This window comes from Schistocerca gregaria, chromosome 4 (genome assembly GCF_023897955.1).
Source record: "Schistocerca gregaria isolate iqSchGreg1 chromosome 4, iqSchGreg1.2, whole genome shotgun sequence".
Lineage (NCBI taxonomy): Eukaryota > Metazoa > Arthropoda > Insecta > Orthoptera > Acrididae > Schistocerca > Schistocerca gregaria.
In genome coordinates, this window is record NC_064923.1 from 761,652,076 (window position 1) to 762,228,791 (window position 576,716).

At 39.5% G+C, this 576,716-nt stretch overlaps 4 protein-coding genes and 1 non-coding gene across 13 annotated transcripts in view; 1 reads left to right on the forward strand and 4 right to left on the reverse strand.

The window, feature by feature from the left end:
- LOC126267155 (zinc finger protein 84-like) overlaps positions 1 to 26,099 on the reverse strand; it is a 64,818-nt gene extending 38,719 nt beyond the window's left edge. The window contains exons 1-6 of one of the 4 annotated variants that reach the window (XM_049972095.1): positions 25,994 to 26,099; positions 18,542 to 18,747; positions 13,650 to 13,902; positions 8,111 to 8,643; positions 1,523 to 1,631; positions 1,284 to 1,438 (exon numbers count right to left, since the gene is read on the reverse strand). In XM_049972095.1, the coding sequence (XP_049828052.1) occupies positions 1,284 to 1,438; positions 1,523 to 1,631; positions 8,111 to 8,643; positions 13,650 to 13,902; positions 18,542 to 18,747; positions 25,994 to 26,036 (1,299 nt within the window). In that variant the 5' untranslated portion in view covers positions 26,037 to 26,099. Of the gene's footprint in view, positions 1 to 1,283; positions 1,439 to 1,522; positions 1,632 to 8,110; positions 8,644 to 13,649; positions 13,903 to 18,541; positions 18,748 to 25,500; positions 25,764 to 25,807; positions 25,893 to 25,920 lie in introns of those variants that run through there. The other 3 variants (XM_049972096.1, XM_049972097.1, XM_049972098.1) reach the window with 3 other exon arrangements.
- A 59,722-nt stretch (positions 26,100 to 85,821) lies between these two features.
- On the reverse strand, positions 85,822 to 85,896 carry Trnas-cga (transfer RNA serine (anticodon CGA)). Its single transcript has one exon. It is a non-coding gene; the product is annotated as a tRNA-Ser (tRNA).
- Positions 85,897 to 113,047: 27,151 nt separating this feature from the next.
- LOC126365823 (protein O-mannosyl-transferase 2) lies at positions 113,048 to 297,596 on the reverse strand. Of its 3 annotated transcripts, none has more exons than XM_050008443.1 (18): positions 297,574 to 297,596; positions 254,779 to 254,871; positions 230,655 to 230,739; positions 208,380 to 208,484; positions 194,359 to 194,467; positions 192,636 to 192,744; positions 175,782 to 175,941; positions 175,595 to 175,701; positions 167,590 to 167,672; positions 144,370 to 144,479; positions 137,628 to 137,834; positions 133,898 to 134,049; positions 132,748 to 132,836; positions 132,510 to 132,658; positions 126,004 to 126,160; positions 125,750 to 125,890; positions 117,749 to 117,860; positions 113,048 to 113,640 (listed from the first exon to the last, which is right to left on the reverse strand). In XM_050008443.1, exons 2-18 carry the CDS (start codon positions 254,868 to 254,870, stop codon positions 113,535 to 113,537), a joined length of 2,073 nt encoding a protein of 690 aa, XP_049864400.1. In that variant the 5' UTR covers position 254,871; positions 297,574 to 297,596; the 3' UTR covers positions 113,048 to 113,534. The 3 variants fall into 3 exon arrangements, with proteins under 3 accessions (XP_049864400.1, XP_049864397.1, XP_049864401.1); XM_050008440.1 differs by having other exon boundaries at positions 297,054 to 297,596; XM_050008444.1 differs by lacking the exon at positions 297,574 to 297,596 and adding an exon at positions 296,621 to 296,666.
- An 82-nt stretch (positions 297,597 to 297,678) lies between these two features.
- LOC126365826 (probable maleylacetoacetate isomerase 2) lies at positions 297,679 to 350,533 on the forward strand. Its single transcript, XM_050008449.1, has 7 exons — positions 297,679 to 297,769; positions 298,421 to 298,472; positions 300,144 to 300,292; positions 314,506 to 314,583; positions 330,662 to 330,788; positions 330,916 to 331,018; positions 348,363 to 350,533. Exons 1-7 carry the CDS (start codon positions 297,752 to 297,754, stop codon positions 348,487 to 348,489), a joined length of 654 nt encoding a protein of 217 aa, XP_049864406.1. The 5' UTR covers positions 297,679 to 297,751; the 3' UTR covers positions 348,490 to 350,533.
- Positions 350,534 to 421,575: 71,042 nt separating this feature from the next.
- Positions 421,576 to 498,198, reverse strand: LOC126365825 (RNA-binding protein Pasilla). Of its 4 annotated transcripts, none has more exons than XM_050008446.1 (7): positions 497,851 to 498,198; positions 493,848 to 493,994; positions 457,268 to 457,422; positions 442,553 to 442,706; positions 442,244 to 442,456; positions 440,649 to 440,959; positions 421,576 to 423,954 (listed from the first exon to the last, which is right to left on the reverse strand). In XM_050008446.1, the coding sequence occupies exons 1-7, from the start codon at positions 498,029 to 498,031 to the stop codon at positions 423,475 to 423,477; spliced, it is 1,641 nt and encodes a 546-aa protein (XP_049864403.1). In that variant the 5' UTR covers positions 498,032 to 498,198; the 3' UTR covers positions 421,576 to 423,474. The 4 variants fall into 4 exon arrangements, with proteins under 4 accessions (XP_049864403.1, XP_049864402.1, XP_049864405.1 ...); XM_050008445.1 differs by having other exon boundaries at positions 457,256 to 457,422; positions 497,851 to 498,172; XM_050008448.1 differs by lacking the exon at positions 497,851 to 498,198 and adding an exon at positions 497,692 to 497,792.
- Between the last annotated feature and the right edge of the window lie 78,518 nt (positions 498,199 to 576,716).

A 576,716-nucleotide genomic window follows, 5' to 3' on the forward strand; every position in this document is an offset into this window, starting at 1 on the left:
GGTCAGTATTGCCTCACGTGTTCCAGTATTTCTACGGAATCCAAACTGATCTTCCCCGAGGTCGGCTACTACTAGTTTTTCCATTCGACTGTAAAGAATTCGAGTTAGTATTTTGCAGCTGTGGCTTATTAAACTGATAGTTCGGTAATTTTCACATCTGTCTACACCTGCTTTCTTTGGGATTGGAATTATTATATTATTCTTGAAGTCTGAGGGTATTTCGCCTATTTCATACATCTTATGCCACATAACTGGCAGGGATAATCAGTTTGCATGAATGGGGAGTCTGCAGTTAAAAATGGAGTCTAGAGCATTACTAATATGGTACTTAACCAATAATAATAATAATAATAATAATAATAATAATAGTAATAATAATAATAATAATAACATGGAAGTATGCCCCTATAAACAGAAACAAACTCATAAAATGAGTTGCTGGAAGAGCACATAGAAGACTTCAATTAGTTACTGAATTCATTTAGAATTCAGGAGTCATTTAGCACAGCTGTGCAAGCTGAATTGCATAGTTTCACTAGTAATCAGAAGGTATACTAAGATGGGCATAAGGATCCCTAACCATAACAGTAAAATAAAATATACAGGGGGACTTCAAAAAGTAAGTTACATATTATTACAGAAGGCACTATTTTTTCAACATAGTCACCAAGTCTCCGTAAACAACTGTTTGAATATTCTACTGCTTTCCCATTTCCATGACAACAGAGAATCACTCCTTGGTTGTGGAGCCATTGAAGAGCCACTAGATGAACATCCTTATTGTTGGAAAAGCTCTTTCCCCTGACGTTCTTTCGGCTTGCCAAAATGATATAAATGAAATGGTACAAGATCTTGACTTACCAATCACCATCACCCACATCTGTGGGGCCTTAGTCAAATTGCTGGTACCATACAACTATAGATGCATGTCGCACAACGTTTGGTCCATATACCACAAATTTCACAATGAATCTGTTTGCAATTTATACATTTTTCCCCATAAGAACCATACTGTCCCAACTTTGGAGTAAACTTAGTATGGCAGCTGCCATGTCATTTCACTCCCACACTGTGATGCAACTGTTATCCATAGTTCAGCAGAACTATGTCTGCAGAAAACCCAGAACATGTACTCTCTTCTGACAACGCAAATGTCTTAGTATGGGATGACATGTGTAACTTACTTTCACAAGATACATCTTTTTGGACTGCCTAACAAAAATAGTGACAGTGTATTTTCTTCAGTTCAGGCACAAGGCTTATCAGAAACATTAAGTACTAACCTTTTCTGCTTTTGACTGCCCAATAAATTTTGCTTTCCCTTTTGGTTTCTTCTTTAAACGATATTCATCTCTCTCAACATTCTTATTGACTTCCCTGAATGTTGCAGTCTTTGCCTCAAATTTTTCAGATTTGTTGTGCAACATGAAATGACTCCCTGTAACAGAATGACATACTTTCACAGAACTATTTGGTACACGCTAAGCACCTGGTATGTAATTGGTTTCATTTCATTTTCTACCTGGTTCTGTATTTTTCAGTGATACACAAGTGCTCACATCCACTTCTTGCCCAACACATGGCAACTGGGATGAATTAAACTGATTCTTTCCTGTTAGACTCACTGTTACCTGAAACATTCAATTAAATGCTGTGTTTAATGTACAAATACCATTTACTCTACCAATTCTAATAGGTTTCTCTAGTCCACTGAATGCGTTTTAAGGGTATTTTATAAACATATCAACTTTTATATGCTATTAAATTTAAGTAAGTCATATTACAACTTCATATACAGACACCTGAAACTTATTTTTTCCAAAAATGTATCTAAACTAAAATTACAATAATAAATCTGTTAGAATTAATAAGGTTATGTAAGTCAGTACTAGCATAAAGCAACAGCTTTGTGGGACAACCACAGTTTATTTTCTTGATAAGTTAACAGGATTCTAGACTATATTATGCAACCTTTCTGTTTCAATCTCTGTTTATTTTTGTCAATTAATAACAAAACTCTTTTTACATCAGTTTCTCCCTTTTAGTTCCTAATACTACTAGTCGTCAACAAATAAAAGCATATTTACAAGTTTTCCTAATTTAGGCCTCTTTCAAAAGGTATTTTTTCCACTCAAAGAAAAGTATAAGTGTACATGACTGCTATTGCTTTCTTTAACACACACACACACACACACACACACACACACACACACACACACACACTTGGTCACTATTGTTTCCGGCACAAAGACCCAACTGCAACTGTGGAGAGCAGTGATCTTTCTTGGGGTGAGTAGTGGGAGTACAGAATAGGTGCAGATTGGGGAAGACAGCAGTGGTAGAAGATGCTAGTGCTGGCTGTCAGAGTTTGCAGGAACATTATAGTGGGCTGCTTGGTGCAGCAATAGGTGGTTCTGCTAGGGGGGGGGGGGGGAGTAAGCAGGTGTGTTCAGAGGGTAAGATAGATTGTGTGCATGTAGGGCCGAGAGCAGAAGCAGGAGGAAGGGGGTAGACAGGTGGAGGACAGACCAGCAAAGGTTGAAGTTAGAGGGGTTACATCAATGAAGGATAAATTGCAGGGAGAGTTTCCAACAGTGCAATTCCGAAAATCTGATAGTGGTAGGAAGAACCCACATGGCACAGGTTGGGAATCATTCGTGGCAGTCAAGCACATCATGGTGGGTGGTATGCTCAGCAAATAGGTGATCCAGCCATCTCTTGCCCAAAGTTGGGTGATGAGAGATGATGAGCTGGAGATGCAGAGGTTTGTATGGGCACACGATGGCAAGGTTTTCAGCACCGTGCAGAAACAGGTTGAGACGGGTGTCAAGAAAATACCCAGAACAGGAAGATAAAACGGAATGTAAAACACAGGCAACAAAGGTTGGAAAACTATGTGCGTACCCACACAGAAGCACGGGATGAAGCATTGCGGCAGTAGTAAAACATTAATGGCACAGGAAGGAAGTTGTAAAAGGAGCTAAAACAATATAGCAGATGGAAGTGGCTGGCTGACCACAAGGAAAAAAAGAAAGGAGCCAGCCACTCTGCAATACACTAAAACCTTCAGCCGTAAAGTTCAGGCCAGAGTCTAGACACATCTCAAAACTTTAATATCCTAGTTACACTCATCTCATCATCAGCTAAAATAGAGGGCAGATCCCCACCAATTTCTGCTTCTGCCCTTGCATCATGGTATAAAATGCACTCTGTTAAAATGTGGCAGACAGAGATGTGTACACCATTCACGTAGCTTGCTAACGGTCATGAGCGTGCAGAGTGCTGCACAGCAGTTGCAGTGAAGTTGGTAGATCATATGGTTTCATTGACAGGTGGCCATGCCTTTGATGGAGGTAGGACATGCCTGTGACAGAACTAGAGTAGGTGGTAGTGGGAGGATGAGTAGGATATGCCTCTATTAAGAGATACGAGCCACGGAGGCAAGGGGTTGGGGGCAGGAGAGGTATAACAACAGACAAGGTTATTGTACAGAGCGAATGGGCAGAGACATATCACTGTACGAGGGTGGGAAGGGTACACCAATTCTTCACAGTTCCTGTTCCTTTACTATCCAGTAACCTGTTCATCTCTGTTTATTTCTTCCTCTACATCAACGTCCCTGCCCCCACTGCCTTTCTCAGTGCCTGACTGACTCCACACTGTCAGCTCCCTTCCTGGTTACCTTCACCATCTATATCCTCACCCAAAATTACTTTTCCTTGGAGGGCATCACTTAAAGACAAATGCTTGGTATAACAATGGGCACCCACATGACAACTTATGGCGACCTACTCAAGAGCCACTTACAGAAATCCATCTAGAAACCCTAACCTCTAACCTGGTTCAGATTCAATAATGACATCTTCATGACCTAGACGCAGGATGAGGTCACCCTATTCACATTCCTCCATAATCTCAACACCTTCTCCTCCATTCGCTTCTCCTCCCCAGTTCAAAAAGCCAACTTCCTCGATGTTGACCACCTCAAGGACGGCTACATCAGTACATCCGTCCCCATCAAGCCTACCAAAGACCAACAATACACTCATTTTGACAGTTGCCACCCACTCCACACCAAGAAGTCCCTTCCCTAAACCCTCGACCTCGTGGTAATCACGCCTGTGATGATAAGCAGTTTCTCTCCAAATACGACAGGTCTCACTGTGGTCTCCACAGACCAAATTTACCCTCCCCATTGCATCCACAAACTAACCACCTGTGCCTTGTCTCCCCAGTCACCTGTCATCCACCACACATCCTCTGTCCTGTCATGTAGGAGCAGCCCCTTACTCCCCTTTCGACTGAACCACCCAGAACTGGAGCAGCTGAACCAAATTCTCTAACAGAGTTTAGAATATCTCTCATTGTGGCCTTAACTGAGAAATATCCTTCCCACAATCCTCCCCATATTGGTATTCTGCCACTCACCCAACCTATACAATAGCCTTGTCTGTCCCTATTCCACACCTGGCCAACTCCTTGCACCTCGGCTCACATCGGCGCAATAGACGTGCAAGACCTGTCGCATACATCCACCCACTACCATTTACTCCAGTCCTACCACAACAATTTACTACCCCCATCCGAGGCATGGCCACCTTTTAAAGCAGCCATATGACATAAAAAAGTTGGCTGCAAACACTGTAAGGCATTCTACATGGGTACAAGCACAAACAAGCTGTCCGTCCACATGGGTGGTCACTACTGAAATGTAGCCAAGAGATGCCTGGTACAAGCACACCAACCATCTAGATTCTTCACACCAACACCACCTTTTCTGAGCTATGCATGTGGGACCTATCCCTGCAACACGTCCTTCACTCCTGTAGCAACCCCGGCCTCAATCTTTGCTAGTCCCTGTCCTCCACCTGTCTACCCCCTTCCCTGCTACCATCCCAGCTCTACACATGCAAATTATCCCCCTTCTCTACTTCTCTCCTCCCCCTCTGCCACCCCTGCCACTGCCACCGCCACCACCTGCAAACTACCCTGTACCCACCATATCCCTGCACACTACTGCAAGCACCACTAGTGTCTTCCACTGCCCATACCCTGCCATCCCCTTCCTCACACCTTTTCTGTACCTATAGTTATAATCGCTGCTCACCTCAGATGCAGTCACAGTTAAGTCTTAATGCCAGAGGTGACAGTCAGCCTTAGTCCAAGAGCTAATAATATCTGACAGTCTTTAAGAAATGTGCCTATCTGCTACTCAAAGCCTCATCTATATGGTGAACAGCAATCTAACCTTTTCACATTATTGGGGCACCAATTAAGATTTGTTTCAGAAAGCTCTAGTCAACTTGTAGTGCTGCTTATCACTGAAATAATCCATCAACCTGCATTTTCAATTTATATTTGCAATGTTAAGTTATCAAAATGCATTACTAAAGCATGACACACCAGGCATACTTTCACAACATTCCAAATGAACAAGCTCATTATATAAACAGTAACAATATGTAAGGCACACTCCTGCTGCTTCTCATTAGGAACAACAGAATGAACACCATACAGGCAATGATTCATTCTGCTTAATATCTATCAATTTAACCCATATGGCTTTATGGAGAGAAAACGTTCACTCGGTAGGGCATACATTCCCCATTCAAAATGTCATCGTCAGAGGTGACTTTGATCAGCTGACAATCAACTGGGATGATTACAGTTTTGGAAGTGGGGGGCAGAATGACATTTAATGAATAATATTAAATGCCTTCTTTAAAAGTACCTCTTTGAAGCTGTTGACCAGTGAAACTGGTATCTGTGACTATGCGGCACTTGTAGCAACAATGATTATTAAAGAACAAAAAACTATAAAATGAATAAACATTTATATGTTCAGCAAATTAGATAAAGAGGCAGTAGTGTCATACCTCAATGACGAACTTCAAAATTCAGCTACGGACAGTAGCATGTGCAGGAACTGTGGCTGAACTTCAGATGAATAGTTGGCTAAGCACTGGATACATATGTACATACAACAACAATTCCTGATTGGGAGTTACAGCTCTATGGTATAGAGCCAGTGTCAACATTTTTAAAGAAGCAGCTACAAATGCACAATAGATGTAAAATATAGCACAGGAGTATAGAGAGAGAAATGATAAATAATATGTTTGGCTGTCAAAGGAGCTTGGACTGAAGCCATCATTGACTACCACAGCAGAATATTACTGAAAAATCTCTCTCAAAATTCAAAGAACTTACGGTCATATGTGAAGGCAATAAATGGCATCAACATTAATATACAATCACGGGACGCCACGGGACCTGAAACTGAGGGCAGCACAACAAAAGCGCAAAATGCTTAACGCCATTTTCAAACATTCCTTTGTAAAAGAAAATTGCAGAATATTGGATCAGCTCAATTCACATATTACTGCAAAGATTAGTGACATATGTATTGTCAGTGACACTGAGAAGCAGCTGAAATCACTAATACTGAACAACCCTCAGGGACCCATGCAATCTGGGTCAGATTCTGTACAGAAGTTGTGGCTGAGGTAGAGTTTCTTTTAATCAGAATACCATAGATGCCTTGAACAAAACAATTTGCCCAGCAGTTGGAAGAAAGCAGATGTCTTATTTATCAACACAAATGGTAGTAAAAGAGACCCACAAAACTAACATCCAATATCTGTGACATCCATCTGTTGTAAAACCTTAGACCATATGAGCTCACGCATAATGAGGTATCTTGATCAGAATGACCTCCTCCATACCAGCCAGCACGGGTTACAAGAAGATCAATGATGTGAAACCCAACTCGCACTTTTCTCACGACATCCTGAAACCCTTGCATCAAGGCAGTCAATACATGCAGTATTTCTTGTCTTCTGGAAAGTGTTTGATGTAGTATCATGCCTATTGCTGGAGGCACTTTGAAATGGACTAATGATTTATTGGATTCAGGAGAGATCCATGGAAGTGTGTTGGGATCCTTTCTGTTCATGTTGTATATTAATTATCTGGCTACCAATATTAATAGTAATCTCAGATTTTTCACAGATGGTGTAGTCATCTATAATGAAGTATTACCTATTAATATAGAATTATCTGTAGCAAATCATGCTATCATTTAAAACCTTATGCTCAAACTCCATAGTGCATGGAGTATGAAAATTTACGACGAAGTGAAAGGAAGAGAACTGTTCAATATAAACTTAGCAATGCTGTAAAAAACCTTATATGAGAAACTAGTGCAGAAATGTTATTATTCAGCTGAAGAATTCATGAAGGACAACCTAAAAACTTGAGCAGGAGAGAGGAAGTACTTAGCACTGTTAATTGTTAAAATTTCATTACTTTTTAAGAAAAGAAAAATTATGCAGATTCATATTTTATAATAAGATCAAATTATTTCAATGTGAAGGAAAGACTGTATTTGAAAATATTGATTTTTTACCTTTAAGTTCACCTAAGAGCAACGCACTCTAAACTTATTCGGGTCTGTCAGAAGTTTCTTACACCAAGCACTTCATTTCTCTTGTGAACTATATGTGAAATAATTATTGTGCTAACATGCACAGACAGAAGTGTCCATTAGGAATGGTCCAGGTGATAGTCTTCTTAGGGCATAATGACAGCAATCAACCTGGCCTGTGATACGCACGTTTGTAGCAGGGAAAGAGTTAAGTGAAGAATCGAGGAATATACTACAACTCCCGAAATGTTCACAGATTAGGGAAGTGGGAATTCAATATCAGACCAATTATAACATGCATATAGGTATTTAAGCAATCATTCTTTCTGTGCTCCATACTTTCATGGAAAGGGAAGAAGCCCCAACATTTGGTATAAGGGACGGAAACCTCTTCCAAGCATTATATGTGATATGGAAAGTTCAGCCATCTCAGTTAAGGAAGAAGGTCCTAACAAGAAATCTGGTATGGAGAGACATGAAAAGAAAGCATCACATGTACATCACATTCGCTTTTCTAGTGTCTTGCTGGCACGTCTGCGCATACCTGAATGAATGTAAATACAAAAAGAATTGAAGACAAATCACTGCTATGTTGCTTATCTTTATCACGCAAACAAACATAATAACTGCATTTAATCCTAATATGACTATGAATGAAACAATACAATAAAATGTGTTTATTACCATATCACAAACATCAGATTCAGCAAGTTTCCCAAGGCACTTTGATTGCATATTGTCCAATGATGTGTCTCCCTGCTGAGCACAATTTTCATCTGAATCTTCCAGTTTCATTCCTTCATTTTTAACTGAATTATGTATGTCTGAAGATGCACTACAAAACTTAGCACCAAATGTTGTGTAATTATGTTCATTGTAAATTTTATCGTGTATTAGCTCCTTTTCATTATCGTGGTTGCTAGCATATGAAGACTTCTCAGCCAATTCAGTTCTCTGAGGGGCATCTGCAGTACAGCAACTGGTGGCTTTTTCCCTCTTTATGACATTGTTTTCTCTCAAAGAATTGGGACTAAGCACATATGTATTAATTGCATTATTTTCAATGCATCTTCCAGGCTCTTTGTTTGACAAACTGCTATCATTCTCATCACATATGTCTTCTTTATGGAATGTTCTTTTAAAGGTTTCAGCCTTTAACTTGGCAGCTACTTGTGTATATTCAGTATCACGTACATTTGATGGAAAATATTTTTCACCTGCAATGAACAGCAACTTATAAATTAACATCTCCTGTAACTAAATGTTAAATACAGAATAATGTTTTCAAAGAGTAAAATCACTTATTTTACAATAATAGCTATATTCTGAAGAAAAATAAAACAAAGAGATACAATCAACTGCAAGCCTGAGAAATGGCAAAGAACCCATTTTTTGTATCATACTCTGCAACAAGAAGAACGTATCTCCTTAAATCAGCAATAGTACACAATCTTTTACCTTGAACATGCTTGTAATAAACAAAATGTTAATTTATATCACTGCCATGGAAAATTCACATATGCTGAACATGGCTCTACATTCCAACATATTTATTGGTTAATTAAAAGAAAATGAAGTATGCAGTGACCTATTATGAAACAGTAACAGCCAAGGATACTCATCTTGACAATACATTGGAGCCAACGCAGGCAGCAAAATTACTGCAGCGACAAATAGTTGTCAGTCTTGCATAATATGGTGATGCATGTAAGATACAGTCTTTGACGTAACAACAAAAAGGCTCAATGATCACACAGACTCAGTTATAGGTAAAGCTGGTGGTAGTATTTATACTGGGTAAGTTCAATCAGTCTACAAAGGAAATTGCTTACAAATCACCCTTGTGACCAGTTACAATACTGTTGAAGTGTGTGGGACACATACCAAACAGGACTAACAGTGGATATTACATATGTATAGAGAAGTGCAGCACAAATGGCCACAGGTTTGTTTGATCTGTGGGAGCGATACCGGAGCAACTGAACTGGAAAACTCTTGAAAATACACAAACTATCCTGAGAAATTTATAAATTATAGAGTGCCGCAATCAGTCATCGTCTCTTCTCTCTCTCTCTCTCTCTCTCTCTCTCTCTCTTTTTTTTTTTTTTTTTTTTTGGAAAAATCCAGATTTCAGCAAATGCCTAGCCATTATCAATGCACTATTTTCCAGTCTCAATGCAATTCAGTTCCCTGTTGTTTGGGCTTCAGTCACAGTTTTCTGAATCTTTAGAAAGTCTGTTAGCAAAGTTTCAAGTACTAGCTTTAAATGTCGACTCTAGGAATATACTACAACCCCTTGCAAATCACTCAAAAAGGTATTGTGAGCATGAGATTAGAATAATTACTGCACACAGAGAGCCCTTCAAACAATCCCCATCCTTCATACATGAATGGAACGTGAGGAAATCCTAATATCTACAGGGCTATTACAAATGATTGAAGCAATTTCATAAATTCACTGTAGCTCCATTCATTGACATATGGTCACGACACACTAGATACGTAGAAAAACTCAAAGTTTTGTTCGGCTGAAGCCACACTTCAGGTTTCTGCCGCCAGAGCGCTCGAGAGCGCAGTGAGACAAAATGGTGACAGGAGCCGAGAAAGCGTATGTCGTGCTTGAAATGCTCTCACATCAGTCAGTCATAACAGTGTAACGACACTTCAGGATGAAGTTCAACAAAGATCCACCAACTGCTAACTCCATTCGGCGATGGTATGCGCAGTTTAAAGCTTCTGGATGCCTCTATAAGGGGAAATCAACGGGTCAGCCTGCAGTGAGCGAAGAAACAGTTGAACGCGTGCGGGCAAGTTTCATACGTAGCCCGCGGAAGTCGACAAATAAAGCAAGCAGGGAGCTAAACGTACCACAGCCGACGGTTTGGAAAATCTTACAGAAAAGGCTAAAGCAGAAGCCTTACCGTTTACAATTGCTACAAGCCCTGACACCCGATGACAAAGTCAAACACTTTGAATTTTCGGCGCAGTTGCAACAGCTCATGGAAGAGGATGCGTTCAGTGCGAAACTTATTTTCAGTCATGAAGCAACATATTTTCCTTAATGGTAAAGTGAACAGACACAATGTGCGAATTTGGGCGGTAGAGAATCCTCATGCATTTGTGCAGCAAATTCGCAGTTCACCAAAATTTAACGTGTTTTGTGCAATCTCACAGTTTAAAGTTTACGGCCCCTTTTTCTTCTGCGAAAAAAATGTTACAGGACACGTGTACCTGGACATGTTCGAAAATTGGCACATGCCACAACTGGAGACCAACAGCGCCGACCTCATCTTTCAACAGGATGGTGCTCCACCGCACTTCCACCATGATGTTCGGCATTTCTTAAACAGGAGATTGGAAAACCGATGGATCGGTTGTGGTGGAGATCATGATCAACAATTCATGTCATGGCCTCCAAGCTCTCCCACTTAACCCCATGTGATTTCTTTTTGTGGGGTTATGTGAAAGATTCAGTGTTTAAACCTCCTCTACCAAGAAACGTGCCAGAACTGCGAGCTCACATCAACGATGCTTTCGAACTCATTGATGGGGACATGCTGCGCCGAGTGTGGAAGGAACTCTATTATTGGCTTGATGTCTGCCGAATCACTAAAGGGGTACATATCGAACATTTTTGAATGACTAAAAAAACCTTTCGAGTTTTTGTACGTGTGTGCAAAGCATTGTGAAAATATCTCAAATAATAAAGTTATTGTAGAGCTGTGAAATCACTTCAACATTTGTAATAACCCTGTATAAAATGGGACGTGCCCTCTGCCGTGCACTTCATGATGGTTTGCAGAGTATAGATGTAGAAGCAGTGTAACATACAGCAGTTGTTCCTCTGCAGTTTACAAACTATGGTAAAATTCTCTTTAGTGACTGATGGAACTGACCTACATCATCAAGAACATTCCCATGACAGAAATTTTGTGAAAGTCATTAAATCATCCAAATCTAGTAAGAGCTGATTGTATAAATATTGTTGGCTGGTGATTAATTTTGACCTTCGTTCAGAAGAACAACATAGTTCACAAATTTGCTATGTTGTATAACGTTTTGATCAACTGAAGGTGGTATAGTGTTGATATAAATTACCATGAAACCCAACAGTATTTTGAAAAGTACAATTGCTTAATCTTACATCTGAGGTGCTCAGTATTCATTATTGAAACTGTCGGGTTGTAAAGACGGAGGAAAATAAGCAGAAGATGCATTCTTCAAATTTCTCTACAGCTGAAAAAGTTTTATTGCTGGAAAAAGCTCCTGCATAAAACTAGATGTGCTAATTTTTTCATGCTTACTGTTAAGGAAAGTGGCCAGAGATTAGCCTTGAAACCATAATTTATTCCCATTTCCAACTCCTAATATGACAATGTGGATTTTCATTCAGAAGTTGTATGTGGTGGTTTGTATACTTTTGGATGTGTTCAGATTAATGTTTTGAAATAAACTGGCTGCATAAAAGGTAGTTTGTAATATCATTCATTACGTTCCTGTTCACCTCTAGTTCTGGTGCTCACCGAGTGCAGTGGTCAGCGTACTGGACTCGCGTTCAGGATGGCGGCAACACTGTACTGTTCAAGTCAAAAGCTGCAACTGTAACAACTACTATGTGATTTAGTTTTTCTCTGAGTCCTAAAACAACTTGGCGTTTTGCACACTAACAAATACTGCCAGAGGCAAAAGAAGTGACAAGTGGGAAAAAAATTCCAAGGACTGACTGGGATAAAACCTGAGATCCTCGTGACTATTCCAGGAAGCAAGAACTGAGCCAACAGAATACTACTTGATAAGATAAATATCACTTTCCTAATCGACTTACATATGCTTATTAACATTTTTCATCAATGAGTATGTAAGTGTCATAGCAGTTAAGCACTTGTTTTTCAGTTAAAAATCGTAGTTTTTTTCATTCGAATCAAGAGAGCATTTTTGTAAGAGGCATTCAACTGTTATTTGTTGCTGTTGATCTCCACGCACTTACCTTTTCACGCCAAAAATTCCAAATATCTCTCTCTTACTTTGCCACTAAGTAGCTATAAAACACTTTTAACTAGTCACAGTAATTATGAGTCATCTCCAAGAATTATTATGAGATCAGTTATTGTCTGCACTCATTGCTTACCTAACCTTACAGACCGAAAAAATGTTTGGATCTTCAACAAAGTGAGAGTAGCATATTCACAAATTTACTTCACATTTTTGTGTTAATAACAACTTTTTCATCATTTGCTCCTTTATTTTTTCAGGTCTGTCTCGATACCATGTAAAATAAAATGCCAAAATATGATCACTGACTCATTGTCAGACTTTATGTCTTCAATTGATAAATTTACTTTCAACTTTTATCTAGATAACACAAAATCAGTGCTTTGTAACATCATTACATTGTAAACTGACGATAGCAGTTGAGCTTCACTTGATCCGTGAAATTTCCCAGTCAAAGATGACTTGTTTACAGCAATTTCATCAGAAATTAATGTCTAATCAACACATATTTCTGAGTTCAGCTTGATCTGAGATCATTTTCTGTGTTGATCTAAGGTCAACTGCTTTATACAACTGCCCCTATTAGTAGTAGTGTGTGCACTTCGTTTCAAAACACTGAAGACATTTAATCATCAGCTTTCAGTAACTGTACCGCAACTTTACCGGTCACCCACATTCTCCTACAATATCTCTTGATGCTAACCAAAAAATCTGCAGTCAATTTAAGAAGAAAATAAGTTTTGACTACAGTGTAGTTGTGACTTATTGACCTAGAGCTTGCTGATGCAAAACTTGGGTTGGTTGATCTGGTGGAGGAAACCAAACAGCGAGGTCAGTGGTCTCATCTGTTAGAGAAGGAAGGGGAAGGAAGTCAAGTGTGCCCTTTCAAAGGAACCATCCCAGCATTTGCCTGAAGCAATTTAGGGAAATCACAGAAAACCTAAATCAGGATGGCTGGATGCGGGTCTGAATCGTAGTTCACCCAAATACGAGTCCAGTTTGCTAACCACTGGGCCACCTCGCTCGGTAATGCTAAATTTGTTTCAAATTGGGGTACAGTGATTTCACAAATTTTATTCAACTTTCACTGATATCAACAGGTATCTCTGTCATTTAAACAGGACAAACAGTAAAATAATTTTGCTCTGTAGAATGTACCATATTTAATTATATATAAAATGACTACATATTGCTATATTTATAAAATATTGTTCTATAAGTAGAAACTTACATTCATTTTTCTCCAACTTTTTCACGTGTTCTAACAAATGAATCTTTAATTGCTGCCGTGCTTTGCCTTCACTTCCAAAACTTGCAAAATGTTTATTGCAGTGCTGAGGGTCAAATGTACATTTGTAGGTGAACATTCTTTTCATCTCATCCCCATCAAATTCAGAAAATGTTTTGATGAGCTGGTTTGCAGTCAGTGCTTTAACATATTCTACATCCACAACACCATGACTTCGTCCTCTATGTGATGTACGCTGAAATAAGTATTAAAGCAGTTTATTGTTTGTGTGCATTTCATTTCATTCCTAGTATATTACATGACAAGTACCATTTGTGGGAAATTAATTTTATAAGTAAACTTAAGTGCACCTACAGCAATTAAATCCAAACATGTGATTAGATGTTTAACCTGCAAAGAATATAAATACACATAAATCAGAACCAATTCTTGCCATCTCTTTCTCTATGTCTGTTTTAGTTGCAGCTAAACATTTGTTGATTTTTAGTATGGTTACCAGATCTACCAGTGCACAACATTTTCAAATATAAAATAATTCAGAACATTACATGAAAACTGAATTAAAATGTGACTGAGCTGTCTATATATCTAGAACTTCTTAAGTTTATCTGCCTAGTCACATCTATGATCTCCTACTTTGAAATCTATTAACATGGTAACCTTGTTTACTCGTGTCTTTGTTTTGTTTTGTTTTAGGACGGAAAAATAACTAGGGTCATACATGCCAATGTCAGAACTGAAGAACAGGAAGACAAAGAGAGGAGTTAAAAACCACTACACATTAATCCCAAACAATGGAAGAGAAGTCAGCTAAAAACAGGGACATGGCAAAAGCTCTAGAAATACACTATAGAGAAATAGAGGTCCTGAACTAAAACTTAAATGGCCTTCACCGTATTGCTACGTCGATAAAAGGTAAAAACGCATTCAACAGCCCATGTGTTGTTCGCTAAAATGCCCGATAACTCAGACAGCAAACACAAACAAGAATGTAAGGTGTTTTTAAGGCATTCCATGAGGAAATAGCAGACCACCTAAGGTTGAATACAATGAATAAAAAGTGGTGGGGGAGCACCACTTAAATAGTGGTGGCTAAAAAGACAGTGCCCAATATGCAACCTAGCTAAACTCATCTGCTCATGATGAGGTCGAAATTTTAAACACATGGATATTAATTGCACACCCCAAGAAGTTTTGAGCTACCAAGGTATGCCATATGCAGTGGCAGTGGGAAATAAAGACAAATGGAGAGACTATGAGATGAAAAGTGGCAGTGAGACATACATAGTGTGGTCAAAAAGTAACTGTAACTTTTTAATTTCATGAGACTTATAAACTCAATTTTTTAATTTTTTTATATTGTTTGTAGGCCTACACATGTTCCTGATTTATGTTTGTATTTTCAGATGTTTTGAATATTTAGTTTATTGCTAACAAATGAAAAGGATAAACATGTTTTTAAGAGCGCAGCAAATTTTTACTTTCAAAAACATGGTTCAAAAAGTTTCCATTAAATTCTGTCTGGAAAATGGAATGAAGTGCAGCGCTGCATTTGAAATGTTGACCGTGGCTTTTGGCAAACCTACTATGAGTGGTATAAACAGTTCAAAGAGAGTCAAGAACACATTTAAGGTGATGACCGCCCTGGATGCCCTAGCACATCAATTACTGATAACAATGTGGAAGAAGTAACGAAAATGGTTCTGAAAAATCACTATCAAAGATGTTGCTGACAATTTCATCATATCTTTTGGCTCATCCCATCGAATTTCTTCCAGGCTATTGGGCACGTGTAGCAGCAAAGTTTGTTCCAAAATTGTTAAATTTTAACCAAAAATTATGTCACATCGAAATAACTGAGGAATCGCCGAATAAAGTCAACAGCAATTGAGAACTTCTAAAGAAGGTTGTGACAAAACATGGGTATATGGGTACGACGTTGAAACCAAGGTCCAATTGTACTAATGGAAATTGCCTGAAGAGCTGAGACCGAAAAACATTCGACAATTTCGATCACGTGTGAAGGTTTTTCTCACTGTTTTCTTTGATTACAATCGGACAGTGCATCATGAGTTCCTGCCTTACAGTTGTACAGTCAATAAGGAATACTATCTGAAAATTATGTGCCATTTGCGTGAAGTAATCTTCATGAAAACATCCAGAATTGTGGTAAAATGCCTCATGGAAATATCATCATGATTATGTCCCACTCACACACCAATGCCTGTTCATGATCTTTTTGGCAAAAAATGTTATGTTGCCACAGCCACCATACGAGGTGCATTCAAGTTCGAAGGCCTCCGATTTTTTTTATCCGCGCTGGAAAGAGATAGAAACATACGCATTGTTTTAAAATGAGGCGGCGTTCATTGTCAATATGCCCCAGAGATGGCAGCACCATACGGCAGATGGAATTTTACCGCCAGCGGCGAGAATGAGAACTGTTTTAAGTACTTAAAATTGCAACGATTTCCTTACTTGAACAGCACGCAATCATTCGTTTTCTGAATTTGTGTGGTGTGAAACCAATTGAAATTCAACAACAGTTGAAGGAGACATGTGGTGATGGAGTTATGGATGTGTCGAAAGTGCGTTCGTGGTTGTGACACCAGAGTTGGCATTTCTGTGGGTTCTGTGCACACAATCCTGCCTGATGACCTGAAAATGCGAAAAGTGTCATCAGCGAGGGCGTAATCCTTACCCATTGCGTTCCAAAGGGCACTACGGTAACAGGTGCATCCTACGAAAATGTTTGAAGAACAAATTCCTTCCTGCACTGCAACAAAGACAACGCATCCGCACATCAAGCTAATGTTATGCAACAGTTTCTTCATGATAACAACTTTGAAGTGATTCCTCATGCTCCCTACTCACCTGACCTGACTCCTAGTGACTTTTGGCTGAACACCATAACAAAAAGTGAGTTCTTGAAGTTATAACATTATTTGTTTATGGTTCATTTAAATTTTTTGCTTTAAAATTTTCACATATTGGTACTATATTTTCTGTAGATGTAAAGTAAGGTGTGCTAGACTGTAGTTCTTTGCACTGTATGTGAGTAATGTATGCAAAATACTATGTAATTTGTTTATTATGTTAAATAATTTTCTGGTGACATTTTGTATTTAAAAATGTTGGTGTGTATAAATTGGTGTTGATGTAAATCTGACAATTTAAGAAATGGTCACACTTAAGAACAAAGTATGAAATAGGTGTTATGCAAAAGCCAATGTGCTATGGTTTGAAACAAAAGTGGCTCTAGGGAGTGGAAAAGATGGCAAGGGCGAACTGGTACACTACCTACAGCAAGTGCGGGAAGTAAGTCACACAGTCTGTAGGTAGCAGTGATTGAGGCAATACCCTTGTGGAGCAGGAGAAGCTTTGCCTGCAAATTTGCACAAAATTGCCTCAGATGAAGACTGCAAACAGCTTACAGCATACCTGTGAGTAGTTGGACTATCGTATGTAAAACTGAATGACACCAAGACGAGAAATGGAGCCCATACAACAAGATACTTGCAGACCATACTGCGGGTAGTGTAGCCGTCGTAACTGTTCGCCACATCCAAGCCTACAGCCACCAGGTAAAAATTGTAGAGGGAGAGCAAGAGATGAATATACTAAACAGATTCAGAAGTATGTGTGTTGCAGTAGGTACTTGGAGATGAAGAACCTTGCACAGGATAGAGTAGCATGGAGAGCTTCATCAAACCAGTCTCTGGACTGAAGACCACAACAACAAACATACATCTCACTAAATGGCAGAGCTCATGGGGTTGTTATCTACACACACACACACACACACACACACACACACAAAGGAGGAAATCCAACAGCAAACGGGCATCTGTCAGTGCTGTCAGAAGTATCCCTACACACACACACACACACACACACACACACACACACACACACACACACACACACACACACGAGGAAATCCAACAGCAAACAGGCATCTGACAGTGCTGTCAGAAGTATCCCTCTATCACACACTGTAAGGTGGCGGGCGTGTGGGGTAGGTAACTGACCCTGATAAGACTCCATGTGCTTTCAGACAAGGAGAAGTTCTTCAAAAAATAACAACTATGAACAGTTTTCCAAAGACCAGCAAAGTTCATTAGAACTGAAGAATTCAGTACCTTTCCAGCGACCTTTCCAAACCTTGGCAGAATTTTGCTACAAAATTGCAGACTCCTACAGAAACAAGAAAACCAATTTATTTCAAGACAGGTTAATCTCCCCCCCCCCCCCCCCCCCTTTGACAACCCAGTACTCTGAATGTGTCTATGCATAGACATGTTCAGAGTACTGGGTAGACGGAATGGTGGCGCATAAGCACGTTCAGAGCACACAGGGACAGGTACAAAGGCGTGCGCATTAACACGTCCAGAGCAGTTAAAGGAGCTAGGTTTCACAACTCCAAGTCAACATAGCTTGTCATACACGGGGCAGAGTATTAGAACAATGAAGGAGAAATGTAAATAGTGTCAGTTACATACATAGGTAAAGCAGTCAATAAAATCAGCCAAACACTACCTGTAGTAGGGAGTATGATAAGAGCAATATTGTGGTCCAGATGTCATTCCTAGGGCAGAATAATTAAGGAGCAAAACAATCAGTGTGTTGCTGAATTTAATAAACTAAGGCACATTCTTCAATTCATACTGAATACATCAATATTTCACTTGCTGCTCAACCTGTCAGAGACAGAATATAAAGGAAGCAGATTTGTTTTTAGTGCCCGACACAGTAACAGTTCAGCTGTGAAAATGTTGCACAATGAGATTCTTAGCCCACTACACATACACATACCTATTATCATCATCATTCTTGACAACTTTATGGATATTTCTACACAAACTACTACTCACCTTCTTCTTAATGTAGGATTTGCCCTTCTGAATAATATTTCTAGGAGAAATGCGTGGCTCAGCTGTATTAGTGCATTTAACACTAGGATCAGAACGGAGTTTCTGAGATGCCACTTCAGCAAGTAATTCCAGGAGAGCACCAGAACCGCTGCCAGTACTAATATATCTTTCATCCATTTCTTCAGGTGATGTCTGGATGCCAGACACTAAACACAAATAAATATGCAAAGTACTGCATTTGTAAAATGAGTAAAACAAACTAGACTTCGGTAATGAAACCATCATTCACCAACACCACTACTACAATCCACATGGCCATTATATATCTAGAAACATCAGCCAGACAACTGATAACAGATTATGTTTTGAATTTCCAAGAATCGATGGAGTTCTGTGATACTTCACAGCACAAGCACAGGTGGTGTGATGTTTTACTAATGGTGATTAATTGTAATCTGTGGCATATTGAGTCAATTAAGAGAACAGAGAGGAGGGGACATGGTGGAGGCTAGAGGAGGAGACTTGCTTTCAAACAACAAGAAGTATTTGAAGACTATCAGCATAAGATAATCCATGTACAAAAACAACCAGATATGATCATTAATTTACAGAAGCCAGCATATCAGCAGGCCTAGCACAGAGTGATAAAGAATAACAACAATCTAAGCTGTAGACAATAATGCATACATGTTTGCAGAGTACCACAAATTAAAATAGTCCAGTAAATCGCCTAAAGACATTTTAGAAAAACTGCTATAAATAAAAGTATACTGGATGGAATTATATTTCACTCTTTGAAAAATCTAAATTTAGCAATGGCCCAGTCTAAAAATCACATGTTTGTACCTGAAAAGAGCACAGCATCCTATTCACTATGCAGTCCCTCACCCCCCTCTTCTGTAGGCCCAACTTTCCACTACCCTGACGGTGGATGGAATGCATCGATCACTGGCAGATACCAACATGGCTGCTTTCTGATGCAACTTACATCAACAGTCTTTCTATTCCTTTTGTGGAAGAAAATTATAATCATACCTGTCAAGAGGATCTGTTGAACAAAAGTAAGGGCATTACTCAAGGGGGAACACTAGCGGGCTCCACAGACTTCAAAATATTAGCCAGGTCACAGATTTACTTGGAAAACATAAGGAGGCAGTCAAACAAAAACCGAAAGCCCATCATAATGGGACCATGGAATGGTTCCATTCAAAAGTGATCACCATAAGTGTCAAGACATTTATCCCACAGGGAGATGAGATGATCAGTCCCTTTATCATAGACAGATCCACTCTTGCAGTTCCTCATCAGACGGAAACAGACATCTATGCATGTCTTTCTTCAGGTCGCCAAAGATGTAAAAACCACATGGCAAAATATCCAGGCTGGAAGGACAAAGTCGCAGGGTTCCCAACCAAACTGCTGAAGTGCAGCCTTCTTGTAATTGACAGTGTGGGGATGGGCATTATCGTGCAACTGCATAAATCCATTCAACTGCATTCTGACAGCCTGAAACAACCCGCAACTCCCCCACCAAAGAATTCCAAACATGTTCTGGTAAGGTCATGATGACCTCCTCCTGTAATTGCCGGGGCCTTCTGGTCGTCAAGGTCCTCAAACACGGAACCACACTCCATCCACAGTGCTGTGAAGACACTTTGCAGAAACTGTGATGTGCCGTAAAGCCAGAACACTCTACAATAATGCCTGCCCCACACTTCCAATCCGACAAATGCTACGATTCAGCGATTTGCTTGGGAAATACTGCAACATCCTTTGTACTGCCCAGATCTTCCACTGTGCGATTTTCATCTTCCACTGTGCGATTTTCACATCTTCGGCAAACTGAAGAAAGAAATTTGTAGACATCTGTTTCAGTCAGACAAGGAAGTCCAAGAATGTGTGCAGTTGTGGATCCATCAGTACCCGATCGATTCTGCAGAACACCAATTGATCACCTCGTCTCCCAGCGAGATAAATGTCTTACTGCACGTGATGATTACCTATGAATGGAAACATTCCATGGAGCCATTGTGGCAGGTGTTCAGTTTTCATTTGACTGCCCCTCATAACTACAGTACAGTTGTAGAAGGAATATTCCTGACAGCGGGCAGCACTGTTGCCAGTTTTCACAACTGCTGAGCGCAAACTGCTGCAGGTGAAAATGATAATCATCTGCAGAGCAGCAGCAACACTGAGGCATTCCCACAGAGTCTAATACAAAATCATGTTATGCGATTAGTTGATGCTGAAGGGCAGCCCACTCAACTGTCAGGAATTATCTTTCACTGACTTTACCACAGGACAGCACCTTACATGATTGTTATGAAGCTGGGAAATGTGTTTCTTGAAGAAGCTTAACATTGCATTTCTGCACTATTCAACTGTTGCAAATACCGTCCTCATTTTTGGAGTCAGAGATGAGAACTACAAAACATCTACATCAGTATATTCAAACAAATTACAGTGTAGCTGAAAATGTGTTCTCCAATGTATAGTGTCAGATTAAATTAGAAGCTTGTCTCTACATATTGTGTAATATCTCATTTGATATTTATATTTTTTAAATGAGTATAGAAAATATAAGCATCATATGCCGAGATTAAATTACATTTGTCGCACAAAAGCCTCTAATACAGGCACTTCAGCATGTAAAGGAAAGTTCAGTAGCAGTAGGAATTTATTTATCCAAGTATTATTTTAAAATGATGTCTTTGTCAGCATAATAGAAAGAAAACATGATAATCTGTCAGCTTAATACAAAGAAAATGTAAGTCACATACACAGACTTATAACTACAAACATGCGTTTAATGAAGAGAGGACATGTGGTTGGTCATAGCTTTGCTCTAGGAACCATCTCAGTGTGTGCCTGAAGTGATTTAGGAAAAACATTTAAAATTTTTCGCTTTTCAGAGCGTAAATTGTCAGCAGTTGTTAACTTGTTTGACTTCCATTGAACCGTTTAAAGGCACTTCTTTTGCATAGCTGGAGACCTTCCATGTAATGACAAATGAAAGAAAATTAATAAAAAGAAAAATGCAAGAAGATAACACCAAATTATTTCTCAAGGTTGAGATTCATCTACATAAACAGTAATATTCACAGTCTTCTTCACTTGTATTTCATTAGAATAAATGAATGGTTTCAACTTCACAGCCATCATCAGACATTAATACAATTATGCATCCTCACAACTCATGTTGTAAGGTCTGATTATTGCTGTGAAGGTGAAACAGTTTTCTGCTCAAATAAAATATAATGTTATTATAGCTGAGTTCCATAATATATTTTAATACGGAGGTTGTGGGTCTCCTTCAGAGGTGAAAGTTGCCCCATTTCTTGAAATTTGCCTTGCTAGGAAGGCTAGGACGACGAGGTCATGGTCTGGAAAATTTATTGTGTCCACAAGTAACAGGTGCCAGTTACAAGAGTTGAGGGGAAAGGAGCTTCAGGATTGTGTAGGAGTAGGAAACGCACAGCAGACTATCTATGGGCGGCAGGTCTAAAAATACCACAAATGTTAGGAAGAGGAGAGTATTGCTGCTAGACAGAGGTACAGACACTCAGTTATAGGAGCAGTTAGGCACAGTGTGTTAGGACACCAGCACTTTCTAACCAAGAGCTGGGCTGAATCAGGTCATGAGAGGCTTACAGTCTTTGAATGGCTTCACAGAAGGTGTACAGACAGTAATATATGGTGCGCCAATGAACAATTTGGATAAGGACAAGATGTACCACACAGGTGATGATATGAACAAGCTAGCTCACTTAACTGGCAGCACCAATGTGCACTTGCTCAAGCTGTTCTGGCAACACAATCAGCCTCCTCCTGGCAGTGCTGCACAGTGAGTTAAAGTGAAACTGGAAATCACACTAATGACCGTCCTCACATGGCACTGGTGTCTGAGCAGATTATTGGGAGATGCTGTTACACTAAGATGATCTGCACCACAATAGGACAGGGGAGTTTGGTGGTGCTGATTAGAGAGAGTACAAGTGAGTATGTGGGTGCAAATGATCAAATACCATTTAGCCCCCCCCCCCCTCCCCCCAAAGAGTGTCAACCTATACTAACAGATTTCTTCAACAGGCACGTGGAAGATATAATATACCAAAACAGATGTTTAGTACAGATTCCTAATGCAAAATAATTTGGGTAAAAAGTGTTAAAGTAGGATCATAAACAATCATTGAATGCTTTTATAGACCTCCTGCCACTGAATCGGTGGTGGCAGAAACTTGGGGAAGATTTTGCATAAATTTTGTGGTCATATTATAGTATTTGGTGGAGATTTAAACTTATCAGCTATAGACTCAATTCCTCAATGCAGGTGATAGGGGCAGGGTATCATGTGGAAGTGTTCTTATGACTTATCCACAAATTACCTTGAGTAGCTAATCAGATAACCAAATAGTGAATGTTACAAATTATATCTCTCAGGCAGCAACAAGCCCAAAAATTGGACTCAAGAGTAAAACAGAGAATTGGTGACAATTAAGTTGTTACAGCATCACTGAATACATCTGTAAATAAGGATGTAAAGAGAGGTAGCAAGGTATTCCTGCTTAGCAAAAGTGACAAAGAATTCAGATTTCCTGCGCGGTCAACGAGAAAAATTCACATCTAAAACCAAAAACGTTGAGTATCAATGAACAAAGTCCAAGCCTATTGTACAATATCTATTAAAGAGATACATGCCAAATGTACAAACAAATTTAACATACTGCACATAAATAGGCAGAAAGACAATTTCAGATCACTGGAAGCAGTCAGACCACTAAAATATCTAGAGACTACTTAGAGAACTGAAGAGCAGGGTTAATAACTATGGAGGGCAACTACTTCACACTGTTGCATTAATGGCCTATACTTCCTGCCAGAAGATTCAAGTAGCGCACAAACACTTTCACTGGTGACTCAAGAGTCTGATATGAGAGCCCACTTGGCACCAAATGGTCCCATTACAATACATGATCACAATGTAATGCTTATTAAAAGAGAATCATGTGTCAAAGACCTAACATCCACGATACTAATGTCTTGCATTATAGCTGAGCAACATCTCACTCATCATGCAGTGACTCAGTTGTACAGATGGAATGGGGTAAAGCATAGAGATGTGCATGGGGCATAGTAGAATGTTTATGATCTGAGTCAGTTTTCTGGATAGACTGAACGGATTACAAGGGGCATAGCATCATGCCCATGATCTTGAAATCACAAGCAGATGCCAGAAGTGCGCACAGTGAAAGTGTAGGGAGATGTTTGGTAACACGGTAAAATTATTTCTTTCATTGTAAGTTATCTTGGGCAAATTATGTGCAAAAAAAAGAAAACTGCACATTACGAATCAAATGAATGAGGAAGTGCCTTTAAGACACCTCATGTTCAGGAGGACAGAGTTTATTCTGTCCTGACATCTTGCTTCAGGTTTTCTAAAATAATTTCAGGCAAATGCTAATGGTTCCTTCAGCAAGGCCATGGCCAATCACGTGCCCAATCCTCAGAAAAACATCCTTATTTTAGTATATATGCATATTTGAGGTATTTAATTTTAATGCACAATAATGAAAAATAACTCTACACCATTAGCATGTTACCCCCGGAGGTTCCTGTTAGCTACCCAACAAGTAAAATTCATCATAAACTGGCCTGAATTGTTACACATATGGATAAACATTACTCTTTTATAAATGCCAGTGTAGTCCTGCACAATTTACACCGAAAATTCATTTCTCCCTCTCCCTAAAGTACAGGCTGACATGTTAATTTTACAACATAAATTTATTCTACATCAACATGATTAATGTTGGATAGTATATTGTTCCTACAGAGTTCAGATTTAGTTTCCAGCAGTTGTATCTCTGGTAGACATTCGTAAAGATGGGCAGTATCAGAGGTCACGTACGTGACTTAGAAAAAGTCTTCTTACAGTCAGGAATTGGAACTGTAACACTTGTATTCACTACTGTACAAATATTATAGTGCACAAACACAACCACTAAACATGTACATAAAAGAACACTGTAACAGCAAATGGAGAGAGTAACTTCCAGATTCAGTTGTATACACATTTTGTTTATTGTACAGTTATAAAAGAACACACATTCAGAAACAATGCAGCTTAAGTCAGTAGTACAGAAGAGGGGGATATACCAACACCCAGCATCACACATTTTAGTTGATCTTTTCTTTTTGTGGGTGGAAAATGTGTTAAGGGACACACAGTGCCTCCCATCAATAATTGCCTTATGCTCTGTCAAGGCTTTCTGAATCTATGTTGCTCCGTTATTTATGATAATTAAATAAACTATACTGTTAGGTAGAACAGGCCAGTCGGTATTTTACAATGAATCTTGCATGCAGCAATGACGTGTGCTTTTTTCAAACTGCCTGGACAATTAAAAGAGCCTGACAGACTACGAAAGGCAAAATTCAAAATTTGGGCCTGGTTCTGAACACAATTTTATTCTCCAAGTAAGTTTCAGCTGGTACTGATTTAAGTGGCACATTGTCATACAAAGGTGGGCATTTGTAACCCTACATGAATATCTAGTTTCAGAAACACATTCAAGAATTTTACTTCTTGTATGTTCCCCATTCCCCACATACATGTTTATTATGACCCTTGTTTATAAGGTAGTTATTGCTTCTTTGTACAACGAATATTCCAAAGGCAAATGACAGCAATTAGTGATATTTCGAAGTATTGTCGATACATGGCCAGTAATTCTTTGGGTGGTTCTTTAAGAAAAGAATCTATTGACCCATTTTGGTTTTTGAACGTCCAGAGACAATGTTATTGGAAACAAACAATTGGTTTGGCTAATTTTTAAGGATACAATAAGGTAAATACACCTAGTCTGTTGTACTTTTTTTTTTCTAACTGAAACAGCCGATATCACAAAAGGAGACTCATTTCTTAGAGAAATTTTGGTACCCTTTACAAAAAATTTTACCTTACCAACTGGTGCGCAGTTTGGAAGAAGGCGACACATATCAGTACTAAAAGGTTAAATTAATAAATCATCACACCAGTTATGTCAGCTGCCTTCAAAATATGGCACTCGCATATAAAGAAAATGAAAACTTCCAGATCGTACAAGTGGCGTCATTTTGATTATGCAGGCAGTGGCATTCCACTCAACTGACAACGCCCTTTCCCCTTCATTTGGAGCGTAGGCCACTTACGAGACAACGCAAACCTTATCAACTACATAACATACTACAGTGCTTAAATTTGGAGCATAAATATTTTATAAATACCATATAACAAACACTCTGGTCTGGCGCGGTTTTCTGTACACTAGCAGACGCCATAGAGACGCGCTAGCAGCCGACGCCTTTCATGATAAGTTACCTAAGATTATTTCACTTACCGTACATTGTAATGTTCTATTTCTTATTGTAAACACATCACAATGGAATATAATATTTTCTAATAATACTCACTGCTTTGGTACCCCCCATTTTCAAAAGCATTTTCGTTAAACATTTTCTTATACACTGACTTTTCATTTCAGCGATACATTATATCAAAGATAATTACCGAAAATACAAAGTTGGACAAAACAACACTGACATTGGTTAGCATTTTTTTTCCTGAGGTAAATGGATATAGAATCGAAAAAGTTTGAGAAGAAATTAGGCTAATAAATAAATATTTGTCATTTTATGGCGATAATGGATATTGTTTAATGGAGTACAGTTTGCACAAATATTCAATCACATCTTGACAAAATTTGAAAGTGGTATACATTCGCAACTTGCATTAAATGATATTTATAAAAGTAAAATTTTTCTCGTCATAAAACGCAAAAATGAAGTATCCCTATACTAAAATATCTATGAGTGAAAACTGGAATCATTTAACACGTATAAACGCATGGGTGTTACAGTTTGTAAGGACGTGAAATGTCACTATGACAAAAGCTCAGTCGTAGGTAAAGAAGGTTCAGATACGGGGAAAATGCAACCTGTCTACAAAGTAGATTGCTTACAAAAGACTTGTATCGTCTATCACAGAATATTACTCAACTCTATGAGGTTCGTATAACTAACGGAAGAACACCATCAAGATGCTGATAAGCCTGAACTGACATACCAGTACGCTTTAAGACAGACGCCAACATCCTCACGGCCATTTAAGCAATCATCCTTCGCGCTCTCCATGAGCGAACGGAGCACGAAAAAATCTTAATACACAAGGGAACACAGCGACCATCGTGTAACGAAATTCCTTTATTGTTTTTCTCAACATTAGGTCACACCTATTTGTGTGACTTGGGACTGTGAAATACGATAAAAGAACCCTAATATGTATACAATGGACAGTAGCCTCTGCCAAACATGTCATAGTGCTTCACAGTGTACAGATGTAGATTACATAATTTAATTTATAAAGGCTAGGAACAAAATTCATACATTACTAATTTTGGGTGATTGTATTCAGACAAACAGTTGCCTTCGTTAGCTGAAAATTCACTCGTATTGTACACGGGAGCATGTTTCGCCTGATGATATTAGCGATCTTTTTCATAGTTCCTTCTAGAGAAACACTGTGCAGAAGGCATACTCCTTTGCTCTTCATCTCTATGTGGTTTTACACACAGTTCCCTTGTTCTTTTAGGACGTTGGTAAACGCGGATATTTCATTTATCGGAATGTAGCCACGTAAAGGATAAAATAACATTTAAAAAGTAGCTGTTGAGAGACAAATATACATCCGAAAATATTGTAAACAATTGGTTTCGTATTTAGTCTGGATTCAGTTTAACCTTACTTGGTATGTTCTAATGCTGGAGTCGTTGTACGCCTTTAAAGATGTCGAGCAGAAGCACAATTATTCAGTTTAGGGGGGGAATCAATGTGAATTGACATTTGACAACTCCAGTTATGCTCATAACCTCTGTCTACTGAACTACACCAGACTCAGCAAAATATTTCGTTGGAAAAAGATAGGAGTCCATAGTGGTGCCTAAACAAAGACTGTCGGTGGACATGAGAATTATTTATTATTCCACATTACTCGAACAATCTCAGTACGCACCCTCAGCTTGGGCGCAGCCTGTGATATCCCCATGTCAGTGTGGAGTCGTGGCAGCTATCCTGCTTAGATGCAGGACTCTTTAGTCGGCAAATGCCGACATACCAGATGCTGATGCAGAGGCAGCAGTCACAGCACTCTGCTCGGATTGGCGGCAAACGAGCAGTGGCCCAGTGTCTCAAAAACATGACAGATGGCTGCGTGGCCCATGAGACGAACTCAGGACCATTGGCTATGACAGTGGGTCAGGAGGCGATAGACACCAGCGGCACAGAGAAGAGAGAACCACAGTTTGTACCTCAGACCCGGAGGCAGATTTACATATAGGCCCACTAACCATGGGCCTAGAGACGGCAGCTTTAGAGGGCGGCATTTTTTGCACTGTATTTATTTTAATATTTTACGTTTTAAAACAACTTTGCTTATAAATGACAAAAATTATTAATACTATGAAATAACTTGATAGCTTAAAGAAGCCATAAGAATGACAATTGACAATACAAGCTTGAAAATATTATTAGTTTATTTGGTGACAAAATGGAAATTCAAACTCTCAATTTCGGCGTGGAATCATTTTTATGAAACTGTACAATAATATTTTAAAGTAAGCTATCAGGAAGACAACCAATAATATGGGCTTTGAAACATTATTACTCTGAGAATGCTGTCGGCTGCTAACGTCTGTTCATTAAGGATCGAGAAACTGATGACAATGAAATTAAATTATTCTGCTTTGACGTTATTGTCTTCACTGTTTTATTTCATAGAAGATTTGTCAAGTAATCCAAGCTAGTCAGTTGATCACTGTCATGTTGGAAGTAAAAAAACTTTGTGCTTGTGTGCCGTGTGGTACGATTTTGAAATGCATACTTTTCATTTACAAACTTATTTGGTTTTGGGTCGGTGTTTGTTGACAATTTCATAGGTGGTAACATCAATAAGTGACAAAAACATATGTGCAAAATTAAGAGTGGCAGCATTTCGGAAATTAGTGCAGAAAAAGCGAGAACGAGACGCTAATGTTTTAAATACGCTTGGCAAAGTACACAAATTATGCGCAAAAAATGTTGCTGGTTCGACTTCGAGTTCAAGTAGTACGGATGACAGGTCCAACACTGCAGATGTAGTGAAACCAGCAAATACGAACGAGACAATAGTTAAAAATGAAGAAAAACAAATTGCACCTGAATTCGAGTCTCACTAAAAGCTAAATGCCTAATCAGATATCACACAAAGAAATAATGGCGGTAGTGATGATTCCGTGGTATGATGTGTTAGTGAACCAACAATCAACATTGTTTTACATTGTGTCATTCATCGAAATTTTAGTGGTGCTTTTTTCTAATTCACGAATGTCAATAGGCGATAAAACCAGATATTTGAACAAAAATTTATTTTATCATGAACTTTTAAATGGTGACTTAACTTTGCACGGTTACTTAGTATACACCTGTAGCACTATTTTTGTGCGCATGTAAATTGTTCAAAGGTAAGTCCATGATTGCTACTACTGGGATTTCAGATTGGAGAGATATTTCTAATATTTTATATCATCATGAAAATTCACATGAAATAACACTTTTCACAAGAAAAATATCACTTGGAACGATAGAAAACTATATTGAGTCATATGCTGAGACAGAAAAAAAATTACTGAGCAATATGTTGAAAAGGGAGACTGCAATAGTGAAAAAGTTAAAAAGAAGTGGGCTTTCCCTAAGTTGACACGTTGAAAAGTTCTATTGATCATATAATGGCCAATTTCTGATGTCTCTTGAAGTTACAGCCGAGTTCGATCTTTTTCTCACTGAGCGCACTGAACGAAGTGGAAATCAGACGCAGGTACAATGTGTGATGAAATAATAGAGCTACTTTCTGAATAAATAAAAAGAATTATCATAAGTAATTGCAAACAGGTCAATTATTGCTCTGTAATAGGAGAGTCTACTGCAGACATTTCACATATTGATCAATTATCTTTCATATGTAAACGAGAATGGTGTGCCTGTTGAACGTTTCCTTCTGTTTTTACCAAACCTGGGACACAAGCCTGAAACTGTAGCTGAGGCCATACTGAAAATCCTGTCTAAATATTCCATTGATATTACTGACTGTAGAGGCAAGCAACTTGTGCCTATACACATTTGCAGGCAGGCACTAAGCAACTAAAGAACGAAATCCGAAAGAGCGTTATGTATCTTGTTCAGTACATTTGAAATTAGTTGGCACTAGTGGTGCAAGCTGTCAGCAGGAACAATGTTCATTTTTCAATTTAGTGCAACACATTTATAATTTTTTCTCTGATTCTACCTGATGCTGGTATCAAGTCCTTTCTTTCATAAAACCAGGAAGTAAAACAGTTAAAACTTTATCACAAATGCGTTGGTCAGTAAGAGAGGAAGCATGTGTAAGTCTAAAGGCAAATTGGGAGAACATTATCAACGCCCTCACACATGTTACTAATACTACCTGTGAGAAACTACTTGCGTGAAATGAGGATTCAGCTTTACTGAACTAATTCAGCTGACCAGAAACAGAATTCATTATGACAGTTTGGAAGGACATACTCGAGAAATTTAATAGTGTAAATGTGAAATTGCAAAGTGTAATTATTAGTATTGAAATAATGCATGAATTATATGAATCACTTGCAGGATTAGTAGCTTTGTTCATGGCATGTTTAACCATCATGAAAATAAATCTATGGCGATTATGACTGATATAGACTATGAGTGCATCTATAAAAGATCAAGGAAACGCAAACTTCATTTTGATGATAAGTGGACACTGAAGAAGTTCCTCTGACTGCTAGGGAGAAATTTTGAGCAGAAACATTTTGCCCATTACTTGACTGCTTGTAGAATAAAGTAGTAAGGAAGAAGGCCCGTTACAGAACACTGTTAGACTTCTTCATAATTTTCAGTCAACTTAAGAACAGTTATTTCTGAGCACTCAGCAAAACTGAAAACATCATATGAAACTGATTGAGAATGCCGGCCGGAGTGGCCGTGCGGTACTAGGCGCTACAGTCTGGAACCTTAAAAAGGAGATTCTGGTCATTAGTAAAGTACACCTGCTGCAAGACACAATGTATAGAGTCACTGCACAATAGCAAGTGTAATGTTACTGATGACAGGGATCTCTAAAAGTGAGTCACTGAACACAGTTCTCTGAAATACCTTCACAAAAGAAGATTAAATAAATCTTCCAGAATTTGAATGAAGAACGGATGTCAACATGAGTAACTTAGAACTAGTTATCCTCAGTGTAAGTAATCAGGTTAAATCACTAAATGCTGGTCCATACTCGATACCAATTTGGCTCCTTTCAGAGTATGCTGATATAATAGACCCTTACTTTATATACAATTACTTACTCTATGAAAGATCAATACCCAAAGACTCTAAAGTTACACAGATCACATCTATATTCAAGAGAGGAAATAGGAGTAATGTATTGAACTACAGACTCATACCACTAACACTGATCTGCAATAGGGTTTAGGGACACATACTATGTTCGAACATTATAATTGTCTTAAAGCAATCGATTTATTGAAACATATTCAGTACAGACTCAGACTTGCTTATGAAACACAACTAGATCTACACTCACAAGAAGTAATGAGTACTATCGACAAGGGATATCGCATTGATTCCATATTTCTAGATTTCCAGAAGCCTTTTGACACTATCCCTCATTCGAGACGTCTAAACAAACTTATACCAAAGAAGTGTCATTTTAATTGTGTGACTGGATTCATGATTTCCTGTCAGAAGGATCACTTTTTGTAGAAACTGATGGGAAGTCATAGAGCCAAACAGAAGTGGCATCTGGCGTTCCTCGGGGAAGTCTTATAGGCCTTCCACTATTTTCGATCTTTATAAACGATTTAAAAGACAGTTGAAGCCCTCTTAGAATTTTTGCAGAGGATGCTGTCATGTACAGTCGCCTGAAGTCATCAGATGATCAAAACCAATTGCAAAATGAATTAGGTAAGATATCCATGTGGAGCAAAAAATGGCAATTGACTCTTAATAATGCAATGTGTGAAGTCATCCACATGAATACTAAAAGGAAGCGACTAAATTTCGATTAGGTGACAAATCACGTAAATATAAAGACTGCGAGTTCAACTAAATACTTAGAGGTTACAATTACAAATATCTTAAAACGGAATAATTACATAGGTAACGCTGTTGAGCCAGCTAACCACAGATTGGAGTTTATGGCAGAACACTTAGAAGTTGCAACAGGTCTACTAAGGAATCTGCCTATACTAAACTTGTCCATCCTCTTGTGGAGTACTGCAGTGTGGTGTGGGATCCACATCATATAGGATTGACTGTGGATACTGACAAAATTCAAAGAAGAGCAGGCCATTATGTATTATCACAAAATAGGAAAGAGAGTATCACAAATATGATAAGCAAATTGGGGTGGCAGTCATTAAAACAAAGACTTCTCTGTTGTGGCATTATCTTTTCACAAAATTTCAATCAGAGCTTCCTCCTCTGAATGTGAAAATATTTTGTTGGCGCCCATCTAAACAGAGAGCAATGACCATTGTTATAAAATAAGATAAATCAAAGCTTGTACCTAAAGATCTAAGTTTTCGTTTATCCCTATAGTGATAGCAATGGTAAAGAAACAGCTTGAAGATGGTTAGAAGAATCGTGTAATACCCCTTTCTAAAGGAAATTATATTTTGTGTAAAAATATGTGTAAAACATTTTGCTATCAAAGACTCGATGTTCATATCTGTGTTATCTGTGTAATAAAGGAAGGTACTGCCTTCAAACTATTTAAAGAGCAGTTAGGAGAAGCCTGGCTGTCGTTCTGTTTTTAGCCTCCATAATGTAAGCATCGTGAGCTGTAGTTGTCGTGATGTCACAATATACTGACTTACTTTGAATTACTTAAGTGCTGTTTATTGTTAATCTTCCCATCTACGTGTTTAACTTCATTATTCATTTTATTATTTGTTTTATTTTTCAGCATTTCTAGCGGGAAATACGCAGCACTTCGTTGTGGCACCGATTCGCCATTGTCGTGAAATCAGTACTAATTTGCAATGTCCATTCTTACTCATTGCATGTGTATAACCTGCAGTCATTCAGAAAAGATATTCGAGTTTTTTTTTAAGCAATCATACAACATAGAGCTAATACCAAATTGGGGTATGCAAATTATGTCTTATAAAATTAAGTCAGTCCACGTCATCTGTTGTGCTGCTCCTAATGCCAATCTTGGATCGCAAATCTTCATTATGGTAACAAAATTCTTAATGGAGATGGAAGCCAACTCACGACCCTATGCCAGGCACTTAACAGTGAATCTTAAAGTAGTCATGTAGCGGGAGAATTACTGAATGTTGTAAGGAGAAACATAAAAGTATTTTTCGACCAGCCTCAACAAGTAATGAAATATGATACCAACCCAGTAATGAACCACATAACGTGGAGTCCTACTCTATTCCTATTGAAACAGGGAGAGAGAAATTTAAGAGTTAGACAAGATGAAGAGTAGGTGGTGTAATAGAATGGAGTCAAAATGATAATAATAATAAGCCAATGGTAGTGGTAGGGAAACGAGATGGAAGTGTCCAGTTAGTAAGCACTGCTAGAATTTTAAATATCCTTGGACACAAGAGCACGACAAGTTGTAGACTGTTGACGAAATTATACAGAAATTTAATGGAGTGAAATAGACCACCTAAAATCCATGAAATGGTTATTGGCAAGTACCCTTAACCAAAGATGGTAGAAAATATTCTTCATTCCTTTTTTATGGTAAATGCTATCAATTCAAGGTTATACCATATGGATTAAAGGTGTCTTAAGGCACTTGACAAAGAATTAAGTAAATAAGTGAACTATAGAATTACAGTATGTTGTTGTTGTGGTCTTCAGTCCTGAGACTGGTTTGATGCAGCTCTCTACATCTACATCTGCATCCATACTCCACAAGCCACCTGACGGTGTGTGGTGCTAATCTATCCTGTGCAAGCTTCTTCATCCCCCAGTAAGTACTGCAACCTACTTCCTTCTGTATCTGCTTAGTGTATTCATCTCTTGGTCTCCCTCTACGATTTTTACCCTCCACACTGCCCTCCAGTACTAATTTCCTGATCCCTTGATGCCTCAGAACATGTCCTACCAACCGATCCCTTCTTCTAGTCAAGTTGTGCCACAAACCCCTCTTCCCCACAATCCTGTTCAATACCTCCTCATTAGTTATATGATCTACCGATCTAATCTTCAGCATTCTTCTGTAGCACCACATTTCGAAAGCTTCTATTCTCTTCTTGTCAAAACTAGTTATCGTCTATGTTTCACTTCCATACATGCCTACACTCCATACAAATACTTTCGGAAAAGACTTCCTGACACTTAAATCTATACTCGAAGTTAACAAATTTCTCTTCTTCAGAAACGCTTACCTTGCCATTGTCAGTCTACATTTTATATCCTTTCTACTTCGATCATCATCAGTTATTTTGCTCCCCAAATAGCAAAACCTTGCCATTGTCAGTCTACATTTTATATCCTTTCTACTTCGATCATCATCAGTTATTTTGCTCCCCAAATAGCAAAACTCCTTTACTACTTTAAGTGTCTCATTTCCTAATCTAGTTCCCTCAGCATCACCTGACTTAATTCGACTACATTCCATTATCCTCGTTTTGCTTTTGTTGATGTTCATCTTATATCCTCCTTTCAAGACACTATCCATTCCGTTCAACTGCTCTTCTAAGTCCTTTGCTTTCTCTGACAGAATTATGATGTCGTCGGCGAACCTCCAAGTTTTTATTTCTTCTCCATGGATTTTAATACCTACTCCGAATTTTTCTTTTGTTTCCTTCACTGCTTGCTCAATATACAGATTGCATAACATCGGGGATAGGCTACCACCCTGTCTCACTCCCTTCCCAACCACTGCTTCCCTTTCATACCCCTCGACTCTTATAACTGCCATCTGGTTTCTGTACAAATTGTGAATAGCATTTCGCTCCCTGTATTTTACTCTGCCACCTTCAGAATTTGAAAGAGAGTATTCCAATCAACATTGTAAAAAGCTTTCTCTAAGTCTACAAATGCTAGAAACGTAGGCTTATCTTTCCTTAATCTAGCTTCTATGATAAGTTGTAAGGTCAGAATTGCCTCACGTGTTCCAATATTTCTATGGAATCCAAACTGATCTTCTCCAAGGTCGGCTTCTACCAGTTTTTCCATTTGTCTGTAAAGCCGTAGCTCATTAAACTGATTGCTCAGTAATTTTTACATCTGTCAACACTGCTTTCTTTGGCATTGGAATTAGTATATTATTTTTGAAGTCTGAGGGTATGTCGCCTGTCTCATACCTTTTGCTCACCAGATGGTAGAGTTTTGTCAGGACTGGCTCTCCCAAGGTCGTCAGTAGTTCTAATGGAATGTTGTCTACTCCCGGGGCCTTGTTTTGACTCAGGTCTTTCAGTGCTCTGTCAAACTCTTCACGCAGTATTGTATATCCTATTTCATCTTCATCTACATATGTAGATGAATACTGATTGCAATGGAAATGTGGGAAGAGCACTGTGACATACTGGAGTTGATGTTTCAAACATTAATAAGAGGGCACTTGACAAAAAGTGTTAAACAAAATCGCAATTCCAGTTGTATCACACTGCTTGTGTTCTTTATCAACTAACAAATCCCCAATCTTAAAGTGATAGCTTCTGCAAATCATCTTGCTTGACACCCTATGTACACATTCTATGGTTTTGTAAGGAGAAGAGAGTGTTACAATTTTGCGATACATTTGTGGATCTTGTCATCAAACAATTCTCAGAAATGACAATTCTGCAGAATTAATGGTGTCAGCATTTATGTAGTTGCGCCTCATACAGAAAGTAGGACGATGTTGATTAAGGTGGAACTATGAAATGTGGCCTGGTCAGCAATTTTCTTTACTTAAGAATATATCTTTGAAAAATAGAGAAAGAAATTGTGATAGCATGGCGAAGTCAACAGTTTATGAAGATATAAAAGTTAGCATGGTGAAAAACAATAGAGACGTGCATGTAGTGAAAAACAAATTCTGAAATTTCTAGACAGGAAAGTGACTCAGAAATCGGCAGTGATAGGGTAGTTGTTGTGAAGTGTGGAGTCGATGTGGGTGAATGGTCACTTATGGAAGCGATAGGATGGAACAGAAGATATAGGCAGCCAGTGGTAACAAACAGTTTGCTGAGTTCTTGGGTGCACAGGCATAAATAAAATCTCCATAGGAGTGGGTGATGGCAGAATGGTGTTGGTGACCCAGATTGGGATAGCAGGTGAAGCAGTGCCAATGTCAGCGTTTCCTCAATAGGGCATGGTGGCGACATTGCTAGTTGTGCATAGTTTAGCTCCGCCTTAGGCTACACACTTCTGCTCGCATAACTGGACATGGAACAAGATGGTGTGCAACACCAATGATGGAAAGCAGCGGCCCATGTTTAGAGTTGGACCAGTGACCAGGAGGCGGTGTTGGACTACTGGAAATAGCCAATGTGGCCAAGTTTCCTGGTAGAACTCGTTTTCCTTGAAGTTCTACTTTCTCTGATTGCCAGACAGTTTCTTTATTTTACGAGTCCCTACTTCCTATAACTGAACTAGTGAATTTCCCTCTTAACCACAAATACACTCACCTTACTGAATCGTCATGCAATAAACTGGTAAAACAGAATTACCAAAACTCTTACTCCTTCTTTGTTTAACAAAACTTTTTTCTATAGCAAATGGTCATCTTCAGTTGAACTCTTGTGTCCGAAATTTCCTCACATATCTCCCCCAGATTCTCCACTCACTGTTTAGGTACATCATTCACAACTTTCTATTTGAAATAACAGTTCACCTTACGGTTTCCCTGAAGACAAACCACAAGAATTAGGCTCACACATAAACCACATATGGTACTGTCACATGCGATATGCTGGCAGGTAGTTCCACTTATTTCCCTCACATTAGCACCAATCACAGCCTGAATTCTTCTCCCAAATGCTACATTTCACTGAGGTTTTCAGTACTTCATTAGACAAAATGAATCTTAACGATTTTGCCTGCAGTTTAATTGGTTTTTATTTCGTGTAGACGATCTTAGCGGTCGTTTATCATAGGCGACAGTTTCCTGTATATGGAACAATGTTCCCCCAAGTTCAGCTGTGTATCATCGAATGTCAATTTTTGCATGATGCTCCCTCACATCTCCAGTACATATGATGTTACAAGTTTTATCACTTCTGTGAAACTCCTAAGCATCAGGCACACATTCCTCGAAGGATTCAACTTTGCCAGCCCAATCATTAATCTTACAAACATGTTTCCTCTTTCTTATCCTACCTCCTCGTTCTTCTGAGGAGGCAGCGCATTCACTGGTAATGATAAATCTGTGACCTTTGGAAATAATAACACTAGTAGCAAATAAAGATCTCCCAGCACATTACGCTACAGATTGAATTTTAGCTGACGGAGATAGGGAAATATGTGCAAGAAGGGATATTGGTATTGGCCAGGGCATTGACACCATTGTAATACAGAAAGTAATGCACATAAACCTTAAATTCGGTTTGGGGTTAATTTCATCCACTGAAGAATCAGATCAAGGCACAGAGAAACTTCAGATATTGGCTGTCAGTGGACATTGGTTGAAATCAATGGGGGAAGTTGAAAATTTGTGCCAGACTGGGTTTCGAACCACGATCTCCTGCTTATTAGGCAGATGCTCTGACGACTAAGGCATCCAGAAACAGTGCACATTGCAACTGCAAGACTGCCCTAGCACGCCTCCTATCAGACCCAAATTCCCAACATATCCACACACTACTAACATAGTGCCCCTTGCCCACTATCCTCATTACCTGCAGAATTTCGTCGATTCCCATAAGAGTTCGAGCCTAGTTTGCATCTGCTCTGAAGAGATCATTGGCCATCTCGCCTCACACACACACACACACACACACACACACACACACACACACACACACACACACACACAAATATATATATATGTGTGTGTGTGTGTGGAGTCGGTTTTTTCATGAACACACATCACGTATGTATTTAATTAAGATGAGACTTGCGAATGATCCCTTCAGTGCAGATGCACATCAGGCTTGAACTCTTACGGGAATTGGCGAAATGACACGAGTAATGAAGATGAGGAAGGGCACTACATTAGTAGTGTGTGGGTATGTTAATAATTTACGTGTGATGGGAGGTATGCTACGGTAGTCCATATAGTTGCAATGGCAACTGTGTCTGCATGACTCAGTGGTCAGACCATACATCTAGTAAGCATGAGATACTGGTTTAAATCCTGGTCTAGCACAAATTTTCAGCGTTAATCATTGATTTCAATCAGTACCCGTTCACAATCAATGTCTGTAATTTATTTGTGTCTGAATTCATAATTGCTGTTGAATCAAAATGGTGTCTATTCTTTCAGACATGTCCAAAATACCACACACACACACACACACACAAATATATATATATATATATATATATATATATATATATATATATATATATATATATATATATATATATAACAAATTTCTGGGTATTCAGTTATCTTTGGTGGTAGCTAAAAGAGTCTCAAAAGAAAAATGGTTACAATGCCTAGAGTCTTACCCTTTGTGGGACTTTCAGCGATTGGTTCCCTAGCCAGTAATGCAGAATCTATTGCCAGAACTGTGAAAAATGTGGAAAATGCACAACAATGGTTCGATGAAGTGAAGAGACTTAAAAGATTCGTGGAATATCTAGCCATTGTGGAAGGGCCATATTTAAAACCACGCAGTATGAGAGTTGGATCGTTCATTCAAAAAAAGCTACTAGCTATAATATTAAAAAGTCAATTCACAAACATTAATCCGCTAAATTGACAAAAAGTCGTACAAGCTTCTGTGAACCGTCTACGCGAAATACTTTATCCAAGAGTATATGGAAGACAAACATTTTGGACATTCCAGAAGAACCTGGAACTCACTAGGTAGTGTGTGCTAACAGAAGAACCCAAAATGGTACCTAACACTCTAATGCATTCAGCGACTAGTAGCCACGAAAAGAATTATGGTGCTACTTTACTGGTGGCTACATATTCTACAACTTTCAACAATACCAAAAGTTCAATTCATGCCTCTGCAGACACGTATGTCACATGTTCATCCTGAGAGTTATAGTGAAGAAGAATATGTAAAACAATAGTCACGCACAACAGTTCTTCAGTTGAGGTTGAGAAGTGATGTCATACATTTCGACTTTAAAATATCGGCTGTTGGTGTTACGTGTGAATTCCTGTCCACCAATTGTATTAATCAAAGGTGATTAGAGTACTGCACTGACAGACTTAGATATGTATAACACTATCACAAAATCAAATAAAAATCTACATGTACAACACCGATAATTTAAAGATATATTTAGAATGGGTTACACCAGGTATTAAATTATGCATTAATATCTTTATTGTTGTTGTTGTTGTTGTGGTCTTCAGTTCTGAGCTTCTACATCTCCCAGTACTTACTGCAGCCTACATCCTTCTGAATCTGCTTAGTGTATTCATCTCTTGGTCTCCCTCTACGATTTTTACCCTCCACACTGCCCTCCAATACCAAATTGGTGATCCCTTGATGCCTCAGAACATGTCCTACCAACCAATCCCTTCTTCTAGTCAAGTTGTGCCACAAACTTCTCTTCTCCCCAATCCTATTCAATACCTTCTCATTAGTTATGTGATCTACCCATCTAATCTTCAGCATTCTTCTGTAGCACCACATTTCGAAAGCTTCTATTCTCTTCTTGTCCAAACTATTTACCGTGCATGTTTCACTTCCATACATGGCTAAAATCCGTACAAATACTTTCAGAAATGACTTCTTGACATTTAAATCTGTACTCTAAGTTAACAATTTTCTCTTCTTCATAAACACTTTCCTTGCCATTGGCATTCTACATTGATATCCTCTCTACTTCGACCATTATCAGTTATTTTGCTCCCCAAATAGCAAAACTACTTTAAATGTCTTCGTAATCTAATTCCCTCAGCATCACCCGACTTAATTCGATTACATTCCATCATCCTCGTTTTGCTTTTGTCGATTTTTATCTTATACTATCCTTTCGATACACTGTCCATTCCATTCAACTTCTCTTTCAAGTCCTTTGCTGTCTCTGACAGAATTACAATGTCATCAGCGAACCTCAAAGTTTTTATACAGATAGAATACCATCGCGGATAGGCTACAACCCTGTCTCACTCCCTTACCAACCACTGCTTCCCTTTCATGCCCCGCAACTCTTATAACTGCCATCTGCTTCCTGTACAAATTGTAAATAGCCTTTCGCTCCCTGTATTTTACCCCTGCCACCTTCAGAATTTGAAAGAGAGTAGTCCAGTCAACATTGTCAAAAGCTTTCTCTAAGTCTACAAATGCTAGAAACGTAGGCTTGCCTTTTCTTAATCTAGCTTTTAAGATAAGTCATAGGGTCAGGATTTCCCTCATATGTTCCAATATTTCTACAGAATACAAACTGATATTCCCCAAGGTCGGCTTCTACCAGTTTTTCCATTCGTCTATAAGAAATTCACGTTAGTATTAAACTGATTGTTCGGTAATTTTCACATCTGTCAACACCTGGAATTGCTATATTCTTCTTGAAGTCTGAGGGTATTTCTCCTGCCTCATACATCTTGCTCACCAGATGGTAAGGTTTTGTCAGGAACGGCTCTCCCAAGTTTGTCAGTAGTTCTAATGGAATGTTATCTACTCCCGGCGCCTTCTTTCGACTAATGTCTTTCAGTTCTCTGTCAAACTCTTCACGCAGTATTGTATCTCCCATTTCATCTTCATCTACATCCTCTTCCACATAATATTGTCCTACAGTATATCGCCCTTGTATAGACCCTCTATATACTCCTTCCACCATTTTGCTATCACTTCTTTGCTTAGAACTGTGTTTCCATCTGAGCTCTTGATATTCATACAAGCTGTTCTATTTTCTCCAAAGGTCTCTTTAATTTTCCTGTAGGCAATATCTATCTTATCCCTAGTGAGATAAAATTCTACATCCTTATATCTGTCCTCTAGCCATCCCTGGTTAGCCATTTCGCACTTCCTGTCGATCTCATTTTTGAGACGTTTGTATTCCTTTTTGCCTGCTTCATTTACTGCATTTTTATATTTTCTCCTTTCATCAATTAAATTTAATATTTCTTCTGTTACCCACGTATTTCTAATAGCCCTCGTCTTTTTACTTACTTTATCTTCTGCTGCCTTCACTACTTCATCCCTCAGAGCTACCCATTCTTCTTCTACTTTATTTCTTTCCTCCATTCCTGTCAATTGTTCCCTTATGCTCTCCCTGAAACTCTGTACAACCTCTGGTTTAGTCAGTTTATCCAGGTCCCATCTCCTTAAATTCCCACCTTTTTGTAGTTTCTTCAGTTTTAATCTACAGTTCATAACCAATAGATTGTGGTCAGAGTCCACATCTGCCTATGGAAATGTCTTACAGTTTAAAACCTGATTCCTAAATCTCTGCCTTACCATTATAAAATCTATCTGAAACCTTTTAGTATCTCCAGATTTTTCCATGTATACAACCTTCTTTCATGATTCTTGAACCAAGTGTTAGCTATGATTATGCTTTGCTCTGTGCAAAATTCTACCAGGTGGCTTCCTCTTTCATTTCTTAGCCCCAATCCAGATTCACCTACTACGTTTACTTCTGTTCCTTTTCCTACTGTCGAATTCCAGTCACCCATGACTATTAAATTTTCGCCTCCCTTCACTATCTGAATAATTTATTTTATCTCATCATACATTTCTTCAATTTCTTCATCATCTGCAGATTTAGTTGGCATATAAACTTGTACTATTATGGTAGGTGTGGACTTCGTATCTATCATGAATATCAATACGCTTAAAACAGAAAAACAATGACCAAGCAAGTAACAAACTTTAGAATTAAAAAAATTCAGTAGAGTAGTTACTAAGTCTCTCGAAGGATCAAATTCTGCAGAACTAAAAGAATAAATTTTATGAGTCAGCTCATTCAGTGGATATACCACTGTTTACCACAATTTGAGTTAAGTGCAATACTGTAATGCACTCACTTATCAATGACATTGGTCCACAAAATCTGTAGATTCGTCACTACAGTCAATCTGGGGTACAAGCCAAGAAACATTTATCTTCTGGTAACAGTTCAGATATTAGATCATACTGAGTTGTAAGAATTGTATTTCAGAAACATCGACTTTTCGACTTTTTGGTTGAAGAAATCATGATACAACTACATTTAAATCAAGATGGGCATAAATATAAAACAAGCACAAGCAGCCAGGAGCATGTCACTTTACAGTGAAAACATAACTTGTTGACATGAAAGAACCATCAATTCCTAAAATCGTTGGTCTTGAAATCACACAAGAACAATGTCATCACTCAACATAAAGGTCCAGTGGAACGTGATGAATGACTAATTCACCAGAAACACTTCTTATAAAGATCTTATGCTTCCGTGACATTCAAGAACAACAATGAAGCCTGCATAGTCATCAAGCACCAAGAGGCTTTGGCTAGCCCAAGTAGAAGTTCCTGTACTTGAAGGGGAAATTCATGAAAAAGAATGGAGGTGCGATGGTAGCATCCCATCATCTGTATTGAGATATGAAGAAATGGTCACTTCTTTGCGTATTATCACTTGTCGAATACTCATCTCTTAGACACTTTATACACTGATAGGGGTGTCTGTACTATTTAGGACATGAGGAAGTACCACAGTACAAATTAAAGTTCTGTGGTTCTACACCTCTGGTCCATACTCATCTGGCTCCTATCGTAATTTTCACCAGTGGCAGTACTTGTGTTTATGAGCACAAATAATACAAGGGTAGACCATGACTCAGGGTTCCACATTAAATAGAAACTCCCTAAACAATCGTACGAGTATATTGGTTCTCAGGGGACGAAAATGTGTGGCTAATATATTGTTGAGCAAATAGGCGAAATCGCCGCCAAGCGCTGAGTACACATGCTGGCGGGGTCGCTACCAAAGGTGTAGGCAGAAGGCGGCCACCCAGTGGCGCATGTTGCTCTGGCTGGGAGTGGAGCCATAGCACTCAGCCTGGAGCGAATCACTGGCACTTACTATACGTCAAACCCTCAAAGTGCCAGTCACTTTATGCCCGGCAACACCTCTGCTCTTTAGCAACACATGCCACCAGTTTTGTTCAAGTGACGACCTTCAAGTCATGGATTAACACCACAACAAGTTCAAGGTATCGTCCTTGGCGTGGCTTGTGCATAAATAAGGTAACAATAGCTTCTGATGGTTCCATGCATCCATTCTTTAAATATATTGGAACTCTACAGCACTATTTACAAACAGTAGTTTCTACCCTCTTCGCCTACTATAAAACTGAGTCAGTTTTACTCCTGCTGGAAAAACTGCTGGTAATTCTCGAATAGTTGAGGGAAAATTGGCAACTGATATTGTTGGAGCATTGTGAATCATTAAGAACTATCATGCAGTGCGTGCCTAAAGAGACAATATGTAAGAATTTGTGACAAGACCTGAGGTTTAATGTCGTTTTCACTGTATTTTACTTTTTTCCTTTCAGTTAGCTATATTTTCCGGCAGTAACGTTCCAACTTTTGCTACAGACGAGGAAGGTGATTTTCTGTGTAAATGTGCCAGGAGTCTAACTACAGAATGAATCTGTAAGAGCTGTTTCCCATTTCTTAGGACTCAGCTTGTACCATGTGGAACTATTCAGACTGAGGCTCCAAGTTCAACCTAAGTTCCATGGATTGGTCTATAATAAAATATATTAACAAAACTTTATAATTAATTATTATTAATAAGTTATTACTTTTAAAAAATGTGAACAAAACACATTTTACGACAATGGCGGTAACCGCACTGTTTCTTGGACAACACAGCTGCTTTTTTGCAAACCTGCATCATCTAGAGTGAGTCTTTTCTCGTAACCTTTAAGTACAGTTTTGAAATTGAGTCAATGCATTTACTTTTTCATTTTCATTTTAAATTGGGATTATAGAAAGTAGCTGCAAAGATGTCGATATTATGCAAACTCTTTTACTACTACCATGATCGAAAGAAATCTTGGCAGTAATCCACAGCTGCTATGACGACAGCTTGAACAGCATTTTTCCACGAATTTCAAATTCTAATTTAGTTTTGTAATTGAGGTCAAAAAATCTTGGAACTTAGTGTTTGAAATAAATCCAATGAAATAATACATATATTTTGTATGTTTCGTCAGTCACAGACAAATAATGAGGAAATTAGCTACAACTATGAAAAGAGTTACAAATCAGAGCTATCATGTGTGATCTTAGGCATTCCCAGCGAATTAACTGTTTGTTCTGTTCTCGGGTCTCTAGCCAGGTGCAGTCGTTTTCAAACCACGATATTTCGACAGCGTTCCTTGCCCTCGTCTTCAGGTGATATCTGCAGACTGAGCGTCTCTGCTGAATCTCGTCCCCTTTATACTCTGATCGCTCCTCACCCCTTCTCCCGCATCCTGCCGCACGCGGCACTGCGTGGGGTGAGGGTGGAGCGGGGTGGCCTGCTGGCTGCTGGAAGTGAACTGTATGGTCTATCAGATGTCCTGTGACCTTCGTCGGGCCTGCCATAAAACTTCCGTTTTCCTGTACTCCATAGTATCTCCAGTATCCATGTAATGTTCGGCAACCGCAGATTTTGTAGGCTGCTTCAGTTCAGTGAGCCTTCTGTTTTACTGGCATCTTTCTTCGATTGTCCATACAGTTTTCCCGATGTATGCCTTACCACACTTACACGGAATACGGTAAAGACCCGGTTTGCGGAGCCCCAGGCCATCTTTTGCTGTACCTAGCAGGGCACGCGTTTTCGGAGGCGGGCGGAAGACATAGTTGATGTTACGCCGAGCCAGAATTCTGCCGATTTTGTTGCATACTTTGCCGGCGTAAGGCAGGTACTCCATTGTCTTCTCATCCTCTTCGTTCTCTCTCTGCTGGGCTTGTGCATTCTGCCTGAAAGCACGTCGAATTTGACTCTCGTTGTATCCGTTCTTCTTGAAAATGTCCTAAAGGTGGTTAAGTTTTCCTTGTAGGCCTTCCTCACCCGATATTGCGCGGTCCCTGTGCACCAGTGTTCGCAGTACACCCTCACGCTGTGAAGGATGATGGCAGCTGGTAGCGTGGAGATACAGATCAGTGTGGGTTTCTTTCCTGCATACACTGCGTCCCAAGGTGCCATCTGCTTTGCGCTTGACTAGGACGTCCAGAAGCGGGACTTCACCATTCTCTTCCATCTCCATGGTGAATTTGATGTAAGGATGCAAAGAATTCAGATGTTGGAGAAACTCTTGAAGTTTTTCTCTTCCATGTGGCCATATCACAAATGTGTGATCAACATATCTGTAAAAGCACTTAGGCTTCAGTGCTGCAGTTTCCAGTGCTTTCTCTTCGAAGTCCTCCTTAAACGTCTTTGCTACACCTGGTGACAGGGGACACTTCATGGCAATACCGTCCGTTTGTTCGTAATAGTTTCCATCAAAGAGAAAGAATGTTGACGTGAGGACAAATTCTAAAAAATTATTCATTGTCGGTTGAATTTCTCCCTAAACAACTTAAGACAGTCATCAAGCTGCACTCTGGTGAAAAGCGAGACCACATCCAAGTTGTGTTGTTTGAAAACGACTGCACCCGGCTAGAGACCTGAGAACAGTACAAACAGAGCTATCGTAATGTCCTTAACATTCTCCTGTTGCCACAGCCAAATAGAATGTGTGAAAAGCATATCTCATACAAAACGACTCTTAAACGGCTGTTATCATATTTGTCGATGTTTTCTCTTCCATTTGTTAATGACGAGGTGACTGTTACCTTTTAAACACACCCATGGGCGTTATGGGATGTAGTACAACGTTTTGTTTACCCTCAACATAACTTCCATCGTCACTTACTCTTTCGTTAAATCTACATCTACATCTACATCCATACTCCGCAAGCCACGTGACGGTGTGTGGCGGAGGGTACCGTGAGTACCTCTATCGGTTCTCCCTTCTATTTCAATCTCGTATTGTATGTGGAAAGAAGGATTGTCGGTATGCTTCTGTGTGGGCTCTAATCTCTCTGATTTTATCCTCATGGTCTCTTCGCGAGATATACATAGGAGGGAGCAATATACTGCTTGACTTTTCGGTGAAGGTATGTTCTCGAAACTTTAACAAAAGCCCGTACCGAGCTACTGAGCGTCTCTCCTGCAGAGTCTTCCACTGGAGTTTATCTATCATCTCCGTAACGCTTTCGCGATTACTAAATGATCCTGTAACGAAGCGCGCTGCTCTCCGTTGGATCTTCTCTATCTCTTCTATCAACCCTATCTGGTGCGGATCCCACACTGCTGAGCACTATTCAAGCAGTGGGCGAACAAGCGTACTGTAACCTACTTCCTTTGTTGTCGGATTGCATTTCCTTAGGATTCTTCCAATGAATCTCAGTCTGGCATCTGCTTTACCGGCGATCAACTTTATATGATCATTCCATTTTAAATCACTGCTAATCCGTACTCCCAGATAAAACTGCTTCCAGTTGCTGACCTGCTTTTTTTGTAACTAAATGATAAGGGACCTATCTTTCTATGTATTCGCATCACATTACACTTGTCTACATTGAGATTCAATTGCCATTCCGTGCACCATGCGTCAATTCGCTTCAGATCCTCCTGCATTTCAGTACAATTTACCATTGTTGCAACCTCTCGATACACAGCATCATCTGTAAAAAGCCTCAGTGAACTTCCGATGTCATCCACCAGGTCATTTATGTATATTGTGAATAGCAACGGTCCTATGACACTCCCCTGCAGCACACCTCAAATCACTCTTACTTCGGAAGACTTCTCTCCATTGAGAATGACATGCTGCGTTCTGTTATCTAGGAACTCCTCAATCCAATCACACAATTGATCTGATAGTCCGTATGATCTTACTTTGTTCATTAAACGACTGTGGGGAACTGTGTCAAACGCCTTGCGGAAGTCAAGAAACACGGCATCTACCTGTGAACCTGTGTCTAAGGCCCTCTGAGTCTCGTGGACGAATAGCGCGAGCTGTGTTTCACATGATCGTCTTTTTCGAAACCCATGCTGATTCCTACAGAGTAGATTTCTAGTCTCCAGAAAAGACATTATACTCGAACATAATACGTGTTCCAAACAGATACTCCACTTTGGTTGGGCGCAGCGCAGTTGGCACAGGTAAGGCTGCTAATGAGAGTCACACTAGCTGATGCTAATGACGCAGAATGGAGGCATCTGCACTGACTGCGTGTCCTACATTGAGAACACAATACATAAGGAATCGTTCACTCAACCTAATGTGGCTGACAGCTCGTGCTTCACACATTTTACGCACTTGATAAACAAAAATATATCTATATTAGTTTGGCTCAGAAAAAATCAAGTATTTTGATTCCATTACTGACACAAAAGATACAGTGGGCGTAATTATAGATATGGCGGAAAATAATCTAAAAGCCGGCCGCGGTGGTCGTGCGGTTCTAGCGCTGCAGTCTGGAACCACGGGACTGCTACGGTCGCTGGTTCGAAACCTGCCTCGGGCATGGATGTGTGTGATGTCCTTAGGTTAGTTAGGTTTAAGTAGTTCTAAGTTCTAGGGGACTTATGACCTAAGATATTAAGTCCCATAGTGCTCAGAGCCATTTGAACCAATAATCTAAAAAGTAAAGAATTTAGAGTGTGTTTGTCTTGCAAAATCATTTCGTCTGTACTTAAACGTGTTTAGTTAGTTTCCTCTTCTACTGTACACAGGCAAACAACATGTATCTGATGTAGCTCAAGCGAATGTTGTCACTTCAGGGAAGCATTTGAATTAAAAAGAAGGGATATGCCTGGCACGGTCAATGACATAATACATCATTGCACATGCATACGTAATATTCAAAGGAAGAGAGGTAGGTTTGTAAAGAAGCTACACAGAAAATGGCGCTGTTAGAAATGCATTATGTCATTATGTGGATAGTGATGATGTCCAAAAATGAAACCAGGTTGACATTCCTCATAACTCCAGTTCATTGTCTTGGACTACTCTCTCGAATTTTGACGTAATAGAGACTATCCCTATAGCCGCAGGTAAAGTCACCTTCACACGGATAACTTATGTGATGCTACAGCTTTTGGCACCCAGTGGTGGCACTATGAGCTACTGTTTGCACAGACAAATTCTATGTAGTTTCATAGTTTTCAACATGGCATCAACTGAACTCATATGGGTGGGTATTAATCTTATAGTGCAAACTGTGGCGTTCGAGCTGTGACAAGAATGAAATACCAGGAAGACAAATCGCAGATGTTGGAATTGCACAGAAATAAATTAGCGGCTGCAAACAAATTTGTAAAAGAAGTAAAACGTGAAGACAATAATGCTGTCCATTATGGCAAACTCTTTATTACATTTTATTATATAAAATTGTACCTTTAATTATTCGTTTTCGCGAGATCCTCAATTGATGGTGTCTTGAAACGTCAGTTATTCTTAGGTCACAAGTTAAATGAACTGCTGCTTTAATCTGTCTGCTAGAACAGCTACCCAGTCATTCTAATTGCAGATCAACTTTTGAAACTAGTTTTCAGAATGTATAAAAGTAAACTTATGTTGCTGAGATATCTTAAAGAATGCTTCAAGAAAGAAAACAAGGTCCAAATTGGTTGTAATATATTTATTATCAGTGTTATTAGCTAATTTCGACTGTTACATATTTTCAAGTACTTCTCACAAGCCTCATGCTTCACATTACATTTGACTAACTACCCAGTACGTTTGTAAAGCCACATGTCGCTTTCATGTGCATGTGTAGCACCATCCAATCCAGTAACGTACTAGATTACATCCATTAGTGATACATGAACAGAAACTTGCCATATCATAACAAGGGCATAGCTCATACATTGCAGCAAGCTTGACACTTGCGAAAGTACTTGAAAATGACTAACAGTCGAAATTAGCTAATAGCAAGGATAATAAACATATTACAGCCTGTATGGGCAGCATATTGTTTCTTAAAGGATGTTGAGTCGTTGAACCACCACAACAACAAAATTCTTATGAATGCTGTTGAATATATACATTATCAGAATCAAAAATGCTCCTATCATAGCACAAAAAACGAGTATGTTCTAGGCAGAGTCAGAAATATAAAAGAAGGGATGTAACTTTTCACCTTCACTGGCAGCTTTACTTGTTATTGTTAGTAACGATGTCATGTAATCTAGTGCATCGTTTCAAGTATGTTGCATAACATGACACATGTCATTATGTCATCCAATATGGCATATGTCATGTCATGCAGTATGACGTAATGTGTCATTAAAGTTGAGAATGCATGCGTTCCCACTCTGGGACATTGTAAATGCACCCCCACTCTCAGATACTTTCTATTGTAGATGCATCTCACTCTAGAAACACACATTTTTTTGTCTATTTGTTCATATGCACCTCATCATACATGCAACAGAGGGTGGGTCTGCGCAGAAATGGCCATGTCAAGGAGAAAATCAGCCTCTCTCCATCCAGAAATTGAAAAACTGTTTTAGCTCCCCCCCTCCCCCTCAGAACCCCCCCCCCCCCCGCCGAACGGAAATTTTATCCCATCACAAACTTTTTTAGATATTCTATGTATGTTTTCAGTCATATGACATTATTTATTGTTTACTATGGCTAGCAAATCTTCTGGATTTTGGGTCCAGGATCAGGGACTTTAGACCGTAAATTGGAAGATGCAGTTGTGCCAACACCATACAGCTGAGAGGGGTCACTGCACTGGGGAAGTAGTGTTAACAGAGAAAAATATGTGCAGATGTTTTTATGTAAATGGTTTTCTTTAAAACTGCCAGAAAAGTCAAAACACTAGTTCCATTCTTGTATGTCCATAACTCTGCTCCAGATATATTCTCATTTTGGAGCTATAATAGCAGCATTTTTCATCTTGATTCCCAACATCGACTCTAATGTAATTTTAACATTAGCCTGGCTTAGCTTGGCAACTGATGTAGATTATTATTGACTTGGTTAAAACTGCTCTCGCGTAGTTTTTTCATTTGTCTTTCATACCATATTGCTTGAGTTGGCCATTTTAGTTTTACTGCTCTACAGTTACCTGCCTGGAATTGTTGAATATGTCCAAACTAGCCTACTTTATCCTCAACACACACAAGCCTCATTACCACGTCAAAGACACATGCCCAAAGGAGGATTTTTGTTTTATTTTTTAATTTTATCATATTTTTGTTTTTATTACTTTATCATTTTGTTGTTGTGTTTTATGTTTTTAAATTTTTAAATTTTGTTTAATTTTTTACAATGTTTAATTACGTTGTTTTATAGTTACACACCTTTTATTCATTTATCCAAGCTACTGTAAAGGCAAACATGTGAAAAATTACCAGAAATACTTAATGCAGCATGCAAAAAACAGGAAACAAGATATGAAGTACTATGCAAATACTGTGCAGATGGAACAATATATGTAAATAGTTTATATTACATATATAAACTTATGAAGTGACAAAATTACATAGATAAACTTAATTAAAAGCTTACTGTGTCACAAGCAATGCAACAAATAATAAACTATTAGAAAGTACACATCTATCTTAAAATTCTTGCCATTGTTTATTTAAAGTATGCAATTATAAAAAGATAAAATTAAGATACCGCCACCAGAAATACGTTAGTGCAAAATGTTGCAAAAACAATCCGAATTAACCATTAGTATGAATGGTTGAAGTAGGCAGAACTGCAAAACAGTGTATGTGCAACAAAATATTATAAACTTTTCAAACTTGCAAGGAAATTGACGAACTTAAACTTGTTTTGCCTGAAAATAAATTTTCTACACAATAGCATTACAGATATTTAAGAAAACGCAGTAAAATATTTACCATTAGTTGTAAATAAGGTAATCTTTTTCCAGACAAATATTTTCATAGCAGTTTTCAGGTTAGTTTAATTTCCTGCATGGTCACTGATAAAGCTTTAAATGGTCAGTCATACAGTATATCATTTTGCTCAGTGCTTAGAATACTTCTGGCTTGCCACATGCATTGATTTGTGCATCCAACGATTTTTCTTTGATTTTTAAGTCACTGGCGAATAAAACTAATGTATAAATGACGAAACGATAATGGTAAAACAACAAGTTTTTTAAAATGAGATCAAAATGCAGCACTTAAAATACAAGACATTTCTACAGATCACAGTTTCATGCACACATACCTAATCTTTTGCACATAAAAGCCAAACAGTGGAAGGTTTTTGCAACCACTTCTTATAATAACTGTAAGAATAAATTTTTGATTATAGTCTCAGCCATCTCAGCATGTGCCAGTCGCATAAAACCGGGTTTAAGTGAATTTTAATTGCAACTTTAGATCGCTATATCTTGGCCTTGAATAAATCTTTCGTAAAATAACAGGACAACCATTATTAAATGAATTTGTCTACCTTCCAACAAAATTTGAACCGATTTGAAACATGAAATGTGTTTTATGCATCTAAAATTTGAATGAAGCTAGATTCTTGAAAGAAGCTTTCAATTTTATCGACAAAGTTGATTTTTTTTTTATTCATTTTAACCGTTTTCGTGCATTAAATCAGGTAACAACGAATTTTATATGGTAACATCAGCTCGATTTTAAACCATCCTATCCCAACAATGGATAAAGATTACTAGACAAAAAGATTACTAGATAAAAATCTGTCTTCATACAGTTTGACCTGACTCATACAGGTTTAACTATAAAAGTAGTGCACTTCAGAAACCTCCCATAAAATGAATTTCACAATGCTGAAACTTATCATATACCAAGGAACTATACACCAATGGACCAAATTTGGACCATCAGTTTCGCTCCAATCTGGAGTTATATAAGGGTGACTGTTTATGCACAAAAAATCCAATCGAGGGTGGCTTTTATTTGCACGTAAAACCCGAACGATACACATACATGTGATGCCATTAACTGAGTATTAATTTCAGCCCAATTAAAATCTTTTTCAAAAGAAATTGTTCAAATTCCATTAATATGCTGTAACATAGGTAAAGTTAGACAGATGTTCAAATGGCTGTACAAATGGCCACTGGACCAGGCCAAACCAATAACTTTTTCCTGCATGTTCCCAGCTCAAGTCGGAATCAAGCTCCAAGCCCCCCCCCCCTCCCTTGTAAACCACAATTCTGTGCATGGCCTTTTCGTACATATTTGTTACAGTGCTTCCATGGTGCAAATCAGCAATTCACCTTACTTTCGTGGAGGCATATTAGGAAAAATAGTTAGTAAAAGTTTTTCAGTAGGTTTAGGGATTAATTCCTGTTAACACTTTAATCTTTCCCTTATCCACAGCCCTGTTCACATGAACGCAGAATTTCACACATTTATATGGTGCCCTGCAGCGATGAAGATGCACAACTACCAGTTCTCTCTGAGACGAATGTTATTGTTTGGACCCCATTTTGCGCATTAATTGTTGTGAACTGAACAAACATGAAAGTCGATAACTGCTCTTTCTGTTTTCTATGTAGGATGTGATGTCATAATAACGTCACCTCTTTCTGATGTCTTCTGAACTGAGTGTTGCCCCGTATTTCTAGGTTGAACTGTGATATCATAGAGAGCGTTCTTGTAGCACCCTGTTGGATTTTCAGCAAATAGGACAATGGCCAATCTTGAATTTTCACCGAATTTACACATAGGACAGCTGCCCTACTTCCGCACCAACGACATAGCAGTGAGGAAGAACTTGTAGCACAATCATGTTATTTTTATACGCTTGGCAATTGGCCTATGTCAGAGGGGTGGGGAGGGAGAAATTGGTTAACATTGCATGACATCACAGGTGACCTCATAGTGAAAGATGAACAGGGACAGAAACTTCATGGCAATGAAGTGTCTCCCAGCTAAACTACTGAGAAATCCCGCAACTACATGACGACCTTGAACTAATGTTTTCAGTATGTCATGTGAGAAAAATAAAAGCTAGATTTCACATGATTGATGTTTTCGGAATCCACGCTGGTTGGCATGGAGAGGGTCGTTTTGTTCGAGATGTATCATTATATTTTGGCGTAGAATAAATTATAAACTTCTATAACAAATCGATCTCAGCAATACTGAATGGTAGTTTCTTGGATCACCTCTACTATCTTTCTTATACACAGGTGTGACCTGTGCATTTTTCAAAGACTGGGCTTGTTTTTGTTTAGCTTAAGGGGTCAGTGATAAGTTATAGGTAAAAGGCGAGTAACTCTTTCACTAGTAACTCAAGTATTGAATCTGAGAGAGATTGCACAGAACCATGGAGCTTTGTTTAATTTTATCGATTTCACCTTTTTCTCGATAACAGAAAATTTAAATTTGGGCAATAATCAACACTCCTGGTTCCTTTGTACAGGAACATTTGAAAGCGGAATTCATAATTTGCGTATTTGCTTTTCCAACCTTAAATTTCTGATTCTGTTTCATCCAAGAGTGAGTGGGCACTTACTTTGGTGCTTCTAACATCATTTATATATGACCAGAATATCTTTGCGTTTTTCAAAGATCATTTGAGAAATTTCTGGGATGGTGATGGTTGAAGGTGTCATGCATTGCTCTACTGAAGCCAAAAGCATTTGATTCAGCATATCTCTATTTATTACCCTATGCTTTGTTTTGCACCTGTTATGCAGTAGTCTCTGTTTCTTTAGAAGTTATTTTATAGTGTCTGTGTACCATCATAACCTTTTCTGTTGGGTACATATCTGTCTAATGCATGCTCAACAGTTCTGTTAAACTTTAGCCATAATTTCTCTATATGCTCACATCCTGTGCTAAGACTTTTAAGTTCCTCATTGAAACACAACACTATTGATTTTTTATGTAGTTTATTGAATATATAAATCTTTCTTCTTGTTTTATGTACACATTGTACTTTGATAATGATTGTTTATACAACTGTTGGGACATCCTCAGAAAGGCCAGGTCTCTTTGTTAGAATGACATCTAATATATTTCCTTCATGTGTGGGGTTTCAGACTGTCTGTACTAGATAGTTTCTAAAGAAGGCATTTAATAATGTTTCACAGAATGCCTTGTCACACCCACCTGTAACAAGACCTTGATTATCCTAATTGATTGTTGGGTGATTAATTTCTCCTCCAATGTTTACAGTAAGATTGTGAAGAACTTACACATAAGTGAACTGTGGTTTTGTCTAAAGTTTTCGATTACATCTGGAAGGGAGTCTGGTGGTCAATGGAAGGATCTAGTTACAATTTTATGCCCACCCCTGGTATTGAGTCTTACCCAAACAAATTCAGATGCAGCTTCAATTGCTGTCTCGGTGAATTTGAGTTTCTTGTCTCCTGCAGAAAACACACCACCTCTACTTCTCATTAAGGTCAAGTCATTCTAGCCGTCACAGCACTGTCACACCACAGTATCGTCATGTCAAGGTGTATTTACAATGTCTGTCATGTCAAACCATGTCAGGTCAGTTCAAGTCAAGTGATCTCAACTCACATGGCTGTCCTCAGCTGTTTTAAATCTACAACAAACAACCAAAAATAACGAAGAACGAGTAACAAAGAACAAATAATGAAGATGCAGAATAACAACTAGTATCAACCACGAGCTAATGAAGTATGGAGGATGAGAGCATTACTGTGAATCAGGAGGAAATGAGTTTGAGGGTCACGTGACGACAACAGCTGATGACGACAGCCATCAAAGCCTTGTGTCTTGAGAAATCTTGATGGTGCCATGAGGTAATGCGATGGTCAGTGAAAATGCCACTATTTGAAATCCGTAGTGGAATTTTTTTGGCGTGCTGTGACATGACGACCAGTGTGAATTTGCCTCAGACCAATCTTTTCGATGTATTTCGAAATTTTCACTAAAAATTGCACTGTAGTCAACTTCAGGTTTTAATTTAATTTCTTCTGATTTTTAGGACCACTTCAAACTCTGGCACTTTCTTGCAAATGTTTTGGATGTAATACACTAGGATTTTAGTACGTTCACCTGTGGGGGATTTTCTTTGGTTATTACTCAGATAATTCCAGGTCTCCTACCTGAATGTCAGTAGTACTGAATGCCAATAGGATGAAGCTGCGACCAGTATCTTGCTTTTCCTGAAATCCGTATAATGACCAATAGAAACTTCATGTTCAGCCACTACATATTTGTTGGGGTGTATGATGCACCATTCTTATATGCTCTATGACTATGAGTGTCCTGCAGTTGATAGAATCCAAACCAAAGCTTTCAATATGGCTACATAGCAGATGTGGTAAAAGGTCATACCTAGAGTGAAGTCCCAGTTAGGTTTCCTGGCTTGTGCCTTGTGTACAGTGTTGTACATTTAAAGTAAAGCATTAAACGGGGTTTCCACATGCAACACAAATGACATCACTTGGGTGTCATTTGTGTAGCGTCACCAAAGGTTGGTGTGGAAACATCCAAATTTCTGTGGTGTCCTTGAAGGATATCACTTTTACACAGACTGTACAACTTAAATACACTTTAACTTTGTGACGCCACTTTCCTTCTCTCACCACCAATTCGCGTCAGAAGGGACCGCCATCTTTGAAGCAAACATGCCATTTTTTATATTTATAAGTGTGTATTATGAAAATATGTAATTTCTGTGATACCCTGCATTAATAATTTCTCCAAAACACATTGTTCTGAGTATGGTTTATAATGCTACAATAGTAGGATACGCAACTTTGGTGTATAAAGGTGTCGCCAATGCACTTATGAGCGAATAATCATTAATTCACATGGTGAAAGTAGACGAAGTGAGTGAGTAACCAACTGTTATTTAATTAATGAAAGGTGTTTCGGATTTCATAGCACCTAACTTTATTCTGAATTTGATAAAAATTAATGCAATATTGGCAGTGTATTCAGTTTTTAGTACTGGATATTTTAATGCCTGTTAGACATTTGCCCAGTTGATTTCGAAGAAGAAGTAGGCACTACTACTTCAGACTGCGTGTAGCTATTAACACAGGCAGTCAATAATATTATTGTGTCTTTTAATGCACTCGTACAGCTCCAAAATTCGGTATAGCATAAATTTCACGTTTTGTAGCATTTAACTGATGTGGGGTGAAAGAGTGAAAATATTAGGTTTTAAACAAGAGCTTAGGGTATTGTAAGTAGCATCCAACGAATTGCACAAGCGCAATGAAATTGCACTTTTGAGAATGTGGTAGGGGGCAAATCTACTCTTCATGCTATTGCCTCTTTGATCAAAAAAGTTCTTGGCGCCTATGAGGAGAAAAACTTTACTCGGGCTACTTTTTGCGAGCTTAGCAAGGCCTTAAACTGTTTAGAGCGTAATTCACTTCTCACTAGATTAGTTTATCATGGAATCGTTAACAACAATGTTGGTCACATTTTTGAACCATTTTTAGTAACTGTAAACAAATTGTGCATATTGGAAATTAAAGATTACAGACAGGTGAAATTAAGTGAGGTTTGCAACAGGTTTTAGATTTGGGACCTTGGTTGTTTATTCTAATCATAAACAATGTTCCAGTTTATATAAATACTCACTCCACTCTCTACACTGATGATAGCACTTTTTTCAGTGTCAGTTCAGACTCTGATACTCTTCGAACTATGACTAAAGGCACCTTATAACAAGTACCAGTTCGTTTCAGAGCTAATGGAACTTTGCTCATTGTGAGTAAAAATCAACAAACTACATTTAGTTTAAGAGATCTGACAGTAGAAAACTATTTATGTAATGTTAAGATTTTAGGTGTTTGTTACTGACAGTAAATTGTCGTGGGACCCACTCATTAAAAATGTTGTTGCAAGGCTGCCTAGAGTTGTGTGCCTATTAAAAAATTTAAAAAATCATGTACCTTTGGTTTATGTAAGATCAGCCTATTTTCCTTTTTTCGCTGTATGATATCTTATGGACTTTTATTTTGGGACAATGGCACTTATGTTCAGGACATTCTGATACTTCCTAAGAAAGTTATTAGGATTATTACATACTCAGAAAACTGTATCCACTGCAGACTAAAGTTTACTAGCCTGAAATATTAACCACAATAGACATGTACATTTAGACTCTCATGGTATAAAAATAATATGTTGACATACCTTAATGTAGATTATCTAAAGCACTGAATAGCTATGTAGTAGTAGGTATGAAAATGTTTAAGAAATTCCCTCTAGAATGGGTAGAAACTCCATTCTACTTATTTCAGGAGAGATTGTACAATTGGTTATCTATTAATCTTTTTTACTCAGGTAATGAATTACATGAATATGGAAATGTGACAGTGTAGTGGTAATTGTTTGAAGAGTACATCATAATTTCTTTAACATTCTTAATGTAAGATGCCTTGTTCAAATTGTTTTTATCTTAAATATTATACTTTTTTGAAAATTTATTCCAACATACTATGGTTTTAGCTTTTTTGATCTAATCTTTTTTGTGTACATATTGTATCTTTACATACATTTGTAATTTCAAATTGACCTACTGCTGTAACAGCTGAACAACAATAAAATTTATTTTGCCAAAATATTAGAAAGTGTGATCGCCAGATAACAAATATCAAATTTTCACTTCTAGTTTCACTTGAGCCAGGTTTGCATCCTTAATTTGAGTATCAGATCTCTTAATAGGGCCCGAAGCTCACCTCTAAAAGTGCTCGAAATTAGCTTTTGTTATAAGAAACTGTTTCACATGCGGGTCTTCATTTACAAGTCCTACAGCTATTATTTTGCTTAATGCCACTGTGTTATTTTTGTGTAAATTGAACTTCCAAATGCAACAGTTGTGTTTTTTACTGGTTTCGTGGCTCAGTTCTAATATCACAACCTGAATCAATGACAATACCAACGGCCATATTATTGAATAATTCCACCAAAGCCATGTGGAAAACAGGAGTGTCTGATGGCTGTAAAACGCCTACCTGCACTGACGTTTTGGACTGGGAATTGACATCACCCAGCTGCAGAGGACACCTGGTTGCACCTGTTCTACCATTCGAATGTTGCTGGTGATATGTGTGCTTCGCTAACTTACTGCCATATCGCTTCCTTATTTTCATTTAGCTTGCTATCTTTGTTATTTTTTGTTTGTTGTTTCATATTTGGTTTTAGAATTTATTTACTTTTATATAATTTATACTGCTAAAGAGATTAATAGAATAAGGACGTTCAAAATGATTCAGGTTGCACAGTAGTAGAGAGGCATGCGCGGAACTTAGTAGCATGGAGAGCTGCATCAAACCAGTCTTCAGTCTGAAGAGAACAACAACGGTGTTGTTATGGTGATGATTGTAACTGTTTCAATAGTCTGTTATTTTTGGGCCATTACGCTAGTTTTATATAACGAGAGTCTCCATGATGTAAATACATGGTAAAGGTAGAATTCCTAAACTCTTAAACTGGGGAGTATCTAGGCTTACATCCTTTCTGATTGTAATGGCCTTTTTTGTATTCTGATGACTCACTTGACTGTTGTCATATTACCACCAGAATATGACCTCATATTTAATGTTGGCCAGAAAGTAGGTATAACAGGTCTCTTAACTGTTTTTCACATGAAATTTATATTTTAAATAACACTGAAACTGATGCTATTTACATTTTCCATCACAAACTATGTGACAGAGATAATAAATATTCTCAGTCAGATGACTAGTCATCAGTCATCAGTCTCATACTGACATGGTAATTACACAGGAGGTACATAGCAAGTCATTAAAAGTGGTTTCATCATTCACAAATTAGGAACCATTCGAAGTGAAAAACACTTGCTTACAAGCGTCACTTTCTTCTGTTAAAATTTTCTTCTTTGTATTAGTGTAAATGGAAAATATGCTGTACTTTAACAGTATTCCTGCAGAAAAAACAATCAGAGCTATCAAACGAATATTGAATTGTAATTGTATCATACATGCCATCCTTCTCAGTGATTTATAACATTAATTGTATCACCATTGTACCTAACAATAATGCCCTCTTCCAAAAGCAAACAAGAGCTGAGTGAGTCTTTATCACTAATACATGATGCACACACACTGATTACCCTACATACCGTAATAATGTAGACTTCGCTTTTAGACTGAAATCTGACATTTTTAACTTGGTTGGGATGAGGATAATGGAATGTAGTCGAATAAAGTCGGGTGATGCTGAGGGAATTAGATTAGGAAATGAGACACTTAAAGTAGTAAAGGAGTTTTACTATTTGGGGAGCAAAATAACAGATGATGGTCGAAGTAGAGAGGATATAAAATGTAGACTGGCAATGGCAAGGAAAGCGTTTCTGAAGAAGAGAAATTTGTTAACATCGAGTATAGATTTAAGTGTCAGGAAGTCATTTCTGAAAGTATTTGTATGGAGTATAGCCATGTATGGAAGTGAAACATGGATGATAAATAGTTTGGAAAGAAGCTTTCGAAATGTGGTGCTACAGAAGAATGCTGAAGATTAGATGGGTAGATCACGTAACTAATGGGGAAGTATTGCATAGGATTGGGGAGAAGAGAAGTTTGTGGCACAACTTGACCAGAAGAAGGGATCGGTTGGTAGGACATGTTCTGAGGCATGAAGGGATCACCAATTTGGTATTGGAGGGCAGCGTGGAGGGTAAAAATCGTAGAGGGAGACCAAGAGATGAATACACTAAGCAGATTCCGAAGGATGTAGGTTGCAGTAGGTACTGGGAGATGAAGAAGCTTGCACAGGATAGAGTAGCATGGAGAGCTGCATCCAACCAGTCTCAGGACTGAAGACCACAACAACAACAACAAAGGGATGAGGATGTCAGTGAACTATCTTTACCACTGATAGAGATGCCTAGAAAAATATAAGCGTTTCGTCATACACCAAGCGCTAACAAAGAAATGTTTGTGAAATCTGAAGGTTTCTTACTTGGTTCAGGTAAACAATTACACAACATTTCAGTAATCCCCTATCTGTCAGTATCAAATGGCATGCTATGGAATTTATTTTGTGCGAGAAAATTCAATACCGTAACATATTTCTCAGTACTCAATGGTAATTAACTTGAACAGGTACATTGCAACAAATGTTGACTACTGTTTAATCTTCAGTATGGCTCTACAACTGGGGAACACATAAGTGTGTCAAGTGGAAGTTCTTAAGCACAACTGAAATGTACCGTAATTAGCACCAGATTTTTCCCTGTAATAGTAGTCAGCCCTTTTGGGATACTCGTTAACCTGTTCAGGACATACGTACAACTGAGGGACCAAAATGAAGTAAAGTACAAGAATTTTATAGCTACAAATGTACAACAATATTTTGCTTGAGCATAGAATTTCACGTCAGCTGTTGTCTTTCATTGCAGTGTGTGCAGAAGTTAATGATGTAACTACAATGTTAGACTGCGATATAATGATAGTTTCCGGTCCAAAACGTCTCATGTGCGAAGTCTGCCATATTGAAACTAAGTAAGCAGCTGTGCATGAAGCCAAAAGAAATTAGATGGATTCTGTGTGTTTCAATAATTGTGCATTGTAGGTGCTGTGCTTACCTACAAGTAAACAGTTGTTTAATGTACTGTTAAGATTAGAAATATGTAATGGGCAGTAATAAAGTAAAATACTACACAGAAAGTGATGAACAGTTACCACAAAGTGGCTGATAGCAGTATAGAGAAAAATGAGTTGTCATTTTCTTGTTGTATGATACAAGCTCATTACACTGAAAAAAAATAGTTTGGCATAAGAGAAGCAAAGTTACATCAACTTCTAGAGTAAGTTTTTCGTTAGAGATTCTCTTATACCTTTAAAAATTAATTTGCTTCCTTCACATTTGGGCATTTTGTTCACTACTGTATAAAAGTAGCTCTCATTCGATTCTGAGGACACTGCCTGGCACAGAAAATTGGTTTCTTTTGTAACTTATACTCTCAACCCACAGCTTAATGATGAAGTGTCTGTTTTTTCGATATTGCTCATGTTGTTGTTATTGTGGTATTCAGTCCTGAGACTGGTTTGAAGCAGCTCTCCATGCTACTCTATGCTGTGCAAGCCTCTTCATATCCCAGTACCTGCTGCAGCCTACATCCTTCTGAATCTGCTTAGTGTATTCATCTCTTGGTCTCCCTCTACGATTTTTACCTTCCACACAGCCCTCCAATACTAAATGTCTGAGAACATGTCTTACCACCTGATCCCTTCTTCTAGTCAAGTTGTACCACATGTTCCTCTTCTCCCCAATTCTATTCAGTAGCTCCTCATTAGGTATGTGATCTACCCATCTAATCTTCAGCATTCTTCTGTAGCACCACATTTCGAAAGCTTCTATTCTCTTCTTGTCTAAACTATTTATCGTCCATGTTTCACTTCCATACATGGCTACACTCCATACAAATACTTTCAGAAACGACTTCCTGACACTTAAAGCTATGCTCAATGTTAACAAATTTCTCTTCTTCAGAAACACTTTCCTTGCCATTGCCAGTCTACATTTTATATCTTCTCTATTTCGACCATCATCAGTTATTTTGCAACCCAAATAGCAAAACTCCTTTACTACTTTAAGTGTCTCATTTCCTAATCTAATTCCCTCAGCATCACCTGACTTAATTCTACTACATCCCATTATCCTCATTTTGCTTTTGTTGATGCTCATCTTATACCCTCATTTCAAGATACTGTCCATTTCATTCAGCTGCTTTTCCAACTCCTTTGCTGTCTCTGACTGAATGTCATTGGCGAACCTCAAAGTCTTTTATTTCTACTCCATGGATTTTAATACCTACTCCGAACTTTTCTTTTGTTTCCTTTATTGCTTGCTCAATATACAGATTGAATAACATCGGGGATAGGCTACAACCCTGTCTCACTCCCTTCCCAACCACTGCTTCCCTTTCATACCACTCGTCTCTTATAACTGCCATCTGCTTTCTGTATAAATTGTAAATAGCCTTTCGCTCCCTGTATTTTACCCCTACCACTTTCAGAATTTGAAAGAGAGTTGTCCAGTCAACGTTGTCAAAAGCTTTCTCTAAGTCTACAAATGCTAGAAATGTAGGTTTGCCTTTCCTTAATCTTTCTTCTAAGCTAAGTCGTAGTTCAGTATTGCCTCACGTGTTCCAACAATTCTATGGAATCCAAATTGATCTTCTCCGAGGTCACGTTCTATCAGTTTTTCCATTCGTCTGTAAAGAATTCACATTAGTATTTTGCAGCTGTGACTTATTAAACTGATAGTTCGGTAATTTTCACATCTGTCAACATCTGCTTTCTTTGGGACTGGAATTATTATATTCTTCTTGAAGTCTGAGGGTATTTCGCCTGTCTCATACCTTTTGCTCACCAGATGGTAGAGTTTTGTCAGGACTGGCTCTCCCAAGGCTGTCAGTAGTTCTAATGGAATGTTGTCTACTCCGGGGGCCTTGTTTCGACTCAGGTCTTTCAGTTCTCTGTCAAACTCTTCATGCAGTATCATATCTCCCATTTCATCTTCATCTATATCCTCTTCCATTTCCATAATATTGTCCTCAAGAACATCGTCTCTGTATAGACCCTCTATTACTCCTTCCACCTTTCTGCTTTTCCTTCTTTGCATAGAACTGAGTTTCAATCTGAGCTCTTGATATTCATACAAGTGGTTCTCTTTTCTCCAAACGTCTCTTTAATTTTTCTGTAGACAGTGTCTATCTTACCCCTAGTGAGATAACCCTCTACAACCTTACATTTGTCCTCTAGCCATCCCTGCTTAGTCATTTTGCACTTCCTGTCGATCTCATTTTTGAGTTGCTCATAGTTACTGCGATATGTAAATTCGAAGTACTCTGTAGCATAAAATTTGAAGGTTTGCAGTGAAAGAAATGGTCGCTGACTACTTCATGTTTGGCTCGTTTTAGGTGATATATTGCTGTTTACGAATTGCTGGTGACATGTCGAACTTGTTTTAACGTTGGAAGAAAAGTATGCAAAGAAAAGAAGTTAAAGTATCTTATTTGGCGCCAAGCACACTGCACGATGGAATGACGTGTAAGTAGCCTGCAGCTCAATCGACACCAGTTTGTGCAAGTGAACATGCATTTCTCAAATCAGTGTTCACGATTTGTTGTTGCACATACTGCTGAAAGAAAGTATTGAAGCAGACATTCTACACCAATAGCTCATAATGGTAAGGCTGAAATATATCTCATATTTAGGACAAGGTTTGACAAATGTTTTATTGACACTTATTGATCGTCATTTATTAAACATATATGATTCATATTACATAATATGTTAGAGTAGACTTATAGGTCTGGGTCTAATTCAAAACATTCGTGTAAATTAAATTTTAACGCAACCTAATGTCGGCATTTGCAGCAATACCTATGTATTATTTTCAGGTGGACGACATGAATGAAAATTCCAGCACTGATACAAACACTGATGCTCTTGCAGTGTGCCCGGTAACAGCTGTTTCTGTAGGAAGGGGATTTATCAGCCCACAGTCCTACAAAACAATATTGTATAAGTAAAAGAGTACTGATGAAAGGAAAAAAAAAAACAATCTTTACAAATACGCTAGCTTCATCATTATCATCTGCAACTAAAAGCATTTGCAGTTCATAGCTTGCGAATAGTAATAAATTCATTTCCTGAAAGTTCTCATTTAGTCGCTTGGAATACATCTGTTTCGTAAAAACATTAATTTTGAGCCGTAGTAGTAATAAGGCATCATTTCGGGTTTCGGTTCCAATATGGCGTCGAGCGCAACGCTTTACTTTAGACAAAGGGAAGGAGCCGGCCTCTGTTTTCCTTTCTGTACACTCACTATTCTGCGCTCCAGGCGATACTGCACATGCGCAGCTACGACGTAGGAAGCCTGCTAGTAGTGGAACACAAGCTGATTTAAAAGTGGGACATCACGTGACCTTGTGCAGCACTCCAGCGTGTTGTTCGGAAGGGACATAAGGAGTTTATTTATTTATTTATATAGCTGTAGAAAACTGTTGTGTTGTGTAGCAATCGTCAGATGGTTTTTGTTGTACATAGGGTAGTTGATTTATAATATCCTATACAGTTATAGAATGCAGAATAAGAAAGCTGTCCTTGAAATAACATTCATTTCAAAACTAGATTCTACCACTCAAAGTACTCTAAATATTTTGCGATGTGGTGACCCTAACATAGTTTGTTTTTTATTCATGCTCAGATACTGTCATGTAGCATATCCAATCAAGTCTACATCCACACAGCGCTCCAAAAATCTTGTAAGAAGGAATACAAATATCTTGCAAATATAAAAAAAGTAGTTGTTTGTACGTACTTGAACTAGCGATAGTAAATTTCTCACGATTGTTTCAAACTGTATAAAAATTAACAAGCCCTTCTGCGACGCCAAGAACTGTACATTTGGCAGTTTATATCCTCCTTCAGGAATAAAAATAAAGCCACGTGTGAGTTACAGTGATAAAATACCATGTGCTGATAGTCGGTAATTTACAGACTTAAGATGCAAACAACACAAATTAAAGAATACCGTCAGGCTAATGGAGGTACCAGACAAGTGTTAAAACGTGTCTTTTGACCGAAAAACATTGTGTTTCAAGGAGGTAAGGTATGTAACATTCTGCTAATCCTGTCAATATGTTTGAAACAAAACATTTCATTAAATTATTGCCTGCATACCGCACTCATCTGCAAGTGAACATTAATGTGCATTAAGGAATTTTAACACTATGTCGTAGCAGAAACAGGTATCAAAGAATACTCCAAAGACACCGTAATTTCGTAAATCATACTAAAATGCATATTTTGGCTTAAAGTGCACATTCGTAAGTCCAGATTCAGATTCACACGGAAGTAGGCCCATATCTGGTGTTAATCTTTTCTGTATGGTTTTCGGGTTGCCATTTTTCTTGGAGTACCAGTATTCTATTATCTCATTTTGGTTCTTTATTATGTTAAAGTGTTTATTGTGTTGTAACTTCATTGTTCTGTAAGACGATTAATGTTTGATTGCCAATAAAGTGAAAATAAAATCAGAAAATTTAAACTAATAACATATTTTAGTCTTCTGTATTTATTAAATGTGCGGGTCACGTGGTGACTATCCCCAATTACAATTCACACTGCTCTGCGCATGCGCGAATCTGGCAGTTCGGGCGCGACATAAAAAAAATTTCCAGTTGGCATCTGGCTGCTTGCTGCAGCAACAGTACACTAGTTGCAAGAAGCGGGAGAAAGTGGCGATCATATGCGACTTAAGCTCTGCGCATGCCCGCTGGCAAGGGCTCAAACGATGATTTTGTTTTTAGGTTCAAAATGCCTCTGAGCACTATGGGACTTAACGTCTGAGGTCATCAGGCCCCTAGAACTTAGAACTACTTAAACCTAACTAACCTAAGGACATCACACACATCCATGCCCGAGGCAGGATTCGAACCTGCGACCGTAGCAGTCACGTGGTTCCGGACTGAGCGCCTAGAACCGCGAGACCAGCGCGGCCGGCTTGTTTTTAGGATTGTGGGGCGTTCAGCTGCGCGGTTCAAATAAAATTTTGACTTGAGTTGTGGAAATAGCAGAATAGAGAATACAGTGCTGCTGCCGTGTCGCATGCTGTGGCGATACTTTGTTGCTTGTGGGAACGGCTCCTTAATAAGCACGAGTGTAGGATGAATACATGCGACAAGAACGAATCACTAATATTGCTCGCATTTAAAAAAAAGAAAAAAAAAGAAACAAGAATGTCCGTACCATTTATAAATGACAAAAGTTATATGAAGATATCAAATACGTAAGCGCAAATAGATAATTAAATATGTAGACCAAACCCCTAAGATTCATTTAAACTACTTAGAAGAAAATTATAAACTGCCGACCAGTTGCAATGGATAAAGAAATTCTTTATCTAGGTTTCAACAAATATAAATTTGTCTTCTTCAGAAGGTAGCAATTTTACATTAGTAAGGACTAATGTACCAACGCCGTAAGAGTCGGTTGTGAGCTCTGCAAGATCCATGAGCTATTTTATATTTACGTGACAAACCCTAATTCTGGGGCTATATTTTATTTTTGACACATGGATCAATGCCGACAGTTTTAAAAACGGCGATGGTACATTAGTCCTTACTAATGTAAAATTGCTACCTTCTGAAGAAGACAAATTTATATCTGTCGAAACCTAGGTAAAGAATTCCTTTATCCATTGCAACTGGTCAGCTGTTTATAATTTTATAACGTGAAACCGTTGCTGTTGTGCAACTGTGTTTAAAACTTCTAAAAAACGAGAGCTATGACACACAAAAACGAAACATTATGTAGGTGTCAAATACAGTGCAGCATATGCAGATACGTCACACGCTAGAAGCAAAGTTTTACATGCTGATAATTGCTAAGGATAACGGCAGCTTTATACATGTATTAAACGCAAAATTTACTGAGAAGTTTTTAACGATTTTATACATATGTGTAACCCAAAGGAATTTCAATACCAGTTTCCTGGTTCCTCAGTGTACACTTGTAGTCAGTGGCATGCATAGTCTGATTTTTTATAAAATGCATACCTTTACTTTGCATGGACTAGTTTGGTAGATTCATTCCAGGTGTCTGTAAGCCCAGCAGCAATTATTCGCAGGAGGTCTGAAAGAAAAGCAGAGGATGCATGGGGAAAAAATTGCCATGTAGAACCAACCCTGTCCACAGGCTTCAGTTAAGTACCCATATGGTAACCGTTTTGAAATGACTTCTCACATGGCATGGTTCCTTAACAGCCCCAACTTTATTTTCTGTGCAAGTTGTAAATAGCCTTTCGCTCTCTGTATTTTACGCCTGCCACCTTTAGAATTTGAAAGAGAGTATTCCAGTCAACATTGTCAAAAGCTTTCTCTAAGTCTACAAATGCTAGAAACATAGGTTTGCCTTTCCTTTCTTCTAAGATAAGTCATAGGTTCAGTATTGCCTCACATATTCCAACATTTCTACGGAATCCAAATGATCTTCCCCGAGGTCGGCTTCTACCAGTTTTTCCATTCGTCTGTAAAGAATTCACATTAGTATTTTGCAGCTATGACTTATCAAACTGATAGTTCGGTAATTTTCGCATCTGTCAACACCTGCTTTCTTTGGGATTGGAACTTCTTCTTGAAGTCAGAGGGAATGTCGTCTGTCTCATACATCTTGCTCACCAGATGGTAGAGTTTTATCAGGACTGGCTCTCCCAAGGCTGTCAGTAGTTCTAATGGAATGTTGTCTACTCCCAGGGGCCTTGTTTTGACTTACGTCTTTCAGTGCTCTGTCAAACTCTTCACGCAGTATCGTATCTCCCATTTCATCTTCATCTACATCCTCTTCCATTTCCATAATATTGTCCTCAAGAACATCGCCCCTGTATGGACCCTCTATATACTCCTTCCACCTTTCTGCTTTCCCTTCTTTTCTTAGAACTGGGTTCCCATCTGAGCTCTTGCTATTCATGCTAGTGGTTCTCTTTTCTCCGAAGGTCTCTTTAATTTTCCAGTAGGCAGTATCTATCTTACCCCCCATGAGATAAGCCTCTTCATCCTTACATTTCTCCTCTACCCATCCCTGCATAGCCATTTTGCACTTCCTGTCGATCTAATTTTTGAGATGTTTGTATTCCTTTTTGCCTGCTTCACTTACTGCGTTTTTGTATTTTCTCCTTTCATCAATTAAATTCAGTATCTCTTCTGTTACCCAAGGATTTCTACTAGCCCTCGTCTTTTTACCTACTTGATCCTCTGCTGCCTTCACTATATAATCTATCTGAAACCTTTTAGTATCTCCAGGGTTCTTCCATGTACACAACCTTCTTTCATGATTCCTGAACCAAGTGTTAGCTGTGATTAAGTTATGCTCTGTGCAAAATTCTAACCAGGCGGCTTCCTCTTTCATTTCTTAGCCCCAATCCATATTCACCTACTACGTTTCCTTCTCTTCCTTTTCCTACTGTCGAGTTCCAGTCACTCATGTCTATTAAATTTTTGTCTCCCTTCACTACCTGAATAATTTCTTTTATCTTATCATACATTTCATCAATTTCTTCATCATCTGCAGAGCTAGTTGGCATATAAACTTTTACTACTGTTGTGGATGTGGGCTTCGTGTCTAGCTTGGTGACAATAATATGTTCACTATGCTGTTTGTAGTAGCTTACCCGTACTACTATTTTTTTATTCATTATTAAACCTACTCCTGCATTACCCTTATTTGATTTTGTATTTATAACCCTGTATTCACCTGACCTAAAGTCTTGTTCCTCCTGCCACCGAACTTCACTAATTCCCACTATATCTAACTTTAACCTGTCCATCTCCCTTTTTAAATTTTCTAACCTACCTGCCTGATTAAGGGATCTGACATTCCACACTCCGATCCGTAGAACGCCAGTTTTCTTTCTCCTGATAACGACATCCTCTTGAGCAGTCCCCGCCCGGAGATCCGAATGGGGGACTATTTTACCTCCGGAATATTTTACGCAAGAGGACACCATCATCATTTAATCATACAGTAAAGCTGCATGCCCTTGAGAAAAATTATGGCTGTAACTTCCCCTTGCTTTCAGCTGTTTGCTACATCACAACAGCAAGGCCGTTTATGTTAGTGTTACAGGGCTAGATCAGTCAATAATCCAGACTGTTGCCCCTGCAACTACTGAAAAGGCTGCTGCCCCTCTTCAGGAACCTTGTGTTTGTCTGGCCTCTCAACAGATACCCCTCCAATGTGGTTGCACCTACGGTACGGCCATCTGTATCGCTGAGGCGCGCAAGCCTCCCCACCAATGGCAAGGTCTATGGTTCATGGGGGGAATAAAGTGATATGACTAAATAATTTGTTAAAATTTCATGTTTCTTGAAACCCTTTAAGTTTCTGGTTTAGTTTTTATTTGCTACTTTTCTGAGATGTAGGTACATATTAGACCTACATTTTTTTTTTATAATTTCAGTTATTAAGCAGAATATCTGAAACTTTACTAAAAACATGTTCTTAAAGTATTAAGTGGTGTCTGAAAAACAAGTTTTTTTCTAGCTTCTATGGCGATGAAAACACTAAGGACTTCATCTAATATAGATTTGTCGAGGAAAAAAGAATTTTTTTATCCCCCTCTTACATTATCTATTTCCACTCAGTAGTAGGCTTATTTATTGATATTTACACACTATAGATTTCAGAATTAGAAGGATCCCCACAACGGTAAGTCCACATCTACATCTGCAGCTACAGCTATAATCTGCAAACCACTGGGAAGTGCATGGCAGAGGGAACATCACACTGCCCTACCAGTTATTAGGACTTTTCCCTGTTCTATTCACATATGGAGTGTGAGGAAAATGATTGTAAATGCCTCTGTGCGTGCTGAAATTAATTACCCTCGCGATCCCTCTGGGAGCGATGTGTAGTATACTCCTACAGTCACCTTTTAAAGTTGTTTCTTGAAATTTCATCAGTAGATTTTCTCAGGATAGTTTCTGTCTGTGTTCCAAATATGATGCTCTCTCTCTCTCTCTCTCTCTCTCTCTCTCTCTCTCTCTCTCTCTCTCTCTCTCTCTCTCTCTCTCTCTCTCTCTCTGCTTTCCCCTCCATCCTGCCCCTCTCCTCTCCATGAGCATTTTCAAGTTGGAGCACCCTCATATCATTACACTAATGGCCTCAAACAGTTCATTATTCCGATTCATTTCTTGCAAATTTAAGGAAATCTTATAATGCTTGTGAGGTTTTCTTCCTTCGTTGGTAACTAGGCATCTACCACATCAACTAACGAAATAAGATGGCTACCCAATGTAAGCAGCTGTTTTCTTTTGTTAGTATTTTCATCATCCCCAGTTATTTCTATTATCAAATTTTCATCATATCTTCTCAGAAACTCTTGGAGACGTTTCCATATAGACATTGTACCAAAGCACAAGAAGAGAAAAACAGTTCCCTTTGTTAGGGAACAGTTCTAAATGATGAGGCAGTGATGAACAAAACAAATTTTTGACAGGAAACTATGTACTTTGAAGCACTGTGGATTCTTAAAATGACAGAAAGCATGAAAAACTTTCTCAGTTACACTTGTGCCTGGCACCAAAGCTAAGAGAGCCAACTTTTAGTTCTGCTGGATGGGACTTGCACATAATTTTACAACATGCAAAATTTTGTCTACTGTTACAGCATTTTATTTTATTTCTTGCAAACCAGAGGCCCTTAGCAATTTCAGTTACTGTCAAGAAGATGCAAACAAAAGACACTAGCATGTCAGAGAGTTATGCGAGATGCAAGGGAAGTTTCAGATCTGCATCGCCATTGCTAACATTGAGGAATGGCATTATAGGCGCTGCTGAGATGAAACACCACCAATGATGCTGTAGTCAGTGTAATGCAGCATGAAGACGATTCTTGTGCCTTCTCTGTTGTTCTTTTCGTGATTAACTTAACAATATCTTTTCAGCGTTGTCGTCATTTTTGTCAAGTACTCACAGACTTCCACTGACTTCTTGATCTCAACTCCTATATATTTCTGTGTCAGTTACTATGGAGCTTGTATAAAGTTAATTCCTGCACCTTGTCTCACATCAGCTCTTCAGTTAAAGAAGAAGTGCTTGTCAGATCTAAAAAGGTAGGCCTTACTTTGCATATCTCCCCAACAAGAAAAAAGGATGGCTCCATTCTTGCAGGGAAGGGATGTCCTCACAACTTGTCTACATTTTAAATTGAGAAATGGACAGCAGTATTACCTCACCCATGCATCTAGAGCTTCCCAATGTCATGTAAACCTGGAGAGAATGTGCTGTAAAGTTACTCTTGTTGGCTCTCAATCTTTTCATGCCTCTGATGCATAATCTGAGTTCAGTTAGCTGAGGAAATTAATTAATGCAAATAAAATAAAACAATATTATGAAAAGAACAGCTGCTACTCACCATACAGCGGAGATGCTGAGTCACAGATAGACAAAACAGACTGTCAGAAAGTGAGCTTTCAGCCAACTGGACCTTCTTCAAAAGTAGACAACACACACACACACACACACACACACACAAAAATGCAACTCACACATACATGACCACAATCGGCGAGCAACAGGATAAGTGGCGGTGGGGGTAAGGAAGAGGCTGTGCGGGGAGGGAAGGGATAGCAGGGGGGGGGGGGGGGGGGGCAGTGAAGTGCTGATGGGGAGTGCGCAAGGACGAGGTGGAGAGATGGTAGGGCAGCTAGGTGCAGTTGGGAGATTAAATGGTGGGCCAGGGAGGGGGGAGGCGGCTTAGCAGAAAAGGAGAGAAGTAGAAAGACTGGGTGCGATAGTGGGATGAGGGCTGTGTAGTGCTGGAATGGGAACAGGAAAGAGGCTGGATGGGTGACGACAATGACTAATGAAGGTTGAGGGCAGGAGGGTTATGGAAACATAGGATATACACTAGACCCTCTCTAATCCAGCTCTCAGTAGTCCGGCATTTCAGTAATCCTGCACACATCCAAAAACACATGCAGAATGAACTATCGTGTGCAACAGTGCTCAGTTAAACAATGCTTTATATACTGTATGTGAAATTGCAGCTTTCTTTACAGTTCGGAATCATGTCTTCTAAAAGGAAACATGTTACGCTAGACTTCAAGCAGAAACTCGAAATTTTAGGTAAGTTAAATCAAGGTTTTTCGTAAAAAGGCATTGCTGCTGAGTTCAGTGTTGTACGAGCAATTATTTATGACATCAAAAAGAAAGAAGATGTTATTTGACGGTACTCAAGACAAATGGATAGCTGTTTATAGATGGCTCATACAACATTACAGTAAAGGAATTCCAGCCAGTGGCCTTTTCATAAAGGAAAAAGCAGCTGCATTTAACAAACAACTTGGCAGTAGTAACCTGTTTGCAGCAAGTGAAAGTTGGCTATCAAACTGGGAAAAACGACATGGCATTTGGCATGTGACATTCACCGGGGAAAGTCACTTAGCTAACGATGTGTTTGGAAGCAAGATATGGAAGATAATAGAGGAAGAAGATTTAACTGCTGATGCCTTGTATAATGCTTACAAACAGACCCGAACTATTTGAATCAGTTAATGCAGAACAGGGAATCAGCGATCATAAAGCGGTTACTGCGTCGATGATTTCAGCCATAAATAGAAATATTAAAAAAGGTAGGAAGATTTTTCTGTTTAGCAAAAGTGACAAAAAGCAGATTACAGAGTACCTGACGGCTCAACACAAAAGTTTTGTCTCAAGTGCAGATAGTGTTGAGGATCAGTGGACAAAGTTCAAAACCATGGTACAATATGCATTAGATGAGTATGTGCCAAGCAAGATCGTAAGAGATGGAAAAGAGCCACCGTGGTACAACAACCGAGTTAGAAAACTGCTGCGGAAGCAAAGGGAACTTCATAGCAAACATAAACATAGCCAAAGCCTTGCAGACAAACAAAAATTACGCGAAGCGAAATGTAGTGTGAGGAGGGCTATGCGAGAGGCTTTCAATGAATTCGAAAGTAAAGTTCTATGTACTGACTTGGCAGAAAATCCTAAGAAATTTTGGTCCTATGTCAAAGCGGTAGGTGGATCAAAACAAAATGTCCAGACACTCTGTGACCAAAATGGTACTGAAACAGAGGATGACAGACTAAAGGCCGAATTACTAAATGTCTTCTTCCAAAGCTGTTTCACAGAGGAAGACTGCACTGTGCTTCCTTCTCTAGATTGTCGCACAGTTGACAAAATGGTAGATATCGAAGTAGACGACAGAGGGATAGAGAAACAATTAAAATCGCTCAAAAGAGGAAAGGCCGCTGGTCCTGATGGGATACCAGTTCGATTTTACACAGAGTACGCGAAGGAACTTGCCCCCCTTCTTGCAGCGGTGTACCGTAGGTCTCTAGAAGAGCGAAGCGTTCCAAAGGATTGGAAAAGGGCACAGGTCATCCCCGTTCTCAAGAAGGGACATCGAACAGATGTGCAGAACTATAGACCTATATCTCTAACGTCGATCAGTTGTAGAATTTTGGAACACGTATTATGTTCGAGTATAATGTCTTTTCTGGAGACTAGAAATCTACTCTGTAGGAATCAGCATGGGTTTCGAAAAAGACGATCGTGTGAAACCCAGCTCGCGCTATTCGTCCACGAGACTCAGAGGGCCTTAGACACGGGTTCACAGGTGGATGCCGTGTTTCTTGACTTCCGCAAGGCGTTTGACACAGTTCCCCACAGTCGTTTAATGAACAAAGTAAGAGCATACGGACTATCAGATCAATTGTGTGATTGGATTGAGGAGTTCCTAGATAACAGAACGCAGCACGTCATTCTCAATGGAGAGAAGTCTTCCGAAGTAAGAGTGATTTCAGGTGTGCCGCAGGGGAGTGTCATAGGACCGTTGCTGTTCACAATATACATAAATGACCTGGTGGATGACATCGGAAGTTCACTGAGGCTTTTCGCAGATGATGCTGTGGTGTATCGAGAGGTTGCAACAATGGAAAATTGTACTGAAATGCAGGAGGATCTGCAGCGAATTGACGCATGGTGCACGGAATGGCAATTGAATCTCAATGTAGCGAAGTGTAATGTGATGCGAATACATAGAAAGATAGGTCCCTTATCATTTAGCTACAAAATAGCAGGTCAGCAACTGGAAGTAGTTAATTCCATAAATTATCTGGGAGTACGCATTAGGAGTGATTTAAAATGGAATGATCATATAAAGTTGATCGTCGGTAAAGCAGATGCCAGACTGAGATTCATTGGAAGAATCCTGCAGTGGAAGACTCTGCAGGAGAGACGCTCAGTAGCTCGGTACAGGCTTTTGTTAAAGTTTCGAGAACATACTTTCACCGAAGAGTCAAGCAGTATATTGCTCCCTCCTACGTATATCTCGCGAAGAGACCATGAGGATAAAATCAGAGAGATTAGAGCCCACACAGAAGCATACCGACAATCCTTCTTTCCACGTACAATACGAGACTGGAATAGAAGGGAGAACCGATAGAGGTACTCAGGGTACCCTCCGCCACACACCGTCAGGTGGCTTGCGGAGTACGGATGTAGATGTAGATGTAGATGTAGATGCTGATGAAACAGGACTCTTTTACAAGATGCTTCCTTCAAAACCATTAGCTGCCAAGAATGAGAACGAAGCTCATGGTTACAAGCAACAGAAACAGCGCAAAACATTAGTGGCCTGTCGTGATGCAAATGGGAGTCATAAACTACTGCTTATGGTGATTGGACAATCCCAACATCCACATTGTTTTCAGCAAACTGACATAAACACAATTAACATTCGTGACGTTGTTTTACAAGGAGATGAAGCATGGGATAAAGTGGACAGCACTACCATAATGAAGAGCTGGAGAAAATTGTGGCCATCCATTGATGCCGAACTGGATCCACTAGTGAGTGACAGTGATGAGTCAGTCAATTTGGAATTATCAATTACTTTGTACACTGACATGTTCCAAAACCTTCCAGGAGGAGAATTAATTGATGCTGAAGATGTTACTAAGTGGCTGAATGAGGAAAACTGTGATACAGACCAAACTTTTAACAGATGAAGAAATAATCAAAAGCGTGCAAGAAAGTAATGATGAAAGTGATGAAGAATAGGACAGAGGAGGAAGGAGCATGAAGATTTCTCACACTGCTGGAGCTGAAGCTGCCGATTTCTTCCTGGAGTGTATTATGCAACAACCAGATACATGAAGTGGAGTACCGATGTAATGCTTGTAAAGTGGTTGTGTGATAAAGCATGCCACCGTTGCGTATCATCATTACAACAGTTAAAAATTAGGGATATGTTTCATAGTGAGTGACACGACTGTATAATTATGTACAGTACACACTCAATGACCAAGTTTTCTCGAAAATTAATGTATTTTTGGATTGAATAAAGTACATCCTCTATGTTTTAAAATTGTATCCTTCTGTTTAATAAGTACAGTACACTATATCCCCTATGTTTGAAAAAAAATGAATGAATAAAATAAATTGCAGATACTCAATAATCCGGCACTTCCACTAATCCGGCACCCATATGTGCTAGGAACGGCCAGATTAGCGAGAGTCTAGTGTATTGCAGGGAGAGTTCCCACCTGTGCAATTCAGGAAAGCTGGTGTTAGTGGGAAGAATCCATATGGACAGGCTGTGAAGCCGCCATTGAAATGAAGTGTGTCATATTGAGGGTTGTGGTCAGCAACAGGGTAGTGCAGCTATTTCTTGGCCACAGTTGTCAGTGGCCATTCGTGCAGACAGACAGCTTGTTGGTTGTCATGCCCACATAGAATGAAGCACAGTGGCTGCAGCTTAGCTTGTAAATCACATGACTGGTTTCACAGGAAGTCCTGCCTTTGATGGGATAATACGTGATGCTTGTGACCAGACTGGAGTAGGTGGTGGTGGGAGGACGTATGAGACAGATCTTGCCTCTAGGTCTATTACAGGTATATGACCCTTCAGGCAAGGGGTTGGGAGCAGGGGTTGTGTGTAGATTTGGTGGCGGGGTAATACCACTATAGGAGGGGTGGGAAGGGCAGTGGGCAGGACATTCCTCATTTGAGGACATGATGAGAGGCAGTAGAAATGCTGGTGGCGAATGTGATTCAGTTGTTCCAGTCATGGTAGTACTGAGTCACGAGGAGTCCTCTGTGGCTAGATGCTGGGACTTTGGGAGGTGGTGGGTGATTGGAGTCTCCAGGGTTTGACTAACTCTCCTCAGGCTCTGAAATGAGGAATTTGCTACCCACTATCCTTCCCATCCCTCCCACAGTCGTATTCTGCCACCCACTAAGCCTATTCAGTACCCTCATCCATCCCTACACAACCCCTGTCCCTGGCCCTATCCCTGTAATAGGCCTTGAGGCAAGACCTGTCCCATACATCCTCCCAGTACCACTTACTCCAGTCTGGTCACAAGCATCACCTATCCCATCAAACACAGGGCTACCTGTCTAACCAGTCATGATCTACAAGCTAAGCTGCAGCCACTGCTACATTCTACGTGGGCATGACAACAAACAAGCTACCTGTCCTCATGAATGGCCACCGAGAAACTGTGGCCAATAAATAGCTGGATTACCCCATTGCTAAGCACACTGCACCACATCACAACATTCTCCATTTCAATGACTGCTTCACAGCCTGTGCTGTCTGGATCCTTTCTACCAACACCAGTTATTCTGAACTGTGCAGGCAGGAACACTCCCTGCAACATACGTTACATACCGGTAACCTTTTTGGCGTCAACCTTCGTTAGTCATTTGCCTTACCCATATAGCCTCTTCCCTTTTCCCATTCCATCACTACACAGCCGTCTATTCCATCAATGCACACATGATCTTTTTACTTCTCTCCTTTTCTGCTCCCCCACCCCTCCCCCTGCCCTCTGTTTAACCTCCTGACTGAAACTAACTGCCATAACCTCTCTTCACCTTGTCCCTTTATGCTCCCGCAAACAATACTTTACTATTTCCACCCCTACACTGCTATCCCTCCTCCTCCCCACCCCAGCCTCCTCCTTACTCCCACTAACTGGTTCCTTCTCCCAGCATGTGCTGCTGCTCACAGTATGGCTCAGCGGCCACAGACTGTGGTCGTGTGTGTGTGTGTGTGTGTGTGTGTGTGTGTGTGTGTGTGTGTGTGTGTTTGTGTTTTGCCAACGAAGGCCTTGTTGGCCGAAAGCTCACTTCCTAACAGTCTTTCTGTTGTGGCTATGTGCAACTCATATCTGCCATATGGTGAGTAGCAACTATCCTTCTCGTAATATTGTTACATTCCATCCTTGGTTTTCAAATAGAATAAAAGTTTCATACCACGTCATCTTTTCCGACTGTAAATGAACAGCACTTACATTAGCCCATGAAGTCAATTATTCAATAACCAAGGCAGAATGGATGGTGGACACTATCTCAGTGCCATGTTCCAACATGTTTCGTCCAGCATTTTTATTGCTTGACTGTAACTCTTGTCTTCTCTTTAATAGCTGTATTGCTTCATTTGAAATGTTCTTTTCTATTTGTCTATTCATATGTGCAACATATTTTGCTGTTTGACTCACCAACTATGTTAAAAAATTGCACGTCTTACGTATATCGCTATAATATTAATTTTCTAAGGTGCTAATTGTGTTGCTTGATTTACTTCACTATTCCTACCTATTCTTAAATATATTCTCATAATCCATAGTCTAATTTACAGCTTGATGAGTTTCTTACTAGCATTGTATCTACTTTTACTTTGCATCTTATGGGTCAACACTCGCTTCAAATTTTGGTGTTTGATTAAAAAACTAGACAAGTCCGTTTAAGTTGTTTGGTCCTTGTAAAGCTTTTTTTTTCCCTCCCTTCTGGAAGAAGGATAAAAATGTTACTCTCTACAGATTCTATAAAGTGTCACCTGTGACACAGTTTGTATCATGTGTGAAGTTTTCCACAAAAAAATGTAAATGTCATGTGACTAGAACCTCCTGTGGGTAGACTGATCGCCGGATGCAAGTCTTTCGTTTTGATGCCACTTCAGTTATGTGTGCATCAATGGGGATGAAATCTACATCTACATCCATACTCCACAAGCCACCTGATGGTGTGTGGTGGAGGGCTACCTTGGGTACCTCTATTGGTTCTCCCTTCTATTCCAGTCTCGTATTGTTCGTGGAAAGAAAGATTGTCGGTATACCTCTGTGTGGGCTCTAATCTCTCTGATTTTATCCTCATGGTCTCTTTGTGAGATATACATAGAAGGGAGCAATATGCTGCTTGACACCTCAGTGAAGGTATGTTCTCAAAACTTCAACAAAAGCCCATACTGAGCTACTGAGCGTCTCTCTTGCAGAGTCTTCCACTGGAGTCTATCTGTCATCTCTGTAATGCTTTCGCGATTACTAAATGATCCTGTAATGAGTGTGCTGCTCTCCATTGGATCTTCTCTATCTCTTCTATCAACCCTATCTGGTATGGATCCCACACTGGTGAGCAGTATTCAAGCAGTGGCAAACAAGTGTACTGTAACCTACTTCCTTTGTTTTCGGACTGCATTTCCTTAGGATTCTTCCAATGAATCTCAGTCTGGTATCTGCTTTACCGATGATTAATTTTATAAGGTCATTCCATTTTAAATGACTCCTAATGCCTACTCCCAGATACTTTATGGAATTAACTGCTTCCATTTGCTGACTTGCTATATTGTAGCTAAATGATAAAGGATCTTTCTTTCTATGTGTTCGCAGCACATTACACTTGTCTACATTGAGATTCAATTGCCATTCCGTGCACCATGCGTCAATTCACTGCAGATCCACCTGCATTTCAGTACAATTTTCCATTGTTACAACCTCTCGATATACTACAGCATCATTCACAAATAGCCTCAGTGAACGTCCAATGTTATCCACCAGGTCATTTATATATATTGTGAATAGCAATGGCCCCACAACACTCCCTTGCGGCGCACCTAAAATCACTCTTACTTTGGAAGACTTCTCTCCGTTAAGAATGACATGCTGTTCTGTTAACTAGGATCTCTTCAATCCAATCACACAATTGGTCTGATAGTCCATGTTCTCTTACTTTGTTCATTAAATGACTGTGGGGAACTGTATCAAACACCTTGCGGAAGTCAAGAAACATGGCATCTACCTGGGAACCTGAGTCTATGGCCCTCTGAGTCTCGTGGCTGATGAGCACGAGCTGGGTTTCACACGATCGTCTTTTTTGAAACCCATGCTGATTCCTACAGAGTAGATTTCTAGTCACCAAAAAAGTTATTACACTCGAACATAATACGTGTTCTAAAATACTACAACTGATAGACGTTAGAGATATAGGTCTGTAGTTCTGCACATCTGTTTGACGTCCCTTCTTGAAAACGGGGATGACCTGAGCCCTTTTCCAATCTTTTGGAACACTACGCTCTTCTAGAGACCTACAGTACACCGCTGCAAGAAGGGCAGCAAGTTCCTTCGTGTAAACTGTGTAAAATTGAACTGGTATCCCATCAGGTCCAGCGGCCTTTCCTCTTTTGAGCGATTTTAATTGTTTTTCTATCCTTCTGTCATCTATTTTGATATCTACCATTTTCTCATCTATGCGACAATCTAGAGAAGGAACTACAGTGCAGTGATGATGATTAGGACAACACAACACCCAGTCCCTGAGCAGAGAAAATGTCCGACCCAGCCGGGAATTGAACCCGGGCTCTTAGGATTGACATTCTGTCCCGAGTTTTCCACTGAAATCACTCTATAGTTTTTGTCCTCCTTTCAATTTAAGATACTCCCATTATCAGCTTGCAGTAGAATTTTTGTCAGTCATCGATTTCCATAATAATTTTTTTAAGGTGTTCTGCATTCTTTCTAGAACATGAGCTCCTTGCTACATAGATTTGAATGAGTCCTGTGGAATATAATTCATTTATTTTTTAAGAAAAAAAGGTCTTATTATTCTCTTATTATTCTTCACATGAAGGCTTTATCGAAAATAACAAAAATAAAATAAAGCCTTCACCTGACTTAATCCACTGCTGTGTTCCTCTGTAGTAAATCATTTGAGTTAATCATAATTCAGTTTGGCATTTTCCCCCCACTTTTTTTGATAACTCTGCTGTATCACATTTCTTCCAACTTCTCTAACCTAGACTCGGGGCCAATAGTTCTGCAGTTTATTGTATCTAAACGAATAGTAGTACTAGTAGCAGTAGTAGCTGGATTTTTAAGATCCATGTATAGCAATGTAACCAAATCTTGTGTAGTAATGCCCAGGCACAGCAGTATCTGGGCATTCTTTTGCCTGAAGTGACTGCCTGAATTCCATCAGTCCTTTATTCTCAGTATTCTTTCACTCAGGGTACAACATCAAAACCATGGGTATTTGCATGAGTCAGTAAGGCTGATAATAATGCTGCACATGATATGCTAGTGCCTCAGGGTAGAGTAAAGTGAAATTAACTAACTAAAATATCCTGTTAGTCCTGTGAAACTTTATATTGCTACAATAGTTTTTGATTCTGGAAAATTCTGAATGGCTTTTTATCTTAGAATAAGGTCAAATTAATCCACAACGTGTGGTAGTTTCAAGAAACTCAACAGTTTTCGTGTTTTACAAAATTAATTTCCGAGATGTATTCTGCAGCATTTTTCGTTGGTAAACTGCCAATGAAATGCATCATCCTTACTGTTTTCTCGTATAACAGTCTTGTCCATGTAAATAAATTGGCGATCACTCAAGCTGATTTCCAAGTTAAAGATTAAAAGCACAGAAAACTGTAGACAAAACTGATGATCCAAATGTACCTTCCTGAGAATGTAACAAGCTAAATATACTTTCAACTCTCCACTTCGTCATCGATGTAATGAATACATTCTTGAATAGTGATACACTTGATAGTGTGAAAAAAGGGCATATCTGTCTCTACATCTACATCTATACTCTGCAAATTACCATGAGGTGCATGGCAGTGGGTACATCCCATAGTACCCAGCTTTTAGGGTTTCTTCCCATTCTACTCACGTATGGAGCACAGGACGAATGATTGTTTGAATGTCTTTGTGTGCGCTGCAATTATCCTAATCTTATCCTCATGGCTCCTATGTGAGCAATATGAAGGGGGTTGTAGTATATTCCTAGAGTCACCATTTAAAGCTAATTCTTGAAACATTATTAATAGACTTTTTCGGGATAGTTTACTTCTATCTTTAAGAGTCTTCCAGTTCAGTTCCTTCAGTGTCTCTGTGGAACTCTCCCACAGGTCAAGCACATCTGTGACCATTTATGCTGCCCTTCTCTGTATATGTTCAATGCTTCCTGTTAGTCCTGTTGGTACGGATCCCACATTCTTGAGCAATATGAGTGATTTGTAAGTGATCTCCTTTGTAGACTGATTGCACTTCCCCCGTATTCTACCAATAAATCGTAGTCTACCCCCTGCTTTACCCACAACTGAGCCTACATTATCACTCAATTTCACATCCCTACAAAGTGTTAATACTGATATTTGTATGAGTTGGATGATTCCAATTACTTTTCTGAACATTTAAAGTTGCCAAGTCTTTGCACCACTTTGAAATCTTATCAAGATCTGAGTGAATATTGATGCAGCTTCTTTCAGATAGTTCTTCATTATAGATAACTGCATAAGTGCAAAAAGCTTGATGTTACTTAACATTGTCTGCAAAGTCACTAATATACAGCATGAACAGCAAGGGTCCCAACTCACTCATCTGGGGTACACCCGAAGTTACTTCCACATCTGACAATGACTCCCCACCCAAGACAACATGCTGTGTCCTTCCTACCAAAATGTCCTCAATACAGCCACAAATTTCACTTGATACCCACATATAATCTTTTTTTTTTTTTTGTCATCAGTCTACTGACTGGTTTGATGCGGCCCTCCACGAATTCCTTTCCTGTGCTAACCTCTTCATCTCAGAGTAGCACTTGCAACCTACGTCCTCAATTATTTTCTTGACGTATTCCTATCTCTGTCTTCCTCTACAGTTTTTGCCCTCTACAGTTCCCTCTAGTACCATGGAAGTCATTCCCTCATGTCTTAGCAGATGTCCTATCATCCTGTCCCTTCTCCTTATCAGTGTTTTCCACATATTCCTTTCCTATCCGATTCTGCGTAGAACCTCCTCATTCCTTACCTTATCAGTCCACCTAATTTTCAACATTCGTCTATAGCACCACATCTCAAAGGCTTCGATTCTCTTCTGTTCCGGTTTTCCCACAGTCCATGTTTCACTACCATACAATGCTGTACTCCAGACGTACATCCTCAGAAATTTCTTCCTCAAATTAAGGCCGGTATTTGATATTAGTAGACTTCTCTTGGCCAGAAATGCCTTTTTTGCCATAGCGAGTCTGCTTTTGATGTCTTCCTCGCTCCGTCCGTCATTGGTTATTTTACTGCCTAGGTAGCAGAATTCCTTAACTTCATTGACTTCGTGACCATCAATCCTGATGTTAAATTTCTCGCTGTTCTCATTTCTACTACTTCTCATTACCTTCGTCTTTCTCCGATTTACTCTCAAACCATATTGTGTACTCATTAGACTGTTCATTCAGTTCAGCAGATCATTTAATTCTTCTTCACTTTCACTCAGGATAGCAATATCATCAGCGAATCGTATCATTGATATCCTTTCCCTTGTATTTTAATTCCACTCCTGAACCTTTCTTTTATTTCCATCATTGCTTTCTCGATGTACAGATTGAAGAGTAGGGGCGAAAGGCTACAGCCTTGTCTTACACACTTCTTAATACGAGCACTTCATTCTTGATCGTCCACTCTTATTATTCCCTCTTGGTTGTTGTACATATTGTATATGATCTGTCTCTCCCTATAGCTTACCCCTACTTTTTTCAGTATCTCGAACAGCTTGCACCATTTTATATTGTCGAACGCTTTTTCCAGGTTGACAAATCCTATGAACGTGTCTTGATTTTTCTTTAGCCTTGCTTCCATTATTAGCTGTAACGTCAGAATTGCCTCTCTCGTGCCTTTACTTTTCCTAAAGCCAAACTGATCATCACCTAGCGCATTCTCAATTTTCTTTTCCATTCTTCTGTATATTATTCTTGTGAGCAGCTTCGATGCATGAGCTGTTAAGCTGATTGTGCAATAATTCTCGCACTTGTCAGCTCTTGCCGTCTTCGGAATTGTGTGGATGATGCTTTTCTGAAAGTCAGATGGTATGTCGCCAGACTCATATATTCTACACACCAACGTGAATAGTCGTTTTGTTGCCACTTCCCCTAATGATTTTAGAAATTCTGATGGAATGTTATCTATCCCTTCTGCCTTATTTGACCATAAGTCCTCCAAAGCTCTTTTAAATTCCGATTCTAATACTGGATCCCCTACCTCTTCTAAATCTACTCCTGTTTCTTCTTCTATCACATCAGACAAATCTTCACCCTCATAGAGGCTTTAAATGTATTCTTTCCACCTATCTGCTCTCTCCTCTTCATTTAACAGTGGAATTCCCATTGCACTCTTAATGTTACCACCGTTGCTTTTAATGTCACCAAAGGTTGTTTTGACTTTCCTGTATGCTGAGTCTGTCCTTCCGACAATCATATCTTTTTCAATGTCTTCACATTTTTCCTGCAGCCATTTCATCTTAGCTTCCCTGCACTTCCTATTTATTTCATTCCTCAGCGATTTGTATTTCTGTATTCCTAATTTTCCCGGAACATGTTTGTACTTCCTCCTTTCATCAATCAACTGAAGTATTTCTTCTGTTACCCATGGTTTCTTCGCAGCTACCTTATTTGTACCTACGTTTTCCTTCCTGACTTCTGTGATGGCCCTTTTTAGAGATGTCCATTCCTCTTCAACTGTGCTGCCTACTGCGCTATTCCTTATTGCTGTATCTATAGCGTTAGAAAACTTCAAATGTATCTCGTCATTTCTTAGGACTTCCGTATCCCACTTCTTTGTGTATTGATTCTTCCTGACTAATGTCTTGAACTTCAGCCTACTCTTCCTCACTACTATATTGTGACCTGAGTCGATATCTGCTCCTGGGTATGCCTTACAATCCAGTATCGGATTTCGGAATCTCTGTCTGACCATGATGTAATCTAATCAAAATCTTCCCGTATCTCCCGGCCTTTTCCAAGTATACCTCCTCCTCTTGTGATTCTTGAACATGGTATTCACTATTACTAGCTGAAACTTGTTACATAACTCAATTAGTCTTTCTCCTCTTTCATTCCTTGTCCCAAGCCCATATTCTCCTGTAACCTTTTCTTCTACTCTTCCCCCTACAACTGCATTCCAGTCGCCCATGACTATTAGATTTTCGTCCCCCTTTACATACTGCATTACCCTTTCAATATCCTCATACACTTTCTCTATCTGTTCATCTTCAGCTTGCGACGTCGGCATGTATACCTGAACTATCATTGTCGGTGTTGGTCTGCTGTCGATTCTGATTAGAACAACCCGGTCACCGTACTGTTCACAGTAACAGACCCTTTGCCCTACCTTCCTATTCATAACGAATCCTACACTTGTTATACCATTTTCTGCTGCTGTTGATATTACCCGATACTCATATGACCAGAAATCCTTGTCTTCCTTCCACTTCACTTCACTGACCCCTACTATATCTAGATTGAGCCTTTGCATTTCCCCTTTTCAGATTTTCTAGTTTCCCTACCACGTTCAAGCTTCTGACATTCCACGTCCCGACTCGTAGAACGTTATCCTTTCGTTGATTATTCAGTCTTTTTCTCATGGTAACCTCCCCCTTGGCAGTCCCCTCCTGGAGATCCGAATGGGGGACTATTCCGGAATCTTTTGCCAATGGAGAGATCATCATGACACTTCTTCAACTACAGGCCACATGTCCTGTGGATACACGTTACGTGTCTTTAATGCAGTGGTTTCCATTGCCTTCTGCATCCTCATGTCGTTGATCATTGCTGATTCTTCCGCCTTTAGGGGCAATTTGCCACCCCTAGGACAAGAGAGTGCCCTGAACCTCTATCCGCTCCTCCGCCCTCTTTGACAATGCCGTTGGTAGAATGAGGCTGACTACTTATGCCAGAAGTCTTTGGCCGCCAATGCTGATTATGTATAAAAATTTAGGCAGTGGCGGGGATCGAACCTGGGACCGAAGACATTTTGATTATGAATCAAAGACACTACCCCTAGACCACAGGTTCTATATAATCATACCTGTGACAATAAGGTAGGTGTGGTACTGAGTCAAATGCTTTTTGGAAATCAAGAGATACTGCATTTACCTGACTGCCTTGATCCAAAGCTGTAGTTGAGGAGGTCATTCTGTTCAAGGTACCACATTATGTCTGAGATCAGAATATACTCTAAGATTCTGCAACAAATTGATGTCAAGAATATCGGACAATATTTTTGTGCGTCACTTCTACATCTATATCTACATTTACACTCTGCAAGCCACCCAACGGTGAGTGGCGGAGGGCACTTAACGTGCCACTGTGATTACCTCCCATCCCTATTCCAGTCGCATATGGATTTGTGGACTCCTTGGTAGGTATAAGTAGGGGGAAGCAATATATTTGATACCTCATCCAGAAACACACCATCTCGAAACCTGGACAGCAAGCTACATTGCGATGCAGAGCGCCTCTCTTGCAGAGTCTGCCACTAGAGTTTGCTAAACATCTCCGTAATGCTATCGTGCCTACCAAATAACCCTGTGACGAAACGCACCACTCTCCTTTGGATCTTCTGTCTCCTCTGTCAACCCAACCTGGTACGGATCCCACACTGATGAGGAATACTCAAGTATAGGTCAAACGAGTGTTTTGTAAGCCACCTCCTTTGTTGATGGACTACATTTCTAAGGACTCTGCCAATGAATCTCGACGTGGCACCGGCCTTACCAACAATTAATTTTATATGATCATTCCACTTCAAACCATTCTCATACCATACCATACTCTCAGATATTTTACATAAGTAAATCTTACTAGTGTTTGTTCCGCTATCATGTAATCATACAATAAAGGATCCTTCATTCTATGTATTCGCAATACATTACATTTGTCTATGTTAAGGGTCAGTTGCCACTCCCTGCACCAAGTGCCTATCCACTGCAGATCTTCCTGCATTTCACTGCAATTTTCTAATGTTGCACCTTCTCTTTATACTGCAGCATCATCTGTGAAAAGCTGCATGGAACTTCCGACACTATCTACTAGGTCATTTATATATATTGTGAAAAGCTATGGTCCCATAACACTCCCCTGTGGCATGCCAGAGGTTACTTTAACGTCTGTAGACATCTCTCCATTGAGAACAACATGCTGTGTTCTGTTTGCTAAAATCTCTTCAATCCAGCCTCACAGCTGGTTGGATATTACCTAGGCTCTTAAATTTGTTTATCAGGTGACAGGTTGGAACTGTATCGAACACCTTCTGAAAGTCAAGGAAAATGGCACCTACCTGGGAGCCTGTATCTAATATTTTCTGGGTCTCATGAACAAATAAAGTGAGTTGGGTGTCACACGATCACTGTTTCCAGAATCCATGTTGATTCCTACAGAGTACATTATGGGTTTCCAGAAATGACATGATACGTGAGCAAAAAACATGTTCTAAAATTCTGCAACAGATCGATGTCAGAGATATAGGCCTATAGAATGATTTTTTCACTCTGCAGCGGAGTGTGCGCTGATATGAAACTTCCTGGCAGATTAAAACTGTGTGCCCGACCGAGACTCGAACTCGGGACCTTTGCCTTTCGCGGGCAAGTGCTCTACCAACTGAGCTACCGAAGCACGACTCACGTCCGTTACTCACAGCTTTACTTCTGCCAGTATCCGTCTCCTACCTTCCAAACTTGGTAGAGCACTTGCCCGCGAAAGGCAAAGGTCCCGAGTTCGAGTCTCGGTTGGGCACACAGTTTTAATCTGCCAGGAAGTTTCATATCAGCGCACACTCCGCTGCAGAGTGAAAATCTTATTCTGGAAACATCCCCCAGGCTGTGGCTAAGCCATGTCTCCGCAGTATCCTTTCTTTCAGGAGTGCTAGTTCTGCAAGTTTCGCAGAAGAGCTTCTGTGAAGTTTGGAAGGTAGGAGACGGATACTGGCAGAAGTAAAGCTGTGAGTACCGGACGTGAGTCGTGCTTCGGTAGCTCAGTTGGTAGAGCACTTGCCCGCGAAAGGCAAAGGTCTCGAGTTCGAGTCTCGGTCGGGCACACAGTTTTAATCTGCCAGGAAGTTTCATATAGGCCTATAGTTTTGCACATCTGCTTGACGACCTTTCTTGAAAGCTGCAACTACCTGTGCCCTTTTCCAATCATTTGGAACCTTCCGTTCCTCTAGAGACTTGCTGAGATGGCTGTTAGAAGGGGGGCAAGTTCTTTCACGTACTCTGTGTAGAATCAAACTGGTATCCCATCAGGTCCAATGGACTTTCCTCTGTTGAGTGATTTCAGTTGCTTTTCTATTCATTGGACACCTATTTTGATGTGAGCCATTTTTTCGTTCATGCGAGGATTTAGAGAAGGAACTGCAGTGTGGTCTTCCTCTGTGAAACAGCTTTGGAAAAAGGTGTTTAGTATTTCAGCTTGACGTGTTCGAGCACCACAGCCACATTAATCACGCAAAATGGACGTTTCGATTATACACAAATTTTTTGAGATGTCTAGAAACAGACTGAATCCAAACGATTCCTCAGAATCACAGGCAAACACAACTGCTACAGACAAGACAAAGCCGCTACACGTCACGCAATGACACTGGAAGACAATGAAGCCCGCCAAAACAGCAGAGTGGACGGAGCTGCGATCTAGTGGCGTTCAGCGGTACTACATGAACCAAAGTAGCCCTCACGATCATTTGTTTCCGGCTGCAATTACATTCTAGTTCCAGGGAACAAAAAGTATGAAGTCATACCAGACCCTCACGATCGTGGGGGTAGGAGCGTAAAGGGCTAACTCAGCCATGATTTCAGTATAGAATCTAAGGGAGGTTCAATCAGGCCATGGAGCTCTGTTCAATTTTAATAATTTCAGCTGTTTCTCAACACCACTGAAACTAGTACATATTTCACTCATCTCTTCATATTATTAAATTTAGGTAAGTCTCCTTCATATTCAAAATAAGCAAACACATGTCTTGGCTTATCCGTAGATACTCAACTGTTTTTGAGAAAATGATGGTCGAATTTTTCAGGTTTAGTTATGTGCCTTTTAGCCAGTAATAAGTTCAGTTGAAGCGGTGACACAGTGGCTGGCATTGCAGCTTTGCTCTTTTGAGACCCATGTTCAAAACATGATTATTCTTGTTTTTCATTTATCTATCTATGGCCTTGGAAGAATACTGTATGAATGTTTTCCAGTGTATAATGAAATAACATTGTCCTTATTTGTTGACTAATTGTCTGTCTTTTGAATGAATTTGAAAAACAAATGAATGAGAAAATTAAAAATTCCTTTAGTATTTATTGATTCACAATGAATTGCAAGTGCCATTTTTTGGGAAAGATTCATTATGCATGGTTTGTCACCAAATTATTGCCAATGTGTGAAATCTTCAGCACTCAACAATGTTTCTTTTCCTGAGTGAGATTCAGATGAAGAAACATCGCTGTGACAAACCTGGCTTCACACAATGCTCATGGTGTTTGAAATTTCTACATTTCAAACATTTCAACAATTGGTACAATCCAGGGAATGCACCAAATCTTCCTGAATAATAAACATAAGAATAAAATATAAGAAATAAGTACAAGAATTGATACAAGAATGAAATGTACAAATACGACAATTAAAAAAGATGGTAACCCCTGAAAATGCCGTAGCCATATATATTATATATTTGCAACACTAACCACCAGTTTTGATGAACTTATTGCACCCTAAAAGGCATCTACATACATATGAAATATCTGCAGATAAATTGAGACACAGTTTCACATATTTTGACCCCTCTTTTATTGTGTGAAGTTTCTGCAAATGTTAGGTTGTGAAACTTGCCATGTTCTCCTTGTAAGGAAGGTAGGGAGAATAAAGTGTATCACAAGTTTACTCAGAATAAGTTATCATATTGCATTATACTGTGGAAGTTAACATAGTATGTAGAGTGAAGAATCTCTTTCACCTGCATGATGCATAGGAAAGCACAGAACAAACACACCTGATTTAACTTACTGTTAGTTCTGCTGATGTGTGATTTCCACTGGCAGTAGTCTTGAATCCACAAAGTCTAGGAATCTGGTTTGTAATGTGGAGAATATACTTGTCAATAAATTTTTCCAGTAGGATAAGTTCTCCTAGTTCTGAAATCAAAGTACAGGATGGTACTTTTTGTGCTTATTGTTAGGCCATTTTGACAGAGCCATTATTCAAACCTGTCTTTGCTCAATTTTGATCTCTTGGAATTCAAAATAAGTTTTATTACTGTTGTATCACCTGCAAATATTGAACCTTGAGATACTCTTTGGCTGATCTCCTTAATTAGACTAAAAAGTTCTCAGACACCAATCCAGTCAAAAGTAGGTCCTCATGTTCCAGCTACCAAGTCATTTACCAGGTCTGCTGACAGCTGTCTTTCTTTTGTGTTTAGGTAGTTTCTGCCATTTGAATCAACCTCCCATGGCAACAAAGAATCACCCCTCCTTCACAGCTCTTATTTTCTCAATCAGCTGGCCTAAATCTTTGTTATTATGCATCATTTATTATCCTCCTCTCACTCCCTCATCTTGTTCAAACTCCCATGCCACCCTCCTGTCCTCTTTTGCAATTTTTCACTCCAGGCTTTCCCAATCCTGACTTATATCAATTCCACATAAGTCTAATGCTTCCGATAAGCAGATCCTGATCTTGCCTGCTGTAAACAGCTGATAGTCATCTGTGTTGAATTACATAAATGGTTTATTTGAAGTAAGAGTTAAAAAACAGTATATGAGAAGTGGAGAGGAAGAGCACTGGCTTCGTTTATTCAAGTAGGTGCTTCTCACCTAATACCCATAAAAATATATAAAATAATTTAGAAGTAATTACCATAATTATCAGTATGAGTAGAGGGAAAAATGAAAGGATGTGGGTTTTAAGGGAGAGAGTAAGGAGTCATTCCAATCCCGGGAGCGGAAAGACTTCCCTTAGGGGAAAAAAAGGACAGGTGTACACACACACACACACACACACACACACACACACACACACACACACACACACATATCCATCCGCACATACACAGACACAAGCAGACATATTTAAAGGCAAAGAGTAAGGGCAGAGATGTCAGTCGAGGCGGAAGTACAGAGGCAAAGAAGTTGTTGAAAGACAGGTGAGGTATGAGCGGCGGCAACTTGAAATTAGCGGAGGTTGAGGCCTGGCGGATATCGAGAAGAGAGGATATACTGAAGGGCGAGTTCCCATCTCCGGAGTTCGGATAGGTTGGTGTTGGTGGGAAGTATCCAGATAACTCGGACGGTGTAACACTGTGCCAAGATGTGCTGGCCGTGCATCAAGGCATGTTTAGCCACAGGGTGATCCTCATTACCAACAAACACTGTCTGCCTGTGTCCATTCATGCGAATGGACAGTTTGTTGCTGGTCATTCCCACATAGAAAGCGTCACAGTGCAGGCAGGTCAGTTGGTAAATCACGTGGGTGCTTTCACATGTGGCTCTCCCTTTGATCGTGTACACCTTCCGGGTTACAGGACTGGAGTAGGTGGTGGTGGGAGGGTGCATAGGACAGGTTTTACACCGGGGGCGGTTGCAAGGGTAGGAGCCAGAGGGTAGGGAAGGTGGTTTGGGGATTTCATAGGGATGAACCAAGAGGTTACGAAGGTTAGGTGGACGGCGGAAAGACACTCTTGGTGGAGTGGGGAGGATTTCATGAAGGATGTATCTCATTTCGGGGCAGGATTTTAGGAAGTCGTATCCCTGCTGGAGAGCCACATTCAAGGTCTGATCCAGTCCCGGGAAGTATTCTGTCACAAGTGGGGCACTTTTGGGGTTCTTCTGTGAGAGGTTCTGGGTTTGAGGGGATGAGGAAGTGGCTCTGGTTATCTGCTTCTGTACCAGGTTGGGAGGGTAGTTGCGGGATGCGAAAGCTGTTTTCAGGTTGTTGGTGTAATGGTCGAGGGATTCAGGACTGGAGCAGATTCGTTTGCCACGAAGGCCTAGGCTGTAGGGAAGGGACCGTTTGATATGGAATGGGTGGCAGCTGTCATAATGGAGGTACTGTTGCTTGTTGGTGGGTTTGATGTGGACGGATGTGTGCAGCTGGCCATTGGACAGATGGAGGTCAACGTCTAGGAAAGTGGCATGGGATTTGGAGTAGGACCAGGTGAATCTGATGGAACCAAAGGAGTTGAGGTTGGAGAGGAAATTCTGGAGTTGTTCTTCACTGTGAGTCCAGATCATGAAGATGTCATCAATAAATCTGTACCAAACTTTGGGTTGGCAGGCTTGGGTAACCAAGAAGGCTTCCTCTAAGCGACCCATAAATAGGTTGGCATACGAGGGGGCCATCCTGGTACCCATGGCTGTTCCCTTTAATTGTTGGTATGTCTGGCCTTCAAAAGTGAAGAAGTTGTGGGTCAGGATGAAGCTGGCTAAGGTGACGAGGAAAGAGGTTTTAGGTAGGGTGGCAGGTGATCGGCGTGAAAGGAAGTGCTCCATTGCAGCGAGGCCCTGGACGTGCGGGATATTCGTGTATAGGGAAGTGGCATCAATGGTTACAAGGATGGTTTCCGGGGGTAACAGACTGGGTACGGATTCCAGGCGTTCGAGAAAGTGGTTGGTGTCTTTGATGAAGGATGGGAGACTGCATGTAATGGGTTGAAGGTGTTGATGTACGTAGGCAGAGATACGTTCTGTGGGGGCTTGGTAACCAGCTACAATGGGGCGGCCAGGATGTTTGGGTTTGTGAATTTTAGGAAGTAGGTAGAAGGTAGGAGTGCGAGGTGTCGGTGGGGTGAGGAGTTTGATGGAGTCAGGTGAAAGGTTTTGTAGGGGGCCTAAGGTTCTGAGGATTCCTTGAAGCTCCGCCTGGACATCAGGAATGGGATTACCTCGGCAAACTTTGTATGTAGAGTTGTCTGAAAGCTGACGCAGTCCCTCAGCCACATACTCCCGACGATCAAGTACCACGGTCGTGGAACCCTTGTCAGCCGGAAGAATGATGATGGATCGGTCAGCTTTCAGATCACGGATGGCCTGGGATTCGGCTGTGGTGATGTTGGGAGTAGGATTAAGGTTTTTCAAGAAAGATTGAGAGGCAAGGCTGGAAGTGAGAAATTCCTGGAAGGTTTGGAGAGGGTGATTTTGAGGAAGAGGAGGTGGGTCCCGCTGTGATGGAGGACGGAACTGTTGCAGGCAGGGTTCAATTTGGATAGAGTCTTGGGGAGTTGGATCATTAGGAGTGGGATCAGGATTGTTTTTCTTCGTGGCAAAGTGATATTTCCAGCAGAGACTACGAGTGTAGGACAGTAAATCCTTGACAAGGGCAGTTTGGTTGAACCTGGGAGTGGGGCTGAAGGTGAGGCCTTTGGATAGGACAGAGGTTTCGGATTGGGAGAGGGGTTTGGAGGAAAGGTTAACTACTGAATTGGGGTGTTGTGGTTTCAGATTGTGTTGACTAGAATTTTGAGGTGTTGGGGGGAGTGGAGCTGGAAGTGGGAGATTGAGTAGATGGGAGAGACTGGGTCTGTGTGCAATGAGAGGAGGTTGAGGTTTGTTGGAAAGGTTGTGGAGGGTGAGTGAGTTGCCTTTCCGGAGGTGGGAAACCAGGAGATTGGATAGTTTTTTGAGGTGGAGGGTGGCATGTTGTTCTAATTTGCGGTTGGCCTGTAGGAGGATGCTATGTACAGCCGGTGTGGATGTGGGAGAGGAAAGATTAAGGACTTTGATTTGGGATAGGAGTTGACGGGTGTGTTCATTGGCCGAGTCGATGTATAGGTGAAGGATTAGGCGGGTGAGGGCTATGGATTGTGCTGTTTGGAACTGGTATAAGGACTGATGGAAAGAAGGATTGCAGCCAGAGATGGGAACTTTAAGTGTGAGGCCTTTGGGAGTAATGCCAAATGTCAGACAAGCCTGAGTAAATAAAATATGGGAGCGTAATCTGGCTAGGGTGAAGGCATGTTTGCGGAGGGAATGTAAATAAAATGTAATGGGGTCGTTGTAGGGACGTTTTGAGGTTGACATGGTATTAGTAGGTGGAAAGGGTAATATGAGGTTAAAGTGAAAGTAAAGAGAGATTTATATAGGGAGAGATAAAGGTGTGAAAAAAGTCGAAAAAGTGTTGGTTTGAGATGAGCTATGTTGATCATGTGCTGAACTTAGGTTGGTGAACAACAATGGGTGCAAAGGTTGGGTAGTTATGTTGTCTCCAGATCACGTTAAAGGGTGGGGAAATTCAAGAAAATTTCGAAAAAAATTATTTTTTTTTCCGAAAAAAGTTTCGAAAAAATAATCTGCGAAAAAATAAAATTCGAAAAAAATTTTCGAATAAAATCTCGAAGAATATGTGTGTAAATGTATTCAAAGGACTGGTTATGTACTAGCAGGTTATGATAATGAGGCTAACAATTGTTTGATGAAGGAATAATAACGTGTAAACCTGTGGGAAGCTGCTAAAAAACGATCGGTTTTGTGGGAAAAACGGGAATGGAAATAAAACGAAAGTTGTTGGAAAAAACTGAGATGGTTGTGTAATGGGTTGAAAGGAACTGAGGCTGTGAAATAGTATTCACGAGTTTACACGAAATGTTTGTAAACTTGGAACAATGGATTTTATAGCAGCGGTTATGTTGAAAGCGTTGAAAATTTTAGGTTATGGTTTGGAAGTAAATTACGTATTATTGAGTATAATTAGGCAGGATAAAATGTATGGTAGATTACGGAAAAATGGAATATGAATCCAAAGTGAAACTTCTTGTACAAACGAAAAGAGAAATTTTCTTGAATTTCCCCACCCTTTAACGTGATCTGGAGACTACATAACTACCCAACCTTTGCACCCATTGTTGTTCACCAACCTAAGTTCAGCACATGATCAACATAGCTCATCTCAAACCAACACTTTTTCGACTTTTTTAACACCTTTATCTCTCCCTATATAAATCTCTCTTTACTTTCACTTTAACCTCATATTACCCTTTCCACCTACTAATACCATGTCAACCTCACAACGTCCCTACAACGACCCCATTAAATTTTATTTACATTCCCTCCGCAAACATGCCTTCACCCTAGCCAGATTACGCTCCCATATTTTATTTACTCAGGCTTGTCTGACATTTGGCATTACTCCCAAAGGCCTCACACTTAAAGTTCCCATCTCTGGCTGCAATCCTTCTTTCCATCAGTCCTTATACCAGTTCCAAACAGCACAATCCATAGCCCTCACCCGCCTAATCCTTCACCTATACATCGACTCGGCCAATGAACACACCCGTCAACTCCTATCCCAAATCAAAGTCCTCAATCTTTCCTCTCCCACATCCACACCGGCTGTACATAGCATCCTCCTACAGGCCAACCGCAAATTAGAACAACATGCCACCCTCCACCTCAAAAAACTATCCAATCTCCTGGTTTCCCACCTCCGGAAAGGCAACTCACTCACCCTCCACAACCTTTCCAACAAACCTCAACCTCCTCTCATTGCACACAGACCCAGTCTCTCCCATCTACTCAATCTCCCACTTCCAGCTCCACTCCCCCCAACACCTCAAAATTCTAGTCAACACAATCTGAAACCACAACACCCCAATTCAGTAGTTAACCTTTCCTCCAAACCCCTCTCCCAATCCGAAACCTCTGTCCTATCCAAAGGCCTCACCTTCAGCCCCACTCCCAGGTTCAACCAAACTGCCCTTGTCAAGGATTTACTGTCCTACACTCGTAGTCTCTGCTGGAAATATCACTTTGCCACGAAGAAAAACAATCCTGATCCCACTCCTAATGATCCAACTCCCCAAGACTCTATCCAAATTGAACCCTGCCTGCAACAGTTCCGTCCTCCATCACAGCGGGACCCACCTCCTCTTCCTCAAAATCACCCTCTCCAAACCTTCCAGGAATTTCTCACTTCCAGCCTTGCCTCTCAATCTTTCTTGAAAAACCTTAATCCTACTCCCAACATCACCACAGCCGAATCCCAGGCTATCCGTGATCTGAAAGCTGACCTATCCATCATCATTCTTCCGGCTGACAAGGGTTCCACGACCGTGGTACTTGATCGTCGGGAGTATGTGGCTGAGGGACTGCGTCAGCTTTCAGACAACTCTACATACAAAGTTTGCCGAGGTAATCCCATTCCTGATGTCCAGGCGGAGCTTCAAGGAATCCTCAGAACCTTAGGCCCCCTACAAAACCTTTCACCTGACTCCATCAAACTCCTCACCCCACCGACACCTCGCACTCCTACCTTCTACCTACTTCCTAAAATTCACAAACCCAAACATCCTGGCCGCCCCATTGTAGCTGGTTACCAAGCCCCCACAGAACGTATCTCTGCCTACGTACATCAACACCTTCAACCCATTACATGCAGTCTCCCATCCTTCATCAAAGACACCAACCACTTTCTCGAACGCCTGGAATCCGTACCCAGTCTGTTACCCCCGGAAACCATCCTTGTAACCATTGATGCCACTTCCCTATACACGAATATCCCGCACGTCCAGGGCCTCGCTGCAATGGAGCACTTCCTTTCACGCCGATCACCTGCCACCCTACCTAAAACCTCTTTCCTCGTCACCTTAGCCAGCTTCATCCTGACCCACAACTTCTTCACTTTTGAAGGCCAGACATACCAACAATTAAAGGGAACAGCCATGGGTACCAGGATGGCCCCCTCGTATGCCAACCTATTTATGGGTCGCTTAGAGGAAGCCTTCTTGGTTACCCAAGCCTGCCAACCCAAAGTTTGGTACAGATTTATTGATGACATCTTCATGATCTGGACTCACAGTGAAGAACAACTCCAGAATTTCCTCTCCAACCTCAACTCCTTTGGTTCCATCAGATTCACCTGGTCCTACTCCAAATCCCATGCCACTTTCCTAGACGTTGACCTCCATCTGTCCAATGGCCAGCTGCACACATCCGTCCACATCAAACCCACCAACAAGCAACAGTACCTCCATTATGACAGCTGCCACCCATTCCATATCAAACGGTCCCTTCCCTACAGCCTAGGCCTTCATGGCAAACGAATCTGCTCCAGTCCTGAATCCCTCGACCATTACACCAACAACCTGAAAACAGCTTTCGCATCCCGCAACTACCCTCCCAACCTGGTACAGAAGCAGATAACCAGAGCCACTTCCTCATCCCCTCAAACCCAGAACCTCTCACAGAAGAACCCCAAAAGTGCCCCACTTGTGACAGAATACTTCCCGGGACTGGATCAGACCTTGAATGTGGCTCTCCAGCAGGGATACGACTTCCTAAAATCCTGCCCCGAAATGAGATACATCCTTCATGAAATCCTCCCCACTCCACCAAGAGTGTCTTTCCGCCGTCCACCTAACCTTCGTAACCTCTTGGTTCATCCCTATGAAATCCCCAAACCACCTTCCCTACCCTCTGGCTCCTACCCTTGCAACCGCCCCCGGTGTAAAACCTGTCCTATGCACCCTCCCACCACCACCTACTCCAGTCCTGTAACCCGGAAGGTGTACACGATCAAAGGGAGAGCCACATGTGAAAGCACCCACGTGATTTACCAACTGACCTGCCTGCACTGTGACGCTTTCTATGTGGGAATGACCAGCAACAAACTGTCCATTCGCATGAATGGACACAGGCAGACAGTGTTTGTTGGTAATGAGGATCACCCTGTGGCTAAACATGCCTTGATGCACGGCCAGCACATCTTGGCACAGTGTTACACCGTCCGAGTTATCTGGATACTTCCCACCAACACCAACCTATCCGAACTCCGGAGATGGGAACTCGCCCTTCAGTATATCCTCTCTTCTCGATATCCGCCAGGCCTCAACCTCCGCTAATTTCAAGTTGCCGCCGCTCATACCTCACCTGTCTTTCAACAACTTCTTTGCCTCTGTACTTCCGCCTCGACTGACATCTCTGCCCTTACTCTTTGCCTTTAAATATGTCTGCTTGTGTCTGTGTATGTGCGGATGGATATGTGTGTGTGTGTGTGTGTGTGTGTGTGTGTGTGTGTGTGTGTGTGTGTGTGTGTGTGTGTGCGAGTGTACACCTGTCCTTTTTTTCCCCTAAGGGAAGTCTTTCCGCTCCCGGGATTGGAATGACTCCTTACCCTCTGCCTTAAAACCCACATCCTTTCATTTTTCCCTCTCCTTCCCTCTTTCCTGACGAAGCAACTGCCAGTTGCGAAAGCTCGTAATTCTGTGTGTGTGTGTTTGTGTGTTTTGTTCATGTGCCTGTCTGCCGGCGCTTTCCCGCTTGGTAAGTCTTGGGTTCTTTGTTTTTAATATATTTTTCCCATGTGGAAGTTTTTTTCTATTTTATTTACATCAGTATGAGTAGAGTAACACTAGTTATTGTTTGTTGTTCGTATACTTTAAACAAACGGCTTGCAGTGGCTGCTTCTACCTGTCTGAGTATAAATTGACTCTTTCCACATGCCTGAAGGCTCTCCTTCATGTTGGGATTTATAAAACACGGTGTGTGGTGACTGAATGAATGAATGTTACTGCTGCTGATAGTCACCTGTCTCCTTCTGTCCTCATACCCAATACTCTTCCACCACTTCCTGCCCCACACACCTTTCCTCCTCCTTAAAATGACAGTTTTTCATTTTCAGCCACTGCTTCTCAGTGCATGACACTTTCAAATAATAAGGGCTAATGATATATGATTGCTTAATCAAAAATAATCTCCAAAATATATAACAATAATGGAAATTCCAGGATAAAGCAATACATGAAATAAGGAAGGGCAACCACTCACTTATAGCAGGTCAATGTGTGTTGCACAGTAATACATAAGGGAAACAGGATTCACACTAGCTTTCAAACACTAGGATTCACACTAGCGTTCGAACACTAGCTCTTTTTCTAGCAATAGTACACACACCAACACAGACATCCAAATCCACACTTCCATGCCCATGGCAAGACTAATTATTGATAATTGATTATTGGTAGCAGTTGCCTGAGATGATGAATGTGGAGAGGGGGCTAGGGAAGGATGCAAGGAAGGGGTAGCAGAAAAGATGCAGGTCTCCGGACAGATGACTTATGACTTCACAGCTGCAAAACAAGATGAAAAGAGTACACAGGGTACAACAAAAAGAGATGTAGGAAGAGAGAGAGGAGGACAGAGGACTGAAGGGGGTAAAGGAGGGAAAGGTGATGAAATATTACTGTATCTCATTGCTACCTATCAGAACCCGTCGCAGAGCATTAAAGATAAACACCAATCCTAATTGTACAATTGTAAAGTGACCTGTTTCCAAATTACATACAAAAATAACCACTATTTCAGTTTACATATAACTCAAAAAATGATGATTTGCTGATTAACATTGTTCTTATGTGAGAAACATAATATAAATGTGAAATTAATACTGTAACTAATCGAAAGAAATGTAGCACATGGTCAGGATGTACCAGTAAACCTAGCAGTATAAAATTACTACAGCAGATTAAATAGAACATATAAATAAAGCATGTTAATTGAATCTCCAATATATGTTAGCACTAAAATTCAGGCACTAGTTGATTTGAAACAAATTTAGAAATGTAATTGTTACCTGTAACATAATTAGTCAGAAAATGTTATATTAACTCGTAACTAAGTTGAAAACAGATTCACCTTGTTCAGCATTGAGATTGTAAATTTTTAGCAATGTGTAGCTCATATTCGGTTTAACTTTTAATTGTAATTTGACAAAAAATTGTAATTTTCATTGTACGTAACTGTTAACAAAAGTATAAATAGAGGTCACGCAGGCACCTTGGGGCACTCGTTTTTTGGCTAGGGTTGCAAGCAAATGTATTGTAGGCTCACTCATCTGCTGATTGTTGTGAACTCTGTGTCGTTTGATGTCAACTTTGGGTACATGTGATGTAACCGGTACAGTGTCACCAGGCTCAGACACCAGAGTCCTGGAAATATATTGGTATTAAAACTGCACTGTACTTTGGAATTTATTTGGGAGTCTTCCGCAATCCTTTTCATAGGCTGCACAGCGGCGAGACATGAATCCAGGAATTTTACAAAACCCCGAGAACTAAACAACTCTCAATGTTGGTAGAATTTATGTGAAAACAACAGCGCATCGACTGGGCATTTCACTCAAAACATATGCAATGCGGAGGTGGGAAAATATTAACATCTCAGTGAAGATGATGAAGGAGAGAGGGTGGGGATAGAGAGGGAAAGGGATGGAAAAGAGTGGAGAGAGGGAGAGGATGCTCCTGTGGGGGGCAGGAAGAGTGGTGGGAGAAGGCAGTACACGGTTTGGTTGAGCGAGGAGCAGTGTGGACAGAAGAGAGAACAAAAAAGGTAAGATGAGACAGTAGGGAACAGGTTAATGGATGTGACACTAAGTACTAAATCTGAGTATCGTTGATTAGTTTTGGTCATGAGTGACATTTGATTTCCATGCACTTTACCATACGGACTCTGGGCAAGTGTGTCTCTAGCCCAGATTGGGAGGGCATGCAGCACAGAGTAGCTTCTAGTGTCGCACACACGAAAGGCGGCGGCCACACACATGTGCTACGTCAGATTCAAACTAGCAGACGTTACTTCAGTTGTGTCATCATCATGCACAATGGCATGTATTACATTTTTGCATGTGCACACCTACAACACAAATGGGGATAGACACAGAGGAGGACAATACATCAGATTAAAAGAGGAGATCAACACAATTCAGATTGTATGCAAATATGATTTGTAGGCCCTAATTATATCATAAAAAGGATAGTTGCTACTCACCATATTGCAGAGATACTGAGTAAAAGGTAGGCATAACAAAAAGACGGGCAGAAAGTGAGCTTTTGGCCAACAAGGCCTTCATTGAAAGTAGACAACACACACACACACACACACACACACACACACACACACACACACACACACACACACACAGGCACACACGCATGCATGGACACCCTCAAATGCAACTCACACACACTTGATCACAGTTTCTAGCAGGGCAGCTAGGCACAGTCGGGAGGGCAGGGAGCGGGAGGGGGGGGATTAAAAAGGAGACAAGAAAAAACACTGAGAGTGGGTTAGAGGAATATATAAGGCATTTAGTGCTGCAATGAGAACAGGGTGGTCTTTAAGGTTAAGGACAATGACTAACAAAGGTTGAAGGCAGGAAGTTTATGGGGATGTAGAATATATTGCAGGCAGAGTTCCCATCTGCACAATTCAGAAAAGTTAGTATGGTGGTAAGCATGCAGAAGGCATAGGCTATGAACCTGTCACTGAAATAAGGAACTTCATGTTGGGCACCGTGCTCAGCTATGGGGTCGTCCAGCTGTTACTTGGCCACAGTTTGTCGGTGGCCATTCATGGGGACAGACAGCTTGTTGGTTGTCATGCCCACATAGAATGCAGCACAGTGGTTGCAGCTTAGCTTGTAGATCACATGACTGGTTCAATAGCTAGCTCTGCCTTTGATGGGATAGGTGATGCTTGTAACCAGATTGGAGTAGGTGGTGGTGGGAGGATGTAAGGGACAGGTCTTGCCTCTAGGTCTATTACAGGAAAATGAGCCATGAGGCAACGGGTTGGGAACAGTGGTTGTGTAGGGACAGATGAGGATATTGTGTAAGTTCAGTGGGCAGTGGAATACCATTGTGAGAGAGGTGGGAAGGACAGTGGGTAGGACATACCTTATTTCAGGGACGACGAAAGATAATAGAAACTCTGACAGTGAATGTGATTCGTTTGCTCCTGTCCTGGATGGTACTGAGTCACAAGGGGAATGTTCCTCTATGGCTGGACTGTGGGACTGTGATGGGTTACTGGCGAGATAAGGCATGGGAGATCTGTTTTTATACAAGGTTGGAAGGGTAATTACAGTCTGTGAAGGCCTCAGTGAGACCATCGGTACATTTTATGACGGCCAGTAATTACGACAGATGTGACTGTCATGAGTGGCTCAGCTGTACAAAAGGGACTTCTTGGTATAGAATTGGTGGGAGCTGTCAAAGTGAAGATATTGGTGGTGGTTGGTGGATTTGATAAGGACGGGGGTTCTGACATAGCCATCTTTGAGGTGGAGGTAAACATCGAGGAAGGTGGCTTGTTGATCAAGTGAAGGAAATGGGGGAGAAGGTAAAGAGGTTCTGGAGGAATGAGGATAGGTGTCCTCACCCTTGATCCAGATCACGAAGATGTCATTAACAAATATGAACAAGGTGAGGGGCTTGGGATTCCAGGTGTTTAGGAAGGATTCCTCTTGATGGCCCATGAATAGGTTGGCATATGATGGTGCCATGCGAGTGCCCAAAGCCTGAACCTAAGATTTGTCTGTAGGTAATGCCTTCCAAGGAGAAGTAATTGTTGGTGCGGACATAGTTGGTCATGGTGACTAAGAATGAGGTTGTTGGTTTGGAATAAGTTGGGTGTTGGGAAAGGTAGTGTTCAATAGTCGTAACGCCATGGGCATTAGTGGTGTTAGTGTAAAGGGACAGGAACTGCAGAGAGTTGGTGGAGGAAATCATTGGTATCTTTTATATAGGAGGGTAGGTTGCGGGTAATAGGCTGAAGAGATTCTCTTAGTGGGGCACAGTAAGCAGCCACAATGGGGCATCCTGGGTGGTTGGGTTTATGGACTTTAGGAAAGCATGTAGAAGATAGGTGTGGGAGGAGTGGTAGGGGTGAGCAGAGGGATGGACTCCGGAGAGAGTTTCTGGAATGGGCCTAAGGATATGAGAAAAGACTGGAGAGCCTGTTGGATTTCTGGAATGGGGTTACTGTGGCAGGGTTTGTAGGTGGATGGATCTGACAGCTGGCAGAGTCCTACTGCCAGGTAATCTTTGTGATTCAAAACAACAGTAGTGGAGCCTTTGTCAGCAGGTGGGATTACAAGTTTGGGATCCATTTTTAAGTGGTAGATTGCAATTCTTTCTGTGGATATAAGGTCAGTTTGCATGTTGAGGCATTTGGGGAATGACGTTGAGGCAAGGTTTGAGGTTAAAAATTCTGGAAAGCTAACAGGTGTGATTTTGGGGCAGTCAGGGTGGATCATGGTTGCATGGTGGAGTGAATTGAGTCAGGCAGGGTTCAACATGGTGTTTAGTTGAGTCTGATTGATAGCGTTGGTGGTGAAAAAGTGTTTCCATTGTAGGGACCAGGAGAAGGAGAGAAAATCTTGAAGTCTTGCGTGATTGAATTCTCGAGTGGGGCCAAAGGTGAGGCATTTGGAAAGGACTGAAACTTCTGTGAGGCTAAGCCTCTTGGAGGATATGTTCATGACTGGGTTTTGTGTCTGTTTAGGTTCTGGATTCTGTATGGTGTTTGGAGGATGGGGTAAATGTAGTAGTTTTTTTTTTTTTTGAGAAAGGGTTTATCAGCTGTGAGGGTCAAGGGGGAAGTTTGCAGGTTGTTATAGAAGTGGTGGATAGTGGTAGTCCAAGGCAAGACAGCTAGTGAACAAGGTGGAGAGCTTTTTGAGGTAGTATTGTGCATGTTGCTGTTGTTCCTGGAGGGCAAGAGTTTCAATGTTTGATATGGGATCCAGGAATTTGGGATTGCATAGCAGGGGGGTGGGGGAAACGGAAATGATCGTATGGCATTGTCAGCCAGAGGCCCATTCAGGGGAGTTCAGCTGCCATATTGCAAGTCCTTTTTAGATGACACCACATTGGCGACTTGTGAGTCAGTGGTGATGAAGGAGACACAACACCCATTCCCTTGCCAGGAATCGAACCCGGGCCCCTTGCGTGATAGGTGGTTAGGTGGTAACACTACCACTATGCTATGGAGGCGGACTGTATAGCAGAAGAATTTTGCAGATGGAGAGAAGGCATTGCAAGGAGGTTTGATATGGTTTGCAGGACTATGTTAGTGAGAGTTAAGGACTGTTGGAATATGAACAGATGCAGACCATTGTGGAAGGTAGGGTGGCAGCCGGAGAGGGGTAATTTAAAGGCAAGGCCATTTGGGAGGATCCCATGAGCCAAGAAATAACATATGAACAGTATTTGAGACTGGTTTCTAGTTATGGGTAAGGAAACTTTACTGTATTGGCACAGATGGAAGGAACAAGGGTCCATGGTGAGGGATAAACATGCATAAAAATATGTAAATAATGTAGAATTTTCTCTGAAAAAGGACCCAAACAGGTGAGAAAGTCACAGCAAGTATGAAATGGATGAAGTAAGGGAAAACAAGATGAAATTGGGGGCATAGACCAGTAGTAAAAGGTGAAAACAAACTGAAATTGGCATGAAGCCAAAATGAGAGCGAAGAAAAAATAAATAAATAAAAAGATTGTAATGTGGGTCGCAGGTCTGTGGGTGAATGAGTGTGAAGAAGGGGGACAGCAAATGTGACTATATTCGGTGAAATTGTAGGTGTGGACTGGAATAGAGGGGTGAAGGAGTGGGGGTAGGGAGGAGGTTGTAGGATGAGGTACAAGTTCTCATGGCACAGCTGCCAGAGATTGTGTGTGTAAGTTGTGTGTGTGTTTTGTCTACTTTTGATGAAGGCCGTGTTATCCAAAAGCATGCTTTCTGACAGTCTTTTCGTTGTGCTCATCTGCCCCACAGCATTTCTGTTACATGGTGAGTAGCAAATATCCTTTTTATAATATTTTTACATCCCAACCTGAATTTTCCATTGTATGATTTGTAATGATATACATGGGAAGATACAGCACAAAGATGATCAGTGTGACTGAAATTCGCAAATCATTAACAACTTTTATGATATTTGTGGCACAAAAGTCATAAAGTCCTCATGTTTCAGCTGTCAGTAATGCGCATCAATTGAGATGCTCACTTACAGAAATTCAAGGCACTATGTACTGTAGGACATTATTACACACCACATTCAACATTTAGTTTGTAAGATTTGTAATTTTTATTGTGTCTTTAATAAAATTGTTTATTAATTTACATAATCTTACCCATAACTTAAAAACTATTATATGTAGTACTGAGTAATTCAATGGAATGAGGAGGAAAAATTCTGTGAGAAAGTGGTGCCATATTCCTATTTATTGTAATAACTGGTGGTACAGAGATTCTTACAAATTTTTAGCACTGCAACAAAACTTTGCGTTTGTTTAACCTTCAATTTTGGGTTAACTACTGCACATAAAATTAAGTAATATATCAATACGTGTAGAATTTTAGTGGGTAGGTAATGGAATATTCAGTTTTTTTTTTAATATCATCTATGTATAAAAAGGTGGTCAGAGTACAAAGTCTTTTAATGACTTAGATGTAGAGTGTTTCTGCGGAGGATAGCCTGAGGCCTTGAAAGGAGGCAGCCATCTCACATGCTCTCACAATTTTGTATGTGGTTGAAGAGATCTATGCTGGTCAGAGTGGATATTCAGCTGCACACATTTGTGGAAAGAGAAATTTTTTCATTGTCAGCTGATACACTTGGAAATATTTCATATTCATTTGTTTTCTACAGTAATCAGGATTCTGATTTATTTCTGCTGGTAGTTCATCACAGCTTGTATTTTTTGGGCACGAAGTTGATTTGGACTCTGAATTTATGTATGAAGTCTGGACTTTAACTCAGTTTGCTGTGAGACTTTGAATATTTCTACAGCAAAACTACACTTAGGTTTAGTATATTATGTGTCAGTTTGTGAGTTAACATGGAGTTTAGCTTCTGTTAATTTGTAGCTGTGACCACTGTCTGTGTTTTCTAGCTATTTTATTTATTATTTTTATACAGTGAGCTTTGCCATCGCTATATTGGAGGCTCAAGCTATTTTCAAATCACTTAACCGAGCAGCAGATTTCGCCAGCCAACAAATTATTGTGTGAATTTTACAGGCAATAAATTTTATTATTGAAACTTTAATGACTGTGGTTGGAGTACATTATTTAGTGTTGAATGCACCTGTGTTCAACTTACGAATTATTTGTCTGATTAATACATCAGAGACAAATTTTTTATTTTCATTTAAAAAAAGTGTACACTAATTATCCCCAGAATACACAATGAGGAGTCATTATTGTCTGATGGAGGTTTAGGCCAGGAGGATTGTGAGAGTGCAGGATATACTGGAGAGACAAATCTCATCTGTCTAGTTCAGAGATATTTGTGCTGGAAGTGAGTATCAAAATGGTCATTGTAGTGAAGCAGCTGTGGAAGTCATTTATGTTGTGGTGTGCAGCATCTTTGGCAATGGATCATCAAGTTTGTGGTTTACCACAGACTGGTGGTGGCCATTCCTGCAGCTAAACAGCTTATCACACCTGATGTCCACGTAGAATGCTATACAGTAATTTCAGCTTAGCTCATTTAAAACATGGCTCTTTTCACACATGGCCCTTCCTTTTATTGGTTAGGAAATGCCTGTGACTGGACTGTAATAGGATCTTGCATCTGAGCTGACCACAAGGGAATGACTCATGGGGTGCAGGGTTGGAATAAGGACGGAGAAGGACATCCTCTAGCTTGGGTGGGCAGTAGAAAACTACTTTGGGTGATATGGATAGAATTTTGGGTATTTTGGGTGATATGGATAGAATTTTGGGTAGCATATGCCTAACTCAGGGCATGGCTGGAAGTAGTTGAAGCTCTGGTGAATGACGTGGTTGAGCTTTTCAAGGCCAGGGCTATAATGAGCTATCAGAGCTGTGCATGTTGGTAACTGGTAAACAGGTTTACCATTGCCAAAAGAGACAATGACATTGGAGATCTGTTTATGGGTGAGCTGGATAGGATATTGTATGTCAATAAAGGTTCTATTATGGTTACTGGTATGTTTCGATAACTCCCACTTTTCACTACAGATGCAGGCTGTGAGGCTATAAGACAAGGCTTTTCAACATGGAACAAGTGACAGCTGACAATATGGAGATGCTGCTGGTGGTTGGTGCACTTCATATGAACAGGAATATTTATGGAGACATTTGATAGCTAAAGATCAACAACTAGGAATGTGGTTCATTGAGTTGAGAAGGCCCTGATGAAGCAGATTTGGCAGTAGACATTGAAGTTATGGAGGAAAGAGCACAGGTTGTCTATGCTGTGAGTCCAGATCAAGACAATGTCATCAGTGAATCTGAATCAGACAAGGGGTTTAAGGTGTTGGCTTGATAGGAAGGATTCCTCCATATGGCCCAGAAATATGTTGGTTTATGATGGTGCCTCACAGTACCCATGGCAGTATAACAGATTTGTTTGTAGATTTGGCCTTCTAAAATGAAATGATTGAGGGTCAGGATGCAGATGGCTAGAAGGATCATGAAAGAGGTGGTGGGTCTGGTATCAGGAGGACATTGGGAAAGACCATGGGCAAGGAGGATGTTGGTGTACAAGGATGCTGCATCCACAGTGACCAACCTGGAATCTGGTGATAATGGCAGAGAAATCATTTAAAATCAGTGAAGGAAGTCAGCAGTGTCTTGAATATAGGATGGGAGGTTACAGGCAATAATTTGGAGGTGTTGGTCAAAAAAGGTAAAGGATCATTCTGTGGGAGTATTGCACTGAACCCCAATGAGTCGACGAGTAGTGAGTCCTGTGGGGTTGGGGTTGTGAAGTTTAGGGAGTAGATAAAAGGTTGGAATTCAGGGGGCTGTTAGTGTGAGGAGGGAGATAGAGTTAGGTGTCAGGTTTTGGGATGGACCTAAGGCCTTGAGGAGCTGCTTGGCATCATGTTGGACTTCGGAGAGGGGATCATGGCTGTAAGGCTTTTATGCAGAGGTGTCAAAAAGCTGGTGGAGACACAGAGTGACATAGTCATGGCCACTGTGGTGGTGCCTTTATATTTGGGAAGGATGGTAAGGTTTAGAGAGGTTTTCAGGTTACCGCATGTTCCACAGGAGTGATGTTGGACTCATTGGGGAGTGATTTTCGGGAAGGAAGATGATGCTAGGTTACAAGTGAAAGATTACAAGTGGGTGACAGGGTGGAAGGTGAGGAGAGTCACTGTTGGAGGCAGGTTGGAACTGTTTTAAACAAGGTTCTGTGTGGAGTTTAAGTTGGTTGTAGGCAATGGGGTGGGTGGTGAAAAATGTATGAACTGTAGAGAATGAATAAATGAAAGAAGGTTCTTTACAAGTCCAGCAGGGTTGACTTAAGATTTTTGGCTAAAGGCGAGGTCTTTATGAAGCACCACAACTGCTACAGGGGTCATAGTTTTGGTGGAAGGATTGACAACTGTGTTGCAGGATTGGTGTTCAGGAACAGCATGTTTAATGAAGGTTGGAAGAAGTTTATGAGGATGTGGAAGGCAGAGTAAGTCAGCAAGGCATGGTCAGGGAGCTATGCATGGTTGACAGGGAGGCTGGGTGAGAGTGGCAGGCTCTTATATGGCCATAGGTAAGCCCGTGCAGGCATAAGACAGTAGTTGGGTCAGCTTCCTCAGAAGGTTCTAGGAATGCTTTTCAAGCTACTGAAGAGCAAGTGTTTCCCTACACAAAACCTTGTTTAAAACAGTTACAAGCTCCCTCCTACCAAGATTCTTCTCCCTCTCACCAAGTCATTCTCTAGTAATCTTTCAGGAATTTCTCACTTCTAACCTGGCATCACTTTCCTTTTCTAAATCCTTCCAAGGTGAGTCCAGCATTGCTCCTATGAAACATAAGGCTATTGATAATCTTGAAACCAATCCAGACCTTAACATCCTTCTTGAAGACTATTCGGCTGAGTGACTCTGCCAACTTTGGCATCTCTGCATACAAAACTTATGGCCGTCATCCCATCCCAGAAGTCCAACAGGACCTCCAGCAGCTTCTCAAGACCTAAGGTCCATGCCTAAAACTGACTCCCTCTCCTTCCTCACATCTCCACCTTTTACCTACTCCCCAATATTGAAGAAATTAAATAGGAGTAACCCATTGAATTACAGACACATATCACTGACCTCAATTTGCAGTAGGATTTTGGAACATATACTGTACTCGAACATTATGAATCACCTTGAAGAAAATGATTTATTGATACATAACCAACATGGATTCAGAAAATATCGTTCTTGTGCAACACAGCTAGCTCTTTACTCACATGAAGTAATGAGTGCTGTCAACAAAGGATATCAGATCGATTCCATATTCCTAGATTTCCAGAAGGCTTTTGATACCATTCCTCACAAGCGACTATTAATCAAATTGCGTGCATAAGGATTATCGTCTCAGTAGTGTGGCTGGATTTGTGATTTCCTCTCAGACAGGTCACAGTTCATAGTGATAGATGGTAAATCATTGAGTAGAACAGAAGTGATATCTGGCATTCTGCAAGGTAGTGTCATAGGCCCTCTGCTGTTTCTGATTTACATAAATGATCTAGATGATAATCTGAGCAGCTCCCTTAGGTTGTTTGCAGATGACACTGTAATTTACCGTCTAGTAAAACAATCAGACAATCAGTTTCAATTACAAAATGATCTAAAGAGAATTTCTGTATGGTGGGAAAAGTGGCAATTGGCACTAAAACAAGAAAAGTGTGAGGTCATCCATATGGGTACTAAAGGAAATCCAATAAATTTTGGGTATAAGATAAATCGCACAAATCTGAGGGCTGTCAATTCAACTAAATACCCAGGAATTACAATTATGAGCAACTTAAATTGGAAAGACCACATAGATAATATTGTGGGGAGGGCAAAACAAAGACTGCGCTTCATTGGCAGAACACTTAGAAGATGTGACAAACCCACTAAACAGATAGTCTACATTACACTTGCCCATCCTCTGCTGGAATATTGCTGTGCGGCGTGGGATCATTACCAGGTAGGATTGATGGAGGACCTCAAAAAAGTGCAAAGAAAGGCAACTTGTTCCGTGTTATCACACAATATGGGTGAGAGTGTCACTGATATGAAGCATGAGTTGGGGTGGCAGTTACTGAAACAAAGGCGGTTTTCTTTGAGCCGAGATCTATTTATGAAATTTCAATCACCAACTTTCTCTTCTGAACGCTAAAATGTTTTGTTGACACCCACCTACGTAGGGAGAAATGATCATCATAATAAAATAAGAGAAACTGAAACTCAAACGGAAAGATTTAGGTGCTCCTTTTTCCCACGTGCCATTCCAGAGTGGATTGGTAGAGATGTAGTATGAAAAAGGTTCGATGAACCCTCTGCCAGACACTTAAGTGTGAATTGTAGAGTAATCATGTATATGTAGATACACAAACAAATACAAACATACACGCAAAATTCTAGCTTTCGCAACCAACGTTTGCTTCTTCAGGAAGGAGGGAAGGAGAGGGAAAGACAAAAGGATGCGGGTTTTAAGGGAGAGGGTAAGGAGTCATTCCAATCCCGGGAGCAGAAAGACTTACCTTAGGGGGAAAAAAGGACAGGTGTACACTCGCACATACACACATATCCATCCGCACATACACAGACACAAGCAGAAAAATGTCTGCTTGTGTCTGTGTATGAGTGGATGGATGTGTGTGTGTGTGTGTGTGTGTGTGTGTGTGTGTGTGTGTGTGTGTGTGTGTGCACGAGTGTACACCTGTCCTTTTTTCCCCCTAAGGTAAGTCTTTCCGCTCCTGGGATTGGAATGACTCCGTACCCTTTCCCTTGAAACCCACAGCCTTTCGTCTTTCCCTCTCCTTCCCTCCAACCTGAAGAAGCAACCGTTGGTTGCGAAAGCTAGAATTTTGTGTGTATGTTTGTGTTTGTATGTGTGTCTATCGACCTGCCAGCACTTTTGTTTGGTAAGTCACATCATCTTTGTTTTTAGACATATTTTTCCCACGTGGAATGTTTCCCTCTATTATATTCATGTATATGTAGAAACTTGACAAACCCTGTCCCACATATCTTGCTACTGATCACCCCATTGTGGCTGGGCACAACGCTCCCACAGAACAAACCTCTGCCCCTGTCGTCCAACATCTCCCAACTGTTATCTGTAACCTCCATTCTACATTCAAGATACTACTGGCTTGCTTCACTGCCTTTCTGTGGATCCTATCCCCTTACTGCCAGACACCTAACTGATCACTGTGGATGCAACATCCTTGCACACCAACATCCTCCACGCCAATTGCCTTGGAACACTATCTTTCACAATTTCTTCCTGATACCAAACCACAGTCTCTTTCCTAATCCTCCTTGCCAACCAAATCCTGGCCCACAATTATTTTACTTTCAAGGGCCAAATGTAGTAGCAAATCAATGACACTGCCATGGGTACACACATGGCACCATCCTAAGCCCATTAATGATATTTTCATGATCTGGACTCTTGGCAGGGAAAATCTTTGGTCTTTTTCCATAACTTCAACACATACTCAAGTCAACCAGCCACCTCTCCAATAGCAGCAAAAATACATCTGTTCATATCAACCATACCAAACCAAAAATATTCTGATAATATTACCAAGGCTTTTCTCACAGACAATATCCCATCCAGATCCTCCATAGACAACTCTCTCATGCCATCTGCTCCTCTGACACCAGTAAATCTGTTAACCAGCCACTGATAAGCTCTCCTCTGATCACTCTTTATAACTTGGCCTTGAAGAGCTAAACAACATCCTCCACCAGGTCTTCAACTATCTCATGTTGTGCTCTGAGATGAGGGATAACCCACCCAAAATCCTATCTATGTCCCCCAAAAATAGTGTTCTGCTGCCTACCCAACCTATAGAATATCCTTATCCATCCCTATTCCAATCCTACTAGCAATCTTGCATCCCATGGGTTGTTCCCTTATGGGCAGCCCAGGTGCTAGGCCTGCCCCAAACACCAACCCACCGCCTTCTACTGTAGTCAGTTCACAGTCATTTCCTAGGCAAAAAAGCATAACTGCATGTGAGAGCAGTCAAGTTATATATTAACTATGCTGCAATTACTGTACAGTCACTGTGTAGCCACGACAAGTAACCAAATGTTTACTTGAATGAATTGCCACTGTCAAACTGTTACACACTGCAAACTTGACTACCCAAATGCTGAACATGCTGCATATGACAAAACAAATTAATTCAACAGCTGCTTCACTATGAGGGCAATTTGGATATTTCCTTCCACCATGAGTTTCTCTGAACCATGCAGATGGGAATTGTCTCTCCAACACCTTCTGCCCTCTCACACTCTCCCTAGCCTAAACCTCTGCTAACCTGTTCCCACTGCCTCACATGATGTTTTCCCTCCTCTTTTCTGATCATACCACTCCTCCATCCACATCATGTACGGTCTTCTCTCATCACTCTTCCTTACTGCCCTCCCCCCCTCTTCCTCTTTTCCATACCCTTCCATTTCTCTTTCCCCTCACTGTCTCCCTCCTCATTTTTCCTCTTCTCCTTTTCTCTCTCCCTTCACCTTCTCTCCTTCTCTATGTCTCTCTTAAATGCTCCACCCTCTGAACTCCTTTCATCTTGTTGTTCAGCCTGTCAAAGGACCTGCCTTGCTCTATGTCTCTCTACCTTGTCCATCTTTCTCTACCCCCTCCCCTGCCACTGTCAGCCCAGGCAACAGCTTTCAAATAATTGATAATCAATAATCAGACTTGCAGTGTCTGCATGAGTGTGCGTTTGGCTGTCTGTGTGTTTGTGTGTGTTAATGTGTGTGTTTCTACTAGCAAAAGAGCAAGAGCTTGAAGGCTAGCATGAATAATGTTTTCTGTTATAGGTTTCTATGCTCCACAGATCAGTCTGCTTTAGTTGGGTGGTTACCTTTCCCTTATTTTACGTATTGTTCCAGACTAGAATTTCTATTATTGTTGTGCTTTATTATTTGTTAGTAATGAACATCCTCTTTATTATTTCAATTTCAAGTGCTCATGTGTCACTACAACAAAACGGTGTATTTAACTCTGATTGTTGTTATTCTACCTTACAAAACAGAATTCATAATTTACTGAGGACGTGACTGTTATCTGTGACTTTGATGTTTCATAACAACAGGCCAAGGCGTTCACCTTCCCTATTCCATGCACATTATTAATAAACTCAGATTAACAGGTTATCCAATCAAATGCTTTTTTTATTAATTAACTAGCTTAGCTTTCCATGCATTTCTGTGACTCAATCTGGTTAAATGGAAAAGAAGGAAAAGGGGAAGCACATGTTTCCAATATGTTTGCAAATTTGATATAACTCTCATCTTCTTCTACCCCTGTCTCTGTCTACTTCCTTCTCCCCCCTCCCCCCCTTTGTCCAACAGCCCCTCCTTTCCCCTCCCCCTGTCCTTCTCTCGGTCCACCTTCTCCTTCCCCCCATTCTCTCCGTTTCCTCCAGCCCTCCTTGCTACTCGTCTCTTCCTTTCCACTATCTATGATCATTTCCTCTGTCCTTTCTTTCCTCCCTCCACCCCGTGCCCTCTGCCCATCTCCTCTCCCCCCCCCCCCCCTCCCCCGCCATCTGACCCTGGACCCTGAGCCTTCTTTTTATTTTGTTATTGCAAATTCAGATTACAGTAGTAGTGTTCTAATCATAAACAGATAAGCCATAAATACAACTTTCCTGTTTTCTGTGAAAACCATCTGCAAAGAAGAAAACAAGACAGAATGTTGTTGTGTTTATAATTTATGTTTAAAAATGTATGTGTAATGAGAAAGAACATATATCAGAGAAACAATTTGTCTAACAGTTTAAATGCCTCACTATTGTAATTAAAACTGGCTGCGACAAAGGAAATAAAACTCCACAGTTTTACAGCAGAGCATTTTATTTCTCGCAATAAGTTTTAACAGAAAAACTTGTATACTAGTGTTTAAAAAAACATATAGTCCATGTGTGACTCAATGTTTAATAGAGTATCATTTAAAATTTGAAGTAAATTCGTCATGAATGCACACAGTAAACTCTTGATTATCCATGGGTGGATTATCTGATTTGCAGATTGTAAGTGGCCTTCTTCTTCCTCTCTCACAAGAAAAGTAAACAATGTGCTGCTTGAACACTCCAAGCACCTGGCCTGTAATTGGTCCGTAAGTTAGTGCAGAACAATGTGTAAAAATTTAAAAACATGTTGTGTTAAGGATACAGCAGACTAGAAATAATATGCAAACTCGAAGAAGGCAGTACTGGTGTGCAAAATCTGCCATTGATTTACAATAAAGGTGAACTAGGATTTCCAATATTTGGAAAAACAGAGATAAAATAATTGATTTTTCTTGCAATCCAGATTCATCTAAAAGGTTTTAAAAGGGAAGACTAAAAAAATGTCTATATACGCAAATTGGATAAAGCTATGTTGGAATGTTTTCGACAGAAAAAAGCAAAGGGCATGTAAGTATCTGGCCCAACATGCACCAAACAGGCTCAGTTCACACACACACACACACACACACACACACACACACACACACACACACACACACACACACACACACACACACAGAGAGAGAGAGAGAGAGAGAGAGAGAGAGAGAGAGAGAGAGAGAGAGAGAGCCTTTAGTGTGGATTTGATCCTTGCTACCATTCCATACCCAGTTTGTGCATTGCTCTCCTATTTGGTGTCGGGAAACCAAATAAAGAGCATATTTGCTGACACCATCTCTGGTGGCTGTTTGTATTTTTATGCACATTCATACAAGTAAGCACACACACACTTGACTGCTATTCTGGCCACTTCGTTCTGTCAGAGCAACCAGAGACGGTGGTCATGTGTGAGTGTGTGAAGCGTACTTGGTTGTGTGAATGTGTGGGTGTTTTTTTCTTTTTCTGAACAAGACTTTGGTCGAAAGCTTAGTGTGAAACAGTATTTTCACTGTGCTGTCTGCAACTCAGTGTGTCATCTTTATGGCGAGTAGCACTCTACCAACATAACTGTTGATATTCCAACCTGAACTTTCCATTATTTACTTCTGTAAACAATGTTTATAATCAGTAAGTAACACAGTCAAGTGAAAAAGATAGTATCAAAATATATTTAACAACATACATATTAATAGTACAAATAATAGCACATCTGTTTACAGTGACGAATCAGAACAATAAGACAAAGACCAGAATAAATAAACTTAGTGGAGTATTAGATGATATAATATCACATTTAACAAATGTAAGTAGCTTCACCGCATTTTTACATTGTCTCCATTTTTACATTGTCTCCATGTCAGCTAGGTAATGACTACACCATTTAAATTGTTGTATCAATCAGGAGGACGGAACAAAATAAGTAAATATACGGAGTAAGGGAACATAATTAAATATAAATACTCTGCAAACATGAAAGGTTCAGTCTCACAAGCAATCACAGTAAATTTGCTTGAATCACGTTTTATTGCTCTTATTCTGGGAAGTCTCCACAATAATTTAATACACTGCAGGCAGCAGAATTAGTTTCAGTCTTCTTCTTATGTTCCCTGTCATTTTCTTCTACTTCTCTTCACTAAAATTCCCAAGATTCAAGCCATTTCAGACCATACATTGTGCTATTAGGGTCCGATGCAGATGGCCCAGACATACCATATGCCAGCGGTGAAAAGAGGTAAAAACTGAAAGAAGATACATTTTAAATTTTTGTCAGTTTATAACCATGAGAGATCATTATTTTACACTCCTTAGTAAAGACCAAGAATACACGGTTCAATAAACTAAGTAAGATATTATGTCCACAGCACTTTACAAAAAACTCACTTGTTTTTAAGAGGTAGCAAAAAACCCTATATCTAGGTTGTAAAGTAATAATGGAAATTCCTGGATGGAAAAATGCATAAAATAAGGGAAAAGAAACAATAGGAAACAGTAGTGTGAATACTATTTTCTGTTCTACATCTGAGTCTGCATCTATACTCTGCAAGTGAGCATGAGGTGCATGGGAGAGGGTATGTTCCATTGTACCATTTATTAGGATTCCTTACTGTTCCATACACATATGGAGCATGGGAAGAATGATTGATTGAATGCCTCTGTGCATTTAGTAGTTATTCTAATCTTATCTTCATGATTCCTATGCGAGTGATATGTAGTTGGTTGTAGTGTATTCCTAGATTAATCATCTGAAGCCTGTTCTTGAAACTTCGTTAACAGATTTTCTCGGGACAGTTCACATCTATCTGACAGAGGTCAGCTGTTAGCATTTGAAGTTTGGATGTAACAGTGAACTGTCTAATTTCAAGCCCCAGAAAGGGTTACCTTGCTTCATTCCATATACTACATCTTTGAATGTCTTCAATATTGGATCTACTTCTGACCTTCAACATAAATTTCTTCATGTAATTCCCCATGTAAGAAAGCCATGACAACATCTATGGGGTCAAAACCAAAATCATAATTAGCAGCTAGTGCTAATAAATACCTTAATGAGTTATACATAAATATTATGAAAAGAATAGATTGCTACTCACTGTAAAGATGACATGCTGTGTTGCAGACAGGCATGACAAGATGGCTGCTACAGATAAGCTTTCAGCCAAGCCTCCTCCAGAAAAGAAAAATGCACATACATTCGCACAAGCAAGCACAACTCACCTACAAATGATCACTATCTACAGTGGCCAGAATTCATTTTGGCCAGAGCAACCAGAAATAGTGGTTATGTGTTTGTGAGGTGTACTTGCTTGTGTAAATGTCTGTGCGTTCTTTTGTCTTCTGAAGAAGGCTTTGGCCAAAAACTTAAATATAACAGCTTTTTCATCATACTTGTCCACAACTAAATGTGTCATCTTTTTGGTGAGTAGCAATCAGTCCTTCAGTAATGTTGTTGATATTCTAACCTGGTCTTCCCATTGTTTAATGAGTTACATCCTATCATTGGTGCATATGTTTCCATGCAGTGCAGACCTTGCAATTGAACACAGTCTTTTATTACTATTTGTGCTTTATATCATACAAAGCTGCCGTTAAAACCTTTCTTAGTTTCAAATACCTATTTCACATTTACTGGCTTCTTAGCTGAGAGGACTACTTCATGGTAATTCAAATGGTTCAAATGGCTCTGAGCACTATGGGACTTAACTTCTGAGGTCATCAGTCCCCTATAACTTAGAACTACTCAAACGTAACTAACCTAAGGACATCACACACATCCATGCCCGAGGCAGGATTCGAACCTGCAACCGTCATGGTAATTTATTCCCTCATAAAGTGTATTGTAAATAATACACTGCAGGTCAAAAGGAACAATAATGTACATAATTACAATACCAGAAGGAAAAATGGCATTCATTACTCCATATTAAGATTGTCTTTAGCCCAAAAAGAGGTGCACAATGGCGCAACCAAAATTTTTGATAATTTGCCCAAGGATCTAAAATGTCTGACAGACAGCAAAGTAAAATTTGAAAACACACTAAAAAGGTTTTTTCCTTGACAACTTCTCCTTTTCCGTAGAAGAATTTCTATTACTGTAATGTGTAACAGATGGTGGGTACAAATTACTAACGCACACCTGTAGATTAAAGTTCAGTATGTAGCCATATTAAAAATCAAGGTTTGATGTGTACAGTATGTAAAATGAATCATTCCACATCATTACAATTTATTCATGGAACATGAAACTACCTAACTAAGCAACATTGCAAGCACTGAACTATCAATGAAAGATACTTCTGCCTTCAGCACTATTACACATCATCTCCGTTTACAATAGCTCTACCTCCGAAACTATCCATTTCACATCACATTACTGCCAAAACTGACCATTTACAACTAGTCTCCCGCAAAAACTGTGCACAATGGAGAAGAACAGATATATAATACAAAAATCAAAGATTACAACTTTGTCAATAATAATTGCTGAACATCTTTGAAGCAATTAATAAAAATGGATTTACAGAAATGTAAATAAAATGCTTCAGAATTAATTAAAGTAAGTATTTAAACATGAAGCAACTAATTCTTTTTTTAATATGTGTTTATATGAAGTTACATATATCAAACTATGGATATGACTACCAACTAGTATTGCAATTTTCTTATTGTGTCATTGACTTGATTGCATTACACTATGACAAATGACTGGAGTAAGTTGGTTGTCTAGATTGATCAGTAACAAAGGCACACAGCTTCTTTCACTTTGCAATTCTTTACAGCCCTTGTATTGGCTCACTTCAATGTGGTTGCTCATTATCATTATTTCACTTTCTGGACTTTATTCCTCATTGCAGTTTGTACTCATTGCAGCTAGTCTCAGGTTCAGGTTGTTTCTTCTAGTTCAAGCACTGTTACTTCATTCTGTTTCTTTTCCATGAATGGGATGAACAGTTAACTTGGTGCCTATGATTCAGTTTCTTCTTTAAATTGATCGGAAGTCCTCCATCAAAAATAACATTCCTTGCTCTTATGATTATATGGCAGTTTGTTCAAAAAGACTGTATGCTTTTGATTCCTCACAGTTTCCTGCCAATATATACGCAATGTTTACTGTTCCATTTTTGTTGGTTGAGTCTTGAATGACGTGAACATAGGCCTTAGTTACAAATATTTTGAGATCCTGAAGATCCAGCTTCTTGTTTTTTAGTGCCTTAGTTGGAGCTCCATTAATTAGGGAGACTGCTGTGGAGATGGCTTTCACCCTGAATTTATTTGGCAAATTTGCATATTTAAGCATCACCACATGACATACGTTAGAGAGAGAGCCATAGCTAGAAATGGTGTCTTTGTGAATTGTTGGAAGGGCCTGAGGTAAGGTATGATATGTCTCGATATGGATTTTTTCACTTGATATCTCCAGTAAAATGTGTGATGCTGGAACTTACAATGTTTTCATAGCCACAAGCTCCGATCAGCAATGGGCATTGCAAGTTGGACTAAGAATTTTTTGACTTGTAGGCAGTTTTGGATTTTGAGGTGGTTTTGATACGTGAGGTTGCTAGACTCTAAAAGTTTAAAAATGTTGTGTTGTGACTCCAAATTTCCAATATTTGTTCTGTGTTGAATTGTAATACAGAGAAATACATCTCTGAATGTCAGTGATTTTTAAAGCAGCCTCAGGCAACTGAGGCCACACTGCAATCGTTTGTGTGTGATTTGCGTTTGCACGAGTGTGTATGTATGTGTTTGTTATCTAATTTTGACGAAGGCCTTTCTGGCTGAAAGCTATATTTGTGACAGTCTTTTTGTTGTGCCTATCTGTGACTCAGCATCTTTGCTATACAGTGAGTAGCAACTTTCCTTTTCACAATATTGTTACATTCCACCGTGGACTTTCCATTGTTTGATTTTTGCCAAACTCTGTGTAATGATTTTTCAACAAAATGAGCCTAAATGCCTGAAGGACAGGGACACAGAAGCCTAAGATCATTTTTCAGCCACCAGAGTTTAACAGCTCTAACTACACTATGCAATAATAGAAAGCTGCAAGTGGGAAATGTAAATAACTGGAGAAGTTATATAAACAATATAAAAATTCTGATTTACTTATCCAGCTGGTATCTCACTCCCCCCTCCAACCTCACCATCCATCCACCCACCTACCCACTCAATCCCCCTTTCCCACACACACACGAAACTAGTGCTTTAGTATTTTGCTCCTTCCTAGCACTTGCCAAATTATGTTACGTAGCTAAGTACTGGTAATCTGTTAATCATCATTACACTACATTAACAACTATTGTAACAACTCAGTGATACTATATTTTACTCACTTGTTACAATACATACCTGTACACTAAACTTGAGAAAACAACTCCAACAGACCAATGGTAGAACATATGAGCCCACATTGCCGGAAGTAACAAAGGTAGACTTTCCAGCAAGTAATCCAAAATTACACCTATTAGAGAAAACAGAAGCAACATTTAATTTTAACATTTTTCTTTTTCCAAAGAAGTAATATAACTTTCACTCATAATGTTCTGTACTGATCTCACACTTTTACTTGGACCCTCTGCGATCGGCAGAAGTCAGCTGCCTTCGTGCTGTTCCAGAATGTTTACACTCAATGCCAGCCTTAGCTACACGACAATATAGTGTGTCATAGCAATATATATCGGTTGTGAATATAGTGTTGATACATGTGGTGCACCATTCTGCATAGTGATTGTTAATATTATTTACAAAAATGAGATTAGAGGTCGTACTTGGTCCTCCTAGCAATTCGCCGTAAACTCTCACATTATTTCTGCAACACAGTAATCCATTTCATTTTCATTTCTTTTATGTACTATACACTGAGATGACGAAAGTCGTGGCATATCTCCCAATATCATGTTGGACCTTCTTTCGCCCAGCACAGTGCAGCAACTTGATGTGAGATGGACTCAACAAACTGTTGGAAGTCCCCTGCAGAAATACTCGACCGCACTGCTTCTACAGCTATTTGTAACTGCTGAAGCGTTGCCAGTGTAGGATTTTGTGCCTGAACTGCCCCTCTTGATTATGCCCCATAAATGTTTGTTGGGATTCAAGTAGGGCAGTCTGGATGGCCAAATCAGTTGCTCAAATTGTCCACAATGTTCTTCGAACCAATTGCGAACAACTGTGGTTCAGCGATATGTTTGGGAACATGATGATGCAAGGGCTCCAAGTGCTCTCCAAGTAGCCAAACATAACCATCTCCAGTCAATGATTGGTTCAGTTGGAATAGAGGACCCAGTCCATTCCATGTAAACACATCCCACACCATTAAGGAGACACCGCCAGCTTGCACAGTGCCTTGTAGACAACTTGAGTCCATTGCTTCATGGGTTCTGCATCATACTCAAACCTTACCATCAGCTCTTACCAACTGAAATCAGGACTCATCTGACCGAGCCACAGTTTTCCAGTCATCTGGGGTCCAAACGATGTGGTGACGAGCCCAGGAGAGGCGGCTCAGGCGATGTGATGCTGTTAGCAGAAACACTCGCATCAGTTGTCTGCTACCACAGCCCATTAACGCCAGATTTTGTCACAATGTCCTAATAGATACGTTCATCATGTGCCCCACATTGATTTCTGTGGTTATTTCATGCAGTGTTACTTGTCTGCTTGCACCGACAATTCTATGTAAATGCTTCTGCTCTTATTCATTAAGTGAAAGCTGTTGGCCACTACGTTGTCCATGGTGAGAAGTACTGCTTGAAATTTGGTATTCTCAGCACATAGTCTTGACACTGTGGACCTTGGAATACTGAATTCCCTAATAATTTATGAAACTGAATGTCCAATGCGTCTGGCTCCAACTACTATTCTGCATTCAAAGTCTGTTAATTCCCATCATGTGACCATAATCATATTGTAAACCTTCACACATGACTCACCTCCGCCAATGCACTGTCCTTTTATACCTTGTGTTTGCAATACTACTGTCATCCGTATCTGTGCATATCACTATCCGATGACTTTTATCACCACAGTGCAAGCTGGCTGCTGTGGGAAAAGGAGGCAGGATTCATTTCAGCAGCCAAAGTGCTAAGAGCCGATCTTCTGCTCTCAGTATCCTCTCCTCAGGGGCCAAGTGAAAGTGTGTGATCAGTAGATTCCTTTCTTAAAGACAGAAACTTCTCACATTACGACATGCAGCTGGTGCAAGAAACTTCCATAACATACACTAACAACAAATTATGGTCAGTGCCACTCAACTCACATTTTTTTTTAAATGTGGTGTGAATCAGGACATGTTTATCTACTCCTTCACACTAAGCATTTATGTAAATTTATTGATTTCTGAGTCCACTATCAAATGTCTATAAAATAGAAAGTTCAAAATCTGTTTAATATGAACATTAATGTAAACCAAAATCCAAATATTCAGATATAGTATAGAAACACTGATTAACAAAATATTCTTTTATTTGTAATTTGAGTATCTGTTGTTTTTCTATTTTTTGCCTGCTCTTTCTAGAAACCTGTTATAAACTTTTACACCAAATACAAAACTCTATTATTCCCATGACAACACCATTTACTAGCTCAAAGTGTTGGTCCTTGAATAAAAGGTACACTGAACCTGGTATATACAGGGTGTTACAAAAAGGTACGGCCAAACTTTCAGGAAACATTCCTCACACACAAATAAAGAAAAGATGTTATGTGGACATGTGTCCGTAAATGCTTAATTTCCATGTTAGAGCTCATTTTAGTTTCGTCAGTATGTACTGTACTTCCTCTATTCACCGCCACTTGCCCCAATTGAAGGAAGGTCATGTTGACTTCGGTGCACGTGTTGACATGCAACTCATTGCTCTACAGTACTAGCATCAAGCACATCAGTACGTAGCATCAACAGGTTAGTGTTCGTCACGAACGTAGTTTTCCAGTCAATGTAATGTTTACAAATGAGTAGTTGGCAGATGCCCATTTGATGTATGCATCAGCACGGGGCAATAGCCGTGGCGCAGTACGTTTGTATCGAGACAGATTTCCAGAGCGAAGGTGTCCCGACAGGAAGACGTTCGAAGCAATTGATCGGCGTCTTAGGGAGCACGGGACATTCCAGCCTATGGCTCACGACTGGGGAAGACCTAGAATGACGAGGACACCTGCAATGGACGAGGCAATTCTTCGCGCAGTTGACGATAACCCTAATGTCAGCGTCAGAGAAGTTGCTGCTGTACAAGGTAATGTTGACCACGTCACTGTATGGAGAGTGCTACGGGAGAACCAGTTGTTTCCGTACCACGTACAGCGTGTGCAGGCACTATCAGCAGCTGATTGGCCTCCACGGGTACATTTCTGCGAATAGTTCATCCAACAATGTGTCAATCCTCATTTCAGTGCAAATGTTCTCTTTACAGATGAGGCTTCATTCCAATGTGAGCTGACTGTAAATTTTCACAATCAGCATGTGTGGGCTGACGAGAATCCGCACGCTATTGTGCAGTCATGTCATCAACACAGATTTTCTGTGAACGTCTGGGCAGGCATTGTTGGTGATGTCTTGATTGGGCCTCATGATCTTCCACCTACGCTCAATGGAGCACGTTATCATGATTTCATACGGGATACTCTACCTGTGCTGCTACAACATGTGCCTTTACAAGTACGACACAATATGTGGTTCATGAATGATGGGTCTAATGCACATTTCAGTCGAAGTGTTCGTACACTTCTCAACAACACATTCGGTGGCCAATGGATTGATAGAGGCGGACCAATTCCATGGCCTCCACGCTCTCCTGACCTCAACCCTATTGACTTTCATTTATAGGGGCATTTGAAAGCTCCTGTCTATGCAACCCCTGTACCAAATGTAGAGACTCTTCGTGCTCGTATTGTGGATGGCTGTGATACAACACGCCATTCTCCAGGGCTGCATCAGCGCATCAGGGATTCCATGCGACCGAGGGTGGATGCATGTATCCTCGCTAACGGAGGACATTTTAAACATTTCCTGTAACAAAGTGTTTGAAGTCACGCTGGTATGTTCTGTTGCTGTGTGTTTCCATTTCATGATTAATGTGATTTGAAGAGAAGTCATAAAATGAGCTCTAACATGGAAAGTAAGAGGTTTCTGGACACATGTCCACATAACATATTTTCTTTCTTTGGGTGTGAGGAATGTTTCCTGAAAGTTTGGCCATATCTTTTTGTAACGCCCTGTATTTCAAAAGCACCATAATGTGCTCCTCAAAACTGCTACCAGTGAGTTCCAAAGAATCCTTCAAAGAAATTTTTACAAATAAAGATAGAACCTCAAAACTCATAGATCTGATGGCTACAGAGATCAGGACGTGGTGATCACATTTTTTCAGAAGTAATGTAAGAGGTTCAGTTAAAAGAAATGTGGGCACTACATTGTTTACATAAATTCTACCAAGTTTTTGGTGCTTTTTTATTGACACATTATTCATTTGTCATATGTCTTTCGCAACAGTTTTGTTTTGGCACTTTTGCCTTTTCAAGTGATCCTGCAATGATTGCACAATGTTTCGTAAAAATGTAATTTTATTCAAAGAAAAGCAGTGATAATTAGTACATTACAAAGATAGTATAACTATAATTTTTTTTTTGTTTCTCATACAAATACACTTGGGTTGAGTATGCTTTTGTCTTTTATGTGTCCTAAAGTGTTGAAAATTTATTCGTTTTCTTTTAGAATGCCAATAAAGTTATCTAGATATTATATATGCTTTAGTATTTGGGTATCCTATGTAGAACTTTACTGCGTTTTGTATTTTTTCTGCTTTGTGTTTTTTGGATTCATAGGTGCATGTAAAATGTAGAATGACTGTTCTCACAGCAGAGGCGCCCATATGGTTGTTTGTAAGGGGGGAGGGACTAGACCTGAGGGTATGGCGTATTTTCAGTTTTTCAGAACATGATTGGCAACTTGTAAGCAGTTATAAAAAAGTTCCATACAAGTTGCAACCCTCTTTAAAACCTGGTTAATACCCACTTTAAAATCATTTTCTTAAAAACACCTGGCTATACAATATTTTTCCTATTTTTTCCCTTTTCCTGAGAGCTGGGAGGGAGTGTCAGGGGAGGGGGTGTGTGCAGCTCCTTGCCTTCGGTTATGGGTGCTCTTGTCCCAGATGCAAACCTTGAACCTTATTCTCAGATTTCTACTCATCTGCCCGATGTAGGATTTGCTGTAATAGTCACAAAGGATTTTGTAAATCCCTGCATTTAAGAAGTTAGGGTTTTTAGCTTTGTATACTGGGTATCCAAATCGGTTACAATGAATATTCTGGAAGAACTGGAAATTTACACTCATATAGACATGTACCTAAACACAATCTTAACTGAACAAACAGAACTGTGAAAAAATCTATAAAATTTTACTGACATCCTAAAACAAAAAGGATAAAGGATAAAGGATAAATTTTAAACACTTCATGCCACATAGAAAACAACAGAATACTCAACACAAATATCTTTGAATGAGAAATGAAAAATTACAGTTATACAATCTTTATAATGTACTTATGATCACTGAATTTCTGCAAATAAAATTCATTGCAAATACGTAAGCATCACTGGAGAAAACTGTCAAACATACATAAGTGCTGTATAAATACTGTTATGAACATGACCAACAACACTGAGAGATAATAAAAAAGATGGTCTAGGATGCAGTATGTTTGAAGGTTATTTCAAAAGTTCTGCACACTTTAAGATCGAATAAAAGAAAATTATTTTACAAAATACCTTTACAAGTCTTCAAAATAATCTCCATTCTTGCTCATGACAGCTTCCCAACATTTTGGCAAACTTCATTGTTGAGCTGTTTGATTACTTCAGTCACCTCGCTGGAACCTTCATCAAATATATCAAAAAGTTTTCCATTGTGATGACTGAGACTTCAGTTCTTGCTCAAAATCTCATATCAGGTTTCATTGAGTGCAACAATCCTTTTCAGAAACTGTTCTACTTCTGTTCGATAACTTTGAAGCAATACTTCTGAGATTCTTCTGTGACCTGCTTTCTGCTCTTCACTCAGATCATGAAGGAAGCATCTGGTAACAACAACTGCTCTCATCTTTAGCTTTTCAGTTATGATCTCATAAACTGAAGTGAGAGACATTTTGGCCTCTTTTGCCATTTCCTCACATTTTTCATTGATCCTTTCTCAAAAGTGTTATTAACAATAACCTGAGAGGTGAAGTCTTTTGCAATTTATGGCCTTTCATTTCTTGGGTTGTCCTCAGTGCTTACCCAACCTTTACGGAAACAAGTAGACCACTGTGATACTGCGCTATGATCCAGTACACTATTCCTACGCACCTCTCTCAGATAATTTTAAATTTCTGTTGGGTTCTTTCAACGTAGAGGTTGACTTTTGATGTGGGAATGCTGATCACTACATGTAATCCGACCTGACTCGGTTTCAGCATCCATTTTTAAACTAATGGCATAGCTATGTGTACCAGCAAACACATGTACAACCATCATGCTTAAAGTCTCACTCACAACTGACATGAATTTCACTTGATCACACCACCATAACTATTGTGCATGCATGGAGTTCAGGAGTTTCAAAATGTTCCTCATAACATCTGAGATATAAAACAAGTAACTACTAACACAAACATAATCCAGATAATTCAGTACTATACTACAGAGGTTAGCAATATAATTTCATCATACATTTTTACAAAAATCATTCCATCATTCAGAATCACTTGAAAATGGCAAAAATGCCAAAACTAGCTCATTGTGATAGACACAAAATGAACTAATAAAGTGTCTGTAAAATATCAGCAAACTTGGAAGAATTTGTGCGATGGTATTCTTCAGTATAACACATACTGTTGGCCCATAAAAAAGGAAAACTCCTTTCTCTGGATTCCACCCCTCCTTTCCATGGCACAGGCATTCCAGAACCACATCTGCTCCCACTGCAAGATACTGCTACTGCACAGTCCCTGCTTTATACATCACATCTCTGGAATTGAATATCTTTCTCTCCACCACTTGGAGGAGCATTCCAGACACCATCTCCATACGTTATCCAACCTGCTGACATCCTGTTGCTGCCTCAGGGCACTACTGTCCACAGCACCTAGACCCTGCCTAGCTGACCTTTTCAATTTGCCACACCCCCAAAAACTCCCTACCAACACTGTACCAAATCCAGAGCCAAAACATTCCCTTAACACTGTTGTTAACCTTTCCAGCAAACCCTTGGCTCCACAGAAGTTTCAGTCCTATCCAAAGGCTTCACCTCTAGTCCTACACTCAAATTTAACCGTGCCAGATCAAAGACCTACTCACCTTCTCCCAATCCCTACAGTGGAAATACTTCTTTGCCACTAATCCCTCCAACCAAAGCCAACCTAATTCCAACACTGAACTCTGCCTGTCCCAGTTCATTCCACCATCCAACCGTGATACGCCGCCCCTGCCCCCACTCCAAAAAATAGTGGCCACACACAACATCAAAAAAATCCTGATCTAATGATCTTAACTGCAGACGAAGTTTCCACCACTGTTGTTATGAATTGCAATGATTACCTGGCAGAAGGCCTCCATCAGTTATTATCTGACTCCTCCAGCTGTAAACTCTGCCAGAATGATCCCATTGCAGAAGTCCAACACAACCTTCAATCCCTGCTTGAAGCCTTAAGCCCTTCCCAGAACCTCTCCCTGAATCAATTTCCTTCCTTACCCCTATGACACCCTGCATATCCACCTTCTACATGCTCTCCAAAATCCATAAACCCAACAGTCTTGGACTGTGCCTGGCTATTGTGCCCTCACTGGTAGGATTTCTGCCCTCTGACCACCTCCAATCTCTCATGTCAAAGATGCCAACCATTTCCTTCAACAACTCTCCACTATCTCCACCCTTTTACACCTTGGATCCCAACAGGTCGCTGTTGGTGCCACCTCCTCATACACCAACATTCCTCATAATCATGGTCTTACTACTATTGACCACTATCCTTCCCAATGTCCTTCAGACTCCAAACCCACTACCTTATTCCTCAAGCACCTTACAAATTTTATCCTAACCCACAACTACTTCTTCTTTGAAGGATACAACCATCAACCAAATGTAAAAATAAATGTGATTCAGCTGATCAGGAGACATTTCCTTTGATTCACAGTCCAATCTTGATGATCCCATGTTGCCTGTAATTATAGCTGATGATATCACTGGTTCAGCACAATAATACATGTGGGTCATTACCTGCACAGACCCACATTCAATAATTTGCACTGAATGATGGTCAGGTATTTAATCTTCAGTCTAAAGTAAGCAAATTAAATTGTTTTTACAGTTTATGTACGAACCTGTCAGCATAGAACTGAAGAGCAGTGCTGGGAAATAGTGATGAAAGTAGAGTACTCGACCCATAGCCCAGAATGGTACATAGTGTAAAAACCATCCTAAAAACAGCCATCCGCAAGCACTTGCCATTCTGTCTTTTGCTTCTGAAAAATTAAAATCATTATCTCTTTTAGGAGTAGCTAATTTACTGTGGAACTCTCAAGTTGTAATTGAAATGACAGCATTAATTGTAATTAAAGTGACAGTGTTCTATTACCTTTAACTTCATGAGGGTCTTTATAGCCTCTTTGCCATTTCACGGAATTGTAAATGAATACTATTAGAAACGCTGCAAGAAATATCAAATTTGACCACCATATTACAGGGTTTCCCAGGAGATAAATTCGATAGTTGCTTCCAGAGAAAAATTGCCCCTGAAATGAAAACAACTAATGGAATCACAGGCGTAATGATTGAACAAAATAATAAAAATCTACAAACATGGAAAATAATTAAGCTCACTGCATCGCAATGAACTGTTATTTTAAGTTTATTAATGGCCTTTGGACATCACCCATACAGCCAGAAAGATTTTTTCACATTCAAATAAGTAACAGCCTGAAACCATTAAACAAGACAATTATCAATTACATTCATTTAACCTGAAATTAAGCCCATAGGCTTAAAAAATTAAAATACATTCATTAATGTGAAAGCAGGATTAAAGGCACAGATCATACTTATTCATTTACTACATTACAATGTAAAAAAACCTCTTTTTTATATTCTTAATTGTTCTTCTGCTATAAAATCATATAGAAGTTTATGCACTTTTAAGTCTTTAGTGCTAAGAGTGTTTGAGTGTCTTTCGATAATGTACTGACAGAGGATATCATACACTTTGTTGTTCCTTGCTACCTTCTGTCATAGTCAAAGAAAATATGCTTAACATCTTTGCCACTGCTGCATTCACATGAAGAATATGGGGTACACTGTTGCTGGAATTTTCCATGACTGACTTGAAGGCATGCCTTATCACTATAAAGTTGCTATTCTGTTTGGAATTTTGGTACCAAGGATATGATGGGAGATAGGTACCACTGCAGAATAGTGTCTCCATCTTTAACTGAGTAATATTGGTGAAGGTTTTCCTTCCATTGAGCTCTGATTCTGGCCTTCATGGTATGCAGGAGATGTGTTGTTGAAGCATTGTCCACAGCATCTTTGCCCGGTGTGTCAGCTTCTTCATGAACATAATTGTAGCCTTATGTAAGCAGGAAAGCTCCTAAACTGCTTCTGTAATGCTGTATACTACATGATTTTTGGTGCTGAGGACATTGTAGCATTTCAACAGCATCAAACCTGACAGTGAATCTGATAAAATAATGGTTGTTTTTTCTTGAACTTCTTTTGTGTATTTAAGTAACTCTGAGATTACTGCAAGTTCTGCAGTGAGTACAGACATTAGTTCAGGGAGCTTGAACTGCACCCCTCAATTATTCTTGCCATCTAAAAATGCACTTCCTGCTCCACATTTTTGCTTAGATCCATTGGTGCAAAGCTGCATTTACACCTGTGAGCCTTGCACAGTCAACGTGCACATGTGCTTGCCCCACACCCAAGTAGAGGCACACTTAGGTGCATGCCTCTTACTCAATATGTGCACATGAATGATCCCACTCACAGGTAGAGAAGCATGCACAGCACTCCAGTGATCAAGCTGCAGCTACAGGTTAAATGTGCCTGTGGGGTTGGGCAGTGGGTTTGTTTGTCAGGACCAGGCAGATGTGCTGACAATGTGCATCAATGAAGCTGCGGAGTACATGTGCCCCTTAAAGATAGGCTGTGGATCAGCTGATCTGTTATATACAGGGTGGAGAAAAACTGTGTCATGAAATTTAATCCTGGATAGCTGATGCCAGTAGGAACCAAAATTACTAATGTTGTACAGGTCGACAATGCACCATTTTTCAAACTACAGAAACTTGGCATCACGCAGTCCAATTGGCCGTGGGATTGCCCTGTTACCACTTGTTGGTCGATGGGCAGTGCTATGGTTGTTGGTTCAAGCGAACTAACAGCTGTTGTAGGGTTTGTTCCCAGTAAGACTTATCATGAAAATACAATGGATGTGTTGGGACCCCAGGCCCCCAGAGCAGAAGGCTGGTGCACTACCGCAAGCGTGCACGCCACCTCAGATACATCTCGATCGCTGGCAGGCAAAGCATTCACGGTCATAAGTCGTCCAGAGCATCCGGCAAAAGGGCAATCCCGTGGCCAATCAGAGCAAGTGGCACCAAGTTTCCATAGTTTAAAAATTGTGCATTATCGACCTACACAGCATTAGTAATTTTGGTTCCTACTGGCATCAGCTACCCAGAGTGTAAGTGTGTACATCTAGGATCCCCTTCCAAACTCCTGGATTGATTTTAACCCCTTGTACAATTTAGGTATCCACTTAACATAATGTTATACTGTGGTATTGCAAACCGTGAGAGCATCTGTGAAAGGCATTTGTGCAGCTGCCACTGCCAGGAGGTGAAAGCTGTAAAAATGTACCATATGCAGAAAGTGTCTCAGTTGCTGCTAATTTGTTGGATTCGGCAGAGACTGCAGCAGTGTAACCTTCTCTGTCAAGAGGCAAATGCCACTGGCCTAAACTGTATGGTGAAGGATAGTGACTTGAGTCTTCCCAGTGATGCATTTGTCCTCATTTAAAACTACTTCCTCATCACACAGCCACTGATGCACCTCACACACATGTTGTTCATATACTTGAGCATTAGGAGAGAGCAACAAAATATCGTCAGAGTACGCAAAACTAAATGGAGGTCATTTGAGTACCTCACCCATGAAACATTTCCACATCTACGTGGTGTTTGTGATGCTAAAAAGGCATGAATAAAAATTCAAATAAACTGAGTTGTGTCATCACTGCAATCTTACAGATGTCCCTGGTCATTACTGGTATTTTGTTGTACGTTTCCCAGCAATCAAGGATGTTAAAAATCTTTGCTCCAGCTAGTGTGCATGAGAAGTCTTGTATGTTAAGCACCAGATAGCTGTCTGGGATTTTCCTTGCATTTAACACATGGTGATAGTCACTCGGCCTCCACAAGCAATCTTTCCTGCAGATTAGATGGAGGTATGAAGACCATGGTCTGTTAATGATCACAACTTCTCAGAAATTGCCTTTGTCTCTGTTAGTCATTCAGATGAAATTCTGCATGTGTATAGTGAGCAAGGTTGTTTAGATGTGGTGTACATTTGGTGCACGGCATTATGCTTGATGCCACTGCCTGTATCTGTATTCTGCTCAATGGTTTTATTGTGCAGTTCTCTGCAGTTCAAAACCAATAATTACAGTCCGAGTCCACATTTTCCCCTGAGATGTCCTACATTTAAAATCTGGTTTCAAAATCATCATTCAGAAGCTTTCATTGTCCCCAGGTCTCTTTCATGCATACAGCCTTTTTTCACGATTCTTAAATCTGGTATTAATGAAAATTAAATTGTACTCTGGGCAATATTTTACCATGTGGCTTCCTCTTTCATTCCTTTTCCCCAGTCCATGTTCTTCTACTATTTTTCCTTCTATTCTTTGAATTCCAGTTGCCAATCACAATTAAATTTTTAAATCTTAATTACCTGAATAATTTCCTGTATCTAATTATACAGCCTTTCAGTCTTTTCATCATCTATGAAGCAACTTGGCAAATAAACGTACACTATTGTGGTAGGTTTTTGCTTTATGTCTACTATGGTTATACTAATGTGTGTACTATGCTGTTCATAATATTTTATTCACATTCTTATTTTCTTCATCATTATTAGTTCTACTCACGCATTACCTCACTCTGATTTTGTGGTGATAATCCTGTACTCACCTACCCACAAGACCTGTTCCTCCTGCCACTGCACTTCATCTTCTCCCACTGCATCTAACTTCAACATATCCATTTATGAGAGTGAATCAGATATAAACCAAAATTTTTATTTTACATGACTTTTTGAAAATGTAGAGTGGCGCGATCACCTGCTCATTGTTGCTGATGTTTCCAATGACTGTTCTCCACAACTAGAACATTGTCATACTATTTCATTAGACAGAATTGCAATATCAGGGCAAGACGTACAATCATCTGTTGTGCAATGCATTATACTCAAGTTTGTAACAACAGAGAGCATAAAACCTTCCAAAATTTTGAAAAGACTTGTGTCACAGTTCAGGGACAATACCCCGAAAAGACTCAAGTGTACGCATGGCATAAACCATTTATATGAGAATGAGAAAAGTTGTGGATGCAGCTCACTGACATCACCTAATGACCAACATGACTGAGGAGAATATTCACACTGTTAGCCAGCTTCTTGAAGACAATTGCTGAATAACAGTTATTGAAACTGCTACTGAGGTTGGCATAAGTTACGGAAGTGTTCAGGTGATCATTACTGACAGCCTTGGATTTCCAAAAGTGTCAGCAAGGTGGGTGCCTCGTCTTCTCACTGCAGAGTACAAATTTCAGTGCCTTGATTTGCAAACGGTTACTGATGCGTATGGGAATGCAGGCTTTCTCAACGAATTTTGATGATGAAGACTTCTCAGGTTGTCAGCAGTGTCAAGGCGTTGTTCTGCAGCAACATTGTAACAAGTTTCCTACTCGTCATCTTCAGGCGAAGGTGACTAGCAGGTAACTTGTCAAAACCTTGCCACATAATGCTGAAGACGATGAGTAGAAACTTGTTAAAACGTTGCCGCAGAAAGATGCTTTGAATTGGCTGATAACCCGAGAAGCCTATTGGTACATCTCCAAACTGAAGGGGAACATTTTTTGCACCGGTTTATTATCTGAAATGAAACATGGGTGCACCACTATGTCCCAGAATAAAAAAAAAAGCAGCATGGAATGGTGCAAAAAGGACGAATCTGCACCCATTGAAGCCAGAAACTGTCTCTCTGGAAAGAAGGTTATTGCAAAAGTCTTTTGTTATTTCAAAGGAATTGGCCTCATTGATTTTTTCTCATGAACTTCATATTGTGAGTGCTGCATACTACTGACAAATTTTGTGCAAAACAAAACAAGCATATCATCAGAAAAGGTGTGCATTTCTCATTTGAAATGTGATCATCCATCATGACAACGCTCGACCCCACACAGTTGCCTGAACTGAAGAGAAGATTCAGGATTTTTTCTGCATCACACTAGAACATCCCCCCTACAGTTCAGACTTATCACCCAATGATTTTCATTTGTTTTGAATACTAAAGGAATCAGTGAGAGGACACAGATTAGACAACTATGGTGCTGTCGAAGCGTTTGTGTGCAGCTGCCTGCCGTCACATTCAATACATTTTACGAAAACAGGATCAAGAAACTGCCTACCGAATGGGGAAAAAAACTCCCAATTAGGAGAAAAATAAGTTAGTGTTTATGAGTTCTTCTGAAGCTTAAACAAAATTACAAAAAAAATTCTGGTTTATATTTGATTTGCCCTTTTATCATTTTATATTCCCTAACATATCTACCTGAATAAGTGATTTGGCATTCTTTCCTCCAACCCAAAGAATGCCAGTTATGTTTTTCCTGATAACAACATCCTCAAAATAACACGGAGACCAAATTATAAGGATTTTGGTTGCAACACAATTTAAAATGGAATATGTACAAAGAATATCAGAATGCTAAATTACTCAAAAGCTGCTATCTGTTTTGCTCACTAAAACCCTGCTGTAGTGCATAAGCATGCCATGCCTACTTTCTCTCTCATGTTAGATATGGGGTCACATTTTGTGAGCATTCAAATACAGTTATCAACACATTAAAATGGCAAAAAAGATTCATTAGAATCATGTTTGTATGCAGACCTAGAGATTACACCCTGTTTAAGGACTCTGGAATTCCACCCTTACTATGTATCTACATTAATGAAACTCCCCTATTCTTTAAAATAGAAGTAATGAGTAAGAATAGCAGATTGTAAAAGAAACTCTGATATTTACACTTAGTATATCAGATAAAATAAAAACTTATATTTGAATCAGATCAATAGTTTCCTGTACGATAAAGGTACTTTCAACATAAGAGTAAAACCTTATAAAAGACTTCCCAAAATCATAAAAGCAAACACAGGGTTCAAAACTTTTTAAAAACTCTTTAGAGTCATATTTACAGCATCACTGCTTTTACTCTATTGAAGATTGTTTAAATGTGTGAAGTGTAGTACACAAATATTTAAATATATGACGTGTATGGGAACAATTTGTAGTTAAAAAATGTATGCATAGAAATGTAAAGAATGGAGTGACAATATTATGAAAAGGACACATGCCACCCACTATATAGCAGAGATGTTGAGTGACAGATACACACAACAAAAAGACTGTTAAACAAGTAAGCTTTCAGCCAAAAATGCCTTTTTCCAAATTAGACAAAAACACACTTGAGTTCCATTTTGTGCGTGTGTTTTATCTAATTTGGAATAAGGCATTTTTGGTTGAAAGCTTACTTGTTTTGACAGTCTTTCAGTTGTGCCTAACTGTGACTCAGTATCTCTGTTATTTGGTGAGTAGCAGTCTATCCTTTTCATAATATGGTCGTTGTTCCATATTGGATTTTCTATTTTTAAATTATGTGATGTACTATCATATCACTTTTAAGTGTATATTTATAAAGTAACTTGTCCAATGAGATGTAAATAAACTGCTTTTGCAGACAACAGGACCAATAAAACTCCAATACAATAAAATGAGTTATATCATGACAAATTTTTTTGTGCATTTACCCTGTAATTTATTGGCCATTGCCATGGTCTTGAAGTTACTTCACCTTCTTTTGGTTTTAGGCCAGCATTACCCTGTAGCATTACTGCATGAGATTCAAGAAAGCGTTCAATGAAACTGGGTGCATATACTTCAAAGCTCACTTTGGGCACTGTGAAATACAGAAAAAGAATGTATATGTTATTATAAAGTAAACATCAGAAGATCTGAAATAGCTTGTCATATTGTCAAATCTTTTACATTTAGAGAAGATGTTGTCTTCCACGTTCCACACAGCATTCTTGTCTCGCATATTTGGGTTACATGAAACTTCCTGTTGCTCATATGCCCTGCAAAATTCATGTAAATGTTTCATTTTTGTCCCGAAGACAGTGATTGAAATCAGACTCAGAGGAGAGAAGTAACACAAAACAGAAATTGATAGCACTCCACAAAAGTTTCAAACAATGATACGACGTATGATTTTAGGAAGGAAAAACTGTTGGGAAGTGAGTGTGGGTGTGGGTGCAGGACAAGTGAAGAATGAATGTGAGCATGAGCCAGTGGGCTAGCATAGACCAATGCCAGGAGGATTACAGGAACAAAGGATATGCTGCAAGAACAATTGACATCTACATATTTCAGAGATGCAGGCATTGGGGTGAAGGGACCCAGATGGCATGAGCTGTGTAATAAACACGGAAATTGAGCATGTTGTGGTCAGGAGTGTGTTCTGACCCTCACCATTCATTTCAAGGGACAGCATGTCTGTGGCCATACCCACAGAAAATGCTGTGAAGAAATTGCACTGGAGTCAGTGATGACATGACTGCTTTCATAAGTGGTCCAGACTTTGATGGGATAGGATAAGCATATGATAGGACTGAAGTAGGGTGTGTTGGGTGGGTGCATTGGACAGTGACACAGTGTCCCACTGCAGAGAGTTGCTGAAAGTCCAAGTATAATGATTAGGTTCTGAGGTATGTGAGTGATTCACAGACTTTTTAAGTAATAGACCCCAGTATACCACTTTGGAATGTAGGATTGTAGAGCAGAATCACAAGCAGATATTGTACCAAATAACAGTCTGGAAATTGGAAAGAGGACAAAACTTTCCAAAGAGGACAGGAAAGGGAGCCAGAGATCAAACTCGACAGCTTGAAGTTTGTGTTAAGGTGGTCCAATTTTAATCATGTATATACATATCAAGTGTTCTGTCCATAATAAAATTACATAGAAGCAGCTAGCTGATAATTTACTTATTTTCTGATCACAACTCAAGCACAATCCACCACAGTATTAGAAATGTGAACACACAAATTAATAGTTACTTTACAATTATTTATTTTTCTGAATTGTTTACTACTTTGGAATTGATTATATTAAAAATCAAGAAGAAAAATTAACTAACCATTTGGGGAGCTGTTTTCCACTTGATGTGAGTACACAATGCTGCAAGTAATGCACAAATCGGAGTTGGTGTGAAACTGCTGTGACTACATCACCATCCTTTCCATTAATAATTAAAACTTTCCAGACATCATTGGCATCACCAGTTCCATTCTGTCATGGCATTTTTTTTAAAAAAAAGTTGTATCAGATACAGTTTTATTTTTAAATTATAGTTAACCTTACCTTTGGTAAATATAAAATTTTTAGTTATTAACAGTGCATAACATTCTTTCATGGCTAAAATTGTTTTTAATGAGAATTAGAAATTACATCCTCAAAAACCTTACCAACAAATGGACACTATCTTAAGAAACTGAAACAACAAATACACACATCAAATTTTGTACAGCAATGACTCCTGAGACTCATACAGTTACAAATGGCACAAAAAGACCATATGATTTTAGAAGAAACAGGTAAGACGACATATTGCAGATAAGAACCAAATGCACAACAAATACAGTACCTACCAGTATACACAATGATTCCAAGAAAGATAACCACTCACCAAGCAGAGAAAGCAATGGAAATTAGAGACACGAATAACTGTAATCAGCATTAACTGTTATTAAACTGCTATAGCAGTGAGCTTATATAAGCTAAATTTAATTTGAAATTTGCTTCTTTGAAAAAAGCTACTGCAGTTTCAGATTTATAACATAGTTAGACTTTATCTTCTATTCTTTGACCTATCTGGCCTAAAAATTGAGGTTTGTTTACCATAAGCATTGCTGCTTGTCATGCAGTTAACAGCAAACTTCACTGTTGAATATATCTACCCAGTGCTATCGTTTGACGATTTTTTCTTGATTACTTTAGTTTTATTGCCCAAGAAGATAACACCATAACACAAAAGAAAATGAAAGCATGCAAAATAAGCCGGTGGTCTGGTATCCTAATCAACTCATTGAAATAAACTTCCAAGTGTAAAACATTCTAAACTAACTTATTGATAATTTTGTCTATGCCCTGACACCATTTTTGCTTGTTGTACAGCTGAATCTCTGAGAATGTGACAAATAGTGTTTCACTGATATACTTAGAAGACCATTAATGTCAATTTCTTGTTCCAAATCCAATCAGATAGCCATGTGTAATAATGTGCCACTTCTGGTACATGGAGGCGAGCAGGCCCTACATCGAATCTGCCTGGTGGATAAATGACAAGGGTTAGTGTGCCAGCCAACATGGTTGTGGTTTTATGTGGTTTCCCATATCCCAGTAGGTGAAAACTGGGTTGGAACCCAAGTCCCACACCAGTTACATGATTCATAAACATTTTAAAAACTTTTGTCCACTTTCACGTGAATAATTTAGATGCAGGCAGCTGTAATACACTTATTCCATCCCGGGGGTGTAACAAGGTGTTGACAGGAAGGCCAGCTGGCCACCTGGCCATCTGTTCAACCGACCATGTTAAACCCATTAGTAACCATGCTGACTGTGTGTTGATGCAGGACAAAGGCACAAGGATAAGAAGAATGTCAATTTCTTGTACCAGCAGGTTATTTTAATGTCTTTGGAATGGAACAGTATGAGTCTCTGTCAGATTAAAACTAAAACCGTTTGCTACAAAATGAGTGTTCATCTATTATTTGGGCTGTGTACGTTATAGTTGAGTGTGGGTTCTTGTTTAGTACACTTCTGTCTTCAGTAAACATCACAAATTATGAACACTCCTTAGATGTTGTTGAAATATTATTTATATTGGTTAAGAACAGGCAAGACCCAATACGGAACAGGGTGGGGTTCCATAACTTATGTTCCCCAATTACAAGTTCAGTCTTATTCTGGTGGTGCAGTCCCAATGCATCCGTCTGCCTTCTGATATAGGGACAATACTGCATTCACGAATGGTGAATATGTTTAATACCATAACATTTTATACGCAGCTTCAAATTCAAGTGTATACTCATAAACACAACCAACAGATTTGAAAATATTACTTTATTTCAGTGACTTTTCCCTATGGATAAGACTAATGAGGAAGCTATGTCTACCGAGAATAGAAGTGATTAACTGATTGTGGTGAATCAACCATTAACAAGTTTTCTGATGGTGTTTCCCTGATTGACTCAATTATACTGCTCACTTCAACAATAATAACACCAACAACACAAGAATAACTGCTACTATTACTACTACTACTACTACTACTACTACTGTTATTTCATGTCATTAGAAGTGCATGTGTACATTTCCTCAACTCTGAAAATGAATGCGAGTTTGGAAGTAAAGCACCAGGAACTATTTTGTTCTGTTGCTAATCAGTTCTTAGAGGTAGATTTCGTGCAATATTACGTGCCCCCTAGCTGTGCAGATGGCATGGTAGGGGAGTGGACAATGATAGTGGTGGGGATTCCCTTGCGGATGGCATAGCATGCAAGGAAGATGTACTTCTACGGCTTAAGCCTTCACACAAATGCATACCTTGCAGAACTTGTTAAGCTACAGCTAGCAAGTCTACAAACAATCGTATTAACAGGCTATGCCAGTATGACAAATAATTTGACATATCTACCATTCATTATTAAAAACTCAGTGGGTACAAGATTACACTGAAATTGGAACAGAGAGAGTGTTTGTTTTCGCCTGCTTTGTACACCTTTTACTCTTTCTCTTGTTGCCATGATAAAAGTACCTTCTTTTTCCAAAATACAGTGGTGTTTTCACAGTCTACCATTAATCGAACATTTGAGGGCAAGTAAAGCCAATAGCTTATGAAGAGCTCCTGCTCGGTTTAAAAATAAATGTGTGATTCCTTCATTTATGTTGTTACAAACCCTTACTAACTCTCATTTCACCAGCTATTGGTGGCCCTCCAAAGAATTACATTACTTTATTGAAAAAAAATCTGTAGTCACTCATATATAGTACTAGATAAAGTTTCATGTGTTAGCTATGTGGCAAAATACTTTTCCACTTTTCATGCTATCATTTGCCAACAATTCATTTCAGTATCTAGAACTGTTTATGAGATGTGAGGGATGAGATGAATAGTTCACCTCCATCTACTGTTTGTGCACAATTGGACATGAGTATGCTACATACAATTCAGTTCCTCGAGATTTGTGATAGGTACAGATCTTGTCTCAAGTTTAAAGAAAAATTCAATATGTTAGCTCCATTTCATATGCAGCAATATGGGATCTAACAACACGCACCAAGTGCAGATTCATGGTTACCCCCATTTTTCATTGCAAACTATTCACATTTTGTACTGTACCTTGCTACATACAAAAATACCACAACTATGACCATTAATGAGATGATACACAGTTCATCATGAAGCTGATGAATGAGGCTATGAGATGCATGAGAATCAATTTCTTTTACCAAATAGTTTCTTTAAAATAATTTGAGAAGGTCGCAGTGCAACCAACGTGCACTCTCCTCTGTTCTCACTATGTAGTCAAGCTGGGCAAAAAATGTTTCGCTTAAAATGGACAGAGCTCACACCTCAGTAGGCTAAACGTAATGCAGGTGACCACCTCTTTGGAATAGAGGGGTGGATTCACCCAGTGCTGAGAATGATAATGCATTTCTGCACTCATGCCAAGTAATCTATCATGAGGTCCAACTGGTTGTGTGTCTGCCCTCTCATTTTGATGATAAAGTTGTACTGATATAACAATAGAGATTAATGAAAGAACTTAAAAAAAGTTTTCTAGATTTCCTCTTATACATACCTCCCCATAACCAGTGACCTGATAATGTTTTTTTGACACTGGTGCTGGTTCTTTATGAGAATGAAGGTTTCTTCGTGTTGTGACATGTTCAAGCCTAACAGCATCACCATGCTTCACTAATTCCACATCACTATTTTCATCATACTCCGAGTTATATTTTTTTATACGAAAATGATTGTTGTCATCCTTGTGGGTATATGTTGTAACCTGTAATGAAAGTGAAAACTATTAGTCTGCTTCTCTCTCTGTCACGCATGCATGTACGCATGCAAGCGATGCGCGTGCGCACACGCACACACACACACACACACACACACACACACACACACACACACTTGGGCACATACTACTAGAATTGTTTCAAGTTGACAGCAAGTATATGGAAATATTTTTGATGGATATATTATTAAAAATTAATATTAAAGTGTTTTGATTGATCAGTCTTCCAACTGGTTTGAAGCAGCCCACCACAAATTTCTCCCCTGTGCACGCTCTTCATTTCCAAGCAGCACTTCCAACCTACATCCTCAATTATTCACTGGATATATACCAATTTCTGTCTTTCTTTACAGTTTTTACCCCCTATCACTCTGTCTCATCCATGGAAGTTATTTACTGATGTCTTAACAGATGTCCTACCTTCCTGTCCCTTCTTCTTGTCAGTGTTTTCCAAATATTTCTCTCCTCTCGAATTCTGCACAGAACCACCTCAATTCTTACCCTCTTGGTCCACCTAATTTTCTCCATATTGTCTGTAGCACCACATCTCAAATGCTTTGATTATCTTCTGTTCCAGTTTTCCCACAGTCCGTATTTCACTAACATCGAATGTTGTGCTCCAAACATACACTCTCAGAAATTTCTTCCTAGATTAAGGCCTATGTTTGATACCTCTAGACTTCTCTCATCCAGGAATGCCATTTATGCTGTGATAGTTTGCTTAAGATATCCTCCTTGCTCTGTCCATAATGATTTTTTTGCTACCTAGGTAGCAGAATTCCTTAGCTTCATCTACTCTGTGACCATCAATCCTGATATTAAGCTTCTCACTGTTCTCATTTCTGATACATCTCATTACTTTTGTCTTCCTTTGATTTACTCTCAATCCATATTCTGTACTCATTAGACTGTGCATTCTGTTCAGCAAATCATGTACTTCTTCAATTTCACTCAGGATAGCATTGTCATCAGCAAATCGTGTCATTGATATCCTTTCACCTTGAATTTTAATTCCGTTTCTGAACCTTTCTCTTATTTCCATCTTTGTCTCTTCAATGTGTGTATTGAACAGTACGGGCAAAAGACTACATCCCTGTCTTACACTCTTTTTAATCTGAGCATTTCGTTCTGGTCTTCCACTTTTATTATTCCTTCTTGGCTCTTGTACATGTACACTGCCTGTCTCTCCCTACAGCTTACCCCTATTTTCCTCAGAATTTCGAACATCTTGCACCAGTTGACATTGTTGAACGCTTTTTTCCAGATTAACAAATTCTATCAATTTGTCCTGATTTTTCTTTAGTCTTGCTTCCATTATCAATTGCAAAATCAGGATTGCCACTCTGGTGCCTTTACCTTTCCTAAAGCCAAATTGATCATCACATAACACATCCTCCATTTTCTTTTCCATTCTTCTGTATAAAATTCTTGTCAGCAATTTGGATGCATGAGCTGTTAAGTTGATTGTGCAACAATTCTCGCACTTGTCAGCTCTTTCAGTCTTCTAAATTGTGTGGATGATATTTTTTTGAATGTCAGATGGTATATTGCCAGTCACATACATTCTACACACCAGCAACAATAGTTGTTTTACTACCACTTTCTCCAATGATTTCAAAAATTCTGACAGAACGTTATCTATCCTTTTTGCCTTATATCATCTAAAGTCTTCTGAAGCTCTTTTAAATTCTAATTCTAATACTGGATCCCCTATCTCCTCTAAATCGAGTCCTGTTTCTTCTTCTATCACATCAGACAAATTTTTCCCCTTATGGAGGCTTTCAATGTACTTTTTGAATCTATCTGCTCTCTCCTCTGCATTTAACAGTGAAATTCCCATTGCACTCTTAATGTTACCACCCTTGCCTTTAATTTCACTGAAGGTTATTTCAACTTTCCTTCTGACAATCATTTATTTTTTGATTTCTTCACATTTTTCATGCAGCCATTTTGTCTTAGCTTCCCTGCACTTCCTATTAAATATTTCTCAGTAACTTGTATTGCTGTATTCCTGAATTTCCCTAAACATTTTTGTACTTCCTTCTTTCATTGATCACCTGAAGTATTTCTTCTGATATCCATGGTTTCTTTGCAGTTACCTTCTTTGTACCTATGTTTTCCGTTTTCAACTTCTGCGATTGCCCTTTTAGAGATTTCCATTCCTCTTCAACTGTACTGCCTTATCGCAGTATCTATAGCCATAGAGAACTTCAAGTGTATCTCTACCTTCCTTGGTTCTTTGGTATCCCATTTCTTTGCATACTGATTCTTCTTGACTAATCTCTTAAGGTTCACAGCCTATTCTTCAACATTACTACATTGTGATTTGAGTCTATATCTGCTCCTGGGTACACCTTACAATCCAGCATCTGATTTTGGAATCTCTGTTTGACCATGATGTAATCCAACTGAAATCTTCCCATACCTTCTGGCCTTTTCCTAGTATACCTCCTCCTCTTGTGATTCTTGAATGTTACGTGAAGCACAAAAGAACAACTGTTTACTAAGTTCTTGTTGAGGGAGCACTAAGAGCATGGACAGGATGGAAAAGAACCATGAACTTTGAGCCTTTTGTCAATACAAGAACATTCTGAGCTCAAACATAATGAGATATTTAAAACAGAAGTACCTCCTCCATGGCAACCAGCATGGATTCTGAAAACATCGGTCATATGATAGCCAATTCTTGTTTGTCTCACAAGACATCCAAAAAGTCACAGGTCAAGGCAGTCAGATAGATGCAATTTTTCTTGCTTTTTAGTCATTACTGCACAAACACTTATTAATGAAAGAATGGCCATATGGAGTATCAAAAATGTTTGTGATGAGTGAGGATTACTTGGTAGGGAGGGTGGAGTGTTATGGGCAGATGTAAATGTAACTTCAGGTATGCCCCAGGTAAATGTATTGCGATCCTTACTGTTCATGCTGTATGTTAATGACTTGATAGAAAATAGAACCTCAAATAAAGGACACAATGGAATAACAATGAGATGGGCCTCAGCACCTTGAGACTGTGGCCGTTTCGTGTGTGTGTGTGTGTGTGTGTGTGTGTGTGTGTGTGGGTAGGTGGGTGGGTGGGTGGGTGGGCACACGCGCATGCATATGCATGCACATGCGCGTGCACTTTAACACAGTACGCATGACTCTCTTTTCTACTTCTGAATAAGGGCTTTGAGCTGGTGGGTTTCTGGTGCCAGGTGATATCGATTCTTACTTCCATCTTTGATCACTGTCCCTGTGCCTTGTTCTCCTAGCGTCTTTGAGGCAGGCTATTTATGGTGGCGCGCATGCACAAGTCGAGGAGAGTGGGTCCACGCATGAGCCGACTCAGTCTGTGAAGTGACGATGTTGTCATTGTGGGGAGTTAGCGACATCATGTCACGTGGCGCGGCCATATGCCATAAGGGCCAATTGAGTTGGAGCAACGAAGAAGCATGGGCCGCTGCCGGAAAGTGTTAAAATTGTATTATCACGGCTGGCCAGTGGCAACCAGGATTTGCTAATGCCTTGAGAGCTAAGTGGATGGATGGCACGTGAATTTCACATGAAGGAGAAAAAATTAATCACCAAGCTTGCACAGTGGGTTCCTCCTCCTATGTATAGTGAATATTATTGTGTGCTTAAGGATTGTTGATTGTTGACTGTTGCAGTTGCTCGTGCTAGTGGCCAGCATATATACTAAAGTGTCTCTGCCACTCATGTTTTCCTGTTTTCAGAAACATGTATAGTGGTCAACGCGAGCAAACCTCGCACCGTGAGCTTGTAGTGTGATGGAAATCTCAGGATTTCAACTCAGGCCCGTCCGGACACCATTAAGGATTGATTTCTCTATTCCATTCAACGAGAGGCTTGTTTTAAGCAGAAGATTTCCTACTGCCCAACGTTGAGTATAAGTTCACCCTTTCGATCATGTGTTTGTGAAATCGTAATAGATTAACATTTTCTCGTGTCCATCACATGTTCATCAAATTGACGTTTTTGCATAAAGTCTAGAATCTTCCGGATGTTAAGTGTAGTAGAATGCTAAGTGTAGACAAAACAATTAATAGTACCCTCCAGGTCAGATAGCATCAAATTAATTTTACATTTTCAGTAAGTGTAAAACTGAGTGAGAAAGGCGATAGCCAACATTGTAAACATTTTGTTATCTGTTGTTAGCGGCACATAAAGGGGCTGTTGTAACAAGTATGATGGTTAATATTGTAAATACTAATTGTGGATAGGGCCTTGATATGCAAATGTTGTTAATTGATTATTACTGCTGATGAGCAGCAGTCTATTAATGTTAATAGAACCTAAGGAAATGCTGGAAGACCTGATCTGGTATACACCTGAAGACAGATGGCAGCTATCCGATGAAAGTCAATTTTAATAGTTTCAAGAATCAGTATTAAATGAGGAATTCAGGAATATACTACAGATTCGTAACATAGCTCCCATCAGGGCTGAAAAGCCAAGATTAATCACAGTGTGCACAGAGGCATTTAAGCATTCTTCCTGTGTTTCATATATGAAAGGAACGAGAAGAAACTCTAATGTGTGGTACAATGGGAAGTACCCTCTTCCATGCACCACAGAGAGGTAAGATGAAGATGTAAAGTTCAGGTAAGAAGTAAGAATTTAAATTAATGTATTATTACTTGTGCTCTTTTACCTACACCTTTTGCTTTCCTGATCCAACAGTCCAAGTGGTTTTTGCAGTCTCTATAACTACGAGAGTTGGCTGAAAAATAATGCCTCCACCTTCAACAGTTGCCAGCATTGGTATGCGGCAGGTACTGGTTTGTTCCATAGCCTCTTCTTTAAAGCTCCAGTTGGTGGGAAGTCTTAGTACTGAACGGTTGTGTTGTTACAGTGTAAAGCAAGGAACCCTGCGCAGACAGTCGGTCAACGCGATTTAAGCAACATGCAGTCATTGAATTCTTGACAGCAGAAGGTGTCACCCCAAACGAGATTCATCAGAGAATGAAAGCAGTTTGTGGTGGCTGTGTTGATGTGAGTACTGTGTATTTTTGAGAGAGGATGTTGAAAGATGTTGAAGCAGGAACATCTGACTTGCGTGACAAACAAAGAGTTGGACGTCCTGTGACAGCAGCCACCGAGTATCACAAGCAAAATGTTGACAGATTGATTCAGGACAATCGTCATATCACTCAGAGAGAAATTGCAAGCACAACTGACATTTCACAATAATGTGAGGTCACATTATTGCTTTGCTTGGCTATCGGAAGATCTGTGCATGTAGGGGACCCCGGATGCTGACTCCTGAAATGAAAGCAAACAGACTTGTAATTTGCCACGAACTCCTCTTGCATTACAAGAATGAAGATGATGTCTTTCTACATTCAATTGTGACAGGAAACGAAACGAGGGTACACCATTATGACCTGGAGACGAAACGTCAGTCTATGGAATATCGACACAAAGACTCCCCCCAGAAAAAGAAATTCATGATGCAGCCTTCAGCTGGAAAAATCATGGCCACAGTGTTTTGAGATGCAGATGGTGTTATCAGTGTTGGTTTCCTTGATCATGGTACAACAATAATTTCAGAGCGTTACATCACAACGCTGCAAACTTTGAAACCACGGTTAACGAGGGTCCTAAAAGAAAAGGGAAATGTTTTCCTGTAGCATGACAATGCCAAACCACACACTTCACGTGCCACCATTGCAGAACTTCAGAGACTGAATCTCACCTCCATACAGCATCCTTCATACAGTCCAGATCTAGCACCATCTGACTTCCATCCGTTCCCAATAATGAAAGACGATCTGCGGGGACATCACTGTGCTTCTGATGAAGACATGGGGAGAACTGTGAGATTGTGGTTGCAGAAACAGAGTGTCAACTTCTTCTGTGACAGCATCAGAAAACGTGTTCATCGTTTACAGAAATGTATCCAATTGGCTGGTGATTATGTGGAAAAGTGAATATTGGTATTTAAAGATCACATTCTAAGGATTATTTCTGTGTTTGATTTATTAAAATATTCCCATCCAAACCCAATTAATGAAGATGGAGGCATTACTTTTCATTCAATCCTCATAATACATCTTCCCCTTACTGTCTCCTATTTTTGTAATCAACTTTATCTTTCCAATGCTTAAAAGTTTCATATATTTCAGATTCCATGTCTAGTTCTTTTCCCCATATCCACATGGACCAGCTATGGGTCTTCCTGCACGAGTTGTTGATAGGCATGACGAAATGTAATAACATTCAGAAAACATGAGTTGAGAATTTATTAATAAGTGTTCCAGATGCACATTCCCCATCATTTGGTTTAATATTTATTGGCCCAACAGCGCAGTCAAATATAGCTTCATACAAATAAAAAAAAAGATTCGACCACTTGATTTTGTTTACTGAGGCTGCTAGGAAAGAATTAGCTAATTCAAAAGATAAATTGCACTGTTCAAACTATAAAATTTCCCCTTTTTTGTTGAGGATTATGATCTTTATGTCCACTGATGAATTGTAAAAATGAACAACTGATTGCATTATATGACTCATTCACCTGCTGTTGGCGTGCACCTACACCTTCTGGATAAAGATGCCAATGCGAGTGAAGGTATCCACCACCTGTACGATGATTCTTCAGTGTAATGATAGCTCCGTATGCAACCTCTGCAAGAGAAAGTAATCTTACGATGACATATATGTTAATTTTTAATAAATTCTAAAATGCAAGTGTTGTAAAACTCTTGCTATTCAATTACATATTTATATTAATAAAAATAGGACCTATCAAATACAAATGTAACTCATCGCCTAGTTTCCAAACTACACAGTTCTCTTGCAAGCCTCAGGTGACAAGCACTCTGTGGAGAAAGTGTATTGTAGAGAGATGGCTTAGCCACAGGCTGCGGAATTTTTTCCAGAACGAACTTTTACTCTGCAGCAAAGTGTGTGCTGATTTGAAAACTTCCCGGCAGATTAAAACTCTGTGCCAGACCAGGGTGTGAATCTTGATGTCTGCGTTTCATGGGCAAGGTAGGAGATAAGGTACAGGAACAAGCAGAGCTGTGAGTGTGGGTCATGAGTCCTGCTTGGATAGCTCCGCTAATACAGCACTTGCCTGTGAAAGGCAAAGGTCCCCTCTTCGAGTGCCTGTCAGTGCACAGTTTTAATCTGTCAGCAAGATTCAAATCACAGCACACTCCACTGCAGAGTGAAAATTCATTCTGGATCAAATACAAAAATCTGCAAGAAATAATGACGCATGTAATATAGTTTTGTTGACTGTGTTCCACAGCTTTCATAAATTGCAGAGATGAGATTTTGTAATATGTCATGCTACTGTATAATTTATTTTTAACTGTACAATCTTTGCTGTCAGAGACCATTTTCCACTACCTATTGTACAACATTATGAATACAGTACAATTTTAATGCAAAAACGACATTTGTAAATTGTAGTAAAATACAAGCAATGAGAACTAAGTCTTTCACAGTGGCTGTTGTGTAAAACACTCTTGGACTTTTTGCCATTTCAATTCAGGGTTCAGCCTCAAGCTTTTGATGATTAGCTCCATCGTCTTCATCAGAAACAACTGTCTGTCAAAACTGCTGCTGTGTCGCCTTATATAGTCCACAGCTGACTACTGATTGGTTGGTAAGTAAGTAACGCCATTGTAGATGGTGTCAATCATTCTCTGACCATGACTCCGTATCTCTAAAATATGCAAGTAAAATTCCCCTCAATAGGAGCAATGCAAACTGACCTGTCCCAACAGTTGTGATTACCAGACCCGTAACTCAGGATAAAATTAACACATTTGGTGATTCCCTTGCTGACAGAGACTGGTTTGGCCATTGTAGTGTCAATCGACATTACATGTCAAGTAATAACCTGCCAGCCAAAATAATATTTGATAGATTTTTAATGCATTCTTGACCCTATTTAACTATAGTTTCCCATAAAGAAAATCAAAATAATGGACAGCAGCCACAAATCCTGATCTCAAAACAGACAAAATATATGGTACACTAAACAGCTGACAGATCTAAAGAAACAAGTTTTGTTACTGTACAACATATACAATAGTATGAAGTCTGACTGTGCCAAATCAGCCTATGTGGAATGCAGGAATGAATACAAAAAAGCCATCCTGCAAGCCAAAAAAACCTACAATGCCAACAGCATACATAATTCCACCAATAAATGCAAAACCGCTTGGAAAGTATTTAGCAGTGCTGCCACAGATACTAAAAAAGACAAAATTAATATCCCACCATGAACACTCAATGAGTTTTTTATTAATTCAGTGAAAGAAATAGGTGACGCAGTTATCAACCCAGACATTAGTCCATCAGAGTTACTCTCCCAAAATTGGGGTAGACAGTTACTAAATACAAACATGCTAACCTTCTTCGAAGTAATGCCTAGATATGTACAAGGGGTCATAAAACAACTGAAATCATCTGATAGCTTAGATATATAGAGCATATCATGCAACCTGCTAAAAAAGGTGTGTGATTGCATTCTGTACCCTTTAACCCACTGCATAAACAAGTGCTTACTTGAGGGATATTTTCCTGATGAGTTAAAACTATCTAGGGTCGTCCCAGTATACAAGAAGGGAGATAAAGACTCTCCATCTTGTTACAGGCCTATTTCAATAGTACCCGCATTTTCCAAGGTAATAGAATGCATCATGTACCAACAATCATCATCTCACTTTGAGAATCTAGGAATAATTAATGCTACACAATAGGGGTTTAGGAAGAATCTGTCAACCATTGATGCAATCAACACGGTAGTCAGTTACATCCTCAAAGTTTTTGAGAACAAAGGCTTTGCTCAGGTGTCATTCTGTGACCTAAGCAAGGCCTTCGACTGTGTTGAGCACACGCCACTACTAGAGAAACTAGAATTCTGCGGCATCAAAGGAAACAGTCTCAGGCTATTAAAAGCTTATCTCAACAACCGTAAACAAGTAGTTTGTGTTGGTAAGGAAATGTCAAACATAGAAAATGTTAAAGTAGGTGTGCCTCAGGGATCTGTACTGGGGCCCTTCCTGTTTCTGATAATGATCAATGACCTCCCCTCATTTATTAGATCCACCACTGTATTTTATGCAGATGATACGACTTTTCTTCATAGCAGTAACAAACTTAATGATCTTAAAACCTGTGCTGAAAATACACTCACTCATGCAGCATATTGTTTCAGGGCAAATGGTTTCCTGCTAAATGAAAATAAAACTCAGCAGATAATCTTCACTCTAAGAGACAAGCCACTATCTGATGACCCTAGTTCTGTTAAATTCCTGGGAGTTCATTTAGATGAAAAGTTATCCTGGGGCCAACATGTAAACTATATTAGTAGTAAGCTATCTAGAGTAATTTATTTATTAAGACAACTCAGAAATTGTGTACCTGAAACATACATCAGATCATATTATTTTGCATTTTTCCAAAGTATAATATCCTATGGCATTATCTTGTGGGGTAACTGTAGTCATATACATGACATCCTATTATTGCAGAAGAAAGCCAATTCTTCACATGAGGCTCACTGCAAGCCCTTATTTACTAAACAAAAAATTATGACTGTAATAAACCTTTATATATACAATGTCTTAATCTTTAGAAAGAAGAATCTACAAGATGTGAAACGTAGAGAAAATGTACATTGTTACAACACAAGAAGCATCAAACACATATACACGCCTTACCACAGACTATCAAAATCAATAAATAGCTGTGAGGTCACAGGGCACAAACTATTTAATAAGCTGCCACATGCCATACGGGATCTTCCTGAACATACATTCAAAGAAAGACTGAATAAATGGTTTATTGCCCACCTGTTCTATGATATCAATGAATTCTTCAACTGTAAAATACAGTAATCCAACAGATGGCCCACTGTGCATTTATTGTAATATAAGCTAAAATATTTCGGTAGTCAATACCTTATCACACTGTATAATAAATTGTAACTTTATTTGACATTGTCAATTGCTGTAATGGCCTAAAGACAATAAAATATTTATTATTATTATTAGCCTGGTAGAAGCGGACCTTGAGGAAGATCAGTTTGGATTCCGTAAAAATGTCGGAACACGTGAGGCAATACTAACCTTACGACTTATCTTAGAAGAAAGATTAAGAAAAGGCAAACCTATGTTTCTAGCATTTGTAGACTTAGAGAAAGCTTTTGACAATGTTAACTGGAATACTCTCTTTCAAATTCTACAGGTGGCAGGGGTAAAGTACAGGGAGCGTAAGGCTATTTACAATTTGTACAGAAACCAGATGCCAGTTATAAGAGTCGAGGGGTATGAAAGGGAAGCAGTGGTTGGGAAGGGAGTGAGACAAGGTTGTAGCCTCTCCCCGATGTTATTCAATCTGTATGTTGAACAAGCAGTAAAGGAAACAAAAGAAAAATTCGGAGTAGGTATTAAAATTCATGGAGAAGAAATAAAAACTTTGAGGTTCGCCGATGACATTGTAATTCTGTCAGAGACAGCAAAGGACTTGGAAGAGCAGTTGAACGGAATGGACAGTGTCTTGAAAGGAGGATATAAGATGAACATCAACAAAAGCAAAACGAGGATAATGGAATGCAGAAAAATTAAATTGGGTGATGCTGAGGGAATTAGATTAGGAAATGAGACACTTAAAGTAGTAAAGGAGTTTTGCTATTTGGGGAGCAAAATAACTGATGATGGTCAAAGTAGAGAGGATATAAAATGTAGACTGGCAATGGAAAGGAAATCGTTTCTGAAGAAGAGAAATTTGTTAACATCGAGCATAGCTTTAAGCGTCAGGAAGTCGTTTCTGAAAATATTTGTATGGAGTGTAGCCTCGTATGGAAGCGAAACATGGATGATAACTAGTTTGGACAAGAAGAGAATAGAAGCTTTTGAAATGTGGTGCTACAGAAGAATGCTGAAGATTAGATGAGTAGATCACATAACTAATGAGGAGGTATTGAATAGAATTGGGGAGAAGAGGAGTTTGTGGCACAACTTGACAAAAAGAAGGCACCGGTTGGTAGGACATATTTTGAGGCATCAAGGGATCACAAATTTAGCATTGGAGGGCAGCGTGGAGGGTAAAAATCGTAGAGGGAGACCAAGAGATAAATACACTAAGCAGATTCAGAAGGATGTAGGTTGCAGTAAGTACTGGGAGATGAAGCAGCTTGCACAGGATAGAGTAGCATGGAGAGCTGCATCAAACCAGTCTCAGGACTGAAGACCACAACAACAACAACATTATTATTATTATTATTATTATTATTATTATTATTATTAATGTCTGTGCTGGTGACACCACCGCTTTCCTAGCAGCATGACAATTGCAGTAAATATCTCTGTCTCTTCTCTGCAGAGAGATCACTTTCATGCACCACTAAGGTTATAGCCGCTGTCATGGTTGAAGTCCCTGTCGCACAATCTTGTTTCTACAGCCTCTTTTATTTACAGATGCCTACTATGTGGGAGCCTGGGACAAAACTTTCATTTCATCAAACAGTATTTTATGTTTGTATGTGAGGCTGTACTCAGCAACTGCAGATTTCCCCAGTTCTCAATTTTTAATATGCCGCTGATTGCTGATGTTCTGCGCAGCAGGCAGAAGTGGTGCGAATGGACTGACTGGTGTAATTACTACTGCACTCGCAAGGAATGTTATAAATACCAGGGATCCTCTGGGTAAGACTGTCCATAATAGGGTGTAGCATCTTCTTTATCTTCTTAGGACATCGGAAAACAATTCTTATACCTTGTCTTCCCAGGAGTCTGCCTATTTTGCTGGGTGTAGCAGAGCAGAAAGGAAGGAATACAATTGGCAGCTCATCATGGTAAGTGCTCAACATTTTCATGTTTCATTTTCTAGGAGAATGGTGGCTTCATGTCATGTGAACTATAGCTGTTCTTTCAGGGCACCTACACAGATGATTAGTTTTGGAATCCAAGTAATACTCGTCAGAAAGAGTTTTTGCTCTGTGTACCAATGCATTTAAAACTGCTTTATTCTGGGCTGGATGATGAAAACTCTGGGTGCTAAGATATAAACCAGTGTGTGTCAGCTTGCGGTAAAATGGTATACTGAGTGTCCAAGTCACCCATCTGACTTCACTTGTACAAAACCTGTAAAAATGGCAACCTTTCTTCTGTTTCTCTATCAGCAGATGAGTGGAAACGTACCAGGCTGGTAACAAAAGATGCAACTGCATGAGCCACTTCGCCAATGCTCACAAGTTATGAAACTGTTTGTTTTGTGTCTTGCTGTTCCTATATTAATGTGATTTTAAATTTATTAATCAATGAATTGTATTGTAGTTTTGCATTTCAGCAATGCTTTTGCTGGTTTCAGATTTTAGTCATTACTGGTATTAAGTGAAAACTTTCAAATAAGAGTGCAGGGTGTCGTCTGTAGAAAATTATAATATAGAGATGTGTGATTATAGAACACGTGGGAGTACATGAAAGGTTACACTAAAATCTGTGTTGGAATAATTATTAGCTGCACTCGTTTTGGTACTGTAAATGGCCTGTTAGTATATCAAAGTTGTTATTAACACTGTGAAATGTGAGATAACTTATATCTTTGAAAATCTGTGTTAGGGAACCCGTGTTGTGTTGCTTTTGAATTTCACTGGAGCTGAAGCACCATGAACTTTGTCTTTCCATAAAGCTTATTGCTGATAGACTGTTCCTACTCCAAAAGCTTATCATATTATCTTTTCTGTGGAGTTTTTTTTTATGAGGATTTCGGTAACATACTAGATAAATGTAATATTAATGTTCAAATAAATGTCACTCTGTACTCATTTTCTGAGTTTAATTTGAGTAGTTGAAGTTCCATGGCACACTATGAATCTCAATGTATTTAATTCTATTTCAGAGTTCTTATCAGATAGTTGTAAGTGGATTATTCTCTCCACCATGACATTAATTTTTTTTTTCATGTGTTGTGGATAGTGCTGGTAGAACAAAGTGAGAAGCATAGCCTACTGGCATTTTCTGTGATCTTGCTTCAGCTGTGAAGATGAGAAAATTCTACCAAGGAAATTAAAATGGTGTGATGTTAAAGGCATTCTACTTTGCATGGATGGTGTCAAATCTTAATACTAGAGAGCAGAAGGTCACATAAACAAATGATACCACATCACTAAGCCTAAATTCAGAATAAAGAAACATTAAATGTGTAATTGTGTGACTGGTTTCAGTCAGATACCATATTCTGAGAGGAGAGGGTGGGGAGGAGGGGGAGGGGGGAGGGAGAGAGAGAGAGAGAGAGAGAGAGAGAGAGAGAGAGAGAGAGAGAGAGAGAGAGAGAGAGAGAGAGAGGAGAAGCACACACATTAGTCTCTGACTAATAACAGTCGTGCAGTTAAAGTTGAAATATGCAGCAGCTTCACATGGTACAATATATCATTTCTAAGATAGATGTAACAGACATATTTAGCAAGTGGGGATAAATTTAGCTAGGGAAGAAATTTGGGAAAAGTTAATAAAAGCACTCACAAGTGAATGTTTTATACTAGAATTTTCCAGCCTCAAAAACATTTCTGTAAAGATGACGAGAAATACTGAAAGAAGGATTAACCATTCAATTAGTTCTTTTTGCAGATGATACTAGTATTGTAATCAGTCCAAGCATACATACAGAAACAGTAGAAATGGTAAACAGTGTTCTTAGCAGTATCATTGATTGGTTTTCTGCATATGGTCTCAACCTTAATTTTCAAAAGACACAACATACTCAGTTCTGCACATCTAGGGGTTCTTCACAATGATAAGTGTAACACTTGGTGTGGAAATAATAAACAGGATGGATACTTCAAAATTATTAGGTGTCCAAATTGATGAGAATTTAAACCAGAAAAGGCACATTTTGGAACTCCTAAAACAACTTAGTTCAGCCACATTTGCACACAGAATCATTGCAAATCATAGGGAGGCACAAATCAGTTAAGTTGACATATTATGTTTATTTTGATTGAATAATGTCATATGGATCAATGTTCAGGGAAACTCATCTTTAAGAAAGAAAGTGTTCATTGTGCAAAAATGTGCTATAAGAATAATATGTGGTGTCATCTATGATCATCTTATAGACATCTGTTTAAGGAGTTGGGCACTCTGACTGCTGCTTCACAGTGCATTTATTCACTCATGAAGTTTGTTCTAAATAATCCACTACATTTCAAAATGAATAGTGATGTACAAAATCACAACCCCAGAAGGAAAAATGATATTCATTAATCCACATTAATGTTGCCTTTAGCACAAAAACGGATGCACAATGCTGCAATTAAATTTTTTTATACTTACCCAGTGATTAAAATGTCTGACAGACAGCAAAGTAAAATTTGAAAACAAAGTGAAAGAGTTTCTTCTTGACAACTCCCTCCATTCTGTAGAAGAATTTCTATTATAGTACTGTGTAAAAGATGGTGAGTAGGGATTAGTAATTGACATCTGTATATTTAAAAAAATTAGAATTGTTCAGCATGTAACCATATTTACAAATTAATTTGCGGTGTGAATGTAAAATCATTACAATCTACTCCATTTGCCTTGCTACAGGTTCTGTCCACCCACTTCATTTCCATTATTGTCATAGTTATGCCTTTCACTGCAGTCTGTATGATAATCCATTTGTTTGTTTTCCTGTGTCTTCCAATAATTTCCAACATCCATCTCTCCACTGCTCACAGACAACCCTCAATTTTCTAGTAGTTTTTGCATTTAAAGTCCATGTCTTATGTAATAAATCACTTTTCTATTGAGATATGTTAGAAATTTAGTTTTGAAAAAATCATTGAGTTTACAAAAAAACACAAAGGCCATTTTTGCTCTTCTGTCTTTATTTTTTCTGACCATCCAGTCACTGTGTTTAAATGTCCTATATAGTAAAACTTAAAATACACTGGTTCTATGATTTCATTCCTAATTTGTATTATTTTATGTTCAGTGTGTTGGTTATATATTATTTTAGTTTCATTGCAAAAGACTTTCAGGTTTCCTTTCAAGTTTATTCAATTAAATACTCCATTTTCTGTTTAAATTTACCTGCATGTGGGGCAATGAGTCCACTGTCATCAGCAAAACAAAGATAATTCAGATGTATTCTATTCACATGTATTCCTCCTCCATATTACCAGTTTAAGATTCTGACAACTTCCTTTAAAACTGACAGGAATAGCTTTTGTGACATGGAGTCTTTTTGCCTCCTCTACACCACATCTAAATGGTGCCATCGACTGAGAATGACACAATAGTCAGTCATTCCTGATTGGCCCATCTGACTCCAGAATAGTGGAGCTTTGCTTTGCTCTTTCAGTATTAAATTCCTCATTATCTTGGTGAAGTGTATGCAAACTGCAGCACTGGTGTGCATGTTCTTCTGTATACTAACATATGTAAATAAGACAACATAAAAAGAAAAAACTGTTTCCATAATATTCCATTCTTCCCTATATTTGCGGTTAGTGAAATTCATGTTCTGGAGTATGGTGACAAAACAATTTAGAATGGAACTCACATGTGAAACCTCCTGAAACAAATCTTTCAAAAGTTTGTTATGTTCTTTGTGCTGAACCAAAGACTAGAATGGACTATGGTGAATCTGAAATATTATGCATACTTTGATTTATTACTTCAGTAAGCACTAAAACAGCTATCAAGACTATTTGCAACTTAAAGAAACTTGAAACATGCAGAACACATTTCACACAGTTGAAAATAATAAGCTTTCCAATCATTTACATACATGAATCTGTTCTCTTTACAAACGAGTACCTTTTAAGAGAAGTGGGGAATTACAACAACATAAACATATGCATAACCACACAAGAAATACCTATAAGATCCATATGTCTCAATGCAGAGCAGTGCTGCACCAAAAAGTGTTTAATACATAACAGTAAAAATTATTCAACACCTAATTACTGAATTAAAACAGCAAGGACACAAAAATTTCTTTATACATACCCTTCAGTTATTTCTGAAGGAAGAGTGCTTTTACTCAGAAATTATTGAATTATAAAACACAGTATTTTTAAATTAAATTTGTAATAATGGACAATTTATACCATTTAATTTTATGTTGTTTGTCATTTGTATATGACTGTAATTTGTAAATTGAAAGTTTTCTTTATTCTGTTTCTCCCCTACCCCTCCCCCCCTCCAGATTCTCAAATTTGACTTATCCTACGTCCAATATCCTGTTTAAGTACACAAGTGATCAGAATGGACTTGATGATGATGATGAGTTCTAGTTTCTGAAGGGCTGTCAGTTCCAGTAACAGTACAAGATTAGATATTAAAAGACTAAAAAATGAAATGAAGCAGAGCAGCTGGTGCTGAAATTGAAATTAGACAGTACAATGTTGAATTTAAACCTAAAAAAAATCAACACCTTGTCCTGTCTCTATTACAAAACTCGAAGTACAGATATTTTAACAGTTAATAGAGCTTTTCGTAGGTAACTGTCCACAGTTGTTAGGATAATTAAAAAAAAATATTTGCATCATCAGCTGTAAAATTGTATTTTATTCTGTTCCTGTTTTGATCATTACAATCACCGTCACAGGAGAAACTGACTGCATTCTCTCTTCCAATAGCCAAAACTACAGTACTTTTTCACCTGGGAAGATGAGTGTAAGAATCGAAATCAGTAGAGAATAAACACACAATTTTTCAGCTAATGGCACAAATATGCTTTTCTCCAAATTTTAATAGTTGCCATTCATGTGAATGATATGCTAATTTTCAGTAATGATTCATAAGATGTCTTTAAAAAAGTTATTAATGTATCGACCATGCACACTAATTGGCTTAAATTCTAGACATATGAAAGAGAGAAGACTGTAATCTGGTATCTATGTTACTGAAAAGTAATCAAATGCTCACTCATCATACAAATCCAAAAACAGAATGAGAGCAAGATGTTATGAAGAACATATGCTGTCATGAAGCAATAGGAAATTTAGTATGTGTTCAGTTAGGAACATGGCTCAATCTTGCTTACTGATCAGGAATTACGAATCACTTTTGTGATAATCCTACTCCTCTGGCAAGGAGCTGAAAGAACCTTTAAGCTGCCTTCAGATGACCTGATGTATCAACTCAACAGCAGACCCAGCAGTCATTGCGCGGTCTGATGTAGAGAATGATTTTGCCAGTCAGCGCTTTGCTTCTGTCGAGAAGACATGCGCACATGCCATGCATCTTAAATTGTTTTTATGGGTGTATTCAATGAAACATTTCCCCCAATGTTTCATCAAAAAAGAGTTAGGAATAAATGAAATGAGTTGTAGAATTTTGGAACATGTATTATGTTCGAGTATAATGACTTTTCTGGAGACTAGAAATCTACTCTGTAGGAATCAGCATGGGTTTTGAAAAAGACGATCATGTGAAACCCAGCTCGCGCCATTCGTCCACGAGACTCAGAGGGCCATAGACAAGGGTTCCCAGGTAGATGCCGTGTTTCTTGACTTCTGCAAGGCATTTGATATAGTTCCATAGAGTCGTTTAATGAACAAAGTAAGAGCATACGGACTATCAGACCAGTTGTGTGATTGGATTGAAGAGTTCCTAGTTAACAGAATGCAGCATGTCATTCTCAATGTAGAGAAGTCTTCCAAAGTAAGAGTGATTTCAGGTGTGTCGCAGGGGAGTGTCGTAGGACCATTGCTATTCACAACATACCATATATGAATGACCTTGTGGATAACATCAGAAGTTCACTGAGGCTTTTTGCGGATGATGCTCTAGTATACTGGTAGGTTGTAACAATGGAAAATTGTACTGAAATGCAGGAGAATCTGCAACGAATTGACACATGGTGCAGGGAATGGCAATTGAATCTCGATGTAGACAAGTGTAATGTGCTGTGAATACATAGAGAGAAAGATCCTTCATCATTCAGCTACAATATAGCAGGTCAGTAACTGGAAGCAGTTAATTCCATAAATTATCTGGCAGTAGACATTAGGAATGATTTAAAATGGAATGATCATATAAAATTAATCGTTGCTAAAGCAGGTGCAGACTGAGATTCATTGGAAGAATCCTAAGGAAATGCAGTCCAAAAACAAAGGAAGCAGGTTACAGTACACTTGTTCGCCCACTGCTTGAATACTGCTCACCGGTGTGTGATCCTTACCAGATAGGGTTGATAGAAGAGATAGACAAGATCCAACAGAGAGCAGTGCGCTTCATTACTGGATCATTTAGTAATCACGAAAGCATTACGGGGATGATAGGTAAACTCTAGTGGAAGACTCTGCAAGAGAGATGCTCGGTAGCTCGGTATGGGTTTTAGTTGAAGTTTTGAGAACACATCTTCACCCAGGAGTCAAGCAGTATATTGCTCTCACGTACGTATATCTTGCAAATAGACCATGAGAATAAAATCAGAGAGATTAGGGCCCACACAGAAGCATACAGACAATCTTTCTTTCCACGAACAATATGAGACTGGAATAGAAGGGAGAACCGATAGAGGTACTCAAGGTACCCTCCACCACACACCGTCAGGTGGCTTGTGGAGTATGGATGTAGATATAGATGTAGAAATTAGATTACACCAGGCTAAAAAATTTCAGGTGCCAGAAAAAAGACAGCTGCACAATGAGCTCAAAGTAAATAGAAACCCTAATTTTATAACTTACATTAAGCGCTGTAAGACTATATTCAAAAAAGTGATACTGGCCACAAAAAAACTGGCAAATAGTATATTCATAAACAAACAAAGAAATAAAGCAAAGGCAGTCTGGTCTGTTGTGAAGTCAGAGTTGGGAGTCAATGTTAAAAGTCAAGAAATTTCCCAAATTAGGTTTCAGGGTGATATTATTGTAAATCATGTTCAAATGTCAAACTGCTTCAACGATTTCTTTGTCAGTATAGCAAAATCTGATGTAGACATGATAACCCATCAGGACAATACAATTTTCAGGCATAGAGATGACATACAAAACATTTGTTTAAAAAATTCAGAAAAATCACTCAGAAAGATGTGGAAGCCACAATATTATCATTAAAAAACAAAAATTTAGCTGGATGAGATGAAATACCTTCCATGGTAATTAAGGCAGTATGCCATATTATTTCATACCCACTGAATGTTATTGTAAACCAGTCATTTGAACATGGGTCTTTCCCAGATGTCCTAAAATATGCAGAGATTAATCCATTATTTAAAAAGGGATCACCAGAAGGTATGGGAAACTAACGGCCTATCTCTCTCCTTCCTGTTTAAAATACTGAAAATATTTGAAAAACTTGTGGCAAAACAACTAGAAAATTTCCTTACAGTAAATGGCATTATTTATAAAAATCAGTTTGGTTTTCAAAGATGAAAAAGCAGCATTTATAGAAAAAATAAACACATCACTAGACCAGGGTACAAAAGTCTCAGGAATATTCCGTGACCTAACGAAAGGCTTTGACTCGGTGAACAACTCATTACTACTTCACAAACTGAAGAGCTATGGGATCAAAGATACTGTACTACAGTGGTTCAACTCTTAGTACTACAGTGGTTCAACTCTTACCTGACAGAAAAGAAACAAAGAGTTATCTTAACATCAAATTCAGTTAACTATCACTCTGAATGGAAAACAATTTCCCATGGAGTTCCACAAGGTTCAATACTGGGTCCTCATCTGTTCTTGTTGTATATAAATGATTTAGCATTAAATACTGATGCTCATTCAGTCTTGTTTGTAGAAGACACCTCAGTCCTGATAGAAAATGATAAAATAGAAAAAAATCCAGATAGTATAGAAAATGTTCTGGGGAAACTGGAATCCTGGTTTGATAAAAATGGACTAAAGCTCAACATCACTCTGTCACAGATAATGCAAATAGTCTCTAAATCGTCAGCAATATGTCCTGTACAAGTAGCCCATAATAATCGACTGATAACAGAAGTGACCCATGTTAAATTCTTGGGCTTAAACCTTGATAAAAGTTTAAACTGGAAGACACATATAGACTTCTTGGCACATAAATTAAATTCCCTAGCTTTTGCAATGTTTATTTTATCTGGTGCCATTCATATGGACACAAGAAAGACAGTCAACCACAGTTATTTTGAATGTTATTCGGTATGGGATAATTTTCTCGGGAAACTATAGAAGCAGTACAAGGCTACTAATTCTTCAGAAGAAAATCGTTAGAAACGTGTGCTGCCCACAAATATGAGTCATGTTGCCCATTTTTCAAGAAATTAAAAATACTAATGATTACTTCATTGCACATTTTTGAAATTTTGATTTTTGTATTTAATAATCAACATAATCTTAAAAAGTTACGTTTTAAGCATAGCTATGGTACTCGTCACAGAAAACTTCAAATTTCCCTCACATCACATAAAGCTTTATGGTCAGACACCACTGTACATGGGGCTAAAAATATATAACAAATTAAAAGAAACAAACATATTAACACTGGACCTTGGTTTGGTGAAAAGTTTACTCCAAAATATTTTAACAGAGAAATGTTACTACAACATTGAAGAATTCATGGAAGATAGTCTGACACTTTGAACAATAAAAATCTATAGCTAATACTGCAGTGCTGTCTATTTACAACAATGGAAATTGGTAAACTGTTAATTGATAGTAAATATTGTAGCGTTGTATTTATTGGCATCATTCTTAAAATAGTGTAAAAAGAATTTCTGTAAATCATTACACATTATATATTTGGTAAACTTGATGTGTCTCCTGTACAACAGATCATATGATCTGTACAATGTATGTAACGAGACTAATAAATCACATATTACATTTTACAATTGTAACAAAAGAAAGTTGGCATTGCTCTGGTAGGACTGCTTGAAACCCCTCACATGAGAAACAGAATGATGTGGGCCAAAAACTGGTTACTTACAGGAAAACAGTTTAGTCATACTACGTTACTGAAAAAACTGGATAGAGTCAAGTTTTGCATTATATGACAATAGATTACGACAGTTGTATTAGACTGCTGTACTTGGGCTCTTCACTGATTTTGAAACAGAACAGTGTCATTTTTGGCTACTGGAAGAGACGGTGCAGATGTTAAATACAGTACTACAATCCCTCTATCATTACTTTCAGAAATAATCCCTGAAGCATGCAAATCAATATGTGCAGTTCAGAGGAACTACACAAAGGGACAGAAATCACTTTCTGTGAATGTAAATCACTTACACAGAATTTATTTCGCATGCAAAGACACTTTATTGTGTACCAGTATTCTTAAATACATTGAATTCATTTGCAGTATAAGCACTGTTTTCAAATTCTTGTTCTTCTGTTTCACATTGTGCAGCAGACCTGTGTATATTTGAAACAATGTTGAACTGCTGAAATGCATATACATCTGGACTTGGCCTGATGATGAAGATGATGATGATGAAGAAGAAGAAGAAGAAGAAGATGATGATCATGATGGTGGTGGTGGTGAAGGCAACAGTGAGTTCACAGGATGGTATACTTAAATTCACTACTGATGATTGTACAGTGAGCTTTCCTAATTTTCCATAAAAATAACATCAGATATTAATTTTTCTGAAATGCATCTGTGAACATCATTCAGTATGCCAACAGCCCGCCCATGTATCTCAGCTGTGTCCCCCCCCCCCCCCCCCCCCAAAAAAAAAAAAAAAGCTGAAAGTAATGACTTTTCCATCTCAATAACCTTCCCCGTTTGCTTATGGTATCAGTAGCACATCTTTTCCTGCATGTAACATGCCACATTTCCTTCATACGTGTTTATGTGTTTCGCATATCTGTAACTGTTTTCAGTTTCTCTGCAATGATATGTAGTGCAAGGTTTCTGGCATCCCTGTTGTAATACTGCTGGTCAGAAGTATCCCACAAACATCCGAAATCTTTATAGAGCTCTAAGTACACCACAACAGCTTGTCACTTAAGAGAAACAGTGACCACTGTGATGCAAATATGCATGACCTTCTCGCAGTGAAGTCCAAAGCACAAGCGATGAGCGTGCGACAACATTACAGATGGTCTGATGCGGTCATGTGGCATGGCCATCTGACAAGGACCTGACAAGAGACCTGTCAGCCGACACAGCTACACATGGCCCAACAACAAGTCTGACCTGGAAAAGTCCACCCGACCGCCTGACCAAATGAGACTGTCTGTAGGTCACTTTAGATAACTAAAATGTACAGGGAATATGTAACTATTTACTTCTAAACCAAACGACTGCCACATCATAGTCTGTGTGGTGGAGCATGATGTGAGTTTGGTTCACAAAGATAATTTTGTTTTTTTACCAGCAGAGGAATCTGCCCCCCCCCCCCCCCCCCCCTTTCCACCGTTCCATCTCACAGTACGCTCATGCTATGTGGTGTAAATGATAATAAGCAGAGTGTCATATGGCAAACCAAAAATCATTTTTTATACATAACAGAATATTGCAGGCAAACAGTACTGATGTTTATGCCACTGCCACTTAAAACACAGCTACATAGAAGAGTAACTTGACAAGTTTCGAAAGGCAAGCAGAAGACAGGATTGCAAGTAAGTACACAATGGTATATTTTCTCTACCTTCAGGGATGATACATTAGCTTGGACCTAAAATGTTCAGTATGTCCCACCATTCATTGTAAACAAAATAAAATCTATATCACTTTGGCATGAGCTACTTTGATAGCTAGCAAATAATACTGTGAAAGACTGCCCAATTGATCTGTCTGTCCCCTAGTTCTACCATCTCACCCCAGTTCCCTGATTTACCCTCTTTGGAAAAAGAATGTTTGCTTGCTTTGGAGATGAAGATATTCTCTGATCTCATGAAAGTGATACAAAATTTAGGTAACATGGAAATTTTCACACTTTTCATTATGGGAAAACATCTGGTGTGACATTACTTCACAGTCACAAAAGTGTGTAAGATTGTTCTCACTACAAATCACATTTTTTTTCCTTCTTCAATTTTCATATTTTATACGCCATTTCTATTTCTCAAGATTGTTCATCATGTAACTTAATGTTAGTTTTGTTGTGACAATGACATCCATAGATGGTTTTGCAAAGGGAAGAGTACAGGATTACCAAGCATGACTGAAGAATGTGTTGAACGAGTAAGAGAGTCTTTCACATAGCCCCAAGAAATCAGTTCCGAAGGCTAGTCATGAATTAGTGGTTCCAGTGATGCCTGTGCGGAGATTTTTAAAGTGACACATACAACTATGTCCTTATCGTTTGCAGTTGTTACAAGCTCCAAAGCCTACAGACTATGGTTTATGTGCCAACTTGGCAACCAAAATTTTCCTGTATAACAATGAAGATTTTCTGAATCATATCATCTTTAGTGGTCAATCAACGTTTCACCACAGTGGAAGTGTGAACACAATGTACACATCTGAGAGTCAGCAAATCGCCATGAGATGTTATAGGGGGAACAAAACATCCCAAAATTGAATTTTTTTGGTGTCATATCCTTGTGGAAAGTTTATAGATCTTCCTTTTTGATGAAGCAACAGTAACTGGTGTTTCTTACCTTTATTCTCTTTCCTGAATTCTAAGAAGCTGAACCACAGAACTTTATTTGGCAGCAAAATGTTCTGCCACCTCAATGGCATAACTTGGTACACAATTTGTTAAACAACATTGTACCTGACTGCTGGATTGGCTGCAAGGGGCCAGATCACAGAGCTTGTTTCGCATGGCCTCCACATTCACCAACTCTGATGCCTTGCAATTTTTTATCTTTGGGGGCTCATAAAGAATGATGTGTATGTCCTTCCAATACCAGCTGATCAACCCATTTAAGAAACAGGGCTGAAGTAGCTGTTGCAACAAATGGTTGAGCAACAAACAATTCTGAGCAAATATGAAGCATCATGACAGATAAAGAAATCAGTGACCACAAGGTTGTTCTGACAAGACTTAATATTGTAACATCCAAGACCATCAAATGACCCTGCAAAAAATATATCTCTTTAAAAAAATCAAATAAAAACTCGCTTGATGCTTTCCCAAGAGACAATTACCACTTCTTCCAATCTGCTATGTAAGTGAAGCTGAGATGTGGTTTAGATTCAAAGAAACAGTATCGATGCCATTTGAGAGAGATATATACCAAACAAATTAATAAGAAATGGCACTGATTCCCCATGGTACACAAACTAGGTTAGACCACTGTTGCAGAAGCTACAAAAACAGCAAGCCAAATTTAAAAGAATACAAAATCCTCAAGAGTGGTGAAATTTTACACAAGCTGAAATTTACCATAATCTTTACTGTGATATGCTTTTAATAGCTTCGATAATGAACCTATATCTCAAAACCTTGCAGAAAACTCAAAGACATTCTGGCCATAATTAAAGTACATCAAAGGCAAGATGCAATCAACACTTTTACTGTATGATAGTAATGGTATTGTACTGATTAGAGTGCCACAAAAGCAGGGCTTCCAAAATTCATCACCAAAGAAGACAAAGTAAACAGCCGAAAATTCAAATAAAGAACAACTGCCAACATGAGTGACTTAGAAGTTGATATCCTTGGTGTAGCGAAGAAACTAAAATCACTTAATAGAGGCAAGGCCACCAGTCTAGACTGTATACTAGTTAGCTTCCTTTCATGCTAGGCTGATACAGTAGCTCCATAGTTAGCAATCATATACAACTGCTTGCTCATCAAAACATCTGTACCTAAAGACTGGAAAGTTGAACAAGCCACACCAATACCCAAGAAAGGAAATAAGAGTAATCTGCTAAATTACAGGCCCATATCACTAAAATCAATTTTCAGTAGGATTTTGGAACATATATTGTGTTCAAACATTATGAATTACCTAAAAGAAAATTTACCATTGACAAATAGCTAACACAGATTCAGAAATTATTGGTTTCGTGAAATACAAGAAGCTCTTTATTCTCACAAAGTAATGTGTGCTATCGACAGGGGATGTCAAAATGATTTCATATTTTTAGATTTCCAGGAGGCTTCTGATGCTACTCTTCACAAGCGACATCTAATCAAACTGTGTGCCTACAAAGTATCATATCAGTTGTGTGACTGGATTTGTGATTTCCTGTCAGAAAGGTCACAGTTCGTAGTAAATGATGGAAAGCAGCTGAGTGAAACAGAAGTAATATCTAGCATTTCCCAAGGAAGTGTTACAGGCCCTCTGCTGTTCCTGATCTATGTAAGTGATTTAGGAGACAACCTAAGCAGACATCTTAGATTGTTTGCTGATGGTGGTGTCATTTACCATCTCGTAAAGTCACCAAACATTCTGAACCAATTGCAATATGATTCAGATAAGATATTTTTATAATGTGAAAAGTGCCAGTTGACTCTAAATAATGAAAACTGTGAAGTCATCCACTTGATTGCTACAAGGAATGTGTTAAATTTTGGTTACTCAATAAATCAACAAATCTAAAGGCTGTGAATTCAAATAAATACTTAATGATTGCAATTAAGAATAATTTAAACTGGAAAGATCACATAAATACTGCTTTGAGGAAAGCAAACCAAAGACTGTAATTTGTTGGAGTACTGCTGTGCCATATGGGATCCAGACAGCACTGCTGGAGGACATCAACAAAATTTGAAGAAGGGCAGCATGTTTTGCATTATCACTAAATATAGAAGACAGTGCCACAGATATGATACATGAACTGAGGTGGCAGTCATTACAACAAAGGTGATTTTTGCTGCGACAGGACCTTCTCATGAAATTTCAATCAGCAACTTCCTCCTCAGAATCCGAAAATATTTTCTTGCTGCCCACCTACAAAGGGAGAAATCATCTTCGTGATACAATAAGAGAAAAAGATTTAAGAGTTCATTTTTCCCCCATGGAACAGGAAATGCCACAATGAACAATATCCAATAATCTTCACCACTATTAGCTTTCAAGTAGAGAATAGGAGTAATATTATAACAACCCGTGGAAATGAGAGGTAGTGTTACCATCTTCATAGTCATATGCAAGTGGAGTATACACTGGACTAAATGTCTGCAGCAAAAGGGCAACAGGGTGTGTCACTTCTTTTTTTTTCACTTTTTTCCCTATCAGTTATTCATATTTACATAATACATTATTCATAACCTGCTCCTTGCTATAAATGAAGATGCACTCTGTCTCTTGTGACTTTCTGTCAGTTCATTTCGAAATTATGACATACTATAAAGGAATTAGAATTTGTATTAGGATGCTGACCTTAGGTAAACGGATAATATTTCAGCCACTAGAAACTATTGTGTTTCTTCTATACTGATTAACTGTTGTAAGTCAATTAGTTGCCTGCTAATAACTTGTCACTAATAAATTTTCTTCGAGGTAATTCATTGTTGTTGTTGTTGTTGTTGTTGTGGTCTTCAGTCCTGAGACAGGTTTGATGCAGCTCTCCATGCTACTCTGTCCTGTGTAAGCTTCTTCATCTCCCAGTACCTACTGCAACCTACATCCTTCTGAATCTGCTTAGTGTATTCATCTCTTGGTCTGCCTCTACGATTTTTAACCTCCACGCTGCCCTCCAATGCTAAACTTGTGATCCCTTGACGCCTCAAAACATGTACTACCAACCGATCCCTTCTTCTAGTGAAGTTGTGCCACAAACTTCTCTTCTCCCCAATCCTATTCAATGCCTCCTCATTAGTTACGTGATCTATCCACCTTATCTTCAGCATTCTTCTGTAGCACCACATTTCAAAAGCTTCTATTCTCTTCTTGTCCAAACTAGTTAACGTCCATGTTTCACTTTCATACATGGCTACACTCCATACAAATACTTTCAGAAACGACTTCCTGATACATAAATCTATACTCGATGTTAACAAATTTCTCTTCTTCAGAAATGCTTTCCTTGCCATTGCCAGTCTACATTTTATATCCTCTCTACTTTGACCATCATCAGTTATTTTACTTCCTAAATAGCAAAACTCCTTTACTACTTTAAGTGTCTCATTTCCTAATCTAATTCCCTCAGCATCACCCGATTTAATTTGACTACATTCCATTATCCTCGTTTTACTTTTGTTGATGTTCATCTTATATCCTCCCTTCAAGACACTGTCCATTCCATTCAACTGCTCTTCCAGGTCTTTTGCTGTCTCTGACAGAATTACAATGTCATCGGCGAACCTCAAAGTTTTTACTTCTTCTCCATGAATTTTAATACATACTCCGAATTTTTCTTTTGTTTCCTTTACTGATTGCTCAGTATACAGAATGAATAACATCGGGGAGAGGCTACAACCCTGTCTCACTCCTTTCCCAACCACTGCTTCCCTTTCATGCCCCTCGACTCTTATGACTGCCAACTGGTTTCTGTACAAATTGTAAATAGCCTTTTGCTCCCTGTATTTTACCCCTGGCACCTTCAGAATTTGAAAGAGAGTATTCCAGTCAACATTGTCAAAAGCTTTCTCCAAGTCTACAAATGCTAGAAACGTAGGTTTGCCTTTTCTTAATCTTTTTTCTAAGATAAGTCGCAAGGTCAGTATTACCTCACGTGTTACAACATTTCTACGGAATCCAAACTGATCCTCCCCGAGGTCCGCATCTACCAGTTTTTCCATTCGTCTGTAAAGAATTCGTGTTAGTATTTTGCAGCTCTGACTTATTAAGCTGATAGTTCGGTAATTTTCACATCTGTCAGCACCTTATTTCTTTGGGATTGGAATTATTATATTCTTCTTGAAGTTTGTTGGTATTTCGCCTGTCTCGTACATCTTTCTCACCAGATGGTACAGTTTTGTCAGGACTGGCTCTCCCAAGGCCGTCAGTAGTTCTAATGGAATGTTGTCTACTCCCTGGGCCTTGTTTCGACTCAGGCCTTTCAGTGCTCTGTCAAACTCTTCACGCAGTATCTTATCTCCCATTTTGTCTTCATCTACATCCTCTTCCATTTCCATAATATTGTCCTCAAGTACATCGCCCTTGTATAAACCCTCTATATACTCCTTCCACCTTTCTGCCTTCCCTTCTTTGCTTAGAACTGGGTTGCCATCTGAGCTCTTGATATTCATACAAGTGGTTCTCTTCTCTCCAAAGGTCTCTTTAATTTTCCTGTAGGCAGTATCTATCTTACCCCTAGTGAGATAAGCTTCTACATCCTTACATTTGTTCTCTAGCCATCCCTGCTTAGCCATTGGGCACTTCCTGTCGATCTCATTTTTGAGACGTTTGTATTCCTTTTTGCCTGCTTCATTTACTGCATTTTTATATTTTCTCCTTTCATCAATTAAATTCAATATTTCTTCTGTTACCCAAGGATTTCTAGCAGCCCTCGTCTTTTTACCTACTTTATCCTCTGCTGCCTTCACTACTTCATCCCTCAGAGCTACCCATTCTTCTTCTACTGTGTTTCTTTCCCCCATTCCTGTCAATTGTTCTCTTATGCTCTCCTTGAAACTCTGTACAACCTCTGGTTCTTTCAACTTATCCAGATCCCATGTCCTTATATTTCCACCTTTTTGCAGTTTCTTCAGTTTTAATCTACAGGTCATAACCAATAGATTGTGGTCAGAGTCCACATCTGCCCCTGGAAATGTCCTACAATTTAAAACCTGATTCCTAAATCTCTGTCTTAGCATAATATAATCTATCTGATACCTTTTAGTATCTCCAGGATTCTTCCATGTATACAACCTTCTTTTATGATTCTTGAACCAAGTGTTAGCTATGATTAAGTTATGCTCTGTGCAAAATTCTACCAGGTGGCTTCCTCTTTCATTTCTTAGCCCCAATCCATATTCACCCAATATGTTTCCTTCTCTCCCTTTTCCTACTGACGAATTCCAGTCACCCATGACTATTAAATTTTCGTCTCCCTCCACAATCTGAATAATTTCTTTTACTTCATCATACATTTCTTCAATTTCTTCATCATCTGCAGAGCTAGTTGGCATATAAACTTGTACTACTGTAGTAGGTGTGGGCTTTGTGTCTATCTTGGCCACAATAATGCGTTCACTATGCGGTTTTAGTAGCTTACCCGCACTCCTATTTTTTTATTCATTATTAAACCTACTCCTGCATTACCCCTATTTGATTTTGTATTTATAACCCTGTATTCACCTGACATAAAGTCTTGTTCCTCCTGCCACCGGACTTCACTAATTCCCACTATATCTAACTTAAACCTATCCATTTCCCTTTATAAATTTTCTAACCTACCTGCCCGATTAAGGGATCTGACATTCCACGTTCCAATCCATAGAACGCCAGTTTTCTTTCTCCTGATAACGACGTCCTCCTGAGTAGTCCCCGCCCGGAGATTCGAATGGGGGACTATTTTACCTCCGGAATATTTTACCCAAAAGGACGCCATCATCATTTAATCATACAGTAAAGCTGCATGCCCTCGGGAAAAATTATGGCTGTAGTTTCCCCTTGCTTTCAGCCGTTCGCAGTACCGGCACAGCAAGGCCGTTTTGGTTAATGTTGCAAGGCCAGATCAGTCAATCATCCAGACTGTTGTCCCTGCAACTACTGAAAAGGCTGCTGCCCCTCTTCAGGAACCACATGTTTGCCTGGCCTCTCAACAGATACCCCTCCGTTGTGGTTGCACCTACGGTACGGCCATCTGCATCGCTGAGGCACGCAAGCCTCCCCACCAACGGCAAGGTCCATGGTTCATGGGGGGGGAGAGGTACTTCATAATGGCTAATAATGTGCCTGCTAATAATGTGTAATTTTAGTTACACATTATGGGAGGGCTTAAGCTTTGACATATAACATACTAAAAAAAACTATGACAGATCAAAATATATTTCACAGATTTACCTCTGGGCATACTCGCGTTGAACAGTGAATTCCCTTCAAGCTGTGACTGGAATGCTGAACTATAAAATCCATCACCATTACCACTGTAAACATAAATCAGTTTGGTTATTGTCTTAATCTTCAACAAAGACAAGCAAGATTTTAGGGAAAAACAAATATGAGGGTTGGATGAAAAGAAATGCCTCCACCTTCGGTAATTGGGTTTGGATGGGAATATTTTAATAAATCAAATGCAGAAATAATCCTTAGAATTTGATCTTTAATTGCCAATATTCACTTTTCCACATAATCACCAGCCAACTGGATATATTTCTGCCAATGATGAACAGGTTTTCTGAAGCTGTCACAGAAGAAGCTGACACTCAGTTTCTGCAACCCCAGCCTCACAGTTCTCCCAATGTCTTCATCACAAGCTTGATGCAAGCTTAATGATGTCCCCGCAGATTGTCTTTCATTACTGGGAACAGATGGAAATCAGATGGTGCTAGATCTGGACTGTATGGAGGATGCCGTATGGTGGTGAGATTCAGTCTCTGAAGTTCTGCAAGGGTGGCACATGAAGTGTGTGGTTTGGCATTGTCATTCTACAGGAAAACATTTCCCTTTTCTTTTAGGACCCTTGTTACCCGTGGTTTCAGAGTTTGCAGCTTTGTGATGTAACGCTTTGAAATTATTGTTGTACCATGATCAAGGAAATCAACACTGATAACACCATCTGCTTCCCAAAACACTGTGGCCATGATTTTTCCAGCTGAGGGCTGCATCTTGAACTTCTTTTTCTGGGGCAAGTCTTTGTGTCGATATTCCATAGACTGATGTTTCATCTCCAGGTCGTAATGGTGTACCCATGTTTCGTCTCCTGTCACAATTGAATGGAGAAAGGCATCACCTTCATTCTCATAACGCAAAAAGAGTTTCTGACAAATTTCAAGTCTGTGCACTTCCATTTCAGGAGTCAGCATCCAGCGTACCCATCATGCACAGATCTTCCAAAAGCCAAGCAAAGCAATAATGTAACCCACACATTCCAGTGAAATGCTGATTGTGCTTGCAATCTCTCTGGGGATACGGTGATCATCCTGAATCAATTTGTCAACATTTTGGTTGTGAAACTCGGTGGTTGCTGTCACAGGCCATCCAACTTTTTGTTTGTCATGCAGGTCAAATGTTCCTGCTTCAACATCTTTAAACTTACTTGCCTAATGATGCACAGTACTCTCACATCAACACAATCTCCATAAACTGCTTTCATTGTCTGATGAATCTACTTTGTGGTGACACCTTCTGCTATCAAGAATTCAATGACTGCACGTTGCTTAAATCGCATTGACCTACTGTCTGCACAGGGTTCCACACATTACACTGTAACAATACAACCGTTCAATGCTAAGGCTTCCCGCCAACTGGAGCTGTAGAGAAGAGCCTACAGAACAAGCCAGTACCTGCTGCATACCAATGCTGGCAATTGTTGAAGAGTTATAAAAGTGGAGGCAATACTGTTCAGTCAACCCTCGTATAATTTCTGAATAGTGAAAAGTAACATTGTGTAGCCAAATATGGTGCTGCTACACAAATTTGAAATGTTCATCAGTGGCAGCAGAAAATATATACAGTTCTGACTGATGTTACTATATACATTGTTGTTCTAACATGGTGAATTAAATAAAGATATACCAAAATTCATTTACCAACACAGCATACATATTGAAGAAACACATCTGAAAGAATAAATTCACATGCATTGAACAGAAAGGAGCTGACTTGTAGAATAATATTTGATATCTACAACTCTTCATATGAACGGCCATTTTGAGCACATATTGGTATTCAAACACAATCAGCTATTTATAATTCATTAATGAGCATTTCTGCAAATTATGTCCACATTTACACCAATGTATGCAAAAATGCAACACTCAGGAGAATGGTACATCTGAACCAAAACTTGAAGATTATTTAGAGCAGAGTACCAGGAATAAAAAATTCTGCAGACACATGTCACATACGAGTCCACCTCTGCATACTCTGATTAAAATTACTTTGTGATTGACATTTCAACAAGACAAGTGGTAGAAACTGGCCACCTTCTATTTGTAGTTCTTTCTCGAATGCTGCGTGTCCTTACGATGCCTGTTCTGTATGTAGGTGCAGTGCCTTGTGAAGCGCGGCTGGCTGCTCTCCGGCAACACGCCCTGCCCCCACAACCACTGCAATCTGTTAATCAGAGTACAGATCGGTGGTCAGCAGAGCTGACTACCATGTAAGGGACCAGGATTCGATTCGTGGTAGTGCCTGGAATTTTTTCCTTGGTAGGGGATGCACTCAGCCTCATGAGGCCAGCTGAGGAGCTACTCGACTGATTAGTAATGGTTCCAAGGTCAAGAAACCTGATAATGACTGGTAGACCGGCGTACTGACCACGTGCCTCTGCATACTTTATTCAGTGATGCCCATGGAAGAGGATGACATGGCAGCCAGTGGGGCCCGATTGGTCCGTCCAAAACCATGATGCAGAACTTTGCCTTTCAGTATGTCATACATGTAGAGCCAGCAGGAACCTTAGGTTTGCAAGTGGAAAGATCAGTGCTACAATAAGCTCACTTAGATAAAAACTATCAAAGTGGAAATGTTAAAGACAGTGGTGTAGCCTTGGTGATTTTAGTTATACAGGCATTAGCTCATGGTCTAAGGCAGGTTTTTGTACCTAATGTTCTACATCTACATCTACATTCATACTCCGCAAGCTACCCAACGGTGTGTGGCGGTTTCATGTCCTAGTGCTATAGACATCCTCAGACACTATAAAAACTTAGTCGATTATCAAAAAGTCTGTGCAGCCTCTGATGATGCTTCCAGCATTAGGTACAGAAACAAATCTTAAACCACGGCCTTATATTGGTATAACTAAAATAACCAAGGATGTAAATACCAGCCATCAAAGCCCACAGCATATGACCAGAGTGGTGTATGTCTCATCTCCGTGACAAGATCCAATAATTATATGTGAATGAGTGAAAAGAAGGCAAAATGATTTGTCTTTGGGATGTGTTTGCCATACCTTGACATTCCAGCTTGTACAAGGCACAATGGCGTGACAATGATTGATGTTTTAAACAACTGTCTGCATTATACTGGCTGGTAAACTAATTTTTTTGAATGAGTCCCATATCAAACTGTCTGTTTGTGATGCATACAAGCGTATTATATGCTACCATGATGATCACAGTCTGGCAGCCTCTACTGTAAGAGTGCATGGTGGATGGTTTAGGGCACCAACGAATGCACATTATCTTCCACCCTTACACACTGAGGGTAGCTTATAAAGTAGTCATTCCACACGGGATGTTTTTAGAGTAAGCACTTTGTCAGGGACCTACATGTGCCATATTTCACCAGGCCAATGACCAGCTTTGTGTGACAAGCAATAATTCTTCAAACAATAATGGTACTACTGAGTCTTTGACCTCATGTTCCCTAGACATGCAACAAATTGAACACTTGAAACATTTTGTTGGAGTGGCTGAAATCAGAGTTCATTAGTCTGCTCAAAAAGCCAAATGCAAAACAATGTGGAGATTATTGTGTGAAAAGCTAATGACCCATATCTTGAAATTGTTTTTGAATGTGATGCACAGAAAAATGTATGGGCTATGTGAGGAACAGAAAGCCCCTAATCAGTTTGGGTTTGTCAATGCCGTGGGTGTGAGAGAAGCCTTGTTCAGTGTCCAAGTATTGATTGATAGATGTAAATAAAAATGTATTTGCTAGCCTAATAGATTAACAGAAGGCTTTTGATAGAGTAAAACATGACAAATTGATGGAGATTTTGAGAAATATTGAAAAGTTGGAGAGAGATCTGGGAATCATCAAGAACCTTTACTGGAATCAAACAGTAATAATGCATATTGATGGATACCACAATGAAGGTGACAAAATTCTCATGGGAGTAAGACAGGAATGTATCTTTTCATCCATACTATTTAATATATACTCAAATTCACATTTAGGGAAGCAATGGAAGAAGTAGAAGGAGAAATTTTGATAAAGGGAATAAGATTAAACAACATTGGCTATGCTGATGATACTATTGTTTTTTCTGACACTATTCAAGTGTTACAATAATTAATGGATATAATTGTATGAGCCAGTAGTCAGTATGGGCTTGAAATAAACATCACAAAGACAGAACTCATAGTTGTAAGTAAGGAAAATATTCCAGGAATAAACTTGATCATAAACCAAAGAACTATGGAAGGGGTAAAACAATATATACCTTGGAACCATAATAAATGAAAATTGGGATAAATCGCAAGAAATAAAGATTACATCAAGAAAGTAAGAACTGTGTTTTGGAAAATGAGTGCTGTCTTCAAAAGCCATAACCTAACTCTAAGGACAAAAACCAGACTTTTGCACTGCTACATATACTCCATCCTCCTATATGGGGTAAAGACATGGGTCTTAAATGAAAAACATGAAGAAGCTGGAGGCTTTTGAATTGTGGCTTAATAGGTGGTGAGAACACCTTGGACCCAGAGAGTGATAAATGTAGACTTTTGAGAAGAATGAACACAACATCCAAATTAATCAAGAGAGTGAAATGCCAAAAGTTGCAATATCTATGACATATTAAGTATACCTAAAAACAAAGATGATGTGACTTACCAAACAAAAGTGCTGGCAGGTCGATAGACACACAAACAAACACAAACATACACACAAAATTCTAGCTTTCGCAACCAACGGTTGCTTCTTCAGGAAAGAGGGAAGGAGAGGGAAAGACGAAAGGATGTGGGTTTTAAGGGACAGGGTAAGGAGTCATTCCAATCCCGGGAGTGGAAAGACTTACCTAAGGGGGGAAAAAAGGGCAGGTGTACACTCGCGCGCGCACGCACACACGCACACACGCACACACACACACACACACACACACACACACACACACACACACACACACACACACACACACACACACTGTGTTTTGGAAAATGAGTGCTGCCTTCAAAAGCCATAACCTAACTCTAAGGACAAAAACCACACACATATCCATCCGCACATACACAGACACAAGCAGACACATGCAGTTCGAAAAAAATTCCTCAACTTGTGGTGTGATGATGTTTTTCACATCGTCAAATGATTTCCATGCAGTTTGTGTTCTGATCTTGCATACAGAGATTGGTGATGTCTGGGTTGTGATTGCTCAACCCTGCACCAAGGTCATTGAAGCATAGTTCGAGCAAAGCATCTTTCCCACCATCATTGTATTTGACAGGGAATGGGCTCTCAGATTGTGCAAATGACTGCTTACTGTGAAGCTTCTGCAGACAATCAGTCAGTAATGCTGCAATTAGTTTTTGAGTGGTCATGTCTGTATAGACCATGGCAGTGCATTCATACAGATTTTGTGGATACATTCTGGAACCAGTGATGGGTGTTAGGGATTAATGCTTACAGTATAAGCTTCCTTTTGTTGTCCCCATGACATCCACCACTACTGCAAGTACGGTATTGGTTCTGTCTTCTATTTTTTTGTCTTGAAGGTCTTCCTGAGATCACAATTCAGGTCACCTAATTTCCAGCAGCTTTGTGCTAGCAATAGCACACACACTATGTGACCACTGCACCTTTTCACCCACAATCAAACAGTGTATCTGAGTGGTTTGTTCATATGTTCAGAGGTTACATGGAGAAACACCATTCCTCCAACACATGGAATAAGGCACTCAAAAATTTTTCTCTCCTCCCACCAGTCCTTGCCACGTGATGGGATGTTGCTGGCAAAATTGTTACCTGGTCAAAGGCAGTGTGCCCTGTTACATCTGCTGCGGCCACCACAGAAACAGTTCATTCCACCAGTTCAGACAAAGTTTCAGCCACAGGATGAAGTCTTTTACAAAGTCTTGGTCAGCAACAGCATTGGGAGCATAGAGTTATAACCTAAGTAATTTTATGTCATGCACTGTTCTGCTGGGCTACTGTGGTGCCACCACAGCCAGCTGCACTGTGTGTATGAGTGTGTCAGTGATTCTACTGCAGAATGTTTGTCCACAGACGCAATATGTTGCTGGGGTCCTCATCTGTAGTCGCAGCTATCTCTCTGGCACTCACGATGGACACATGGACACCTTCCCCTGTAGTGCCCACAGAGATTGATGCATAGCCACTGTCACTGCGACATCACCAGTGCCAGCACGTTTCCATCTGCCCAAACCAATGTCCATGGATGAGTCACACCTGGAAGATCATCACACTGCTCCAACAGATCACTGCCCTTCCAGCTGACCACAGCACCTACATCCCTAAATGTGGCTGTGCCCCCTGCGTCTGGTTTCTCTGCTGGTGTTCCTGGATGTCCTCACAGTGGATACCGGGATGCAGGTAGGGAGACGCCATCTGCCACAGTTCCTATCCCTGCCCCCTCATTTGCATCCTTGTCTAGTCTTCCACCTTGCCATTGTCACATGCACCTGCCCTACACGATGACGATGGAGGTTTCAGGGGGGGGGGGGGGGGGGGGGGAGATTGCATTGCCTCACCAAAGTTGCCAATGCGAATTGATACCACAGACATTAGCAAGGGCTCACTGCAATCTGCAGTGACATATGGGAGATGACCCAGAAGACCATGCCTCCCCTCTCAACACAGTGGCACCCTCACACTGAGGTCAATATAGTGTCGAGCCAGCCAGAACTCTGCCCAGTTTGTGAACTCATATGAAGAAGTCAACATCATAGTATAGGACCAATGTGATAATTATGTGTCTGATAGACTTGTTCATTTACATGTGGAATATTGTAAGCAAGAGAACTGTTTGTTAAGCTGTGCATCAAGTGCTTGCTACTTTAATAGTCAATAACAGTTGTAACTTATCAAGCAATCATATGGAAAAGATCTGTGTCAAAGTTAAGTAAATCTTTTATTCATTTACATAATAAAGTGAACTTATGCACACATCAGAAAAAGGTTTGCATCACCCAGGTTCCCAGAACTCCTGAAGATAGATGTTGGCTGTGGATATTGTATCACAGACACAGTCCCTTTGACTATTCAGAGATATCACTAAACCCAACCAAACGACCATGCATGAGCAGCACCTATTAGACAGAGGGGGCGGGGGGAGGGTCCAACAGCTGATCAGTTCCAGTCATTCCACCAGGAAGGAAGTACACGGCTCGTGCTGTCTGTAGCTCAACCATGCCTAGACGGTCAATACCACGGTTTGATCGTATCCACATTGTTACTTTGTGCCAGGAAGGGCTCATAGTGAAAACCTGGCAGACATGTGATGCTATCACACCATACTAAATTCTGTTAATTAGAGAACATGTAGATTTACATAATCCTGATTGTCTGTGTACTGGCAGTTGTCAATGATGAGGGTGTGTTTCCATCACAGAAATTTTACCTGTCACCTCCACAAGATAAGTGTTAAGAGACTTCCCGACTGGTTTGAGCAACTCAGCATCAACAAATAAGCTACTAATTTAGTGCTGGCTGTACACAAAACTACACCAAAATTAAAAAAGAAGTATATATGAGTAGTACAAAGCACCTTCTAGTCACATGTATTCTTGTTACTGTTGTAATTTTCACAAACATTAGTGTATTATTCAGGGAAAAAGTTAGGAATCTTCCTATTATTTAACTCCCCAACATCAGATAAAAGTAAGTGGATTGAGAATTCCCTCCTTTTTGAATGAATAAGTACAATCATTCATTGTACAGAGTAAATGTTGATCAGCAAAAGTGATCAATTTCTTCTGTAAGAAGTTTTAGCAGATTAGCAAAGCATTATCTTAACAGATATATCTTTGCTGTGAATGTATTTCACCACATTAAATGGCAGCATTGATGATGGGACTACTATGTTTTCATTATTTAATGAAACCTTAAAAAGAACAATAGCAATGAATACTGACAGTACCATTTTTGGAAGAACATTTAATAACACACATTATCAATATAAATATAAATAAAAATGTTCAAACAGTGTTATTCATACCTTTTTCTAAGAACTACCAAATGGATGTAGAAAAAGAGCATGTACAGAAGGGCTGGTAGTAATATAAGACACAAAGCCCGAGCTAGGAAATGTTTCACTGTATATACCTGAAAAGATACAAAACAAAGTTTTTCAGCCACAAATAATATTGAACAGTCTTTAATCTTTCTAGGAGTCATCTACTTACCACTGGCTTTGAAAGGTCACCCAATACCTCCCACAATTCAGCAGTAGTATGCAAACCAACAAGAATCACAACAAAAAGACCAACAAACTTTACACTGATGGCACAAGCAAGCATACTGCCAGTAAACATCAGCCACAGCCACCAACGCAATGTAAAAGGTCTGCCAAAAAAACAAATAAAGTTAAATTATGTACACTGATGATTGATTATGGCCACACTGAAATATATATGAAATGGAAATTTACTATGACATATGATGATATAAAGATAAAAATGGTTAGGAAATACAGTGCTTCCTTAGACATTCTGAAAACTTAATCCCAGCAGCTAGTATATCATTCTATTAACTTCTCAAGCAGCTGGAACTAAGGCAACTCATCAAATTAATAACCAATATTGTGACAAAATGCAGATACATTATTTATTTATTAAATATTTTTCATTGTGAGACAGTCAGTACAGCAAAGTAGACAAATATTTATATCACACAGAGTTGTCTTGCACATAATATTAATTAATGTGAAGTGAAAGATCTGGTAAATACAGCAGTGATATATATCTCTTACAGATATATAGTATAATTTGCCATAGTGTCAAATTTGTAATAGATTACCAGGCAAAGATACATGAAGAAACAGTAGTTTTTGTCAAATACACTCATTTACAGGTAACAAAAATTGGACAGAACCACCAAAAAATAAATTTTTAAATTAGTAATAGAGATTTTGTCATGTACTTTCCATGGCTACTGTATGAAATAAACCAATAAACCACAATGTTTCATCACAATATTTTTGTCCCAAGTGCTTAAGTGCTTAAGAGCTGTAACTTCATTTTTAAGATCTACATTGACATTTTTTATGGTAACTCATGGTTTGGTTTATTACACTTTTTAAATCACAGAATATATCTCATTTGAACTGGTAAACACATTCAAACTCACACTTTTTTGTTGTAATAAATATATCAGATACTTTAATGGTATATGACTGTTAACATGTTCCCAATTAAATAAGTTATTTTTAATTTTTCTTTCCAGTCATAAGCCTTTCTTGACTGGTTGTGACTTCCACCTCTTGACTTCTTGTGCTACACCACATCTGAAAGCAATGCTACAAGACATAAGAAGCAGAATAACCTAAATTCAGGAGCATCAAGTACAAAACAATGTTGACATACAAAAATACCTCCCCTCTTAACAAAAAATCCTTCTCAAAGATATCCCTATGGGACATAGGTACATACAACTCAGAAGTATGTATGTTACGGAAAAGAAGGAAGACTGGAATTTAACATCCTGTCAGTGTCACACTCCTTGTCAACAGAGCACAAGCGTATATTGGGAAAAGATGAAGGAAGACTGGAATTTAACATCCTGTCAGTGTCACACTCCTTGTCAACAGAGCACAAGTGTATATTGGGAAAAGATGGAGAAGGAAATATACCAAGTCCATTTCAAAAGAATCACACTGGCATTACAAAAGGAATTAAAAAATTATGTGCAAGGTAAAGGAAATTATGTGAAATGGTTAAGAGAAACATCAAAGTAGGTCTATTTCATATTACAAGAAAAACTGTGCTGTCTGGAAATTTATTAAAAATCAGAAACCTCTGTGTAATGCCCAAAATCAAAAATTAAATCTGTGTGGGTAATAATTAAAAGGGAAACCAGACTATCAGTTCAGGAATGTGAGCACTTTGTTATTGTACAAAACAATCAGGTAACTAATGTTCCTAAAACACACTTCAAGGGATAATGCAATGGAATACATGCAAGAAATTATATCAATGCCACATACATACCCCTCCAAATCACAGTTACTCCATGTTGTATCAAAGAAATTATGAGTGTAATTAACTCCCTCAAAAGCAAAAACTCTCATGGTGATAATATCTCAAGTAAAATACTAAAATCCTATTCTTATGCACCATATTCAGAAATTCTGAAGTATGCTATTGTGGGACTCCTTTACAAGAAAGGCAATATTACAGATATTAACATTTATTGACCAGTCTCACTGCTTGCCTCCTTCTCGGAGGTACTGAAAAAAAGACGTGTAAACAAGAAGCACAACATACCTATCTCAAACAGTGTCACACTCCACAGCAATTTCAAAAGGGTCTCTCCCCAGAACATGCCATTTTTCAATTCGTAAGTAATATTACACGAATTTTAAAGGCCAAAATACTGCAAACTGGTATTTTTCTGTGAGTTGTCAAAACCATTATAGTGTGCACAACACACTTCTACATGAGCTTGTGAAAAAGTGTATTCAGGAACAGAGAAATTACAGCAAGGACTGATATTGGGTCCATTTCTGTTCTTAAATACAAATCACCTGTCATTAATATCCAAGAAGCAGAAGTGGTGCAAGAAGCAGAAATGATTCTCTTTGCTAATGATGGAAGTATTATAATAAACCCTAATGGAAAAGTTTCAATACTTCAAATACAATTCATGCAACTCTGAACTGCACACAGCCTGATCACACCATTACAAATAGCACATAATTAAATATTAATAAATGAAATAAGAGTATGCTAAGTTATTATTAAGTGTTTGTACAGACAATATTCTGAACTGTAATTCACTTCATTAAGCACCTAAGCTCCACAACTTTTCTGTTACAGATTGCAACAGTTTCTGGAGATGCAAATGCCAAACAGCTGACTCTCTTTTCCTATTTCTTTTCAATATTGTTTTATGGCATCACATTCTAGGAGATCTCATCACTGAGGAAGAAAGTGTTTGTTGCACAGAAGCTTGTAGTAAGGTTAACATGTGATGTCCACACTAGAACCATTTGTAGATAATCTCTTTAAATATTTGGGAACACAAGGTGCTACTGAAAAGTTCCCAAAACGTATCAATAAATAAAATTACACTTTACCTGGATTTTATTCACCACCATCACCTTCAAAGCAGTCTCCTTGGGGGTGTACACACTGCTCCCACTGGTTTTTCCATGAACTGATAGCTCCTTGGAGTGCATTATTTGTGGGTTAGTTTAGTACCACCTGTGATTCTGCATTACTCTCCACAGCAGTCTCCTTGGGGGTGTACACACTGCTCGAACTGGTTTTTCCATGAACTGATAGCTCCTTGGAGTGCATTATTTGTGGGTTAGTTTAGTACCACCTGTGATTCTGCATTACTCTCCACAGCTGCATGAAATCTTTTGTTTTCTAACTTGAGTTTCTTTATGAGGAATAAAAATAAGTCACTTGGTGTCAGGTCAGGTGGTAAGTGAGGAAGAACTGATCAGCGCAGTGTGTGAGCTCACACTGTCATGATGGAAGAACCAGTCACTGCTGCACCACTTTTCCGGACTTTTCGTCTTACTTTCCTCCTCAAAAGCCTCAGGAAATCACAGTAGAACACTGCATTGATGGACTACTGAAGAGGGATGAAATCCGCGTCGACAATTTTTTCCTCACTGAAGGAAGAGATGAACATGGATTTCAAAATCTCCTTCACTTGTTGGACTTTCTTGGGATGGGATGAAATTGGACTCTTCCATTGTGATGATTGCTGCTTGGTTTTGGAATTATATCCATCCTATGTGCAGTTCATAGGACAAAAACCTCTGACATGTCCCACAAGACAGTTCCATGATGTTGCATATGTCCTGGATGGTCTGCCTGTGATGTTCCAGCACTCTATTACAAACAGCAGCTACATCTTATGACAATTGACAGCCATCAAACATGAGAATCATTGTCAAACAATGTTCTGCCATCTTGAAATTGTTTATCAGCCATAAGTTTGACTGTGACCTCAGGTGTCTTCCCCAAATGCTTGTTTCAAAATTTCTTCAAAAGTATGTGTTGGTCTGCATCTGCATCATGTTACGTGTTGCTGCATTTCTCTGAGTATGAAACAAAAGTTTATGCACACATGTTGCTCCCAGATGCCCATCATTATCAGTTTCGCAAGACACACAATACTCGACAATGGGAAATGCACTTTAAAACCAAACATGACCACTTAATGCAAAGTTGCTTGAGACACTGACATACAAAGGTTGAATGAGATACCACTAGGCAGCATTTTGTTGCACTAGCTAGACTTCATGAACAACACATACATCAGAAGGACTTTTCCATAGCATCTCATATCAGAAAGAACCTCATAATATATTTACTGCTTATTGAAGTTTCTTGTTAACAACCAGCTGGGAAACATCTGTAACATTCATAAATATAATAATAGAAGGAGAAATGACTTATGCTATCCACCCTTCGTATGGAACAGACAGGAGTGCAGTATTCAGCTATAAAATTTTTGAGCACTTACCTAGTGATGTAAAGAACAGAATAGGTTATAAAATTAATTCTAAACATGTCTGGCTATTGCTTAGAAATTGTGGCATATGAAGAAAACGAGCTTGTCAAGTACTTTTTCAGTGCCTAAAGCCAAACAGATCTTTATTAACAGCCTCTGCAATTTTCCTTCCCTTTCTTCTGTATCTCATTTCAGAGGTCAGACTAATCATCCACTACACCTCACATACATCTGTTTATGTCATATCCTTTATGTTGCTGGGCCCTGTGGGACCATGTAATCATGTGGGTTCATTTCTTTATTTTTGATTGTATTGTTAGTTAGCTCTGAAGGAGGACATTGTCTGAAAGCTCAGCAATATCTTCAGTCTTATTTATGCTACTATGAACTGCTCAATGCCTCAACAAGATGGCGAATGGTTACTGTTACTCCTTTCATTTTTCGACTAACTCCTACTTTATATGTCTTTCTCTTCACACTTTGCATTTTCTCCACCACATGAAATTTTGTACATTGTATACTATAAACCCTAGAATTTTACTTTATTTACCGTCCTACACATAACAGTAAACACAGAAATATTCTCTCAGAGATCCATTCGGGATTCTTCTTTATCTGCAGAGAATTTGCACATGAAGCAATGATTACTCTAAGATTAATTTTAAAACTTGATGTCCAGTGGAAATGCTTACATGTTTCCAATCTTCAGATAGCGTCTGCAGGCCCATAAAAATAAATATACCAGATAAAGCAAAGTAGTGCAGTGATTAAGACACTGGGCTTGCATTCAGGAAGGATGAGGTTTAAATCCCCACTATGTTATTCAGATTTAGGATTTCCATGGTTTACCTAAACTGAATAAATTAATTTGAAAGGGCTTCATCTGATTTTCTTTACCATCTCTGTCATGTCTCAGCACGTGCTACAACTCTGATAACCTTGTCATGAAAAGATATTTCCCCCCTTTCTAAGTATTAGATGAATCTGGGATGAATCAGTAGTCTTGAAACCAGTTATAAAAAGTTTCAACTAAAATATCAACAATATTAGAAAAGGACAGATTGTTACTCACCATAAAGATGACAAGCTGAGTCGTAGACAGGCGCAATGAAAAGAATGTTACATATTGACTTTCAGCTAAAGCCTTCTTCAGAAAAGGGAAGCACACACACATTCATACAAGCAAGCATGCTTCACTCACACATGACCGCTACATCTGGCCACTCCATCCAGACTGGAAAAGAAATGCGCTGTACAGGAGCAACAATCCGGAGTGGGGTGGGGTAGGAGGGGAAGGGATAGAAGGATACGGGTTGGGGAAGAGCAATCGGCACTGCTTGGGAGAGTGTGCAGTGACTAAATGGTTGCAGAAAGGGCTGACAGGAGCAGTGCTGGGTTGTGGGGGAGGAAAAGTGGATGTGTCAGCAGAGAGCAGTGTACAATGAGGGTGACGGGAGGTGAATTGTGAGGAGGTGACAGGACAGAGGAGGCAGAAACAGTTGAGTGGAGGATGTGGGGACTCCAGGTTGTCGTAGGTTAAGGCTAGGGTGATTTCGGAAGTGGAGAATGTGTTGCAAGGATAACTCCTATCTGCACAGTTAGAAAAGATGGCAGCGGAGGGGCAAATCCAGATGGCCTGGGTTGTGAAGTAGCCACTGAAATCAAGTATACAGCAGTGTGTTGTACCACAGGGTGATTCACTTTGGTCTTGTCAACAGTTTGGGGGGTGGCCATTCATCCTTGTGGACAGCTGGCTGGTAGTCATATCAGTCTGAACAATCTCAACAATGATTGCAACTGGTGTATAACATGGGTGCATTCACAGGTGGCCTGGCCTGTGATAAGGTAAGAAAAGCCTGTGACAGGGTTGGAAGAGGAAGTGCTGGGTGGGTGGACTGGGCAGCTTTTCCACTTGGGTCTTCCATAGGGTTGTGATCCCAATGACAAAGCGTTTGGATAGGAAGCAGCATAGCAATGGACTATGATGTTGCGGAGGTTGGCTGGGGGTGACAGGAGGAGTGAGGGGGATTTTTGGTACAATATAAATAATTTCAGAGCATGAAGATAGATAATCAAAGCCCTGAAATTAAGGACATCCTATCCAAAATCCTTCCCACTACTCCTAAAGTGGTGTTCCATCACCCACCCAACTTCCACAACATCCTAGTCTGTACCTATGCCACTCCCAATCCCAACCCCTTGCCACAGGTCATATCTCTATGGAAGACCCGTGTACAAGACCTGCTCAATCCACCCACACAGTACTTCTTATTACAGTTCTGTCAAGGGTTTATCCTATCCCATTAGAGGCCAGGTCCCTCTGAAAGCAGCCTTGTTACACAGCAACTCTTCTGCAATTATTGTTCAGCTTTTTCTATTCGCATGACTACCAACCAGTTGTTCACGAGGATCAGTGGTCACCAACAAACTGCAGCCATAAGTGAAGTGAACCACCCTGTGGCACATTCAGCTGTACATAACATACTTGATTTCAATGGCTGTTTTATAACCTGGACGATCTGGATCCTCCCCTACACCACCAGCTTTCCTCAACTCTGCTCACAAAATCATCCTAGCCTCAAACTACAGTAATCAACAGTCCTGACACCCTCCACACAACTACTTCTGTCTTCTCTGTCCTGTCATCTCCTCGCAATTGGCCTCCTTGCATCCTCATTGTGGGCTGCTATCTGCCGGCACATCCGCCAGTATTTTCTCCTTCTCTGCTCCTCTCCTTTCCGCTCCCAGTTTCATATCCCCCTCTTCCTCCCCCAAAGCCTCTCGAAGCTGGACCTGTCAGTCCTGTCCTGCCACATCTAGTCCCTGCATACTACACAGGCAATAGAGAATAGAAAGAATCTCAAAAAGCACAATGTTAAGTATGTTTTTCGGCCACCAGCAAAACTGAGGAATTTATTGTGCTCTGTCAAAGACAACCTTGGCCTCAGAAAATGTGGCGTGTACAAAATCCCATGCCAATGTGGAAAATCTTATATTGGACAGACATGCCGAACCGTGCAAGAATGTTGCGTCGAACATCTTCGTCATACACGCCTGGGGCAACCTGATAAATCAGCGGTAGCGGAACATTGCCTGGACACAGGACATCGTATGCTTTACGAACAGACGGAAATTTTATCCCCAGCCTCATCTTTCTGGGACTGTATTATTAAGGAGGCCATACATATTCGCACGGCGGACAATCTTATCAACAGGGATGCAGGTTTTCAACCGAGCACCGCGTGGAATCCAGTACTTACTGCCATTAAATCAAAAACAGGGAAAACAAGATCTTCCGTTTCCTCAAGTGACGCAAGGCGTAGCTGAGATTTAGTTCAGACTTTAACCGCAGGAGCGTCTGGCAGCACAGTTATTGCCAATTGCGCACGTGTGGATGGCCTTTCTGCAGCTCCCAGTAGGGGGCACCATGAGTGCCGCTTCCTCCAACTATGAGCGTCTTCACGCGCACGCGTATTGACTGCTCCCGTCATGATAAATTCCAACACTGCCGCGCGATTATCATCAGTCGCGCCGTGCAGCAGTGACAGCAGCAGCTACCACCACCTGATGATGTCGAGCAGTTGCATCAAAGAAATATTGTGCGATTTACACAATATGATCCAGCAGCAAACCCGAGAAGCGTATTTGCAAATATGAGGAGTCTTCCATTGAAAGAATCCACCAGTTTGGACAGTCATGATGAGATTATCCAGGCAAAGACATCATTTGGATACGGTGGGATGTCACATAGACGACAAAGGCGAGTCGGAGTGCCTCGTTATGCACTGAACGAACAAACAAACATGCAACATATTCCACATAAGAAGGTGCTAAAATTTAACAAACCAGGAAGATTTTCATATTTTGCAACAGTAAATCTAAATTCTTTAAGGAAAGTTGGTAAACTGAAACATTTAACAGATGTCTTAGCTCAACCGAACATAGTTATCACAGCCGTTCAAGAGTTACGCAATACTGACCAGGAACCGATTGAATCAGGAGGATATCGACTTTATAAGGGACCACCAGGAGAAAGGGTAAAAGAAAATTTTCCGCAATTTGGTGTGGGTTTGTTGGTACACAATAGAATATTGGATTCCACTGAGGAATTTTCATTGAATTCCTCAAGAACAGCAATGTTAACAATTAAGGTGGAAAACAAAAGATACACACCGATAAATATTCATGCTCCTACTAATGTTAAAAATAGAAATGACAAGGATGGAACAGAAAAATTGTGGGATGAACTTGATCAACTAGTAAGGACCATACCTGATGCTAACATTAAAATTTTGCTTGGAGACTGTAATGTGAAGAGAGGACGAGAGAAGAAATTTTGAGGTGTGGTGGGGCGATGGTCAGCACATAAACTCACAAATAAGAATGGAGAGTGGTTAATTGAATTTTGTACTACAAATGGATTGTTTTTGAAGACAACGAGGTTTAAGAGAAGACCACATAAGTTAATGATATGGAAATGCCCTAACGTCAAGCTAGGAGAGTTCCAGATAGATCATGTAGCCATGGATCAGAAGTTCCATAGGGAAATCTATAATGTTAAAGTGCTGCATGGCATCAATGTTGACTCAGACCACTACATTTCAAAAATTAAAATCAAACTGACACCTAAAAGAAAAAGAAAACCTCAAAAGTTAGATACAAAGAGAACATATGACCATAGTCATATTATTAATAATCAGATATTTTATGAGAGATCAAGAATACCTTTAAGTGACAATCTAAAAGCCACTGTCAATCGATTAAAAGCCTTGGCTGAAGAAGTAGCTCCCGTTCGGAAATGCAAGAAACATTTTTGGTGGAATGAGGAATGCCATGTAGCGATTCAACATAGACATAAGGCCTTGTTAAAGGACAAACAAATGAGAAATGAAAGCTCCAGAGAGGAATTAATAAATGTTAGACGATCAACTGCCAAAGAAATTAGAAGGGTCAAAAGGCAATTTCATAAGGACTTGCTAAAATCTATCAAGGATGCTTTCAATCGCCACAAGACAAGATTACTATCAGACACTCAAACAGTACCTGTCGAAACACACTCCACTTATTCTTATGATGAAGGATACAAATGGAAAGGTAGCAAATAACAATTATGGCAATTAAATTATATTGACTAAATATTTCAAACAGTTATTAAATAGTGCGGAACCTGAACATCATTTGGAATTTGACCCCTATTCAAGAAACAAAATGCATTTAGAAAGAGTTTATCACCATATCCAGATAAAGTACAAGCAGCGATTAACTCACTTCGGAATTATAAAGCAGCAGGTGAGAACCAACTAGTGGTAGAACTTTGGAAATATGCAAAGTACAAACTATTCTAAACTTACACAAACATCTTACTTACATTTGGAATACTGAGAAGTTACCAGAGGATTGGAATGTTGCAATTATCCATCCACTACACAAAAAAGGAGGTAGTTGTTGTTGTTGTAGTCTTCAGTCCTGAGACTGGTTTGATGCAGCTCTCCATGCTACTCTATCCTGTGCAAGCTTCTTCATCCCCCAGTACCTACTGCAACCTACATCCTTCTGAATCTGCTTAGTGTATTCATCTCTTGGTCTCCCTCTACGATTTTTACCCTCCACACTGCCCTCCAATGCAAAATTTGTGATCCCTTGGTGCTTCAGAACATGTCCTACCAACCGATCCCTTCTTTTGGTCAAGTTGTGCCACAAACTTCTTTTCTCCCCAGTCCTATTCAATACTTCCTCATTAGTTATGTGTTCCACCCATCTAATCTTCAGTATTCTTCTGTAGCACCACATTTCGAAAGCTTGTATTCTCTTCTTGTCCAAGCTATTTATCATCCATGTTTCACTTCCATACATGGCTACACTCCATACAAATACTTTCAGAAACGACTTCCTGACACTTAAAGCTATGCTCGATGTTAACAAATTTCTCTTCTTCAGAAACACTTTCCTTGCCATTGCCAGTTTTACAAGGTAGATCAGATTCAAATAATTGTAGGGGTATATCCCTGCTGGATATTACTTGTAAAATTTTTTCCAAGTTTCTGTATTTCATGGAGAAATTTTATAAGCGGGCTATGCTCCAGACTGAACGCTGAAAGGCATAATCAGTCTTAAATGATGATGATGATGATGATCTGTATTTCAGAATTCATGAACAGGTTGTTGGTGAACTAGGTGACTATCAAGGAGGCTTTCATCCAGTACGAAGCTGTCCTGATGAAGTTATTAGTCTCAAATGGATAATGAAACATCAAAGGGTCAGGAACAAGAAGCTAGTGATCACCTTTGTCAATTTTTAAACAGCCTATGATAGTATCCATCATGAATCTCTACTGTCAATTCTTAAAGAATGTGGTTTACATCAGAAACTTATCAACCTTGCTGCAGTCACCCTTCGAAATACCAAAGCTAGAGTAAGGTTCAGAAATGAATTCTCTGAACCTTTTGAGATTCATACTGGCCTTCAACAAGGCAACGGATTGTCTCCATTATTGTTCAATTGTGTGCTGGAGAAAATCATGTGTGAATGGAACAAGATGTGCCCACCATCTGTTAAGATTGGAAGAAAGATTTGTCTTAACTGCCTTGCATTTGCAGATGATTTGGTGCTGTTAGCAAACAATATTGATGAAGCAAAGGTTCATACAGAACAACTAGAACGATTAGTGGCAACGGTTGGATTGCAAATTCCGTATGAGGAAACAGAAATGATGCCCAGTTTCCCAGTTGACACATCCCTTATCATAGTCCATAATGATCAAAAAATTAAAGTGGTAAAAAAGTTTGAATATCTTGGTGAGATGTTGCAATGCTAATGAAAGAGCATCAATGATTTGATTAGATTAGATTAGATTAGTTTTCGTTCCATAGATCTGTGTTGAGAAGATCCTCATGGATGTGGAACATGTCACCTTTTTTTATTTTTTTAAGCTGAAATAACAGTACTAATAGTATAAATATATACAACACATCATTTGTTTCTATTAAAAAATTCGTCAATGGAGTAGAAGGAGTGGGCTACTAGTAAGTCTTTCAGGCTCCTTTTAAACTGATCTCTATTACTAAATTTTTTATGTTTGCTAGCAAATTATTGAAGATGAGTGTTCCTGAGTAGTGGGCCCCTTTTTGAACTAAAGTAAGTGCTTTTAAGTCCTTGTGCAGATCATTTTTGTTCCCAGTATTGTATGTATGAACTGAGCTGTTTGTTGGAAAAAGAGATATATTATTTAGGACAAATTTCATTAAGGAGTAAATATACTGAGAGGCAGTAGTTAGTATACCCAGTTCTTTGAAGAGGTTTCTACAAGACGTCCGTGAGTTTACTCCACAAATAATACGTATTACATGCTTTTGGACTCTGAAAACTTTTGTTTGACTTGAAGAGTTACCCCAAAATATTATACCATATGACATTATGGAATGAAAGTAGGCAAAGTATGCAAGCTTTTTCACTTTTATGTCGCCTATGTCTGCTAACACTCAAATTGCAAATACAGATTTGTTAAGGCGTTTCTGCAGTTGTGTGGTGTGCTCCTCCCAACTGAATTTATTATCAAGTTGTAATCCCAGGAATTTAAGACTGTCAACCTCTTCTATCTGCTCTTCTTCGTACTTTATGCATATGCTGGGTGGAAAGCTCTTACAGGTTCTGAATTGCATATAGTGAGTCTTTTCGAAGTTTAATGTCAGTGAGTTGGCTTTAAACCATTTATTAATATCCATGAAAATATCATTAGCAGATCTTTCTAGAACTACACTCGACATACTATTTATAGCAACACTTGTGTCATCTGCAAACAAAACGAACTCTGCTTCTGGCAGTAGAACATTAAAACTACAGCAAGCACAGAGAACCTCATGGCCAACCTACAAAAAATGATCTGTCTCAATAAATGCTAAATTTTAGCATTACTCCTCCATAGTTAAACTGGAAGCAACATATGCAGGTGAAACACAATACAAACTAAGTACTCAAGCAACAACTGAAAAATTGCAGAAAGTTGATAGAAGAATACTCCATACAGTAATCAGTAAAAAATATCAAGTTAATGGGCAGTGGAGACTTTCGCCCAATTCAATAGTGTATAAAGAAAGTGAATCCATTATTGACACAATGCAGAAAAGAAGGATTGCCGTTTTCAGCCACATATCTTGCCTACCAAATATTAGAATCCTGAAGCAACTTTTTGACTACTTCTGTAACAGTAAAACCAAAAACATCTGGTTTAACGAAGTGTAAAGTGATCTGGATGAATTGAACATCGCCACACACCAAATTCAACACAGAGAAGAGAAACTGCTTCTGAAGAACAAATACACACGGCTGACATTCAAACCATCAAAACGAAAGAAGTATGTCATATCTGCAGAAGAATGAGCTACCAGATCACAGTGAATGAAAAAATTTTGGGAAATGAAGAAATTGCTGACTGCTAAGACCTAAACTTAAACATTGTAGACTCTGTTGTATTATGTTTGATTTTAGTGCTCCAATGTGGGCATGAACTATGTAAGTAAATAAAAAAATAAAAAAAAATAGATTGTGATAATACTGGATGAGCATCTATATTTCGCAGAACAGACTGTTAACAGCAACCAATGTCTCTCTCCCTTCCTTATTAGAAATTCAAAAATTTAGAAAAATAAATCAAAAATTAGCCCTGTTATTAATACTCCAAAACTCTGCTGATATAGTGTCATTCATCATAATAATAATAGTGGAAGCTCCAGACAAATTAAGCTATCCATGAATACTCATGTGTAATGTGGCATGACATTTTGTTGTTTGAACACATTAGTCCTCTCCTCACACTTCAAAACACCTATTATTATTCCACATGTGCAATACACAATCTGACAAATTCAGCATCTTGATTGAAACTATGAATAAGTCTTAATCTGGTTCCATCCCCTCGTATATTTAGCCATCATCTGTGGAATAAACTACCCAGTAATCTGCATGTAATATAAAGACACACTGCATTCGAGATGAGACTAAAACTTTTACCGAGCTAGACTGGCGCAGTGGTTAGCACACGGGACTTGCATTTGAGAGGACGATGGTTCAATTCCACGTCCGGCCATCCTGATTTAGGTTTTCCATGATTTCTCTAAATCGCTTCAGGCAAGTGCCGGGATGGTTCCTTTGGAAGGGCATGGCCGACTTCCTTCCCTATCCTTCCCTAATCTGATGAAACTGATGATCTCACTGTTTTGTCTCTTTCCCCAAATCAACCCAACTGAAACTTTTCCTGATATCAATAGTGTAGCTTATCCAAGGGTGAAATAATATATTTGCCCCATTGCCAACAATTTTCTAGGTTGCTTTATTCTTGCTGTTTCTCTTCACTGCATTTTCTTTCATTATCTCTTTGGCTAATTTTTACATAAGTCTCCTCAGTACCAATTACCTTTCTCACTAGATAAAATTCTTTCAGTACGGCTGCTATGTGTTAGTGTATAATCAGTCCTGTTGTAGAGGAATCAAACAACAGAAAGTTGTAGATGGAATATGAACAATATTAGGAAAAGGATAGGCTGCTACTCACTGTAAAGATAACACGTTAGATTGCAGACAGGGACAATGAAAAGACTATTACATATTATTGCTTTCAGTCACAGCCTTCTTCAGGAAAGAAAACACACACACGCATTCACACAAGCAAGCACACTTCATGCACAAATGACCATTAGCTCTGGTACCTCCGACTGGAATGTTACTATAACACTGAATAAAAGCAACAATCTGAAGTGGGGTGGGGAAGGGAGAGGTACAGCAGGGTACGGGCAGGGGCAGAGACGAGCGCTGCCTGGTTCAGCATGCAGTGACTAGATAGCAGCATGAGAAGACTGCCAGGCACACTGTCAGGTGGCAGTGGGACAGTGGTGGAGGGGGAGGGGGGGGGAGGCAGTAGAAAAGGGAAGGAGCAGGGGAGAAGAAATAAGGGTGGATGCTTTGGCAGGGGGTAGCACACAATCAGGAAGATAAAATGTGAATAGGGAGGGCCCGAGGACAGTAGTTTACCTTAGATTGAGGCTGGGAAATTTTTGGGAGCAGAGAATATTTTGTAGGGATAACTCCCAGCTCCACAGTTCAGAAAAACTGGTGGTAGAAGGGAGGATTCAGACAGCCCAGGTTGTGAAGCAGCCACTGAAATCAAGCATGTTATGTACAGTCATTGTGTATCGCTATCTGTCAATGCACCGACCAGTGTTTTCCCCTTCCCTGCTCGTCTCCTTTTGTTTGGATTTAGAAAGCACTGCTTGTGCGATACTCAGCTTGCCCTTTTCTCACGTGACATTCTCAACCCATTGATGGAGGACAACAGGCAGATTCTATATTTCTAGGTTTCCAGAAAATATCTGATATAGTGCCCCACTGCAGACTGTTGACAAAGATCCAAGCATATGATTTAGATTTCCAGATATGAGAATGGCTCAAAAACTTTTTAAGTAATACAGGGTGTATCATAATTAATGGCATAAATGCATATAGTTGAAAGTACATGATACTAGACACAGAAAAGCCTCAGTAAACATAGGGTCGAAAATGCACACCTTAAGAGCTACGAGCAATTTTTCGCCTTCAATACTGGGAAACAAATCTCTTCTACTGCAAGTTCTTTGCTTTCCATATTTTGGGAACTGGTAGTATGGACCAAAAGAAGGAAAAAAATCCAGTAAACATGTGCTCTAAAATGCATTTCTTAAGAGCTATGAGCACTTGTTCATCTTTGCTACTTTGAAACACAGCTCTTCTAATGATCAAGTGCTCGTAACTTACAAGGTATGCGTTTTAGAGCACATGTTCACTGGACTGTTTTTTTCTTATTCTAGTGCATACTACAACTTTCCAAAACATAGGAAGCAAAGATCTTGCAGTAGAAGAGATTTTTTTCACAGTATAGAAGATGAAAAATTCCTCGTAGCTCATAAGCTATTCATTTTCGACCCTATGTTTACGGAGACATTTTTGCTTCTAGTATTGTGTGCTTTCAACTGTGTTCATTTATGCCATTAATTATGATACATCCTGTATAGACCAGTACATGGTCCTCCATAGCGAGTATTCATCAGAGGCAAGGGTATCATCAGGAGTGCTGCTTTTATTCTTTATACACATAAATGAGCTGACGGGCAGAGTGAGCAGCAATTTATGGCTGTTTGCTGATGACATTGTGGTGTACAGAAAGGTGTCATCATTGAGTGACTGTACAAATATACAAGATGACTTAGAAAAAAATTCTAGTTGATGTGATGACTGGCAGCTTGCCCTAAATGCAGAAAAATGTAAGTTAATGAGGACGAGTAGGAAAATGGGTCCCGTAACATCCAAACAGCAATAGTAGGATGCAGCTTGACACAGTCACTTCGATTAAATATCTAGATGTAATGTTGCAAAGCAATATGAAATGGAATGAGCAAATCAGGTTGGTTGTAGGGAAAGTGAATGTTCAGCTTCACTTTATTGGGAGAATTTGGGAAGTGTAGCTCATCCATAAAGGAGATGTCATGTAGAACACATTCTGGAATACTGTTTGAGTGTTTGTGATTTCCACCAGCTCAGATTAAAGGAAGACAATGAAGCAATTCAGTGGTGTGCTGGTAGATTTTTTACTGGAAGGTTCGATCAGCACACAAATATTATGGAGATGCTTTGTGAACTCAAATGGGAATCCCTGGAAGATGATGCTATTTTCGCAAGGGACTCTTGCGCAGATTTAGATAACTGGGATTTGAGGCCAACTGCAGAATGATCCTACTACACACATTTTGCATAAGGCCTAAGGAGATAAGACTAGAGAGATTAGGACTCATATGGAGACTTTTAGACGATCATTTTTCCCTCACTTTGTTTTTCAAGTGGAACAGGAAGGGAAGTAACTAGTAGTGGTATGAGTTTCCCTCTCCAACGCACCATACAGTGGCTTGCAGAACATGTATGTAGATGTAGATCATGAGTGATGAAAAGAGGATCTTTAAGGGTGCCTGATTGGGTAAGGGAGAATATGAAGGCTCATAGCTTACCAGGTAAAATTTTTCTAAGTACAGTTTTTTATTATTGTACCATCTTGTGGTCAAAGTAGCAGTTTTCTACGTCTACACATTTTGAAGCTTATTAAATACCTACATGTTTTGAAATTTACCAAATACTACAGATTTCTTTGCTTTCCCTGTCACATTCAAATGCTAAAAATATATAGTTGTAAACATAGTGAAATTATGGCACCTTGATTTCATATGGATGCAAAACAGAAGAAATTTTTGTTTTAAGTGGTATTTTTCAATCATTCGCACGGAAGCCGTCCAGTATTACAATTCAAGAGAGAGAGAGAGAAAGATGAAGAAGAATCAGTCTCTGTATGCCTCCACTGCAGTTTCTCAACTTTATGGTCTTTCGTTCTTTGCTTCTTTGGATCTTCAGGCAAATGCCTTTGGCTCCCATAACACTTTTTTTCTCAATAGTTTATCACCTTGCTGTCATATGAATAGCAATTTTTTTAAAGAGCGTGTTAGTCATCTACTCGCCTTACAATAATTACATCAACAATATAATACAGAAAACTTACCTGTCTCTGTATGAATGGAATTTGACCATTCCAAGAACAGACCCCATAACAAAATGTAGTAGAATTGGGTCTAATAATATGTACTGTGTAAGAGTGAGAATCCCAACATCTGTTGAAACAAAAAATACATGTAAGCATTATACGCACATACCCTATTTGCTACATGCAGTGCGCTAACTACAAGTCTACTGATATTTAACCACAATTTAGTATATACTGTAGTACTTTGGTAACATTTTGAACAGCTTACTGTCCATCTACACTGATGGGGAAAAAATTGCAACACCAAAAACTAGTTGTGGGATATAAACAAAAGTTCGTAGGCGTGTTTCTACATCTGCAAGATAATATCTATTCAATTTTCCTATCAGCTGCAGAAGAGTAGTGCTGGTAGCACCACTTTGAGGATGCACATAACATTACCTTTAAATACATGCTGTAACAGTCATGGGTGTTGGTTACCTTTATAACTGGACATGATGGGTTGATGTCAGTCATGAAGGCTTTTAAAGTGACAAGTATGCCATTATCAACACCTCACTGACTTTGAATGAGCTGATGAAATACGGCTACGAGAAGCTGGGTGCTCCTTCTGCGATACTGCAGAGAGACTTGACAATAATGCAGCCACTGGAAATGATTGCTGGCAGCAAAGGCAGAACGCTCACAAGAAGATTGGGCTCTGGATGACCATGTGGCACTACCATGAGGGATAACCATTGTGTTTGGTGTATGTCTCTGGTGCATTGTACTGCATCTGCAGCAGCAATTTGAGTAGCAGTTGGCACTCCAGTGACACGACAACAAACAGTTACAAACTGGCTACTTCTAGGGCAGCTCTGAGCCAGACAACCTGTAGTGTTCATTCCGCTGACCACCATTTACGACCCAATGGTGTAAAGTGAGAGATCATTGGATGGCAGGGTGGAGGTCTGTTGTGTTCCCTGATGAAAGCTGGTTCTGACTCAGTTCCAGTAATGGCTGTGTGCTGGTTAGGAGGAGGCCAGCTGAGGGCCAGCAACCAACCTGGCTGCATGCTTGACACACTGGACCTACACCAGGAGTTATGGCCTAGGATGCAATTTCGTATGGCAGCAGGTGCGCTCTCATGGTTATTCCACACACCTCAACAGCAAATTTGTATGTAAATCTGGTGATTTTAACTGTTTTGCGACATTCATGAACAGTATTCCATGGGGTGTTTTCCAACAGGATAATGGACACCCATATGCCAGTCTACATAGTGTTGACATGTTGCTTCGGCCTGTTCGAGCACCAGATCTGTCCCCAATCAACCAGATCTGACTCCAGTCAAGCATACGTGGGACATCTTCAGACGACAATTCCAGCATCATCCACAAACAGCATTAACCATCCCTGGATTGACCGACCAAGTGCGACAGGCATGGAATTCCATCCCATAAACTGACATCCAGCACCTGTACAACATGATGTGTTCTCATTTGAGAGCTTGCATTCAAAATTCTGGCAGTTACACCAGTTATCAGTGTACCAGAATTTCACATTTGCACTGGCTTATCTCACACATACATTATCCTGTGATCTTGCAACATTAATGGCTTAACTATGTTTTCTTGGCAATTGTATTTTCAAAATTTCATTAGTCTACATTAATTATTTTTTCTTGTTGTATATTTCTTCCATCAGCATATTGTCAAAAGTTATAGTTTGCTGCATTACATGAAAGTGTACTACTACTTACCATACAAAATAAAAGAGGCTGAAAAAGTTGCAGCCTTTAAGGAGTGTGTCAGTTCCCATACAATGATGAAGGCAAAGGGGACAATGCAGGCACCCAGGAACGTGCAAAACTGGAACACATGAAGATCTGTATTAATATATGAAAATTACAAAGTATCAATTTAGTAAATCAATTTATTCATGATCTTTGAAATTATTTGTGTGCATTTATCTGAATCTCCTACAAAAGAAAGTACCTTGGAAATGAAACTGAGATTGAAGACAAGCAGATCTTCTGCTGACTGTTTAGTAACACAAGAAATACACAGAAAAATTGTATTTAGCAAATAAAAAGAATAAAAATGTTTCTAACTTTAGTGACTACAACTCTATGAATATTGGATCATAGCTGCTCCACCATCAATTATTTAACCTGCTTTTATTATTGTTTTCCTAACCTCTCTCTCTTTTCATTATATAAGACAACCATGAAGTGACTGATACACTAAATAAATCAATAGAAAATCAAGGTTGGAATATAAAGTGTACATTAAGAAGGATCACTACTCACTAAGTAGGAAACATAATACACACACACACACACACACACACACACACACACACACACACACACACACAGTCTACATTACCTCCAAACACTGCAGCCTGATTATTGTTTTCAGTAACTTGCAGATGTGTGGTTAAGAGATAGAGAGATGGCAGGCACCTACACAGAGAGGCATGAGATACGGTAGTGGGATGCTAGAAGAAATGTTACAGAGAAGGAGTACAGAGAATTTTGAGCAGAAGGCTAAGCTAAAGATTGAAGCGAATGTTACACCTACACGATTACTCTGAAATTCACAATTAAGTGTCTGGCAGAGGGTTCACCAAACCATCTTTAAGCTACTTCTCTACCATTCCATGCTCAAAAAGCACACAGAAAAAATGAACACACAAACCCCTCCGTGCGAGCTCTCATTTCTCTTATTTTATTATGACGATCATTTCTCCCTGTGTTAGTGGGTGTCAACAAAATATTTTCAGACTATGTGGAGAAAGTTAGTGATTGAAATTTCACTTAACAGTCCTGCCAAAGTGAAAAAACATCTTTGTATTAATGACTGCCACCCCAATTCGTGTATCATCTCTGTGGCACTTTCTCCCCTATTTTGTGACAAGACAAACAAGCTGCTCTTCTTTCAACTTTTTCAATGTCCTGCATCAATCCTATCTGATGCGGCTCCTACACTGCACAGCAACACTCCAGAAGAGGGTACATAAGCATAGTGTAAGCTGTCTCTTTAGTGGACCTGTTACATTTTCCAAGTGTTCTGTCAATAAATCACAGCCTTTGGTTTGCTGTCCCCACATCATTATCTATATGATCATTCCAATTTAAGATATTTGTAATTGTAATCCCTAGGAATTTAACTGAGTTTAAAGGCTTTAGAATTGCGTGATTTGTCATGTAATGAAAGTAAGCAGATTCTTTTTAGGGCTCATGGGGATGGCTTCACACTTTTCATGACTTAGAGTCAACTGCCATGCAGGTATCTTGTCTACTTCATTTTGCAATTCATTTTGGTCATCTGATGACTTTACATGATGGTAAATGACATTATCATCTGAAAGCAAACTGAGAGGACTGCTCAGATTCTCCTAACTCTAGGTGACACATAGATCATGAACTACAGACCTACAATACTTCCTTGTGGAATGCCATATGTTACCTCAGTTTTACTTGATGACTTTCCATCAGTTATAATGGACTTTGACCTCTCTGACAGGAAATCATGAATCCAATCATACAACTGAGACATGCACTTTGATTAGCAGTTGCTCATGAGGAACAGTGCGGCGCATTTCGTCACAGGGTTATTTGGTAACCGTGATAGCGTTACGGAGATGTTTAGCAGACTCAAGTGGCAGACTCTGCTAGAGAGGCGTTCTGCATCGTAGTGTAGCTTGCTCGCCAGTTTTCGAGAGGGTGCGTATCTGGATGAGGTATCGAATATACTGCTTCCCCCTACTTATACCTCCCGAGGAGATCACGAATGTAAAATTAGAGAGATTCGAGCACGCACGGAGGCTTTCAGACGGTCGGTCTTCCCGCGAACCATACGCGACTGGAACAGAAAAGGGAGGTAATGACAGTGACACGTAAAGTGCCCTCCGCCACATACCATTGGGTGGCTTGCGGAGTATAAATGTAGATGTAGATGTAGATGTCAAAAACTGTCTGGAAATCTAAAAAATATGAGATCAATTTGGCATCCCCTGTCTATAGCACTCATTACATTCAGAGTAAAGAGCTAGTTGTGTTTCACAAAAATAATATTTTCTGAATCTGTGCACGCTGTTTGTCAATAAATCATTTCCTTTGAGATGATTCATAATATTTGAGCACAGTACATGTTCCAAAACCCTATTGCAAATTATTGGTGGGGTGTGTAATCAGCACATTACTCCTATTTGCTTATTGGGCACTGGTGTGACTTGTGCAACTTTCCAGTCTTTGGGTACAGATAATTCTAAGAGTGAGTGGTCGTATATGATTGCTAAGTACAGAGCTATTGTATCAGTATATTCTGAAAGGGACCTGACTGGTATACAGTCTGGACCAGAAACCTTGCCTTTGTTACAAATTTTAAGATACTTCGCTACACCGAGGATATCTACTTCAAAGTTACTCATGTTGGCAGTTGTTGTTAATTTGAATTCTGGTGTATTTACTTTGCTTTCTTACAATGGGTGAAGTGAGGTGGGCTGCAAAATTAACAGAGGTGTGTCATGCTGAAGCAAGAGCAGAAGTGTGGAACTGGGTAGCAAAAGAAGGGTATGTGCAAATACAGGAGGATCATAGGGATTACCAAAAACTGATAAAGAGTCTGTGCAGTCCAGTAAAGGATGCAAATGGAGGATCTAGCTCGCACATATTGTGAAACAGCTACTGAATTCAATCAAACTCTGTTGCAGAACATGCAATGCCACTTAAGGTTGTTGAACAAGAAGCTACTTCACAACCTCTAGCCATCTGAATCCTGGAGCAATGCTGTGTGCTATATCAGCTAATTTCTGAAAACCAACTTTTCTTATTCAAGAACATTCACTGAATTGTAGCATGTCATATGTTTTACTTCATGTAGTAGTCAAATGTTACAAATTTTGGCCTATAATTAATAGAACTGATCTTTTAGCTCTTTTCACAAACCAGGCTGTCTTGCTCTATTTTCCAGACTTTTGGGGCAGCTTTGTGTGCAACAGTCTGACAATGAGTGTTAAACTAAGAAAGGAGCTGATTATGCAGTGGAATATATGTCAATGTTATGCTCTCGCTTTATTTGTTTTTGCAGTTTCAGTTATTTTTCAGTACTAACTAGCTGAGATTGTGTGGAAAAGTCATGTTCTTCAATTAGTGAGTTACTATAGGGTCAAAGACCCTACAGATAAATACAGTCACAGACAATGCAGTTATTAGCAACAAAAACAATGGAGTTAGGATGAAATTGTAGCTGTAAAAGAATACACGTTTAGTACATTCCATTCCACTGAAACATAAGAAGCTTGGCAAATAAAATGAATGAACCTCTAACATTGTTGTAACCCTACAACATGAGCACACATAATCAAACAGTGCATGATAAAAGTGGCTTCACAGCGGGCCTAGAGAGCTCACTTTACAACCTGGACAGACGGTGTAGCAGGCACTGAGCCATGTCCACAACATTCCAATATAAGCCTGACGTGTCAGATCCTCCTCTCACTTATGTTTACTGGCTCACTATATGCCCACTTATGAGATTATATATGTTCTATAGTTATGAGACTCTGTGCTGTTCTACATTTCATTCATTGCTATTTTGAATCTGTTCATGTGGAAGCAGAATAAAACTTGACTGGTGTTACTTCTGAAATTTTGTCTGTATGACGACACAACAAATATCAAATAGACAGCCGTGAAAGTGTTAATGGATATTAGCAGATTTGTTATGTGGGGTCCACCCCTGGTTGCTGAGTGGTCAGTGTGATGGAATGTCATACCTAACGGCCCGGGTTCGATTCCTGGCTGAGTCGGAGATTTTGACCACTCAGGCACTGGGTGTTGTGATGTCCTAATCATCATCATTTCATCCCCATCAACACACAAGTTGCTGAAGTAGTGTCAACTCAAAAGACTTGCACCAGGTGAACGGTCCACCCGATGGGAGACCTTAGCTACACGGCATTTACATTTTTACAATACATCACTTTGAGATCATTACACTTATATATGTACAATTAGATGAATATAGACTAATATCTTATTGTCAGAGTAGTGATAGAAATGGGGAAACAGTTACATCCACAAAAACTGATGGCAAATTCAGAGCCATAGTGGTTAGTGAACAAATAGTGGCTAGTGAACAAAAGTCTCCCAGAATGGTATTATTGTCAAGGTCTTCAGGAAATTCGAGGATGACTGAGCTAGTTGTAGTCATCAATATCCAGAACCTTACAAATGATTGATCTACTCACTATATTTTTCAAACTGATTTATTTGTCGAGGGTTATGAGGCGATAGAACAAAGAATTACAAACATAAAAAAATGACAGCATTGTCATAGCAAGCTGTGGCATGGTGAATTTATACAACTGCAATCATTGGGTGGTTTAGTTAACTTTAAGACTTGATTAATGAACCATCTGTCGTGTAACTCCGTGTACTTCATTGTCCAGTATCTTCATAGAACTTATAAAATTAATATATTAGGTTATAATATAGCAAGCATATTTTGTTGTTGGGTTTTCAGTCTGAAGACTGGTTTGGTGCTACTGCTTACTGTAGTCAGCCATTACAGTTTTTACCCCCCTCCCACCACATACACACAAACCTCAATTTCTTCTTTCAGTCAATCTGTGCTATAAATTTCTATTATCCCCATTTCAATTCAGTACCATCTCACTAACAGTCTGATTTACCCATCTAATCTTCATTATTTTTTTGTAGCACCACATTCCAAAAGCTTCTTTTCTCTTCCTGTCTGAACGGTTTGTCATTTACATTTCACTTTTGTACAAGGTTCCACTCTAGACAAATAACTCATGTACACCATTGGCTTTTTTCCACTTCCAGAGACAGCTCGCAGAAGGTCCATAGTATACGATTCATGCAACATAAAAAGTATACAGATATCCACAAGAATTCCATGAATGGCTGCTTCTTGACCCCAACGGACAGTGCCAAGTGCAACTGTGAAGTCTGTGGCAATCGCTTCATATTTTTTCAGGATGATGACAGTACCGTGACTATTACGTCCTAACAGTGTGTCACATTATAAATGAGTTATTCTTTAGTTAGCTAAAAGGATGGTTGTTGAGACTCGCCGATCATTCAAAGTGCCGCCGTGCAATTACGAGGGTCGTCTACATGTGGTGTTGTCTGCCAGCCGTGGAGCAGCCACGCCCCTAAGCGGCCAGCCAGCCAGCGGCCGCTAGACTTGGACTCAGTGCTCATTCAACTGTTACCGTGTTCACATGTATTGCTTTGTCAACTTGCTCAGTGAATAATATGTGTTGCGTTGTTCTGAAGTGTATGTGTTCAACTTGACGTTATAACAATTGGCGACGAGCATGGGATTTTTCCTTTTCATTGTTGACCCACAGGTTTCCATGGATACTGTCGAGCAACTATTGCAAGGTCTCATTGAACAGCAAATGCTTCTCACATCGGCGATTCGCGATTTTGTCGCGGCATCAAATGCGGGCCATTTCTCATCGTTGTCTATACCTCCTTTTCCTCCAGACGACAAGACGGCAGAAGACTGATCTGATTACAAAAAACGTCTTCGACAGCACTTCTTGGCATTTCATGTTGCAGACGAAGAAACGTGTAAGTCTCTGTTCCTTTCATGGATTTCACCTGAACTGTATCGGTTGTTGTCACAATTGGCTCCTTTGAAAGATCCTGCGTCTTTGTCCTTTGCTGAAATGTGCTCACTTCTGTCTGTATATTTTCAAAAGCAAATGCATGTGGTAGCCTCTCATGTTGCCTTTTATCATTGCCAAAAACAACCACATCAATCCCATCGCACTTGGCCTGCTGAACTTCAAGGCCTCAGTCGAAAGTGTCAATTTGTTACTGACGTTCACAAAGAATCCTATGCCGATTCCATGGTACAGGATGCTATTATCCGGTCGGCGTCAGACAAAGAAGTTCGGCAACATGCCCTTCAGTTGGCAAATCCAACTCTAGATGAAGTCTTTTGAAATTTCTCGCGCCACTGGGGCCCAAAAAGAGGCGTGGGGTGACATCAGGGAAATACAACCTCTGTGCGCTGTTGACGACGCGTGCGGTGCGTCCCCGCCAGCCGATGTGGCCACAGTGCGCTACCAAGCGCCGCCTCAACCTAACCGTAAACAACCCTCTAAGAAACTGCAGCAAAACCCCCGGCAACTTCCTTCATGTCCGCGGTGTTTTACGAAACATTCACGCGAGGACTGTCCCCAACGTTGGGCTGTGTGTCACAATTGCAAAAAGAAGGGGCATGTGTCTGCCGTTTGCTAATCCAACCGCATATATGATGTTCATGAACATGATGCTGATTCTGACTCTGTGTTGTCTGTCAATTGTACTTCTTCCCTTTCAGAGAAGTTATTCCTAACTGTCCAAATCCTTGGTTGTGAAGTTCGCATGCAGGTGTATACTGGTTCTGCTGCCACTATAATTAATTCTCAGACGTATCTTCAGTTGGGTTCTCCCCTCCTATCACCTGTCACTCGGCAATTACAGAAGTACAATAAACAGAACAAATCTTGCGACAATTTAAGGCTAAAGTATTTTACAAATCTGTCATTCGCACTGTTCCCATATTTGTGGTCGACCAGAGTAATGCAGAGAATCTTTTTGGTTTCAATGCCTTTCACGTTTTTGGGTTCTCCATTGATGACTCTGTCAATATCGTCTCTGATGCTATTCCTTATGCTCAATTGGATTCCTTGTCGGCGACATTTTCATCCCTTTTTTCTCCTGGGTTAGGCCGTGCAAACGACTTTGAAGCTCATATCACGCTCAAACCCACTGCTTGGCCTAAGGTTTTTTGGGCTCGGCCCATTCCTGTGGCCCTTCATGATTGGGTAAAATGGGAGCTGGATCATCTCACTTCTTCAGGGGTCTTGCTTCCTGTCACTTACACTGAGTGGTCCTCTCCTGTCGTTGTCATTGATAAGCCCAATGGTGATATTTGTCTATGTGGCAATTTTAAAGCCACTGTAAATGCACAATCCCTCATCGACACTTACCCTATGCCCCGACCTGAAGAATTGCTCACTAAACTTGCGGGAGGCCAGTATGTTTCTAAAATTAACCTGTCAGAAGCTTATCATCAACTTCCTCTTGACGCTGCTTCCCGGCAGTTTCTGGTCCTTAACACGCCTTTCGGCCTCTATCGATACCAACGATTGCCATTCAGGGTTGCCAGCGCCCCTGCTCTCTTATAGCGATTCTTGGAACAGTTATTGCTCCCTGTCCCTGGGTGTATAAATTACATGGACGACATTGTTGTCACAGGCTCCACCACTGAAGAACATCTTCAGAACCTCTGAACACTTTTTCATGCCTTACAGACTGTTGGTCTTAGGTGTAATCTTCAGAAATCGCAATTTTTTCAGGCATCTATCACGTACTTGGGGTTTCAACTCTCTCGGGATGGTATTCGTCCACTTCAGCAAACTGTCACAGCGATCGATGCCCTTCCTCGGCCTACATCTGTTAATGAACTGCAGGCTTTCTTGGGGAAAATAGCTTAATATCACAAATTTTTACCGTCTGCTGCTTCGGTGGCTCGGCCATTGCATCGCCTGTTGCATAAAAACGTGCCTTTTCACTGGTCCGCATCATGCGATGCGGCTTTCCAGAAATTGAAGACTATGCTGAAACAGGCCCTGTGCCTGGCTGCTTATCGACCTGGCCAACATCTTGTTCTTGCCATGGATGCCTCTAAATACGGAGTCGGTGCAGTCCTTGTGCACCGTTTTTCTTACGGCTCTGAACAATCCATTGCTTATGCCTTCAAAACGATCACAGATGCCCGACAAAAGTATTCTCAAATTGAAAAAGAAGCTTTGGCCGTTATTTATGCTCTTCATAAGTTTGGTGTTTTTCTCTATGGCTCCAAATTTCATCTGGTTACGGATCACAAAACACTTGTTTCCTTGTTTAAAATCATCGTCACTTCCCGACAAGGCTGCACACTGCCTCCAGTGTTGGGCTCTTTACTTTTCTCGTTTCAATAATGAGATTCATTTCCAGCCGATGGCTCAACATGCAAAGGCTGACGCACTGTCTCGCCTTCCCATGGGTCCTGATCTGGTATTCGATAGGGATGAACTTTTGTGTTTCCACCTCGATTTTGCTGAGCAGCAGGTTGTGGATGGATTCCCCATCACCGGAGACCGGCTGGCGGGTGCTACGGGTTCTGATCCTACCCTCTCCCGGGTTTTATGCTGTATTCAGAAGGGTTGGCCGGATCGTCCGTCCGCTAAGACTTCTGACCCATTGCGGAACTACTATGTTTTGTGCTACCGCATCACAACTATGGATGGTGTTATCCTCCTTTCCACCGACAATGCTTCGCCGCGTGTTGTGGTACCTACGTCTTTGCATGCTTCGGTCTTGCGCCTCCTTCACCAAGGGCACTGGGGTGTCTCTCGCACAAAATCTCTGGCACGCCGTCATGTGTACTGGCCTGGCATCGACTCTGAAATAGAATGAGGTTTTCACTCTGCATCCCCCAGGCTGTGGCTAAGCCATGTCTCCGCAGTATCCTTTCTGTCAGCAGTGCTAGTTCTGCAAGGTTCGCAGGAGAGCTTCTGTAAAGTTTGGAAGGTAGGAGACGAGGTACTGGCAGAAGTAAAGCTGTGAGGGCCGGGTGTGAGTCGTGCTTCGGTAGCTCAGATGATAGAGCACTTGCCCGTGAAAGGCAAAGGTCCCGAGTTTGAGTCTCGGTCGGGCACACAGTTTTAATCTGCCAGGAAGTTTTGACTCTGAAATAGCACACATGGTCGCTGGCTGCGACCCTTGTGCGTCACAGGCCGTCCCCCCAAAGTCATCTTTGTCACCGTGGCCTTCGCCTGAGATGGCCTGGGAGCCCATTCATGCTGACTTCGCAGGACCTTTTTTTAGGTACTTATTGGCTCCTCGTAATTGATGCCTACTCTAAGTTTCCTTTCATTGTCTGTTGCATGTCGCCTACCACTGCGGCAACCACAAGTTCTCTCGCCCAGTGTTTTTCTTTGAAAGGCCTTCCCTCTTCTCTTGTTATCTACATCTACATCTACATCCATACTCCGCAAGCCACCTGACGGTGTGTGGCTGAGGGTACCCTGAGTACCTCTATCGGTTCTCCCTTCTATTCCAGTCTCGTATTGTACGTGGAAAGAAGGATTGTCGGTATGCTTCTGTGTGGGCTCTAATCTCTCTGATTTTATCCTCATGGTCTCTTCGCAAGATATACGTAGGAGGGAGCAATATACTGCTTGACTCTTCGGTGAAGGTATGTTCTCGAAACTTTAACAAAAGCCTGTACCGAGCTACTGAGCGTCTCTCCTGCAGAGTCTTCCACTGGAGTTTATCTATCATCTCCATAACGCTTTTGCAATTACTAAATGATCCTGTAACGAAGCACGCTGCTCTCCGTTGGATCTTCTCTATCTCTTCTATCACCCCTACCTGGTGCGGATCCCACACTGCTGAGCAGTATTCAAGCATTGGGCGAACAAGCGTACTGTAACCTACTTCCTTTGTTTTCGGATTGCATTTCCTTAGGATTCTTCCAATGAATCTGTCTGGCATCTGCTTTACCGACGATCGACTTTATATGATCATTCCATTTTAAATCACTCCTAATGCGTACTCCCAGATAATTTATGGAATTAACTGCTTCCAGTTGCTGACCTGCTATTTTATAGCTAAATGATAAGGGACCTATCTTTCTATGTATTCGCATCACATTACACTTGTCTACATTGAGATTCAATTGCCATTCCGTGCACCATGCGTCAATTCGCTGCAGATCCTCCTGCATTTCAGTACAATTTTCCATTGTTGCAACCTCTCGATACACCACAGCATCATCTGCTAAAAGCCTCAGTGAACTTCGGATGTCATCCACCAGGTCATTCATGTATACTGTGAATAGCAACGGTCCTATGACACTCCCCTGCGGCACACCTGAAATCACTCTTACTTCGGAAGACTTCTCTCCATTGAGAATGACATGCTGCGTTCTGTTATCTAGGAACTCCTCAATCCAATCACACAATTGATCTGATAGTCCGTATGCTCTTACTTTGTTCATTAAACGACTGTGGGGAACTGTGTCAAACGCCTTGTGGAAGTCAAGAAACACGGCATCTACCTGTGAACCCGTGTCTAAGGCCCTCTGAGTCTCGTGGACGAATAGCGCGACCTGGGTTTCACACGACCGTCTTTTTCGAAACCCATGCTGATTCCTGCAGAGTAGATTTCTAGTCTCCAGAAAAGACATTATACTCGAACATAATATGTGTTCCAAAATTCTACAACTGATCGACGTTAGAGATATAGGTCTATAGTTCTGCACATCTGTTCGACGTCCCTTCTTGAAAACGGGGATGACCTGTGCCCTTTTCCAATCCTTTGGAACGCTTCGCTCTTCTAGAGACCTACGGTACACCGCTGCAAGAAGGGGGGCAAGTTCCTTCGCATACTCTGTGTAAAATCGAACTGGTATCCCATCAGGACCAGCGGCCTTTCCTCTTTTGAGCGATTTTAATTGTTTCTCTATCCCTCTGTCGTCTACTTCGATATCTACCATTTTGTCAACTGTGCGACAATCTAGAGAAGGAAGCACAGTGCAGTCTTCCTCTGTGAAACAGCTTTGGAAGAAGACATTTAGTATTTCGGCCTTTAGTCTGTCATCCTCTGTTTCAGTACCATTTTGGTCACAGAGTGTCTGGACATTTTGTTTTGATCCACCTACCGCTTTGACATAGGACCAAACTTTCTTAGGATTTTCTGCCAAGTCAGTACATAGAACTTTACTTTCGAATTCATTGAAAGCCTCTCGCATAGCCCTCCTCACACTACATTTCGCTTCGCGTAATTTTTGTTTGTCTGCAAGGCTTTGACTATGTTTATGTTTGCTGTGAAGTTCCCTTTGCTTCCGCAGCAGTTTTCTAACTCGGTTGTTGTACCACGGTGGCTCTTTCCCATCTCTTACGATCTTGCTTGGCATATTGATAATGGTCTGCAATTTGCCTCTTCCAAATTTGCAGATTTTTGTGCTCATCACGGCGTTACGCACGTCACGGCCCCTCCGTTCCACCCACAATCAAACGGTGAGGCTGAAAGACTGGTCCCCACATTTAAGGCTCAGATGCGGAAACTCCTGACTTCTTCTGCTGCTGATGATGCGCTTCTCCAGTTTCTGTCTTCTTACCGTTTCACCCCCATGGGCGACCACAGGCTGGCTGAGCTCTTACATGGCCGACAGCCCCGCACGCTACTTCATCTTCTGCGGTCTTCCACCTCACAGCCGCGATTGCCTTTGCTTGGCCGGTTCACCGCCAACGACCTTGTCTGGGTATGGGGATATGGCAGGTGGCCAAAATGGAGTCTGGGCCACATCTTACGACACCGTGGCCAACGCCTGTATGAAATCCAGACAGACACATGTGTTGCAGTGCGTCATTTGGACCAGCTTCGGCCTCATGTGCCGGCAACGCCTGTTCCGAATGCTGCTACGCCACCTTCGGCTCTACCTGACGCTCGGGATCTTGGCATATCTCATTACTCACAATGCAGCCCTCTCAATGTCATCTCAGTGCCAGTACAAGAACGGACGCCACCGGGAGACATGTCCATGCACGGACCGGATGACCATCATCTGTCGGAGCCAATCTACTTGCCTCCTTCTCCTACGGACGCCGACACATCGCTCATGTCTCCTGTTATATCAACTGGCCTTGCTGCAACGGGCAGATTGGTGCACGGGGCCCCAGCAGATTCGACCCCCAAGTCTCCTGTCATCTCGACCCGGTATCATCGGGGACACTTCCGTCCGTACGGGAAGCCTCCTCCTCGAGACTTTACGGCCAGTCAAACAACACCTATGGACGTTAGCACTCTACAAGACACCTCCATCAAGACCAGTGCAAAAATTTCAAAGGGGGGAAAAGTGTTGTGACTCGCCGGTCATTCAAAGTGCCGCCGTGCAATTACACGTGTCGTCTACATGCGGTGCTGTCTGCCAGCCATGCAGCAGCCATGCCACCTAAGTGGCCAGCCAGCCAGTGGCCACTAGACTTGGACTCAGTGCTCATTTGAATGTTACCGTGTTCACATATATTGCTTTGTCAACTTGCTCAGTAAATAATACGTGTTGTGTCGTTCTGAAATTTTTGTGTTCAACTTGACGTTAAACAATGATAATATGACAGAATGAATCGGTGACTTCAGTGCAATATGGTGCACTATATACACAGTTCATGTCACTATTCTGGTATCCTGGGAGGCAGTGATACCAACAGTGTATCAAATACGAGTGTAGAACCATATTTGTTAAGAAGATGATCTTGAAGCACATGAACCTGTAGAATAGACACGTACACTACCATACAGCTCCATTATACAATGCAGGTAATATTAAGGCCTCTTACTCAAGTTTCTATTAAACAACTATCTTACACTTATGGCTATCACAAATACATTTTACCCAGATTTGGGGCACATGCTACCAGGACTCCACTTCATAAAGCATGTGAAACAATCCTAAACAGAATCAAACAATGGAATGTCCAGAATGCAATAAAACAATATTATGAAAATGATAGGTTGCTACTCACTGTATAAAGGCGACACAGATTCACGGGCAGGCAAAACGGAAAGACTGCTATATATTTTAGCTTTTGGCCAAAAGTTCCTCTTCTAATGTAGAAAAAACTAACTCTCTCTCTCTCTCTCTCTCTCTCTCTCTCTCTCTCTCTCTCTCTCTCTCTCTCTCACACACACACACACACACACACACACACAGAGGACCACTGTCTCTGGCTGCTGTGGGTTCTAATAACTGCCCTCATGAGCATATACAGTAATAATTTTCTCATTAATAATTATGCATTAAAGACAGCAGTCAAGTAATAGGTTCTGTAGATCCTGGTAGGTCTCTCACTGGCGTAGTTCATTATACTACTTTATGCTAGTATATTTAAAACTATTGTGGAACTTACTTAATCTAGTATTCTAAACTTGCATTATTTATGTTCCTTGTTCCAGAACTATGGACAGAACTTCTGCAAGTTAAAGTCGTGGGCTGCTCTTTATTGAGAGAACAAACAAACAAACAAACAAACAAACAAAGACCAGGCTATGCATGGTCAATTTTAGTTCTTTGAAATGTGGCCAACACGATTCTCTGTTTGCGTTGCATATAATTGTTCTCAGTGTATTCTTTGCTGCATAGAAAAACTATTTTTGCACCAGATGCATTGTCTCACAGGACATTCCGATAAGTTCAGTGAGACTGGTTGGCTGGTTGGTTGATTTGGGAGAGGGGACTAAATAGCGAGGTCATCGGTCCCATCAGATTAGGGAAGGATGAGGAAGGAAGTTAGCCATGCCCTTTCAAAGAAACCATCCCAGCATTTATGTGAAGCAAATTTGGGAATCACAGAAAACCTAAATCAGGATGTCCAGATGTGAGTTTAAACCATTATCCTCCCTCCAACACACACACAAAATTTCCAGCCCTGGTTCCCAGAGAGCTCAACACGGGCACTAGAAATACAAAGGTCCTAGTTCAGATTGCAGTTAGGAGAACACATTTGATTTCTCATTTAATTTCTTAGAAAGTATTACCTTCACATGTGTTAAATTGAGTAAACCTGTAATAGTGTCATAAATAAGGCATTCTCAAAATTCTTACATAACAAAATCAAATCTAGGTCAGACCCAAAATTGTACTCGGGAAAAGCATCATAGTAACAATATAATTTTATCTCAAATTTTGCACCTAAAATACTCACCACACGCATTCCAGTGTAATTCACATTTTCATATTTGTCACCAGGTTTCTCAAAGGGAAATGTTCCGTCATATCCAGTCAGATAGCCTGAGAGAGCAATTAACATCTGTAAAAACAAATTTATTACATTAGAAATGAAATGTATATTGATAAAATATACTTATTTTCTTTTCCATTTTCTATTGCATATTAACAACAGTAAATGTTCCACCCCTATAGCTGAATGGTCAGTGTGACAGACTGCCAATCCTCTGGGCCCGGGTTCAATTCCCGGCTGGGTCAGGAAATTTTCTCTGCCCAGTGACTGGGTGTTGTGCTGTCCTCATCATCGTATTATCACCCTCATCGACTGCAGGTCGCCAAAGTGGCATCAAATTGAAAGACCAGCAACCGGCAAATGGCCTGCTCATTGGGGGGCCCTATCCATATGATAAAATAAATAAAAACAGTAAATTGAACAGGACATGTACAGGGTGACACTCGGACATCACAGTACGGTTCCTTGCTTACTAGCAGTACAAAAAAGTCTAACAAAATTTTCTCCTGTGTCTATCTTTGGTAGAAAATGGATTGCAAAGAAAGGCAATTTGGCAACACTGTATCACATCTCACAAACATTCTTCGTGCAGCACTGTATAGCAGTGTTGCCCAATTAGTGCAGGGGGTAGAGTTTTACATTAGGACATTCAAGTACAGATGTTCAAGCCCGTGTCAAGGTAAAACTTTTTTTTATTTTCTAATTTTCCCTCTCATCTTTGGGTCTGAGTGACCCATTTTTTAACTTTTCCCAACCTATCCACACTCTGCCCCATGGAACTAATAGTTTCAAAAGCTTCAATAGTGTTATCATTTTACTTTTAGTCATCGCTCCACAAAACATAAGTATGAGATAGATAATGTAACATATTAACAAATCAACAGAAATGAATGAAAGTGAGGGAACATGTTGCCAGAGGTCTCCCAGTTATGCACAAACAGTTGTACATCACATGGTGCGAGATCAGTGTGCCTATAGCGCCGATGGGGCTGACCCCACAACACCAGGCAGTTCAGGAAATGGGAAGTCAGTGTGTGTCAATCAGTGAGCAGTTGCAGATAACTGTGGTGGTGTTCTTCATTATACCGTGGTCTGGAGACAATATCTGGATGACTTCACACAGAGAAGAATCATTATGACATTGGAAGAAAGGTTAAATGTGACTTGTGTAGCCCAGGTGTTTGGTATTGCTCAGAGCATTTTTTCATGTGCATTGGTAGCATTCCAAACCACAGGCACTGCTGCCTGAAGGAAGGGAGGTGATCGACTAATGTCAAACAGCAGATGACCACTACACTGTGCAACAAGCAAGAAACTACCCCACATGAAGCAGCAGGCGCGACTGCAACCACGTTTAACAGAACTGCAAAGCAAACAATCTCATGCCATACAGCGGCACAGTGACAGCATGGGGGTGGTCTCTTTGCCCAATGATAGTACCTTGCTTCTTGTTGACACCCACACACTGGAGACACCGTTTGCAATAGCTCCAAGAGCATAGGTACTGAACTGAGGAGTGAGATCACGTGCTCCTCTCAGATGAGAGCATATTCAGTCTGAGGAGTGATTCTGGATGTACCCTCATTTGGTGAAAGGTGGGAGCACATAATGCATCAGAAACACTGCGAAACAAGATCATTTTGATGGTCTAGGAGTTATGATGTGGGGAGGTATAACGGCATGAGTGAACTGATCTCCAAATCTTTGAACATGGTACACACACCAGTCAGTGTTACTGTGCATTGCACTCCTTCCCCATGTGCATCTCTTCAGGGGTGCATTCAATGCTGATTTCATTTTTACGGACCACGAAGCACGACAGCATTGTACAGGGTAGGTGGAGCGATTTTTGGAACAAGAGGATACTCAGCAAATGGACAGGCCTGCCCATTCCCTTCAAGCACCTGTGGAATTCATTGGGGAGATATACGGTAGCTTGTTCTCATGCACCAATAACCATTCAGCAGTTGTCCCATCACACTGGTGGAGCCTTACCAGCCTAATGGCCAGCATGAGAACCCATTGCAGTGCATGCATTGCCATCTGTGATGATCACACATCTTATTGAGATCTGCGACCACCTTTTTTATTGTACAGGGGACTATCACAAACCATCGTGACTTTAGTGTAATAATTATTTTCTTTGAGCAAAAGTGCCATTTCTTTTCATCTTATTGCATATTTCTTTCAGTTAGTTTCTCTACTACACTCTTGTAGCTTTTTCTAGACAGGATCCAAGTTTCACCAAGTTTTGTTACTCAACAGTGACACATCATGCAAAAATGCCTTTCATCCTTATGTTTTGCACACCAGTGTCTACTGACAATACTAAACATTCTATCCCCTGAAGGTAAGGATGGCCAAAAATTCTGTCTAATAATTTATTTTCTCAACTGAAATGAGACAAATTCAATGGCTCACATATTATCCAAGTATTCCCACTGGGCCTTAAATCTTTGACTAGTTGTATCTCTGCTGCCTTTACTATGCCATCTCTCACAACTACTCAGTCATCTTCTATAGTGTCCTTTGTCCTGTTTCAGTCAGTAGATGTCTAATGCTCCATCTGAAACCCTCAACAACCTTTGGCTCTTTCAACTTAATCACATCCCATCCCCTTAATTTCTTTTGTTTCGTTTTTCTGCAACTCATAACTAATAAATTATGATCAGAGTCCTCATTCACCAATGGATATGTTTTGTAGTTGAAAATCCACCTGAAATCTCCTGGTGTCTCCAGGTCTCTTTCACATATTATACAATCTTCTTTCATGATTCTTGAACCAAGTGTTAGCAATGATTAAATTGTGCTATGTGCAGAATTCTATCAGGCACATAATCCTTTCATTCCTTCCCCCAGTCCATATTCTCCTAATATTTTCTCTACTCTTCATTTTCTATCAGATTCCACTTGTTCATCATAATTAAAATTCTGCCTCCCTTAATGAACTGAATGATTTATCACATCAAACATTTTCTTTTCAATGTCTTCATCTTCTTTGGAGCTAGAAGGACATACACTTGTATTACTTTGGTGAGTTTTGACTTTGTACATAACTCAGTTACGATAACACATTTAATAAATAAATGGAATATGAATGTTTCGCCATTAAACTGTTTACATGCCTACAACAAGACATAATTCCATATAACAATTCATTCTATATGCAATATTAACAAACATCACTCGTTCCACTTACACATGCCCCTTCCCTATGGGTTTTTAACCATGGAGTCATAAACAGATATCTTACATTATCTGTTGCCGTAATCCAAAGGCACCCAACACCACTACAAGCCAGTCTACAACCAGTACTTCCCTTAATATCCAATACCACCTATGTCTTAAAAAATGTAACACCATCCTTCGTCAGAGATTCATCAACAGTATTTTGTCATGATTTTAAATCAGGATATCTTACTCAAAATCCTCCTCTCTGCCCCCTCATCCTCACCAAACTTTTCTTTATCATTAGTTCAACCTTCACAATGTCCTGATAGCTCCTTATGGCACTCTTGCAGCAGCTGTTTCAGTACCCAAACAGGGAAGCTCAATGATTGTAGTAACAACTGAAGCTTATATTCTTGTTTAGCCACACGACTTTTTTCTGAATACATTCTTAGGTTCTGACACATAAGCTGACTAATACTATGCTCTTTGGCTGTAAGACATCCAATTTCTTATGTGATAGTTGATTTGGCTCAAAACCCTTGATCTAAATGAGAGCGGACCGCAATCTGAAATAGTAACAAGTAAGAATTACAGGCTGTCGGTCACATGCTCTCTCATCCACTAGATGGGATTAAAAGGAAAGCCTCTTCTCATCTTGTCTAGTAAGTCTTCCCTGACCCAGAGTTCTGGGCAACTTTCCTGAATTCTCCCCACTCCCCAGAACTTGCTAGTCCTTTCCCTTCATCACTCCTCCTTCTCCTTCAACTGTTCTGGCAGAACAAACAGCTACTGACTACGAAAACCCTCACATTCACTTAAGCTTCAAATATTTTCTCCTGCTGCTGCTTGGTGAGTAGATTTTTGTATCCATCCAAATACATTATGTTTTCAAAAATTGATTCTTTTTGTTGATATATAATTGCACACAGTGATTCATACTTAACTGTCTATGTCTTTTCAAAACACACACTCTAACATTATTATTACACATTCTGAGTTATCAAGCAGACATGACTTCAGTTTGTGTTTGAAGTCTATTTTAATATCTACTGTGCTCTTTACCTAACTGGGTAGATGGTCAAATATTTTTGTGGTTGTATTCCTCGCTGCTTTCTGTGCCACACTAAGGCTGAATATGGAGAATATAAGTAATTTATCCTTCTAGTATTATATTTATGAATGTTACTACTGTCTTCAAAGTGTTATCAATTGCTGACAACAAGGTTATATAGTTCTTCATTGCTAGAACTGAAACTGGTACCCTCCTCTCCATTGCTTTTTGGTATTCCTGAAAACATAACTCTGAACTCTAAGAAAATGCTATGACTTACAGGTACTATACTATGGACTGAGTGATCTCTTTCTGTAATATTTTGAGGACTTCATTATACCATAATCAAACAACATAAAATCCAGCATGGAATGTAACAATATTACGAAAAGGTTATTTGCTACTCACCATATAGTGTAGATGCTGAGTCACAGACAGGCACAATGAAAAGACTGTTAGAATGTGAGTGAGCTTTCAACCAACAAGGCCTTTGCTGAATATAGACACAACACAGCACAACACACACACACACACACACACACACACACACACACACAAACAAACAAATGGGCACAGCCTATGGCCGCTGAAGTCAGACTTAACATTAGATCATAAAAAAGATAATGAACATGTAGTGTTTTTCTATGAATTCTTCTCGCAGATTCCTATACTGCAGTGGCAAATGTAAAATGGTGGGTAAGTTAATAAATTATTGATCTCTTGTTATACTCTCGAATGACATGTCAGATATTTCTTCTCAGATCTGACAACTATTTGTCCTCCATAACATAAAGGCTGATAAGTCACTTAACAAACCTATGGGTGGAAAATGTTACGTGTGGCTGTGCAGTTGACTGAATGTTGTTTCTGTGGACAAACACAGAATACCAGTTGCACAGCACCCAATTACCCTAGCTGGCACTCCACCTCAGAGATGGCTACATCTGTGTCCATACCAAACCTACAAACCACCAGCAATACCTCCACTTCAACAGCTGCCACCAGTTCTATACCAAGGAGTCCCTTTCATACAGGCTAGCTACCTGTCGTTATCGCATCTCCCATCACCTTCCAAAGTCTCACTGGCCACAGAGGAGCACTCCCCTCATAACTCAGCACCACCCAGGACTGGAGCAACTGAATTTTATTCTCCGCCATGGTTCGACTACCTCCGATCATACACTGAAATGAGAAATGTCCTGCCTACTATCCTTCCCATCCCTCCCACAGTGGTATTCTGCCGTTCACCAAACCTATACAATATACTCATCCATCCCTACACATCCCCTGTTCCCAGCCCCTTACCTCATGAATGATATCCCTGTAATAGACCTAGATGCAAGACCTGTCCCATACATCCTCCCACCGCCAACCACTCCAATCCAGTCACATACATCACCTATCCCATCAAAGGCAGTGCTACCTGTGAATCCAGTCATGTGATCTACAAGCTAAGCTGCAACCACCGTGCTGCATTCTATGTGGGCTTGATAACCAACAAGCTGTCTGTCTGCATGAATGGCCACTGACAAACTGTGGCCAGAAGTGGACCACCCTGCTGCTGAGCACACCACCCAACATGGCATCCTTCATTTTAATGACTGCTTCACAGCCTGTGCCATGAGGATCCTTCCAACCAACACTAGTTTTTTCTGAATTGCTCAGGTGGGAAATCTCCCTGCAATACATCCTACATTCCCGTAACTCTCTTGGCCTCAACCTTTACCGACCGCTGTGGCCGAGCGGTTCTAGGCACTTCAGTTCGGAACTGCGCTGCTGCTGTGATTATAGGTTTTAATCCTGCCTTGGGCATGGATGTGTGTGATGTCCTTCGGTTAGTTAGGTTTAAGTAGTTCTAAGTCTAGGTGACTGATGACCTCAGATGTTGAGTCCCGTAGTGCTTAGAGCCATTTGAACCATTTTGAACCTCAGCATTCAATAGCCATTGTCCTCACCCATCCAGCCCCTTCCCTGTTCCCATTCCCTCTATTCCACCAACGCACCCAGTCTTTTTACTTCTCCGCTTTTCCACTACCCCCATTCCCCACCTCTCTCCAGACATCCATCTAACCTCTCGACTGCACCTAGCTGCTCTACGCTCTCTCCATCTCGTCCCTGATCACTCCCCAGCAGCACTTCACTGCCCCTTACCCTTATCCTGCTATCCCTCTCCATTCCCACCCTAGCCTCCCCCTTATTCCCACCCAGCTGCCTCTCCCATCATGCACTGTCACTGCTGCTGGCAGTGGGGCTTCAGCTGCCAGAGACTGCAGTCATGTGTGTGTGTGTGTATATGTGTGCGTGGGGGGGGGGGGGGGGGGGGTAGGGGGGGGCAGCAACTTTCCTTTTCATAATATTGTTACATTTGATCCTGGATTTCCATTGTTTCATATTTGCCTGACAGCTTTTCTTCCATCCTAACCCAGAGCTTTTTTCCTTTGTTACTATTTTCTAATTATTACTATATGCAATGTCCATCCTTCTTGCTCTTCTTTCCCATGTTTCTCTATATGGCTACAAGACCACACTGATTCTTGGTGCAGCAAATTCTGTCCCAAATTACTCCCGTCGATATCATTAACCCTATACCTTCAAATTGATCACTCTCCATGTGTCACTGTCCCGTATTTTCATGTGTTATTTCCCACACATTTCCAGTACCATACGTTCTTGCATCTCATCCTATGAACCCCTCACCACCAACCCCGCTCCACTCTTTCTCCATTCTATCTCAGTTTGCACCCACTAATTTCACCTCACCCACACGCATCTACACATCTGCCCCCCCCCCCCCCCCCCCCCCCATTTCACACTTATCCACCCTCAGACCTGCTACCCAAAGAAAAATATTTTTTTTCTTTTTACTTATATCTTTGCCTTTATCTCATTGTGACTTTATGCCAATTTTGGTGAGTTTTCACCTTTGGCAACTGTCGACTTCCTCAGATTTCATATTGTTTCCTGCATTTTCAAGCGTTTCATACGTCTCATGATTTTTCCCATGTATTTGGGTGTAATTTTGCGAATTTTTTCGGAAGTAATTCTACATTATTTACTTAATTTTTCGGGTTTTTTTCCCACCACCGTGGATCCTTGCTCCTTCCATCTGCATCAGTACAGAAGAGTTCCCTTATCCACAGCCAGAACCCCATCCCACATACTGTTCCTGCATTGCTGGTTAGGTCATGGGATCCCCCCAAATGACCTACCATCAAATTACCCATCTCCAGCTACCACCCCTCCTTCCACAATGACCCACATATGTTCAGATTCTGCCTATCCTTAGTCCTCACCAACACAGTCCTGCAAAGCCATCTCATCCAAGCCCAAACCTTCTTGCAATACCTTCTGCCCATCTGTAAATTTTTCCTGGTATGCAATCCCAAATTTGTGGAACCCATAACCCATAACAAACACTGAAACTTTTGCCCTCCAGGAACTAGAGCAACATGCACAATGCCACCTCAAAAAAATCTCCATCCTGCTCACTTCCTACTCCTGCTTTTTGGTGTACCACTGTCCACCACCTCTACAACAACCTCCAACTCACCCCCACGTCCCCTCATAGCTGACAAACCCTGTCTCGCAGACATACTACATTTACCCCACCCTCAAAAACACCCTCCCACCGCCTCACTGAATCCAGAACCTAAACAGATCTGAAACACAATCATGAACCTTTCCTCCAGAAGCCTTAGCCCCAGAGAAATATCAGATCTTTCCAAAAGCCTCACCTTTTGCCTCACTTCCAAAGTAAATCATTTAGGGCATGTTAAAGACCTTCTCTCCTTCTGCCGGTACCTACAGTGGAAACACTTATTCGCCACCAACCCTATCAATCAGACTCCATCAAAGGCCAATGTTGAATCCTGCCTGACTCTCAGTTCACTCCTCCACACAACTGTGGTCCACCCCCACTTCCCCCTAATCACTCCCCGTTAACTTTCCAGAATTTTTTAACTTTTAACCTTGCCTCACCATCAGTCCACAAATACCTCAATATGCAAACTAACATTACATCTGCAGAAAGAACTGCAGTCCACCATCTCAAAATTGATCCTGACCTTATAATCGTACTTGCAGACAAAGGCTCCACCACTGTTGTTTTGAACCGCAGGGATTACCTGGTAGAAGAGCTCTGCCACCTATCAGATATATGCACTTACATATCTTGCCACAGTGACCCCATTCCAAAAATCCAGCAGGATAGGCCCATCCCAGACCCTCTCCCTGGAGTCCATCTCTCTGCTCACCCCAACCACTCCTCCTATGTTCTACATGGTTTCTAATGTCCATAAACCCAACCACTCAGGATGCCTCATTGTGGCCGGTTACTCTGCTCTCATAGACCAACACCTTCTACCTATTATCCGGAACATACCCTTCTACACAAAAGATACCAACCATTTACTCCACAGACTCTCCACATTTCCTGTCCCTTTACCACGTGGTGCCCAGCTCATCACTACTGATTCTGCTTCCCTTCACACTAACATCCCTAATGTCCATGGGCTGACCGCTATTGAACACTACCTATCTCAACGCCCGATGGATTCCAATCCAACAACCTTCTTCTTAGTCGCCATGACCAACTACATCCTCATCCACAATTACTTCTACTTTGAAGGCATTACCTGCAAACGAATCCAGGGTATGGTTATGAGCACCTGCTTGGCACCAATCTATTCATGGGCCACCTGGAGGAATCCTTCCTTAACAACCAGAATCCTAAACCCCTCACTAGATTCAGATTCATTGATGACATCCCTGTGAACTGGACTGAGGGTGAGGACACCCTATCCACATTCCTCCAGAACTATTTATCTACACCTTCCCCCCCCCCCCCCCCCCCCATCCACCCACATATTTACTTCACCTGGACCTACTCAACCCAACAAGCCACCTTCCTACTTCCTAGATGTTGACGTATACCTCAAATATGGCTACATCAGTACTTCTGTCCATACCAAACCTACTGACCACCAGCAATACCTCCATACAGCCTAGCCATCCGTGGTTATCGCATCTGCAGTGACGAGTGGTCTCTCTCTAAAACTATACCAAAGGTCTCACTGTGGCCTTCACAGACCATAATTATATTCTCAACCTTATACATAGAGAAGTACCCCCTCGCAACTCAGTACCAGCCAGGACTGGAGCAACTGAATTACACTGTCCACCAGGGTTTCAACCACCTCTTATCGTGCTCTGAAGTGAGAAATGTCCTGCCCACTATCCTTCTCACCCCTCCCACAGTGGTATTACACTGTCCACCAAACCTACACAGTATACTTGTCCATTCCTACATAACCCCTGCTCCTAACCCCTTACCTCACGACTCATATCCCTGTAACACACCTAGATACAAGACCTGTCCCATACATCCTCCTACCACCACCTACTCCAGTCCAGTCACAGACATCACCTATCCCATCAAATGCACGGCTACCTGTGAAACCACTCATGTGATCTATAAGCTAAGCTGCAACCACCGTGCTGAATTCTATGTGGCCATGACAACCAACAAGCTGTCTGTCCGCATGAATGGCCATCGACAAACTGTGGCCCATAAACAAGTAGACCACCTGTTGCTGAGCATGCCACCAAATATGACACCCTTCATTTTAATGACTGCTTCACAGACTGTGCTATGTGGATCCTTCCCACCAACACTAGCTTACCTGAATTGCCCAGGTGGGAACTCTCCCTATATCCTACGTTCCTGTAACCCTGCTGGCTTCAACGTTCGTTAGTCATTGTCCCTTCCCTGTTCCCAATCCAGCATTACTCAGCCCTCTATTCCACCAAAACACCAAGCCTTTTTACTTCTCTCCTTTTCCACTTCCCCCACTCCTTACCCCACCCTATATATAACTTCCCAATGGCTCCTCATCCTTACACACTCCCAGGAACACTTTACTGTTCCCCAACCCTACCCTGCTATCCCTCCCTCTCCCCATCCAGCCTCCTACAACCCCCACCCAGTTGCCTCTCCCATCATGCACTGCTGCTGCTGCTGCTGCTGCTGCCCACAGTGTGGCTTCAGCTGCCAGAGACTGCTGTCATGTATGTGTGTGTGTGTGTGTGTGTGTGTGTGTGTGTGTGTGTGTTCTATTTTGACAAGAGCCTTGTTGGCTGACAGCTTATTTTGTGACAGTCTTTTTGCTGTAACTATCTGTGACTCAGCATCTCTGCTATATGGTGAGCAGCAACTATCCTTCCCATAATATTGTTACATTCCATCCTAGATTTGTCATTGTATGACACAGTACTTTTTCTTTCTGGCTCTGTTCATAGTGGTGGTGGTGGTGGTTAGTGTTTAACGTCCCGCTGACAACGAGGTCGTTAGAGACGGAGCACAAGCTCGGGTTAGGGAAGGATTGGGAAGGAAATCGGTCGTGCCCTTTCAAAGGAACCATCCCGGCATTTGCCTGAAACAATTTAGGGAAATCACAGAAAACCTAAATCAGGATGGCCGGAGACGAGATTGGACCGCCGTCCTCCCGAATGTGAGACCAGTGTGCTAACCACTGCGCCACCTCGCTTGGTCTCTGTTCATAATGAACACTAGTAACAGAGACAAACTGGGAAGTAGTCACCGACATGCAGATCATTTACTACTTTCCATTGATCAAAATGTATGGCAGTGAGACCAAATAGTGAGCTCAGTGGCCAATAAAGACACTGTGGGGTAAAAAGTGTTTTTGACAGCTAGTGACAGCTATGAGTTAAAAAAGAAAGAGAGAGAGAGAGGGACTGCCTCTCTGTTCCAAGGCCAAACCTTGCTTGTGGCAGCCATAACGCTATGCAACTGCATACATAAAATTTTAATATTTTTATAATCATGTAGCCCCATGAACCATGGACCTTGCCGTTGGTGGGAAGGCTTGGGTGCTCAGCGATACAGATAGCTGTACTGTAGGTGCAACCAAAAAGAAGGGTTGAAAGGCCAGTCAAATGTGTGGTTTCTGAAGAGGGGCAGCAGCCTTTTCAGTAGTTTCAGGGGGCAACAGTCTGGATGATTGACTGATCTGGCCTTGTAACGTCAACCAAAACGGCCTTCCTGTGCTGGTACTGCAAACGGCTGGAAGCAAGAGGGAACTACAGCCATAATTTTTCCCGAGGGCATGCGGCTTTACTGTACGGTTAAATGATGATGGTGTCCTCTTGGGCAAAATATTATGGAGGTAAAATAGCCCCCAATTTGGATCTCTGGGCTAGGACTACTCACGAGGATGTCGTTATCAGGAGAAAGAAAATTGGCGTTCTACGGATCGGAGGGTGGAATGTCAGATCCATTAATCCAGCAGATAGGTTAGAAAATTTAAAAAGGGAAATGGATAGGTTAAAGTTAGATATAGTGGGAATTAGTGAAGTTCAGTGGCAGAATGAACAAGACTTCTGATCAGGTGAATACAGGGTTATAAATATAATCCAGGAGTAGATTTAATAATGAATTAAAAAATGCAGATAAGCTACAATGAATAGCATAGTGAATGCATTAATGCAGCCAAAATAGACATGAAGCTCACACCTACCAATGTAGCATAAGTTTATATGCCAACTAGCTCTGCAGGTGGTGAAGAAGCTGAAGAAAAGTATGATGAAATTATTCAGATAGTTATGGGAGACGAAAATTTAATAGGCATGGGGGACTGGAATTCAACTGTAGGAAAAGGGAGAAGGAAAAGTAGTAGGTGAAAATGGACTGCGGGTAAGGAATGAAAGAGGAAGCCACCTCATAGAGTTTTGCACAGAGCATAACTTAATCATAGCTAACACTTGGCTTAAGAATCATGAAAGAAAATTGTATACATGGAAGAGGCCTGTAGATACAGGAAGGTTCCAGATAGATTATATAATGGTAAGACAGAGATTTAGGAACCAGGTTTTAAATTGTAACACATTTATAGGGGCAGATATTGACTCTGACTACAATTTATTGGTTATCAACTGTGGTTTACAACTGAAGAAACTGCAAAAAGGTAGGAATGTAAGGAGATGGTACCTGGATAAACTGAAGGAACCATAGTTTGTAGAGAGTTTCAGAGTGAGCATTAGGGAATGGTTGACAAGATCAGGGGAAAGAAATACAGTAAAAGAAGAATGGGTAGCTTTGAGAGATGAAATAGTGAAGGCAGCAGAAGATCACATAGGTAAAAAGACGAGGGCTAGCAGAATCTTAGGGTTACAGAAGAGAAATTGAATTTAATTCATGAAAGGAGAAAATATAAAAATGCAGTAAATGAAGCAGGTGAAAGGAAATACAAACGTCTCAAAAATGAGATCGACAGGAATTGCAAAATGGCTATCGGGGATGGCTAGAGGACAAATGTAAGGATGTAGAAGCATGTATCACTAGAGGAAAGATAGATACTGCCTACAGGAAAATTTAATAGATGTTTGGAGAAAAGAGAATCACCTTTATGAATATCAAGTGCACAGATGGAAACCAGTCCTAAGCAAAAAAGGGAAAGCAGAAAGATGCAACGAGTACATAGAGGATCTATACAAGTGCAATGTACTTGAGGGCAATATTATGGAAATGGAAGAGGACATAGATGAGGATGAAAGGAGAGATACAATACTGCAAGAAGAATCTGAGAAAGCACTGAAAGAGCCAAGTCGAAACAAGGCCCTGGGAGTAGCCAACATTCCATTAGAACCACTGACAGCCTTGGGAGAGCCAGCCATGACAAAACTCTTCCATCTGGTGAGTAAGATGTATGAAATTGGTTAAATGTGTTCAAACTTCAAGAAGAATATAATAATTCCAATCCTAAAGAAAGCAGGTGTTGACAGAAGCAAAAATTACCAAACTATCAGTTTAATAAGTCATAGTTGCAAAATTAACATGAATCCTTTACAAATGAATGGAAAAATGGTAAAAGTCGACCTCAGGGAAGATCAGTTTGGATTCTGCAGAAGTGTTGGAACACGTGAGGCAATACTGACCCTATGACTTATCTGATAAGGTAGGTTAAGAAAGGGCAAACCTACATTTCTAGCATTTGTAGCCTTAGGAAAAGCTTTTGACAATTTTCACTGGAATGTCTCATTCAAATTCTGAAGGAGGCAGGTGTAAAATACAGGGAGCAAAAGGCTACTTACAATTTGTACAGAAATCAGATGGCAGTTGCAAGAGTCAAGGGGCAGGAAAGGCAAGCAGTGGTTGAGAAGAGAGTGAGACAGAGTTGTAGCCTATCCCCAATGTTATTCAATCTGTATATTTAGCAAGCAGTAAAGGAAACAAAAGAAAAAAAATTGGTACAAATTAAAACTGTGGAGAAGAAATAAAAACTTTGAGGTTTGTCAATGACATTGTAATTCTGTCAGGGACAGCAAAGGACCAGGAAGAGCAGCTAAACGAAACGGACAGTGTCTTGAAAGGAATATATAAGATGAACGTCAACAAAAGCAAAATGAGGACAATGGAATGTAGTCTAATTAAATCAGATGATGCTGAAGGAATTAGATTAGGACACGAGACGCTTAAAGTAGTAAATGAGTTTTTCTATTTGGAGAGCAAAATAACTCATGATGGTCGAAGTAGAGTGGATATAAAATGTAGACTGGCTATGCCAAGGAAAGCGTTTCTGAAGGAGAGAAATTTGTTAACATCCAGTATAGATTTAAGTGTCAGGAAGTCTTTTATGGAAGTATTTGTATGGAGTGTAGCCATGTATGAAAGTGAAACACGGATGACAAACAGTGTACTCAAGAAAAGTATAGAAGCTTTTGAAATGTGGTGCTATAGAAGAATGCTGAAGATTAGATGGGTAGATCACGTAAGTAATGAGGATATACTGAATAGAATCGGGGAGAAGAGGAATTTGTTGTACAAAATGACTAGGAGGAGGGATCAGTTGGTAGGACACATTCTGAGGCATCAAGGGATCACCGATTTATTATTGGAGAGAAGTGGGAGACCAAGTGATATATATACACTACGCAGATTCAAAAGGATGTAGGTTGCAGTAGTTATTTGGAGATGAAGAGGCTTGCACAGGATAGAGTAGCATGGAGAGCGGCATCAAGCCAGTCTCTGGACTGAAGACCACAACATCAAAACCCATGTAAACTGATAATAAAATTGTGTATAAACACACAAAAGTAATGAATCTAGAATTTGAACATCACCAGATAAATAGTTTCTCCACAAATCAATTATCCAGGTGAATTTTTAGATACAAAGTTAACTTCTTAATATTGTGTGTATTTTGGTATAAAAAATTGTACAGTAGTAGACTGGACTTATCCATTACAGATATTTAAGGACCTGTGACTGTTTATTCAATACAAACACAAAAACCTTTCAAATCTATTCAGGCTCATCTTCAGGTTCAAGGACTGGTTTATGGAATGAATAACCATTTCAAAAAAAAAGACTGGTAGAAATTTTCTGTGTTTATATTATACAGAAGTGTCTTGTAAAATTACTTTCAACAATTTTAGGTATAAGTTAGAATACAGAGGTTACAGCACCATATTCTGTCTAGAAAATGAGACTGATGTACCAGTTTCAAAAGGATTAATGTAATTTAAATGGGTATAGCAAAGACAGAATGAACAGTTCAGAGGATAAAGACCACATCATAACAGCTACATTTATTATGATATACACTGTTGTCCATCCAAAATTCAACAACAAGAAGGACTGGAGATACCACAGCCAAATTGATTTGGGAGATACACATTGTACAATGATCATGTGATTGAAAATATGGGTCCATGTGAAGTGAGGAAGATGATAAAATCACTATTGAGTGTTGTTACCATGACTAGCTATAGCTGCTGCTACATGTTCAGCATTAAATCAAAGAGGCTCTGGATGTGTTGTTGGGGTATAGCAGTCCATGCCGCTTACACATATTGCCACAGCTGATATGGTGTAGCAGCGTGTGGCATGTCCTGGGCCAGTCGTTCCGCAATCAACAACCAGACATTTTCAATAGGCAAGAGATCAGGAGAACAGGGAGGACAAGGCAGCAATGCAATTTGATGGGTGATGAAAAAAATCTTGAACATTGTGTGCTATGGGTGGTCACACTTTATTGTGTTGCAATGCGGCCATCAGCAAGTTCCAAAGGTATGGGAGGACAATAGGCTCCAGCACTTCGTAGATGTAATGCTGGCTTGTTAGCATACTGGTAATGTGTACTAGGGGTTGCAGGAGCAGAATCTAATACCATCCCAACCATAATATTGGATGCAGGAGCAGTATGGTGATGCATAAGGCAACCATTCAACAGTCTCTCACCACAATGTCTCCAGATTCTAATCTGACCATCATTGTGGTGCAGGCAGAATCAGGATTTGTCGATAGAAACAAATGTAGTTCCATTCAGTTGCCCATGTCTGTTGTTCAACACACCACTGCCAGCACAAACTCAGTGGTAAATGCAGCAATGGACGTCTTGTGGACAGTCCACTCTGCAGCAAACGACATCGAATGTTACGTTGGACACTGCTTGTTGCACAAAAGATCAAATTTGTTGTGATACAGTTCGTGATGTGGCAGAGTGATCCACCACTGCCATGTGGACAACATGCCTGTCATCACATGTAGTGGTGCAATGAGGTGAGGGCAACCGGTCCTGTTGATTCATTGTTCCATTCTGCATCCAGCAATTACAGATCCACATCACAGTTGCTTGGTTCTGTCCAACGCGATCACCGACTTCTCTGAAGGATAATCTTCAGTACCTATAGGTCACTGTTCTTCCTCAGTTGAACTCCGAAACATGCTGTAAAGGCACTCACTGTCCTCTACTGAAGATACTTACACAAAACAACCACACAAAAGAAAAATTCCAGTACATCCACATGATCATCTGTTCACCCTTTTACATTGAAATGGTTAACATGTGCATCTCTTGTTGCCACAAACAAATGCTGCAATTTTCATCCGATTTGTATGCTTCCTTCAGGATGCTGAATTTTGGGTGGCCAGCAGTGTATAAACAAAATTTACATGTAATGTGCCCTACAGATAGACTCACAGTAGGAAAAATTAGAGTGTCAATGCAATTTCAATTGGGAAAGTCACCAGAAATTTAGAGTGCCAAGAGGGTACTTTTAGAACACAGGGGCAGGTGCACAGGCAATTTAGAAATGGTCGTTCCATTTCTTGGACTGCACTAAGACCACATAATCAAGCCTGGAGAAACCTCATGGCTCAGTCATTTTGTCAGTTGTGTGTTTGGAGTCAGTCAACAGGACAGTGCCAGAGTTTCACGATGGTTTACATTGTGAAGTTAGTAGTTACAATGAACATGTCCTGCAATGGTTGTATGCATACAAGCTCTGAGAGAGCAAGGTTTCAGTTGATTTGGACTGTTTAAAATTTAACATTAATGTAAACAGCAAGTAATTAATTGTCAATTGATATGTAAGACAAAACCCTCACAAGATCACTTTTCAATTAATTTGTTTTTCCCAGCCAAAAAATCAAATATAAATGAAACCTATTGAGTGAAGCAAAGCAATTTTGTTAAGTTTTTAACACACAATGAACAAAACAAAATTAGTAAGTACTTATCTGTGAGCCAAGTAAATTCGCTATGAGTTTGCATTTGTGAAGGCAGGATTGCGGCACTTAATTCTGTCACTGATGTACACTTCCAAAAATATAGCTGCCCCAGGGTAAAAAAACTAACAGCATGATCTATTGGTTCTTTGGTGTGCTACAAAGCTAACAGTGCCGTTTACTCACTCTTTAGGGTATTACAATATCACTAAGGTAAACATCAGAACTAAGCATATTCCTAAAACTTTAAATTGTGGTATCTTTTTCCCCATGATCTGATTTTGATCAGGAAAAAAAAAGTTCTTTTTCCTTTTTTTTAGCCCAATTATGTTCATGTTAACTGTGAAAACCCCATGAATATCTGTAGGTAGTTTTGGAGATTAGTATGTTCAAACAGACAGACAGGGCAGTTTTAGATAAAACTTTAAATCATAATGTTTTTCCCATGATCTGATTCTGATGAAATAAAACATGTACGTTGCCCCAAGCTACACTCGAGTTACCTGTGAAAACACCATGAAGATATGTGTGTTCAAACAGACATGATGATTTTATAATTTTATTATTAGTACAGCTTATTACAATGAGTAAACTTTTAATTTTCGTAGTAACTTCCTCAGTCCCTCACAGCAGTGGAAGAGAGTTTACTTTTCTGCGACTGCAAATTGCATGTAACTTTGTTAAGGCTATTTTCAGGTTGACCACATCAGTAATCTACAGGCCCTTGTCATGTGGATGAACTTCCACTGCAGAAAGAACAGTAAAACATGCTGCCCCACAACACCACTTATATGCTAAAGTGTGTAATTTCTCCTATATTAAGAAGGCATGTACTACCTGATGCCAGGTGAAGGTTGAGTTTCAGTCCTGTAGCACATTATGAGTACTGAAATAGCATGAGAAAGAAGTAAACAAACAGATCAAAAATATGTCTATGATGAGTATTAAATGGAGGGTTGGTGGGACACACAGCCAGGTGAATGGACAGTAAATCAACTTCAAAGGCTAATGGTATCACCCACAAACCAGCCATTGTCCAGTTTTTTCTTTATTTTTTCTTTCTCTGGTACTAAGGACTTCCAGTTCAGTGGTTTAGAAATTTGCTTGCCAGAACTCACTAATCTTTAACACCTAAGAGTTCCATCTTGTTAATAGGAAACAATCCCATGTTATCAAATTGTCTCATCCTCTCACTTTCATGTTACGACAGTCCCTTCAACAAGGTCAGCATCTTCTTCACATACAGTATTGTATCATCACAAAGAAATTTCCTACACATTACAGAACCATGTTGAATGAGTCAGTTTGCAGGATATGTATACACGATTAGTACTGACATTAATAAACATATTATTTTTTCAGTCTTAATCATGCAACTACACAAGGATATTTTTTTCTATTTTCCCTATGCTACCAGTTTTTCACTAAAAAATCGTCTGTGGAATTGAAGGAGTTGTCTAGGAAAAGTGATTTTAGGCTAGGTCCAGAACTTGCTTTCCTGCACTACCTGCCAGACATTTTATGATATTGGCAAAATATCAAAAATTTTTGTTGCTGCAAGTTGAGCTAGTTTCTGAGCCACTGACAACTTTAATAGTGGGTTATAAAAGTCTTTTTTGCCTGTGGTATTGTAGGTATGGACATCACTCTTCTTCTCAAATTGTGATGGATTATTTATCATTAATTTCATTAGCAAATATATACATATTGTATTGGTGCAGTTAAAACGCCTAACTCCTTGAGGAGGTGCCTATATGATAACTGAGGGTGTTATTATTCTTACTGCTCACTTCTGTACACTCAGTACTTTGTTCCTTAATGATTAGTAATCCCAGATAATTATTCCATAAGCCATGCTACAGCAACTATTGGCATGACCCTATTTATTGTACAGAACTGAATACAGTGTGTTCTCTCAAAATTAAGGGAGAGTCCATTTTCAAGGAAGCACTTAATAATTCTTTGGAAAAACATCATTTACAGTCTCTTCTGTTCCTCTCTCTGTCTAGTGGTATATATTACAACACTAGTATCATTTGCAAAAAATACCAATTCTGATTGATGAATTAAGGATGGTCATACACATACATAAGGAATAGGAATGGACCCAAAATTGAACCTTCTGGGATTCCTTCCATTATTTCTCCCTAGTCACTAAAATGTTGTTTCCTCTCAACATTGGATTACTAAGTATGACTTTTTGCTTTCTGTTTATTAGCTATGATTAAAACCAGTTGAGTATAAAGCCATCAATTCCATAATATTTAAGTTTTTCTACAAAGGTAGTATGATGCTCTCAACCGTATGCCTTGGAAAGATAACATTAATTACCAACTGGTGATAATTTATTATTTATTTACACATTATGCCTGAATCACTTTTTCTAGTCCACTAAAACATCCAAGCATCAGCTGGTCTCAGTAAATTAACTTTCTGATTTCATCTCCACTATGAAGTGAGGTTCAGTACTTTGGAAATGTTCTTACCCACACTACTTAATTGATTCAAAATTACTCTTTCTTAATTACACGTGTTACAGTAAAAGGTGTACAAAGTGGTTACTCATGGAAGATTATTCTGTTCCAACATTTTGGAGACTTGGAAAGGCTTGAACACTTCAAAATGCGTCAAGGCATACTCATATTCTTGCACACAGATTTAGCAAATGTTTTGTCACTAGCCACTGATAGTGCAGGAGAGTCATTACTGTGAAAACAGAGTGTCACTATAACATTTTACAAATTAACCATCTACTTTGTATAGAGAGTACAGGTGTTTTGATTTTTATAATGCAGTAAATATATCCTGATTTATGTATCCCTTTCCATCTAATAAATATAAATTAATGTTCTTCTCTTCAGTTTAATAAAAGCGATCAACAATTTGCTGCAATGTGGAATACTCCTTTTCCATCACAACACCCAAAATCACTTGCACACATGAATTATATTATATTATATTATCACGTAACATGCCTTATGCAATCCTTGATTGTATAAGGCATGTTATGTGATAATAAAATTTGATTTGATTTGATTTGATTTGATTAACAGAGTACTGCTCACGCAAATGTGGACTGACATGCCACTGATACTGCTACCAATTGCTCTAGCTTTTGTGTTGTTATTTAACTCCTTTATTGCTTGATATGAAATATATTTCCCAAGTTCAGCTGAAACAAGTCCACAAGAAAGTTCAGTGTAAATCCATAACCTAAAGATGGGAAATGTTAACGAAACTTGCATAAACACTGTTAAGGCAACTAAACTCTAAGTCCAATGACGTATGCCAGTCCAAGGTACACTATGCAGTGACATGATTCAGTAGCGGACATAAAGTGTAAACAGTGCAACAATGTCCACCTTTATAAGATAGCCATGTGTTACAATGTTCTTCTATGTGACCCACTTTCTGGAGCTGGTCTCACCAGCAATTCACCCTGTCACTCTCACAGCACCCTTTGCAGCCATGGCATCTGCCATAATATCAATGCCTGTATGGGGTTGACCTCCAAGAGTTCTGGCGAAAAAAAAAAAAAAAAAAAAAAAAAAAGAAAAGAACCATGTCTGGGATATAGGACTAGTAGTCCTCAAACTATGGATTCAACCTTAATACTGAATTATTTAAATTATTTTTACATGTCATCCCTTTCCCACCTACTGCCCTACCCCTAGGGGTGATGAGACTGCCTCCAGCCAACCTAACAACCCTGAAGAGTAGTCCTTCACTTTAAATTTTTTAATTTCATTCTCTACGTGCCTAAAAGTCCACTTGTATTACTATTATTTTTTTAAATGTAAGCTGAACAAATAATGATTCTTCTGTAGCCAACAATAAAATTATTAAATGAAATGGAGTTTTAACAGATCGTATACTATATGATGATATGACATACCTGATTGCAAACTTTTGTGAGTAATGGTTAGTCAATTGTACTTAATAGGTTTTTAACATATATTATGTGGTACTGTTTGATTAGGCTATTTTTGAAGTTTCTTTTAAGGTCCATTCACCAAAATTCACTTATATGTTCTTCTATGTATTGAAAATAGTAAAATAGTTGATACTGGCCAAACATGACATACAAAAAATAAAAAAAATAATTGAAAAATATAGTATAGCAGCATAAATGGTTTCAGGAACAAAAAATGTTTTATTATGCTCATATTTTCAACAGCTGTATAATTTCTGTAGCCCAAGATATTGTGGCGTAGCATATCGCATGGGGAAAGTGATATGTGTTACCCTCTGTCTTTCTCTAATGTAAATCAAACAATAGAAAATCCAGGATGGATATGATATATTGTAACATTCTAATAGTGTAAGTGTTTTCAAGTTAGTTACTTAGTTGTGACCCACATACTATGCATGGAATTGTCATTTATTTTGTGCATCTGCTTGTGTTTGGATGGGTACAGGATATCTACAAGATGGGGATACAAGCACAGTCTTTCTGCAGGTTGTGGCATGCTTGTAAATGATATGTAACTGAAGTGTTCTGAATTGTAAATACAAAATACAGAATATCCATCTCTCAAGAGGAAGTGGATGTCATTTCATAGAAGTCAGTTTTGCCAGAATGAGATTTCCACTAGCGCAGAAAAAAATGACTGGTGATGGTATCTGCATCTATGAAACAACTTCATTGTCATTCTGCCAGTGGACTGCCAAACATTAAGGTAAATAAAAATCAGTAAACAAAAGCAACTGAAAAATTCTTGGCGTAGCTCACTGATACACGACATAGAGCATTTCAGTAATTAAGAGCAAATTTACCTGTCTTACTGCTACAGTTTTCAAATTCCTCACGCCTTCTTTTATAGATTAGTCATTCACTATGAAGACATTTTAGCACTGATATCACATTTTCAGAATGAAAGCTCCAGTTACACTATAATGTCTTAATTTTAATAGTTAAAATTATTTCTTTTAAATAAAATAGCTACTGCAGAGCATTACACTTTTACAGTCTATTAACCATCCCTGTCTTTTGCAGCATAAATCATCACTTTAACAATGACAATTTTTCTTTTTGAGTCACCAGTCTTCTGACAGCCAGGCCAAATTTTGAAATTGGCATGTCTTTTAATTTAAAGAAAATAATCAATGATATGAATATAATAGAGGGAAACATTCCATGTGGGAAAAATATATCTAAAAACAAAGATGATGTAACTTACCAAACGAAAGCGTTGGTATGTTGATAGACACAGAAACAAACACAAACACACACACAAGATTCAAGCTTTCGCAACCCATGGTTGCTTCATCACGAAAGAGGGAAGGAGAGGGTAAGGAGTCATTTCAATCCTGGGAGTGGAAAGACTTACCTTAAGGGGAAAAATGGACACGTATACACTCACACACACACACACACACACACACAAACACACAAACACACACACACACACATATTCATCTGCACATATACGGACACAAGCAGACATGTTTGTTTTTAGATATAAAGAAAATAATCATGTTGACATACCTTTCCAAGTGGGGGATGCACATCAAAGAAAAATGTCCTATTAATGTACCAGCTCCCCATTTTTCCAAAGTGTGTTTCATCCCAGCTGAAACACAGCAATAACAAAAAATGAACATTTAAAAGCATATGTATTTCCAATAGTAAACACATATATCAAAGTTTTCTATTTGACACAGTAACTATGAAACAATATTGGTAACAACTGCTATAGTGACATGGAGTAACGCCAAGTGAACAATATATATTTGTAACATTTAGTCTCTTTTGCAAAATTAAAATTTTTAAATGACCATTTTTTGATATCAAACATTCATTTTCGAGTATTAATTAGTGGTGAAACCACTCCTTTATAGATATATGATGATGCAAACAATTTAGGGGTAGAGAAGACAACTCACTGAATAGCAGAAGCATTGAGCTATTGTTAGGCAGTAACTTTCAGAACAGTGCAATGAGCTAGAGTGCAAATACACATACCAAAAACACACTCACATACACAATTATATATGATGAAGTGATGTTCCCATCACTAACTGAAATTTGAAAAGGGATGCTTGACATTTAACAGCATTGTGGTTGGTAGCCCTGCACCAGGCGAGACATGCGATTTTTGTGCTCTCATACAAATACGTGATTTAGTCTGAGATAAAACTCAGTTTAATATTGATAGCTAATTAAATATGTGTATTGGTGTGTTCTTTGAGCTCACCATTACAGGTTTCACTTTTCTTGGTGTATTATTCCAGAAAATGCAAAAAGATCATAAAGTAGGGTTACAGTCATATTTTTGTTTACATTTTAGCACAGTAAACTTAAAGAATCTCATTTAATTGTTCTTCTTTCTTTCCAGTAAGTTAAGTACAGCACATCCCTTCATTGTTTTAATTCTTATTTGCAAAATGCAGCATAAATTTTAATTTGTTGTGTCTTGAACCTTTGCACATCGCAGCTTCGTTTACATACAGTTGCAAGTAGGCCTAATTTTCGTAAATGTGTTTTCTTGTTTCTCTGTAATTTAACTGATCATTCTCACTAAAGTATTATTTTTACTAAGAGTGAAAAGTGCCTGACTTGCCAAAATGTTAACTCTGGGGTTTTGTATGATGGATGAAGTAGTTCTTTTCCGCTGGGTTGTCTGTAATGGCATGGGAACCGGAGAAATGAAATCAAGCAATGTTGATGCTGCTGAACTGTTGACCAAACTATGATCAGTCCTACCTGGTAAGGATCCCACACCGTGCAGCAATATTCCAGCAGAGGATGGACAAGTGTAACACAGGCTGACTCTTTAGTGGGTTTGTCGCATTTTCCAAGTGTTCTGCCAACAAAGCGCAGTCTTTTTTTCGCCTTTACCACAATATTATCTACGTGGTCTTTCCAATTTAATTTGCTCATAATTGTAATTCCTAGGTATTTAGTTGAATTGACAGCCCTTATATTTGTGCGATTTAACGTATACCCAAAATTTATAAGATTTCTTTTAGTAACCATGTGGATGACCTCGCACTTTTCATGGTGTAGTGCCAATTGCCACTTTCAGCACCATACAGAAATTCTCTCTAGATCATTTTGTAATTGGAATTGATTGTCTGATGATTTTACTAGATGGTAAATTACAGCATCATCTGCAAACAATCTAAGGGGGCTGCTCAGATTATCACCTAGATCATTTACGTAAATCAGGAACAGCAGAGGGCCTATGACACTACCTTGTGGAACACCAGATATCACTTCTGTTCTACTTGATGATTTACGTCTATCACTATGAACTGTGACCTCCCTGAGAGGAAATCAAGAATCCAGTCACACAACTGAGACGATACTGCATATGCACGCAGTTTGATTAATAGTCGCTTGTAAGGAACGGTATCAAAAGCCTTCTGGAAATCTAGGAATATGGAATCAATCTGAGATCCCTTGTCAACTGCACTCATTATTTCATGGGAATAAAGAGCTAGCTGTGTTGCACAAGAATGATATTTTTGGAAATCATGTTGGCATGTTGGTTATGTATCAATAAGCCATAGTCTTCAAGGTGATTCATTGATAAACTTTTCAATGCCCCCCCCCCCCCCTCCCCCATAGGTAGAAGTCAAGAGGTGGAAGGTCTGGAGACCATGGCGGGCACTCAACAGCTCCTCTTTGACCCATCCATTGTCCAGATAGATTTTCATTCAAGTAGGCTCTAAGATCTCTGTGGTAGTGAGGCGGAGCACCATCTTGTTGAAGGAAAAATCTTTCATTTTCAAACACCTCTGAGATGGCAGGTAACACTGATGTTCCCAACACAGGAAAAAACACCTCTGCAGTTACGGTACCTTCAGAGAAGAATGAACCAATCAAACCATGTGATGACAGACCACAACACAGATTAACATCCAGTAGATTAACATGTTTGTCCATGTGAAAGTGAGAGCATTTTCAGGCGCCCAGTACATGCAGGTGTGGCATTTTACAGCACTGTTCAGTTTTAATTGTGCCCCATCAGACCAGATAACCATCCCCGTAGCCATTCATGACTGAGTAAGATTGCACAGTGGTTAGAACACTGGACTTGCATTTGGGAGGACCCTGGTTCTACATCTACATCTACATCTACATCAATGTGATTACTCTGCTATTCACAATAAAGTGCCTGGCAGAGGGTTCAATGAACCACATTTTTTTGGTGCTTCTGCAACAGTGATCTGACCCGTTTTGTGTACCATGGGGGATCAGTACCATCATTTATTAATTTATGTGGTATATAACTCTCAATTGCTGTCAATACTATCTCTTTGAAGTCATTCCACACCTTTCCTAAGCTTACATGATCAGATTGGAAGGAGTGAAGTCAGTCTCTTAAAAAGGTATTAAGAGCATTTTTATCAGCTTTTTTAAATAGATATACTTTGCGTTTCTTTTTGATGGTTGTAGTTGTTACGGTATTCAGCGTAGAAGCAACTTCCTTGTAGTTGCTAATCCCTGCATTCACCGCAATACTCATTATTTGTCCAGGATTATTTGTTGCCAAGAGGTCAAGTATGCTTTTGCAACCATTTACGCTTTGAGTGGACTCATGAAATAATGGTTCAAAATAATTTTCTGAGAAAGCATTCAGTACAATTTCGGAAGACGTTTTATGCCTGCTGCCGGCTTTAAACATAAATTTTTCCAGCATATTGAGGGTAGATTGAAGGCACCACCAACTATAATTGTATGAGTGGGGTACTTATTTGAAATGAGATTCAAGTTTTCTTTGAACTGTTCGGCAACTATATCTTCTGAGTCGGGGGTCGGTAAAACAATCCAATTAATAATTTAGTTCGATTGTCAAGTACAGCCTCTGCCCATACTATCTTGCAGGAACTATATCTACTTCAATTTCACTACAAGGCAAATTACTTCTGACACCAATAAATATTCCACCACCAACTGTATTTAATCTATCCTTTCTGAACACTGTTTGATCGTTTGAAAAAATTTCAGCTGAACTTATTTCTGGCTTTAGCCAGCTTTCTGTACCTATAACTATTTGAGTTTCAGCGCTTTCTATTAGTGCTTGGAGCTATGGTTCTTTCCCAACACAGCAGCAACAATTTACAACTACAATACCGATCATTTGTACAACTACCTTAATGTGTTTTACCTCCCCCTTTTAGACAGACACCCTTTCTGTGGTTCCCTGAGACCATCTGGCCTAAAAAACTGCCCAGTGCCTTCCACACATCCCCTGCTACCCATGTAGTTGCTTCCTGTGTGTAGTGGACTCCTGACCCATTAAGTGGAACCTGGAAACCCACCACCCGATTGCGGAAGTCAAGGAATCTGCAGCCTACATGGTCACAGAACTGCCTGGGCCTCTGATTCAGACTCTCCCCTCAGCTCTGCACCAAAGGACCACAGTTGGTTCGATCGATGCTGCTGCAGATGGTAAGCTCCACCTTGATCTCAAAAGCAAGACTGGAAGTCTTTACCATTTCCGGTAGCCACCCGAAACCAGAGAGAATCTCCTCCGATCCAAAGTGACACACATCATTGGTACCGATGTGAGTCACCACCTGCAGTTGGCTGCACCCTGTACTCTTCATGGCATCAGAAGCACCCTTTCCACATCCGGAATGCCTTCTCCCAGTATGTACATGGAGTGCACACTGGCTTCCTTCTCCTCCTTGGCAGCCATGTTCCTAGAGGGCCCCATTACGCGCGTAACGTTGGAGCTCCCAACTACCAGCAAACCCACCCTCTGTAAATGCCCAGACCTTGCGGTCGAGAAGCTTCCTCTGGAACAGTGTGTACGGCTGCATCCGGCTTAGAGACGTCGTCAGCCACAGATTACCCTTGAAACCTCTTCGCCAAACAAACCAGGGAGGCCCTATGATTGGCCCCTCAGAAAGTTTTTCGCTGCCTGCCACACTTAAGAATGATTTCCCACTCAACCATGGGTGAGGGGTCAACCTCAGTGCAGGCAGTACCTGGGGTTTCCATAGCAGTGGACCGATCGGGGGAAACGTGGGGCGTGCTCGAAGTCCCTCACATCCCCGCGTCTGACCCCACAGTGATGCCCCTTGGCAGCAGCCTAAAGCTGTGTGATGGAAGCCAATACATCCTGGAGCTGTGAGCAAAGGATCACCAACTCAGCTCACATCTGTGCCCAGCAATCACAGTTCCTATTCATTACTCCTATTTGAAGCTTGTAAAAATATGTAAATAATGAATGGTGTACTCAGCTAATTAGCAGCAGCAATTCGAAGTGCTCTCTCACTGACAGTCTATCTGACACTGAGCTACATTAACCAAAACAAGTAAAAGCCTATACGATACAAGGGTTGATATAAAGGTCGTAAGCAACAGCTGTACTGTATGCTACACTGTTATTAAAATAAAAAGTTTTGCCTAATAAGCACTTGAACATGCAAGAAATTTAAAAAAAATAATCTAGTAGCTATGCAGGTACCTGTAAATAAGTCGCCCCTGTTGGAAGCTCGTAAAAATATACAACAAACAAATGGTGTACTCGCCTTATTAGTAACAGGAACATGAGGTGCTCTGTCTCTGATGGTCTATCCAACAAATCTATGTCTGGCCATCCTGATTTAGGTTTTCTGTGATTTCCTTAAATCGTTTCAGGTAAATGCTGGGATGGTTCCTTTGAAAGGGCACAACTGGCTTTCTGTCCCATTCTTTCCTAATCTTATGGTACCAACGATCTTGCTGTTTAGTCCCTTCTCCCAGATAATCCAACCAAACCATTCATCCTTGCAAAGCATGCCTTTAAACCAGTCACAGTACTCCATCCTTCGATCTGCATCATCTTTGTTCACAGTGTGCAGTGATCTTGGAATGTACACTTTCCACTTTGCAGCCTTCAGAATTAATCATACGCTTGATCAGCTTATCCTGCTTTCACGTGCACCCTGCTTCACAGGTTTTTGAGGTGACCTAGTAAAATGTTGCAACACAGCAGCAATGGAAGCTGGACATGTTGCTTTTGGTCAGCCAGTCCTTTCCTTATGAACATCTTCAACAGTACAATCGAATTCAAATTTTTCCCGAATATGATAAATTGTTATATGTGTTGGCAGCTGAGTTCTGTACACATTATGCCACTGCTGTAGTACCTCTAACATTTTTTCTTACTTGTGTTGCTCAAATGACAGTCTTACTTCATTTATTGCTACAGTGTCCCCTGCTGGAAAACGCGTGCCAAGATCTGTTGAGATAACAGTGGACTACGCTATAATGGTGGACTATGCTACCGCACAAAATTGCAATGATATGTCATTTTGTTCCAAAGAAATTAACTACCAAAGAGTGTCTACATTTTCTGGCCCTCTCTATGTGTATAAGGAGTGGCGAATCAGACATGGGGGTGTCAGTTTTCTGACAGTTTTTGTGAGCCAGTTTTGTTACAGTTTTATGCAATAAATATGTAATTCTGTAAGAAAACATCGTGTTAATTTGAATATCTTGAAATTTCTCTTAGTCTCATAAAATCAACAGCTACATTGTCAAGAACTCAGCAAGTTGCAAATTTTGATGGAGCAGACAACTAGCAAATTCTTTTACAGATACTGCAGCATCTGGGTTGTCGAGAAATGAAGACGAGTATTTGATAATTAATTGCTACATCCCGGTATATTTCAAACTGATGCAATAAGTTGCTCTAAAAAGCATTGAAAAAAGCTGGTATGCCTGTCACACCAAAAGAAAAATGCTGATATTTATAAAGCCCACATGGGGTATTGATAACTAGAAGGTGCTTAGATCCCACATAAAGTAGCAACTGTAAATGTACAAATGCCAAATCAATCTTCAAAAAATAAGCCCCACCCCCAATAATTTTTCTAATAGTGTCATCAGGGTACAGTAAAGGATAGGTACCAATGATTGAGTATGCATTAATAGTTTTTTTTTTTTTTTAATCACCACACAGGCATAATTTACAGGTAGGTTTCTTGACTGTCACAAGTGGTGTTGACCATTCACTGCAAGAAATAGGTAGAATAACATCACAGGGGTTGATAACAATCTAATTCTTCTTTTACTTGATTCTTAGCACTGTTAGCTGCAACAAGTAAAAGACAGGTGCTGTTGGTTCTGCACAATTTTGGAGATTTTGCCTGATATAAGCCCACGCTGCAGTGTTCTTCTCCAGTACGCCAGTGTACAAGTGTGCACACAGAAACAGCTAAGTGAAAAATCTGTGCTATATGCATATTTATTTAAATATAAAAGCTGACTTAGAATTTTCTTTTGTGTGAGACCGTGTATACAAAATTTATGTGTTGGTTTGAAGTTATATATTTGGATATTTTACTGTTCACACTGCTTCTGGATAATCTTTCATTGATTTTATCAATACCCATTTGTATCATGATATATTCAGAAATTTTTAACATTTATGAGTGTCCTGATAAACTTGTACTGTTATCATCAGTTACAGGCTTAAACATAATTGTGCTCTTTTAAAATTGTTTAGAACAGTAGACCTATCCTCATTCAAAACAACTGTTCTCTAATTTATTGTACAATTACAGAAGAAATAGATTATTTTCAGATTATTACAAAACTATGTTTTCATAAGTTACCGGCACAAGTATTTTGTATACGTAACTTATTTCATCATACATCAGTGTTTCTGATTCACAGTTCTGCCAAAGAATACATCACCCCCCCAAGTTTCATTGTAAATCAATGCAAATAAATGTGTGTTCTTGAGACTTTTCAGAAGCTACCATTATCCTTTGCATAATATACGAGCAATTTGTTGTAAATCAACATTGTGTAGCAGATATTCTAACGTCATATCACGTTACATCTAGTTTTCTCTTAAAGCGGAGTAGCCCTATATACTATCTACATTTACAGTAAATTAACTATGTTTTTGAGTTTGCTAACAACGGTAATTAACCTCAAAATGTTTTTGGAAACTAGTAATTTTTGCCACATGTTTTTGTGTTGGTGGTTCATGATGTGGGTTCCTGTAGTCATGTCCTAGTTCATGAACCACAGGCAATGTATGAGTGGCCAAGTAAGTGGTCCCGACAGTTGGGATACCAGTTACTTTGGAATAAGGCTGGGCATCTCGGACATATTCTGAGTCGTGGTCACCTTTGTGCTCATACGGCAAAGACTACCAAATCCACTGGTTAGTCCCTCAGCCGTTAGGGGTAAAAACCAATGGGACTCGGGGGCAAGTAAGGCTAGCAACCTGCTTCCTTGGTACTTTAAATATAATGCTGGTAACAATCAGAGCAAAATACCTCGGACCTTTGGAGGTGACGGAGTCCCACCTCTAACTGACAAACCAGTGACTCCTAAGATACGACTTGGCAAACAAATGGTAATGAGATGGGGAGCTATTAATATCAATGGGGGCTACTCTGGGAAGAAGGTAGAGCTGGCAGAGGCTTCAAGTAAGATGGGGTTGGACGATTTAGCTGTTAGTGACATTCGGGTAAGGGGTGAGAAAGAAGAGGAAGTGGGAGAATACAAGGTCTACCTGTCAGGAGTCAAAGCAAGAATAGCACAATGGGGTGTAGGGCTTTACATCAGGAAAGAAATGGAACCCAGCGTAGTTGCAATAAGGTATGTAAATGAACGACTGATGTGGATAGATTTGACAGTGTCTAGCAAGAAAATTAGGGTTGTATCAGTATATTCTCATTGTGAAGGGACAGAACAAGATAAGATGGATAGTTTTTATGAGGCACTCAGTGATGTAGTTGTTAGAGTAAAGGACAAGGACAGTGTTCTGCTCATGGGTGATTTTAACACCAGGATTGGAAATCGAACAGAAGGGTATGAAAAGGTTATGGGTAAATTTGGAGAGGATATGGAGGCCAACAGGAACGAGAAACAACTCTTGAATTTATGTGCCCATATGGGCTTAGTAATCACAAAATCCTTTTTTTTAATCATAAGAACATTCATCAGTATACTTGGGAAAGCAGGGGAACAAGATCTGTCATTGACTATATAATAACAGATCAGGAATTCAGGAAGGCTGTGAGGGACACACTTGTATTCAGGGGATACTTTGATGACACTGATCATTATTTAATCTGCAGTGAAATTGGGATTGTGAGGTCAAAAGTGTAGGAGGTCAGGTCCATATGTAGGAGGATAAGAGTGGAGAAACTTCAGGATAAGGAAATCAGGCACAAGTACATAACAGCGATCTCAGAAAGGTACCAGTTAGTTGAATGTAGTCAATTACAGTCATTGGAAAAGGAATGGACAAGGTACAGGGACACAGTAATAGAAGTGGCTAAAGAATGTCTTAGAACAGTAGTGTGTAAAAGTAGGATGAAGCAAACAGCTTGGTGGAATGACGCAGTCAAGGCAGCCTGTAAAAGGAAAAAGAAGGCATATCAAAAATGGCTACATACTAGGACTCAGGTAGACAGAGAAAGTTATGTTGAAGAAAGAAACAAAGCCAAACAGATAATTGCAACATCAAAGAAAAAATTTTGGGAGGACTTTGGAAACAGGTTGGAGACATTGGGTCAAGCTGCTGGAAAACCATTCTGGAGTGTAATTAGCAGTCTTCGAAAGGGAGGCAAGAAGGAAATGACAAGTATTTTGGACAGGTCAGGAAAACTGCTGGCGAATCCTGTGGATGCCTTGGGCAGACGGAGGGAATATTTTGAAAAGTTGCTCAATGTAGGTGAAAATACGATCAGTAATGTTTCAGATTTCGAGGTGGAATGGGATAGGAATGATGATGGAAATAGGATCACATTTGAGGAAGTGGAGAAAATGGTCAATAGATTGCAGTGCAATAAAGCAGCTGGGGTGGGAAGTCGGAACTCATCAAATACAGTGGAATGTCAGGTCTTAAATGGCTACACAGGATAATTGAAATGGTGTGGGAGTCAGGACAGATTCCACCAGACTACACAAAAGCAGTAATCACACCAATCTTTAAACATGGAAACAGAAAAGATTGTAACAACTACAGAGGTATCTCTTCAATCAGCGTTGTAGGTAAAATCAATGCCAACCAGCATGTATTCCGAAAGCATCAATCATGTGAAACCAAACTCGCACCTTTCTCACATGACATAATGAAAACTTTGCATTAAGGCAGTCAGGTAGATGCAGTATTTATTGATTTCCGGAAAGCATTTGACTCAAAGCATTTGACTCAAAAGTACAATCATATGGGCTATTTAGTGAAATTTGTAACTGGACTGAGGACTTTTTGGTAGGGAGGATGCAACATGTTATCTTGGTTGGAGAACCATCATCAGATGTTGACATAACTTCAGGTGTGCCCCAAGGAAGTGTGTTGGGACCCTGGCTGTTCATGTTTTATATCATTGAGCTTGCAGAGAATATTAATAGTAACCTCAGACTTTTTGCAGATAATGCAGTTATCTATAATGAAGTACTATCTGAAAGAAGCTGCATAAATATCCAGTCAGACCTTGGTAAGATTTCAAAGTGGTGAAAAGATTGGCAGCTTGCTTTAAATGTTCAGAAGCATAAAAAAGTATCCTATGACTATAATATCAATGAGTGACTGTTGGAATTGACCAACTCATACAAATACCTGGGTGTAATACTTTATAGGGATATGAAATGCAATGATCACATAGGCTCAGTCTTGGGTAAAGGAGGTGGCAAACTTCAGTTTATTAGTAAAATACTGAGGAAGTGCCATCAGTCTACAAAGAAGATTACATACAAGTCACTTGTATGACCGGTTATGGAATATTGCTCAAGTGTGTGGGCCATACCAAATAGGGCAAACAGTGAATATTGAACGTTTACAGGGAAGAGCAGAATGAATGGTCACAAGTTAGCTTGATCCATGGAAGAGTGTCACAGGGATACTGAAGCAAGTGAACTGGAAAACTCTTGACAAGCCCAAATACTATATTAACAAAGTCTCAAGGACTAGCTTTAAATGATGATTCTAAGAATATACGACAATTCCCTACATATCACTCACATAGGGATCATGGGGATAAGATTACAATAATTACTGCACACACAGAGGCTTTCAATCATTCATTCTTCCTGCACTCTATAAGTGTATGGAATGGAAAGAAATTCTAATAACTTGTGTTCAGTGGGAAGTACCCTCTGCCGTGTGTGTTTGCAGAGTATAGATGTAGATATAGATACTTGATCCAGTAAAGTTACTGGTACTGGGCGAACCAGAAAAAACAGGGATGGGCAGACTGTTTCATTGTAAAATGAACCTGAAATTTTGTTGCACAACCCAGTGATGGAGAAAAGAGAGAGGAGAATTTGACACAGAGAGCATCTAAGCACTGATACAAAACGATAAGAAACCAAATGCACTTCATCATCAATGAAGAAACCAAACAGTTTAAAAGCGTCGATACTAAACAGATTTTCAGTGTAAGCATTGTCTCCAACTATGAATGTTAATGAATGAACGACAGCCTTGTAAGTCACATATGCAGAAAACTGTCTAAGAATGGGAATCTGTTGTTTTTTATAACTCACCAGCATCCGAGACACTGGAGTCAGAGGGGGAGAACCCAAATCCACATAGGTCGAAGAATTCACCAATGTTGCTGCTGCACCCATATCCACCTGCATCCTCGCGGTTTGTTAAACATGTGCACTTCAACATATAACTTGCTTTGAGACACTGTCACTGCCGACACACTGTTTGTATCCATATTAGTTTCATCCTCACTCTGGTTTGGAAAGGAGTTACATACAGAAGCAATGTGTCCTTTCTTATGGCACCTATTACACATTGCACAGCACTTGGGACACACGGTTGATTTGTATTGAATGAAGCAGTATAGGCATCAAGGCAGCAGAGCACAAAGCTGTCTCTGTTGTGATATGGATTGTTGTTGTTACAAACAATGGTGACCTATATGACACTGAGACTTACTGCTGCAATAGTGTCTACATTCCTTGTGAACTGACTGAAGGCTGGGAGGGGTGAGAGGAACTGATTTCTGAAACTGCAAACCAGGCTTCTACCTGCAGTCTCTGAAACTTCAAATGACTGAGCTATGTTCAGTACTTCCATAAGCAAAGGATTTTGACACTTTAGAGCTCAATCTCGAAGTTCTCTATCAGGAGCAAAACATATGATTGCTTCACAGACCATCTGATTTGCATAGGATTCATTATGAACATTTGAAAAAGTTGTGATGACAGGCAAGTGCACGTAATGCCCTGTACGACTGTTTTGGCCACTTTTAGCAGTGATAAAATTCCACACAAGTAGCAACAAAGTGAGTTGTTTACAGTGACAGTTAGAAAGTAGCCCACACATCTGACTGAAAGAAAGACTTGAAGGTTCTTGAAAGGGGGCGAGCTGCCACAACTGATACACACAAGGTGAAATTCAAGGCTGAAAAAGGGCTTGCACAAGTTTATGTTTGTTATCCCGTATGGCTCGAAGTATTGCCACAGGCATTTTTGATAAGCATCCCAGTCTTCAGCTGCATCATTGTACGCAGGGAACAGTGGTTGATATGTTGTTGGTGTTAAAATGGAAATAGCTACTGTCAGCACCTACTGTTGGTCAAGATGCGGTTTGTCAAAATGCCTGCGGATCAGCAACTTCATCTTCTGTCTCATGTCACCGACCCACTACAGATTCGTTTACGCGTGACGCATGTGGCTTACATTATCATCAGCAACACCGCCTGTCATGAACAACCTATCCATCACCCTCAGTTGGCACACCTGCACCTTCAGTTCCGCGCCCTGTCAGCAGAGGCCAGTGTGCTTGCTGCAGTGCCTCAGTTGCAAGTTCAGAGCTGCCACCTAATAGCCTACAGGAGGTTCTGCCAGCTGCCGACCATGCCCGAGCAGCTACCCGATCGGCTATTGGCCCAGCTACATTGTGCTGGTTCCATGCTATTTACAGGGACGCTGCCTACAACTTCCGCGTGCCTTGCACTTTCCCCAACCGAGACTAATGGGTACATTTAGTCGCAACGTACCACCACGTTCCTTCATGATGCCTACTGTGTGTATGTTATTAATAATATTATATAGTGTGAATATATGTACAAATTTTGTGCAGTAATGTGATAATTGTAAACAAGTGCTGTAAAATGTTTTTTTTTTGTTTTGTTTGTAATAATATAAATTCAAATACTGTTACATTCCATCCTGGATTTTCCATTGTTCGATTTTCTTTGTTTCATGATGTGTGGCTAAATTAGCCTAAAATTATCTTATACACCTAAGTGTATTGAATGTTTATTATTTGATGACAAGGTTTGTAACCTTTTAAATTTAAATATGCTAAGGCCCCTGAAGAGGGGCAGCAGCCTTTTCAGTAGTTGCAGGGACAACAGTCTGGATGATTGACTGATCTGGCCTTGTAACAATAACCAAAACGGCCTTGCTGTGCTGGTACTGCGAACGGATGAAATCAAGGGGAAACTACAGCCGTAATTTTTCCCGAGGGCATGCAGCTTTACTGTATGATTAAATGATGATGGCATCCTCTTGGGTAAAATATTCAGGAGGTAAAATAGTCCCCCATTCGGATCTCCGGGCGGGGACTACTCAAGAGGATGTCGTTATCAGGAGAAAGAAAACTGGCGTTCTACGGGTCGGAGCGTAGAATGTCAGATCCCTTAATCGGGCAGGTAGGTTAGAAAATTTAAAAAGGGAAATGGATAGGTTAAAGTTAGATATAGTGGGAATTAGTGAAGTTCGGTGGCACGAGGAACAAAACTTCTGGTCAGGTGACTACAGGGTTATAAACACAAAATCAAATAGGGGTAATGCAGGAGTAGGATTAATAATGAATAGGAAAATAGCAGTGCGGGTAAGCTACTACAAACAACATAGTGAACGCATTATTGTGGCCAAGAGAGATACGAAGCCCACATCTACTACAGTAGTACAAGTTTATTTGCCAACTAGATCTGCAGATGACGAAGAAATTGAAGAAATGTATGATCAAATAAAATAAATTATTCAGATAGTGAAGGGTGACGAAAATTTAATAGTCATGGGTGACTGGAATTCGGTAGTAGGAAAAGGGAGAGAAGGAAACGTAGTAGGTGAATATGGAATGGGGCAAAGAAATGAAAGAGGAAGCCGCCTGGTAGAATTTTGCACAGAGCACAACTTAATCATAGGTAACACTTGGTTCAAGAATCATAAAAGAAGGCTGTATACATGGAAGAAGCCTGGAGATACTGACAGGTTTCAGATAGATTATATAATAGTATGACAGAGATTTAGGAACCAGGTTTTAAATTGTAAGACATTTCCAGGGGCAGATGTGGACTCTGACCACAATCTGTTGGTTATGACCTGTAGATTAAAACTGAAGAAACTGCAAAAAGGTGGGAATTTAAAGAGATGGGATCTGGATAAGTTGAAAGAACCAGAGGTTGTACGGAGTTTCAAGGAGAGCATAAGGGAGCAATTGACAGGAATGGGGGAAAGAAATACAATAGAAGAAGAATGGGTAGCTTTGAGGCATGAAGTAGTGAAGGCAGCAGAGGATCAAGTAGGTAAAAAGACGTGGGCTAGTAGAAATCCTTGGGTAACAGAAGAAATATTAAATTTAATTGATGAAAGGAGAAAATATAAAAATGCAGTAAATGAAGCAGGCAAATAGGAATACAAACGTCTCAAAAATGACATTGACAGGAAGTGCAAAATGGCTAAGCAGGGATGGCTAGAGGACAAATGTAAGGATGTAGAGGTTTATCTCACTAGGGTTAAGATAGATACTGCCTACAGGAAAATTAAAGAGACCTTTGGAGAAAAGAGGACCACTTGTATGAATATTAAGAGCTCAGATGGAAACCCAGTTCTAACCAAAGAAGGGAAAGCAGAAAGGTGGAAGGAGTATATAGAGGGTCTATACAAGGGCGATGTACTTGAGGACAATATTATGGAAATGGAAGAGGATGTAGATGAAGATAAAATGGGAGATACAATACTGCATGAAGAGTTTGACAGAGCACTGAAAAACCTGCGTCGAAACAAGGCCCCTGGAGTAGACAACATTCCATTGGAACTACTGATGGCCTTGGGAGAGCCAGTCCTGACGAAACTCTACCATCTGGTGAGCAAGATGTTTGAGACAGGCGAAATACCCTCAGACTTCAAGAAGAATATAATAATTCCAATCCCAAAGAAAGCAGGTGTTGACAGATGTGAAAATTACCGAACTATAAGTTTAATAAGTCACAGCTGCAAAATACTAACGCGAGTTCTTTACAGACGAATGGAAAAACTAGTAGAAGCCGACCTCGGGGAAGATCAGTTTGGATTCCATAGAAATGTTGGAACACGTGAGGCAATACTGACCCTACTACTTATCTTAGAAGCTAGATTAAGGAAGGGCAAACATACGTTTCTAGCATTTGTAGACTTAGAGAAAGCTTTTGGCAATGTTGACTGGAATACTCTCTTTCAAATTCTGAAGGTGGCAGGGGTAAAATACAGGGAGCGAAAGGCTATTTACAATTTGTACAGAAACCAAATTGCAGTTATAAGAGTTGAGGGATATGAAAGGGAAGCAGTGGTTGGGAAGGGAGTGAGACAGGGCTGTAGTCTATCCCCGATGTTATTCAATCTGTATATTGAGCAAGCAGTGAAGGAAACAAAAGAAAAATTCGGAGTAGGTATTAAAGTCCATGGAGAAGAAATACAAACTTTGAGGTTCGCCGATGACATCGTAATTCTGTCAGAGACAGCAAAGGACTTGGAAGAGCAGTTGAACGGAATGGATAGTGTCTTGAAAGGAGGATATAAGATGACCATCAACAGAAGCAAAATGAGGATAATGGAATGTAGTCGAATAAAGTCGGGTGATGCTGAGGGAATTAGATTAGGAAGTGAGACACTTAAAGTAGTAAAGGAGTTTTGCTATTTGGGGAGCAAAATAACTGATGATGGTCGAAGTAGAGAGGATATAAAATGTAGACTGGCAATGGCAAGGAAAGTGTTGCTAAAGAATAGAAGTTTGTTAACATCGAGTATAGAGTTAAGTGTCAGGAAGTCATTTCTGTAAGTATTTGTATGGAGTGTAGCCATGTATGGAAGTGAATCATGGACGATAAATAGTTTCGAAAAGAAGAGAATAGAAGCTTTCGAAATGTAGTGCTACAGAAGAATTCTGAAGATTAAATGGGTAGATCACATAACTAATGAGGAAGCATTGAATCGGATTGGGGAGAAGAGAAGTTTGTGGCACAACTTGACCAGAAGAAGGGATCGGTTGGTAGGACATGTTCTGAGGCATCAAGGGATCACCAATTTAGTATTGGAGGGCAGCGTGGAGGGTAAAAATCGTAGAGGGAGACCAAGAGATGACTACACTAAACAGATTCAGAAGGATGTAGGTTGCAGTAGGTACTGGGAGATGAAGAAGCTTGCACAGGATAGAGTAGCATGGAGAGCTGCATCAAACCAGTTTCAGGACTGAAGACCACAACAACAACAAGGCCCATTATTATTCATAAAGTCGGCAGTAAGATGTTAGCATTCACCTGATCGGCATCTCTGTGTAAGGATTCTCCTCTTTTAACTGACTCCAAGCAATGTTGGTAAATGTACATTAAATTTTGGTGAAGGTTTATCAGTCGTAGACACACGAGTTACGACTTCATTATGGAAGTACATCCTGTAAAAATTGCCACTGTTATGGAATACAAAGCAGGTATGTACTCACCCGGTCTTTCATAAAATACAAATGAAATTGATTGGAGAAGCTGATCATCACTAATTTATATCGACAGACAGCAATAAATGCACAAGTAAGTCAACTTAAATTAAATTGTCTTGTGTCTGTTATTGTACAATTTAGTCACAAATGCCAAACAATTTACAGCACGAGACTACAGGACTAAGATGCTACTGAGGAACTTCAGTCATCAATCACATCAGTAACAATAAAAGAGGTGCAACAGATGAAAATATATAACCAAATGTAACTGAAAGATTTGAGAGTATAAGTACCAAACAAACAATACCAACTGAAGAGTAGTGTGAAAATCAGACATAAACAATTGGAAAACAGGGGTTCAGTATTCTATACTCACTCACCTCTATGTTGTCAATAAAAAATAGCTAATGCAGTAAAGAAAATAACAATAGCCTACAATGCATATCAGCCACAATGATCATTGGATGCAAGGATATCACACTCTCTCAAAAGAAAACCGTATAAAATGTTCTGCCTTTTGAGGAACAAGGGAAAACTAGACAGCGGGAATTGTGCTGAAATATACTGAGTGTCTGAAAACAGGATACTGAAAGACAAGCTCATATCTCTCCCTGCATTTTGCATGATATATGCACTTTAAAAGCTGAAATGAGCAGCTTGTATAGTTCTTCAAGCTGATAGCAGTCGCATAATGAATGCACTGCGATACAAGAATTATCACAAATGTAGCTGCTCACTTCAGTTGAGCAGAACAGAAAGGGAGAAGTTTTCTGCTTAACACAAGACAATGCATGCTGTAGCAGACTGACTAAAAAAAGAAACAGGAACAGAAAAGGAAAATAAAGGAAAAGATATTGCAGTTTCAGCAGTTGAGAACTACTGAATCACAACAGAACAAAACAATAAAGTACAATTCAGCAGAATCACACTGATCAGTAGCAGACATATTTTGTTGAAGGAGTAAAGAATGGCATAGAAGGAGGGCTTCTGTACAGCATTGATGGCAGAACTGCAGTGTCTGTACTCCAGAGGACTGGCTACAAAAGCATCTGACCTTTTCTGGTAGCCTAATTTAAACTTGGGGGCAGACGTAAAATGCCTTCAAGCGTAGCAAACACATTGTACAAACAGCCTATAACATGAATGTGCATGAACGGAAGCCTCAGAAAATGACAGGGCATCCACCAGAAGTAATACACAGTTTCTGGGGCTTGGGGGACCAGTGAGGAATGGGCTACCATACAACAAGAAAGTCGCTATCATTACTGTGATAATTTTAGATGGTGAGACAGAGAAACTGAATGGGTATAGAGAGAAGAAACACAGCAGTGATGGGAATGAGCGAGACAAAAAAAATGGAAGGGGAAACTTAAAAAAGAATTGAAGGAAGGATATTGAATATATTGGAGTGGAGGCAAAATGGCAACAAATGGACGTGGTGTTGTATGGACAGAAGATTCAGTTCAATATGTGGAAAAAAATGATCAGATTAGTGAAATAATAATTAAAGTTAGATGTGGATCTGAGAGTAGAACAAGTGATTTTGTACAGGCCTATGCTCCTCAATCAGGTATGGTAGACAAATGACTCGAAGAGCTAGAAAAGATGTATTGATGGCAAAGAAGTAATCATAGTGGGAAATCTGAATACACATATGGGAATTAATAGGCAAGGAAAATGAGAAAGGAAAAGAAGAAATAATTGGCCCCTTTAGTTACAGTATCCAGGATGAAAAATGAGATCTTTTAACAGACTTTTGCAGAAGAAATGACTTACGTGTTGGCAATATGTGGTTTAGAAAAAAAACCTCGCAAAAAGTAACTAGGTATGGGTGGTCTCTGATGGTGGAGGAAGAACATAGGTAACTGGAAGATGAGATTGCAATGCCAAGAGAAGATTTAGAAGAAGACCATTAAGTGATGTCAGCCAAATTTAGACTTGAAAAAATCATACGCAGAGAAAGAGGAAAGAAAAATAAACATATTGATGTTAAAAGAAATCAAGGGAAAAGTTCCAAGATGATCTGAAAAATGCAGAAGAGGGAAGTATGTTTTTCAAAAATAGGGTCATAAAGTGTTCAGTGGATGCCTGCAGAAGACCATCAGAGACAAAAAAGAAAAAAGGAGATTACTTAGTGGAGCAATAGGGCAAAGTAAGAGGTAAAGGGAACCAAACGTCTTGCAGCAAGTAGATATGCAATGAAAGTACTGAAAATTGGCAAAAATATCAAGAAGCCAAAAATGCATGTAAAGAAATAGTACAAGAAGAGATATCTATGTTAGAAATAGGGGAAGTAATACAGATTATGAATGCTAAAGTAGCATTACTGGATGAGATTGCCACAGAAATGATATGAGCAGCAGGAACATTAGAGTTACAGTGGCTCTATAGGCTATTTAGAATAATTTGGTAAAAGAAAGAGAGCCTCATTGAATGAAGAAAGGGTCCAATTATCCCCATATTTCAGAAAAGTAATAAAAAATTATGTAAGAACCACTAATAAGCACAGGGGGATCACCCCTATTGCACACATACACTGAGTGGTAAAAAGTATCGGATGCCTGGCTGAAAATGACTTACAAGTTCATGGCTCTCTCCATCGGTAATGCTGGAATTCAATATGGTGTTAGCCTACCATTAGCCTCAATGACAGCTTCCACTCTGGCAGGCATATGTTCAATAAGGTGCTGGAAAGTTTCTTGGGGAATAGCAGCCCATTCTTCACAGAATGCTGCACTGAGGAGAGGTACCAATGTGGACTACGTGCAGGTCAGTCCATTACATGGATGTCATAGTCATGTAACCGCTCTGCAACAGGCCGTTCATTACAAACAGATGCTTAATTGCATTGAAAGATGCAATCGCCATCCCCGACTTGCTCTTTAACAGTGGGAAACAAGAACGTGCTTAAAACATCAATGCAGGCCTGTGCTGTGATAGTGTCATGCAAAACAATAAGGGGTGCAAGCCCCCTGCACGAAAAACACAGTCACACCATAACACCATCATCTCTGAATGTTACTGTTGGCACTACACACACTGGCAGATGACATTCATCGGGCATTCACCACACCCACACTCTGCCATCGGATAGCCACATTGTGTACCATGATTCGTCACTCCACACAACATTTTTCCATTGTTCGGTCATCCAATGTTTACACTCCTTACACCAAGTGATGTGTCGTTTGGAATTTACCAGCAAGATGTGTGTGGCTTATGAGCAGCCACTCGACCATGTAATCCAAGTTTTCTCACCTCTTGCCTAATCGTCTTAGTACTTGCAGTGCATCTAGATGCAGTTTGGAATTTCTGTGTGATGGTCTGAATAGATGTCTGACTATCACATACTACAGCTCTCTTCAACTGTCGGCAGTCTCTGTCAGTCAACAGATGATGTCGGCCTGTATGCTTTTGTGCTACATGTGTCTTTTTATGTTTCCACTTCACTATCACATTGGAAACAGTGGACCGAGGGAAGTTTAGGAGTGTGGAAATTTCACGTACGGACGTATGACACAAGTGACACCCAATCACCTGACCACGTTCGAAGTCCGAGAGTTTCGCGGAGTGCCCCATTCTGCTCTCTCACAACTATTGTGGTCACTGATATCAAGTACCTGGCAGTAGGTGGCAGCACAATGCACTTAATATGAAAAACTTATGTTTTTGGGGGTGTCCAGATACTAAAACCCTTGAGCGATTATTGGAAGGAAGACTGAGGAGGAAGCTAGAAGGACTAATTAAATAAATGCTACTGCTGATTATGAGATTTTTAACTCTATGACTGAACGTCTAAGGTCATCAAGCTCCTTACCACATATAGGAGGCAATGAGTCACAAACAGGCACAATGAAAAGACATTTAAGCTTCCAGACAAAAATAGCCTTCTCCACAAATAGAAAAAAACACGCACACCACAAAGTGCAACACACACACAAATGGCCACTGTCTCCTGACTGTCCGAGTCAGGCCACAGAGGCGAGAGACAATGGTCATTTGTCTGTGGATTGTGTTTGTGTAAATGTATGTGTGTGTGTGTGTGTGTGTGTGTGTGTGTGTGTGTGTGTGGTGTTTTTCATGTTTCCAAAGAATATCTCTTTTGCCCAAACACTTAAATGTTTAACAATCTTTCCAGTGTGCCTGGCTACAACTCAATGCCCTGTCTTTGTGGTGAGTACCAATCTGTCCTTTTCATAAAATTACTGTTTAACACTGTAGTGTGAATATTGTACAATGGCACCAAGATACTCACACTCTGAACAGAAATATGAGACACATGCTAGTCTGTTGAAGGAAAACACCACACTGGCACACTTTTTTCACAGAGTGGCACTGCAGCTCATCACAACATACAGACTTTGAATGAAATAAGCTGCCGTATATGAAACAGAACTGAAGATTGTATCAACATTTCTTCAATTCAAACAAAATTCTCAGAAAATAGTGTCTGTGTAGGGAACCATGTTGCCCAGCTACTTCCACAAAAAGATGTTTTATCAAAGGAGGAATATCATCTTCTGAATACACACTGGGTGCAACTAAGGAGTCTCCCAGGGTTTTGATGGAGTTACACTGACTATCAGTTCAAGGCACTTCCCATGCAGGTAGTCGGTGTAACACTGCAGATTTCAATAGGCAGAATGCAAAGAGTATATCTTAGTGGCATTATTTTAAGGGGAAGATCTGGTTAAGAAAGAACCAGGCAAGTAACAACCCATCGAAATAGATACCTTCAAGCTGTTCCCTCAAACAGGAATGGCAAGAATAGGAAGTGAGGGGGGGGGGGGGGGGGTACAAAGTAAAAGGTTAAAGGTATAGAATGACTCTGTAGCATTGAAGTCCTGTGTTCAAAATAAATTAAGTAGGATAAAAGGTTAACTGAGTTGATTAATGGTGTCAATATGAATCTCACAAGCAAAAAAGCTTGTGTGTTACATATATCAAACTTTCCCTAACTTTATAACGGACTGCACCCTAACTTCTCTTATTCCTCCTTTTAGTGGGTGATATAGCATCATAGCATAAGTGTTTTCATAAGTTTTAAAACCATTCTGGTAAATAATTTATTTAAATATTACTCACTGTTGCACCATGGCATTCAACTAAAGATAACTTTCATAATTTGCATGTTCATCATATCAGATGTGTAAACGTAAAATGATGTTAAAAGATAAGGAAGAAGGTGAAACCAGGTGCTGGCACATATTATATTTCTTGCAAACAGTACCAAGCTGAATGTTGCCAACCAATGGGTGGACCACCAATAACTGTGCCTCATGCCCTCAGTCCACAAGACATTACAGATAAGTTTGGAATTTTTGCCTGACACAAAATCTGATCATTAGGAATTTTATACCTCTTTCCAGACAAATGCTGGCTATGAAAACTTATTCTAATAACAGGATACACATCAGCTACCTTGAAGCCAAGCATGCTGCACAAATACATGTTACTGTCCTTTATTGTAGTGGTTAGTATTTCTTCTGTTAAAAAATATCAGGTTTTCCACATTGTCATTTATGTTTCACTGTACAGTAAAAGATACAACAGTCAGCACAATTAGTGAATTTGCATCACACAGTATACCGCTAAGGAATTGTGTAGATTATGAAGATGGATACAATAGTGTCCGAAGTTGGTAAAGAAAAATGAACTCTATTTTACAGGCTAATAGAGACATGTTGTAGCTCCTCTCATCAAGCATATAATTTTCAACAGGATAAGTTGGTTTATTGGTAACTTTACTTTCAAAAAGTAGATGAAGGCCTCTAAAAAAAAAAGGAAATGCACATACAGACATAGAGATTAAAAGACACTATATGAAGGTATAGCTATGTTTTCCCTAGTGTTTAGCAGTCTATTGACAGATGGAGCACAGATACATGGATGAAGAAATGAGGGGTGGCCTGATATTTGATATCTCAGGATTCGCCAATGTGGCTGATATTAAATGAGTTTTTAGGTGTCTAAATAAGCTAATTACTCTAAAGAGCTTCTAAAAATGTTTTTCATCTTCCTCATCTCTTGGACAGTCTTGAGTTTTATGACCAAGAGCCTCATATTAGTGCTCTTCAGAATTAAAAAGATCACTACACACAGCCACCTGTTTAGTGAAGGAAAGAGTGCAGATCAGTGGAGCCCAGTGTGTCTCCAATCATGAATGGAACAATGTGGATTCTGTACACTGGTCAGTCTATCAAAAAGCATTGAAATGTTATTTCAAGCCCAGCCCAGGCATGCACAGTCACTTTATGGTAAGAAGGGCTGGCAGCTCAGAAAATTGCTTGCCACATTAGTGAAGTCAACAATTGTGTCATTCAAACATTCCATAATTACTGCAATGTATGAAACATTGAAGGTCTGTCTCATTAGCAATCACCCACAGTCAACAACACCAGCTGATTAATGCTACATAGAATTCATGATTTTAGGCAGCCAAAGGTGAATGCAATAAAATTGTGGGCTGTCTTTTTAGAGCCTACAGGTAGGGTTGTGTTGGGCCATACAGTACACAACTACCTCCACACAAACAATTTGATCACTTGACATTCATATGGACAACAGTAAAAACCACACACCATTTTGATGTGTGAAGAACGTGGTCAAGGGCATATGTGGAATGGAATTGAATCAATGGCATCGGCATCAAGTTCTGTTCACAAAAAGCACAGGGTTTGTCTCACATTTGATGACCACCAAATGTGGAGGAGGTCGGTGACCAATGTCATTTAAGATGTGTAGTCCAGCAGACTGGTGGGCCAGTCATGTATTGGCCACATGTCATATACAGATGTCTGACAGCTCTCATGAGGAACCTACATCTTATTGTCCAGGCATAGAGCCAACATTTCTCTAATAGATTCATCTTTCAAGATGATCCTACAGGAGTACACCAGGCCCACCTAGTGAATAACTTCTTCCAGTAGGTAGGGATCAATTAAATAGCATGGCCACTGATATCTCTGACATGAATCCAATTGAGCGCGCTAGGGACCAATTGAAACTTGCAGTATATTATTGCATGGACCCTCTTCACACTGAATGACCAGGGAGGGTTGTTGTTAAGAGTGGGACAAGTTTGACCACATTGGGTACAATGTGCCAAGGAGGTTTCAAACACATTACAATGTATGGAGTGAAGCAACACAGTATTGAATGTTATCAAGCAGCAGACTTCACATAAATGTAAAGAAGTGTTCTTCTATACAGATTGCCTTTATTTTGGTTACTGTTTTGTTTCACAGCAAAGTTATTTAGTTTTTATTTTCCCAGGGCTTATTCCTTCATTCCCTGTTGCCCTTGAATGCATGTCCACACATGATTACAGAAATGTAGGTGATGGTTTTTAAGCATTTTTTTTTCAATACAAAAATTAAACATACAAAGGAATTTATATGGAGTGTAACCCTGTATTGAAGTGATACATGTATGACAAACTGTTCAGACAAGAAGAGAATAGATACTTATAGAGGGACTACAGAAAAATGCTGAAGACTATATGAATAAATTAAATAACTAATTAGGAGGTACTGAATCACACTGGGGAAAAAACAAAGTCATGGCACAACTCAGGGAAAAGGTGGAATCAGTTGACAAGAGGTACCTGAGGCATCAAATAAATGTCAGCATGATAAGTGAGGGAAACATGTGGTAAAAATTGTAGAGGGAGAACAAAGCCTGAATACAGTAAGCAAGTTCAAATGGATTTAGGTTGAAATAGTTATTCAGAGATGAAGAGACTTGCACATGATAGATGAGTGTGGACCGTTGCCACAAACCAGTCCTTAGACTGGAACCAACGACACAACAGTTCAATCAATAACTTAATGATTTTGTCAGGCATTACAAGCAATGATGTCTCACAGGCTTGGATGTATATCATTCAATATATTCATAGTTAATAGCTGTAATGACAGGTCCATACGCATACACATAGGGACACCAATAGCCTAACATGCACACTGATAAATGGAAGTAACAGCTTACCAAACATGATCTGGCTCTGTAACTTTGTAAAATCGTGTCCATGTCGTTAAGGCTAAAACTGCAATAAATGTTAGCCACCAGTTTCTGTTCATGCTGAAAAAAAAGAAGAATTATTTTTAAAATCTTTTGCTTTGAGCATGATGCTGTATTTTTTTTTATAAAAGACAAAAGTTAAAGGAAGCACAAATTTTTCTCATTAATATTAACAGCAAGTAATATTTACAACAGATTCTCATATTAGAGACTCAAATTAAATTACAAGCTCCTTTTGTGCAGTGATGTAAATGTCTCACTGGCCTTGAAGGTGTCACAGACACTGCTAAGACTACACTGCCCAGTCACATTAATGCAATCACCTGTCTAAAGCCTAAATAAGCACCTTTGGAGCACAGACTGCTGAGAGACATGCAGGAAGACTGTCAGTGAGGCTCTGGAAGGTACCTACAGGGATGTGGAGCTGTGCTGACTACAGTGACTCGGACAGCTGTGCTCGGATTCTCGGCTAAGGATTCATGGCACAAACAGCACAACAGAGATGGCCCCACAGATTCTCGATTGGGTTTATATAGGGGGAGTTTGATGGCAAGGGGAGTACAATAAACTCATCTTGATACTTTTCAAATCACACACATACACTGCATTGCCCTGCTGGTAGATACCAATGTACTGAGGAAAAACAAACTGCATGCAGGGAGTACATCATACATGAAGGAGATGGGACTGTTAGTCCGGCCCATTCTTGAGTACTGTACAATTCCCACCAGGACAGGTTAAAAGAAGGCATCAAAGCAATTCAGAGGTGGGCTGCTAAATTTGTTACCAGTACATTTGATCAGCACACAAGTATTATGGAGATGCTTTGTGAACCCAAATGGGAATTCCTAGAAGGAAGACAGTTCTCTTTCCACAATGCGAGACCAACTGCAGAATGGTTCTACTGCCACCAATATACATTTCACATAAGGGCCACGAAGATAAGATACAAGAAATTAAGGCTCATATGGAAACTTTTAGACAGTCCTTGTTCCCTCACATTATTTGTGAGAGGAACGTGAGAGGAAATTATAAAAAAATTAAAAAAAAAAACTACTTATGGTCAATTACAGGTAAAGCAGCTGCCAAATTCAGCGATCTTGTCAATGGAATATGACACAGCTGCAAAGTTTGACTTCAGTGACATTAACAATGAGTTTTCTGTGATTCTGTGATCAAAGCATGGAAATGGAAAGTAAAATTATAACAAGAATACAGTTTTTTTGGAAGGATTGTGTTCTCAACACTTAATTATGTCCCTTTTTCTTTTATTTCCTGATAATGATTCACAAACTGTTAAAACTTTATAGGAGCAGATAAAAATCTGTTCTTTATTCTACATAGTGATAAAATCAAGGTCCAGTAGCTGCTACATACAATAAGACAGAAATTTTGTTTTACTTTCAGTTCTTTTAGAAAGTTCGTAAAATTTGCAGTTTATTTACTACAATTGTGTTCAATATTGTTCATCTACATAGCCCACTTATGTAATTTTTTCAGTAGCATTGCATTTTTCATTAATTAAAAATTTGAAACTTCCTGGCAGATTAACACTGTGTGCCAGACCGAGACTCGAAATTGGGACCTTTGCCTTTCGCGAGCAAGTGCTCTACCATCTGAGCTACTGAAGCACGACTCATGCCCGGTCCTCAAAGCTTTACTTCTGCCAGTAGGTGTGAGGACTGGGAGTGAGTCTGAGCTACCAAAGCTGCAGAGTGAAAATTTCATTCTGGAAACATCTCCCAGACTGTGGCTAAGCCATGTCTCTGCAGTATCCTTTCTTTCAGGAGTGCTAGTTTTGCAAGGTTCGCAGGAGAGCTTCTGTAAAGTTTGGAAGTAGGAGACGAGATACTGGTAGAAGTAAAGCTTTGAGGACTGGGTGTGAGTCGTGCTTCGGTAGCTCAGATGGTGGAACACTTGCCCGCAAAAGGCAAAGGTCCCGAATTCGAGTCTCGGTCGGGCACACAGTTTTAATCTGCCAGGAAGTTTCATATCAGTGCACACTCCACTGCAGAGTGAAAATCTCATTCTGGAAACATTCCCCTGGCTGTGGCTAAGACATGTCTCCGCAGTATCCTTTCTTTCAGGAGTGCTTGTTCTTCAAGGTTCGCAGGAGAGCTTCTGTACAGTTTGGAAGGTAGGAGACGAGGTACTGGCAGAAGTAAAGCTGTGAGTACCGGGCGTGAGTCGTGCTTTGGTAGGTCAGATGGTAGAGCACTTGCCCGCAAAAGGCAAAGGTCCCGAGTTCGAGTCTCGGTTGGGCACACAGTTTTAATCTGCCGGGAAGTTACATATCAGTGCACACTCCGCTGCAGAGTGAAAATCTCATTCTGGAATTAAAAATTTCCTGCATCTGTGTAGAAAAATTGCAGAAAAATAGTTTTTCTCAGGGGCACAGCTTTGACAATTCTGCCAGGGGTGCACAATCAACTTGGCCACAGAGCAACGTATCTCTGCCTATGCCTTGGTACGGCGCTGGCTATGGGCCCAAGCTGGCTGGCCCCAACATTGTGCAAACAAGCACACAGGAAAGGAAGGAGTGGAGAGAGACAGCATGGTTCACTGGAATGTGGGAGAATGGGGTATGCATGAGCTGCTCCATCCAGCGGCATCACCCGAGCTGTCTCTACGGTGTGCTACAGGGAGAGGCAAAGTAGAGAAAGGAAAACTGCTTCATCCACACAACTGTGACAGCAATTTTATGAGTCAGCAGTGTGGAGGGAGTATCAGGGAGTCACCTGATGCTGGCCCCTGGCACTGGACAAATGCGGTGTGGAAATGAAACAAGGTTTGTCATTATGGAAGGGTATGCTGCAGGGAGGAATGAGAGAGGGGTACCAGCAGGGAGTGAGCCAGCTGCCAGCACCTCAGAGTAACATTATGTCTCTGCAACAAGCAGTGGGAACTGGGCCTGATTACCTCTGCTCTCTGTCACCCATACAACATCAAGCCATATCATACTCAAACTCAAACTCTTTGATATAATACTGAAAAATACACTGAATAAAATTATAACACAAAATTTCTGGTAGGTTCATGCAATTATTGAGTGTGCAGTAATGGAAAGAAACTAGAGCTGAGGTCTTCAAGTGCAAACACTGTTAATAAAGTTCAGTGTTGAGAATTCTGCTATCAGAGTCACAATTATGTTGAACATAAGAGCTAACACCTTACTTCACCTCTAACAGACCCCAACAGCTTATTTTGACTTAACCGTCCACAGTGCAACATGGCCCTAGTAGCACATACCTCAGGAATCAAATATTGATACCATGATAAAGTAGATGACATATCAACAGGTCAAGATATGACAAAGAAAACCTATACTTCCAAGAGGAACCAGTAGAGGGCAATAAAGGTAATGATTCAAAGTGCCATATTCTAGACTGAAAATGACCATGTACAAACTATTAAAACAATGAACCCACAACAATTGTTGTGCTTGCTTGTGCTAACTTGCCGAAAAAGTGGTCATTTGTTTTGAAAAACATGCTAGATTAGAAATACTGAAAACATTTCAGGTAGCATTAACAAGCATCACGTTGTGCAGTTAACTAAACTTCAGTAATATATCTGCTGTGTATTATCAGTGTTTGTGTGGATTGTCTATGGGAGTTGCACAGTCTCAATCTGTTTCTAATTGGCAGCACTACTGCAGTGCCTGGACAATGGTGTCAGATGATCAACCATTACTGACAGGACAGTGACCACAGCACAAATCAGGAGCAAGGCTGCACACAGAGCATCAGCTATGAGCCTCAGAACTCATTTGTTTGAAATTGTACTAAAAGCAATGGTTCTACCCATTAGACTACTTTCCACAACTTCTCACCATTCAGTCCATCTAATAGGATGCAGTGAAGTAAGCAATGGAGGATTAGTGGGACATTGTTGTGCCTTATAATGAAAACAGACTATCAACTGGTGTCAGTGACAGTTGTTTGTGAATGTGGCAACTACCAGAGTATATCAGCCAGTAACAGCTAAGTGCTGTACCAGGCATTTTAATGAGGACAATCATAATTTGCCATGATATTAAAGTTCTGGTATTTGTTTGGAGAACATTGAACAGTGAGGCATATATCAAAAACATCACCCTGTCTAGTTACTGCTGTTCATCACACATCAGAGATAAGTGGTCTTCTAGCAGGACACTGCTCACAGACACACTTCTTGCATTATCTTAATACACTCTTCAAAATTTTTGTCGAACGTCCAGGACTGTATAATTGCCAGACCTGTGCGAATTAATAGGACAGTATCCAGTCCAATATGCACTACTGGTAGCATATTTTGACTAACTGCAACACAAAGTAAAGCTAACAAGGAAAACTATGATCACATACAACATGCAAGCAACTTAAAATGCAAATAAAAACTTCATTCCTGTGAGACAATGGCTTTATGATGATCCCTTTTCTCTTGTAGCTAATGGCCTCCTACAGTGGTGACACCGGTTGCCGTCAGATCACCGTAGTTAAGTGCTGTCGGGCTGGGCTAGCACTTGGATGGGTGACCATCTGGTCTACCAAGTGCTGTTGGCAAGTAGGGTGCACTCAGCCCTTGTGAGGCAAACTGAGGAGCTTCTTGATCGAGAAGCAGCAGCTCCATTCTTGGAATGACATATGGCTGGGAGAGCGGTGTACTGATGTGCTGACCATATCCGCATCCAATGAGGCTTGTGGGCTGAGGATGACTCGGCGGCCAGTCAGTACTGTTGGGCCTTCATGGCCTGTTCAGGAGGATTTTTTTCTCTTGTACACTATCTGAAGAGATATGAATATACATATTATATTCAACAGATCCACAAATGTTACAAATGTCATATGACTTGCAAATACTTGGGAATAGCAATTTTCAGATGTGTCATAGTCATCCTAAGTCCTATACCCCATATTGTGATCGCCTTTCATAGATACTATTCCGTGGAAAATTGAGACAACAACCTGCTCCAATTTAACTGTAACATCAGTAGTCAATGGCTTATCTGACAATGATGGTTAAATGCTTAAAATAAAACATACTATACAGTTAAGCAGAGGCCTCAAAAGAAAAGTAATATCAATGAATCTCAAACAATGACTTGATCTCAGTGTTTAGTGACAAGAAGAAATTTATGAAGCAAACAATGGAAATTGAATATTTCTTTCTTTCATAAACATAATCCTACACCATTTGTTTTTCCCTAAAACAAACAATGGCAAAACAGAACAGAAACAAACATAAAGGACAATTTCAGGGATGAAAGTATTTTGTACTAAGATGAGAGAGCTCTAGTTAATTCAGAGGACAAGCTAGAGAGACGAGTTGAAACTCTATTATCAACAGTATTGTAAACTCCTCCAGTCTAAGAGGTCATTCCAAAAGAAGTGCACAACCTTTTTTTTTTTTTTTTTTTTTTTTTTTTTTTTTTTTTTTTTGCCAAAAATCTAACTTTGCCAGCAATGAAGGTCATAGAAACATTCTTCCCATTTGCAATAATATGTAATTCAACCTATTTCCACAAGTTGTGCTGTCATAGCCCTTAGTCAGGATGGCTGCTGCACTTAATGTTCGTCTAAAGCAACAAGCTGTTACAGAGTTCCTCTACTGTCAGAAGGAGAACGTGACAAACATTCACAAGTGACTGAAGAAGGTGAATGGAGGTAATGATGTTGATCAGAGTACATTTAGGGAATTGCAAATTGTGTTTTATTCATCTCATGATGTACATTTGCAATCCATTTGGTTTGCATACAAGAGACATGCCAAAAATTTATAATAGAGTTACAATGATTTTTACATTAATAAATAATAGCACTACAATAAATAACAACACTAAAAGGATTTTTTTGGAATGTGTAACACATTGCACCAGCTCAAATTTCCAGTTTGTCCTGCGTGAATTCATCCACTGAGCAATAACACTTCAGTGTCAGTACCTCATATAGCTTCCTTTTAAGTGAACCTAAATTCATCTGCATCAGGTTGTTCCCTTTTAATTTATTACAGATTTCATTCCCATGTCTTGAGGTCCCTAGGCATACAGTCTGAGGCGGTGGGTGGGAGCATAAAATTTTCTTTGTGTGTAGTATCACGTGAATGGGCAAAATTGTTTCTCTCAAATAAGTCATGTCTGGTGTATAATATAACAATCTCATATGTGTATAAGGATGGCAGAGTTAATATTCTCAGTTTAGTAAATAATGGTCAACATGGTTCTTTGTGATTTGCAGTGCACATATTTTGAATGATTGTTTTCTGTATTTTTAGTATATGCACTATGTTTGTTGAGTTATCCCAAAAAAATAATACCATACCTAATAATGAATTCAAAGTAGCTTGTCTGTGCTACTTTTCGCATGTCCATGTCAGTTACAGTTGCAGTTGCAGTTGATAATACTTGCATTGCAAATGTAAAGCTGCTCACTCATTCGGCAACCAAATTATCTGGTAAAAGTGGGCACACCAATACTCGGGATCTCTCATGCAGTAGCAGACTGAGCACTGCACAGGCTCCTGACCATGAACAGCATATTTACAGTCTCATTTTGGCTGACAAATGCATAGCAGTGAATGAATTGTCGACCGAGTGGAAATAGGAGAAGAGAGTGTGTTCAGTATATTGAGAAAGTTGAAGCTGGAAAAGGTTAAAAAGATGGGTTTCAGAATGTTGACAGATGCCCACAAAGAAATATGGAAAGCAGTGTACACTGAACTTCTGAATCGGAACATGAATTATAGAGATGACTTCTTTGTGAGAGTACAGAAAGTATTGACTACTGTGTTTATTGATTGATTGCTGACTTCAAGGCTATAATTCTGATGCATATGTGCCAACTCTTAAAAAATTTCTTGTTTGAATGTGTCACATTTGACACCACCACATTTGACACAATCACATGATGTTTTGCTGTTGCATGATAATGCCCTGCCACAATATGTGTGATGAAACCACCACACAGATCACAAAGCTTCGGTGGACAACAGTGACACATTCAACCTGCAGCCTTGATCTGGCACCATGTGATTACCACCTCTCTGGTAAAGGAATGCCGTCATGAAATGAAATTTGAAGATGATAACTCCCTTGTGAAGGCTGCTAAACAGTGGCTCAGACAAACTGCTCATGACTTCTACCACACAGGTTAACAGGCTTTAGCTCTACAGAGCTGTAGGCAGTTGAACGTGTTGGAGGTTACATGGAAAAATGACATTTTGACTCTTGAGAATGTATCAACATACTGTAAAAATATCAAAGATATAGAAAGTACTAGAATGAAATATTGACTCTGCAGTGGATTGTGGACTGATATGAAACTTCTTGGCATATAAAAACTGTGTCCTGAACAGACATAGACTCAAACTTGCGACCTCTGACTTTTGTGGGCAAGGGCTGCACTGATTGAGCTACCCAAGCTAATATGAACTACAAATATCTAATTAAAAATCTAAGTGTAACATTGTGCAGTGATATGAAATAGAACAAGTACATAAGATCTATAGTAGGAAAGGCGAATGGTCACTTCAGGTTTTTGGAAGAATATTAGGAAAGTATAGCTCATCTTTAAAGGAAACTGCATGTAGATCACTAGTGCAACCCAATCTTGAGTACTGCTTGAATGTTTGGAATCACCATCACTTACATTAAGGAAGACATCAAAGCAATTCAGAGGCATGATGCCAGATTTCTTTCTGGTGAGGCAATACTGACCCTACGACTTATCTTAGAAGCTAAATAAAAGAAAAGCAAACCTACATTTCTAACATTTGTAGACTTAGAGAAAGCTTTTCACAATGTTGACTGAAATACTCTCTTTCAAATTCCAAAGGTGGCAGGGGTAAAATACAGGGAACGAAAGGCTATTTACAATTTGTACAGAAACCAGATGGCAGTTATAAGAGTCGAGGGGAATGAAAGGGAAGCAGCGGTTGGGAAGGGAGCAAGACAGGGTTGTAGCCTTTCCCCGGTGTTATTCAATCTGTATATTGAGCAAGCAGTGAAGGAAACAAAAGAAAATTTCAGAGTAGGTATTAAAATCCATGGAGAAGAAATAAAAACTTTGAGGTTCGTCGATGACATTGTAAATTGTAATTCTGTCAGAGACAGCAAAGGACTTGGAAGAGCAGTTGAAAGGAATGGACAGAGTCTTGAAAGGAGGATACAAGATGAACATCAACACAAGCAAAATGAGGATAATGGAATGTAGTCGAATTAAGTCGGATGATGCTGAGGGAATTAGATTAGGAAATGAGACACTTAAAGCAGTAAAGGAGTTTTGCTACTTGGGGAGCAAAATAACTGATTATGGTCGAAGTAGAGAGGATATAAAATGTAGACTGGAAATGGCAAGGAAAGCATTTCTGAAAAAGAGAAATTTGTTAACATCGAGTATAGATTTAAGTGTCAGGAAGTCGTTTCTGAAAGTGTTTGTATGGAGTGTAGCCTTGTATGGAGGTGAAACATGGATGATAAATAGTTTGGACAAGAAGAGAATAGAAGCTTTTGAAATGTGGTGATACAGGATAATGCTGAAGATTAGATGGGTAGATCACATAACTGTTGTTGTTGTTGTTGTTGTTGTGGTCTTCAGTCCTGAAACTGGTTTGATGCAGCTCTCCATGCTACTCTATCCTGTGCAAGCTTCTTCATCTCCCAGTACCTACTGCAACCTACATCCTTCTGAATCTGTTTAGTGTAGTCATCTCTTGGTCTCCCTCTACGATTTTTACCCTCCACGCTGCCCTCCAATACTAAATTGGTGATCCCTTGATGCCTCAGAACATGTCCTACCAACCGATCCCTTCTTCTGGTCAAGTTGTGCCACAAACTTCTCTTCTCCCCAATCCGATTCAATACTTCCTCATTAGTTATGTGATCTACCCATCTAATCTTCAACATTTTTCTGTAGCACCACATTTCAAAAGCTTCTATTCTCTTCTTGTCGAAACTATTTATCGTCCATGATTCACATCCACACATGGCTACACTCCATACAAATACTTTCAGAAATAACTTCCTGACACTTAAATCTATACTCGATGTTAACAAACTTCTATTCTTTAGCAACGCTTTCCTTGCCATTGCCAGTCTACATTTTATATCCTCTCTACTTCGACCATCATCAGTTATTTTGCTCCCCAAATAGCAAAACTCCTTTACTACTTTAAGTGTCTCACTTCATAATCTAATTCCCTCAGCATCACCCGACATTATTCGACTACATTCCATTATCCTCGTTTTGTTTTTGTTGATGGTCATCTTATATCCTCCTTTCAAGACACTATCCATTCCGTTCAACTGCTCTTCCAAGTCCTTTGCTGTCTCTGACAGAATTACGATGTCATCGGCGAACCTCAAAGTTTTTATTTCTTCTCCATGGACTTTAATACCTACTCTGAATTTTTCTTTTGTTTCCTTCACTGCTTGCTCAATATACAGATTGAATAACATCGGGGATTGACTACAGCCCTGTCTCACTCCCATCCCAACCACTGCTTCCCTTTCATGTCCCTCAACTCTTATAACTGCCATTTGGTTTCTGTACAAATTGTAAATAGCCTTTCGCTCCCTGTATTTTACCCCTGCCACCTTCAGAATTTGAAAGAGAGTATTCCAGTCAACATTGTCAAAAGCTTTCTCTAAGTCTACAAATGCTAGAAACGTATGTTTGCCCTTCCTTAATCTACCTTCTAAGATAAATCGTAGGGTTAGTATTGCCTCAAGTGTTCCAACATTTCTACGGAATCCAAACTGATCTTCCCCGAGGTCGGCTTCTACTAGTTTTTCCATTCGTCTGTAAAGAACTCGTGTTAGTACTTTGCAGCTGTGACTTATTAAACTTATAGTTCGGTAATTTTCACATCTGTCAACACCTGCTTTCTTTGGGATTGGAATTATTATATTCTTCTTGAAGTCTGAGGGTATTTCGCCTGTCTCAAACATCTTGCTCACCAGATGGTAGAGTTTCGTCAGGACTGGCTCTCCCAAGGCCATCAGTAGTTCCAATGGAATGTTGTCTACTCCAGGGGCCTTGTTTCGACTCAGGTCTTTCAGTGCTCTGTCAAACTCTTCACGCAGTATCGTATCTCCCATTTTATCTTCATCTACATCCTCTTCCATTTCCATAATATTGTCCTCAAGTACATCGCCCTTGTATAAACCCTCTATATACTCCTTCCACATTTCTGCTTTCCCTTCTTTGGTTAGAACTGGGTTTCCATCTGAGCTCTTAATATTCATACAAGTGGTCCTCTTTTCTCCAAAGGTCTCTTTAATTTTCCTGTAGGCAGTATCTATCTTACCCCTAGTGAGATAAGCCTCTACATCCTTACATTTGTCCTCTAGCCATCCCTGCTTAGCCACTTTGCACTTCCTGTCGATGTCATTTTTGAGACGTTTGTATTCCTTTTTGCCTGCTTCATTTACTGCATTTTTATATTTTCTCCTTTCATCGATTAAATTCAATATTTCTTCTGTTACCCAAGGATTTCTACTAGCCCACATCTTTTTACCTACTTGATCCTCTGCTGCCTTCACTACTTCATGCCTCAAAGCTACCCATTCTTCTTCTATTGTATTTCTTTCCCCTATTCCTGTCAATTGCTCCCTTATGCTCTCCTTGAAACTCCGTACAACCTCTGGTTCTTTTAGTTTATCCAGGTCCCATCTCTTTAAATTCCCACCTTTTTGCAGTTTCTTCAGTTTTAATCTACAGGTCATAACCAACAGATTGTGGTCAGAGTCCACATCTGCCCCTAGAAATATCTTACAATTTAAAACCTGGTTCCTAAATCTCTGTCGTACCATTATATAATCTATCTGAAACCTGTCAGTATCTCCAGGCTTCTTCCATGTATACAGCCTTCTTTTATGATTCTTGAACCAAGTGTTACCTATGATTAAGTTGTGCTCTGTGCAAAATTCTACCAGGCGGCTACCGCTTTCATTTCTTTGCCTCATTCCATATTCACCTACTACGTTTCCTTCTCTCCCTTTTCCTACTACCGAGTTCCAGTCACCCATGACTATTAAATTTTCATCACCCTTCACTATCTGTATAATTTCTTTTATTTGATCATACATTTCTTCAATTTCTTCGTCATCTGCAGAGCTAGTTGGCATATAAACTTGTACTACTGTAATAGGTGTGGCTTCATATCTATCTTGGCCACAATAATGCGTTCACTATGTTGTTTGTAGTAGCTTACCCGCATTCCTATTTTTCTATTCATTATTAAACCTACTCCTGCATTACCCCTATTTGATTTTGTGTTTATAACCCTGTAGTCACCTGACCAGAAGTTTTGTTCCTCCTGCCACCGAACTTCACTAATTCCCACTATATCTAACTTTAACCTATCCACTTCCCTTTTTAAATTTTCTAACCTACCTGCCCGATTAAGGGATCTGACATTCTACGCTCCGACCCGTAGAACGCCAGTTTTCTTTCTCCTGATAACGACATCCTCTTGAGTAGTCCCCGCCCGGAGATCCGAATGGGGGACTACTTTACCTCCGGAATATTTTACGCAAGAGGACACCATCATCATTTAATCATACAGTAAAGCTGCATGCCCTTGAGAAAAATTATGGCTGTAACTTCCCCTTGCTTTCAGCTGTTTGCTACATCACAACAGCAAGGCCGTTTATGTTAGTGTTACAGGGCTAGATCAGTCAATAATCCAGACTGTTGCCCCTGCAACTACTGAAAAGGCTGCTGCCCCTCTTCAGGGGCCTTAGCATATTTAAATTTAAAAGGTTACAAACCTTGTCATCAAATAATAAACATTCAATACACTTAGGTGTATAAGATAATTTTAGGCTAATTTAGCCACACATCATGAAACAAAGAAAATCGAACAATGGAAAATCCAGGATGGAATGTAACAGTATTTGAATTTATATTATTACAAACAAAACAAAAAAAACATTTTACAGCACTTGTTTACAATTATCACATTACTGCACAAAATTTGTACATCTATTCACACTATATAATATTATTAATAACATACACACAGTAGGCATCATGAAGGAACGTGGTGGTACGTTGCGACTAAATGTACCCATTAGTCTCGGTTGGGGAAACTGCAAGGCACGCGGAAGTTGTAGGCAGCGTCCCTGTAAATAGCATGGAACCAGCACAATGTAGCTGGGCCAATAGCCGATCGGGTAGCTGCTCGGGCATGGTCGGCAGCTGGCAGAACCTCCTGTAGGCTATTAGGTGGCAGCTCTGAACTTGCAACTGAGGCACTGCGGCAAGCACACTGGCCTCTGCTGACAGGGCGCGGAACTGAAGGTGCAGGTGTGCCAACTGAGGGTGATGGATAGGTTGTTCATGACAGGCGGTGTTGCTGATGATAATGTAAGCCACATGCGTCACGCGTAAACGAATCTGTAGTGGGTCGGTGACATGAGACAGAAGATGAAGTTGCTGATCCGCAGGCATTTTGACAAACCGCATCTTGACCAACAGTAGGTGCTGACAGTAGCTATTTCCATTTTAACACCAACAACATATCAACCACTGTTCCCTGCGTACAATGATGCAGCTGAAGACTGGGATGCTTATCAAAAATGCCTGTGGCAATACTTCGAGCCATACGGGATAACAAACATAAACTTGTGCAAGCCCTTTTTCAGCCTTGAATTTCACCTTGTGTGTATCAGTTGTGGCAGCTCGCCCCCTTTCAAGAACCTTCAAGTCTTTCTTTCAGTCAGATGTGTGGGCTACTTTCTAACTGTCACTGTAAACAACTCACTTTGTTGCTACTTGTGTGGAATTTTATCACTGCTAAAAGTGGCCAAAACAGTCGTACAGGGCATTACGTGCACTTGCCTGTCATCACAACTTTTTCAAATGTTCATAATGAATCCTATGCAAATCAGATGGTCTGTGAAGCAATCATATGTTTTGCTCCTGATAGAGAACTTCGAGATTGAGCTCTAAAGTGTCAAAATCCTTTGCTTATGGAAGTACTGAACATAGCTCAGTCATTTGAAGTTTCAGAGACTGCAGGTAGAAGCCTGGTTTGCAGTTTCAGAAATCAGTTCCTCTCACCCCTCCCAGCCTTCAGTCAGTTCACAAGGAATGTAGACACTATTGCAGCAGTAAGTCTCAGTGTCATATAGGTCACCATTGTTTGTAACAACAACAATCCATATCACAACAGAGACAGCTTTGTGCTCTGCTGCCTTGATGCCTATACTGCTTCATTCAATACAAATCAACCGTGTGTCCCAAGTGCTGTGCAATGTGTAATAGGTGCCATAAGAAAGGACACATTGCTTCTGTATGTAACTCCTTTCCAAACCAGAGTGAGGATGAAACTAATATGGATACAAACAGTGTGTCGGCAGTGACAGTGTCTCAAAGCAAGTTATATGTTGAAGTGCACATGTTTAACAAACCGCGAGGATGCAGGTGGATATGGGTGCAGCAGCAACATTGGTGAATTCTTCGACCTATGTGGATTTGGGTTCTCCCCCTCTGACTCCAGTGTCTCGGATGCTGGTGAGTTATAAAAAACAACAGATTCCCATTCTTAGACAGTTTTCTGCATATGTGACTTACAAGGCTGTCGTTCATTCATTAACATTCATAGTTGGAGACAATGCTTACACTGAAAATCTGTTTAGTATCGACGCTTTTAAACTGTTTGGTTTCTTCATTGATGATGAAGTGCATTTGGTTTCTTATCGTTTTGTATCAGTGCTTAGATGCTCTCTGTGTCAAATTCTCCTCTCTCTTTTCTCCATCACTGGGTTGTGCAACAAAATTTCAGGTTCATTTTACAATGAAACAGTCTGCCCATCCCTGTTTTTTCTGGTTCGCCCAGTACCAGTAACTTTACTGGATCAAGTATCTATATCTACATCTATACTCTGCAAACACACATGGCAGAGGGTACTTCCCACTGAACACAAGTTATTAGAATTTCTTTCCATTCTTTTTTTCCATTTCTGGTTCGCCCAGTACCAGTAACTTTACTGGATCAAGTATCTATATCTACATCTATACTCTGCAAACACACATGGCAGAGGGTACTTCCCACTGAACACAAGTTATTAGAATTTCTTTCCATTCCATACACTTATAGAGTGCAGGAAGAATGAATGATTGAAAGCCTCTGTGTGTGCAGTAATTATTGTAATCTTATCCCCATGATCCCTATGTGAGTGATATGTAGGGAATTGTAGTATATTCTTAGAATCATCATTTAAAGCTAGTCCTTGAGACTTTGTTAATAGAGTATTTGGGCTTGTCAAGAGTTTTCCAGTTCACTTTCTTCAGCATCCCTGTGACACTCTCCCATGGATCAAGCTAACTTGTGACCATTCATGCTGCCCTTCCCTGTAAATGTTCAATATTCCCTGTTTGTCCTATTTGGTATGTCCCACACACTTGAGCAATATTCCATAACCGGTCACACAAGTGACTTGTATGTAATCTTCTTTGTAGACTGATGGCACTTATTTTTTATTTGATCATACATGTCTTCAATTTCTTCGTCATCTGCAGAGCTAGTTGGCATATAAACTTGTACTACTGTAATAGGTGTGGCTTCATATCTATCTTGGCCACAAAAATGCGTTCACTATGTTGTTTGTAGTAGCTTACCCGCATTCCTATTTTTCTATTCATTATTAAACCTACTCCTGCATTACCCCTATTTGATTTTGTGTTTATAACCCTGTAGTCACCTGACCAGAAGTTTTGTTCCTCCTGCCACCGAACTTCACTAATTCCCACTATATCTAACTTTAACCTATCCATTTCCCTTTTTAAATTTTCTAACCTACCTGCCCGATTAAGGGATCTGACATTCCACGCTCCGACCCGTAGAACACCAGTTTTCTTTCTCCTGATAACGACATCCTCTTGAGTAGTCCCCGCCTGGAGATCTGAATGGGGGACTATTTTACCTCCAGAATATTTTGCCCAAGAGGATGCCATCATCATTTAATCATACAGTAAAGCTGCATGCCCTTGGGAAAAATTACGGCTGTAGTTTCCCCTTTCTTTCAGCTGTTCGCAGTACCAGCACAGCAAGGCTGTTTTGGTTATTGTTACAAGGCCAGATCAGTCAATCATCCAAACTGTTGCCCCTGCAACTACTAAAAAGGCTGCTGCCCCTCTTCAGGGACCACACGTGTGTCTGGCCTCTCAACAGATACCCCTCTGTTGTGGTTGCACCTACGGTACGGCTATCTGTATCGCTGAGGCACGCAAGCCTCCCCACCAACGGCAAGGTCCATGGTTCATGGTGGTGGGGGGGGGGGGGGAGGGGGGGGCGGAGGGTTGCTGAATAGAATAGGGGAGAAGAGGAGTTTGTGGGACAACTTGACAATAAGAAGGGACCGGTTGGTAGGACATGTTCTGAGGCATCAGGTGATCACAAATTTAGCATTGGAGGGCAGCGTGGAGGGTAAAAACCGTAGAGGGAGACCAAGAGATGACTACACTAAACAGATTCATAAGGATTTAGGTTGCAGCAAGTACTGGGAGATGAGGAAGTTTGCACAGGATAGAGTAGCATGGAGAGCTGCATCAAACCAGTCTCAGGACTGAAGACAACAACAAAAACGACAACAGGTTCAAGTGTGAATTAAATGACAATCCATTGAGGGAAGATGATGTTCTTTAAACACTACTGAGAAAGTTTAGAGAACCAACCTGTGTGTCTAACTGTAAACTGATTCTACTGCTTCCATTGTACATTTTATGTAACAACATAAGAGAACTTACAGATAGTACACAGGCATTTACAGAGTTGTTTTTCCCCTCATTCTATTCACAAGTGGAACAGGAAAAGAAATGACTAGTAGTGGTACAAGGTACCCTCTGCCATGTACTGTAGGATGGCCTGAGGAATATTAAGTAGATGTAGAAAATGTGTCCCCGTGTATTACCTCTCATGCGAGAGTATTGTGGTGTCATTTTTGAACAGGACGATGATTGTCCACACACAGCACAAACTTCTATGGACTATCTAGTGATTTTGAGGTACTCCGGCAGCCTGAAAGATTCTCAGGCCTGTCACTGATAGCACATGTGTGAAACCAGTTTCGACGTCACTCTGTCTCAATGCCAGTATCCAGGTTTGAAGTGTCTGTAAGATGTTCAGATACTACCATTGTCAGCAAGATCTCCAGATCTGCCTTAATAGAACATGTGCGGTGCAATCTCAGATGTCAACTCCATCACATGGCTAATATTGAGGATATCAAGGACCAGTTACAAACAGTTGTAGATCATCTTGCCTGTGCATTCAGGCCAGACAACGAGCAACATCACACTGGTACGTGGGCTCACACCAGCAAATTCTTTGTACATTAGACTCATTTTTGTAATTACTGGATTAACATTACATACCCTCTCAACCTATGAGGTTTCATTTTGTTTCCTCCTCCCATTCTGGGCACTTTACTCTTGTTGTCAGACAGCTTATATATATTTGAGGTACAACTTAATCATGGAAACAAGTTTTATACCACTTTCAGCTGTAAAGTCTGGCAGATGATGACGGTATGTCAAAATTAGTTGAGCAGAATCAAGTATTATTTGATAGCAGCTTCTAGTATATAAGAAGAGTTTTGCATACAACATATCAAAGCTCTAGAACACAAGAACATTTTATAGAAACTAGTTTTATTTAGGTTTATTGAGAGTTGGCAGACAGCCACACCATAGATTCCTTGAGCATGTCACTGAAATTACATTATAACCCATCAGTAGGGAATTATCATTCAGAATGCTTTGTCATAAACAAACAAAGTAAAGTTGCCTTTTTTGCATACTGAAAAAGGTACATTGGTAGTACATGTAAGAAACAGTAACATTTCCTGAGTAATGCCAGGCTGTACTACGCCTCACTCACAGGCCACAGCATCCTCTAAAGTGCTGTTTGAGACATCTAGAACAGTCTTCTATGTCCTATCTTCAAGGTATGATTTTTACAAATTACCTACTGACCTCATGATTCCAGAATGGCAGACATTCTGTGAGTATCTGTTTATCTGCCGAATTTAATGTCTTGGCCAGATTACAGAAAATACTGACTGGCAACTTATTGCTGTTTAATAACACATGACATGGTTTGAGAATTATAAATGGCTTTTTATGTACAGAAATGTTTCTATAGGTCAAATTGTATTTTGCCGACTGGTCAACAACTGAGTGATAGAATACTGTTTGGAAACTTCTTAAAGTATTTTCAAGAAGGAGATGATAGTTTGCAACTGCCAATGCATTCCTCAATATGTAAAGTGGTCAACAACAGCATTTATCATTATCTCTGGAAATATTTCTTGGTGCAGAAGTGTTGAATATATTAATGAACAACTTGCATATATTATTACAGCATGCTATCAATAGTTTTCTGGAGATACTATCAGTGCCTAGACAATTATTACTCTTCAAACAACAACAACATATTTTTCTATTTATTTAAATTTTTTGGTGCCTACATGTATATGACTAAAAGGTACATGGATGTTATTGTTCAATATATTTGTGGTATCATCTAATGAATCACTAAAATCTTTTTGAGATGCAAAAGTTTAAAAAATAAACTTTTACCTGTAAACAAAGTTGATGTGACTTACCAAACAAAAGTGCTGGCAGGTCGATAGATACGCAAATGTCTGCTTGTGTCTGTGTATGTGCGGATGGATATGTGTGTGTGTGCGAGTGTATACCTGTCCTTTTTTCCCCTTAAGGTAAGTCTTTCCGCTCCTGGGATTGGAATGACTCCTTACCCTCTCCCTTAAAACCAACATCCTTTCATCTTTGCCTCTCCTTCCTGAAGAAGCAACCGTTGGTTGCGAAAGCTTGAATTTTGTGTGTATGTTTGTGTTTGTTTGTGTATCTATCGACCTGCCAGCGCTTTTGTTTGGTAAGTCACATCAACTTTGTTTTTAGATATATTTTCCCCACGTGGAATGTTTCCCTCTATTATAAACTTTTACCTGTTATAGATATGGAACACTGCAGCTGTGATGAATAAAGGTTTTCAGAAATAACTGCAACACGTTTGTCACAGGTTTCAACTATTTCTTTACTGTCAACTAATTCTGAACCATTAATGTTCAGAAAATTGCTAGAGAGAAGAGCTCCTACTTCTTAGTACATTCCAAGTTAATTTTGATTTTGTTCTCTGAATTTTTTTGTTGTGGAAATAAACTGCAGAACTTTAGGATCTGGAGAGAGGTTAGTGCCATTGGAAGAGGAGCTAAATAAAATCAGATTAGGATCTATATTTAGATCCATACCTTCCAAACCACTATGTAGTGCATGGCAGGGAGTACTTCCCACTATACTAAGTTTCACAGTTTCTTTCTGTCCCATTTGCATATGTAGCACAGATGAAATGGCCAATTAAATGCTACTGTACACGCTGTATCTAGTGTAATCCAGTCTTTGTGGTACTTACAGTAGCTATATGTGGGAGATCATAGTATACTCCTTAATTTCTCTTTCAATACTGGACAGGATTTTGAAACTTTGAACATAGGCTTCCATGTGAGAGTTGGCATCTATTTTCAAGTGTCTGCCAGTCCAGATTTTTCAGCACCTCCATGACACTCTCCCATGAGTCAAAGAAATCTGTGAGCATTTGTGCTGCCTTCCTTGTACACATTCGATCTCCATGTTAGTCCTATCTTATATGTATATTAAAAACAAAGATTCCAAGACTTACCAAGCGGGAAAGCGCCGGCAGACAGGCACAATGAACAAAACACACAAACACACACACACACAGAATTACTAGCTTTTGCAACCGATGGTTGCTTCTTCAGGAAGGAGAGGGAAAGACGAAAGGATGTGGGTTTTAAGGGAGAGGGTACGGAGTCATTCCAAACCCGGGAGCGGAAAGACTTCCCTTAGGGGAAAAAAAAGGACAGGTGTACACTCGCGCACACACACACACACACACACACACACACACACACACACACACACGTGTGTGTGTGTGTGTGTGTGTGTGTGTGTGTGTGTGTGTGTGTGTGTGTGTGTGTGTGTGCGCGAGTGTACACCTGTCCTTTTTTTCCCCCTAAGGGAAGTCTTTCCGCTCCCGGGATTGGAATGACTCCTTACCCTCTCCCTTAAAACCCACATCCTTTCGTCTTTCCCTCTCCTTCCTGAAGAAGCAACCATCGGTTGCAAAAGCTAGTAATTCTGTGTGTGTGTGTTTGTGTGTTTTGTTCATGTGCCTGTCTGCCAGCGCTTTCCCGCTTGGTAAGTCTTGGAATCTTTACATATATATATATGCACCACTGTGAGACCTTATCAACATCTGACTGCATATATGAAGCCTTGAATTATCAAAGAGGCTGAGCACCAAAAACAAGAAATCAGTTATTTGAGAAAAACTGTTTAATCAGACACTGCATGTGCATTGCACATAGAGGACTCTCTATATACATTTGACATGAAGCTTTTCAAACGAAATTATCATAAAAAATATATACACCTGCTTCCTTTATGACAATATTAAAAATACATTTTGTGAAAGGGGGCAAGTGCCATAGATTATCTCTTGCAACTATGTTCTTCAAAGTAATGTAAAGTCTTAAGTTATAACAAACAAATCATTTTTTGTTTCAAAAATGTTTGTCTTATGACTTTTGCACCAAAAACTGGTACATCAACTTACTTACAAAGCTTACAGTAAAACTCTTGGTGGTTTTTAACTGGCAAATAATCTACCATAGCCAATTCCCTTTATCTTTTCACTTTTGACCATGGCTCGAGTTCACTGACAATTTTCTTGATATATAATATTCCATGGTTTTCAGCTTCTACCCTTACTGCCACGAGTTCAGTGATCTCAATGTGCTTCAAGTTCAACAGTTCATCATCTGCCTCTTGAATGTTTTGGAAATTATGGGCTTCTCATCAGGTAAGTATGCCTTTGTGACTTTCTTGTGCTTCTCTGCAACACCAGTCATAGCCACATTGGAGGAAACTGTGATCTGGGCAGTTATATTATCTCTCAACACAATGGCACAGAACCCTTTTGAAACTACAAAGATCCATAGACTTTGCACACAAATCATATACCCATGCTGGTGTGAACTGCTTACGAGGCTCATGGCACTTAGCCTGATTAATATGGAATGTGCTGGTACTTTGCACCTATCCATGTGAAAATATCTATTTCAACCAAAATGGCCCTTAGCCCCTTTGATATTTCAGGGCTTCATTTATGCAGCTTTTTCTCAGACAGTATTACATTATAGATAACAGCAGCATCTGAAAAAAGTATGAAGTTATCATTAATACTGTCTGCCAGATCATTAATAATATACAATAAGGGACCCAACATACTTACCAGAGGTGTCCCTGAAGTTACTTCTACCTGACTAGGGCTCTCCCTCTGAGATAACATACTGCATCCTCCTCTCCAGGCTGTTAAAAATAGATACAAAGCGAGAAAGAAAAAGGCTCAATACACATTTCACCAGCTGCTACATGGTCACGCAAATATGAACAGTGATCCAATACTGTCAAATGTTTTTCTATTCCAGTCTTTGATCACAATATTAATTCCTTTGACAATGACCGGTTTCAGTCAGTAATGACCATCTTCAGATCTGTTCTACACCATGTCCTAATGTGATAAAGCTGTAAAACAGATCTGATGATGGGCATTAATGACTGAAACCTGTCATTGTCAAAGGAATTAATTTAGTGATCAAAGATTGGAATAGAAAAACATTCAATACATGTTGTTTTTGTTGCCTTTAGTCTGGAGACTGGTTTTATGCAGCCCTCCATGCTTGTCTGTCCTGTGCAAGTCTTTTCATCTCCAAATAGCTACTTTAATGGGAATCCATATGAATCTGCTTACTGTATTTGTGCCTTCCATCTCCCTCTACAATTTTTGCTTTCCTTCCCACCCTCACACACATGCACGCACACTTCCCTCCAACACCAAATTGACAATACCTTTATGCCTCTAAATGTTTCCTGTGAACTGATCCCTACTTTTAGTCAAATGGTGTAATAAATTTCTTTTCTCCCCCGTTCAGTTCATTATCACCTCATTAGTTATACAATCCAGCAATCTAATCTTCAGCATTGTTCTATAGTCTTACATTCCTAAAGCTCCTATTCTCCACACATCTCAACTGCTTATCCATATTTCCCCTCTGTACAAGGGTACACTTCAGACAAATACCTTCAGAAAAATACTTCCTAACAACTTTATTTTCGATGTTAACAAATCTCCCTTTCTCAGAAACACTTTTGCTGCCATTGCCAGTCTACATTTTATATCTTCTCTGCCTCAGCCATCATCAGTTATTTCACTGCCCAAAGAGTGAAACTCCTCTATGTTTAGTGTGTCATTTCCTAATCTAATTCAACTACGTTCCATTACCCTTACTTATCTTCTGCTGATATACATCTTATATACTCCTTTCAATATACTCTCCATCCCAATAGATTGCTCTTCCCAAGTCCTTTGCTGTCACTGGCAGAATTACAATGTTATCAACAACCCTCAAAGTTTTCATCTTTTCTCCCTGTACTTTAATGCCTTCTCCAAATTGTTCTTTTGCCTTCCCTTTTTGCTTGCTCATGGTACAGATTGAATAACACACACAAGTAAAAAAAAACCAACAGCCATGTCTCATTCTCTTCTGAACCACTGCTTCCCTTTCATACCCTTTGACTCTTATATGTGCCATTGGATTTCTGTACAAGTTGTATATACACTGATGAGCCAAAACATTATGACCACCTGCTTAAGAGTTTGTTTGTCCACCTTTGGAACAAAATACGTAACTGATCCAATAGTTCATTGGTAGGTTTATGGAGGTATGTGGAATTAGATGTCTACGCACAAGTCATGTAATCCACATAAAAAACAGGCCACTGATGTGCTTATGGAGTGATGGTGCCCGATAGTCATCCAGATGGGTTCCACAGGATTTACATCAGGTGAATTTGGTCACCAAGGTATCAGCATGAGTTCACTATATGCTCGTCAAACACCGGTAGCACGGTTCTGGCTCTGAGACATGGACAATTACACTACAGAAAGATGACATCACCATTGGGGAAGACATCAAGGATGAAGGTGGTTCATAGCTATCAGCATGTCTTTGAATACCACCACAAGTCCCATACCAGTGCAGGAGAATGTCTCCCATAGTATAATACCGCTTCCATCAGCCTGCATCCATGGCACATGTCATTTTGAGTCACCATACACCTCGATGATGGTGTTTGTGGAAATGACCAGCGGTCTACAGTAGAAAAAATGTGATTAACCCATGAGTCGATACATTTCCATTCATTGACAGTCAAATCCTGATGACCCCGTGCCCACTGCAATCATAATTGACAATATCACTGGGCCAAAATGTGAACACATAGGGATGTGTCCACTGCAGAGCTCCATCTTCAACAATGTGTGATGAATGCTGTGCTCTGAAAGAATTCTGTTCTTCTGGCAGAGATGCCACAGATTACCATCCATCCTACTTTACAGAGCAAACAAGCCTCCGAACCCCAAGTTCTGTGAAGAGTCGAGTCGTGGAATTCCAATTATTTAGTACCTGATTGTAGTTTCACTGTCCTCCTACCTCTTTCTGTAGATGCTCATGACAATAGCACACGAACATTGAACCGGATTCACTGTTTTCGAGATACTCATTTACAGGATGTGCATAATAATAATCTGCCCTTTGTCAACGTCACTTATCTCAATTGATTTCCCCATTTGCAGCTCATATTTTCAATAGGGTGATCCCCCATCTGTGTATGCTCCGCTTACATACTTTTTTTATGTGCCACACGCCTGCAATGCCATCAGGTGGCACCCGACATCGCAGTGGACAGTTGTCATAATGTTTTGGCTTATCACCATAACCTTTTTCACTTTTGCTGCCTGTGTTTTACCCCTTCAAAATTTCAAAGAATGTGTTCCAATCAACATAGTCAAAAGCTTTCTCTTAGTCTACATGTGCTATAATGTAGGTTTATCTTTTTTAACCATCTTCTAAGATAAGTTTCATTTCTAAATTTTATGGAACCCAAACTGATCTTCTCTGAGATTTTCAACTCCTCTGTAAATAATGTCAACACACACTTCAATGGAAATGAAATTTTTATTTTCTTCTTGAAGTCTGCAGATATATTACCTGTCTCATATATCTTACACATCAGGTGAACTGTTTTGCCATAGTCTGCTCTCTCAAGGATCTCAATAACTCGAAAGGAATGTCACCTCCAGAGTTCTCTTTTTTTATAATTTTATAGATAGTTTATAATTTGTACAGAAACCAGATGGCAGTAATAAGAGTCGAGGGGCATGAAAGGGAAGCAGTGGTTGGGAAAGGAGTGAGACAGGGTTGTAGCCTCTCCCCGATGTTATTCAATCTGTATATTGAGCAAGCAGTAAAGGAAACAAATGAAAAATTTGGAGTAGGTATTAAAATTCATGGAGACGAAGTAAAAACTTTGAGGTTCGCCGATGACATTGTAATTCTGTCAGAGACGGCAAAGGACTTGGAAGAGCAGTTGAACGGAATGGACAGTGTCTTGAAAGGAGGATATAAGATGAACATTAACAAAAGCAAAACGAGGATAATGGAATGTAGTCAAATTAAATCGGGTGATGCTGAGGGAATTAGATTAGGAAATGAGACACTTAAAGTAGTAAAGGAGTTTTGCTATTTAGGAAATAAAATAACTGATGATGGTCGAAGTAGAGAGGATATAAAATGTAGACTGGAAATGGCAAGGAAAGCATTTCTGAAGAAGAGAAATTTGTTAACATCGAATATAGATTTATGTATCAGGAAGTCGTTTCTGAAAGTATTTGTTTGGAGTGTAGCCATGTATGGAAGTGAAACATGGACGATAACTAGTTTGGACAAGAAGAGAATAGAAGCTTTCGAAATGTGGTGCTACAGAAAAATACTGAAGATAAGGTGGATAGATCACGTAACTAATGAGGAGGTATTGAATAGGATTGGGGAGAAGAGAAGTTTGTGGCACAACTTGACTAGAAGAAGGGATCGGTTGGTAGGACATGTTTTGAGGCATCAAGGGATCACAAATTTAGCATTGGAGGGCAGCGTGGAGGGTAAAAATCGTAGAGGGAGACCGAGAGATGAGTACACTAAGCAGATTCAGAAGGATGCAGGTTGCAGTAGGTACTGGGAGATGAAGCAGCTTGCACAGGATAGAGTAGCATGGAGAGCTGCATCAAACCAGTCTCAGGACTGAAGACAACAACAACAAAGATGGTATCAATCTTTCTCATAGTTCTAAATGCTTCTACAGCCTTGCATTTGATCTCTAGCCATTCCTGCTTAGCCATTTTATACTTTCTGTCAATCTCATGTTTCAGAAGTCTGTGTTCCCTTTTGTCTATTTCATATGCAGAATTTTTATATTTTCTTCTTTAATCAATTAAATTCAGTTTCTCCTGTGATATCCAAGGATTTCTACTAGGTATTGTCTTTTAACTTTTCTAATCCTCTGTTGCCTTCACTATTTCATCTCTCAAGGCTACCATTTGTCTTCTGCTGTATTCGCTTTCCTGTTTCAGACATGTGTTGCCTAAGCTCCTTCTGAATCTCTAAACAAAATCTGGGTATTTCAACTTATTCAGCTGCCATTTCTTTAATTTCCTATCTTTCTGCAATTTATTAAGTTTTAGCTTGTAGTTTATAATCAACAAATCATGGCCAAAGTCCACATCTGTCCCTGGAAATGCCTTAAGTTTAAAAAGTGTTTCTGAAATCTCTAGCTTACCATTACGTAAGGAATCTGAAAACTTGCAGTGCTTCCATCTCTCTTCCATGTATACAGTCTTCTATCATGATTCTTAAACCAAGTCTTAGCAAGGAATAAATTGTGCTTTGTGCAAAATTCTATCAAGCAGCTTTCTCTCTTATTCATTCCCCCAGTCCATATTCTCCTACTATTTTTCTTCTCTTCCTTTTTTTACTATCAAATTCCAGTCCCCCATCAAAATTAAGTTTTTCTCACCCTTTACTATTTGAATCGCTTATTTTAGCTCATCATAGCTTCTATCAATCTCTTCACCTACAGAAATAGTTGGCATGTAAACTTGCTCTCCTATAGTGTATGTTGGCTTCATATCTGCTTCTACAAGATTACTCAGCAATTCATATTCAAGTGCCTCACAGAGTGTTTGTAGAACTATGTTCAGATTCTCTCTCTATTCTTTACTCTCAAACCAGCACATGGGAAAAACACGCACTTAAATCTTTTTGTGCGAGCTCTGATTTCTCTTATTTTATTATGACGTTCATCCTTCCCTTTTAGGTGGGTGTCAAGAAAATATTCATTTGGAGGAATAAGCTGGTGGTTGAAATTTCATGAAAAAGTCTGTTTTAATGATTGCCACCCCATCTTGCTTATCATATGGATGTCACTCTCTCCTCTATTTCATGATAATACAAAATGAGGTGCCCTCTTTGGACTTTTTTGATCTTCTCCGTCAGTCATATCAGGCTAGGATTCCATACCACACAGCAAAACTCTAGCAGAGGACAGACAAGCATAGTGTATGTAGCCTCTTTAGTGGATTTGTTGCAACTTCTAGGTGTTCTGGCACTAAAACATGGCCTCTGGTTAGCTTTACCCACAAAATGATCTATATGATGTTAAGTTGTTCATAATTGTAATCCCCTACTATTTGGCTGAATTGATAGCCTTTAGATTTGTGTTACTTATGATCTAACCAAAATTTAACAGTTTCCTTTTAGTGATCTTCTGATACTTTACTACATGATAAATAACAGCATCATCTGGTAACAATCTAATATGGCTGCTCGACTGTGTCCTAAATTGTTTATATACAAGAAAGTCTTTACACCACTTTCTTAGTTGCCAAAATAGCTAACTCCACATAGTCCCTGCAGTGGTTCAGACATTTGTCTCATCTCACCATTAAATTTGAGATGACTCTGTGGTAGATTTCATCTGGCTGACTGGAAACCACTGTCAGACTGCTGTCTTGGCCTCATCATTGCACATGATTGTTTTCCTGCCAGCAACTTCTTCGGCAGATGAAAAACATGGAAATCACTAGGAGAGAGGTGTGCACAACACTGTGGGTGGTTGAGACTCTCCCAGGGAAATGAATGGAGCTTTTTGGCAGTTCTGATCGTCACATTCAGGCTCACATTGTGGTGGAGCATAACCACACAGTGTGCAACAATAACTGTTGGCACTGACAGCTGTACCTAGTCGGCATTGACGGCTGTACCTAGTGGCACGAAATCCAGCAGGAGCAATCCATGGTGATCACAGAGGACTGTTAACATCATTTTTTCAAACAGATGGCACGGAATGGAATTTTACTGTCACAAGTGAACCCAGATGTTTCCACACCATCCTTTGTTTGTTTGATTCTGGGATGAAATGCAGTATCCACTTTTCATTGCTGGTATCAGTGTGGTCCAGGAAACTTGCCACGTCCCTCAGCATACTGTTGTACGCGATTCAGTGAAGCAATCATTCGCTTACCTTTCATCATGTCATCAAACTACTTAGGCAGCCCCAACAGGAGGTCCTCCATTACCCTAAGGACCCATGAACAATGTCGTACACACTCCCATACGAAACACAAGGCTCTCGGGAAATGTCCATGAAGTACACATGCCAATCAACTCTCACTCAGTGAAGAACACAGGCTCCCCAAATACTCAGAGTCATCCAGGTCTTCACAACTTTTTGCAAATTCACACCACCACCACCTCACATTTGCCAACATGAGACACCTTCACCACACATAGGCTGCATTTCCCTGTGGATTTCGATCGGCATTTGTCCTTGACTTCATAGAAAACGCATCACATTTTGTTGCTCCTAATCTGTGGACGTGAGATGTCCAACCACCATTTTTAACAACTAAGAGCAGCACTGAGTCGTAGATTTACCAGGAGATAACGTCAGGCCAGTCCAAGAAAAACCCTGCTGGGAATGGATATGTTGACTTCACATTAACAGCAATAATTAGGCTAAAAAAAGGGGGAGAGGTGCAAAGACTTCCTGATTCGCACTCATGGGTTAGGAGCAGCAGAGGGCCTATAACACTTCCCTGGGGAATGCCAGATATAACTTTTGTTTTATTTGACAACTTTCCATCAATTACTAAGCACTGTAACCTTTCTGAGAGGAAATTATGAATCCAGTTACACAACTGAGATGACACTCCACATGCGCACAGTTTGATAAGAAGTTGTTTGTGAGGAATGGTGTTAAAAGCTTTCTGGAAGTCTAAAAATATGGAATCAATTTGAAATTTGCAAACAATAGCACTCATTACTTCATGAGAATAAAGAGTTAGTTGTTTTTCACAAGAAAAATATTTTCTGAATACATATTATCCATTTGTCAATAAATCATTTTCTTTGCGGTAAATTGTAATGTTTGAACACAGTATATGTTCCAAAATCGTACTGCAAATCAACATTTGTGATATGGATCCGCAATTCAGCATCTTACTCTGATTTCCATTCCTGAGTACTCGGATGACCTGTGCAACCTTCCACTCTTCAGGGACTGACCTTTCATCAAGCAGGTGGTTGTTTGTATATGATTAAATATACACCTATTGTATCAGCATCCTCTGAAAGAAACCTAATTGGTTTATTGTCTGGACCAGAAGACTTGTTTTTATTAAGTAATTTAAATTATTTCACTGCACTGAGGATATCTACTTCTAAATTACTAATGTTGGCAGCTCTTCTTCATTTAAATTCTGCAATATTTACTCTGCATCCTCGGTGAAGGAATTTCAGAAAACCATGTATAGTAACTCTGCTCTAGTAGTACAGTCATTAGTAACATCAGAATAATTGCACTGTGAAGGTATTGATTGCGTCTTGCTGCTGGTCTACTTTAAATATGATCAGAATCTCTGTGAATTTGCTGCCAGATTTTGAGACAGAGTTTAACTATGGGAGCTATTGAAAGCATCTCGCATTGAAGACAGCAATAAATTTTGAGCAACCCCCCCCCCCCCACCCCCCACTCCATTATCAGTACATAAGCGGCCAATGCCCTTGGTGATAGATATAGTCATAATGATGATATCTGAACTTCTAGTGATTTTGAGAGAGCCATTGCCATACCGAGCGAGGTGGCGCAGTGGTTAGACACTGGACTCGCATTCGGGAGGACGACGGTTCAATCCCATGTCCGGCCACCCTGATTTAGGTTTTCCATGATTTCCCTAAATCGCTTCAGGCAAATGCCGGGATGGCTCCTTTCAAAGGGCACGGCCGACTTCCTTCCCCGTCCTTCCCTAATCCGATGAGAGCGATGACCTCGCTGTCTGGTCTCCTTCCCCAAAACAACCAACCAGAGCCATTGCCATACAATTACAAACTGACCTGTACTAATTCAGCACCCAGAAGAATTACTACCAAAACTGGCCGACAGCCAGTATTTTTCTACAATTAATCTTGTGTGCACATACTAAGAGTTCCCAGTAGATAAGTGAACATGTCAGGTCTTGTGCTCAATATGCTTTTTTGCATTTACCATTGGAATTGCTTAACATTAGATACTGTTACTTAGAGCAGCACTGCAAGCTATTCTCAGCTGCAAATTAACTAGATGACATTATTGTACCAATAGTCGCAGGTGAGCATCACATGCAATGCCTTGAAATACCGTTTACCTGTTAACTGGAAAACAGTTTGCATTGTCAGCTCAACAAGTGCAGTTTTCTTGAGCCCAGCATCGAGTACACATTGAGGTCACATCTTGAGCAAGAGCACACGACGTGGAAGTGGTGTCGTATCTCACTGACCAAGCTCTGTCCCATTACTTATATTACGTTATGAAGAGAGTAGATCAAGATAAAAAATACTGATTGAACATAACATGCATGTGGACTTTATTTTATTTAAGACTGATTGGTTCAAACTGAATCATAATCCAAGCTTTGGATCAGAAGATATTTAAATTTTAATTAAGTTTTTTGGGGTGTGAAATGGCCAGAAGGGACCATTGTCATATAGTGAGCAGCTGTGGGCCCAGTAAAATGCAAGTCACACAGACAGAGGCTCAGAGCGAAGTGTCAGAAAGTTTCTGGGGTGTTGGTGGAGGGATACAATGTAGTTTTGTGACACACCCCCATTAGCAACATGCAGCTAGGCTCATCTCAAGTCCTAAGACTAGGGAGTGCAAAAATAGTTTGTCTAGAAAAATATGTTTTTAAGTAGTAGCATGACTGTAAAATTGTTTTATGCAACAATACGAAAGACTTGACACTGGAAGAAACAGTGTAGGACAGGATATTATCCAAAGTGCAGATATGAGTAATTTAACTTGTCTGACATCATAGTCAACAGAAAAGTTAAAAATAGGGGTCACAGGCCATCATGCTGGTGGAACACATTGGGTGTTAGCTGAGGCTGGACTGGTTTGTGACAGTAGTTCCACCTAGGGACTTTAATTTGTGTTTTTTAAGTATATTTTTGATTGTGGCTATACCTACAGAATTAAGACATCGGTAGTGTAAATGAACAAAATCTCAGCTTGCTAAAGCTTTAGTCAGGGTGTTGGTAGTAGAGTGAATGTTTAGCATTTGGCAGAAATGCTTGTTGTGGGAGAGAAAGTGTCTCACTCAAGAGAAACTCCTCTTGCTTCTGAAGCATGGTTGAGACTGTACTGGTTGGATTAGAGAGAGAGAGAGAGAGAGAGAGAGAGAGAAGCAGCAGAATGACATTGCCTTGGGTGGAGATTGTGTAGTACGTATTTCTGCCATTAAGCGTGTATAGTGCAACACACTGCCAGTTCAGTGCCAACTGTGTTGTCGACCTGGCTTGTTCTGATCATCTGACTGTTTTTGCTACCATTGTTTTGTTCTTGTTTCGTTTTGTATGGTGACAAGTGTAAGGGGACACTGTGCAGCTGTGAAACTTTATTTTCTACTCGGTAAAAATGGTGCTGAAAATGTTTTTAATGTTCAAAACAGATTAACACGATAACACTATGGGAAAAACTCAAGTGCATGAGTGGTTTGCTCAATTTAACAAAGGTGACATGTCAATTGATGACAAACCTTATCCTGGACATCTATCAACTGCCTGAATTGACAAAAATATTGAAAAAATTCGAGAGCTTGTGCATGGTTCCGCTGCCCCGAGCACATTACTTGACTGATCTGGGTCCGTGTGACTTTCTTACTTCCACCCGTGAAAAGGGGCATGAAACGACACCGATTTGACAACATTGACGAAATCAAGAAAAAACGAGGTAGGAACTGACAGTCATTTCTAAAGATGACTACAAAAAATGTCTTGAGCAGTGGAAGCACTGGTGGAACAAACGTATTAGTTGTAATGGAGAGTATTTTGAAGGGGATAAGATTGTTTTGTAAGCAATTTGAGAACATATAGCTTTTACAAAATAATTCCAGTTTTCGTTTTGGTATCACCTTGTAATATAAGACAATAATTATAGCTGCGCTGCAAATGCCAAACAGATTTGTGAACACCAATACGTAATACTAAGAGTATAAAGTAAAACCCATTGAGGTTGGAGAAACTTGTCCAAAACATGTACGAGTTCTAAAAGAAGAAGAATTGTGTTTGCTCAAGGCAGAACCATAATTCCTTATTAAATAATAGAAATAAGCTCCAATCTTTGTGGGAAAGGAAAACTATTACAATAAATTTACACCCAAGGCAGTTCAAATTGTATATATCCTATAACGAAGCTCCACAAAAAGGGCATGTTCTGATGCCTGCCAGCAAACTTTCTGAAACTAAAAATGGTCTTGAATTTTCTTTTGCCAAGCATGTGCCTGACTTCAGCACTGATATGCTTCAATACAGTATTGGTGCCACGCTGTCACATATTCATTTGTATTCATGTCAAAACCACTGACAGCAGTGCAGATGGACTGCTCTCAGATCAAAAAGGATGTGTTAGCACTAATCTATGGTATAAAATGGTTTGACTAATATCTGGCAAAAAAAATTCAATCTGTTAATAGACCACAAACTACTGGCTACGCTTTTCAGCCCTTGTAACAAGCTCCTGGATAAAACTGTATCATGATTGCAGCAGTGACCACCACTTCTAAGCAACTATAGATGTGACAGTATTTGTCCCCCCCCCCCCCCCCCTTTGCACAATCTTCAGCAGTGCAAGACCCTTCATCACCTTATGTGTCTCCACCACCATCAGCAGTAACAGAGGCAAGAAGAAGCAGCACAACAGAATTTTTGATACCCAGCCTTAGCTCCAGGACTAACTTAAATCAGAAACCTGCAGGACACTTCCTACAATCTCTAATTACAATTTAGAGGTAAACTGTAACATCAGAACAAAGAGTTTAGGAAATGACAAACTTTGTATTTTTCACCACAATACAATGGGCCTAAGAAACAAATTTGACAATTTGTCTGTTTGCATTAATGGTAATGATACAATAAATTACACCCATATATTTTGTTTTACTGAACATCATTTGAAGGAAAGGATTGAGATGATACAACTATAGAAGTACAATGTAGCAGCTTATTACACTACAAATTCAATGGCTACGGGTGGAGTAATAATGTATGCTAAAAATAATATAGTGTACAAGTCTATACATGTAAGAAATTATTGTGATGATAAACATTTTGAGGCCTGTTGCATGGAACACCATATTAATACTCTGCCTATTTATGTGGTTACTGTTTACAAAGCTCTCTCAAGAAAGCTTAGTATATTTATCAAGCAAGTAGAATCACTTTTAACTTGCCTGTTCTCAAAAATCAAAGAAATTATCATGCTGCGTGACTTTAATGTAAATTTTCTTACTTGTAATAATTATAGAATAGAATTTGAGACTGTGATAAGCTGTTTTAATCTGAGGGCAGTTGTTGACTTTCCCATAAGAGTGACAAAGTACTGTGCAAGTCCCATTGACAATATCTTTGTAAACAGTAACAGAATTGTTAACACGTGTGTAACACAAATCTTAAATCGCCTTTCTGAGCATGGCAGGTAGCTGTTAAAAATGTACAATGTAGGCCCTGCTAACAAGCATAGTTTTATTAACAGATCATTTAGACTATCCAACAGTTAGAATCCAGAAACCTTCAGCAGACATCTGTAGCAGTTAGAATGGGACACATTATATAAGGCTAAAAATGTCAGTGATAAATTTAATGTATTCCTCAATGAATTTACTACCCTTTTTGAAGCTACCTTTCCTAAGAGGATTTCAAAAAAGTACCAACCTGAGTGATTACAGGAAACAATGGCTCACAAAGGGAGTCAAAACATCCTGTAAAACAAATGTTTCACTCACAAAGTCTAACAAACCTCAGGTTAGGGAGCACTACAAATTACACTGTAGCATCCTAAATAATGTAATTAAAAAATCCAAGAGCATCTTTATCAAATATGAAATTGACAGCTCAAATAATAAAATACAAACTATTTGGAAAGAAGGAACAGGAACAGGAAAAATTTCAGAAGATACAGACAGCCATGAAGTGTGTCATAAAGGAAGCATGGTAAACAAAGGTGGTGTAGTTGTCGATATTTTCAACAACCATTTTCTGACAGTGGCAGATCAAAGTGGTTTAAAGACTCTATGACTGAAGCCATGAACGTTCTTCAAAACACAGTGCAGAACAAAATTAGTCGGATGCATATTCCTTACATTACAACCAATGAGACAGAGAATGCAATAAGACAAAAGAAAAAGAAAAATTCCTCTGTAGTGGATAATATATCTATGAAAGCACTGCCGTAATTTTATCTTTGAAGTCCTCTGTCATATATTTAACCAGTCTATAAATCAAGGTACTATCTCCAATATATTCAAATATGCAATTGTAAAGCCACTGTTCAAAAATGTGACAAAGCTGAGTTTCCAATTACTGGCCAGTTTCACTGCTAACAAGTCTTTCTAAAATCCTACATAAACATATGTTCAAGAGAATTGAGGATCATCTTAATAACTTAACATCCTTAATAAAAGTCAGTTTGGATTCCAAAAGGGTATTTGCACTGAACATGCAATTTTCCCATTTGTCAACAAACTCCTCAAATCCATAAACAATAAAATGTCACCATTTGGAATCTTCTGTGATCTGTCAAAAACATTCAACTGTGTATATCACAAAATTCTACTTATGAAGTCTGAGCACTATGGCTTAAATGGTAAAGTAGAGATGTGGCTCAAACCATATCTAGATGACAGAAGGTAGTACTGAATAATCCTGCAATGGCACCTGCCTATTGTTACTGGGGCACAGTGAAATGTGAAGTACCACAGGGCTCAGTGCTAGGTCCCTTACGTTTTCCAATCCTTTTCAATGATCTGCCATGGTGTACGACATAAAAAACACACTTCACCCTATTTGCAGATGACAACCATTATGACAGAGAAAGTACCAAACTGCAGTCTAGAGAACTCTGTGACTGCTATATTCAAAGCAGCTCTAGCCTGGTTCACTTCAAATGATCTGTCCCTCAATGTTAATTCATTCAGTTTCAAACAGCAAAAACAAAAACTTGGAAAATATTGAAATAAAATGTGGTGACAAATAAATACCAAGGGTTGAGTCTTCCAGATTCCTGACATTACACGTTAACAACACTCTAAACTGGTCAATTCAAATCATCGACATATGTAAAAGAATGAATTTGGCAGTGCCAAGCAAATGCCAAGCATTTGCTCCACTTCATCTGTTAGTGACTGGAAACAATCAATGATGTGTACTTTGGACATTTCCATTCACTTATGATATTTGGCTTCATGTTCTGGGGAAACCAGTCATGAGCAAACAAAGTCTTTAGTGGGCAGAAGAGTAGTAATCAGAATTAGCATACTCTTGCAGAAACTTATTCAAACAACTGGGTGTCCTCACCATGCCATGCTAATACATTTTCTCACTGATGTGCTTTGTGGAGAATGATCACACAATGTACAGAACAAACAGCGAATATCTTACCATGATACAATAAGTAATCATGAATGTCACAAAGATATAAAAAACCTCAGCATGGTACAGAAAGGAGTACAGTATCCAAGATAAAAGTATGCAATAAACTTTCAGCTCATGTTAAATCAGTCATCAGGGATAAGACTAAATTCAAAAAACAGCTTCAACTTTATCTTTTGAATAGCTCTTTCTGTTCTTTACAGGAATGTACAATAATTAATGAAATGTGTCTAATTTTAAGCACTCCTATAAGAAATGACAATGTGGCACTGTATATCAATTGTTGACAATGGATTTTATACGAATTAGAATGTAAGCATTATTTGTTGTATAACCAACATACTACTGCACTCCATGTTGTTATTTGGACACTTGCACCTCATATATATGTTTATGTTACATGTTAACATATGATTTAGATAGTAAGTCTCATTGCCATTTACAAATGGTTATTATTGTAATAACCCGACACTTTCTACATCCTAGCAATACACCCACATTAAGGATCCATGGAACTCGAAAATAAACAAACAGCATTAGTTTACATATTGTTATTCTATTAACGTACTTACTTTCCCAAACATATCCAAACCTCTAAGTTTAAACTATTCCTTGATACACATGCATCCACATGCAAACCATGGCATCCATTGTACAGTCAGATGAGAATGAAACATCAATAACACACAAGTGCTGTCCTTGTGTATGTTCTCAATTTTTCATTAGGATTGCAGTTTGTACCCTCAATGATTCAAGTTGTATCTACACACACACAAAAAAAAGAAAAAAAATGCATTGCCCAAGTTCCCAGAACTCCTGGAGATAGACGTTACCTATGGATACTGTACCACAGACACGGTCCCAAAGATGTAAACAACGATGCATGAGCAGCACCTATTAGATGGATGGGGTCCGACAGCTGATCAGTTCCAGTCATTCCACCAGGAAGGAGGTACGTGACTCGTGTTGTCTGTAGTTCAACCATGTCTAGACAGTCAATACCGCTGTTCGATCATGCCCACATTACTTTGTGCCACGAAGGGCTCTCAACAAGGGAACTGTACAGGTGTCTCGGAGTGAACCAAAGAGATGTTCTTCAGACATGGAGGAGATACAGAGAGACAGGAACTGTCAATGACATGCCTCGCTCAGGCAGTCCAAGGGCTACTACTGCAATGGATGGCCGCTACCAAAGGATTATGGCTCAGAGGAACCCTGACAGCAACACCACCATGTTGAATAATGCTTTTCATGCAGCCACAGGACGTCGTGTTATGACTCAAACTGTGCGTAATAGGCTGCATGATGCACAACTTCACTCCCAAAGTCCATGGTGAGGTCCATCTTTGCAACCACGGCACCATGCAGCACGGTACACATGGGCCCAACAACACGCCGAATGGACCGCTCAGGATTGGAATCACATTCTCTTCACCGATGAGCATCGCATATGGCTTCAATCAGACAATCGTTGGAGACATGTTTGGAGGCAACCCAGTCAGACTGAACGCCCTAGAGACACTGTACAGCGAGTGGAGCAAGGTGGAGGTTCCCTGTTGTTTTGGGGTGGCATTATGTGGGAACCACATATGCCACTAGTGGTCATGGAAGGCGGTGTAATGGCTGCACAATACGTGAATGCCATCCTCTGACCAATATTGCAACCAAATTGGCAGCATATTGGTGAGGCATTCGTCTTCATAGATGATAACTCGCACCCCCATCATGCACATCTTGTGAATGTCTTTCTTCAGGATAATGACATCACTTGACTAGCGTGGTCAGCATGTTCTCCAGAGATGAATCTTATCGAACATGCCTGGGATAGATTGAAAAGGGTTGTTTATGGACGACGTGACCCAAAAACCAATCTGAGGGATCTACACCGAATCGCCATTGAGGAGTGGGACAATCTGGACCAACAGTGCCGTGATGAACTTGTGCATAGAATGCCATGACAAATACAGGCATGCATCAATGCAAGAGAACATGTCACTGGGTATTAGAGATACCAGTGTGTACAGCAGTCTGGACCACCACCTCTAAAGGTCTCAATGTATGGTGATACAACATGCAATGTATGGTTTTCATGAGCAATAGAAAGGGCAGAAATGATGTTTATGTTGATCTCTATTCCAATTTTCTGTACAGGTTCCGGAACTCTCGGAAACGAGGTGATGCAAAACTTTTTTTGATGTGTGTACTTATCAAGATCTTTCTCCATAGTGCCCATATATCAAGAAAATGATGGACACTATCACTGAAAGGTCTTGGTTTTATTTTAATTTGGCACAGCAAGAAGATAACAAATATTTTTCATATGGATGGCATAACAAGAAACTGCTTTTCCATGTATCTGATCTAGCTGGATCGTATACACACTTTTGTCCAGTCTCTGTAACACTGAACTTACGAGAAATGAAGTTAAAAAATTTGCTGCCTCTCCTGCACACTCTGATCTCTATAAGTTATCTGAAATAGTAATAATTCTTCATAATCCAACTCTTGATTTCTTCCAGCCATTTTGCAGTATTGTCAAATGAACATGAATCTTTATGATAGCTGATGTCTTTCCAAATCTTTGAAATGATGAGTTGCAACAGCTGCTACCCAAAACACAATTTGCAGCACTGTTCAAGCAGGAAAATTATGACATAAAACATGCCATAATGTGTTACACCTGTGGCTACAAAAACATATTCCCTAAATAACAACTCAATGAAAAGTTATGTTTATGTGATTTATTAATGCTTCCAGAAAAGGGGAGGGAGGGACAGGTGTGGTGTGTTTGGGCTTCTGTACATATACTGCAGTGGTAGTAAAAGTATTTCACATGAGTCTAATGGTATCAACATTACTAGATGAGAAAAATGTACAGTTGTTCCAATGTAAAATTATTACTCAGTTTCAATTTGTTGATACTAACTCAACTCCTTAACCTACAGTTAATGTTTTCACAAATTCACCCTCTCAAATCACAAGTAGACTGTGACTTTCCCAGTTTCCGAAATACAATTTCTTACACAGTAGCTCCTCTGCAGTTGATTTAAATGTACTTGCTCTAGAAGCTCTAAAAAGTTTTCTTGGCTTCTCTGCTGCATCTTTCATTATTTGAGAGACATATATCTGTGCTGAAGTTATAATTTCTGCTTCTTTCTATCTTTTCTTCATTTCTAATAGGAACTTTTTCGATTGAGGAAACTTTATCCTAGTTACCTTAGCTTAGCATGATCTACATTTGCATGTTTCATAACCAAGTCATGTGTTATGTGCATTACGTAGCAGTTGCTCATTTGCAAGTTTGCAAGAGCAAATGCTGACTTAGCCATCATCATCCTTTTGTTTTAAATAAAGTGTATGTTTCATCTCTCTCTCTCTCTCTCTCTCTCTCTCTCTCTCTCTCTCTCTCTCTCTCTCTTTTTTTTTTTTTTTTTTTTTTTTTTTTTTTTTTTTTTTTTTTTTTTTTTTTTTTTGGGGGGTGGGGGGGGGATGTAGGTTACAAAGTTGTGATCTTAATAGAGAGCAATACTACTGGTTGCATGTTGGGAACAGCATATACGGAATGTATCTCCTTACTCAAAGACTGACTCAGGATACTGCATTCCCCCCCCCCCCCCCCCCCCCCCCCCACACACACACACACACACCCGTTGTTAACTTCACGAAACAGGAAAAAAAGATTAAGTCCTTTTCTTTGAAAAGTGCCAGCACATTAGCTACAGAAAGAAATGTGCAACGTGTATATCATGGCTTTATTTAACTTTAATAAGAGTGTCATATGCTGCTCATTTCTACATCTACACCCTGAACCACTATGAAGTGCACAGCAGAGAGTATATCCCACTGTATCAGTTATTAGGACTTTTTCTCATTCCACTCATGTATCGAGTGTGGGAAATGTGATTGTTTAAAAGCCTCTATGTGTGCTATAATGAATCTTATATTATCCTCACTAATGCTATGGAAGTGATATACACAGGGTTGTAGTATACTCCAAGAGTCACCATTTAAAGCCAGTTATCAAAACTTGGTCAGTAGACTTTCTCGGGACAGCTTCTGTCTATCTTAAGAGTCTGCTGGCACAGTTCTTCAGCATCTTAGTGACACTATCACCATTTGTACTGTCCTCCTCTGCATACGTTCAATATCCCCTGCTTATTCCATCTGGTAAGGGTACCACACACATAAGCAATATTCTAAGATGGGCTGCATGACATCTATTTAAGGATCTAGGGATCCTCACAGTAACCTCACAGTATATATATTCACTTATGAAATTTGTTGTTAATAATCCAGCCCAGTTCAAAAGTAATAGCAGTGTGCATAGCTATAACACCAGGAGAAAGGATGATCTTCACTATGCAGGGTTACATCTGATTTTGGCACAGAAGGGGGTACATTATGCTGTCACAAAAGTCTTTGGTCACCTACTAAACAGCATCAAAAGCCTGACAGATAATCAACCAACATTTAAAAATAAATTAAGAGACTTTCTAGATGACAACTCCTTCTACTCATTGGCTGAATTTTTAGATATAAATTAAGGGAGGGGAAAAAACTAACTTAAGCATTAGTGTCATGCAATATTTTGTGTAATGTAATATCTTGTACAGACATCTTTCATTAACCTGACACGTTCCACATCATTACGAAGTGTCGTATTCATGATTTATGGAACAAGTATTAATCTAATCTAATCTTTATAAGCAATCTCCTTTGTAGACTGTCTGCACTTCCCCGGTATTGTACAAATAAAGCAAAGTCTGCTACCTGCTTTACCCAATATTGAGCCTATGTGACGGGTCCACCTCATGTCCCTACTAAGTGTTACACCCAAGTACTTGGGTTTACAGATTCCACCTGTGACTCACTAATATTACATCCATGGGATACTTTTTTTTCATTTTGTGAGGTGCACAATTTCACATTTTTGAACATTTAATGCAACCTCAAATCTTATCAAGGTCGGACTGAATGTTTGTACAGATTTGTTCAAACTGTACTTCGTTGTAGATAAATACATCATCTGCAGAAAGTCTTGATGTTACTACTAATATTACATTGATATACACTACACTAACATTACATTAATGTAAGACTCAGCGTCCTCCCTACCAAGGAATCCTCATCCAGTCACATATTTCCTCTGATACCTCATATGACCATACTTTTGATAATAAGCATACATGGAGTACAGAGGAAAATGCTTTACGGAAATCAAGAAATACTGCAGCTTCTTTACTGCCTTGATGCATGGCTTTCAGAATGTCATGTGAGAAAAGTGTGAGTTGGGTTTTACATGATCTATGTTTTCAAAATCTATTTCAGATGTCATGGAGGAGGTTGTTCTGTTCGAGATACCTCATTATGTTTGAGCTCAGAATGTGTTCTAAGATTATACAACAAATGGATGACAAAGATATCAGGCAGTAATTTTGTGGATCACTTTTGCTACCCACGTAGTAAACAGGTGTGACTTGTGCTTTCTTCCAACTACTGGGCACTTTTTTCTTTTCCCCCCTTCGAAGAGTCTATGATGAATTATAGTTAACAGAGGGACTAACTCAGCTGCAAATTGAATATATAATCTGCGAGGAATTCCATTGGGCTCAGAGGCTCTGTCCAATTTTAACAATTTCACACGTTTCTCAATGTCACTGACACTAACATCTATTTGACTTATCTGGAAAGACTGCATTCAGTTGGCAAGGTGCCTCACCGCCGTGTGCATCAAGCATATCACTGGTGTCCTACCATACACAAAACTGTTCTTGATGTGGAGACCAATTAAGGCAATACTCCTGGGTTTTCCTTTGTGAACAAACATCTGAATAGAGTGTTAAGCATTTCTGCTTTTGCTTTGCTACTCTCAACTTGAGTCCAAGTTTCAACCATGAGTGACAGAACACCAATTTTAGTGCCACTAACAGTCTTCATAAGTGAAAGTTAGTGTCCTGTCCTGTGTTGGGTTTTGTGAAAGATCATTTGGCAGTATTATACTGCAGTAGTAACTGAAGGGTTCACACAGTGCTCTCGATCAAATGCATTTCATTTAGCATCTCTGTACCTATAGACCTATGGCTTCACACACTGCTCTCGACTGCTAAAGTCATTTCATTTAGCATCTCTGTACCTATAGCCCTATCGTAATGATGTGGACTGGGTCATTTTACATTCACAATGCACATTAATTTGTACATTTGGTCACATTCTGAACATCTAAGGGTGGTTTTTTTTTTTTAGTTAGTAATTCCTACCCACTATCTTTTATATGTTACAGTAATAGAAATTATTCTATGAAATAGGAGGTGTTGTTGAGGAGAAACTCACTCAGTTTGCTATCAAATTTTACTTTGCTGTCTGTTAAACATTTTATATCACGGGTAAATGATCAAACATGTTTTCTGCAGCACTGCACCCATTTCTGTGCTACAAACAAACTTAATGTGGAGTATTGAACGTTGTTTTCCCTTCTGGAACTGTAACTATGTACCTCATTGTTCCTTTCAAATTATATTGGATTATTTACAACAAACCCCATGAGGAAATAAATATATTGTAAAGCAATAGTCAGAATGCCCCACTCTGTGATGTCTACAAGATGACTGTGGGTGAGCACCACATATTATTCTTACATCATGTTTTTTGCACAATGAAGATTTACTTCCTTACAGATAAGTTACCCCAGAATGTTACACCATATGACATTACTGAGTGTAAATATGCAAAATGTGTCAACTTGCCGATTTCTCTCTCCCCAAGATTTGCAATGATTCTAAGCACAAAAGTGGCTCAACTACTCTGTTTTAGCAGTTCGAAAATGTGTTCTCTCCAAATTAAATTCTCATCAATATGAACCCCTAAGCATTTTAAAGTTTCTGCCCTATTTATTAGTTTCTCACCATGTGTTACACTTCTCATTGTAGTAGCTCTAGATATGTGGAACTGATCATTTCGTGTCTGTAAAATTCAGGGCGAAACCACCTATAGAAAACCAATCAATGACACTTTTCACAACTTTATTTACCATTTCTTCTGTTTTGTGTTTGTACGCTTGGACTGATTACAATATTCGTGTCACCTGCAAAAAGAACTAATTCTGCTTGTTGTATATTAGACGGAAGAATTTTTACATATATGAGGAACAGCAGTAACCTAAGATTGAACCTTGAGGAATTCCACGTGATTTCTCCCCAGTCAGAATTATGTCCATAGATCATTTTGCTTGAATTACTAAATACAATTTTCTGCATTCTTCTGGTTATGTATAGCATTAGCCATTGGTTGGTTATAGCATCAGTCCCATGAAGCATCAACTTATCTAGGAAAATACTTTGATTCACGGAGTCAAATGCCTTAGATAGGGCACAGAAAATACCAACCAGTGCTATTTAATTATATAATGCTTGTAAAATATGGTGAGTGAATGTGTAAATGACATTCTCTGTAGAGCAACCCTTTCTGCAACCCAAACCGTGATTTGCTAAGGATACTATAATTAATGAGATTAAATAATACTCAAGAAAACTCCATCTTCTCAAAAAATTTGGGGAATCATATCAGCAGTGAAATAGGTTGCTATGCTTTGTTTTATATCTATTACACAGTAGTCTCTGTTTCTTTAAAAGTTTCTTTACAGTGACTGTATAACATGGAGGAGCTCTCCCATGATAAACTGTGCTATTGATATCAGTTCCACTTAAGTTTTATCACATAAAGTTCAAATGCACTGTTTCAGGTTTGTACTGCCTGGCCTAAAACAGGTTCACACACAAGAATAGAACAAACTCTTATCTGTTTCAATAGTGAGAATCTCTATGCAATAATGCCACTACTTCGTTTCTTAAATTAGCAGAAAGTACATCATACCCAAGCGAATCAAAAATCAACACTGCTTGTACTGAGATCCTATTATCAAACTACAAAAAAATGTGAGTTGGCACTATGGTCTCTATAGCGATCTCAATTTGTGCATGCAAAATATTGACGACTTAATTCTGAACACCAAAATTGACAATGGTTCTTTTTCTCTATTTTTATTTGATATTTTGTGGCGGAGAAACTATTAAGTTCTTTCGGAAATAAAATTTACACACAGAACACTCTCATCTTAAAATGAATATAGGAAACTTATCAATTTACAAAATAATTCGCTAGCATCTGACGTGAGTTGTTTATGACTTATAGCTTTACACATCTAAGTTACGTTTCGTATCATCATAAACACTGCCATGTAATAAAGCAAATTAGTAAATCTAAATATACGGTATAAGACTTTTTTTTTTTAAATTTCTGTTCTTACTTCGAATATCCTGCGTCTACGGTCTTATGCTCTCCGCGCATTTCTCTTCCTCTTACAGCGAACTTCCTCGCCTATATGTACATTTCAGAATTGTAGACTCAAAATATGCCACAACAGAAAGTTGTCAACACGGGATAACGGTATATTTGTAAGGTGTTTCAGCCGACTGCCACGTTTTAGGCATAGCTTGAATTCCCAATATGGGAATTAGCAATAGGTCATTGATTCATATTTTATTAGTATCAAAAATTATCTTTCCTCTCAGTTTTTTTAAGTGACTGCTCGTATTCCCCCACAGGAATGTTCAAGAGTCCAACTCTTCATTTTTAGATGCTTGCAAAGATTGACCTATTCTATAAAGTGACCAAGTAGCATACTGCGAATCTCAGCCCGCTATGGCATCATTCACAGTTCTCTGTAACTCAAAACAAAAAGCAAAAAATATTTGTTCAAGTGGTATTCCTGTCCTACTATATGGTGGATTTAGCACAATACTCCACCTTGACTAGCCTCTCAGTACCTGACGCTTCCATTGTTTTGGCAACATTGCGCTTCGGCAATCTGCCGCGCGTAGCGCTTGAATCAAACTCGAATATACTTGTTTTATCTTTGAATTAACAAGTAGTGGTGATAAATAAGTATTAAAAAACTAGTGATTAAACATTCTATCGTACCTGCAGAAAGGAAAAAGACGCAATATGTCTGTCATTGGAAAGGTATCAATAGAAAAGTCTTCCGTAGCCTATAAGGTTTGCTGATTCGGAAGGAAAGTGATTTATTTTTACATTCACGGCAGTTTCAGAGCAATAAATTAGGTGCCTACAATGATAGGTGCGAAATATCATCTAGTAAACATGAGCTATCACGAATTACATAAAGTGCTTGATTTCGGCCTGGGTTCCGTAATCACCGCCATTATGAACTGATCTGGATCTTATTGAGTTTTTATAGTTCTTCACTGGGTTTCCACAAACAAATCATAGTAAATGAGCGGAAATTTGAATCTCCATAAGGAAATTTGCCAAACCGAGTTGGATGATTTGAGTCTTGTTCAATCGCCTAATAACATTAAACAAGCCCTCAGTCAGTCAAAAGTAAAACTACCACCTTGAAACGTAAAGCGCAACTTATTTAAAATTCAGTTTAAAACCATCACATTTAACATACAGCTAATTTTATCGTGATGAAAAAGCAGAATCTGTACCAAACACCCAACTAATCAGTGTAAATTAACCAAAAATAAATCTTCACTGCCTAGATGAACTGTAAGATAGTAACTCCTTTTACCTGTGTAGGCGCTAGGACATAGCATATAAATCTGTATTTCACATAATCCATTACCGTAATGCTTGACATCTCTTTTTCAGCCCGTTTTATATTCGTACTGGAGGAGCTCTTGTTCCTGGAGAGTTCGAATAGGTAAGCAAATAGTTTCTCTCTCCCCCCTCCCCCGAGTATTCGATATTTACATGGAATTGTTTTATTTATTTACCACTGGATCGACATAACACTATGTTCTAGAACGATAATCTTTCTGCATGATTACAGCTACTGCATGCTATTACTTTATATAAACCTAGTCCCTAAATGAAATATACCTAATTTGTTGGATAAGTCAGTTTAAAATGACAGAGAATCGCAAGGGCATAGCCCTTCCCATAGGACCATGCTTTGTAAAACACTGGAGACCCTAAAACAATATTTGTGTGAAACTCGACTTATATTTTTTCATGTTCTTATATTAATTAATTTTGTTTGCATTTTTATCTGCTACATTGCATTTTAGCTTCAGCCACTTGCAGTAACTCATTAGGATGTTTGAAGAAGATACTACATCTGTGAATGCAAATATAATATAGTTTTTGAAGTTCCAGTACATTTTATGGTTATTCAATATGCATGGACTTCGGTGTAGATAATGATTTTTTTAATTTTTAAATCTTAAATTTGTTGCAGATTACTTAATGATGTGAACGTTAAATTATTGAAAAATAATTGTCATCCTGAGTTTAATACTAATTGTATGTAGGTTCAACAGAATTTTTGTTTTCTGTGAAGACAAGTAACTTTCCTGGTGAAGATTATGCCACTTTGCTCAATGTCTGCCTAAGTTTGGCTTTTAAGGTAGTAGAAATGGCTGTGAAATTTCTAAGTTGGGTATCGGCTACCCTCATACTAACATGCAATGCAGTTTTTTTTTCCACGTAATGCTATCCTACATGGTTATGTTGATAACATTTTAAACTTGGTTTTAGTGTTTTAGCTGATAATATTAATATGTATGTGTTCACTTGTAATGATAACAGCAGCCATTTTGGGAACCAAGTGTTAACATGACTATGGGTTTGACACCACAGAGAAATCCAACAGCATTGTTTCTACACTGTTAGTAATGTTTAAGATTAGTTTGTGCTGTCGTGATTTGTATTACCACTACATAGTTCAAATTTGATTGGTCTGTGCATGACAGTGTGTGGTACGAATATGTTACCAATAGCCATGTGCAAAAATGTGGTTTTTCTGAGGGTTCATGATCTTGGCTTCACTTAATCACAGCAATGAGGGGTCAAGCGTTTTGGATAGTTCATGGGCTAGTGACCATTTGCATACCTATCAGGAAAATGAGCATACTGTAGCTATCCGACAGTACAGGATCAAAGTTTAAAAATTACACACTTCCTCCAGGCAAACTTAGCAAATCAGTTGGCTATTTTGCATTGGGTGGGCCTTAGACAGCGTCTTTGAGTACGTTTTGTTAATGGGCAATTCCTGAGAAAACTCAAAAACTCATGATTTTTGGACACGTAAAGTACCAGTTGTGGAGATGGCCATTTTTATGATATCTATTCATGGCAGATCATCAAAATTTTTGCCTTATCTTCTTAAGGTGAGATTCTCAGTGAACTTGAAACTTCTTTTGATATCATCATCATTGACTGAGATCCCAAGGTTCAAATTTATCCCACTTATGCATGCAGTATCAAGTATGAGCTGTAAATTTAGTTTTATTATATCTTGCATATTATGATACAAAAGCAAACGTGATGTGCAGATTGTGAATGTAATATAATTTGTACTTTATCACTGCAGCATTAAATCTGAAAGAAATACCATATGATATTAAACCAGTAAGTCTGATAAAAGCTGGAGGTGAACAACATTGCAATGAATATCGTGAAATAAACCCAATGGAGCAAGTTCCAGCCCTCCATATTGATGGACACACTTTGGTTGAATCTGTAAGTTAACACTTTGTTTATTTTGTTTGTGAAGCATCTAATACCAATCATTTTATTTATAACAGACTATTTATATGATTAAAATGTTTAAAGGCCATCCTGTATCAAAAAAAAAAGACTATATAATGTAAATGTAAATAATTAATGGAAAATCTCATATAAAGATGTGAAACAAATACTAACAAAGAGATAGAGGGGCTGGCCAGTACTTACCTCAGCTCAGTACAGCCGATAGATACACAAAAAACAACCGAAAATTTACGTTCCTAGCTTTCGGAATAAATGTTCCTTCATCAGGGAGGAGAGAGGGGAAAGAAAGGGAAGAAGGGAAAGTGGATTTAGTTACTCACAACCCAGGTTATGAAGCAACAGGGAAAGGAAAACGGGGAGGGTAGCAAGGATGGCGGCATGGTTGTCAGAGGGAAGCCAAAGTCCCTCAGACCCTCAGTCCAGCTTCTCCCACTCAACAGCAGTCCCTCTGAACTGCGGAGATGGGAACTTGCATTCCAACACATCCTTTCATCTCGCCATCCCCCTGGACTGAACCTACGTTAAACAACCTCACTCCCATTTACTCTTCAGTCTTCTCTTCTTTCCCTTTCCTCTTTAGCCATTCATGCATCTTTTCATCCTACATATTTATACTATATACCTCTTTACTTCCGTATGCATCCTCTTTGGTTTGAATCTAGCACAGTACTTACAATAGAATAACTGTGGCTTCCCTCTGACAACTTTGCCGCCATCCTTGCTACCCTCCCCGTTTTCCTTTCCCTGTTGCTTCATAACCTGGGTTGTGAGTAACTAAATCCACTTTCCCTTCTTCCCTTTCTTTCCCCTCTCTCCTCCCTGATGAAGGAACATTTATTCCGAAAGCTAGGAACGTAAATTTCCGGTTGTTTTTTGTGTATCTATCGGCTGTACTGAGCTGAGGTAAGTGCTGGCCAGCCCCTCTATCTCTTTGTTAATATAATTTAAATGTGTAGATAAAAAAATCTATCCACCAAGCAGTGGCAGGAGAACACACACACACACACACACACACACACACACACACACACACAAAGGTTTAACTTTTACAAGCTTTTAGAGCCAGTGGCTCTGACTTCTGGCGGAAGAGTTGAAGGGAAAGGAAGAGGGTACAATTCAGAAAACTCCCCAGAGCCCCGGGTCAGGGGAGACGTATTGGATGGGATGAGAAGGAAAGACTGATCGTTGGGGACTGCACCTGGTGAGATTTGAAACTCGAGAGGTTAAAGGTGCAAGACAGGATAATATGCAAAGCAGAGATTATTAATAAAACATAGTGCATGAGTTATAAGCAGGTCCGAAAGTGAAAGATGTAAAAAAAAAAAAAAATAAAGTGAAGAAAGGAGTAGTTACTATGAAGAAACGCTGAAAAGAAAGGAATTTAGTGTAAATTAAGGCCAGGTGAGTGGCGAGAACCGAGGACAAGTAGCACTAATTCCCACCTGCGGAGTTATGAGAAACTGGTGTCTGGGGGAAGAATCCAGATGGCACATGTGGTGATATAAGCACCTAAGCACCAAAGACCAGCTACACTTCCATCCTCATTAAACCTACTAACAAACAACAGTACTTACATTTTGACAGCTGCCATCCTTTCCATGTCAAACATTCCCTCCCATACAGTCTTAGCATTTGGGGCAAACATATTTGTACAGATGCAGACTCCTTACAGCGATACACCAACACTCTCACATCAGCCTTCACTGGACGTAACTATCCCAACAGGCTAGTTCAAAACCAGGTTTCCTGCACCATCACAACTCATCCTGGTACTGATGATCCCTCCTAAAATCAAGAGCGCACCACTTGTCACCCAGTATTATTCTGGTATTGAATGTATTACTCAGCTACTTCGACAAGGTCGTGGCAGCCATCTAGTCTGAGATTTTGCCCACCACACCTAGAATAACTTTTTGTCATCGTCCTAATCTCTGCAATATACTTATCAGATTCTATGCCTCTTCTGCACCCATCTCCCTACCCTATGGCTCCCACCCCTTTGACCATCCATGATGCAAGACTTGCCCTGTGCACCTATACCAGCCCTGTAACTGACAAAACATATACTATCAAAGGAAGAGCCACCTGTGAAATGGGTGTCATATACCAGCTGTAATGTAAACACCATTCAATCTTTTACTTCGGCATGACTACCGCCCAGTTATCAGCAAGGATGAATGGGCATAGGCAGAGGGTGTGCAGCCGCAACACACAATATTGTGTTGCAGAGCGTGCTCTACAACATGACAGTCATGACCTCGGTGCCTGTTGCACAACACGTGCCATCTGAATTCTTTCCCCAGACACTAGTTTCTCAGAACTCCGCAGGTGGGAATTAGTGCTACAACATGTCCTTGGTTCTCACCACCCACCTGGCTTTAATTTACATTAGTTCCTTCCATCTTAGCATTTCTTCACAGTAACTACTCCTTTCTTCGCTTCACATTTTTCTACATCTTTCATTTTCTGACCTGCCTATTTTTCACCACCCCCTCCCACTTCTGTTACATACAATGCTTTACATACAATGCACTTAGTTTTTCCATTCTTATTAACTTGTGCACAATGTTTCAATCCTAATATCTGTCTTGCATATTAACCCTGTCTTCCACCTTTAAGCTCTAAGGTTTTCTAATACTGTCCAGTGCAGTCCCCAACAATCAGTCTTTCCTTCTCATCCCGTCTGGCAAGTCTCCCCTAACTCAGGGTTCTGGGTGAGTTATCTGAGCTGTACTCCTTTCTCTAAACTTTTCCAGTCATTTTCCTTCACCACTCTTCTTTCCCCTTCAACTCTTCTGCCAGTTGCCAGAAGAAGGAACCACTGGCTCCAAAAGCTTGTAGAAGTTAAACTTGTGTGTGTGTGTGTGTGTGTGTGTGTGTGTTTTCTCCTGCTGCCACTTGATGAGTAGATTTTTTATCTATCCATTATTGTCAATAATTGATTATTTTTATGGCTAAAAATATAGCGAGTGTTTTTTTAACCAAAGCAAACACTACTTTTTGTCAGTGAAATTTTCAGTTGAACATTTTAACTCAAAGTTCAATGATGGAAAATAACAAAGAAGACCCATATGTTTATAAAAAACAACACATTGCTGTGGATGTTCATCAAATGGATGCTACCATATGTAGGGTCATAGGCTTAAAACTGGTTGGAGCTAAAGTAATTTTTGTGTGTAAAATATTCGTGACCTTCTGGTGTCATTTTGTTTGTCGAAGCTGGCTATTGAGTATAGCTCATTGCCTTATCCTTCAAAGTGTGCAGCCTTTGTGGCACCTATCAGTCCTGTTGTGTTGTATTGTTCCTCCAACTATTGTAAACTTAATTCTGCTTAAGGGATCCTAATGATCTATGCTCAACAAAATAATAGCACTCATTGTGACTATTGGCCATCAAGCATTGAATGAAACCCAGAAGATAAGTCCTAATTAGGAAATTTCATGCAAGGTTAATCATAGTAAATACATTCAGGTTGCAAAACAATGTTCTAATGAAAATAGAAGAGAATACCATTAAACAGAGTGCCGCCTCCTTCACTCATCGAATCACAAAGTAAATAATGGGACTCGGATATTGCCTAAATCATTATCAGTGCACTCCCTTAGCCCAGTTAGAAATCAAATCACTACACCATACCTGGAAAGCAATGGAATGCAGTCAGTTAAGCAGATATCCCTTCACATGCAACTCCCAAAACTCCTATATTTTGTTATGAATTTCTAAATGTTCAAGGGGTGTAGTTCATAAGGTGTCTGAAGAGTTTCTGGAAGTTTGTTAAGATAAAGATTTGTCTAAAGGTCAGAATATTGCAGTAGACAGTAAAGGAGTGAAAGAATATAATAACCTTCATTAAGTAATATGCATAGAAATAGTTGTGTAGTAATACTGCTTTTGCGTAAGCATGTTATTAAAAATCTTAATGTTCAACAACTCTTTTAAGATTATTGTCAGTACACAAGGTCGATGAAACATACATTCGCAGATATTTTCATTCCTACCAAAACAGTGCCATCAAAGAATTTCAGGAAGCAAGATAAGTAACAGATGCTAGCTAAAGTATCTGCCCATCAACACTCATTGACACAAAACTGAATACATTACTATAAATAATTTTGGCATTTTAAACATGAAATTTCAGGTGGTATTGTTGATTTGTTTTCTACGCTGATGAAACATCCTTCCATCATCATACGTACATAGGGGGTCTATCAGCAACTACTGAGGAGGAAGTATGCAATGTTGAAAGGCAATTAAAGAACAAAAACTCAGCAGGTTTAGATGAAATCCCAATGCGTGTGCTAAAAAAATGCATAAATGGTATCAAAGCTCCACTAGTAGAAATCATAAATGAATCCTTCAAAACTGGTTTCTCCCCTAACTATCTGAAGCATGCCAAAATTTTACAAGTTCACAAGAAAGGTGACATAGAAAATGTTGAGAACTACAGACCAATAGCCCTGTTGTCATGCTTTTCCAAAGTGATAGAAACAATAATGAAAAACAGACTTATGAGCTAATAAATGTTTGAGAACTGTATACTTTAGTTATGTTCATTCAGTAATCAGGTATGGCATTATTTTCTGCGGGAACAGTGCTAAGAATTCACAAAGAGTATTTAAAATGCAAAAGAGAGCAGTAAGAATTATAACAAAAATCAGTAAACAAGTTTCAAAATGTTAGAAGTTCTAACTCTTCCTTGTGAATTTATATTCCAAGCCATAGTGTACATCAAGAAAAATATAGAAAATTATAGCACAAATAGCAGTTTTCATAACGATAGTGCAAGAACAAGTCACTGTCTTCACCTAGACAGGAAGAATAAACATAAGACTCAAAATAGCTTCTTGTATGGAAGTGTAAAACTGTGTAATAAACTGCTGCAGAAACAGATAACATGTACCGCTTTAGGAAAAACCATAAATTGTTTCTGCAGGAACACTGTTTTTACACTATAAGTGAATTCCATGGTACACAATGATTGTAAATAACTCGTGTTTCACAATATTTAACCACATGTAACATTATGATAAGGAAAAAAAAAAAAAAACGATTGTAAACAACTTATATGTCACAATGTTTAACTACATGTAACAAAAAACTGTATAAATATATGAATGTACACTAACTGACAACATCCATACATTTTAAAATGTCCACGGATGGCTATGTAAATAAATAAACCTTCAGTGCATACATGAAATTCTTCTCCATGATTCATGGACTGGACTGTGCATTGATGTGTCTATAAGTAAAAAAGTCATCTCAGTATTCTTCATAGAAACAGTCAGTTTCGAATAATATTGTGCCACCTTACACTAGTTCATGTGAGACCCAGCCAAATGCGAAATTAACCGTGCTTAGATTTAGCTAAAGGGCTCAATCTCGCATACAATGAGGTAGTTCATGAAGTGGCTTTAACCAACTTTCTGTTCAAAATATTTGCATATTGTGTTCCTGCACATTCTCCTAATATTATCTCTTTACATATTTATGTCGAGTTAATAGCATGGTACAAAGTTTCAGTGACTCTATACGTATTGGCTTTTGATGATACGAGCTGCAGGAAATAACAACAGTGTGACATAAATCATCACTGACATAAGTTGTCCCTAATGTCTTGTAAATTATTTTGCATTTTTGTCTTGTGTTGATTGTTCTTTTGTGTTAACTGATGTAACACATTGAAGAGTTCCCAGAAATACTAATTTTTTTTCTTTAACTGAAATATTTTGTAACTAGTCTGGCCCAAAACAATTGACACACCTTTTACTATAAATTTATTTATTGTCTTTGGATCATGCTATTATAAAATTTTAAATCAGTCCTTCTATATACATTTCCTTTCTGCTTCATCTCAAACTGTGGTAAGTCAGTTTTCAACACTGTAAAATAAGTAAACTTTCTTAAAACCGTAAGATCACTTAGTTCTCTTTTCTTCTTCTTCTTCTTCTTCTTCTGTTTGTAGTCTTGAACTGCAATTTATTACTCTGTATTGCAATTTTACAATAAAAACATGGGCTGTCTTGATAATATGTCTGTTCTGCAATCATGTTCATTTGCTGTTGGTTAAAAGTTGCCTTGTCTGGCACTGTGAATGACCACCTTAAATCAAAAAGATGATACCACTTCTCATGATTTGCATTAGCTTTACATGAAACATTAAGAAATACATTTGTATCAATATACTGAATCATAAATATCACAAATGCATTTAAGTATGAGTGTTTTATCTCTCCACATAATGTAAAGGACAGCACTGTCACCAACACAAATTTGTGGCATTGGAGTTTCTTGTCACTTTTAATGAATGTCAGTAACTTAGGGATCTGCCCTGAACGCTTCTAAAGTTGACTAATATTATGTTTCCATTTTCTTTTTGTGATCTGCAATGACGTTTATTTCACTTCATAACAACTACAGGTGACCCGTACATGGCTCCTACTTGTGGCACGTGTAACGGAATGGTTAGTATAAGGAAAATGATTTTCTAACATAAAATATTCTCATCTGCATGCCACACATGAATAATAGTTTGCGAAATGTCGTGCATGCCTGATTGTTTATGGGGTACCCACAGTTCTTCACCAGATGAAGCAAGTTAAGAAATCTGCACCCAAGGCCTTTATAAAGTTAGCAGAACCTCTTGTGTAAGCCTTGAACTGTGCTCCAAACCAGATTGCCAGAGCACCAGGAATGATGCTACAAATAGTGAGCTATGCTTTTATCCCTGTGGTAGGGATAAGGAGCCTTAACACCCTTAATCTGTCACTGAAAATAATCGAGGATGGGCTTTGAACCCAGACGGTAAGCACCATGGAAGCTGATGTGAGCCACAGCTTGCAGCTAGTTGCACCCAGTATGTTCAGTAGATGTAAGCAAAGCCACCTCCACATCTCAGATGCATACAGGTTCCACACTTGACTTCTTTCCCGATATAGTTGATATTCCCCAAGCAGCTTCATCATCCACCTAACATTGGAGCTCCCAAGTCAAGAACACACATATGACCTTTTCCTAGAGATCTACATCCTCACCACAGTCCACTGTTCACACACAGTTGGGGCCAGCCATGGCAGCATCAGCATTCACAAGAAATTCGCGGTGCTACATCTGATGCCCAAGAGACCCATGGAAACAGCCTAAGACTATCAGCTGGAGCCAGTGCAACTTTTAACTGTTCATGAATGTTGGAAAATGACCCCTGTGCCCATACACAGAAAGCATAGTCCTAGACATGTTTAGCTGGTAATTAAATCTAATTATCATCATTTGAGTTTGGGTTCATTCACATCATTGTCTGGTACCAGAATTTTCACAAATGTTACTGCTGAAACTTGTATACAGTTCATTAGTTAACAAACCGAAGATGAAATTCTGCTCTTAGAGATCAAGTAGTTCTATTTTTGTCTTACAGCCTCACAATGCAACTTCCAAAAGAACTTTCTTTACTCCTAAGAATTTAAAATTCAGTACAATAATGGAAATTCCTGGGCGGGGCATTATGTAAAATAAGGGAAAGGCAACCACTCACCTATAGTGGATCCATGTTGGAGCACAAAACACATAACAGAAAATTGTATTCAAACTTTCAACCACTAGCTGTTTTTCTAGATATAGTACACACATTCATATATGCAAGTACCCATGGCCACTGGAGTGTGAATTTGGGTGTCTATGTAGTTGTGTGTGTGAATGGGTGGACTATTGCTAGAAAAGGAGCTAGTGCTCGAAAGCTAGTGTGAATGCTGTTCTCTGTTATATGTTTCTCTGATCCATGCATCAATCTCCTGTAGGTGAGTGGTGGCCTTTCTTTATTTTACAGATTTAAAATTCAGTTTAATTGATAAATCAGCCATTACATATGACTGAAAAATCACTTTGGTCTATAGGTGTATGTGAGAATTTTATTTTGTTTTGCTATGACTCATCTTCATTTCCTGAACAGTGAATACCACTTATGTTTATGCTTTGCTCACATTGACATAAAAACTGTTATTCAAATGCTTAATCACAAGATCCATTCCCAAACCCTCTGCATTATTTTATTATTAACATCAAATCATTAACATATATCAGGTAATGGAAAGAACAAGTGAAGAACATAACAGCGTTTCCCCATGAATTCCACACAAACACTAAGCAAAATAATGCAAAGCTAAAGACAGCAGAGCTGTCGCGTTCAGTAGACGTGTTGTCCAAAACAATTTGCTTTTCCATTATTGTGGAATTGGCTAATGCTCCATTTCTTATGACATGTTCAGGATGTTTGCTTTGCTATCCTATTGGTAGGACTGATCAAGGGAACCCAGATTCCAGGTTATCTATCATACAAGGGCGTGCTAAAAAGTAATGCCTCCAAATTTGTTATGTGAAAACTTTTGAGGATACAGTGTACTTATAAATGGTGGAAAAATCCAAATTTTTTATTACTTTATTAAATTCTGTAGTCTTTCCTGATTACATTGATACATACATTATAGGGTTTCAAATGGAAAAATTACCTACCAGGTGTACAACTTTTCCGCCGTTTGCCAGTAGGTGGTGACAACAGTAAGTAGCGGTTGAAAGAAACAGATCGCACACGTCAGGCAGTTAGCTTGGACCTTGGTCAATGTAACCTCATTCAAACATTCGTTGATTTGTGTCTGCATTATAAAGTTTTTCTTGATTGAAAATGTCAGTTTACGAGCCTAATTCTTGTCATTTGTGGGAGGTCTTACTGTTTTGTTTCAATATGAAGTAAACAGTGGCCGAGTCTCATCAAATGCTCTCAAGTATGTATGGTAAGGATGCTATGAATGAAAGAAGGTGTCGTGAGTGGTTTCAATGCTTCAAGAACGGTGATTTTTAACGTTGTAGACCGGCATAGTAGTGGAAGAGAGAATGTTTTCGAAGATGCAGAATTGGAGACATTGCTGATTGAAGACTCATGTCAAACTCGAGGAGAGTTGACACAATTGGTGGGAGTGACACAGCAAGCCATTTCAAAACGTCTCAAGGCTATGGGCATGATTCAGAAAGAAGGAACTTTGGGTCCCGTGTGAGCTGAAACCAAGAGATGTTGAACAGTGTTTATGTGTTCGTGAACAGTTGCTTCAGAGGCAAAAACGGAATGGATTTCTGCATCGCATTGTGACCGGGGACGAAAAATGGCTTCATTACGATAACCCTAAATGCAAAAAATCATGGGGATATCCCGGTAGTGCCTCTAAGTCAACAGCCAAGCCGAATATACCCGGCTCGAAGATCATGCTCTGCATTTGGTGGGACCAGCTCAGCATTGTGTACTACGAGGTGTTAAAACCAAGTGAAACAATCACAGGTGCTCATTATCAAATACAATTAATGCGTTTGAGCAGAGCATTAAAAGACAAATGGCTGCAATACAGTGAGAGGCACGATAAAGTGATTTTCCAGCATGACAACGCTGGATCCCACGTTGCAAAAGAGGTCAAAACATGCTTGGAAACATTAAAATGGGAAGTCCTACCCCTCCTGCTGTATTCTCCAGACATTGCTCCCTCTGACTATTACCTGTTTAGATCAATGGCACGTGGACTGGATGATCAACACTTCCGATCTCAAGCAGAAGTCACAAATTGGATCAATTCGTGGATCACGTCAAAAGATGAACAGTTCTTTCGACACAGGATTCGTACACTGCCCAAAACATGGGAGAAAGTAGTGGCCAGCGATGGAAAGTACTTTGAATGATACATGTGTAATCAATTTGTTTCATTAAAGCCTCAAATGTTGGGGAAAAAATGGCGGAAACAAAGCTCTACACCTTGTATATATACCAAATTTTAAAGTTATGGTCATGTATGTTGCCATGCCCCCTTTATTTGTGTTACAGAAACCAGTATTATTTTGAGAAGAATTGTGAACTTTCTGTTTCCAGTGATCATATGATGAAATGCTGTATATGTTGGTAACAGCACAGGTTTCTAGTGTCTGTAAATGATCATCTTTGCTAGTACTTAATTTTGTTTCGCTGAAGCAGTTTGTTCATGTGTTACTGAATGTTTTGTTGCCCAAGTGCTACATATATTTCAGGAAGTACATATCCTGTAGTGTGTAATAAATATGAACTATGCCATGCATCAAGAAATTCAATAAAAGAAAATTTCTTGGTAACCAGTTCACAAACAAGATAAGCCACACTGGTAACCTATGTATCAGTTCTTCAGGGAAGAAACTCCCATGTGGCACACCTCCTGGTGATTCAGATTTTTGTACAGTGACTCTGTTTGTAGTGGATTTGTTGTTGTTGATGTGGGCATCTTATCTTCTTTGATAAAGGAAGTGGGAAAATGTAAACAATGTGATGGTGTAGGCTGTTTGGAATAACTAAACAACAAAGTAGCAGGAAGGTTTAAGTGTCAAAATTAGTTGTTCTGTGTAGATCCTGCAATAAATCTACCTCGAAAATGACTTCGGACATTGTGCATAATTCATGCGATGTGAATTTGAAGTTGAATTTGAAGTTAGTGTATGCAATGCATACAATAGGAAAAGGAAAAAAGGCTGCTCAAACGTTTTGTGGTTTGATGGATCTTCCGCCTCCTCCCAGTAGCTTCAGCAAGTACATAAAAATACTTTTAGGTGCCTTAACGGTTGTGTTTAATGGATCTATGAAATGTGCAGTAGAAGAAATTGTAAATATTATCGGAACGAGGGACATTGCTGTTGCACTTGATGGGACATGGTGACGTCGATGACATTGTTCCTTGAATGGTGTTGTAAGTGCTACTTCCCTGGAGAATGGAAAAGTTGTTGATGTTGAGTGCTTGCCACACCTGCCATGGTAACACTGAAGGACATATTGAACATCAGTGTTCTAAGAATTATGATGGATACAGTGGAGATATGGAGTGTGATGGAGCTCCAAAAATATTTCAGAGGTCAGTGTCCATTTATAACATCAGATATACGAAGTACCTAGGCGATGGGGACTCAAAGCTTTCAATAAAATTAATGAGTTTAATGTTTATGGTGATACCTTGGTAACAAAACTGGACGGTTGTGGACATGTGCAAAAGAATATGGGTGCTAGATTGAGGAAGCTATGAAGAGAAATGAAAGGAAAGTTGCTATATGTTGGAAAATCTCTGTCTGGCGAGGCAGATTGACAGAAACTGAAATAGACCTTCTTCAGAGTTATTATGGACTGGCCTTTAGACGAACTGGACCTCTGAATGATAATACAGCAATGAGAAAAGCTGTATGGGCCACCTACTTTCATAAGTTGTCCACAAATGACCACCCTGTTCACGGACTTTGCCCTAAAGGAGCAGATTCTTGGTGTGGTTACCAAAAAGCAAAAGAAAGTGGTCAAATATACCTTCATAACCATTCTCTTCCTGAGCCTGTTATAAATGAAATAAAACCAATTTTTAGAGACCTGAGTGACCTCTCTGTTGCCTAGTAAATGTCTTCATGGGGGCACTCAGAATACAAATGAAAGTTTCAACTATTCCATATGGGAAAGATTACCCAAGAATGTTTTTTGTAGGACTAAATACATTAAAAATTGGTGTACTAGATTCAGTGATATGTTTCAATGATGGAGTTACTGGAAGGTTGGAAGCCCTGAGAAATTTAGGCATAAAATGTGACTCTAATATGGAAGATCAATTGCGTGCGTGTGACAGACAACGGGTGCCTGAAGCTGAAAGAATCACTCTTCAAGTTACCAAAGAAGCAAGAAGTGCTGAAAGTAATGCCAGGAGGAAGCTTGAAGATGAAGAAATGCTGCAGGATGGAGACTATGCTTGAGGAATATTCTGAGACACAGTTTAATAGGACTCGTACTGTCATTCGCAGTTTACCGCAAATTGTATTTTTCAGAATTCAGGTGCAAATATTTCCTGAAGTTTATAAAGCATTTCTCTAATTTTTTTTCTGTAACTTGCAAATAGTCCATACACATAGTAGACCTAAGCTTTATTACAGGATCTACTAAATTATAGAAAAAATAACATTTTTATTAGGAAAAAATTATAAAAATTAAAATGTAAGATGTGATATTTTTTTATCCTTATAATATATGTAATAGGTGGAGTTAAATGAATCTAGTACCTCAACTATCATGTCATGCATATCTGGTAAAAATTTGGTCTCCTTCAAATGTATGACATTGGATTAAATGGTACCTCAATTTGAGGAAGCATTTTGGGGAAAAAATGCATCAATTTCTTTGTAATATTTTAATAACCCATAGCAGATTCAAAAATAGTCGGAATACTTCTAATATGTTTAGAAAGTGTGCTGAATTACCTGATAACAAAAAAAATGTGCAAAAGATTTACTTTATAAACAGTGCCTGAAAGAAATAGGTGTTGATTTTTACATAATATTGAGCCAGAAAAGTACCCTGTGTCCTTAAGGAGTTTAAAGAAAACAAACATTCTGCATCTTTATTCGTTATGTCTCAACATAGTCACCCAGGTGACAAACACATTTCTCCCAACAAGAGAGCAATTTATTGATAGCATCACTGTACAATGTTTGACTTTGTTAACGAAACCACTTCACCTCTGCTTACACTGCTTCATCACTTTCAAAGTGATGTTCTCAAAGGTGTTCTTTAAGTTTTGTAAACAGATGAAAATCAGGTGGGGCCAAGTTGGGACTGTATGTAGGATGGTCAGTGACAGTGAACACAAGGAGCCAGATTGTTGCGTCTATCGCACCGCTTGTGTGTGGTTCTGGCATTGTCATGCTGGAGGAGATGATGCTCTGTGTGTGGACAAAATCTTTGAGATCATGTTTTCTGAGGGTCTGCCATGCAGCGACATAGTTACATTACACGCTGCCCTGTTACACACTGCTATTTGGAGCCCTCTAGTAACAGAGAATTGCAACTACTGTCAGACAGTGGGAAAGTCTAACGAATAATATGCATAATGTGGAATACCTCAAGTGATACTGAAAACAGGATAAAACGCTTTTCACCACTTTTCAGCACATCCTCTGGAGTGGTACAGGTTGTGTTTTGGTATGGTGGGTTCCACTCCATACGTGAGCTGTCCTGTGGCTGATAGGTATGCCAGCTATTACCTTACAAATACTAGACGTCACTTTTTTTAATGTAATTTGCTGTAATGGACCTGTTGTGCACTGCCACTAGACCATGACATGTTCCTTTTGTCAGTGGACATTTACACCCTTCCCAGGGGTTGGTGCTGAAAGTTAGTTCCAATCCATTCTAGCTACTAAAACAACATAGTGGCTTTTATGATAACTCATGTGTATTATAAGTGAAAGGTTTCCCCCATACATCTTCATTTACAATTGTGTGCGAAACAGATTTCTCTTAATTTATAGCTCACAATAGATCACATATTGATATACTCAATTGACATGTCAGACTGACTGTGCTCATGTATAACCTACAATTATTGTGCCATTGCCATTATCGTCTGCTCCCTTTGCTATGAGACTTCAAGACACTGAAGCTGCAACGCCAAAGCATAAACAGCCCTCCCCAGCAAGTAGAGGCACTCACTTGCCGCCACACCTTATCGGTGTTCTGAGCTGATGTCTTTTATACCCATTACCGCATATGGCAAACTAGAGTGCACACAATGGAATGTTCCACACTTAACAACTGCCCAAACAAAGTTTCCAATTTCCATTAAAATCTTTTGTGAGCCTGAGTGGCTAGAAGTGGAACGTGTTATACTGCAGAATCGACATGCTTCACTACACCTTGTGTATTACTGTGCCTAGTAGTTGACCAACATTAGTTATATTTATTACATAAATGTCTTACTAATGTATTATTGTGTGTGGAGTTCTATCATCATCTTCAACAATCAGTCACGAGTCTTATTGAAAAACAAAAGGTAAAAGGTATGCTGATTCTTATTGCAGATTCTAATCTAATCAGATTCACAAAAATACTATAGGATTTGGGATATCCAGTACAAGTTATTGACAGATTTATAAAGTGTGTTAATTAACAACTGTGTGTGAAATTGTACTTAAATCATTATGTTTATTGTCATAGTTGTGCTTACGAGTAATTATTGTAGATTGGTAAGGCAGCTATAACAAAGGCACTTTTATCATTACCTATTGCTGAGATCGCGATCTGCCCTTTTTAAAATGTCAGCAGCTATATATGACATAAAACTGCAACTTTAATTATAAAAATTTAAATTTCTTATTGTTTCAGCTGAGCATCATGCACTATTTAGAGGAGACCAGACCTCAGCGACCTCTTATGCCCCAAGATGTCCATAAAAGAGCGAAGGTTTGTTGAAAATATGTTACCTGAAGTTCTATCAATGTGGTAGAATGTTGTTTGTATCAAGTCAAGGTTTGTCATATTTGAAGCTTTTGGCTTGTACTTGTAAAAAGTCAGGTTAATATCTATTACTGCAGTTCTTTTTTTTAGTCAGATACGCTCGATATTTTTCATTGACAACAGTCGTGTTGTAAACATTTCAGTTGTTAAAATTTCCTAAAAAGTTAAAACTATGAGCTGAACCAGGAGTTGAACCTTTTCTTTCTGGGGCAGTTCTTACCAATGAATCAGGAGCACCCATGCCCAGGGCAATGGTGCCCCTTGCTTTCAGGTAAAGGAAAAAAGTGTACTCAGGTGTTGTTCTTTCAAGAAAATGATTTAAACGTCAGTATTATACAGGTTTTTAATAGAGTTGGAACTGCAACTTCACCATTTATCTACCAAAACATTAAAAATACTCCACACCTCCAGATCTAGGCTCCCTCTCCAAAGTATTATAAGGGTGCCCTTGCTCTGAATGGGCTATCTGCAAAGACCCATTCACACTGCTTCAGTTCTTCCAGTAGCTCCTCCTAGCTTCCAAACATCAATCTTCATAGTATCTGTGAAGTTTGGAAGGAAAGTTGTGTTGTGGATGGGTTGGGAGCCATGCTGAGATAGCTCAGTTGGTAAGAGCATTGTTAGCAAAGGGCAAAGGATGCAGATCAGAGTCCCAGCCCAGTGTACATTTTTAATTTGCCAGGAAGTTTCGAAACAACACATGTTCTACTGCAGAAATAAAGATTTATTCTGGATTTAATTTTTTAACACAGTATTAGTGTCACACAACTAAAGACTGATTGTGATACCAGTTAACAAAGCTTCATACTTTTTTTAAAAAAAATACTACCTTATTAATATTTTTGGTTTTATATAAAGATGAATCCGTATGTTGACAGTCATGGCAAAGGGTGGGGACTACGATACAAACATTTATAGGTGGGGACATTGAATGCTAAAATGACATTAGACGACAAATTGCATAACTAGCGATATGGATGCAGTCACCTTACAGGAAACTAGACAGTAAGATAAAGGCATACAGAAGTGAGAGAGATACACCATATTTCACAATGAGACTGGAGTAAGGAAAGGACAACTTGGAAAAGGAATAGCGGTCAACAGTAAACTAGTGCAATGCTGTATTTAAATATGAAGCAATCAGTGAAAGACTCTGCTACTTGAGAATCAATGGAAGGTTTAAGAAATTTGCATCTTTACCATACAAGCTCCTATAGAATGAAAGGGTGATGAGGAGGAGCACTCTTTTATTGAAGTGATTGAATAAGTGCACAATGGGTGCTGTGATACAGCATAAAGAGAGTGATAGGAGATGCAAATGCAAAAGTTGGTACTGCATCAGCAAATATATCTCTGTGTGGACTATACACTCTGCACAAAGAATCAAATAACAATGGGTAAAATCAAACAATGAAATAAAGAATATCATGAGAAAAGATGACAAGAGGTAGCACACTAAAAGGCAAAATGGATGTAAGTCTCTACTGGGAAATGAAGAAAAAATAAGTTAATACGAGCTGCACTTACAAAATAGATTTAAAGTTGTGCAAGAACAAAAGGAAGAAGGGGAAAGAGAGGAGGGGGGAAAAGAAAAAAAGCTAGGAAACAAATACATGATAATTGAAATGCGAAGAAACACCTGTTGACGCAAGAAAGGAATAGGAAGGATAAAATGTGATTCAATGAAGAATACATAGAGGTGACAAAAAGAAAAAGAAGTACAACAGAGGAATTTAGGTAACAGCACCTCACAGAATAGAGAAGAATTCACAAAGACAGCAAGAGAAGCCAGGAAATCAATAGGAATAGGAAAGGGAGAGGGGCAGTACATCAACAAGCAACTAGAGAAGGCTGAAGAAGACAGAAACAAGAAGAACAATGTAAAACAGTTATATGGCTGTGTAAGATATTTTAAGATAAAAATTGTAGGGATGGCAAACAGTAGAGGTGACTTGATGGCTGGCAAAGAATGGGACGTGAACTTAGTGAGGACTATTTCAGAAGACTGTCAAATGTCCCTCTGGGAAAAGATGTGACTGAGTAAAGTAAGACCAATAAAGGACCCAAACAAAAATTGCAGGAGCCTACACGAAATGAAATGGATAAAGTTCTGGAACAAATGAAGAACAGTAATGCCTGTATTCTGCAGTGCTGGAAAAATGAAGAAAGACCCAAGGAATGACAGAAAGCAGTGATATGTCCAATTTATAAGAAAGGGAAAAGAATTATGTTAGAGAATTATAGGGGTATAACATAACAAGTTTGTTTGTGTGCCCATCCTCTGCAGCAAGTATATAAATACTTGTTTTGCAAATCAAACTGCCTTTTCCTGCTGCTAATTATTTTATTCAATCCATACGTGTTTCGCCTTCTACTGTTTTAAGGCATCATCAGTGGGATCTATAATGATACAGTTTTGTTAATTATAGATTGTCAAACAGGTCACTTAGCGATTTTTTGTAAAAATGTAATTATATATGATTTTCTGATCTGCATTTCCTCGCATCTGGTTTAGAGGTCGCACTACCACTGTTATCACTGTTCTGTATTCACCTCTTCGTGTTTTCGCCCTCCACACACTGTACACCATGTTTCTCACTCTTTTTTTGTGGTGGACTATAGTTCTTCTGTTACTCGATACAACTATTTCGTCATACACTTCTTTTCACAGTGTAAATATTGCGACTTTTCATCGTCTTTGGTATGTTTACCTATGTGTTGCCAACCTAATAACTTTTGTTTATGCTGTGTGTGCGTATGAGTGAGTGAGTGAGAGAGAGAGGGGGGGGGATAGAGCCGCCATCCCCCCCCCCCCCCCTCTCTCTCTCTCTCTCTCTCTCTCTCTCTCTCTCTCTCTCTCTCTCTGCAAATGTGGAGTGGTTTGTCCCATATTTCCATGCCCTCATGTGTTCCTTGTATCTGACATAAAATGTCCTCCCTGTTTGCCCTCTGTATGTGCCTTCACAAGTGTTACATTGTAACTGGTATATACCTCCTTTCTGGTATGTCTCAGTTTTTGTCATTTTTGGGGTGTATTTTTGTATAGAATTGTCTGTTGTGTATGCCATGTTTATCCCCCGTCTTTTGAAAATGTTGGTGATTTTATGGGTGAGTTTGTATGTCATTGTGTACCATCTTGTGGTTTTTTAATCTTTTTCTGATTATCCTGTGTATTTTTATGGGACTGCGTGTTTGTGTTTGGTTCTGTTGTGTTATTATCTGTGGTTTGGAGCTTTCTGCTTTTATTTTACTTTTAATTTTGTTGTTTAGCTTTGTGACTCTGTTATTATTGTAACCATTATTTTGTGCTATCTGCATTATTATGTCCAGTTCTTTTTGGTAGCTTTCTTTGGTGAGTGGTACTGTATTGAGTCTGTGGAGCATGTGTCGAAGTGCTGCTTGCTTTTGTGCGTGTGGGTGGTTCGAGGATTGGGGAATGATAATGTCCGTTGCTGTTGGTTTACAGTAAATTTCAAACATATGTTAATTGTTTTCTTTTTTGATTGTTATATCCAGAAAGTTAATTTGGTTGTTCTGTTCTCTTTCAATTGTGAATTTTATATTTTTATGTATCTTGTTGATGTCCGTATGTAGTTCTTCAATTTTTGTTTTTGGTTCATCTATTAAGCAAAGGATGTCATCCATATACCTGAACCAATATAATATATTGTATTCTTTTGCTACTATTTTTGTGAAAATGATCTGTTCGATGTGGTTTACAAAAGTATTTGCTAAGGCTCCTGAAACTGGGGACCCCATTGGCAATCCATCTACTTGTAAATAAAATTCATTATTGAACTGGAAGTAATTTTGTTCTGTTATGAGCTTCATTAGTGTGCATATTTCCTTAATCTGTTCATGAGGGAGTTGACGAACTAGGTCGAAAAGCACACAAAAACTGCTATACAAAGAATGGAAACAGTTCACAGAAGAAAAACCAACCAACTCAAAAAACTCCAGTCACAACATAATACTTTCCATACGAGGACGAACAAGCATAATGTAGGCAGTCTTTGTAGTAGATGCTGCAGATGATGCTGTGGTGTATCGAGAGGTTGCAACAATGGAAAATTGTACTGAAATGGAGGAGGATCTGCAGCGAATTGACGCATGGTGCACGGAATGGCAATTGAATCTCAATGTAGACAAATGTAATGTGATGCGAATACATAGAAAGATAGGTCCCTTATCATTTAGCTACAAAATAGCAGGTCAGCAACTGGAAGTAGTTAATTCCATAAATTATCTGGGAGTACTCATTAGGAGTGATTTAAAATGGAATGATCATATAAAGTTGATCGTCGGTAAAGCAGATGCCAGACTGAGATTCATTGGAAGAATCTTAAGGAAATGCAATCCGACAACAAAGGAAGTAGGTTACAGTACGCTTGTTCGCCCAATGCTTGAATACTGCTCAGCAGTGTGGGATCCGCACCAGGTAGGGTTGATAGAAGAGATAGAGAAGATCCAACGGAGAGCAGCGCGCTTCGTTACAGGATCATTTAGTAATTGCGAAAGCGTTACGGAGATGATAGATAAACTCCAGTGGAAGACTCTGCAGGAGAGACGCTCAGTAGCTCGGTACGGGCTTTTGTTAAAGTTTCGAGAACATACCTTCACCGAAGAGTCAAGCAGTATATTGCTCCCTCCTACGTATATCTCGCGAAGAGACCATGAGGATAAAATCAGAGAGATTAGAGCCCACACAGAAGCATACCGACAATCCTTCTTTCCACGTACAATACGAGACTGGAATAGAAGGGAGAACCGATAGAGGTACTCAGGGTACCCTCCGCCACACACCGTCAGGTGGCTTGCGGAGTATGGATGTAGATGTAGATTTAGATGTAGATGTAGATGTAGATGTAGACCTGTTGCATTTCTAAGTGTTCTGCCAATAAGTCAATCTTTGGTTTATGAAAAGGAAAGTGGCCACTTGCCATATAGCGGAGATGCTGAGTCGCAGATAGGCACACCAGAAAGACTGTTCCAGGTAAAGAGCTTACAGCCTGTAAGGCCTTCATCAAAAATAGATGAGACACACACACACACACACACACACACACACACACACACACGACTGCAGTATAAGGCAACTGAGTGTGGCTCCAGTTGCCGTAGACTGCAGTCATTTGTTTTTGCTGGCCTGCGACTGAGCGTCTCCGCTATATGGCGAGTGGCAACTTCCCTGTTCATAATATTGTTACATTCCATCCTGGATTTTCCATTGTTTCAATCTGTGGTTTGCTTTCCCTGCAACATTATCTATGTAATTGTTGCAAGTTAAGTTATACATAATTGTAGTCCCTAAGTATTTAGTTGAATTTACAGCCTTTAGATTCATGTGATTTATTGTGTAACAGAAATTTAACGGATTCTTTTTGGTCCTCATGTGTAACCTCACACTTTTCATCATTATTATTATTATTATTATTATTATTATTAGACATTGTGAGAGAGCAGAATGGGGCACTCTGTGGAACTCACGAACTTCGAACGTGTTCAGGTGATTAGGTGTCACTGTGTTATACGTCTGTACGTGAGATATCCACACTCCTAAACATCCCCAGGTTCTCTGTTTCTGATGTGATAGTGAAATGGAAACATGAAGCAACACGTACAGCACAAAAGCATACAGGCCAACCTCGTCTGTTGACTGACGAGACCACCGACGGTAGAATAGGGTCGTAATGTGTAATAGGCAGACATCTATCCAGACCATCACACAGGAATTCAAAACTGCATCAGGATCCACTGCAAGTACTATGACAGTTTGGCAGGAGGTGAGAAAACTTGGATTTCATGGTTGAGCGGCTGCTCGTGAGCCACACATCATGCCAGTAAATGCCAAACAATACGTCACCTGGTGTAAGCAGCATAAACATTGGACGATTGAACAGTGGAAATACGTTGTGTGGAGTGACAATTCACAGTACACAATGCGGTGGTCTGAAGGCCATGTGTGGGTGTGGTGAATGTCCGATGAACGTCATCTGCCAGTGTGTGTAGTGCCAACAGTAAAATTCAGAGGTGGTGGTGTTATGGTGTGACTGTGTTTTTCATGCAGGGGGCTTGCATCCCTTGTTGTTTTGCATGGCACTATCACAGCACAGGCCTGCATTGATGTTTTAAGCATCTTCTTGTTTCCCACTGTTGAAGAGCAATTCGGGGATGGCGATTGCATCTTTCAATGGCATCAAGCACCTGTTAGTAATGAATGACAATAACATTCTTGTAAAGGACTGACCTGCACAGAGTCCTGACCTGAATCATATAGAACACCTTCGGGATGTTTTGGAACACCTACTCCATGCCAGGTCACATCGACTGGCGTCGATATCTCTCTTCAGTGCAGCACTCTGTGAAGAATGGGATGCCATTCCTCAGGAAACCTTCCAGAACCTGATTGAACATATGTCTGTGAGAGTGGAAGCCGTCATCAAGGCTAAGGGTGGGCCAACACCATAATGAATTCCAGCATAACGGATGGAGGGTGCCACGAACTTGTAAGTCATTTTCAGCCAGATGTCCAAATACTTTTGATCACATAATGTATTTTCGAAGACCGTATTACAAATTAATGGTAGTAGTATATGCCTGTAATTCAGCATATTACTCCTATTTCCTTCTGTGAATATTGATGCGACATTCACAACTTTCCAGTCATTAGGTATGGATCTTTTGATGAGCTAAATATGAAGTCGTCGTATCGGTCTACTCTGAAAGGAACCTGATATACAATCTAGACTGGAGGTTTTGCCTTGATTCAGTGTATCAAGCAGGATTTGCTACACTGAGGATACATATGTCTTAAGTTGCTCACGTTCAAAGTTGTGAGAGGCCGACTTTAATGATTTGGTGTAATCAAAGATCTTTTTGCCCAGTTGGTTTTTGTCCAGTCTTGTGTGTCCATAGAATTTCATCCATTGTTTCCATGTTGTGTCCATGATATTTTCGGTGTTCATGTAGAGCTCCTTGTTTTTCCTATTCTTCAAAGTTTCATCAGTAGTCTTCTGGGGTTCCAGAATTTTTATGAGAATCTTCCTCTCCTCCCTTTCAAGTTCTTCCAACTGTTCCTTTTTACAAATAGTTTTATGTTGTTGGCAACCACACAAGACGTAATCCATATTTGACAAATAAAAAAATTTCCATCTGTATAAGAACTTTTATTGATATGTTTCATGATATCACATCACATCCCCAGGTATACATAAATCATTAAGACATTAAATGCATCAGATGGGAAGAAGGGGGACTCAGCCTTCTCTAAATAAAATGCTGCTACCTGCAACGAGCAGGGCATCATGAATCAAATTCACCAGGGGAAAAAACTGATATGTTAAAACTGCATTGTCATCATAGTGGGAAGTGGCGTACAGCATCCCTCCAACTGGCTCACCATGTAGGGCCTGCATACCGAGACAGTTGGAGGTATGCTGGAGAATGTCTGTGAAGTTTGGAAGTTAGGAGATGAGGTACTGCCAGAAGAAAATCTGTGAGGATGGGTCATGGATTCTGCTTCAGTAGCTCAGTTGGCAGAGCATTTTCCCCAAAAAAGACAAAGGTCTGAAGTTCAGTTTTGGTCCAGCACACAGTATTAATTTGCCAGGAAGTTTCATATCAGTGCACATGCTGCTACAGAGCAAAAATTTTATTCCGTGTCCCTTTTTATTCTCAATAAGACACTCTGAAGCAGTAGAGTACTTCCAGTTTCATAACTGAATTATACTACCTGATTTTGGCCTTGTAGGATGTGACTCAGTTGTTGATCTGTTTGTGTTAGTGTGTAAACAAGATCTAATTTCTGCCTCTTTATCTAGTCAGTTGGGTTGAATCCATTCTACTAAGTATCTGAATTTATTTGTTCTTTTAATCTTCCCATATTTTACCCCCAAGTATTTCTGCCCTTGGTGTCTGTTACATATATTCCGTCTTTCATAGGAGATTTTGAAACCAATTTTTCCAGTGATTTCATGCAAGATCTCGAGTATTCTTTGTGCGGCTTTTCCGGTCTCTGGCTAAAAGGGCCAGATCATTGACACAAGCTAAACACCTGATTTCCACATTCTATCCATTCTCTCCAAAGTATTCCATGTATTTCTTACAACTTCAGAGCTTCATTATTTTCTCCAGGATGATTCTGAAGATAGTTGGGGATAATCTGTCTTCTTGCATGACCCCTATGTTTATTTCAAACGCCTCTCCAGAAAACTTAACTTCCGATATGGTGTCTGTCAGGAATTGTTTTATGATGTCCTCATTTTTATGTCAATTCCACATTCTTCAAAAATCCTAAATAGTTTGTCTGTCAGTTGAGGCACTTGCTTTCTTAAAATCGACAAAAGTTACTACTGGCTTTAGTGCTGTAGAACAGCACAGATGATAACAATGTCAAGTGAAACTGAGTTCTTCGCAACTACATTTTTTTCTTAGTCCACCCTGGACGCACGGGCCAGCTGTGTGTGCGCCTGGGCTTGAGAGCATGTATATACATAATTGTGTGGGCGTGCCACACTCACAAAATTTTTAACTGATAAAAATTAAAAAATGCTCACTTGCCTTTATCAAAAAGTAATGAGCTATTAAAACACTGAGATGAAAGTTAAAATATCTAACCTCTAATACATATCTGTTTATTTCCGATTTTGTGCAAGGGCAACTAACCAACACAATGCCCCATTGCTTGCCTTTCTCTTGCCAAGTCAAAAGCACTCTCCAGAAGAACGGTTGCACAATACTGTGAAAGGAATCCTGTCTTTTTGGCTTCCTTTCATGATTCCGTGCAAGTGACATGGTACAATATGCTCACTTGATTCACCAGCAACTGTTTTAAAATATCTGCTTGCCAATATTGAGTAATAATAAAGACTAATCAGAGATACAAGGAAGTCAATCTTTAATGACTACCTTAACAGTTCTTTTTTCTTTTTTTGAAATATAACATTGGTATGGTTTAAGATTTGAGTGAAATTGTTTTCACATAATCTGTATTGTTGTTATTTTGTTTGTTGAGACTACAAATTTGAAGGATGCGGAAGCTCCACTATTTATATTTACCCTCAGAAATTTTGGAATGTTGGCATCCATCTGCACATGTAACAGTGATGATGTAATTCCATCTCTCAGATCTACACCAGCAATTCATTGTTATTCTGATAGACAAATTGCTTCAAGGATAGAGTTGATCTGGTGTTTGAAATGACTGGAAGGAACTTTGCTGTTCAGCCAGGTTGTGAAGATGTCAAAGAAACGTTTGAGGCAGTGTTTCCTGGAAGCATTCTTTGTGAATTCACCCTTTCTAGGACAAAGCCAAATATTTCTTATGCTATGCTGTAGCTCCACATTTTAAAAACCAGTTGGTGGATGATATTGGAAGAACACAGTTCTCTCTCTGTGTTGATGAATCTGCGAATGCAGCTTCAAAAATAGAGCTGCATAATGTAGTTAAATACTGTTCAGATTTCATACAAATGATTGTGGCAAGACATCTGCAGACTTTCTTCATGGGTAAATCCACTGCCAGTAATATTTACTTTAAGTTAAATGAAGCCTTGGCTAATGCTCAGCTACCTCATTCAAAGCCACTGATTAAGCCACTGATTATAGGTTGCGATTGGACCCAATGTTAACAATTATGTGAATCATCTTGCAAATAAGTCTGTCTCTGTTAGGAAGAAAATGATTGATGCTGGCACATGTAACAGACATATAATCCATAATGCATTCTGAAAAGGATTACAAAACTTTGGTGAAAATGCTTTAGGCGTGTTCTTGTTTCTCTATAAACTTTTTGAAGACCAAAAATCTCATTTGAAACATTTTAAAAAAGTACAATCAGATACGAAACTTCTAGGTCGTAATTTTTTATGAAACATGTGTTGTCTAGATTGCTGATGGTAGAAACCAGTGGAGAGAGACTTTTAGAACAGTGGTCAGCAGCTGAAGGATACTTTCTTCAGTTCATACCCCAACAGGCAAGTGTGTGAATTCTTTGAAATGCAAGAATATTGTTAAACTCTTAAAGAGAAGGCTACCAAAGCATAAAGTATGTTTGCTTGTGCAAGTACTCACTCATACGTGTTCAAGATTCAGTGGTTTGTTTCAGAATAGGGAGTCTTTAAAGCATGTAATCTATATTGAGCCCACAATCTTCGTGCTACTCCATTGAGTCTGGAACCATTTTGTAATAAGTATTACTTGCCATTGGAAAACAATGTTCAACACTGGAGAAACTGAATATCTGAAGAAACTAAGTACATGAGAAAGATTCGACATTTCTATGCAAGAAAGCACTACGCTCTCTGCTAATTTGGAACAGTCTTCTTTGGATAAACCTACATTGTGGTGTATTCAATGTATGCATCCTGTAAAGAGACTGTAAGAAGAATCATACATAAACATAGTGAACTTAGCTGCACTACTTCTTATTGTGAAAATGCTCTAGTCTGTGAAGATAATTACTGACATTATAAGAAGAAACATCAGGCAGTGACAAGAACTGAGTTGGTGTTTACTGGAGTCAATTTTTTGAGAAGATATACCTTTGGGGGAGAGAAGCACCCTACTGTTAAAAAATTTGGGAAGACTGCACTTGCAATTTTGAATGACAGTGCAGATATAGAAAGGGGGTTCTCATTGTCGGGGAACATCTTGAATGAGGACAGTGCAAAAATGTTTGAAAAAAACATTGTATTCATATTTGATGAGAAGAGATGCTGCAGTGAATGTGTTTGAGGGGAAGGCTCACTTAAGCAGTACTGTGAAGATGAGAAGAGAGTGGCTGAGGAAACACAGAGGAAATGAGAAGAACAGGAAAAAGAAAATTTGTGGCAAAATTGTTGTATGAAGAATAAGTTCGAAAAAGAAAAAGCAAATATTGAACAGGCACTGAAGAAAAGAGGAATAAAAGGATAAGAGATTGACAGTTGACAGGTTATTGTCTGATGCAAACAAGTGTTTAAAAGAAGCAATAAATAAAAAGGTCTTGGTGGAAATTAGTGTGGCCCAAGCAATGTTAGTTTTCTAAGAAAGTTAGAGAACAATAATTGAAGAAAATTAAAGACATAAGAGTGCTGTGTCATCCGAACAAGACACAGCCAGGACAAAAGCACCGCAGGTGCAAAGATGCGAGCTGGTGCCAGTGCCACAGAGACTCGCCACTTGTGTGAGTTCCACCAGTGCCACGGGGCGCCGAGGATGAAGAAATCGACCTCACCTTGGCCAATTGCCGGCCAAATACAATCGGCCAATGACCCCACGACAATAGACAGAAGCCTACTCAGAGGGTAGAAGAGCAGCAGCTTTCGCCCACTTGGTTATACAGGGTGGAGCAAAATTTGAGCACTCGAGCTTCCCAGTGCGACTCCTCACAGGCCAACGATAAAAAAATGTCACTCATATAATGTCGTCTGGTGAGTACATCTGGCAGAAAAAGAACGTTAAAGAGTGGCAATCTGGCAACACTGTATGGTAACTATCTCTGTCAGCATATGTTAGTTGTGCTGTGCAGTTGGTGTAGTGGACAGAGTTTTGTGTTAGCATGCAGGAGGTAGAGGGTTCGATCCTACGTTGGAGCACATTTTTATTTTATTTTATTATTTATTTATTTATTTTCTAGTTTCATTCTGACATTTCCTGCTGTAATATACACCATTTTTTAGGTCACATATATCCAAAATTTACTACATTTTGTACCGCTGAACATAACAAATACGTGGTTACACAAATAAAAAAGTTGACAATCGAAACAAATAACCTGTCATACAACAGAATAACTACAAAATCAATATCATTTTCAAGGTGATAAAGATGATAGCACAATACAATAACACAACATCTATTTGTCATTTATACTACATGTAATATGAGAGCTCAGATGTCATACATTAGCAACCAGTGACAATAATAATGTCCATATTAATGACCGCATGACCTTCACAACAGAATACGTTGTCCTCAGAACAGATGCTCAAAGCGACCTCCCTGCATGTCCAAACATTATGCAACCCGCCGGATTATACAGCTCTGGACCCTTTGCAGCAAAGCTGCGTCCACAGTAACAAGAGCAGCATGAAAATGCCCTACCAATTTTTCCACGTTCGTAGGGGGAGTAGAGTACATGTGCTCGTTCAGGTTTCACCACAGAAAGAAATCCAGGGGATTTAGGTCATGCGAACGTGGTGGTCATACCACTGGACCTTCACATCTGAGCCATTTCCCTGGAAATGTTCTGTTCAAATACTGTCACACATTAATTCCAGAGTGTGGAGGTGCACCATCATGTCGGACCCATATCCTCCGCCGAACATATACTGTAACATCTTCAGTGTATCAGACAGACAGATTGAGACGAATGCATGATACCTTCGTGCAGTCAACCAGTCAGGCAACTTGTAGGGGCCCAAACACCTATTACTCAATATTACGGACCAGATGTTGATACCAAATCGAACTTGATACCCTTGGTTGTGGTGACATGCAGGTTAACCTCACACCAATGGTGGACATTGTGCACATTGAAGACACCCTCATGAGTGAATGCTGCTTCATCCGACCATATTACGGTGTTCACAAAGTCATTGTTGGCTTCATGTTGTTGTTTTTTGGCTTCCTGTTGTTGTTGGAACCATTCACAGAATTGCATCCGCTGATGGTGATCTGCAGGATGCAGGTTTTGTGTAAAAGCATAATGTTGGGGTGCAGCCCATTCTCGTGCAGCACGCTAATGTCTGTGCACTGCGAGACACGCAGCTGCTTTGCTATGCTATGTGTACTTCGCTGAGGTTTTTGGTGTATGACCTCCAGAATAGCTTCCTCAGTAGCTGGAGTATGGCGTTATAATAATAATAATAATAATAATAATAATAATAATAATGCGCACGATGGTGGAAGGAGAGGATGTGACACCCGAAGGTGCAGCTCCAGACGAGACACATTTTTATCCGGATGGCTTACAAGGATATCTAGCAGCATATTCACAAGCAGCAACACCAGTCCGGTTATCAGATGCACCAAGGACCAGAAGCATATCCACATATTCATCGTTCGCGTATGCCACACTGGTTTAGAAGTTAGCAATGAGAAAATTCATTACGTGTACGCACATATGTTGCAATCTGTAATGGGTGCGCTGTTTCGCTCGCAACTAGTCCTTGTTTCGTACATACAGTGTAAACACGCCGTCAGTCCTGTGCGTTGTTGCATCTAAAAGTATTACCCTTTTGATGGATATTGTTCTGTATGATTCATCCCGACACCACTAATTGTGAAATGTTCAGTTTCAAATTACACTGCTTCCCTAATGGTAACAGACGTGATGCTTCCACAGTCCCATCAATAGAATAATAATAATAATAATAATAATAATAATGCATTGAGAAACATACTAAACAGCATGCGGTTACCAGACTCAATGTTGAAAGGCATAATTAGTGGGACCATGATGATAACACATACAAATAGTAACTGAGTTTCGACATTATTTTCTAAGTGTGTTGCTAGTCCTACAGGTAACATAAGGCACTAACGAAATGTAATGTACCTGAACGAGGCAAGAATAATAGTTGGTACTAATCTATGTGACCACTGGAGGAGGCTACAAAGAAAACAGGTTTCACATCTAGTACATGAAGTGGCATGAATAAATTCATGCCCACAACGTGGGAAGAGCTTCTTTAAAAGCTTACCAATCTTCCATTTCTATGATTGTAGTATGTAAGTGCAAATATTTTCTAGAGGACCCGGTGCAATTGCTGTTGATGATTAAGATGTCAGATACCATACTACCTGGACTACATTGACCAAATAAAAACATATGCCTCGACCCAGGATCAAACCATCAATATCCTGTGTGCTAACCCAAAACTCTATCCACTTCACCAACTGTAGCGACAGTTAAAATGTGCTGTCAGAGATAGTTACCATACATGTGGTTACAGTGTTGCCAGATTGCCACTCTTTAACGTCCCTTTTTCTGCCGGATATACTCACCAGATGGAATTTTGTGAGAGACATTTTTTTATCGCCGGCATGTGAGGAGTCACGCTGCAAAGCCCGAGTGTGCGAATTTCGCTTCACCCAGTAGATCATTGTCCAGGGCTGACTTAGACAGGGAATGTCATTTAGTGAACTCTTAGAAGTGAACAGACAGTTGTTATAAATTGTATTTGCTATGTATTGTGAAATCTACCTATGATTATTTGCACTTAACCATTGAGGACCTTTTTTGTGTTATATTACAAGTAGTGTTGCAGACTTCTTATTCGTCAAGACCCCAAAGATAAGTAAACCTTTTAACTCATTAGTGTGACTTTGTTACCAATTTGTTGAAGTGTTGTAGAACATTTGTTCTCCTATCCTGTTACCTGACCCCAGGACATAGCTGTGTAATAGTGGCAGTGAGAAATTGTCTTAGTGGTCTACTGCACCAGAAGCTGGTTCACAAACCCACAAACTCGGGCTACAGTAATAACAGTGGAAACTCAGGATCTACAGCAGTAGTGACGAGGCCTTTACAAAACTGGCAACGAGGGTTTACAAAATAGAGAACGCATAGAAAGCAGTTGATAAGCAAAGAATCTGTGTTATAACATTATTCCTTTTTCAAAGAAGCAACAACAAAGTGATACTTAATGCTGTAATTCTGTAAAGAAAGCCAGATGATTTTCCACATTTCATTTAAAATTTAACAGTTCCAAACATTTTGTTTGTATCATTGTGAAAATGGTGCTGTACAGCTGCACTTGAAAACTTTTTATTGTTTTAGGTGTATTTATGCTGAATAGGAGTATCTCAGTATTATTATAATAAAGTACAACAGTTTTCCTGATTATTCTTTATTTTTATTATTATACATAATTTTGTTGTAGTTTTATATGTTGATTATAACCAAAATAATAAATATGTGTGAGTTGGTTGGCTAGGTGGATTTTGGTTTCCTCGGGTCAGCTTATATAAACAGTTTTTGGAAATGATTTATTTATTTACAGATGTCCGTGGACCAGTCTGTATGACGCTATTCGACAAGTTTACATGAAGATTGAAAAATTACAAGTTTTAAAAATTCATAACCACTTGCATATATCAGAAGAATGACTGATTTCTTCAAAAATAGCCACTTAAACACAACCACCTTAAAAAAAATTGATATACATACATAATTACCAAAGATTAAAATCACTTTGTGCACGTATGCAACATTACATTAATTCCCCCCTCCCCGAAGGTATTCTTTAAGACTTTATGGACAAGTTTTAATCAAGTGACATTGTACTTTATTTTTGAAAGCAGACATGTTTTCTATTTTGTTTATATAGTTTGGCAAATTGTTGTGTAGAATGCATCATGTTTTTACAGGCTCTTTGTCAGGTAATTTGAACAGTTCTATCATTGAAAGAGATAGTATTTGGAACTGCACATATAGAATTTACATCTTCGAGGCATGATTTAATGGCCTCAGTCATTTCTTTATTTATTGATCTGGTTACTTTTCATTGGGGCTCAGTTTTATTCTGACAGATATTCATGTTGTTATATAAGTTCTTGACCACCATGCACAGAGAGACTATTCAATATTTTACTAATAATGATACTGCCCACTTTCCCTTGGCCTACAAAAATATTGTCGATAAGTTTAAATCTGTCAGAGCCAGTCATGTGTGTGCCAACAGCAACCACGTTACTGGCATGTTACCACACAGAAATTTCAAAATCCAAGTTGTATGTTAGTTGTAAAATAAGTTTCATGTATAATGTTAAGCCTAGCAATCAGTAATTTGCTCCTGTTAACAATGAGGGTGCCAATGTGAAAAGTTGAAGCATAATTGTTGAACCTGTGTGACATGAAAACTGATGAGATTTTGTTTATGGTTGTACTGTTTCTGACTTTTGTGCACAGTGCTTTGTTCGTGTGTGATACGTGCTTATGTAGTATAATGGTTCTATTTCGTATGAAATGGCAAAAATCTACCAAAATTGTGCTTAAGAGGATTCTAAGATAAATTGAGAATTAAATATTTTGCTGCAGGTCCGAGAAATATGTGAGGTAATCGCATCGGGTATCCAGCCACTACAGAATCTTATAGTTTTGATTTATGTAGGAGAAGAAAAGAAAAAAGAATGGGCACAGCACTGGATCAATAGAGGATTCCGAGGTATGAACATATCGAATACATTATGTATTTCATAACCAATTGTGCTTAATGATAGTGAAGTGATATTTGATGATGTAGGGTTTTTAAGTGTTCATTCATTGAATAAGATTCTTTTTTGTTTTTTCAGCTGTAGAGAAGTTGCTTTCAGCAAGTGCAGGGAAATATTGTGTTGGAGATGAAATTTCCCTAGCAGATTGCTGCCTTATACCTCAGGTGTTTAATGCTCGCAGGTATGTCCTTGAAAACACATAGATAGCAGTACATGCAAGCAAATTTTAGTGTACAAGTAGGTGAAAGAGGCTCCTTGGCAGGTAGGAGGAAAGGGAAACAGTAATATTCAAAGTTTTTCTGTATGATAGAAGAAATTTAACTCATTTTGGAAAATCACAAAACTCAGAAATGCAGTCAGATTGGTCATTTAATGGAATAGAAACAAATGAAGTACACTACATTGCCAAAAGTCACCTGAGACCCAGTGCTGCATGTTCCAAAGACACTATGTTGTAATACCACATGTAAACTGCTTTTTGTTCCATTACCGCATTACCATACTTACCTTTGGGAATGCATTGCACAAAAGGTGAACTTTCATTCCATTCTTTCTTAATTATAGTGAATAGTAGTTAACAAGCTACTGGGTAAATTGATTTGAATGTGAATCATATTATATTTCATCCCCAAGATGTTGGATGAGGTTTGGGTCAGGACTTTGTACCAGACTGTCCATGAAACCCACATGACCTCCTCTGAATCGCTATGTAATGGTTCTTGATTCTTGTATTGTGGAGAGTGATATGTGACATTATCATTCAGATACAGATAATCTTTGATTTCAAACTGAGGTCACAGAGTGGTGGAATGTGCCTCGGTCTGAACTGTTACAACACCTAAAACACGCGCACACACACACACACACACGCACACACACACACACACACACACACACACACACACACACACACATGTGTAAAGACCGTGGTTAAGCTGTTCCCTGTGTTGCATTGCATAACTGATCAGCTCTTGGTCATCTGAATTCTGCTCATTGTTGCACAGTCTAGTCCCAATGCATGCAGGGAACCTACAAGCACATCATTTTCCATCCACCATATCTTATTATGTAATTGAAGACAGTACTCTTAAACAACCAGTTAGCTAGTAAGTGTTAGCCTCTTGTGCCATTGATGTTCATTACAGCAAATTGCAACACTCATCTTCTTTATCCCATGCCACAATAGTAAGGATTCTGATAAATTACAGACATTTATAAACCCAGCAGCGTATTTATATTAACAGTGATCTTGACCTAGGTGGGCATGACCCACATTTTACCCAATACTTCTTCATTATTCTGTAGATGTTGGCAGACACAATGCCATCATAAAGCAAGTATACAATGGCGTTGGGTTCTTCTGATTTAGATCCTCTATCCATTGTGCCATGGCTCTCTGGATTTCCTGTTCAAGTCTTTTCCTGTGTCCATTAATATTAAAATTTGTAAACCATTTAACTCAGTTGATACTCCAGAGCTCTGATGGTAGGATTGCTGTTAGCCGTAATTTTCATTGCTGCAGTCAGGTGTCGCAACGTACTTTCCATTGACAAAGAATATAGAAGCTGATGTACATTACATTTTAATACAACATAGCATGTTGTATTCTTGAAGTGTTCAATAAGCTTTCTTTTGTAATGAATGAAACTTATTTTGTGAAATTTTTTTGTGTAGCATTTCTGCAAATTTGAGGACAAGTGAATTTGTATTAAAAGTTTTCGATCCCTCCGTCCATTTCTCATGAAATGTGACCTGAGGTGTAAACATTCACCTAAGGCGGGAGTGCCCTCTGAGAGGGTCCCCACAAGGAAGTAGTGCACCATCGGAGATGCTGGCAATCATGGGAGATTCATCTGCAATGGATTTCTCTTCTTCTTCTTCTTTTTCTTCTTCTTCTTCTTCTTCTTCTTCTCCTCTCTCTTCTGCCCAAAAACAGAAACTTGACCAGCCACAAGTGACCACAGTCCTACCGCCTGCCCCAAAGTTCCTCGTAGTTTCTAGATCCGAGGACAGAAAAGATTTTTCATCTGTCAACCCTTTCGATATTCAGAAGGGCGTAGATGCCATAGCCGGACCTGTCAAGTCTTGTACCAGGATGCATAACGGTACCTTGTTGTTGGAAACTGAGAGCACCTTTCAGGCACAAAAACTCCTTCGGGCCACACTTGTGTACACGTTCCCTGTCGGGGTGGAGGCTCACCGCACTTTGAATTTGTTGCGTGGTGTGGTATTTACTAGATCACTCAACGGATTGACTGACGAGGAGATTCAGTCTTTCCTCGCCGAGCAGGGCGTGACGGCTGTCCATAGGGTCATGAAAAAGATCGACAATGACCTTGTACCGACCTGGACACTTTTCTTGACCTTTGATAAGTGTTCAGCTGCTGTCGCGCATCAAAGCGGGCCATGAGGTTATTTCTGTTTGCCCCTATGTCCCGACACCTATGCGCTGCTACCAGTGTCAGCATTTTAACCACACCCACCAGTCTTGTTCTAATGCAGCTAAACGCATCACTTGTGGCAGGGATGCCCATGAGGGTGACTATCCACCTCCATCTCCTTGTGTGAACTGTCAGGGTGACCATGCAGCGTCCTCTTGCGACTGTCCCATCTTCAAGGATGAACACTGTATACAGGAAATTAAAGTCAAGGAGAAAGTGTCCACCTCGGCTAGTCGCAAGCTATTTGCTAGTAGGAAGCCCACGCTGCTCCCAGTGGGGAAATACAGTACCGTCCTCACCTCTCCTTGGCCTACCAGGGAGGTATCGACGCAGACATGCGATCTGGCCTTTAGTGCTACGGTCGTCCTTTCGGCCAGTGCTAAGATCGCCCGGTCAACGTCTCCTCTTCCTTCCTTCACCTCTAAGACACAAACACCTTCATCAGCTTCTGCCAAGACGAACACCCAGAAGTCAGATGCACAGGTCTTCAAGAAGGAACCATCCGTGAAGACTTCTTATGTACCCCGAACTCCAGCCATCGACCATTACTTCGACTAAACGACATAGGAAGAAAAGTTCTCCTTCTCCGCCATGGCGCGTTTCTTCTGCACAACCCAGCGGTTGCCACCCCAGGCTGTCATCCGTTTCGCCTGGCCGAACTGCTGGTAACCAAACATCTGGCCGTTCACCGGCAGAAGAAGCTCCCCCTCCTGACCATATTAACATGGTGGGCGACGAACTTATTGAAAAAATAGACAATGACTCTCCACCTATTGATAGCGGCAGCAGTGCTCGCTTGAAGCCAGGCCCTCAACAGCCTTCTAGGTGACCCCTTCTTGCTTCTCCTTTTCCTTTTGTTCTCACGATGGCACTTCTTCATTGGAATATTCGCGGCATTCGCCCAAACCAAGAGGACTTAAAGTTGCTGCTACGCTTGCACTGCCCGCTCATAGTAGCTCTCCAGGAAACGAAGCTACACTTGGCACACTATAAATCTGTGCATTTTGACCTACCCCCTGTAGCAGGTATTCCGGCTCATGGAGGGGTTATGTTGCTGGTCCGGGATGATATCTACTACGATCTCATCACATTGCATACTGATCTGCAGGCAGATGCCGTCCGAATTACTCTCCCCACTTTCACATTTTCCATTTGTACTGTTTACACTCCATTGTTGTCTGCTATTACTAGGGCAGACATGATGCAAATTATTGCTCAGCTACTTGCTCATTTTTGTTAACTGGAGACTTCAATGCCCACCATCCCCTTTGGGGCTCTCTAGCATCCTGCCCGAGAGGCTCCCTGTTGCAGACCTTTTCAACCACCTCAATCTTGTCTGCCTCAATACTGGTGCCCCTACTTTTCTTTCAGACACAACTCACACCTATTCCCATTTAGACCTCTCTATATGTACTACCCAACTTGCACATCAGTTTGAGTGGTGCGCTCTGTCTGATACGTATTCGAGCGACCACTTCCCTTGTGTTATCCACCTCCTGCATCATACCCCATCTCCATGCTTACCTAGTTGGAACATCTCCAAAGCAGACTGGCGGCTCTTCTCTTCCAGGGCGACATTTCATGATCAACTTCGCAAGCTGCAATAGTCAGGTCACACACCTCACGGAAGTCATTCTCACTGCTGCTGAAAATTCTATCTCTCATACTACTACTTTTCCACGTCGCGTATCAGTCCCCTGGTGGACCGCAGCATGTAGAGATGCTATATGTGCTCGTCGATGTGCTTTACGCACCTTCAAACACCACCCTATGATGGCGAATTGTATTAATTATAAACGACTACGTGTGCAGTGTCGTCGTGTTATTAAAGGAAGCAAGAAAGCCACCTGGGCTGCTTTCACAAGCTCCTTCAACAGTTTTACTCCTTCTTCTGTTGTCTGGGGTAGTCTGCGCTGGCTATCTGGCACTAAGATCCACTCACCAGTTTCTAGCTTGACGGTCGCGAATGATGTCCTTGTGGCCCCTGAGGATGTATCCAATGCCTTCAGCCGATTTTTCGCAGAGGTTTCGAGCTCCGCTCATTTTCACCCTGTCTTTCTCCCCCCAAAACAGGCAGAGGAGGCAAGACCACCTAACTTCCGCTCCTCGAAAGTTATAATGCCTCATTCACCATGCAGGAATTCGAAAGTGCACTTGCCCAGTCATGGTCCTCCACCCCGGGGCTCTTGATTCTATTCATATTCAGATGCTGAAGAACCTTTCTCCTGTGGGTGAAGGTTTTCTTCTTCGTACTTATAATCGCATCTGGATTGATGGTCATGTTCCCACATGCTGGCGCGACTCTATTATTGTCCCTATTCCAGGGAAGGACAAGTAAGTGCCTTCCAGTTATCGACCCATTTCCCTTACCCAGCTGTGTCTGTAAGGTGATGGAATGAATGGTTAATTCTCGTTTGGTTTGGCTGCTCGAATCTCGACGCCTTCTTACCAATGTACAATGTAGATTTCGTAGGCGCCGCTCTGCTGTTGATCATCTGGTTACCTTGTCGACCTTCATTATGAATAACTTCTTGCGGAAGCGTCAGACAGTGGCTGTTTGGAGAAGGCTTATGACACCTGTTGGAGGGCAGGCATTCTCCACACCATGCATACATGGGGCCTTTGTGGTCGCCTCCCTCTTTTTATTCGTGCATTTTTAATGGATCGAAAGTTCAAGGTACGTGTGGGTTCTGTCCTGTCCGACGCCTTTCGCCAGGAGAATGGGGTGCCACAGGGCTCAGTTTTGAGCGTCGCTCTCTTCGCCATAGCGATCAATCGAATAATGGATTGCCTCCCAGCTGATGTACCAGGCTCCCTTTTCGTAAACGATTTACTATCTACTGCAGCGCGCAGCGTACATGTTTCCTGGAGCACTGTCTTCAGCTTTGTTTTGACCGTCTTTACGCCCGGAGTGTCGCCAATGGCTTCCGTTTTTCTGCCGAGAAGATGGCGCTACAAAGAGTTTCTCCCACCGTCCTTACATCTTGCTCCCGTTGCTCTCCCATTCATGGAGACAACAAAATTTTTAGGTCTTACATTTGAGAGGAAACTTAGCTGGCCTCCACATGTGTCATATTTGGCTGCTTGTTGTACCCGTTCCCTAAATGTCCTCCTTGTTCTCAGTGGTATGTCGTGGAGAGCGGATCGAACCGTCCTACTTCACCTATATCGGTCAGTCGTCTTCTCAAAGCTGGATTATGGGAGCTTTGTATACTCCTCTGCATGGCCGTCCATCTTACAGTGCCTCAACTCTTTACAACATCGGGGTTATATCTTGCGATCGGAGCGTTTTATACTAGTCACATCGAGAGTCTTCACGCTGAAGCCGATGAATTACCACTAATCTACCGGAGTGATAAACTGCTTTGTCGGTATGCCTGTCGGCTATTATCAATGCCCGACCACCCATCTTATTGTTCCTTTTTTGACGACTCTCTCGACCGTCAATACGGGTTGTATGTATCTGCCCTGCTAGCCCCTGGAGTTCGCTTTTGTCGCCTCCTTCAGCAACTTGATTTTCCACTCCTTGCAACCTTTAGAGCGGGCGAGAGCCAAACGCCACCTTGGCTCCAGGCTCAGGTTCGCTTTCACCTTGACCTCAGCTCGCTTCCAAAGGAGGTTACCCCAGCTTCGATATACCGCTCGTGGTTTGTCGCACTTCGTTCAAAGTTCAATAATACAATCTTCATTTATACAGATGACTCTAAGACCGATGACGGCGTCGGGTGTTCTTTTATTGTCGGGGCACACAGTTTCAAATACCGGATCCGTGGCTATTGTTCATTCTACACAGCTGAGCTATTTGCCCTGTATTAGGCTGTTCTTTACATCCGCCGCCACCGACATTCTGCTTATGTCATCTGCTCTGATTCCCTGAGTGCCATCCGGAGCCTCGGTGATTCGTATCCCGTTTACTCTTTCGTGCACTGGATCCAACACTCTCTTCAGCAGCTGGTGGACGACGGTTCTCCGGTTACCTATAGGTTGGTTCCTGGCCATGTCGGTATCCCTGGGAACGAAGCTGCAGATGCCGTGGCCAAGGCTGAGGTTCTCCAGCCTCAGACAGCCTCCTGTTGTGTGTCTTCATCTGATTTTAGCAGGGTCATTTGTCAGCGCATTTTATTGATGTGGCATGCTGATTGGTCTACACTTACTGAAAACACGTTTCGGGCTTCGAAACCTCTCCCCACGGCTTGGAATACCTCTTCACGCCCTTCTCGGCAGGAGGTGGTAGTTTTGGCCCGGTTACGGATTGGACACTGCCGGTTCAGCTACTGCCATCTGCTGACGGCTGCGCCGGTGCTGTTCTGCCCATGTGGGCAATTGCTGACAGTTCGCCACATTTTAATGTCCTGTCCAAATTTTAATACACTGCGCATTGATCTTGGCCTGCCATGAACTCTGGATGAAATTTTAGCAGATGACCCTGGAGCAGCTGCTCGTGTTCTTCGTTTTATCCACTTGACGAATCTGTCTAAGGACATTTGATTATGCTGTTTTCTTTTAATACCTTGCCTGTTAATGTGCCTTTTATATTGTTGTCCTTTTAGTTGCTGTTTTAACATTGTGCCTCGCAGTACATTCATAATTTAGTCTGGGCGCTAATGACCACTGTAGTTGTGCGCCCTAAAATCACAAAACCACTGCAGTAGTAGCCCTTGGGCAGCCTGAGCGAGGCATGTCATCGACAGTTCCTGCGTCTCTGTATTTCCTTAATGTCCGAATAACATCGCTTTGGTTCTCTCCGAAATGCCTGAACACTTCCCTTGTTAAGAGCCCTTCCTGGCACAAAGTAAAAGTGCGGACACGATCGAACCGCGGTATTGACTGTCTAGTCATGGTTGAACTACAGACAACACAAGTCGTGTACCTCCTTCCTGGTGGAATGACTGGAACTGATTGGCTGTCAGACCCCTCTGTCTAATAGGCACTGCTCATGCATGGTTGTTTACATCTTTGGGTGGGTTAAGTGACACCTCTGAATAGCCAAAGGAACTGTGTCTGTGATACAGTATCCACAGTCAACGTCTATCTTCAGGAATCCTAGGAACCCGGGTGATGCAAAACTTTTTTTTGATGTGTGTATTTTTTTTATGTTGATGTTTAGAGTCTGAGCCAAATTATGTTAGTGTAGTACAAATTTGTTAATCTCGCCACTAATATTGTGTTGATTTTGTTGCCTGCAACACACAGAAGCTGCAGGGGAGTGATCCAAAATGACAGCTGACACCAAAGTGTGTCAAAAACAGAGATATATCATTGAATTCTTCACAGATGAGCAACTTGGACCAGTTGAAATACACCAACACTTGTCAAAGATGTTTGGATATAATACAGTCGATGTGAGTGATGTGTGTGGTGGTGGGTGCAGCATTCCAGTAGTGGTGAAAAGGATGTGCATGACGAGCCATGCCCTGGTCACCTGTCCCCCTTCGTAATGAGCAGTGCCTTGATCAAATCGCCCATGATGTTCGGTGGATTATGTCCAAGGAAGTGTGTGCACAGCTGAATGTCAGCTGTAATACTTAGGACAAGATGTTATGTAACCTTGGTTATCTCAAATTTTGTGTGGGTTGGGTCCTGCAGATACCAAAACATCACTGAACGGAAATTTGTCGGTGCCAGTTGTTGAAGATGAAAATTTTCCGAACGCCATCATCACCAGAGATGTGATGAGATGTGATGTGATGAGATGTGATGTGATGTGATGTGATGTGATGTGATGTTACTACCACGAGTTGGAGTCTAGAACCTGATGCAGACCAGTCTGAAAGCTCAAATTTTCAGAATCTGGCAAGAGAAAAAGACAACGTCTAACTTGCAGCACAGTAACGCCAGGCCCGACAACAGTGTTGGTTCTGTGTAACTCGTTGCCACATTTGGCTGGACTGTGTTACTAGTTCCATCCTACAGTCCTGATTCAGCACTCTCAGGTTTCCATCTCTTTGGACCTATGAAAATGGACTACTCAGCCAGCATTTTTCCCATTTGTGTTGTTTGTAGTACATTCGAGGGTAATCCCAAAAGTAAGGTCTCCTTATATATATATATATATATATATATATATATATATATATATATATATATATATATATAAAAAAAATGACGATGTAAATAAAACAGAAAGAAACTTCCACATGGGAAAAATATATTAAAAACAAAGATTCCAAGACTTACCAAGCGGGAAAGCGCCGGCAGACAGGCACATGAACAAAACACACAAACACACACACACAGAATTACGAGCTTTCGCAAGGGAGAGGGTAAGGAGTCATTCCAATCCCGGGAGCGGAAAGACTTCCCTTAGGGGAAAAAAAGGACAGGTGTATACTCGCACTACATAGACCTGTTTATTTCTACAGTGGTTTACATCAGTTAAGAGCTTGAACATTTAGCTATTTTTCGACATAATCACTATTTCTGATGATGCATTTTTGTAGACGCTGTGGCAGTTTTTGTATGCCCATGTCGTACCAGCTCATCGCCATGCTGTTCAGAAAGTTGTGAACCTCTTCTTTCACCTCATCGTTGGATCTAAATCACTTTCTGGCCAAATGTTCTTCTAACTTAAGGAAAATGTGATAATCACTGGGCGCCAAGTCAGGACTATAGGGTGGGTGGGTGATTATGTTCCACTGAAACTGTTGCAGGAGAGCAATGGTTTGCCGAGTGATGTGTGGGCGAGCATTGTCAAAGAGAATGTGTATGCCCTTGCTCAACATTCCTCTTATCCGGTTCTGAATTGCCCATTTGGGTTTCTTCAGAGTCTCACTATACCTGTCAGTGTTAATTGTGGTCCCAGTGGGCATAAAGTCGACCAACAGTACCCCTTTCCGATCCCAAAAAAACGGCATGATTTTACCATCAGGCTGTGTGTGTTTGAATTTCCACAGCTGTGATGAAGACGGATGCTGCCACTGGTGTGGTTGTTGCTTGGTCTCAGGTGTAAAGTGGTATGCCCAGGTTTTGTCACCTGCGACAATTGAGTCCAGAAAGTTGTCCTGTTTGCCTACAAGGCGGTGAAGAAATGCGTGGGAAGCATCAACTCGTTGGTGCATGTGATCCTTAGCATGCGTGGCACCCATCTTGCGCACACCTTCCGGTAGTTCAACGTTTCCATTAAAATTCTGTGAGCGATGCTTCGTGAAACCTCAGGAACCAGTATGCAGAGATCATCCAGGGTGATCTGCCGATCTTCATGCATGCTTTGCTCAACCTTCAACATTGTCTTCTCAGAAATTGATTGTTTCCCACTCCTTTGTTTGTCGTGAATTTCGGTCTGATGAGCTGCAAAAACTCTACACCACTTACGAACATTTTTGACGTCCATGCACGACTCACCATACACTTCCGCCCCGCCATTTGGTGATGGATTTCAATTGGGGCAGTGCCTTTGCATTCAAAAACTGAATAACTGCGCGCAATTCACACTTGGCATTAACATCCAATGGGAGCTCCATTCGCAGTGTCTGACAGGCAAAGACTGAGCGCCTCAGGACGGCGTGCGCATTTTTACACACAGCACATGAAGCACTCTTCTTGACAATGTGACCAACTGCCACACAAACAGAGTTCTGTACTTATAAAAAAAATAGGAGACCTTACTTTTGGGATTACCCTCGTAAATAGCAGTCCTAGGGATTGAATGACCTATAACAGCCTCATAATAGCTTTGTGGCAGCTATCAGTAATTGTATAAGTGATTTGTTGTTACTGTAAACAAAATAAGAATGACTCAAATGAATGCCAGTTGCTGTATGGCAAAAAGTGCTGCATTTGTAAAAGTTGCAGAAACCCAGGAGAAAGGGTCTGTTGCCATCTTAAGCTTTTGTTGGTGTCAGCAATGCATCAGACCCTTCCCGTACGCTGCACATCAAGCCAATCCAATGCCACTTGTGTCGCAAATGTGTAACAATAGTGATCTGAAAATATTTATTTTTATTGATAGTCTGTAACACAAGTATATGAAAATTTTAATGCTGACACTGTCTTTTGCATTTTAACTACAGATTAATTATTATTTTGGACATTTACAAATATACCTTCAGGGGACTGGCACAGACTTTCATCTGCAAAGTGGTTATTACAGCAAATATTTGTGGGTAAAACTGAAGTCTTCCATTACAGACTTGTTGTATTAAATGTTCTCAGTGCACTTCTCACATTAATTTTCGAGGCAAGTTGAGCTTTCAGCAGTATTCACCACTGTCATTGTCAGGAAAGCAAGTGACTGCCCAAATAATGGGATTACACAGATTTAACTGGTGTAGTGGTGCCCACTGCTACCATAGAGTATGTTGGCACCAAAAACGAACTTTCATTTGAAGCAATTACACAGTGTTAATACAGGACACACTTATATGCAGACTATCGGTATCAAGTGTCCACTGAGTTCACAGCCTCAAACAAGTTTTTGTACTTATTCATTAGTCTGTGTTCAGCAATCATTAGGCTGTGTTCAACAACAGCAGATTTTTCTATATATCTGTACTTTTTATGTCTGTGATGTTCAGTCTAACACTTGGAAACAGTTCAAATAGATTGTCACATGTAGCTACTACCACATTCCCATGTGTGTTGTGAACACCTAGAACTCTGAGGTCATGACTACCCTCCACAAGGCAAAATGTATCTAAGATCACAAATAAAAAAAAAAAAATAAAAAAAAAATTGAGGGACAGTTGAATTTAGAAATGATTTATCAGTCATGTTTGCATTATGTTCCCCTCCTCTTGTTGGGAGCATTACTGCAGGTAACACCTCAAAGCTGGGCACTAGCCACTCGTCTGTGCCTCTGTTAGTATTTTTGAGATGAAATTAATATTGAAATCGGCACATACAGTGAATTCCCAATATTTTTACTATGTTTTATTAATTCTATCTCTAGTTGCTTGAAGCTCTGAAACTCACTGATCAGCCTATTAGAGCATGGCTGTATTGACATTTCCCGAGAAATAGCGTACTGAGGAACTGTTCACAATACTTGTTAGTTTGGTTGCAAAAACTTTTGTATGTATGAAATAAGAGATATAATGCTCGTTAAATCTGTGTTTTCCTCAAGTTACATGCTTCCTGATTAGTGCCAAATAACTCTGCATCAAGGAACACAAAAGCATTGCTAAAATCTCTTCCAATTTTGATTGATCGGCTGCTCAAAACTTCCTTTGCACAGTGAATGGTTATGATTACTCAGATAGTTGTTTGTATTCCATTCTGAATTTCTGTCACTGCATCGGTCTCAAAGCTAACAATATAATGAAGTGGTGAAGCAAGACACACTGTTACAAAGAATTCCTAAATCATCTGCTAAACCTCATTTGCATTAGGTTTACCTACGATTTCAGTGTTCTCATTGATAGGAAATAACATTCTGTAAAGGAACAAAAAAAGCCAAGATGGTTATTTTTGTCTATTAGTCCTCATTCATTTATTATAACTTTACTAGTATTAAATCTTTTTATTGGGATAAAATATGAAAAATGGTAATTTGGAAATATCCCTCCTCTATTGAAAAGGTATTCCCAGACATGAGTTCAACCCAATGGTAAATCAGCAGTACCTCCCTGGATGGCGAACCTAATAAAGAGGAGAAAGCTTGGAAGAGTTAAAACTGAACTGTATCCAACACTTTATCATATTAATACATTGTGACCTAATTGCATACGACAAGTTAAAATTGTGTACCACATAGTGGCTCAGATCTAGTTCCCTACCTTTTGTAGGCAATGCACAATCTAGTTTTACATCCAAAATAGGGCAATGAACTGATTCAAAACTTCAGCTTTTCATCAGATTCTCTGCATTCCCTACGAAACTTCTCGGGGGGCATTCCCATGATGCTTTAGTATAAATATCTCTGGAAAACGGATATTGCTGGAAGTAAAGCCTCTAGTAACACTAGTCTCCATTATGAGTCACTGAGAATCTCAGTTCATCAGTTGATTTATACCTTAGAAATGTGGGTAAAATGACATCACACAAAGTTCATTCTCTGTTGTAGGTCATTTAGTATGCTCTCTATACTTCATAGATATTGTAGTTAATGACCTGCCCTCTTGCCGCTCCCCCCCCCCCCCCCCCCCCCCACCCCCTCCCCACAGGTATCCGTCGATGTGCATACCTGCCACTTGGCAAAATTCTGTCAACTTGGGGTGCGCACGGGTGCGGGTCAGCAAAAAAAGCAAGTGCGGCACAAACCGAGCCACTGTACAGTGCAGAGACATTTTTTTGACAGTCTGCAACTTCAGTCTGCGGACTACATGGGTCGAGCTTAGTGCAAGCTCGCCACAGATGCATACAGAAGTTTGTTTGGCGCTCTCCATTCGTTTCCGCCTTTGCTTTGTCACATCTGCATAATATGTGGTGTCCTGAGAAAAATGTTTTTCATTCTGGACAGCCGTCCACCGTTCTCTTGTGCTCATGCAATTGGATGACACGCTTGTCACTGTGGAGTGTACACCCTCCAAGATCGGTGTTTGAGGTTAATCAACATTGTGATCTGATTTCATTTTTTCCCACTTGTGCATTTACTCATTTGGCAGCATACTTACATTTTCGGCAAGTGTACCTATCAGTTCCCATTGCCACACAATTGCAGTATCCTACATCCTGAACGAAGTGTGTGGGTGTGACAGTAAAGTCGACTCTACATCTACATCTACATCCGTACTCCACACGGTGTGTGGTGGAGGGTACGTTGAGTACCTCTATCGGTTCTCCCTTCTATTCCAGTCTCATATTGTTCACGGAAAGAAGGATTGTTGGTATGCTTCTGTGTGGGCTCTAATCTCTCTGATTTTATCCTCATGGTCTCTTCTCGAGATATACGTAGGAGGGAGCAATATACTGCTTGACTCTTCGGTGAAGGTATGTTCTCGAAACTTTAACAAAAGCCCGTACTGAGCTACTGAGCGTCTGTCCTGCAGAGTCTTCCACTGGAGTTTATCTATCATCTCCGTAATGCTTTCGCGATTACTAAATGATCCTGTAATGAAGCGCGCTGCTCTCCGTCGGATCTTCTTTATCTCTTCTATCAACCCTATCTGGTACGGATCCCGCACTGCTGAGCAGTATTCAAGCAGTGGGCGAACAAGCATACTGTAATCTACTTCCTTTGTTTTCGGATTGCATTTCCTTAGGATTCTTCCAATGAATCTGTCTGGCATCTGCTTTACCAACGATGAACTTTATATGATCATTCCATTTTAAATCATTCCTAATGCGTACTCCCAGATAATTTATGGAATTAACTGCTTCCAGTTGCTGACCTGCTATTTTGTAGCTAAATGATAAGGGATCTTTCTTTCTATGTATTCACAGCACATTACACTTGTCTACGTTGAGATTCAATTGCCATTTTCTGCACCATGTGTCAATACGCTGCAGATCCTCCTGCATTTCAGTACAATTTTCCATTCTCACAACCTCTCAATACACCACAGCATCATCTGCAAAAAGCCTCAGTGAACTTCCGATGTCATCCACCAGGTCATTTATGTATATTGTGAATAGCAATGGTCCTATGACACTGCCCTGCGGCACACCCGAAATCACTCTCACTTTGGAAGACTTCTCTCCATTGAGAATGACATGCTGCATTCTGTTATCTAGGAACTCTTCAATCCAATCACACAATTGGTCTGATAGTCTATATGCTCTTACTTTGTTCATTAAACAGCTGTGGGGAACTGTATCGAACGCCTTGTAGAAGTAAAGAAACACGGCATCTACCTCTGAACCCGTGTCTATGGCCCTCAGAGTCTCGTGGACGAATAGTGCGAGCTGGGTTTCACACGACCATCTTTTTCGAAACCCATGCTGATTCCTACACAGTAGATTTCTAGTCTCCAGAAAAGTCATTATACTCAAAACATAATACGTGTTCCAAAATTCTACAACTGATGGACGTTAGAGATATAGGTCTGACTGACATGCAAGCTGCAGTACTCACACATTCCTGCTTCACTCTCTGTATGCAACAATGTAAGTGTTAGCTCACTTGCGATTCCATATCACTCGCACCGATGAAAGTTCAGTCACATGTTCAGCCTAGTGATCACATTGCGGTCATCAGTGAAGTGGGAACATGTAGGTATCACCACTTATATGTCAGGCGTGCAGTGTGCAGACTTTCCTATTACACCAATGCACTTTGTTCAGGATGTAGGCCATGGTGACGGTGTGGCAACAGGAGCTGATAAGTACACATGTCAAAAATGTATTTATGCTGCCAAATGAGTAAATGTACAAGCGACAAAAATGAAATTGGATCGCAGTGTCTATTAACCAGTCATTGCAATAACTGTGTCTGCATAACAGTTCTATTTGAACACCAATTTCACAGAATGTACACTCTTCGGTGACGCGCGCGTCATCTGACCACATGAGCACATGGGAACAGTGGACGCCTGTCTAGAATGAAACAAACCTTTTTCTGAGGGGCCAGGTATTTTGCAGGTGCAATGAAGGAAAGGCGGAAACGAACAGAGAGCACCAAACAAAATTCCATATGAGTTCGTGGGGAACTAGCATTAAACTCAACGCACATGGCCCACGGATTGAAGTTACAGACTTTCGAAAAATGTCTCTCTATTGTACGGTTGCTCAGTTCACACTGCTTGTGCTCTCTCTCTCTGTTTCTTTGTTTATTACTATTATTATTATTTTTTAATTTTAAAACTGCACCTGTGAGTGCTACAAGTTGCCTACCGGCAGGTATGCACACCAACAGATATCTGACGCAGCTAACTTTGGCTTGTTGTGAGTGCCTCTGGTCCATTTATGCACTTTTGTGGCACGGCATTGTGGTATTCTTGCGTTCAGAGAAGTATGGCCACATTTGAATTCAGCTGCCTAATCTTCGTTGTTATTAATTGAGGGGCAGACTCCTTATAAAGCTTTTACAAATTTTCAGTGAATTTTCATTGTCATTGTTGATAATTTATAATATTTGTGTGTGCAGCACCACAACAAAAACAAAATTTCATTGATTTCATTTGAGAAAGTGACAATTTGTATGTAAAATAAAGGCAACCAATTACCTATATCTGATTGATGTGTGGCACATAGAAACAGGCAACAGAAAAACGTTTATACTAGCTTTTGAGCTCTTGCTCTTTCTCTAGTAGAAGTATACAGATTCACACGTGCAACCACACAGACACCCAAACTCACATGCTTGTGGACCCAGCATGATAATTTGTAATGAATTGCATGCAGTTGGTGCTGTGAAGGTTTGAAGTTAATCTACATGTTGTCATCTTTGTTTTACGGCCTCTTTTTTTCCACAATCACAGTATTACAAACTATATAGGTTATACCAACTCCTGTGACTGTAATAAAAGTCTTATTAAGGTCAAATGTGTTTTGCTTTTCTAAACCATCTTCATTGGTTACTGTAACATAATGGCTTTTCTTACATTTTTCTTTGCTAGGATCATGAACATTATCATGCTTTCACTTACTTCTATAGACAGTATTAAATTATCATCATTACTTATAATTTTTTTATTTCGTATGTCATTCTTCATGTTTACACATATGTGGTAGATTTTAACACACAGCATATCACATATGTGCAGAAGGACATGAAGAGTGATATAAGAAATAATGAAATAGTGAATAATGGTGATACTCTTTATAGATTTGATACTGTTTATGGTAATAGGTGGAAGCATGATTACTGTTTGTGGTGATCTTACCAAATATACAGTTGCAAAATATGGTATAACCTATATAAGTTGCTAAGTTAATCTGTCTGGAAAAAATAGCTGAGGCCTAATGTTGCAGCAAGTTTTGACAAGCAATCCTTCTGAAACACAAAGACTGGCATTTTCATACCCCTACATGTATCCTTATAAATCTATCATCTGTTTGGTAAAAGATGAATGTGTAAGTTTATTAACAATGCCACTACCTTACTTTGCTGTATTCACAATTTTGTGAGCCAAATCAACTGTTGTGCAGGCAGCTAGTACATGTTCTATTGTAACTACGCACATCACACTTTTTCTGTTCACAGTAGCACAAAAGATTCCATAGTGCTTAAGGCTCAGTACTAAAGGCTTCATTTTTCCCTACACTAGGTTCTCTAAAGTAAGATTTACGATTCCTTGAGATGTAGTGAGGTCTGCAGATTTTCTTTTTTCACATTATCATTCTTCTGTTCCAATCACACACACTTCAGCAGTTCTTTCCCAGCTGTCTAGTTTGGTTTTCATTAAGTTCTTTAAATGCCCATTCCTTTGTGAAGACACAAAATTGTAGCTTCCACATTTCGTATCACTATGTGCTACATCAGTATGGGAGAATTTTTATTTCTTGTGTCATGAAAAGTATTTATAAATGTATTTAAGAAAGGTGGATACCTGTTTAATGTGTTTACTTGACTTTCAATATTTACTACGAAATTGAGTTTTGGTGACCGTTCTTACAAGTAGTTGTAATTTCTCTCTCAAATGTTAATATTTTTCTTTCAGCAAACCTTCATGACAGAGAAACATTGGTGGTGGGCTAAATTGTGTGCTGGACCAGGACACAAACATGGCTCTCAGTATCTAATATTGCTTCAGTATTCATTATCTGTTTTATGGATGTGTAACAGAAAACACTGGGTGCATACTACTTATGATTAATCATATCTTGGGAAAGCACATTTTCTAGTCATGCTTATACTTTCCATTCAGTGGCAGACTTTAAAAACTGTTACTTTTGTTGTTGTTGTTGTTGTTGTTGTTGTTGTTGTTGTTGTTTTTGTTTAACTTTGTTAGGATTAAGATTTTTAATGGGGATTTTTTAAATAAAAATTCTGGAACTGTGCAGTATATTTGTTTGCCTTAAGTGTGGTCATATGATGGCACAAACTTTGGATAAGAGAGAGAAAGTTTCGAGTACTTTAAAGGAGATTATTTTGAGTACAATTTTTGAAAAGATCATGACAGGCTATAAATTCATTCTAGATGGTGCAATATGTGAAGCATTTTCTGTGCTCATTGAGTCACGTCTCCAGCACATGAAAAGATAAATGTGGTAGTCTTGTAACATAATAAATAAGTTGAGAAATGAAACATTTATTTTATTCTTCAGGTTTCATGTAGATCTTCGCCCCTTCCCAATAATACTTCGTATTGATCGTGAGCTTGAGAATCACCCAGCTTTCAGGGCAGCACATCCATCCAACCAACCAGACTGTCCACCAGAAGCTACAAAATAAGTAATCATTTATGTAATTGAGAAGTGTACTAACTTCAACAAATAGTTAAGACACAATCATACCTGTATAACCTACAGACATTATTTCAGTTTTAAGCTAATCTGATATGAGAGATTAATGGATTAGACTCATCATTTTATTTTGATGTGAGCCTATGCTTTTTAGAACAGTACTATTGTAAAAGCCTCTTTGTATCATTTGAGGCCATCTTCCAAGAAAATATGTTAAACAATACAGTAGATGAACTTACATGTCTCTTTAGCCTTAGTGCAGCTTGTAGTTTTGTCTAATGAGTAAAATACAGAAACAATTTATAAGACTGATAATTTGTGTTCAGAAATTGCGATAGAATTTCCTGCATAGTGAATTTGTAAGACACATTTCTGTAAGAAATTTTTTAACAACAGTGTAAAGCGTACAATACTGTTTTAATACCGTAGTACACACATTGCATGTTATATACTATCAAGCCACGTAATAGATGTTGAAATAGTTCCATATGTAGCTACTCCCATCTGAAAAAGTAATTATGGTTTGTATATAAAAATGTAACAATATGTACATACATCATGTACGTCTATTATAATTTTGTTAGTGACTTTGACTTTTGTAATTTTGTAGCCAGTGATTTTTTTCCCTTGAATATTTCTTTGTGCTTTACATGGTTGTCCCTTTCTGTATTAACATTAATGTTAATTTATACAAATTTGTCCAATGAGATTGTATGTTCATTTGTTTTTAAATTGGTTTGCCCACTTGGAAGCTGATATTTTTTGTTATTTATTCCCCATTATTATCAGTATTCTGGAATGTTCTGGTGCACAATGTCTCAGTGCTTCATGTAACATAATGTGCGACTTAATACAAACCTTGAAAATTCTAACATAAGATTGAAACCATTGTACGATTTATGAGTAACTGTCCTTTATCGTGGAAAATAAGATCTTTGCATAATAGAACAGTCATTAAGTGCAGTTGTCAGTTTATACTTTTGTGAGACATTTTCAATATGAAGTTTACAATAGAGATGGAAATTTTGGCTGAACTTGTTGAAATTTACAGAAAGATAGTTATACTTTCTGTTGTGTAAATGTTGTTTCAGTTAAACAATGGAAAATCCAGGCTGGAATAATGACAGTATTATGAAAAGGATAGATTGCTAGTCACCATGTAATGGAGATGCCGAGACTGTGATAGGCACAACAACAAGATTGCTAAACAAGTAAGCATTCCGCCAAAAAACCTCCTAAAACACAACTTGACCACTCGACCATTGTCTTTGGTTGCTAGGCCTGACTTCAGGCCTTTTGGCCAAAACTTAACTTGTGCCTATCACAGCATCTCCACTACATGGTGAGTAGCAATCTATCCTTACATAATATTTTTGTTCCACTGAATGTCTCTCATAAGCCTGAGATATTGTTTCTACCATGTTAACAGGTAAAGAATGGTAATGTCTTCAAAACGGACAGACAAGTGCAAGCATAACCCCCCCCCCCCCCCCCCCACACACACACACACACACAAATGGAGTAATAAACTGAAATAATTTCTTGTTTTGTTAACACTTTCAGAGGTTTCAAGGGTGCATTTTATTATTTTACCCATGTACTATTCTTTTTCTTAACATTGCTTGTGTAATTAACAAAATGTTTGAATAGTACTTTCATTACTGACCAGAAACAGACAGATGTTGAAGGTAACATAATAATTGATTTTTTGAGATGTACTTAAAATATTAATTTAAAATAGGTACATTTTTAATGAATATCAATTGGTAAAGTACTTTTATTAAGACTGTTTATCTGTGTACAAATTGATGCATTCCAATTATATTTTTAGGGGACGGACTGAATCTTATCGTATACATATATTATATACATATATATTTTGTTGTTAAATGTTTTAAAAATATGATTGGTGTAAATATATACCTGTTTATTACACACAAATTTTATTTGATTAATATTTGTATTGCCTTTTTTTCTTTTCTACTGTTTGTATTCTTTGTAAAATTAAATCGTATATTGTTATAATATGTAAACTATTCCTTTGTTTAGCCTGTTGCATCTTGGTCACATTTATTAATTCCACATTACTGATAATAGATTTCTGATTTCCCATTTGAAATGCTACTGAAAGCATTTGTGGGCGAATTGCTTATGCTGGCTCAGCGAGAGAATTCATTATAAAGAAGGAAATACAGTGGTCATTGCATACATCAACATATTCCCTTGTAGTTGCACTCTGGAAACCATATTGTCAGAATCAGAGATATCTTCAGTTGAAATCATTCCCACATAACATTGTTCTAATCTATAGAATTACTAGAACAGGGTGTATACAGCACGGGACGTGCGGGAAAAACCCGGGAATTTTATCATCTGGGAAAAACCCAGAAATTTTTTAGAACTAAAGGATTTTTCATTGTTTTAGATTTCAGTTAAATTTTTGTAGATTTGACGTGTAAGATAAATAAAAGTTTAGTTGCATAGAAAATGAGTAATTTACACAATGCACAGACCAGTGTCAAAGGCTTTAGGTAGAAGATTATGCAGTACGTCCGTAACAACTAACGTGCATTCAATGTGCGCAACATCACAACTGTTTACATTTCTAACACATCACTGGAAAATATTAAGAATAGTGGCTTGAGAATTATTGTTTTCAAAGTAAATTTCCACGCAAGATGATGTATGTTACATGTGAGAATGTGCAGTGAATTTCTTAAATCACAGGGCTTTACAACTCTCATTCAAAATGTAACACTTTGAGGATCAGCCATTTGAAAAATTTCGGTCCAAGAAGATAAGTCATTTATGCTACTATTAAAAATTTTACTGGCACATTTGTATTTAACATGTAACACACGCTAAAAAAAGACCGAGCTGCAAGTTAGTTTTCATATTTAATGTTGTTCTTTCATTGATAAAAAAATTATGCAATCGATGGCAAAAAGTATAATTGACTTTCAAAAAAAGTGCATAATGTGTTACTGAGCAATGTCACAAGTCTGTTCATGCCACAACACTTCGACGTCTCTATAGTGTAGAAAAGACGAAGTGTTTTGGCATGCAGAGCAATACCAGTTCGCCTCTTTTCTACTTTTTTTCCAGGTGAATTCTCTCTTCATCTCCAAACAGCTCTAACGTTTACTACTACTACTTTATAATTAATCCTATAAATGGACAACAGAAGGCAGCACCAGCCAAGCAACAGGTAGCAGGACATCCGTACCTTGCTCTCGTACAAAATTAGTCCAGTTTTAGAGCAAAAACCTGTGTCAAGCGCAGCTACTAAATTCCCCACTCTAAAATTTGCTTTCAGTAAGGACAAGTATATCTTTTACCTCTTCCATTCCTCAATTTTCCTGATTTTATTATTGTTTTTATTTAAATACAAAAGCTTGCGGTTTAATCGTTGTTAAAAACCTTAAATTGCTTTCTTTCGTTTTAGAATATTAAGACATTTTTTCCGTAAAATATGTTGTGCATTTTTACAGTCTCTTCTTTTCGGATTGCTAAATTTTACCTTTGGTTTTTATTTTAATAGTTAACTTCTTAATTTAGATTTATTTTTCAAATATTTTTGAATCACGAAAGTTATTGTTTGAAATGTATATTTAACCATCTATGGGAGTTTGCAGTTTAAAATAAATAATGCTATCATATTCATTTGTTTTAAAAACATTTTATTAAAGAAAAATTTTAATTATTATTAGACAATACAACAAATAATTTAGAAGGAAGTACCATGTTTAACAGCAAACACTGTAATTTAGGAATTGACGTTGGAGAATAATTCACTTGGAGCTGTGTCCGAGAGCATTGATTCATTCTGTAATAGATTCTTGCTCTATCTAAGCGTTTAGAATGCCCCCCTCAAGTTTTGCCTTCTCTTTAAGCTGTCTTATTTCTGCATCAACAATCTTCCTTTTAGTCAGACAATCCTTTCTCCTGGATGACTCGTCGTTTCGATTTTTGAGGTCTTCAGCATTTCGATCTCATGAGTTTCTTACAGTGTGTATAAGGGACTTTGTTATAGGCACTCCTTGGACTCCGCCATGTGTCTTGACTGTGTTGTACACCAGTCTTGTGCTCACTACAGATTGTTCCCTCATATTCTCGAAGAGGCACTCTCTTTTCACCGAGAATCCTCGCTCCACAGCTGCTTGACCGTGCGACAAAGTGAGCGCGATTTCTATTGCCTTCTGCAACTCGTGGCATGTTGCATTCTGGTTCTTGAGACATCTCATCCAGCCGTTGCTCCTTTTTGTTGAATGTTTTGAATTTTGTTTTGCAGTTCTTCTTTACAACAAAAGCATATTGCCCTTCTGGGATCAAAGCAGCTTACAGCTTTTTGTCAACATAAAGTGTAGGGGAGATTTCTCCATCAACTTTTTGACATAGCTTGATCATTCCTCTTCTGCATTCGTTCCGGAACTTAGCAATTTCAAGGGCTGTGAGAGAACTGCCCTTTCTGAACTCACTCTTGACGGTGCACTCAATCTTGATGTGGTTCACACCTAAAAGATTGGTTTCTTTGTCCAAATTAACTGACGGCGAGATCTTCGCCCGCTGGACAAATCGTGTCATCGTTGTCTTCATTATCTCTGTCAAAGCAGAGTGGAGGAACGGTGCTAGGGCCAATCGGATTGGAAAACCTTTAGGAAAGGTGACAAGTCTCCAGCAAGAGTCTTGAAAAAGGCAATTTTCAGACCAATTAGCTTGTTCTTGAGGTGATCCTCCACTACTCTGTAGCTAGCACATTTTGGTTTATTTTTTTCTCCCAGCTTTGCAACAAGTATTTGCAGAAATTGAAGTGTTACTAGAGCTCGCTCACCGACTCCCACATTCTCCAGCCATCGGATCGCGCGAAACGTTATGGGAAACAGTTCAGATTCTGTTGTCGAAATATACAATGCTCTTCTGGCAGGGACATCCTTAAAAAGATTGTACAAGGCACATAACAACTGAATTATCATCCACTGTATTTCCTGAATTGCATACTTGAAGGCGCCGTGAACAACATGAAGCCCACACGTTCCAATTTCCAATAAAACTGTGTCTACTCCTTAAATTACTTTCAAAAATTTTTCTAGTTCCCTTAAGAATGCAGAGTTGATGTTAAGGCCGTCCATCGATACTTGTAAAAGTTTTTTCATTGCTTCACCGGGAATTGTTTTCTTGAAGGATTTGAGTAGCTTACCTGCCGTCGAACTGCCTAGAAAAAGCCAATGCGTAGTAACGGGTGCACACTAGATTTTTTTTACTGCCCCAATAACGCACTAAAATGTCCATCTGGATTCTTTTGCGCACCTTGTTCAAGGATTCGTCAAAACAAACAATAATCCGTGATGCGTTTACAAGGTCAGATTTAATTTCAGACTCAAAGAAGGAAGTTGGTCCATTTTGCATGATATAACCGATTTTGCCCTTAGTAAACGCATGCTCTTGGCCATTTCACTGTCGGGGAACACTGCGAAGAAAAGTAACACGTTGTTTGCAGAACTACGCAGTGACTTGTGTGAAACAATGCACTCCAAACACCACAATATTTCCACCTTTGTTACTTTGTCCTTTATTGTCATCCGACCAATTCCTCTAAGTTTATTCCCGGGTTTTGACATGCAGTGACATCTCCTTCTGCGGAGGCACAACAATTCCAGTGGCCAACCCCACTGCTGTTGACCCAGCTGAATCCACAGATGTGGTAGTGGAAGTAGAATCTGTCTGCTGGGTTGAAGTGGTGTAGACGTACAAACTTGTGTTTCTCATGGCAGCTGCTTTCGCGATGTGCTTCTTGGATTTTGTCATGTGACTTGTAAGAGCCGATCTTCCCATAGTACGGATGTTAATGAGGGTCCCTGGACATAATCCACCTTTAGCACTATAAAGGTCTGTGGGTACTTTCACCAACCAGTCCTTGAATGCTGGATCTGAAAGCCAGCTATCTTGAAAACCAGTCGACATGGCACAGTTGCAGTGATTGTTGGTGGGCAACCTTTATTGGAGAAAGAGGAACGATGGATGTAAATAAGGCTGTGCCTCATTATTACGCATAATGAAATATGACACAGCGAGTGTTACCTATCTTGTCAGCTTATAAAACTTTGCCCCGCACATGCGCAGAACTGAATTCAACAGGTGAGCCGAGCACACTGACTACTGAGAGACTGTGAGATTTAAAAAACAAGCCAGCCACGTTTGACATTACTGTCCCCACCAAGCAACAATCGGCGTTAATTATGATATTATAAGTAGTGCTGCGTTTGTTGACCCTTTAAGAAACTATCAATGACAAGACTAATCAACTAGTCTTTCTCCAGTAATCTGTTGCAAGTTTCTAGCTAATTTTACATGTACAGTACAGCACCTCAATTATAAAGGCAAAAGATATTAAGGCCACCGCGCTCATTGACTGAAGTTCTGAAGGCATTGCGACCTTAACGTTCCAGATTATTCCTTACCATGAGGCTTCTTCTGCCCCCCCCCCCCCCCCCTCTCTCTCTCTCTCTCTCTCTCTCTCTCTCTCTCTCTCTCTCTCTCTCTCTCTCTCTCTCTCTCTCTCTCTCTCTCTCTCTCTCTATCGGCTGCTCTCTCTCTCTATCGGCACGATTTCTAAGTTATGAAGTCTGCCGGTTGCGAACGACTTGGCCTCCGAGTTGCTTTACAACTGAGGTGCTAGACTGTATGTAAAATTTCCGAAGTACTTTAGGACTTGGTAGACCTGCTGTTGTACACATACCGATTTTAATTTAAAGCCTAGATTCTGTACCAGCGTACATGTTGGTTTACTTGTAGAGGAATGATTTACCCTCTTAATTTTAAAATATGGTTTTACTTGACATCCAGTATATTGATAATGTCGCTTTTTATGTATCCCTCCGTACCTAGAAACGTAGTAAACGCTGTTCAGCTGTTATTGTTGTCTGCACGTTAGGTTTCTTGCTGTTCTGTGATGTACTTGCAAGCCCCCTCTCTATATTTTTCTGCTAATCGAGTCCGCAGTAAAGGAAACACTCTGGATGATAATTCAGTTTGTACATGCCTTGTAAAACCTGTTTAAGGATTTCCGTTCCAGAGTAGCTCTGTATATTTGGACCATGGAATTGGAACGGTTGCCCTTGAAGTTTTGTGTGACTCGATGGCTGGAAAACTTAGATGTTGCGGAGTGCACTCTAGTAACTGCTTCTGTATTTGTGAACGTTTGTTGCAAAGATAGAGCACAAAAACAACCCGAAACATACTAGCTAGTCTATGATCATCTGAAGAACATGCTACTCGGCTCAATAAAATCGTACTTCAAGACTCTTGCTCTAGACTTTTCTTCTTTAATTATTGACCAACTTAAGTAATGTTTTTGTTTACCACTTGTCTGCCAGCTAGTATTTTCCTGTAATACTGTCTCAACGTTTTTTCTCTTTACATATACCAAGTTACATTTTTTGGCATTGGATCTATAAACGGCAATTGTTTTATTTGTATTTAATCACGGTAACAGTGGCTGTATTATTATGGCGTTTCACGGTATTGGTATTTTGAGCAGGCATGTAATGATGTTAGTTGCTGAAAGCGATGGCTCGTCTTTCGTATTTGTTGGTTGGTTTGTGAGATTAAGGACCAGACTGCTACAGTCTTTGGTCCCTTTTTCCAAAACAAAAACATCCACATAGGGAAAAAAATCGAACAACGGAAAAGACGACAGATGACACAGGACAAGAAAGACAGAGAGAGACCAGACAAAAGGAATTAAAATCACACAGTGTGTGACAGCGGTTGGCCGACTCAACATAAAAGAAACACAACAAACACTCAGATTAAGTGATAAAAACCCCCTGCCCGAATAAAATGCAAAACTAAGCCTGCCATGGCAGTGTCATTTGTTAAAAGGACAGGGAGTGTGTCAGGCAGTGCGAATGTCTGCCTGAGCACAGCTAAAAGGGGACACTCCAACAAAATGCGGACCACTGTCAAAGCAGCCCCGCAGCGACACAGAGGTGGGTCCTCACGGTGCAATAAGTGGCCATACGTCATCCGTATGTGCCCAATGTGCAGTTGGCAGAGGACGACAGACTCCTTGCGAGAGACTCGCAAGGAGGAGCGCCACACAGTCATCGTCTCCTTGATAGCACGGAGTTTATTGGGCGTGGTCAGATCGCACCATTCAGCATCCCAAGGCGCGAAAACTTTGTGTCGTAAGATATCTCGCAAATCAGTCTCCGGGAAGCCAATGTTCAGGGTCGGTTCACTGGTGGCCTGTTTGGCCAGGCGGTCAACATGTTCATTGCCGGGTATCCCAACATGGCCGGGGGTCCACACAAAGACCAAAGAGCGGCCACAACGGGCAAGAGCATGGAGGGGCTCCTTGACAGCCATCACCAGACGAGAGCGAGGGAAACACTGGTTGATAGCCCATAAACTGCTCAGGGAGTCTCTACAGATAACGAAGGACTCACCTGAGCAGGAGTGGACATATTCTAGGGCACAGAAGATGGCGGCCAGTTCAACAGTGGAAACGCTGCAGCCAGCCGGCAAGGATCATTGTTCGTAATGGTCCCCCAGAGTTAGAGCATAACTGACGTGACCAGCAACCATCGAACCGTCAGTGTAAAACACGCCAGAGCCCTGATACATGGCTAGGATGGAATAAAAGCGGTGGCGGAAGGCCTCCGGACGGACTGAGTCCTTCGGGCCCTGTGCCAATTCAAACCGAAGGCAAAGGCAAGGGCGGGGCACACACCACGGGGGTGTACGCAGAAGGGCCCAGAAAGAAGGTGGTAGAGGGAAAACCCCAAGTCCGGAGAGAAGCTCTCTGACACGGACCGTAACTGTAAAACCCGAGCGGGGCCGACGTTCTGGGAGATTGTCGGCCGACTGTGGAAACAGAAGATGATAGTTAGGATGCCCGGGCAAGCTACAAACATGCGTAGCATAAGCGGCCAGTAAATATTGGTGCCGTAAGCGCAGTGATGGGACACCTGCCACCACAACACAAGTATGCTGTCCACAGGGCTGGGCCGGAAAGCACCCGTCGAAAGTCGTATCCCACTGTGAAGAATTGGGTCCAGTACACGCAACACAGATGGGGATGCTGAACCATAAATCAGGCTCCCATAATCCAAACGGGACTGGATTAATGCCTGGTAGAGTGGTCGGCGCCCCACCTGGCGTGGCTCAAGCTTTGCAGAGCATAAAGATGTTGCCAACACATCTGCCTAAACTGCCGAATATGTGGGAGCCAAGTCAACCAGGCATCAAAAACCACACCCAAAAAGCGATGTGTCTCCACCACAGCAAGAAGTTCGCCGGCAAGATAAGGCTGCGGCTTAGGGTGAACTGTTCGTTGCCGGCAGAAATGCATAACGCAGGTCTTGGCAGCCAAAAACTGGAAGCCATGCGCTACAGCCCAAGACTACGCCTTACGGATAGCACCCTGCAGCTGATGTTCAGCAGCTGCAATGCCAATGGAGCTATAGTAGAGGCAGAAGTCGTCGCCATACAAGGACGCTGAGACAGACGTTCCCACCACCGCAGTGAGCCTGTTAATTGCGGTTAAAAACAGGCAGACACTTAAAACAGATCCCTGTGGCACCCCGTTCTCCTGAACTCGGGAGGAACTGTGGGAGGCCGCAACTTGCACGCGGAAGGTTCAATGCAACAGAAAATTTCAGATGAAAATCGGCAGTGGACCCCGAAGACCCCAACCATGAAGTGTAGAGAGGCTGTGATGACGCCATGTCGTATCGTATGCCTTCCGCATGTCGAAAAAGACAGCGACAAGGTGCTGATGGTGGGCAAAGGCCGTACAGATGGCTGACTCCAGGCTCACCAGATTGTCGGCGGTAGAGCGACCTTTACGGAACCCACCCTGAGACGGAGCTAGAAGGCCCCGAGACTCGAGTACCCAACTCAACCGCCGGCTCACCATGTGTTCGAGCAACTTGCACAGAACGTTGGTGAGGCTAATGGGGCGGTAGCTGTCCACCCCCAATGGGTTCTTGCCAGGTTTCATAACAATACTTTTCCGCCATTGCGACGGATACTCCCCCTCGACCCAAATACGGTTGTAAAGGTTGAGGAGGCATCAGTGGCAGTCCAATGAGAGGTGTTTCAGCATCTGACAGTGGATGCGATCTGGCCTGGGAGCTGTATCAGCGCAAGCAGCTAGGGCACTGCGGAATTCCCACTCAGTGAATGGGACATTGTAGGATTCAGGATGGTGCATGTGAAATGAAAGGCTCCGACGTTCCAACCGCTCTTTAATGGAGCAGGAAGGTAGTGGGTAATACACAGATGCAGAACAGAGAGCAAAATGGTCTGCTAAGCTGTTGGCAATTATGTCGGGGTCAGTAGAAATTGCCCCATTCAGTGTGAGCACAGGGACGCTGACAGGGGTCCGATAGCCATGTTGTTGTTGTTGTGGTCTTCAGTCCTGAGACTGGTTTGATGCAGCTCTCCATGCTACTCTATCCTGTGCAAGCTTCTTCATCTCCCAGTACCTACTGCACCCTACATCCTTCTGAATCTGCTTAGTGTATTCATCTCTTGGTCTCCCTCTACGATTTTTACCCTCCACCCTGCCCTCCAATACTAAATTGGTGATCCCTTGATGCCTCAGAACATGTCCTACCAACCGATCCCTTCTTCTGGTCAAGTTGTGCCACAAACGTGTCTTCTCTCCAATCCTATTCTTCCTCGTTAGTTATGTGATCTACCCATCTAATCTTCAGCATTCTTGTGTAGCACCGATAGCCATAGAGGCGTCTAATCTTTGCCCAGACCTGCGATGGAGAGACATGGAGACAAATGGTGGAAACATACCGTTCCCAGCACTCCTGCTTGTGTTGGCGAATGATGCGGTGGGGCCGCGCACGGAGCCGTGTAAAGGCGAAGAGGTTTTCGAAAGATGGGTGCCGCTTGTGATGGTGGAGGGCCCGCATGCGATCTTTAATCGCCTCGGCAAATGCTCACGACCACCAAGGCACAGTCCTCCACCAAGGGAACCCAGAAGAACTGGGAACGGTAGATTCTGCACAGTAACGATGCCAGTGGTGACTGAATGAACCACCGCATCAATGGCTTCATGAGAAACAGGTTCAGTAGTGGCAGTGGAGGAGAACAAGTTCCAGTCAGCCTTATTCATAGTCCACCTGCATGGGTGCCCAGGAGAGTGATGATGTGGCAGTGACAGAAAGATCAGAAAGTGGTCACTACCACACAGATCTTCATGCACACTCCATTGGACAGACGGTAAGAGGCAAGGGCTGCAGATCGAAAGATCGATGGCAGAGTACATGCCATGCGCCACACTGAAATGTGTGAAGGCACCATCATTTAAAATCGAAAGGTCGAGCTGTGTCAATACATTCTCAACGGGGGCGCCTCGACCTGTTGCCACTGACCCACCCCACAGAGGGTTATGGGCATTGAAGTCGCCCAGTAACGGGAAAGGCGGCAGCAATTGGGCTACCAGTGCAGGCAGGACATGCAGTGGGACATCACCTTCCAGTGGAAGATAAAGACTGCAGACAGTAACAGCCTGTGGCGTCCACACCCGAGACAGCTTCTAAAGGTGTTTGCAGAGGGACAGACTCGCTGTGAAGGGAGTGAAGGACATAGATGTAGATGCCACCAGATACCCTTTCATAAGCAGCCCGGTTCCTATAATAACCCCGATAGCCATGGAGGACGGGGGTTCGCGTTGCTGGAAACCAAGTTTCCTGAAGAGCAATACAGACGAAAGAGTGAATGCTGAGAAGTTGTCGGAGCTCAGGTAGATGGTGGAAAAATTTGCTGCAGTTCCACAGGAGGGTGCTATTGTCCATAGCTAAGAAAGGCGTGAAGGGACTGGGAAGGCAGTTTACGCCACTGGGTCACTCGCTGCCACAGATTCAGTACCCGCACGAGTGACATCCACGGCATCTGAGGGACCAGGAAGATCCAGGTCTTCAGCAGACGCCAGAATCTCGACCTCGTCCTCAGACGCTGAGCTAGTAGGAAGCAGTGGGACGGGTGCCACCGCAATGTCGGGATTCTTGGAAGCCCTTTTCTTTTTTCGTTTCTCTCGCTGTGCCTTCGGTAGTTCAGTCTGGGAGGGTTTCCCTGGGTCAGTCTCAGGGACGGACGACGACCGTGAGGCCCTACGGCCAGCGCCCGGTGGGTGGTCCAGCCACTTGCGGTTATCCGCATTTCTGCTGGTCGGAACTTGCGAAGGGAGGTCCCCAAGAGACCCCGTCCTGGCCAGAGGAGCCAAAGAAGTCTGACACTTCTCCGGCTGGGAAGGGGGAACAGATGTCCCTGGTGGTTGAGGCGTTGTTGCTTGTGAAGTAGATGGAGCAGGAGCAACAGGGAGTGAAGTGCGCCCCACCATCAAGATGGCAGGTGTGGTCCTTCGACTCTGAGAGCTGACTGGGTGTGTTGCAGCTGATGTAACTGTAGCAGGAGTTACAGTTGCAGCATAAGAAGACGTCATGCGCACGGGATGAAGCCGGTCAAATGTCTGTTTAGCCTCCGTGTAGGTCAGTCGGTCCAGGGTCTTGATTTCCGTTATTTTCCTTTCCTTCTGCAGAATCGGACAGTCCGGCGAGCAAGGGGGATGGTGCTCGCCGCAGTTGACACAGGTGGGAGGCGGGGCACGTGGAATATCAGGATGGGAAGGTCGACCACAATTGCGACATACGAGGCTGGAAGCACAGTGTGAAGACATATGGCCGAACTTCCAACACTTGAAGCATTGCATTGGGGGAGAGATATATGGCTTTACATCGCAACGGTAGACCATCACCTTGACCTTCTCAGGTAATGTGTCACCCTCGAAGGCCAAGATGAAGGCAACGGTGGCAACTTGATGATCCATCGGACCCCGGTGGACGCGCTGACGAAATGGAGACCTCATTGCTCTAAGTTGGCATGCAGCTCGTCATCAGACTGTAAAAGGAGATCCCTGTGGAAAATAATGCCCTGGACAAGATTTAAGCTTTTATGGCCCGTGACTGCGCATGGGATGCTGTTTTTATCAAGACTGAACTGGACCATTTTGGACAAGCCCTCCACCTCCCCGAACTTGTCCTCTAAATTCTCTACAAAGAACTGAGGCTTCACAGATACAAAGGATTCACCATCAGCTCTGGTACGGACAAGATACTGGGGTGAATATGTTTCACTGTCATTCATAGCCTTTCATTCCTCCCATGGTGTGGCCAGGGAGGGGAACGATTTAGGGTCATACACATTAGCTTTAAAATGCGCGCTCGAACACTTAGAGACTGCTGGTGGCTGGCCACCGGCAATGATGATGTGTCACACTTCATTGCGTGTCATCCACCGTGATGCCACCTACTCCGACCAAGCGCCCTCCCCATGAGCCCATGAGTGCCACCCAGCCACAGCAAGGGCCACCTGGCAGGATGGCCATTGCCGGGAGTCCCGATGCCCCAGGGAGATGGGCATCTACTCCTTGGCATACATGGGGAGTTAACGGCACAGGCATCAGTAGAGCAATCCCTGTGTTGTCAGGCAGCTACAACCAACAGGGTACATGGCAGCACCACCACAACGGACTGGCTACCGTGCTGGATGATAGGTGACATGTGGTCCATGTTCGCCATCAGTGCAGAAAGTGACACTGCACATTGCATGGTGGAAAGTGCACGCAGGAACAGATCCATGCCCAGAGATGCAGAGCAGGCAGGACTGCAATGCAACGAAGAATAAGCAAAAGTTCTCAACGCAAGATGGACACAATGCACCAAGTAAGGCGCCCTTCCCCAATCAGCTTGCTCTGTGGAAGAATTTTGAAAGATGGAGGCCAGACCATCACATAAAGGCCGAAACGTGTGAGACTCCTTTTAGTCGCCTCTTACGACAGGCAGGAACACTGCGGGCCTATTCTTACCCCTGGACCCCCAGGGGGATTGTCTTTCGTGTGATTGATTGCTGGCTTGGTCACCTCACCTCGCCTCACCTCACCTGACCATCTCAGCTTGCAGCGATGTCTCTTTCCACTTCATCCAATCACTGAATCGCTTTGCATTGACCAGCTGACGCCATGGTGACTGCTCCTATTCTGTCCCATCCATCATTGACACTCCAGTCCCAGTCAGGCAGAATGCAAAATGCTCCCAAAGATCCCTAGACCATGCTGTGAGTGCTTGCAGCCTTACGTCAGTGAGTGTTTAAATGTACAGTATATTCGGAGTTTTGAATAAAAACTATGTAAAAGTTGTTGCATCACTCTTCGAGAAAACATGACACTAACTACAGCTAAGTATAAACATCATTTTGTAAAGGTTCTCCTAAATCGAACCTTCCTGGCAGATTAAAACTGAGTGCCCGACCGAGACTCGAACTCGGGACCTTTGCCTTTCGCGGGCAAGTACTCTACCATCTGAGCTACCGAAGCACGACTCACGCCCGATACTCACAGCTTTACTTCTGCCAGTATCTCGTCTCCTACCTTCCAAACTTTACAGAAGCTCTTTTGCGAACCTGGTTCTGGAAACATCCCCCAGGCTGTGGCTAAGCCATGTCTCCGCTATGTCCCTTCTTTCAGGAGTGCTAGTTCTGCAAGATTCGCAGAAGAGCTTCTGTAAAGTTTGGAAGGTAGAAGACGAGATACTGGCAGAAGTAAAGCTGTGAGTACCAGGCGTGAGTCGTGCTTCGGTAGCTCAGATGGTAGAGCACTTGCCCGCGAAAGGCAAAGGTGCCGAGTTCGAGTCTCGGTCGGGCACACAGGTTTAACCTGCCAGGAAGTTTCATATCAGCACACACTCCGCTGCAGAGTGAAAATCTCATTCTCCATGATCACGAAATAAAAACTAAATAAATTGTGTTACTGGAAAACGGCTTAGGGAAAGGTTAGGGGTTTTATACTTCTGAGCACTTTAGGAAACGAAATCCAGCAAAAAAAAAAAAAAAAAAAAAAAAAAAAAAAAAAAAAAAAAAAAAATATGTGTTTTGGAAAGATCTTTGATTCGCATCGCCATTTGAACTGCACGTTTGTGTAACACGAAGGTATCTGTATGAAATACAGCAGTATAGTTTCCGAAGCATTCTTAGGTTCCTGCCTAACCGTGCCCTCTGAGAAAAAACAGCAATACATTGTTAATGCCCAATATTATATGTGAAAGTTCAGCTTTTCGTGAAGATATAGTGTACTTACATTACTTTAACCCATTAACCTTCCGCCTTTGTATGGTCGTGCTACTTAACAATGATGCTGCTAGTGGTTGAGTACATAACATGTCTTATGCACCGAACGAGGCCCACGAGGAAGACAGGCCTCGACGTGTACGTCATGAAGAATGGCCTGAGCTCGCTCGTTCCCTTAACTCAGTGGACAAAATGCGTTTCTAAATCTGTTAAGTCACAACCGGGTGCGTGCATACTAACGAGAATTGCATCTTGTACTGAAATCCATTATTAGAAAGTCTTACTGATTACTGTTCGCACAACTAAATTTAAAATCAGTTCTTAATAGAAATTGTATAACCGCTCATTTATAGCATTTAGCCTCTTCCTTGTAACAGTTATTTCATAGAAGATGAGTTGCCTTAAGCAACTGATAATCATTTTGGCATGATTTTAATTGCTAAATCAGAGCCTGTTAGTAGGTCTACGGACTTCCTATCATTGTAGGATTAATAATAGTGGATTCCAATAGATGATGCAATTCTCATTTGTACATACACATTTAGTTATGAGTTAACCGGTGAAGAAACGCACTTTGCTGAGTTGAGCGAGCTCAGCCTACCTTCGTAATGTATGCACTGCATCCTGTCTTTCTCATAGGCCTGGTGCTCTTAATAACTGCCGTCATTCGCTTGCGAGATCATGTGACATGAACTATGACTGGCTGACAAAAGTGCATCACTCAACGCAATCTCTATTTTAGAGCTTTGGAAGCTACCATGCTGTAATTTGTGTACATACCTTCGCAATACCAAAATAAACTCTGTGCATATTGTCTCGCATCAAACATCTTTCCAAACGCTTTGTTTTTCCTGGATTTCATTTCCTAAAGTGCTGGGACGTCCTCCGCCGGTATAAGTCCTTCACGATTCAAAGTACTGATAGGTTTTACAGTTTCAAGGGAAAGTATACTGTTGCTTAATATGGATGTATTTTCACCCGCTTTATATGTAATTCATCCGGGAGAAATTGTGTTTTTAACCGAGAAATTCGGGATTTTTTTTCCTTTTTTTTTTTTTTCTTTTTTTCTTGTCCACGTAGACACCCTGTAGAATGATAACCGTGCATTAGGTCTTTGCACAGAAGACTTGTAGTATTTTCTGAAGAGCTGACAGGAATTTTACAAGCACAAGGGTTAGTTAATTGTTTTGTATCCTGTCAGTTTTGTTCCTTGTTAATACTGCTCCAAAAGACTTGTGCATGAACCAGCATTCTACTCTGTCATCAGATCTGCCACTGATCACTGCCTGTCCTCTTTACCGTGCAAACAAGCCACCAGCATCCATGTTCTGTGATGAGGCATGGGCATCCAATAGCTTGTTGCCTAATCGTAGTTTCACTGACCCTCAACCACTTTCAGTAGGTCCTTACAACAGTAGCAGGGGAACACTTTGCCATTCCCCAAATGCTCATTCCCAAGTACCAGACCATAATAATCTGCCCTTTGTCAAATTTGCTTATGTCAGTGGATTTCCCCATTTGTGGTCCTTATCATCAATAGAATGCGACCCCTTTTGCCTCTAGTGCACTTATATGCTTTACTTACAGAGGTATGTGCCTACTACACCACCAGGCAGTCTCCAGTCACGTGGTCATAACGTGTGGGGGGAGTTGTAATTAGGAATTTCAGTGTATCAGAACTTAGTTGCAAAGGATTGGTCTCCATGTAAAATTTAGGTTTTTGTAACAAGTCACACATGTTTGCATTTGACATTTTCAGTATAGACAAATTCTTCTTTGTAACATTTAATATTTTATTAGTGATGCAACATCTTGCATAAATAGTGCTATGCTTTTTTTTTTTTCACTTTTGTCATCATAATGTCAAGTGTAATATTGAATATGTATGTTTTCAGGCTTCTGCACAGAAAAAAAGTAGTTGTTCGTAGTTTAGGAGATTAGTGCAAAATTTTGTTGAGCAGATAATAATTACACTAGGGTAGAATATTCATAATAAAGTACATGATGGCATTATGTCGATGCAGTTGCCCATATAAGAATTAATGTTGGAGGCACTTTAGCTGTTTCACATTGGGACGACAGCAATACAATATGTCTCTGTCACATTGCCTGGTGCAACAGAATGCTTGTTACTCCATGCAACTTGTGTCATAAGATAAAAGGAAGATGCACAGCCACACAACCTGGCTAAAGTACTTTATTTTATCTTGGAACACGCCAGCTTTGTGGGTTTACGTATTGAATTGAACTCTGACCCCAAGTGCTAATTATCTGTCATAACAAAACACTTCTGTTAATGGGACTGCAGAATACTAATGACCTGTTAGAATACATCTTCAATTACTGGTTAATTATCCTTATAGCTTCTCAAGCCCAGTTACCATAAAATATCCATCCTACGTAATCATTGTCATAATAGCACTTGAAATGCAGTGCATCAAACAAGTCACAGCACTTGTGTAATAACTTTGTGGCTGCTATCAGAGCTTTCAACCCAAGAAGTACATGCAATAACATTTTGAACTTAAATCCTTTTAAATTGGAGTTAATTTATTTGCTGCTTCACTTCGGAGATAAGGATATTCTGCTTTCAAGCATTCCTTTGTTCCCCTCAAATCTCATACTATCATTGACTTCATGGACGGTTCTCATTTCTCACTTACGAACAAGAAGTAATTATTTCATCCACGCTTCAGAATAACTCACAAATTCACTGACTGATATTGAATTTATTACTTCAGATACACATCAGACTGTCATCATATGAAGCACATTACATGCTGAAACATTTCATGGTACATAAATGGATTTCCTTTTATTTCTTTAATTTACATTATGAAAATCATCCATAGTGGGGCTCAGAGTTTTTCAGTTGACAATGGCAGATTCTTCTACATGTGGATAGCTGTTGCGCAAGTGGCCTTAGTGACCAGAATACAATCTCTGGATTTTTTGTTGAAGACACCACCCAGAGGCTCGCTATGTGTTGAAGAACTAACATTTGGAGCTTACGGGCACTCAGTGTCAACTTTGTCAGCACGGGTGTTGGATTTTATGGGTTAGGGATGCTCAAGGATGATTATCAGCATCCGGTACGAAAATTAGTAGAAACGAATGTGATTAAAGTGTAAAAAATGTGATAAAAGAAATAAAAAGCAATCAGAGATAAAATTACACCCAATCTCACCCATGCAGTCACACTAGTTATCATGTAACATAGTGTTACTTATGGCCAGATGTCAACTAAAAGACAAGAGGAAACCAAAATAGATTCGCAGCATTCCGTTTGTGTGTCTGGAATGACATATGCCATGGCTGTGCTGTGGACTCTACTAGACACGGCTTATTGTCTGCCACTTCCTCCTGTCCATCAACATGACACTGTACCTCAACAGCGAGGCGATAGCATGCAGGGGGATGGCACACGGAAGCATCAGCATTTTCTTAGCAGTGGATAGAAGCTTGGGTGTTGCAACAATAGAGTAAAAACTACAGACATTGTACCAGAAGAACTGAAGAAACAAGGGCATTTTCCCCACCCACTGCATGCACTGTTTTCAAGTAACATGAACTTGAATTTGGAAGATGTAAATGTCTCTAGTATTGTGGTTGCTAAAAGCAGAAGATTGTACATTAAGATTGGTACTTTATGTACAAAAAAGGTAACAAAAGCTCATAGCACTTTAGGTTAATTTCACGATGAGTGAACATTAGACTGTTGTACAGTTTCTCATTGACATACACATTTTCATAATGGTCATTTAAGAGCACAATATTATTCAAGAGAAATGAAAACATATTCCAACTGTGGAAGTGAGCAACTTGTACAGCATAGCTGTATTAAAAAAGAGAGGGACTTCTAGAATAGAGTAAATCCACAAATATCAATATACTAAATTCTGACAAATGTTAAATCCATTGCTCAGCTCAGTGCTTAACAACAGTAAAAACTATAGGTTTTTGTAAAATTACTAATTTGCCACTATTGCTGTGAAATTGCTTAGAGACTTCAGCTCAAAGTTAAAATCACATTTTAAATCCCTATGATTAAAACCACTTCAGTGGGTTCAGTTGAAGGCCAAATAACTGATTATATTTGATTCTGGTACCAAGCATACATAGTGATGAACAGTGTTTCATAAGAAACATACTTCACAATATTTTATTGTTGTGACATCATTTAAAAATTGGCATGTAAAAGTGCAAAAACAAAAACAAAAAATATCAGTTGCTGAAGGATGAGCCACCCATTCTCTACAACAGCATTCATCCATAAAGTGCAAATGTCTTATCTGAAAATCTATAAGAATGTAGTAAAGGTTTTTACAGTCTGGCAATGAGTTTTTGACTTATTCTGAAGATTGAAACAACTAATGCATGGACTTGGTTTGCCACCCCTTGAAGAGTCGTCTGCCATCATTATCTGAGCCATCCAACAGATGACTAGAAGTGGTGTTTTTGATGGCATTTTGCTAAATATCTTGGAGAAAAGGAGGCACATAAATGGTGTATGAATGCATCAGTCATAACCCCCCCCCCCCTTTTCACACACACACACACTCTCTCTCTCTCTCTCTCTCTCTCTCTCTCTCTCTCTCTCTCTCTCTCTCTCTCTATCGCCCCCCTCCCAACTATGCGAGAGGATAATTAGGAATGTATTACTTAGGGTATGTAAATGTCAGTTTGGGTTATGGTTACTATGGTAAAAAACATTCTAGACATAGAAACAAAGCATATGTTATGTTTATGAAAAGTGACCAGGCTTACATCCAGAAATGAAGCGTAATCTAGAAATCTGAGATAGTGCCAGGTGTAGCAGACACGAACTTGTATTAGTCGTGCACAGTGGAAGGAAACCCACGCAACACCCTGGCATGAATTTGTGGAGAGAGTCTCTGTGTATCAGCAAATCACCAAAATTGTTCATGAAAGAGGAAATCCCTATCAGGAGAGGACAGTTACTAATGTTCTGCAATTGTTCATTGAAAAATGTTCATGTTAAATCATTCTATACAGAATTTGTGGGCAAGTTATCCCCTATACTTACCTTGATATGTTGTATGTCTCTTACACAAAAAACTGTGCCCAGTAGTTAGGAAAAATTTAACAGGTCACTACCATCCGATCTCCTTGACAGCCCCCCCCCCCCCCCCCCCCCCTCGCCGCCAATGTCAACCAGCAGCTCCAAAAAAAACCAGTCATGCAAAACCCAACTTGCACTTTTTCAGCATGAAACTCTGAAAGCTATGGATCAAAGCGATCAGATGCAGTATTTGTTCACTTCCAAACATCATCAAACTTGATATCATATCACTGTTTATTATTGAAGTATGATTGTATAAGGTATCAAATAAACTTTGTGACTGGTCTGAGGATTTCATGGTGGGTAGGATGCAGCATGTTATCATATAAAGAGGGTCACTGACAGATGTAAAAGTAACTTCACATTTTCTCCAAGGAAGTGTGTTGAGACACTTGTTAATGTTGTGTATTAATGACCTGGCAGACAAAATTGATAGTAAACTCAGACTTTTTGCAGATGACGCAGTTGTATCAGTGGTGGTGGTGGTCTTCAGTCCATAGACTGGTTTGCTGCAACTCTCCATGCTACTCTATCCTGTGCAAGCTTCTTCGTCTCCAAGTAACTACTGCACCCTACATCCTTCTGAATCTGCTTAGTGTCTTCATCTCGTGGTCTCCCTCTATGATTTTTACCCTCCACGCTTCCCTCCAATAACAAATTGGTGATCCCTTGATGCCTCAGAACATGTCCTACCAACCGATCCCTTCTTCTAGTCAAGTTGTGCCACAAATTCCTCTTCTCCCCAATTCTATTCAGTAACTCCTTATTAGTTATGTGATCTACCCATCTAATCTTCAGCATTCCTCTGTAGCACCACATTTTGAAAACTTCGATTCTCTTCTTGTCTAAGCTATTTATCGTCCATGTTTCACATCCATACATGACTATACTCCAAACAAATGCTTTTAGGAGAGACTTCCTGACACTCAAATCTGTACTTGATTTTAACAAGTTCCTCTTCTTCAGAAATGCTTTTCTTGCTATTGCCCGTCTACATTTTATATCCTCTCGACTTTGATCATCATCAGTTATTTTGCTCCTCAAATAGCAGAACTCATCTACTACTTTAACTGCCCCATTTCCTAATCTAATTCCCTCAGCATCACCCGACTTAATTCGACTACATTCCATTATCCTTGTTTTGCTTTTGTTGATATTCATCTTATATCCTCCTGTCAAGACACTGTCCATTCCATTTAACTGCTCTTTGAGGTCCTTTGCTGTCTCTAACAGAATTACAATGTCATCGGCAAACTGCAAAGTTTTTATTTCTTTTCCATGGATTTCAATTCCTACTGCAAATTTTTGTTTCGTTTCGTTTACTCCTTGCTCAATATACAGATTGAATAACATCAGGGATACACTACAACCCTGTCTCGCTCCCTTCCCAACCACTGCTTCCCTTTCATGCCCCTCGACTCTTATAACTGCCAAATGGTCTCGGTACAAATTGTAAATAGTCTTTTGCTCCCTGTATTTGACCCTTGCCACCTTCAGAATTTGAAAGAGATTATTCCAGTCAACATAGTCAAATCTTTCTCTAAGTCTACAAATTATAGAAAAATAGGTTAGACTTTCCTTAACATATCTTCTAAGTTACATATAATAAAATATCTCTGAAAAAACAGCATAAATTTTCTGGCAGATATCAATAAGATTTCAAAGTGGTGCAAATTTCAAACTTGCCTTAAATGCACTTAATGAAATGCAGAAATATAGGATGTGAAGATGTTTATGTCAGTGAGTCACAAAGGGAATCAGTCAACTCATAAAAATACAGTTTCTACAGATATGAAACAGAAAGCTCACATCAGCTCAGTCGTGCATAAAGCAGATGGCAGCCTTTGGTTCATTAATACGACACTGGGAAAATGTAGTCAATTTATGAAGGAGACTGCTTATGACACACATGTGTGATCCATCCTAGAGTAGTAGTCTAGTGTGCGTAATCCTTACTAAATAGTATCAACAGAAGATGATGTCAAACATATACACAGAAGGTTAGCATTAAGTGACACATGTTTGTGTGACCCATGGGAGATGTCATGAAGATGCCGAAAGACTTACGAAGTTCTAACAACTGTTAATGAAATTTAAGAATATGCTGCATACTCCTACATAAAGTTCTCAAAGCAAAGATAGAATAATTATACTCACAAAGACATGCAAGCAATCATTCTTCTTGTGTTCTGCAGATTAGATTAGATTAGATTAGATTAATACTTGTTCCATAGATCATGAATACGACACTTCGTAATGATGTGGAATGTGTCAGGTTAATAAAAGATGTCTGTACAAGAAATTACATTACACAAAATATTGCATGACACTAATGATTAAGTTTTTTTTTTATTTTTTTTTTTTTACTTACTTTATATCTAAAATGGTAATGGAATTGGAAGAAATCCAGTTATGTGCTACAATGTGAAGCACTCTGTGCCATGCAGTTCACAATTATTTGCAGAGGACTGATGTAGATATGCATTAGTGGCTCATCATGGTTAAAATCTGAAATTGATAGCAATGAGATTTTTGGGGAAAATTTAAGTGTCTATCAGAACGAAAGGTAAATGGGAAATGGAGAGGCTGTATTTGTCGCAGTAGACAAGAAACTCAAATCCACTGATATAGAAATTGAAGCTGTGCTTGAGATTGTTTTGATAAGATTCGGTATCAAGGGTGGACACAAAATGATAACTGGATCCTTCTATTGCCCACCAGACTCATCTTCTGATGCAACTGAAGACTTCAGATAGAATCTCAGTTCACTTGTATGCAAGTTCCCAATCATACTGTAATCATTGGTGGAGACTTCAATCATCCAACAATTAATTGGGAAAATTACAGTTTTGTTAGTGGTGGGCATGATAAACATCCTGTGAAACTTTACTAAATTCCTTCTGTGAAATCTACCTGGAACAGATAGAAAGAAACTGCTCTCATGATGGAAATAATCTGAAGAGCCAAAGGAACTGGTAAACCTGCCTAATATCATGTAGGGGCCCCACAAGCACACAGAATTGCTGCAACACAATGTGGCAGGGACTTAACTAATGTCTGAAGCAGTGCTGGAGGGAACTGGCACTATGAATGCTGCAGGGCTGTCCAAAAATCTATAAGAGTACGACGGGGTGGAGATCTCTTCTCAACAGCACATTGCAAGGCATCCCAGATATGCTCAATAATGTTCTTATCTGGGGAGTTTGATGGCCAGCGGATGTGTTTAAATGCAAAACAGCGTTCCTGGAGCAACTCTGTAGTAATTCTGGACGTGTCCTGCTGGAATTGCCCAAGTCCATCAGAATGTGCAATGGACATGAATGAATGCAGGTGATCAGACAGGGCGCTTACGTACTTATCACCTGTCACAGTCATATCAAGACATATCAGGGGTCCCATATCACTCCAACTGCACACGCCCCATGCCATTACAGAGCCTTCATCAGCTTGAACAATCCCCGACTGACATGCAGGTCCATGGATTCATGAGGTAGTCTCCATACCAATACACATCCATCCCCTTGATCCAATTTGAAATGAGACTCGTCCGACCAGGCAACATGTTTCCAGTCATCAACAGTCCTGTATCGATATAGACGGGCCCAGGCGAAGCATAAAGCTTTGTGTCATGCAGCCATCAAGGGTACACGAGTGGGCCTTCAGCTCTGAAAGCCCATATCGATGATGTTTCATTGGATGGTTCGCACGCTGACACTTGTTGATGATCCAGCACTGAAATCTGCTTCAATTTGTGGAAGGGTTGCACTTCCATTATGTTGAACAATTCTCTTCAGTCATCGTTGGTCCCATTCTTGCAGGAGCTTTTTCTGGCTGCAGTGATGTCAGAGATTTGATGTTTTACTGGATTCCTGATATTCACAGTACACTTGTGAAATTGTTGTACGGGAAAATCCTCTCCTCATCGCTACCTCGGAGGTGCTTCATCCAATCACTCATTTGGATAGATATGTGCCCAGTAGAACAGTTTATAACGGGAGAAAACCTCCATGATATACAGCCACTGTAAAGAACCTTTTAAAGAAACAGAGATTACTGTATAATAGGTGTAAAACAAAGCATAGGGCTATAGGAGGAGAGACATTGATAGAAACACATTTGGCTGTTAAGAGGGCAATGCATGATCCCTTCAATGACTACAGTAGCAGAATATTGGCAAATGATCTTTCACATAACCCAATGAAGTTCTGGTCATATGTAAAGGCTGTTAGTGACACCAAAGTTAGTGTCCAGTCCCTAGTGAATGAGACAGGATCTGAAATTGAGGGTAACAAAGCAAAAGCTGAAATGCATAACTCCATATTCAAATGTTTCTTTACAAAGTAAAACCCAGGGGAATTGCCCCAATTTAATCCTCATTCCATTGAAAAGATGAATGAAATATGTATTAGTGTTAGTGGTGTTGAGGAACAGCTGAAATCATTAAAACTGAACAAAGCTCCAAGCCCTAATGGAACCCCTATCAGATTCTATACTGAATTTGTGGCCGAGTCAGCCCCTCTTCTAACTATAATCTACCATAGATCCCTCTTACAAAAAAAAAACGTGTTCAGTTCTTGGAAAAAGGCATAGGTCACACCTGTCTACAAGAAGGATAGTAGAAGTTATCTACAAAACTATTATCCAATATCCTTGACATCGATTTGTTGTATATCTTAGTAAATATCCTGGGCTCAAAGATAATGAAGTATCTTGAACAGAATCTTGATAAGATTTCGTGTGGTGCAAAATTTGGCAACTTGCTCTAAATGTTCAGAAATGCAAAATTGTGCAGTTCACAAAATGCAAAAAAACACAGTATCCCATGACTATAATATCAATGAGTCACTGTTGGAACTGGTCAACTCATACAAATACCTGGGTATAACACTTTATAGGGATATGAAATGGAATGATCACATAGGTTCAGTTGTGGGTAAAGCAAGTGGAAGACTTCAGTTTATTGGTAGAATACTGGCAAAGTGCAATCAGTCTACAAAGGAGATTGTTTACAAATCACTTGTGCAACCAGTTATAGAATATTGCTCAAGTGTGTGGGATCCGTACCAGATAGGACTAACAGGGGATATTGAAAATACTCAGAGGAGGGCAGTATGAATGAGCAGGGCACAGGTTTGTTTCATCCATGGGAGAGTGTCACAGAGACAATGAAGGAGACACTTGAAGACTATCCTGAGAAAGTCTATTAATAAAGTTTGAAGTACCTGCTTTAAATGATTTTTCTAGGAACGTACTACAACCCCCTATGTTTCGGTTACATAGGGGTCATGAGGATAAGACTAGAATAATTATTGCATGCACTGAGGCATTCAAACACTAATTCTTCCTGCACTCCAAACATGAATGGAATAGGAAGAAACCCTAATAATTCATACTCTCTGCTGTGCACATCACGGTGGTTTGCAGGGTATAGATGTAGATGTACATGAGACTCAGTCTACACCTGATCTGAACAAGTCAACTGAAAACCTAACACCAACTCATGACTATTGTGTCTCTGGCAATGGGTAGCCTAGAATTTACTATGATTAAGGGGTAGGCTTCATTTCGTGATTAATTCATGGCCACCTTTTGTAAATGTTAGACTTTTATCTCAGGCTATCTGAGTACCATCTTGAATTAATGTCAACATCGGGTAATCCATGCATCCAGTGCTTAAGCTTAACTGTATCAGTTAGTGCTACATTTACACTGGGACATGTTTTAGAAATATTTATTCTATTTTTAGGTTCAAGAAAATTCTTTTTTTATTTTTTGGCTGATTTTGGTGTTAGTTACTGTGAGCTTGTTTCTCTTTTTTTGTTATCTATTTTCACCATTTTTAATCATTTTTCAAAGTTATGTTGAAATGAAACTATACTTATCATTTACGTTATATTTCTAAACCGTACATATCACATTTATTTACACTGAGGTGACAAAAGTCATGGGATAAAGGTATCCACATACACAAATGGCAGTAGTATTGTGTACACAAAATATAAAGGAGCAGTGCATTGGCGAAGCTGTCATTTGTACTCAGGTAATTCACTTGAAAAGGTTTCCAATATCACTATGGCCACACGACAGGAATTAACAGGCTTTGAATATGGAATGGTAGTTGGAGCTAGATGGGCGGAACATTCCATTTGTTAGGTTCTTCAATATTCTGAGATCCACAATATTGAGATTGTGCTGAGAATACCGAATTTTAGGCATTACCTCTCCCCATGGACAACGCAGTGGCCAACAGCCTTCACAGCGGCATATGCATAGAGTTATTAGTAGTAACAGACATGCAACACTACATGAAATAACCACAGAAATCAAAGTGGCATGTATCCATCAGGATAGTTCAGTGAAATTTGGTGTTAAAGGGCTGTAGGATGACCAATGTGATTGCCTTTGTTAACACAATGACATTGCCTGCAGCACCTCTCCTGGGCTTGTGACCATACTCATTGGACCCTAGATGACTAGAACACCATGGCCATGAGTCCTGAGTTCATTTGGTAAGAGCTGATGACAGTGTTTGAATGTGGCACAGACTCCATGAAACCATGAACCTAAGTTGTTGGTAAGGCACTGTGCAAGCTGGTGGCGGCTCCAGAATGGTGTGGGCTGCGTTTACATAGAATGGAATGGGCCCTCTGGTCCAACTGAACTGATCATTGACTGGAAATGGTTATGGTCAGCTACTTGGAGACCATTTATAGGCATTCATGGACTTCATGTTACCAAATACTGATGTCATATCACCAGCACAATTGTTTGAAGAACATTCTGGACAGTTCAAGTGAATAATTTGACTATCCAGATTACCTGACATGAGTCCCAACGAACATTTATAGGACATAATGAAGAGGTCAGTTTGTGGCACACATCGTGCACTGGCAACACTTTCATAGTTATGGATGGCTATAGGGGTAGCATTGCTCAATATTTCTGCAGGGAACTTCCAACAACTTGCTGAATCCATTCCACATCAAATTGCTACGCTAAAAAAAAAACTTATGTTACAGTTGATAATTAAAGAAAAAGACTGTCTGTAGGGGCTGGCTGAAAACCTACTTGCTGTAAGGAATGTAGACAGTTTTTAAAATGACAGCATTAACAAGATTTCTGGATTATCTTCCAGGAGATTGTGGCAACAGTCAAACATTGCACTATAGTTAGAAAATAGTCTCTCACTGTCAACATGTTGCCTGCAGACATATCACTATTTCTTCGTAGAGTGAACATTTACTTTTCAACAAAATTATGACGTCATTTACACCCATCAGACTACCTGCACTACTGAGACAAGTCATTTCAAGTACAGACTGCAGTGTACCTCATTGTCCTTAGGTTAAAAAATGAATCGAAGCCTTTGAAGACTGATTTATTTGGATCAGTAGTCATGAGAGTTCACAGGCTCACCTGAAGATATGACTTAGTGAGCTTCAATCCCTCCATAATGGAGCACTTGCCTCTTTATCTTTTTTAAAATCATAAGTCTCTATAAGAAGTCAGTCATATTTATTAAGTCACTGGTGTGTTCTTTAATGAAAGTGTCCTCCACAAGAATCCAGTTCACTTCGTCACATGACAGTAAATTGACATACTCAATATCTGCATTAGGTAGGTCCTGCAAGTCTTCACTACAGAAGAATTGAGCCATTTCATGCAAATATTCTGCACAAAAGCATCTGTGGAGAGCCATGAGTTCCAGAGTTTTAAAACTGGAAGAGGACAAACTTTTGCATCTCTCTTCTTTTCCTTAAGAAACTGCAAATATACATGTTGCCTCTTCCTGGCATTCAATAAAGCACTCTCTAAATTGTTCATCACACTGCTCAACTTACTCAGTTAGTAAAAGTCTAAATCAAAGCCAGTATTGTACTAATGTGTTTCAAGAAGCAACATTGTCAGCACGTGACATGGGGTAGTGCTGTTTCCATGCAGCCAATGAGGCAGCAGTGGATAGAGATGTTTTCAAGTAAGAAGGGAAGGAATAGTCACCTTGTCATGTAGGTATACCACAACCTCAGAAACCATAACACATTCAGAAAAAACACGCAAATATTTGTGACAACCAGGCTTATTAATACAAGTAGTGCTATTAGATTCCATCCTAACCACACCCTCACAAATCATGACACACCTACATTTACAGACACACCCCACAAGCCACCATATAGTACATGCTTGAGGGTTTCTTGTGGAACATTAGATCTGTATGGCAGAATCATGTGAGCATCGCTAGCTGCCCATCACTCACTTCGCATGTGTCACAGAAGTAAGTGGTCGGCAGGTTCCACACTCAGTATTAAGTGGCATGCACTCAGTAACTGGCCCTGCCATGTGCCTAAGGAAACAACATAGTGACACTAATGAGACCAGCAAGCATTGTAGTCCATTTATAATCATAATTTCTTTTTAGCTGTCAAATTTCCATTTTTTTTTTTTTTTTTTTTTTTTTTTTTTTTTTTTTTTTTTTTTTTTTTTTTTTTTATGGAGAAAGTGTGTGACGTATACCTGAGATTCACTGAGTATTACCACGGCAGTCAAATGTGATCATGTGTAACAAAAATTAGAGTGATAGTAGAAAACTGAAGATGTAGAACTATAAATCTGCATGAAAGAATAGCTGATGAAAAAATGTTTGCATTCAGTCTGTGGCTAAAATTGCACTGACATTGAGTCATATTTTGGACAGAATATATGAGAAAGATGTGTGTTTACAAGTTTGATGGCCGATCATAATTGTCAACTTTGTTTATATGTAACAGAAAAAATCTCAGTCTAGTTATGCTGTAGACTCTTGTGCATAAACCGAACAAATGGATTAACAGGACTCATTATAAGTGATAATACACGGTCCAATCACATTAAAGTAATCACCGTGTGTGTTTGATATCAATATGTAACAACCACTCACAGACAGCAGGTGGCAACATTAGCAGTGGAGAGTATATAAAGTATTCTGGGGAGATATGGGAGACAGTGCAGTCATTTTCATAATGTGGAAATGCAGTGATTTATCTGATGTCCAAAAGGGCATGAACATTGGCTTTTGAGCCAGAGGTGGAAGCATTTTTGAAATGACTAGGTTTGCAAGTGTTCACATGCTGCTGTGGTTAAGGTATACCATGCATGGGAAAATGGTGCTCTGAAAAACCAGTCAAGGCAACTATGGTGCACCATGGGACATAAATGACAGGGATGTGGAGATTGTACAGGTGAACAGGCATGCAGCTGTTGAGGAACTGTCCGTTCATAAAATGATCGTATGGCACTGATTACCGGGAGTCCCCACCTGAGGATGTTTGACCAGTGAGTTGCCAGTCTTTTCAGTTGACACTGCATTGAGCAACTTGCAAGCTGCTGATAATGAAATGATGATGAGGACAATACAACATGAGACCCAATCCACAAGCAGAGAAAATCTCCGACCTGGCAGGGAATGGAACCAGAGCCCACTGCATGGCAATTAGAGTCGCTGACCACTCAGCTAAGGGTGGATACCACCCAGATGAACCAAGGGGCTACCAACAATGTCTCCTCAAAGGCGATTCTGAGGATTTCTCCGTGTATGGATCTCCGCAGCAGGTCTCTAGTTTATGCACCCAAGCCGACTGCTGTTAATTGGTGACAAAGTCTGGGATTTGCATGCCAATACCACTACTGGACATCCACTGAGTGGTGATGGTTAGCCTTTTCAGATGAATCATGTGTTATGCTCCATTGGACAGATGGTCATTGGAATGGTCGTTGTGAAATGTCTGATAGCAAACGCCCTGCAACAACTGTCAGATGTGTTGATGGCAGAGGGGAGAGTTTTATGGTCTGGGGAATGTTTTTGTGGCATTCCCTGGGTGGTCTCACCATTCTGAAAGGCACAGTGGATCAACACTATTATGTGTTTATCCTTGGGGTCCATGTCCCCTCCTTACATGTAGTTTAAACCATGGAAAATCCAGGGCAGACTGTAACAATATTATCAAAAGGAAAGTTGCTACTCACCATATAGCAGAGATGCTGAGTCACGGATAGGCACAACAAAAAGACTGTCACAGAATAAGCTTTCGACCAATGTCAAAAATAGATCACACACAACACACACACACACAAACACAACTTACACACAAGACTGCAGTCTCTGGCAGCTGAAGCCACACTGCCTGGATTTAAAGCCAATCAACAATCTGTGGGATCACTTCGATCGGGCTGTTCATGCGTGGATCCTCAACGGAGAAACCTAGCAGAGCTGGCCACCACACTGGAGTTGGTGTGGCTCCACATTCCTGTCAGCATCTTCCAGTACATCATTGATCTCTTCCAGCTCATCAGTGGTCTGCATTGCACAAGTTGGTTATTCAGGATTTTGACAGGTGCTCACATTAATGTGACTGTACAGTGTATTAACTTCAATGAATGGAAAGAGGAAGGAAGCACAAGGTGTAGTGGTAAACAGAGATGGCCATTATTTGAATGAATTACTACCTGGATAATTCTTCAAAAAAGTAGCTCATTCAAACAAATTTATTGGATTGGATTGAATTGTTTGAGGGAAGAGACCAAATAGCGACGTCATCGGTCTCATCGGATTAGGTAAGGATGGGGAAGGAAGTTGGCCGTGCCCTTTCAAAGGAACCATCTCAGCATTTGCCTGGAGCAATTTAGGGAAATCACAGAAAACCTGAATCAGGATGGCTGGACATGAACCGTCGTCCTCCCAAATGTGAGTCCAGCGTGCTGCCACTGCGCCACCTCACTCGGTCAAACAAATTTATTCACAAATAAATTATTTGTAACTTAAATCATGAATAAAATAGAATGCCACTGTATTTTCTTTGTTTACTAATTGTATCGAATTGTATGGCTTTTTCCCTTTGCTCAGTGCAGTTTCTCTTCGATAAATAATTTATTAATGGTTTGATCAGGAACATGTATCAGTGGTTTAATGGTTACGTTTCAACCACAAAACTGATTAGATTAGATTAGATTAATACTTGTTCCATAGATCATGAATACGACACTTCGTAATGATGCGGAACATGTCAGGTTAATGAAAGATGTCTGTACAAGATATTACATTACACAAAATATTGCATGACGCTAATGCTTAAGTTAGTTTTTTTTTCCCTCCCTTGATTTATATCTAAAAATTCAGCCAATGAGTAGAAGGAGTTGTCATCTAGAAATTCTTTTAATTTATTTTTAAATGTTGGTTGACTATCTGTCAGGCTTTTGGTGCTGTTTGGTAGGTGACCAAAGACTTTTGTGGCAGCATAATTTACCCCCTTCTGTGCCAAAGTCAGATTTAACCCTGCATAGTGAAGATCATCCTTTCTCCTGGTGTTATAGCTATGCACACTGCTATTACTTTTGAACTGGGCTGGATTATTAACAACAAATTTCATAAGTGAATATATATACTGTGAGGATCCCTAGATCCTTAAATAGATGTCTGCAAGATGACCGTGGGTGGGCTCCAGCAATTATTCTGATTACACGTTTTTGAGCAATGAATACTTTTCTACTCAACGATGAATTACCCCAGAATATGATACCATACGAAAGCAGTGAATGAAAGTAGGCATAGTAAGCTAATTTACTGAGATTCTTATCACCAAAATTTGCAATAACCCTAATAGCATACGTAGCCGAACTCAGACGTTTCAGCAGACCATCAATGTGTTGCTTCCAGTTTAACCTCTCATCAATGGACACACCTAAAAATTTTGAAAATTCTACCTTAGCTACAGACTTCTGTTCAAAGTCTATATTTATTACTGGAGTTGTGCCATTTGCTGTACGGAACTGTATATACTGTGTTTTATCAAAATTTAAAGAGAGTCCGTTTGCTGAGAACCACTTAATAATTTTGTGAAAAACATCATTTACCATTACATCACTTAGTTCTTGGTTTTTGGATGTTATTACTATACTTGTATCATCAGCAAAAAGAACTAACTTTGCATCCTCATCAATATGGACCGGTAACTCATTAATGTATATCAAGAACAGTAAAGGACCTAAGACTGAAGCCTGTGGGACCCCGTGCTTGATAGCCCACCAGTTTGAGGAATCAGCTGTTGTATTAACATTACATGAACCACTTTGGTCACCCATTGGGCCTTTGATTTTTTTCTGTTACCTATTGCTTCTGTCATCTATAAGAGTGCCACATCTAGCTGTACAGTATTTCAAAGTATATGTTAAACTGCAGGTCACCCTCTACTTGGCTGCACAGGTCATTTCAGTGGTGAGAAGAAGTCAAGGGTACAACACCTTACCTGCTAAAGCAATGCAGTGTTCAATCCAAACCATGAGTTGAGCAAAGCTTTACTTGCTTTACTGTGTAAAAAATCCAACATAAAATACTCCATTGGTGGGTGGCATTAGTACTCACTCTACTGATATGGCCCAATTTAACTGACTCTGCTCTTACAAGTAATGATCCCTCCCCCTGCTATCACATGGAGGTACTCTACGTAAGCAGGCAAAGATGAGAATGCAGCCAACAGAAACTCTTGCAACACTTTCCTCCAGTATACCAAGATTGCTAAAATTATTGGATATGGATGTCTCATTGATATAATTATACAGTGTCTGTAGGGCAAAAAATCAGTGAACACAGTAAGTACTCAGTGGTTGCTAACAATCAACACGAACTCACTTTAAATCTAAAGTCTCCTAAAACATTTGTGAAATGCTGCCTGATGATCATAGTCATCTGTAGGTGTTTACGGTTAACTCTGTGAAGCTTTCCGTTACAAGATGGAATTTTTTTTTAATCGGACGTGTGTCACTGCAGGTACATAGAGTTTGAGACTGAAAAGTTTTGGAAGAGACACTGGACATGAATACAAAAAAAAGTTCATAATACTGCAGCATACTGACAACTTTTATATCAAGAAAGGTTCAGGAGATGATTAGAAGACTTTTTTCACCTTTCTATACCAACTGCAACTATTGCAGCAGCACCTCTCCCACGATTTGAAAACAAAGAGTTTATAAAAAGAAAATTTATTTTGAATGTGATTTGGTAGATGAAGCTAACTTGGAATCACTATGAAGTTGTATGGTACAGTGTATAGGTGGTGGTGGTGGTGATGGTGGTGGTGGTGCTGCTGCTGCTGCTGTTCTGCTGCCGATGATGATGATGATGATGATGAATAATCATGAAACACAGACACAATATAGCACACTTTTATTAATGAACAGAATGTATGCATCAGAAGCATCTCAACTCAACAAAGTCATAAGACAGACTAACAGCCACAGGACAGTTTTCGATGTTGCTGAACAAAAATCATACAATAATTTTTAAATGAACACACCGCCATTTGACTATATTGTTGTTTATTTGATTATGACCAGGTTTAGGCCTTTTATGCTATTTTCAAGTGATTGAATATATGTCATTAACATATATTGCAGGTGTCAGAGAGTTTCGTGCAAGATCTTAGTTGACCTATGACTATTTCTTGGTGCAGTGTACCCACAGAGGCCCCCCATCCCCTCATAGTGTGGAGCACTGTGAGGGAGGCATGTAGTTTGGGGGAGGTGAGACTGCACAGAGATGGAGAGGTCTCCCGGTGCATTGTCTATGCAAAGTAGTTGTCAGGAGGTGATGTGTACTAGATGACATACAGCTGATATTCATGGAGGTGGGCCAGCATTCGAGACATGTGGAAGATACAGTCATCCCTTCAAAAGGCCTTGTGGGTGCCTGATACATGGAATGTAGTGCAGGTCATATCGTATCACTCATAGCATTACAAAATCACATTCTTTAAGTGCTTTATGTAGGAAGACTTTAGGCACAGAGAGCAGAAGTGGCAGAGGTATACAGAGATGAACAATGTGTCGTTTGACACAAGACACCAACTCACGTGGGTCTGATGGCATAGCTGATGATTCTCAGAGCAAAATGTCAGCCAGCGGGGATAGTGTTTCCCCTTATAGTATTTCAGCCAGTGAGGCTCCCAGTTTGTGTCTCTGTACTGTGCAGACTCCTAGAAGTGTCCTTGGTAGTGCATAAGTCTGCCATGGCACATGAGGGCTGCCTTTAATGTGCGGTGCCACAGCTCGACAAGACTATTGCTTTGTGGATGGTATGCTGTGGTTCGAAATCACCTAATGCCTGTCTTATTGCAGTTCTAGGAATAGGGTGGATTCTGTCACTTTGGCCGGTTGTGTTAGACATGGGGCAGCCAAAGTGTGAGATCCACATTTCAATAATTGCTTTGGCAGTATATTCTGCTGTTATTTCTTTTAGTGATGCTGCTTCAACCCATCATGACATGATTAATTGCCAAGAGCATGTAGCACTAGCCACCGGAGACAGATAATGGGCCAACAAGGTCGATAAGTATATGTTGAAAGTGACCTAGGGTGGTTACACGTGACGTGAAACTTCCCTCTTTTTGACACAGGACATATGCATCAGCCCAAAATTTACAGTCTTTTTTTCATGTTAGGCCATTGTATTGTATTATATAGAACTGGGGACCTAGAAATGATGGAGAGGCTTTGTCCCACCATAGCCCTCAGTGGTTCACAACAGGCCACAGCAGTTCACCCACCCCACTGCCGCCCCACACGAACCCAGGGATATTGTGCGGTTCAGCCCCCAGTGGACCCCCCTGGGAATGTCTCACACTATATGAGTGTAACCCCAATGTTTGCATGGTAGAGTAATTATGGTGTACGCATACGTGGAGAAACTGAGCAACAATCATCAAGTGAGGCGGAATAAGGGGAACCAGCCCACATTCGCCGAGGCAAATGGAAAACTGCCTTAAAAACCATCCACAGACTGGCTGGCACATCAAACCTCGACACTAATCTGCCGTGCGGATTCGTGCCGGGGACTGGCATGTCTTCTCACCCAGAGAGCAGTGCGTTAGACCACACGGCTAACCGGGTGGGCACGTTAGGCCGTACAAAAGCGGTCCATTAATGGGCAAGCAGTCTGAAGAATCCCAGGGTGCACCAAATTAAGGAGTCGGTCAAAGACAACTCGGTGGAACTGGTGAGGTACAAGGATGTGTGTCCAACTCTGTGAAACGTCACGTCCACAGGTTCGTGGACAGGTCACGAATGAGGACTTGTAATTGTTGATCTTGTTGTGTCTCAGCAGTCTGTTTGTAGTCAGTGGTGATGACAGGACCTGATGCATGAGAAACAGTCTGCCACATCATTATCTGCACCTTTCAAGTGGTAGGCATTCATGGTAAACTAAGCAATGTAGTCCAAGTGCTGAAACCATCAGGGCAAGGGTCCTCATGGTGAGCGGATGACGAATAGTGTAAACAATCAGGGAGCGCCCTTCAACATCTTGCCTGAAGTGGTGCACTGCTTCGAAGAACACTAGTAGTTCCCTGTTACATGCAGAGCACTTGCTTTGTGACAACACGAGCTCATGTGGGAGCTGCTGAAAGTCTTCCCATCTGTTGTTGCAGTACAGTGCCAATGGCTGAGTCACTTACATCTGCTGTTATGATCAGCTGTACATCAGGGAGGGCTTTTGCCAAGGTGATGGCCTGGGTTGTGCAGTCTTTGATGTGTTCAAAAATGGACATTTACCGGTGGTATTCTTGCTGGTGAGGGCTTGCATTAACAGTACATGCAGGCGGGCTGCCTGTGGAAGGTGTCTTCTGTAGAAATTTTATCAGGCCTAAGAATCAATGTAGTTTAAAAATGGTTCAAATGGCTCTGAGCACTATGGGACTTAACTTCTGTGGCCATCAGTCCCCTAGAACTTAGAACTAGTTAAACCTAAGTAACCTAACGACATCACACACACGTCCGTGCCCGAGGCAGGATTCGAACCTGCGACCGTAGCGGTCGTGCGGTTCCAGACTGTAGCGCCTAGAACCGCTTGGCCACCACGGCCGGCAAACCAATGTAGTTCTTAATAGTCTTGTGGTAGTAGCCATTGCTGAATAGTCTCTGTACATTGTAGTGTGATGAGGATGCGTGATGTGTTTATGTCCAAGGAAGATGACTTCTTTGATTTGAAGTTGGAATTTGTCTTTGTTAGTAACAACACCATTGTGAGAGAGGGTTTTGAGAACTTGTTTGATGTGCATGTTGTGGGACGCATTGAGTAGTGAGAAAATTAAGTTACTATCGAGATAAGCATAATAAACCATCAATAGATCATTTTCACGTTTGTGCAGCACTCTGAAGTCCATACGGCATAAACATGAACTCAAACAAACCGGAAGGCATGATAATGGTCGCTTTGTGAATGTCTTCTGGGCACATAGGTATTTGTAGGTATGCCATCTCACAGTGAATGACACTAAAAACAGAGGCTTTTGTTAAATAATGGGTGAAGTCTTGAATCTCTGATACCAGGCAGCTATCCATAATGCTACAAGCATTAAGTATTCTGTAATAACCATACAACATGAGGGATCGGGCTAAGTTCAGGAACTGTTGGAGGTATAAAGTATCACAGCTTGAAAAAGTTTGTCCGCTACCACTTTGGCAACCGTAAGTAGATCCAGCAGTAGTCAACATGGTTTTTGATGCAATAGGGGTCTGGGTGTGGTGATAATCTTATGAATTGCTTCGTCCTTAATAGCACATTGTATTTTTCATACTTGTAGGGAAATGTTCAGAGACACAGTAATAAGTGGGCGTGCAAGTGGTGCAGTACTGATCCTTGTATTGGAAGATGGAGGCAGTACTGTGAGCGTCACCATGGATGGCAGTAGATGTACTGAGCCACTGTGTGGAAACATTGACAAGGTAGTGGTGACAGATGTAGGCAGCTGACATAGCTGGTCGAGGTGTTGCCACATTGCATGGAGTTTCCGCCAGACATCTTGAATTCTGTGTTTGATGACATTGTTCTCATGTTGTAAGTAAAAGTTTGTTTCACACATGTCAAAATAGTTTCTGAACGTATTGAATAAGGTCAGTGGTGCGAAGGCGCTATTGAAGGAGCCAAAGGCGTAGGGTACTTTTGTGGAAGGTGGTGACTGTTGCATGAAATGAGCTGTGCCGTTATGTTGGACTGCCTAGGGGACATGGTTGACTACACCTGTGGCAGAGTGGCTGCTTGTTGTGTCAGTTAGCATGACACCAGACAGGTCTGGAACCAAATGGAAGTAATGAAGAAAGTCAGCCCCGATAACTGGTTCGGCTGCATCTGAGATGATAAACGCCCAAGTGAATGCGTCATTGAAGCTGAGATCTAGTGTACAGACCTGTAATCCATAGACTTGGATATCATTTGCTGCATGGAGTTACAGAGATGGTTAGGTTGGCATTTGATATAGTGAAGAGGGCAGTGAAGTACTGATCTCTGAGCTGGTGTCAACAAGATAAATTTGGCCACTGATGCAGTTGGGTACAAAGAGTCTGTTGTCATCAAAATGTTAGGGCAGGTGTGATATGTTGTTGCCATTGTGAGTGTTAAAGTGACTTAGATACAGTCCAGCAAGCCTCCTGTAAACCATGCATGAAGTTTGGGAAATTAGAAGGTGGGCGGACTTGACATATCACGTGTGGTATTAGCAAAAGTGACTCTGTAGGGGTGTGGGCATCAGCGCGGAGCAGTCAGCAATGTTGTGTGTGAGTATTATATAGTTGGTGGTGCACTGTACAGGTGCAGGTGCATCGTGGTTTGATAAATAAGTGGAGTTTGTTGCTGCTGTATGAAGATCATCACTCCAACTGAGTGTGATGACATCAATCAGCAGAAGTCAGGCAAATTTAGCTGAGCTTGTGGTAAGCAGGAGGTAGGTTCTGCAGCCTTCGTAGTTACAAGTCACACATGCCACAGTAGTTGCTGACATTATTTATGTACTTTCTTTACTGTATGATAGAATATATTTGATTGACAAGTTTAAGATGTGCCTCAATAGGTTGGTACCCATGGGCAACTATGGCCAGTTGGACTTTTGGGGAAAGCTTCACAACCCACAAGGTCCGTAGTGCGTGGTCTTGCATGAGTTGGAGTTCAGTCCGTGTGTGGAGATGATGCCATAATTATGATGGAGTTTTACCACTGAAAATTATGTCACAAATGACAGAATGGAGTTATTCCTCTAGGGAGCAGGTGAGGCACCAGAGAAGAACAGCACCCACATTCTGATATTTGTTTTCTATCAGGGAGAGGGGTAAGTGTGAGGATGCTAGCACTTATGGTTTCCACATATTCTCCCAAGTGGCTAACCAGAGTAACGAATTTCGTACCATCACTGATGACATCATTCAAAGCAAAAATGCTATCCACAATGGCAAACCACAAAGTTGGTTGACCTAGCCATAAAGGTGATAGCTTGAGATTTTTCTTGTGGGCAATGCCACAACATGTCGCTTGGTAGGCAACACAGCAGAACAGGCAGCTGGCAGCATGAGGTGTGGAGCGATTAGATTCACATGTGGCACAGGTGATAGCACTTTGAAAGTGAGTTTGGACGGATCCGACAAGTTGGATTGCTGTAACTCAGGAGTAGCCTGGTTTCATGAGTGAAATGTGGTCCATGTGAGGTCACACAGAACATTGTCTGTTACACTCCATTATTCAGTGGGGTTGCACACTGTCATAGCACCATCTAGGTGTCACTGTCACTTTTTACTACACGAGGTGCATGCAGGGTGTTATCCATAGCATCTGACATCACGGCACAAGAACTATTGTCCAACGGTGTAAATTGTCTGCGACACTGAGGGCATGATGCCAACACAGTACTTTCACAATAGTCAGAAATGTTGAAATTAAGTGAGAACGTGGTCATTGGGAGTTACCATTGAGGTAGTACGATGTGTAGGTAGTCATGACAATGAATAATCACTCAACACAGACACCATATAGCACACTTTTATTAACAAAAGGAGCAGACACACCACAACTCAACAATGTCTCCAGGCAGACTAATGGTCAGAGAGATTCATGTGAGGTCCCAGTCAACTGCAAGTGATGATTGTTTGCCAACCCGGTGTTCCCACGATGTTATCTGCCAAAACTACAGTGGGATTGATGTTTCCTCAGTTTTTGTTGAAGAAGACGGGGATTTGAAGGTGTTGTATTGCTCTACAAAATAAATACAATTTCAGGAGACATAACACACTGATACTGTCTTTGAATATGTAGAATGTATATGTTTTCATGTGTCTCAATGGCAAAGTGAAAATCTCAAAGTTTCTGACGAGATGCTTGGAAAAAGAGTTGCTCTGAAAACTAATTTGAAATCAACAAAACGTACATTTGTTTAATAAATGACAGAGAACTGGAGCAATAAATCTCATTGGATTTCAGATTTATCTGTTATTCATAATGCTTTTATTCACAAATGGAGAATACATGTTTTTATTCATGTAAATGAATAATGTTTTGAATAAGTATTCCATTTGATAGTGATGAATTATGAACAAAATATTTTTATGTATTTGGTACTTAAATAAAATTTTCTCAACTCTTGGAAGTAAGGGAAGCACATTGCATATGTGCACACTGCAAATTCACAGCTTCTGTGCAAGTGAGAGTGGTTATACCCACATAGTTGTGTATAAGCACAATATCCACATGGCCATTAACAAGCATTCACTTGTTCAGAGGCAACTTCTGCTGACATTTATGAACTGTATCACACTCTTTCTCACATGCTACAGGCTACCATCGCAGTGCTCTAGAACCTTGTATCATTACTAGCTATTTCCTTTCCTGTATCACTCTCAACTGGACCGAGGGACAAACAACTGTTTATAAACCTCAATACGAGTCCCAATTTCTATTGTTTTCATGGTCCTTATGCAAAATGTGTATTAATGGTAGTAGACCTGTGAAGCGGTCAGCTACAAATGCCAGTTCTCTAATGTTCTCAACAGTATTTTGTGAAAAGAATGTCATCTTCCCTCCAGGGATTCCCATTTGAGTTCAGAAAGCACATCTGCAAAACTTAACATGTTGGCTAACCTACTGGAAACAATTCTAGCAGCACACCTGTGAATTGTTTCCATATCTTTAGACAATGGAAAATCCAGGATGGAATGTACCAATATTATGAAAAGGAAAGTTGCTACTTACCATGTAGCAGAGATGCTGAGTCACAGATAAGCACAACAAAAAAAGACTGTCACAATACAAGTATACAGCCTACAAGACGTTTGTCAAAATTTATGACACATGCACGTGCGTGAGTGCCCGTGCGCCCTCGCACGCACGCATCCACCCACCCTCCCTCCCACCCACCCACACGCACACCCACCCACCCACCCACCCACACAGACACACACACACACACCCTCACCCTCACCCTCTCACACACACACACACACACACACACACACACACACACACACACACACACACACGCGTATGACTGCAGGCTCTGGGAACCGAACCCACACTATGAGCAACAGCAGCACTGCATGATGGGAGTGGCAACTGGGTGGGGGTATGGAGGAGGCTCGTCTGGGGAGGGATGGCAGGATAGGGGTGAGGGACAGTGAAGTGCTGCTGGGAACCGCGCAAGGATGAGGTGGAGAGAGGGTGGAGCAGCTAGGTGCAGTCGGGAGGTCAGACGGAAGGCAGGGGTGAGATGGTGGGGGAGGTTAGTGGAAAAGGAGAGAAGTAAAAGACTGGATATGTTGGCAGAATAAGGGCTGTGTAGTGTTGGAAAGGGAACAGGGAATGGGCTGGATAGGTGAGAAAAATGACCAACAAAGGTTGAGGCTGGGTGGGTTACGGGAATGTAGGATATATGGCAGGGAGAGTTCCCACCTGCGCAATTCACAGAAGCTGGTGTAGGTGGAAAGGATCAATATGGTACAGGCTGTGAAGCAGTCATTGAAATGAAGGATGCTGTGTTGGGCAGCATGCTCTGCAACAGGGTGGTCCACTTGTTTCTTGGCCACAATTCATGTGGATAGACAGTTTGTTGGTTGTCATGCCCACATAGAATGCATCACAGTGGTTGCAGCTTATCTTGTAGATCACATGACTGTTTTCACTAGTAGCCCTGCCTTTGATGGGATAGGTGATGTTTGTGACCAGACTGGAACAGTTGTTGGTGGGAGGCTGCATGGGACAGGTCTTGCATCAAGGTCTATTACAGGGGTATGAGCCATGAGCTAAGGGGTTGGGAGCAGGGGTGTATAGGAATGGACAAGTATATTGAGTACATTTGGTGGACAGCGGAATACCACTGTGGGAAGGATAGTGGGCAGGACATTTCTCATTTCAGGGCATAACGAGAGGTAGTCAAAACCCTGGTGGAGAATATAATTCAGCTGCTCCAGTCCTGGGTGGTACAGAGTTACGAGGGGAATGCTCCTCTGTGGCTGGACTGTGGGACTTTGGGAGGTTGTGGAAGACAGGATAGATAAGGAACAGGAGATCAGTTTTTGTTTTTGTTTTCCACGTTTTCCGTTAATTTGACCTGGCATGGATCCTAAACACTCGAGCAGTTCTCGAACATGAGCTGCACTAGCATTTTGTATGCAATCTCCTTTTCTAGAATTCTGTCAATAAACTAAAGTCGACCTTTCACTTTTCCTACTACCAACATTGTGTGCTGGTTCAATTTCATATTGTTTGCAACATTATACCTAGATAGTTAATCGATGTCACTGTGTCATTTAGCACACTACTAATGGCATATTCAAATGCCAATGTAACTTTGTACACATACACACCATCAGTGGGTATGTAAGTAGTTACAGTTGCAGTTCTCTGATAAAAGTAGAGCTGCCACCAAAGTGCATTTGTAATTCACCTTTAGTGTTGGTAGCAGGCCTGGAAACGTATATCTGGGGTTGAACATCACCAGATGCTGAGTCAGCACTGAAAGACACAGATATGCCACGTAGTCTTGTGAGGCAGCTTTATCAGCACCTGACAGAGTTTAAAAGGGGCCTCATTGTGGGTCTCCATTTGGTTGACTGGTTGAATCCTGCAATATCCAGATTTATGGGGCATTTGGACGTGACAGTAGACTGACAATGGACTCCATGGGAATGTGACAGCAGCCATACTCATTGTCAAGGTTCCAGTTGACAACTACAAAGGAGTATCACTTTATTGTGCACCAAGCACATCATAATTCCTTCACATCAGCAGTTGCTAACCTAGAACAAGAAATGGACTCAATGCAACATTCTGTGTCATCCCAAATCATTGATACCTTATGGATTTCTCAGTGTGCCTTTCAACAAGAAGTGAACTGCTACATCATGATTAAAATATGCTGGTCCCTGATAAATATGCCAAACAGGACATGAGGTACTATTTGCCAACTACAGGACTTTGGTGCAATGTCAAGGCACATAGAACAAGATATGTAGTTACTGTTAGAAGTCTGACAACGATGGAAAATCGAAAAGTGTAGCTTCAAATAAATTTGTTTACAACAGTAACTTGTGGCAGTACTATTGCTTACTAACTAGGAAATGAACCCAGAGAGACGAAACATTTACTGAAAATATTTGAATGTGTGAGTCTGAATGCAACCATAGAAATTCACAAATTTTTCACAAAGTAAAAGATTTAATATTACTTACATAGCAAGTAAAATCTACACAATAGCTCATTTATCTGCTATGCAATCACGAAGCAATAAACAATGTCATGTTTAACTGTTCTATTAACCATAAATTCTGACAGAAAAAGAAATGTAGCAATCTATCTTTTCCTTATTTTAAAGAAACAAGAAATAGCACAAGCCACTCTTACATTCCATTCATTCAAGGCTTTCTGCATTTTTTAAACTCACAATTACATGCAGCCCATAAATAAAAAAATCACAATTATGCCTAGATATTCTCTCTCTCTCTCTCTCTCTCTCTCTCTCTCTCTCTCTCTCTCTCTCTCTCTCTCTCTCTCAGACTGTTTGGAGTGGTTATGTGCAAACCCCCCTCCCCAAAATCAGCCCTTGGCCACGAACATCCTGCATCCTCAAATTACATCTAATGCAACAGTACTGTGGCGCCAGTTTTGGCAAGTGTGTCTATGCATTTTCTGCATGTTGATGAGGTTCTCCTGTGGCCAGCAAGATCCCTAGATCTTTTCCCAAGAGAACACATATTGGGACCAGGGGGGTGTAAACTTTTTCCCAGTGTCAGCACCCATGATACCAACCACCAGTTACAACCATTATGGGCTAGCTTGCATCAAGAGAGGATACAATGACTTTACGACACCTTTCCCAACCAAACCTGTGGAAGCATCCAAGTGAGAAAGGGCTAAACATCATACTGATAAGTGCACTCATACTGTCTAGTTCCTTGTAAATTAAACTCAATTTTGTAATCACTGAAGTGACATCATGTTACTAGTTTCAACTCATGAAGTTTCATTTCATTTCCTGCTCTCCTTCTGGATGGTTCAAGTTTTGTTGTCATATAGTGCATAAAGAGAACACAAGCAGGCCTATTACACTTACCTGGGGCACTTCTGATCATACCCTTTTCTCCAATTCACACTCGTCACCCAGGACAAAGTATTGAGTTCTATTACTTAAGAAGTCATCAACCACTCACATTTCTGAGATCCTACTCCATATTCACTGTCTGCAGTGTGGTAATCATGTCCAACTCTTCCCAGAAATCTAGGAATACAGAATATGCCTGGTGCCCTTCACCAGTGGTTCACAGGATATCATGTGAGAAAAGACCAAGCTGAGTTTAGCATGAGTGATTCTTTCTAAATCCATGCTGATTTCTAGGCAGACGTTTTTCTGTCTCGAGAAAATTTATTGTAGTCAAACTTAGAATACGCTCAATAATTATGCAGAAAACTAATTTTAAAGATATTGGCCTGCAATTTTGTGTCCTTTCTTTCATCATTCATATACAAAAGAGTGATCTGTAGTTTCTTCCAGCCCTTGGCGAACGATTAGCGATAAATGGAAGCCAAGTTAAGAGGCAAATGCCGAAGAATATTCTCTGTAAAACCAAACTGAATTTCTACCTGGACCTGGTGACTTATTTGTTTTCAGCTCCTCCAGTTACTTCTCAACACCAGGGCATTGGAAAAGTAGCCAAATATTTGTGACAACCATGATTATTATTTCATTGCTGTTCTTCCACTCTCTGCACTTCAAGCTGTGCTATTAAGTTCCTACCTAATCACAGCCTTATGATTAATAACATTCTAGAGAGATGCAGGTGCCAAGTAACAGGGCTATAATTTCATTGTATGAGGGGTGGTCGAAAAGTTTCTAGCCCGAGGTAGTTTTTGTAACGTCTCGCAACACCACCACTTTTATGGCGACTCTTTGTGGTACTCAAGTCAAATTTCATGGCTCCAGCTTCGTTAGTTCTGCCACTAGGATACGTTGTATATCATAGTGTAAGCAAAATGGCAAATATCCAGAAAATCAAGAACTATGCTGTGATTGAATATCTTCATTTGAAGGGAATTACGCCCAAGGAAATTGCAGAGAACATGCAGAATACATTTAAGGACATTGCACCATCTTATGCAATATTGAAAAACTGGGAGTCTAACTTCAAATGTGGAAGAACAAGTGTGGAAGATGTGCCACGGAGCGAAAGGCCTCTCACTGGTGCCACTGATGAAACAATGACTGCAATTCACGATACAAAATTTGCAGTATCGTCGAACAACATGGCAGCACACTGAAACCACAATTGGAATCTCCCATGGGCGTGCTCATGACATTGTTGTGGTAATTTTGGGAGTGTGGAAAGTTTCATCTCGGTGGGTCCCGAAAGGCTTGAATGTAGATCAGAGACAGGAGAGAGTGCAGTGTCGTGAAGAAATCGTCCGCCAATTTGAAGTGAATGAAAACGGCCTTCTTGTGGTTTATGTGACAATGGATGAAGCATGGGTTCACCACTTTGATCCCGAGACAAAACAAGTCACAACAATGGAAACATCCTACATCTCATACCCCAAAAAAATTCCAGATGCAAATATCAGCCAGTAAGGTAATGGCATTGGTCTTCTGGGATGCAGAAGGGGTAGTTATGATGGATTATTTGCAAAAGGGCATAACTATCAATGCATTATACTATTGCATCCTCCTGCATCATTTGAGGGAAGAGATTTAAAAAAAAAGGCACAGAAAATTGGTGCGCAGAGTCCTTTTGCATCAGGACAATGCACTGACACACAAAGCCCTCGCAACAATGGAAACCCTGCTTGACTGCGGGTTCAAATTATTATGTCATCTGCCATATTCTCCAGATTTGGCTCCATAAGACTTTTTTATTTTGCCAAACCTAAAAAAAATACCTCAAAGACCTACGATTTGACAATGATGGCACAGTGATTGATGCTGTGAATGCTTGGTTGGACTCGAAATCGAAGACCTTTTATTTGAACGGTTTGCAGAAGTTATCTGAGCATGCCCACAAGTGTATTAGGGTACACAAGTATTATATTGAAAAATAAATTGGTATTATGAAATATCTGTCATTCTTCATTTGTTAGGCTAGAAACTTTTTGGTCCCCCCTCGTACAGGATACTGAATCCAGAGACCCCTGCCAAAGGAACAGGACACGGACTACGCATGCATAGTGTGAGTAAACCTGCCACAAGCCATGGATCGCAGGCTGCATGTGTGGGCATGGTTTTGGTACCTGACCTAGTTCTCCTGGTTTCAATTCCTCATTGGTATTATCTTGGCGATTTTGTTCCTCTGCAGCTAACAATGTTCTGTAGTTGCCAATGTTGGTTCTCATGTTTTGCAATGTTCCAATCCCATTCTCTGTTAATTGAGTTGTTAGCTATACATATTCTGACTGCTCCTTTAAAGATGGAGTCCCAGCACATGGAGGCTGACAAGAGGGTCTCAGTCTCTCATGCTGTGTCCCATACCAAGACAGTGTTCACCAACAGCAGATTTTTCTAGCTGACACAGTCTGGTACTATGTCTATGTTCAAACCATCTGCCTCTACAACAAGACAGTTCAGGCCAATGTAAGATTTCCTACACCAGCAGGAGATTTTATATATTTCTGGCCTCCTAAGACCTACGTCATCTTTTACGCAACTCAGCATTATTGACTCTTATGCCAGATGATGAATGTTTCTTGAATAGCCTGCCTATCTCAGAGGACATACTAGTTATATTAGGTAGAATAACCATCCTCATGACATTCTCTATTTCTTTTCACCACTCTTGAGGTTTAGAGCATGCTAATCTATGTGGAGTAAATTGCTTATCAGAGTACTTGTTAAGGACAGAGAGCAGTGAAAGCTATGCTCTGCTGATAAACCATGGATCTGAGGCAGCTTGAGCTGTATGAACAAGAATACATAATACACTACTGTACTGAGTGATTGATGACAGCTCTTAGTTTGCAGAAGCAGGTTTACGTATGTTGGTTTACAAAAAACAATGTAACTCAAGCTGCAGTCTTCTTTTCAATGAACTAAGACATCCAGGAATGAGAAATCTCAATTTCTCTCCATTTCCATGGTGAAGCAGATGCATGGATGGAGGGAATTACGATATTCCAACAACGGAGGAAGCTTTAGTGTCCCATGTCAGGTCACTATGAGTCATTGTGTCAGGACATCTAGTTTTCTGTCATTCACATACATTAATTTTGCCAACTTACAAATAAATTGTCACACTCCAACGTAAACTAGGTTTCTAGCTTTGCTACAGGTCAAGCTGTCAGAACATATATTTTTTTGTTCAATTCGCGTTTACTCACACGTAACCTGTCACAAACCAATACAACCTAGGTCTCACACTGTGCTACAGGTCAGTCTATCGGCATATCTAGTTTTCTTCCATTTACGTTCATTAGCTATGCTGTCTCACAAACAAATTGTCACGTCCAACCTAACCTAAGCCATGGGCTATGCAACATGTCAGTTTATCACCCTATTTAGATTTTTTTTCCATTCACAGTCAATAGCTTTGCCAAGTCACAAGCAAATTGTCACATTCGAACCTAACATAGGCCTCAGACTACACTACAAGTCAGTCTGTCAACACATCTAATTTTCTTCCATTCATGTTTGTTAGCTTTGCCACTCAAAAGCAAACTGTCACATTTCAATGTAACTTAGAACTATAACAAAAGTAATTGTACATCAGTACTGTCACATTTCAATGTAACCTAGAACATGGAACTATAACAAAAGTACTTGAATACCAGTCTATGTTTTCTCATCTATAAATGTCGAGGGTATAGAAAATTTCACAAGTCTAATATTTATGATAAAAGTTTGGAATCTAACTCACTCGCTTTCAGTGCTGTCACACATTCAGACTGATATAAATAGGTAAGTATGTTTCTATTTTCTAAACTGTCCAATTCACCCATAAAACATCAGAGGAAGGATCATCTTTTCAATTATAAATTAAATACTTTAGCATTAATCATGTTTGTTCTTATCATTAGTTAATTATTAATTTACTAATAACATCTGTCCTTTCCTGGTTTACTTTTGACAGCTGCTGGTTCATGAATTTTATGTCCAGTAAGTACATACATTTTTGTGTATCAATAGCCTTTATTATTATTATCATCCTTAAATTTCTTTCAAAATCAAATTCTGTGTGGATTTTAATGTCATTCATTCTGCTGAGGACATAATATCAGTATAGGTTCTTTTGTCATTATCTTTTCTTTATACGTGATACTTAATGTACATTATATGCAACTAGGTTCTACTTTAAGGTACCTGTAACATCTGACCAATGATAGCCTTTCATTTATTACAACAAAAGGTTCTACTGACTTTTAAATGGCATTACCATAAGGTAGTTGGGTAAGTTACATCTTTCACGCATTTACATAAAAAATATTTACCTCATACTGTTAACAATATATTTTAGTATAAGAATAATATGATGTCTTAATTAGATAAATATTATATTCTTTTTGGTGCAGTGCATATTAACCAAAATATTTCGGTCAGATGCTATTTGGACAATGCTTCATATCGTCAGGTACCGCAAAAATGAGAATACAATCAGCTATCGATACCAAGCCTAGCCAAACAACACTCCACGAGCATGAGCACTGCAGCGAATGGGGCAGGGGGGAGGGGAGGTGGGGGGGAGGGGGGGAGTGGTCTGAAGAGAAACAGGAAAAGCAAGGCCGCAGCCGGACATCACTAGAGCAAAGCAGTCAACTTGTCAGACACCAAGCAGTTTGCTGACAGTACAACTTGCATTAAATCAGATTCATGTTCTGCACTGGAATACTGTGGTGTCTACATACTTATCCAAAAAAGGAAATGTGGAGAAGCCACATCGTTCAATGCTCATTGGGAACGGCCTTCTTTCCATATCATTTATAGATCATGCAGTGTGCTTAATATGCCATTGGTCTATTATGAGCTGGAAAACACTTATTGGAACATGATTAGTGGTGAAAAAATGTTTTATGGTTGATCACCAACTATTTGAATTCATTAAGTGTCTTAATGCAAGAGGAGAATCATTTGGTAAAATGTATAGTGGACCACTACACTAACCATTACCTCAGCTTTTTCCCTAATGGCCATCTTCAGTTCAGCCAACATTCACTCTCATTTGTCATAAGACAAGTGTATCATATCGTCTTTGGGGCTGCCATTGTAATTGTGTTCCAATAAGTGTTTTCCAGCTCATAATAGTCCAACAGCATATTAAGCACTCTGCATGGTCTTTAAATGATACGAAAAGAAGGCAGTTCCCATTCAGCATTGAACAATGTAATAATAATAATAATAATAATAATAATAATAGCTTTATTCAACATCGAATGGTATACTGCACATGTACAAAGAAACAGTAGTGATTAAAGTTATTTGTACAATACACAAGACACATTCTTCTGAATACGTCATTAATTTACAAAAAAATTATAATAAGGTGTTTACTTATTTCTATTTACATAATTTCACAAAGCATTTGTTGTTCTTCATATAAGTATGGTGCTCTTCTAATGTGTAGGTAAGGTGTTTTACTCAAAATTTCTTAGGCTGATGTTTCAGTTTAATTGTAGGAAGAGCCATGACTGCTTTAGGCACTGCATTAGCTAATTTTATACCTGCATACTGAGGCCCCTTTTCGTAAAGTGCTGTTCTGTGGGCTGCCAATGTAAAATCTTTCTTTATTTCTAGTATTGTACTGGTGGAAATCTGAATAAGTGTTTTGGTGAAGTCTTTTCACAAGCAATATGACTTTTAGAATGTATGTGTTTATAACAGTTAACACCACTGTTTTTGGAAACAAGTTGTGACAAGATTCCCTATATTTTGCTCCACAGATTATTCTCACACCCCTCTTTTGAAGAATGAGTAGCTTATCTAGATTAGCTTTGGTTGTTGGCCCCCAAATTTCAATGCCGTAGTTCAAGTGAGAGGACGAAATAGCATGGTATGCAGTCTTTAGGACTACGGTGTCTCTACAGAACTTGCTAATAGTACTGATTGCAAATATATTTTTTGACAACTTAGTTGCTAGAGAGTCAATATGTGTGTCCCATTTCAGGTTGCTTTGGATTATTATGCCAAGGAATTTTACACTAGACTCTTTCTTAACCAATTCGTTGCCCATGTATAATTTAATTTCATTATTCAAACTACTTTTGTTAAACTCCATCAAACATGTTTTACTGGTGCTTACATGTAAGTGGCTTTCATTAAAAAACTGAACAATTTCTTTTGTCACATTAATTCACTCGGCCTCTAGTTCATTACATGATTCCTTTTTACATCGACATACAGAACAATTTTGGAATTTATAGTGCAGTATTTAATATCATTTACATAGATCAAGAACAGAAGGGGGCCCAACACCGAGCCCTGTAGCATGCCAAATTTTATGCAAGTGATCTCTGATTTGTAGACACCACTTTCCATTTTAAGTAGAACAAACTGCTTTCTATTGCTCATATAACACTTTATTACGTCATAAGCAGCGCCTCTAATGCCCATGTTCCATAGCTAGTCTAAAAGGATGTCAATGTTCACACAATCAAAGGCTTTTTACAGGTCTAGGTATACACCTGCCACATGTTCCTTGCTTTTGATACCCCCTAACACCTCTTCAATTAGTTGAGCAGCTGCAGTGCTAGTTGATTTACCTTTTACAAATCCATTTTGATTTTCGAATATCAGGTTGTGTTTGTTAAGAAAGTTTATAATCCTGTTGTATATAACTATTTTGGAAAAGACAGGAAGGATTGAGACAGGTCTGTAGTTTTCTATTTTGTTGTTGTCACCTTTCTTAAAAATGGGTGTTACCTGTGCTATTTTTAGTCTGTCTGGAAAGGTGCCTGATTCTATTATATTGTTGACTGCTGTAGACAGAGGTACAGAGACATTTTGGCTACAGGCTTTTAAAACATTAGTATTTACTCCATCATGCCCAGCTGAATTAGAGGATTTTAGAGAGCTAATGATGCCCATTATTTCTGCGCAGTTTGTGGCGGCTAGATATATACTAGGGTCACATGTATTACCTTTAAAACTGTAGTGCATGTTTTTATGTTTGTCATTTATGGCTTCCCCTACGGAAGAAAAATATTCATTAAAAATATTTGCAATTTCCAGTTGGTCTTTTATGAGCATGCCATTGTGGTTAATAGTAAAGTCCATACAGGATTTGTCATTGCCAGTTCTAAAACTGTTTATGACTTCCCAGATGCCAGTAGTTATGTTGTGTGAGTTTTGAAGCTTATTTGCAACATAGTTGCTCCTGGTCTGTGTGAGTACGTCATAGTGTGCTTGATATGTTTTGAAGGCTTCCTTTAGCTCAGGAATCTCTCTATTATTCAGCATTGCACTGTGGAGAAGTTTTAATTTTTCTCTCACTTCAGTGACATTACTATTTACCCAAATATTTTTGTTTATATTTTTTGTTTGTTTCATTTTTGTGATTACAACTGGGCATGTGGTATCAAAGCAGTATTAGAAATCAGCAGCAAAGTTATCATATGAAAAGCTATTATTTTCAAACCATTTTATTTGTGCTAGCATGCAGTTTAGTCTATTTATGTTGTCATTATACATTATTCTTTTAGTTACAAACTGTTGCTTTGTGGTGACAGTGGGGCCTCATGGCATTCCATTTAAGCTGTACTGCATAGTAATCTGAGATGGCTAGTTTTAAAACCGATGCACTGTGAGATAGGTGTGTCATGTTTGTTATTATGTTGTCAAGACATGTTTTACTATTGCCAATTTCTCTAGTGGGTTCCCGAATGAGTGGGGTCAGATTAAATTCATCACACAAACGATGTAACTTTTTGGTGCTGACATCATTTGTTAATAAATCTATATTTATATCCCCTGTAACTATAACATTTATAGGACCATTTGGTCCAGAAAATGTTGTGTCTATATATACAAGCAAGTCAGAAAGATTTACAAAAAAGGTATCTGTATTTGCTGCAGGTGGCCTGTAAACACCGATAACTGTTATGTTAACTCTACCCCATTTCAGGTTTATTGCAGCAAATTCTGAGACTCCTTCCAAGCAGAAGGCACTCACATCAATAACATTAAAATTACTTTCATTTACAGTGAAAATGGCTACACCTCCCCCAGTCCTGTCTTTTCTACTGAAGGCTGTGCAGAATTTCATACACAGTGGTTGACCAATGCTAATCAGAGCTTCATTGTACCAATGTTCAGTTACAACTAATATATTGGGTTTGTCAATCTGTGAAATTACATCTATATCATTATGCTTATTTCTAAGACTAACAAGATTCTGGTATATGATTTTAAGGCTGAGTTTTACCTGCTGGACCTTAGAGGATAATTTTGGACTAGCAATGAGGCCAGCAGGCTTCATAAGTTTCCCTGGCTTGCCAGGGGTGGCTGGTGTTGTGGCAGATTTTGTTGAGGTGGGTTGTACCACCCCATGGCAATGGACTTCTTTTCATCACTTTGTGAATAATGTCACCTGACTTCCTCAATAATTTTGCTACTAATGATCTTTTTGCCTCTTTTGTTCATGTGCAGACCATGAGATGTGTGCAGCTCCCTTTCTAGATAGCTGACATCTACTAGAGAAATTCGAAAATTTACTACATAGATCTTTAATCCTGTCATTTGTTTTATGAACTTCCCAGTTCACAATAGACTGTTTCATAAGATCATGCCTCTGTGGAATGTTGGCAACTGTTTTAGTGTCATTTAACTTACCCAGTACCATTTTCATATGTCTAATTGCATCATTTGCTTGATTTCTTGCTACATCAAATGAACCTCCCATAATAACGACACAGTCATTGTATGAGAAGGAGTCACACTCCTGCATGCACGGCTTCACCACAGCAGAAGGAGGGGCACCAGGCTGGATGTGGTCTACACCTGCAAAGTTGTCTTGCATGTTTTGTGCTATTTCACGTCCATGGCTGTCTCCACATAATAGAATCTGGCCCTGTTTGTGTTTCTGATTGTCGTCATTTCTTCTGTTTTTCTCTAGGGACGATTTCTTGCATGTAATGTCACAGATTCCACTTCCTTGGATGGTTTGTTTCCGGTCAGTTTCACGTTTTGCACACGAGTTTGGGACTTCGTGTTTTCTGAACTTTCCACTGACATTTTTTTTTGCTGCTTGAAGGATTACTTCTAGTTTGCATGGATTGAACTTGTTCTTGTTCCACTATTTCTTCGAGAATTTGAAACCTGTTTTGAGTATTGACGGCAGGAAAACTTTCCTTGGTTTTTAGTTTAGGTCTGCAGTTGTTCATCAGGCGCTGTTGTTCAAATTCACACACCTTCTTATTTCAGAGAGTAACTTCAGCCTTTAAGATCTGGATTTCACTTACCACATCGCTGACTAGAACAGATAATTCACACCTACAGTCACAATGTTTTGCTTTATGATAATTGAGTTCTGAACGCAGCACTGACTACTGTTCCAGCATGTTATAAATTCATTATTTTCTTTCACATATGAGTCCACTTTTGCACATCGAAAATGATACGAGTTATTACATTCCTTGCATGTGACTCCGGTTTTCAGTACTTTTCCGCATTTTTTACACTTTTACTTTCAGCTTCAGTTTCATGATGTGGAACATCTCCCGTAGCTAAAGACAGCCATTTTTGGACCAGATGTGATTAAGTACATTTCAGTAACTGAAACATCTCATTAGGAGTTCTCAAAGACATTGCATGACTAAAGACAGATTTCAATTTATTTTTCAGACTCTCAATTTCGGCTGCTAATGTACCTCATTACTTCCATCTTCAGCTAATAGGCATGTAGGGTAGCACCCTGAGCAGCGATCTGTTCATACAGTCCAGAAATTTACAAGACTTTTATAAATGTTATGCAAAGGGTAATATCCTCGATTACACAGACAAGCCACTAAAGTTATTTCACTGTTTGGTTCAACACTTGGTTGTGAACCTTTTTTTTCTGTTGTGAAATTGACAAAGTCTCACCAATGTTTTGGTTTAACAGATTTATGCCTGCATAACTCTTTGTGTTTGACTGTATCGTGAACATAGCTCCAGATATATTACAAGTTCTAAAAGCAAAATGTATAATACATCACAACTTTATGTTAAATGCCTGTCTGTAAAGCTTTTTATAATTCTGATCATTGTATTAACACTATTTAATTCATTTATTTAATCAAGTAATAGAAGTTGAAAATAAACACAAAAGATAAACTCCCATCTACAAAAGTTTCCTGCAATATTCCTCTCTTACAAGTAGTTTTACTGAGTAACAAACACATCTTTTTAAGTTTACCACATATGCAGCCTTTGGTATATAACAGTCTCTCACGCACAGCTGCTCGGATAGCACAATGGAGGAGGAAGTCAGAGCACTGAGAAGATGTGGCTGTGCTTGTGGAGTGCAAGCGCACTATGGGAGCACAAATTTTGGCCAGGCCTGATCCATATTGTAGTTAAGAGCTAATCACCCTTAGAAAATTATACAAACCCAACGATATTATCATTCAGAAAGCACCAAACAGTAAAAGTCTTCATCACATCATTGTTTAATAAATCAAACCTACAAAATCCAGTATAACATTATATAATGTACTAGTATCTTTAATTTAGAAAGTTATCGGGGAATTGATTTAATCATTAGTTTAGAACATGTCTCTCTAGGCCAAAAACTCTCAGAGGATGTTCTCCTTCCTCCAGCATCACCAACATCAGCGTCAGCATTTCTGGTGGACTCTCCTATATTAATTACGCTCCAACCAGAAAATTGTTACTTCCCAGTAACAAGAAAAAAAAAAAGAAAAAAAAAGGTGCTTCCCTGCACAGAGGAAAAAGGATGCTAAGACCGCAGTAATTATCACCAGTAAATAAGTACTTCCCTGTAACAAGGCAAAAAGAATACTTTCCTTCACAGAGGAAAAAGAATACTAAGACAAAAGTAATTATTTGTAGACTCTCCATGAATCTCTACTCTTTCAAACTCTACCCACACACTCCAACATTTGTGCCCATGGTTCCACACAATATTAAAAATGCTACAACTTTTCATGAGTCTTCAGGCAACATAATCTATCACAATACACCAGAACTTCTGTCTGTGTGTGTGTGTTTCCCACTCAGATGTTTAACTCATCCACTTCTAGAATGAGATTTTCACTCTGCAGCGGAGTGTGCGCTGATATGAAACTTCCTGGCAGATTAAAACTCTGTGCCCGACCGGGACTCGAACTCGGGACCTTTGCCTTTCACGGGCAAGTGCTCTACCGTCTGAGCTACCGAAGCACGACTCACGCCCGGTACTCACAGCTTTACTTCTGCCAGTATCTCGTCTCCTACCTTCCAAACTTTACAGAAGCTCTCCTGCGAACCTTCTGTTTGAGGAACTGAATTAGGCATCACGCGGTGCAATTATTAGGTAACAATTAAACATTACATGTTTACACTATTCCTAAACAAAAACAATGTAATGTTTAAGCATTGATACAAACAAATGTTCTTAAGTGATAAATAGATGTTTCACTGTGTTTCCTTTTGAATTGATACCAAATAATTGTGTTGCATCAAGTGTAATTCAATTCCTTAAGCAGAAGTGGATTGGTTACACACCTGAATTGAAACTAATGTAGAATGGAAATTGTATGTTTTTGGACATGAGTTTGTATTCAAAATATTTTGTACTCACTCCTCTCTAGAAGTCGGAGAAGTTTGTAACAGGAATTTCAGAACACTCTCATGAAGATACTTCTGGGCCCAAAATTTTTGAAAAGTGCACAGGGCTCCCTTATTAGAATCTTTTCTTACATTTGTCTTCCTCCTCGACAAAACATTCTTTGAGACATGTGCCACAGTCTGTAACATTTGTTGTCGGTATTTCTGTGTCAGCTGCAAAAATGTATGCCAGTTTCCTGGGATCATAAGATGGCAGACCAAAAAGGTTCGCAGCCACAAGATCCAAAATGCTTTCAAGTACTATTGGATACAAAATAGCATGCACATATGAAGCAACTACTTTAAATTTCTGATTTGCTACAGGTCTTCAGTATTTTCTTTAGTATTCCAAACATACTTTTAAAATAATATTTCTTCATATGCAGTACACACATTTTGAGACTGAAATATATAGTCATTGTTTATCTCATGTCTGACATACTAAAAGTACAAGTAATTGTTGATGTCTCAGTTGTGTTTTTGTACCTTTTATCCCCATCATTTTGTCTGAGTTTCCTCTCTGAGATACACAGTAGTTAACAAAAGTGAGTAACTTATAGAGTGGTTAGTTCCTTCTTTACCTGAGGATCCCACACTAGCTTCTAATTTTTACGATTATGGTTCCATTTTGTGTGTAATTACTGTAAGCATTTCTTCAGGCTTAGTAGTAATTTGTTCTAAATCATATTTTGTTTCTATTAATTCTGTTTCTAATATTTGGTCTCTATTATTCACTGCAGTATTCTGTACTGGTTTAATAGTATACAAATCCCCAACTTTACTTTTTAATTTTTCTCCCTTCAAGTCTAAATATAATAAAAATCTTGTACATGTTACATTTCCAGTATGATCCTACTTTCTAGTCTGCCTGTTCTCCCTATTAATTGAGAACCTAACTCAAGCAATGTTCTATGTATTTTAGAAAATCTTTCCTCTATTTTGGAAAATCTGTTGTCTGTCTGAGAAAATTTTTTTATTCATTTCTCGACAGATGTGTCAACACCTTCATTTCTATTGACGGGAGTGACAACACCTCCATAATAGTTTCTAATGCCACATTTCCCTCTACGAGAGCCATGGTCGTCAGTCTCCTCAAATATTAATTTGAAAACTCACAGAAGTGGCACTGACAATAATCAAGAAGGCATCAATAGTAAATGAAATATATTTCTTTTATCTATGTCACTCATATGCCAATGAAACTCAATGCCCAAGTTCAAGGTCTAACATGAAACTCACAAGTTCACTGTTGGAATTGGAATTCAATTGAGGCCACTATAAAAATTTCAAGAAAAAATCCACTGCACAATAAATGCTATCTTAGTCAAACAGAAGTTACCCAGTTAGAGGTCACGCAGGTTGTGTTCACTGCCAGCATGTAGAGATTGAGTGTGCTCAATCATACTGGAAGCCCACTGGCCAGCGGCCCTCGGAGTGTGGAACTGCTGACTGCGAACACCAGGTGCTAATCACAACTGGACAGGTTCAGCACACCCACTGCACTCTTCGTCAAAAACTATTCTTCATGGAAGACAAGCTAAATGTTTCACACAGGCAATGCATGTAAACCCTTTAAACACAGCTCTGACTTTCACGTTTTTGGGTCTTCAATGCACAAGACTATTCAAAATTAAATTAAATTTTCAGAAAATCTGCTTTCTATTTAAAACTGACCACTAAATGTTGCAGAACAGTGGTTAGTACTTTTTGTTCTCACTTGAATGTCTCGATGACACCTTGTTTATTGCTCTTGCTATAAAAAGTCACACATGTAGTTTATGAATGCAATACAAATTATTTTAAAACTGTTTAAGTTCAAATTATGAAGCATTATGTAAGGATCAGTTTGTCTCCAATCAATGTTGATTCTTAATTGTAAAAATTACATACACACAATTCACACACCACTGCATCACAATACTTCACTGTATCTTTTAAATAATATGTTGATTATTTAGAAACGAAATTTTTTGTCCAGTCATTGGTTTTATAATAAATTTGTGGGGACACAAGCTCTATGAACTTCCGTCACCAAGAATATCGCTGCAAAAACAGTATCTCTGGACTTTGGGCAGTGTGTTCTGAGATGACACGTGTTTAAGTTCTATCGGTCTGTATAATGTGTATAAATAAATATTGTGTTTATGAATCAGTGATATTGACAGTCATTACACACCATGAACATTGTATTCATTACCCATATCCTACACTGGTGTACCCAAATTTTGTGACAACATTGCTGTGACATTTTCGTGTGCCATGTTGCTCCACCTCCACCCGTCATGAGAATCCAACACCTCATCGACATGGATCCTACACACACCCAACGGTCAGCCAGCTACAGTCAATGATAGCAAGTGTTTATCTAATGACTTTTCACTGCTACAAGACGGAAATTGCAATAATTCTGTGTTTAATACCCGCACAATAATGCAACGATTGTCACATCAGCACACACATAAGGACTACAATATTGAACTTCCATCAACCACAGTGCCTTTAAAGAACACTGAAAGTAGTGCTATGAGTACTTATGTGGACACTAACTTTGTCAGACTACATAATGAAGGGACGACGACGATCGGCGGTAATGAACAATGGTGCTACCCTGCTGCCTCCGCCATTCTCAAGTGCAATTCCAATTGATGTACATTCAGCTAGTACTCCCAATCAACCTATTGACTCTATCATTATCAAGATGTCAGGCACTGACAGGCTAATTACAGATACCAACCACAGTGACGTAACAAATGCCGAACAATCAGTGACAACAAAAAAAACGTGCAGATCAGTGTATTAGGTGGTCTCAGGGACAGATAGTGCTGGTTAACAGTGATTTTGAACACAATGACATATTTCTGCAAATCACTTTCACTCTCACATGTCACACGGGTGACGTCACTACAGCCGTGCTGCGTACCACAGCACACCTTAGGCGTGATATCATGACCCGCCCACCGCACCACTTCCCACACCCCAGCTCACTCCAGGATATGCTGCTGCACGCTGTGTGCTGGTACGGATGCGTGACACAACTGTTTTACCACGATTGCACATCAACAGCTACCAGAACGCCACAATAGAAGCAGCATCAGCACTACGACCACAATATGGACATCAGAATTACATACAACGTGAGTGCTACACCACCTGCCGTGCCTACATGAACCCCATACCAAGTGGGCCGATGATGATTACATGACACACCACCAATCCTATGGGCACGCCCCACGAACCCCCTGCACCACTATGGCCTCCAACCGACCATCACTTCACTCCACCTAACGTGACGTGTGTTACGACCGACGGGGACAACGCTGTTAACACAGACTTACTTGCTGCACCACCTGTGCCACGTATTATGTTTCAGTAAACCAATGCCAACACAACAACTGCAGCGTGACTAATGGAACAGGATACACAGTGAATACACGGACAAACACCATCAGAAGACTGTGATATCCAAAAGAAATATATTTCTCCACAGCCTGACAATGCCTCTATACGTCACACAGGTGACAGCACAGAGATAACAGCTGCGCCAAGCGACACAGATGTGACATCATCGCCCGCCCGGCCACGCTGTTCGCTGGACTACAGCTCCATTCAGAATATCACACCGCACCATGCCGACAGGTACAACAAACAGTGGCCATACCTCATCAGGCTCAACAGTCAATCCAAGCAACACCATGCAACTACTACACGGCGACAAGTTAATGGGACCAACACAAAACAACCATCCACTGTCTATCAAACTCCACCTGCCGCCATTCACACAAACTCCCCAGAAGTGTTCTTTGCTTTATGCGAATGTATGATGAGGAGAACAGGGATAGAGAATGACCAGAGCAAGTTGTTAATACTTCTCAACCATCTCAGTGAACAAGCGGATCTCATCAGTGGTCTACTGCTAAATGTGCGCAAGTATGAGATGGTGCAGTCACAAATATTACAATGATTATCACACACGCCGAAGCAACAACTGCACCTCGTCATAAACAACGATTGAAAATTGATAACCTATGACCAGACTGGGCCCAGAGCAAATACAGACAGCACTTCTAGTACATGTGGACACACCATTGGAAACGCGCCTACAAGTGGCTGACAGGATGCTGGCGCTCACACACCGCCGGACACTTGATTAGTGCCAGAACACCTATCTACGATCGCCACGCCAGTGATGGAAATGGATCGACGAAGATGTATGCCACTGCCGACAGCCACGCGGCTACACAAACTACACTGGCGGAATGGCCTAGGGGGACCTGCCTGCATCCCTACAAGCCACCTTTCCACTGGTGATACCAAAGTGCGCGCGCGCGCGCGCGCGCACACACACACACACACAGGCAAATGGCGTGCAACTCTTTGTTTATGACTATACCAGCACATGCTGGTCGATACTGGGACGGTCATCAGTTCGCTACCCACACATCTCACCACAGGAGATTACAAGGCCTCAACCATACAACTCCGAGCAGCAAACGATTCAGTAACACCGATAATGGGGACAACCTCTGTGGCGCTCTGACTAGACGACCATACACCACGTCAATGGACTTTCTTCGTTGCCGAAACAGTGGAACTGGTGCTCGCAGCAGACTTCCTCCGTCATTACCGCCTCGTCCAGGATCTCAGCAGGGCTCTGTTATTACAAGGAGACAGACTACACCCCATAGGGGGCGTCTGCAGGAACAGTCTGCTATCCACCTCAGACCCTTCCCCCCCGCCACCATCAGACATGGAGACCACAGCGGATCTTGCATTACAACGTGCAACACTGCACAACAAACTCCACTAAAAGATCACAGCCTATGAGAACATCTACAAACAGAAAACAACACGTACAGAGAATGAGCAACAACACACCCACCATCACGAACTGGACAGCCAACTGCAACGAATCTGGCACCAACTACAGATGGCCCGGCACACCCGAGAGACACAGGAAAACTGTACAACCACTAGCATTGATACACGGGTTAGTACAGTGCCTATTATACTTGGTAACACAGCTGTTGCAAGCGGGTTGAATTACGACAGTGTTTTTGCTCTCGCGAGCGAGCTACCCACCGACAAGGCTACCACCCCTAGAGACAGATCAGGCAACAGGATTCTGCCCCCTGAACCACCCCTCCCAAACAAAACAGTTAGCATTGTTACGGATGGTACCGTCCACGACTCCTGGACCCCCCCTTTCTCTGCCACCCCCACTGCCTCACCTTCAACAAACTCAAGGCAGTCACAGCAGCCACTGAAGAATTCCTCCAGGACGGTATAATCAGACCTTCGGACAGAGCATGGGCATCACCAATCATTGTGCCGTCAAAGAAAGACAGTACCTGGCACCTCTGTGGTGACTACCGGTACCTCAATGCCAGAACAATTATAGATAGCTACACAGTCCTGAATATCTCAGATTTTGCATACAAGTTGGCAGGGAGAACCATCTTTAGCATACTCAACTGTAAAAGAGCTTACTCCCAAATACCTATGGCCCTGGAGAACGTTCACAAATCAGCCATTATCACTCCATTCGGTTTATATGACTTCTTATTCATGTCTTTTGGTTTGAAAAACACTGCACAGATGAGGCAAAGATTCATTGATTTTTTTTTAATCAATGTGGCACAGTGTTACTGCTATTTAGACGATTTAATTATGTTCTTAAAATCCACCGAGGAACACAAACAACACCTGCACGGAGTATACGACAAACTGTCACAACACGGAGTGGAAATTAATACTGACAAATGCCAACTGCGACAGCCTTGCATCATGTTTGTTGGCCACCTAGTCAACACACAGGCATATGGCCCACACAGGACAAAATTGAGCAGATTACTAACTGGTAACCTCCCACAAATTACCAAGAACTACGTAAATTTCTCGGCATTGTGAATTTCCACTGACGACACCTACCCCGTGCAGCTGAAATTCTACTTCCCATCACAGAATCTCTACGGGGGAAAAATACATCAGGGAAGAGGAAGCGAACATGGACAGCCAAGATGCAAACTGCATTCGACAACTAGCCAACACCGTCACACTGACATTACTTTCACCGGATGCTGATCTCATCATTACATCTGAAGCGAGTGACCGAAGTGATAAGTGCTGTATTACAGCAAGAAGTGCCAGGAATGACACAACCTCTCCGTTTTTTTGCTCAAGGAAACTGACAGACTCTCAAAGGAAGTGGTTAATCTTTGACCATGAACTACTCGCCATGTACAAAGTGGTGCACTACTTTTGCGAGGATACTGAAGGGAGACCACTATACAGACCATCGAGCATTATCTGATGCAGTAAGGAATCTGTCTGCCAATGCCACACCATGCAGGTTTAGGCACTTGGACCACATCTCGTGGTTCACAAGAGACATTTGCCACATGCAGGGAGTGGATAATATGGCTGCGGACTACCTGTCTTGCCTAGCGACCCTGACCACTCAAGTGGATTTCGATAACCTCGTGGATGCACAGGCAACAAATACAGACCTGGACGAATCTTGTCGGGCACCAACGTGGGATTACAACTACGACAACGCCCAGTTCCCGGAACCAACAAACTAGTTTGGTGTGATGTGTCAATGGGGAGGCAATTACCTTTCGTCTGGGCCAACTATCACCGAACAATATTCGACTTGCTCCATAACTTAGCTCACCCCAGAGTGTGCCCCACGACGAAACTAGTTTCGGTGTGTTATGTATGGCTGAATATAAAGAGGGATTGGGCCACTTGGACACAAGTGTGTAGTCCTTGCCAGAAGGTGAAGACAGGACGACATAACCAGCCGCCATTAGGGAGCTTCCCTGTCCTGAAGGGCCATTTTTGCCACACACATATAGATTTAGTGGGGCCACTACCTGAATCTAATGGATTTCATTATACCCTATCAGTCACTGACCAAACAACTCAGTGGGTAGAGACTGCTCCACTCAGAGACACATCAGTGGAGTCAGTGGCGAGATCCTTCATCGACAATTGATAGCGAGATTTGGTTGCCCTGAGTCGTTAACAACCAATCAGGGCAGACAATTCGAATAGACTCTGCCTACGGAATTGTGCTGCCTCTGCGGCTGCCACCAATTCCAGAAAACAGCCTACCATCCAAAGTCAAACGGCCTAGTGGAACGGTGGCACCGCACGCTGAAAACAGCACTGGTGTGCCATGATAATGAATGGTCAGAGGCCCTACCCTGGGTGTTGTTGGGTATTAGAACGGCCCGTAAATATGACCTTGATGCCTCGCTAACAGTGAAGTGATTAGCCACCCGGTGGATAAGGCAACGACGATCTCCCAGACCTCGTATGATGGGTCAGAGAATGGATATGCAGCATCAGGGTACCACCGCCATGCACCACACGACAACCACTGTATTTGAGCACAAAAACCTACAGTCTTGCATGCATGTAATGCTATGAACAGACATCATCAAGCCATTGCTGCACCCAGCATACCGTATAAAGAACAAACTAAGATGGGTCCCAACACATTCGAAATCGTGCAAGCCAGCAAACCCACTACTGAAGCCAGCATGGGCTTTGATGGAGACACCAAGGAACAATACTGCCCCTTTGACCTCACTCAATGACACAACCCCCTTTTCCATCGCAGTTGATGTCAGACAGTACCTTCCAGAAGATATAGTGTCACTACATAACACATATGAAAACAGACAGGTTGGCAACAGCAGCGTGTCGCGATCATTGTACCACTCCACACCAATACCACAGTCATTTGATACTGCTACGCTGTTATCTACGCTTTCTGGGGACGGCATCCTACATGTTTGAGCCTCAGACCACAACACGGAAAACCGGGCACAGGACCAGCCAACATCCCATCACAGAATCATGCACAACCACCAGCGGATGACCTAACGACGGCACCTCCAGTACCACCTACTCAGCCAGTACACACATCATGAACACGCAGAGCACTGCACCGACCAAGGCACGAGTACAAGCTAGACAGCATATCATGAGACGACCTGCACCACACCACAACACAGCTCAGCACTCCATGCCTTTGGGAGGATGGGAAAGGAGGGGGGGCCCTGCGAGGACACAAGCCCTATGGACTTCCGTTCCCAAGAATATCGCTGCAAAAACAGTATCTCTGGACCTTGGGCAGTGAGTTCTGAGATGCCAAGGGTTTAAGTTGTATCTGTCCATACAATGTGTATAAATAAATATTGTGTATGTGAAACAGTAACATTGACAGTCATTACACATCATGAACATCATGTTCGCCTATCCCAAATCCTACAAATTCAAAATGACCACAAGGTCCCTAGTTCTTTGTTATACAGTTGCTCAGCCTTGATCACTGTACTGTAGTGCTTCTGCACACAATAATTTTGTATAAATTCATTAACTTCATCCAAATTCAATCTTCTTCGACACAGTTGTCACATAAGAGTGGAGAAAAATTCTGATTCTTGTTTGTTTTTCCATAAATCTGTTCTTCTTTCTGAATCTTTGTAAACAGTGTAGTATTTGTCCAATCCAAACTTCCCTTTTCTCTATTACATTCCTCAGATTACTACAGATCCTCTTCTCAACACGATCTCCACATATGCAAACATCTGAACTCAGCATAATTAAGTTTCAGATAAATTCCCATTTTACATTTTTGTTGTCTTTGATAATTAACTCCTCCATTATCTGTCATAGAATAGGGTACTCTGAAGTCCTTCCTGATGCTATGTACAGCATTGACAGCTCCGTGTAGCACCTGCCGTGATGTCTGCTGACGAACTCCACCTACTGCAAACTGCCCCAGGAGCACCTCAAACAAATAATAAAATACTAAACAAGTATTTGAACACATATAGAATATCATCATATACTTTGGCAACATTTATTTATTTTAGAGCTATAACAAAAGTACTCATACACTCACTTGCTCATTTACACACGACAGGGTACAGAAAATTTCACAAACCTAACATTTTTGATAAAATTTTGAAATTTAATTCACCCAAATTCAGTACACTCACACAGTCTATCAGTACATCTAGTTTTCTACCATTCAAAGTTTTTGACTTCACCATTTCACATACAAATTGTCACATTCCGACCTAACCTAGCCTGCAGGCTAAGCTAAAGGTCAGTATGTTGGTACATCTACTTTTTTCCAATCTTACACATTAACTTCATCAACTCACCAACACACATTAACTTCACCAATTCTTCTTGCCTTTTCTCTGGTATCTCCTAGTACTCATTCTTCTGGAAGATGTTGCAGAGGTGTTGGAACAAATCATACAGATTTGTCTTGTTCCAAACACTAAAGTGGTTATAATTGTATTATAACATCATATTGGCACAATTCCCAGCATTTCGGTAAAGATCCTTGTGGGTTTACTTCCTTTAGACTGAACATCCCAACATACCTTTCAGTGGCTTTGGCATGTTCTTGAATATACCATAAAGAAAAGCTGTTGACAATCTGAATCCCCGATTTGAATACCACAAAGCTTTACTTGGCCAGCTCATACAGAGGTAGTATGTCCTTGTCTTCCTGTGACCTCTCAAGTAACTTGCCCAATCCGTTATTAGAGGACGTACTGTCTAAAGAGAACCCTGAACCAAGCTGCAGCTTGGCATATTTTACATTAACAAATTCTTGTCAAAGGTGAAATAAACCATAAGTGACAGGAAAAAGTTCTACAATATACCTTTGGATTTCCAATCTGCCACTTACCCACTGAGCCTCGTGGTTGTTATCACATTTAGGGAAACTTCTGGTGTGCATTATCAGACAGAGTGATATTCCCTATGTGTATATTTGGAAGACCACAGAGCTGTCAAAGGGCTGGTGCTCTAATAGCTTTCCCATTTCAATGAGGTATCTACAACTGAAACATTATGGTTTGACACAACTGTGGAGAAATTCATGTTTAAGGATCAATTACATATACTGACCAGAGAAAGTACTGTCAAGACTGAATGAAGGAAATAGGCTAATGTCCAATAATTGTAAAAATTATAACCAATGCTGAGAGGTTGCTAACAAGAGTCACAAAATGTTAGTTGAACTTCTTTATTGCATTTCATGTTTCGGGATCAGCAGGTCTGTCAAGAAATTATTATATGATTATAAACACAAAGGTAATCCACACAAAATTATAATACAAAAATATATAACAGATGACAATATAGGATCTACAAATGATTCATACCAAAAGACAAAGCTGATGAAAGAATTTCCGATGCAGACAACGTTAACACATAAAAATCTGCAATGATAAGACAGTATCGTCAAGTGATCAAAATCAACATCAATACTCAAGTAAAGGAACTGACGCATCCAAAATTAACACTAACATACAATGTGCAAACTAGTGGCACTGTGTTATGTCCACAAAATAAATTACTATCATTGTTACATTGTACCTTTATAATTCTTTCCACATTTATAACTACAAATGTGCCATAACTGTTACCAAAGAAACTGAGGAAACTTACTTACAAAGGGTCAGTACTATAAAACAAGTAAATGAGAAAATTATCAAAATAATGGTTAAAGCACTATTATATATGCCACCGCCAGGTGGTGGAGGGGCATACTTTCAAAGTATAAAATATGAATGTGTTCTCTACAGAAAGTAAAACAAAATCAAACAATGGAAAGTCCAGGATGAAATGTGACTCACTTTCTGGCAGTCTTTTATTGTGTCTATCTGTAACTCAGCATCTCTGCTACATGGCAAGTAGAAAATAAAACAAAGTAATAAACTGGAGAAAACAACATGAATTCCTTACAACATAAATTAGGAAAGCTATATAATGCTTTTGCATATGCACAAGTATGCACTTGAGGGCACTATAACAAAATTATGTAATCACAAACTAAATGAAATAATGACAATAAGAAATACCAAATAAAAGAAAGAGTAGTTTGTAGGCTCAAGTGTATCACTGTGCATATGAAAGATCAATATGTGGCTATGTTCATTTATGTTGTAGGGAATTTATGTTGTATTCTTCACCTTATTACTTTTACTTTCTATTTAAAACATTCACATTTTGTGCGTTGACAGTTGATTCCTCTGCCACCTGGCTGTGGCATACGTAATAGCGCTTTAACAATTTTTCTGACATTTTCCTCATATGTCTTATACTACTGACCTTCTACATGTGAGTTTCCTTGGTGACAGTTACAGAACATTTGTAATCATAAATATGAGAATGATAATAATAATAATAATAATAATAATAATAATAATAATAATAATAATAATAATAATAATACAAGGTTCACAACTTTGTTTCCGCCTTTTTTTCCCCCCAACATTTGAGGCTTTACTGAAACAAATTGGTTACATATGTATCATCAAAGTATTTTCCATCGCTGGCCACTGCTTTCTCCCATCTTTCAGGCAGTGTATGAATCCTGTGCAAAAAAATTGTTCATCTTTTGAAGCGATCCAATTTGTGACTTCATGAGATTGGAAGTGTTGATCAGCCAGGCCATGCGCCATTGATCTAAACGGGTGATAGTCAGAGGGAGCAATGTCTGGAGAATACTGTGAGTGGGGTAGGACATTCCATTTTAACGTTTCCAAGTACGTTTTGACCTCTTTCGCAACGTAGGGTTAAGCACTGTCATGTTCCAAAATCATTTCATCGTGCCACTCTCTGTACTGCGGCCATTTGTCTTTTAATACTCTGCTCAAACACATTAATTGCATCCAATAACAAGCACCTGTGATTGTTTCACTTGGTACACAACACCGAGCTGGTACCACCAAATGCAGAGTATGATCTTGGAGCTGTGAATATTTGGTTTGGCCTTTGACGCAGAAGCACGCCTGGGATATCCACATAATTTTTTGCATTTAGGGTTATGGTAAAGAACCCATTTTTCGTCCCTGGTCACAATGCGATGCAGAAATTCCTTCTGTTTTTGCCTCTGAAGCAACTGTTCACAAACACACAAATTCCGTTCAACATCTCTTGGTTTCAGCTCACACAGGATCCTGTTTCCTTCTTTCTGAATCATTCCCATAGCCTTGAGACGTTTTGAAATGGCTTGCTGTGTCACTCCCACTAATTGTGCCAATTGACACAAGTCTTTACTCAGTAGTGTCTTCAATTTTGCATCTTCGAAAACATTCTTTCTTCCACCACTATGCTGGTCTACGACGTTAAAATCACCATTCTTGAAGCACTGAAACCACTCGTGACACATTCTATCACTAATAGCATCCTTACTATACGTACTTGAGAGCATTCTATGAGACTCAGCCAGTGTTTTCATATTGGGGGTGGGGTGGGGGGGAACACACAAGTAACACCTCCCGCAAATGACGAGAATTAGGCTCTTAAACTAACATTTTCAACCAAGAACAACTTTATGATGCAGACACAAATTGACTAATGTTTGAATGATGTTATGTTGACCGAGGTTCAAGCTAACTGCCTGGTGTCTGTTTCTTTCGATCGCTACTTACCATTGTTGCCACCCATCGTCAAACGGCGGAAGCAAAGTTTACACTTTGTAATAATTTATTTTGCAGAAATAATGCTGTTCAACTGGTTTGCTCACCATCTTCTGTGTGTAATGTTAATCTTAATTTTACATGCATCACTTCCTTCACTTATGTATTAACAGGGATGTTGATCACTTGGCACTACTATCTCATTGTGGATTTTTGTGTGTGACATTGTCTGCATCTGAAATTCTGTCAACAACTTTGTTTTTTGTATGTATCAATTGCACATCCTATATTGTCATATGTTACATATTTATGTGGATTACCTTTGTGGCCATGATTGTACAATATTTTTTTTGAAATATCATATGATGATGATGATGATGATGATGATGATGATGGGCTACACCTGAAAAGTGATGCAATAAAGAAATTCAACATCTTTAAACTTATCAGTGACCTAACAGCATTGGTTATAATTTTTGTTAGAATCAGTATGGTTGCAAACCACATATATGACTTTTTGGTGTATTGAAAACATACAGTGTCAAAGTTAGAATGATGCAGATGTAGTCTGCAGTCGCAAGAGTGGTTTGGTGAAGTGCTCTATGTTACTCTATCCTTTGCAAGCCTGTTCATCAGTGGATACCCAGTGTAATCTGTATCAATTTTGCCTTGCTCACTGTAGTGAAGACTGTCCCTCCCAGCCCCCAATCACTTCCCTACATTACCAAATTTATGATTCCTTGATACCTGAGGATGTGTCCTGACAACCAATTCTTCTTTAGTCACCTCGTGACATACATTTCTTTTCCTTCCCCTAATCAATTCAGCACCTCTTCATTACTTCTACTTGTCTCATTTTCAGCATTCCCCTGTAGCCCAATGTTTCAAAGGTTTCTATTCCCTTTTCTACACTATTTACTGCCCACATCTTACTTATGTACAAACACCTTCACAAAACACTTCCTAAAATTTAAATTAGATGTCAATAGACAGGTGATTAAAAAAAAGTATGCACATTTCGAACACCCAAAAAATTTATTTCCCGTTTTGCACAGTTCAATTTCTAGGAGAAAGTAATGTTACACTTTTTAAACAGGCGGCAGCAGAATCGTCACTCTTGTACTCGATCCAGTTAGCGGCAAGGAAGTAACTTAAAGATGGTGGAAGCAAGTTTTGAGCTTTGAAGTGTGAAAGCAGATGAGGCACAATTTTATGTACTGGGCTGAAAATAAACATCACATTATAGTTGAAAGGGCTGGTGTAAATGTGTGGTGTGGTTTGTCTGAAAGAAGACTCGTTGATCCTTTCCACTTTGAAGGTAATGTAACTGGAGAAAGCAACTAACAATGCTTGTTGATTTCACATTCCTTGCCATTTGTGCATTATATGGTGATGATAAGTTTATTACCAATAAGATAGTGCCCTACCACACCAGCATAGGGACGTACAAGCATACCTGGATCAAAATTTGCCAGGTCAGTGGGTAAGACACGAGGCAAATCGAGTTTCCTCCACACTCTCCAAGCCTTATGCAACTTTATTTCTTCTTATGGGGCACAGTAAAAGATGAGGTGTACAAATGTAAACACAACCTGGACACACATTGAAATGAGATTCAAGCAGTGTGCACAGAGATCCTATTGGACACTTCGGTATGATGTACAGAATTCAATGGCGACTCATACTTAGAAATGTATTGTTACTGAAGACCACCAATGTAAACATTAATTAGAAAGAAAGTACATTTACTTTGCAAATTGGACAGAAACCTAACTTAGTGGAAGAGAAAATAAAATTTTCTATAACAGTTCACCATGTATATACATTTTTGGAAGCATCTTACATCACTGTTTCTGGAAACATTTTTTCCCTACTGCCAGTCTATTTTACATCTCTATGTCAACCAACATCAGTTATTTTGATGCCAAAATAGTAAAAATCATCTACTTCTTTATGTAGTTACTTCCTAATTCCCTCAGCATCACCTGCCTTAAACTGAATATGTTCTGTCACCCTTGTCTTATTTCTCCTTTCCACAACACTGCCCACTCTGTTCAACTGATCCTCCATGTCCCTCCGACAGAATTACACTGCCATCAGCAAACCGGCACAAGTCAAAGTTTTATTTCTTCTCTCTGAACCTTGATTCCCTTTCCATGTTTCTCTCTGGTTTCCATTACTACCTGCTCAATGGAGATACACTGCAAGCCTATCTCACTCCCCTTCACAACTACTACTCCATTGTCATGTCCAACTCTTATAACTGTAGTCTGGTTTCTGTACAATTAGGAGGTAACCTTTTGCTCCAGTTTTATCTCTTCTACCTTTCAGAATTTCAAAGGATGTAGTCCAGTCAACGTTATACGTACTTTCTCTAAATCTATGAATGTTATAAATGTAGGATTGCCTTTCTTCGATGTATATTGTGAGATTTGTTTTCCTACACTTCTCCAGAACCCAAACTGATCTTTGAGGTTGGCTACTACAAGTCCATCATTCATCTGTAAACAATTAGTGTCAGTGTTTTTGCAACCAACACTAACTAAACCAATAGGCCTTTGGAATACGAATTTCTCAACAAGTAGAATAGTTTTATTGTGGTAAGTTTGCCCAAGGATTTCAATAATTCTAAGAGTACGTCATCTACTGGTGCCTTGTTTCAAGTAATATTTTTCTGTGCATGAACCTTTCGATACATGCTTTCCATTCTTTGCTTGCTACTGGCATGCCATTTAAGCTATTGATATTCTTTTAGCTGCTTCTCTTTTCTACAAAGGTTTCTTTAATTTTCCTATATATGTACCATCCATCTTTACCATTGTCCTGCATGTTTCTACAGCATTGCATTTCTCTTCAAACTTTGCCATTTTGTGTTTTCAGTAAACCTTATATTTAGTTGTATGTATGCCACTCTGTCTTCATTTTTACATTTTCTCCTTCCATTAGTTAAATTTAATGTATAATGTGTTGAGGATTTCTTCTGAGCCATATCTTTATGCCTAGTTGTTCATCTTTTACCCTTACTAAACTATCTCTCTAACCTATCCTGTTAACAGTTGCCTAGTAGTATCACAAAAAACTCTACAATCTTTGGTCCTCCCATCTCCTTAATTTCTTATCTTTCTGCAATTTCATTAGTTTTTATCATAAGTTCATAACCAAAAAACTGCAGACAAGAGTCTGTATCAGCATCTGGAATTTTTTTTGCCACTTAAAATTTGGTTTCTAAATCACTGTTTCACTATTATATAACCTACCCGAAACCTTTTGGCACCTCCACATCTCTTCCACATATACAACCTTCTTTCATTATCCTAGAACCACGCTTAGCATTGATTAAATTGTGCTCTGTGCAAAATTCTATGAGACAGCTTCTCATATTATTCCTTTACTCAGTCCACATTCTACTGCTTTTCCTTCTCTTCCTACTATCAAATTACAATCACCTCATAGTTAAATTTTTGCCTCTTAATGAAATGATATCTGCTATGTTGTTCCGGTAACCTGGTGTCTGAAGTTCCATGCAGCTTTTCGCGGATGATGCTGTAGTATACAGAGAAGTTGCAGCATTAGAAAATTGTAGCGAAATGCAGGAAGATCTGCAGCGAATAGGCACTTGGTGCAGGGAGTGGCAACTGACCCTTAACATTGATAAATGTAATGTATTGCGTATACATAGAAAGAAGGATCCTTTATTGTATGATTATATGATAGCGGAACAAACACTGGTAGCAGTCACTTCTGTAAAACATCTGGGAGTATGCATGTGGAACGATTTGAAGTAGAATGATCACATAAAATTAATTATTGTGTACCAGGTTGAGATTCACTGGGAGAGCCCTTAGAAAATTTAGTCCATCAACAAAGGAGGTGGCTTACAAAACTCTCGTTCGACCCATGCTTGAGTATTGCTCGTCAGTGTGAGATCTATACCAGATTGGGTTGATGGAGGAGATAGAGAAGATCCAAAGAAGAGCGGCGCGTTTCGTCACAGGGTTATTTTGTAAGCGTGATAGCGTTACGGAGATGTTTAGCAAACTCAAGTGGCAGACACTGCGAGAGAGGCACTCTGCATCGCGGTGTAGCTTGCTCGCCAAGTTTCGAGAGGGTGCGTTTCTGGGTGAGGTATCGAATATATTGCTTCCCCCTACTTATACCTACCGAGGAGATCACAAATGTAAAATCAGAGAGATTCGAGCGCGCATGGAGGCTTTCAGACAGTCATTCTTCCTGCAAACCATACGCGACTGGAACAGAAAAGGGAGGTAATGACAGTGGCATGCAAAGTTCCCTCCGCTACACACCGTTGGGTGTCTTGCGGAGTATAAATGTAGATGTAGAACCCTCCACTCATCTGACGAGAACTTTGTTCTTCCTTCATCCGCACTTCACTAATTCCAAACATCAACCTATCCATTCCTCTAAATTTTCTAAACCACAGACCCAACTGAAGAATCTAGCATTTCACACTCTGAACTGCAGAACACCAGATCTGTTCCCAATGGCAACATCCTACTGAGTAGACCCTGGCTAGAGGATGGCATCATCATTAAAACCTGCACTAGAGCTACATGTCCTCAGGAAACACAACAGCTGTTGTTTTTCCTTGCTTTCGGCCATTCACAGTGCAAATCCAGACTGTAGCCCTTGCAACTACTGAAAAGGCTGATGACTTTCCAGCAAACATGATAGTCTGCCCACTCCACAGATACCTCCTCCGATGTGGTTGCACCTACAGTATGGCTACCATCTATAGGTATTGATGCACCCAAGTCGCCTTTGTGGCGACACCCATAGCTCACAGGATAAGCTTCAGGATGAGGAGTTGAAAAACGCACACTGGACATTAATAAAAAAGAGTCAACTAAAGAAAATTCCTTGAATCAGTAGAAAATGTGGTATACAAAGGAGAAACTCCATTTGCATTTTACAAATTTAACACTAAATCTGGGTTATTTTTCACTTACAAAATTCTTCTGCCCAGCTCCTTTCATCCCTGAAACCAGTTTCTGTGTGTGTGTGTGTGTGTGTGTGTGTGTGTGTGTGTGTGTGTGTGTGTGTGTGTGTGTGTGTGTGTATACACACACACGCTAAATGTTATAAAATGTATTGTTGCGTCTTATGATTCCCAGAAATTTTCATTCACTGCAGTTAATTGCAATGATCAGTTTTGACAGCCATAGTCAGATAGGTGCCTACTACTCCCCATCCTCCAGGTACCAATTTCAGAATGTCCGAAAACTTTTTGTTATTTGGACACAAAATAAACATATAATTAAATACTAACATAGACAGATGCTGTTCACTTAGCAACATAAAACTCACATCACGACACATTGCTGTCATGAAATTTATTTTTAATGAACCAATGATTTACACATGAAAATGAGTTTTCTTTCTATAAACATCTTCAAACATGCCATCCTTTTTACAAATATAAGATTTTCCAAAATATTTCAACAATTTTTATCAATTAGGGAAATGTGAATTACTGGAGAACTGAACAATTCAGTCTGCTTAACAAGACATGTCCAAAGTAACAAAACAATCAAGTACTTGAAGTTCCAGAAAATGGAAGTACGTCACTCTGTATTACGCAAGAACAGATAATAAATATAATGGAATTGACAAATGAATGACTATGTAAAATGGTATTACATAGTAAAAATATATACACACATACATAACATAGCAATCATTTTGGCTTTTATTACTGCGTAGCCAATATACCCAGGCCTCCATGTATGGCACCAATGTCTAATCTCCCCCCCCCCCCCCCCCCGCCCCCACAATAGAAAACAGAGTTTCTAATTGTTGTATGCACCATAATGAGTCAGAAAAAATTATATCATCCATAGTTCACTTACTTAAAACAATTTAATGAACAGTTAATGATATCTTAGGTCCTCAAATACATCTATTTTCAACTAAAATAAAAAAAAGAAAAAATCAAGACATCTAGAATGAAAATTTTACATAACTCTTAGGAACATATTAGAATTTATAAAAACGGAAAAACAAAGATCAACAAGAGATTTCTTGCTCACATATTAATTTTCTCACAATTTCTTGCTTCCAAGAAGCACTGTACAACATACATAAATAGTGTATAATTTTAGAGAAACCTTTCTGGAAAATTTCCACCAACTAAATTTACTGCCAAACAGTCATGATCTTTGTGTCAGTAGGGCAAGTTGTTCTGCTGTACACTATCTATAGCTTAATGGTAATAATAATGAAAGGTACTGACAATAAAAATATAATGGTAACTTGACACTGAAGACACTCATCTATACAGTAGTTATCACATTTCACCAATGAATCTGATAATGATAAAACACTACAACTTGAAAAATGCATATGGACGTCATAACTCACAACAATGATGCGAGTTCCACTCATTTCCCAACACCACGATTAATGTTATGAGAAAACACGACATGCTATTAAGCACAGAGAAAACAGAACCATAATCCCTTGTGGAAACTACCTACACAAATACTACATCAATGCAGCTAACACAAACACTTTATCAAAGGATTGTTGTCAACAAGGGTGCAGAATGTTCATATAACACTGAAATATATTTATCACAGAACAAAGATTATCAGTGTGCTACCCATACAAGGCAACTTTCCGCAAACATTTCATCCACTGAACACACTCCACAAAACTCCACACATTCATCCCTTAACAGATCTCTCTCATGAGTTAAACTTTATTGTATAACCTGTAACAGTGATGCAATGATGTGACATTGAATGTACAACAAATGCTCATGAGTGGAAAAAATGGGAAGCGTTAATTATGAGCAGGTAAAAATATTTCTATGTTTAAAGTTAACGAATGTCATGTCAAAATAGACTGCCCAATTACTTACAACAGACTACAACCCGAGAACATTTGAAAGAAATCATTTGCCACAAAGTACATTAATTATTGTGACAGGATTGCATGTAAGAAAAAAAGGCAGCTAGCTACATAATCACAAATGGGGAGATGTGATACATCTGAATACATATATTTACAATACATTACAATGAAGAATGCACATGAAATTAATGTGTAACAAATTTACCAACATATGTCATGTAATTATGGAACAACTGACAATTTTCTGCAAGTGTTTTGCTTGCTGCCTATTCTGCCAAAATGACGGTGCCAGCAACCGCCTTGAAGGAAATTAAGTAATAGCTCAACTTTGTGTTTTAAATTCAAAGCTATCCTTGCCAATGTTACTGCAGAATAGGACCTAGAGATCCATGCCTAGCCCGTTTGGCTTCCTCCTCACTTACTCTTTGCTCTATGAGGTAACGGGCATTGGTAATGGCATTGGGTGTTCCAGATATTGTCACAATACGGTTCCTAGTACCAGGTGCGAATGTTCCTTTCTTTGATATTTGTATGCTTGCTCCCGACAGATGTTGGATTTCAACAAGTGCACGGCCACCAGGGCCCAGTATTGCACCAACAATGCTTTCACTTATTTCCACATCAACCTTCTTGTGATCTGCCTTGAGATCTACACCTGCTCCCTTTAGCAGTGGTGAGACTGCACCACCCGTGCCTAACCCAAACGAATTGCTGTTGAGAGATGCAGGTGAGGCCACACCTGGAGAGCTCGCTTGTCGCCTGAAAGGATCGTAGCCATCACTTGGGCAACCAAAACGGTCAGTGGAGCGTGGTGTGGGACTGGGGCTGCCAATTGCTGACACCTGTATCAAGAGAAATTTAGGTATCGTTATTGCTACTAGTATGATTATTATAAAACATTTCCAGTTATACAACTTCCAACATTTCTGGTTTTCCAAAATTATTAAGTTCTGCAAAAATGTAGCACAGCTGAATAACAATTATTACAAAAACCACCACAATGATATTCTTAAAAGATAATGCACAAAACTAAAGGATGGCTTTCCTTAAAGACAGCTCTACTGTTCCCTCCATCATACTTTACTGAAGAATAAATTTATCTTATTTACAGCCGTATATCGTGACATATATAGAATACATTGTAGAGAGAAACAAGATATTAAAACAGCTTTCTTAATTTGCCTAATCTCAAACCTGCAATAGTTATGAACACTACCAGATAAGTGCCTAAAACAACTTACTATCTACCTCTTCTGTACTTAACCTCTGCACAAGCACAGGTAACAAACGTTTTGCCATGCTATGTGACTTACACAAAAAAAAATCTCTTCATTATTAGGAAATATTAAATTACTAAAGAGAAACTGACATGACAAACTTTAGGTACACAGTTAACTTCCTTACTTTGGAAGGCTCTATTTTAAAACAAACAAAATAACCATGCTGCACTTTTATTTTCAATCACTCTACACTTCTACAACCACAGCTGCAAATTAGCAACTACTACAAAACATTTAAACTATGTAGATGCCCTGGCTGTATAATTTTGATTTTCTATTAAATAAACATGTTTCACTGAGATGTTTCGATGCTACTTCAGACAGAGAAAGCTTCGGTGTGCGCATCCAAGATCTGAAACTTTTTTACCCCACTGATGATTACTGTTGCAAAAACCTGTAAACTAAGTTATTCCTCATAAAACACTCACTGCTAAATTACAGTATGGAGTGATAGTGTTTTAGAAGATGAGTAACCCACACCGAAACATCATATAAAAAGCATTCAAAGGGATAAATCCAACAACAGACAAAAACCAAAGATAGGTAAAATTACCACCAGTCAAGGTCTAGTGTAACAGTACTGCTGGTCCACAAACAACACAATAACTTGATGCACTGTGATTCAAAAAGAATATTTAGTGAATTTCTTCCTATCCGCAATAAAACAACACTGAGACAAGAATCTTTCACTTTCATTGCACTAATAATGAAATGTAATAGACTAATTTACTACCACTTAAACAAATGGCAACTATGGAAAACACCTGAAGTACAACATATCAAATCCATTTTAATAGGTAACTGTGGTACTGCAAGAGGAGTTAGGAGGATGATAAAACTTTTTTCAAACGATGTCCTTCCTTAGAGCTTGTTGCCGCCTCCCCCCTCCCCTCCACACGCATGGCTACATCATCCAGCTTGTCTATGCTGTACCAGCACTACAGCTTACCTGGTTTAGGGGCTGTATTGGGTGAGGAGAAAGAAGCAGAGAAAAGGAAAAGGGAAGCAAGAGTGGCTGATGGCTGGTAAGAGGAGGCAGGAAGAACAGAGTATAGGAATGAGGGACTGTGAGCTCACTCTGGCAAAGGCAGGAGGGGACTCATGACTGGTTCACAATGACATGGGGGTAGGGGATTGGGAGGGGTAGATGGAACCGAAGGAGAGAGAGACTTGACAGGAAGACGATAGTGAAGTGGGGGGAGGGGGGCATTGAGACATAGGTGGTGGTCAGTGTGTGATGGGGGTAGGGGAGAATGAAGCTAGGACGTGCAGGATCAAATTCTACATCTTAAGGAAAAATCCCGCGGATGTAGTTCCGAGAAGATGGTATTTGGGTGAAGATCCACGTGGCATGTGTTGTGAGGCCACCAGTGAAGTCTAATATGTTGTGCTCAGCGACTTGATCCATCAATGAGTAGTCAACTCTGCTCTTGGCCACAGTTTTTTTGGTGCCCATTCAGTGTAACACTCAACTTCAATGGCAGCTTCACAGTCCAGGCCTTAAGGATCCTCACCACGAATACCAGCTCCTTTGAGCTACAAAGATTGAGTTTGACCTTACGGCACATCTCTAGATCTTTCAGTCCTCCTGGTCTCAATACCCCCCCCCCCTCCCTTTTGCTACTCAATTCTACTCACACCCTCCTGTCCAGTGGCTCTACCTCCCCCTCCCACATCACCACTCTACATCATGGTGCACCATCTGAAAATCATGGTGCACCATCTGAAAATCTGCCTACCTGTCAGAGCAAGCTCACTGGCACCACATTGCTGCTGATTGCATTTGCTGCCTCTTCCAGCCATGATCTACCTTTTTTCCCCACTTAGATTCTCGCCATCACCCACTGCATATGAAGCAACAGCTGACTCCAGTCAAACTGCAGTACCAATACATGTAGCTATGAAGGAGGTGTGAGTGTAATTGTTGTTTGTTATTTGATTTTTCCAACACGGTAAGAAGTTCATATGCCCAAGAGTCAAACAAAATATTGAAAAACATTAGCAGAACAATATTTCTATGTTTTTCACCTCAAAGCTGACACATTCTTATTTTGACATTTCCACAAATGATTGATTTGTTAACTTTATACTGAATGCTCTTACATAAAGTTGCCATCATTAACACAGGAACACTTTTCTCAAATTTCCATTCAACATCTCGATAACTTTCAGCTTGTCCACATGAGCAAATCAACTGCCAAATGAAATGAAAATACCCTACCAGCTGTTTACACTGATGAGTTTACAATGCAATTATGGCATTTCCTTCTCCAAGTCATTGATATGTACATAACATGCGTATAATTCATAAAATTAAATTAAATGGGGATTAGTTTCTCGAAACTGTCTCTTCAGATCTATGTGGTTTGCTTCTTTCATTACTTTGCAGCACTTCAGTTGTGCAGATAACTGTGTAACCATTTTTTTTTACTGTTAAGTGGCTTAAGTGTAAAGTGTCAGATCACTGATCCTGGTCAGTAACAAGATTTTTTTCTCCCACTTCTGGCTTGGTCATCAACGTGAAAAATACGAAATTGTAATGGGGTTCAAAATTTAAATTACACAGTACATCCCCCCCCCCCCCCCTCCCCCAAGCTCACTTGGTACGTCAGATAGAAGGCTGAAAGGAAGGTAAAGCTCCTTTTTCTTTTGCCTTACTATCACTTAAAAATGCAAATGCCCCTCCCCCAAACACACACACACACACACACACACACACCATCTTTCATCAGTTGAAACTCAATTTGTACTTCGTCTGTTACTTGCATTGCTGTTCACCTACAAAATTTCTTAATTCAGTACCCTTTTAAATTTTCCGACATATTTTTGTTTCTATTTGCCTTATTTTTACTTCTGCCATAGACTCACTCTTGATGATGATCTTTCGGTCGCTGGCATCACCATCCTTACTCATCAACCTCATTTCAGGTTGTGTTATCTTCTGTGTGATTTTTCATGCTATGTCAGTCTGTAAACTACTTATATATTTAAACAAGGTCAATTTTATTCCAGTGATACATTTCAATTATCTTCTTTATGTTTGGGTGCAGCACAGCCATCAAACATATAATTAAAGATATCACAATTCCACTGGGGCTATCATCTGAATAAAATTTGTCATTGCACTTGGCAGATTTGAACTACATGATCATTATCAACTGTCATATACATCTAATTATGTACAGTGTGTAAAAAAATGCATACACAAATTTATAGAGTTATTAGAGGAGGTAAAAAGAAACACTTCTATTATGTGACACAAATGTCATGGGTGCACCTTTACCTTGCTAATGGTCCTTAAAAAGTTTGATGTTCATAGTTGTTTTGACTGTTTTGTATCCAACATGTTAACATTGGAATCCCATTTGCAACACAATTCCATCATATTACTAGGAAGGATAAGCTTTCATTATTGTTTATTATGTAGTATTTACATGAAAGTTCTTACTGTAGTTTACAGGTACTTTAAGGTTGATTACACTCTAGCCATCTTAGCTGGCACGCATCTCGTTTGTGGGCAGGCACGATGCAACAGTCTAGCAGAAAGGTGCAAATGTAATGCTTCAATAGCAAACTCAACAAGTTGTGGCCACAATATTACAAAACATTATAAATATCCTAACATCAGTAATCGTAATAGACATTTCAGTGCAACTGTTTGGGGTTTATAACCTTCACTGGAATTCATTTCACTGGTACTGTAATGCTCCACTTGCAATCTAAAATATGTTTACATTCCCAGTCCCACTCCATGATTATAGAATGACACCGTAAAGAACAAAAAATGTTCTGAAATACTTCAGCTGTTGGTTGCATCTTTTACACCAACACCTCAGAGTCAGTTTTATCTTGGCCATAATTGGCAATGGCCTTTGTGGCTCTCCTACTCAATTTATTCTATTTTTTCCAAATTAAATTGTTACTTATTTACCCTGGCCGTACTATAGCCTTAAGACCCTCTCTTACACTTCAGAAGATAGCCGAAGTTTACAGTACAGACATCCACATATTTATTTAACACCTACTTCACTTGTAATATCTACTTTGCATTTATCAAAACTAACCAGTAAGGTACACACTGACTCCTTTTTCTGACTTTTGGTAACAATATTAGGATTGCAGAGTATCATGTCGTGGATTCACAAGGGCTCCTTATTACTCTCTCTGATTTTCTTCATATGTAAATAATCTGAAGGTCAGTGTGCAGGCATCAGAAAAAAAAAAAATCTACAATCTACAAAAAATTCTAGATTAGACTATCTCCGAGCACAGTTAAGTACAAAATATTTTGAGTTTATTAGCATTATTCCCGGTACATGAATGCACATTGCACAAGCCATAATTGCAAAATCACTGGTTCGATTCTCATTAGTAGCAACTTTTTCTACTTTTATTTAAATTTTTTACTATAATCTAATGGAAATGTTAACAAATACTGAATCATAATTTTAATAAAACTTTTTACTTTTAATTACTGGTTGTATGAAAATAAATTTGATACAAACATTTGAAATTCCTTATCATTAAATGACAATACCAAGACTTACCAAGCGGGAAAGTGCCGGCAGACAGGCACAATGAACAAAACACACACACACACACACACACACACACACACACACACAATTACTAGCTTTCGCAACCGATGGTTGCTTCTTCAGGAAGGAGAGGGAAAGACGAAAGGAAGTGGGTTTTAAGGGAGAGGGTAAGGAGTCAAGGAGTCATTTCAATCCCGGGAGCGGAAAGACTTCCCTTAGGGGGAAAAAAGGACAGGTGTACACTCGCACGCACGCGCGTACACACACACACACACACACACACACACACACACACACACACACACACACACACACACACACGTGTGTGTGTGTGTGTGTGTGTGTGTGTGTGTGTGTGTGTGTGTGTGTGTGTGTGTGCGAGAGAGAGTACACCTGTCCTTTTTTTCCCCCCTAAGGGAAGTCTTTTCGCTCCCGGGATTGGAATGACTCCTTGACTCCTTACCCTCTCCCTTAAAACCCACTTCCTTTCGTCTTTCCCTCTCCTTCCTGAAGAAGCAACCATCGGTTGCAAAAGCTAGTAATTCTGTGTGTGTGTTTTGTTCACTGTGCCTGTCTGCCGGCGCTTTCCCGCTTGGTAAGTCTTGGAATCTTTGTTTTTAATATATTTTTCCCATGTGGAAGTTTCTTCCTATTTTATTTTAACGCACTGAAAATTTTTTGTGGCTAGCAGCACCCAGAAATATTTTTATTTGCAAAGACAGTTTCAAGTATTGCATCTTACTGCTTTTAGAATTTTTTTCTGGGCATTCTGTAAATGTGAAGAAAATCAAAGAACAAGTTCGTAGGTATTTCAAGTGATAAGCCATTAGTTCAGTCTTGAAACCGAGGCTGTTTGATATGTCTCTGAGGTTACATAAAAGTGTTTCCTCACACAGGACTTTACTTATATGTGTGGTATTAGGAGGAACTTAATTTAGTCCGATACTTTCATGTCACAAGTACGGCATTATAATAGTTACTCACTTCAGATTAATGCAAAGAATAATGTGATGTAGCTCCTTACTATGACATTATCTTTACTGTAAATTCAACCACCTTTGATAATTTCCTTAAAAACAAAGCCTATCTTCTGCCTAATGTTAATCAAGTGAAATCTATATAACAGTAATTTTCATTACTTCCTGGGAAATTTAATGACACATTCCACACACAGTGATAATACAGAAGTTTGAGGATTGACGCATACGATAAGAAAATACAATATTTTGACATTTATCAAGGTCATCTTGGGTGAAATGCTGTGGAACACTTGCATGATCTCCACTTAACTTTGTACATCTGAAATAGATTATACGTGTAAATAAAGTCTTTCATTTACATTTGACCTTACATAAAAAAAAGTTACACAGTATAGAAAGAGGCTTGCGGTGAAATAAATGGAAAAGGAAATTCCCGAATGAAAAAAGGAGTCACTACACAGTTCTACGACCAACCAACCCAGAGAGAGAGAGAGAGAGAGAGAGAGAGAGAGAGATTGATCTTTATAATGGCCCTCTAATATTTTACTTTGATTACCACAAACATGCAAAGTAGGGTATGCCTATTACATATTCTAATCTGATGAACAATTTTACATTCTAGAAAATTTGTACTTCACTATTCAATATTTTAGAATCAGCTTAGGCATCCAACCATTTATCTAATGATTTCACAAGTTTTAAACTTTATCTATAGGAACTTCCTGGAAAATTAAAATTGTGTGCCGAACAGCACTCTACACTGCTCTGTTATTATATGAGCTTCGCAGTTACTCTACATACCAAGTGGTACTAGTACTCTTGGAAGAACGGATATCGTAGAGAAACCACCTCATGGGAATTTTACTGCATAACACAACCAAAGTGTTGTTGCTGTGGTCCTCAGTCTGAAGACTGGTTTGAGGTAACGCTCCGTGCTAGTCTGTCATGGGTACTTCTCCACCTTCCCATAATTACTGCAGCCAACATCCTTTGCCGTTTTTAACTGCCATATTTTCCTAAACTACCAAATTATGTATTCTTGATGCCTCAGGATGTGTCCTACCAACATATCCCTTCTTTTAGCCAAGTTGTACCTTAAAGATCTTTTATTTCCAACCTCGTAATTGGTTACCCTGTTCACCCACCTAATCTTCAGCAAATTTTTGAAGCACCGCACTTCTAAAGTTCCTACACTGTTATTGTCTGTACTGTTTATCATCCATGTTTCGCATCCATGCAATGCTACATTCATGACAAATACTTCCAGAAAATATTTTCAAACAGACAAACATTTCCCACACATTGTTTTCACACAGACCTGAGTGTTTCCTTGCTTCCAATCAGCAAACATTGAAAGCGCAGGATCCCTGTGATGTGTATAGGTCAAAATATTCAGGTAAATCCATTTCATTTGAGTCCGGTGTGGAAAGGGTTATTTATATCCAATGTTAATTAATTTTTTTTCAGAATCACATTCCTAGCTGCTGGCAGTCTGCATTTTAACTCTTTTTCTTCTTCAACCACTGACATTGTTCTGCCCAAATAGCAAAACTTATCTAACATTTATAATGTTTTCACTTCCTAATCCAATTCTATAGGCATTGACCAATTTAACTAGCAACATTATCACCTTTTTATATTCATCTTCCTACATCTTTTTTTACAATATTAACTATTCCCTTCAACAAGTCCTTTGCCATATCTGAAAGAGTTACAATGTCATCAGTAAACAACAATGTTTTTATTTCTCTCACTGAACTTCAATATTGTTTCCTAATTTATTTTTTGTTTCCTTTACTGCTTCCTCAATGTGCATAGGGAATAACTTCAGTGACAGGCTACAGCCCTGCCTTGCTCCGTCTGCCTCTCTTTTAACATCTTTCTACTTTTGACAGAAACCCATTACTATTTTTCCCTCCTACCTAAAATAATTCAAAGAGTAGTCCAGTCAACACTGTCCTAAGCTTTGTCTAAATCTATAAACACTATGAAGACGAGTTTGCAATGATTACATTGTGATACATGCAAAATTCTTTCATTCCTTTCCCCCAGTCCAAGATATTTATCCTTTTCCTGCTACTGATTTCTGTTGTTCATCAGAATTAAAATTTCTTATCCCTTAAGAAACTGAATAACTTCTTTTATCTCATCATACAATTTTTTATTCCCCTCATTATGTGGAGTTAGTACACATTTACATTTTTATTAGTGTTGTGTGTCATGGCCTTGTGTATTTTGCCTACAATAATGCCTTCACTGTGCTGTACATAGTAATCAACCTGCATTCCTACTCTTTATTAGACCTACTGCTGTATTAACCCTTTTCGACAGTGTTAGTAACCTTGTTCTCACCTGACCAGAATTCCAGTTCATTCTGCTACTGCACTTCACTTCACTTCACTTCACTTCTTCCCACCACCACAAAAGTATTCTGTTCATTCACTTCGTTTCATACAGCTGGTTTATCAGTATTAAACTGTGAAAATCCAATGAAACCCAGCAGGTAAAAACCTGACTGAACTAAACAGTTGACACCAAATAGTTCTTGCCAAACTTGCTCTGACCAAAGTGTTGCTTGGTTTGTATGTCACATTGATCTATTAACAGTCAAACCAGCATTTAGTATTTCTTATTATGATGTAAAATACACTCTTGCATACTATTCCAAGACAACATAAACTATATTAAATAAACTGGGAAGTGCAAAAAGTAGTAAAACTATTGGTCCTCTGCACTGAAAGAAGTGCTATAGAAACCCAAAATGTATTAAAGATGCAGGTAATTTTTTTTAAAAAATGAGTGGTAAATTGATCCCTGAAAATGGTATTCATTGTGTATGCTGAATGCATGACATCTGTAATAATAATAATAAGTAATGCACTACATCAATGACCTTCAATAGTAATAATAATAATAAGTAATGCACTACATCAATGACCTTCAATAGTCATCTGAACTGTCAGATAAAACATTTTCTTGAAAATCATATCCCCATATTCATGGAGTGTGAGTAAAGATATGCCTACATTCTATTGTCAAGGCAATAGGTGTGGAATAATATAGTTTTCTTGGTAAAATTGGATCCAGCAAGTGATCTTTGGGTTACTTCCAGAAATTTTTTTTTTTTTTTTTTGAGGACACTATAATATTTTATAAGCATAGGTTATTTTTACACAGAACTGAGATAAGCATGAAGGGAGAGTACGTGATGAGTTAATGGACTATAACTTGCTATTAATAGATGCGAAATAAGTATGTTTGAGAGCACATTTATGGCAACTTATTTGCTTTGTAACAACAGTGCCTTCATTATTCAACTGTGAAATGGATCTTGCAAATGTGTCAAAACAAAACAATTTGATGGCAATACTTTTTAACAGAATATACCACACTTTTAACTAAAATCATAAATATTTGTAAAACTTTCTAAACCAATATCTGTTACTTCCCCTGAGTAGGCCTGCTCTCTTACTGCCTCTGTCATTACCAGTCTCATGCAAATACTACAAAATGAAGTTCATAATGCACACTACACCTCAATGCTACATACAGTGTAGAAACATACTACTCAGATTACATTAGCATGATTTTTCAGCACTCTACTCACACAACAAAGAACTTCTGTTGCATCAAAAATACTCTTACATCTATTCTAAATTTACACAGATACTCCACAAGCCACTGTACAGTGTGTGGCAAAGGATACCCTGTACTGCTACTATTAATGGACATTATTACGGAGGCGTGTCACCCTTTGTTTTTACGATGGCTCAAGTTCTGCTGGGGAAACTTTCACGGAGGTGTCTGAATGTCTGAAGGAATGGCAGCTGTTTCTTCCTCATGAGCCAAAACCAGAGAAGATAGTGACATTGGAAGCTGGGGTCTGGAGCAAAGTCACATTATAACTCATTCCAAAGGTGTTCCGTTGGCTTCAGGACAGGACTGTGGATTGACCGGTCCATTTCGGGAATGTTGTTGTCCACAAATAATTTTCTATTACAGATGATGCTTTATGATAGGGTGCACTGTCATGTCAATACAAACAGTACGAGGTTTCTAAACTGCTCCTCTACTGTACACAGCACACAATGCTGTAAAATATTTTCACATCCTAACACATTTAGTGTTTCCTCAATCACAATACAGGGTTCATACCCCATACAACAATACAACCTCCTGCACTTTTCACATGACAGGAAACAGTCTCCAAACCCAAACCCTCCATCAGATTAGCACAGGATACAGCAAGATTCATCCCTCCAAATTACTTGGTTCCAATCACCTGCTGCCCAGTGGCTTAGATCTTTATACTACCTCAAGCATCACTTAGCAATGACTACAAAAAAAGTACGGCTGACAAGGAGCTGCTCAGCCAATGTACCCCATTGTTCAAAACTCCCTATACATTGTTATTGTGCTAGGTGGATTGCTGGCAGCACTTTGGAACTCGCCAACTGAAGTCTTCGAAGATCTTTTACAACGACCCTCTGTAATGCTCAACCGTCCCACTCTACGAAGTCTTGGTTAGTTGTGATTGTTCCTTCATGTTTCCACTTCACTATCACATCATCAACAGTCAACTCAACCAGCTTTAGAAGGGTTGAAATGTTTGATGAATTTGTTACTCGGGTGACATCCAATACTAGCCCACACTTTAAGTCGTTGAGCTGTCCTGACCCACCCATTCTGGCATTACTGCTTCTCTACTTGCAAACAATACTCTCCACCTCCTTTTATGCTGGTAGATCTGTCTCTCCCGGCATATAACAGTCAATTCTGCATTACATTAAGGGTGTACCGATAATTTGCATCAGTAAGACTTTGCTTAGGTGACTCTTCAGTCTTATTTGCACTATCAGTTCTGCAACTGTATAATTATTGTCTACCGGTTTGAGTTACAACAACCACCTTCAAAGGACAAAATCAGTATACATTATTGGATCATATTTACATTTTCCTGAAATACTATACAACTAAATGTAAAACATACTTAACTATCATGAGAGTCTGCCTGAACATAATCCATATAAACATTTTGTACATTAGCACAATTACAGCAATGCACATTTGGTGAGAACGTTAAACTTAATAACTCAAGTTACTTTTATCAAGTGTGAAGTTCCCATCCAGGATACAGTTCTGTAATTGTGCTAATGCACAGCACGTTTTCACGGATTGTGTTCAGGCAGACTCTTATGACAGTTACATTTGTTCTACATTTGGTTGTATAGTATTTGATGAAAATCTATTTTTGATTCATTCATGTATACTGTCTCTCTTCTGTAAATATGGTTGTTGCTACTGAAACCGGTAGAGAATAAATATACAATTGTATTGCTGATGGTATGATTTCTTTCTAATATTTTTGATCAGATTGTTTATCGTATGCCCCACTGACCTTGTCGCCACCACAACCACCACCACCACCACCACCACCACCACCACCAGTTTGACCCCCTCCTACTATTGTTCATGTCATTAACAACAAAGCTTCTCGTTACGGAACAGTAACACCTCTGAGGTATGCAAAGCTTAAAGCTGTAAGGTGCATTCACTTAAGAATTTGTCTAGATCAATATAGTTAGATTATACCTTTAAAGCAAGCCCTTCAAAACAGGATCCCTTATTATTTTCTAAGATACACAATATGTATCAAAAAGTCATTATTCTCTTATTAGAATTCATTATTTGAACATCCGCCTAGGCTCTGGCTCTCACTCTTACGTGTAGATTTTTCACCTGGATCCAGTTTCACCTCAGTTTGAAGAAGTGCATCACCCCTAGTTTAATCCCACAACCTGCATCAAAATATTTGATACTAAATATTCCTTTGACATGATTACAGAAAATGTTTTACATCATTTACTGACACTGGCCACCGTCAGTGGTAGAAAGGTATTTCTATTTGACTTTGTCAACTATGAGCAGAGAACACAAAAACAGTACAATTAAACTACTTTAAATGCCGGCTGAAAGCAGCAGATATCCAAATATTCAAACAGTGCTAAATTTCTTCTACATATAAAGGATAGTTATTACCATCCACAAAACTTGTACTCTTATCAGATAAGACTGACTGTCAGATTTAGACTGATCATGGTCAAACTGTTTACAGCAGTCTAACAATAATTAGTTAATATTGCAGCTTTCTAATATCTGCTTCTGTATCAATGTGCAATGTGAGGATGGCAGATATTACAAAGTGTTGGACATCCATTCAGCATCTTTATAATTTTTTAGTTTTATGAATTGAATTTTCCTTTTGATATTGTGTATAGTTTCACTAATTCTACAACCCTGACAGCTTGTTTCATGATGAGAGATACTGAACACGGATGGATGAGATAATGTCTGGGAACTTTGTATATTTTGCACATCAATTTCAATTTGTATGTATTTCAGCATATTTCTCCCATTTGTAGCTATATTTACTACAATCCGTGTTTTATATTACACCAAAATAAACCTTCAACAAGCAAAATGGCAGCATTAAATGATAATGAATACTGCCTACAGTATTCATAATTTATGTTAAAAATTCTTCTTGAGCAACACGAAAAGCTCTCACAGGTAATGTCTTCAATATAAAACAGCTTGATATTGAAAATAAGCTTTCAATAGTTGGTAAACACACATTACATACATTATGTTTGACACTTATTTTGTTTCGACTATTATAAGGAAGAAAAGAGGTTACACTTAATTTGCAAAAAGGAAATGATTTTCTAAACTAAGACAAGACAAAGAAAGAACTAATAATTGCAGCTTTTCTTATGATAGTTTGTCTCAAAGAAAACCATCACAGGCGGAAGGGACTATAAAAGAAGGAAGGAAGATTACAAACTCAATGTCCCAGCAGTGTTGACGGCATTAGACAGAACTCAAAGTTAGGATCAAGTCTGAAGGAAAGGGATCAAGTCTTAAGGAAAGAAACTGTTATTGGCTTCATTTAAGGAACCATCTCGAATTCTGTCAAGTAAGTTAACCACACACAACCTACATTATTATGTCCAAACAGGAATATGAACAAAACATAGAAGTACAGTACCATAACCACAGTACCAATCATTTCCCTCAGAGCTAAAAAGAAAAGAAAATTTACAAATGGCGAAGTTTGGATAGAGAAGCCAATCAGAAAAGGCAGGGTGTCCTCTGTATACTTTTGTTCCTAATTAACAAACATACAGCAAAAATACATTTCTAGGGTGGTGATTGTGACTGTTTACTTGCAGACAATGAACATAACAAAAGAGATCTGATAATTGGAAAAAAGCACAACATAAAATGAAAATAACCAATGTGCAAGGGTTCTGAAAGTATGAAGAGGAAATTGTACAAACAGAATAAGAATAAACAAACATATGTCATACGAATTTAGATGAAGAAAAGAAGTAAAACGAAAGTTTCACTGCTATTTATTTTTAACTTAAAAACAACAAGAGCAGATTGTTATCCACAAATGAGAAGAAACAACAACACACCAAATATGCAGTGATAATAACACTTGTTTCCAAGAGTTATGCCCAATGACAAAAACCAGACAAAGTATGAACTGTGTTACTTTCAGCAAGCATAAAACGCGGTTTTGAAATATAATAGTTTTTTTCCTTTATAAGACCTTATTGAGTCCATTTTTCTCTGAAAGTGTGTTCTGCAATAATGCACAGTTCACATAATACTGTAGGCCCAACAACGGAAACAGAAAAAATTTTGCTCCCATGTTTAATGATTCCGACTTTATTGAGAGTTTTATCACATGGCAGTTACTGCCCCTTACCACAAAATATTCAAAAGGTTAAAATTTCAACTGATGAGGCCAGGCTACTAAGAATATTGTACACAAACATGATCAGACTGGTAAAGTTTCATGCCGGGCAATAAGAACCACGCGGACTGTGTAACGTTACGGAAGATTGCAGAGTATCAAGATGACAGGATATACTTTTAAACATCTATATAACAGTTTATTGACACCTGGTGTGAGCGCTGCCCAATAAAGACACTATTCTACAGAAGTATGTGTGTGTGTCATTCAATACTGAACGATCAATGTTTATATCACAAAGTAGCAGCAACTTACACAAGGTACTATGGTTCTCAAAATTCAATTGTTAATCAAGGTAACAGTCAAAAGGGCTTTATGAAGCGTTGCACTCCATTTAAGAAGACTGTTTCAGAAACTTAAGATCCTCAAAGTTTATGGTCAGTCTACATGTCTCGCAGTGCAAGTTTCCACTGGCATAAAGCTGTTAAAAGGTGGGAGAGAGCTTGTCATTTGCTCCACTGACAACACCACAGCTACAGTTATGCATTTAGACCCTTTAATAATAACAATAAGCTAATGCACCAAGAAGCTTAAACACTGCGGTACTATCTCCAATCACTTTCAAGGCCGATTTGAAGATGACAATGTGCGCTCTTCTGGTTCTCAAATACCAAGTCCAAGTCCTACGCAAAACAGACATACTGCTGTTGGCTATGTTGTTTCTAATTAGTGAACCAGGATGAAGGGGACAATACCTAGCAAATTTCAGTTCTTGAGGTATGCGTTTGTTAGGACTGCAGCGTAAAAAAATGGGACAATCTAACTGAAAAAAGTCTGTAAACAAGACATAAGTAGTCATTTACCACCTCAGTTTGTACATACGAAGAGTACAGATTACTAAAGATGTTACCTTCTTCAACTGAAGTTTATACAGCTGTTACAATCTGTTTGTTTACTAAAAAGCATGCCTAGCATGCCTACCCCCCCCCCCCCCCCCCCCACACACACACAGGACAAGTGCATATTTCTTTACATTAAGATTAAGGAATAAAAGAAAGATATTGTTACTGAATCCTGCACTAATATCTTTTACAGCCTCACTGTTTTTGTAGAACAATCATTGTACATGATCACTCCTGAACAGTTTGTCACCAAGTCAAGTGTAGAGAACTTCCTACCCATCATATTCACAACAATTTTGTTGTTTATTTTCTGTTACCAGGGTCTCAATGTTGACATACCTCCCTGCTGATGTACAGAAGGGACAAAGCGAAGTGGCGCAGTGGTTAGCACACTGGACTTGCATTCGGGAAGACGACGGTTCAAATCCGTGTCCGGCAATGCAGATTTAGGTTTTCTGTGATTTCCCTATATCACTCCAGGCAAATACCAGGACGGTTCCTTTGAAAGCGCACAGCCAATTTCCTTCCCCCTTCTTGACACCACCTGAGCTTGTGCTCTTGTCTCTAATGGCCTCGATGTTGACAGGACGTTAAACACAATCTTTCTTTCTTCCCCCCTTCCTAACTATACAGAAGATTAGCTATTCTAACACATAACTTCTCTTACTATATTCTTGAATTAAATAGCCCAAACTCTGGATGCAGTAATCAAAAAAACCACTTCATACGACAAGCAGTAAGATTCTTATCCATCACCAGTTCATACGACAAGCAGTAAGATTCTTATCCATCTCCATCTCACCCCCCCCCCCCCCCTTTCAACATAAAAATGAACAAGAGTAAAAAAACAACATTCTACTCTGACAAGACGGTAGCACACATCACAATATTAGGGACATATTACAGGCATCACTGCATCAGTGGTTGGCAAAGGTCTATATATTGAAACATATACCACCTCTAATAAAATAGAATAATCAAACATGAATAATGTTGCACATATCAATTATTCAACACTAAAGTATATGAATTAAAGTACTGCTTTTAGCCGTGTGCTGCATCCATAAAGGCATTTATACATGTACTGTCACGCTAGAAAACTAACAGAGTGTGCATGGGCATAATGTCGTAAGTCATATTCCTAATAAGTAAATACAGCACTTCAAAAATGACAAACTTGGTTCTTGTGTTATTATTTAAAGCTAAAAGTCTGTTTACCTGAATTTTACCTTACATTTACTTCATAATTAATTAAAGGTTGAAGAAAATTATGCAGTCTCCCTGTATGTCTAAAATGGTACAGTACAGAAAAATCGTCAAGAATACCTGACTGTAATGATACCAAGTTTCATAAAAGAAACTTGGCAGTTTCATGATAAGCTAGGATTTACGTTAATGTGACAAACACAAAGGAAATTAAGCTTCATGTTCAAATGCAGTTACGTGAGTAGAATGAAAGTTTATTATTGGCTCAATCTACATTAAGATGTTTATAATGATCAATACAAACTCTTGGATAAAACAACTTCATACAAGTATGTCCAAAAGGCTCACAAATCCAGAGGATAAGAAATATCCTTGCTCAATACTATGGAGGAGAAAGTATGAATAACTGTGTGGAACTGTGGTCACTATCTGTGAAAAATGACTTTATACTTCAGCAATGAGAGTCAATTTTAATGAAACTTTTGGTGTGGCCTTCAGTATTCTGCAAAGAAGATTGCTTACAAGATGAAAGTATACAAAATGAAAAACAACACTGAGTAAACAAAGAATACTACAGTTCTGCCCATGGCTCTACATGTTCATTTGTGTTCACACATTACGAACCATAAAAATAATAATAAAATAAACAATACAAATTGTGTGTGTTTTCTAGAAACGCTGCCATAATTTAAGAATAAGACAAGTAACTGACTCTCATAATGAGAGATAAATAATTTAAACTTCAATGTACTAATTCAGAAGGCTTTGTTTTTATCTAGGGCCACTTCGTAAGCGGCCATCTGTTGAGTATAACCTGAGAGCGCGCCAGTCAGTCCCGTCACCACCGCGGCGCACTATTACGCACCGTGCCGATGGGCCCAAAGGCGCCACCACCATTTGCTGCTGACGCAGGTGCATCTGCTCCTAAGTAGCCAGCTGGACCACTGCCCCCAGCTGCTGTCCCTGCACCTGCCAGACCGAGGCCCATGCCGAGGATTCCATAGCGAGCCAACGTGCTCATTGCAGCTGTTATTTCTCCTGTCGCTTGTTCCGAAAAGCCACTTCCACGTAACACGACTTGGATGTGTTCCAGTAACTGTGTTGTCAATGATGTACCTGCTGTTGGTGATCCTAAATTCAGGCTTAGGTTTAGTCCGTTTAGTAGCATGCCTCCAACTGTGAGAAAGAAAAGAGCAAAATTAATTTCCTGATGACTATTTTTAAAGTTAATACCAACAGGCTACAAAATACTACATCCTACGAGCTGTGGTTGTCTACATATATAACTCTAGCAGAATGTGAGGCCTCAAATTATCTGACATTTTACAGCAACATGAAACAATTTTTATTTTGAGGACATAGAAAACATCAGCCATTATATTGTTGGGGAAACATGCAGCATTCATGAGAAATGATGTAAACAAAAATGTATATAGACTGGTAACATGGGGGTTTCAAGTCTGCATCACTCAAATGTGATTAAGAGATCAAATTATAGCACAAGTTCACTTAAACTATTCTTCAATTTGTGAAGCAAAATCCCACATTCCAAAAGTTTGAGTTCAGACGGGAAATCTCCAGACACATGCTCTCAAAATGCCTGTTTATATTTTTTAATCCTACAAAATCATTTATTAAAGCAGACAAAATATGGGAATTTTATATCTGAACGAAGACATCTGTGCCCATTGTCTTTCAATATATCTCCCCCCCCCCCCCCCCCCGGATCTACATCACATCCCAAGAGTTTCATAAAATACATCATTTGAATGGGTGCTAAGGCTAGGAATACGTGAAGTGCTTTATTGGTGGTCAGGTTTGGTTTTATTTTACTGATAGATTGATGAACATGAAGAAACCAGTTGCTGTGGCATATCACTGCCCTTGAAACTCAAGGAGGCAATTTATATTTTCAAGTGTCTCTCATGCTTCAACTGCAATGTTTACAGCAGCTGTACAAGCCCAAAAGCTGTAGGACAACTATAGTTGCCAAGCAGGACAAAGAAAGATTGTATCCATCACTGCCACTAAGGGGCCATTCTACCAATCACATCAAATCCCTCTTATGTTATGGTAAGTAACTAATTAGCAAGTATACAAGGATGCTGTAATTTCATATACCTGTCCTCTCATTTCTATGTTCTGCTACTGATGACCTCTTGTCTTATCTCTCTGTTGCACATGACAGTCATGCTCTGAAAAGTGTGTGTTACTGCTGCATATCTGCACCTTCCATAGAGCCCATCGGATATAATTTTGAAGCCCCTCCACCACACAAGGGGAGAGGTAGAGAGGGGAGGGGTGGGACGGGATGGTGTGTGTGTGCGCGTGCGTGTAGTGATGGTAAATTTAAATGTTTTACAATATGCAATCATGCAATTAATCTGACAGTGGCACCTTGCAAGTGATCAAAGACAATAACCAAACTGTTTAACACCAATGTGTAAACAAGCAACCCACCTGTAGTATTCAGACTGGCAGTTGAGCTGAATGTACCAGAATGCATAGGTGTATGCTGTCCGCTATTTGCATATGGAGAGCCTGTTGGGTTATAATTAGCAACGGGGCCAGAAACATCTGCATAACTTACATTAAGGCAACTACCACTTTGAGGGTCTTCAACAATTTTTACCAAAATCATTCTGCAAGCAGTCTTATTGCTTTCCATGTCACCTGTACAAAAAGAAAAACATTTATTTAAAACCTTATAATACTCACTTTCATCAAATAAAAATGAGTAATTTGAAAATATCGAAACAGCATACATACCAATGACAGTTATGCATCTCTCCTGAAGAGTCTGATCTTTTGCTTTTTGAGAAATCTGGACGTATGAACCACTCTCTTCTTTAATTTGCTTAATGTAATTCCCACCCTTGCCAATAATCATGCCAGCAGTGCTGTTTGGTACCAGTATTTTAACCTATAAAGACCAAATTAAGTTAGACATTTCTGGCTGTTGATTAATGTTTAATAGAAAGATATAAAACAATTAAATAATGAACATAGAGTGCCCAATGAGGTATTGTAATGTGATAAATAGTCAAATAAACTAAATAATATTAGGAAATTATGACAACTGATACATAAAATCATGGTTGGTTGGTTGGTTAGTTGTGGGTTAAGAGACTAAGCTGTGAAGGTCATCTTCAAGTCACTGCCCAGGGGTAGTTCATCTGGTGTCAGTGATGTCTACCAGAGACGTGTTCTGATGGTACCAGAGCTGAGAAATAGTTTCAGAAGTATATGAAATAGGACAGTACACAGATCAGAGCAGAAAAGTGGTCCCCCCTGGGCTCATCCATGACGAGAGATATCCCACCCGCACCTGACCCCTGCCACACAATTACGGGCGAAGACTGAGCAAAGGATGCCTTCTAGTCAGGACATTCAGAACTAAAGTGAGAAGGCTAAAAATGTAATGGGCATCAGTTGGACCATCAAAAATAGAAAATAGATGGGACAAACAGGGAAGGCAGCAGGTGGGTATCCACAGGGCTCTGCATGTGAAAGGGGCACACTCCATCCCTGAACCAGTCAAGGCACTAAAGAACACCCCCTAACAGATTGCTACCTCTAAAATGGAAAATAGGGTGGGGCAGGAAAAGAAGCAAACATCTAACAAGCACTTAAAACAGAGTAAAATAGGAATGGAAAATGCAGCTTTCAAAGGAGGCATATCCCCTAGACCTAGCATCCAGTGGAAGCTGCCCCAACTTCAACCACCCAGCCCTTGCCACAAAGGTAGTTTAAAACCTTACGTCTCTGAATAAAAACCACTTTTTACGGAGATAACAGAGAATCGGTTCAACTGACTGTGAATCATATGGTGATATGAGAGGCAAAGAATTTAGAAGACTATGTTTACCATGGAGGACCATAAAGAGGGGGCATTCCACCAGGATCTGAGCTACTGTCTGTAAGACTCTGCACTCACATTTTGGGGGTGGCTTTTTACATAAACTAAAACTATAGTTACTCTGGGGACGACCGAAGCAGATGCAACATAGGAGAAGACTGGAATGACGAGTACCATACAGTCTTAGTCTTCTTGATGGTCTGGAGTTTATTAGACGAGGCAGTAACCCACCATATGTTATTCCATTTCTGAGTGAGCAGGAGCAGAGCCCTTATTTGCATTCACAAATCTGCACCTGGGATCATCAAAGCAAATGTGGAATGAGCGAACGTTTCTTTAGCCAAAAAGTCTGCCAGTTCATTCCCAGGGATACCCATATGACCTAGGGGGTCCAGAGATATACAACTGAGCAGGCTGTACAACTAAGTTCAAGGATAGGTCATAAAGAGCACGTATCACAGGGTAACAAGAGTAACACTGATCAAAAGCACGGAGACTGCTCATCAAGTCACCACAAATTTAAACATGGCCCACAGATACCTGTTTAATAAAATGTTGGGCTCTGTTTATGGCTATTGGCTCCACCATAAACACACTACAAGTTCATACAGAGTGACAATTATTGAACTATATGGAAAAAAGTAAATTAGTTTTAGTTACAAACTCAGGCGTGCACAAACTTTATTCAACATGTAAATGTCACTACAGACATAACCTTATGACATGTCTGATATGCCTGCCATCATTGGTGATGATGTGGTGCAGACGAATAGCAAAATTCCGCATGACCCACTGAAGTGTCTGAACATTTATGCTGTCAATGATCTCCTGGATGGCTCAGCAATGGTTTTGGGGTTATTCTTGTACACCTTGTCCTTCATACAGCTCCACATAAAGGAGTCTGATGTGTTCAGGTTTGTAGAATATGGCGGCCCATGCCAGTGGCCTCTGGGTACCCCCAGAGCCAGAATGTGGTCCCCAAAATGCTCCTCCAGGACATCAAACACTCTCCTGCTTCAATGGGGTCTAGCTCCATTTGCATGAACCACATCTTTTTGAAATCAGGGTCACTCCAGATAATGGGGATGAAATCATTTTCCAAAACATTTACATATCACTTGATAGTCTCCATGCCATCAACAAATATCACACTGATTATTCCATGATTGGACATTGTACATCACACAGTCGCCCACTGAGGGTGAAAAGACACTTCCTGATATGAAATGTGGATTCTCAGTCCTCCAATTGCACGAATTTTGCTTACTGACAAACCCATCCAAATGAAAGTGGGCTTCACCACTAAACAAAACCATGCATGTGCATACTAATTTGCACCATGGTGGCTGTCGATATACATTGGGTTCTTGCTTGGCTTAAGGATTGGGACGATGATTGTATCTTGCTATTGTGATGAGAAGACACCTTCAAGCCAAATATGTTTAAAGACAGTGAGCAGATGTAAACTTTGAGCAGATGTAAACTTTGAGTAACATTCAGATGTCTGATCACCTCATTACGAATTGATATCAGGGCAGGGGCCATATGATGAGATGAGGCAAGAGTTCGATGCAGTTCACAGTCCGTGAAAGTTTCATTATATAATTCAGCTTGGCAGGGGCTGAAATATAGGAAGATGTCTTCCATTTGTTTCCATGTTAGGAAGGTAGCCAGGTAAGGGGGAGGGCATTGACGCGCAAAGTTGGTTGCAAGGTGTTCAGCCAGAACAGACACACAGGTATGAAGGAGAAAACTTTGAATAGTGGTTGATCTTTGGTGGCCCATTGGACTACGGAGCTTGGCCCATACCTGGCAGAAGGTGGCACACATTCTTACTTCGCTTAAGTAGGTGACAAGCCTTCATACAGTGCCGCTTAAAAGTCAGGAGAGCGGTCAGCGAAGGAGCCACTCAATAAGTTGCAGGGGGCTACGACATCCTGAGTAACTGTTGCAACGTCTGTAGTCCATCGAGGGGCTGGCCGGCAGTAGAGCGTACCTGAAGAAAAAGGAATAGCAGTTCCACAGGTGCAGCTGATTGTGTTGGAGATGTCTCCCACAACCTTGCCACCGCAAACTGACAGAGGGGGTGAAAGATTTTTTTTTTTAATGGTTTTTGGGCGCAAAACTGCTACAGTCATTAGCACCCAGTCTGTGACTTAGGAAAAGGTAAAAGAACGAAACTCGAAGCCAGCAACAATGGGAACGAAACTCAAAAAATTGGAGAAACTAAAAACAGAAGAAAATCTTAAAAAAACACTATAGAAGGGGGTTGGTTGTCCCCAAAAAGAGCTTCAAATGACTGACGTCATCTCACTCGAGAACGCGATCGGCTGAGTGCGTGTCATCTGCTGAATTGGAAGATGTATCAGGTGATAGCTGTAGACGGACGCATAACAGAGTAAAATAGGGGCACTCAAGTAAGAGGTGTCTTACCGTCCACAGCTGAGAGCAGTGGGGACAGAGTGGGGGAGGATCGCCACTTAAAAGATGTCGAATGGCTAAAAAGACAGTGCCCTATCTGGAGTCTAGTTAAAATTACCTCCTCCCAACGACACGTTCGGGAGGAAGAGGTCCAAGCACAGGGAAGAGCTTTCACATCCTGCAATTTATTATTGGGAAGTGTCGACCAATGTGCGTGCCATACAGGAGCAACACGACATAAAACACTCCGTAGATCGGTGAAGGGAATCGTGCGAATAGCTGGCTGAAGAAGAGATACTGCAGCCTTAGCCGCTATATCGGCCGCCTCATTTCCACAGATACCAACGTGTCCTGGGATCCAGAGGAACGCCAGAGACGCCCCCCAAGTGGAGCAAGTGGAGGCAGTCCCGAATCCGGTGGACCACAGGGTGGAAGGGTAGAGAGCTTGGAGACTGAGGAGAGGGCTGAGAGAATCTGAACAGGTAACATACTGTATCCGCTGAGAGCGACGAATGTATTGGACAGCCTGGAGAACAGGGTAAAGCTCTGCAGTATAAACCGAACACTGGTCGGGAAGCCGAAATCGATTTGGGATGTCGCCTACAATATAGGCACTCCCTACACCAAACGATGTTTTTGAACCATCAGTGTAAATAACTGTGGATTCCTTCATTTGTGCACATAGAGCAGCAAATGTCCGATGATAAACAAGTGAAGGAGTACCATCCTTGGGAAACTGACAAAGGTCACGGAGCAGGCAGGCCCGGGGACGGAGCCAAGGCGGTGCTGTACCCCAAGCTGTCAGGAAAGTTTTAGGAAAGCGGAAGGAAAGAGAATGGAGCAGTTGACGGAAGCGGACTCCCAGTGGTAGTAGGGAGGAAGCGCGGCCTGCATACCCTAAATCCAAGGAGGCGAAAAAAATGTCATGGGCCGGATTAGCAGGCATGGAAGACAGATGGCTAGCATAACGACTCAGAAGGACAGCTCACCAATTGGACAAGGGAGGCTCAACAGACTCAGTATAAAGGCTTTCCGCAGGGCTGGTGTAAAAAGCTCCAGACACTAAACGCAATCCACGGTGCTGGATAGAGTCGAGACGCCGAAGAATAGGTGGCAAAGTAGAGGAGTAAACTACGCTTCCATAGCCATGAGCAGTGCTGAAGAGGGAAGGAGTACTGTCACTGAGGAGGCACAGAGCGAGATTGGAAAGAAGCTGATCAGAAGACACCATCCAGATAGTGTTACTTGCCCACAGGAGTGGCATGCACTGAAATATTCAAGCAGAAGAAAAGCAGGATTAAGATGGTCATCTTAAAGGAAATAAGTGCCCTACTTGAATGTGAATGAATGTTACAAGTGTTGATCGCTGGGATAGTTTACACTTGGACCACTAGTGCTTGGAACATGGTAAAGAGGAGAACCCACACTGACGACATCTATGTGAACCAACATAAACACACCTTCAGTTGTCCGCCCAGGGTTAGTACAACTCTTGAGATTGCACGGCAACCACAAAGCTCCGGGCAATGGACATCAGTGAAGTGTATTTCTTTGAGGGTCATACACACTGCACAATAAGATGAAATTCCTAGCTGCAGTTCTGTCTGGTAAATGTAGTATCTGTTATAGGTCCATTTGATCATCATGGTGAAGGTGTGGGGCCAGGAGGACTGATCATGTCCCCAGACTGCTGTCTGTCACTGGTGAGAGCAGGACAATGTCGAAATGGACACTGGCTCAGAATCCGACATTCTGGGGGAACCGACACCTCCAGGGTCACTGGAATAACCTTGGATGATTCTTCTTCCTCTGGTGCTCCTCCTCCACCTCATGTTTCACAGCTGAATTTCTTGAAGTGGGTTTATCCACTAACAGGGGTGGCTCATTTAGCTATTGGCTGGTTTCAGGGGACAGGGATGCTGGGGACGAGCCCTGTTACCGGTAGGTGTCTGAAGTGGTGTTGCAGGAATCACAAGACTGGAGAGTGTCGGTATATCCGGTTTGAACTGCTGACAGTAGCGACTTTTGCACAATTGGTCATCATGTCTACAGGATGACTCAGTACGGCAGGCACTGTCAAGTGATTCATATTTTTGCATTTTCTTTTCTTTTTTAAATACTAAATAAATTAGTGACCATGGAGGAAGGAGTTCAGTACACCTGACACACAACCATGGTGGCGCAAAAGAACGACCCTCGTGGAGTGATCTTCAGTTATCACATTTTAAGGATGACCCAAGCATAAACATCAGTAATACCTCACATGTGACAAGGTTTCACATCACACCTGTACACCATAACTAACTTTTCTGGTAGTATATTTCCTTCTATGGCTAAGATGAAAGAGCGTGTATCTTTTGTGTACAGCTGACAAATGTAAACCTCGCTGTACGAAATTAGCTTGGTGCTTCTTGTCTGTTTCAAAAGTAAGGTTCCTGCGAAAGAACTTCTTGTACAATATTCATACATCTGAAGAGTTTGAGATTAGGAGCAGAGGTGTCCTTAACACAAATCCTTTGAAAATTTTCGTCCAACTTCACCATATTTTTCCTCTTTTAAAAAAAAGTTTTGTCGTCATAAAAGCCTCTCTCTTTTCCGATACACACCTGTCTGTTGGAATTGGCAATATGTTGGTTCACTGTGATAGGCGGAGGAGGAGGAGGAGGAGATCCCATCAACAATGAGGTCATTATAGAGGGAGCACAAGCTCACATTATGGAAGAATGGAGAAGGAAATTGGCCACGCCCTTTAGAAGGAACCATCCCAGCATTTGTACTAAGTGATTTAGTGAAATCACAGCAAACCTAAATGAGAATAGCCGGATGCGGCTTAAAACTGTCGTCCTCTCGAATATGAGTCCATTGTGCAAACCAGTGTGCTTGGTAAATCTGGTATGTTTCATGTGCAAAATGTCCACCCTGATGCCACCTACTCCAATCAAGAGCTCTCCCATGTGTGCCACCCAGCCACAGCAAAGGTCATCTAGTATGATAGCCACTGCCACAAGTCCTCATGCTCCTACGAGATGGGTATCTACTCCTTGGCATACGCGATGAGCTACTAAGTCAGGCCTAAGTGTGATCCCTGTGCGGTCACAGGTTCTACCAAATAGTACATAAAAACCACACAATGTTGGATTGGCTACCATCTTAAGTTCATATATGCATATCTCAGTCAATACAATTATTGCTCATGAAGGTCAACAACACTGTAGGCAGCAGGTCCACACTACAGAGGGGGGTGGGAAGAAATTTAAAAAAACAAACTGTAGGTCAAACCTCAATGGGACCAAAATTAATTCAGGTAAAAAGTGATGTAATGGCAAAAAATTAAGACACTAATGAAAGAGCACAACCTAGGGAAATAGTCAGGTCAATATCAAAGGCTGCCACCGTGAACAAGAAAAGGGGTTAACATTTGTCGGAGTGTGCAGCACAAGGAACTAATTATCCACTGCCTAGTTACCAGTTACTGAAAAGTAAAGAATAACATCAGTACACAAATGTATATGTCAAGTGTAAATGTAAGAGCACAGATGACTGAAAAAATAGGGAGAAATTAAATTAAAAACACAAAGATCAAATAAAAACTGACCAGTGAAATTCATGAGCAGGTATAGATAAGAGACTGAGATCACAATAAAGGAGGCATAAAACATCAGAAAACAAGGAGGGGGTAGAGAAGCAGTAAAAATTACAGAAGTTTAAATGAAGCACTGGCAGGTGGGGCAAAGGAATTCATGCTTCTACAGACTATTCTGGGATGGAGTAATTCCGGGATTTCTCCCACATGCTGCATCTAGATCTACCTCTGGACCTTTTTGCTCTTTCAGATCCCCTTGCTCCTGTTGGTGCACCATTCTCGGTCAGTTTTATTCTTTCCCAATTTTCCAGAGTTTTGTAAATCTCCCTATCAATGTACTTATTCTCTCCTCTCTGAAATCCAACTATATTAGCTCATCTTCATTTCAACAATTCACTTTTATAACGCCTCCCCCACAAAAACACACACAAAGATGGCCTGTTGAAGTGTAAATGTGCATCTAGATATCTATTTTTGTTCTGCAATGGGGTCTATATCAATTATTCTCTACTTACACTTGTATAGTGACATTTCTGCAAATCTGGTTTGCTTTGTTAAGTCCACTTGAATGAGTATCTATCTCATGTAGGAATAATACATAAGAAGGGCTCAAAATACAAAAGGGCGAGAGGAAGGAGAAACTCACACCTTGAAAATGCCAATACTACAAGTTTTTCAGCAATGACAAATGAGTTCACATCTGTTTATACAGTACCAGCAACCCTGTATCTTTATCCCTTAAATAAGTACAAATACTTTTTTGCTCATCCATGTTTGATCCGATCACTGAGGGTTTACCAGCTATAATGTAAAGAAAAGAACAAAGCTCCCAAATACAAATTTGAGCATAATGTTCAGGGTTTTATGGTCACTTTTGGATGTCTAGTCTTGTCAGCACTCATCTCAGGAGCTTTGAGAGAGCCATTTGGTATTGTTTTCCCCTACATTCTGGCAGCACTAATGGCTGGTGCTGTCAGACTTATGTACCACCTTCAATAGAGGTGAACTTTGACAATTCCAGTCACTGGTGCAAGTGAAACACCTTAAAAAACACTACACAATTGTTGACTGAAGATCTGGAGATGAATGCTAGAAAGACAAATGAATTTGAATCACTGCTTCCAAGTCTCATTTTCCACTGCTACAATCATTTGTTTTTCTGTTAGCAACTTGGACCTTTCATCGCTTGTATGATGCAATGGCTTTGAATGATCTATTTACAAGTTAATAAATTAATTTGTATTTCAATATGGCTGCACAGTGACAATTTACAGGCAAGTTCACATAACAAGAAACAATGTTTAGATTAACGAAGTGTTAATAAGGCCTTTTTTAAACATAAAAATATAAACATTTAATCTGAGGCCTAATGGACTATTTATTAAAAGCTTCATGAAAATATGTGGACTGTGACCCCGTAGTTAAAATATTACCCTACCCAGTTCTTTAAACTGACCCAACTGTTCATAAATTTTTTTACATGTTCAAAGTGAGCATTGTATTGGTTGACAAACAATCGTGAAGAACGTATCTGATCATGGTATTATTGAGGAAAAAATAAGACATGAATCAACTCACTGATCTCTCTCTCTCTCTCTCTCTCTCTCTCTCTCTCTCTCTCTCTCTCTCTGACTTGCAGTGACAAAATTCTGAAGTGGCTTAAAAAAAGAGGGATTTGTGAGAGAGGGGGGGGAGAGGGATTTGTGAGAGGGGGGGAGAGGGATTTGTGAGAGGGGGGGAGAGGGATTTGTGAGAGGGGGGGAAAGGGATTTGGGAAGGGGAGAGGGATTTGAGGGAGAGTAATCTATGATTATTTTAAGTACATTTGATCAGACATCTCTGCAATAGAATATGCTACTTACGTCAAATAACTGCTAGCTTGTTGGTGTGAACAGATATATAAATTTCAAAAAATAAAAAATAAATATGTATGCTAAAACAACAAATTGTTCAGCTTCTTAAGAGAACAAGATCCCTTACTATGAGCTACCAGCCCACAAACAAACAAGATGTAAACTGCAATAAGCTATATCAACAGTTCTAACCAACTGGCAACAACTGAGCATAACAAATAACTTTGCAATAAAATTGCTAAAATGTCTTTCCAAATATTTACATTCGTAATCAACCAGAGCAAGAAAAATTACAAACCGGCATCAGTTATCATATTAAAAATAGGAACCACAATGGAAAAACTCTGCAAACTCTCCCTTTTAAAGCTGCAGCATAGGATTCACAGTGGATTATGTCAAGAAACAGTTAAAATAATCTTCATGAACAAGAATTTGGCACTAGTACTGAAGATTATAGCAATAATTATGTGGCCACACAGCCTAGGAAGTTTAATTATCCATGACAGAGTCCGTGGAAGTCCGTACAAAATGTGCCCATTTTTCTTCTTTATGCCTAGTCCAAACCTACTTAAGTTTAGATTTTGGTGTCTGTTTTTCCTTTTGTTATGGCTAACATTTGTTATCAAACAATACTGTAGTAGCCTACACTGAGGCAGCAGACCTTAGTATTTTTGCACCATTCATGTTTCAGCAAGTATCGTGTGTGGAGTGGAGCTTTACTTTTCTCTCTCTCTCTCTCCCCCCCCCCCCCCCCCCCCCCATCAAACTGACACCATCCATCAGACAAAATTCAGTAAAGTATTTTGATCTATTTGAAACTAATTAACTTATCAATAATTAACATTAAAGTTTGTTACCAGTCATGTTTTCTATTGTAGATTTTTGCCACTCTGCTTATTAGATTGTGGCCTTTGCCCTTACATGATATGGACCCGATTTTTTTTTTTTTTTTTTTTTTTTTTTTTCATAACAGGACATAATTCATTAACTAATTAAACCATTAAGATTTTTGCATATTTTACCACACTTTTCAATATGGTATTTCCACTCTTAAATGGGGTTATTCCCAATGTGTATGCTTAACATTTTTACACACACTTTAATAATTTGTTAACCCAAAATATATTTCATAAATCAAATTACTATTAATACCTATGCTCCTAAGTAGCAAAATATAACCTAATATAACAACAAACATGATCAGTTATTGATAATATAATGTAAATGGATAGGTAAAAAAATCTACTCACCAAGCGGTGGCTGGGGAACACACACACACACACACACACACACACACACACACACGAGCGCACGGGGGGGCTGGTTAACTTTTGAAAGCTTTAAGAGCCAGTGGCTCCTCCTCCTGTCAGAAGAGAGGCTGCCAGAAGGAGCCACTGGCTCCGAAAGCTTGTAAAAGTCAAATTATTCTCTCTCTCTCTCTCTCTCTCTCTCTCTCTCTCTCTCTCTCTCTCTCTCTCTCTCTCTTTAGAGAGAGAGAGAGAGAGAGAGAGAGAGAGAGAGAGAGAGAGAGAGAGACCTCTCCCACCGCCTGGTGAGCAGATTTTTATCTATGTATTTTCATTAAAATATAACCTAGCCATTTTTCAAGTGTTATGCGGAGTCACCAAAAATTTTCAGACTGAGACCAACTAGCACCCATTTCACACCTATGTGACATCTTGAAAAGCTGTGGTTGCTCTGGATTGTATTCAAGTTAATGTCCGAGTTCATGACCTAGTTCTACAATGGTGACTTTTGTACAGAAAAGTTGTGGCTCACTATTACAGTGTTGACCCTTTCACAGCTATTACGTATTCGCAAAGTTTGTATTATTTAATATTTCTATGAAAATCTTTAGACAGTGTATATGTGACAAGCATGTATGTGTGGATTATCTTATTTGCTTTTATTAAGCAGTGAGTATGTTATTAGAACCGAAGGATGTTATTCAATTCAGACTTAGATTTTATGCACTTTATGTTCAATCATATTAGTGACTAATTCAAGAACTTTAGTGTGGTGGTGGTGGTGGTGGTGGTGATTGGTTTGTGGGGTCGCTCAACTGTGGGCCAGTGCACATTCCCTATCTATACACAGTCCAATCTAGCCACTTTCATGAATGATGAGGACAACACAAACACCCAGTCCCTGGGCGGAGAAAATCCCCAGCCTGGCTGGGAATCAAATCCGGGACCCCGTGATCCAGAGGTACCAATGCTAGCCACTGGATCATGATGTGGATGAACTTTAGTTTGTGCACTGTTTCCTCCACAGCCACTGTGTTCTACTAAAATTTTGTCTAAAAAGAATTGTAGCTTCATATAGTGATGATGATGATAACACCACGTTAGTATACAATGAAGAGGAGACACATATATGCATAAAGCATGATGTGAACATGATCTGATCATCACAATGTTTGTTATGGTAATAAATGTGGAGGAAAAGCCATGTTATTTGGAAATCTCTACAACATACGTTATCTGCACAATTCCTAGAACTCAGTGTACAGATTTTCTACAAGACTTTGATCATCGAGACTGAGCACCATCACACATTCTCTGATGCTGTCACAGTCAATGAGACAGGATGATCTTTCAGGTAAGCTATTATTTATCTGGAGACAGTGGGAAGACATTACAATTAGGGCACAGGTCCAATGGCCACCATCAATAGCATTGCACTAATTCATTGTTGTACCTCTCTGATTTGGTTCTATTGACACTAACGTACCTACCTTTCATACTCGGCTCATGAGTTGCTGACTCAGTGGCAACCACTTATAAATTGCCCAAGATTATACACAAAAAAAAAAAAAAAAAAAAAATGAGCCTGTTTCAGTTTAAATGAGTTCACTTAGTGCAAAGCACCCAAACTTTATACTAGGTTTAAAGCAACATTTACTGCACAGATTTAGCAACCAACAATGAGAATTAGTGATAAGAAAATTTCATTCAGTATCTGGTTAGGAGTGGAATAAAGCTTTAACACCATTGTTGATAAATTTTTTAGGTAGTTCATATCATAAAACAGCATTTGAAGCAAAAACTTTGACTACACAGCTTTGTAATCAACTTACTGAACACATTTCAGCAATAGCACAATACGTGTTTACGAGGTTGTGAATTTATATTTCACAAACACATTTGTTTCCTTCTGAGGTCAAAGGGTAGGTGGGGAATATAGACACTAAAATCTGAGAGAAACAGACAAGTCACTCAGCATGAGAGGGAGAGAGAGAGAGAGAGAGAGAGAGAGAGAGAGAGAGAGAGAGAGAGAGAGAGAGAGAGAGAGGAGAGGAGAGGAGAGGTGTGTGCACTAAGCATTTTTCACTGAATATATTTATTGTCATCTTCCATTCACCTTAAATAATATCATCTTATCAATTCATTGCTATTAGCCACAAGAAAAATTTAGTAGTGCCTTAGTCACAAATTGCCAAATATGTTGGTACCAATAAACAAACCCTTAATTCCTTAAACTCATGTATCAAACAGTTTCAAATGCCTGATTACTTTACAAATGAGTTAATGTATTAAATAATTGCCTTTAAGCAGCCAAGCAAGAAAAAAATTCATAGGTGGTCTGAAATTTTGCTTCCAGTTTATTGGAAGTCAGTTGGTAAGTGCTCCCATTCTCAAATACTGCATGTATAGTACGGCTATTTATTTGTGCTCCATAATTTACGCTGATTCAAGACAAACACACGGTTTCTAATTGTGATATCTGTCTCTATGCACTAAACTTCTAACTTAAGATTATACCTCTTATGACAGCATTTTAAATTTTTACATTAGGTGAAATATTGAAAATCTAATTTTTATTTACTCTGGAAGCTGTTAGATATGCAACTGTGACTGGGTTCTGGTACAGTGGTTTAGTGATACAGACTTCAACAAAAACACAGGTGCTGTGTGTGTGTCAGTTTCAATTATGTGCTTCAACTGGATTGCATATGGGAAAGTTCTGCCTACAATACAGATGCCACTGAATGTTTATGAGAGATCTTTCTCAGGATTACACTCTCCCTGCTTCCATCCATCCTCATTTTGGAAGTTTTGTACCTTTCATCTTGCTCTAGCTGCCAATTTCTCTTTTCTGTGCCATATATTACTGCGTAGAAACCATTTTCTATGCTCCTAAAATACACACTGGACAACTTCCACGACTACTTTTGATTCTTTAGTTTTGAATTAGAATCTAAAATTCCGCCTCCCGCCAATGCGTTTAATGATTTAATGCTTTTGCAATAGCTTTCCTATAGTACTTTCTGAAGTCATCATAAAAAAAAAATTTAAAATGCAAGCTACCATTACATATCACCATCATCATCTGTAGGATGATTAAAAAATATTAGAACAAGTATCTTTACACAAATTTCATAAACAATACTGGAATTGCTTTATGAGGAAGCCAAAATACATGATTGATAAATAAAAGATGTCAGCCATCAGTAACCACCAAATGTCATTTGTGATCTAAGCACTTACAATCAATTTATTAAAAATAGTGCTCACACGAATTATGCATTAAGAGTAAGTTCTGCAAGGGGGGAGGGGGCGGGGGTCACTTTACTGCATGAATGTTTTATCTAACACCAATGTCAGATTAGAACTAATTTAAGAACCATTGTGCACATCTATTCAATGCAAAACTACAAGCCAACTTCAGTAGCACTAACTACATAGTACACTGTAATATCCAAGTTACCCAAGGACGATGCAAACAACAAATTTGATACATAGTGCACAGATTTTGTGTTATTCGTGATATCAACCAAATTAAAAAAAGCTTTGCTCATAACAAACAGAGCACAATACCCTCCACGTTTAACTATGAAAAGTTACTATATCTTTTTGACTGTACAGACAACTAATGAAAGCACTGAATTTCCGGACAAAAACACGGGAACTTCATACTTCAATTCATGCCAACATTATATACCTGAGCATTATTACAAAGGCATAATACAAACAGCTATCATCATGTATTTCAAGCTTCCTCATAAAGCAATTCCAGTAACGGTTAATGAAATTTATATCAAAATACTTGTACTAATATAGTTTTCATCATTCTTCACAATACAGTATTACTTCAGTTCCACATCCAGGAACACAAATGTTTAAAACTATCAACTAAGTACATCTAAGGCATTAGCATATGCCAGACTAGTTCATCAACCACAACAAGGACCATTTTGTGCTCCCTCATAAAAAGGGTGTATGGGGAAACAACTATTCTGACACACACAGTTTATGAGAGACATATCAACATACGTGTACTAGCACAGGTCACCGAGATGCTGACAAAAAATAAATCTCAGCAGAGAAAATAAAAGGAAAAACTCAACATGTTGCAGGAATTCAGCACAATTACAGAATTACACCTTTGAAACAGGGTGTCTCCACACTTAAAGAAATTTTAAGACTGTAAAACAATGATGATGCAGTAAATGCCAGTATATTCATATTACAACACAAAGGTATGCAACAATGCACATGGATTTTTTTCTTCACTTTTTGTGGTGACAGATCTCCATGTCTGAGAATCAACTACTATGTCTGCATGTTATGATATTAGAAATGAAAGTGCCAAAACTCCAGAAAAACAATTTTTTCTGGGAGTTATATGCAAAGATAATGATAGGAAAAGTGCATTTGCATTTTTAAATGCCACTGGGCTTGAGAGGCAATGGTAAAGCCAATGGTTGATGAATGAGTCTTCGTATGGATAGAGTTAGACCTGTTACTTATTACCTGAAAATTTACCTGCTTGTCACGCTCAGCAGCTGTTTTACTGTCAAAATCTATAGCCTGTTTAGCATTCAGATCTGGTTTCTCCCTGATTTTTTCCATGATGAAGATGAGAACAAGCATAATGGCATCCACAGTACCTGTTATCAGGCAAATTCTTTCTGTTGTGGCTGTAAAAGGACACCATGGGTAACTTTAAATGAGATGTCAGGCACATGTAAAAATTTGTAAAGTTAAGATCAGTGAAATGAGAAATAGAAAACCTAATCCAAAAGAAATGAACTAATACAATATGACCTGAAAGTGGCACGGAAATCTGCAATTTGCCCATAAAAGAGAAAGCCAGGAAAGGAAGATAGATTTTTACACACACAAATGTTTTGAAGCAAAATGACTGTGCCCTTCAATATGAGAAAAGAAATTGTTTATGTATACAAAGGTGTGGATGACGTGATACGTTATTAAATTCAATACAAGCTTTACTGTAGATAGGATCTTTCCTAACTGCATAAAAAATTTGTTTAAAAATGAGCAGTTGCAAATCAGGCATAGATTGTGGTGAACATTAACATAAAGTAACAATTTCTGCATATGATGAATGATAAGTTTTCACTTATCTCTCATCTTGCAGTCAACAACAGTGACTTTCCCCTCTAATCATGACTGAAGGTCCTGTGTTTCCACATACCGAACAGAAGATTTTTTTTCCCTTGTTGTTACTGTACTTACAAAAATCTGTTCACCTGAAACACTGCACTCCAATTCCAAACAACAAAACCAGTCAAATGAGTCATTACATCTAAATATATGGCTGACTCAAACCAAACTTTTAAACATGACAGGTACTAAAACATTTATTTTGTACTGCTACATATATTAAAGCTTTAACAATCAGATTTCTTTCATGGAACTGATTTTTCCATATTTTCATATTTGAACAAAGGTGACAACTCAAACTTTTGGTAAACTGCCTTTTTTGGTAACTGAATACTGAATTTGACAAATTTGTATCAGCATGCTCATCTGCAGAATTATCAGCATGTAATATGCTGCTGCAAAGAATATGTTCAACAAAAATTCAATGGAAGGCTGCAGCGCTAAAAAAATGATTGAATACAAGGTAGTGATGGAGAGTGAGCAACTCTAAGGTACGCCAAGTCTCACTGGAAAAAAAAAGAAGAGCTTTCATGCAAAATATGCCAATGGGTGTGATATGCAGCAAACCTACAACTATTCCATGCAGTGTACTCACTGGTAATTTTTAGCAGTATAAAAATTATTTTCAGGGTGAAATACACCAACAGCAGCATTTTTTGTTCTACCACATACTTACTGCATCCTGTACCTGACCTACCGGCACCCAACCTTTCACACATATTGTGTCCACAGATGTCCTGAGAGACATGTAGTTTCTTGTGAGTATGATGCTCTTATAACAATTATCTCCCTTTAAGTGCAGCATTAGAGCAATTCCCACATATAACAAATAAAGGGGAAATTAACATGAATGTTGTAAAGGAATTATCACAGCATTTACCCACTCCATGTTGTAGAAATGGGACTATAGTAAAAAATTACCAAGATCGAATAATATTTATGATACTGATCATCCTACAAATATGGGAGATCCTTGTGGTAATGAAAATTGGAAAAGTTTGCCATTAAACTGTAGGAAAAATATTCCAAAGCCAAGTCTATATAAAATGGAATAATTATTTCAAATCGCCAACTTAGCAGTCACTGAAAATTAACAAAAATTGCTGGGGAGTGCAAGCATCTTGCCAAAGTCAACAATTTTTTAAAAAGCATACGCACAGAGTGAATTTTTGGGTAAGAACAGAATTAGGTCTTGAAATAAACAACAGTAGTGACTTTTTTTTTCTGCAGTGCTTATATTTGTCAACAGTCGAGCTCAAACAGCTGCATTGCATTACTTTACAACATGCAAGTCTCTGCAGAGATTGCACAGGAGGAGAGGTAACGACTGGCTGAAGCACAGTCAGGTCTTAATGCACACTACGACAGCTCATTTGATAAGAATGTTTCAAGAACAGGTAAGAGATAAAGTTGGATAGTAAAGAGATGGAATCTGTCCAAAAGTTTCGTGGAACTTCACACTTCAGTGTAGAGTGAAAGAGGTATACTATACTATATTCCAAAAATAAACATTTGTTACTGGACAACAAACAGTAAATGTACCCATGTTGCAAATACCACACATTTCTCTACCTTTGCATAACCACCACAAAAAATTCCTAAATATCTCAAGCATAGAAATCTGGCAATTCACTGACCACTGACAGTTACTTCTGCTTCTTTTTATACCAGTCATTCCTTCCGGTATAATTTTAGTACATCACATAATTGGTTTTGTGTGGATTCATGTGCTGTATATAACTTTAATTTTGTTTTCTTCTCCTTACAACAATTCACACTGGGCAGTTTTTAAAACTTATCGCCGTATTTGTGTTATTACATTATATTGTGTAGTGAATGGATATTTCAAATTTCACATGTCTGGTGGGTGTCAACTATGCAATAACAACAGTGTGTGGCTCGACGGCTGACTGCAAGTCTTTCAATTGGATGCCACTTCTGTGACGTGCATCATGCCTTTAATACAAACCCAGTTATACTACCAAGGGAAGGGACGTACAGCAACTTTGACTCTGAACCATTTGGTATTTCTAACAACTCTTCACATCATTGAGAAGTGAAGGTTAGATTACAGGCAGAGTGAAAATTTCCACAGTCCAGCTGTGATTTGACCCAGAGACCCTTTCTAGTCACACTCTTTACCACCAGACCACCGGGCCCGACGTCTGTGAGGTGAGACGGTGAGAGGTCACACATATGAATATACATGTTATACTGTTTGTTGAGATTTGTTTCAAATAGGTACTAGTGATTGACTATTTTCCCATTAATAGAAAAAGAATGCAAACATGGAGAAAGTTTTGAAGAAATTTGCATTATTTCTCTTCAACATTTAGCATCTATGTACTTCAGCACTAATGAATATTTCCATTTCATTAAAATACCTTTTTTCTCATAACACACAGATAATCTGAAGCAGATCGTACAAAATACAAATGAATGTATCTATGTTTTTTTGTTCATCACCTGTGCGTTGAGATACCATTTGTCCTATTACGATGAACCTTTGTTGAGTAGTTGTGTGCACACATATGAAGGATAACAGAAACAAAAATGGGTTACCATAGAAGCTTAAATCAGGAATTACAAACAATTTCAATCAAATTTTGTGTATAAGCGACTCCTCATTTGTATAAAATGAATGTGGGGTAATATATATCAACTACTCGTGGGTTGGAGGGTGTGGTGGCAGGTGGATGAGAAGATATGACATGCAATAAATTTCATAATGATCGATATTGGAATCGAATCCACAGTTTCCAGGGTCACTTGACCTCTTGATGATAGTCGCAGTGATTTATCACCTCTAGAGCTGTGGCCAGGAAAAGTGGAAAGACAACGAAATTACCTCTACATTGGCTGGAGGAATTTCTCCTTAAATTGGCACATGTATCACTTACTACCTGGAGAAATTTACTGTGACAAACCTCTGGTGCTCCTACAGCTGGGGGGTCTGAGTGGAGTAAAAAAAGGTTACATAAGAGCAAAAACCAGGAACACCAGGAGCAATTTCAACCAAATCTGGTATCCACATGACTCATTTGTATGAAATACTGTGGTAATGAGATACCGCTCCTACCACAGGTGGAGGAGATGACAACGAGAAAGAGTGGCTTTCCATTAAGTAGTTGATTTTGAATACATTAAGCACAATATGTCTTATTTGCATTGTTCAATGTGTTCACCAAATTGTGAGAATGAGAACTTCAGGAACCAATCATTTTGCCGTCCTGTTTCAGGGCTACAACTACACAGCTCAATGCTCAATACTACACATACTCTCCGAAGTCACATGGTTGGTTAGTTTCATGTTCCTTGCATCATTTGTATGATTAATCATAATTATGTCGAATGAGTCATTTTACATTCACACAACACATTCATTTGTGAAAATTGCTGTATGCTGATCATCTACTTTTTCTTTCTTTGCTTCTTTAGTACTGTTATTAACAATACCTACTGATCATCTTTCACACATTACAGAATAGGACGAGTTGTCATGATGAATTTTTTTCAGTTTCTATTTGAAGTGAACTCTGCTGCTGTCAGACATTTTATATCATTGGGCAAAAAAAAATTGGTCACACCCCTTTTTGTGCTAAAGACAATCTTACAATGGAGTAATGATTGTCTTTTTTCCTTCTGGTACTGCAATTACATATCTCATGGTTCCTTCCAAACTGCAGTGGATTATATACAACAAATTTCATTAGAAAATAAATATACTCTGAGGCAGTAGTCAAAATATAACTTATTAAACAGATGTTTACAAAATTTTTGTGGGTGAGAACCATATATGATTCTTACACCACATTTTTGAGCAATGAACATGTTCTTCCTTAAACTTTAATTACCCCAGAACAATATTCCATTTAACATTATTAAATGAAAATATGTCAACTTACTGATCTGTCACCCCCGAGATTTGCAACGACTTAAGTGCAAATGTGACTGACCCAAGTTGTTTTAAGAGCTCCAACTCTCATCAATATGAACACCCAAAAGTTTTGACGTTTCCACACTATTTATTATTTCCTCACTGTGTTACACTTATCGTTGGTCAAGTACCGCTAGATGTGCAGAGCTGAATTTGTTATACATTTTTGACAATTACAGATACTATTTGCAGAAAACCACTCAATAATACTTTTAAGAACATTATTTACCATTTCTTCTGTTGCTTTACATACATCTGAATCTATTTCAATACTAGTGACATCTGCAAAACTAACTAATTGTCATGGTTGGCAGGAGAGCCAACACCGTGTTCCTAGAGGAGGCCGAAAGGCACGTGTTTTAGCTCACGCAGGCTAGCGTGAGGTCTGGAACCGGACCAGGAAATTAGAATTTAGAAACAACGGACGTAGCTGGTGGAATACATAACTTTAATCCATTAATGATGCACGTCGCTCGTGACAGTAAATGATTCAATAGCAATAATAACTGATAATGGCACCTGGCTAGGTCGTAGCAAATACCGTAGCTGAAGGCTATGCTAACTATCATCTCGGCAAATGAGAGCGTATTTATTCAGTGAACCATCGCTAGCAAAGTCAGCTGTACAACTGGGGCGAGTGCTAGGAAGTCTCTCTAGACCTGCCGTGTGGCGGCGCTCAGTCTGCAATTACTGATAGTGGCGACACGCGGGTCCGATGTATACTACCGGACCGCAGCCGATTTAAAGGCTACCACCTAGCAAGTGTGGTGTCTGGCGGTGACACTACACTAATTCTGCTTGTTGTCGTTAGACACAAGGTCACTTACATATTTTGAAAACAATAGTGGATCAAAGATTGAGCCATGTGGTACCCCCATATGTTCTTTCTCACCAGCCATAAGATCCTCCCACACTTACATTGGTTGAATTATTGCTCATAACTTTCTGCTCTATTTCAGTTGAATATGATATCCACTTGTTTGCTATAGCAGAAATTCCATAAAACTTAAGTTTATCCAGGAGAGTATTGTAATTCACGAAGTCAAATGAATAGACCACAAAAAAATACTAGCGTGTGCTATTTTATTTAATGCTAGCAAAATTTTGCAAGTGAATGTGTGAATGTCATTCTCAGTTCAACTCTTCTGAAATAAAAACTGAGTTATTGAGGATATTATTCTCACTTTGGTGGAACACTATTCTACAATACATAACATCAAAAATTTTGGAAAATTCTATCTGTAGGGAAACAAGGTGGTTGTTAGTGACATCCCCCCTAACGTCTCTCTTATTAGGGGGCAGGGGTTAACAAGGGCATATCTGAAACTATCTGGAAAACTGCACTGGTGACTGATGAATTACAACTTACATATATCAGAAAATACTGTGCTTAATATGGAAACAACCCTTTAGAACTCTACTGGAACACAATCAAATCCAGATCAGCTTTTATTTTTGAGAGAATATATATGAATGCTTGTGTCTGTGTATGTGCGGATGGATATATATATATATATATGTGTGTGTGTGTGTGTGTGTGTGTGTGTGTGTGTGTGTGTGTGGGCAAAACACACACACAGAATTACTAGCTTTCGCAACCGATGGTTGCTTCTTCAGGAAGGAGAGGGAAAGACGAAAGGATGTGTGTTTTAAGGGAGAGGGTAAGGAGTCATTCCAATCCCGGGAGCGGAAAGACTTCCCTTTGGGGAAAAAAAGGACAGGTGTACACTCGCGCGCGTGCGCACACACACACACACACACACACACACACACACACACACACACACACACACACATCCATCCGCACATACACAGACACAAGCAGACCAATGGTATTAGTAGGTGCAAAGGGTAATATGAGGTTAAAGTGAGAGTAAAGAGAGATTTATATAGGGAGAGATAAAGGTGTGAAAAAAGTCGAAAAAGTGTTGGTTTGAGATGAGCTATGTTGATCATGTGCTGAACTTAGGTTGGTGAACAACAATGGGTGCAAAGGTTGGGTAGTTATGTTGTCTCCAGATCACGTTAAAGGGTGGGGAAATTCAAGAAAATTTCGAAAAAAAATTTTTCGAAAAAAGTTTCGAAAAAATAATTTGCGAAAAAATAAAATTCGAAAAAAATTTTCGGATAAAATCTCGAAGAATATGTGTATAAAAGTATTCAAAGGACTGGTTATGTACTGGCAGGTTATGATGATGAGGCTAACAATTGTTTGATGAAGAAATAATAACGTGTAAACCTGTGGGAAGCTGCTAAAAAATGATCGGTTTTGTGGGAAAAACGGGAATGGAAATAAAACGAAAGTTGTTGGAAAAAAAACTGAGATGGTTGTGTAATGGGTGAAAGGAACTGAAGCTGTGAAATAGTATTCACGAGTTTACACGAAATGTTTGTAAACTTGGAACAATGGATTTTATAGCAGCGGTTATGTTGAAAGCGTTGAAAATTTTAGGTTATGGTTTGGAAGTAAATTACGTATTATTGAGTATAATTAGGCAGGATAAAATGTATGGTAGATTACGGAAAAATGGAAGATGAATACCAAGTGAAACTTCTTGTACAAACGAAAAGAGAAAGTAAGACGATAGAGAAGGTTTCGAAATGCAAACAGAGACAATAACAAACGTAATTGTTGGGTTCAAATTAATGATGATGTACATAAAATAGAAAGAAACTTCCACATGGGAAAAATATATTAAAAACAAAGATTCCAAGACTTACCAAGCGGGAAAGCGCCGGCAGACAGGTACATGAACGAAACACACAAACACACACACAGAATTACGAGCTTTCGCAACTGGCAGTTGCTTCGTCAGGAGCTGCTTGTGTCTGTGTCTGTGCGGATGGATGTGTGTGTGTGTGTGTGTGTGTGTGTGTGTGTGTGTGTGTGTGTGTGTGCACGCGAGTGTACACCTGTCCTTTTTTTCCCCTAAGGGAAGTCTTTCCGCTCCCGGGATTGGAATGACTCCTTACCCTCTCCCTTAAAACCCACATCCTTTCATTTTTCCCTCTCCTTCCCTCTTTCCTGACGAAGCAACTGCCAGTTGCGAAAGCTCGTAATTGTGTGTGTGTGTGTTTGTGTGTTTTGTTCATGTACCTGTCTGCCGGCGCTTTCCCGCTTGGTAAGTCTTGGAATCTTTGTTTTTAATATATTTTTCCCATGTAGAAGTTTCTTTCTATGTAAGTTAGCTGCTGAACATACTCTGGATTTTTCTCTTTAACTGTTTGCCCCTATACTACATCTAACAATGATTATTAAACAAACTGGCTACCTGTGACAGGTCATTTATAGCCCTTCCATTTAAACTAATAGTGATGTAATCCTTATCTCATTTTACTACATTCCATATAGTCATATGCCTGTAGTCAGAATTACTAATTTCCGGCATAATGTGCATGTTCCTTTATTTTTTTAATAATTTTTCTAAGTAATTCTGAATATCTTTTGTAGTGTGCAACTACTGCAGGGCCTTTACTTGTTCTTGGCAACAGATATGATTCCCTTTTCCTTCCACGAGATACTTTAATCCATCTAGTGATCCATGATTTTTGTATGTCGGTTAATGTCCTTTCTGATAACTTACGTTACAAGCTAATTTCAAATAATGATATGAATTTATCATGGAATGGATTAAAAAGTTGAAACTACAGGTTGGAATATCAGCAATATTATGAAAAGGAGAGATTGCTACTCACTGTGAAGATGAGACACTGAGTTTCAGGCAGGAACAACGAAAAGTTGTGACACATTTGAGTTTTCAACCAAAGCTGTTTCACAAAGTTCTGAAAATTTGTAACAATATTTGTCCTGGAATCATCGATTATTCCAACTAATTTCCACTGAGGAGTATCCATAAGACATTATCTTGTTTATCCTAACTAACTATGCATCATAAACAGAGAGCATTTGCTACTGGGCACAGAATTATTTTCTTGTTTTGAGCTTCACTGAAGAGAACATTATTTATTTGGGTCCTACTGCCTTTACTGAAATCAGATTGCACGAATCTAATAGGTTTCCAGAATTTTTCTTACCAGAATCCTTTAAAAAATATTCATTGAAATCACCACAGACTATTAATTGCTTGCTGCTGTCCGACATCACAGTAGAGACTCCATATTCCTCAGACAGTTCCGAATTTGCCAGTGTAGATAGAGAGATGGCAATTCTGGGGATATAAATATGGCAATTCGGTATTAATTCTCAAGCACACACTTCTATGTGCTGACCACTACAAAATCTACTTGTCTTGATGTTTTTGAATTTATGAATGTGACAACTATTCCTCTTTCCATGTTAGTTCTACATGGGTAAGTTACTCGAGTGTAATCTTTTATAGTTAATTTCTCCAATCTTTTAGTCATGTGCTGGCACAGAATGCCTATCTTTTCAGAGATCTCTAAATTTTCTAAACAGGCAAGAAGCTGTTCTACCTTATTACTCAATCATCTAATATTCTGATGGTGTAAGCTAACCTTAGTTTTCTGTGGTTTTTTGAGCATTTTGTGGGGCTCTTCTTCTGTTTTAAATTCTTTCACAACATTGAGCCTGATTCCCAACTAACACAAAAAAATCTACCCATCCATGTGACGGTGGTTCACACACATTTTCTGCAAGAAGTTCAGGCAACCTATCCTCCATCCCCCAATTCAGGTGTAGACAACGTCTAATATAACCACATCTCCCAATTGTAGCAACAGGCACTGTACTCATATGAGATGTCATTTCATTCAACAGCAGCCTGCTCACTCTGTGTTCACACAGCTCACAGCTGTATAATCCAAGGCTGATCATGACACTGCAGGACCTCCACAAAACTCTCACTTTTCTGTGAAGTTGCTATTCCTATTCCATCCATGTCATCCTAAATGCTGCAATTTCTGTCTTCACCCAGGCTGTTTCCTGCTCCGCCTTCTACGGTCACCTGAGCCTCTATCAAAATCCACACACAAATGCGTCACCCAGCTAAGGCCACCACTTTGTTTCACAATACTTGTGAACTGGTACTCTGTTCCTAATTTGTCCTGTACCATTTGACCGACACCCCAGCCACAGTTGCTTCCTGGCAGCTAAACGTCCTTCCTAATCTCTTATTGCCGACCTACACTTAATTCCTTTGATATAAGTCTGCTGTGACCTACTGTGACCTATAACTTATCGCTGGATGAAGCTTTCCCCCCTCCTACTTCAGGCAACAAGTCAAGCTTATTAGATACTGTAAACTGTAACGTATTTGAAGTTGAAGAGATGTTTTCCCTTCAACTAGTTCCCAATATTTTCCCTCCTCCAACTTACTCAGTTCAAATTTCACTTTATCTAATTCAGCCTGAAGAGCACAAATCTTTGTTTCATGTACAATGATTCTCTTGTCTTTTTTGCAAAGCCTACAGCTTCTTGGGACAGCCTCACTGATCACCCATTCAATTTCCCACTACAACTGCCAAAGTGGAACTCCAACCCACAATCTAAACTTACAATGCTCTGTCTGACTACCTAAGGAAACATCCATACTTATCATGCATTGCAACATGGACTAAACATTTAAAAGCAGAATTAAGTTAACACACTTTACACTACACTGATTTTTGTTATTTGCAAGACACAAAAATTAGGCCTACAGGTTAGTGCTTCAGGTGTATGATACAATGTAAAATGCTGGTTATTTCCATTGAAAACATGAACTCAGCATTCACTAAACTGCAGACTGTATTAATTAACTTGTTCACAGTAAGATAGAACTTTTAATTACTATTTTTCATGAGTATTACTTGATATGGGGCATGTTTACTGTCACCAAAATACAGACAGCTGTGCAAATGCAATGGTATGTAATAAAATGAATACAGGGTCTCAGATCACAAAATCTTCAATTGCAGTACCTAGATGAAAGAGGTATAAAGGAACAAACATATGTATAAAATATACTTCAATCACTCTTCCCTATAAATATTATCTGTTTTTCCACTAGTAACACAGATCCAGCTACAGACAGGTTCTAGTGTCACTAACTGTGTGGAGTATCTGACAGTAGTCAGTGACAGCCCCTTTTTCTCAAAATTACAGTCAATTACTGACAGAATTACAATAACTCCTCGGACTTGCATAAAGCCACCGCTACTGCACTGTCAGGCCAGTGCGAGCTACAGCTACAAGGGATTGGCTTGAAATGCTGCAAACTGCTTAAACGGCCTGCAATGCAGGCTGTATAAGATATAAAGCTGATATGGACAGATTCCTTAGGATCAAATTAATGTTTGAGGAGTGTGGAGGGAAATGCAGGAGGTCAAACAGAAAATGTAGCTCACACTGAATGGGTGCTGGAGTCTGGCAGCTCATGCTCGAGTCTGTTGCGGCCAGGCAGACTGTGTCATACCAATGCTGCAGCTGGGCAGACTGGGCAGCGTGGTAGCTTGCAGCTCCTATCACTGTGACAATGTGTCACTCCCAGAACCCAAATGGATATGGAGCAGGTAACACTCACACATCTTTCAAACTTTCCTGCATGCTTGTAATGAAATCTTGTAAGTTATATGGAGTGATGATATTCAGTTACCCAATGTTGTCCCTGAATTTTAGTCGTAGCCTCTACACAGTGCCCCGTAAACAAAATTTCCACTATGCCAGACAATTCATCCAGCAGTAGTGTGTGTGTGTGTGTGTGTGTGTGTGTGTGTGTGTGTGTGTCAAAATGTACATTTACTGTACATCATAATATAACACGACCATACAGGCACCTGAAAATGGTAGTGTTGCCAAAACAAGCTACACTAACTACTGTTGAAAATAAAAGTAACAAATAGAAAACATGCGAGTTTTGCAAATTAAGGACATTTGGCACCTCAACAAATTCCTGTGTTTAACAGAGATAAAATTAATTTAGTTATTGCGTTAAGCTGGTGATGTGACAACTATTGTTACCACTTTTTCGTTCAGAAGCAAATCTTATCTCTATTTTAAGATAATGAAATACAAGTTCTGAAAATATAACTATTCCTAACCATAGTATGGCCGACTATTTTTGAGAAGTCCAGTTTCCATGGCCCTCTAAATATGAGGAATTTTTATTTTCTGGCTTCTTGACACTGTTGCAACATTCTACATCTAAAAGTTAAAAATTGCTTTTGTCTGTCAACCGAATATAAGTTGCACACAATGCATTTTGTTATACAAAAGCCAAGTGTTGACACTGATTAGTAACGGATACAAATCTTATCAAAGTAAATGTTTCAAACTCAGGAGTATAATGTGCCCTGCAGATTAAATTCAACATACTTACACCATAAACACTTCACTAAAAGCTTCGTCAAATAATTGGACAAATGATTTCAGAACCAACTAGCTGTTCTTGCTAATAAGTGAAATATTATGAGGATTTTCAACAAATGATGCAATGGATGCTGCAAACCAATTGAAAATAGAAACTGATCTGCCACTTTTTACTACGTGAAACGAAAAAACTGTAAGGATGATCAAAGAAACTGCCATTTCTTTCCAACAAAAGAAGGAGTAGCAAATGTAACAATGGAGATTCACAAGACACTTATAACTGAATATAACAACATGGGATCAAAAGTACAGTAAGAATGGAATCAAAATTCGAGTGGCAAATGCTAAGAAATGGTGTACAGAATATTGAAATTGAAGTCGAGTACTAGGAAGAAAATGACAATGACACTCCAAATGGTTTGAATGGCTCTGAGCACTATGGGACTTAACATCTGAGGTCATCAGTCCCCTAGATCTTAGAACTATTTAAACCTAACTAACCTAAGGACATCACACACATCCATGCCTGAGGCAGGATTCGAACCTGCGACTGTAGTAGTCACGCAGTTCCGGACTGAAGCGCCTAGAGCCACTCTGCCACAGTGGCTCGAGAGAGAGAGAGAGAGAGAGAGAGAGAGAGAGAGAGAGACTATGTATTTAATATAATCACCAGAAAAATAATTTCATAATGTGTTGTACATTGTAAATGTCTGCACTACGTAGTAATTGAAACAAAATGGTTTACTTGCCACAATGCTAATAAAATAATTCTCACCACTTCATTGTCATTTACAAACTAAACAAACAAGATTGTTTTGTACAACAATAACACTTACTGTAATACTTAATCCAATTACTACTTGCTATCACAATTTTTATGGTTCTGGGCAGTGATCAAGTCTACCTGCGTTGTTAGTTACAATAGTATATATATGTATATATATAAAATAGAAAGAAACTTCCACATGGAAAAAATATATTAAAAACAAAGATTCCAAGACTTACCAAGCGGGAAAGCGCCGGCAGACAGGCACATGAACAAAACACACAAACACACACACAGAATTACTAGCTTTCGCAACCGATGGTTGCTTCTTCAGGAAGAAGAGGGAAAGACGAAAGGATGTGGGTTTTAAGGGAGAGGGTAAGGAGTCATTCCAATCCCGGGAGTGGAAAGACTTCCCTTAGGGGGAAAAAAAGGACAGGTGTACACTCGCGCGCGCCCACACACACACACACACACACACACACACACACACACACACACACGGGTGGGTGTGTGTGTGTGTGTGTGTGTGTGTGTGTGTGTGTGTGTGTGTGTGTGTGTGTGTGTGTGTGTGTGTGTGTGTGTGTGTGTTTTATTCATTGTACCTATCTACCGGCGCTTTCCCGCTTGGTATTTATTTCTGCTAATGCATGATTAAAAATGGCAAATCAAAGTTGACCATTTTTAAGCTATTAAGGCCATGAAGAAATTCATTTCTAACACACCAGAATGTCAATTACTAAAGTTAACTATCATACAATGCATTTACAAATTAAAAAATAATAGTAAGTGCTCTGATAACTGTTGATAAAGGTTTTGTTGGGCAGTAAATGTGGATTAATATTTAATTGCTTCAATTGTGCACACTGGCAGTAAGTGTGCAACTACTAAGAACCAAAAGTATGTAAAGAAAGTAAGTCATTAACAACTAACTGTACGAGCCCAGTACTTACACATGTTAACATTATGCTTTAATTAAAGTCTGAAATAAATAACCATAGCAAATATTTTAAAAATCAGTAGAAATGAAATGAGACATTCACTACAGTGTTGTCGAAATGTGTCAATATGTGAGACATACGGATTCTTGCTTACCATCTCACCAAGCATCCAAATAAAAACATGAAGGCACACTTTTCCCCAAATAACTCTCTCTCGTATTTGTAATACACTCAGGATATTCTAGTACAGTGACATATCTAAATAGGTAACAATATTTAAATATCAAAGCCCTTTTAATTCCGAAAACCAGAACAAACTGGGGATTTACACCCACTGAACGAACTACATCTGTTCGTATCTTCTTGCACTCCATTGAATTTATTAGTTTATGAAATTAATATTCATGAGATAGACTACTTTGAATGCAATTCGCATACAACTCAATGATTTAATCATATCCATTATATACAACAAATTTTGATTTCGCCATCATTGCACTGTATTTAAGAAAGCTGTTGAAGAAATCCCCTTATCACTGTGCAATATGAAAGCTAAGGTTCTCTATGGAAATCTTAGATTGAATTACTTATTATTTTTGACATCTGCTGTAGAGAATCTCCAGAATACTTTCCATGTCATTCAGAAGCAAAATATTAATTATTTATCATTCACATGCACCGACAAATCAATATTTAAGTAAGACACTCCGGTCTGTTCCTGTCAATGCAGGAAACATTCATTCACTGCTGTCTTCTATGCTAAGTACCGCAGCATTATAGTAACAGATTCCACTAAATCTAATAGATCCTTTGACTGACTGATGATTTCATTAGGAATCATCTGTATTTTCATTAATCATGTTGTTGCACTCATGGTGAGTGATCAATCTGCTCCAAGAGAAGAAATGAGGAAATATTTTACTTTGTGATAGCCTTGCAACAGATCCGTACAGGTCGGTGTTTTCAGTGTGTTTCAAACAATGGAATGTCCGGGATGGAACAACAATACGGAAAGGGTAGGGTAGATTGCTTCTCACCACAAAGAGGAGGCACTCAATTGCAGGCAGATGCAATGAAAAATAATGGCACAAGTATTTCAGGTTTCGGACCTTAGTACCTGGTGATTATGGCCGTGTATATGCCAGTTGTCTAAATGTGTGTGCATGCATGCATGCGAGTTTTCTACTTCTGAAGGTCTCTGTCCAGAAGCTGAAATACTTCCAGCACAATTTTGTGCTGTGCCTGTTTGTGACGCAATTCGTCCTCTATACAGTGAGCAGCAATCTATCCTTTCTGTATTTCAATGTTAATACCGAATTCCGTTAACGAATCGCCTCACTTCTTTTACAGTTACTGTGATGTATATGACAAACATAATCCTTCCTGACAATGAATTAATTCATACGACACGGTAAGTATTTCCCTAGCTGCTGTACTAATATTGAATTCTGCAGAACTGTAAAGTAATATGGAAAATGTAGTATGCCACACAATTTCTGAAAGTGTAGCATTTCTGAAAGCAACATAGATTTCTTAAAAAGGTTCTGTTTTTTCTGTATTTCAGTACCCTACACTTATCTAAAAATCACAATCACCACAAAGTGCCTTGTACGATACATCACTCTTATAGAAATATTTTCCTAAAGAGTGTAATTTGATCAATAAGTCAATCAACAAAAAAGTCCTTAACAATATTGCCATTTACTTTACACTACAATTTGTTTTATAATATTAACTCAGGTTTTAAACTGGTTCTGCAAAGTTTATTCACTGATGCAAATATATGGTAGTGGTTATACGAGTTTATTTGGATGAGCTATCATTTTAAGTAGTGGTTCTTCACCTCTAATCACATTTATCTCTCTTTTACTTACAACTATGGCAACACCTTTTTATTTTGTTACTTTATATCTTTACAAAATATGACCACATTAAATAAGTTATGCTACATCTACACATGAGCAGCTGTGCTTTTATTCTTAATTAAAATAACTTACTGTTCCATATATAAAACAGTCCTAATTTCATCCACTACCACTACCCCAAAATCATTCTTTACGAGCCTTTCAAGAATTCCTCACATCCAGCATTGCTTCACAATCCTTCCTCAGGTATCTACGACATGACCCCAACCTGTCCTCTGCAGAAAACCAGACTTTGCATTCCCTAAGAGCTGATGACTCCATCATCATCCCAGCAGACAAAGGATCTACCACTGTGGTATTTGACCAACCTCAGGCCCTTCACAAGGACTAACAACTCAATCCATAGAACTTCTCACCCCACCCAAAGCACACACCCCCACCTTTTACCTTCTTCCTAAGATACACAAACCCAATCATCCTGGCCATCCTATAGATGCTGGCTTCAAAGCACCCATCGAACGTATATCTGCCTTACTTGATCAGCACTAGTAACCCATAGTATGAGGACTTCTCTCTTATATTAAAGACACCAAGCGTTCCTTAGACCGTCTGAAATCCATGCCTGCCCCACTCCTACCACACACCCTGCTTGTCATGACTGATGCCATCTCCCTCTATATCAACAACCCCCTGTACATGGTGGGACTGCTGCTGAAAATTTCCTTATCCACACCCGCCCAATTCGAAACCTATGACATTCTTCCTGCTCATCTTAATCAACTTCATGCTTACCAACAACTACTTTACCTTTGAACGGCAGATATACAAACAGATCAGGGGTGGAGCCATGGTAAATAGGATGGCTCCACCTTTTCATGGGATCCTTATGAGTGCAGCCCATGGTACCTTCTCCCAACTAAATTTCACATGGTCCTATTCCAAGAACCATGCCACTGTTGTTGATGTTGACCTCGTCCTCACCAAGGCAAGTTACACACTTTTGTACACATTAATCCTACTAACAAAAAACAGTGCTTTACATTTTGACAACTGCCATCCTTGCCATGTCAAACATTCCCTCTCATACAGCCTTGGCATTCGAGGCAAACATTTGTTTGGTGCAGACACTCTACAGCAATACACCACCATTCTCATCTCAGCCTTCAATGGATGTGATTACCTGACCAGCCTAGTTCAAAAGCAGATTTCCCAGGCCATCAGATCAAATCTTGATACTGCTGATCCCTCCAAAAGGTCAACTATGTAGCACACCAATTGTCACTCGGCATTATCCTGGTCTTTAACGTATTGATCAGTTGCTTTGTCATGCCCTGAAATGAGATCCACTCTGTCTCAGATTTTGTCCACCACACTCAGAATAGCTTTTGTCACTGTGCCAATCTCCACAATATCCTTGCAGACCCTATGCTCCTCCTGCATTCATCACCCTACCCTATGGCTCCTATCCCTCTGACATTCCCCACTGCAAGACTTTCCTTATGCACACTCTTACTACCACCTATACCAGCCCTGTAATTGGCAAAACATACTATTAAAAGGAGAGCCACCTGTTGTCATTTTAATGACAACTTATACCAGCTGTTAAATAAACAGTGTTCAGGCCTTTTACATCGGCATGACTACCACCCAGTTATCAGTGAGGATGAAAGGACATGGCCACAGGATGTATACCTGCAACACAATACTGTATTGCAGAGCGTGCTCTAAAACATGACAATCTTTATCCCGGTGCCTGTTTCACCACACGCGCCATTTTGATTCTTCCCCCAGACACCAGTTTCTCTGAACTCTGCAGGTGGGAACTAGGGCTACAACATGCCCTTGGTTCTCACCGCCCATCTGGCATTAAGTTACATTAATTTCTTACGTATCAGTATTTCTTCACAGTAACTATTTCTTTCTTCACTCCATTTTAGTTTTCTAGATCTTTATTTTTCTGACCTGTTTTTCGCCATCCCCTCCCACCTCTCACAGACAAAATGCTTAGCTTTTCACTCTTATTAACTCGTGCACTACATTTTCTCAGTAATCTCCGTTTGCATATTACCCTGTCTTTCAATTTTGAGCTCGCAGCTTTTAAAATCTTGTCTGGTGCAGTCCCCAACAATCAATCTTTCCTTCTCATTCCCCGTTAGTCTACCCTGATCCACAGTTCTGGGTAACTTCCGAAATCCACTCCTCTTCCTAAACCTCTGCAGTCCTTTTCCTTCCCCTTCAACTCTTCTGCCAGAGGAAGGAGCCACTGGTTCTGAAAGTTTACGTAAGTATAACCTCCTTTTCTGTGTGTGCTCTCCTGCTACCACTTGGTGAGTAGATTTTTTTTAAAAAATCTATTCAATTACATTTTATTATTCCATATTTTTTTTACAAATATTAATTCCTTGTCCTATTTCCATTTTCAATCATATACTACTGTTAATGACAGTTCCATAAGCTTTGCCCCTTTTAAGGGAATAAGCTCTCATAATTTTGCTTTTGTAAGGGCCTGTGAAATGCCAAGGGGAGGTTTTCACCTAGTAAAATCGAACAATAATGACGACTTTTTGTAAGATGACAAATTTGCATTCTTGGCACAAAGAGGCAATTTGCTGTTTAGAGAGCTAAGCAAGAGGCACCAAAGCAGTTCACATGTTGTTTGCTGGTCTGTGCAGCCAACAGCCACAGACTTCCAGAGGTTATCACTGCTTGAATGCTTTCAGTTTGTTCCTGATTTTTATCATTTCTGAGTTTATTGTAGTAACTCAAGCTTGTACAGTAAACTTATGTGTACAAATAATTAGAAGAAATAATAAGAAGTAGTTCATGACTATTTAAATAAATAACACCGCCATACGTTTGGTTTTAGGAGAACATTTTAACAATAGTAGAGGACTCAGCTGAGCAGGTTTGAAAAACTGATCAGCAGAAAGAAAAGAGCTACACAGAAATTACAAATAATTCAGAAAGGAGAAGGAATCTTAATTCATGAAGACAAAACAGACTAAAATAATAACAGCCCTGGAAATCATGATATTACTAGTTAGAGAGTATCAGCACTATGTGGTAGTGGCGACAGAATGGGCAAGTGTACTTTGGAGGTGGCAAAGAGCAGGGACACTACAGAGCAAGGTAGAGCGGTAAGGATTATTTTATTATGCAAATAAAGTTGCAGCTGCTAGGTTCGCAAACAGGTGGAAAGGAGCTATGAAGAAACGGGAGTTAAGGAAGAAGGGGGCACCCACAAAAAATTACACCACAGTTTTAAGGAAATTTTGATTATTGTAAGTTTGTTTCTGCAGAGTTGAAAGTTGCCTACACTGTAGAAAACACACATGATAACACAAAGTTATTGCATCAACTGTGCCTGCAAATCCATGTTTCTGTTAATAAAAAAGCAAGCTTTAACACAAGTTTCAAAGCACAAGTTTTCTAGGGTATGACGTGGTTAATTTTCTGTGTACATGAAGCATACTCACAAAGTATATACAGTTTTGGAAAAAACCCGAAAAACATTTTTTTTTCATACAAAAACACGTTTTTACAAGAAAGGACACTTCTTAATCTATCTTTTTACATAGCTGTTACAATGGATCAGGTCACACTGGGAAACCAACTTTTATCTTCCCTCTTCATAGAAAGATGCCGCCAGTGAAGAAAGTCACTGTTGAACACTGTTTTTGCATTATTATTGATGTGAAAGCACCTTCCACCAAAATCAAAGTTGAAGTTCAACAATAAATGGTAGTCAGATGGTGCGAGATCAGGGCTGTACAGCGGGTGACTGAACCACTGCCAACCGACTTTTTTAAATAAGGACACCAACAGAAGGGGGGACATGTGTCCTCATGAAGCAACACAATGCCTTGACTGAGCATTCCATGCCTTTTGTTTTGAAGTGTGTGCCAAAGTTTATTGAATGTTTCACAGTAAAAAATTGAATTGATCAGTCACAACTCTGGTATTCTCATTGTGAACCATCTGTTTTCATTAATTTTCTCATTAACTTTCTCAACCAAACCATCATCGACAACGAAAGTTCGCCCACATTGTGCTTTGTCATGAACACTGGTTTGTCCATAACTGAATTATCACACCCACCTTCTCACCATTCTAACAGTCACTCCATTTTAACGATAAATCTCTACAGATTGACAATGGATTTCAGGTGGCTTAACATTCTTTACATTCCAATACTGTACTTCAGAATGCACGTTACAGTAGGTGAACTCAGAGAAAGTAAAAAAAAAATTTTTTTCCCCATTCTGAATGATCACTAACGAATGTAAACACATTCCAGCTGTTAATATTGTCAGTGGAATGACAATGAACCAGAGAGAGATGACAACAAACGTGCAGAACTGCAAAACTAGTGCTGCAGTGGCAGTAGAAAAAAATGATAGTCTCCGAACATACCTCCTATTTTATATAAATTCTTTGCTACTTTTAATATAAACATGCAAGATTTAATTACTGTGCTGAGAATGGGGGGGGAGGGGGGGGAGTGTGAGAGGGGATGGGGGGAAGTGTTAAGTGAACACAATATTGTAAGCACATCAGCTCTTCTAAAAGAAAATGCACACTATAAAACGCAGAAGTTGGAGTTTTTCTCTCTTCATTACCCAGATTAGGTCTGCCAGTTAAACACCTGATTCACAAAAGTATGAATTTATATTGACTGTACTTTCTGGTTGTAATGAGAATATTCCTAAATTGTCACCACATTATTTATTTATCTATTTAATTAACATTACAGAGTAACCCACCTCCTTGAAATGCAAGGTGGGTCAGATGCTTCTGAATCTAATGGCAAAGACTTCTCATTTTACAATTTTATTTGTATACAGTTGTTAATTCTTTTTTAATAACATAAAGAACATGATATATAAATATTTCTCTGAGGTTACAGTGAATTGAATGTTTAACAACTGTTACAATGGTTCCATATAATTTGTTATTACCTAGTTGTTGAGAATATAATTTATATAATGCAAATGCCAAAAATTAAAAAAAGGAAAATGTAACAATGTGTGTGATGAAAATATTTTGTAGTATTTAGAGGGAAGTGATATGCTGTATTTGGATGTGTAATACAATCCAAGTAGCATGTTGGTTAATAATGGCCTATTTCTACCTATTTCAAATGAGGTGGTTTCGGTACAACCTCAAAGTACTCTCACCTGAAATGGTATGTGCCAATGTATGTTTACACAGATTATACAGATTAAATGCTGATTGAGCACTTCGATTTTAGCTTTACATGAGAAACACACTTATGTTTGTAATTTGCTAGTAGAAATAGAATATAGTACGTCACTACTTGAATGCATTATTCCTTAAATAACTTAATACATTTCTGATATATAAAATTCATTGATTGTAGCTTTGAATAGGAAGAGAATATACTTATGTCTGCACGCAATAAGATGAGCAATAGTAGTAGTAGTAGCAGCAGGGTGCATTTATACAATGTGTGCTAACGTCAAACATTGGTTGGTTGGTTGGTTGGTTGATTGAATGAATGAATGAATGAATGATGTTGGGGAGGGGACCGAACAGCGAGGTCATCAGATTAGGGTCCATACCAGCATTTGCCTGAAGCGATTTCCCTAAACCACAGGAAACCTAAATCAGGATGGCCAGACTTGAGTATCCAGCATGGTGGGCACTCCACCGGTTGGAGAATGAGGAGAGAGGATAATTGGAAAATGGTTACTGTCCCACACAAAACACACATTACACAGGAGTTAGGGAGTGAAAAATGAATTAGTAACTGCAAAATCAAACAATGGAACATCAAAGGTGGTATAACAACAATATGGAGAGGATATACTGATACTCACCAAATAGCAGACACATCCGAGTCCTAGACAAGTGCAATGAAAAATTACTGCTACACACAGTTGGTCTCCATGAGCCGGGGCCTGACTATGTGATTGCATCTAACATGGGCAACAATGCAATGTGTGTGTGTGTGTGTGTGTGTGTGTGTGTGTGGGGGGGGGGGGGGGGGGGGGAGTAAAAGAAAACCCGGGGGGGGGGGGGGGGGGGGGAGTAAAAGAAAACCACAGAGATAAGCAAGAAACAGATAGAAGGGATAAAAACAAGAGCGCAGATGGCCATGGCTGGCCAACCACGAGAATAAAAAGGAAAACCCAGCCACTCTACGATAGATTAAAACATCCAGTCTACAAGCACTAGAGTGGAGAACGCAAAGGGACAAAGCGCATGCACGAAAAATAATATAGAACGATACAACCCACTGTCAAGTACGAAACATAAAACTAAATTAGCCAATGAGGCATTATCAGCTAAAATTAACGGCAACGAGTCCAGCAACTGAAGAGTCCATCACAGGGCAGCCAAAGTACAGCTCACCAAGATATGGGCCACTTTCACCCAGGCGCCGCACCAACACTGAGGTGGGTCACCACAGCACAGGAGGTAGCCGTGTGTCACCCAAGCGTGGTCGATGCGGAGGGACAGAGAACCATAGACTCCCTGGGAGAGGTCTGCGTGTACGTCTTCCACACATTTGTAGTCTCCTTAATGGCATGCCGTTTGTTGTGCGTATTGAGGTTATGCCATTCCATCTCCCAAAGCCACAAAATCTTGCGGCGTAGCACTGAACAAGGGTCAGCTGCAGAGAAGCGGTTTCCACGTAGCCTGTTTGGCTAGCCTGTCGTCAAGTTCGTTGCCTGGGATTCCGACATGACCTGGCGTCCAGACAAACACCACGGAATGGCGAGACTGTTCCAGGGCATATTCATAGGTGGACTCCTGAATGGTCGCTACCACTGGATGACGAGGGCAGCACTGGTCGATATCTTGTAGGCTGCTCAAGGAGTCAGTACACAGAAGAAATGACTTCGCAGAATATAAACGGATGTGTTCAAGAGCACGAGATACAGCCACCAGCTCGGCAGTGAAAACACTGCAGCCATCAGGCAAGGAATGCTGTTCACTATGTCCTCCATGGACATAGGCAAAGCTGATGTGATCAGCCATCGAGCTATCGGTGTAAACTACTTCATGGCCTCCGTACATGTCAAGAAACGAGAGTAAGTGTCAGCAGAGAGCTGTGGGGTTAACTGAGTCCTTAGAGCCACATGACAGGTCCAGGCGAAGCCGTGGCCTAGGTGTACACCATGGAGGTGTACGTGAATGGACCTCAAGTATAGGTGATAAGGCAAGGACTCCAGTTCGGAAAGAAGGGATCGGACACGAACTGCAATTGGAAGCCCTGACCTGGGACGTCGATGCAGGAGATGAACCACCATGGGTGGGAAAAGGAGATGGTAATTCAGATGTGCAGGTGAGGTACGAATGTGTGTGACGTCAACTGGTCAGCAGTTGTGCATGCCTAACCTGCAATGGAGGGACTCCAGCCTCCACCAGGACACTGTCACCGGACTCATCCTAAAAGCTCCTGTCACTAGGTGAATGCCACAGTGGTGCACTGGGGCGCGTAAACACAATGCTGAGGGTGCCGCCGAACCATAAACCAGACTCCCATAGTCAAGGCGGGATTGAACAAGGGCTCTGCAGCGGTGTAGAGAGATCTGAACCCCAGTTGGTGTTGCTCGGGCAGCAGAGGGCATTGAGCTACTGTCAGCACTTACGCTTAAGCTGACGAAGGTGAGGAAGCCAAGAAAATAGGGCACTGAAAACTAGTCCTAAGAATCAATATGTCTCCAATACAGTGATAGGATCATAATTAAGGTAAAGCTCTGGTTCCAGATGAACGATATGACGCCGACAGAATGCATCACATATGACTTTGTGGCCTAAGACTGGAAGCCATGGGCTAGAGCCCATGACTGCACCTTTAGGATGACTCCCTATAGGCGCCACTCAGCAACACCACTACTGGAGGAGCAGTATGAAATACAGAAGTTGTCTGCATATAGATAAGGTGAGACAGACTGTCCTACAGTTGCTGCTAGATCATTAATAGTCATTACAGATCCCTGCGAGACCCCATTCTCCTGGATATGGAGGGAGGGGGGGAACTATGGGAGGCACCAACTTGGACACGGAAAGTACTAAGCAACAGAAAATTCTGGATAAAAATAGGGAGTGGGCCTCAGAGACCTAACCCATATAATGCGGCAAGGATTGATGTTGCCAGGTTGTGTCATGTGCTTTTCGTAAATCAAAGATGGAAACCAGGTGTTTGCATCTGGAAAGGGCTGTTCAAATGGAAGACTCGAGGGACAGAAAATGGGAGAATTGTGGTGTCAGGGGGCTACAACCAACAGAGTACATGGCGGCCCCTCCACAATGGACTGGCTGCCATGCTGGACATCAGGTGCAACAAGGCGAACAAGTCCATTATCGTCAGTGTAGAAAACAATACTGCACACTTAATGGAAAAATATGCACCCAGGAGTGTGACCTCACCCAACAGTTGGAGAATTAGCAGAAGTGAAAAATCCACATTGACAAAGGATGCGACAGGTCTCAACGCATGACGGACATGATGCATCATGTATGGCACCCTTCCCCAATTGGCTCGCTTTTCGCGACAGTTTTGAAAAATGGAGGTCAACCCTACAGGGGACCATCACATAAAGGCCAAAATGTTTGAGACACTAGTTGCCTCTTACAACAGACAGGAATACCTCAGGCCTATTGTAAACCCCTGCCCCGAAGGGAGTGAGAGATGCAGAGCTGGACGGAGGAGCGGATGACTGGTAGGAGTATTTACGGGATGCAAATTGCGGTTACCACTGGAGTAGGAGCAGGAAAGAGGAGAGGTAGGTGAAATGCAGGGACTAGCGAAGGTTGAGATCAGGGAGGTTACAGGAATTTGATGGTTAACCTGTCTTCTGGTCATAGTTCAGCAGTGGCCACTCATGCATACAGCTCGTCAGTTGAGAGACACACAGAAAGCAGCATAGTGTTAGCACCTTTGTAGATAACATTGCAGCTTTCAAAGGTAGCTCTGCCTTTCATGGGATAGAAGCAGCCTGAGACTAAACTGGAGTAGGTAGTAGTGGGACGATATATTGGACAGGTCTTCCATCTAGGTCTATTGCAGGAATATGAACCATGACACAAGAGGGCTGGGAGAAGGTGCGGATTTGGGCTGGACAAGGATATTGCACAGGTTCACTGTGTGGCAGATTACCACTGTCAGAAGGGTGAGGTGGACATTCATCACTTCAGGGCGTGATAAGGAGGTTGTCTAAACACTGGTGGAGAATGTAATTCAACTGCTCTAGTCATGGACGGTACCGAGACACGAGAGGAGTACTCCTTTGTGGCCAGACAGTGGATATATGGGAGGTGGTAGGTGACTGAACAGAGAAAGCATGGGAAATCTTGCTTCTGCACATGGTTGGGAGGGTAATTTTGATACGTGAAGGCCTCATTGAGACAATTAGAATAGTAGGGAGAGGGATTTCTTGTCCCTACACAGGGCATATACACATGGACAGGAAAATAAAATTATGGATTTTTCCCAGACTACCCAGTTAAAAATATATTTTTCCCATGTGAAAATAGTTTTCTGTGTTGAATGACACTATACTTTAATCGTGAAAGTATTATACAGGGTGTAAATTTTAAGCGGACAAACCAGAATAACTCTAAAGATGAGCTTCACACAAAAAAATGTGTGGAATCTAAAGTTTATTATTTTCGAAGGGGGACATCTGCTGGTGATAAAATTAGCCTGTCACCCCAGCCCCCTGGGGATGGTGTGGGAGCTAACTTTAAAATTTCAAATGGGAACCCCCATTTTTTATTGGGGAATCATATTCTACATAAACTACATACATTTTGTCTTAAGCATTTGGTTTGATTGTTGGTAGTTGGCACTGTAATTCAAGGAAATCTGTCCTCATTTTTGCATGGAAAATGGTTACAAATAAATAAAAAATACTTATTTACTTAGTAAATTTTGATTCGCTAAAACTAAAACTCTCAGTCTCCTCCCATAGGGTGGGGTTTGAGAGAGAGGAATTAACGAGTTTTACAAATGTTGACCCAAAAATTTTTTCTGCAGATTCGGATAAGTTTTGTTTGTTTCGTAGTCAATGTTTGTAAAATTCTAATTACTCTCTCTCAAACCTCACCCTATAGGGAGAGTTTTAGTTTTGGCGGATTAAAATTTATGAAGTAAATAAGTATTTTTTATATATATGTAATCATTTTCCATGTAAAAATGAGAACATGGATTTTCTTAAATTACAGCACCAACTACCACAAATCAAAACAAATGTTTAAGACAAAATGTACGTAGTTTTTTTATGTAGAATCTGGTACTGCAATAAAAAATGGGGGTTCCCATCTGAAATTTTTAAGTTGCCTCCCACCCTACCCCCAAGGGGCTGGGGTGGCGGGCTAATTTTAGCACCAATAGACGTTCCCCTCGAAATTAATCCACTTTGGATTCTACACATTTTTTGTGTGAAGCTTATTTTTTGAGTTATTCTGTTTTGTCAACTTAAAAATTTACACCCTGTATACCGGTATAGAATTTCCCGACACTCAAGGAAATGAAACCCAGCAAAAAACAATGCATTTAGGAAAGATCTTCGATGGGCGACAATGTGTACACTGCATATTTTGTATAAATATGAATGGAATGGGAGGCAGTTGTCTAAATGGAGGTATGTTTGTGGTTGGTACGTCAGAGGATTTAGGTACTGATGCAGCCATCACTGAGATGAAGGTCAAAATCAAGGATGACGACTTGTTGGGTTGGGGAGGACTAGTGAGACAAATAGGGGGACAAGGTGTTGAGGTTCTGGAGGACTGTGGATAGGATATCTTCAGCCTCGCTTCAAATCACAAAGATGTCTTTAGTCCAGATTATAAAGATACCATTAATGAATCTGAACTGACTTGTCTTTCACAATCTTCCTGCCGATTTAATTATTCCTGGTCCTTCCAAGTGACCACACACCCTACCACAATACTGTATATTTTTCTGTGCAACATGTAGCATGTTCAAATCTGTACTGAACCACCCACCCCTCTGTCTGTTCCCTTATTCAGACAAACAAACAAACACCCCTCATCAAACCCAACTGCATAGTTACAAGACCTGCTAGCCCCCCTCTCTTCCTATATCCACCCACCAAACTGTGTCCCATTATCATCAGCTTTTTATTTATTTTTATCTTTGTCCTCATTGTATTTTCATGTAGATATCATTTTGGTCTCTCACTGTAAGGCCTCCTCCCTCCCCGAGCTGCTGTACTTCATCCATTTTGTGACTTCTCTCACATATCTTTACACATTTTTTATGCTCCACCATGTATCCTTGCTTCTATCTGAATCAATACAGAAAATTTCCCTCTCCCTGGCTACAATCCAGTCCCTCACAAGCTTCCTGCAGTGTTGCCTAACTCATTGAATCTATCAAATTATTCTTTTATCTGGCTATAACCCCTCCTTCCACGATGATCTCCATCCCTTATTCAAACTGTCTTTCACCCTCACAAATATAGTCCTGCTAAACTACACCCCTAACATTCACTGCATCCCTACCTTCTACATAACCCTACCACCTCATTGTGACTCGTTACTGTGCCCCCAACGAGAAAATATCTGCTCTCATGAACCAACACCTCATAACCTACTCACCTACATATAAGACACCACCATTCCCTCCACCAATTCTCAATAGTCCCTATTGCTTTAGCACATGGCACCCTGCTCACCACTGTTGCTGCCACCTCCCTCTATACTAACATACCCAATGCCCATTATCTTTCCAATAGTGAACACTATCTTTCCCCACACCACACTGACTCCAAACTTACTGCCTGCTTCCTGATCACAATGAACAACTATATCTTCAGCCACAATTACTTCTCCTTTGAAGGTATCACCTATAAACAAACCCATGAAGTCAGTAAAGAGAAATCCCAACATTCCAGAATCCCAAACCCTCACCTGGTTCAGATTAACTATTTTATCTCCACAATATGGTTTGAGGAAAGTCTACCCCATACACATTCTTCCACGACATTGACCCCTTCTCCTCCATTCACTTAACCTTGTGCTAGTGAGTCCAGATTGCCACAGTCCTTATATTGACCTCTACGTCAAGGAAGTATCAGCCGTTGAACATGATTTATCACCCCTTGCCCTCGATGATGACATGTATTATTAAAGTTTCTTGCGGTCACATATTTAGGAACTGTCAACATTCCACTAGCAGTTTATGGGCATCGTCTCACCTTGCGCTGTTTGGATGCTGAAAGAGAATGGATTTTTCCCCCAAATTACTTAAATAACTCAGAAGAATTCCACACTGAATTTTTGTATTAACTCTTCTTAACAAAACAAGCCACTACTTCCATTCACAATAACTTCCAGTCTTCAAAATGTTGTTATGATTGACTGATCTTTACATCATCTTAGCTCAAACAAAATTCAGCTGACAGTTATTTTTCATGTCACAAGCTTACACTATTGTGATGACAACCCTTTTCTCTGTGGCTGCAAAACACCTCTGAACTGTGATATTAAGGAACAAGTGGCCCCACAGAAGGTGGGGACACTGACTTGCTGTCTCTACTTGTAAATGTGATGTGCCTATATCTTATCACACTTGCATGTATCACAAACCGTTCCTCCCAGAGTGGGATGTCCAAAACTTAACTACTAATAAAATAAATTTTTTTCAAATCTCGCAAGCACCTTTCATTACTACGAAGGATCACGAGATGTGATACATGCCTTTATGAAAAGTGACATGACCCTCCCCACTACATCAGTACCTCCATCCACATCAAACCTACCAATCACCAACAATACCTCCAATTCAATACCTGACACCCATTCCATACCAAGAGGTCACCTCCATACAAGCTAGCCATCCATTTTCACTGCACCTGTAGTGAGCAGCAGTCCCTCTCCCTATTATTCTAAGGTTCTCACTGAGGCCTTCACATATCAAAATAACCCTCCCAACCTTGTCCAGAAACAGATCTCCCATACCTTGTCTTTCCACTCACCTATCACCTCACATATACCCACTGTCTCGACCACAAAGGGTAAGTATCTTTCCAAGTAATGAGCGTGTCGTATTTGCGATGCTTTCTACAAAGGAATGTCAATAGCCAGGATCACACCCCCCCCCCCCCCTACAGCAGTAACTCGCCAACCACAAACGTAAACAATATCCTTGTCCATCCTTAATTCATGCCTGCCCCTACCTTTTGTCTCTTAGCCCACTATCACATACTGCAGTCCAGTCACAGGCATCTACTACACCATCAAAGACAGGGCTACTTGTGAAAGCTACAATGTGATCTACAATCTAAGCTGCTAACACTGTGCCATTTTGTGTGTGTACAGGACAACTAATAAGCTGTCCATATGCATGAAAGGCCATCTCCAAACTATGGCCAGAAGACAGCTAGGCCACCCAGGTGCTGAACATGCTGCCCGACATGAAGTGCTTTACTTAAATAACTGCTTCACGGCCTGCACCATCTAGATTCTTCCTACCAACACCAGCTTTCCTGAATAGCGCCGGTGTATCCTCCCTGGCCTCAACCTTTGCTAGTCCCTGACTTTCACCTCTTCTCACCTCCCATGTTCCCACTCCAGCACTACACATTCCACCAACACACCTAACAGCACTATCCTGTCCCCACCATGTCCCTGCAGACTGCCACAAACAGCACATCATCTTCCACCACCTCCCCTAACCTGCTATTCCTCCGCGTCCCTGCCCCAAGCCGCCTCCTTACCTCAACCATCCCAGCAGATTGCTTTTCACATCAGGCACAGTCTCACGCACGCGCGTTCTATTTCAGAAGGACTTTATCTGAAAGCAATCTTTTTAATTGTGCCCATCTGTGACTCAATGTCTCTTCTACAAGGTGATTAGCAATCCATCCTTCCCACACTATTAAGTGAGAGGTTTATATTGGAATACATACTATGTGCTGTAGTGACATGCAGTCATTCTGTAGTGTGTAATGGATACACACATAGGTCAATGATTAATTGGTCTATTTGGCAATTACTGTATTTTTTTGAGCAGCTGCACAGTAGGTTGTCAGCACTGAAATCTTGCACAATGAAATGGTGAAGTCAACTGCTCTGCTAGGCCCTTTTCAAGTTATGAGATTTCACAGCCCGAAGGAAAACAAAAAATGGCACAACATTTGCTAGGTGTTGGTCAGTATGTGGAACATTTGTTCACTTAAGACAATGTAGCATCCCAATGTAGAAACACAACATGCTGTAAGCATTTGCCTGAAATTTGTGAAATAAAAATGTTGTTACTTATGGAGGGATAGTGACCTATTGGGAACTTCTTTCGATGTGCTGCTGAAACAGTAGGATACACTGATATTGATTGTTAGGTGACAGTAGTAACATTATAGACCCAATGTAGAAGTGGGAGCCATTTACAGATGTTAGACATAGGTTTATTGGGAAGTGTACAAAGAGAAGCAACCTGCAGTGTTCATTTTACAGTTTTTCATGGACATGCTTATGTGAGTGGTAACATGTCTACATTCATTTCTTTATAATCAAGTAAAACTGGATTAGATCAGGATGGTTGTAGCCACTGAGGCAGGTTTTACCTCAAGCTTTTTCTTTGTTTCATAAGCAGTTTCAGTTCCTGAGAACAACTCAAGTAGCAGATGAGCACACTAGATTTGTGCTGCAATGCCTGTAACACTTTCAGTCTCCAGCTTATATCTGACTGAAAATAAGTTTGTCCTAGGAAGGGGGTCCTGCAATTAGTGTCGTCTGGGGATGTGAGAGAAGACCTGTCATTTCTCCACCTCTGCCAACGGTGCGCTTTTCAGTGGTTGTTGATGTTTATCTATGCCTTTACATTTCATGGCAATCTAGGTGGTCAGAACATTCCTTTTAAAATCAAGACTAAGGGCACCAATGTCCACTTATTTGGTACATGCTGGATAAACAGGCAACATGAACACCTAAGCACTCTAAATTTCACATATAATCAAACTGTGGCTGGAGACCCAAATGAAATATAGATCCTAATGTCATAGTTACTCTTATGAGTTTTTGTAATCAGTATGTTTAATATGGTCTGCAGTGCCTTAAACTATCATTTTACATTTTTGTCAATAAAGAATTAGTTATCTTTTTTTACAGCTACGACTAACTTTTTTTTTATGAATTTGACAAAGAGCAGTGATTTAGTTATCCTAAAGGATTCTCCATCTGCTTAAAACACACAAATACTAATTAAGCAAATTCCCTCAACTTCTGGCACACAAACCTTCTCACGGCATTACCAACGTGAACTGCTACAATGCTTTGTAGCTCTGCCCAAAATGAGGAAAGCACTTCGCAGCACAGAAAGTTTACTGCTCAAAAGGACATGTGACAACTGCCTCCCTCTTCATACCTGGGCTACGGACAAAGAGGGTTAGTCCTCACAGCTTTTTAGCACAGATTACGTACAATGTGTCTTTACTCCAAGATGAACTTAGTCACTCATCCGAATGGCCGAGCAGAGAGTACTCAAAAGTTTACTATTATTAAACAATCTGGCACTCTACAGATCAAAGTATGGAATATTAGATCATTAATCTGGTAGGTAGGTTGAAGAATTTGGATACAGAAATGGATAGAATGAAGTGAGATAGAGGGAATTGGTACAAACAGTTAGGTTTCTGATCATGTGAGTGCACATGATTAACAAAACAAAAAATGGGTAATGTAGGAGTGGGTTTCATAATGAATAAGAAAATAGGAATACAGGTAAACTACAATGAATAGCATAGGAAATCCCGTGTTACAGCTACAACAGACACAGAACTAACACCCACGCCAGTTTTACAAATATAAATTTCTCTTAGCTTTGCCGATGAAGAGAGAAAGAATATATGAGGAGATAAAATAAGTTATACACATCGTTAATAGAGGTGACAATTTCAATTCTGAATTGAAATATAAAAGTAAGAAGATAAAGAGATGGAAAACAGTAGAGCACTGACATTTTAAAATAAGTGAGGGGGGGGGGGGGGGGCTGCCTGGTAGAAGTTTGTAGAGCACTATTTACTCATTGCAAACACTTGGTACAAGCAACTGCGCTAATGTAGAAATAATCTGACCTGGATGAGTAGAAACAACTAAACATCACTGAATGTTCAAGAGGGATATTAGCCAACTATTGACTGAAGAAAGAGAATGTAATGCAAGAGAAGACTAGTCGGTAGCTTTGGAAGATGAAGTAGTGAAATCAGCATGCGATCAAATAGGTAAAAATACAAGGTCCAGTAAGAATCCTCGGTTAAAACATGAGATGTTAAATTTAACTTATGAAAACGACAAAATTTAAAGAAACCTTTAGAGAAACTTGAAGCACAAATATGAATATCAAGAGGTCATATGGCAAGTTAGTACTAAGCAAAGGAAAGATTGAAAGGTGGAAGGAATGTATGGAAGGTCTTTACAAAGGAGAGAAACTTTGAGGACAGTATTGTGGAGAAAGAAGAGGAAGGGGATTAAGATGATGACGGGGAATATATTGTGAGAATGCATCAAGACATGACAACATATCTGGAGCACAGCATTCCTTCAAAACTACTGAGATACTTGGATGAAAAATCTGAAAAAAGGGAAATATTCTCAGACTTCAGGAAGACTGCATTAATTCCAATTCCAAAGAAGGAAGGTGCTTACAGGTCATGGTTGTAATACTGGCATGAATTATCTACAAAAGGACAGAATGACTGGTAGAAGCCAGAGAAATATATGAAGCAATACCAACACTTGTAATTAAGACTGCAGTAAGATAAACCTACATTTATAAGGTACAGAAAGTTCTGCTTGAGAATTATGGATTATTTTGGAATAAAGGAGACGACTCGCCAAAAGGCAGAAGCGCTGCATTGTCAATAGGTACACAAACAATAGTTACACAGCTTTGCTAGCTTTTGGAATGAACTTCCTCTTCCAAGCTACACACACACACACACACACACACACACACACACACACACACACACACACACACACACACACACACACCTGCCCCTCTACACTGTGCTCACTCGACTGCAGGGAGAAAGACGTGCATATTAAGGCGATTTTTATATTGCACAGTCAATTTAAGAACACTTTAAAATTCTGATGCTATTGATGAGCAAACAGTAAAGGAAAATTTGGAGCAAGTTTGAAAAGTAATTATGGTTCAGGGAGAAGAAATAAAAAGTTTTAAGATTTGCAAATGAAATTGTCACTTAACCTACTTTGATTCCCTAAGGAATCATTGTGCATGGCAACTGTGGACTATTATACGGAAGGGCTCAACCGAAGCATCCGATCCCACCCGTCAGCTTTGACCCGTGACTTAAGGCTGTTGTTGTGTGTGGCGTCACAACGGCGCGGAATTTAGTTTGTGAGAGGGGCGTCTTTGTAGGTGTCGCTTTGATGTGATCGGTGGCGCTATCTGGTGTTGTGTTAGGTGATGTTTTTGGTTTAGTTTGCGAATGTGCCGTCGTGTGTGAATTTTGGTAAATTGCTTTTTTTTATGTCTTTGGTAGGTATGGATATGACTGACAGGGTCAACAGTTTTTGGTTGTCGGCTATGATGGGGGACAGTGTGTTGTCTCTAATAAAATTTCTTCACCTATTCGGATTTTTTGATGAAGTCGTGAAGTGTTCAGTATGTCGTGAAGAAATGAGGCTTACTTAAAGTTCCGGCGTCTCGGACCAGAGACGGCTGTATGTGGAGATGTCTTAAGGATAACAGGTCAAGGGAAGTGTTCGATCCCAATGTGTGGCTGTTAATGTTGGTATTGGTATCGGGAGAAGTTTTTGAGCGATATAGGTCAAGAGAAGTGTTAGGTCCTAATTTAAGGGATCGGGAGCTTCTGTTGAGCTATATAGGTCAAGGGAAGTGTCCAATTCCAGATGGGGAGTTTTGTGATGTCATTTTTTTTCGTCATTTTGCGTGGTTTTGTATGGGGGTGGGTGTCTTAATTTGTTTATATTTAGTTTGTCCCCACCCAAAACCCCCCTATTTCCCGCACTTGTCCCAAAAGTGTCATTAGGCTTTTTGAGGAAAGTGAGAGTGTGTGTGTGTGTGTGTGTGTGTGTGTGTTTTTCGATGTATTTTCGTCCTCATAATGTGTACGTAACTACTTTATATGCGCCATATTGGAATTGTTGTTTATGGTTGTTACCGCCATATTTGTGACGTCATGGGTCAAAGCAGATGGGCGGGATCGGACGCTTCCGTATTGCCTACGGAAGGATAGGAACACGGCAATCAGTCACAAGCCCAATGTTGTTGTTGTTCTCCAGATTTCATCTACAAATAGCCATCTTCAAAGCATGGCTATTTAGAGCTGAAATCTGGATACAAAGGAATAATAATAATAATAATAATAAAATGGGATTGAGATTGACTGCTGAGCTATTCTTCCTTGTATTAACAAAGCCCTTTCAGTATCAGGTGATCAGAATTGACAGTGTCTTGAAAATAGGTTACAAGATGGGCGCCAACAAAAGTGAAACAAGGTTAAGGAAGTGTAATCAAATCAAATATTCTTGGTAAGATTACAAGGGTGGTTTTAAAATTTCCAGAATACACTTGGGGACTCTGCTCCTTCATAGTCAACTGTTGCCAAGTGGACAAATGAATTTAATTTGGTCGGGAGAGCTTAGATGATGATCTGCGCAGAGGTTGGCCAAGATGTGTCACTACTCCAGAAATCATTGCAAAAATGCACTAAATGGTCATGGAGGATCGCCGATTGAAAGTGTGTGAAACTGCTCAGATTTGCCAGATGTTATCTGAAAAGGTATATAACATTTTAACTGAAGAATTAGAAATGAAAAATTATCTACAAGATGGGTGCCATGACTCTTGACACATGCCCACACACGTGCCATTGCCATGGCAAAATTACACGAACTAAGGTATGAATTGTTGCCACATCTGCCTTATTCACCTGATATGGCTCCGTAAATTCCACCTCTTCCCAAAACTGAAAATTATTCTTGGCGGACGAAGATTCACTTCAATCAAAGAATTGATAGCCAGAGTTGACAACTATTTTGCAGGCCTGGAGGAAATCATTTTCGAGATAGGATCAAAGCACTGGAACATTGTTGGACCAACTGCATTAATCTAAAAGGCGACTACACTGAAAAATGAAAAAAAAATTTCGGTGATGTAAGTACTTTTTTTCTGTTCCATAGCGAGAACTTTTCAAACCACCCTCTAACATTAGGACGTGAAAAACAAAGTTGTAAACAACTTTTACCACTTGAAGAGCAAAATATCACATGATGGCACAAGTAAAGAGGATATAAAAATGCAAACCTGCAATTTAATTACCATTACATTTGTTGTACATGTACCTCATCAGAATTATGCTAAGTAACGATCAAGTAATCGAATTAACATTTCAACTGCTAGAAATGTATATATATTTGTACGATCTGTATACCACCAGTGCAGTATTTTTACAGACAGTGATAACTAGTATGAGATACAATTTCATAGTCAAAAATGCTGTTTTTCTAGTGTCCCACTTTTGCCTTCTAGAAATACAACCACCTGTTTGTTAGACATTTCATGCTGATTTAATGTTTCTTCTTGATTCATCTGAATGTCACCATCCCATTCTAAAGCTCATTAAGAGCTGCTAATGTTTTAATACCATATTCTAACAAATGAACAGTGACCGAATTTCTCACTTGCTACCCATCGTTAGTCTCTCTCAACCAAATAAAATATTTATCAGGGTTCAGAATCAATTTTTTGTACAACATTTTCACTTTTCAATGTTACCTTTAATTAAAAATCAGCATTAATGTTCACATACAGTAGCCATACATGCACGAGTACAGTTATTACAAATCTGTTCAAATCCAAGAGTTTGTTAGATGATGAATTTAATGTTATTTCCTCCTGCCCTTCATAAAATTGTCAAATTTTAAGCAGAGCAATAGACTGCTGTTTTGGATAGTTTATAATTTCTCACGTATCCCTTGCACTTGTGCTGCACAAGTCAAATGTCACGCAGTTGTTTGAACAACATCAATATTGTATCAAGCACTTTGGCAAATCAGGAAATCTCGAGCCGGTTCAAATGCAAATAATATTCTTTGCCCACCCTTGCCCTTCCCCAGTCTTCAAAATAAATCTACAAGTGACCTTAACTGCCATAGCTTCATCTGTATAAGACAATCCCTATCTGCTCTACTAACAATGTACAAATATTGACCTCAGCAGCAACAGTTTAATCAGTGATTACCAGGCAGCCCTGTATTTTTCAAATGATGAATTTAGGAAAAGAATCTCATCTTATAATTGGGTAAATACTGAGAAAAAGAGACAGAATATCGTGACCACGTTAGTGGGACCTGAATTGGGAATTCTAAAAGTGTACCGACTTCAATGATGGAAAACAACCAGCCAGTGAACAGACGAACCAAATAAAACCCTGATCTCGCAAGCCACTGTACCACGCGTGTGTTTCTGCTCGCTGTTATGCCATAGGGCACACGGATTAGCATGGATGCTTAACAGTGCCACTGGACATTCTTAACATGGCAAAAGGTTACTTTGTAATTACTGATATATACTGGTAATGGCAGATGGCAGGGTATGAGTACTTCAAACACCACCTAAGGCAATGAAAAAAGAGGTTTGTCTACAAGAGACGAAATGAAGAGAAATTCCACCACTGCTACAATGGAGTTCCAATTTAGATATGATCTGAAAAGATTTAACAAAAACAATAAAAAGTGTGCCAAGACAATTTAGCTTCTTTCAAAAGCACTCTTGAATGGAATAACTGAATAGGGATGAAAAAATTAGTGTCATAATTTCAAATGTTCCCAGATAGCAACCTACACAGGAATTTTAAATCACTGGATATGGTCTCTAGGAAGCATTTACTTTCTTTCGTAGAGTTTAGTAATTGTGTTCAGCAGTTTGACATCATTAGTTAGTACCAAATGTCCCATATTGAAACCAAGCTTTCTCTACAAAATAATCATGGAAACTGGAACTTCCAATGAACAAAGACAAAATACAGGAAGACAGATTCGCATTTTTGCATGTAGCAATGAACATATTCCCATTTAAGCCAATACATCATACCATTTCCCATTATCGACTTAATAAAGGCTACCTCATAAAACTTTTAGCTGGAACTATTTGTGCGCCCGATGTATCAACATTACCTGGATAAAAGTCATTGGCCTTCGACATCTTAACTCTCGCACCCGTATCCTTCTGCAGCTGAGCTATTGTCTCTCCACCCTTTCCTATGATAGCTCCAGCAGCAGTGCTTGGTACCAGTAATTTGAAATGGTAAGTGCCGTCCCCACCTGCAATGAAAATCTGTATTAAGTTAAGCACTGAACTAAACTAGCAGTAACAACATTTGACTGTATTTAAGTCACAAATTGTAATTATCAATGATGCAACACTCATATTACTAATAGCAAATATTACTTTTTAAATGGTTTGAAACTTACACTTGTAAACAACTTGTCGCAGTTCACATTGGGGAGGAGGGGGGGGGGGGAGGTGGTATTTGCATGTCATGCAGTAGTTACATGAAGATGAGTAGACTAGCACATGAGAGATGAAAACAGCTGCAGGTCACATTAAAATTAACTGACAATACATTATCAGTGACAATGTACACACCAATGGCGTTAGCTCCACTATATGGTTCCTAGCAATAAAACAGATTTCAAGTTCAAAAACTTTCTCATCCATGTTCTTGTTTGAAACCATGACTCACCTATTAAAGAACTCACCTCCGGTGCTTACATGGTGACTGGAAGCTTATTTTGGATAGTATTTAATGGGAACATCAACAATTTTCACTGGTAGAGGTCTAGATCATAGCCAGTGGCGTACTTACATGTCTCATGCAACAATTACTGTGAGGTATGGCAAGTGAAAGGTGTGTCAGCTGATGGTTCTACACAGCTAATGGGTGAGTAACAGACATACAACAGGTTTTGAAACATGAGAAAGGAACATTGTCACAGCCTCAAATCAATATACTAAGACATCAGAAATTTTAACAAGTTCGCAAGAAACAGTCAAACTTTGTGATGGCCAAGATTACAACACTGATAGATACTCATTTCATTTGGAGAACTACAAGCCCATAATTTGTGACATATTTGGAATAAAATTAAAACACACACAAAATTTTTGTGACAATAGTGAAGAAGACAATTGTTTCAATTTCGGTGCTAGAAATTCAGCTCCTCTATTCTCACTTATCATTGGTTATGTGAAAGTACCATTCCATTGGCTATGCAAAACTAATGTGATGCCCACTTATGTGCAATTGAGAAACACAGTGGCACTGGTCATGTTCTAGACTTTAGCCATTTTCAACTCCTGTTTTGTGAGCTGATCTAATACTTTAGTATTTGCAATTCTCTTAGCGTAAAGCATTTCCTTTTACACATGACTGAAAGGGGAAGGGTCTGTGTTGTTTTTACTGTTAGATAACAATTTCTAGTTTCAATTTTTCAAATGGAGAACTTCCAGTTGTTAAAATTCCGACTGGTATTTGGTCTTATGTAACATGACTGATTAACATGGGCTGAAGGAAAACTATTAGTACAAAGTGATTGATTATGTATTTTATGTCTCTACAGAAATAGCCAACATTTTAAACCAGGTGACTATCTCAAAGGCATCCTTGTCAGTATGGCAGAGTTTTACATGAACAAATATAAAATATGGGAAATTATGTCTTTTCATGTTCACTTAAATTGAGAGGGATTGGGGAAGGGAAACCCAGTAGGCCTAATCATGATTGACTCAAACACATAATTACAGATTCCCTAAGAGTACATACTGCCCCGAATTTCATTGTTATGCAGGACAGGTCATTTTGTCCCTTAAAGGGACAATGTTTGGGAAAATTTGTTTCTACAAATAATCTAGCAAAGTATCTTCAGTATTCCTGTGTGTTCTGTTAGTAATGTAACTAGAATTATCACAAGTCACTAGAATTCTTTCACAGATATCAAGCACTAAAGTTCACTAACATTTGCTCTGCATGCAAAAGGCAATTTGTATAATTTAAGTAGCCTATCTGGATGTTAGCTTACTTTGCAAACTTCCATATATTAAAATGATGTGGAATAATGCAGTACAGCAATTAGATTGTCATAAAAATGTGCTGCATGAATAATGTGTGGCTCAACATTTTCAACACAATCATTTTCAAATCTACACGATACCTAAGTATACCACGATTTTACACTTTTGTACATTTTGAAGTTAGGCCTATCTTGGGTATCAAAATGAGCCAGCTGAGTACTGTATCTGCTTATTTCAAATAAAGTAGGCTAACACGTTATGCCTGAAAGTGATTTCATTTAACAAGTATGTTTACTTGTGGAATTTGTCTTTACAAACTGCGTACTGTATGAAAATAATAAAAGGAAGATTAATGTCTAACATTTCAACAAAGAGGACATTACCCGGTGGAAAAAGTTCAACTGGACAAGGATGGGGATTAAACTGTCCTATTTTTCTCTGCGTACCACCTTAACTTTAACCTTAAAACAGTCAAAAGAAATCTAAACATTTATGTCTGAACCTAGGTTGAACCCAGTTCTTCCCAAATGACTGCCACTGCAGAACAAAAATAATAGCGTCAATGTTAACTCATGAGTGCAAGACAGCAAGCTATGTAGTAATAAAGATATTTGACCAACTCCCTTGTCGATTATGGATACTGAAACAGTTTGAAAAGCAACGGAAATCAATCTTCGATCACTTTCTGAACAGAAACACTAAATTTAAATGTTGACCAATTTTAATGAAAAGCCATATCATGCAAAGCACCAGTATTCAGTAACGCCGGAACCTACTTGCAGATGGTGAAAGCACACACAATTGCTGCCCACAAAGAATGCTGAAGGGCCATTCAATGGAACGAGATTTTGTTACATCTGTAACACTTCCTGTTGCTTTGTTTAGTGGTCAATGAACACAGCCTGCATCATCAAACCTTCGCTGTATGTTGTTTATATTCACGAGTGTGTTTCTTTTTCCATTAACACTCTGATGTCAACTGAACAAATGATACGTCCATAACACTGAATGACCCCAAAATCTTACTGCTGTGTTGAAAAAGGAACGCCTGAATGATTATTATACATGTAATACAACATATGTCATCTAAACTCGTTAACAATAAGACATTTACACGACATAATACGATAATTGAACATCTTCAAACGAGCAAATTAGATGATGTGCATACTGTCACACAATAACTTCGTATCCATAAACGATTAACCAGGTTTCCTGCAAAACAGAAAAACTTAATACATAATTAACCGAATTCTGATTTTATATGCAAGCTGCAAAGCGCTATGGTACATTCTCTTAATAAATTACGTCAACCTATTTACTGGGAAAAACAGTATCTAGGCTGTCATTCCTGCCCAAATATTTTTCATTAACTGAGTGTGCTAAGTATATCTGCTTAAAACGTCACTCCCACGAATTAAATTCAAGTAAATGGGACATTTAATAAGAGTAGTCTGTTACGGCTGAGAAAGATTATAGAAAATGAGCTGTGTAATATCGCTAGTTTATACATTTCGACATCATCTTCATAGAAAAAGTACCTGGCGGAATGCGTACATAGCACTGCACACGTGCCCCAGAAATCAACTGTGTAATAAAATTAGACTTCTGGTATTTACTAACTATCTGTTACCTCCTTCGGTAGGCTCCATAACACGCATGTCATCAACAGATAAATTGTGTGTGCGGAAAATCGAAACAATAGAAGAGAAAATACGAAATCATTTGATAAAAATCAATAACAATTCATTCTCTCCAGTGCGACCGTCACGTCTTCACTGTCACGTAACATTTTATTGCAAGTCACCAGCCAGCCATCATTATGACAGCATCGTTGCGCTACAATTTTCGACAAATAACATTATTTACGGGCTAAACTGAAATATTACATCGAAATATTAACTTCTCGCCATCATTTTTCCATCATATTTTCTTTTAATAACTCACTTTTTCCATTGAAAACAGAACCGTATTGCGCACATTTCTCCATTACTGCCACCTCAAACGCCAAAGTGGAACCAACACATAGCAACAGTATGGCAAAACTTATGCTTGACTACTTATGAATCTTGACAGCTTAGGAACTATTAAGGACGATTAGGTTACCTCCGGCATAGTGCGATTTCTTCGTAACCCCATTTTCAACATCACCATCGAGCGGCCTTTTCCTTGAATCTGGTATTTCTGGGGATGGACACGTATCCATACCCGTGTCAGCCGCCATATTACACTGCGCTGCATTCCCGGCATGCAAATCGAAGCACTGTTCACTTTTCACATTTCGCATTCATGATTGGTTGTGATTCCATTTTTCCGGCCTTCCCCTAATTAAAGTATGTGTAGAGGTAATTGCAATAACTGCAACAAACAATGAAACATCACAGACGAATATAAATTACATAGTTGGGTGCACTGCTAAATAAAGTTACATTCTCAGGCTCACATCCATACAACAAAAACATAGTACGTTGGAGATAACATTGGCTTTACTTTCCTCCCTCTTTAAGTTGTTTCTGGAAATTTCATAACAATGACAGGACATTAAGGGCTAGTCTTCTTTCGTGAAAAATATGCACCACCCTCCGTTTTCCAAACAGTCAGGGCTAGACAGGCTGCAATTACACCACAAACAAACTCAATGTTACTATTGACGTACAAGTACCTATTCGAGGACGGACAAGTAAGTGCACATGTACGTTAATGGCACTTTTCATTTTTTGTTTTATTTCCAAGAAACTGATCCTAACAAATAAAAGAAAATTATAGAAAAAATCATATAAAACAAGAACGAAACACACACACGCTGTGCGCTTAATGAAAAACTCGAGTTATTTATACATCTTGCACTTAACTGAAAGTAAATCATAACAACGCAGGCTTTCACAGTCAGTGTTTACGCCCATGGTGATTTTTATGCCTATGGGTGTCTGACCGAGGTCTAAGCCATGTTTCTCTGATTAACATTTTCTTTCTTAATGCTGGAGATATCCAAAGAAATTACAATACCAGTAGTTTATTTTCGAACTGAAATAAGTTCAAAAGTTTATAAACTGTATAATTCCTTCAAACGCCTAAATATTGGCCACAGAAACACGTCTTGTCTATTCCGGTGAAAACTTATGCGAATGCTGCCATTTGAATTGCATTTCAGACTCTTTCGATCTTAATATTCTGCCCCGTTGCATTTACGTGTGAATTCTTTTCTTTGCGCGCATGACTGCAAGACGATTTAGCATCGACACATCGTGTACTATGTGTTTTATTCCCTTTTCTTTTGGTACATATGTTTTGTTAACGAAAGATATGCACAAAAGAACTCTATAGGAGAAGGAACACTTAAATCATGAAATTAGGTAAAAGTTTTCATATGAATTACTTTGTAATTTAGATTATCTCTTGAAATGTTTTTAAATTATTCAGTTGTGGAAACAGTTTTTTCATTCAACCATTGTTGTGATACAGTTTTACAGATATTCTATGCCTCTGAAGGTAAGACATAAAGCAGTTTCACACCCAACAGATAACTTCACTGTGCTTTCCTAAATGTAGTTGTAGTTTTATCTATTTAGAGGAGTTATACTGATGTACAGATTGGCTTGGGATTTGTATAATAGAGGCTAACAATTTAAAATGGAGTTGGTACTGCTGGTACATTTAGTTGTTAAAAATTCCCCCCATATGATAATTAAGTTTTGGAAATTCCAGACTTGTACTTGATGGACAGCTTTTACCACTTTTTGTGGTCACAGAAGGATTAGCCTATAAAAGAATTCCACATCTTAGACGAATGTGAAAGAAAGGATATTACGAAATAAGGAAGAATTTTTCAGGGATGCAAAGTGCACATCAACACAAAAACAAGTCACGCAAATATATTCTGTATAGAGATTCATATTAATTTCGAATCTAGATGTATATCGATGAGTTTAAAAGAAATGCATTCATAGTAAATATTGGATAAACCGAAAATAATGCTCATAGCCTTATCGTGATTAGTAAATGACTCATTGTCTTGCAACAAGATATTCAATGATTTAAGGAACTGTTGTTTCACATATTTTTAGAATCAAGTAATATAGTGATATATTCGTAAAGCATAGATTTATGTGGTATATTACTAGTTAGGTCATTTACGAATATTATAAGCACCAGGATCCAGGCACCGATCCTTATTGAAGCCCCCAAGTCATATTTAGAAAATGTGACTTTTCGTTGTTGTAGGTAAAGTTTTCTTTCTTCTTACTGAGACAGATTTCAGAAGATAGAGTTCCAAGTCCTTCATAGTGTTAAACCTTACTTTTTAAAGTAATTAAAGATTTGCAGAATCAAAAGCCTTTAGTGTGGCTTCAGCAGGTAATTTTGATTCAAAAGAAATTTATTTACAGTAGCTGTGACTATTAATTGTTGTGACCTGAAATTGTTAGCAAAGATATTATTGACAAATGCAGTTATATTTGCAGTTATATACAGTACTCAATTATTTTGGGAAATGTAAGAACCAGAGAAACTGGACGACAATTATTAGTAAAGTGTGTATCACTCTTTTACGTAAAGGAAAAGCCGTTATCTGCTTTAGTCATTCTGTAAAATGCGACAAACGAAGATCTAATTTATTAAAGTCCACAGATGACGTAATATTTACTCAATTTCACGTTAAAATATAACATTTGACCTATCATAATATCTTAAGATATTGAATATTTAATTTCTACCATTTATTTAATGTATATATAAATTGGTAGAAGATGTCACTGTGTTTGCAAAGTAATGTAGAAACTAATTTGCATACACAGGGACAAAGTGAGGTTTGCATTATGATAACTGTGTGTTGGGAAACTGGCCTTTGTAACATTAATAAGAAATAAATAAATATCATTTTTTACTTTTCACCATTATTACTTCTATCTAATTCTGTATTAATAATACTCCAAGCACTATTACACTTACAATGAGGGTTTTTAATTTTGTCTTCATTTGTTGTTATTGTGGTCTTCAGTCCTGAGACTGGTTTGATGCAGCTCTCCATGCTACCCTATCCTGTGCAAGCTTCTTCATCTCCCAGTACTTACTGCAGCCTACATCCATCTGAATCTGTTTAGTATATTCATCTCTTGGTCTCACACTACGATTTTTACCCTCCACGCTGCCCTCCAATGCTAAATTTGTGATCCCTTGATGTCTCAGAACATGTCCTACCAACCCATCCCTTCTTCTGGTCAAGTTGATCCACAAACTCCTCTTCTCCCCAATTCTATTCAATACTTCATCATTAGTTATGTGATGTACCCATCTAATCTTCAGCATTCTTCTGTAGCACAACATTTCGAAAGCTTCTATTCTCTTCTTGTCCAAACTAGTTATCGTCCATGTTTCACTTCCTTACAAGGCTACACTCTATACAAATACTTTCAGAAACGACTTCCTGACACTTAAACCTGTACTCAATGTTAAAAAATTTCTCTTCTTCAGAAACGCTTTCCTTGCCATTGCCAGTCTACATTTTATATCTTCTCTACTTCGACCATCACCAGTTATTTTGCTCCCCAAATAGCAAAACTCCTTTACTACTTTAAGTGTCTCATTTCCCAATCTAATTCCCTCAGCATCACCCGACTTAATTCGACTACATTCCACTATCCTCGTTTTGCTTTTGTTGATGTTCATCTTATATCCTTCTTTAAAGACACGGTCCATTCCTTTCAACTTCTCTTCCAAGTCCTTTGCTGTCTCTGATAGAATTACAATGCCATCAGCGAACATCAAAGTTTTTACTTCTTCTCCACGGATTTTAATACCTACTCCGAATTTTTCTTTTGTTTCCTCTACTACTTGCACAATATAGAGCCTTTTGTTCCCTGTATTTTACCCCTACCACCTTAAGAATTTGAAAGAGAGTATTCCTATCAACATTGTCAAAAGCTTTCTCTAAGTCTACAAATACTAGAAACGTAGGTTTGCTTTTCCTTAATGTTTCTTCTAAGATAAGTCATAAGGTCAGTATTGTCTCACGTGTTCCATTATTTCTATGGAATCCAAACTCATCTTCCCCGAGGTCAGTTTCTACCAGTTTTTCCATTCATCTGTAAAGAATTCGTGTTAGTATTTTGCAGCTGTGACTTACTAAACTAATAGTTCGGTAATTTTCACATCTGTCAACACCTGCTTTCCTTGGGAGTGGAATCATTATATTCTTCTTGAAGTCTGAGGATATTTCGCCTGTCTCATACATCTTGCTCACCAGATGGTAGAGTTTTGTCAGGACTGGCTCTCCCAAGGCCGTCAGTAGTTCTAATGGAATGTTGTCTACTCCCGGGACCTTGTTTCGACTTAGGTGCTGTGTCAAACGGCTCACGCAGTATCGTATCTCCCATTTCATCTTCATCTACATCCTCTTCCATTTCCATAATATTATCCTCAAGTACATCGTCCTTGTATAGACCCTCTATATACTCCTTCCACCTTTCTGCTTTCCCTTCTTTGCTTAGAACTGGGTTTCCATCTGAGCTCTTGATATTCATGCAAGTGGTTCTCTTTCCTCCAAAGGTCTCTTTAATTTTCCTGTAGGCAGTATCTATCTTACCCCTAGTGAGATAAGCCGTACATTTGTCCTGTAGCCATCCCTGCTTAGCCATTTTGCACTTCCTGTCGATCGCATTTTTGAGACGTTTGTATTCCCTTTTGCCTGCTTCATTTACTGCATTTTTATATTTTCTCAATTAAATTCAGTATTTCTTCTGTTACCCAAGCATTTCTACTAGCCCTCATCTTTTTACCTACTTGATCCTCTGCTGCCTTCACTACTTCATCACTGAGAGCTACCCATTCTTCTTCTACTGTACTTCTCTCCCCATTCCTGTCAATTGTTCCCTTATGCCCTCCCTGAAACTCTGTACAACCTCTGGTTTAGTTAGTTTATCCAGGTCCCATCTCCTCAAATTCCCACCTTTTTGTAGTTTCTTCAGTTTTATTCTACAGATCATAACCAACAGATTGTGGTCAGAGTCCACATCTGCCCCTGGAAATGTCTTACGATTTAAAACCTGGTACCTAAATCTCTGTCTTACCATTATTTAATCTATCTGATACCTTCTAGTATCTCCAGGATTCTTCCATGTATACAACCTTCTTTCATGATTCTTGAACCAAGTGTTAGCTATGATTAAGTTATGCTCTTTGTAAAACTCTACCAGGCGGCTTCCTCTTTCATTTCTTAGCCCCAATCCATATTCACCTACTATGTTTCATTCTCTCCCTTTTCCTACTCTCGAATTCCAGTCACCCATGACTATTAAATTTTCGTCTCCTTTCACTACCTGAATAATTTCTTTTATCTCATCATACATTTCATCAATTTCATCATCATCTGCAGAGCTAGTTGGCATATAAACTTGTACTACTGTAGTAGGTGTGGTCTTTATGTCTATTTTGGCCACAATAATGCGTTCACTATGGTGTTTGTAGTAGCTTACCCACACTCCTATTTTTTTAATTCATTATTAAACCTACCCCTGCATTACTCCTATTTGATTTTGTATTTATAATCTTGTATTCACCTGACCAAAAGTCTTGTTCCTCCTGCCACCAAACTTCACTAATTCCCACTATATCTAACTTTAACCTATCCATTTCGCTTTTTAAATTTTCTAACCTACCTACCCAATTAAGAGATCCGACATTCCAGCTCTGATCCGTAGAACGCCAGTTTTCTTTCTCCTGATAATGACGTCCTCCTGAGTAGTCCCTGCCTGGAGATCCGAATGGGGGACTATTTTACCTCCGGAATATTCTACCAAAGAGGATGCCATAATCATTTAACCATACAGTAAAGCAGCAAGCCCTCGGGCAAGCCTGTAGTTTTCCCTTGCTTTCAGCCATTTGCAGTACTAGCACAGCAAGGCCGTTTTGGTTAGTGTTACATGTCCAAATCAGTCAATCATCTAGACTGTTGACCCTAAACCAATGAAAAGGCTGCTGCCCCTCTTCAGGAACCAAACGTTTGTCTGGCCTCTCAACAAATACCCCTCCATTGTGGTTGCACCTACAGTACAGCCATCTGTATTGCTGAGGCACGCAAGCCTCCCCACCAACAGCAACGTCCATGGTTCTTCATTTACTGCACATTTAAGTGAACTGGTTTCCGGATCTGTACTGTCTTTTGAGATTAATGTGAACCATAATTTAAGACACAGTACTGCAGTGATTGGTTTATATTAATGTAAACTATTTTATCACTCGAATGAGATTTTCACTCTGCAGCGGAGTGTGCGCTGATATGAAACTTCCTGGCAGATTAAAACTGTGTGCCCGACCGAGACTCGAACTCGGGACCTTTGCCTTTCGCGGGCAAGTGCTCTCGCAGGAGAGCTTCTGTAAAGTTTGGAAGGTAGGAGACGGATACTGGCAGAAGTAAAGCTGTGAGTACCGGGCGTGAGTCGTGCTTCGGTATTTTATCACTATTATCACTTTTAACCATATTATGACATGACAGATCATATTTAACCATCTTAGTTTCCGCAAATATCAGGTTTTGTCTGCATGTGTCATGTGTTTATTTTTAATATATTTTGTGATCATTGATCAGCAGACATTAAAAATTTAAGAGAATGTGCTGACAAATTTGCTTAAGACATCCTCAATATTATTGGAAGCATGGATAACATCATTCCAGTTGAGCACATTCATTTTGCCTCTTAAGCTTTTAACACTTTCATTATTTAACAACTAAAAATACCAACTTCATTCGCAACCTACCTTTGGATCCTTAGCTGTTAGTTTCGCCCATATAAGTTTGTGGTCTTGCAGATGGTCAACATTGATTAGCACAAGTTTGTTTACAAGTTTGTAAAAACGTGTAATAAAATTATCAAGGTAAGATAGATTCTTCGTTGGGTTGTATTTCCCACAGTGAGGTGACACGGTCTTAAAATACCAAGCAAATTAATTTTCCTGTACATCTTTTTAATTGTATCAATTTTTGGCATATTTTCTATTTAGAGACTGTGTTTATCTAAACACAATGTTAGTTTCATGACAGCTGCATGATATACACTTTCAAAATACGAATAACAAACACCAGACGCAATATACTTTAAGCCTACATCACTGGTCATATATATATCAATGATCACCGTAACCTTGGCTGGGTCTGCAGTAATCTGTAACTAAATGCATGGCGGCACACACACATTTTTACATATTCTTCTCTTAATCAATGTTTGTTAACATACAAAACCGGTCTCTAGTTATTCTTAATTGAAATACCAAGAACATCACCAATATACTTTAGAGATCAAATATTTCTCTATAGAAATATAATTCAGTTTTCATCATGTGGCTGTTCATGCAATCTTGAGGCACATAGAATTGTTGGCACCACACTGAGATTCGATGAGAGAAGTGGAGTGATATAACTATGTTGTAGGTTTTACAAGAATCTGCAGAAGAAAGCTTTATTTAAAAACATATTTACCTTATGTAGATTTCAATCAAAAAGCTTATTTAGTCTCAATAAAAATATTTGTCAAAGAGACAGGACATAATGTTCTGCCAGTTTGCTATTTGCCAAAAAACATTTAGTTTCTTCTGTGTGAAAGAGGTTATGGAGCATCATAAACTTTTGTACCATCAACTGCTGCATCCAACCAGTGGATATTAAGAAACAACTAAAGTTTTTACATCCTATAACTTTCAACAGATGAGATGATATCTGTACAGCATTGGATGACAGTAATGAAACACATGTTACTGATTTAATTTTTAGAATTTCGAGGTAAACCTTATTTACAGTATAACATCAAAATCATTTATGGTATATGACTTTTTAAGTATGCTTTTTCAGTTAAACAATGGTAAAATACCATATGTTAGAGAAATGAAGCAGAAGTATGTGTACCAATAATCATTCCCCTCTTAATCCGATTTCTGAAGGTGAGGTATTTAAAGAAAGTGGTGACCATTTTTTAAGCTTGTTTCTAACCTATATTTTTCGCATGACGCAAGCTGAGAATAACCAGCAAACATTCTGAATAACTGCACAGCACTAGCTTTTCCTACTCACTTCTTTTGATACATTTTCATGATATTCTCCATAATTTGATAAAACATCAAATAATTCTTTATTATTAAATAGCAGTGATATTTCGCAGCTTCAAACAGGTGGCACTAGTATCTATGCCCAGACAAATTAACTGGTATAGCAGTAATAAGTTATATTCACAATTCCTCATGAAAAAGCTTATCTATTACTGAAAACTGTATCAAAATCACTGTGGTGGTTCCTCAGGTTGGCCTTCACACCAGAGAGAAAAATGCAGTGGTAGACTTTTTTTAAATTTATAATTTGTTTAGATTATGGCTCAACTAAAGTTCTTTATGATTTGATAGTGACTGGATAATAGCTACATTTTATAAACAGCATATTATGAATTTATTTGATATATCTCTCAAGGAATCTCGGTAATAGCTCCACAACACTGCACTAAACTGCTGCAAAAGATGGAATAAAACATCATTATTGTCACTTTCTTCAGCAACACACATTTCCAATATGAGTGGCAATAATTGTGGGTGGTGCATCATTCAATATGCTGTAACATCAATACGTTTTTAGTCCAAAATTATATGGTAAACCTAAGGTAATTTTTTCTCTGAAGTTTTGTAACAAAGAACAGCTGATCTCAAAGTGAAAGAAGTTTCTTTTAGAAGACATAGTTGATATATTTCTTTAGTTATTAATGTGATTACAAAAAGGTCTGAATTATTATTTTAGGGTCTCTTGTGATGATTTGGGAAATGGAACTAGACCACCAATACCTTTAAAATGTTAGTAACAGTTTACCTTGTAATTTAATAGGCAATATCCCGCTTTCATAACACAAACAGTGTTAGGCAGTGTAGTGATTTTTATTGGTAATACAGTCTGCAGACTACGTTTCTACAAGCTTCATATCTTTGGTTAATGTATGCCTTGACTCCTTCCATATCCCTGAAGGTTCTCTTGCAAGATGCGACGTACAAAGATTGATGAATCAATATGGAGGATATAACACAGCACTGAAAACAGACATTTATAAAAGCCACGTGTATCTAACTTAAAAGTCATTAATGGTGACAACACTAAATTTAATCAACATTTTGGTGAGTCACTGTGTAAACCATTGTGAGATGCATCGAAGAGCACTGTACCAGTTATTAGAGCCTTTTCCCTTTCCATTTATGTTGGGAGCGTGGGAAGAAAGATTGTTTAAATTTCTCTGTCCTACTGTAATTATTCTAATCTGATCTCCATGATCTCTATGGGAGAGATACATAGGGGTTTTAATGTATTCCTAGAGTTAACATTTATAATTGGTTTTATGAAGTTTCTAAGTAGGTTTTCTCGGTATATTTCGCATCTATCTTCAAGTGTATGCCATTTCAGTACTTTCAGCGTTTTCGTGACACTCGCCCAAAGATCAGATAAACATGTGCCGTTTGTGCTACCTTTATTTGTATCAATTCAGTATCCTCTGTTAGTCCTACTTGGTATAGGTCCCACAACTTGAGCAATATTGTTCTAGGATGGGTCACATGAGTGTTGTGTATGCAGTTCTTTTATACTGATTGCATTGCCGTAGTGTTCTACCAGTGAACTGCAGTCTGATACCTGCTTTAGCTACAACTGAATGTGGTCGTTTCATTTCATATCTCTACAAATTGTTTTACTCAGGTAATTGTATGAGTTATCCAATCGCAACTGTTACTCAGTGATAGTGTAGTAATAGGATACAATGTTTTCTCGTTTTTTGAAGTGGAAAGTTTTACATTTCCGAACATTCAAAGTAATTTTCAGGCTTTGCACTAATTTGAAATCTTATCAAATTCCGAGTAAGTATTTGTGTGGTTCTTTCAGACACTGCACCATTATAGAAAACTGCCTCATCTTTGAAAACTCTGAGGTTACTGTTACCATTGCCCATGAGGTCATTAATATACATCATGAAAAGTAAGGGTACCAACACGCTCCACAGGGTACAAAAAAGTTACTTATACGTCTGTCGATGATTCTCCATTCAAGATAACATGCTGCATCCTCTCTACCAAAAAATTCATAGGCCCAGTCACAAAATTTGTTTGATATTCCATGAGATCTGACTTTGGTAATAGGCCTATGTGTAGTATTGAGTCAAATGCTTTTCTGAAACCAAGAAATTTTGTATCTGCCTGGCTGCATTGATCCATGGCTGTCAGTAAGTAATGCGAGAAAATTGAGCTTGGGTTGGGTTTCATGTGATCAGTGTTTTCGAAATGCATGCTGATTTGCATAGAGGAGATCATTCTCTTTGAGATACCTCGGTGTTTTAGCTCAGAATATGCTCTAAGATTCTATAAAAAATGGATGACATAGATACTGGACAGCAGTTTTGTGAATCACTTCTGCTTCTCTACTTGTAGATGAGTGTGACCTGTGCTTTCTTCCAATTGTTCATGAGAAATCTACAGCTCCAAGATGGCGCCAGTAGGTCTGTTTACTGCCATCTCAGTCTTAGTTAAAAAGCAGTTTTGTAGTAACTCTCCATGCAAGAAATGCAAAACCCCAGTTATTAAATTCATTCTTTGTGTGCAGTGCTGCTCCTTGGCTACATGAAAGTTTTGCAAATGTGAATCTGAAATTTGTGAATGACAATATTAGTTGGTCACTTTGTGATTGTGTTCGTAATGAACATGTAGGTCTTCAGAACGTGGTAAAACAAAAAAAAACAAATGATGAAGTTTCTAAACAGTGACATCGAAACTCTTAAAAAAGAAGTAATATTCGTCAAATATGAAAACACAATATTCTTTAATGAAAAACTGGTATGGATTTGTGATAGAAAACAGGCACAAAAACAGCCGAATTCAAATTGCTGAAGTTGATTTTCAAACCGAAGAAACTGATACTGATAACGAAATAAGGAGTAATGAAAAACTGAAAACATGTTGAATCTATAAATAAATTTAAATGGACGCAGTAAAATCGAAAACAAAGCAAGAAATTATCAAGTAAATGACAAACGAAGCACTGGAAATTCCAAATCAAAGTCCCTTAATAATTTATGAGTTGTCAATTCAGCTAACGAAAAAACACAGGCGACTAAAAAGGAGAAGAACATCTGACACTATGCTAACATTGGCTAGGGGTCATGTGAGGCCCTTTGCTTCCTTCTTTCGAGTTGTCAAATTTGATTCATCATATTGTGGTTGTTTTGGAACTATAACTTGTGTATTGAGACAGTATGTCATTTTAAGGAAAAGGGACAATGTGAATGTATCACTGTTGCTACAATGGACTTGATAACACATAGTCTGTAAAAGTCCTAAGAAATTTTAGTATAGACATCTTTAAACTGGTACTTTGTGTATGTTTCCAGTGATCAGGTGAGCTCAAGACGCACTGTTGTGGATGGGAATTAAGTGGGTGCAAGGCTAGGTATACACAATTCATTTTTATCCTCATATTTGTAACACATTCTAGGAGTTCCTTAATCACGTAACAGCAACGTGTTCTGCAATATTCGACATTATATATCAGTTCCTTCATTTTTATAATTTCCCCTCTAATTAAAAGACGAAAGATGAAATTGCTGCAAGTGAAGCAACCAGCAATGACATTATATTCCTTCTTGTCTCAAATATTTGATTGTTTTTTTCGCAAGTTGTCAAGATTCCCTTGGGTGTGATTAGGCTTGAATCTAAGAGTACAGCTCAAACTGCTCCAGTTAAACCAGTGGCAATTATGTTTACAGTCTTGCACGCCATCAATACTTCGCTGTTTATTTGGAATAAATCGAGATTTTTGGTGGTGTGGTTAGGTAGGGATCTAAGTGCACAACTTATATTGTTGCGAATGAAACGAGCACAATCGTATTTATAGTCTTGCTTGTTACAAATATTTACCTGCAATAGAGTTACACTTCCGTAAATTTTTCGGTGAAGATATAGATTGCACCCCAGGAGCGAGGGACGTCACATGACTGCTTTCCGACTTCAGCCGTGACAAACAGACGTACTTCTGATTTCTAGTCAGTTGTGAAAAAAAAACCAGTATAGGTGAAAGTAAATGCAACGGATATTCCGATAAAAAGCGAAACAAAAAGTTTTTAACGCCTGGAAGCACAAAAGATTTTACTGTATGTGGACAGCCACAGGCAAAAGCCCTTCTGTTATCTTTCATGACACCTTATCCATAGAATATTCTTTATACTTTGTATTCCCTAAAGTTAAACCGAAAGTGACATTAAGTAATGTAATCGAAACAAATAATCTGAAATCGTGCGTTGTAATCATAGGTTGTGCCAACGAAATTCGCAAAAATGAGAGCAAGTCAGCACTCGGAGAGTACAGAAAGTTCTTGTCAGAATTGCAGAACGCAGATGTCACTATAATAAGTACACCAGCTCGACATGATCTTCCTCAGCTGTCATACATTACTAGAGGAACTGAGCGCTACACTACAGAGCTACAGAAACTGTGCAAACGTTAAGTCCTGTGCACCTATTAGATATAAGCAAATTGAAGCATGAAGAACTTATGAGGTACAGACTTCGCTTAAACAGAACTACAAAGCTAAAGTTAATCAGATAGCAGGATTTAATGATGAAATTCACAAAACCATGGACTGAATCACCCTAGATTATAACAAGCAGGTCTTTTTTAGGTGCACAAAACAATAGGAAAGTGTTGAACCGAAAACCACAGATGTGAAACAACACTGTTCACATTATGAAGAGACAGATTTAGAAGTGATTAAATTCTCATTATAGTGCAGTGTAAAAGAAATGTTTAATAATTCCACAGATTCATAATCCCTTATTCCAGAGTTTTATGAGTTACACAGAATGAAAGGTAAACAAATAAGAACAGTACTCCCAAGGAAAATACACCTTAGTGGGAAATATCTTAGAAATAAGTTTAATTTGCTGCAAGTGTTTGTGTATGAGGATTCATCACGTGTTAGTAATAACAGCACATGGACTGAAAGTCAATAAAATCATGCATTGCAAATTATTATGTATTAGCAGTTAATTATTGAAGGCAACAATAGAGTGAGTGTGGTGTGGCAACATTCGTTAGTGAACATCTTGCATACAAAAAAACATTATTTCTTAAAGAATACACTAAAGAAGGAACAATTGGAATGGCTAGTGTTGTAGTCCACATAAACGCTCATTCAAGTGGAATAGCTAAACATGAAACACAAAATCCATTTCACTGTGCAACATATTGAGGATGGATCATTTCCTTATTCAGATATTTTGATCACTAAATAATACTAAGCAAGAATTCGATATACACAGGAATGTAACTACCAACGATCTGATCATTCATAACAACTCTAATTATCCTCTCACATACAAAATGCTAACCATCAGGTCATTCAGCTATATAGGATGTGTAATATTCCCATGTGTGAAGAAGCCTTAGAAAAAGAATGCAGACTCATTCATTACATAGCGCACAATAATGACTATCAGGTTAATTTTGTGAATAAAAAATATTAACAAAGACATTTATGGCATTTAAATCTCCAAGATTGGCGATCTTTTACAGAAGCTCGAAATTTAGTGTAGATTTCAATGCAATATACTTCCGAATTTTTCAGCATCGTTTGGTTAGTCTATTTATGATCTATTTTTATTTTAGGTTTCCTCTTTTATTATGGCTTTATTATTTGATCCGTTTTTCTCCTTGCATATCACTGTATGCTACCGCCACACGACTCTGTTCTGCATTATTTACCTCTCTCAATGTTGAATTTGTCTAATTAAGCTGTTGTTTCATTAATTACTTTCATTTTAACTGAAGATTTTCAAACTCAAAATTTTAGACACTATCAGTTCTCTTAAAGTTTTTATTGTAGGATTCCTTGCTATCTGTAGCATTTCATTACCTGACTACCACTCCTTCAATCAACATTTTATTTTGCTTTGACTGAGACTGTTGGTCACCCAATTTAATTGTGGTCTAGAATTTATATGAACTGATTGTAAGTACTCTTATCCGCTATTGCTACATCCTTTTTAACTTGGGATATAAAGAATATTGTAATTTCATTTCCACCCCCCCCCCCCCCATTTTTTACTTAGACATTCGCCAGAGGATGCAATCATAAGCTCCAAAACTGGTCATTTTAATAAATGACCATTTAATGGATGTTGCAGTTCTTCATTTGTCAACAATAATGTGAGCTTAATGCAACATTTGTTAATGGCAGAAGGGAATGGATGACAGGCTATTCGACTGCATGGAAACCGACTTATTAGCCATGTTCGTTGGGTTGGATACCCATTATAGAGCGAAGACTGAGTAAGATAATGATAATGAGAAACATATTTATTATTACAGTGATGCACATGCAACTATGGCTGGCAAAAGAACCACCTTCCAAGAAGATTTTGCTAGTGTTAAGAGTATGGAAAAATCTAGTGATAGTCATTGCCACCACACTCGTAAAACGGAGAATGCAAAGAACAGCTATACATTTCTGTAACTATGAACAGGTCTGACTGTCTTGCTTGCAAAGATGTTAAACACTTTGGTCTTCCTGATACCTAAAGGAGCCACCCTTTTGAGCATACTTAAATCATTACCAATTATATATATATATATATATATATATATATATATATATATATATATATATATATATACACTCCTGTAAATTGAAATAAGAACACCGTGAATTCATTGTCCCAGGAAGGGGAAACTTTATTGACACATTCCTGGGGTCAGATACATCACATGATCACACTGACAGAACCACAGGCACATAGACACAGGCAACAGAGCATGCACAATGTCGGCACTAGTACAGTGTATATCCACCTTTCGCAGCAATGCAGGCTGCTATTCTCCCATGGAGACGATCGTAGAGATGCTGGATGTAGTCCTGTGGAACGGCTTGCCATGCCATTTCCACCTGGCGCCTCAGTTGGACCAGCGTTCGTGTTGGACGTGCAGACCGCGTGAGACGACGCTTCATCCAGTCCCAAACATGCTCAATGGAGGACAGATCCGGAGATCTTGCTGGCCAGGGTAGTTGACTTACACCTTCTAGAGCACGTTGGGTGGCACGGGATACATGCGGACGTGCATTGTCCTGTTGGAACAGCAAGTTCCCTTGCCGGTCTAGGAATGGTAGAACGATGGGTTCGATGACGGTTTGGATGTACCGTGCACTATTCAGTGACCCCTCGACGATCACCAGAGGTGTACGGCCAGTGTAGGAGATCGCTCCCCACACCATGATGCCAGGTGTTGCCCCTGTGTGCCTCGGTCGTATGCAGTCCCGATTGTGGCGCTCACCTGCACGGCGCCAAACACGCATACGACCATCATTGGCACCAAGGCAGAAGCGACTCTCATCGCTGAAGACGACACGTCTCCATTCATCCCTCCATTCACGCCTGTCGTGACACCACTGGAGGCGGGCTGCACGATGTTGGGGCGTGAGCGGAAGACGGCCTAACGGTGTGCGGGACCGTAGCCCAGCTTCATGGAGACGGTTGCGAATGGTCCTCGCCGATACCCCAGGAGCAACAGTGTCCCTAATTTGCTGGGAAGTGGCGGTGCGGTCCCCTACGGCACTGCGTAGGATCCTACGGTCTTGGCGTGCATCCGTGCGTCGCTGCGGTCCGGTCCCAGGTCGACGGGCACGTGCACCTTCCGCCGACCACTGGCGACAACATCGATGTACTGTGGAGACCTCACGCCCCACGTGTTGAGAAATTCGGCGGTACGTCCACCCGGCCTCCCGCATGCCCACTATACGCCCTCGCTCAAAGTCCGTCAACTGCACATACGGTTCACGTCCACGCTGTCGCGGCATGCTACCAGTGTTAAAGACTGCGATGGAGCTCCGTATGCCACGGCAAACTGGCTGACACTGACGGCGGCGGTGCACAAATGCTGCGCAGCTAGCGCCATTCGACGGCCAACACCGTGGTTCCTGGTGTGTCCGCTGTGCCGTGCGTGTGATCATTGCTTGTACAGCCCTCTCGCAGTGTACGGAGCAAGTATGGTGGGTCTGACACACCGGTGTCAATGTGTTCTTTTTTCCATTTCCATTAGTGTATATAGTTCCACCCACCCCCACTCCTCATAAACCATGGATCTTGCTTTTGGTGGGGTGGCTTGTTTGTCTCAGCGATACAGCTAACTGTATTATAGGTGCAACCACACTGGTGGGGTATCTGTTGAGAGGCCAGACAAATGCATTGTTGGTGAAGAGGGGCAGCAGCCTTTTCAGTAGTTGCTGGTGCAACAGTATGGATGATTGATTGATCCTGCCTTGTACGTCAACCAAAATGGCCTTGCTGTGCTGGTACTGTGCATGACTGAAAGGAAGAGAAAATTAAGGACTTAAGTTTTCCCGAGAGCATGCAGATCTACTATATGGTTGAATGATGATGACACCCTCTTGTGTAAAATATTCTGGAGGTAAAACAATCCCACAGTCAGATTCCCAGGATGGGGCTATTCAGGAGGATGTTGCCATCAGTAGAAACAAAATTTACATTCTATGGGCTGGGGCATGGAATGTTAGATTCCTCAACTGAGCGTATTGCTTACAAAATTTAAAAAGGGAAATGGATAGGCTGAAGTTACTTATAGGGGGAATTAGTGAGATTTGGGGGCAGAATGGACAGGACTCCTGGTTAGATGAAAACGGTTATAAATACAAAATCAAGTAAGAGTAATGCAGGTGTAGGTTTAATAATGAATAGGAAAATAGGAATGTGGGTGAGCTACTGTGAACAGCATAATGAACACATTGTGATAATGAAGATAGACATGAAGCCCACACTCACCACAATAGTACAAGTTTCTAAGCCAACTAGCTCCATATATGATGAAGAGATTGAATAAAAGTACGGTGAGATGAAACAAATTATTCATATAGTTAAGGGAGACAAACATTTAATTGTGATGGGGCACTAACATTCGATGCTAGGAGAAGAATGAAAAATAGAAGGTGAATATGCAGTGGGGGAAAGAAATAAAAGAAGAAGCTACCTGGTAGTATTTTGCACTCAGCATAATTTAATAACTGCTAACATTCCGCCGAAGAATCATGAAGTAAGGTTGTATACATGGAATAGACCTGGAGTTTTCATATTGATTATATAATGGTGAGACAGATATTTAGTAAAAATATTTTAAATTTTAAAATACTTCCCAGGGCAGATATGGACTCTGACCACAATTTAGTCATCATGATTTAGATTAAAACTCAAAAAATTGCAAAAAATATAGGAAATTAATTAGATAGGGCCTGTATAAGTTGAAGGAAACAGAGGTTGCTGAGAGTTTCCAAGGGAACATCAGACAACAATTGGCTGAAACAGGGGAAAGGAATTCAGTAGAAGACAAGTGAATAGCTTTGAGAACAACAGAGGTTCAAATAGGTAAAAAGATAATGACTTGTAGAAATCCTTAAATAAAATTGAAGATGTTGAATTTAACTGATGAAAGGAGATAGAAAAATGCAGTAAATGAAGCAGACAAAAGGTCATACAAACGTCTAAAAAATTAGGTTGGTAGGAGAAGCAAAATGGCTAAGCAGGAACTGCTAGGGACAAAAGTAAGGATATCTCACTAGGGGAAGGATAGATACTAGCTACAGGGAAATTAGAGAGGGCTTTTGAGAAAGGAGGAGCAGATGCATGAATATCAAGAGGTCAGCTGGAAAACCAGCTAAGAAGGGAAAGCTGAAAGGTGGAAGGAGTATATAGAGGGTCTATACAAGATAGAAGAAGACAAGGTTATAGAAGTGGAACAGAACACAAATGAAGATGAGATAGGAGATATGATACTGCAAAAAGAATTTGATAGAGAAGGAAAAGATCTATGTCGAAAGAAGGTTCCAGGACTCGATAATGCGAGCACCATCTATGACAAAACATTTCCATCTGATGTGCAAAATGCATGAGCCAGGCGAAGTACTGTCATACTGAAAGAAGAGTGTAATAATCTCAATCCCAAAGAAAGCAGGAACTGACAGATGTGAAAATTACCGAATTATCAGTTTAATAATTCATAGGTGAAAAATGATAACAAGAATTCTTTACAGAAGAATGGAAAAACTGTTAGAAGCAAATCTCGGGGAAAATCAGTTTGGATTCTGGAGAGATGTAGGGAAATGTGAGAAATTACCGACCCTGTAAGTTATCTTAGAAGATAGATTAAGGAATAGCAAATCCACATTTATAGCATTTGGACACTTAGAGAAAGCTTTCGACAATGTCGGCTAGAATACTGTCTTTGATATTCTGAAGATAACAGGCCAAGATGCAAGAAGTGAAAGGCTATTTATAGTTTGTACAGAAAACAAGCAGGCAGTTATGAGAGGCAGGATTCGTGGAAGGAAAGCAGTGGTTGTCAAACACGAGAGACAGAGTAATCACCTACCCCAATTCAATTCGTACATCGAGCAAGAAGTAAAGGAAACCAAAGAAAAATTTGGAGTAGGAATTAAACTTCAGGGAGAAGAAATAAAGACGTTGAGATTCGATGATGAAATTGTACTTCCGTCAGAGACAGTGAATGACTTGGAAGAGCAGTTGAATGTAATGGATAGTGTTGTGAAAGGAGGATACAAGGTGAAAATCAACAAAAGCTGCCCTAACAGTACAAATACAAAACAATGGAATCAGGTTTGAGGACAAGTGTTAGATAATTGTTACCTCCATGTCAAGTTTAGGGGGTTGATTGGGATTTTCAGGTCATGTATGTGTATCATTTAGCCATTTACCAGTCAAAACTGTGATTATTCTCAAGATGTGACATGAAGGATTTCGTGATTCTCTCCACATCGTGGAAATAAAGCTCCATATGGAGAGCAAATTTAAAAAAGATTAAGGATGGTATGGAGAATGAGATTCAAGATTCAAGACTGATGCCTGTAACTATATCTCTACTCTTACAGATCGCCACATAGTGCAATACATTGATCAAGTGCTCGTGATGTCACGTCTGGCCATGACTCTTAAAAACTTAGATTGCGTATTGACATTACGGATAAACATCGTGAGACATGATTCATTGGCTCGTGATATTTTCGATTTGTGTTTTAAGCGTTAGTGCAACAACACAATAGGTAATGTTACATGTGTCAGAGGTCCACCACACTATGCCCATATCAATATACTGTCGTAAAACTCCCATGAATACCTATCATGATTGATTTCACCTATAATTATTTACCATATACATACCCCATTTTCGGAAACGATTTGGATTTTCATGTACTTTTTCAATGTGTGTTACTCAACAGCAGGTCAGTGCATGGATTTGCTCGTCAGCCAAAGATCTATCGTAGCTTGGATTAATAAATGTGGTATATCATTAAAGTGCAGTCCTAAACATTACACAGAAAATTTCGAGTATAAGAGGAAATCCTCACATACAAGGAAATGTGGACATTTTCCAAGTGAAGTGCCACATTTACCGACTTACAGGAGAAAAAAAAGTAAAAATTTAGTAATGTTGTACAGACATTTCCTCTCAGCAGTATCAGGAGCAGCAGTTATTCTATTATTAGTCGATTTGTACATTGTCTTCAATGAAATTGTTGTAGGTAGTACACTGTCGGATTTATAACAATGCATTGAGAACCAGCAGAGGAGAATCTGGGTTAAATCTTAATGTCTGACACACAAACTGATGATTTTATTGTAATGATGAGTAATGTAGAAATGTTTTTGTGATTAAATAATGCATTTGTTTAACACTATGTACCGTCATACGTTTGTTAGTAAAATACACTCCTAGAAATGGAAAAAAGAACACATTGACACCGGTGTGTCAGACCCACCATACTTGCTCCGTACACTGCGAGAGGGCTGTACAAGCAATGATCACACGCACGGCACAGCGGACACACCAGGAACCACGGTGTTGGCCGTCGAATGGCGCTAGCTGCGCAGCATTTGTGCACCGCCGCCGTCAGTGTCAGCCAGTTTGCCGTGGCATACGGAGCTCCATCGCAGTCTTTAACACTGGTAGCATGCCGCGACAGCGTGGACGTGAACCGTATGTGCAGTTGACGGACTTTGAGCGAGGGCGTATAGTGGGCATGCGGGAGGCCGGGTGGACGTACCGCCGAATTTCTCAACACGTGGGGCGTGAGGTCTCCACAGTACATCGATGTTGTCGCCAGTGGTCGGCGGAAGGTGCACGTGCCCGTCGACCTGGGACCGGACCGCAGCGACGCACGGATGCACGCCAAGACCGTAGGATCCTACGCAGTGCCGTAGGGGACCGCACCGCCACTTCCCAGCAAATTAGGGACACTGTTGCTCCTGGGGTATCGGCGAGGACCATTCGCAACCGTCTCCATGAAGCTGGGCTACGGTCCCGCACACCGTTAGGCCGTCTTCCGCTCACGCCCCAACATCGTGCAGCCCGCCTCCAGTGGTGTCACGACAGGCGTGAATGGAGGGATTAATGGAGACGTGTCGTCTTCAGCGATGAGAGTCGCTTCTGCCTTGGTGCCAATGATGGTCGTATGCGTGTTTGGCGCCGTGCAGGTGAGCGCCACAATCGGGACTGCATACGACCGAGGCACACAGGGGCAACACCTGGCATCATGGTGTGGGGAGCGATCTCCTACACTGGCCGTACACCTCTGGTAATCGTCGAGGGGTCACTGAATAGTGCACGGTACATCCAAACCGTCATCGAACCCATCGTTCTACCATTCCTAGACCGGCAAGGGAACTTGCTGTTCCAACAGGACAATGCACGTCCGCATGTATCCCGTGCCACCCAACGTGCTCTAGAAGGTGTAAGTCAACTACCCTGGCCAGCAAGATCTCCGGATCTGTCCTCCATTGAGCATGTTTGGGACTGGATGAAGCGTCGTCTCACGCGGTCTGCACGTCCAACACGAACGCTGGTCCAACTGAGGCGCCAGGTGGAAATGGCATGGCAAGCCGTTCCACAGGACTACATCCAGCATCTCTACGATCGTCTCCATGGGAGAATAGCAGCCTGCATTGCTGCGAAAGGTGGATATACACTGTACTAGTGCCGACATTGTGCATGCTCTGTTGCCTGTGTCTATGTGCCTGTGGTTCTGTCAGTGTGATCATGTGATGTATCTGACCCCAGGAATGTGTCAATAAAGTTTCCCCTTCCTGGGACAATGAATTCACAGTGTTCTTATTTCAATTTCCAGGAGTGTAGTATAGACAAATCCAGCAGCTCACAGACGATTTCAACAGCATGCATAAGCAGCGTGATAAAAAATGTTTTGAGCGTTTTTAATATCGCATTCATACTGTTTTCAGTGGCTGCTTTGTACAGCACACAAATCTCACCATGCATGGGCGACTATATGGGGCTACCGTCTTTTAAGAGAGTTATCTGTCAGAGGCAGGTGCATACATTCTGTAGGCGAAAGAGATCCTGGATCCTTAACTATAGCGGCACAGATTGATGATACCCCATTTATCAGAATTGTGTAGGATGGTTTCCCAGCAGTTACTCAGAGCCAATCAGCGCATGTTGTCTGCAAGGTGAGATTATGGCTTTACTTACCCCAGGTAGACGTCTAACATACATGGTGAGTCAGCAGTGTCTGATTCTTTTTCAATTTATAGTACACAGTAATATTTTAAGATATAGCAACTTCTTTTATTTCGATAGATACACAGTGAATAACAGTTTCGTCTTTTATGTTAATTTTGACAGAAATTTATTATTTATGGAAGATAATACCCTTTAAGTACGAGACCTCTTTTTTGCCAAATTTATCGACCCTCTGCGCCAAGTTTGTTATCTCTCCAACATATTATGGGGTATACCATGATATCTCTCACTCAGTGGTATCTTTTAATTGAAGTGCAGTACGTGGCTAAATGATGTAAACTTTGTTCTTGAGGAAGCCCACAAAAAAAGTCACATGGAGTAAGGTCTGGAGAAGGAGTTGGCCAGTGAACATCTTCTTTGTTTGATATCACTTTCTTCAGTACTTCATTACTTCAGACATACACACACTGGTACGTTAGCTACCATACCATAATGCTGAAACCAAACAGCAAGACGATTTATGCCGTGGCACTGGAGTTTCTGGACGAGAAATGCAGGTAATATGGTCAAATAGCCCTTGGAGTTCATATTGATGGCTCTCCCATTTTCTAAGACTAAGTAAGGCCCTATGATACCACATTCCTCTAATCCAGCCCACACTGTAACGCTTCCACAATGCAGTGGGTGCTGGTGCAGTTGAGGAGACAGTTGTCTGGAGACCAATCAAGATAGTTTGTTTATTAAAGCTGTCGTTTAGGTAAAAATGACACTCATGTAAGATTCAAATCACAGTCGTGCGTTCTTCTTCCAATATCTTTTTATTACTTCAGCAAAGCCTTTCTTTCTCACGAAATCTTGAGCCTTCAACTCCTGAACAATCGCAGTTTTGCAAGGATAAAAATTTAGACTGTGTAAAATGGGTCGAACGGGCTAATTTGATAAGCTGAGAGACTCTGCCTATCATTTTCCAGATTGGTTGGAGCTCTGTTGAATTTCATGGCGCACAGGTTCAACGTTTCTCATGTGACATGGCCTCTTTGCACTGCCTCCTGGTGTTTTCTTCGATGTAGAACCTGTCTTACAAAAGTTCTTAATTCACAGCAGAATGATATAATGGGTTGGAATTTCACCATTATGCGGAACATTGAATTCGAGACAGAACTTCCTTCGAGAATGGGTCACAGACTCTGCATTTGTAAAGACTGTCTTTACTACGAACGCACGATGTTGTGCAGTCCACCTCTCTATTGCAACTAAACTAATGGTGAAGGGGAAAACAATAATTCTTTGGTTCCCTGCACATCTATGGAGAATCTGTACGGTTATTACTGGTAATGAAGGGATGAGATCTTTGACTTATATCCTGGTCATCAACTAATAAATGAAGGGAGGTAGTCCTATTCCCAGAATATCCTTAAATTAATTGGATTCTGGTATCTTGTCTGTGAGTTCTCTGTGAAGTAGAGTCTGAGTTTACACCTCAAAGTCCCTATGCTAACTTGGGACAGAGAGAGGCAAAAACCTCCAAATTTTCTGTTTTTTTCATTATTTCGGTTATGACTACCAAGCCACGCATTTTTAGAGGAACACACCTCTTTCAAAGACGAAGAGGTTATCTTTCATGTACATTTCACAGGTAAACACTATATTTGATCCAATAGTCAATGAAACAAAGTGGTTCAAACATAGAATAAATTCCGCAGTTTATTAAAAATTGGAGCAAAACACAGGTTTTTAATCTATTACTTTCATTTGTGAACATGTCTGTGCAAGCTTTGTTAGGTGCATTACATGTTCCTAAAGTAGATGTTCTTTTCTTTTCAGCTAATTTTCGTTATAGCTGTCCATTGTCTGCCTGTGCACTGTGCAGCTGCATGTAGTGAGTATATATTTATATAACAGCTTGTGAGAGGATATAAATTGGGATTTCTACCGAATTTTTCAGAAAATTAAAAAAAATGGTGCTGTTTCACCTAAATATCGTAAAAGATATAAAAATTCAAAAGAAAATGCAGTTTGCCACAGAGTCTGATTTTAATAACAAGAAAGTGAAATCGATCTAAAGAAAAATGATGGTCGTTATTTTAAGTGTCTTAACGTTTTTTCGAACATTTTCATTATTTTTCATGCTGTTTCATCATCTTTCAAGCATTGTTACTAGTTTTTGTGCAATTTCACTGTTAACTTCGAATGTTTGTTTCATTTGTCCTAATATTTCACAAAGATTTCAAGGAAAAATAGTGAACCTTTAAGCAAAAACATCCAAAAAATATTTCAAATAAATAATATTCAAACTATAAAGTCAATTACATGATATTCCTTATAATCGCCTTGTTTTTTCGTTCCTTTTCATCTCAGTTTCATATTTCAATCTTCAAAAATCGAAAATCCCACCCACTTATTAGTTTCAAATATTTGTTAGGCAAGATAATTTTACATTTATTATTGAGTACAATATAAATTTTTTCTCAATATTTTGTATTTGGGTAATCACATCCAGTAATGTTATATAAAACATCTATTTCCATCTCATTAATTTTCTTAAACAAGTTTGTATTGTTTACATTGTTAGACTTCTTAAGAAGAGACTCCATATACATATAGAAAAAATATTAATTATTAAAATTAAAATTTATTCATCACAGAATTAACATTTTTTCTCATCAATATTTTGTTTGTTATAAACTGTCTCTAAAACAACAGCAAAAAGTTTACACAATTTTATATAGTTGATAAAGTAGCTAATACGATAGGCAATAATTTTCAGGATTTTGAAGTTGAAGATAATAAGGAAAAAACCTAGTCTTTGATGATGAAGTTAAAGAATATAATAAAATATTAGGAAAAGATGATAATGTTAAAATATATAAAATTAAGAAACAATAAAAATTTCTCAAAGCACCTTCTATGTTGAGCAACATATGTTAAATTCTTTTTTTCCATACATAATTATGCACTTAAGTATATCAGTTTGTATGCTTGCATGAAAACTTGCACATAATTTCATTGTTGTTTTTTGTATCACCATAATTATTTTTCTATGTATCATGTTTATGGTATAGTGAGAATAATTTGTTATACAGTTATATCGATTTATATCAGCATCTGGTTTTAACTGTGTAGCGCATTTAAAATTATGAAATCAATAATAAGCTTTCTAATAATTATCTTATGGCTCTAAATTCCATGTTTCTTGCATAAATAATTCATTTTTTCAATTTTTCAAATATCATACATACATCTTGAAATGAAACAGTCTCAGTTGCAGAATCCTTTTATTTATAGGAAATGACTTGCTTCTTCATTTTGGGGGATCATCAGATTGACTTTACAAGTTAAACTTCGTCCTACTAAACCAACCTCGTGAAACAGTTTGTCAGTTGTTTTGCAAGGTCGGTTTGGTAGGACAAAGGTTTCACGAGGGCAGCTTAGTAAGATGTAGATTAACTTGTAAAGTCAATCTGATGATGCCCCAATAGAGCGAAACGTCTTATTTCCTGTAAATAAAACGATTCTCCAACCGAGACGGTTTCATTTCAAAAAATTGATAAACAGTTGCTGTACCAGGAGCCCAGCATGGAGTGGAAACATTTTTATCATGCAGATAATTTAAACATGTGTATGTAATGATGAATCGATGAACTGATTATTTTTGTGGTTAAATTGAAACATAACAAATATAAAATAAGGCATATTAAACTCCACTCAATTTTAATAATTTTTATATCTACTTTAGAAATTTCTTGTCACTCTATGCTGTTACCTCTGTGGTCTGTAATTCATAAAAAGAAACCGGTGTCTTAGGATTTTTCAACATAGTTTCTGATTGTTCAAGCTTGTAATTTGTTAATATTTAACAATTGGCACTCGAATTGCCATATTCTCAATTAAAATATCACCTCATTTTGGTAATGAATCTTTTATTTTGGCCGCAGGATAATTACAACTGGCCCTTCAAAAATGATGTCATTTGAACTCGAGCTCCAAGTAAAAATTACAGTAAAATCTGCTTCCCACGTTACTTCTTCATAATCTTGAAAAATTCTCCGAAAATTTCCTGTGGACACAGCACTTCATTTTTTTTGCTCCTTATATTGCTATCATTGACTATACGTTCTTCCATACATATTTTATCAGCACGAAACGAAGTTAAATGTAATAAAACTGATGAAGAAATAAATGGATGTTTGATTCCAGAAAAAATATATGTGTGCACAACGGACCACCAAACAAAACATCTGCTATCAACTGCTTTAGGTACAAACAGCGGCAACTAAATGGCCCCTTCCTTGGCCACATATTAATTTATTAAACTGTTATTTTTATATAATTGAAGCTACATTTGATTTAGTCACTGAAAAAGTTTAGCACGACTGCATTCAAATTTTGCCTGCTAGACTTTTTAGAATGGAAATGACAGTTGAACATGACCTCTGAAGTGCCTGTTTAAGATTCCTTGTAATGACTGTTATTTATAATAAACTCTTAAAACATGGTACAGATCTATTACTAAATGAAAGTTAAGTTCTGTACTTAGAACTGTCTATGGGAATTACAAACCATACACAGGGACATTTGCATTTCAAATTTAGTTTTTAATTAATATCTTGAAAACCAATAGAGGTAGCTTAATCAAGTCTTATAGTTAATATTTTATATCAAACTGAGGCTACATAGGAAAATTCATTTTTCTGAGTCTAAAATTTTAGCGACCCAAATTTTAGGAAAAACGCGAAATTTGGCCAAAATATTGCTCTGGTCAAGTTGAGACTTGTAACATTTGATAGTAGCATGCATCTGCACATTCTGAAGAATTTTTGGCTTTCTAGCTTCATTATTTAGCACCACTGATATTTTTCTCAAAATAATATATTTAGTGGGACAAATCCATTACATTATTCTGAGACTTCACAATTTTAATATTAATATACCAAACCATACACTGACTAAGCTTGGAAAAGTTATTTTAATTTTTAAATTCATTCTTAGGTTATGGTGCATATTTTGTATGCTGCAGGCTGCATGTGGTGTTTGTAACAGTGAACTGGGCTAAGTCCTGGAACACTCGCTCACCTCTGTATATCTCTCACAGTTATACAGCTGTTGTTTTGTCACATCCCTAATGCCTATTCATTCTATTATTATTTTTATAGATGTTCTTAAGTTGTATCTATACTTTAAAATTATCGAATTTCACTGAATAATTTTTTAAACAGTTTTATAAAACAATAACTTTTAGAGTTTTTAAAGCCCTTAAATTTTTTTAAAAGTTTAACGATTCTACAGCAGACACTGCTGGCAGATCAGTTTCATTGGCCTAATAAATGCATATGATGTTCCTCTTTTAAGTCATTAAATGTTCATGAGTTCCTTTAAGTTACCATAACTTGTGGGAATTATTAACGAAAACATTTGTCAACTGCCACTATTATTTTTCATATATTGATTTTCAAAAAATGTTTTTGCACTTTTTATCCCAGTATTATTTGTCCTCCATCATCATTCATGTTACCTCCAAAAAACCACCAATCCTTTGTTTGAACACATGCATTATCAGTGCATGCACGAGCCATCTACAGGAAAGTTTACTTTATGGCCATCAGTAAGATACAACATGCAGCAGTGTCCCTTGTTCGCAATTGCGTATAGACCAGAAAGTGGAAAGTGCAGTTTTCAGGTTTTGCTTTTCTGTCAATAGGTATTTACTTGAAGGGTTTGGTCCACATAGACTATCCCTACATTTTGTGGCAACTATGCTAGCAACAAATTAGTCTTAATAGCGTTTCATTTATTTTCATCTTACAAATGGATCGCTGTGGTATAATTTATGTAAGACCCATCCACAATATTGGAATCCAGCTGCTTTATTGCATGACACACCACCTTTTAGTGATGTTTTGTTCTGATGGACAACAAATGTTGGGGACAAAATTCCAGGGTTATGAGCTCTAATGTTTTAGTTATATGAGTACAATTTTTTTAATATTTTCGTATAAAATTTTTAATAGTTTTTCATTTTTTAAATATTAAAACAATTTTCTGAAACTTTATCATTCTAAAGGATGTCTTAGCGTTGTTATTCCTTCTGGATTTATTTTTATACCCAAGTTCACCAGAAGAAATGAAATGGAAGTGATCTAAAAAAATAAATGACTAAATATAGCTAAAGTGGTTTATTCATACTCAAGATAAACATAAATATTAAATATAAAAGTAATCATTAAACAAAAATATAAATGTAAAACATAAACACATGGTAAAATAAATAAATCTTTAAACTTTTTTATCCCAATTAAATAATGGGAAAATATGATCCATAAGACATAAAAAATCTAAACGAAATGGAAGAAAGTTGAAGAATTAAAAGGAGAATTTCCAAAATGGTAGAAAAACTGAGAACCGAATATATGAATTATAATAAAGAAGCTCAATCTATTATTGAAGCAGCCAGAAAACGTAAAGAAGGAATCGAAGAAAGGGTGATAATACGTTAAAAACTACTGAAGAAAACAGAGAAGTTGAAAAACAAATTGTTCCTTTTGATAACGAAGCTTATGTTTGTCAACAGAAGGAATAGTTTGAAGATATATGATCAAGTGATTATACATTAAATGAATCAGAAATACTAGGTCTATTAAATAAAGATAAAGAAGGAGATAGAAATCGAAAAGAACAAAATGTTTAAAAAATGTGTATAAGTGAAAGAATGTTACACAATTATGAGTACAAAGTTGTAGGATTAAGACCTGTTGGTATGCTTAAATATATTGGTGATTTACAGACAAAATTTGATGCAGTGGACAGTATGAAGGTATAGATGTCTTCCTGAATCTTCTAATTATAGAACATATTACTATAGATCATACAGATTAAAATTTTGGTTATATCAGTTTATCAAATTATGCAAATATATTATTTGCTCTAAATTCTGATAAGAATCCAAATAAAATGAAATCAGGTAAAGGAAAGGTCAAGGAGAAAACAATTGAAGAAATGGTTAAGAAGCATGAGAGACCATTATCAATGTTTGACATTAAAATCTAGTTAAACAGTTTAAAATGAAACATTTTCATTGTGTTTCTATTTCTGCAGACGTATCTAAAAAGAAAAAATTCAATGAGGATGAGTTAATTTAGAAACTTTTAACACATTGGTACACATTGGATTTGTTATTATCAACTAAATTAAATAAAAGTTGTATTTTATTCATTTCATGGCAATATACCAAAACAACTAATTAAACATTATGGTAAAAATGAACTATTTTACAATATTGGAACAATAGAAGATTATCTTGAAGTTATATGCGGTTATTTAAGTTTATTTGTGCTAAAGCGATTGTCACATAATAATAACTTAAATGACAATTTTAATCTTTTAAAATACCATTTTTATACAAAATAAACACGTAAAGTACTGTAAGAATAACACTACAAAATTTAGAAAAAATTTAAATAATTTTTTATTGAATTGTGTACTATTTTTCAAGTAAGTTTTTAAAACAGATGTTGTTTCATTTGGATTAGATGATTTGTGGCATGTAGATTTAGTAGAAATGACATCTGGGAACTTGAAAGGAATTTAAAGAATAAATAACGAATATAAACATTTATTAACTGTATTTTTTTTCAAAATTTTCTTAGACAATTGCAATTAAACATAAAACAACTTTTAAAAGGTCATGATTTTAAGAATGATAAGAAATCTGCTAACAGATAACAGAAAAAGATTTACAAGAAAGAATATCTACAACTCATGAAAAATATAATATTAACCTTTATTCAACTTCTATATTGACAGAAAAAAAATGTTGTTAGAATTTTTTCTTGAGGGTAATTATAAGTGTCTTCTCTACTTAAAATGTGCCTGAAGAATGTAACCACTCAAAAGAGTTGACAATAAAATTGAAGCCAAAAGCGGCAGACAGTGTCAATTTTTATTTAATGCATATTGTGATAAAATATGTATTGGGTATAAATATTACAAGTGACAAACTAACATACACATTTAATTTTATCCCCAAGTATTTCTTTAGTTAAATTCAGTTTATGAATTTTCTTATTTATTTAATGATCATTATCATATAAAATCTGTTCAAAAATATCTTCTTATTATTTTATCTTTATTAGGATATACTGATAACATTTTTTAATTGTTTTATTTCTTCTTCACATAGATTATCTAATACCAGTTTATTCATTATATTGCTGATAACTCTAGTTGTAATTTCTTGAGATATATTCAATTGATGTATTTTCTGAAGAGATATCAATATGTGGTCATTAGTTTTCCCCTAAAGTTACCATAATTTAATTCTAGTACAATAAATCACTCTCTCAATCAATAAAAATATCTGAAGTGCATCTTATAATATAAATAGCCATCTTATATAAATCTTTGTCTTCTTTCGTGTATGTGATTTAAAAGCTGTTTTAAGCAATTCTTCAGTAACATAGTAATTAATAACAACAGTTTTTTAGTTTTGCTTTTTTAAGATAATAAAATTATACCTTATAATTGTGGTTCATGTATAAATATTGAACATTTATGCTTATTAATACCTCCAAATAGAACAGGTTTAAATTTTCTAACATATTTTTATCATGAAACTTCCTGACAGATTAAAATTGTGTTCAGGACCTCTGCCTTTACCAGCAAGTACTATACCAACAGAGCTAATCAAGCACAACTCACGACCTGTTCTCTCAGCTTTACTTCCGCCAGTATCTCGTCTCCTACCTAGCAAACTTCACACAAGCTCTCCTGGGAACCTGCAGAACTAGCACGCCTGGAAGAAAGGATATTGCGGAGACGTGGCTGAGTCATAGACTGGCGGATGTTTCCAGAATAAAATTATCAATCTGCATATGAGTGTACACACATTAACACTTATTATTATATCAAAATTCTTGTTAATGCTGTCTATGAATGACTACATTTACTAGAAAAATGTTGCATTAGAAATGTAATACTCTTAAGAAAAAATAATTTTCTGACACAAAATTTAAGATTATTAAATGTTATTTTATCTAATATATCAACTGCATCTTACAATACCTTTGAATACATTACAAATCTTGAACGTTTACTACTATTTAAACTATTCTTACCTATAAATTTTTGTCTGTTAAATGTAAGTGATTAAAACTGAAAAGTGTAAAATCTATTATACTGAGAAGTCAATTGATTGTTTCAATTTGCTGAAGTATACAAAATGTTGCTGTAGGACAATATGTATATAATGTTTTGATGGGTATCATAGAAAACTTTATAACGTTAAATGTATTCTATGTCTATGTGCAAAATGTACTGCCAAATATTTAGAAAATGTTTCCATTGGTGAACAGTCACAGGTATTACAATTGATGGAGTATTATGAACAAACTGAGTGTGATTACACAACGTAAATGTATTAATTGTCAATAAATAAAAGATTTTGATTATCTTAATCAAAATTTTACATCTAATGATAAACACACAAGGAAAAGTAAAGATTTTATTTGGGAATATAGCAAAAGAAGATATACACAATTATCAGAAATAAGTTCAAAATTTATCAAAGTTAACCAATAATGTCTAACATGTCAAGAAACTAAACAATTTCATTATTTTTAATAAAATCCACCATTTAAAGACAATGATACAAGTAAAACTGTACTCTATGAACAATTAGAAATCTGGTGATCGAAATGCATATATTCATATATACATTAATCCTTGTTCCTTAGATCATGAATATGAGATGTCATAATGATATGGAACATGTCACATTAACAGAACTTTTCTTTAATCGAAATAATTAAGTAATTAATTTTTTTAACAGTTACAACTTTATATATAAAAAATCATCTATTGAGTAGAAGGAGTTGTCATTCAGAAATTCTTTTAATTTTTGCGTTTAAATGTTGTTTATATATCTGTCAGACTTTTAATGCTATTTGGAAAAAATCAAAAGATTTTTGTGGCAATATAATTTTCTGTGCCAAAGTGAGATTTAATCTAGAATAGTGAAAATAATCCTTTCTTCTAGTGTCATAGCTATGCACTTCGCTGTTATTTTTGGATTGGAATGGATTATTAATGACACATTTCATAAGTGAATATATAAATTGTGAAAGTACAGTGAGGATCCTGAGTTCCTTAAACAAATGTCTCTAATGTGATCTTGTGTGGGCTCCAGCTATTCTGATTACAAGCTTTTGTACAATTAATACTTTCTCTCTTAATGATCCATTCACTCTAAGTATGATGCCATATGAAAGCTCTTAATGAAAATAGGTCTAGTAGGCTAATTTACTGATACGTTTACTATCAATATTTGCAATAATCATAATAGCATAAGTAGCTGAACCTAACCATTTCAGCAGATCAACAATGTATTTATTCGAATTCAATTTCTCGTAAATGCACACACCCTGAAATTTTAAATATTCTGCCTTAGCAAGACACTTACGCTCATAGTCTGTATTTATCAATGGTGTTAAGTCTTTTACTGTACATAATTGTGTAAACTGTGTCTTTCACAAAATTTAGTGAGAGTCCGTTTGCAGAGAACCACTTAATAATTTTCTGAAAGACATTATTTACAATTTCTTCCGCTGATTCTTCCTTGTTGGTGTGATTACTATACTTGTATTCTCAGCAAAAAGAACTAGCTTTGCATCTTCAGGAATATAAAGTGGCAAGTCGTTAACATATATTAAGAATAATAAGAGATCCAAGAGTGAACTCTGTGGGACACCATTCTTGATACCTCCACAGTTGAGGAGTATGCTGATCTTTGTGGACTACCTGTACTGTTGCTTTCAACCTTCTGCATTCTCCCAGTTAAATATGAATTAAACCATTTGTGCACTCTCCCATTCATACCACAATACGTAAGCTTATCTACAAAAATTTCATGATCCACACAATCATAAGCCTTTGAGAGATCACATAATATTCCAATGGGTGATATTCAGTTATTCTATGCATTTAATATTGGATCAGGGAAAGCACATATAGCATTTTCTGTTGAAAAGCCATTTGGAAAACCGAATTGACATTTTGTTAGTACTTCATTTCTATAAATATGGGATGCTACTCTTGCATACATTACATTTTCAAGAATTTTGGATAAAGCTGTCAGGAGTGACATTGGGCAGTAGTTGTTACTATCAGACCTATCCCATTTTTATGCAATGGTTTAATAATAGTGTATTTCAGTCTTTCAGGAAAAATGCCCTGTTTCAGTGAGCTTCTACATAAGTGACCGAGAATTGTTGGGAACAAGCTTTTAGTATGCTGTTGGAAATGCCATCAGTTCCACATGAGCTTTTACTGCTGACTGAATTTATTATTTTCCTAATTTCAGTAGGGGAGGTGGTTCGAATTTCGATTTCATCAAATTGCATTTGGTATTCCATATACTGCCTTGCATTTTCTAATGAATAGCTGGATCCTATTTTCTCTATAACACTTAAAAATGTTTATTAAAATGTTTTCTACTTCTGACTTCTTGTTAACAAACTTTTCATTGAGTTTGGTAGAAATAAAGTCTTCCTGTGCTCTCTGTTGCCTGTTTCCCTTTTAACAATATTCCAAATTGTTTTAATTTTATTATCAGATATGTTAATCGCAGACATAATGTACATACTTCTGGACTTTTAGTAACTTTTCTTAATACAGTGCAGTAGTTTTTCTAATGTTTCACTGTTTTGGGATAATTACTCCTCCTAGCTATAAGATACATTTACTTTTTTTTGTTCTCAAGATACTTTTATCCCTTTAGCAAGCCATGGCTTTTTACATGATTTCTCACAATTACATTTCATTGTTTTCTTAGGGAAACTGTTTTCAAATATGCTAACAAAGGCATCATGAAATAGGTTAAATTGTAATATAACGTAAGAATCCCTGTACACCCCATCCCATCTAACTGTGTCAAGCTTTCGCTAGAATTATGAATTGTTAAATCATTAATTGAGTGCTCTATTTTGGAGGACAGTTTGGCATTACAGTATGGAGCTGTATCATTACTGTAACTAGCTGTGTATCATCATCAGACAGGCCAATTTTAATGGTAATAGCTTTTATTTGATTAAATTTTCTTTGTTTATGAGAATTTTATCAATCAGTGTGCTGCTTTCCTATACCACCTGAATAGGAAACTCAATAACTGATGCAAAATAGAAAGAACTGAGTAATACTTCAAGGTCAAGTTTTCTATTGGACTCTTTCAGAAAATGTACATTGAGATCCCCACAAACAATAATTTGCTTTCCTCTGTGTGACAGATAGCACAACAAAGAATCAAAGTTTTTCTAAAATACTTGAAAATTTTTCAATAGGGACCTGTACACAGCTACAATTATTAAAGTACCATTATTTAGTTTAAGCTCACACGCCCATTCTTCTACCTGTTGCTCTACAGAAAAATTTCTAGTTTTCAAATTTTTCACATGGTGACAGATTTTAACATATATGGCAACTCCTCCTCTCTCCATACTGTCTGTACTTACATGTGCTGAAAACATATACCCATGAACATTTACCATTTTCTTGCCTGTGACTATACAATGTTCAGATAGGCATAGTACATCTATTCTACCCTCAGTATCTAAATCTTCTAAACCAACAAGAAGTGCATCTACTTTGTTTGTTAATCCCCTAATATTCTGATGCAATATACTAACATTATTTTTCACTGTGCTGTTATAGAATCTTGTGACATACTAGCATTATTTTTCACTGTACTGTTATGAGAATCTTGTGATATTTTAACATCTGTAGTAACTGCCTGTCTGAACTTCTCATTAAGCTTATTTTCAATCAATGCCTGACAAATCAGGTGATCTTGCTCCATATTGACCCTCCTGACAGAGCTGTTTAGTTGAGGCTGATAATACTGCATGAAAGCAGGAAACAAGTCAACTCTTGTATGGTTTTTTGCAGATTCTATTTTTACCAGTTCATACTCAATGTTGTAGGCCTGATCCCTATCAATACTGTTTCCCACTTCATCCACTACCACAACATTATCCTGCTTTGTGAAACCCTTGCACAATGATGCTACATCATCTACCACTTGGATAAGACATGCACTGGGTTTAAAAATACTTTTGATCTGGTATCTGTCACCTAATTCTTAATGCAAGATCTGGCCCACACCTCTTCCATGACTATGACCTAAGACAGAGCTTTCCTCCTACTTTCTACCTTTTTTTGTAACAGTTGGTTTCCTAGTGAAAGTCTGTTGAGTGCTGACTACACTACTCTACTTGAGCCTCTTCCTTAGTTGCCTGAGGTAGCAAGGTAAATATATTGTTTGCGCCAGTTATGAAAGTGTCAGATTTTGTTCACTTTCGGTAGCCCCTATTCCTTGTACCACTTCCCACTGTCTTCACCTATCTTCCCCCTTAACCTCATCAGTTACTCCATAGTACTAGCCAGTTCAGCTTGAAGGGCTCTAATCTTCCCTTCCTGTTCCATAATTTTCCTGTCCCTTGACCATAATCTGCACTACCCCAGAAGAGACCCATTTACTTCCCCAGTTCCCATGCCACTACATTCACTCCAATGTAACCATCTGCTGCAACAGCTGCCATTGAACCCAGTTAAAAATAATATACAAATCTTAACTCTAAATTTAAGTTTATTTTTAACTGAATTCATTTTCCTCATTTTAAAAATATATATATTTGTTTTGAATCGAATTAAATTTATCTTTATGTTAAGCTCAATTTTAATAATTTCTTTCATCTTTTTATTTTATAATTTTTAACAGTTTTACTCCCAGTTATACATTTTATTTTTATTTTCATTATCACTTTTTTTATTTTTCGAATAAGATTTTTTCTCTTACAAGTGGCGACTAAAGTGAGACAGTTCATATTCACTCAACTTCATGATTATTGTAAAAGAAATATATTTACTGGATACATAAGTTTTAATTGCTTTTATAAATAAACATCATAATATTAAGACAAATATTTTGAAATAAGTACCACAATTTGAAAATAAAAACAATGAGAAAATTTAAAAAATGCAACTAAACAATAGAATGCAATATTCTTATTTTCTACTAACATAGTTGGGAAATCAAAACAAAGAAGAACACATGAACTTTAAATAGTTAATAAAGTATTAAAAATATATTGTAAATTATTTATTTAGAGAACATTCTAAATTTGATTTATCCAAATTTCCTATTGATTGGACCAAAATAAGAAATTAGGCAAACAGCCAAAGAAAATTTAAAATTACATAATGGTTTGAAAGCCAATTTTATCAATGATTAGTGATTACAAGATGAAATCATCAGTTTCTGAAAAACAATGGAATATACATTTCAAACATTTAGTTATACAATCATGCATGAAAGATTTAATTAAATCTTAGAAATATATGAAAATAGAAATAACAGTTTGTATGATAGAATATCAAGGTTAAAGATCTCATTGGAGTCTAGGTCAAGATATTAGATTACAATTTGCAATTAATAAATATTTTCATTTAAGAGATCCATCTGATATAGAAATGCTAGAAAAAATAAAATTAAAGTATCTTGTGTTAATGTTAAAAACTATGATCAAATATGTGTTCTATGGGTTACAGCTTCAGCATTAAACCCAGTTGACAAACAAAACTGAAAAACAGATAGAATAAGAAATTACAAGAAATTTGCTATAGAGCTTGAAGGAAAGATCCCTAATATCTCATTTCACATTGCAATTGATGATCTTTTAAAAACTGCTACTAAATTTAATATATCTATTAACTTTTATTCATTTGCTGAAAAATACAGAGTATATCCATTGAACATAACTAAAAATAAACAAGATAACCATATTAATGGGGTATATTTTCCACATGGAAATAAATCACATTGATGTTGGATTAGAGGTTAATCTCGACTTATTTCATACAGATCTCAAAACATAAAGACTCGAAATTTATTTGTGATGTGTGTTTACTACATTTTAATAATAAGGGGAAATTGTATAATCACATACCTTATTATTCAATAAATAAGCTTCTATAACATAAAGTACCATGAAAAATCTGTATATAAGTTTTAAAAATTGTCAATAAGAAATGAAAGTTCAATTGTTCTCTATGCCAATTTGAAAGTTTGCTTTCAAAAATGTGTAACTATGGGGCTGATTCAGAAAAGTCATATACAAGGACATGTCGAAAACGTTTTTGTTATTAAATGAAATGTGTAAATGGATTTTATAAAAATCCAGTTTTATACTGCAGACTGAACTGTCATAAAAATTTACTGAATGTATGAAAAACGAAGCTGAAGAAACTGGTATTTTATATTCTGAAATAGAAGAAATGAAACCATTAACATCTGAACATCAATTAAGGCACAATAAATCAAAAAGATGCCTATTATGTCATTACTCACAAAAAATAATAATGATAACCTTTTTTGTTTTGTGAATAATGACATTCATGAATAATTTTATCTTAAATTGTTAATTAAATTATCTTTGGGAGCTTCATTCTTATCCAAAAACTTGAAAGACAGTTCTATGCCAAACAGAAAAGAGTCACATTGAAAATACCAAAATTGCGTCATAATTTTGAACTCAAAAGTGTAGTTGATTCACAAAACTGTTCACACCAAAATTGCTTTTATTATTTGTTAACCCTGACACAGAATATAAAACAGATGTAAACTATTAGCATAAAAACACAAAACTGCAAAACACCTTTTTCGCAATTAGAGCAGAAAACACAACCAAAATCAAACTGAGTGAACCATTGTCAACACATAATAGAACATCGTATTTTCATTAATAATTACTAATAATGAGTGTAAGCGCTATTCTCAGTCTATATGCTTCGTTCTTTTCTAATTTTATAATGGTATTAACCTGTCTCGACAGTGTCTCAACTAATAGCCAGAATAATAGTTCCAGGATGAACCTGGAGGTTTTACAGTGACTCTGACATATCAATGCAGATAATGGACTCGGTTCTCAGGGATAATGGGAAGATGATATGGGTTAGTTACAGCGCTATAAACTATTACATCATCACTAATATTTTCATTAGTTGTGCCTGTGTTCAAAATCTTGGATTAAACCATGTAGTAAAAATGAAGCCATGACCAAGAATAATTACTTAAAGGCAAACGTTAAACAGAAACCGGCTACCAGAACCTATTTTTACAAACTTGTACAAGAAGAAGCAGCAGTTGGGAGAGTGTTCTCAAGGCTTCAACATAGAGTGTTCTCAAGACTTCAACATCATAAAGCTAAATACAATTAATTTAGCTAGTTCTTCTTCGCCGTGTCCAAATTAGATACTCTAAGGTGAAGATTAGTACTAAAATTTGGCAATTTCCAAAAGATATTAGGACAGGTGACTGAAGTGATATCAGACATGTTTCTCTGACCAAGATACTGAGATACAACTACTAACTCATTCTGTTTCTGTTGCAGAAAAGGTATTTAGCATGAGATATAACGAAATATTTTAAGGTGGATGCTTTTTCCATACTTGTTACATGACGCATTGTGATAGACCTTGTTTTGGTTTACCATAAAGCATATGTCATTTAATACGAGGGCTAGCCACAAAGTACACTACTCTCAAAGGTATTGCCAAACTCTGCACAACCTCAGAAGAGCAATACAAAACAAGCTCAGGGGAAAGTTGGGCTCAAAGATCTTGCTGATTCACGACAACACCTTGGCCCACAAGGCAAATGCCACTCGTGAAGTTCTCGAATCTTTTAAGTGGGAGTTGTTTCCTCATCCCCCGTACAGTCCCGACCTGGCACCGAGCAACTTCCACTTATTCCCAGCAATGAAGAAGTGGTTGGCTATGCAGCGTTTTGATGACGATGCACAGCTTCAAGAAGAGGTAACCACGTGGTTGAAGGTGCAGGTGGCCGAATTTTACGACGAAGGAATTTCCAAGCTCCTCCATCGCTACGATAAGTGCCTTAATTGAAATGGCAACTATGTAGAAAAGTAGTATTTAAGTGTGGCTTTCATCTGTATACAATAAAAAAATTCCAATACTTTATTTATTTTTAATTCCAAAACGTAATGTACTTTGAGGATAGCCCTCGTAATTTAATGTAGCAAAGATGTAATATAAACGTGCCTACATCAAAAGAGATATTACAAAAAGTATGATCACTGTATTCTTATCTTTCCTTAAGCTGATCTCAAATTTTTCACTCTTCAGCTATCTGTCTCTTCCCACCGCGATTCTGGGTGAATGTATTGTGTGTATTTCAGAAAACAGTATATATCTGTGTAAAAGTTTTTGGAATATATCTTCTGCAATTGTACAAAGTTTCTTTATTTCTAAATTGCTTCATCCTGAAATGATTCCCTGATACACCATGACCTGCAAACTTTGGAAAACACAGCGACATTATTCATGACTGTATTATACTGCATTATTTCTTCGAGAAAGAAGAGCTAAATATCAGTCGGTTCAAAGGAGAGTTATATACCAAACAAATTAGACTGTTACAGTGATAATCGTAGTGGGAGACTGTGGAGGTGCGAACTGAGACATGTGAAATGCTTCTGGTGAAAGGATCTGCCAGCCACACATCTCTAAGTAATCTACATCATTCGCAACTGCTTTGGCGGTGCCAGGTATAGATAACTGTACTACTTAAAATATATAAAACATGTTGTAAAAATTTCCCATTGTATTATTTATCTTTTGTGTACTTTGTAACATGAAACAAATAATACTGCCAAGAGAAAGAGAGGGATGATCCCGAAAGAAGCATATGCAAGGACAGAGAATAAAATTTGTATGGAAAGTACCAGAAAAGAATTGTGAAATCCATCAAGACAATAGGAAAATTCTAACTGATAGGTTGCATGGGTGTGTTTAGTAGCACTTCACTCGTATCTAATAGTAGTAGTAGTAGTAATAATAGTAGTAGTAATAGCAGCAGTACCTCTCTTCTCACATCCTAAAAACTAGAGCATTTTAAATGTTGTAGGGTCAGTATTGCCTCACATGTTCCAACATTTCTTCACAATCCAAACTGGTCTTCCCCGAAATTAGCTTCTACCAGTTTCTCGATTTGTCTGTAAGGAATTCGTGTTAATATTTTGCAGCCATGACTTATTAAATTGATAGTTCGGTAATTTTCACACCTGTCAGCACCTGCTTTCTTTGGGATTGGAATTATTACATTCTTCTTGAAGTATGAGGATATTTCGCCTGTCTCATACATCTTGCTCACCAAATGGTACAGTTTTGTCATGAGTGGCTCTCCCAAGGCTATTAGTAGTTCTAATGGAACGTTGCCTACTCCCAGGGCCTTGTTACGACTTAGGTCTTTCAGTGCTCTATCAAATTCTTCACACAGTATCATATCTCCCATTTCATCTTCATCTATGTCCTCTTTCAACTCCATATGATTGTCCTCACGTACATCGCCCTTGTATAGACCCTCTATATACATCTTCTACCTTTCTGCCCTCCCATCTCTGGTTAGAACTGGTTTTCAATCTGAGCTCCTGCTATTCATACAAGCGTTTTTTTCTCCAAAGACCTCTTTCATTTTCCTGTAGGCAGTATCTATCTTACCCCTAGTGATATATGCCTCTACATCTTTACATTTGTCGTCTAGTCATCCCTGATTAGACGTTTTGGACGTCCTGTCGATCTCATTTTTGAGACGTTTGTATTCCTTTTTGCCTGCTTCATTTAACACATTTTTAAATTTTCTCCTTTAATCAATTAAATTCAATATCTCTTCTGTTACCCAAGGATTTCTACTAGCCTTCATCTTTTTAACTGCTTGCTCCTCTGCTGCATTCACTATTTCATCTCTCGAAGCTACCCATTCTTCTTCTACTGTACTTGTTTTCCCCATTCTTCTAAATCAGTGCCTAATGCTCTGTCTGAAACTCTCTACAACTTCTGGTTCTTTCAGTTTATCCAGAGCCCACCTTATTAAATTCCTGCCTTTTTGCAGTTTCTTCAGTTTTAATCTACAGTTCATAACCAACAGATTGTGGTCAGAGTCCACATCTACCTCTGGAAATGTCTTACAATTTAAATCTCTGTCTTACCATTATACAATCTATCTGAAACTTTCCACTGTCTCAAGGCCTCTTCCACATGTACAACTTCCTTTTTTTGATGATTCTTAAACCAAGTGTCAGCTATGATTAAGCTATGCACTGTACAAAGTTCTAGCAGGTGGCTTCCTCTTTCATTCCTTATCCCCATTCCATATTCACCTACTACTTTTCCTTCTCTTCCTTTTCCTACTATCGAATTCCAATCCCCCATGACTATTGAATTTCCATTTCGCTTTACTATCTGAATAATTTCTTTTATCTCATCATACATTTCGTCAAACTCTTCATCATCTGTGGAACTAGTTTGCATATATACTTGTACTACTGTGGTAGGCGTAGGCTTCGTGTCTATCTTGGCTACAATAATGCGTTCACTACGCTGTTTGTAGTAGCCAAGATCCTATTGTTTTATTCATTATTAACCTGCTCCTACAATACCCCTACTTCAATCTGTATTGCTAACAATGTAGTCACCTGACCAGATGTCTTGTTCCTCCTGCCACCGTACTTCACTAATACTTACAGTTGACGAATAAGTTCGCGAATATTACAAGGAAGCTTAGCCCAGATTCTAGTAGATCTACAATTTCCGCATCGGGTGAAACGTACCTGAACATAATCAGATACAACACAGCAGGTGTCAAAATGATTCTCCAACACTGATACAACTTCTGAAAGTGATGATGAGAACTCTTAATGATTTTAGAAATGAACAAACATAAAAATTTAATGAACAAACACAAAACCTTGATAATCTAACACAAAACGTTAATAATTTATCATAAAAAGTCTAAGATTCTTCAAAACAACAAACAAAAACATTTAAGATTTTTTAACCATGTGAAACAAAAAACTGAGGAACTTTAAAATGAACAAAATGATATTTTAACGATCTAAGAAAAATATTGTGCACTGATCTGTAAAATGATTTAACATGAAAGTTGTATAAATTGCGAAAATAATTAAAAGTATAGTTATTCACAGATCTGTATCAGGAAATAGATGAGGTAGGTAAAAACGTGTTGGATGTCGACAGTGCTGTTTCGGGGTCAGGTGTCGAACTCGGGACTCCAGATGGCAGAGCTGAAGCCGTGAACCACTGTGTCGTATTTCGTCAGGAGGCCTAGCAAGTTCAAGAGCGTCAAGGGGCAGTGCAGAGTGATACAGAGGTATTCGGTAGCATTTCTTTATTCAGTTAATTTACAGTATTCGATGGGTGCAGCGTAACGTCAGCGTGAAGCCTGTGAGTCCAGCCGGCTCAGCAGACTCCTGGTATGCCGACAACACTGCTGCCATCATCAAGGCCACTGTGCTGGAAGTCGGCCACGCTCGCCCGGTCGCTGCCCGTCGAGGCGTTGCGACTGGCACAGCTCTGCTGCCCTCGATTCCAGAGACTGCTACAGTCCCTGGTCCTCGTCGCCCTCCGCCCTGTTTGGCCTACTCTGTCCGACCATGGGATTAAGGTGGATGTACTGGTCACCCATGGCCCTCAGGCTGCTGCTGCTCCCAGGACAGGGTCGGACTGGAACCCGCGCCCTCCTGGAGGTGGTGCCGCAACTTGCCGCTAGTGGTGCTTGCCGGATGGCAACGCCTGCTGCCGCCCCTGGCGCTGCCCACAGCGTACACCTCCCCCAGACCCCAACACTCCAGGTGGGAAGCGAACATGGCCCATAGACTGGAGTGTAACCGAGCCCCTCCTGGATTTGCAGGAGACAGCTGTCACTTCCCTCTTTCAGGCAGACCATGTGATCTCCAAGTTCCAAGCTGCCATTCCATCCCGCCCCAGTGTTGTGTCCTTGGGGCGGAATATAGCCTGAACAAGTACATAGAAACAAAGTACAAGTTTAGCTGAACACTTGTAGCATTGCTGCCAGACTGGTCCCTATAAGTGTAGACCAGCACAGGTCCATCCCCATGCTCGACTGAACTGGCACTCACTATGTCAAGCCAAAATTGCCTGTCTGTTTATACTTGTTTTTCCTCTCTTCTGACGTAGTATCAGAGAGAGACAGAAACTATGGCAGGGATAAATTCCCGCATGTCAGCCACTTACAAATTGCCACCCGTGACTTTGGCCTAGTGCCCTCCCTCATACATCGCAATAACTTTAAAGCAACGCTGCAGTTTCCTGCCTCGTTGTTGCTCCACTCAAAACAAATCGTGCGTGCAATACTGTCATCGCAGCTCTGTGCCCGCGAGTGCCATGTTTAGCTTGCCTGCCCTGCTGGCTGCTGCCTGTTACCACATTCACCCCAGTGGCCCCAGATTTCATCGCTCAACTGCGCCTTCATTGAATTTTGATAACATTTCCCTTTCCCTCGACCAGTAGTCCAGTGAAACTGTCAGAAAAAAACCTGTACCTTGCAAAATGTGGGGTAGAAGATTTTATTTTTTTAACTCGTTCATATTGTTGGAAAGGTTAGAAAACCGAGTTTTGCCAACAAAATTTCTCTTGGGAAAACTTCCTGCAGTCAAAAAACTTCGAAAATTTCGGACTTTTTTCAGTTTTTTCAAAATATCTCAGTTTCATTTGCTCCTATGGCTTTGACGTCTATTTTATTTTTTAAAGAGCACAAAATTCTCTACAAATTTTGGTCTTGCCATTTTTTTCTACTCCCAGTATCTTAGGCGCTACAGGGCGTCAAAAAATACCAATTTTTCAAATTTGTAGCAAAGAATAGTTGGTGACAATTTCCACGATGTAAAGTTCCGTAGAAAAGATAAAGTTGTGACTCTCCTATCTGCGTTCAATTCTGTAAAAGCTGGGAGCACTAAAATTACTCCTGTTGATCCTTTAACTCTTTTCCAAAGGATTTGTTTAATGAAAGAAAGTGAACAAGAGTTAAAAGCCTTTCTGAAATATGAACTTCCTCCTTACCCAATGTCCCTATTATCAGAAAAAGGCATGCGAAACGGAACAAATTCTTCATTCTACAATGCCTTCGTTCCAGTGGAAGATGTGAAGTCAGGTGGACCGAGTAAACTTTTTGTTATTGATGGAGGGTACCTTATCCACAAAGCGACTAGGACTCGAAATGTTTGCTTCATGTCAATAGCCCAAAGCTATGTTTCTTACCTGCAACCTCAATTTGCTATTGTATTTGATGGGTATCCATGTGAGGGAAACAAATGTAGCACAAAGAGTGCTGAGAGGTTTCGTAGGTCCAAACAACATTCTTAGGTTGACGTGGTTGAATCAGAGATGGTGAACCAAATCCCTCAGGACAAGTTCTTGCACAACGAACGAAACAAGATGCGTTTGATCGCACTTCTTAAAATGGAATTTCTGGAATGTAGCATTGAAGTGCACCAGGCACAAGAAGCTGCTGACGTTATAATTGTAACATCTGCCATTTCAAGAACCAAAGATTTTGGAAGTGTTGTCATTGTAGGAGAAGATGTTAACCTGCTTGTGCTCATGACCGGTTTGGGGCAAGGCACTGAAAACTTATTTTTCTTAAAGCCGGGAAGAGGAAATGCAGAACACAAGTGGTTTTCCACTGCATCTTACAAGTTTGACAGTGAATATATTCCGTTCTCTCACGCCTTTAGCGGATGTGATACAACATCTGCTTTTTTTTCTCAAGGAAAAATTAAGTGCTGCAATACTGTTGCGAAAAATGAACATCTAACCTCAGCACTTTGCACATTCAATAAACCACATGCTACCGTGAAGAAATAATAACTGCAGGAGAACAGGTTACTATCGCATTGTATAGTGGATGTTGTGCTTGGCAGGAGAGCCAACACAGGGTTACTAAAGGAGGCCGAAATGCACGCATTTTAGCTCAGGCAGGCTGGCGTGAGGTCTGGAACATGACAATGGAATTAGAATTGAGAAAAACGGAAGTAGCTGGTGGAATACTTAACTTTAATCCATTAATGACGAACGTCGCTCTTTATGGTACATGATTCACAATATCAATAGTACGTATACTGGCGCCTTGCTAGGTCATAGCAAATAACGTAGCTGAAGGCTATGCTAACTATCGTCTCGGGAAATGAGAGCGTAGAAGTCAGTGAACCATCGCTAGCAAAGTCGGCCGTACAACTGGGGCGAGTGCTAGGAAGTCTCTCTAGACCTGCCGTGTGGCGGCGCTCGGTCTACAATCACTGATAGTGGCGACACGCGGATCCGACGTATACTAGCGAACCGCTGCTGATTTAAAGGCTACCACCTAGCAAGTGTGGTGTCTGGCAGTGACACCACAGTGGAGGTGTTAGCAGTTCCCACACACCAGACCATTTGCGGTACCAGCTATTCGCCAAGTCTGCCACAAAAAGCAAACTGAATCTTGCACGGTTGCTACCTACACAAGATGCTGCACAACATCATTCGTTGCGGACTTACCAACAAGCCCAAAGTTGGATGGGAAACTGGGAACCTCCTGAGAAATGGGGCTGGAATCACAGTGATCACGGTCCAATACCCGTTATAATGAGCCAAGATCCAGCACCTGAAGCACTTCTTCACATTGTTTCATGCTCATGCAAGCTGAATTGTGGTGGAACGTGCTCCTGCAGAAAAGTAGGTTTGAAATGTTCGTCAATTTGCAAGAAATGTATTGGGGTCAACTGTGAAAACGTGCCAAAAGTTTTATATGAAGACAGTGAAGAAGATGTTATGGAGGATGCCGAGGAAACCGCTGACGAAACCAACGAACTTGCTGAGGCTGACTCGCTGTTTAAAGAAGAGGTCAATCTGGGATCAACTCTATGTACAGACCCTGAATCCGTAACTCAAGGTATTTCTGGTGACAATGAGGAACCTGGCCCATCAAAACGTTGGTACTGATGCTCATATATGTCTCAAGTGCGCTAAAGTGCGATATTACAAGTATTACACACCCAGAAGGGTCAACATTTTTTAGTAACTGACAATGCATCTTAATTGTAGCAAAGCTACTTATTTTTAATGTCAGCTGTGTGGCTTTTATACACGAGAATAATTAACATAATTCGGTTGCCTATTGCAGCTAATAATAGTTCCTGCGACAATTTATTGTGTGTGTGTGTGTGTGTGTGTGTGTGTGTGTGTGTGTGTGTGTGTGTTTATGTCTGTTAATGAAGTATTTTTATATTTATAGTTTTACAAATACCAGGGCTGAAGTGGCTCATAGTGAGCTTCAGGTAGTGATGTAAGAATCACAATAGTTTGGTGTCCGGCAATACTCACATTGCATACAGAGAAATTGAATACCTGTAAGTGAGGTGGTAAATTCCAACTTATAACGTGATGTATAATGTATTTATACTACACAAACAGAAACTGAAAAAATAGTGTTAAAAATAAGGTATCTTGCCACTATGCTCAAAATTTGAAAAATTGGTATTTTTTGAGGCGCTGTAGCGCCTTAGATATTGGGTGTAGAAAAAATGGCAAGAATCAAATTTGCAGAGAATTTTGTGCTCTTTAAAAAAGAAAATAGATGTTAAAGCGATAGGAGCAAATGAAACTGAGATATATTGAAAAAAATTAAAAAGTCGGAATTTTTCGAAGTTTTTTGACTGCAGAAAGTTTTTTCAAGCGAAATTTTGTTCGAAAAACTCTGTTTTCTAAGCTTTCCAACCATATGAACGAGTTGAAAAAATAAACTCTTCTACCTGACCTTTTGCAAGGTATATCTACTATTTGACTGGACTATGGGACTGACACTTGCACAGCAGTGCACAGGAGGAAATGGCAGACAAGCTGAAAAACGTGACACATAAATTAAAAAGCAAGGGGTTCAGTCAGAAATTAATAAAAGTGTAAAGGAGATGGAAGAGATTATTACTGAGTTACAAACATTATGTAAAGACTTCTCTGAGAAAGTACAGGAACTGTCTGTAGAACTAAATGATTTAAAGTGAAGCAGTAAGTTAGTAAAGGAAACTGAAGAAGGAATTTATAAGGATGTAAATAATTTAATGGAGAGACTCAAATTAGGATTGCAAGATAAGGATATGATACTGGCACAGAATGTAGTGCAAGAGCATGAAACCTGTGTAGAAGGGTCGAATGGGTAGTCAACGAAATAGAAAATGAACTTGTTGCGAGGACTGAATCAGGTTTAAATGCAGCAGGAGAAAATTTGCATAACAGTTTAACTCTTGGTGCTGATATCACAAAGGAGCCACTGTTTGCTAGCAATCAGGTGCCCCATCAGGAAGAATATGGGATTGCAATACCTATCAGCCATTTACCGTTACATCTTCAGCCAGAGAGTAAGGGGAGTATAAAATGCAACTGGCACTGCCAATTTCAGTAGCAGCTGCACTGGTATACACGAAGTATACCCATATGCAGCCTGACGACAGTAAGTATCTCCTGTCTTTGTGCTCTTCCACCTGACGAAGGGTTACTCTGTGATAAGCAGTTTCCGATTTTTACTAGAGAGGGTAAAAGAACGAATCCTGTGGTATTCATCAGATCCGTCTGTGAGGTGTTACCATGCAATTCGACCAAGGCACAGAAGAACATGTTTGTTGTGGGATACACCAAAGGCAATGCTTTAGTATGGGTAGCGGATATGGCCAAGTGATGCCATAATTATGAACAGTTTCAGCATGCCTTCTTGGACAGATTCTGATCCATATAGTCCAAGGGAGGTCAAGTCGAGAGGCATTTAACTCAGCACCATTCAATAGTAAACATGGGGGACTACAGAAGTATTTTGAGAAACATTTGAACAAAACAAGGTATTTAACAAAACTAGTCTCTCACATGAATGTACTAAAAATACTCAAAAGTCGTTTACCAGCACATATCAACGAAAAATTGATCACAATACCCGAGAACAATTAGAATACTTCTCATCCATTCTGAACTCCATTGACCTGATTTATAAAGAGAGGCAGTCGTAACTGTAGAACAATAATGTGCAAACTGAACCTCCATAAAATAGTGATCCCCAAGGAAACAAACAAGATTTTAAAGGAAACCATAACCCTAACTACAGTGGACTGGGTTTCAGACAACAGGTTCAAAATGTAATCCCAGCAGGCGCTAATAACGGATATAGTAATTGGCAAGAGCTGACCAGTGGCAGATAGCCAGGCAGTCCTCCTCCTGGAAGCTACAACCAGTGGAACAACAGTTATGTACTTAATTAGTGGGCACACAAGACACAAACTGGAGAAGTCAAGACCACACTGTGCGTTTGGTGGAAGTTGCCCAGAATGAAGAGATTACCACCTCCCCCCATCCCCACTGACTAATCAGGAAAACCTAAACAGGTCACAATAAGCCCCCATTTGCAGACCAAGGCAAGGGATGAGGGCATAAGATTAATTCCTAATTATTTTCTGAGATATGACCAAGAAGTAGACATCAAAGAGGACTTGTATCAGGAAAATGAGGACAATTTTGAATAGAACATGAGGGAGTCTGTACAGTCTGTAATAAATGCACGAATAGCTGATTCATTTATGGACATTGTGCTGTATACAGGTGAACTGACAAATGTAATCCCACAAGGTTTATTTAATGAATTATAAAAGCAAACACTCATACCCATCTTTCCTGTGCAGAACTGCCTAATCTTGACTGCAGTGGGATGCAAATTTAAAGAGATGAAACTCCAAGCGTTACTATCCGTTACTACCGAAAAATTTTCTTTAAAATGCATTTATCTAGTGGTGGGAAAGCTTGTAGTTATTTGTCTTATTGGTACGCAAACTTCTGACAGTACAAGGTACAGATTGACATAAGGCAGAGAAAGTGTTTCTTTACAATTAACGAACTAAGGTTATAAGTAGATTTACACAGAACCAATGCAACAGAAAACAAGCCTCTGCCAAATGCAGATATTAGATAACAAATGTCTTATTGAGATGTGTTGTTCTGCGATGCACAAAAAGACAAAGAACTATATGAAAGAAGTACAGATCTAGGACTTGTAGAAACAAAAGTAAGTGAATTTGTCTTTCTGTTGGAAGAACAGATCCAGGAGCAACAGGGATTAATACTTCTGTATGCACATGTATTTCAAAAGCCGTTCTGTAGTCCTATTTTAGCTGTAGCCAAACCTAACGGTAGTCTCACGCTTCTACTCGATGTCCAGATTATAAACAATATCATTGTTCCTGGTAGGACATGTCCTAACAACTTAGAAGAATAGTTAATAAAGTACCACAAAGTCAAATACCTTACCTTAATCGATTTCAAGGCATTGTACTGGCAGTTAGCTCTCCATGAAGACTCTAGTAAGTACACAGCTTTGGTGTGTGGGAGCAGAAGTATAAATTTTGTGTCTTGCCTTTCGGCTTAAATGTAACCTCAAATGTTTTCATTTCAGCGTTGGACAAAGTCTTATGTCCAGAACTGCTTCATAAAGTCACTGTCTTTGTGGATGGCTTGCTAGTAGCAACACCTACCTGGGAAGAACATTTGCGACTTTTGGGGAAAGTACCATTCCAGATCACTGAGACAGATGGCCAAAGACACCTAAGATAATTAATTTTGCAAGCAGAACTGTTAATGTGAGTGATCATATTCAGTAACTGAGCTCGAAACTCTCTCTATAATGGAGACTTTTAAGAAATTTGAGGGGAAAACACATCAAAGTCTACTGTGACCACTAAGCGCTTTCTTTTTCTGTTGAAGTGCAAATTGCAGCACAGAAGAATATCCAGATGGCGTCTTTACTGGCAGGAATTCAGTTTGGAGACAGTGCACGGTAAACAAAACATAATTTCTGACGTCTTGTTGAGGCTATCCCAAAGGTTAAATGAATGCTTAAACCTCACTGAACAGAATTCTGAAATCCATGTCCTACTTTTGCAAGAGAAAACACACCAACCCTATTTTAAAAAATTGTAATAACCTGAAGCAATTGGAAGCAGAAGTTCCACGCTGGAAAAGGTAACACCCAACTATGTGAAGGAGATGATGATAATAACTTGAAAATTATTTTATACTATTTATCAAGGTGTGCTATTGCATTGACTGACAACTAACCAAGATCGGTGGTGTGTATGTTTACGTGAAAAGTTTGTAGATAAATTCATTATTTACACCCACAATGTATGGGGTCCTAACGGTGTTTCTAAATGCACTAACAAGATAAACATGTACATTTATCACTACATCCCCAACATGCAGCTCTGACTTTTCCAAATAATTCGAAAATGTATTACTTGTCAGAAGACCAAACACTCCAACAAATAAAAATTAATTGATCTGCTTCCTAGCAAGTTAAAACTGTGTGCCAGACCGAGACTCGGACTCAGGACCTTTGCCTTTCACGGGCAAGTGCTCTACCAACTGAACTATTCAAGAACGACTCACGACAGTCCTCACAGCTCTACTTCAGCTAGTACCTCTTCTCCTACCTTCCAAACTTCACAGAAACTCTCCAGCGAATCTTGCAGAACTAGCACTCCTGAAAGAACGAATATTGCGGAGACATGGCTTAGCCACAGCCTCGGGAATGTTTCCAGAATGAGATTTTTACTCTGCAGTGGAGTGTGCAGTGATATGAAACTTCCTCCTGGCAGATTAAAACTGTGTGCCAGACAGAGACTCGAACTCGGGACCTTTGCCTTGTGGGGGCAAGTGCTCTACAAACTGATCTATGCACGCACGACTCACGACACGTCCTCACAGCTTCAATTCTGCCAGTACACCGTCTCCTACCTTCCAAGTTTATAGAGCACTTGCCCGCAAAAGACAAAGGTCCCGAGTTCGAGTCACTGTCTGGCACACAGTTTTAATCTGCCATGAAGTTTCGTATCAGCGTACACTCTAATGCAGAGTGAAAATCTCGTTCTGCTTCCAGCAGTTGAATCATCAGATGCTGTTGATACTTATCCAAAAGGAAAATGGGGCAATAAATATGTATTTTGCCTTATATGACGCTTTTCAAAGCATGTTAAGTTGTATGCAGTGAGGTCAGTGACCACTGGTTCTGTTATTAGAAGAACTGCAAACGACAAATGCCTGAGAGTAGGGAAATCGCAGATACTGATAACTGATAATACATCGTACTTGAGAGGCAACAGATGGAAGGAATCCATGACTACAAATAAAATTAAGCACATGCTGGTATCACGACTCCACTCAAAAGCAAGCCCCATATGAAGAGTGTTTAAGGAATTTAATAGATTTATTCGCTGCTAGACACCACAGAAACATACAAAATGGATCAAGCTCGTCTTACCATTTCAGTAAATCATTAATAATTTGCCACATAATTCGACAGGTTTTGCACCAACCAAATTAATATTATGGAACGAAAAATGGACGAGTGGGGAAAACCACTGCTTAAAATACCCAATAGAAATATGTCATTTGAAGAAAAAATACCTAAACCTTGGTTAATCCAGGAGAAAAGACCGAGCAGAGAAAAAAGTCCTATGACAAAAGATGACAGCCTAGTGTACAATTACATATAGGACAAGAAGTATTGTTGTGAATGCACCCAAAGTCCACCAAACATTGAAAAGTTAACTGGAAAAGGCAACACTTATACACTGGCCCATTTGTAATTACACAGGTACCTCATCCAGGAACATATTGACTAGCTTACCCTATAAGTGGAAAGGACAAGGGCATCTACACACACAAGGATATTTGTATTCCACTGTAAATGGGTCTGACAAAAGGTTAAACCAACTCATGAAGATACTGTGTTTAGTATAGTAAAAATATTTCACTATAAATCATGAAAGATGTTCAGTTAGTTTGAGAATGAGTTTCTCTCTTGTTATTTATATATGTGTAAATAGAAAGGCAAGTCATTATTTACGTAAGATATTGTTCGCTGGCAAAAGGATGTTGTGAAATAAGTAGCAAGCTGAATGTAATCGCCATGATGCAAATACACTTCTAAAACACATACACCTTCCAACTGTAAATTGATGAACGTGATGGAGAGAAATAAATGGGGTAGCATTACGAGAGGCAAAGCATAAACACAGTGGAAATTTGTATCACAGGACAGTTACCTTGGTGTAGGCAAAAAACAATTTCAGCACACTGCTTGACACACCACATGCTCATCTGACGTTAGTATCTTTACATCAAGTAGAATGTATGTGAAAGATTGTGAATATAAATTGATTACTAAAATAAATCTTGAGGTCTACACAATAAGAATAAAACTGGTATAGGAAAAGAGAGCTATGGAAAGGAAATATTTACAAGGAAGGAAAGAAAATGTACTAATTATGGGAAGATATCTACTCTCTAAGTTACTATTTATAGTGTATACACAAAAAATTTACATTATAGCAACACACAAAATAAACTATACTATAGGAAATCTGTATACAGTGTGAAGAAATAAATAATTCTAGGGATATGTTCAAGCTCTGAATAAGATACAAGAGGGGGTAATAACACTATGACTCATTGAAGTAGTAGATATGTTGTTAATATTTTCGCTCTCCCAAAAAAGGGTTGAATTCCGAGACTCTGTCAGAAAATAATGAACTAAAATATTTGCATACTGAATGAAAACACATATATTACAAGTGTGAATGATACATTGGTTGTCTTGCAGCAACTAAGTACTCAGTTTATAAGTTAAAATTAATGTTTTTTTTACAGGGAATTATGCAAGGACATGTCCTAATAATGACAACATAGAGAATTTAAGTAGCTGGTACCAAAAGTAACGAGCCACACCGCAGCATGAGTACTTATTTGTTTAATACGTGTATGACTGTGATAGTATGAATGTTATGTGTGAATATAAAGAAGTTATAGTATGTAAAATGTTATAAAATGAAGTCAAGGTCCTGTACTACCAAAGGATAAAAAAAGGGGGGTTGGACCACAAATTGATGATAGCAAGTAACAAATATGAATGCCGAATATAAATGTTCAAGACACAGATACACATGATCACAGTTTATCTAATGTCCTTTCATGAACATTTCTTTTGGCACAACTTCCATAGCAAAGTGTTTACACATATAGATACTATAGTACAAAGGAGTTGTATTCCACGAGGAAAAGTATAAATTAAGTACACTGAAGTACAATCATTACAGGGCCTTTTAAGCAGAGAATATTAATAAACTTGTATGACACAATTATGTTAGAACTTTACCTCTAATGCTGCAAACTCAGAGTAAATATTTCGTTGTAAAATAGAAAGAACTGTTCATGAAGAATTTGCTCAGTTATTGTGTGATGTTTGGATTTCAGCAGGAGATGATAAAAGCTTCTTTCCATTTGTTATCAGAAGTCCCTGTAAATTCAAGGACCACATCCTGGTAGAATTGAGAGAGGTATGGCTAAGAGTAGTTGTACTTGCGTGTAGTGGAAATGTGAGTGTGAAGTTCTCTATTCCTTTTGATTGCAAATATGGAATTACAAATGTTTGTGTTAAATGAGATGATGGTAGCAGTTCATGCATGTCATCAAACAGCATATATGTTTATTGTTTTTTCAGTACTGACATGTGAAATGTTTTGCAAATTATTCATGTAAAGGGAGATTATGCCATGAGTTTAGAAGTCAAAGGGAGTACTAGTTCATCATAAAAATTGTAAATTTAAATGACTGATTAATGATGAGAATTAATCTGAAATAACTTGTCACAGAAAGTTTTTCTTACGAATTTTAAAGGCGAAAATGACTTCTTAAATGTTATTCACTTTTATTTAAATATTGTTACGCAAACATCGACAATTATGTGATAAATTCATGTATAAACTTATGGTATATAAGTAAAAGGTACTAGACCCCATTTGTCAGTTAATATTAAAATGTCACTCATGTGTAGTTATAAGGAGCAAATTTATATCATGTATTAATTTCTTTATGTAACTTATGTAAAATTTTACCCACTTGTGGAAGACTGTATAAGAGAAGGGTGTATAAGATATGTGAACTTAAAAGAGACTTCAAGAAAAACTGTCCACATGTCATATGTTTAGTGCATGTTGGATGAGGAATACACACCCCTGTCAAACAGTCCTCAAATTTATGTGTGCCTACAATGCCGAAAATGTTGTAAGTGTCCTATGTAGTGGTGTTGGACGCCAAACGTTACTATGAAGGAGGAATTAAAGCAAGTAATTTATGGACTTACCTGGAATATGGTAAGATCTTGACATGATGTCAGTGATATGGGATGGCATTTTGGGCACCACTATATGTGACAGACTACATGGTCTATATAACCATTGTTGGAGCTTTATGGCTTCTCCATCAAGGTAACAAACTTTTCGACGAAACACACATCAATGTGCACTTATCCTATGTAGCTACCCTCTGGACAGTATAATGATGTGCAATTCGACATTGTCTACAAAATTATAGGTCCGAGGTTGAACTGTTCTCCACAGTTGCACCAATGGCACTACAAGGTACATGCACAACGAACACCACTTAACGTGTGTAGATGTAGCCATGCAAAGTATGCAAGGCGGTTATACATCAATAATGGAGCAAGGTCTCTGTCGTGTCACGATCTCTCAGAACCTGAACCTTTAAAGTTCTGTAAATTTCATGTGAATTAATTGTAATTTCATTAAAGCTGACATATGTAGGGGGTAAATAAGATATGAACTTGGGTACAAATAAAGGGATTTCATCCCCAGCCGTGGTCCAAAGTAGTTAAGTGGTACTCCAATATGAAATTTGATCACTTATGTCGTGTGTTTGTAAAATGCAGCAGTACTGCATAATGCTGCCATCCAGTAATCATGGACAACGCCAGTATACAGTAGGAGGAAGTTTTAAAATGCACCAGTACTGTGTAATGCTGCCATCCAGTGATCATGGAGAATGCCAGCATACAGTAGGGGGCAGTTGTAAAATGCACCAGTACTGTGTAATACCGCCATCCAGTGGTCATGGAGAATGCCAGTATACAGTAGGGGGGAAGCTGTAAAATGCATCAGTACTGTATAACACTACAATCCAGTAATCATGGACAAAGCCAGTATACAGTTGTGATGGAGTTTATTTTGTTTTAACCATAAAGTACGTCATTTAATAAGTATCAGAACACTGTATGGGGCAAAGATGCAATATATACATGTCCACACAAAAAAGAGATACATATGAAAAGAAAGGTGAACATTTATCCGTACTCTAGTTCACCTTTAGCTGATATCAAATTTTACACTCTTCAACGATCTATCTCCTCATGTCTACAATTCAGGGCGGACATATTGTGTTTATGTCAGACAACAATATATATTTGGGTAAAGGTTTTTACAATACGTCTTCTGGAATGGGAGGCAATTTCTTTCATTTCTAAATTGCATCATCCTGAAAGTGATACCTGGATACACTGTAACCTGCAAACTTCGGAAAACACAATGACCTTATTTACGATTATATTATACTGTGTTCTTTATCCTGGAACCAGACTGTGCACCCTTTTCTTCAAGAAGGAATAGTTAATATCACTATCTTCAAAGGAGATTTAATGTACCTATCAAATTTAAATTCTTACAGTGGAAATCGTAGCGAGAGACTGTGGAAATGAGAACTTAGTTGCTTAAATTGGTGCTGGTGAAAGTATCTACCAGCCACACACCTCAACATAAGTCACATTATAAGCACCTCCTTACGGCGCCAGTTCTTAAACACCAGTAAAATGCAAATTAAAGATGGACGCCACCATGAACAGAAAAAACAAGATAGATGTCAGATTCAAGAAGCAGCTGTTGTAGAGTGACACCTAAGTCACAAACGACTTTTATTTTTGTAGTTTGTGTTGTGATAGTGGAAACTTTTATCCTTGAAAATATGCTTTAGTATCAGCATTTTGCAAAGAGTGCGCAACAACATTTTTCAAAATCACGAGTCCTGCCGATGAAGTAGGACAAGAATCAGTTGAAAAGGTGGTACAGTTTTCGCAAGAAAATGTAGAGACAGTGTCATTTGACCAGTCAAATGTAGATCAGGTAGATCATAATCAAGGGGAGCTAGGCTGAAGAGAAATCAATCTACAGGGGAATTAGCAAAGCATTTCAATGAAAATATCTCCAATATTAATGCTATTCACCAAACAATTATTCAAATTACTACAGAACTTACCAAAAGTTTCACAAGATAACAACAGAGCCTAAGCTGATCTCAGAATTTAAACAAAGCAATCATAGATACAAATACCACAATTGAAACCACAAAGTTTGACATAGTTACTTAACTAGTCAGTCACATTAATAATTTTAAAAGGTGTTATGTGACCATGTGGTAGCTGTTTGCAGCATTCTAGAGAAACTAGATGAGTAGGATGTGTCTCATAGAAAAGAAGGATGTCAACTTAGATTCTAGACTGACAGTTGTAGAACAGTTAATGAAATGGAAAATGACTGAGTTAGTTGAGATGGGTAAAGTTGAAGTAGGTGCTGTATAAACCAAATGTAAGAGTGAGGTTCAAGGTCTTAGGCAGAAAACATGGGATTTAGTGATACACGTAATAATAAAATAGAAAAAGTTTCAAAAGAAGTCTCATAAAAAGAGAAAACAATTTTATAAGTAATTGATATCAAGATATCAAATTTGTGTGCAAATGTAAATATACAGAACAAGTGCACCAATTACAAAAGCGAGCATGTTCCAAAACATTCTTCGATATTGGGTTTTCTACCTGGTCAAACGTGGCGGTGAAAAGCTTTCCTGGTAATAAAGATTTTCGTCTAGTAGATTTCATGCAGTATTGTAAAGACAACACATTTTGCTGACTCTTCTTATGTGATTAATCTGACAAAAATGATTCAAATAGCTCTGAGCACTGTGGGACTTAATATCTGAGGTCATCAGTCCCCTAGAACTTAGAAATACTTAAACCTAACTGACCAAAGGGCGTCACACACATCCATGCCGAAGGCAGGATTGGAACCTGAGACCGTAGCGGTCACACGGTTCCAGACTGTAGCGCCTAGAACCGATCGGCCACTCGGGCAGGCATTCTGTCACCACTGTCTAAGAGTATTAAGTCTGACAAACAATATTTAGACTGGATTATACTAGATGTACTATTTGTTCCAAACGATTCGTATTGAGGAGGTGTTCCAGGATGTGGAAAAGAAGAGTACAAAATAAAGGTTTACAAAGAATAACAGCTGTTGTAATGCACCTTCAACATATCCTAAGTGAAGTGGTCCTCATGGACGTGAAATAGCTCAAAAAATCTTAAACATGTTTTCACTTAAAAGAGAATGACAGTTTTCACAAAACATGTACCTGTTCAACACACTAAGGTGCATGTGATAATTCTAAGGCAATTGTAGCCACACATCACCAGAAGAAAAAATCATTTTATAAAACTTATTTACAATGATCTCATTACTACACTGGATTTGTACAGCAGTCAGATTGTACATAATACTTGCATTAATTAGTATTATTAATATCATATACATATCAGTTAGTTCTGCTGAGAAATTCATCAGTGGAGTGGGAGCTGGCAACCAATAGATCCCTTAGGGTCTTCTTACACTGAACTTTGTTAGTAGTAAAAATATCTATGGCTGCTGACAAATTATTGAAAATGAGTATTCCTGAATAATGGACACCTTTCTGAACCAAAGTAAGTGACTTAAATCTTTGTGGAAATTGTTATTATTATTATTTCTAATACTAATGCCATAGACTGAATTGTAGATTTCAAAAAGAGACGTAATTTTAATGACAAATGTCATTAATGAATAAATATATTGTGTAGCAGTAGTCAGTATCTCCAGTTCCTTAAACAGGGCTCTGCAAGGTGTTCTTGAGTTCGCAACATATGTAATTCATATTATATGTTTTGGGCTCAGAAAATTTAGCTTGACTTGATAAGTTACTCAAAAAAGTAATTCAATATGACACTGTAGAATGGGAGTAAGCAAAGTATATTAATTTTTTAAAATTCTTATGTCACCTGTGTTAGATAACAGTCGCACTAAAGGGAGAGATCGGTTAGGATTCTTCAGCAGTTCTGTGGTATGACTCTGACACTTGAATTTCTTACCAAGCTGTAATCCAAAGAATTTCACACTGATAATTTCTTCTATTTGATTTCCACCATGTTTTAGGACTATACGGGTGTGAAACCTCTTAGAAGTTCTGAACTCCATATAGTGTGTTTTTTCAAAGTTTTGTGACATAGAATTGGCAGGGCACCATTTATTAATGTCTATGACAATTTCATTGACCGATCTTTCTAAGGCTATATTTGATTTGCTACTTATTGCAATGTTTGTATCATCTGCAAACAAAACAAACTTGGCATCTGGTGATGATACTGATGAAAGGTCATTGATGTACATGAGAAAAAGTAAGGGCCATAAGTTGGAACCTTGTGACACACAACACATGTAACTATTTCTCAATTGGATGATGCCTGATAGTTTAATTCACTTTTGTGCCTAAAATGTGCCAATCGCTTCTAGGTGGTGCAAACTATGAGACCACTTACAGAATAGATGCCATGTCTTTAACTATGTTTTCACAATTTGTCTACTGGAGCGATAAGAAAATCCAAAAGTTGATATGTAGACCTCCCTGTCACTCAAGTCTCAGAAAAAATTAGAAACTGTGTTCTGTTGACATATATGTGGCAATTGTTAACCTGGATTACAATGTATGTATTGTACATAAATTTTTGACCCTAACGAGTACGAGTAAGGAGAGTTTGGTTTCAGACATCACACTACAGCGAAGGAGTAGAATTGCAGAAAATACACAAATATTCCTTTATGAGACTTTGAGGGCTTAAAAATTGCGACGCCATTAGTAGCAACAGAGATGCTAACAAGGTCCCCGCCATCGCCCTGAAAGAAAACATTTCAGTACAAGAGTATATTATAAAAGGGTTCTGCTGATTTCACTCTTTCGCACACCAGATCACAGGCAGATCAGTAGAAGGAGTCTCCATCTTCCTCAAGCCATGCCTAGGATTAGTAAAGGAAACAATAAGAGATGAAAACACTATTATTGTTAAAACAAATCGGATCGATATAATGGGCAAATATACTGAACCACAGAGGATGGCATTAGATAAAATCGAAAGAATAACTGATGTACTACACAAACAAAAATCGACAGAGCAGTAATCACTGCAGGCGACCTCAATGCAAGAACAGACAAACCAAACATTATAACAGAACTGATCCTAGAAACGCTTGGAGAAGGACGATACAGAGTGATCAACCCAACCTGAAAACCTGCATAGCACTCAATGGAACCAGCATGATAGAATCTTTGTTACTAAGAGGCGAAGGCATAAAGGTAGTAAACCAAAAAGCACTCTGGACATCAGCAGTCGCACTAATAATAAAACATGTGCCAGTCACAACAACTTCCGAGTTTAACAGCCATAACCAACAACCTGGCCAAAGTCAAATAGAATATCCTAGAAATTAGATATAGAGGAGTTAAAAGAAAGCCTAGGAAAATAGAAAAAATAAGATGTCTAATAGACCTACACTGGGTAGTGGAAGAAGTGGAACTATGCTCAACGACTCTGCAATCCTGTGAAACAAAAATAAAAGATAGGAAATGGCAACCGTGGTTCGACAAGGAGTGTTATTATGAACAGCAGAAGACGCTGTCAGCACTATGCGAAGCCAGAACCACAATGCAACAATATGACCTGTCACAATATGCCACGCAGGGAAGGTCATACGAAACACTAATAAAGAAGAAGACGCACTACGTAGAACAAGAGGGTATACATCGAGCATTTGTATCTATGATTGCTTTGTTTAAATTTTGACGTTCAGCTGAGGCTCTATTATTATCTTGTAAAACTTTGGGTAAGTTCTGTAGTAATGTGAATAACTGTTTCGTGAATAGCATTAATGTTGGACATATTTTCATTAAAATGTTTTGCAAATTCCCCTGTAGATTGGTTTCGTTTCAGCCCAGCTCGCCTTGATTATGATCTGCCTGATCTACATTTGACTGGTCAAGTGACACTGTCTCTACATTTTCTTGCAAACACTGTACCACCTTTTCAACTGATTCTTGTTCTACTTCATTAGCAGGACTCGAGATTCTGAAAAAAGTTGTTAATCTTTGAAAAATGCTGATACTAAAGTATATTTTCAAGGATAAACGTTTTCACTATCACAACACAAACTGAAAAAATAAAAGTGGTTTGTGACTTAGGTGTCACTCTACCACATCTGCTTCTTGAATCTGACTTCTATCTGGTTTTTCTGTCCATGGTGGCATTCATCTTTTTTTGCTGTTTAAGCATTGGCACCGCAAGGAGGTGCGTATAAAGTGATTTATTTCGAGGTGTGTGGCTGTCAGATACTTTCACCAGCACCATTTAAGAAAGTAACGTCCAAAATCCAAGACCACGAGTAATAAAAGGAATCTCCATGGACACTTGGGGGACATGAGAAAACCATTTTGAAGCCATCATAAACCTCCATCACAAAGAAACAGCCTATGAATACAGTACAACTGAAACAATGGGAAGCCACACCGCTGTAACAAGACAAGAAATACGCCAAGCAACATCAAAGGCAAAAAGCAAAAAGGCTTCAGGGGCAGATAGCACATACAGGGAAGCGCCAAGAAACTGGTATAGGTATGCGGATTCAAGTACAGAGATATGTAAACAGGTAGAATACGGCACTGCGGTCGGCAACGTCTATATAAGACAACAAGTGTCTGGCGCAGTTGTTAGATCGGTTACTGCTGCTTCGACGGGAGATTATCAAGATTTAAGTGAGTTTGAACGTCATGTTATAGTCGGCGAATGAGCGATGGGACACAGCATCTCCGAGGTAACGGTGAACTGAAAATTTTCCCGTACAACAATTTCAGTAGTGTACCGTGAATGTGAGGAATCCGGTAAAACATCAAATCTCCGACATCGCTGCGATCGAAAAAGATGCTGCAAGAATGGGGCCAATGACGACTGAAGAGAATCGCTCAACGTGACAGAAGTGTAACCCTTCCGCAAACTGCTACAGATTTCCATGCTGGGCCATCAACAAGTGTCAGCGCGAACCATTCAACGAAACGCCATGCCGAAGGCCCACTCTTGTACCCTTGATGACTGCACGACACAAAGCTTTACGCCTAGCCCGGGCAGGTCAACAACAGCAACATTGGACTGTTGACGACTGGAAACATGTTGCCTGGTCGGACGAGTCTCGTTTCGAATTGTATCGAGTGGATGGGCGTGTACGGGAATGGCGATAACCTGAGGAGTCCATGGACCCTGAAAGTCAGCAGTGGACTGTTCAAGATGGTGGGGCGTCTGCAGTTGGAGTGTATGGGACCCCCTGATACGTCTAGATACGACTCCGACAGGTGACACATACGTAAGCATCCTGTCTGATCACATGCATCCATTCATCTCCATTGTGCATTCCGACGGACTTGAGCAATTCCAGCAGGACAATGTGACACCCTACACGTCCAGAATTGCTATAGAGTAGCTCCAGGAAAACTCTTCTGAATTTAAACACTTCCGCTGGCCAACAAATTCCCCAGACATGAACATTATTGAGCATATCTGGCATGACTTGCAACGTGCTATTCAGAAGAGTACTGCAACGACTCGTACTCTTACGGATTTATGGACAGCCCTGCAGGATTCATGATGTCACGTCTTGTTGCGACACTAGCGTGCTCGCGGGATCCTACATGATATTAGGCAGGTGTACCAGTTTCTTAGGCTCTTCATTTTATACAGAACACATCAAGGAATCCTATCGTGTGATGGAAGACTACTGGATGAAACTATTTAACAACTACATGAGCTCAGAAAAATATCAGAATAACGGAGAACGTCGATGATGAAAATTCTTTTCAAAGGGAAAGCAGAAACCTGCAACACGGACTCAAATAGTGGCATATATCCCTCGAAAGCACATATTTCGAAAGTGTAATGGAAATATCAGCCAGAAGGCTTACCGTTGAAGTAGCTGCCCAGATACCAGTTCAACATCACGACAGCAGACATCACAAACACCATTATGGACATCCCAGCAACACTCATACTTTATGCAGACGTTATTAGGCTCAGAAGACAAAGAAGAGCTACGAATGGTGCTAAACAGACTCGCTTCAAGGGTAATGGAAAATGACCTACAAATAAACAACAGAAAAAGCAAACAGACGACTTTAAGAAGAGGTGGTAAACTCTCATCAAAAGACCTTCAAAATAAATCGCTAGAACTAGTACCGGAATTACTCTGCAAGCAGGATTGACATCATTCTACGCCCATGTGAAAGAAAGGCAATAGCAGTAATGTAAGCAAGTTACAACATCCTACAGCCTCAAAAATTCCCAATAAAAACGTCAATGACGCTATTTAAAACGGCCATAGCACCAACAGTAACTTACGGCATCTTCATAATCTGCGATACACTAAAAGTCAATGGCATCATTACATTAGAGAAAGACAAATCGCGCTATACGAAACGAACCATGGGCGCTGGGAAGACAGCGCCTTCAAGACTGGCTTACGTCTTACAAGTTAGTGAAAGAAACTTTCATAGAAGACACTAGACTGCAGATGCTACCGCCAACACCAATGCCTACGAAAACATACGCCAAATAATCGTAGCAAACCACAATTCTGTCTGCTCAAGCGGTGACAAAGTGATGGAAGAGTGGAAACAAGCAAATAACTAAATCAGACATGTGATAGTACGATAAGCAAAAAATGAATTTCATCACTAGTTTTGCCAAAGCAAGCGATTCCATCAGACGAATGAAGACAGCATACGTGAAGTGCTTTTTCAATTTCTCCACGCGTATTTCATAACGAAATAAATCTCGGGTAAACAGCACATCACATCTCTTCGGCAATCGACCTTGTTGCCATCATCAGGTGTGCTCATCAGCACGCCTAATGATGGCAACAAGGTCAGCATACGTGAACTTTGCAATGAAAACTGCATAAGATACCACACAAAAAACTGCAGAAAAAACAATGCCAGTAATAAAACTACGACTAGACTAATGTACCTCAATTTTGTGATTGTATTTGCTTTTGTATTTATATTGTATTTGGACATTGCGCCCATTTTCATCAATAATGAATAAGTGTTATACTAAAGCTGAGGAACCGTACTATATAAAGAAATATCTGGATACCAGTGGAGAATACAAAACGACATAATTTAATACTGAAAAGGCATAGCCGACTTCCTTTCCCATCTTTCCCTAATACTATGGGATCGATGAGCTAGCTTTTCGGTCCCCTCCACCGAATCAACCGACCGACAAAAATCAGCAAATGGAGAGTAGACATACATTTGGGTACAGAAAAACAATGGGTCCAAAGACGTTTCTACATTGTGAAAAATCTATTTATAAACCTCAATTCCCATTTGGGTCTGCTTTAGAAAGGACGGTTAAATAGTATCTAAATGTATTTGCTTCAACATTCAGCATCTGTTAATGCAAAATCCATTTGAAAAATTTAAAAATTTATGGAATGACTATATATAACAATCATTTGTTTGCTAAAGCAGTAAAAACTTAAAAAGTTATATACGCAAATTCTGCTAGAATATTGGGAAAACTAAGTGGAAAATGTGGACAGTTAAGTTACTGGTACTGGTATTGGTAATACCAGTAAATATTGTAATTGACCTAAAAATTCCGACACACATACAGAAAAATGCTCAGAGGACATACTTAATGAACAAACAGAAATTAAACATAAAAATTCTCGAAAATTTTATTGACATTATAAAAGAACAGAAATTAAACATAAAAACATCTGGAAAATTTTAGTGACATTACAAAAGAAAAACAATAAATTGTCAAGACAAACACAAAACAACAGAGTTTTCATTATTTACATAAAATCCTGGTCAAACCTCATAACACTCTCACTGAAAATTAAAGATAACAACTGACCTTCCACGATATATAATTTCAATTGTAAACATACAGTATCGCTTGAGCTGCAGCTGTCAAATAAACGTCAAATATAATTTTACCGAGACCACACAAACAAAAGTGTACAGAAATGACGTGATCATATCATAACAGAAAGACAAATGATACTTCCGTTCCAAGATGCAATAGGACCGCGTCGTACCAGCTAAGACGTAAGCATAACAAGCCAGATGTAGACACAGAAAGTAGCATAGACATGAGGAATAATTTACCTGCACAGGTACACTTGATAATGGCAAAAACGCCGAAACGACCTTTTCGTATAACTTTGTAATCACTACGAGTAAATACATCAATAGTGCAGCAGGAAACTGTTCCAAAAATAAAATATGTCGTTCTTCGACCTCATGCATGCTGCGGGACCATTAGAAAGGAATTTAAATTTGTTTCCACAAATTACAGGACTGTTTTTGTGACTGTATTTCGGCGACTATAATATGACCTAGTGGACTACCAAGAACGATTACGGAAGGGACGATGTGCAACGAGATGTTGTGTCCTGCGAGTGGAATGTAAAATTCGTTTTGTATGTACATAATGAACAAAAGGTAACTAAACCAATTTTGAGTTTAGCGCATCAATTTCTCTTATTGTAATTAACACTCGTCCGACTTCGAATATAAATATCTTGTAGTGAAGTCGAAGTAGATACTCCGTGCGAATTGGAGTGGGTGGAGGTTATACTTAACAGCCGTTAAGTTAATAATTGGCTCCTTCTACCGACCCCCAGACTCCGATGATACAGTTGCGGAACAGTTCAGAGAAAGTTTGAGTCTCGTAACAAATAAATACCCCACTCATACGGTTATAGTTGGTGGGGACTTCAACCTACCCTCGGTATGTTGGCAAAAATACTTGTTCAAAACCGGTGGTAGGCAGAAAACGTCTTCCGAGATTGTCCTAAATGCTTTCTCCGAAAATTATTTCGAGCAGTTAGTCCACGAACCCACGCGAATTGTAAATGGTTGCGAAAACACACTTGACCTCTTAGCCACAAACAATCCAGAGCTGATAGAGAGCATCATGACTGATACAGGGATTAGTGATCACAAGGTCATTGTAGCTAGGCTCAATACCATTTCTTCCAAATCCATCAGAAACAAACGCAAAATAATTTTATTTAAAAAAGCAGATAAAGTGCCACTAGAAGCCTTCCTAAAAGACAATTTCCATTCCTTCCGAACTGACTATGCGAATGTAGACGAGATGTGGCTCAAATTCAAAGATATAGTAGCAACAGCAATTGAGATATTCATACCTCATAAATTGGTAAGAGATGGAACGGATCCCCCGTGGTACACAAAAAAGGTCCGAACACTGTTGCAGAGGCAACGGAAAAAGCATGTGATGTTCAGAAGAACGCGAAATCCCGAAGATGGGCTAAAATTTACAGACGCGCGAAATTTGGCACGTACTTCGATGCGAGATGCCTTTAATAGATTCCACAACGAAACATTGTCTCGAAATTTGGTAGAAAATCCGAAGAAATTCTGGTCGTATGTAAAGTACACAAGCGGCAAGACGCAGTCAATACCTTCGCTGCGCAGTGCCGATGGTACTGTTATCGTCGACTGTGCCGCTAAAGCGGAGTTATTGAACGCAGTTTTCCGAAATTCCTTCACCAGGGAAGACGAATGGAATATTCCAGAATTTGAAACACGAACATCTGCTAGCATGAGTCTCTTAGAAGTAGATACCTTAGGGGTTGCGAAGCAACTCAAATCGCTTGATACGGGTAAGTCTTCAGGTCCAGATTGTATACCGATTAGGTTCCTTTCAGATTACGCTGATACTATAGCTCCCTACTTAGCACTCATATACAACCGCTCGCTCACCGATAGATCTGTACCTACAGATTGGAAAATTGCGCAGGTCGCACCAGTGTTCAAGAAGGGTAGTAGGAGTAATCCATTTAACTACAGACCTATATCATTGACGTCGGTTTGCAGTAGGGTTTTGGAGCATATACTGTATTCAAACATTATGAATCACCTCGAAGGGAACGATCTATTGACACGTAATCAGCATGGCTTCAGAAAACATCGCTCTTGTGCAGCGCAGCTAGCTCTTTATTCGCACGAAGTAATGGCCGCTATCGACAGGGGATCTCAAGTTGATTCAGTATTTCTAGATTTCCGGAAAGCTTTTGACACCGTTCCTCATAAGCGACTTCTAATCAAGCTGCGGAGCTATGAGGTATCGTCTGTGCGACTGGATTCGTGATTTCCTATCAGGAAGGTCGCAGTTCGTAGTAATAGACGGCAAATCATCGAGTAAAACTGAAGTGATATCAGGTGTTCCCCAGGGAAGTGTCCTGGGACCTCTACTGTTCCTGATCTATATAAATGACCTGGGTGACAATCTGAGCAGTTCTCTTAGACTGTTCGCAGATGATGCTGTAATTTACCGTCTAGTAAGGTCATCCGAAGACCAGTATCAGTTGCAAAGCGATTTAGAAAAGATTGCTGTATGGTGTGTCAGGTGGCAGTTGACGCTAAATAACGAAAAGTGTGAGATGATCCACATGAGTTCCAAAAGAAATCCGTTGGAATTCGATTACTCGATAAATAGTACAATTCTCAAGGCTGTCAATTCAACTAAGTACCTGGGTGTTAAAATTACGAACAACTTCAGTTGGAAGGACCACATAGATAATATTGTCGGGAAGGCGAGCCAAAGGTTGCGTTTCATTGGCAGGACACTTAGAAGATGCAACAAGTCCACTAAAGAGACAGCTTACACTACACTCGTTCGTCCTCTGTTAGAATATTTCTGCGCGGTGTGGGATCCTTACCAGGTGGGATTGACGGAGGACATCGAAAGGGTGCAAAAAAGGGCAGCTCGTTTTGTATTATCACGTTATAGGGGAGAGAGTGTGGCAGATATGATACACGAGTTGGGATGGAAGTCATTAAAGCATAGACGTTTTTCGTCGCGGCGAGACCTTTTTACGAAATTTCAGTCACCAACTTTCTCTTCCGAATGCGAAAATATTTTGTTGAGCCCAACCTACATAGGTAGGAATGATCATCAAAATAAAATAAGAGAAATCAGAGCTCGAACAGAAAGGTTTAGGTGTTCGTTTTTCCCGCTCGCTGTTCGGGAGTGGAATAGTAGAGAGTTAGTATGATTGTAGTTCGATGAACCATCTGCCAAGCACTTAAATGTGAATTGCAGAGTAGTCATGTAGATGTAGATGTAGATGTAGATGTAAACATGGCACAGTGCATATACGGTGGTTGGATGAGACAAATGGTTCAAATGGCTCTGAGCACTATGGGACTTAACTTCTGAGGTCATCAGTCCGCTAGAACTTAGAACTACTTAAACCTAACTAACCTAAGGACATCACACACGTCCATGCCCGAGGCAGGATTCGAACCCCTCGGCCACCTCGGGCGGCTTGGATGAGAAATTATTAATGACCACACCATACTGTGTAGAATCTCCTCTGACAGATAGAATAGCCCACACTATCCTAAGGATCGATTAATACTTATCTTGGACATACGTTAATGTGAAACTTCCTGGCAGATTAAAACTGTGTGCTGGACCGAGACTCGAACTCGGGACCTTTGACTTTCACGGGCAAGTGCTCTACCAACTGAGCTATGCAACCATGACTCACGACCCGTCCTCACAGCTTCAATTCGGCCAGTACCTCGTCTCCTACCTTCCAAACTTCGCAGAAGCTCTTCTGCATACCTTGCAGAACTAGCACCCCTGGAAGAAAGGAAATTCATCTACATCGACAATTATACTCCGCAAGCCACCCAACGGTGTGTGGCGGAGGGCACTCTATGTGCCACTGTCATTACCTCCTTTTTCTGTTCCAGTCGCGTATGGTTCGCGGGAAGAACGACTGTCTGAAAGCCTCCGTGCGCGCTCGAATCTCTCTAATTTTACATTCGAGATCTCCTCGGGAGGTATAAGTAGGGGAAAGCAATATATTCGATACCTCATCCAGAAACGCACAGTCTCGAAACCTGGCGAGCAAGCGACACCGCGATGCAGAGCGCCTCTCTTGAAGAGTCTATCACGGTTACCAAATAACCCTGTGACGAAACGCGCCGCTCTTCTTTGGATCTTCTCTATCTCCTCCGTCAACCCGGTCTGGTAAGGATCCCACACTGATGAGCAATGCTCAAGTATAGGTCGAACGAGTGTTTTGTAAGCCACCTGCTTTGTTGATGGACTACATTTTCTAAGGACTCTCCCAATGAATCTCAACCTGGTACCCGCCTTACCAACAATTAATTTTATGTGATCATTCCACTTCAAATCGTTCCGCACGCATACTACCAGATATTTTACAGAAGTAACTGCTACCAGTGTTTGTTCCGCTATCATATAATCATACAATAAAGGATCCTTCTTTCTATGTATTCGCAATACATTACATTTATCTATGTTAAGGGTCAGTTGCCACTCCCTGCACCAAGTGCCTATCCGCTGCAGATCTTCCTGCATTTCGCTACAATTTTCTAATGCTGCAACTTCTCTGTGTACTACAGCATCATCCGCGAAAAGCCGCATGGAACTTCCGACACCGAAACGGAGACATGGCTTAGCCACAGCCTAGGGGATGTTTCCAGAATGAAATTTTCACTCTGCAGCGGAGTGTGCGCTGATATGAAACTTCATGGCAGATTAAAACTGTGTGCCAGACCGAGACTCGAGCTCGGGACGTTTGCCTTTTGCAGGCAAGTGCTCTACCATCTGAGCTACCCAAGCATCACTCACGACCCGTCCTCACACCTTTAATTCCGCCAGTACCTCGTCTCCTACCTTCGCAGAAGCTCTCCTGCATACCTTGCAGAACTAGATGGGAGAAAACGGTTCAAATGGCTCTGAGAACTATGGGACTTACCTTCTAAGGTCATCAGTCCCCTAGAACTTAGAATTACTTAAATCTAACTAACTTAAGGACATCACATACGTCCATGCCCTAGGCGGACTGTAACGCCTAGAACCGCTCGGCCACCCCGGCCGGCTAGGTGGGAGAACTAGTTCTTTTGCAGCTAAGTTGTTCTGGTAATTTAATTTTCGGCTAGCTCTTAATTCGATTCAACAGAGTTCATCTTGACATTGCACACGAAAACCAATTCACTGTTTCGTGTGTGCACTTTCACCTTCACAGTATCCAACCACTTACAACACAACACAGTCACCTAACTACAGGTAAATGAAACCAACTACACTGGTGCACTCTCCTGTTAGGAATACAAAAGGATTACTGCACATTAAAATCCAAAACTTAATATACTATAACTCATTATAGGTTTTTCTGCCAGTGTAACTGTAACATATACTGACGTCCAATTTAACTTTACTATATGTCGAGTGAATTTTCGTATCTGACGAGTTTGTTACCACCGAATGGGATTGACGCCAATTACTATGCGAATGGAGTGTGTTACCATCTAGTAGCATTGACGTAGACTTGTTGAGTGGTAAGGCCTAACTGTGCACACCACGACCTGTGTATACTGTTTATCTGAACCACATGTCTGACCCACAAGGCAGTTATGTCATGCCTGTCGTGTATGCAGGGGAGCTCCTTAAAATGTGCTCAATTGAAAGTGTGCTAGCACCTCTGATGCCAAGTTTCACAGAGTCTACAGGGTTAGAAATATGGCATAGCATGGTAGATTTAAGTGGCGTACATTTCAGATTACTGCATATATAGTACACTTAACAGATTCAAAGAAAAATAACCAATAAATCCGCAAGGCATTAAAAAAAGTGTGTGAAATCTTGTGGAACTTAACTGCTAAGGTCATCAGTCCCTAAGCTTACACACTACTTAACCTAAATTATCATAAGGACAAACACACACACCCACGCCCGAGGGAGGACTCGAACCTCCGCCGGGATCAGCCGCACTGTCCATGGCTGCAGCCCCCAGACCGCTCGGCTAATCCCGCGCGGCAAGGCATCAAAAGTTTGGGTGTTCACATGGTCCTCTTACACAGCAGCCGCCTTTGCCTATCGCTGTTTGATGTCAAAGTTCACAACAGACATCTGCTCGACAATCCCCTGCAACACAGGTAATCGAAGTCATTACATGCTACCACAACTAATGGAAAATGCTTCATTGTTCTAATAACACATCGAAACTGTCGTGAAATAAACAGCGCTCGTAATTATTTGCTCACAATGCAACACATGTGCTGGGGAAAATCTTCGCTCCAAAAGATTGCAGAGTGGCGGCAGTTGAACGTGCATTCTCCTCGATGTACGGCTGGAACTAGCAAAATTATAGGCACTTCTACCTCCCCTCATCCACCTCTCTCCCTCCCTCCTTCCACCTACGGTGGGGACACAGCTTTTTCCCACAATAACTGCTAGCACACGGATTCTCTGTGGCATATTGCTCTCCCGTAGAGATTGGGTTAGGAAACTTACATGGAGGTTGTATGTCTGATGGTGGACAAATATAACCTGCACTAGTGGCGTTGAAATTACGGACCAACTAGTAAAACGGCTAAAACTGATTGCGCTATCAACTGTGGTGCATATTACAGTACATTGACCCATATCAACTGTGTGTTTCCCATCCCATCCCATCCGTCCACTGGTATGCTGTTGATTACCACTTGAGATGGAGAGAGCCTTGGCAGAACACTGGATACATCACTGTGGAGCATTGGATGAAATGTAGAGATCATCACCTTCAGACAACAGTTCTTTGTAAGTGTTCCTCAATGCTGCAGATGTGTCCTATTTTCATATGTCTTCCACATAATTTTTCACAGATAAGGTAACAGTACCTTTTTATATTTCTACTACCTTGTGCATGTTGTGAAGAGCACATTCCAGTGACGATCAACATTGGAACAGTTGTCATGCACATGACTGCAAAATGAGGAGCCAATGCTCTTCGAAATGGAACACTGAGACATCTGCTACTGTAGAAGAAAGGATTAACTGTGTAGGTCATCACTTTCAGACTCTCTACAATGCCGCAAATTCTTCCAGTTTCCATATGTTGCGATGTCTTAGACATTTTTGTCGATGAGTAACATCACCTCTGTGTTTTATTTCTATCGTCCTGTGTGTTGTGGGAGCTCCATAGTTTACACTATGCGATGTTCAGCTTTCTGTGAGAGCCAATGGATCGAAATGTGTTAATTTCGGTTTAGCAGCTGACACAGACCTCAAAGTCATGGTAGAAAAACAAAGTCTATGACAGTGTACAAATCTGATCTCATACACTGCTTGGATATGTTACAGCCGAAAAAACAGGGTATTAAAGTGCTTATGAGGGGACAATACAGTACACTCTTATGATTGATGGTCTGTTGGATATGATCTTCCTTCAGGATAGTCAACAAAACTTTACGCAGGTCTGTGCAAGGTACTTTGATCGATAGGTGCCTGCTCCAGTGGAGCAGTATATGCATATGCAATATGCTCGATATCAACATGCAGATGTTATATATATATATATATATATATATATATATATATATATATATATATATATATATATATATATATATATATGGTGTCCCAGCTATCTTGTCCATCCAAAATATCTCTGGAACAATAACAGCTATTGGAAAACGACTTTCACCGGTGTCAATGTAGGGCTGGAGCCCATGAATGTAAATATTTGGAAACATTCTAAAACGAAAGCATATGTGTTTTTTAACACAAACTTATGTTTTTTAGATGGACCTCCTATATTTTTTCTTCATCAATCAAAAGCATGACAAAGCATACACAAAGGCGTTGATTTCATCGCAATATTCCCATTACATCCCGAGATATTGAGACGCGAAGTTGACGCTTGAAACACCCGACATGCGCTGCTAGCGCACGTTCTGAGGCTCAGGCGTGAACCCCAAGCTGCCCGTAATCGCGATGTGATTGACCTGTGTAATCACACCTCCATACTTATCAAGAGATCCAAAACGAATAATACGGTCTGCTGCCATCAACTCTCATAAGCACACAATGGTTTCCCTCTTGCAGGCTCAGGCGTGAACCCCAAGCTGCTCGTAATCGCGATGTGATTGACCTGTGTAATCACACCTCCATACTTATCAAGAGATCCAAAACGAATAACACGGTCTGCTGCCATCAACTCTCATAAGCACATAATGGTTTCCCTCTTGCACGTTTTACGCATCTACGTACACAATATGAACCAGTACCGATCGGTGTACACCCGTCAGGTTGTCTTATTTATCCTGCACACCCAAAATAAAGTTTATCTGATGCGTTATATGACCCATTGTGCCTGTCGCGCAGGGCCTGGCTCTACCTAGTCAAGTGTCCAACGTAGTTCCCACTACTGCCACAGTTACCACTTCGCTTGTTTATGATTTGCGACCCATGCAAACTCCTGTACTCCACCACCCTCCGAGCATCCCATTTGTTGTTACTTTGGCGTGCAGTACACCGCTTGCCAGTGTAGTCGTGCATCAGAGTAATCTAGTGACGGCACGGAGGTAGTACACATTGTGAATAAACGTTGTGTTGTGGAACTTATACTGTACAGTATAATGTACACACATGAAGATATGGTAGGAATGTTGCTGATCTATGGAGAATGTACGTTGACGGGAAATACGTTATGAGATTGCTTGTTTGTTCATAGTGCTGTTAGCGAACATTATGATTATTAAGTTAATATGTCTGTTTTCTACCCTACTCTTCATACCTGTACTGCACCCTGTTGTAGGTGAACGAAATGCTGTTCAGGCAGAACGACTGTACAGAAGACGATTCCCTGACAAGCCATCGCCTTCGCACCGCATGTTTGGTCGTCTCACATCTCGTCTACGTGAAACGGGAAGCTTAAATCCAAGACCTCGACATCGTCCTAGGACACGCACAGATGAACGTGCTGTGCTCGCTACCATAGCTGTGAATCCGCAAACCAGCACACGTCAAATTGAACGTGAAGTTGGTGTTTGCACAGCGTATTCTTAAACGTCATAAATTTCATCCTTACCATGTTCATTTACACCAGGATCTTCATGGAAATGACTTCCGCAATAGGGTAACATTTTGTCGGTGGGCTCAGCAAAAGCTTCTGACTAATCCATTTTTTTTTGCAGATGTTCTCTTTACCGACGAGGCATCATTCTCCAACAAAGGAATTGTCAATATGAGGAATATGCATTATTGGTCCGCAGACAATCCAAAATGGCTCCGTCAGGTAGAGCATCAACGTCCGTGGAAATTTAATGTTTGGTGTGGGATTATTGGAGATACAATTATCGGACCTTTCTTTATAAATGGCATCCAAAATGGCAGACAATACTCCAGATTTATACGACACAATCTTCCTGTTCTCTTGGACAACGTACCTCTGAACCGGAGAATGGTCATGTGGTATCAGCATGACGGATGCCCTGCACATAACGCCTTACGAGCACGACGACTTCTGAACCGTACGTTCCCTGGTAGGTGGATTGGACGAGGTGGCCTTCCCGATCTCCGGACCTTATACCGCTGGATTATTTTCTTTGGGGAGCAGTGAAGGATGCTGTTTACCAAAATGGACCAACAACACCGGAGGACATGAAGCAACGCATTATTGATGCTTGTACAGCCATCAAAGAGGAAACAGTAGCACGAAGTAGGGCATCCTTCATCCGCAGAGTGACCCTTTGTTTACAAGCCAATGGGCATCACTTTGAGCATGAGATGTGAACGCTATGTTTAGTATGTAGTGCTGGTATCACAGTGGAAGTTTCTACAAAGGGCCATTTTACCCAGTGATGTTAAGAAACATTTGTTTGCAACAATTTGTCATTTAACGCATTAGATAAACATAACAGTGATAATTATGTGATAATAAAACTAATTGGTTAAACTTGTTTACATTCATCTTCTATGTCCTACCTGAACTTCCCAAATCAAAACAATTTTACCTAAACAACGGTAAAACTTTTAGTCCACTTGCTCGTTTCACTAAAACCATCAACATGAATTTTACTATTACGTGTGAATGATTAACTGTCACTTGTGCTAGATCTACAGTAAAGTAAAGTTTTAACATTGAACGGCATTACCTTTTTAGTAACGGATTAACGATAAGCGAAGTTAACTTTCTGACTAACGTTGCGGTACACAGATATGTTACATAACCGCATCACCCCTAACCTATGGGGTAAATACCTGCTGGAATGTACGACGTTAATGCAGGATGGCAGCAGACCGAATTATTCGTTTCGGACCCCTTGATAAGTATGGAGGTGTGATTACGCATGTCAATCACATCGCGACTACGGGCAGCATGGGGTTCACGCCTGAGCCTCAGGACGTGCGCTAGCAGCTCACGTCGGGTGTTTCAAGTGTCAACTTCGCGTCTTAATATCTCGGGATGTAATGGGAATATTGCGATGCAATCAACGCCATTGTGTATGTGCTTTGTCATGCTATGGATTGCTGAAGAAAAATATAGGAGGTCCATTAAAAAAAACACAAGTTTGTGTTAAAAACACATGTGCTTTCGTTTTAGAATGTTTCCAAATATGTACATTCTTGGGCCCCAGCCCTACATTGATACCGGTGAAAGTCGTTTTCCAACAGCTGTTATTGTTCCAGAGATACTTTGGGTGGACAAGATAGCTGGGACACCCATATCGGAGGAGAGAGATAGGGTAAAATCTTATAGGAGGCTCTATTACAAAACAGGCTCTCACGATTTGTTTCGTAAAGCCCAGTGTGATATAGCATCGTACTGGTAAAACTAGGCCTGCCCTAGTGTGCAAAACAACAATATCCTCTTGAATTGTAGCTTGTTCTTGTTGACTGTAAAATGATTGCGTTTTTTTTTCAACATGTGAGCAAATGGCTTGAAAGATCGTATTCTCTAATGTTATTTCATGTGCCTGAAATGTTCGTAATACAAACGTGCAAGAAAGTTTATTTACAGATACTGATTTGAAAGCGAGAGACGCTCTCAGGTCATGTAATTTTCTCGCTTTTTCTTTAGCCCAAAGTCGGTTTAGAAATAACGTGGACGTTCTGCAGTGATTGGTAGTTTTCACAGCAAAATAGTGGAAGTTTTTTTTACTGCCTGTCGAATCTCTGGAACAGTTCTGAAGCGAATGCCACCAAGTGGTTCGTTCATATTCAGAATCAAATCAAAGTCAGAAGGACTTAAGTCCGGGGAGTGTGGTGGATGATACAGTACTTCCCAGTCCCATCGATCGAACAGAGCAGCCACAGCTTGCGCTGTATGCGCCCACGCATTGTCGTGCAAAGTGATCGATGGGTTGCGCAGAAAGTTTCGCCACTTCTCTCACGAAGCTGGTCGCAGGTGATGCTCCAAAAACGAACAGTTAATATTGTGCACTGACGGTCTGCCGTGGAGGAACGTAATGCGTTAGGATAACACCATCACAGTCGCACACGAGAACCACCATAACTAGAACGCTACATCTGCACCATCAACAGAACAGGCTCTGGTAATAGTATATTACGCCTTGCACATCGCTGGCAACGGGTTCTACACAGCGCTGGTGACTACTTTGAAGGACAGTAACAGGTTCAAACATGTAACTATTTTGTATCAGTTGTGGATAAACTGTTGCCACTATTAAAGTTCCAGCCCTCATAATAATGTTTGAATGTTGTACATGTGACTATCAGAGAAACAGTTCTTTGTTTATTCCCTGTGTCTATTGAATGACGAAAACAAACATTTTCCTCACACGAGGCGCACCGGACAGAGGAAAATTTCATGCAGTCAGGCACTTCGCAGTAATCAATAGTTTTATTTAGACAAAACTGGGATGGAGTCACAAATGGTGGAGGCCGTTGTTCTGCATATTGCGCTGCATACCAGGCATAATTCATCAAATTCGTAAAGAGTGGCAAAGAAAAAGGGTAACGCACAAATGACTGGAGTTTAAGAATGCTGTTTCGCAGATAAACCTGAACTGCGAGAGAGGTATCGGAAATTATGTTGTCTGATAATTTCCTGAAAAATGCTTTCCACTGTAGAAAAAATTCTTTATCGACAGGTTAGATCGCACTAGTAGTTCCAGTCGGAATCCACATTACATCTACAGATTTTTCGTCGTCCTCCACAAAAACAGAGGCGCCGTTATATGCACACCATGAATCCAACAAAAGCAATGAATTAGCTTCTGTAACTGGTAGGAATGCGTTTCCGAACGAAATGTTGAAAATTGTTCTTTCCCATTTTTCCAGATTTTCGAACGTCGATTACAATATTTCTGCAACTAAACAGTCAATTTTTTTATTTTCGGTCCTAATTTGCCTTGCGGTTCTTGGAGACAGATATACAGCTGCGGAAACTGTAAACCATTCGTACTTATCACTGGCACTATCGTATATGAATGTGTCATTCCATTCACTGATTGGGCAACCGACTCCGTCTTTTTTTCACCCCGAAATGATAAAGTGCGGTGTGCACATATTTCTTTCACGAAACATGACTGATTAGCATTATAAACAGCAAGTTTCGTCTTTACGTCAGCTATGAATTTCTCTATAGCATTGTCTATCACTGGCAGCTGCTCTACACGTTTACGTGATGTAAACTTGGTAATTTTGCGACTTCCTATTCTGTACGATTTCTTTAACTTGCGTAGCCAGATCGACAAAGCCTGGAAATTAGCAGCGTTCATGTCAGATGCAATTCAGAGGGCCCAGTCTCGTAGATCTCCATCGGTAACAAAGCATAGCCTTGCACGAGCAGTTCTAAATCTTTCGAACAGTTATTCACTCATATGGTTTCGGGTTTTCGTTTGGCGCATATTACGTACTTCATGTAATTCATTTGTTCAGTTCACGCTCCAATTTTACAAAACGAAAACGCCTTTGCACATTGCGTAACTTCAAGCGTTTTTTCTCTTCTTCGTTTAACCAATGTTTTACTGCCTTTTCTTTGTCGCTGAAAGCTGTTACAGTATGTGTCTTTTTTAACCTTGGAAGGCATTCCTCTTCAGAACTCTTACTGGCACAACTGACGTCGTCCGAACCACAATTCATGGAATCGTCACAGTTATTCTTCTAACGTATCCACAATTACAAACGAAATGTCGATATCATTCGGACGAACGTCACGGAAATCAACTAACAAATGACACATATATACGTCCTCGGCTGGAAATTACGTTCTTCATATTTCATCACTGCTAAATTTAGAACATTGACTGGATTCCACATTACTGTGAAACTGGAAGAAAAAAAGGTACTACTAGCAGGCATGCCTTACGAAAGCACAATAAATACCAATTCAGCTTTATATGTATTGTCAATACTTCCCAGTATTGCAAAAAGCAACTGATAATTTCTAATAGACGTTACTTGAGTGGCTCATTCGGGAGAATAGTAACTGTATACTGTAATGTCAGAAAAAACTATCAACGAACGGTAACCTAAAACGTCATTTACAAATTACATCTGCATCTACATCTACATCCATACTCCTCAAGCCACCTGACGCTGTTTCGCGGAGGGCACCCTGAATACCTCTATCGGTTCTCCCTTCTATTCCAGTCTCGTATTGTACGTGGAAAGAAGGATTGTCGGTATGCTTCTGTGTGGGCTCTAATCTCTCTGATTTTATCCTCATGGTCTCTCCGCGAGATATACGTAGGAGGGAGCAATATACTGCTTGACTCTTCGGTGAAGGTATGTTCTCGAAACTTTAACAAAAGCCCGTACCGAGCTACTGAGCGTCTCTCCTGCAGAGTCTTCCACTGGAGTTTATCTATCATCTCCGTAACGCTTTCGCGATTACTAAATGATCCTGTAACGAAGCGCGCTGCTCTCCGTTGGATCTTCTCTATCTCTTCTATCACCCCTACCTGGTGCGGATCCCACACTGCTGAGCAGTATTCAAGCAGTGGGCGAACAAGCATACTGAAACCTACTTCCTTTGTTGTCGGATTGCGTTTCCTTAGGATTCTTCCAATGAATCTCAGTCTGGCATCTGCTTTACCGACGATCAACTTTATATGATCATTCCATTTTAAATCACTCCTAATGCGTACTCCCAGATAATTTATGGAATTAACTGCTTCCAGTTGCTGACCTGCTATTTTGTAGCTAAATGATAAGGGACCTATCTTTCTATGTATTCGCATCACATTACACTTGTCTACATTGAGATGACATGCTGCGTTCTCTTATCTAGGAACTCCTCAATCCAATCACACAATTGATCAGATAGTCCGTATGCTCTTACTTTGTTCACTAAACGACTGTGGGGAACTGTGTCAAACGCCTTGTGGAAGTCAAGAAACACGGCATCTACCTGTGAACCCGTGTCTAAGGCCCTCTGAGTCTCGTGGACGAATAGCGCGAGCTGGGTTTCGCACGACCGTCTTTTTCGAAACCCATGCTGATTCCTACAGAGTAGATTTCTAGTCTCCAGAAAAGACATTATACTCGAACATAATAGGTGTTCCAAAATTCTACAACTGATCGACGTTAGAGATATAGGTCTATAGCTCTGCACATCTCTTCGACGTCCCTTCTTGAGAATGGGGATGACCTGTGCCCTTTTCCAATCCTTTGGAACGCTTCGCTCTTCTAGAGACCTACGGTACACCGCTGCAAGAAGGGGGGCAAGTTCCTTCACGTACTCTGTGTAAAATCGAACTGGTATCCCATCAGGACCAGCGGCCTTTCCTCTTTTGAGCGATTTTAATTGTTTCTTTATCCCTCTGTCGTCTATTTCGATATCTACCATTTTGTCAACTGTGCGACAATCTAGAGAAGGAAGCACAGTGCAGTCTTCCTCTGTGAAACAGCTTTGGAAGAAGACATTTAGTATTTCGGCCTTTACGATAGGGTTGTGTCATGTTTTCTGTTTACAAATGCACCGCCGACGTCGGCTCTCAGTGTTGTGTGTGTGTGTGTGTGTGTGTGTGTGTGTGAGAGAGAGAGAGAGAGAGCTGCGCGTTCGCAATTGCTACAGCACAAGTAGGGGTGTACATTTCTACTGCCACCTGGCGCGCTACCCAAATTGTCAGTTTTCAGCTATTTCTTTTAAATACTTGCAGTACCTCTTAGCTGCTAAAATTTTGACAGAGCATTTCTTTCGTTGTCTTCTTTCTATGTAAAAAATTTCAGGGTAAGTTTCGACATGCCTTATTGGACCTTGTTAGAAAGGAAAAAACGGTGGATGGACAGAGAGAGCGGGGAGTAGCAGACGGACAGATAGATGGGCGAGAGAAGAGGGACAGAGAATTGTGCGTGGAAGAGGTGGAGAGAAAAAAGAGGGAGAAGGCGATGGACAGAGATGTGGGGAGAAGGAGATGGACAAAGATGTGGGGAGAGGAGACGTACAGAGAGGAAGAGACTGACTAATAGAACTGAAATAAATACATACACGGGAACGCCGGGTACTGAGCTAGTAGGACACATTTCGCTAAAACAGGCTGAAAGTATGCTACATTTGTTGGCCAAGTTTTCTGCTGTGGTGATGTTTCCGTCGCGCTTCGTTTACATGGCGGTACATGTAATAACTGAAGTGTGGGTTATCACATTTTGTCACCTTCCAGCCTCTTTCCGAAAACTTCCACTGTAAAGGTTAACA

Coding starts and splice junctions, on each gene's coding strand:
- LOC126365826 (XM_050008449.1), top strand. Junction 298,473..300,143: donor TTCCTGGAGAGTTCGAATAG/GTAAGCAAATAG, acceptor TTATCACTGCAG/CATTAAATCTGAAAGAAATA. Junction 330,789..330,915: donor GATCAATAGAGGATTCCGAG/GTATGAACATAT, acceptor TTGTTTTTTCAG/CTGTAGAGAAGTTGCTTTCA.
- LOC126365823 (XM_050008440.1), bottom strand. CDS start 297,094: ATGCGCGGAGAGCATAAGACCGTAGACGCAGGATATTCGAA. Junction 230,740..254,778: donor ACAGAGCCAGATCATGTTTG/GTAAGCTGTTAC, acceptor GCTGTGTTTCAG/CTGGGATGAAACACACTTTG. Junction 144,480..167,589: donor CAACGCGAGTATGCCCAGAG/GTAAATCTGTGA, acceptor TTTCTCTTGCAG/AGGTTGCATACGGAGCTATC.
- LOC126365825 (XM_050008445.1), bottom strand. CDS start 498,031: ATGCGAAATGTGAAAAGTGAACAGTGCTTCGATTTGCATGCCGGGAAT. Junction 457,423..493,847: donor GGCCAATGACTTTTATCCAG/GTAATGTTGATA, acceptor GTCCTTTTACAG/CCACAACAGAAAGAATTTGC. Junction 442,707..457,255: donor ACAAGCAGGTAAATTTTCAG/GTAATAAGTAAC, acceptor TGGTCTTTATAG/GTTAAAATACTGGTACCAAA.